This window comes from Pistacia vera, unplaced genomic scaffold (assembly GCF_008641045.1).
Source record: "Pistacia vera cultivar Batoury unplaced genomic scaffold, PisVer_v2 Contig200, whole genome shotgun sequence".
In the NCBI taxonomy this organism is placed as follows: Eukaryota; Viridiplantae; Streptophyta; class Magnoliopsida; order Sapindales; family Anacardiaceae; genus Pistacia; species Pistacia vera.
Genome location: NW_022196003.1, coordinates 1,462,700 through 1,920,000, shown reverse-complemented (window position 1 = coordinate 1,920,000; position 457,301 = coordinate 1,462,700). Strand labels below are relative to the sequence as shown.

Below are 457,301 nucleotides of genomic sequence, written 5' to 3'. Positions count from 1 at the left end.
AAAAATAAGGTTTTGGAAAAACTTATATTGCTCTTCTCAACGTTGGCATAAATAGCCACTATACATGGTAAGATCCTAAAGTTAAGGATCGTAATAGAATAATCTAGGAAAGAATAAACTACCTAAATAATTACGAAGATTTTAGTCTATTATGTACAAGTAGAAGGAAGTAATCTTGGAGCATTAATAGATCGTACACCAGCTTGGAAAGAATCAATCAAGAAATGTCAACATGAATAGCTATTGAAGAATTTCTTTAAGTTATGAATTCTTTATTGGGTTTGGACTTAGGAAAAAGAATCTTTGTAATACTAGGTTTTAATCTTTTAAACCTAGTATATAAACATATTTTTCTCTTGTAATGAGTAATAGCAAACAATAAGACAAATTAATTTTATTGTAAATGAGAGAAGTGAGACAGTATTTTAATAATATTGAGTCATCAGCTAGAAGTATACCTGTTAGTTGGGTGAACCAGAATAAAATTGTAGGCATTGTTCTTTGTCTTTACTATTTGTTATTTGTGTGTTTACTGTTATTTTGGTTTTGTATATCTCTATTCGCTCAATACGCATGCTTGTAGACATTACCTTAACAAAAATGCTAAACCATAATGAAACTAAACATGGAGAGAATCAGGTTGACAAAAAATGACTATCTGAAGCATTTCTCACCATCTACAATATAATTAAAATTTATGTTCTTATATATATTCTTCAATTTTGCAATCTAATCTTTCAATAGAACAATCCATCGCTTTTATAATCCTAAACCCAAAATTAAGCTGTAAAGAGAGAAATTATGGTAGAGGGATCAATTAAAGAAGTATCCATAAACGATCGAATTATAAATTAAGAGATAAAAGAGAGAGAAATTAGGCTTAACAAACTTACTTTCGGTCTCTTCTGGTTCATGTTCATATACGTTTCTTTCTACAATAAAATTGTCATGGAGAGGCATCTCTTTCCCAGAAACTTTCCTTTATAATATTTCGATCAACTCTTCATCGGTGGGATTGAACCTGAACCTAGTTGGAATATTGATCATCAACGATATTAAAATCTACTAATTGAAACAAAATGACAGAACTTTTAATTTAAATAAGCATTCACATTAATTGAACACAAAGATATTTAAGATCTTTTTAGATTTAAATAATAATAGTAAAATAAAAGGATAAAGGAAAGAAAAATGGCCATCTTAAATGATCTTTGAAAAAGATTAGTTCAATAATTAATTACAATTAAATTATAGATAATGATTTTTTTTTTTTTTTTTTGATGAAAAGGAAAAGATGATGGGACCGGACTGTAGGAGCTGTCAATGCAATTTGAAGTTAATTATATAATTAAGAGAATTGGATTTGAATGGGGTTAAATTGAGAAAGAAAACGAATAAAGGAGAGTCAAAGTGTACTAAATGAATTGTCAATGGCTCAAAAACAATATAATATAAATACATATCCACGACATAAGAGAATATAGTGTATTTGAGATGCAAATGGTAGTTAAATGAAAACTTTAATCATGATGGTGTTCATGTCAAGATGGAGCCACCAAAAAAATAAAAAGATAACCAATAAGAAAATTAATTAATAAATTATAGTATAATAAGATATTATTGCCATAATCAGGGATGTAACCAAGATTTTTATTGAGTAGGTTCAAAACATTTAAATTGATAAATTTACAATAAAATTTTATTGGGTTAATATGAATTTAAGTAAGGTTAAAATTGTAAATNAAAAAAAAAAAAAAGATAACAAATAAGAAAATTAATTAATAAATTATAGTATAATAAGATATTGTTGCCATACTCAGGGATGTAGCTAAGATTTTTAGTGAGTAGGTTCAAAACATTTAAGTTAATAAATTTACAATAAAATTTTGTTGGGTTAATATGAATTTAGTAAGGTTAAAATTGTAAATATTATAAAATAGAAATTTTTTTTTTTAAAGTTTGAGTGGGTTTGTTAGGATTTAGTTGTTGACTGAGTTGACTTAATAAGCTAAGCTCACTCAGCTCACTAATACAGTAGAATTTGTTTACTCTGTCCACTGTTCACTTTATATAAATGCTTCCTTGTAATATTTTTTAATTGAATGAAAAAGTTCTTAAGTTAAACTCTCAAAGACTCTCTTTAGACCTCTTCTCTTTTTCTTTCTTTTGAATACTCTTCTTCCTTAACTTGGTATCAGAGCCACTGACCAACGTCGAAAATTGCTGATTCTTCTTCAAATCCCTCATCTCTTGATAAATCAAACAAGAATTCAAGCTTTAAAGAGGTCTTTGACTCAATCAATTTTGCCAATCATCCGTCAGTAGCTTCACCCACACTCCCTGTTATTTCACCAAAACTGACATGGGATAACCACCGCTTCTGGAAGTCACAAATTCTCTTTTCCGTTGGAGCTCATGACCTCGAAGAACACCTAACGAGATTAATATCGTGTCCTGCTCCATTCATTAGAGTTCAATTGGACAGCTCGAATTCAGAGGTAACAACAAAACCTAATTCAAAATTTACTCTTTGGAAGAGAACTGATAAACTGTTAATGAGTTGGCTCTTGTCTTCAATTTTGAAGGCAATGTTCTCTGTAATCTCTAAATGTCAAACTACTAACGATATATGGCTTACTCAAGAAAAGGAATTTCTGACTGAGTCTAGAGCTAAAACACTCCATGTTAAAAGTCTTTTACAAAACACAAAGAAAGAAAGTATGAGTATGCATGACTACTTTCTAAAAATGAAAGGATATGCTAAAATTTTGTCTGCAAGTGGTGTTGTTATTACAGATGATGAACTGATAAACTACAATTAGATGGACTTGATTCCAAATATGATGCAGTAGTAATAAATGTTACCACTAGATCAAATCAAGAATTGATCCTATAACAGTTCAAGAAGCACAAATTGTCTTGCAAAAGTTTGAACTTCGGTTGGAAAAGGCGAATAGTGCAATAAATTCTATGGTACATGTGAATTTCATAGTAGCTCAGCAAATATTGCTAATCTTTCTACTGAAAGTGATACAAAGAAGTTACAGCCTGGACAAACTTCCTCTCAATTTCCTAGTAGTGTTACTCAATACAACAACCATTCCTCTCCTACATCATAGTCCCCAAGCTTTAATTCATCCTATTTTCCAATTAATCAGAGCTCACCTATATACACACCCCGTCAAACTTGGTTTTTCTCACCACAATTTTCTGGAAATTATATTGGTGGTAGAGGCAAAGGTCGTGCAGGAAATAGAAACAGACTCATATGCCAAGTTTATGGAAAGACGGGACACTTGGCCTTAAACTGTTACCATCGTTTTGATGTGACTTTTATTGGGAGTAATTCCTTGATCAAGAGAAATTTCAATTCTGGTGGACTTTCAAGACCACCTGAACCTGTTTATGGAGGACCTATTCTTCATTTTCTCTTCCACACTACTCACAAAGTGTTAATATTGGCCCTTCAATGCAGCTCCAAAATAATTTTCAGTCTCAATCTCCCTCAGCTGTTGGTCCTTCTTCAGGCAATCTAGAAGCTAATTTTGGTATTTCACAGATGCACAATCAAGCCTTCATGGCCCAATCACATAATCACAACCAACCTCCTATAGCAATTAATTACATTGCCACTCCATCCACAGTCTAAGACACTGCTTGGCATGATAAGTTGCATAAATTTAGTGTTTTTAGGTTTGTTTTTATAGCCTTCTAGTTAATTTCTCATTTGTTTTCTATGTTTTGATGTTAGTTTTTGTTAAGTTTGAAATATGAATGGTTAGCTATTGATTTGGAGAGTTTTTGTAATTTTCAGGAGTTAATTGAGTAGATTGGAGCATTGGAATGAAATTGGAATTCAAAGCTTGAAGAAATTGAGATTAGCTAATAAGTTTGAAGGCCATGGCCTTGCCTTGGTGGTTCACCACGGCCGTGGTAGTGGAATGAAGATAAAATAACAAGGACAGGAAACACCATGGCCTAGGCTGTGGTGACGTACATTCGGAGACGGCCAGGGCCGTGTCGGACACTTTTAGGGTTTTTATTATTTTTTCTTTCCTTTTTCACTTAGGACTCTTTTGGGTATTTAAGGGTGATTAAGATTACTCCTTAGGGAGGCTGAATTTTACCCATTCTTGGAGAGAGATTATTGGTTAACAAAAGAGAAAGGAGAATCAATAACAAAATTCATCACAGAGTTTGTTTTTACTTTTTCAATATGATTTATTTCCTGGATTCTACTCTTGTTTCTTTTATTATGAACTAATTTTCTCAGGCTAAGACTAGGGTTAGTCTATTTATGGATCTGTGATCAATCTTTTACTCTTTGATTAGTGAATTATTTTTCTAATGATGAGTCTATATTATGTGTTTAATGCTATTAGGAACTTGATCAATTTTTGATAGAATTATTTTGTGTGATTGAGATCGAGAGGAGATATCACATGAGTGCTCTAGTAATATAGGCCATGGATTAATTGGATATAGAGATATATGAATTGATACATGCAATAGTCATAGGCAGGATTAACTTGTGCTGAAAACTAGAGGATTTCATAAAGCTTAATGCTCGTCTATTTCATTAAATCTATATAGAGATATCTAGGTTATGAAATAGAAGTAGAATTAATATTGCTTGAGAAAGAATATTGGTTAACATAGGAAATCCCGTTGTCACATTAATTAAATAAATTCATTGACTATTGTAAATTGAGGGGTGCAGAGAAGTTATAGATGAGCCTGAAGTCTTAGCCGTTTTCTCTCATTGAATTCTTAATTTTAGTTTTACTGTAATTCATTTCTAATATTCCAGATTTTAATATTTTCAGTTTTAAAGATCACCATTCTAAGTTTTGATTATTTAGATAAAGTTAAGACTAATTAATATTTCAGTACTTGTTTACGCAATCCCTTGGGTACGATAACCTGTATTTTGTTATACTATATTACTTGAGACTAGTACACTTGCTAGTAGTTGTTGTAAACGACACAACATGGTACATGGATTTTGGTGCAACAAATCATGTTACCTCTAATTTTTCCCAACTGACTACAAGTTCCAACTACATGGGCAGTGAGCAGCTTCAGGTGGGCAATGGTGAGTTGCTTTTAATTACACATACTGGTTCTGCAATTTTATCTTGTCTCAATAGAGTTTTGCATCTTAAGAATGTTTTATTTGTTCCTCATATCACCAAAAATTTACTTAGGGTTGCCAAATTAACTAGAGATAATGATGTCTTTATTGAGTTTATCACTGATCATTGTCTGGTAAAGGACAAGTCTTCCCAAGCCATTCTTTTCAAGGAGTACTTAAGTCTAGCCTGTATCAGCTTCAAGGTTCAGCCTACTTCACGTCTAATCCTACTACAATCTTGGTTCCCTCCTTCAATTCCATGCCAAGTCACTGCCCTGCTTCATTTTCTTGTTCCTCTAATAAAGATCCTAGTAATTCTATGAATAAACAACTTGAGTTTCCTCCAGCTCTCAATAAATGTACTTCAACTTGTACTCCGACTAAGAGTCAGTCTTACAATGAGTGTAATGATCCTGTTGTACCTAGCAATGTAACCTCTACTGGTGCTACTTCTATTATCAATAAAACTGATACTTCTTTTCAAACTTTTCCTGTGCAAAAGACTGATCCTATGATTTGGCACAAGCGGCTAGGTCATCCTAATAAATCTGTACTCTCACAAATACTTAAACACTTACACATACCATCTAATGCAAAAACTGATATTACCTTTTGTCAAGCATGTCAATTTGGCAAAATGCACAGTCCATCTATCCTAAATCCACATTTCAAGCCACCAAACCACTTGAGCTAGTATATTCAGACCTTTGGGGACCCTCTCCTATCCCCTTTCCTGAGGGCTTCAAATATTGCATTCAATTTTTAGATGATCACAACAGGTTTACCTGACTTTTTCTATTGAAAACCAAATCTGAAACATATTCTATTTTTATACAGTTTCACAAGTTAGTTGAAAAACAGTTTGCTGCCTCCTTAAAATATGTCCAAACTGATTCGGAGAGGTGAGTATAGGAGTTTATTTCCATACCTAAAAGCTCATGGCATTCTCTTTAGACATCCATGCCCTCATACTCATCAACAAAATAGGAGAGTAGAGAGAAAACATAGGCAAATTGTGGAGCAAGGGTTAACTCTTCTTGCTCAAGCATATATGCCTCTTAAATATTGGTGGTATGCCTTCTAAACAGCTACCTATCCTACAAATAGACTTCCTGCACCTGTGCTTGACAATATTTCCCCATTTCAGAAGTTATTCAAAGTTCTCCCCGACTATTATGTTATAAGGATCTTTGGTTGTGTTGTCTACCCCTTTCTTAGACTCTATAGCCAACACAAATTCAATTTTCATACTTCTAAGTGTACTTTTGTGGGTTACAGCCTTAATCATAAAGGATATTAGTGTTTAGCCCCTTCTGGCAGAATACACATTTGTCAAAGTGTTACTTTTGATGAATTAGAATTTCCATTTCATTTACTCAATCATTTAACACCAAATACATCATACACTACAAAGAGTTCAAAGTCTTTTCCCTCCTCTTCTGGTCATCCAAGTTGGTCCATTCCTTTCTCTATTCTACATGCTCCATATCAACCCTCATCAACTACTTCAGATTCCAAATGTCCTACTGCATATGATTAGTCAAAAACATCAATTCAGGCATCCAATAGATCACAACCAATGGATTCAGTTCTTTCAGCAGTCTTTCCTTTATCTTCAAAATCTGATCAGTACACCTCTAAACCAGTCTTCAATCCTAGAGTCTCTACTGAACCCTTGCCTACACCATTAGCACCTAATACAACTACTCAACCTGATCAATATTCTATTGATCAATCCTCTAATACTAGAGCCTCTACTAACCATTTAGCCCTAAAACCCTCCAATCCAGAACTCTTCAATTCTTGGATGTCACCTGTCATAATTTCCTCTCAAACCTCCTATGATATTATCCCCTTTATAGTCCAGTTGCCTTTGTCTGCACCTTCTTTCCCTCCTACCAGAGATACTCACCCCATGCTTACTAGAGCCAAAGCCAAGGCCCACAACACTGCTCTTATTTTTTCATCCTCTCTTGATACTAAAGAACCAGTGATTGTAATTGAAGCACTTACACACCCTGCCTAGAAGGTCGTTATGCAGTCAGAAATATGATGCTTTGATGTCTAATAAAACCTGGGAACTTGTTCATGCTTCATCCGAGATACATCTAGTTGGGTGCAAATGGGTTTTTAAAATCAAAACCAATCTTGATGGCTCTATTCAGAGGTTTAAGGCCAAGTTAATGGCCAAAGGATTTCATCAGACCCTTGGCATTGATTATCTTGAAGCTTTCAGTCCTGTGGTGAAGTCTCCCACTGTTAGAGTAATATTGAGCTTGACTGTGAGTTATGGCTGGGATGTACAACAAGTTAACATCAATAATGCCTTCCTGAATGGTGATCTTACAGAAACAGTTTATATGGTTCAGCCTGAAGGCTTTGTGAGTCCTCATCATCCTCATCATGTTTGTCGGCTGACCAAGGCTCTTTATGGTCTCAAACAGGCACCAAAAGCCTGGTTTGATAAATTAAAGAAAGCCTTTCTTGGTTGGGGTTTTAGTCACTCCTTGGCAGATCCTAGTTTGTTTATCTATCAAAAGGATGAGAATGAGATGTACGTATTGGTGTATGTTGATGATATATTACTCATAGGCAATGATTCCAGCTTAGTTCAGCAAACTGTCACTGATTTAAACACTCAATTTGCTTTAAAAGCATTAGGATCCCTCAAATACTTCCTGGGTTTTGAAGTGACAAGAAGTGAGTCAGGCCTTCATATGACACAGGAAAAATATGTCAAAGACTTGTTGGTCAAAACTATGATTGACAGCAAGTCTTGCCCCACTCCAATGGTAGTTGGGACCAAACTCACCCTTGAATATGGTGAATCATTTGAAAATTCAGCTCTCTACAGGAGTACAGTTGGTGCATTACAGTATTTGACACTGTTTAGACCAGATATCTCTTATGCTGTGAATAAGCTGAGTCAATTTTTGAAAGTTCCCACTCAGTTACATTGGCAAGCCTATAAAAGGTTGCTTAGATATCTTAAGGGTACTTCCAATTATAGTCTTTAGTTTTGCCCCAGTCAGAGACTTAATTTGGCATGTTATACGGATGCTGATTGGGCCAACAGTGTCCAAGACAAGAGATCCACCAGTGGTTGCTGTGTTTTTTTGGGAAACAATCTGATTCAGTGGTATTCTAGGAAGTAGAAGGTTGTGGCTTTATCATCCACAAAAGCAGAATATAGGGCTCTTGCAGAAGGCTCAATTGAACTTGCTTGGTTTAGCAGCTTATTTTCTGAAATTGGTCTCATTCTCCTTGAAGTTCCTATCATCTGGTGTGATAACCAAAGTGTAGGTTATCTTGCTTATAATCCAGTTTTTCATGGTAGGACCAAGCACATTGAATTGGATGCTCATTATGTGCGTGAACAAGTCACAAACAATAGACTTAAAGTGCAATATGTTCCTACTAAGTATCAAAAGGCTGACATCTTCACCAAAGCACTTTCATTGTCCAGATTTGTAGTTCTTTGAGAGAAATTGACTATCACACCATCTGCTGAAGTTTGTATAGATACATGATTGATTCTGATGTTTCTACATATTCTTGCAAGTTTCTTTGATGATTGTTTTGGCTGAAAATGTGATTGATTCTGATGGTTTCTTTGATGATTGTTTTGGTTGGAATGGTGATTAATTCTGATGGTTTCCTTGATGATTGTTTTGGCTGGAATGGTGATTGATTCTGATGGTTTCCTTGGTGATTGCTTTGGCTGGAATGGTGATTGATTCTAATGGTTTCCTTGATGATTGTTTTGGTTGGAATTGGTTCAGTTTTTCAGAAGTTGATTGATGATTGTTTTGTCTAGAATTGGTTCAGTTTTTTAGTTTGACTGGAATTGGTTCAGTTTCTTAGTTTGGCTGGAATTTATTTAGTTTTTCAGAATTTGTGACTCTGTTTCAGATTTCAATTTCTCAGTTTGGCTGGAATTGGTTCAGTTTTTTAGAATTTGTGACTCTGTTTCAGATTTCAAATTTTGAGACTTTGGCTAAAATTGCTTCACTTTCAGAATTCAGATTTTCTCTGCTGATATGATTACAGTTCAGAATTTTAGATTCTTTGCTGATATGGGTACAAGAAGACTTAGCTCACTAATACAGCATAATCTATTTACTCTGCTTGTTTACTATGTCCACTGTTCACTTTATATAAATGCTTCCTTGTAATATTTTTTAATTGAATAAAAAGTTCTCAAGTTAAACTCTCGAAGACTCTCTTTAGACCTCTTTTATTTTTCTTTCTTTTGAATACTCTTCTTCCCTAACTGGGTTCAATATGAATTTAAACAGAGTCAAAATTGTAAATACTATAAAATATAAAGCCTTTTTTTTTTTTTTTTTTCAAAATTTGAGCGGTTTGAATCAAGCTCATATGTTATAGTGTGGCTATAAGACCTGGCAAAACGGGTTGGGACCCGCGGGTCGACCCCATACCTGGGTAAATTATATAGGGTACGAGTCTGTATTATTAAACCCGTTTTTTAAGACCCGTACCCGACCCTACCCATTTTGTAAACAGGTAGACCGGGTACACCTGCGGGTGCCCGCGGGTACCCATTTTCAATTTAAAGAAAAAAGCCCTGACATTCTTTGACTTTCCCTTTCATAGCATGTGATGTGAGCAGACGCCTAAAAACTAAAACACCTTTTGTTTGCCTTCTCTTTCTCTCTCCAAACTTAACTTCTCTTCTCTTTTTTCATTTCGCAGTCCGCGCCTTTCCTATCAAAATCATTCACAATCTCCATTCATTCCCCTTCCCTAACCCACTAATTTTTCTTCCCAAAGAGTTTTTGAACAACCCACTCTTCTTCTTTGCGACTAAGGGGCTACTGCCTACTGGTATAATAGATCCAATTGATGGCGTAAAAAAAACTTGAATTCACCCAGCCCTTCTCACTTCTGGTTGATCAAGATAGGTTGTAGAGCAGCACATTTCCATTTCTTCAAATTGTTTTCTCTTCGTGTTTCTCAAGATTTCGGAGCTTTTAAGAATTTTTCTTTTTTGGGTTTGTTTTGTGTGGTTGACTTATAGGAAGAATGAAAAACATTGTGTACTTTTGGAAACAAGTTTTCTTGTCTTTTTGTTTTTCTAAGGATTTGAAGATTTTGAGGTTATTCTTTTTTGGGTATTTGCTTTTGGGTTTGGGTTTGGTTTGAAGAATGGTGATAAAGATGATGAGGTGGCAGCCATGGCCGCCTCGTGTGAGTTGTGACGAAGAAGTACGAGGTGAAATTGGTGGTACAGAGGATGGAGGGGTGGGATCTGGCGCATCAGATTGCAGAGAAGAAGGAAGAAGAAAGAACAAAGATTAACAGTTGAGATTCGTTGGAAGGGTTCTAAAGTCACCTTGAGTACTTCAAGAAGAAGGGCTAAGAGGAACTTCACCAGAAAAGCGGGCACCCACGGGTCCACCCGTACCCGTATAGGGTAGGGTACGGGCCTAAAGTATTGGACTCGTTTAAGACCCATACTTTAGGCCCGTACCCGTAAGACTCGTACCTGTTTAGACTCGGACTATACCTAGCCCACCCGCCCATTTTGCCAGGTCTAGTGGCTATGTGATACTATATTATAGAATATAATATTTTTCTGATCTTGTTCTTTATATTTAGATGAGACGTTATGACAAGAGTAACTATAATAAAATAAAATAAAAAACTAGAAATGACTCTAACAAGAACTCAACAAACAGGTAACATGAAAAGTCCCAATTAAAATTATTTTGTTTTAAGCATATATTCACATATCTTATATGATACATAACTAAGAAGTTAACTAAAGACTTTTTTTCTTTTCTTTTCTTTTCTTTTCTTTATTAGTTTTTCCATAACATGGATCATGTATACTGTTGGAATTGGGAGTGATTAATCTTAATTCACACAGCCCAAAATGTGACAAACACTTTGAAAGAAAATTGAATTTTCTTTATTATCAATATGAATGACTCAAAATACAAAGAAAACATTCCATCTCTTTTATAGTAAGAGACTATGATAATAATCCTAATTAAAAGCTACTTCTTAATTCAATTTAAGCTAAGGAAAGGAAAATACATATTTTCGAACTCACATTCCTACTTACATTCAAAGTAAAAAGGAAAACAAATAATCTTAATCTTAACTTCCTAAAACTGGAAACCAACTAAAACTAAAACTTCTTGAATTGCAAGTCACGTTCCATTTGTGCGGCGGCATAACTTAACTATGCCGCTGCAGACGTTAAGCCTTCCCACGTTCCTCCATCGTGCTGCGGCAAACATGGTTTTGGAATTTTTCCAGAACTCACCACTTTCCCGTGCCACGGCAAGCTCTCCTTGTGCCGCGGCAAGTTCTCCTCTGGCCATGAACTTGATTTCTTTCATCCCAACGCTGCAACTCCTTGTTTCTTCTTTCTTCTTAACCATGACTATCATTGCATTCACCAAAAAAAGGTTCAATTTTCAACATATACAATCATTTCCAAATGTAGATTTTAATTTTTCAATCCAGGCAAATAATGTTACAATGATCAGTTTGCTTTATTACTTGTTACTTTCATCGTTTCTCTCTTCACAGAAAAGTATCATTAATTGGTTCATGTGGACCAAAATTATATAATAAGCATAACATATGATAGGAGGAAGGTGCCTAGCATTGGTTCATAAATGTATGACCTAAGCAGTTTATGAAGCATAAAATATTTTTGGTTTCCATTTTTTCAAAATGCAATATTGTGACTTTATTTGAAAGAAATAATTAAATTAAATTGATAATTCATTAAATATCAATTCATTGTAATACAAAAAAATTCAGTTAACTATTGACTATATGTATGTATTACCCATTAATTAATTAAAATTGTTTTTCGCTTCCACTGGAGCCTATCATTGACGGTCATGTTCTGTAACAGCTATATCAAAAATAAAAATAAAAAGTGGAGATTAATGCATGCATGTTGTGCATGTTGCATGAAAATCTTACGCAAACCCAAAGATCGATGTAAACTTATCAAATTTTCTACTTTTACTACTTTTATAACTCTTATCTCTTTGGTAATTCAACCAGTAACATCTAATTAACCATCACTTTTTTACTTATCAATGTTGAGTTTTTATTTAATACCTTGAAGTTTTAGGTCAAATATAATTTTAATATGGTCTAAGAGTTGAAGATCTTAAATTTGAATTCTAAGATTTCAAATAAATAAAAAATAAATCTATGTTTCATGTAAAAGACATAAAGCGCCCTACCAGTTACTTAATACAACATTCACATTAATAATTAATTCAATCCAAAAACACTAAATTATCATTACACATGGAGATTAATTCTAATTAATTAACAAGACCAAAAGCTAGGAAGTAATACATCTGCTGAAAACGGATGCTCTAGTTGATCACAATAGTAATAATCATTTGTAATGTGGGTTAAAATTGGATCATAAGAACAAGAAGCATATAGAAAAAGTTGCTGCTCATCCATCACATCTGTGTTCATATTCTGACCGAAACCAGGCTCATAAATCTTCTCCGTTTGATCGATAGACTGCGGTGGCTGCAGTTCTTCATCGACAAATGCCGATTGCATCTCCATTATGGAACAGCTTCCCCCGGATTCATTACTCAAACTGTAATACTTTTTAACATTCTCCACCTCTTCTTGCACTTGCACAGTTTGGTTTCCCTTATATTTAATCTTACAAATTCTCCATTCCTGAACAATATCAAAACCCAAATTATGTTAAAAAAATAATTAATCCAACTGAAAGTTCAGCAAATTATACAAGAATTAATGAAAAGGTGATAAGTATACAAACCGTTGTGTAGGATTCGAGACTGTATTCATACATAATCCAATTAGTTTTGACGGCTTTGTTTCGCTTTCTTTTATCGTCCTTAAACTTGTGAAATGTGAGAGGTCTTTTGTAACCAACCACACATTCTTTATTAGCGTTAATTTTTTTAACATGGCTTGTAGCTTTCCACCATCCTCGACCTGAAACTTCTCGAGAATCATTCTCTCTTATACAGTAGAAATATCTCTCGTTCTTATGTACGGCCATGGTTTGATCCCCTATCAACAAAATGATCCATCAAATAAATAATTAACTTAGCACAAAAATGGCATTCAAATATTACAAATAATCATGTTGAAACAAATCTATTAACCAAAAAAAAAAAGATGAACTGTAAAAACCATTAAAGAACTGCGATGCCTCCTCGCATCGGTCCAACCATACTGCGAGCCTGGTCAGTACAGAACAGTTTTCTTGTGGTGAGTAAGAAGATTTAGATGCTAGTAATTTAAAGTCTCGTAGGTTCATAACAGCTTGGTGTGTAAGAAGATAAGCTTTGTGGGTACATATAAGTTTTTATGTGGTGAGTAAGAAGATTTATATGCCGCTAACTATCTTAAAAGAAACAAAGTTCAAAGAAGGAAGGCCCGAAATGTGAAGATAGAAGATGAAAGTTTAAACTGAAATAATCCTAAACCCTGAATGAAGCTGAACACATAAGAAGACGGATGAATAACATGAAGAAATTTCAAAAAAAGGAAAAAAAAAAAAAAATTGAGAGAGAGAGAGAGAGGCTGAAAATTAAAACTTACATTCAAGGTCTTCTGGTTCATGTTCATATAAGTTTCGTTCAACAATGAAACAGTCATGGAGAGGCATTGCTTTTCCAGAAACTTTTCTTTCCAAAATTTCGATGAGCTCCTCATCGGTGGGATTGAATCTGAACCCAGTTGGCACAATCATCTGTTTTGGTTTCTGTTTAATTAATTTCTGATAGATCAACTGTTTGTATAATAGTGGCCCTGGCCTTCACTGTACAGTAGTTTTTATAGGGAAATTTACTGGCAACACAAAGATAATTAGAATCCTTTAGATCCAAATAATAGTAAAGTACTAAAGTAAGAATATAAAGAAGAAGAGAGAAAGGAACACATTATAAATGATGTTTGAAAAAGATTATAATGAATTTATATTTTTTTATTAAAAAGGAAAAGTTAGTCGGACTGGACTGCAGGAGCTGTAAATGTATGTTGAAGTCAGAGCCTCAAACTTATAGTCAAGTCACAAGTCAGAGCCCCGCCCCTGCTCAAACCAAATTTTTCTTTTTAATTTTATTAGATAGATAAGTACAGTACAACAAATAAATTTTAAAAAAAATATTCATAATTAGAAAGTTAAATTTAAAATTGATTGTAACCATAAACATGGTAGTGAGATTAGGGTTTTTTTTTCCTAGTTCATTCTTTAATTCTTTGAACTTGAAAAAAGGAAATTAATATCAGCAAAAAACTTAATGGTAATTAAGAATGAAGATAATATCTTGGAATTACCAAAGAGCTCCAACAGTGATACATATAATGGATGAGCTTGATTGAAAGAGGAAAGAATATAGAAGGACTAATCTGTGAGGATTTTGTGCTGAGTTAAAGACGTTAGTTAAAAGCTCTGATATCAAGCTGAATAATAAAAACTGGTTTTCAATAAACAAACATTAGAGTAACCTAGTTGCTTATACATGCATCTATTTGGCAATTCATGTAACAATCCATGCGAACACTTCAATAAGGAGACCCCTGCAAAGGATGGGGTGGTCATTATTCACAATTTTAATTTATTTTCTTTGCTCTTTTTTTTTTTTTTAAATTTTTATGACGAATGTATTCGGACTAGTTTGTGCGTACATCAATTAATCTCCAAAGCTTATTGAACACTCTACAAACTCAATGTTCCAAGGTAAGTCATAAATGTGATAGGTAATCCCAAGGTAGTTCGAACCCAAGAAGTTCTTTGCTACTTTTCGATCTCTCAATTTTTGTATTTTATTGCATGGTATTAAAACCTATTACTTTCTCCCTTGCTTTCTTTGATATTTAAAATTTATACCTTAAATTCGGTTTATTTTAAAGAAAATGATAGTGTATTATATTTGTTATCCAACTTTTATATATTAAAAAGATCAAATTTTGTATCTTCTTAACTTTTTTAAAAATGAATGTTACTATAGGTTGAATTTTAAATAAGCAAAGCATTCTCCTTTGACAAAAAAATAAATAAATAAATAAATTTATGTTCATTGAACTAAAAGTAAAAATCCTGAGTCCATCCCTGCAAAGAGTGTCACATTAGTACGCATTACATACACGCACCGTATGGTTGCTAATTGTCCATACCACGGAGGCATTTATAGTGAATGAAAGATAACAATTAAGAAGAAATCAAACAAATTAAAATAAATGGCAAGACATGACAATTACAAAGCCGTTTTCACATTAATTTGTACATATATATTCGTTAAAATAGTTATTGATAATATTATACATAGAATGAGGATAATTCTTTTTGCACTGTTTTTGGGAAGGTAATATGGACTGGCTTAAAATCTTAGTGAACCTTTTTTTTCCTTCCAGTTTTTTAGTCATTTTTAAATGTCGGTATAAACCTCCTCTACGAATCAAATCTTTACTTGCCTTTATAAAACATTAGATTTGTTTTTATTTTATCCAGTTGAATGTGTGAATGAGAGAGACATTTGGCTCTGAATTCTGATACTATATTAAATTATTGCCCTTTAGTTTATTTCTTGCCATAAAAACATACAACAACGGACACACATTGTCCAGTTCAATTCATGTTATATATCTCTATATGATTATGTAGAAGATGATATTAATCATATAAAACTCTTATTATATATTGATAATAATTTTCCAAAAACCAATTCCAGTGGTTCCCAAAAATCAATGGCGCCACGCCATCAGTCATTCGATATTAACAAAATTCACAAACGTCTCTTTGTACAACGATGTATTAAATGTGGTATTTCAACTTTAAAAATGGTGATAACGAGGCAAAAATCTGTCACTTTGCTTAATTAATTAATTAAATTGATTGTAATATTTCTAGCAAGCCCCAACACTCTCGTACATCTCTATCTATCTCGATCTATATAAAAATTGATTCGAGTAATGATGGGCATCACAACAAGATCTCATTTTACAGCATCCAAAGTTTGCTAAATGAATCTTCATCTCTATCTTAAATTAAACAATAAGAAGAATGATGGGACCGAGATTAATGAACACAAATCATATTTATACTTTGATAATTTTATTAAGAGTTTGGAGAAGACACAAACTTTTGCTTTTGGAAATGATCGAAATCCTATAAGTATTCCTTAAAAGTACTGAGATTATGCACTTTAATTAATAGCACAACCAACATCATTTGGTTTCAAACTTTTATTAATATTATTTAATTAAGATTTCACATGCATTTATGTCGTAAATCTACTATTTGGAGACCATGTATATTTTATTTTATTTTATATGTTGATTTTGGAGAAGGGTTTTTGGTTCTTAGAATTCTAAAAATATCATAAACGTGTAAATCGAAGCCATGGGTTTGCTTCCTCTTTAAAGCTTTTGTGAGCACGTGCATGGAAGAACTTCAACGTCCATCCTTCTTTAATTGTCTCGAGATTGAAGTAAATAAGATTTAAGAGATTAGAGAAGCTCCTCTTCTCGATATGTGAAGCTAGGGTTTTCTTTTTTTTATATAATTAATGACATGTGATCTAATTCATCTTCAGATAGATATTACATTTAGTAATATATGAAATTATATTTTAAGAAAAATCAAAGTCAAAGGAGGAAATCGAAAGCTCCAATTATGTTATATTCTTCTCTTATCCATAAATGAATTAACACAATTATTTCTTTTTCTTTAAAATAAAACAATATATATATTACTTAAATATTTTGAAAATATATAAATGGATTTAGACAACTTTTTTTTTTGTTTGAAAAAGAAAAAGAAAATACATGTATTTTAATATATGAAACATTTCTTCTATTTCTCCCAATTAATTATTAAATACGTATTCTCATTGTTATTCTTCTCATAAAGTAATATTTATTCACTCCATGGCAACCTAAGAAAGATCATAGCATTTTTCTTATAAAAGTTTACTTTATTTATGGGACAAAAAAAACTTTTTCAAGAAGTAGACAGCATAAAATTGTCAATATTATTTGTGCTATAATACATGAATATTATTACTATTATTTCTGTTGTGATTTATGTGACGGTAAAAGGATAAAATATATATTAATTTATATTACTAATTGATATTATATAGATTAGAATTCCTAAAGAGAGATGAGTAAAAGTATTTAAGAGAAACCTGATAATTTACAAATACATAAAGGCCAAATTGTATGAAAGAAATTAATAGAGAGGGTATCTTGTATTAAATTAATTTAAGTTAGGTCAATGAAAGGGTAAAAAGATGGAGCTTACACTTAGAGAATCAGAAAAAGTATTTGATATCAACATAGAAAGAACCCAATAAACAGAATATTCTTTATGACTTTCAGGTTCTGTCTTGGATTAACGCAAACATTAATTCTTACAAACCACCATCTTACTCTTACCTTCAACCTTCTCTTTGCCAAAATTCTTAACTTAATTAATTCACTCTTCCACGTGAGAAAGGTGACTTCACTTTACATTTAATTAATTACTTAATAGCTAGCTGGCCAGCAGCTTAATTTCTTAAAAAAAAAAAAATTATTTATATTACCATTATTTCGTGGAATTTATTGTATTATCTTCTGTAAACTTCGATAAGTAAAACTTTGAAGAATATTGGTAAGAAAAGAGATCAATTAAAATTTGCTGCTTTTATTTTTAAAAGTTTTTTCATGTATTATTTAAAAGAAAAACAATCATGCATATAATCAATTTATTTTTTTTATTTTTTTGGTAAATAAATAGTATTATTAAAAGAGATAAAGAATGTACAGAGAGACCACAAAAAAACTAACTTCTACCTTAAGATATGCCTTGAGATAAAAACAAAAATACAAACCTAATAGATTAATAACATAATCTATTTTTTTAATCATCAATTCTTCCATGAAAATATTAATAATCTTTCAATGATGGAAAATAATTTTACAATCAATTAGGATTGATTACTAAATATTTCCTCGTTTCTCTCTTTGACTCGATGCATGTGTGAAATAATAAACCCATAATGGAAGATGGAGGTTTAATTATGAAGTTTAATTAATCAACAATTATTGGTTTTAGATTTTTGCCATGCAATAATTTGAAAGAAACAGGTCAATAATTAAGTAATATATTAATTAATGAGATTTACATCGATAATTTCTCCACCTCACTCGAGCTTATCGTTTGGTTCACGTGGTGACAGATCTTTTAATGGGTAAATAAAATGATAATTAAATTATTAAAGTGAAGAATGCATGCATGTTATTACATGTTGCATGAATCCAAGAGAGAAATAAAGCAAATATTAATTAAATTTAGGTATATAAATGTCAGATATAGAACACTACTTTTGAAGCAAGATCATATAGAAATCCTCAACAGGAGTCATGATTGATGTTAGTATTTTTAGAATTAGGTAAAACAGGTAAACAAGGAGGGGGCAGGAGAAGCAGATGACCCAGTCCAAATAATTTTTTCAATTAATTTAATTTGTCTGTCAATTAATTTATAAAAAGGGCTAATTTCTTGACCAAACCCTAACTTTTCAGTAAGTTTCAAATTACCCTTTTTGCGTGGGAAATTATTTCCTTTGTAGGTATATACTTATGGTATTTTCATTTAAGCATATAGCTATTTAGATTCTCTCTTAACAAACGGATGTCTGGTACTTGCGAAAGAGATTATCAAACAGCTATATGTTGTAGAGTTAGAAAAAACCTTAAGGAAGGCATTTTTGTTCAGTTCTCTTTATACATTCTCTTTTTACTATGCATGCTTACTTCAAACGACGGAAAAAAAAAAAAAAAAAAACTCAAGGAAATCAACAAAATTCTCCCAAGGTTATTTTATTGTACTTTATTGAAAAAAAAAAATATGAGTAGATAACATGAGACGGGGGACCTATGAACCATACCCCTTAAAAGAAACACATATACATGAAGCTAAGTAATAAGGAGCAAAAAGAGGGCATGATACAAAAGAATCCGCCATAAAAAAAAAAAAAAAAAAAAAAAAACTTCATCAGACTTAGTATCAATTGTTCAAGATCACCCCATTAGTAAAAATAATTCCTAGCCACCCTCTAATGGAGCTGAAAACTTTGGCTAAAATGGGAGGTGAGTGATAGTTTTCAAATTACAATGTGTTTGTAAAGTTAGAGCAAACCTCAAGGAAGTTAAGCAAAATCAGCAGCAACAAAACCAGTTCGTTTAAATTAATTAACTCCAACGCAACACTTTAAAAATTAATTAATTGATGATTACATACATGAAGAAAATTAAAAGATAGAAACATGATCATTAATTAATCCTAAGACCAAAAGCTAGGAAATAGTTCATCTACAGAATATGGTAATTGTTCAAGTTGATAATTATAATTATAATCACCAAAATAATCATAATTTGAACTACTGGTAATGTGTGTTAAGATTGGATCATAATTATATGAAGCATATAGCATCAGTTGTTGTTCCTCTTCATTATTCATCTCTTGATCTTCTCTTTGGATCTTCTCACTAATAAAATCATCACTTGTTATTTTATTCTCCACTTCTTCAAGAGACTTCATTATTGGTTGCCGCTCTTCTTCTTCATCAACAAAAACTACCGATGAAGATGAGGATGATTTCATCTCCATTACTGAACATCTTTCTCCAGAAATAATATCACTGCTTAATCCGTAACCTTTTCGAATATTCTCCAGCTCTTCTTGCACACTTTGTTTTCCCTTATACTTGATCTTGCACAGTCTCCATTCCTGACCAAATTTATATCAAATATCAAAATCTGAACAAAAAGTAGAACAAATTAATTGAATAAGAATGAAATTAAAGGGGTACCGTTGTGTAGGATTCTAGGCCATATTCATACATAATCCAGTTAGTCTTGATGGCTTTGTTGCGCTTTCTTTTATTGCCTGTAAACCTGTGAAATGTGAGAGGTCTTTTGTAACCAACCACGCATTTGTTATTAGCATAAATTTTCTTCACATGGCTTGTTGCTTTCCACCATCCTCGACCTGAAACTTCTCGTGAATCATTCTCTCTTATGCAGTAATAATATCTCTCATTTTTGTGTACCGCCATGGTGCGATCCCCTATCAACATCAAGTTTTATCCAATAAATTAACTTGTGTATATAAAACTTGCATAAGGTAAACGGCAGAAAAAAAGATTGAAGATAATCATGTTGCAACAAATCATTTAGACAAAATGATGGAAGAAAGTAGGCATATTAAAAGAGGTAGAAGATGAAAGATTTTTGTGGTTTTAATGAAATCCCATGTGTGAAACTAAAAGTTACAAAATCTGAAACCCTAAAACTAAAAGTAGTTGTGTACAGAAACAGTACTGTTGAAGAAGTTTCACGTAAGATATATATATATATATATATATAAGAAGAGATAAAAGAGAGAAGAAAATCAAGCATAACACATAACAAAAAGAAATTTAATTAGACAAAATGATCATTATCTCATTTCTTATTAAAAATGTTCTAGTAATTAATGTGAGGACTTATGATACAGTTTGAAGAAAGAAGGCATAATATTGAAAGAAGTTAAAAGATGAAATTTCTTTTGTGGATTACAAAATCTGAAACCCTAAAAGTAGCTGTTTTTGCACAGAAAGAGTACTTCTGAAGAAGGATCAAGTAAAGAAATATCACATAAAGGGATTTATAAAAAGAGATTAAAGAGAGAATAAAGGATTTCCTGAAAAGCTTAACAAACTTACACTCAAGTTTTTCAGGTTCATGATCATAAACATTTTTTTCAATAATGAAAGTGTCATGGAGAGGCATTTGTTTCCCACAAACTTTCCTTTCCAAAATTTCGATGAGCTCTTCATCGGTGGGATTAAACCTGAACCCAGTTGGCACAATCATCGGCTCTACTGAATATTGAAACAGAAGATAGTAAAACTCAACTAAGTTTAAGCCCTAGACTTGACACAACTTTTATATATATTGAGAATCTTTTAGATCCAAATAATAGAAAAATAATAAAGAAAAGATAAAGACAAGAGGAATGACCTCGTAAATGGTCTTGCATTTTAAACGATGTTTGAGAAGGATAATTAATTCAATTATGTGTAAGTAAGATTTATGATGAAAATTATTTGATGTTTTTTTATTGAAAAGGGAAAGGTGGTCGGCTAATTTGGGAGCTGTAAATGTAGATTGAAGCTGAAAATAAATAAATAAAATAAAATAAGATAACTAGAAAAATAGCAAGTATAATGATGGGGGTAGTCACGTCAGGGTGGAACCAGGGACATGTAGGTCAAAGTGAGAAAGACGACAAATAATAATAAGGGAGACTCAAAGCATGATAAATGAAGTTTGAAGGGTTTAAATTATATTTATTTTCAAAAGATTTGTGTTGATTAGGGTTATCTCTGGATCCCATATTCAACGGAGTAGATATTATTCATTTTGAAGTCAAGTTTGCACATATTTATTTTTACTCAAAATGTGTTTATTTANGAGTAGGTCAAAGTGAGAAAGACGACAAATAATAATAAGGGAGACTCAAAGCATGATACATGAAGTATGAAGTGTTTAAATTATATTTATTTTCAAAAGATTTGTGTTGATTAGGGTTATCTCTGGATCCCATATTCAACGGAGTAGATATTATTCATTTTGAAGTCAAGTTTGCACATATTTATTTTTACTCAAAATGTGTTTATTTATTTAAAGTAAATTAATTCCTATAAACTGAATGCAAGACTCGTTTCGCTAATAGTGTAAGATGTGATAGCATGATTGTAACGTCCACATTGAGGTACATAACTTATGTATATTTTTATGCCCTTAGTTTTGCTTATTTCAAGGAGAAAGATGGAAAAATCGACATTTGAAAACTTTGCCGTAGCAAAGGAATTTTGTCGTCACAGTAATGAACTTTTTGCCCAAATTTGTGTCAGAAATTTCAGACTTCGCTGAGGCGAAGAACTCTCTGAAAAGAAAGAATAAGAATAAGAATAAGAAATAATAAGAATAAGAATAAGAAAGCATAAGAGAAGAAAAGAAAGAAGAGAAAGAAGAGAAATAAAGAAAAGAAAGAAATACATAATAAGAATAGAAAACAGAAAAATGTGCACTTCTTGCATTTGTGCATGTGCATCACACTTATGCATAGCATTATGCCTACCACCATGAGTAGTGAGAAATTAGAAAGAAAGAAAGAGAGAAGAGATATTGAGAAATTAGAAAGAAAGAACAGAGAGATAAGAATAGAGTAATGTAAGGAAAGAAATTAAAATGTGAGCAACGGAGAGAAAAACCTAGTTTAGCGGATTTACTTACTGAGCAATTAGCACTCATTCCATTGTTTCTTTGTTTTTGCAAGAAATAGGTGAGAAGCAGTCGGATGGACGTCGAGAGGCGGAGGAAAATGGCACCACTATCTACTATTTTTGAGCTTATGTACATGAGACTTTTATTAATGTAAAGAATTTTATATATGAAGTTAAGAAATTTTCGGGCCCATTATCTTTTACTAATATGTTTATGTGTTTTTAATGTATTATATTTTCCAAGTATACTAGCTAGAAAGAGTCATTACATTTTTGGTATCAAAGCCAAGATTTTCGGATTTGATAGTATGCCTCTCCCGCCGCATTGACGTTCTGTAGCCGACCATTGTAAGATTATTTCTTTCCTTACTTATACTAGTAGATAACTTATTTGAGTTGATTCAAGTGTTGGTGTTTGTAGATGAGACGTAGAACTCGAGCAGGTAGCAACAAGGGGATGAGTGCAGGAGAAACTTCTAACCCGCCAGAACCTACTTCCCCTACTCTTGATGAAGCAAGAATCTGTAGTATTGTATAGAAAGTGCTAGTGGAAAGTCAGGGGAGAGTTATATCAGAAAGAGTTGAAACCCCCGTCCAAGTACCGACCATTAGGGAAGGAAGAGAAAGGCTGGTACCTCCAACAGTACAGAATCATATCGAGCCTATTTATGGGCTCCCAACCAACACCAACCGTCAGAGTTCAGGGGTACCACAGACCCGTTAAAGGCTGAGGAATGGTTTAGGTCCGTGGAACAGACAACAACACTTTTTCCCATGACGAACAAAGTTTAGATACGGTATGCAAGCTTTCTTTGTCCGTGATGTGATGGCAGGAGCCGAGCCCCCTCATACTTATAGTAAGGCTTTGGAGCGAGCCTTACGGGCTAAGATCTTTGTGAACAAGCTCACCCCAGCCGGTCCATCAATAACAAGATCAAGTGACCCATCCCCCGTTCCACAGAGAGAGAAAGTTGATGTTACAAGAAATAGGGAAGTGAGGAACAAGAAAAGATTCCAACATAAGAAGAACAAGAGAGACTGGCAGAGTAAACGGCCAAGAATTGCTGATTTTCCCCTATGTCCAAAGTGTGGGAGGAACCACATAGGGGAGTATTTAAGAGAGCTAGGCCGAAATGTATGCTATAGGTGCCGATAGCCAGGGCACTTGATGAAAGATTGTAAAGCTCCTTTTCCACCCGCAGCACAGACTTCCAAAGGTACCAATGTCAGGGTGTTTACAGTGGCACAGGGTGAAGCAGAGGCCAGCCCATTCGTAGTTACTGGTCATATATTATTTCATGTAGTTCTTCTTTATACTTTGATTGATTCTGGAGCCACTTATTCTTTTATTACTCATGGAATGATAGAAAGATTAGGCTTGAAACCTATTGTAGTAAGTCATACTATTAAGATAGAATTACCTGATGGGGTTAGTGTGGTAACCCATGAGTTGCTTCCAGGGGAGTTTGTAGTAATCCATGGAAGAGAATTATCAGTTGATTTGATAGTATTTGATATGCCCGACTTCAATGTTATTTTGGGCATGGATTTCCTAGGGAGACATGGAGTAGAAATTGATTGTTGAAAGAAGAAAGCAAGATTTAATCTCGATAACAGAGATGAGTTTAGTTTTGGATAGGGCCATCAGTTGAGTATGTTAATCAGTAGTGTAAATGCTAGAAAGATGTTAAGAAAAGGGTGTTCTAGGTACATTGCCCATGTGGTGCAAAGTAATGACGTCCCACAACCAGAGATTTAGAATGTGCCAATAGTTCGAGAGTTTTTAGATGTATTTTCGGAAGATTTGCCGGGTTTACCTCCAGAAAGAGAAGTAGATTTTAGTATTGAACTGGTATCAGGGACAACACCAATTTCTAAAGCACCTTATCGAATGGCCCCAGCCGAACTTTAGGAATTGAAGAAGCAACTCCAAGAACTCCTAGATAAAGGCTTTATCCGACCCAGTCATTCTCCTTGGGGAGCTCCAATTCTGTTTGTGAAAAAGAAAGATGGATCGCTATAGATGTGTATAGATTATAGAGAGTTGAATAAAGTGACAGTAAAGAATAAGTACCCGTTGCCTCGAATAGATGATTTATTTGATTAGCTGAAAGGTGCAGTAGTGTTTTCCAAGATTGATTTGAGGTCAGGTCATCATCAAGTAAGAGTGGCGGAACACGATATTACCAAGACTGCTTTTCGGACTAAATATGGGCATTATGAGTTTGTGGTGATGTCTTTTGGGTTAACCAATGCCCCAGCAGTCTTTATGGATTTAATGAACCAAGTGTTTCATGATTGTCTCGATCAATTTATAGTGGTATTTATTGATGACATCCTGGTTTATTCCAAGTCAAGAAAGGAGCATGAGGAACACTTAAGATTAGTGTTACAGCAATTGAGAGAAAAGAAGTTGTTTGCCAAGTTTTCTAAGTGTGAGTTTTGGCTAGATCAGGTGATATTTCTAGGCCATATTGCCTCTAAGGAAGGTATATCAGTGGATCCTAGCAAAGTGAAGGCAATTCTTGAGTGGCAAAAGTCGAAGACAGTAAAAGAAGTTAGAAGTTTCTTGGGACTAGCAAGCTATTATCGGCGGTTTGTAGCAGGATTTGCTCAGTTGGCTAAGCCGCTTACAGCTCTTACCAAATAAAGAATTCCTTTTATATGGTCAGATGCTTGTGAAGAGAGTTTCCAAGAGTTGAAGAAAAGATTAACCACTGCTCCCATTTTTGTGTTACCTCAAAAGGGTGTAGATTACGACATTTATATGGATGTCTTACTACAGGGACTTGGTGTTATGTTGATGCAGTTGGGTAAGGTGATAGCTTATGCTTCTCGACAGTTGAAAGAGTATGAGACAAGATACCCTACACATGATTTAGAGTTGGCAGCTGTAGTCTTTGCATTAAAGATATAGAGGCATTACCTATATGGTGCTAAGAGTAATATCTACACCGACCACAAAAGTTTGAAGTATTTCTTTACTTAGGGGGAGCTGAATATGAGACAGAGAATATGGTTAGAGTTGGTTAAGGATTATGATTGTGAGATTAAGTATCAGCTTGGAAAAGCTAATGTAGTAGTTGATGCCTTGAGTAGAAAAGTCTATTTGTCCCGACTCACAAAGCAGAAAGAGTTATTGAAAGAATTGAGCAGAGAACAGATTGAGGTGATACCAAGAAGGATTACCAGGTTAGAAATTCAGTCCACCTTACTAGAAGAGATTAAAGAAAAGCAAGTTGTCGATGAGTAGTGTTAGAAAATGAGTCAGCAAGTGCCTGAGGGCAAGATACCAGAGTTTCACTTGTTAGATGGTGTCCTCCGTTTCAGGAACCGCTTATGCATTCCCCAAGATGCTGAGTTGAAGAAGAGAATTCTTACGGAGGCTCATGACACACCATACACTGCTCATCCTAGAGCAACCAAGATGTATCAAGACTTAAAGAAAGGCTATTGGTGGCCAGGTATGAAGAGAGATATTAGAGATTTTGTGGCTAAGTGTTTGGTTTATCAACAAGTGAAAGCAGAACACCAAAGGCCATCAAGATTGCTTCAGCCACTTAACATTCCTGAATGGAAATGGGAGAGTATATCCATGGATTTCATAACAGGCCTTTCCAGAGTCCAAAAAGGGTTTAATGCCATATGGGTGATAGTAGACATATTAACCAAGTCAGCCCATTTTCTTCCAGTAAAGGAAAGCACTACCTCGGATCAACTGGCCCAAATTTACATTAAAGAGATAGTCAGATTACATGGAGTACCCAAGACAATAGTGTCAGATAGAGATTCCAGATTTGTTTCAATTTTCTAGACTACTTTACAGAGGAACTTGGGTACCAGGTTGGCATTTAGTACGGCCTATCATCCTCAAAAAGATGGTCAAACTAAGAGAACGAATCAAGTACTTGAGGATATGCTGAGGGCTTATTGCATGGATTATAGAATGTCCTGGCATGAGATGTTACCCTTGGTGGAGTTTGCCTATAATAATAGCTATTAGTCTACAATTAAGATGGCTCCTTACGAGGCCTTGTATGGTAGAGGATGTAGATCTCCACTACATTAGGATGAGATAGGAGAGAAAGATGTTTTGCGTATAGCTCTTGGGCCGGAAATAATGCAGAAAATGATAGAAGATGTCAAGTTGATCAGAAGTAGAATGAAGCAAGCCCAAGATAGACAGAAAAGTTATGCAGATTTGAAAAGAAAAGATGTTGAGTTCGAGGTGGATGATAAAGTGTTTCTAAGAGTATCCCCCTATAAGCGGGTAATGCGTTTTGGTGGCAAGGGAAAATTAGCACTGAGATACATTGGTCCATTTGAAGTTTTACAACGAGTGGGAAAGGTACCCTATAAGTTGGCACTACCACCCAGCATGAACAGGGTGCATAATTTTTTTCATGTCTCGATAGTACGAAAGTATGTCAACGATCCCTCCCATATATTGAAAATAGAAGAAGTGGACTTAGAGAAGAATCTCGTTTATGAGGAACGTCCAATACAGATATTGGACAAAAAAGTGAAAGAGCTCTGAAATAAGAGTATCCCTTTAGTGAAAGTCCTATGGAGGAATCATAAAGTCGAAGAAGCTACATGGGAGGTAAAACAAGATATGCAAAACCGTTACCCGGAGTTGTTCGATTGAATTTTGGGGACGAAATTCTTATAAGGGGGGAGAATTGCAACGTCCACATTGAGGTACGTAACTTATGTATGTTTTTATGCCCTTAGTTTTGCTTATTTCAAGAAGAAAGATGGAAAAATCGACATTTGAAAACTTCTTCGCGGCAAAGGAATTTTATTGCCGCAGTAATGAACTTTTTGCCCAAATTTGTGTCAGAAATTTCAGACTTCACCGAGGCAAAGAACTCTCTGGATCTTTTCGCCGAGGCGAAAAGCCGATTGGAATTTTTGAAAATTCTAGAGAAATCTTCCTTAGGGGTAAAATGACCATTCTACCCTTAATTAGTTGAAAATGTGGGGAGTGAAAAATAAGGAAATTTGATGGAGAATGTAATATAGTAAGGGCGTTAGTGTAAATGACTAAGGGACAAAGATGGAATTTTCTATAAAGTGTGAGGGCAAAATTGGAAGTATGCCTATTAATATGAGATATTAAGGGTTCAAGCACAAAGACCCTATCATTCTTTGCTCCCTCTCATGCCATCTTCACTCTCAATTTCTCTCATCTCTTCATCAAATTTCCAATGGATTTTAGAAGGCTTTTGTTTGGATTTTGGTAGAGATTTGATCCTAAGAACCAAAGGTAAGAATTCTTGCAATAGAGGTGAGATTAATTTTTAAAAGTGTTGAATTCTTATAGTGTTTATGCTTAGGTTTTAGAGAAAGAACAAGTCTACCAAAGAAAGAGAGATTCTAGTGGAATTACTCAAGCACAAGGTAAGTAAATCCAACCCAAGTTATGATTTGAGAAATTTAGTGTGTAGAGATTTTACATATATGTATATGCTTATGATTTTGAGAATTGTTGATGAAATTGATGAATTATTGATGAGTTTGATGATTATTGATGAGTGGAATTTAGCCATGAGAAGTGGTATTGGTTGTATGATGATTCATTGAAGTTTGGTTGAAGTTAGAAAGAGTTGAGTAGAATTTTTGGGAGTGTATGTTTTAGACAGGTTTAGTAGTTGTTTGATGGAGTTTTACTCCAAATATTGGTGACTTGAGAAAGAGATAGAATTGTAGCCAAATTAGAATTTGATTATGCAGTGTATGCATGAGTTTTATTCATTTATGAATTGACATGAGTTTGTAGATGGTAGAGAGAAACTTATTTTTATGCTACATGGCATCCTTGCATTTAAACATTTGCATTTAGAAAGAATAATGAGCATGAGCCATCTACATATATGCATATACATATGCACTAGAACTTAAAGAATAAAGAGAAAGAAAGAAAAGTTATTAAAGAATGCTCTAAAAGAAGAAAAGAATAGGTTGTTGCGATGGGGAACCCGTGAGTGACAAGAAGAATTTCCTCGCATGCACGCTGCCTTCAGTGAGCGGCCTAAGAATAAGAAGAAGAATTTGTATAGCCCGTAAGAGTGCATGTGGATGAAGGTTGTACCCAAGAAAGAAGAATACACTCACACGGCTAGGGTTCCGAATCCATGCCTCAATCGAGTCCTATCGGCAAAGAATAAGAAAGAATAAGAATAAGAAAGCATAAGAGAAGAAAAGAAAGAAGAGAAATAGAGAAAAGAAAGAAATACAGAATAAGAATAGAAAACAAAAAAATGTACACTTCTTGCATTTGTGCATGTGCATCACACTTATGCATGGCATTATGCCTACCACCATGAGTAGTGAGAAATTAGAAAGAAAGAAAGAACAGAGAGATAAGAATAGAGTAATGTAAGGAAAGAAATTAAAATGTGAGCAACGGAGAGAAAAGGCTAGTTTATCGGATTTACTTGCTGAGCAATTAGCGCTCATTCCGTTGTTTCTTTGCTTTTGCAGGAAATAGGTGAGAAGCGGTCAGATGGACGTCGAGAGGCGGAGGGAAATGGCACCACTGTCTACTATTTTTGAGCTTATGTAAATGAGACTTTTATTAATGTAAAGAATTTTATATATAAAGTTAAGAAATTTTCGGGCCCATTATCTTTTACTAATATGTTTATGTGTTTTTAATGTATTATATTTTCCAAGTATACTAGTTAGAAAGAGTCATTACAATGATTCCGAAGATTATAATGTAACTTCTTTTTTGTTTGTATGATTGCCATGGTGATAATGATAGTGGTTAATTAAAAGATAGGAAAAATTTTCAGTTAATGGTTGTAACTTTCTAATTTCTTTTCTAGTTGATTCATGAATGAGAGACGGGGGTAAGGATGTCAATTGGGCAAGTTGGGTTGGATACTAAGGCTGCGTTTGACTAAGTATTTTTATTCATATTCTGGACCGAATTCTACAGATAGTGTTTGTTTTATTATTTACACAATATTGTCCTGATAATTCAATCCTAACAACTATCCTGACAAATGTTTTTTTTTTACCGTTAAAATTTGCTTTTTCACTTTTACATCTTCACTGCTTCACCATTTCACTTTCTCAGTATCCATTACGCCCATTACCAACTTCGTGCTTCACTTCTCAGTTTGCATTACCATTTTCAGTGCTTCACTTTCTCAATATCCATCACCACCATTTCAGTTTTTGATAATCCATTACCAGGTTCAGTGCTTCACTTCCTAGTTTGCATTACCACCATTTCACTTTCTAGTATCCAGTACCAGCTTCAATGCTTCCTTCTCACCGTGAACCTGCAAATCCCTCTGTCACAAACCCACATCCTAACCCAATGTGAACCCATCGTCAACCCACCATCGTGAACCTGCAAATCCCTCTGTCATAAACCCATCGCGAACCTACCTCAGATCCCCAACCGTAAACCCGGAAATAGATCTATCACAAAAAAACCCACCGTGACCCTATCTATCACACACAAACCCACCGTGACTTGATCTATCACACACAAACCCACCGTGACCCAATCTGTAGCAAACCAACCCACCGTGACCCGATCTATCACAAACCCACACCCCGATGACACACAAACCCACTATCATCGTGACCCGATATGTCGCAAACCCACACCTCGATCATACACAAACCCACCGTGACCGTGACCCGATCTGTCACAAACCTACACCCCATCTGGATCAAACCCACCTCAGATCTATGTACAAGGAGATGTTGTTTTGTGTTTTTTATTTGTTTGGCACGAATGGATTGTGAATGGGTTTTTGTTTGATCTGTGTAGAAAGGGATGCTGTTTTGCGTTAATGGATTGTGAATAGGTTTTTGTTTGATCTGTGTTGAAAGGGATGTTGTTTTGCGTTAATGGATTGTGAATGGGTTTTTGTTTTATTTGGCATTTGGCACATGCATGATCGTGAATGGGTTTTTGTTTTATTTGGCATTTGGCACACACATGATTGTAAATGCGTTTTTGTTTTGTTTGGCATAGGAATGATTTTCTTTTTTTTTTTATTCGTTATTGTTTTATTTGGCACAGGCATGAATCATTTTCAAGGCGTTTTTGTTTTATTTGGCACACGAATGAATTGTTTTAATAAGTTTTTTGTTTTGTTTGACAGGTTTTTAATCTCCTGTACACACATGGATCCCTTTAATTGTATTTGATGTTTATCTGTCTCAGAGAAGGGAAAGAGACCCGCGAAGTATCCAAATCCAATTTGTAAGTTTCCGTTACCTATTTTTTTTTATTGGAAATAATTTGTGTTAGTACTGTTTTTTTCTTTTCATTAATCCTTTTAATTTGGACTTTAATAATGTGTTTTGTAATTGGTTGACTCAAATATTTTATTCAGGTTTCACTAATTGATATATTTGTTGTGTAGATTCGACATCGTTCTTTAATCGTAATCAGAAATTACGCTCATATGCACAGATGTCAACATAATTTGTCTCGACGTCGTAGGATTGATTATTACTTGCAACAGAGGCGAAAGTTTCGACATTTTTCCAGACTTGGAGTTTGTCATACACCCTGTTGGTCGACATTGTCTATATCTTCCCCTGGATTGACGTCTTCAAGCAATGTCGGATCGAACGAGGTATAATTTTATATGTATTTAGTTGATTACGTTAACATGTGAGTATCATATTTTGTAATGTGATTAGTGAGTCGTATGGCCCTCCAATGTTGGTTGTCCCTCACTGTACTATCCATAGATGAGTGATTCTGTGGCCTGGTCCGCTGAGATGACCCACAAATTTCTGGTCCTGTTATCTGAGCAGGCCAAAACTTCGCACGGTACTGCAATAAAAACAGCTAATTACTAGGAAATGTTGGACGACATATCATCACTGGCTGGCAAGAGACTCAACGTGACATAATTAACCTCCAAGTTCTTTCGCCTGTGAAAAGTGTATCAAGCATGGCGGAAATTGCTGCAACACACAGGGTTCGGGTGGGATCATGAGTCACAAAGTCCAACGTGTCCCGTTAAGGTTTGGCAAGAATATGTCAAGGTAAATTTTCATATTTTTTAACTATTATTATTCAACGACACCATAAATGTACGCATTTTTTTTAGACTGCTAAATATTAATATATTATTCTTTTAACTTACCAGCAAAACCCACTGGTGCAACAATTTTACCACAAGGGACTTCCTCACAAGGAGCTTTATGAAATAATATTTGAGAAGCAAAGTGCCACTGGAAGATATGCGTACACATCTACATCCCAACCAGTAGAGACCTCCAGCTATTTCAATCCCGGCGCAGTTCCCATGGATGATAGCGACTTTAAACCTGATCCTGATAGGACGACAGGGGAAAAACAGCCAAACACATCTGGCCATGGAAGAGCGAGAAATAGGAGGCACAGAAGGGGGCCGAGACATTCAATTACGAATGCCATTTTTAGCTTGACGGACGAGCTTGCGAAGAAGCAGACAATGAGATCGAGGGCTACCAATCGCAGTGCAGATGAGAGGGAAGAAAAGAACACCAGTCTCCATCTGATCTTTTTTCTATGAGCAATTGTATTGACATCATGACGGCCATGCAAGTACCGACACAGTTTTATCTGTCGGCTGTCACGTACTTATATGAAAATCCAGGGTGGCGAGAGATATTCGTGAAACTCCCATTGGAGGAAAAAGCTAATTGGATTTATAACAACTTTCCCAATAATAAGTAGATGACACTATATTTCATAATTGTTTGGCAACAATTTTGTATGCGTCAGTGGGCAGTTGTCATTACAATTACAATTTATAACGCTACTGTATGAACTTATTTATGTGATATTACATGTGTAAACACTGTTTTCGATTGTCATTACAATTAAATATTGACTGTTATATTTTGCTAAGTAGTACAACAACTGTTAATTGTTGATAAATGTTTTGCAAATGTGTAGGTTTAAATGGCATCGTCTAGCCGTATAGGAAGAAGATGACATGCTACATATGAGAGGGACGAAGAAGAAATACTGACAGATATAGCCTTTGCACTCTGCGGTGTTGCCGCGTTAGAAGCAATTTGGCGTTAACCACGATATACATCCTTATTAACTTGTCATCAGTACATGTTTTAAGTACTCAACGGTCATCCTGACAGGATCTATGACAAGTGTCGCATGGACAAAGACTGTTTTACATTGTTATATGAATTTTTGTCCGATCAAGGCAAATTGCAACCAACCAGGAGGACGAGTTTGGAAGAACAAGTTATGATATTTCTAACAATCGTTGGAAAAAATGAGACAATCATAATTATGATGGAGGATTTCCAACATTCGGGTGAGACGATCTCTAGACATGTTACCACAGTTTGCGACGCTATATGTGAGTTGAAGATAGAGTTTATCAGACCACCTGACTTCAATGATGTTCTATGGGAAATATCAGCCAACAGAAAATATTACCCTTTCTTTAAGGCACTGGTTCATTATGTTTGCTATTAGTAGATAGTTAAGTTCATCGTGTTATTAATTTTTTTAGTAGGTTAATATTAGAAAAATTCAATTTTCATGATAGGACTGTATTGGAGCCATGGATGGCACACATGTATACGCTTCGGTTCCACGTGAATTTGCCAATAGGTACCGGAATCGCAAATGATCGATGTCACAAAATTTAATGGCTGTATGCGACTTTAACATGATGTTCACTTATGTCGTTACTGGAAGGGAAGGATTTGCGCATGATTCAAGGGTTTTAAATTCAATTATTGATGATCATAATTCTGGATTCCCACATCCTCCACCAGGTATAGGTATTTTCTTGACATATTATAGCGTATTAGTTGAGGCCATGTAATTCAAATAAAATGTCTGATATTATTACAGGAAAATACTATTTGGTTACTGTAGGTTATCCAAATAGAGATGGGTTCCTCGCCCCTCATAGGCGAGTGGCTTACCATATTTCTGATCACCGCCGTAACCGAAGAGGGCCACAAGAGTTGTTTAACTACATGCATGCTTCACTCCATAATGTTATCGAGAGAGCCTTTGGTGTTTTGAAAAGACGGTTCCGTATTCTAAATGGAATGAACAATTACATGTTGGACAAACAAGGGAAAATTGTCATGGCATGTTGTGTACTTCATAATTTTATCAGAATGTACAATATAGACGATCGTATCTTCGAACAAACCAATAATAGTACGGGTAATGAGCAAGTATATTGTGATCGTCAAAATGGAGTAGAATATGGCCGAAATGGAGAAGGACCGAGTCAATCGTAATAAGGTATTATAGACAACATGACGACTGTACGAGATAACATAACGAATGCACTGTGGGCGACACAATGGACCATGTCGTAGTTGTTAATAGAGTATACGTGTAATAATGATTGTAAGGGTTGATAATTAGTACTTTTGTCATATATGTATTAATATGATGTTTTTAAACACTTGGATTAGTACTTGAAATTAATATGGGTTTTTGTTTTTTAATATCTACGGTTGACAAAATTACCAATAAAATATTTAGTATTATTAAAATGTAATTTGATAAGTTATATATATATAATAATACATTATTTTAACAAATGCAACAAAATATTATATTAATAAATCATTTATAAAAAAATATATTAATAAAATATTCAACACAAATATCAAGGTCAAAATGTAACGTCCACATTAGGTACATAACTTATATATTTTATGCCCTAGTTTTTGCTTATTTCAAGGAGAAAGATGGAAAAATCGACATTTGAAAACTTTGCCGTAGCAAAGAATTTGTCGTCACAGTATAACTTTTTGCCCAAATTTGTGTCAGAATTTCAGACTTCACTGCTGAGGCGAAGAACTCTCTGAGAAAGAATAAGAATAATAATAAAAAGAATAAATAAGAATAGAAAGCATAAGAGAAAAAGAGAAGAGAAAGAAAGAAATAAGAAAAAGAAAGAAATACATAATAAGAATAGAAACAGAAAAATGTGCACTTCTTGCATTTGCTGTGCATGTGCCACACTTATGCATAGCATTATGCCTACCACCATGAGTAGTGAAATTAGAAAGAAAGAAAAGAGAAAGATATTGAGAAATTAGAAAGAAAGAACAGAGAGAATAGATGTAATGTAAGGAAAGAAATTAAAATGTGAGCAACGGAGAGAAAAACCTAGTTTAGCGGATTTACTTACTGAGCAATTACACTCATTCCATTGTTCTTTGTTTTTGCAAGAAATAGGTGAGAAGCAGTCGATGGACGTCGAGAGGCGGAGGAAAATGGCACTATCTACTATTTTTGAGCTTATGTACATGGACTTTTATTAATGTAAGAATTTTTATATGAAGTTAAGAAATTTTCGGGCCCATTTTTTACTAATATGTTATGTGTTTTTAATGTATTATATTTTCCAGATAACTAGCTAGAAAGAGTCATTACATTTTTGGTATCAAAGCCAAGATTTCGGATTTGATAGTATGCCTCTCCCGCCGCATTGACGTTCTGTAGCCGACCATTGTAAGATTATTTCTTCCTTACTTATACTAGTAATACTTATTTGAGTTGATTCAAGTGTTGGTGTTTGTAGATAGACGTAGAACTCGAGCAGGTAGCACAAGGGATGAGTGCAGAGAAACTTCTAACCCGCCAGAACCTACTTCCCCTACTCTTGATGAAGCAAGAATCTGTAGTTATTGTTAGAAAGTGCTAGTGGAAAGTCAGGGAGAGTTATATCAGAAGAGTTGAAACCCCCGTCCAAGTACCGACCATTAGGGAAGGAAGAGAAAGGCTGTACCTCCAACAGTACAGAACATATCGAGCCTATTTATGGGCTCCCACCAACACCAACCGTCAGAGTTCAGGGGTACCACAGACCCGTTAAAGGCTGAGGAATGGTTTAGGTCCGTGGAACAGACAACACACTTTTTCCCATGACGAACAAAGTTTAGATACGGTATGCAACTTTCTTTGTCCGTGATGTGATGGCAGGAGCCGAGCCCCCTCATACTTATAGTAAGGCTTTGGAGCGAGCCTTACGGGCTAAGATCTTTGTGAACAAGCTCACCCCAGCCGGTCCATCAATAACAAGATCAAGTGCCCCATCCCCGTTCCACAGAGAAGAAAGTTGATGTCAAAAGAATGGGAAGTGAGGAACAAGAAAAATTCCAACATAAGAGAACAAAGAGACGGCTGCAGAGTAAACGGCCAAGAATTGCTGATTTTCCCCTATGTCCAAGTGTGGGAGGAACCACAGGGGAGTATTTAAAGCTAGGCCGAAATGTATGCTATAGGTGCCGATAGCCAGGGCACTTGATGAAAGATGTAAAGCTCCTTTTCCACCACCGCAGCACAGACTCCCAAAGGTACCAATGTCAGGGTGTTTACAGTGGCACAGGGTGAACAGAGGCCAGCCCATTCGTAGTTACTGGTATATATTATTTCATGTAGTTCTTCTTTATACTTTGATGATTCTGGACCACTTATTCTTTTATTACTCATGGAATGATAAAAGATTAGGCTTGAAACCTATTGTAGTAGTCATACTATTAGATAGAATTACCTGATGGGTTAGTGTGGTAACCCATGAGTTGCTTCCAGGGGAGTTTGTAGTAATCCATGGAAGAAATTATCAGTTGATTTGATAGTATTTGATATGCCCGACTTCAATGTTATTTTGGGCATGGATTTCCTAGGGAACATGGAGTAGAAATTGATTGTTGAAAGAAAAAGCAAGATTTAATCTCGATAACAGAGATGGTTTAGTTTTGGATAGGGCCATCAGTTGAGTATGTTAATCAGTTAGTGTAAATGCTAGAAAGATGTTAAAAAGGGTGTTCTAGGTACATTGCCCATGTGTGCAAAGTAATGACGTCCCACAACCAGAGATTTAGAATGTGCCAATAGTTCGAGAGTTTTTAGATGTATTTTCGAAGATTTGCCGGTTTACCTCCAGAAAGAGAAGTAGATTTTAGTATTAACTGGTATCAGGGACAACACCAATTTCTAAAGCCCCTTATCGAATGGCCCCAGCCGAACTTTAGAATTGAAGAAGCAACTCCAAGAACTCCTAGATAAAGGCTTTATCCGACCCAGTCATTCTCCTTGGGGAGCTCCAATTCTGTTTGTGAAAAAGAAAGAGGATCGCTATAGATGTGTATAGATTAGGAGTTGAATAAAGTGACAGTAAAGAATAAGTACCCGTTGCTCGATATATGATTTATTTGATTAGCTGAAAGGTGCAGTAGTGTTTTCCAAGATTGATTTGAGGTCAGGTCATCATCAAGTAAAGTGGCGGAACACGTATTACCAAGACTGCTTTTCGGACTAAATATGGGCATTATGAGTTTGTGGTGAGTCTTGGGGTCACCAATGCCCCGCAGTCTTTATGGATTTAATGAACCAAGTGTTTCATGATTGTCTCGATCAATTTATAGTGGTATTTATTGATGACATCCTGGTTTATTCCAAGTCAAGAAAGGCATGAGGAACACTTAAGATTAGTGTTACAGCAATTGAGAGAAAAGAAGTTGTTTGCCAAGTTTTCTAAGTGTGAGTTTTGGCTAGATCAGGTGATATTTCTAGGCCATATTGCCTCTAAGAAGGTATATCAGTGGATCCTAGCAAAGTGAAGGCATTCTTGAGTGGCAAAAGTCGAAGACAGTAAAAGAAGTTAGAATTTTCTTGGGACTAGCAGCTATTATCGGCGGTTTGTAGCAGGATTTGCTCAGTTGGCTAAGCCGCTTACAGCTCTTACCAAATAAAGATTCCTTTTATATGGTCAGATGCTTGTGAAGAGAGTTTCCAAGAGTTGAAGAAGATTACACACGCTCCCATTTTTGTGTTACCTCAAAAGGGTTAGATAACGACATTTATTGGATGTCTTACTACAGGGTTGGTGTTATGTTGATGCATTTGGTAAGGTGATAGCTTATGCTTCTCGACAGTTGAAAGAGTATGAGACAAGATACCCTACACATATTTAGAGTTGCAGCTGTAGTCTTTGCATTAAAGATATAGAGGCATTACCTATATGGTGCTAAGAGTAATATCTCACCGACCACACAGTTTGAAGTATTTCTTTACTTAGGGGGAGCTGAATATGAGACAGAGAATATGGTTGAGGTTGGTTAAGGATATGATTGTGAGATTAAGTATCAGCTTGGAAAAGCTAATGTAGTAGTTGTGCCTTGAGTAGAAAAGTCTTTTGTCCCGACTCACAGCAGAAGAGTTTTGAAAGAATTGAGAGAGACAGATTGAGGTGATACCAAGAAGGTTACCAGGTTAGAAATTCAGTCCACCTTACTAGAAGAGATTAAAGAAAGCAAGTTGTCGATGAGTAGTTGTTAGAAAATGAGTCAGCAAGTGCCTGAGCAAGATACCAGAGTTTCACTTGTTAGATGGTGTCCTCCGTTTCAGGAACCGCTTATGCATTCCCAATGCTGAGTTAGAAGAGAATTCTTACGGAGCTCATGACACACCATACACTGCATCCTAGAGCAACCAAGATGTATCAAGACTTAAAGAAAGCTATTGTGGCCAGGTATGAAGGAGATATTAGAGATTTGTGGCTAAGTGTTTGGTTTATCAACAAGTGAAAGCAGAACACCAAGGCCATCAAGATTGCTTCCCCACTTACAATTCCTGAATGGAAATGAGAGTATATCCATGGATTTCATAACAGGCCTTTCCAAGTCCAAAAAGGGTTTAATCCATATGGTGATAGTAACATATTACCAAGTCCCCATTTTCTTCCAGTAAAGGAAGCACTACCTCGATCAACTGGCCCAAATTTACATAAAGAGATAGTCAGATTACAGGGAGTACCCAGACAATATTGTCAGATATGAGATCCAGATTTGTTTCAATTTTCTAGACTACTTTACAGAGGAACTTGGGTCCCAGGTTGGCATTTAGTACGCCTATCATCCTCAAAAAGATGGTCAACTAAGGAACGAATCAGTACTTGAGATATGCTGAGGGCTTATTGCATGGATTAGAATGTCCTGGCATGAGATGTTACCCTTGGTGGAGTTTGCCTAAATAATAGCTATTAGTCTACAATTAAGATGCTCCTTACAGGCCTTGTATGGTAGAGAGAGATCTCCACTACATTAGGATGAGATAGAGAGAAAGATGTTTGGCGTATAGCTCTTGGGCCGGAAATAATGCAATGATAAAGATGTCAAGTTGATGCAGAAGTAGAATGAAGCAGCCCAAGATAGACAGAAAAGTTATGCAATTTGAAAAGAAAAGATGTTGAGTTCGAGTGATGATAAAGTGTTTCTAAGAGTATCCCCCTATAAGCGGTATTCGTTTGGTGCAAGGGAAAATTAGCACTGAGATACATTGGTCCATTTAAGTTTTACAACGAGTGGGAAAGGTACCCTATAGTTGGCACACCACCCAGCATAACAGGGTGCATAATTTTTTTCATGTCTCGTAGTACGAAAGTATGTCAACGATCCCTCCCATATATTGAAAATAGAAGAAGTGGACTTAGAGAAGATCTCGTTTATGAGGAACGTCCATACAATATTGGACAAAAAAGTGAAAGAGCTCTGAAATAAGAGATCCCTTTAGTGAAAGTCCTATGGAGAATCATAAAGTCGAAGAAGCTACATGGGAGGTAAAACAAGATTGCAAAACCGTTACCCGAGTTGTTCGATTGAATTTTGGGGACGAAATTCTATAAGGGGGAGATTGCAACGTCCACATTGGGTACGTAACTTAGTATGTTTTTTATGCCCTTAGTTTTGCTTATTTCAAGAAGAAAGATGGAAAAATCGACATTTGAAACTTCTTGCGGCAAAGGAATTTTATTGCCGCAGTAATGACTTTTTGCCCAAATTTGTGTCAGAATTTCAGACTTCACCGAGGCAAAGAACTCTCTGATCTTTTCGCCGAGGCGAAAAGCCGATTGGAATTTTTGAAAATTCTAGAGAATCTTCCTTAGGGGTAAAATGACCATTCTACCCTTATTATTGTGAAAATGTGGGGAGTGAAAAAAGGAATTTGATGGAGAATGTAATATAGTAAGGCGTTATTGTAAATGACTAAGGGACAAGATGGAATTTTCTATAGTGTGAGGGCAAAATTGGAAGTATGCCTATTATATGAGATATTAAGGTTCAAGCACAAAGACCCTATCATTCTTTGCTCCCTCTCATGCCATCTTCACTCTCAATTTCTCTCATCTCTTCACAAATTTCCAATGGATTTTAGAAGGCTTTTGTTTGGATTTTGGTAGAGATTTGATCCTAAGAACCAAGGTAAGAATTCTTGCAATAGAGGTGATTAATTTTTAAAAGTGTTGATTCTTATAGTGTTTATGCTTAGGTTTTAGAGAAAAACAAGTCTACCAAAGAAGAGAGATTCTAGTGGAATTACTCAAGCACAAGGTAAGTAAATCCAACCCAATTTATGATTTGAGAAATTTAGTGTGTAGAGATTTTACATATATGTATATGCTTTATGTGAGAATTGTTGATGAATTGATGAATTATTGATGAGTTTGATGATTATTGATGGTGGAATTTAGCCATGAGAAGTGGTATTGGTTTTATGATGACATTGAGTTTGGTTGAAGTTAGAAAAGGTTGAGTAGAATTTTTTGGGAGTGTATGTTTTAGACAGGTTTAGTAGTTGTTTGATGGAGTTTTACTCCAAATTTGTGACTTGAGAAAGAGATAAATTGTAGCCAAATTAGAATTTGATTATGCTTGTATGCATGAGTTTTATTCATTTATGAATTGCATGAGTTTGTAGATGGTAGAGAGAAACTTATTTTTGCTACATGGCATCCTTGCATTTAAACATTTGCATTTAGAAAGAATAATGAGCATGAGCCATCTACATATATGCTATACATATCACTAGAACTAAACTTAAAGAATAAAGAGAAAGAAGAAAAGTTATTAAAAGATGCTCTAAAAGAAGAAAAGAATAGGTTGTTGCGATGGAACCCGTGAGTGACAAGAAGAATTTCCTCGCATGCACGCTGCCTTCAGTGAGCGGCCTAAGATAAGAAGAAGAATTTGTATAGCCCGTAAGAGTGCATTGGATGAAGGTTGTACCCAGAAAGAAAATACACTCACACGGCTAGGGTTCCGAATCCATGCCTCAACATCGTCCTATCGGCAAAGAATAAGAAAGAATAAGAATAAGAAAGCATAAGAGAGAAAGAAAGAAGAGAAATAGAGAAAAGAAAAATACAGAATAAGAATAAAACAAAAATGTACACTTCTTGCATTTGTGCATGTGCATCACACTATCATGGCATTTAGCCTACCACCATGATTAGTGAGAAATTGAAGAAAGAAAGAACAGAGGATAAGAATAGAGTAATGTAAGGAAAAATTAAAATGTGAGCACGGGAGAAAAGGCTAGTTTATCGGATTTACTTGCTGGCAATTGCGCTCATTCCGTTGTTTCTTTCTTTTTGCAGGAAATAGGTGAGAAGCGGTCAGATGGACGTCGAGAGCGGGGGAAATGGCACCACTGTCTACTATTTTGAGCTTATGTAAATGAACTTTTATATGTAAAAATTTTAATTATAAAGTTAAGAAATTTTCGGGCCCATTTTCTTTACTAATATGTTTATGTGTTTTTAATGTATATATTTCCAAGTATACTAGTTAGAAAGAGTCATTACAATGATTCCGAAGATTATAATGACTTCATTTTTTTTGTATGATTGCCATGGTGATAATGATAGTGGTTAATTAAAGATAGGAAAAATTTTCAGTTATGGTTGTAACTTTCTAATTTCTTTTCTATTTGATTCATGAATGAGAGACGGGGGTAAGGATGTCAATTGCAAGTTGGGTTGGATACTAAGCTGCGTTTGACTAAGTTTTTTTTTTCATATTCTGGACCGAATTCTACAATAGTGTTTGTTTTATTATTTACACAATATTGTCCTGATAATTCAATCCTAACACTATCCTGACAAATGTTTTTTTTTTACCGTTAAATTTGCTTTTTCACTTTTACATCTTCACTGCTTCACCATTTCACTTCTCAGTATCCATTACGCCCATTACCAACTTCGTGCCCACTTCTCAGTTTGCATTACATTTTCAGTGCTTCACTTTCTCAATATCCATCACCACCATTTCAGTTTTTGATAATCCATTACCAGGTTCAGTGCTTCACTTCCTAGTTTGCATTACCACCATTTCACTTTCTAGTATCCAGTACCAGCTTCAATGCTTCCTTCTCACCGTGAACCTGCAAATCCCTCTGTCACAAACCACATCCTAACCCATGTGAACCCATCGTCAACCCACCATCGTGAACCTGCAAATCCCTCTGCATAAACCCATCGCGAACCTACCTCAATCCCCAACCGTAAACCCGGAAATAGATCTATCCACAAAAAACCAACCGTGACCCTATCTATCACACACAAACCCACCGTGACTTGATCTATCACACACACCCCCGTGACCCAATCTGTACAAACCAACCCACCGTGACCCGATCTATCACAAACCACACCCCGATGACACACAACCCCATATCATCGTGACCCGATATGTCGCAAACCCACACCTCGATCATACACAACCCACCGTGACCGTGACCCATCTGTCCAAACCTACACCCCATCTGGATCAAACCCACCTCAGATCTATGTACAAGATTTTTTGTTGTTTTTTTTTTATTTTTTTTTCACAATGATTGTAATGGGTTTTTGTTTGATCTGTGTAAAGGATGCTGTTTTGCGTTAATGGATTGTGAATAGTTTTTTGTTTGATCTGTGTTGAAAGGGATGTTGTTTTGCGTTAATGGATTGTGATGGGTTTTTGTTTTATTTGGCATTTGGCACATGTGATCGTGAATGGGTTTTTGTTTTATTTGGCATTGGCACACACATGATTGTAAATGCGTTTTTGTTTTGTTTGGCATAGGAATGATTTTCTTTTTTTTTTATTCGTTATTTTTTTATTGGCACAGGCATGAATCATTTCAAGGCGTTTTTGTTTTATTTGGCACACGATGAATTGTTTTAATAAGTTTTTTGTTTTGTTTGACAGGTTTTTAATCTCCTGTACACACATGATCCCTTTAATTGTATTTGATGTTATTCTGTCTCAGAGAAGAAAGGACCCGCGAAGTATCCAAATCCAATTTGTAAGTTTCCGTTACCTATTTTTTTTTTATTGGAAATAATTTGTGTTAGTACTGTTTTTTCTTTATTATTTTGTAATTGTGACTTAATGATTATGTGTTTTGTAATTGGTTGACCAAATATTTTATTCAGGTTCACTAATTGATATTGTTGTGTAGATTCGACATCGTTCTTTAATCGTAATCAGAAATTACGCTCATATGCACGATCAACATAATTTGTCTCGACGTCGTAGGATTGATTATTACTTGCAACAAGGCGAAAGTTTCGACATTTTTCCAGACTTGGAGTTTGTCATACACCCGTTGGTCGACATTGTCTATATCTTCCCCTGGATGACGTCTTCAAGCAATGTCGGATCGAACGAGGTATAATTTTATATGTATTATTGATTACGTTAACATGTGAGTATCATATTTTGTATGTGATTAGTGAGTCTTATGGCCCTCCATGTTGGTTGTCCCACTGTACTATCCATAGATGAGTGATTCTGTGGCCTGGTCCGCTGAGATGACCCACAAATTTCTGGTCCTGTTATCTGAGCAGGCCAAAACTTCGCACGGTACTGCAATAAAAACAGCTAATTACTAGGAAATGTTGGACGCATATCATCACTGGCTGGCAAGAGACTCACGTGACATAATTAACCTCCAAGTTCTTTCGCCTGGAAGTGTATCAAGCATGCGGAAATTGCTGCAGCACACACAGGTTCGGGTGGGATCATGAGTCACAAAGTCCAACGTGTCCCGTTAAGGTTTGGCAGAATATGTCAGGTAATTTTCAATTTTTTAACTATTATTATTCACGACACCTAAATGTACCATTTTTTTTAACTGCTAAATATTAATATATTATTCTTTTAACTTACCAGCAAAACCCACTGGTGCAACAAATTTTCCACCCCACAGAGTAAGATTTATGATGAAAATTATTTGATGTTTTTTTATTGAAAAGGGAAAGGTGGTCGGCTAATTTGGGAGCTGTAAATGTAGATTGAAGCTGAAAATAAATAAATAAAATAAAATAAGATAACTAGAAAAATAGCAAGTATAATGATGGGGGTAGTCACGTCAGGGTGGAACCAGGGACATGTAGGTCAAAGTGAGAAAGACGACAAATAATAATAAGGGAGACTCAAAGCATGATAAATGAAGTTTGAAGGGTTTAAATTATATTTATTTTCAAAAGATTTGTGTTGATTAGGGTTATCTTTGCATCTCATATTCAACGGAGTAGATATTATTTATTTTGAAGTCAAGTCCGCACAAATTTATTTTTACTCAAAATGTGTTTATTTAATTAGAGTAAATGAATTCCTATAAATTGAATGCGAGACTCCGTTTCACTAATAGTGTGAGATGTGATACCATGATTCCGAAGATTATAATATAGCTTCATTTTTGTTTGTATGATTTTCATGGTGATAGCGATAGGAAAAAAATTTAGTTAATGGTTTCAACTTTCTAATTTCTTTTTCTAGTTGATTCATGAACAAGAGAGACGGGCCGTCGGGATGTCAATGGGGCAAGTTGGGTTGGGCCAAATCTGCCCATTATCTTTTCTGAAAAATGGGACGGTTTGGATTATATATATATAATCTAACACAAATATACAAACTATTTCACAGAATTAATTAATCAAAATGATAAATAATCACTTTCATTTTCTAATATAAAATTTATATTCAAAGTTTAATAATTCAATCACAATAATTATCCAAATAAATCATAAACAAAAGAAATAAAATAATATTGAATTTAACTACAATTTTATAATAAATCTAATTCCAAATAACGTAAAATCATACTTCACAAAATAATTCATAACCTAAACAACTTAATTTGACATTACATATAAAGTAAAAAATAACATAAAGTTAATGTTCTTACATTTATAAAGTTGATAAAATATATAATGTTAGTAATTATAGATTAAACAATTTAATTACATACCTTATTTTCATATTCACTAGTGAAGAACATGGCAAGATATCATGTTGATAAAATATATAATGTTATATTATTTTGTTTGGAAAAAAAAAAAGAAGTAAATAATATAACATTTTTTTTTCTAAATAAACTTATAATCCTAATGTTACATATTATATATAATTATTTATTCATAGTTATATATTTCTATGGCAAATGGGACAAGTCAAGGTCAAAGTTAATATTCTCATGCCTGTCCCAAAATAATTTGAATCAAGATATTCAAACTCAAATCCGACCTACCCTAAAAAAATTTCTTTCCAAATTCAACCCATTAGGGTAGGACTCCTTGGAACCTCAAACCAATGGATCATCTTGACATCCCTAGACGAGGGATAAACTAATCTCTAATTTTGTTAAGAGAAAATCTTGTTGATTATTATTTCATTTACAAAATTATTTCACAATCTTTGAATTGTTAGATGATATAATAATATGACGTATTATTTAATTTACAAAATTATATATCGTTGATTTTTATTTGGTATATCCTAATTTTGAAAATGATTAATTGTACGATTCGGTGAGATTTTTACTTGTGAACTCAAGAACTCAAAGCAAGATTGAAGAATTTCTAAATTATAAAAAATAAAAGAATAAAAAAGCTTAATATAATCTAAATTCTGTAATTATATTTATTAGCTAAGGGATACATAATTGTGGCCTACACTTAATATTTATTATTGGGAATAATAAAGACAAGAAGACAAATCAATCTCCTTAAAGTCATAGAAGTTGGCCCCAAGGAACATCTTTATTACTTGTAAAATAAATAAATAAACCCAAAGCAAAATATTGATTTTCATGCATTCACTTTAACATGCCGAAATTTTTTTTTCTTTTTTTATTTCAATGCATATTTTTTTTTTAAGGCAAAACGATAATAAGGGATTTTAAAATTTCAGACGTGTTAAGTATATTAGAGATATTTGCGCAACAAGAAAGGATTGATCCGCATCATCTTGACTTGGTTTTGATTTCTCTATTTTTTTTAAGAATACTACTTCTCCTACCAGTATGCAATAGAACTTCTTCATGTAAGATTTGTATGATTTAGATCGGGAGAATGGTACGGTTTACAAGAATATGTGTTAATTTCGGTTTTTATTTAGAATATTAATTCTACTTGAAATTAATATATGTGTTTGTGTTGTAGAATAGCACGTGAATCCTTCCATGCAAAAATCATATAAAATTTTATTAATCTTTTCCATTCTAACTATTGTAAATAATAGGCAAAAAGGCCCATAGAAATAAATAATTATATTCTTACAAAAGCTCTTTAATTAAATTAAAAATAATAATAATAAACACCTTCCCTCATAATTTATTTAACTTTCCTTTTGATCCATCAATTCAAAGAAGAAATTTTTGTTTTCTGGGAAAGCAATAATCATTGTTTTATTTTTGATATTCAATCAAACAAATAAAAGCAATTTAAAAAGCATTTAAAATTTAAAACCATATCTTATAATAAAGCAGTAGGAAATAATAATTGTTTATATATATACTTCCATTTTCTTGTTGGTGCCACTACAATCAATGAACAACATTATGAAGGGAATGCTTTATTGTCTTCAATCACTTTTCTTTTCTTGTTTTTGTTTTTCTTTTGTCCTTCCACTAAAATTGACTTTTCTTTATCACTATTCACATTGAACAATTATCTTTGGCATCTAATGATTTAATTTAATAATTAAATTATAATATTCTATATAATACCCAATGCCTTAATATACGAGGAAAGTTGCTGCGCAGAGCGTCAGAGCCGATTAACTAAGTTTATTACCAAGTTAAAGAACTCGTTCCAGCCCCATCAGTTGAAACTCTTAATCCAGTCGATGACGATCTCGAAGCGGGGTCCCTAGTTTTGGTCCATCTTTATTCCATTTCATATATGTCTAGATATTCTATAATTTAATTATCCAAGTATGGGACTGATTTTTAGCCCCATTATTTTCCTCTGTAGCCCCATCTTCAATTTTAAATGAAAATATAATTGTAATAAATAAAAATTATTCTTCTTCATCCATACTTTTTCTTTAAATGTCCGTTGTGTCCTTCTTCTGATAAGAAAAATTAATCTTTTGTTGAATTTCTATATTTAGTCTCCATGGAATGATAGTAACCCTTGATTTAATTTACTTTTAATTTTTGAGAACTGTAAATATAAAACTTTGAAGGAAAAAGATTAAAATCTTTTATTACAATTATAAACTCGCCTTAAAATTTAAGATGAAGGTAAAAAGGAAAACAATGGAGGCTAAAAGTCGCTTCTCACGTAAGTATTTTAATGAAGGGCACCCATTTAATGTAGGGTTGTAAAGAAACCTTGCACGGGCGTAATTTATGCCTGGCCTTTTGATAGGCCCAGTCCAAACTTAGGTATTTTATATCAGATTTTAAAAATTTCCAGGTAACCCCTTAAAAACTACAGAGGACCCCTTTAATTAAAGACATATTACCCCGAACCCCATGTATCAGGTAAATTTACCAAACAGACCCTTATTTGTTCAACTTATCTTCTCCCTTGAGTAACCATTAATGGAGTTTTATGTATTACCACCAGTGGTTTATTCTCTTTTTAGTTTTTATTGCCTTCTAATTTGTAAATAATGTACTATTAGTGATGCCACATAACCCCACCACTATTATCTAAGTATAATTCCATTGAATATTTAACTATAAAGCGGCAACAACTTGAAAAGAGACCCATTTGGACATAATTGTCTAGCATCCATTATATTATTAATTGGATCCTTAAGAACATGAAAACTCTACACTATTTACTATCTCTTAATCTCCGAGAATGTACAGGAGAGGGGAAAAAAAATACCAAAAAGAAATTTTTAGGTAAAGGAAAAAGTGCAAGTTAATCAATCGACGGGGTCGAATAGCATCACTTTTTTTTTTTTTTCCTTCTATGCTCTCATGGACGCTAGACGACGAAGGCTGAGAATGACATCTCAGCTCTCCCCCGTAAGTCGAGTTTCATACTGACTCGGTCTCAATCTGATTTAATCTTCTAACTTCGCAAGATCGACTCAACCTAATTTAGAACCCTACCATTTATACAAGACACGAGTGAAACCATAGATAAAAAGAAGAAAGAGAATTTGCTTTCACTCACTAATTTGCATTGGAAAGAAAATTCCGACTTTACATCAACTAACTAGAAGATTTCTTTTTTTTCTTTTTTCTTTTTTTTTTGGAGTAAAAAGGCATGGATTCAGAAATTTGCCTTATCCTCAGCAAATTTTGTTAAATACCTCAAAATTGAAGGCTTCGGATCGTCTTCGACTCCTTTTTCCTTTGTTTCAAAAATACCTTTCACTATACGTGTGTAAAGCCTTTCAAGCTGTGGAATGCCGAAATTTTCAGTACGCTCCACAAGAAGCCGCTTGACAGAATCTACTTGGGATATGATCTCACTATCCGACATCACAACGTCTTGGGATCCACTCACATCTGTAATACCAGAGACTTCTGCAGAAGTATCATTTCGATTGCAATCAGCAGATAAGATTTCTGGCCTTTCAGGATCTGCATCATTTGCCTCAACTTCCTGAGGTGACTTTGTTTGTAATGAATCTTGCTGCCTTGATCTGTCTTCTGCCATTGGAGCTGGTTTTCAACAGAATACAAAGACGAGAGACATCAAGAATTCATTCTACATATATCAGTGTGCACAGAAGTGTCATGCGCGGACATTTATCAAAGCATACATATATTTACAAGAGTCGCAATACCTGCATGGGCAGCATCAGCATTCTTTTTTGGCCTTTTAAGAGCCTCATAGCTTTGATCCAAATTAACCTCAGGCTGGACATTACGAAGCCGTGCACTTGCTCTAGTAACAGTTCCCAGCTGCACAACAGGAGTAGTCGGAAAAATAGATCCTCCCAAATCATCTGGCAGATTTGTTGGACCTCCTTGAGCAGCAATCTTGTCACAGTAGGTGACTAGTGCAGGATCCATCTGTGATAGCATTCCATGTACCTGAGCGAGAAAATGAAAAATACGGGAAATTTATTGAAGCACCCAAAACCAAGAGAGAACTTTCAAAACCAAAGGACTAAGGAACATACTGCATCGCGTAGCTCATAAGCTCTACTAACAATCCGAGCACCATTGTAATCATTTCCATTATAAACCTGGATTAAAGACAGAAATTATATTAGTTTTGCATGAAGCTGATTAAAACGAAAAAATACAAGCATAATGCAACTATTTCTCAGTTAAAGTTTTCAATCAAATCCTGAAGCAACTTCCAAAAGCCTTCTAATCATGCACAGATAAACCTTTGACACTTTTCCTCTTAACTTTTACAAAAAGTTTGATCATTTCTTTGAATTTTACTTGTCTACAAAACTTTCCTGTAAGCCATTGAAGATAACAACCTTACTAACTATGATTAAAAAAATTAATTTAGAAACAGAATATTTTTAACAAAGTGGTCATCCTCTGATATTAAAAATCATATGCACTGCTCTATTGAGCTACAACATTTATGCTCACATTTTTCCTGGTCAGTAATAACCCAAAGTTTGATTGAAAAAAGCTGGCTCAATGAAAAAAAAAATCTAATTAGTTGCATGATGGTCACAAACACACCTTTGCATTAGACACAATAAGATCCACATCTTGCAGGAATAATGAACAAGTAATATACTGCCCAGTATCAACATGCTGAAGCAGAGTGGCCATATCCATAGGGTTTTGGATTATTGAACGATAGTTTGGAGCATCCTCGTCTGTGACCGGATAATGGAAGGCACTAAATCGTTTATCATATAAAATCCTGCAAGATGATTGCAAGCCATAAATATAGAGGATACAAGACGTCTAATAAATTATGAAATTACCAAGGCAAATGTCCTTTGTGTAAACAATCTAAGAAGTCATCTATAGCCTTCATTAAACTTGTTCTGAGTTCACATCATCTTAAAGCAAAACTTAACCTCAATTCAAATTAACTTGATAAGAACATGAGGAAAGGATTGTTAGCCACCCAAACAAATAAATATCAACCTTAAAACTTCTACAAGTTCTCATAACATGTCGTGTGCATCCATCTAACCTAGCCTGAGCTAAGACCATCAACTCAATACATAACCTGCTGAAACATAACCACTTTGCTAGATTATGCCTGTCAATAAAAATTATATTACGATTTGCAGAAAGAGTTGTCCAATCCATCCATCCACTATGTAAAGACTCAATCAAAGTGCAGTTCCCCCCATTTCGAGGAGAGGGCCAGCCAGTACACTGAAAGACAGACTGGAGTAACAACCGCAAGCCAGAGAGTGGAGGAGAGCTAACAAACTAGAATGAATGCACAGATGCAATGCAGGGCCCAACAAGTTAAACAAGTTCCTTTTTTTTTCCCTTTAAGGCAGAAGGGAAGGCAAGAGTAATCAAAGGAAAATAGTACTGCCCATTACGCATGTGTCCAAATTTTCCACCCATGTAAGTTGTCTTGACATGTCAACGCATTGACGTAAGACCAAGAAACACAAGCACACAAGTATATGCATAAGTTTCCTTGCATTTATGATAGCCGACTAAGGGCTTAGCAAGCTTTAGCTCTGGGCTGAATTAAGATTGCTTGGCAAACCAAGCATCAGCACTACAGAGCTTGAATTCTTAGAAAGACTTGACAAGCTGATGCAAGCATTAAGATAACTATATTGGAAGTTCAAACACATAAAAAATAGAAAATAATAATAATAATGAAGTAAAAACAAAGGGCTAAGGCTAAGGATCAATTTACCGGTTACAAATATCTCTAAGGCACATCCTTAATCGGCGAAGGGCATGCTGCTCAGCCTCTACTTTAGCTTTTAACTCCGATGCCTTTGGACCACTTTCTACTTTTGGTACCTTGGGAAGTTCAGGAGGGGACACTGATTCCCGAGGCTTTTTGGTCTTGCCCTCCAACAAGACTGATAAAGCAGCTTCAATTAAATGGTCAAAGAACAAAGATCGGTCTTCAGTTGATGGCTTTTCAACTTGATAGCTGAAAATGGTAAAAAATTATATGATTATAGCAATAAGCTTAGGTAGTCATCTAAGTAAAACCAAAGTGATCAAAGCAAAATGAATTGTTAAACAAAAGTGACCAAACAAAGCATAAAGATTAATATTAAGAGTTTATAGACTCTTCTTTTCATGACCATCAATTTCTATTCCTGGGAATTAAGAGCTTTTCCACTGATAAAGTGGTCAAAACCATACAAAAAGATTGGTTTGAGATATTGCGTATGTAACATTCACCCAGTATTTTATCCAGAGGTGGAATGACAAAAAATTAACCATGAAGTTATTAAGTGGTCAAACAATTATAAAGATGTACTATTTTTTTATTGGAAACAGAAAATATTATATTAAGAGATAAAAAAAAATTACAAACACACATATAAATATATAGACAAAAAGTGTTCTTTTTACCCAAGATGAAAGGCTTAAGTTTTCTACAACAGAGCCAACTGACCGAGACTTTAGAACTAATGCCAGCATTTAAAATAAATACTATAAACTGCATAGTGCTAGATTTGCAATAAATGGAAGCTTTTAGAGTAAGACATACACAGAGCGGTTAGGAAAGACTGAAGAAGGATCGTCTTCAATTTCAGAAAGTGGGACTGAGGATGTTCCAATTAATAATATAGGCAAATCTGATGGCAGTTCTTCTAAGAGTGTCAACAGAACAGCCCTGAGCTGTTCATGTGCCTGCAAATACCAAATGATGGTACTCAGATAATACAAACATAAGAGAAGAGACTATTAACTCTAGGAAAATATAATGTTAGAACAAAATTATAAACTTTAAGTATGCAGAATCACCTAATTAGGATCAGATATGATAATATAAAAAATAATAATTCTCACTCACATTCTCCCACCAAAGGTGGAACTGTGGGATGTAAAGTATTGATGGTGTATTTCTTCTTGCTTCACCAAATATATGTACCAATGCCTCCTCAGATGTCTTGGCACTAGGATCTGAAAGAAGTGCATGAAGACCAAGAGAATGAACAGGAAATTTCTCTAGCTCATGTAAAATTGCAGGCCCAAGATGATCCTGTTAAACTAAATCAGTAAGTATATTTAGTTTGAGAGTCCAAAACTGACTTATTAGTCAAAATAAAAGTTCAAAGATGATTACCACGCCAGCACCTTCACTACCACACAATAAAAGCCGAGGTCTATATACAAGAGGAATCGCTGACCCATGGGAAAGCATACAAAGTTTGGTCAGCTCTGATGACCCAGCAAGGGGAGGAAATATATCAGATATATAATTCATGGCTTTCTGGAGATGTCTTTGCATACATGGTGCAACAACTAGAGACAACGGCCTAGAGTGCACAATGGAGCCTCTGTGAGCAGCAGGAGTTATTGTCGACATGGCATCCATAAAGTGATACTTCTCAACCTTGACTGCATCAACATCAATCAAGAACTTATCATCACTAGTGTAAACTTGAGGGTATTTTTCACGAAAAGCACGAATGGCAGCTTCAGTGCACAGTGCTTTTAAATCAGCACCACAATATCCTACACAACTGGCTGCAAGTTCCAATTTTAGTTCCCTTGTAGGAGGTTGTTTCCATTTTCGAGTGTGAATGTCTAATATCTCAGCACGTGCTTCACAACCAGGCAAAGGAAAGTTGAATTCACGATCAAATCTACCAGGGCGGCGCAAAGCTCCATCAATGGCATCAACCCTGTTGGTTGCTCCAATCAAAACTACTTGTCCACGAGAATCAAGACCATCCATCAAGGCAAGTAATGTGGACACAATAGAATTGTGAATCTGCTCTTGTTTGCTAGACCTTACAGGAGCTAGTCCATCTATTTCATCAAAGAATATGATGGAAGGCTGGTTCCTTTGCGCCTCCTCAAAAAGTAATTTCAGTTGTCTTTCAGCCTCACCAACCCATTTGCTAAGCACATCAGCACCCTTACGCATGTAAAAGCTGACCTTCTGACCAGCCTTTGAAGCAGCACAAGCTAAAGCTCTGGCAATCAATGTTTTCCCGGTGCCAGGAGGACCACATAACAAGACACCCCTTGGTGGAGTGATGTGATAACTTGCAAAGAAATCTGGATACAGTAAGGGAAAAAAGACCATTTCTTTCAAAGCATCAATATATTCTGACAGTCCTCCAATGTCGTCAAAACTTACACTTTCATCAACCTGTAAAGGTTGAATATCTGCCCCACCCTTAGAGCTTGGCCCAGCAGTTTGAATCCCCGAAGTCAAGGTAGTTAAAGCATCACCCTGATGTCCCCAACCAGATGCTGCGATGTTTAATCCCCATGCCGTTGTCCCATGCATCTCTAGCCCTCCAAAGAGCCAAGGTGGTCCAGATCTGCTCCCACCTCGCCCCCAGGGAATAGCAGGACCTTGGTCGAGCTCATCAACTAGAAGAGAATCATCAGAATCTTCAGCTCTTGCTAGACGGTGACGCTTATGAACTCGTGATCCCCCTTTCCTTACATCTCTACCAACCTTGGTCCCTATTCCCTGATGCAATACTCTTCGAGGAGATCTTGGTCTTTGCTTGCCTTCTTCCATTGAGAGCCTACGGACTTCTGCACGGTTCCTGAGATCATATCGCCTCCTTCCTTCTTGTTCTTCTTCACCTTCTTCATCATCACCATCTTCTTCTTCCTCATCTTCCCCCTCCCCCTCTCCATCCCCCTCATCCTCACCATCTGCCTCACCCTCATTCTGACCATGATCTGGATCATTGTCATCAGATTCATTCCCATTCTCAGTTTCATCTTGGCCAACCTTCTCTTCCGAAGTATCTTGCTCATCCCCAGATTCTAAATTCAATTGTCTAGTGACTATTCTGGAACGACGAGGCCTCAATCCCTCACGCCGGGGAGTTGGTTTAGCCTCCACAATTTTCTTATGCTTGGGAGACGATAACTCATCTTGACTCACATTATTGGCTATCCGAATCCGATTTCTTAAAGGTCGATATTGGGTCCTCTGAAACAAAACCACTCAAAGCTTTCAATCCTAGATAAAAGTTTTAGAAAGAACCAAATCATTTTAATTGTACCAAAAAATATCTTTCTTATTTCAAACCATCAAAAGGAAGCTAACAACAGACCCAAAAAAATGAATCCTTATGAAGTATAAAGCCTACCATTAGGTCTTCATCTTCTGATCCAGAACTGTCAGTGTAATCTTCCAGATTCACAGAAATCCTCCTCTTTCTAGTAGAACGGCGGACATTGGGTGGGACTGGCTGCAAATAGAAGAGTGATTAAATCATACAAGAACTAAACTGCAGGCCATTCATCACAGAGAAAATGGCAAAACAATAATAATAATAATAACTATAACTATAACTATTAAGCTTCAATAGAAATGGAATGTATTCGAGAAGTTTGCAAAGATGCAAAATAGTTGATCCATACCACATTATGCACATAAAGAAATAGATGAAGAATGACAAGAAACAAAAATGTAGATGATATCAACAATCAGCAATAGAAAACACAGAGCACTGAAAGATAAAACCTATAAGAAAATAAAAGAAGAAAAAGAGAAAAACACCTTCACTTAGTAAGGGGAGCTATTGTCAAAAAGTGTAGACATAAGAGTGGAAGAACATTGAGAAAACAGAATTTTGATTCATGCAGGACTCTGTTTTGCCACAAATAACCGTTGGCTAAACACACATTATCATAAGCATGAATAATCCGACACATTATCATAAGCATCAATAATCCGACACATTATCATAAGCATCCAAAATAATTGATCCCCACCGCATTAAGAACATAAAGAAATAAATGAAGAATGACAGGAAACAAAATGTAAATGATAATTCTAGATGATATCAACAAACAGCAACGGTAAACAAAGAGCACTGAAAAATAAAACCTAAAAGAAAAAAAAGAAAAACACCTTCTAAAGGATGATATTGTCACGAGGTGTAGACAAAAGAGAATGTTCTTCCCATTAGGAAAACAGAAATTTGTTTCATGCAGCAGTCTTCTTTGCCATAAATAATCGTTTGACAAAACACTTAGGTATCGGAAGCATGCATAATCCCAGTCAATCATACTCATACTAGCCAACAAATCAAAAAAATCCCCAAAAGCAAAAATGTCTAACCGCAACCCACTTAAGAGAAGAGTGAAAGGTAACATCCATTTATTGCAGTCAAATACAGAGGTACTAGCTACCATGCAGAGTAGGGAATGTCAAAGGTTTTCGAGGTAACTTAAAATAAATAACGAATAGCCGTAAATCAATCTTTTACTCCATTAAAAATCAATTCATCTAGTTTTAGTTTTACACAGAACACAATCATACGTAATACATAAACCCGCAGCTGTGTCATAAAGGGAAGATTAACAGTCTCCTAGTTATCATAAATGTTGTCAATCAAATCATTGCCTCAAATTCTCCAAATCTCAGACACATTATATAAAGCAATCAATCTCGTTTTACTCAACATTTTGAACTACACCAATCACAAAGTACTTCGACACGAAACCTCAAACATTACTCAAAAATCCAAACTCAAAACTCTCAATCAACTCACCTTCGCATTCGAGCTTCGCACGGGGCGCTTCCCAGTGCCGAACATTCTCGCAATCTGAGACGCCGCCGTTCTGGCCTTAGTCTTGCTTTTCCGGCCGCGAAAGTTCTTTGGATTATAATACAGGTAAGTCCGCCCCAAAATCTTCGGCCTCCTTCTAAGTCTATCACTGGTGCGTAACGGTCCGGAAACAGACCCATCGCCTTGGCCAGATCGTTTTGGATACATAGGCAAACCTTAGATTCAATCATAAACCTCAAAACCTTCCATAAAAAAACTCAAAAAATAAGCTTTAAAAGTCGAATAAAATCAAATTTTCTGCTCAAAATCGATTGATAGAAGCAATGAAGAGAAGTTTCCGTTAAATGTAGAGGTCTCGGATCAGTCACGGAGGTTTAGTTAAGGTTAACTGCGTTGCGTGTTGTGAGTTTAGGGTTTGGGAACCGAGAGGAGAAGAAGAGAGAAGAAGACGATTTGTAATAGAATAGGTTTAGACTGAGTTGAGGGAAAATATTAATTAGCTCCCTTGTTTTTTGTTTTAATTACAATCAGGGGCGTGTGATTTGAAAGAATTAACTATACCCACACTTTGTCCGTTCGTTCGTTGAGGGAGGTGTAATTTCAAAGTACCCCTTATAGTTATAAATTTATCAAGATATCCCCTATAAGAATCGCTGACCAAGACTTTGCTTAATTATGATGACTTCTAATTGTTGGGGCAGATGGGTGATTGGATAAATTTGAGGTAGTTTGAGAAATTTCAGGGAAGGCGATTAATAAACCATTATATTATTTACACTTTCATCTTCAAGGTTGAAGTATATTGCACTTACCTCTCTGGTACTATGAAATATAAATAGTTTAATCGATTAAAAAGATTATAATATAATACTCATATTGTCTTATTCACGTGTTATTAAAAATATCACAATTGTAAATACAAAAGTTTATCAAAGCAAAAACCAAAATGAACAACATAAAAAATATAAAATATCTTACTTTTTAAACATATATATTTTACAATTTCTAATAATATGTAAATAAGATAACAAATGTATTATAGTCTTTTATTTAAAAGTTTTACTTTACTGGATTAAATTTTTATATCTCATAATATTGAAGGTAAATAAAATATACTTTATAACCACCGTTAGGTGACTTGATGGTAACAGTGTAAAGAATGACCTAACATGGTTTCTCAAGTTCGAGTCCTCACGATTGCTAATTAAAGGAGAATCTAACACGGTCTCCCTAGTTTAAATCCCCACGATTGCTAATTTGAGTGGCCAATAGTGTTCTTACTCGACCAATAATTTTAGGGTTATAAGGGATTAGTTGACTTGAGGTGCACACAAGCTACCTCGGACACCCTCAATCATATTAAAAAAAAAAAAAAAAAAAAAAGCTTAAGGATGAAAGTACAAATAACCAATGAAGTTCTTTCCCTACCAATAATTCTATACTCTCGAAAGATTAGTTGAAATTTGGGTGTATATATTACAAACAACTGATTATTAGGGTACGGTAGTTGTGTCGGTAAAATATTAGAATTTAGTAACTGATTAATTAATTAATTTAGCTTTGACTGTTCTTTAACGGGGAAATTTTATACCACCCTTCAGTTTTGAAACACTATAGTAGATGTTAAGTTTGAATATATAAATAAAAAACAACCCTATAGGATTTTAAATTGGTCAAAAAAACACATTTTAAGATTGATGTTATCAGAATTTTATGGAAAGAAATTGTATAAAAAGACTTTGTTGTCTCCAATTTCATACAAGTATGAATTGTACTTGATAACGAAGATGTTTAGAGACTAAAGTTACCAAAATACCCTTCACTATTGGTTTATGTATGTTGCTAGAACATAGAGAATCTTCCAAGTCTATCAATTTCAATTTCTAAAGATCCTCATGTTAAGTCTAATTCATCATAAGAATAAAAGAGTGGTTTCATCATATAATCTTACTAGGAAAATTAAGACGATGTCAACCAGAATACACATTGCTACAACACAAAGGGTCTTACAAGTTAAATTAATTTCAATCTCTAAACATACAAAAAAAGCAACAATAACAAAGTCACATTCATACAATTCTGTTAGCGAAGATAAAATGACATGAATGTTTTAAAACCCACCCTAGAGTGAAACCCGACAAAGTGGCTAAGGCCCGAGTTCACCGGTTTAACTGTTTGATTGGCAGGTCAAGCTAGTGTCCAAATATTTGAAACCTAACAAAAATACATCTAAAAATTCTGTAAGTCCCTATAGATTTGAAATTTTGCAAAAATACCCCAAACACCACTGTCAGCGTCAGCAAATAAGGTTTGTTTCCGGTGACAACAACACTCCCTATCACCATGAAAACACTCCCCTTCAACCTTCTGACCAAAACCCATCTTACCCCTCTCTCGTTTGCCTTCCCAATCGCTGACGATAGTGGGAGTTTTTTGACAACATTGTTTTGCGATATCCGATCAATTTACTCATTGAAAATCGACTTCATTGTCGCCATTGCACTCACTGGTAGTTTCTCTTAAAAAACCCTAACATTTCGTCTTTAATTGTTCACATAAATAATCCTAATTTCTAGGGTTTAAATGAATAGGAAAATTTGCAACCCGACCCGATGAAGGCTAAGAGTTCTGATTGAACAGGTTCAAACAACCGGGTCGGGTTTTAAAACAATGATTATCATCTCCAACCTGAAGGGTGGTGCTCTTTGACTAAGGGTGACTTTTTTTTAACACCCAGAACATAACATCCACCTGTAATTATTTAAAACTCGAGAGTTCTTTTTGTAATAAGCCCATTCTTTAACATTCTTCACGGGAAGTAAGCCGCTCTTCTCGGAAGGCTTAGGTGTCATTAATACTTTGCACTCAACCTCCTTTAGAACTTACCCTCAAATTCAATGAGTGGAGTGACTGAAGAACGTTGCAGAAATCTGAAATCTGGTGACATTTTAAGCACAAGATTACTAACTCTTTAAATTCAATTACTAACCATAATGTATTTCCGTTGGTATAATTTTATGTAGAATATCAAGACCTCATAAATTGACTTTATACATGTATATATGTAACTAATGTGACCAAAGGAGGGAGGGGGGTTTCCCTTCTCGGCAAGTCAAGGCATGATCGAGAACAATATCTTGCAGCTCTTTCTCGACATCCTCTATGGCTTGACAGGCGTTTATTATCTGCAATAACAAAATGCAGTTCACCGGTTTGAGCAATGTCCATGGTGTCTCTGCAGGATATACACAAAATAGAAACATACTCTGATTCTGAGGAAGATGAATCACAGAGGATCTGATAGCATTGGGCTACTTTCTTTTGAAACTCGAGGTGATCATATCTCTCACCTCCATAGCCTCCTCTTTCAGCAGCTTTCTGACAATTCTATAGCGATGTTCAGTTCTAGGGATTCTCAGGAAGAATTAAATACAAAAAAAAAAATAAAAGTCACCAACAGTGAAGCACTGAAATATTGTTGGGAAACCTGGGTATCACACAGAAAATTTTACTGCCTCATAACAATTCCAGAAAGAGAAAAAGAGCTTTGGCCAAAAATATGAGAAATGTATAAATCAGAGCAAGGAGCCTAGCCAAATGTAGATGGGATGTAAAATACAGGGCAAAAGTCTTGATATTGCCTCTGATAATCCTAAAAATAGAACAGTTGATATAAACAACTAACCTCTGGTGGTATGTCAAGGTAGAGTACCAAATCTGGAGCTAGCAACCCAAATTCTGGGGCCTTCAAAAGAAGATCCCATTAAATAACAAAAACTTGATTTGTAAAAGCATGTCATCACCTTACACCATTCGACATCAACTCTTTTGGCAGATGAGAAAGCCACCCCAGAATAAGAACAACGGTCAAGAATTAGAGTAGTGCCAACTTTCAGTTTACTTTCCACCATTGCCCTGAAAAAGTAATGTTCATAACTTTTAGTTAGTTATGTTTAGGATTTCACAGACCTAAGAGAGCCAAATTTATTTTCACACCTAAGGAGGAGCTACTATAAATATAAAGTGTTTGCCACATAAGAACAACAGTATGAAGTAAATGTAACAGTAGGTGTAGAAACAAATGAAAAAATAGCGGAAGAATAAATAAATAATAAATTGTTCACTATAATAATAAGATAACAACCAAAAGTGTGGAGGTTGGAGGCTCTGGTTGAAATGAAATCACTGATTGGATTATCTACTGGAGCATCTCTTATTCGGGAAAAAGAATGATTAAGATTGCATTAGACTTTTACTAAAATGAGCAACTGGATATAGATGCCTTTTGAAAATCCTACATGGATCAATATTCTAATTTTTAAAAGAACTTTGTTACGCCCAAAAAAGCCAGGGCTGGTGTAAGCTTAAATCAGCAGAAACCAATCATAATTCAAGAAGGTTTTCTACCATCTGGATGCAGCCACGTCCCGCAAGGAGGAGAGAGGTAAGGCCATCATTAGTAAAGCAAGTGAACGCCAGGTTTATGAGTGGTTAGAAATTGTCCACCTGTTGAAGCCCTATGCGATTTAAGAATATCTCTCGTGCAAACAACCAATGGGAAGAGGGTTAGGAATTGTACCACACCTGCCGGCACACAAAATCATGATTACTAGCTTGAATCCTCCAACTATAAATAGAGGACTCTCCTATATTTTACAGGATGGGCTCATCTACCGCTCAAAGCATATACTCTCTCTGTCTCCCTACATTAATTTTCTCTATTGTAATCTAGCTAGCTGAGTGCGACCCGATTGTAATCACCCATCAATATAATCACAGTGGAAGTAGGACTCGCCTTAGAGCATCCAAACCACTTTAAAAAGTGTTACTTGTTCAGTATCTCTTTTTATACTTCCCTATCACGTGTGACTTCTAAATCCGCTTAACACTTCACACACGTGAATAGTTGGTGTTAAAATCAAGCATCAACAAACTTCAATAGAAAGTTACACAACTATCTTATTAAACCGGTACCAGGGGCCTACATAACATACGATCACATGTGCAGCGAGCAGAGCCATGTTGCTATTAAACAAGTGGACATAGTGAGAACCAACAAAATTCAAATCTCTTGCTAGTGATTTCTATCTAGCCAAGATAGTGAAATAGATAAAAAGGAGCGAAATCATTCCATTCAGGAAAGTGGCTTCTCAAATAAATTCAGCAAGGGTGCTCCCAACTCCAAGCCACCCTCAGCAAGACACAATTCTGTTTCTGCATTTGAACTATGAAATTAAGTATCGCAACAGAAATGAGAAACAATGAAGTTAGTAAAAGGAAAAAGGAAAACATACTTACAAAGTCTTAAGAGAGTGTAAAAGAGAACACATATATTCATGTGATTTTCCAATCCAGAAACTACAGTCAATCAATAAAACAGAAGTTTCAGAAACAAACGAATAAGCAACAAATCTAGTTTGTCCACAGTATTTATGAATAATAAAATAACTTTAAGCCATGAAAATTAATAGATAATAATCTTTGATGCAACTGCAAGAGAAAAATAATACCCAGAATACAATTATAAATACAAAGTTCCAACAAAAATGCCAATGACAAATGATAATAAAAATACAATACCGAGCGCTTGAATTTTTCTACATTAGAAAAATAAATCAGTAGAGCTTATGTTTTAGACCACTAAGCATGGTAGAATTATATTAAATAACAATGAAGAATTGGTGAAAAATCATCTATAAACAAAGCGTGTCCAGCAAAAGCTCAAAATTACAAACTTTATGAACAATCTCTAAAGGGTTGACTTTACTTGTGCCAGGCACACGTCAAGCACTCTACAAGACCAAAATTTTAGCATAGTAATGCATCGAGAAGTGTTATGGCTTCGTTTGGTTCAAAATTTGGGGGTTTTGGGAAAAGTTTTTTGGAAAAAGTTAAAAAAAAAAGTTGAATTGGGCGGGTATTACGAGGTAGGATTTATAAATTAATAAAATGCCCCCTATGTTTGTTTTTTTACAAAATACTCCCTATAATAAAACATTAAAAGTTAACAAAAATACCCCTAACCTACCCTCAAATACCCCCAGCCGGCCACCACCATCGGAGGTGGCCGGAGTCGTCTTATCGGCGCATGACCGGCTGGATCTTGCCGGTCATGCGTCACTATGGCCTTTTCCGGCTAGATCTACCGCCAGATCTGGCCGTATTTGCTCTCAACGGCGCACTACCGGCCAGATTCAGCTGATAGTGTGCCATCCTACCAGATTCTGGCCATTTTCCGGCGGTGGTGGCCGGAATCTGGTAAATGTGGATTGTTGGGGTGTTTTTGTAATTTTAAAAAAATATTTAGGGGTATTTAATTAAATTAACAAATTTAGAGGGTTTAAAAAAAATTGAATAATATTGAAAGTAGTATTCCCAAAAATGAGAGTTTTTGGGTATTTTACTGTTTAACTTTTTAGGGAATACTAAGAGTAGTATTCCCAATTTTGAACCAAACGAAGCCTATGTTTTTTGTTTTTTTTTTTGTCTTTCTGTATATTATATCTTTCAAACTAGGTAAATCCATTATTTATAGCGTACTTAACGTGTCCCTAACCCATCGCTAGATTATAAAAAAAAAAAAAATACAAAACAAAAGCTTTCCAGCAAAAGTTCTGGCCAAGGTTTTAAAAGAAAGGGGGGGGGGGGGGGGGGGGGGGGGGGGGGGGGAAGGGGAGGATAGGGGTTTGACCCGGCCAAGCCATCGGGTCACGGGTTGGACCATGACGTCAGCAAAAAACAAAAAAAATTTAAACAAAATGCAGATTTTAATTTTAATAGTGATAATAAAAAATTCTCTGTAACAAATATATCCAAATCTGAAATTAAATTAAAACTACAATATACCAACTTGGATAGAGAAGAGAGTAACTAGAGAGGAAAGCTTAAGACGGAGAATTTGAATCATCCATAAACTCTCTCCTCACAAAGCACAGTGAAAATTCATCCCTCTTTGAGAATATTATAAAACAAACAAGGTATGTTTTTGCCAAGCATCTTTTCAATTTAACTTACAATTTCTGCAAGGACCGAAACTCCAACGACCCAAATTTGGCACACAAAAATAAACTAGAAAAAACTGGAGAAAAGAGAACTACCACTCCAAGTTTGGAATCACGGCCAAATGAAACTAGTCAGAGCAGCCAGATTAAAAAGGCAACAACACTACGACCAAAGTAAAACCAGAAAGAGTAAACCAGTATCACCATCAGAGAGAGAGTGCAAGCTAAAGCTGATTTCGTTGTTTGGTAATGAGTTTTTTTTATTTTTCTTCTCTATCGGTGCTAGGTATTGTCGAATAAAATTAGGGAAGGGAGAAAACTCAGAAAAGGGTTTTAAGTTTTTAACTTTTAATTTTATTATTTTTATATTTTACTGTAGTAGACCTAGTTTATACCGGATAGACTGGTGGGTCATCGCCAAAAAAACCGGTCGAATCGCTGGTGGAAGCAGGTCAATTGCTGATTTCGGTTTTTTATATGAACTAACCCTGTCTAGCCACTGATTCCCGGTCGAACAGGTTCAACCGGTCGAGCTGGCCAAGTTTTAAAACCATGGTTCTCGCAATAGTCAATCTACAAACGAAAAATTCGACACAAATTTTACAATAACACAAGGCAACATCAAATTTTCCATCAATTAAAACATTTGGCAATGAATTTACCTTATACTGATGCGAGAAAGGGATTGATGGATTGAAAAAGTGAGAGGTCAAGGTACAGTTGGCTTCAGAAAAATGAGCGAATTTTAGGGATTTGGGTTTTAGCCTTTTACGGTTTGATTGGGAGTTTCATGGTAGCAGTTACGAGGGTAAACCACCTAGCAGTTTTGAGGGTAAACCACCATAGTGGTTTTGAGGGATTTTTAGTAGTGGTTTTCAAAACACCCAACCTGTGTTTGAGAGTTTATTTTTCAGCGGTTCTGACAGTTTTTTAAAATCACAAATTTACATATATGCCTATAAAAATACCCCAATTTCAACCAGTACTTGGAAATTTTGTTTTTTCAATTACAAGGTAAGAGTTCTTTATTTATTTTCTACTTATTTGTATTTGATAACTTCAAATGTGATAAAGTTTCCTTATCATTCTTCGCCATTCTTTGCAACATCTAGAATGATTGAAAAATTCTAGCTTCACTTTTCCAAGAAAGCATGTAGAAATGAGATTTTAATATTTTTTTTTTTTATGATTGCTTCAAATTATTTTATATTTAATATGGTTGGAGACGCGCATAATATGTAAAAATTTTTTTTGGATATAATTTGAATAGTTTTATAGTGGACAAGGTATTTGTGGAATAAAATTTTAAAACCAACTAAAACACTCCGATTTGAGGTATTTTATAAACCCTCAAAAAATATACTACATTGGTTCTGAGGGTTTTTTACCCAGTCAAAACCAGTGCATAAAAAATCAGACAAGTAATGGTTTTAGAACACCTTAAAATCAGTCTAATTAAAAACCCCTCAAAACTAACAAAAAAAACACTCTCAAGCATACCCTTAGGGATTTTAAGATGAAGAAAAAGAAGGATTTTGATTTTGAATATTTGCAAATAAATTCAACTTCTTGAGGGTTAACCGTATGTTACTGTGTACCGGAGGCCACAAAATCATGAGCCGCAAAGCTGCCGACATGTCTTAGGTTTTCTCTAGTGGCTTCTTGAGGTAAGTTAACCTACATGCGTGTTCACAATAAGCAGCAATTTCAGTCAATCAGATCACACATTTCTGCATGCTCATTAATTTATTGATTTTCTTTTTAACTTAGTAATAGTTTCATGAAATTAAATAAAATCCTCCTAAAATTATGATAATAACAAAAATATTTGTATTAAGGTAAGGGCAGTCCTGCATTTTAACGGCACATTAATAATAAGGGAATTTCTTTCATTTCTAAACTCTCAAGAAAAATTTTGTTATTTAATTATACCTCAAGCAATTCAGGATCAAAATCGAGATAATAATTTGATAAATAATTAAAAAAGTGAAAAATAATTTAATTGACTCCACCACCTATATGGAAATAATAATTCACTAAATAATTTAAAATTAGGTGACTATTGTTGTGTGGATCAATTATTGACATTCTTTGTCAAATAATTTTTTTTATTTATTTTTTTTTTAGATATTTTAAAATAAGTTGCATTTAAGAGTCTCTTATTTTTTTTTTAAATATAAAATCTTCATATTGCATTGTGGGTACAGTATAATACAATCTTTTATTTTAAAATAAAAGAGATTTTGTGTGTAAAATATATGCAAAATTGTATATATCTTAATTACAAAATTTAATGCATGAATAAAATTTAATACATAAATCGCCATATAATTATTATATTATAATTAACATTTTAATATATATATAGCTAAAAGTTCCATTTGTTCTGTTCACACGATTCCGTGTATGAAGATCAGTGAATAATAAAACCTTGGTCCCTGCATTTTCGCAAACCAGTCAAATCTGAAAGTGACAACTAAGCCCTTATCGGTTAATAGCGATTAACATATTTTTTTAATCTAAAATACCGTTAATATTTACCTATATAAATTATATTAAAAAAAAAAAAAAAAAGGCCCAGCTGGTAAGTGAGCTCGAAGTGGGGCAAATTTTACATGTAATATCATGGGTTTGATCCGTATTGAAAGCATCTAATGATAAAGGATATTTATTTAAGCTCCGATCATGGTTAGTCTCATACCTTCAGGTATGGCGAGACCCGAGATTTTCATAAAAAAAAATGATAAAAAGAAATCAACTACTAAACCAAAATTCTGCTAAAATTTAGAATAATATAATTGATTAAAAGAAATTGGAAATAAACAAAATTGTTCTAAATATTTAACAATGGTTTATTTTCTTATAATTCTATTAATTTTTATTGTAATTCACATAAGATAAAAATAGGAAGACTTTTAAAAACTCTAAAAAATTTTAAACCATCGTTTAATTGACAAGGATCTAAATCCTAATTTCAGATTATATTAGATCTAAATGTTATTAGGCCAAATATAAGGACCCAAATGTATTTTACTTTCAATAATAAAATAATAATAATAAAGTAATTTTGATTTATTATGATTAGGCACGGTGCTCTCAATCTCAAACCCTCTTCGTATAGTTTTATTTTATTTTTCTTTTTTCGTGAAATCTCTATTCTCTCAGCCCCTCTTTTATTTTCTTTGTCTCTAAAATCCCTAAAATTCAACTCAAAATCTCTCCTTTTTCCTGAATCCCTAAATCTCAAAACCCTAAAATACTTTCAACTCCATCTCGAACCCTAAAATATTTTTCAACCTCACTCTCTCTCGTTCTGTACCTCACTCATCACTTCAAATCTTGTTGGTTCCGTGAAGTCGATAAATCGTGAAATCAAAATCAAGTCGCTGCTGTGTAGTTAGTAAATCGTATTTTCTCGTGGTCATGGCCAGTTGAAGTTGGTGTCAGTGAGGGATTTTGTTGCTTTGGAGGGTTTATTACTGGTAATTGATTCGGGGTTCCGGGTTATCTTTGAATTTGAATTTTATGTTGTATTTTCTGATTTAATATATTTTTTTTACAGTTTAGGGTGTTTTGAAGTTTAAATTTGTACTGGGTTTTCTGTTATTTGGTTTGTTAGCAGACAAGTTGAAGTTTTGGATCTTGAAATTCTATGTACTTGAATCACAATAAGTGTTCATGTATTGAATAATTTTTTTGGTGTACGTGAGTTTTGAGTTTTAAGTTATTTAAGAAATAGATATTTAGGGTTTAATGTTATTGAAGAATTAGAGATTTAAATGCTCCGTAGAATTTACTCGACCCTAGTTTTGGACTTTTGGTTGCTAATTTAATGAATAAAAAGAATCAAAGAAAGGTTGTATCTTTTGTTTCCACTGTTTTCTCATTATTGGAACAATGAATGTGTGAACTCATTGAAACAAAATGGTTAAATGATGTTTTGTTAACTGAAGTCTTTTTTTAGTTTAGTTTAATCTAGTACGAGCCATGTAGTTAGTTTGATTATGGCTCCAATAATAATTCCTTTGGTAAATATTATTATTTTAAGGTTACAGAGAAAATTTTCAGGGGATAAATGTACTCCATGGTTGATGTGCGTGCAGAATTTGGTGAGAGCTACATTTCCTGTGCATTGGTTGTAAGGGCCATAAAATAAAGTTATGGCTAAGATGATGGGGAAGCGTGATAGGTTCTCAGGAGGGTATTACAGGAATAATGCATTTCAGACGGCTGGTGAATCTGAAGGGTCTGGTAGCTCAGGAAGGATTGACACTGAGATTACTGCTTCAGAGGATTCGAGTGCTCCGACTAGGAAATGCATTAATTTAAATTCTGATAAACAAGATGCTTTTGGTGTTCCCATGCAAATCCTTTCTCTGTCAAACATTTCACCACCTGAAAGGAAGGATCTACTAAAAAGGTTGAGAATTGAACTTGAACAGATACGGATTGTCCTAAAGAAAGTAGAGTTTCAAAGAACAAATGGGATGACTGTATCTTCTTCTAGTGATATTCTTAGTTGTAGTAATGGTCAAAATGGGCCTCAAGTTGAGAAGTTCAGAAAATCCTCGGGGATGAACAGCGGGCCAGGTAAGAAACTGAATCCTGTCAGTAATAAAGGACATGGAGGGAACCGGGGTGCTACAGGAAAGACTGATTCTGCAAAAATACAGCCTCCAATAGCGAGCACTGCAAATATACTTTTGATGAAACAGTGTGAAACTCTGTTGAAACGGCTAATGTCTCATCAGTATGGTTGGGTCTTCAACAAACCTGTTGATGTGGTGAAGTTGAACATTCCAGATTATTTTACTGTTATTAAGCATCCAATGGATTTGGGAACAATAAAAGGAAAGATAGCTTCGGGTGCATACTCAAATCCATTGGAATTTCTTGCTGATGTAAGGCTTACATTTAGCAATGCAATGATCTATAATCCACCTGGGAATGATGTCTATGTTATGGCGGATACACTGCGTAAATTTTTTGAAGCGAGGTGGAAAGCTATTGAGAAAAAATTACCAGTATCTGAGCCCCAATTATTACCTGGAAAGAAAGCCCCCCATGTCAATGTAGGGACTGTTAAGGCAACGCCTACGGCTAAAAAGAGAAAAATAGAAACATTGCACCATGAAATTGTGCTGGAGCCTGTTAAGCCGGTAATGACTGCTGTGGAGAGGCAGAATCTAGGCAAAGAACTAGAGTCTTTGCTGGGAGAAATGCCTATGCATATCATTGATTTCTTGAGGGAACATAGTTCCAATGGAAGAGAAACTGGAGAGGATGAAATTGAGATTGATATAGATGATCTCAGTGATGATACATTGTTCACATTAAGGAAGCTTTTAGATGATTTTTTGAGAGAGAAACAAAAGAACCAGGCAAGAGCTGAACCTTGTGAAATAGAGGTGCACTATTCTGCTCCTGCTAAGTTGATGTACATTTTGAAATCTTCTTCTGCTATATTTTGGGTTTATGAGTGACAAAATCTGGGTTTTTATTCATTGTAACAGCTGTTGAATGAATCAGGACTAAGCAATTCATCCATGCAACAATGCAAAGGTTTTTTTCTGATTGATTCAAAAGTCTGAATGTTTTTTGCTAAATACTATTACTACTTTATGACTTATTTTTTCCCTGCATTTTGCATTTGTAGAGGATGATCCGGCTGATGAGGATATTGATATTGGTGGAAATGAGCCTCCTGTCTCAAGTTATCCTCCTGTGGAGATTGAAAAGGATACGGGGATTAAAAGCAGTAAATGTGTCAGTTCGGACAGCTCCAGTGGTAATAATGTTTTCCCTGTCTTGTCTAATACTTGGTTGGGTAAATTTTTTTGTTATTTTCTTTCATAAATTTCCTATTTGTTTGATCATTAATATTTTTCTTCCTGATTGTGGCATTTAAGGGCTAGATTTGAAAGTTCTTTGTTTTGAGTTAGAATTGGAATGGGAATAAGTGCATTTTGAGTATAGAAGAGCCCAAAATAATGTAATTAGGTGATATGTTGTGCCAATGGTCTTGCGCTTAAATTCTATGTTGATTTTCTATTTCTCTTATTTAAGCCATTGTAATTTGATTTTTTGTGGTATTTTATTTGTATGTAGTTCCATTATGTGTTGTTATTTTTGGTTCTTTTTTTTCTCTTGACAATTCTTTGTGATTATGGTTTTGATTGTGGCTGAATTAATTTATTCCATTCTGTTTCTTAACTCTTTTTTCCCTCCTTCACAGATTCCGACTCTAGCTGTTCTTCTGACAGTGAATCTAGTGGTGTTAAAGCGTCAAGTCCTATCAATGTTTCAAAGGTACACACTTATTCAATTTGGTGGTGACTAATTGAAACTTTTAGTTAAGTCCCTCTTGATTTGATGTTTGATTGACTACTATGCTTTCTTGGCTGTTCATGTGAATTACCATGATGCTATTCAACCTACTTTCTACTTAATCAAGCATTTCCTTCAGGTACCTGAAACCTTGAGTTCTGGAGCCCAATTAGATGAGAAGACAAGTACTGGCAACCCCTTTGATGGAAATCGTAAGTATTTGGTTGTCTGACTTGCCTTTTTTGGTTAAAAGTTGTGAAAATCTTTGAATTTAGTGTCAGTTGGTCTTTTTTGGCTTAAGTCATGAAATTGAATCGAAATACAAACTGGTATAAGTTCTTAAACCTCTCTGTTTTTTTCCTGTAAATAACTATTTTCTATATTCATATCTCATTATCTCATATTGTCCTCGGGGATCTTAGCTTGTTTGCTAGATTTGGATTTGCGGATGATCTTTGATAAAGAAGTTTTGGTCAAAATCTAGATGGGCATGGACCTATATTGAATGTTGGAAAGAAATTATTTTTCCTGATATTGCTTCCAATGTTTGAGTTTTGAAACTATTATGTATGTGTTCAACCCAACATAGTCTGATATGAGATGCTTTTATTACTTTTGTGTTTCTTTTAGCATCCTTATCCGAAAGTTTGTCTGTGCCTTCTTTTTTTTCATTACAATTTGGAGGGGATGATTTTATAGAGAGAGAATTTACAGTTTTCTGTCCAACTTCAGGAATCTTTTAGAATGTCTTGGTCGCTTGAACATGAGTGTTTCTTTTTTCTTTTTTTTTTCTTTTCTCTTATTGTTCTTTTAAGCTGTCTTGACCAGTATTTGTACGGCTCCATAGGGGACAACATATTTACCCTTCTGTAATTTTTTTTTTCAGTTAATATTGGTTTTTCTTTTTTACTGATTTTTAATCGTAAAGAAAGATAACATTTATATTTCTGCTTTATTTATAAATTTTTCATTTATGGTCTCTTTCAGAATCTGTGAGTGAGTTGGATCAGGTTGAACATACTTCCCAGCAAAAACCGAGCTCTATTGAGTCAGATTGTTGTCAAGATGGTAAGATCAAGAGTCTGGAAAACTTTACCAGCCTGGTAGTTTTCAAACAATGTCTCATTATTCATACCTGAAAAATTTAGGTGACAGTGCTCCCAGTGAGAGGCAGGTCTCTCCTGAAAAGCTTTATCGGGCCGCTTTATTGAAGAATCGATTTGCTGATACCATTTTAAAAGCTCGTGAAAAAACTCTTTCACAGGTTGGTTATATACTTGGGGGTTATTGTTTGACTTACCCATTGTCAATGTGTCTGTTCTGTGAGCATTTTCAACTCTATATTTGATCTAATGCAAATTTCATCTGGGTGACAAGGGGGACCCTGAGAAATTGCGTAAGGAGAAGGAGGAACTTGAACTACAACGACGAAAAGGTTCTCATCTTTACTATTGTACTATTACATTATAATGCTTTTTGAATATTTGTATTTGTTATGCATGGATGAATTGGGATCTATGAGAAATCATAGATGATAACATTTTCTGCCTTTCTTCTATTCAGAAAAGGCTCGTCTGCAGGCAGAAGCAAAGGCTGCTGAAGAGGCTAGAAGGCAAGCTGAAGAAGAAGCTGCAGCTGAGGCTAGACGAAAGAGAGAGGTTGAGAGAGAAGCTGCACGACAGGCATTGCTGAAGGTAAATGGGAAACAGACAATATCTACGGATTTGCATAACTATGTACTCCTTATCCTTGTTCTAGATTTTACCAGAACAATTTCTGGCGTTTTTGCAGATGGAGAAGACTGTTGAAATTAATGAGAATTCTCGTTTCCTTGAAGACTTAGAAATGCTTAGGACTGCCCCTGCCGAGCATTTACCAAGCTCTGTTGATGAGACAAGCCCAGATCACTCTCAGGATGGCTTGGGTAGTTTCAAGTTTTGCGGCAGTAACCCCTTGGAACAACTTGGTTTATACATGAAAGAGGACGAGGACGAGGAAGACGCCGAACCACCAACCATTCCAAACCCTCTAAACGACGTAGAGGAAGGCGAGATTGACTAAGTGAGCTATCACTGCTTTATTTAGATACATGAACAAGTCAATGAAGCAAGAAATATGATATACATTGCATCAAATCAAAAAGAAAAGAAAAGAAATCAATCTTTTGCCAAAGGATCACAAGATCAAAAGAAAGTTTTGCCAACAATTGGAGTTGAAAAAGGGTGAAGAGAAGAAGCGTCAATTATCAATTTTGGCTTGTTTTTGTTTTGCTTTGGAATTGAGATGTGGCAAATATTGTGAGATGGGGATTTGATTGATTGTGGGAGAAGGCTGAAAAAGAAGCCAAAAGTGGGCAGATAGGTAGGCAGCAGAAAAGGAAACCCTGTAAAAATGTTGATTTTGGGATTAAAAAAAAAAAAAAAAAAATGGGGGCCTTAAGCTGTATTACAAACAACTTTAATGAATACATTTAGAGTTCATAGCAAGTTTATCTAGTGAAATGAGAATTATTAGTGGTAGTTAGAGCTTAATTTTATCATTTTCTTTTATATCAGTTAATCTTTATACCATATAATAACCCAAATAATTATAAATTTGTCAATAATGGACTATTATTATGGATTACTGGCTTTTGACATAGAGTGTAATTTGTAAAAACCTGTTGAATTTAGTTGTGTTTGAAACATTGTTTTAATAACCAACCCCCAAATAATTATATAATGAGGCTTGTTATTGCCATGGATTTAGTTTTGTGGTTTTCGATTGATTCATTCATTGAAAATAATCTTTACTGCTATTATTGCATTCACTAACTATTTTCTCTTCAAAAACCCTAACATCCTGATCTTTAATTGTTTATCGATGATTATTTCAATTTTTAAGGTTTTTGGTGAATTAGAAAATTGCTAACCTGACTTGATGAAGGTCTCGAGTCCTAGTTTAACCAGCTGGGTCGGGTTTTAAAAGTTAAAACATTGGTTTGAAATTGAACATGTATGGAGTATTGATCAATGCTTTCAAAGAAAAACGCTTTAAAAAAAGTATTACACATTTTCTTTTTCCAAAAATATAAGGCCATACCCCATTACTCCATTCATGATTTAAATTTTAAAAGTCTTAAAAAATTTCAGCGTAATTGTGCCGAGGATAAAAAGACAATATAACCCCTGAGAGATGGTACGTTTGGCAATCGTTTCTTGTAACAATTAACAAACCAAAAGGCCAAAGCCAGAGCTAGAGTAAACCAAATTTCACAAAACTTTCATTTTCGTCCCATTTTTTTTCTTCGTCCCTCAACGGACAAAAATGGCGATGGCGGTTGAAGGAGGAGGGACGTTATCAGAGATACACCAGAGCGCGAAGAAGCTGCTGATGAAAGCGAGAGACGGAGTGGAGAAACTGGATCGACTCGAGAGCTCCACATCCACCGGCGGTTACGATTCGCCGGAGCTCTCTTTCGCCGTCAAGAAAGACATCTCTCAGATCCAGTCTCTCTGCGTCGAGATGGATCGTCTCTGGCGCTCCATCTCCTTTAAGTCACAGCGAGATCTTTGGAGAAGGTAAAATCCCTCTCAAGTATTAAATTATCAGAAGGTCGTCATCACGGTGACCGGTAATGTTACCGGTTCTCTAATACGATTTGGATTGGAATCTTGAATTACTGTGTAGTATTAGTATTTTATTTTCACTGTAATTACCAGGTTGTTTAAGTTAGAATTCTAAAATCCTGTAACGTTACTGGTACTGTAGTTGCAATTGGATCGGAATCTTGAATTACTGTGTGCTATCAAATTTGTATTTCAACTGTAATGACCAGGTTCTTGAATTAGAACTTTAAAATCCGGTAACGTTAACGGTACTTTAATCACGTTTGGATTTGAATCTTGGTTTCCTGTGTAGTTTTATAACTTCTATTCCAACTGTAGTTACAGGATGTTAGGTTACAATTCTAAAATCTGGCAACATTCCTGTTACTGTAATCATGATTGGATTGGAATATTGAATTACGGTGTGGTATTGAATTTCCTGTGTAGTATTATAACTTCTATTCTAATTGTAATTACAGGTTGTTAAGTTAGAATTCTGAAATCTGGTAACTTTGCCGGTACTGTAGTTACATTGGATCGGAATCTTGAACTTGTTTAGTAGTAAACTTCTATTTCTACTGAAATTACTGGCTTGTTAAGAGTTCTGAAATCTGTAATGTTACTGGTACTTTTGTTACAATCAAATTGGAATCTTGAATTACTGTTAGTATTAAATTTCTATTTCAACTGTACTTATCAGGTTGGTAACTTACATCTAAAATCCAGCAAGTTACTGGTACTGTAGTTAGAATCTGATTGGAATCTTGAATCTTGAGAGTGTGGATTCTTAATCTTAGTTTGGGTTATCGGTTATTTTCTTTTCCTGTGTTTGATCATGAAATGAGTTATTTTTGGTGGTAGTGACAGTGCCTTTTTTGTGTTTTTTCATGCAGAAAAGTGGAACAAATAGCAGAAGAGGCTGAACAATTGAAAGAAAGTCTGGACAAGTATTTGTTAAGAAATCAGAGACGGATGAACGAAGCTAGAGAGAGGGCAGACTTGCTTGGGAGAGCTGTATGTAATCCATTTTTTGTTAGGAGTGGTGAAAATAATGTAGTGCGCTGTCTTGTTATTGATGGAGAATTTTTTTTCCAGTCTAATGAATTTATTTTTTGTTCTAGAATGGAGAATCTTCTCATGTTTTGAGAATTTTTGATGAGGAAGCACAAGCGATGCAGTCAGTTCGAAATTCATCAAGAATGCTACAAGAATCTTTTGCTACGGGAACTGCCATCCTTGCTAAATATGCAGAGCAAAGGGAGCGCCTGAAGGTATTCGCATTTAAAGAAATGCTTATTAACATACACTCACATATGTATGCACAAAATAAAGTTAACCCTATGGAAAATGTCAAATGTAAAATTTACGCTCTGGTTTCAGTTATATTCTTCTAACTCTAATAAGTGAGGATCATTGGTCTTCCTAGCTGTCATCATTAGCATTAGTTTATACCAAGTACATGGAGCTTATAAGTGTCTGTGGTGGTTTCTCTGTGGTAGCTGTGGAGAAATTAGGTGGTTTCTTTTTATTGTTATGTATGCTGATAGTGTGTAGAATAAGTTTATGACAGGTTTTTAAATAACTAAAAATAAGACCGGCATCAGAACCTGCCATAATGGTGTTGCTGTATTTTGTTATTGTTAGTATCAGCATGTATACCTACATGAGAGCTTTGCTTAAAGACAGCCCACCTCAGGATGAATTTCAGATAGTTGTTGAAAATTGTTTGGATTCTGATTTTCTTTTGAGTTGGAGTATAGTTGTGAGCTTCCAATTAGTGAAAAATGGGAGAAAGTGTGTTCTTTCAAGTGTCATGTAGAGTTTGCTTGTTTGGTATTATACTGTATTTCTGGGTTTGAGTTGAACTATTAAAATAGAGACCGCTCAAACTATTTTACTTAAAACATTGACATTTTAGTTAATGCCTTAACATTACTTTTGCTATTGGTGTTGACAAAGAGCTGAATATGTATATATATTTTTCCAGAAAGCACAACGGAAAGCTCTTGATGTTCTTAACACAGTGGGGCTCTCCAACTCTGTACTGAGGCTGATCGAGAGGAGGAATCGTGTCGATAGGTGGATTAAGTATGTTGGGATGATATCAACGGTGGTAATCATATTTTTGTTTTGGAGGTGGACTAGGTAGTTGATCTGCCCTTCATAATTTGCACATAGAACATTACTTGCCATCTTTGTTGAGGATGATCTGTTTCCGTGCTAGAGGGCTAACTAATGAGATTGTAAACGCCATTGTTTGTGAGCACAACCGGGTATAGAATTTGATTTACCAAAAAAAAAAAAAAAACATTGGCAATATTTGAAAGAAGACTTGAAATACTATAATAATAGGATGTAAAATTTTGATACTATTTATGGAAAGTGTATGTTAGTGGCTAAAGAGTAAAGGGACAGAAAGAATGTGGCCTAATTAGCAGGGATGATATCAATGGTTGGATACTTCGATGGAATTTCGTTATATCAATTTGTTCTTCTGCTCGGTTTACATTTCCACCCACAAGGAGTGTAGGTACGATGATGTTCTTATGGTTTTAGGCTATCATTTATGCATTGGACAAGCGAATAAAATTATGTCAAAAATATATTTTCACACACTTATTATTTTATCTTTTTACGTACAAGGGAACGAGAGAATAGAAAAGCCAACGTAGGGTTTATTTCATACACCTGTTACAGGATCGTTCACTCTTAGACAGTGAGATTTTTAATAATTTAAAGAGGTATTTAATAAATCATAAGGTTTTTTTTTTTTTTCGTAAAACTCAAATATGTTTTGTCTCATAAATCATAATCAATGTTCTAAAACCAAACCGGTTCGACTGGTGACCGACATCCTCTCCTGTCTGAATTTTCAATTTTATTATTCATCTAAATCCTTAATTTTACCTTTGGCGAATGAGGAACTACTAAGTGCCAAGATTAGATGGGTTTTGTAGAGTGGAGGCCATTGGTTGAAGGGATGGGGTTGGATTAAATTTTGGTTATCGGAATCAACTAGAATTTGGGCGGAAAAGTAAAAACCCAAACAGATTATAGGGTTGTATTTGCTAGATTTCAAACTAGTAGAGACTGAAAGTTTAGGGGTGTTTTGTAGGATTTCAAACTTTTTAGACCACCAGAAACCACCAATTTAATTGGTCAGACCGGTCAAATCGTGAATCGGGCCTAGGCATGGCAATGTTCCTGGGATTTCGGGGACTCGTCCCGACCCACCCCATATGGGGCGGGGAAGCCCCGGTTTTTTTGGGGATAGGGGTGAGGGTGGGGTTTGTTTTAATCCCCGTCCTCGGGGATGGAGTGGGGGTGGGTGATGCCTTTCCCCCGACCCGCCCCGTATATAATATATAATATATATTTACTTTTCACTAATACCCTTATATTTCACCTAATTACATAATTATCCTATCTATATAAACCCATATTTTCCTAATTTATAATTGAACAAGAACAAACCCTGACCCATATTTATGTATAATTAATTATGTTTAAACGATTAATTTAAGTGTTTGTCATGTGGACGAGAATTAACTATTGTTTTTGGTAATGCTCAAATTAATTTATGTTTATATAAAATTAACGGGGTAGGGACGGGGCTCTAATATTTCCCTTTGGAGCGGGGAAGGGGAATTCCTGTCATCCCTGTAACGGGGATGGGCGGGGGTGGGGAATGATTTTGAGGGTGAGGATGGATACGTTGAATGAGATCCCCGCCCTGCCTCACCCCATTGCCATGCCTAATCAGGCCCTTGACCGGGTCAAGATCTAGTTCGGTTTTCAAAACATTGTTTATAAGGGTGTATGAAATAAACCCACGAAACAAATTGTGAGCTCATACTAGGAAAATATTAAATTATTTTGGTTTTATATCCCAAAAACCTTAAAAAATTCTCATCCTAAATGATCACTGAGCCAAGTCTCAGAACCCATTTCACAGAATCAAATGATAATTGTGGTGATATGTATGATGATGCAGAATTTATTTGCACAAAAAAGGAAACAAAAGTTATACAAGCAATTTTGAGATACAACAATTTCTAGTTTTACAAACAAATTTGAGGTGGGTAAACATCTGTATCAAGTCTAATATTAACAAAATCTTACCAGAACGATCGAAACAATCACACATTACTTTACAAACGAAAACTCAGATTTCCCTCTCACTCCTAGTTCCTGATTCAGGGGATGGATAATAGATGCACATAATCATACCGAATTTTCGATTACTATATATGACGACACCATGTATGAACCAATGCTAAATTATATAATATTTTCACTATAAAGAATAAAAAAACTAGCACAGCCAAGTGCGTGGCTAAGAAAAACAAGCAGATGAGATTACATATGCGTATACAAGTCTTTAGCATCCAGCTGCCTTCAAGAATTTGTCATAGGGGCTTGAGGGAGGTAACCGAAAAGAATACTGTCCAAAATCGCGCGAGCAGAGGGCAAGCTGATCCCGTGCTCGGACTTGATCCTTATTGAATAACTTGAGATTTCCTTCTGGAAAACCCACATCCTGAAACAAGAACAGACAATTTCGCATATGTGAAACTTCTCCAATCTGCCTGTCCATGCAATAAAAGTTTTAATCCTAAACATGATTTTTGTGTACAAATGTATCCGACACAATGGAATTCATGTTTCTAAACAATGAGTGGCCTCGCTTTATCGGCTACTTTTTCAACCAACGATGTTCTACGACTAAACCATTCTCACCCAAAAAAGAGAACACCTTAGTCACTACGTTTAATTGAGCTTCTTTGCAGCGGTTGATAGGCATTAAGGGCTATATATAAAATTGTGTAAAATATATCAATCCATTCATGAAGATAATTACTGCTTATATCAATAATGAATCAACTTACCGTGTTCGGTAAAGCGGGGTGGTTGTGCCCCCCATTTTCACTAGAAACAACTATTGCCTTGGTTTCCTGTTGATGCTTGAAACTTTGAAGCACTGACATCTTCTGCTGTTTGCCTGTTACAAGGGCCTCACACTGGCTCTTCATTTGGTCATAAGGTATGGGAGTAGAGGAAACTGGCAAGCTTGCAACTTGTCGAGCAGTTTCCAAAACCTATGATCAAACAGAAACATTTTTAATTAGAGAGCATAAGCAATTAAATTTTTTAACCCACAAAAAAGTATGAATTATACAATAAACCAAGGGCGTTTCAACGAAGGCCGCTCTCAACAGTCAACAGCTATAAACTACTTCCTTTTAGCTTGGGCACCAATATTCACATATAATCAACAATCAGATATATATGCTGTTACATCATGGAAAAACAAAATGATTCTAAATGAACAACGGAATGTTGGAGAAGTTTTGCCGACAAAGAATATCCTAGTTTAGTCGCTAATCTGATTGGTTATAATTCCTTCAACAAAACATTTAAAGTCAGTAACTCCTTCCAATGACCATTAAAATCAGAACGAGGGTGAAAACACGAGTATTTTCTGAGTTTGATCCAATGCATATATAGGAAGTTTGGAACTGAATTTCCAAATACGGAAATTTCATTCTAACCAAAATTTATATTTCAGACTAAACTCCAATGGTTTTTCAGGTTTGATATACATGTTGAACATCGATAATTGTAGTAGTAATGCAATTACACAATAACAAAACCATCCATGATGCAGTTAAGACTTATCTTCAAAATAATTTTGAAATTAACTATAGAAAATATTAATTTAAAAAGATGAAGAATGAAAATGACCATCTTACCGATTCCAAAAGCTCATTAACACTTAGAACATCAAGTGTATTAATTGATAGTGATGTTTTTCTATCCGACTGACTTCCAATTGCTTCAGGAAAGGCCTCTTCATCGGTCAAGGCTGCTAAAGGCATGACCTGAAAGAAAACCATTGTTGAACCAATCTCAGAAATAATATTCTCTACGTTCATAACAGAGATTTTCTAGGTTCAATTTACCTCGTCAAAGGCCTGTAACTCCATTCGAGCAAGAGGAGAACATGGTCGTGGAGTCTCCATAAACAATGGAGCTCCTAATGGATATGCATCATCAGGGGAAAATCCTTCCAAAAGTTGTTCCTTTATGCCTGATAACTCATCCTGGAGGAGAAAATCCACCAGTCAATATAAATCTAGCAAAATGATATAAAAATCCTCTTCAAAGAGGTCAGAACTTTTCACTTGGAGAATATCAACCAAAAATTAATGACCTAGACAAAGCCTCGTCCAAAACATTCAACACCTATAAAACATATAGTCAGGAATCAGGCACTTTCATCTTCTACCTGCATTTGTTAATCACCATGGCAGAGGCCAAAGATGGTTGTAGTAACTCACCTTTCTCTTGTTTCACTGGTTTAGTGTTTGATGACAAATGGTATACGGATGATTTTTTATTTTCCTAAAGTCCTGACATGATTTCTTAAATTTGTCTCACTAACATTTCCAGCATATAAAGGATACACCACTTTTTCTCTTGAAAGGATTCAAAATGTGATCCATGATTAATACATGCTGATGTCAACATACAATCAAGAATGCCATTGACACAGGCTATTCTGTCATTAATAATCATCACTTCGATGAATGTATGCTCTATTATTTTAATCATTAGTCCAAACAAGGCCATAATTGCGGATAATGGCCACCATTTAGGTGCTGATCACCATGACCCTGTCTGCAAAATGCAGATTTGATCCTTAACTACTTCCCAAGCTTATTACCAGAGAGAAAACCATGCACCATAAACCTTATGAATAACGGAGTGCACAAATATAAATTGGTAAATCACCTCTGACAATTTCGCAAATTTAGTCATGAAGTGAGATATCACAGTTTCCTTCAACTGATGATCATTTAATTCTATTGCAGATAGAGATTTCAGTGCGCAAACTTCATCTTCCTCTGAACCATATGCTATCTTCATCTTACCAGATTCTGAATATACAGCCTGCAATCTGATATCTTCGACTAACTCAAGATAAGGATCAACCTGTTGAAAGGATGATAAAGTGATGCATATATATTAAAGGAAGTCTGAAAAGGAACTTTAATTGGTCAAAGAGAGATTAAGAAGAGGAATGGCCTTATTCTGAAGGGTAAGGATAGAGACTAACTGTTTGTTCAGTCAGAGATGCTTTAACAATAGGAATTAGCTCCGGGAGATTGCCTGCCCTTGCTGAAAAAATAAGCATGTATGAAGCCAAAGTGAAAAGTGATCTTCTGCGAGATGGTTGGAGGCCTCCTTCAATATACATAAAAGAGAAAAAGAAAAATAATATCAGTAATGAGTCTCAACAGTTCCATGCATATGTCTCACTTGCGCACAGCAAATCATATCATGAAAAATGTTTTAAATGGACATTTGCGTTGGTGTTAAATAGCATAAACTGATTCAGATTATTCGATGAAACAAAAGGGGCAGACTCAAATAAGGAAAAACCCGGTTTTCATATGAATGATCCGGCCCATTGTTGTGGTATGGATATTTTTGAGAGAAGGATATTGTGGTAACGTTATCTATATTTATTATTCATGTCGGCAGAGGAAATAGTATACCATCGGAGTTATAATAAAAAACACATTGTCACAACTTACTCTTTCGACGTAGTAGTTCGTAATTGTTAATTCATATTTAATCAGATAGGACCTATTATTAGATAGATGAGACCTATTATAGACTGACACGTTATATTTGTGAGAAAAAAAGAAGTTATGGGTGTAGTATTATTGATAAGTAAATGATATGTTCCCACCCAAGGTTTTGCGAAATGGTAGTTCCTACCCCTGGTTTCATAAATTCCAAATTCATACATTTAAATTAATAGAAAATCGTATAATGTAATGATCAAATGGTAAATTAGTCATTTAAACTACATTAACTCTTAAATGAAAATAAAAATTCCAAAAAACCCTCTACATCTCAAATTTTTCTCACAAATACCCTTAGGCCCGACTTTTTCTCGGTTGTGCGACTCTCGTCTCAGGCCCGATCTGGCCTGATTTTGGAGTCGTTGCCTCCCTTGACACCACCACTTGCATCTTTGTCCTCCCTACACCAAAACCTCCATGATTCCACCGGATTGTTACCACTAATTGTTAGGCACTACTAAGTTTAGGGTGCTACCTTTTCAAGCCAGATTTTAACCAAATTCGACGATCAAAATCCCACCCGTCACCACCCCTAGCATCACCGACCCCTTTATCAAAATCCCTATCACCCTAACGTTTGGTAGCTCATCCATCTGCCATGCGCGATTCCAACGTGCGACATTGCAGCTTGCGCTCTCAGGGTGCGATGAACATGCTTCCATCTTTCAGGGAGGTTTCTAATATTCAGTCACCACAATCAAAAGTAAAAGGTTTAAGGGTAATTTGGTAATAAATCTGAAATTTATAAAACCAGGGTGAAAACTTGCCATTTTGTGAAACTTGAGTGGGTACACCTCGTTTACTCTTTAGGAATAAATCATAATCAACATCTTTCCAAAGTCTAAACATAATACATATAATAATAATAATAATAATAATAATAAAAATGATATTTTATTAAAGAACAAGACTATATAATATACACCTATTATTTCATCAAACCTTCAGGGGGCGTTTGGTTCAGAAATGTTAGATTACTAGGAATATTAGATTACTGGGAAGATAGATTACTTTAGAAGATTACTGGGAATCTTTAAAAAAATGTGTTTGGTTAGTTGGTGGGTATGTTATATGAATATGTTTGGTTATGGGGAATAAATTGGTGGGTATGTTATTTAAATTACTAAATTGTCCCCCTTTTAAATATTAATATAAGATTATTTTTATTATTAATTTTTGAATAATTTTTTTAACCCCCAATATTTAAGATTTAACTAAAACACCCCCGCTTATATAAAACTTTCATTTATGACGAAATCACCCCCACCTCCTGCCGCCGCCTGCCGCCACCGCAAACCACAACCGGAAATCTCCGAAAGCACCCGTGAGTACCTCACCGTGACGAAGAGGCTTCGATATGGCCATTAATGGCCAGATCCTTGGCCATTAGCGGCCAGATCTGGGTGGCTGTTAACGGCCAGATCTCGCCCAAATCTGGCTGCTAATGGCCAGAATAGATCTGGCCATTTTCGGCCAGATCTGGCCTGATATGGCCGTTTTCGGCCATCAATATGGCCGAAAACGGCCATATCGATGCCTCCCGGAGCCTCCCATCGAAAGTCGTTCTTTTTTAGGGACTCCGGCGAGTTTTCGGTGGCGGTCCGTGGTGGTTGGCCACTGTCGGCGGTGGTGGTAGTGGTGGCGGTGGCTGAGTGGCAGTAGTCTATAAATTGTTTTAAGTACAAGGACATTATTGTCCAAAATTTTAGTTAAATAAGAGTAAAATTGAAATAGGATATTAATGTAAATTTATTTTAAAATGAGGGCATTATTGTCCAAAATTTTCATTAATAAGGGATAAAATTGTAACAAAAAATGATAACCCTGGTAATCTCAGAATACCTAAGAAAATGGAGGTAATTAGATTACTTCCAATATTACCAATAGTAACTACTATTAATAGTAACTACTATTGGTATTTGAAGATTACCGGAATCTTATATTACTTGACAACCAAACGTGGTAATCAAGTAATATAAGATAACATTACCCCAATAATCTGAGATTACCGCCAACCAAACGTTCCTTAATGCTTTATTATTTCCCCAGATACTGCCTGGGACTATTTCTTTGGTAGTTTTCTTTACCCTTCAAAATATCTTGCTGATGCGCACACTTGGAAATACAAGAGAAGCTGCGATGTTCACACTTCACATTGTTCAGCTTTTATGGTGAAAATTAAGTGGTCCATCCCAATCCTCTAATTAATTAATCTCTATGGGTACACGCATTATTGGAATAAATATAATTAGTCAAATTAATTATAACTTTATGATATTTATATACTAAACTAGCTCAAATGGTTAGAACGAAAAAAAAAAAGCCGAAAAAATTCATAAGTTTGACTTTTAGAAATATGGGATTTTGGACCGTTGTGTTATTTGATTAAGATGGATCTCAAATTATTGTAGAATAAATGTCTTTGTTTCTTGCATGAAGGTAGCGTGGAGAAACCTGGCAAAAATCTAAAAAAAAAGAATAAAAAAAAAAGTTGGGCTTTATATGGATCGGATAAAGCCCATTAAAGGGACGGGTAATGGGCTTGGGTTGACCGTATTTCCAACCCAACGCATCTAAAGCAATGCAGTAATGACATAAGAAGCACAATCTCACAGAGAGAAAAGAAGCACAAAGAAAACACAAAGGGGAGATCAACGCTTAAGCTTAAGACTTACGCACCCAATGATAAAATATCACACGGATTGATGACATGGCAATAAAATTTCGAAATCCCGCCTAAACCCCTAAAATCCCAATTTCATTTCGTGCGCAATTGAATTTCAATTTCCACTCCCCACTTAATATCTCCGCCCTTCGGCCTCTCAGCTCACAACGCACAACACATAATACACCCTCTCTCTCTTTCTCTCTCTCCTGGTCGTCTCTCTTTTCCTCTCATTTCAAACCCTAATCTAACCCCATTTAACCGGTAAGTTTGGTCGAATCTCGTCCATTTTCGACGATTTTTCCCGTAATTTTGACTGATCTGTTGTTGATTTTGTAGGATTCGCCATGAAAGGAGGTAAATCCAAGTCAGAAGCCAAGAGCTCAAGGTAAACTGTGTGCACATCTTTTTCCTTATTTTAGCCTCGTTTTTCTTCAGAAATAGCCTTCGGACTATGGCCGTGTAGATCTCAGATCTACATCGGAAATTTTGTTTTTCGATTTTTTTCTTTATTGTTAATATTATGTGTATTTGTGTTTTTTCTGATTTGTTTTTGTTTGTGGTGATAGGCTTGCTGTGAGCAAGAAGCCTACAAAAGCAGCTGGAAAGAAAGCGGGAAAGGCAGCTAAAGATCCAAACAAGCCCAAGAGGCCGGCCAGTGCCTTCTTCGTTTTCATGTGAGCTTACGTCATGTTTTTATTTTTTTTTTTCCTCCGTTATTTTTTTTTTTACTTGAAAATATTTCGATATTCCTTTTAAATTTTAGGTGAAATTGGCATCAAGAAGCATGATATTTGATTAATTATTATGTGTAAAAAATCTGATTTGTATATGTTGATCCTTTGGATAAAGGGAGGAATTCCGTGAGTCGTACAAGAAGGAGCACCCTAAAAACAAATCAGTAGCTGCTGTAAGTATAATTAATTGATTACTTTTCGTGTTTCTTTAAGCTTATTTGTAGATGCTTCGTTTATTTTGATTTTTTTCTTCTGTATTAGGTTGGTAAAGCTGGTGGCGAGAAATGGAAGTCCATGTCTGAGGCTGTAAGTTTTTTACAGTTGAAGATGTTTTGCTCTGCGCTTAATTATTTTAGTTATTAAATTGAACTGGGCAACTGTAGGACAAAGCACCATACGTTGCTAAGGCTGAGAAACGCAAGGCTGATTATGAGAAAGAATTGAAAAGCTATAACAAGAGACAGGTCAGTGTATTTATCATTTATTTGTTCATTTCATTCTTTTATGCTCTGAATCTGTTGACTAATCTTAATTATTGATGAAATTAGGCTGAAGGCCCAAAGGCGGATGATGAAGAGGAGTCTGAGAAGTCAATGTCAGAGGTGAACGATGAGGATGATGATGAGGAGGGCAGTGGTGATGTATAATTTATTCCTTTTGCAATTAATTTTGTTGTTAATCTTCAAAGTTGTTTATTGAAATGGTTTATTTGTTTTGTTTTGTACAGGAGGATGATGACGAGTAGGAATTGGCTAGGAAGATAGCATAGTCATTTAGGCTGTGACAGTGTTTGGACAACATATGTTAATGTTTTGTGCTTCATGTTAATTTTTTTAGATACTTTTATCATGTAAGGATGAAGATAGCATAGTCATTTAGGCTATGACAGTGTTTGGACAACATATGTTAAATGTTTTGTGCTTCATGTTAATTTTTTTAGATACTTTTATCATGTAAGGGAATTATGTTTCTCCTTCTGTCATTTTCTCCTGCTCCTTTTCAGAATTAATAGTTGTAGATGGGAGATTCACTACTATATGTACTTTGCTTCGAAAGCTTAATGATTTAGTTAAGGTGTTTTCATCTTCTGTAGAAATGTAGTCCTGTTCTTTGGTTTTTCTGTTGACATGTCTCTTATGATATCTATATGTGCTTATTCGGTTGGCAAGCTGTTTGTTTCCCGTCTTTGGGGTTGGATGTTTGATTGTGTTTTTACTTGGCATATAGGTCAAAATCTTTGAATGGGAATGAATTGTAAAAATTGTTTATCGGGGATGATCAACTGTTCAGAGTTTTGTCAAAACTAGTTAGTCTTCCCATGCATTATTGAACTTGTTGCTCTAGCTTTAACGAGCGTGGCTTGCACATGCAAATGTGGTACCTTTTCCTCGTTTCTGTTTGACTTTTAGCATTTTTCTTTCTTTGGTTAGGTTTGTTCTACAATGAAGAATTATTATTCAGTGAATGAATTTAGTTGATTTTAGTTTTGCGGGACTTTGGATTTAGATGGTGGATGGATCTGAATGTCTTATTAGCCAAACAAGGATAACGCTTACTAGACCGTCATTGAAGTACAAAATGCAACGGTCTAGTAAGTTTGAGCTACACAGAATTTGCACCACATTATGAATGCATGACTTATCCGGGCAGTACTGGATATTTTATTGTATAATTTTTATGCTACGGTTAACGTAGAAGAGAACTGGGCAATTTTTAGACTCAACTCAAGGCAGAGATTATTTTTGGCATGGAATTGTTTCCAACTTTGTTTGGTGCTGTTGCTGTTTGGGTGGAAGTGATGTATGGAAAGTATATATTACAATCTTATTACTTTCAGATTACCTTTTCTGAATAATTGTGGATTGATTGTGAAATTTGGTAACAGTTTGCCATATGGATTCCATCATTTGGAGGTGTCACTTTGGATGTCCTTCAAGCTCTGTAATTGGCCTGATAAATGCACTCCCAAAGAAAACGGTGATTGAACATGGTAATGTTCTAAGTGTTTCACCATTAATTTTGCAATAATAGATTGGTGGATGATCAGCAAAGCAAAATGCAAGAAAACCTTTTAGAATGTTTCAACAAGCCAGTTGTAATGGTTGCGAGACCAGCTTTTAATTACTCAACTTACTGGAATAGGAATTCGAAATGTTAGGTTAGGTTAGCATATAACAGTATAATCTCTTTCTAGTGTTAGCTTTTTAGAAATGGTTAGGCTATGTATACCCACTACCCAATAATTGAGGTGGGTAATGTTGTTAAGTACAGCCAATGGGCATATGGCACCATCCGAAATGGTGTTTTTTCTTCAAGTACAGCAAGGTGTTTAATTCAACACATAATCATCACCATGGCACCATTCTACATGTCCCCTAGAAGCTTTTCTCACATGGGTATTTGTTCTCTTTCATGTGTCCCTCAGGGCCGATCTCCCCATGGGTGCGAACTTCCAAACGCCCAAAGGATCTATAAATATAGTTCATGTTCAAGCAACAGAGACGAACCTCTTCCTCTAATAGTATCTCTAAAATGTTAACCAATTTAGAACCGTTGGCGTGTGTGGCAAAGAAAATGGTCTGGTTAGGTACACCAAACTTCCCTATTCACAGCAATGATCTAGTGGCTTTATGTGCCTCATATCTCCACTTTGTTCTGCTTGATATTTTTGTTTGCTTTCTCTCAAATACCCCTTTTCAATCTTTTCCTCCATCATCCTTTCTGCGACTAGAAAATAAAAAAGTATCTGCAGGTGCTGTACTGTGCTTATGCTCCAGCAACGTATTTGATAAGATTGCCAATATTAATTAATTAGGATTAAAGTATGTATGATGGGAGCGGGAGAGCCCCACCATATAATTTTGTTTATCTCTTCGACGCTGTCTGTTACCGTTGGATACATCTCTTTTAGTTCCACATGATATGCTGGATTCCTGGCATCTGCAATGAAACCATAGAACATCAAAATGCCCCATCTTGCCGGCTTATGCATGCTCTCAAAATTTTCCATTAAAATTATATATATTATAAACCAAACTATAATGAACCCCATGTTCAATTATATATTCCTTTCCCACCAAAGCTTATGGGATGAGTTTTGTAGTAATAATATTATGGTTGAATAATTTTGAATGCGTTAGAATGCTTCTACTTTGACCCAGTATACGAGGTTGTCAGGTACGGTTAGTCCAGTACACGAATGGCATGGAATAGATTATTTTATCTTATGTTGAGTTTAACATGGCAGACACAACCAGTCCCATCTCTCGGACTTCACAGCAAGAAAGCAACAACTTTATTTGCATATCTTATAACTTACTGTTTATTTTTCTATTCTCCGGTTACAGATTATCCAGTTCCATCAGTTTATAATTAGAAAACTGTAGTTACCCTTTAGCGATAGCTATTTCTTGATTTGATTGGTCAACTAAAGAAGCACAACTTAAAATTGGTTCTGTCCGTGAGACCCGCTTAACTCTAGTGTTGAACAGCGCAATTAGCTTCCGAATTTTACTAAAATGAGGAGTTAACTACGCCTTTAATTAGACTTTTTGTTTCCAAAACCAATAATCATTCTAGTTTTTGCTTCTTGCTTTAAGTTTACTTAAGACTCTTCTTTATCTCTGACTTATTTCTTCTATAAATTGACGAAATTCAGAGACATGGTTGTGTTGAGAAGTGGGTAGGTCATAGGTGGAGAAAAGATTTTTCCGAGGAAGATGGAGTGGCAGAATTTTCAAGAAAAGCAACTGGAAGAAGAAGAGATGAGAGTGGATATGGAGTTGGGGCAGTTTCAAAATGGTGGGTTGTTTGTAAAAGTTATGACTGATGAGCAAATGGAGCTTCTGAGGAAACAAATTGCTGTTTACACCATGCTTTGTGAACAGCTTGCTCAGATGCACAAGGCCTTCTCTGTTCAACATGATATTACTGGTAGATGGGTTTTGTTTTCATTGCTTGAATGACTCCATGGATGTGCCTTTACTTTTGTTTATTGTTTACTTTACTTTTTTGCTCATTATTTTGACTGCCTGAGTTGCTTATTTTATTTTATTTCTTATGCATAAATCATGCACTGATTGAAGCCCAAATTAGTGGTTCAATTTCCGCCATAACATATGGATAGAATCTTTAATTGATACCAGACATGAAATAGTTGTCCTAATGTGTATTTAGAAAGGAAAGTAGATACTTACCATATCGTAGCCCAATGTTCTGACAGTTGAACAAAAGGTTGCTGTGTTGTTAGAGAACTTGGAAATTATTATCATTACTTAAAACCATTTATATAACCTTTCAAACAGATCACCTGTGATTACCTCGGATATTTGATTGCTTTGGCTCGAAGACGCTAATTTTCAGCCTTGTTATTGGTTATTGTTGAGTGACCTCTTGTATTGCCATGCTCTGTTGAGGCATTAATGTGGACTGACCAGAAAATCTTTAGCACTCAAGTTGTGAAATCTTGGTTCATCGGTTATGGTTGATTTCTTATGCTTTGCCAAATCTTCTTATTGATTTCTTAAATCAAAAGTCTAGTGGATGTTTACATGGAGATCTCTTGTGTGTTTGCTACTTTGATTAGGAATGAGATTCGGCAATCCATACTTTGATCCATTGTTGACATCTGGTGGCCAGAAGATCACTGCCAGGCAACGTTGGACGCCGACACCCGTGCAACTTCAAATCCTTGAGCGTGTATATGATGAATGCACTGGTACTCCTAACAAGCAGAAGATCCAAGAAATAACCAGTGAACTGGCACAACATGGACAAATTTCTGAAACAAATGTGTATAACTGGTTCCAAAATAGAAGAGCTCGTATCAAGAGAAAGCAGTCAGGTGCTGGTTCGAACATGGAGGAGTCAGAAGCAGACACCCATGTTGAGTCAAAGAACAAAAACCCAGAAAGCATCCAGTTGTTTGAGAATTCAGCAGCAAGGGCTGAACACATTTTTTCTCAAAGTCCGGATATAGGTGCTTAATCTACTTCCATGATCAACCTACTGAATGCCTCAAAATAATTTTTTTTTTTTTTCATCATCTCCTAGTAGTTTAGTAACTATTGGCAATGCTATTTAAAAGAAGTTCATGCCATATTTTCTTTATAAAAAAATCTGAACACATGTTAAGGAAGATTTGTGTCATCAAGACAATAAAAACAATCATCGATTTCTAACCAACGACATGTTATGTGATCCTTTAAAACAAAAGCATTGGCGCAAATTAACAATTAGATTTCTACATGTTTCTGCAGGATTTGAGCAACTAGTGGGCAAAATGGAAGGTCCGGGTAGCTATAGTCCTGAGTGGGAGGTGGAAGGATACAGCATGCTCTGATGATAAAAGCATTTTAGTGAGTTGATGGCGGTTTGCAAAACAAACTTGGAGGATATCAGAATAGTCAATGCATTTAATTAAATATTAGGGATGAGGAAGTGCATGACCTGGTCAATGGTCATAACTCTCACCAGCTATGTACAAAGTAAATTGATTTTTATTTGGTAAAGACTTGTTAGAGTTTTAAACTGTATTGTTCATAGCATCTAAATTCTCTAATGTTATAATTTGGTTGTGCTCGGTTGATTGCAATTACTTACTATTAGATATTAATTTGAAAATTGGGACAAATTGTAAGGATCTTATATTGGGATTTCATGCTCACCAAGTTTGTATTTAAGTCTTGGAACTCTCTTACCTATCAAGCTGATCTTTTGGGTTGGACTTTTTCTTTGAGCTTGAGTTCTAATATTGGTGTTTTTGTTGAGAATTGAACTACAAAAAGGGTTATCATCAAGTCAATATCGATAGAGTGATAACTATCGTGGATGTCGACTTGTGAGATCTCACACTCACTAGATGTGATACTTAAGCTTAAGGACTCTCCTTGGGCTCGAGTTCTAAGTTCTAACCAATGTTTTAAAACCCAATTCGGGGTGAAACCCGGTAAAGTTGCTGGGTCCCGGGTTGACCGGTGGTCTTCAGCAAATACACCCTTAAAAATTATGTTAAGTCTCTATATGTTTGAAATTTAGCAAACACACCCCAAATACAAATCGACCGTTGACACCTCAAATGCAATCCCAATTGTCCCTTGAGCCCATTTCCCTTAAAATATACCCAAGATTTGGCTGAAATAGGTTTGATTTCGGTTTCGGCCAGATCTCACCGCGTCGGCGTCGACATTCCAAGCTAGATCTCATTGACGCTGGCATCAACAACCCTCCCCATCACTCAGAAATTACTCCCCTCTTCCTCCCAACCAAAACCCACCTCACCCCACCCCCATTAGCCTCACCAATCGTCAGCAAAAGCTGATTGTTGCCGTTGCCAGTTTTGTTCGATTTACTCACCGAAAATTAACTCCGTCACCACCATTGCATTCACCGACACTTTCTCTTCAAAAACCCCAACATCTCAGCCGTCAATTGTTCGCCAATCATCCTCCCAAATCCTAAGATTTTGGGTTAATAGGAAAAATATAAACCCAACTCATTGAAGCTTCTGGGTCCTGGTTAAACCGGCCGAGCCGGACCGGGTTTTAAAACATTGGTTCTAAACTTCTAATATAATTTCATTTTATCCTTTATGTTGAAAACTTGAAATTGTTAGACTATTAGCCCAAAAGGAAAGTAGGAAACCCCTTTGGCTTCATAAAGCTGACTTGGATAAGACTCTTTGCCTTTGCCTTTATCTTTTTATGAGAGAAATAAAACATTTAGAAGTGGGATGCCTTCAAAATATTAAATATCTAAGCAAGTAAATAGAAAAATAAAAATGAGAGATACTATTATGTATTATGATGGCAAAAAGATATCGTTTCAAAAAGTACTGTCAAACTTGTACTGTAAATTTCTTATTTTCGTTTTATGAAAACAGTTCTGAAACCATATTTTAAGGTTTTGAATGATTGAAGTGTTTGTAGCTATAAGCCTATAACCAAAACCACCCTTACAAACTGATAAACTAATTGCTAGAAATAATAAGAATCATCAGAAGACCAAAATAAGTTAAACTCTATTATATTTACAAAGAAGCCCATTTTACACCTTATAAACCGATACACCAAAGTTATCTCATCAAAAATCTAACTGCTTAACATGTTCTGTGAACTTCAAGGTTAACTTCAGTGGACTCAGGCAGTCAGGCATATTGCAACAGTTGGTGCAGTTTTGAACCATCAGAGCTTTTCACTTGCTAAGGCAAATGATGCGGCCATTGCCTTTAAATATTTGCATTCCAACATAAGCAATCTCAACTTCAACTCGTATCATGTGGGCAGTAAAGAACTAAAAAGCACGACATATATATCCAATTTGATAAGTTGTACAAAAGAGAAGGTCTTGTTTGGCATGGCCATCAGCCCTCTACATTAGAAAGCAGGGCTTTCTTTGGTAGTCTCAGCTGAAGAATAGGGAAACTGAATGTGAGATTTACGAGAGCAGACAGCACAAAGCCTTACGATCAAAAGCTCAAAGCATTTCTAAGCTCACCTTTGTTTTTGTGGTCCTCCAGCCTCCCGAGTTCTGTGATGGGGAATATGAAAATTTTTCAATGCAATTTGAAGCAGCAACTTTATCTACACCCATACCCTTAACTGGCATTGAATCCTACAAGCATACTAGATTTGTTACAAGGAGTACAGCGACGACAATTAATCCAAAATAATAATCTTTTTGAATCGTATGGAGTAGTTTATGCATATCATCATTCACTAGTCAGTATTCAAAGACGTTACAATTGTATAAGATAGCAATACAAAAAACTTTCAAAATTGAAAGTCATAAGTAACTTCATTTCCTCTTCTTTTGCCATGATATCCTGTTTTCCATTATTCCTCGGTCAATAAATATTGCTTTTCTTGGCATTTTTATCAAAATTCAAAAGCCACTTCGCATTAGAGAATTGAAAGATTTAAGAATAATGGGGAAAAAAAATTAAAAGACACATAACAGACTTGCCTTGGCTTCTGACGGATTGTATTTTTCTGCTTCAGGATTCCTAATTTCCAAACGTTCCAAGTAAAGCAATATCTGCAAATCAAACAAAGATTAGAAAAAGAAGCCACAAGATGAAAATTTCCAGAGGTGCACCTTTTCTAGGAGACGCATATGTTACAAATAGTTTGAAGCACAATAGCAGGAGACTTTGCAGAATAATAAGACTTGAAATAAACCTACCTTGTTAAGTAACTGAATATTTGAGGCATCACATGCTACAATCTGTACACCAAGACAGTTGTTGGGGATACTGCAGAAGGGACAAAAGATGTTATTGTATACACACCCATCTTCTTCACACCATATACCCTTTCCAGAAGCACCTTCAAGAGTTCTCTTGCAGAGCTGCTGATGAACTGATGAAATGTCAGTAATGATAACAGGTACACTTGGAACATTTGCATCACCAGGTTCCAGTTGTTCTTTCAGAAGAGATACTAAGTGAACTTTAGTAGATGCAGTTAATGAGCACCAAACATACTGATGATTCTCATGAAGCCCTAAAGGGCTTCTGCAAAGTGAACAAGAAATTTGTAATCTCTTGTTCATAATAGGACTAGATGACACGTGTGAAGCAGCACCATTATTTATTGTAACTGGTGCACTAATATTTGACTTCTTGGATTTATGTTCTGCATGAGTGGTCTCAAAGCTAAATTCAATTCTGCGATTTGCAATTAAGTTCAGGTCAACTGATGGAGAACCCAAGAACTTCCTCCTCTTTTGGGTATGTGAGTTAACACTCAAAGAAGAATCTCTTTCCGGCAGGATATTGCTGGTGTTTCCACTAAAATCTTTTTCTGGAGTAACTACCATCTCGGACTGGGTTTTGGAAGGAACTGTGCCAAGATTTGTTAAAGTCCTTGAATGGAATGATAACTGATCTGGAGACTGGGTAGAGGCTTGAAATATGGTTGAACTAGAGTTTCCATCCTTAGAGAAGGATCCAGGACTAGCCACAGTAATATTGTCACCCATACCAGGGGTTTCCTTGACAAGGGATAATCCTGGATCTTCATTGGAGAATGGCATAGTTGAAGCCTCGTAGCACCTGCAAAAGGATGCTTTCTATCTCAAACAAAAGACTTGTAGCAGGTTGAACTGGCAGTAAGATATTTCAAAGAAATTTAAATGCTAGTCAAACATAAAAAGAGCATGAATATTAAAAAAAAAAAAAAAAAAAAAAGAAGAAGTTATAAACCAATACTTGACAGCACAATTGCTAAATTTAATGACCTAGAAATGCATTTTAGGAAACATTCAACAACGGTTCCCATTCTTAGTTCTTACCTTGAATCTTTCTGCAAACTGCATCCTAGATCAATATAATCTCTGCAGTCGTTGATGTCCTTATCTACCTGCAAAGATGCCTGAACTACAATATCGCCTTCAGATTTCAACCCGGGAGAAGGGTCATCATGCTTCATCAGAAAGTATTTTTCCAGTCCATTGTTCAGTTTTTCATTTTTTTTACTCATGAACCCTTTGCTGAATTTAATAGAGTGGTCATTTTTATCATGAATACATTCTTCAGTTTCCAGGTCAGTATGTTGTATGCAGCTACTAGTGTCTTGATTAAGTTTCACTGATGTCTGAACTTCAAAACAGCCTTGAGAATTACACTGGGAAAAGGTGGAATCGCACTTTGTCACTGAATGGACTTTCTGTCCTGAATGATCAGACTCATTAAATTTCTGAGTTGTCTTTCTTGTCAACTCTTTACTTGCAACCAAAGAGGGGACATTGTTCTTGTTATTATCAATATTCTGTGACAAATTTAACATATTCTTGCCAACCCGATCCTGAAAGCATTTTTGGGCAGGGAAACCAATTAAGAATTATCGTTCCTCCACTGAATTAACTAACCATGTAAAGGAAAATAAGCGCAATAAAAGATACATGGTAAAAGAGGGGACCTTGACATCTCTGAAGAAAGATTTTAATCCCTCTAGTGGTTTTTCAAAGTTGTCATACTGTCTAATGGATTTCCTTAGCCACTTTGAAATATATGCTCGTTTCCTTTCCTCCCGAAAACGCTCATCTGCTTGCAAAAAGTTATAAATTGATAAACACTAACTTATGGTTGAAAACTGCAGGAACATACTATTAAAATTAAAAAAATTCAATATTAGTAATAATAATGCTAGAGCCATTCCAGTAAACAGAATTAAATGGATTTTAAAAATTGGAAACAGTTACCTAACAAGATGATGGCTCCATAATCAAACCTATGTCGTATACAGCGTCCTAGAAACAGTAGAAGGCAGTTAAAATTTTTCTTTGCTACAATCATATTATAAAAGTCATCAAATAATGCCAGAACAGAATTAAACATTTGAGTCTGATACAGTTAACATCATGCAAGGAATGGTCACGCTATAGTTGCAAATCACCTCATGAACATACCCCAGAAAATATTAACAAAATGGAAAGTTTGATACATTGTAAAGCATACCTATAGCTTGATTTAGAGCTCGAAAGGCCTGGTAGCAGTACCAGTCATTACCACTTAGAAGGTTTTTTGCTGATTTATATGTATCATTATATTTCTTCTTCAAATCAACTAGAATATCAGTTCTGATAAGAAGTTAACATGAATCAGCCATTATAACGAACATAGATAATTCATATTTGAAAGAATGTCTGAGTTACAGGTAAGTCTCACATGTTTGGAAATGGAATGCCAACAACTATCTGAGACAGTTAAGGAATTACAAATCATGGTCAATGACCATCAAGGGGATGTTGACAAGCAAGTATCCAACTGAATTCATGGTTTTTGAGACTCAAACTGGTAGCAGTTATTTACAAAAAAATGAAAGAAAAAATCATTTAGCACTAGAAGTAAATCCTATAACTAGTCATATTAGCTAAGTTAACCTATGTCCTAGATATTTGAGATGTACAATCTTTTGACTTTTCCAAAGTAGAAAATTCCGTGTGCTGAAGTGGCAAAAACATGTCAACCAAAAATGTGGAATACTTGGCACCTAACATTTGAAGAGTGAAAAAGGATACAACCACACGGGCATTATCATCACTAAAGTCAATTCCTTCTGAAACCTGCAAGCAAATATAACAATTAAGTAGAAGCAAATCCCTCCAAAAAAAAAAAAAAGGAAAAGAAAAGAAAACACAAATACACACATATACATCTGTCTAAACCTGCGACCATATCATAATACAATTTTTAAAATGAAGAGGTCTCCTTGAAACAGATTAAGAAGTAGAAGATAGATGCCTTATGATAATAAACAAAATACTCCCTACCTTTCCTCGGCAAACTGCAAGAAAACCAGCTCCATCCTTTTTAGTGTCTTTAAGGGGCTCGGTTGCATTTAAATGATTGATGCCTACTTTCTTAACCCTTCTCTTTCTCACAACAGCAGGTTTCTTGCCTTGAGAAATTGAGTGATAATAATCCTTCAAAATGAGATCAAAATCTTCCTGGCTTCCTCCTTTTGGCTCTGCACTAACCACCACAAAAATAAGTATTATCAATCCTTCATAAACCAGGTAAGCTCCAACACTTATAAAAAGGCTATAAATTGCAAACCACAACTGAAAAAAATATATATATATTTAATTATTTTGCAAATGAAGAATGACAACTATGAAAGAATTTAAACATTATAAACGAGTTCATACCCGTAAGAAGCGGTTTCTTTGCATTAAGTTGAGACCATTGGCCTGTTTCACGCCAACGTTTACACAGTTTCTCCATCAGCTTATAACTTGGGAAGAACACAAGACAGCCACCAGGAACAACGTTGCAAATTTCCTCTAAAGTTTTGCCAAGGGCATCCTTCATAATAATATACAACTGATAACTTATACAAGTATAGAAAGAAAATCCATTCTCAGTCAATCAAATATCAATGCAATAAAAGGCACAAGCTACCTGGAAGGCATATCCATCAGCTGTTTTATAGCTTGCATTCAAAGGATAATTACCTGGACCGGTGGAGATTACACCAGCCCACACCTGTATTACAAAGGTAGCTGACTCATAACTGCAGCAGCAGCAGACGGAACCAAAACCAATAAGCACTTGAAGTGCAAGAAAAAGTCATTTATACCTGTGATTCAACATCAATTACATGTGGAGCCTCCAGACAAGTTCCAAACTGAACTCCAAGCTCAGATGAGAAGGAATTCATCGGTGATAAAGTCCTAAATAAATATTAAAAAATAATAATAATAATAATAAATTAAGGTTGTACACTAATTTTATCACCGTATGTTGCATATATTATTAACTTTTCCCTACATAGTATTTGGTATGATTCGGCAGATATGAAAATTTTGTGAAAGGGAACATATTTTGTGGTGCCAAAACTCAGGGTCTATAGTCCAATGTTCAATAGTAAGCAAGCAGATCATAACTACAGAGGCATGTGCCATTTTGGGAAGAATATGTATAGCCCAGATATTGTTTGAGCCAACTGATACACATGCATGGAAGAAAGCAGAAAAAATTTAAGATGTTTCAAAAATCTGTATATACAGACTTGTGGTATAGTAATCAAGTATCTTAAATACCAGCTTAGGAATCCACTTGTGACAACCCTATACACTTACCCAGATGTTAAAATGACAGACAAAGAAAGTTCAGCAACATCTCTGAACACAACAGCCGGATTCAAGCACCATAAACTAAAAGTACATGTCCAGTCACCAGCAGAATTTTCTGCACACAAAATAATATCACTAACAATTAATAAAAGACAGTAATAACACACTCTGCAGTAAAAATTTGAGCTCTTGATGGCAATGAGAACAGAATAATGAAAAGGAACAAAAAAACACTTCACAGAATTGCCTTTTCAGATCATTTTTTAAAGGAGTTCCACATGGGTAATGCTGGATTGGGCTTGGGATTGTTTGTGGCCATATATAAATGTAAGGCTCTTCACCTAAGAATAATTTAGTTTTTTTTTTTTTCTATCACATCATCAAAATTAGGCTCATTACACCTGGTTCTTTTTCTCTTCAACTTCACGTGACAGACCAATTGGTTCATTGAAACTACACATAAAGCGGGTGTCAATGAGTACCACATTTATAGGATTTGGGATCAAGTTAGGATTACTGCATGGCAAATTGATAAAATAGAGCCGTACTTATGAAAGACGATGTAATTTGGTTTAATCTTCTTTAAAAAATTCTGCAAAATTGAAAAGAACTTTTCAGATGAGCTAAACTAAAGCCCATAAATGCACCTAATTTATAACCCTTAATTTACTTACACTATGATGACAAAGGCGGGTGAAAGGATAAAGGAGGGTTCTTATTCTGAGAGCTGCAGCAGTGGGTCTTTTCCAACCCATATCAAGGTTGATGAACGAGGCCTTAAGTTTTCGAATAGTTTCACTAATTTGAAATTAAGTTCTATAACATTAAGTTTGATACTACCTATCTTCCAAATCCTCTCAAATAATAATCTGAGTTCAAAATCAATTTATGTTCATAACAAATTCATTAACATGACTTCTAAAAGAATTAAGCAAATCATCAATTCTTAACTACTTACTTGCATCTTTTTTGACATATCGTCGTAACGCAAGCTGATAATCAAATACATGACAACCATTTCTTGAGAAGAAATATGTAAGCGAGGAGAATAATCCTGTGGCGTGTTAAAGGGTAAGGAATTACAGCATTAAATGTTCAATGGATCTACATAATTCTAGAGAATGAATACATAAGAATCAAAAGCCTGTACCTTCCAATGTTATCACTGACATGCCACTTAAATGCGGCACCTCTGATTCTGTATCTGTGGCTGCTTTGATTGCCTTTGAGCAGAAAGGTAAGTCCATAATGCGAAAAATGGTCAAAAGCAAACCTAAAAATCCTAAAAAATACAGTACCTTTGTGGCACAGTCTAGTAATATCGGGAAGCATTGCTGTGAGATGTTAGCTTCTTGCAGTTCTCTTAAAGCTTTATCACCAGTCCAGCTTAACATGGTAACAACAACAATAAAATTATATGAGACAAAAACAATTCCTGTATATATAAAATTGAACCTTTTAACACAAATTTCTTGAAGGGCATAGTTCTATTTATAATTCAATTAGACAAAATGGAAATGGGGGAGGAGGAACGAGCTCTTGTAATATTCTCCTAATTCAGTATGCTGCTTAAAAATATGATGTGTATATTCCATAAAAGGAATAATGCCAGTATTTAAATGTTAACAGAAAATAAAATTTTAAAAAGATTTTGCATACAATGGTTTTCTTAAGTTGCCATTATGCTGAATTGAATATGTTCAAGACAAACAAAAAATAATATAGTGAAGCATAGACATAACAATGAAGAGCAGAACAGGCAAACTAACTCACATAGAGCAGTAATGCTGAAATTCCCGCTTTGCTAATGTTGTTTTCCTCCGCTCAATCCAACTTATGAGGTCCTATACAGTTATCACATCATTGTTCAAAACCCAGTTATAAAGATTTTTAAAGCCAGAAATGTGAAATAGAATGAACTAAAATTACCTGTGTCATTTCACTTAAAGGTTGGTAAATCATGGCATTAACGGAGCATAGTTGTCCTAATTCCATCTGCAATTCTTTCATAAGGTATAACCAGCATAAGTCACAACAAAATGAAATTGAGATATTCAAAAAGAATATGTATTCAACTTACTAAGTAAAATATCTTCTTCAATATCAATGCTACCAGCATCACGAGAAATGTCTTCTATATTGCTGAAAAGCCACAGAAAAAATATCAATATACATGAGTTTTCAAGAGCATAAATAAGAAAAAGCAACACCACATATGTATGTACAATAAATGCAAATCTTTTCTCTACCATTTATTTGTTTGCTGAGAAATAGTGGAAGATGAAAGAGAATATAACTTGAATGTATGTCACATTTTGGTAACTAGGAAATAACAATTAATCACGTTAACATGTAGAGTGCCATAGTTGTATTGAGCTTAAGTAAACCAAATTGTTTATTTTCACTAACCACAAATTATAAGAATCAATGACTAAAATGTTAAATTAATTACTTCCCAACATGCTCTAAAGCACATAACAGAACTTTATAGGAAAAAAACTAAAAAGGAAGTTTTGAAATATACTGGGCTTCATCAAGAATGACAATGGCTCCTTTAATATCAACTTCCATTGCTCCGCGAATAACAGGATTAATGATGTAGCTGTACGGGCAAAACACCAACTGTGCATCATCAGCCATGGAACGTGCTGCATAATATGAGCACCCTGGAAAAGGCAGATCATCAATCAGATGTTTGTGGCAAAACATAGCGAGTATTGTACATATTATAAGGTCCATAATTGACCTCTAACAATTTGTCCAACTTTCACAAGATCTTCAATATCATGAACTTCATGGCAACCTCCTTTCTGTAATGATGGATGAGCTTTGACTTTATGCATATTTCTGTTTTGGAATAAAATTGGTTATGGCTACACTTTCACTTAAGAGATTGACCGTTAAATTAAAGATCACTGAGATTTTGTAAGCATATAAAGATAGAGCAATAACATACTTGAATTCAGGGCATCCTACATCTCGATTTCCCAAAAGCAGCTTGCTGGAAATTTGCAGTAGCATAGTTAGGAGGACAAGTTAAATGAAAATCTTGTTGAGAAGGAAAAAAAAAACGATAAAGGGAAGTTGCTCAGATTGAAAGTGCACCATTCTTCATCAACATTCTCTTTGCCACGCACATGTTTGTTTGTGCAGTAATGTTTCCGTGAAGCCTGATAGGACATGAAATAAAGTTATCAACAACTTGCCCAGTGTAAAAAAAATTTCCAGATTCTGAAGAGAGAAAGGGGGAGAGAAGGAGAAATATTACCACTGAAACCATAGCGTGATTCTCATCAATTAATGATTGATTCATATACAAGAGAATTAGATTAAACCAAACAATTAATTTTAAAAAGATGGATTCAACCTACCAACACTGCCATTGGCACCCGATAAGCAGTTTTCCGGTATTCACCAATTACTTGAGAAATTTGTGAATGCGTCCTCCTTGTGTAAACAGAAAATAACAAGAAATTATTCAACTAGCAAATCCACATCTAATTATTCTAATATCCATTGTTTCTACAATATCCAACAAGCAGAATATCTTGGTTAGCATTCACAAAAAACTCAACGCCCAGTTCATTTATATCCATGTGTACAACGTACAGCACAACATATATAGATGCAAGATGGGCCCCACTATATAATTTACTTGACCTTAACTTTTTCTGATTATAAAATCTTCACCCACTTAATTTCCAGCTAGTAACAAGGATTGATCAGTACACTTAAAAAGTATCAAAACAGCACAAATTTAGCATGGGTAAAAGTAAAAAGGGTAGTTATATCAACATTTTGACTTGATATAAGAGTGTCATACCATAAAACTTAACAAATTACTTCATAGACAAAGAAAGTTTAAACTAACACCTTATAAAACTTGCGCAGAGAACTCAAAATTGCTACAACTTCAGACATGTAAATAACTTTATAGTATTTCATGTCTTATACCAATCAAAAGAGAAGAAAATAATAATTTTTAGCATAATAAAACCTACGAGGCATAAAATATGGTAGGTGCGTTCTTTTTCTTTTGATTCTTGTTATTTGTTGCAGATTTAGCCGTCTCTGCATTTGTTGACGGTGGAACACCTAACATAAAAGAAGGCCATATCAAAGCAATCAAAATCTAAACATTCAGCAGGAATGATAATCACTTCAATAATAATAAACCACATACTATCTTATAATATCTTCTCATATTTAAGAATTAAACAGCATCTTAAGCTAGTAAACTGGGGTTTAACAAAATGGTGAAATCGAAATATTACCAGAAGGCTGCGACTCGGGGATGAATCCTCCACCACAGGCTAGAGGATCCGTCATGGCCTCTGGATTGGGCTTCGAATGAGAGAGATTCGCATATTGATTCTTTAACTTATAATTCTGCTGCCATGCAATAGCCGAGCAAAGAAGCGAGAGCGATTTTCCGGTACCGGTCGGTGACTCTAGCAATGCGTGACAGTGACCGTCTCTTTGCGCTCGATCCAGGGTCGATATCACTCTGCACATGAATGCCAACTGGCTCCCGTACGGTTGATACGGAAACTCCACTTGAATACCTCCGATTGGATAGCCATTTTTAGGTTTTTCATAATTAGGGTTAGGGTACGGGATTGTTGTAGAATCCATTTTTGGGTTTTCTGGAAGAAGAATCACAGTGAGTGATATTTGAAAGCGGGATATTAAAATGAAATTGAGAGTCGGGGGACTTTTGGCGGGAAAATTGGGTTTCTTATTTTAGATTAAGGCGGTAGCTTCATTTTTACGGCGTAATTGAACTAATGTTTTTGAAGTACATTTCTTGTGACGTTCGTGCCCTCCTATTTTCTAATTGGAAAATGATAGTTACTGATAAATCGAATCTATGAATCGAATAACGTATTAAAATCTTGATCGTTGATTAATATTAACTTATAATGAATTAATAGTCAGGATTGAGTCACCTAATTCGGTGTACATCATTTGGTAACTATAGCATTACTCTTTCTAATTTTTATTTTTTTTAATCAAAGTGTTCGAGTCAGCTAACACAACACGTAACTTGATTAATCCAATGAGAAAATTAGCATAATAACCTACTAATATAGTCTCCATTTAAATCATAGATGCTTAGACGAGAAATCAATCATAAGATCTTATTTTCAATTTATTTATTACGTTTTTATATATTAATAAATAAGTGGTCTCAACCTGACGAGATCAGACCTTATTTTCGTAATTGTATATTTTTTACATCTACAATTATTAGATCGATTTTTTGACTTTAAGTCAAGAATTTGAAATTGGCCAAAACTTTGCAATTCAAATTATAAGAGAAATTTAAAGAAAGAGAGAAAGTTGAAGATCAATTTTACATCATATTTAAGGGATTCCTCAATTAAGGGCGAAGAAACAATATCATTCGATCATTATCAAATCGATTGCAATCTTTTTTTGTCCATGAGGATCTCACCAGAACGTCTTCTACTTCTAATCGACCATGAACTAGATCATAATCATTCTCAACTAGTCTAAAAGAAATGATCTCGTTTTTTTGATTGGGTCTAGTAGATGCCAAAGGTCTTGTGTGAATCAGCAAGGACCACCTTGCAAGGCTAAATACTCCTGAGTGACCGATAACGAAGTAGTACCGTGAGGGAAGGGTGAAAAGAACCCCCATCAGGGAGTGAAATAGAACATGAAACTGTGAGCTCCCAAGCAGTGTGAGGAGACCAGGGCTCTTGAGTGGACTGCTTCAGTAGAACAACTCAGAAGATAGAAAAGTATCTTCATGCTAGTTGCTAGGGTGATTTTGAAATCTTCATTATTGTTAGCTAATACAGATTAAGGTTTATAAACGTGGTTAATTCTTTTTTGTCCTCCCATTTTTTTTTAATTTAATTGCGAATTTAATCCCGTTATCTCTATGGTAAAGAAAAAATGACTACAAAGCCCTTACACCGGTTAATTATTCACAGCGGATTATAAGCGCAGGGAGGTTTTTGTTATATTTTGAAATCCTTGGATACTCATTAGTTCCCCCAAAATTTAACAGTCCCTTACTCCCTTTTGGTTTCATGGCGTCTCATTCCCGGCAAATCGTAAGCTTTGTATCGCGCTTTAACCGAAGCAGGTACCATCCATCCTCCATTAGCTCATCTTTTTCACAGTTTTCATTTTCAACCCTGGATTTTCAGTCAAACTCTTTAAAAGATGAACCAGCAGTAAATCAAATCAAGAACCAATCGGGTGTCGATGAACGTTATGTTCTGAACGAACTTTCTGAACTGTTACAAATATCTCGGAACAATTCAGTTTCGAATTTGTATAAAGAGAGTGATTCAGTGAAACAAATCGACAGGAGGGTCGTTGATGGGTTTTTATTGCCTGATGAGATGTTACGAGGGGTTTTTCTTCAAAAACTGAGGGGCAAAACTGCAATTGAAGATGCTTTAACGAATGTTAATGTAGATTTAAGTCTCGATGTTGTTGCTAAAGTAGTGAATAGGGGTAATTTAGGCGGTGAAGCTATGGTTACGTTCTTTAATTGGGCAATTAAGCAGCCAAATATTCCTAAAGATGTTCAGAGTTACAACATTATTGTTAAAGCACTCGGCAGAAGAAAATTTTTTAATTTTATGATGGATATTTTGCGTGACATGGTAAAAGAAGGAGTAAAACCTGATCTAGAGACGGTATCGATAGTTTTGGATAGCTTTATTAGAGCTCGTCAAGTATATAAAGCTATAAAAACGTTTGGAAATTTGGAAGAGTTTGGGTTGAAATGTGATACGGAGTCTTTGAATGTAATGTTAAGGTGTTTATGTCAACGGTTACATGTAGGAGCTGCAAATTCATTTTTCAATTCAATGAGAGGGAAGGTGTTGTTTAATGGAAAGACATACGATATTATAATTGGTGGGTGGTCAAAGCTTGGTGAAGTTAGTGAGATTGAGAGGGTTTTGAAGGAAATGGTGGTTGAAGGTTTTAGTCCTGATACTTCAACTTTCTGTTATCTTATTGAGGGCTTAGGAAGAGCTGGTAGAATTGATGATGCCATTGCGGTTTTTCATGCCATGAAGGAGAAAGGCTGTGGACCAGATACGAATGCTTACAATGCATTGATTTCTAATTACATTTCAATTGGAGATTTTGATGAATGTATGAAGTACTATAAGGGTATGTTGAGCAATAAGTGTGACCCAAATTTGGATACTTACACAAAATTGATTCATGGGTTGCTCAAAGCCCGAAAAGTTGCTGATGCACTTGAGGTGTTTGAAGAGATGTTAGATAGAGGGCTTGTTCCATCTATGGGGACTATAACCTCTTTCATTGAACCTCTGTGTAGCTTTGGTCCACCCCATGCTGCTATGATGATCTATAAGAAAGCAAGTAATGCTGGTTGTAAACTATCACTCAGTGCTTATAAGTTATTGCTCATGCGGCTTTCTAGGTTTGGGAAATGTGGAATGCTACTAGATTTATGGTATGAGATGCAAGAATGTGGTTATTCTTCTGACTTGGAAGTCTATGAATATGTCATTACTGGCCTTTGCAATGTAGGTCAGCTTGAAAATGCTGTACTTGTCATGGAGGAGTCTTTGCGCAAGGGTTTTTGCCCAAGCAGGCTTGTTTACAGCAAACTTAGTAACAAACTACTTGCTTCAAATAAATTAGACAGAGCTTATAAGCTATTTTTGAAGATTAAAGCTGCTCGTCGTAATGAAAATGTTCGAAGGTTGTGGCGTGCTAAAGGCTGGCATTTTTGAGCTGATATGAGTTTCACTTGCAAGTGAAGCATTGCACATTTTTTTTTTAATTTTTTCAGCAGGTAGTTATCTTGCCTGTGAATAAGGTAATTGCTCATTAATTGCTTTTTTTTTGGTGCTGTTTTTCTTACTTTCCTACAAGAGGGATCTTTATGCCTTTGTCATACATGTAATGTATATGCATCTTATAATCACTCAACAGCATCCACTTTGCACTTTATAAAAATGAAGAACATATTCTTATAAATAGTTATTGTTCAGTGATATGAGAAGTTGTGTACTGGAAGTGCACCGTTTCTCTGTTTTTGTGTTCTTTCATAATTTTTTTTAATTTCTATGAAAGCTATTCTTGTGTAATCCTTGTGGTCTACTTTCAGATTTCCTTGTTTTGTTTTCCTTACGGTCTCCTTTCATATTTCTTCATTTTGCTTCATTTGCAGGTGCACACTTTGATACATATGCAGCTGAATTAAACAAGTCGTAGCTTTGATATGTGGCGTAAGATACACCTATAATCATTGTGACTGTGGAGGTCAGAAACTTGACTCTCACTATATTGTCATTCAAAGGAAAGGAGTGATCCTTGGATTTTGGTTGGCACATTCTATTATTCCATTGTTGATGAAAGCCTGCGGGTAGTTCATTTTTCTCTCTTTGCCGCATCTGACTTCTTACACTTCCGCTTGGTTTGAAGTGTTACTGGATTTGATGTCAAACTTGTTATGCAGGAAAAAGAGTAAACTGCAAATATCGTTGTTTCTATCTTGAATGGCCTTCAGTTTGCCGCCGGTAGAGGAGAAACCGAACACAGCTGATGCACAATTCCATGTTGGCATTGGTTGAATTCGATTCTTAAAGATTCCCACGCTGTCTTGTTAATAGATCATGTACTTCAGTTCATCTTTCATCTCACTGGGAATCTGTGGTGTGGCCGTGCAACTTTTAAGAGAATTGTTTCCCCTGTAATCTGTAATTTATTATAACACTGGCAAATGTTAGTTTGATTACATAGATTTTATCTTGATAACACACTTCATAGACTAAACTCCATTGGACTGATGGAAAAACATTTCAAAGCCACTGATGTTTAGGTGAATAGCAAAACAGAAACAAAAATTCTCCTTTGTGACCAATTGGCAATGGGAAATGGGTCATCAATATCTTTTGTTGGAGTAATATTTAACGAGTAATGCTACAGTCAGTGAAGGTTGCACACCGAATGACGTGATAAAATCTTGACTGTTGATTCATTATCAGCTAATATTAATCAACGGTCAAGAATTTGTCATGTCATTTGGTGCGTAACCTTCGATGGTTTTATCATTTTCCATATTTAACATACGATTTATGCTTTGAGTATTGTGTGAAACCTATACTAAATTGCTAAGGATAATTCGGTAAATTTTTAATAGTTTATCAAAGGACTTATTTTAGCTTGCCGGATCGATCCACCTGACCCAGGTGCGGCCCGAGTCCATGTCCACACATAAATGAAGCGTGGTAAAATTAAAAATATAATCAAAGAAGGGGTTAAAAAAATATTTTCTGAAACCCAAAGAGTTAATTCCTTTTAGGTTCCTGTGGTTTCAGTTTAGGTTTCCAATGCTACAGTTATAGTCCTTTGACTAAATAAAATGTTAATTGACTATTAAAATTATATGGAAAGGACAAAAATACCTCTTTAAGAAAATGAAAAATTACTTACACAATCAACCCTAAATTAAATAAACATATTACACACTACAAATTCAAATTAAATAAAACACATTATACGCTACAAATTCATCATATTTAAATAGTTTTGATTTTCTAATGTGTAATATGTTTATTTATTTCAATTTGTAATGTATAATGTATTTTCGTTTTTAGTATATATATATATATATAATTTTATTACACATTTTTAAAAATAAATTCTTATAACAATGTTCAATAAAATTTTAATAACTTTAAAAGTGGGATATTTTTGTCCTTTCGATATAAATTTAATAGTCAACAGACATTTTATTAGTCAAAGGACTAAAACAGTAGTATTTGAAACCTACTGTCCTGAAAGTAGTTAACTGAAACCATTGGGACTAAAAAGATTAACTCCAAATCCAAAGCGAAGAAAAGAAAAGGGATAGATCCTGTTACAGTTTCTGTTTCTGTCGATCGAGAGAGACACTACAGCCCATTTGCGAGGAACTCTCTCTCTCTTTCTTTATTATTAATTTCTAAATCCCCAAATTCGTTTAAATTTCCGAACCCCTTTCAATATATTCTGTTTCCTCTCCTCGATCTAACCACCAGTTTAAATTCCACCATTCCACGACGTGCTATTCCTTTATGTCTTACTTCTAATACTAAGATTATTTTTATTGTGTTTTGCATTCGTTTAATTATATTTTATGTGTGATCTGAGTTTGGATTAATTTGATCTGAGGAGATAGTTGGTTAGTCGTAAAATCGTAAATGGCGGGGGCCAATAGTGCGGATCAATTCGAAGCGTATTTTAGGAGAGCTGATTTAGATGGTGATGGTAGAATTAGTGGAGCGGAAGCTGTCGGTTTCTTCCAAGGATCTAATTTGCCCAAACAAGTCCTTGCTCAGGTTCTATTTCTTTCTTTTTGAACACTGATTAAGTGCAATTGTTACTCTTTTTTGTTCGTTGAAAAGTCTATTCAGAAGTTTTTATATTTCTGAAATCGAATCTGGCTGTAATTTCGTTAAATTAATGGTTGACTACATTTATGATTTAAGGAGAGAAAAAGAATGTATGTCTCTTTCACTTAATTTTATGTGAAAGTCTTTTTTCCTAACATTATACAGAGCCTTCTTCTGGTCGGATAGTATTTGGCAATTGTAGCTGTGCTTAGTTAGAATTACAGTTTAGTTGCAAATCTGGGTAGCTAGTGTTTCTAACTTTCTATAAACTTTATGTGGATCCAATTGAGCTTTGTACTTCATGATAAGGCTGCACGGTTATGAAATTTTGTTGTGAGTGCAGATATGGATGCATGCTGATCAAAGCCGCACTGGTTTCCTTGGCCGGCAAGAATTTTATAATGCTCTCAAACTTGTTACTGTGGCACAGAGTAAACGTGATTTAACACCAGATATTGTCAAGGCAGCATTATACGGTCCTGCTGCTGCCAAAATTCCGCCCCCACAGATTAATCTTGCAGCTGTACCTGCGCAGCAAATACCTTCTATGGCTGCTGCATCTGCCCCACAGATAAGTGCACCTACTCCAACACCAATACCATCTCCATCTCCATCTCCAACGCCAACAACAACACCAACACCAACACTAATGGGTTCTCAGAGTTTTGGTTTTAGGGGACCGGGGGTTCCAAATGTGAGTACAATGCAGCAGTCTCCTAGACCGTTTCAAGCTGCTCCTTGTCCTCCTCAGGTTACTGGTGGTCCAGATTTGTTTAGGGGAGGTAGTGTGGTGGGTCAAACTCAAACCATGTCTGCAGGTATTGCTCCCCGTCCCTCTCAACCCATGTCTGGTGGTACTGCTGCTCCTAATGTTCCAAACCCAAACATTTCAAATGATTGGCTTAGTAGTGGGAGGACTGCTGGACTTCCAACTGGGCCTAGAGCTGTTAGTCCATCAACGTCCTCATCTGCGCTGAACACACTAAGTCTAGTTTCACCATCTTCTCAGCCTTTGACTAATGATTCTAAAGCACTAGCTTTTTCAGGAAATGGGAGCTCTTCTGCTTCAAGTTTTGGAGGGGACATTTTTGCTGCGATCTCGCCTACCATGAAACAAGAGCCTGCTGTGTCTACCTATTCAGCTAGCAGTTTACCTGCCTCATCAGCCTCTATTCCAGTTTCCAGGGCAACCCAACCTTCAGCTAAGCTCAATTCACTTGACTCATTGCAGGGTGCTTTCTCTATGCAACCTACAGGCAGCCAGTTTCAGCGAACCCAGTCATTGAACCCGCCACAGCAAGTTTCATTGCAAAGTTCTTCATCATTTACTTCCTCTGGAATTTCAGTTGGGGTTGGAAATTCAACTCCTGATAATTCCCAACTTACATGGCCAAAGATGAAACCTACAGATGTTCAGAAATATACAAAAGTTTTTATGGAAGTAGATACTGACAGAGATGGTAGAATCACTGGAGAGCAGGCAAGGAATTTATTTATAAGTTGGAGGCTACCAAGAGGTAATTCTTTTTATTTCATTTTATTTTCTTATTTTGGTAGATAGCTATGGATTTAAAAATATACTTGTTGGTAAGTTGCTTTAATTATCATTAGATTAACATATTTTCTGATAAAGACAAAAACCAAACTTTATGAGGATACGCGTAGATTAAACAAAATAAAATCATTTGTTAGAGTATTCGGTATTGACCTTGACTACCATGCCCACATATGAAATATTGAGCTTGGGAGGTATAAAACTTTAAATTAGGCTTTTAGGCTGATGTTATCTCAACACTGTATTTTACTCATGATCTTTTCAGATAAGGTCTTCTTGTGATTGGTGCAATGCTGTTAAAGCTTTGTCAATTCTTTTCTTTTTTGTAATTTTTTCATTGATGTTCCAGGGACCTTGTTCTTTATCTGATTAAACATGCTTGATTTTTTTCTGTTGGTCTTTGTTAGAGGTGCTAAAGCAAGTTTGGGACTTATCCGATCAGGATAGTGATAGCATGCTTTCTTTGAGGGAGTTCTGCTTTGCTCTCTATTTGATGGAGCGATACAGGGAAGGCCATCCTCTTCCAGCAGTGCTTCCAAGGAATGTTATGTTTGATGAGACGCTGTTGTCCATGACAGGTCAACCAAATCCTGCTTTTGGAAATGCTGCTTGGGGTGCCAGTCCTGGTATAAGTTAGGAGTGCTTGTAACATCTTTATATCTCTCCTGTTCCCTCTTTGAATGTGTGATTTTCTTGATGACTTCGTTGTTCTTTCTATATTACACTAGGTTTTGGTCAGCAGCCTGTGATGGGTCCTCGACCAATGACTCCGACTGCTGGTTTGAGGCCACCAGTTCCGGTACCAGCCCCCAATGTTGACAGTGCAATGATGTTCAATCAACCAAAGTCGAGAGCACGTAAGTCAGATGATCCTTTTGCAAACCAACTTGATAACGGGGAGCAGAATTCAAAGCTCCAAGAGGCAACAGCTGCCGAAAAAAAGGTAATCTCTTTCTTTCTGTCTTCTTACCACACAGTTCATGCTGGGCTTTCTGTCCTTCACTTGATATGCTTCTCTTTGGTGGATTAGTCTTTATGATGTTGTCCTAAATTTTTCTCAAGAGTACATGCATCGTTTGTAAATTAAAATCCATTTTGTGAGGAGAATTTATATTCCAAGTCCATAGACCTAAACACGTCATTTTGGACATGTTGCGTGCAAGTATTATCAGAACCACGCTGTGTGTAGAATAAACAAATGTTCTGAGCTGTGGTTGGTTAATTGATTTTGAAATTTTGACTCCTCTGTTCTTCAAGTGGGTAGAGTTTTTAAAGATAAGGGCAGAAAAATGTCAGCAAATAAATAATACCAGTCTTAAACTTTTTTACTAATAGGGTTTCATTGCTGAGACCATTGTATCTAATTCAAGAGTAATATTCCTTTGACTGGAAGAGATCATAAGGTATTCTCATCAGGTTTTATTCATCATTGTGTGCTTATTTGGAACAATCTCCCAAAGACTCTTACCATTTAGTTGAGAACCTGGTCTGAAGATTAGTGTCTGATATTGAGAGTGCTGAGAATTAAAATGTCAAATTTTCTTATTCCGTTATTCTCTTTTAGTTCAGTGAGAGTTTGAGGTTCAACACATTATTACCTCTTTGAAGTTATGGGTTATATCTTTGTACCTTTTGATTATCAAAATATGTTTCTACGGAATATAAAGAATAATTTGTCTTTTCCATTCTGGCAGGTTGATGAACCAGAGAGGGTGATTTTAGATTCTAGAGAAAAGATTGAGTTTTACCGCACAAAAATGCAGGAGCTTGTGAGTACATCCATCTTTGGTTTTTTTGCTTTTTGCTTTTTGATTAATTTACTGTCCTCAACTTCCCCGCCCCCCCCCCCCCCCCCCCCCCCCCCCCCCCCCCCCTTTCAAAAACATGTTTGATCTTTTGACACTCTGGTAGTCAAATCTGATTTAATGACATTTGCATGAGTTGGTGTGGGATGCTAGAATTCAGGGGATAAGAAAGAAGTTTATTCAGATCTCTCAACCTATTGTAATGGGATGCTAGAATTGTTATGATTGGATTGAATTCAATGGCATTATCATTTCTTATTGAATATGTGGATCACAAAAGGTAGTATAAGTCAATACTTAACTAGATTTTGCTTCAGTGTTAGTTTATTAGAATGGGGATCTTTCCAAATGAGTTATTTTTGGGGCAATGAAATTTCTATTCCTTGGGGATTTAAGTTTTTTTGAATCCAGTGCCTGGAACCTGAAAATGCGATCTGAAAAATTTGTTGTAGATTTACGTAGGTGTTGCTTCTATCTACTTTGCCTATGAAGCTGCTGTTCAATGTCCAAGAGTAACAGTAACAGAATGACTTGTGTAAAATGCTTTTTAGGTTGCTTTGCCACCGTGATATGGTTTCATAACTGAACACTGTATAAGTATTGTGCAGCTTTATTTGTTTTTTTTTTTACAGAAATTGTACATGCAACTAATGTCTATTATATCTGAATCATTGAAAGAGTACTAAGATATGGTAATGGGTTTGACCATGTTAATGATTTATATATAGTTAAGTGTCAGTGTTTTCTGGTGTCTCTGGTTCTGGCAATTTGTTTGCTGAACAGAATTAGGATTTAACCATGAAATACGACTGCTTTATGAAAGTAAAATTGTTAAGTGTTTTGAGAAATTAATAAATGTTTCTGACTTGTCTTTTTTTGCTCTTATAATATTTATTACTTGGTAATCTGGAAAATTGATTAGTTTGTTTGAGTTGATATTTAGTAGTTTATCTATGTTAATTTTGTCTTGAGCTGTGGACTTGAAGGTGATAAGCCAGCGATTTCGTTTTACTATTCTTCCTTGTTCATTTTTGGTTCTTTGTTTTTAGGTGCTTTATAAAAGCAGGTGTGACAATAGACTAAATGAAATCACAGAGAGGGCACTTGCAGATAAGCGTGAGGTACTTATTAGAATAAAGTTGTGCTTCTGTTATTCATCATCCTGAATGGCATTTGCTTTATGTTAACAAATTTGTATTGCAGGCGGAATCACTGGGTAAGAAATATGAAGAGAAGTATAAACAAGTTGCAGATATAGCTTCTAAATTAACTATTGAAGATGCCAAATTTCGTGAACTTCAGGTAATGGCTTTTTATTCTTTTATGCAAACCTGCCTTGGAGTTTTCCAACTGCATGAGCTTTTTGAAATGTTTAATCTTTTTACATGATTTTGATCAAGTTTAATTCATTTTCAGGAGAGGAAGATGGAGTTGCATCAAGCTATTGTCAATATGGAACGAGGTGGCAGTGCAGATGGTATTCTGCAGGTAAATTTCAGCCAATTACCTACAGTATTCATTGAAGAGTTTATGTTAACTTGTCTAATACTGATGCTTTGAGGGTTTGTATAGGTCCGTGCTGATCGTACACAATCAGATCTTGAGGAGCTGTTGAAGGCTTTAACTGAACGTTGCAAGAAACATGGAGTAGATGTTAAGTCAAGTGCACTAATTGAGCTTCCATTTGGTACTTACATTTCATTCCTTCATGTTTTATATAAAATTTACATCAATGCTTCCTCTCCAAGGTCACCTCAATTAATGGCTTTCAAGTTTATATAATATTTATTAGTAATTTTACTTGATAGACCTTGTGAAGAAGCTACTTTTGTGATTAACCTCCTTAAATCATGATGTGGTCATTGGTCACTTTTATCTGTTTTCTGGAGCAATTTTTTATGGTAGCTTGATATTGTAGCTGTATGCATATGTATGCATTTGTCATATATTGAAATAGATTTGTATGTTTGCTTTGTGGGAATCTCTTAAATTCTCGATTAAAATGTATATTGCTTTCTATCAGCTGTTGAAATTTTGAGTTAAAAGTGCCACAGATGAATGGTCAACTCAAACTACTCCCATCCCTCCCAAAATAAAAATAAAACTAAATAGAAGGAAATAATTGCTAAGAACTCTGTAAACCTGAGTAATGGATGTGCTAGTTTCAGTTGTCCTACTGTTGTTTATCACTTGAACTTGTGTAGGTTCTTGAGCACTAAAGAAAGACAAGCTTGATTAACCTCTTAGGGTTATGGAGTACCTTATTATTAGTATGCTATTTGTGAATAAGTTTTTCTTCTACTTATTGTTTGTTACTTTGATGAAGTTTGGGGCTGTTTGATTAACCTCTTAGGGTTATGTTCATTTTTGTTGCCCATGCATTGTATCAAGGCTGGCAACCTGGAATTCAAGAGGGAGCATCTGTTTGGGATGAAGAGTGGGACAAATTTGAAGATGAAGGTATGCTGTCTGGTTGCTAAACGGGCCTGTTTACTTCCTTACTAACTTCATAAAATTCTTTCCATTCTGCATATAGGTATAATTTCTCTTTTAAGTGTTCACTTATGTCATTTCACTTTTGCTTTCAGGATTTGGCAATGAGCTCAAATTTGATGCAAAAAATGCTTCTGCCTCTCCAAATGAAAAGGCTTCACCAAATGGTAGTTTAACTCCTGATTCCTTATCCAATGTGGATGAAAAACCCAAGAACTTGATGAATACTGGTGAACATGTACTTGAGAGTGAATCTGCATACACTCACAGTGAAGATGAATTGGCAAGAAGCCCTGCTGGAAGGTCTACTATAGAAAGTCCATCTAAAGATTTTTCTGATGGCCCATTTGCAAGGAGTACTGAAGCAGATGCAGAAACACATAGGTTTGTGGTTTGATTTTTGTGTTCTAAAATATTGAGTTTTGTGTCTCTTTTAGCTGAATACGAACAGAATTTTCTGAGATGGTGGTGCTGAGTTTATTTATTTCTCATTGACAGAAGTTTTGATGACTCGACCTGGGGTGCATTTGACAATAATGATGATGTGGACTCAGTATGGGGGTTTAATCCCAAGGTGAGCTTGGACTTCTTGATTCCTATTTCCCTTCATACTGAAATCTATCTTGCATGGCTATCAGAGGATACCTATGAAACTGATGGGCCTAATAAATTTAAACAGTAATCAATATTTCATTTTTGGAATCTAGCATTCCCAAGTTTTAGAATGCCTTGATGAGCCTCTTGCGATCCCATGGCATTTTTCCTTGGTGGTCTGCTTATTGATATGCTAGAGTAGTATGCTCTGTTACATACGGTGTCTGGTTATTGAATAACTTTCATGTAAGTTTAATTTTCTGCATATTTTATGTTAATTTGCAGGGCTCAGATTCTGACAGTCACAGAGATTTCTTTGTATCTAGTGATTTTGGTGTAAACCCAATTAGAACTGGATCCCCGAGTGCTGAGAGCACCTTTCAGAAAAAGAGTCCATTTACATTTGATGATTCTGTTCCTGCCACTCCACTCTCAAGATTTGGAAACTCTCCACCTAGATACAGTGATGCATCAGGATTTGACAGTTTCTCGAGGTTTGATTCCTTCAGCATGCATGATGGTGGATTTTCTTCACAACCAGAGAGACTCACAAGGTTTGATTCCATAAATAGTTCCAGGGACTTTGGCAATGACAGTTTTACAAGGTTTGATTCCATAAATAGTTCCAGGGACTTTGGCAATGACAAGTTCTCAAGGTTTGATTCTATAAACAGTACCAAAGACTTCGGCCATGAGAAACTGGCAAGGTTTGATTCTATTAACAGTACCAAAGACTTTGGCGACAGTCAGGGATTCTATTCTTTTGATGACACAGATCCTTTCGGCTCCAGTGGCCCGTTTAAGGTCTCATTTGACTCAAACTCCAAAGATAATTTCTCATTGGACTCAAGCTCCAAAGAGAAATTCTGATACAACTTTCTGTTCTGGCAATGTCAAGAAAAGAGAAAAAGTTATCTTCCCTGTTCTGTTTTGTTACCACCCGCCCCTTTTCCTGCAATCATTTAGCTTGTTTTGTCCAATTTGTTTAGGGCTTGTTATGTGGTCATTACCTCATTATTTTTGTGTGTTGTATAGTTTGGGACAAAAGCTGGACTATTGTAAATTCGTTTGGTGTACTGCATTACTGTATTTATGCGATGTCAATTTTTCAAAAACAATTTTTGTGTTATGCAGGAATGAGGAAAATAGAATCTGTTTGTTTTCTGAGTAATGAATTCTGGACAAGAGTGGGTAGCTACGAATATAAAAATATATTATTCATTTTTGTTTTTCCGATTAAACATGTATCTCCAATCTTCATCTTTTATCACTTTTTGATCCTGGTACTTCATATTACGCTTGTTTTTTTTTCGTTCGTATGGAGCTATGAAAGTTACCATCGGTATTTCAATTGCTATGAAAATTCATATCAACATCATTGAAAAGGCGATAATTGCATTACATGGAGGCTACATATCTGTAATTTGGTGCTTTTCGGTCTCTGATAAAGAGATAATGAAATCATCCCAGGATGACAGTGAACAAACCCACCAAAATAATTTCACGAAGAAACGATGACAATTGCTCAACGTTTATTATTTTCAAACATATCCAACTAGAGAACTGAACAACACAGGAATGATTTTGCCTCTGGGATGAGGTGAAAAGAAACAATTTTCACACAAAATTGCACTACGAAAGTCCCAATCAAGAATTCTTCGCAGCTATTAATCACAAAATGATTTAATGAGCTCCTTAATTCCCATGGATGTAATACAAAAGTCCCTTAGTTGCAAACCTTTTCGGCAACACCATGCATTTTTTGAAACAAAAATATTTGATAAGCTGTGAGTGATATATATCAAAACCTCAACCAGCTAAGGATGACAACCTTCACCCACTTCCCTCTCTCCTTTATATGTTTGAGCTTTAAAGTTTTGATTACTACAAGGATGTTAATTTTTTTTTAATTTTAAACATCTTCAGGGCTCAACCAGCTGATAATACTGCCTTAAGTAGTTAACTGTCATCAGAATATAAAATTTGACAAACTATTAGGTGATGTATACAGGAAAACTGACTAAAGATTTTAGAAATCAAAGTAATATAGACCTAAAGGAACCAACTCTTTATCACCTCTGAGTGCCTTCCAATTCTTCGTGGACTTGATCAAATGTGGCAAGCATTGTCGAACGCATATTTGCTATTTCTACCAGTATCTCCAATGCTGCAGAGAAACAGATTACCTAAAAGCTGATCAGTCTATTCAGCAGATTTTCATTAGTACTTCTGCTAAGTTATTTACCTGTTTCAAATGATATTTGTGCGGCTCGAAGCCTAGGGGAAACCAGTACTCCAAACACTGACAATGATTTGGATCGCTGCTTTTGAACCTACAATAGAACAGACAAGATTTATGGATTGACTCCAGTACAGATTACCTGATGAGTAGTTCACAAGAAAGCCTTCCACTTTTAGTGATATATTCATTCCATCAACATTCATGTCATTACTTCTCGATATAATTTGCTTATGCAACGAAAAACAGGGACAATGAGGCAGAAACTAGCTTTTGGCATGGATATACAGTATCGGACTTGGCACACTAAAATGAAATCTAATACAACTAAACATAAGAATCCTTTTCACAAAAGTTCAAAAGTCATAACGTGTTAAATTGAAAGGTACCTGGTCATCAAGAGTAAGAGGACTTCCATTCCTTTCTGAGGTTTTCTCTTCACATAAACAAAAATATAATGTGACGAAAGGTTCATGAAGGGGATGTCACAGTAGATAAGAGTAAAACTCCTAAACATAACAAAAGTGATATCATTCAAGAACTTTGTCTGCAGATATTTTCAAATATATAGATTTAAGAATTATACATGGTTAAATCTTAAAACTTTCAACAGCAATGTCCTGCTTTAGCAGAACCAGCAAAAGATAAGGATATTTTTTTATTCAGTTATCTTTCAGATCCTACTACCAAAACTAAAAATTAAAAGATAAGGATACATCATCTCAAATTATTGGGAGAATGTCAATATACCAGAATAATGGGAACTGTTTCGATGTCGGAGCTGACTATCAGATTCTGTCGGCAATTTGTTCTCTCTAGATTTTTCTTCTCCAGAAAAAGATTCTCCATCATCGAAGGATGCCCATTTGCGTAAAAGAAATCGATGTTGTGCAAACATGGAGTGAGCTACACCAGATTATACATAAGTTTAATAATTTCTCATAAGAGTGAAAATGATAAAATTGGCTATGCAGTAAACCATAGACAGAGAGTGAAAATTACCATCTTGTTGTGATACTTGCACTGATGTAGAAGCAGAGTGAACTTTAAGGTCTAACAAAGCAGTATTAACTCGTGAAGCTCCCATATCATGCCTAGCACTTGCCAGTTCCAACCATCCCTAGAATGAAAACAGTTTTAACAGATTCATAAATCAGGAGTTCATTGCTGAATAACAAATAAAAGCAGACAAAAACAAAAACACTAAATTCAAAGATTAGCATTAATGGCACTGTACACAGATTCTCACAAACTTTTAACAGATTTCCATGAATCAAAGTATGATGCAATGGAACCCATAAGTAAAACTAAGCCAGAAAGAGACTGGATCTATTTCGAAATAGCAATTCCGTGAAAAAAGGAGTTTTTTTATTCTTATTATTATTGTTATTACCTGGCGAAGTGTGGAAGATAAATAATCTATCAGCGTCAGATAGCTATCCGTAGAATCCAGAAAGTGCAACAGAGTTTCTTCTTTTACTTGTTTTTCTTCTTCTTGTTTTTCACTTCCATTTTCAACTGTGCTTGGTTCGGGATCTTCTTGTTTCTCCATCAGAGAGAACTTGGTACAGTACACAGAATTTTGGGAAGAAATAGGCATAAAACAAATGTCAAATAGCATGTTGGATGGGGTAACTTGAAAAATATAAAAGTTGGAATGTAAAGACGAAAATGTCCTTATTGAACATTTATCACTCCTGAGCGATTCCTGAGTCGGATGTTAGGGTTCTTAGAATCTGATGGAGGGGATAGTTAAGAAGTATCAGCAGAAATTCAAAAGGCTTAAAGAAGAAATGAATCGATGGGACGACCTTCAATCTCGCTTAATTGTTCAGTTTAGAAATGCTTCTTCAATCATTGAGAGGTTACAGGTCAATATAGACCCTAATTTGTTAATTTCACTTTATTTACTTACCAATTCATCTTCTGAACTCTTACTGGAATTGTGATTGTTAGGTTGTTCAAGATTGTAAAAACTACTCAAGTTTGAATTCTGTTGCTGGTGTTCAAGCTGCTGTATTGCGGAAACAAATGGAGTCCTTGCAGACTATTTTGCTTTCTATGAAAAAAACTGTGTAATTCTCTTTCTTTTCTTGTACATTTGATCAGTTTGCTTAAAATTAGGGCTCTATTGTGATATTGTGTTTGTAGACATATTATTAGGTTCATTTGATCAACTGTTTGGTTCCAGTGAAACTCTGGAGGAGAAAGTAAATTGAAGTTTGAGTTCAATTGTTTTAATTGTTTCTATAAGAAATATTTGTTTTGACATGTTAAGTTTGGAAACATATGTTCAGGGAGGAGTTTCGAGGAGTTGTTTTTTCTTTTGAGAAGTTATATCGTGATGGTAGACAGCTAGTTAAAGGGGGTTCTAATCAGCTAACAGTGAAACAACTGCAGCAAAGAGTTGGTGTAAAGCCGTGTCTTGCAGATTGTTTAGATGGGCTTATGATTCTTCATGACATGCATTACTCAGAGTATGCGATTCTTCTATTTGTATATTCATCCTAGCAGTTGCAATTGGTACTTTCTCTTTTAGTTATCTCATGGGAGATAAAGTTTGATTTTTCCAATTCCCCGTTATTAAACTTTAAGGAAGTAATCTCTGCTAGATTAAATTTTGACAGTGTCAAAATCAGTTTTAGATTCTGAAGGATGTTCGCTGTCTGTGTTTGTAGGTACCTTCTGAAATCATCATTGGTTTCAGCGCTTTCAGAATTGGCCCTGAAACCCAGGTACCTGTTCCATATGTTTATAAAAATACTTTATCTCTTTCTTGATAAGGATTTCAATTGTGTGAAGTGCTATCTTTGAGCGGTTGATCTGGATGATGTGTCTTTATTAAGTCAGTTCCTATGTTTTGTGCTAACTCCAGGCTCTACTTCTCTACCTTGCAGTACAAGTGATCTAGGTGCACTCCAGCAACTCTTAGTTGATCAGCCAAACATCCCCAAAGAGGAAGGTAGGCTTTAGGTGTTGAAGTATTAGAGTGAGAGTAAGAGCAAAAAATTTCAGGTTTAGCATGTATGCATGTAGAATGTAATATTATGATCTGATAATAATGATTAATTAAATTGATTAAGTAAACTACTTGGAAATAGAATAAGACTGTGGAGCTCTATGTGCAACATAAATGGAAGAATTTTAGATTCTGATAGGAAGCAAATTATGGCTGCTGCTAAATGGCATATCCTGGGTTATAGTGTGAGTTCATAATAACAGTTTACAGTATCCAGTTATTAAGTCTCTAACCGACTCTTTTACTTTTTTTTTTTTAATTTTTTTTTATGTATTTTAGCTAGTTTTTTTGTTTATTTTGAAAATGCCAGCAAAATTTGATTAACATGTTAGGGAGATTTTGGGTTGTAATTTTTGCTCATCATAAGGTATAACCCTTCTGATTGCTACTTTTTTTTTTTTCTTTTTTTTGGGTGCAGTGCAATCTATCTTTGAAATTGTATTTGCAGAAGAGATTAATTGATATTTGTAAGGCGGCTGTTGAAGTCAACCTTCCATACACTGAATACCTGGATGTGGAATGGAATTGCAGAGCATGCTTATTTCTTGCTGATGTGAGTACAGAAGAATGCCTTTGAAGGATCTGAGTAAATTATGCTTGGCATTCATGAAGACCTACAGAATTCTTCCACTTGGATTAGCTTAATTTTTGCTCTTCCAAAAAGAAAGTAAAATCATGGTGTTGAATGACTAGATTCATTGTGCCATGGTCTTGTTGCCAGTGTCTTCATTGGAGACCTGAGATAGTGCAGAAGGGCCCCCTTGAAACTTTCTTCTTCTTCATCACGGTGATAGAAATGATGCCTTGTTCAAGTTCAATTATCATCTACTGATTGAAACTTTTCATTTACTAAAAGACTTGTAAGAAAAGTTTATATTGCTTCAATTCGAGCACAAATCCTCGTACACATGATGTTGCCGACCTCGTACAACCTGGTTCAGACTTTTCCAAAAAGAAAGTAACAAGCTCTGAAACATCAATGTCTTCAACTAACACGAGACCATAATTGTCCCTTTTAAGTTTTGGTAATAAATTGTGAAACCACTTGCACTGAGTTTGACTTTAATATGAGCTTTTAGTATTTAGTAATGCCTCTGGCTCTGGGTTCTGACTTCTGACCAGAAAGTACAACGGTATAAACGTGAATTTCAAGTGGTTCTGAGGATTCAAAATTTTCAAGTCACCATCGTTGAAGACGATGAATTCATTCAACTCCATCCTAAACCATACGTAAAAACGTGTTTTTTTACCGGCAAATTTTCTTCTACACAATTACAAGCAAGCAAGTTGGGCAAGTCGTGAGCCTCAGTCCACCAGCACGCAATTAAATAGCCAAACGCGGCGTTTTACTATTATGCTGTGGTGTTGTGTTGTGTTCTTGTATCTCAAACTCAGAGCAAATGGTGTGGTATGTCCTGTCCTGGCTTCTATAATTAAAATATTTAATTTATTAATAATTAATAAATTAAGATACTTGGTTGAACCAGCTGTTTGTTGAAGCATGGTGGGGTCTCTAAAGACTATTCTGTTGGTGGAGTCAACTTTTGGTATGCAATGGCTTTGTTCACTCTTTTGTCATACCAATTTTTGTTCGTATGCTGCTGTTCTTTTTCGTCAACTTCAAAAGTCTTTTTTTTCCTTCTCTTCCCGTTTTCACATTAGCCACCCCTAAAAAAGAAACCCTAATTCAAGTTTCGCTCTTCCGTTAATTTAATCGGATATCAAATGGTGGAGCAACATCTTCTCATCAAAACCCACTTGTCTGTAGGAGCTCACCAATACTCTTAGCTTCTAGGCTTTTGCACAGCCATCATTTAACCAAAGTATGTCTTTCGTTTTTTTGGGTTCAATCGTGTTGCTTAATTTAATCAATTCAGAATTTCTTTTGCTTTTCTCTTTTTGTAACTTGATTTTTGGTGATTGGTTGGTTTAGTTGTTATTGGAATTAAGGACTGGTTAACTGATATTACAAATTCATGTGGATATACTTTCTTGACTTCATTTTTGCTTTATTTCCGTAAGGTTTAGCTTAGAATTTGATATGGGGCTGTCCAAAAGTTAAATTCTCTTCTTATGTTTCAAAGATCTGCCGGGTGGTTGGCTCGCCCTACTTACATCTTGGTGTTTTTCAGTTCAAATTAGTATTTTCGATAAAGTTTGATGGATTGTGTTATAGTTTAAAAAGGCTTAGAGAATGAACATAAATGAGTTCTGAATAGGAAAACCTTTGGTCGCTGTTAAAATCTGTTAAAAAACGGAGCATAATTTTTTTTTTTTTTTTGTTTTTTTTGTTTTTAATCTTGTTGCCCATCAAATAGATTGTGTCATGCAGCACTTTCTTTTTGATGTCATTCAACATTTCAATTTTACATATTTTAGGCATGCTGCTGTATCTTCTTCTCTTTTTTCTTTCTGAATTCTTACTCAACTGAACTATCCCATTAGGTGTCATTATCCTTTACAAATGATAGAGGTAGATTCATGATACAGTGGTGTATTATATGTATTTTTGTTTTGCTGCAGAGTAGCAGTGAGGAATAATTTTGATCAAATGGCTGAAAGCTGGGATGGAAGTTTCGACTCTGGTAGCCAGTCAGATGAGAGTTACAATTTTGGGAGGATGCACATAGAGCCTATTTATGATGCATTTGTTTGCCCTTTAACAAAGCAAGTTATGTGTGATCCTGTTACCATAGAAAATGGGCAAACTTTTGACCGTGAAGCAATTGAAAAGTGGTTTAAGGAATGCAGGGATAGTGGAAGGAAGCTTGTCTGCCCTTTGACCCTAAGAGAATTAAGAAGCACCGAACTTAATCCCAGTATAGCTTTAAGAAACACAATTGAAGAATGGAGTGCTAGGAATGATGCTGCTCAACTTGACATGGCCCGAAGATCATTAACTCTTGGCAGCTCAGAGAGTGATATTATGCGGGCTCTGAAATATGTGCAGTACTTCTGTCAAAGTAGCCGATCAAATAAGAATGTTGTGCACAATTCTGAGCTAATACCTATGATAATTGACATGTTGAAGAGCAGCAGCCGTAAAGTTCGGTGTAAAGCTCTAGAAACACTTCGAATTGTAGTTGAAGAAGATTCTGATAATAAGGTTGTCATAGATTTGCTGGATTGTTTTAGTTTAAATGACATATCACTTATGGAAGCATTAGTGACTCTTGTTGATGCCTTTTTAATGTCTTTCAGGAAATATTTGCCCAGGGGGATACTGTGCGAACAATAGTTAAGTTCTTGTCTCATGAGCTTTCCAAGGAGAGGGAAGAAGCTGTCTCTTTACTATATGAGCTTTCCAAATCTGAAGTGTTGTGTGAGAAAATCGGTTCTGTCAATGGAGCAATTCTTATATTGGTTGGAATGACATCCAGTAAATCAGAAAATATCTTGACTGTGGAGAAGGCTGATAAAACACTGGAAAATCTGGAGAGGTATGAAAACAATGTGCGACAGATGGCTGAAAATGGGAGACTGCAGCCTCTTCTAACGCAAATCCTGGAAGGTGCTTTTCTTCTCCTCAACATGTCTAAGCTTTGCTTAAATATCTCTGAAACAGAGTGAGATAAGAACAAGGAGTTTTTATTGTTGTTTTAAGACTTCATATATGTTTGTATGGTTCGGATCACTAAGATTAGTATTTTTACATCAATAATACTACTCATCTCAAAACTTATCTCGAATTTGATATCTCAAGTGATGTGTTATCATATGTACCATTGGCATGTAAATGAGGTGACGATGCATTCAATATTATGGCAATGCCCATATGGTGACGCATCATTCAGAATGTGAGATTCAGGATAAGTGTTTGGGATGAGTAGTATTACTCTTTTTATACATCATTTGTTTAAAATCAAGTTCTTTTGGAAATAAGAAAACTTTTGAGAAGCATATGTTTATTTGATCACTCAAAATGGTTTTTCAGAACACAAAACAACATATAATAATTCTTCAAAGCAGCAGTGATCTGGAAATAGTTTTCTTGATATTTTTTTACAGAAACAGTGAGCCAAACAAGTTTTCTATTTGAAAGACAACTAAAGTTTGTGAATGGAAAACTGGTCTGAAAGAATTGAATCAAATACACTGTTTCTTTTTTGTCCTTGCTAAATGATATTCTGCGGTTGTTGTTATTAACTTGTTCATAGTAGCATTTTACTCTTGGGGTATCTTGTCCTATATATCTAAGATCTGCATGGTTGATGGACCTTCAGCTTGTGACAGCTGTAGTTCAGGAAGTTTTTTATTTGTTTCTTCAAGTTATCCTCAATGCATTGGTGGTAGAAGTATGTGCTGAATTTCTGTTAATCTGGTTGTAAATTTAAATGCTCATTTATTTTAATCGTGTGACATATTTTCCTCTTTTTAATGTTGCTACAATGGATGTCTGCAGGCCCACCAGAAACGAAACTGTCCTTGGCTGCATTTTTAGGCGAGCTGGCTTTAAATAATGATGTTAAAGTCCTAGTGGCAAGAACTGTGGGTTCATCTCTGATCAGTATCATGAAAAGTGGTAATATGCAGGCAAGAGAAGCTGCTTTGAAAGCTCTCAATCAAATTTCATCTTATGAGGCAAGTGCCGAGGTGTTGATACAGGATGGTATCCTTCCCCCTCTTGTTAAGGATCTCTTCACAGTTGGGTCCAATCAGCTCCCAATGCGACTGAAAGAAGTCTCTGCAACAATTCTTGCCAGTGTTGTTAGCTCAGGCTGTGACTTTGACTCCATCATAGTTGGACCTGACCACCAGACTCTAGTTTCAGAAGACATAGTCCATAAGCTACTTCATCTAATTAGCAACACAGGTCCAGCAATTGAGTGCAAACTTCTGCAGGTCCTTGTTGGACTCACTAATTGTCCCACAACTGTCGTGAATGTGGTTTCTGCCATCAAAAGTTCTGGTGCTATTATCAGTTTGGTTCAGTTTGTTGAGGCTTCTCAGAAGGATTTGCGTCTGGCTTCCATTAAACTTCTCCAGAACCTCTCCCCACATATGGGTCAGGAATTAGCTGATGCATTACGTGGCACAGTTGGCCAGCTTGGCAGCCTAATAAAAATCATATCAGAAAATATAGGAATTACTGAGGAGCAGGCAGTAGCCGTTGGCCTTCTAGCTGAACTTCCAGAGAGAGATGTGGGCTTGACACGGCAAATGCTAGATGAAGGTGCCTTTCAGTTAATTATCTCTAGAGTGTCTAGGATCCAAAGGGGAGAGACTAGTGGAGCCCGTTTTGTGACACCATTCCTGGAAGGGCTTGTATCAGTTCTTGTGAGGGTAACATTTATCTTGGCCGATGAACCTGATGCCATTGCTTTATGCCGTGAGCATGATCTTGCAGCACTGTTCATTGAACTACTTCAGCGCAATGGACTTGATAAAGTACAGATGGTTTCTGCTACAGCATTGGAAAACTTATCTCTAGAATCCAAAAATTTGACGAAACTGCCTGAGTTGCCACCACCTGGCTTTTGTGCCTCAATCTTCACATGTTTCAGTAAGCAGCCTGTCATAACTGGATTGTGTCAGGTCCACAGGGGAACATGTTCACTAAAAGACACCTTTTGTCTTTTGCAAGGACAGGCTGTGGAGAAATTGGTAGCACTTCTAGATCACACAAATGAGAAGGTGGTTGAGGCAGCACTGGCGGCATTATCTACTTTGTTGGAGGATGGTGTTGATATTGAACAAGGGGTGATGGTTTTGTGTGACGCACAGGGTATCAAGCCTATTCTTGACGTGTTACTCGAAAAAAGAACTGAGATCCTGAGGAGGAGGGGGGTTTGGGTAGTTGAGAGAATCTTGCGGACTGATGAAATTGCGTATGAAGTTTCTGGAGACCCAAATGTGAGCACTGCACTTGTTGATGCCTTCCAGCATGCTGACTATAGAACACGGCAGATTGCTGAACGTGCCCTAAAGCATATTGATAAAATACCAAACTTCTCAGGAATCTTCCCAAATATGGGTTGAGCCTCTTCCAGATGCTTTATTCAAAATTTTACAAAATGCAGGCGCCTGTATCTAATACTTGCTTTGACCAAGCAGTTTTGACGTGGATGGATATTGTCTGCAAATTGTCAAACTGCAGGTAGATATTATTGTATAAAGACACGTTCCATTTGTAGAGAATTTTAAATGCCATTCATTTGTTCTCAGTAAATTCCACATCTTCGCATAAAACTGTCGGTTTTTGTTTTTTTTTTTTTTTTAGAGTGAGAATGTGTTATTGATTTCGATGAATTCTTTTTCCCCTTTTCTTCAAGTTCCTTTGTATGATGTACATTTATCAGGGAATCCTAAGCTTTGAAAACAATGAAAAATTGTTTCTGACTGTCCTTGATTCTGGGGTAGTACCAAGTTATCAGATGATCCAGCTCTTCACGCATTTTACAGAAGTCACATTTCAGGCCCAATAACTTCTGTTCTTACCGTCCTAATTGGCGGCCCAACAACAAAACTTCATCATAATCGGCCATTGCTCCACGTAACGACGTGAAATCATTGAACTGTACTGCGGCTGTTTATGGGTAAATTTTCTTTTTCTACAATTTTATACTTGGTTTTTAGTTTTAATTTATGATTCTTGTCCATTTCCACTTGTTTCCAAAAATACCGCTATTTAAACTAGTGTGATAGAACAAGCCTCTTGCGTGCTGTTTGATCCAACTCTAGCTTCCATCTTTTAAGATGCCGCTCTGAAAAGCTATCAGAATACATCATAAAGAAACACATTTCTTGCTTCCATAGTTCCGTTTAAGATAAAGAGATAAGCAATTTAAGAATCTTTTCTTGACGTTGAAGATCAGAAATATGTCTTATGAACTGCATTAACAGAACTCTAAATTTAAATGGAAATATATAGAAAATGCTGCCATTCTTTTCTTTAACTTTCTATCAATATTCTTCTACCATGCATTTCATAACCCCACATTTGTGGATGCCAAATGCGATTCTTTTACCCGCATTTGTGGCTGTAGATTGCTTGTAGTATAAGTGATCCATCTTTTTGCACATCAATTCCAATAGCTTAATTGGCAATTCCATCATAGCACTGCTCATCGTCTCAAAGTAATTCTTACTGCCACCAAGTTTAACTATAGAAAATAATACAGTTACCAAAAAGAGCGCACCAAATGACGTGACACAATCATGACCATTAATTAATATTAACTAATAATTAATCGACGGTCAGAATTATGTTATATCATCCTTTCAATAGCTGTAGTATTACTCTTTAACTATTGTATATTTGTCTTTCAATGTCACAAATCAGCATCTTTATTTAATATCTATCACTAGAAAAATGGTTTTTTTTTTTTTTTTTGAAAACCCAGGTCCCCAAATCAACTTTTGTGACAACCACAAGCATTCGAGTGTGAGATGTTTTCTGCCGTTACCTATTTGTAAAAAGGTTATTAAGATTATAGGAGCCACAAAAGTTGACTGAGCAGATCACATATTTATTATCCATGCAACATAAAAATAAATATTTTTTCAATCAGGTGAATACAAAATAACAAGTTTGAAATACAGGATCAATTTATAAACAGTGGCAACCGAATTAAAATGAATGACCACATTTGCGAACATACCTACCTCTTCTGTGAAGCCAGAATATGGCACAGAAACCATGGGTAGTTGCTGTGGTACACATTAATCTACGACTCATACCCAAAGAATTCAATATGAAATTTGTAGGTTCCACTTTAAGACTGGAAGCTCCTCATGGGTGTAGAATATTTAGAATTTTCAGCATGAATCAGGGTGTAGGCTACCAACTTTACAGATGCAACACCGCCAATGATTTAGTCATGCATGAAGAAGCATCCAGTTCATGAGCCATGTGATTCCTTGATACATGACGCCACTTCATCCCTTTGTCAGATGCATTACATACAGTTAAGAAGTTGAGCACCTGACCAAATATTTTGAACATTTCAACTCCAAATATCAGGTTTCTGTCGGCAACAAATGCAGCATTCCAGTCCATAGGGGCATCAGGATGTACAGAGGCCTCAGTCCAGGTAAGATACATGAGATCTAGCTCCCATAATTTTCTCACTGCCTTGTTTCTCCGGCCTATTTGACCATCTCCTTCACACCAGGAGACAGAAAGCATGAACAGCCGGCCACCACAAGATACAAGTTTTGGGTAGTACTCATGAACACGGGGAGGGAATGGAGAGGTTTGGATTCCAATCCAGAAGCCTCTTTCTATGTCATACCCGGCGAGCTTGTCAGTCTCAGAATAAACATAAAGTATACCATTACAAACAACACCAGAACACACTACCCCAAAATCTATAGGCAATCTCTGGATTTCTGTCCATTTATTAGTTGCAGAATCATAAATTTCTCCTGAATCTAAGGGTTCATCCCAAGATCCAAGACCTCCCACAGCAATCAACACAAACCTTTTGCCACTTTTAGTGAGCGACTGATCACTTTTTTGTCTACTAAACCTGTATGACTTCCTATTGGACAACAACAGCAAACCCTCATTTTCATCAAAAGCATTTCTGCATTGACGCCTCAGTGAAAGCCTGTGAGGATCCTCATAAACATCAGACACCCCACCAATTCGTGTCCTGGGGAAACGCCTATCTTGCCGATTGTGATGACTTTGAATAATCGAGAACTCCAAACTCACCTCAGATATTCCTAAAACAGGCATTGATCTTGCGTACTTCATGGACGCAATTTTGCGCCAAGATTTAGTTACAGGATTAAATACCAACACACCTTTGTGTGTCTTGACTGTACTCCTATCCACCCTCCCAAAGTTGGTCAAGCTTGAACAACCTCCAACAACATAAATATCTTCCAGGATACTGGCAACAGAGAACATAAACCTTCCTTTAAGAACACCAGCATCAATCCTATGCCATTGGTCTTGAGACACATCCAGCGCATGTATCTCCCCAGAGCAATAGCCATCTTTAACAGCACCAAACAGAAACAACCATGGATTTTGATATGAGCCTTCCCTTCTCATCTGCAGGAAGCGAGAAGTAGTGGTCAAGTATCTCCATTTCTTGCACACAAGGCGGGCATTCATGAGACTGGTCAATGGGAGCCTCACCAAGCACATCTCCAGAATATCATCTGGTAGAAAGATGTGCATCCTGCTGTTCCGTACAGATTCTTCAAGTTCCAGATCTTTTTTGCTACTTTTCTTCCAAAACTTCTCCTTCATCCCATATGAGAAGCAATCCACTCCAGTTTCCTCTGTACCGCAAAAAGGTTTATATCCCTTTCCTTCTTCACTAGCACTTGACCTCCTTCTACTACTTGGGTCGCCATATTCCTCCCCAGTGTCGGCACCTACTTTGCAACCCCCAACTCTACCATATAAAGTAAGACATTTCAAGGAAACCCCCTTCACACTATGCTCATCGTCCCCTTCACTTCTGATATTCTTCTTTCTCAGCTTTTGACTAACACTTCTAACAAGCCGTTTCGACACACTTAAACCTTCAAGATCCCGAGGAAGAGAATCCTCCCCTGTCAGTCTCTCGGAAAACATTATTCCATCCACCTTATTTGCAAATTAAACCATATTTCAATTGCTCCCTTGAAAACCATTATCCCAGAAAGCTTGCCCTCTATAATTCATCTACATCAAAGCAACACTTAAAAAAATTAATCCCAAAACGTGAAGCCATTCATAGTAAAATTTCATGCACAACACGCCCTAAACATTTCAAAACTAAATAAAAGCAGAGATCAAACCAAAACATACTAACAGAAATAACAAACGAGATAAACATTTACTTTCCAAACACCAAGAATCCCGTCAAATAACCAACTAACAAATGTACAATCACAATAAAATAACCTAATTCATCAGATCCGCAACATTAAAAATGTGATTTTTAACAACAAAAAGAAAAAAGCAAGCACAAACTACACAATTCATATCACTCATTACCAGTAATGGATCAAATAAACCCACAAATCTACCATAAAAACAACAAAAAATTGACATAGAAGTTCCAATTCATGCATGAAACGAAATAAAAAACTTACGCAAATGGGAAAAGGAAATGGGTTTCTGAGAGAAAAGTTGGAGGTGAGAAACATATAATCTAAGATGAGATTCGAGATGTTGAGAGTAAGGGAATAGGTTTTGATTACATTGGATTATTATAATCGAAAGAAATCGACCATTGCAATAATTAAATAAATAAAATTAACTAAAAATTCAACAAACAGTATTCTGTGTTTGGTTGGAATTAAGTAAAGCGACTCAACACTGATTAAAAAGCGACTCATCAGCTCTTCGCTTTCCCATTTGGCATTCCCTCTACCTCAGCTCCTTTTCCTTTTATCTTTTGTTTTCATACGAGCGTCACTCTCAACTGTTATCCTGCTACTTGAATCACAGCCGTTGATCTGATCATCCAAGTCGCATCTCAAGGAAGCATCATTTTGAAAAAATTATAGGCTCGCTTCTCGATGGCATGATATGCCGTGGGCCCCTGGCTATGACTGTCAGATTTGATAGGTAACACTAGTGTTTTATTTAATTTTTTGTTGTTGTCGTTTCAATTCTCACACGGTGGGTGCACGTGTCGGTTAGGTTTTTGTTTTGGTGAGTGACAAAGCGGAATGCACGGCACAGAGAGTGGCAGTGAATTTCATGGGGTGGTTAGATGGTGGGGAGCCATCAATTTTGTGTAGTATTAATTTCAATTAAGCGTCCGATTTAGGTATTAAATTGATTTTGATGATTTTCCTATGTGCAATGATGTTGTTTGGGTGGCGCTAATAAAGGGAAAAAAAAGAAAGTTTATTATTAATTATGATTAAGGATTGGTAATGGTTTGATTAATACATGTGGGTTTTATTGCAGTAGGTAACGAGATGAATGGGGCTCGGCTCACATCATGAATTTTCACAATTTTGGCATAAGAAAAGGGTAGCATATTGGCTTCATTATGACTTCTATACTTGGAATATTTGATGGTTTGGGCCACGTCACTTATGTTTATGGACACAAACAAAATTAAAAAAATATATATATATTTGTGGTCCACGTATATTATATATTATTACGTCATTTTTAAATTAACAAAAATAAAAGAGATTTTTTTTTTTTGTTGGTGAATTCTACATCGATTAATTTAAGAATGTGTACATATAAGAATAACTTATATTCGTAATGTTTATAGAATAAAAATTTGTTAGAGTATGCCTTATGACAATATAGATTTTATACCTATTCGTTGGAAGTTTGAATGGTTTAAACGAATTTGAGATAGTGTGAATCGATACAGTAGCAAATCCAGAAATTTTTGTTAGGTGGATAAAAATAAAAACTAATTATATATTAATATTTTTGTTAGGATGGACCAAAATTCAAAAACTATATATGTTAGTGTTTTTTTTTTTAAAATTGAGGGTGGGCCATGGCTGGATCTGCCCCTGGGTAAACAGTTTAGACTAACTGGAGTTTGTGTTCGAAATCTTTTGCTCTCTTGGTCTTTTAAAATAAGAAGATAAGCACACCTCAAAGAAGTAGTTGGCCTCTTCTCTGATTTCTTTTGGCACCCCCGACTCAAAACATTCCATGTATTCTTTCGTCCTTGTCCAGCTTTCTTGAAATTCTTCCCCGTCTGAACATCTGTATTTAAGTGAGGGGTCGTGACAATAGGTTGTTGCACTAGTCTCTCCCAAAAGTTGAGATATGCGTAAGCTAGTTGGACACTTTATTTGAAAAAAAAAAATATAAAAGTATTTCTTAGTATTAATCTAACAAAGGCTGAATATGGATGGGCCAGTCGATCCGAATGAGCCCAATTAGATGGGCCAGGTCGGTGTTTAATGTGAAGATTTGGGTTTGACTTGAGGCATCCATTTTCCAAACAGAGGTCTTTAATGTCAACTCCAAAAAAAATAAATAAAAAAGAAACAGGTGTAACAATGGAAACGATTCAAACGGAGAAGAAGATGGCGAAGTCAGTGGTGTGTTTGATTTTGATGTTTTCTATTTTCTCTATCACCGCGTCAATCGAAGACAAATGTGGAGCTTGCAACGCCGTCGCGGTAAATCTCTATTCATCTCCACGTAGAAACTACGACGTGTAGTGTAATTTACGTCTAGATCTGATTTTAATTGTGTGAAATGCTTTGCAGGAGGAGCTAGAGCTTGGTCTTTCGAAGGTGAGAACTTCATCATTTTCATTTCAAGTGTTAAGTTTCATTTGATTCTTGTTTTAAGTGTTTGATCTTAATTTAGGAAAAACCGAGGAATCATTTGGATATGAGACATCGTTTGGACTCAAAAGGTCAGCGTGTAGGAAAGGTAATTGATTACAGGTAAAGTAAAATCAATGTTTCAGCTTTTGATTGAATTTTGTGTCACTGTTTCATTTAAATATTGGATGTGACTGATTACCATTTAAATTTTCAATTATTTTTTCAGAGTCAGTGAGCTTAGAGTTGTTGAACTCTTGGAGGGGCTTTGTGATAAGATGCTAGATTACACTCTCGAGAAGGTAGTTTGTTTTTGCATTGCATAATTTTCCTTGCTTTTTATGTTGGAGTCTTGGAAGAGAAACGTGTTTACGGATTTCAAAAGAATGAATGCCGGTGGAAATTAATTAAGCAATGGTTAAAATAACCCCTTAAAACTGTAGTCAACCGCTTAGCAGCTTGGAGGATAGGATAAAAAAAAAAAAAAAATTTGTTGAACCCTCAAAAAGGTTTGGTTAAAATGCAATAAGAATCCACTTTCTTTTGTGTAACCTTCCGTTTAGAGGAGGTTTCTGACGATTTTTTGAATTTGAGTGTAGATTTATGACAGATTTGAAAACCCTGGCTGCATGTATTTTTGTTAAATATCAAGGGAGCTTAGTTTACAGCCCCCTCTCTTGTTCCTTTACAGTGCTAGCACAATACCTGCATTTGCAATTTTAATCTCTCTGGCAGTTATCTCTTGGCCTATTGAGATCTTGCAACATGACTAAATATGTTGGTGCCAGTAAATCCATAAGCGTGTTTTCATCTTGCAGGTAGATTCAACCAGACGAGAGTGGGTCAGATTGGATCACTGGGACAACATTACAATTAGTATGCATTCTTTTTTTTTTTTTTTTTTTATCATAGCTATGATGTGATGATTTCATTATTTTTTCCGGTTAACATGCTAGGAAAGAATGTTCACTAGGCGTTTATGACGTTTGTCTTTCATTGAGTTTGATGTTTGCATTGAATAAGTTATTTTAGATGATTCATAATGATTACTTCTCTAATTTTTTAAATCTGAGTTATATACCTTCTTTATTTGATCAAAGTAATTATAACCGAATGTATGATTACTTTCAAGCGAAAAGGGTAAAAACGAACATGTATTTGTTCGATTCAGGCTTCTCTAGACGACTAGACCTCTAGTCATCTGTGATGACTAGTAGCATGATTACTATTTGAAGTTGCTACTAAAAGATCTAGTTTTACCTTAATGATTAGAATTAGTTCAAGGCTTTTATGGTGTGGAAAGAATTTGTCCTGCAGACAGAACAAATACTTGATTGTAGAATTTACATCTAGTCGAATGTTATCATATATTCTTTTCCTATAAAAATAATCCAAATGTTATATCTGGTTAGAACTTAATAATCTTGAGAACAAGCTTGTTCATTGGGCTAGGACTGCAGTTAATTTTTTCATGTGCCTTTTGCTAAAGGATAAGTTATTGATATTTCTGAAATACTATCAGCTTTTCTGAGTTAAGTGAATGTCATGCACTTGACAGAAGTGGAACCACTGTCTTATTATAGAATGCTATTTATCCATTGTCAGATTTGGGACAATAGTACAAATACTTGAACTGGGATTGCTCAGTATTTCCATATAATGTAATTGGTTCTATGGATTGGGAATTAAATCCTTAATAAGTTCTTGATTTTCTATACTTTATCTTGATGACTGGCTCTACATCCAGCAGATTTTTATAAAATTACTTATATCTGATGTTTTGGTGAACTTCTACAATATATGAATACTTCTTTGTTTTAACTTGTTATTAGGTAAACAAGAAGCTAAAGCATATGCAAAAGATATCTCCACTTATTGTGGAAGGTAAGATGACCAAAACTTTCTACCATTCCATCTTTTTATGCTATTTGTAAATAGGTATACTTTTGACCTTAATATATGGTAATACTGGATTTCGTATGCATATATAATTTACCAAGTTTAATCCATGTTTTTTTTTATCAAAACAGGTTACTTGAGGAAACTGAAGATGAGGTGAATTCTATTATCCTGCTTATCCACTTCTACCATTACTGATTATCATGTGTTTTACAAATCAAACATTTGCAACATCATTTTGATAATATTGATTATTCTTGCAGCTGGCAGAATTGATAAAGAAAGGGTCTATTCAAGCAGGAGATGTAAGCAAGGTTCTCTGCCAAGATTTAAGCAAGCACTGTGACGTATCAAGGTATGTTGAATATAGAATTTGTAATTTCCTTGCATTAACAAATAGTAGCTGGAAGCATGCAACTTCCAGTGCAGAAGGGCCCTTTTGTCAACCGTAATTTCGCATGCTGCTTATCGTTTGTCATGCATTTCGTGGTACTTTAAACAGTACTAAAATTACCTACAATGCCAAGTAATTAAATTAGCTTTAGCAGGATTTGAAAAGTTAAGAAAGTTGTATTCTAATTTGGAATTTAATTTTCATCGACTGATTTGAGATGTATCTTGAGCTACATCACTCATGGGACCATCCGCTGCTTTAAGCTTTTAAGATAATGTTATCAATTGACTTTTGTGGTACATGTTTTGATTCCATCCTTGACTTTGGTTTGGGTTCATTATTGAGGTTGTATTAAATAGCTAGATTAGTTGGTTGGCAACATCTGAAATAGAGGTTATGACATACTCATTTTACTAAATATCTTTTGTTTCAATTTGTGTACAGTGGCACGCAGTTGGTGGATGACAATAACGATGGATCTGATGGCGAACTCTGAGTCACTCAAACTTATTTGTGGATCGGTATAAAATGAGACTAAGCAAACCAATTATCTTGGGAAAATATCTAAGTTGGGCATCCTTCCAAAAGTGGTTAGGTTATCCTATAATGAATTGCTTGTTCTATAAGACTGATCAAATTTTGCTTCTAATTGTCATACGGGAGTCACGGGACCATGCTTAATTTACTTTAAACTTCAATCACCAGCCATATTAAGTGTAGTCTTATAATGCATACCAACAATGTTTTCATCATTGCTCTAAATCTTTTTTCTTTTTCTCTTTTTGGTAATCGAGGGTGTCTGGTCAGTTTGTACGTACTTCGACTTATCTCCTAGAGTCTTGAAGTTAACGATCGAATAAATCCTCTAATGATCACTTCTATTAGCAACCGAGGGGAATCACCCCACCCGGCCACCTGGGGGTGGTTATTTCTCTAAATCTTTCCCTTTTTCTTTTTTCTTTTTTCCTTTTTAATTTCTAATTGTTTTAAATTAAGCCTTTGGTTAGGGCATGGGTGACTAGCAATTAACGCTTAGCTAAGTAACTTGAATTTTCTTTTTCCCCGTTTTCAACGAGACATATTTTGCCAAAGCTTCGCTCCATCTCAAAGTCTAAGCCTCCAGCTGCCCCCATATTGCGGCAAAGATATCTTCTAGGAGCTTGTCATAGCATGATTTCATTCAATGTTTGAAAATAAGGTTAACAAAACATTTGATGGACAGGAGCCCTCAGCTTTCTCCTTAAACCAATAATTGAGACCAATTAATATAAATATTTCATTATAAGCATAGTAATAAACTTAAACAGTGAACAGATAATAAATTCAATAATTATTTGAATCAATTGATAGTAGCAGAGTATAACCTGATTATCCTATTATTTACAATGGAGAAAATGAGAACAAGAAGTATTAGTACAAACAAGAAGATAGTTGAAAAGTGGATTAGTACAACATAATTTATCTCAGATGTACAGGATTTGGAACACAAAGAATTAACATTCTACAGACTACACGACATTTATTTCCTTGAACGAGGCTGAATGTCAGCCATGGCAAAGGGGACGGTTGCAGCAACAACAGCAACTCTGACTTGATGGGAAAACAAAAGACCCCCTACCACAGGAAACTCCAATGGGAAACACAACCCTCGGAACCATCCAAATCTGATCAGTTGTTGTCCAACACTCCCTTGAGTAAATTCAGCCCTTCTGCTGATATGCTCCTTCGAACTCGGAATGACGGTATTTCTATCCGCGGAGGAGGGTCAGGGGAGAAACAAACCACGATCACTGTTAAATTATCACAAGTGTTGCGCTTAAGTGCCTCCCTGACGAGCTCCCTTGAACATCTTTCAGGATCATTATGTAGCATCAATTCTTTCCTTGCAACTGTCACTGCACACTGGCTACTCATAACATCCCACAAGCCATCACAACCCATTATCAAAAACTCATCCTCCTCCGTCAAAAGTGTCTCATGCAATTCTGGCTCAGCACTTAGAGGGCAGGCAGAACCTTTAGGATTCTTCATGTGCCAATCTCCAATGGCACGTGCAACTGATAATTGTCCATTGAGGTAGCCATCATAAACGACTCCACCAAGTTCCTCAATTCTCAGTCTTTCTGATGTGCAATTGGGTTTGTGGTCTTTTGACATCTCAATTGCTCTACCTCGCCTCCCCAGAACAGCTCGGCAGTCCCCAGCATTTGCAATAATCAAGTTCCTGTGAAACGAATAATATTATGTCAAAGGTAGTCCAAAGTATTAATAAGGATAGTAACCGCAGATTTACCATATTTCAGTTAAGTTATAATCCAGTCTCTTAAATGACTTGAGGAGTTCAATAATACAATATTTTGTCTATTGGCTTCCACCAGCAAGAACCTTGGCACAACTATAAATTTGCTTAAGTAACAAAGTTATATGACAAAACATGTTAGCACTAGGGGTTCCTAAAACGAGAAAGCACATTTAAGCCAAAACCTCTGTGTAAAATTCATATCAATATGCATTCTCAATTTGCCTTGCATTTTATCTTAGTTAGCAAAAGATAAATCTTGGTGGACCTAATGTAACACTTCAGCAATCTTGCTTAATCCATATCACCTTCTGCTGCCATCTCCTATTCTTCCTTAACCTACGTAAAATTTACTCTAGCGACCATAAGTGAATCTAATCTAAGCCCACAAAATTGTGCATAATATCAACAAAGAGAATTGATTCTGGTTCTCAGCCTTTTGTTTCTTTCTTCTCTCATCATATTATTTCCTAACACTCAGTATTACAAGTATAACTATCAATATCATTTTTTACTGTGCCATATTCAGAAACACACAATTTCCAGAGAAATGAATAACAAAGTCCGCTTCTCAAGAGCAAATACATTGATAAAACAGTTCTGGATCTCACTTACCTCCCAAAAACAAGAGCAGTCAGAGCAGTGGTGCCAGATGAAATATCAAGAGAACTGGAATCTGCAAATGCATAATCTGCCTGCACAAAAGCATTCTTAAGTGCCTTCTCCACACAAATTGGGAAATGGGAGTCCTCAATAATGAATTTAAGGATGTTTTTTCTAACAAAGGATGCTGCATCAGTACCTCCATGGCCATCAAACACCTGTTCACATGTCAACGAATATCAGTTCCTGAAACTGGCCAAAGGTAGCAATACTTTCTGAGAAACCAACAGAAGTCAACATATGGGTTGCATAATTTCGAAGGGTTACCACATGAATTACACAATTCAGAACGAGAACTTGACTTACCCCATAGAAAGCTCCCGGTGAAGGGAAGTCTGTGGTTGCACCTAGATGCTCAATTAGATTATCCATACATACATGCTCATCCTCCATATACTGTTTAGGTCCTCTCTCAGCACAGCTTCCTGATCGGAACACAGGTAAAAAATCCGATTTTTCATCAGAAGATGGTTTATTGACAACAATTCCAACATCCATTGCCTGAAGGGTAAGAGAAAGCATTAGTTACAGAGTATTTCACATATGCTGTGCATCAAAGAAACAAATCTATTATACTAACTCCAAAAATTGAAAAGGGCAGACCGTTACATTGACTTTTAGTCTCTGAAATGACAAGGGGAAAGAAAAGGAAAAAAAAAAATCTCATAATTTGCCACAGTTTGAAATCAAAATATTCATATAAAAGTTCCAAATTCTTCATTCTTCATTAAATCAAGAAAACGAACATAAAGAATAACCATGGCTATGCAAGCTTTTAAGTTTTAAGATTTTACTTGTGTTGCTTCTGATTATATTGATTTCTAAAATTAAACCATCTAGAGACACATCCACTTAATTCAATAATATAAAAAGTATCAGATTCAATTCAGCAACTCCATAAGACTAAAATCAGATGATAGAGGACGAACTTACCAAATCAGTGGCAGCAAGCAGCCTTGTGGTGCTCACACAATGCCGCAAAACTGAAGCATGCCGAGGAGGTTTCCCATTTGTAATTTGTTTGATATTGTCCAAATTATCCGAATTCTCACTATCCATGCCTGATACATTGTCGTTAGAATAACCACCTTCTATTACAGTAAATGGAGAAGAAAAATCCATACCCCCTGCCATATTCACTCTTCCGAATCATAAATTAACTTCACTAACACAGACGCTTCTCTCAAAGATCAAAACCCTATCTTTATCACTCCTGCTAAAATTATTTCAAACTAGGATATTTTCAGATGGTCCAAATTGATCAACTTCACTGGAACTTTAGGATCAAACAAACAAACAACAGAGCTTGAAGAACAGCCAAATCAACAAATCTTAAATTCTATAAGCAACTGTCAATTGCTCCTTAATCATCAATCTCAACTTACTTAGACGTCAAAAAAATGAAATCTTTTGGCAGTAAATATAACCGAATTCTCCAAAACTACAGATCAAACTTTGGTGAATTCAACTCGAACAATTAAAAAAATAAGCAAATATCTTGAAGAAATGACTACAAATGTGAACAGAAATGAACTTCAATAATCACAGTAGACGTAAGTAGAAGAATTTCTCACAGAGGCATGAAATTTCTATGCTTTTCTCTTAATCATCAAATTAAGAAACCCTTAGAAGAAAGTTACCTTAGAAACAGAGAGAGAATCAAAAGCTGCTCTAAAGAGAAAGAAAATGATCGAGGAGAGAGAGAAACCATTAAACTAAATTATACTTGTTGGAGTTTGGTTGGCTACCGGCGATTCCAGGTAACCCTTCGGATCTTCTAGCTGTCCGGACAAACCCCGGTACCGACACGTGGATAGTAGTTGTTGGTTGGTGCTTTTTTCTACTGGATGAGGTTTTATTATGGTTTCGTAGTTTGGGGCCGGCACTGAGTCTCAGCCGTTGGATCTTACCTTTTGGTCAATTTTTTCGGTTCGTAGAGGTTAGGTACGGTGACTGCCGTTATAAATATAAATCCGAAGATTCCTGGCGTAAACGTGGAGAGTATTGATTGGATTAGAAGTTTGTTATTATCGGCTAAGACTAAGATAGAGTAACAGTGGTGAGTTGCCTCCAGTTTCACCCCCTTGGGACTTGATAGTAAATGCTCATTCCCACCCTAGGATTTCTGAAACAACTTATCTACCGTTGGATATAGAGAGGAAATCAATCCTATGGTCAGCTTAGTGCGCGCGCAAAATCGTTATAGTATCTGTAGTTTGGTTGTATAGGCTTCCTCTTTGTTTGTGGTTGCGGGGAAAAATGTATATTGGGCCTAAGATAAGAGCAACCCAATGATTTGGGCCTGAGATGGGCCTAAATATCAGAAGCTGTGATGACTAGACGCAGAAAAGTGGGGGTGCATTCTGAGACTCAGACGACGTCGTGTTAAGAAGCTACCTGCATGTGATATGTTTGAAATCATATTCCTTCTGTCTCCACGTTTTATTATCAAAGCATACAAAAATTTCATATTATAATGTGCATGAATGAATCTCTACCAGTGTATACATATATTAAAGGTTTTTTTTTTTTTCTTTTTGTGACCGGGTCAGCTTGCACGTACCTCAACTAATCTTTCGAGATCCTGAAGTGAACAACCAGATAAATCTGTTTGGGGGGAAGACTCGAACTTAAGAATCTATGAGTGAACGATAAGATAAATCTGATCAGTGGCCCCTATTAGTGCTTGGGAAAACTTGAACTTAGTAACCCATATTAGACATTTAATACGGGTCGGGCTGGGTACGAGTTTAAAAAATGAGTCCAATACATTAGACTTGTACCCTATATTTTTTATCCGGATAATGGTTAACCCGCGAGTCTGGACCTGTTTTGTCAGGTCTACCTGCATGTGATATGTTTGTAATCATATTCCTTCTGTCTCCACGTTTTATTATCAAAGCATACAAAAATTTCATATTATAATGTGCATGAATGAATATCTACCAGTGTATACATATATTAAAGATTTTATTTTATTTTATTTTTTTTCTTTTTGTGACCAGTCAGTTTGTATATATCTCAACTAATCTTTTAAGACCCTGAAGTGAACGATCGGATAAATCTAATTGGAGAGAGTCTCGAACTTAAGATTTCATGAGTAGACGATCGGATAAATTCGATAAATATTTAATCCTATTAGTATTTAGAAAGATTCAAACTCAGAAACTCGTATTAAACCATTTGAGAGGAGACCATGTGTAAAAGGAGTGATTGAGAGTTTGAAATGGCGTCTCAAAAAGGAAATTGCCATTACCACAGAGGAGGAATTGGGTATCTGTGAAAAAGTATGAATAGTGCTTGCGTGACCCAGCAGCACTCAACATTATTCCGTTTACTTTATTCCTTCCTTCATCCTATCAAATCAATCAACATCCCGGCCAACCCTTTGAACCCAAAAAAAAAATATCTCAATTCCTATGCTGTTGTGTTCATCTTCATTTACACATCATCTTCATGAGAGTGATGGATGGATGGATGGATGGATGGATGTCACTGCCTCCTCACCATCTTTTTCTTCTCTCTTTCTTCACATTTGGTTTTCCTTTTCCCCAAACCTTTCTTTCATTTCCNTATCTGTGAAAAAGTATGAATAGTGCTTGCGTGACCCAGCAGCACTCAACATTATTCCGTTTACTTTATTCCTTCCTTCATCCTATCAAATCAATCAACATCCCGGCCAACCCTTTGAACCCAAAAAAAAAATATCTCAATTCCTATGCTGTTGTGTTCATCTTCATTTACACATCATCTTCATGAGAGTGATGGATGGATGGATGGATGGATGGATGTCACTGCCTCCTCACCATCTTTTTCTTCTCTCTTTCTTCACATTTGGTTTTCCTTTTCCCCAAACCTTTCTTTCATTTCCCAGTCTGTTTTAACTTTTAACCATCGCGGACATCTACAATGACTCCATATATTTCATTTTTGATTCTGTAAATTAATATTCTAAATGGGTATTGATTAGTTCTGAAGAATAATCTCTGCCTGCCTGCTTATTAAACTATTCTAGCAACTTGCAATGTCAACCACTCCCTATTACCTTACAAAAAATCAATCCAGTTATATTCTTCCAACACAAACACATGATGCACAAGGCTTATATTTTAGAGGAAAACGATAGATTGGTACTCAAAAGATTTCAAAAAGACAAACAGGTATCTTTCATTAGTGAAAAGACTAGAATGTCCTTTGAGAAATATTAGTCTATTTTTTTAATTACTTTTAGACCCCTTAAGTTTATTAATTCCACAAATACCCTAAAAAAGTTTAAAAATTAACAAAAACACCCCCACCCACCTATACTTGTCAGATTCCGGCGGCCACCGCCGGTGGAAGCCGGAATCTGTCACAACGGTCTACGCCACCATTGAAAATGGCCGGTAATTCACCGATTTGGTCTTTTCCAGCCAGATCCACCACAGATATGGTCGGAAAAGGCCAGATCTGGCCGTCGACTACCGCAACACTGACGATCATTTCTTTAGCCGTCACTTTCCGGCCAGATCTGGCATTTTCACGTTAGATCTGGCCTTTTCCGACCATATCTGTGGTGGATCTGGCGAGAAAATGCCAGATCGGTGAATTACCAGACATTTACGGTGGTGGCGTAGACCGTTGTGACAGATTCCTGCTACTACCGGCGGTGGCGGCCGGAATCTGGCAAGTATGGGTGGGTGGGGATATTTTTGTTAATTTTTAAACTTTTTTTCTGGGGGTATTTGATAGAATTAATAAACTTAAGGAGTTTAAAAGTAATTAAAAAAATAGACTAATATTTCTTAAAGGGCATTCTAGTTTTTCACTAACAGAAGATACCTGTTTGTATTTTTAAAACTTTTGGGTACCAATCATCGTTTTGCCAAACCTTGGGTAGGTATAATTCGTCTGGCCTATATTTTAACCCTATCAACAAAATTCCATTTTGAGTGGAAGTCCATTATAGGTTATCAAAGAATAATTAATTCACTATTCAATTGACCATGATTAGGATCACTTAAGCCGAATTAGTGGACTGTTAATGTAAATCCAACAAAGAATCCCAAAATGTGTCGCAACAAACAAAAGTGCCACTGCCACCAATTGTTGAAGCATATCTAGTTGTAGTTTATGAGATCTTAGTCAAGCAAACAAACAGTATTACACAAACAAAACCCAGTTAGTTTATGGCATGTGAAACATATTCTTCTGTTTTGTGATGGGCACCTGGGCTGTTGTGGCTGCCATTATCTTTATAGAAAATTTTTCTTTTCTAGATTTGTCAACTGGTCAATAAGTTTATCTCCCTTTTTGTGAAGCAAGGGTTGGCCATTGGCGCATAATACTTGGCTGGGTTCTCATGTAAGATTTCGCTTTTCAAGTAGGTGAGTTTTTTCCAACTGTGTCTGTAAAGCTCCTCTTGTAAAATAAGTTCACTTAATTTTTGAAAAAATGAAATCTTTATTGTACTAGAAAGTGGCTGAATTTAATTGAGATTATTCTTTATGTGTGAACTGCTGCCATGGTTCTAGTTCTGTATACTAAATTTGATTATTCTTTTAACAAAAATAAAATAAAAAAATCGTGCTGTACAGAGAATCTGATTCTTGTTTGCAGTACTTGTCATTCTGATGCTATCAAGTTACATTTGTTTATATTCTTCCACCTTTGTTTGGTTGCTGAGAAAATTTATAAAACAGAGACAACTCTAAAGCTTTGCAAATTCGTTTTCTGGCTTCTGAGAAAAAAAATGAAAAAAACTATTATTATCTGTGAGTTTGTGTTACTAATGGTGTTTCTGACTGCCGAATGGCATAATTAGTGATGGATAACTCTCAATTTTATGTTTTCGTTTCGAATTTATTATATTGTGTTCTTTCAGATTTGATGTATTTGGCTCTCGTATTTATTATTGAATCTTCTTATAATTTGTTTGTTTTATCCAATCTTTACAGCCCATGAGTCGACGGTGTACTAATTCTCTACTGGAGGTGGTGAGTGGATTCGTTCTGGGCACTCTAAGATCTGTACCTTTGATTTGAAATGAGTACTCTGGGGTTTCTTCTGTGTTTCTTTATCTTTTTGGGCCTGAATTCAAGTGGGTACAGTCAGAACGTTACCTCAAGACCATCTGTTGTTAGTATTGGTGCAATTTTTACATTCAACTCTACCATTGGTAGAGTTGCCAAGATTGCCATTGAAGAAGCTGTGAAAGATGTCAACTCTAATTCTAGCATTCTTCCTGGCACGAAACTTAATATAACAATGCAAGATTCCAATTGCAGCGGGTTTCTTGGCATGGCAGAAGGTACTCAACTGTCAATTTCCTTCATTTAGTTTGAAGTTGGTTGCTCATTTGTTTGGTCATTTGTTGTGTGCAAGAAATCTGTTTTTAAAATAGTAATAATATTGTAATTAATTGTGTAACCTGCTTGAATATACTGATTATTGTGTTGATACAGCTTTGCAATTCATGGAGACTGATATTGTTGCCATCATAGGCCCGCAATGTTCTACAGTTGCCCATATTATATGTCATGTTGCAAATGAGCTTCAAACTCCTTTACTGTCATTTGGGGCTACTGACCCCACTCTCTCTTCGATTCAGTTCCCCTACTTTGTTAGGACAACACAGAGTGATTCTTACCAGATGGCTGCAGTAGCTGAGATTGTTGATCATTATGGCTGGACTGCTGTGATTGCCATCTTTGTTGATGATGATTATGGACGGAATGGAATAGCTGCATTGAGTGATAAGCTTGCAGAGAGACGCTGTAAAATCTCATATAAGGCAGCAATCCCCCCAGGATCTGGAGTGAACCAAAATGTCATCATGGATCTACTTGTTAAGGTTGCATTGATGGAATCCCGTATTATTGTTCTGCATGCAAGTGGAGATATCGGTTTCAGGGTTTTCTCTGCTGCAAACTATCTTCAGATGATGGATAATGGTTATGTATGGATAGCTACAGATTGGCTGGCTTATATTTTAGATTCTAATTCTCCTCTCCCGTCTGACACCATGGATAAAATGCAAGGAGTTCTTGTTTTGCGTCAGCACATCCCAGATTCAGAGAGAAAGAGAGCTTTTCTTTCTAGGTGGAGGAATTTGGCTGGTGGTCATTTGGGGATGAATTCTTATGGTCTTTATGCTTATGACTCTGTTTGGCTGTTAGCTCATGCTCTTGATGCCTTTTTTAATCAGGGTGGGATTATCTCATTCTCTAATGATTCTAGATTTCTTTCTTCAGAAGCCAGCAATCTCCACCTCGATGCAATGAGCGTTTTCGATGATGGACCGCAATTGCTGAATTACATATTGCAGAGTAATACTGTTGGGTTAACAGGTCCTCTAAAGTTTAGTCCAGACAAGTCTCTTATTAATCCTGCATATGATATTATTAATGTGATTGGATCTGGGATTCGACAGGTTGGTTACTGGTCCAACTATACTGGTTTATCGACTGTGCTTCCTGAGACACTCTATACAAAGCCACCCAATCGCTCAAGTGCAAGCCAGCAACTATACAGTGTCATCTGGCCTGGAGACACCTTGACAAAGCCCCGGGGATGGGTTTTCCCAAACAATGGGCAACGATTGAAAATTGGTGTACCTAATCGGGCCAGTTACCGGGAATTTGTATCAAGAGTGAAAGGAACTGATATGTTTCAGGGTTTTTGCATAGATGTGTTTACAGCTGCTGTAAACTTGTTGCCATACGCTGTCCCGTACCAATTTATCCCCTTTGGAGATGGTACTAAAAATCCAAGCTACACAGAACTGGTGAATTCGATCACCACTGGTGTGAGTATTATATCATTGGTTCAAATCATTTAAAGTTTGTTAACTTCTGCTTGCTGATTGTCTTATTTTCTTGACGTAGGTTTTGGATGCTGCTGTTGGTGACATAGCTATTGTCACAAATCGAACAAAGATAGTGGATTTCACGCAACCGTATGCTGCATCAGGACTCGTTGTTGTGGCCCCATTTAAGAAATCGAACACTGGAGCTTGGGCTTTTTTGCGGCCATTCACTCGATCAATGTGGACTGTCACCGCTTTTTCTTTCATTGTTATTGGAATTGTCGTATGGATTTTAGAGCATAGGATAAATGACGAATTCAGAGGACCTCCCAATAGACAAATTATAACCGTTCTCTCGTGAGTTCTTGAATTGATTATCTTGTTATGATACTTCCTGAACTGTCTTTCTCTGTGCTTGTGTGTGTGTAATATGTTTTAGACTGAACTATAAAGAGGATTATTCATCTCTTGGTCAAGACTAGTGGAACCATGGCTATCTGAGGTGTGAGATTGTGGTCTTACAGTTTAAGGTTGAGATCATCATGATATGTTTCCGCTAGATAAGATGCAGAGAGATTTGTTCAGTAGATGACTCTTGACTGCACTTCTGCCAGAGACACCTATAGAGCATGCCCCTTGGTTTGATGATTTATAGACAATTTAAAAGGAGAACTCCCAAAATGTTTTCAAAAGTTTGATCTGAAATCTTAGTCAAGGTTGTTGGCACATTTTTTAGGAAAAAAATGACCAAAATGCAAGAAGCCGAACAATTTGTATTGATTGATTTAAATGCTTCAAATGAAGGGTGTTTCTGTACCTGATGTGTTTGTACAGTTTACAAACAAATCTATTTCTGTACCTGATGTGTTTGTACAGTTTACAAACAAATCTATCATGAGGCATTGTTTCTATAACATTTCTGAGAGCAGTGATGTCTTCGAATATCCTTGAGTAATTGTTCCTACATTTTTTAATTTTAGTTTTATAGCTGATGCTGGTAAAACTTAAGTATTATCTGATCTTAATGTTTGCCTTTGTTTTCTGTCAAGAACTGGACATATTAACCATCTTGTTTGTTAATCCTGCAGGTTTAGCTTATCAACCATGTTTTTTGCCCATAGTAAGTGAAAGATTCTTGCTAAAAATTTTACTATTATGTCAGGCCATGAAGGAGCAGCATTAACTCGATTGACATTTTATTTTGTGGGTTCTTGTTGCAGGAGAGAACACTGTGAGCACCCTTGGCCGTCTGGTGCTAATCATATGGCTCTTTGTAGTTTTGATAATCAACTCAAGCTACACTGCCAGTCTGACTTCAATCCTCACAGTGCAGCAGCTCTCTTCTCCTATTAAAGGAATTGACAGCCTGAGAACTGGTAATGACCCTATTGGATACCAGGAGGGTTCATTTGCTGAACGTTATTTAACTGAGGAACTCAACATATCCAAGTCTAGGCTTGTCTCCCTCGGTACACCTGAAGAATATGCTTTAGCACTCAAAAATGGTCCCGGTAAGGGAGGTGTTGCTGCTGTGGTAGATGAACGTCCATATATAGAACTTTTCCTCTCAACCCAGTGCACATTCAAGATTGTAGGTCAAGAGTTCACCAAAAGCGGTTGGGGCTTTGTGAGTATCTTTTTTCTGGATTTCACATAGTTTATCTTTCTAAAATGTGAGCTTTAGAAGTATGTTAGAAGGCATATTTTCCATTCTTTAACAACCCATACATCTTCCATTCCATGTCATAAGATGGCAAATATATATCATCATTTTGTTGTTAGTTGTCACTGAAGATGATAGTGCCTGTCTCATAATATCTATGAAATTTTAAACAAATGATGAGTCTACATGTATAAAGGAATTTGTTGCATGTTTGAAACATGTTTCATTTCTTTCTCTTTCTAGGCATTTCCACGGGACTCTCCCTTGGCTATTGATTTGTCAACTGCAATTCTACAACTAGCTGAGAATGGTGATCTCCAGCGGATCCATGACAAGTGGCTGGTGAAAAGCAGTTGCAGTTTAGACAATGCTGAGATTGAATCAGACCGGCTTCAACTGAAAAGCTTCTGGGGTCTTTTCCTTATCTGCGGAATAGCTTGCTTCATTGCCCTATTAATATACTTTTTGCAAATTATGAACCTGGTACGCAGTGCTCCTACCGAGTCTATTGCAACTGAGCCTGGTGGCGTACGATCTAGAACACTTCAGAGATTTCTATCAATAATGGATGAGAAGGAAGATTTATCGAAGAGCAAGAATAAGAGACTAAATTCGGAAAGAACATTTGAAAATGATAGGGATGAGGAGTTAGGAAGTAAGAAGAGGAGACATACAGATTTGGCCACAGGGAGCAACAGCAGCTAATGAGCAATTAACTTGGTTTTCTAGTACTTGTACTTCCTTAATTGTATCACTCATTATTGCATATTCAGCACCATTTAGAACCTTATTTCAAGCACTGCAAACCGTTCATATGCATTTGCAAAATTGCTGCCCACGGGAATGGCTTACAGCATTTGCCATTGCTAGATTTTGTCTTATATACATGTCAACTTATTAAGATCACATACATTGTCAAGTAATATTAAATTAAAGTATATATCCCTATTTAGTTATGTTTCTTTTAGGAATTCGATCTTCGTTTTCTGGTTCTGATATTATACTTTAGTTATTTCAATCTGAAGCCTGGAAGTCCTTCAAAGGGTTCCACCACAGGCCTAGCAAAGATTCCATCTTCAAGAAAGAGTATGAACTTTTCCAAACATAAAAAGCCTTTAATTGTGGAGACATTATACTTTGACACTTTACCATGTGCTTATCTTTATCTTCTTCCCATAAAAAGGTTGAAAAAAGAATCTTTAAGCTCCCTTTCTCAGGCAAAACCAACCAAATTTCAAAAGCTTCATACAGCTAATCTGATCTTTTATAAAGCTTTTCGGTGCTCAACCCATTTTGTCACACATACAAACAATTAACACCAAAGCAACTGTTGAAAGTATCAAATACAGAGAAACGGTACAAAGGAGCTGTCAACCACATCCCTGCTTTCTGAATCACTGCTGAGGATACCGGCACGTGCCATAACCTGATTAGTGATAAAAAGAAACAAAGAAAAAGTTACAGTAAGAGAGATTAACAAATAACAAATTAATTATTAACTAATTAATTAATAGAGTGTAGTACGAAATCAATGAACTTACTTGGATCACTGAAGGTAACAAGGCCAGTGCCCTTGAAATCACAGTTCCAGTAGTTCCTTCCATGCATCTGATAGTAAGCATTCATGGCGTATGATGCATGTGCATGAAGCTTTTCAGGCTCAAAACAATCACCACTCTTATAAGTTTCTCTGCAATCAACACCACCAGCTCCACAGCAAAAATCCAAAACAGTTTGAAGAACTTTTTCATCTGCATGTGGTTTAGCCACGCACCAAACAGACGGTCCTCTCGCAGCTCCACTTGACATTTTCTCGAATGACCCTCCATTACTGCAAAACTGACAACTCAAATCCACCTCATAAACCTTAGATCCATCCCCATTAAAAATCCCAAAATTCCTCTCGGTAACATCCCCTTCTTTCTTGTTCTCATTAAACAATGCAAACACAAATATATCTATCTTGTCCTTTGGCCTCATGGGTGTCCCTTTACTTGACTGTGCACGTTGTATCAACCTAGTATTATAAGTCTTTGCATTTGCTGGAGTGGCCGCCATGTCGCCAGGCTCACCCTTGGATGGCCACCCAGATTCAGAGACAGTAATCTCTATTGACCCATTACCAAACCCTAGGGCATTAATGGCAGATCTAACAGAGTCAATTTGTGCATCCAACATGTTGGTGTACACGAACCCTTTAGGGTCATTTACCCCAGAGGCATTTCCTAGTAAAGCATACTCCATATCAACCGTACTAGGGTTTCCCCTGTAAGCAAAATATGGATACGCATTGATCATGAACGGCGTTCCAGTGTCAGCTAAAAACCCTAATATAGAGCTCATCGTTGGGGCAAGATCAGTGGCAAAAGTGGAAGCTGAGGGAGGAAATGAAGCAGCAAGAACAGCCATACTATGCGGTGTTGAGACCTTGATTTTACGTTCAAGACCACGTTTCAACAATGCTGCATGCAGGTTTTGCATGGCTTGGACTAAAGCTTTTGGGTCTAGTTTTTCAGTTGTTAAATACTCGTTACCTACGGCAATGGCGACAATGGAAGTGGCAGGAATGAAGGGTAAGACACGCGTGGAGAGCCACTCATCGGCTGACGAGGTGTCGGTGCTGATGTTTGCCACGTTGTAGTTTTCGACGGCCACAATTAGGTCTATGCCGGTGTTGGCAAAGGCCTGGAGGATTTCAGGGTCGGTATCATAGATTTTGACCTTATCAATGAGTGTGGATTGAAGGAGTTGAGCTACTTTCTTTGGTGATGGAAGGTTGTTGCCTAGAGTACCATAGTTTATGCCCACTCCGACAACGTTTCGGAACGGGCTGAGAAGAAGAAGAAGAAGAAGGAGTAGAGGAAGAGCCATGGTGGTTGAAGTGAGAGTGAGGGATTGAGATTTTGTTGGAAAAAGTGGAGATATAAGTATAATTTTCTTTGAATATTTCTTCATTGATTGATGGTACAAAAGTGATAGGAGACAAAGGCAACTGTGGCCTTTGTCCTTTTTGAGAAATCCCGAAAGGTAACTGCGATTTTGATCTCCTCTGATCAAAAAATTCAAACCATACAGATCAAAAAATTCAAACCATACAGATCAAAAGGTAAGAGAGGTGGGCCAATATGCCATGTGAGTTGATGATGGGTGAAGAAGGGCTTAATTGTTGGGGGATAATTTCAACTTGGAAACGCGTTTCCCTTCAAATTTCAAGATTGGACCAGTGCCAGCGTTTAGTTCTCCGAAGTAAAATTATCAGATAAATATAGGGTTCTTATTATTAATAATCAAATCCCTCTAATACCCACCTGAAATACAGAGAAAAAACAACTTACTTCATCATGCAAGCGACAACAATAAGACATATCCGAATTTTAACCACTTCATCTCGTGCTTTGAACCCTGTTTAAGAATCTTTGCAACTTGTTCCGAATTCGAAAATTGAATAATGTGGTTGGTTAATTGTACAGTCGTACCATGTCCCAATAAATTGAAGTTAAAGCTGGTTAAAATGAAACCATGAACACAGAAAAGTGTGGGCCAGTTGGATAATGGAAACAGAAAGAAGTGCAAGAGTGGATATCTGATATCTCTGATCACTGGACACAGGCCATTCAAGAGAGTGAACCCATTTCGTAACTGAAATCAGATTCTTAGCTCACACCAACCACGAAAACCAAATCCATTTTCAGCTTATTTATGAACTTTTCAAAGGGTAAATGGAAACAGTCTTTCAAGGGAAAAAGGAAAATTGAAACAAACTTTTGGGTCCTACCCACCCAAACACATCTGAAAATTCAAACATATAGTAAACAATGGTTACATCTTCAGCTTCATAAACATCAGTTCCTGGATCAGTACATTCAAATTAAATGTAATTGAATACACATTTCTATACATTGATGTGTATAACTATTTTATGGCGAAATAGTTTTACTATTTGTATTTACAAAGTTTTGATGGTTTGGGTCAGACTAGATCGGATTTTACATACTTTTGAAAAAATACTTCCTCTTTGCAGTATCTGTAAATCACATTATAAACCTCAATCAAAAGTTTCGGAAACCTGCTAGAAAAATAGTTGTAAAATCCTTCAGGAAGTGGTCCTAACAAGTCTTGGATGTCTTGAGGAAGTTCCCTGTAGTGATTTGATTTGTTTCTTATTACCCTCAGTAAGTCTCGTACAGAGTCATACTTGTAACGCCTATAGCGCCCAATGTTATCAAGGAATGCAGCTTCCATCTTTTCATCCCATTTCCCATTCAAAGCCACTGTTGCAATACCTTCTAATGCTGTCAAGAGTTCTGATTCTTTCTCCCTATCTTCAAGTTCAACACGATCACTCACATCTCGAAGAAATGAAAGTCTGGTCTCAGAAGTCCAAAAAAATGGATGATGCAAAGCATCTTGGGCCTTTGGCCTACAAAATATGTAGTTAAGTCATTACAGAAGGAATAAAGTTCCTAAGTCTTTTGACTCCTAAAACACCAATGAAAACTGTTTCACTATATGGTGTCCTGAAAAGCCCATATTCATACAGTGAGAATACACCTTGGGGGATCCAGTCATGCAAATATTTGACAGACAACTACCGAAATCTTGGCAACAAAATTTCGTGGGCATTTAAGTGCAGGAACTGAAGTTTCATAACCTTAAAAGGTATGCAAAATAACAGAATGATAATAACTCTTGCTGAACTGGAAGTTTTATAATAACAGCTTACCTCATATCTGGACTGGGATGCAAGAGCTGTAAGAAGAGATCCACAGCTTCTGGTACATTCTCCACCAAGAATAGGTCTTTTTGATCATTTACAATATTAACATCACGTTCAAAACTATCACCATAAGGATGTTTACCACCAGTCATACAGAAAAAGAGAACACAGCCTAAACTAAATAAATCTACTGCACGTGTTTGGCGACCGTGACGAAGTTGTTCAGGTGCTTGCCAACCTGAACTTCCATAACCTACAATAAGAATTAAACCACCACTAGATAAGGCAACACACAGAGGAAGCAGGTCAGAGGCTAAGAAAGGTCTTACTCCACAAATCATAACTTGGATGAGGGAAGCCAGGTAAACATTTGGACCATAACTCAGATCATTCTGCACAATCAATATGCCCGCTGACCTAAAGATAGACCCAATACCACATGCCATGTACCTCTCATGTGTAGAAAATGTAATCAGATAAACCAATTAGATAAGCTTACCAGTAGCATTCTGGGTTAAGGAAGACATATCGCCATGCAGGCGTTTGCTAATACCCATATCTGAAAGTTTTGCACATAAAGATCTCTCCTTGTTTATCAAAACATTTTGAGGCTTAAGGTCCCGATGTATAATTCCAAGATCATGTAAATGGGAAAGCCCAGAGACCATATCCCTGAATCGATTAGAACCATGTCATGAAACAAGTTAGTTTCTTGATTACAAATCCAAATATTCATCTGAATCAAAGGAAATGTTGAGATACACAAAATCATATAGATATAGCTTTATTTACATAAGAGCAAAATGGCCCAGTAGTTAAAACCTGAGATTGTGGATTATAGATTGCTTAAAGTTGAAATTCATGCAGAGAATTCATCACAGAAAACCCTAAATTTATTCACCCAATAGCTCAAGATCTCATCATAAGCTTCAAAATGTTATTAATCCCAAAATATCTTACCAACAACAGCAGAAAATGAGCAAAGCTTAAATTGGTATACACAGTATAAATTTGTTGACACAATAAAGGTATTCAAATCTTTAATGACAAGCACTAAAGTGGTACTTGTCAACGAAGTATAAAAATAATGATAAAAACAAAAAAAGAAAAGAATAGATGTAGCATAAACTTACCTCATCAACTTTAACAACTGGGCTGTAGGATACCCATTTGCCTTCCAAAGTTCAATATCTTTGTTGTTTTCCATCACTGTACATAATTGAATAGTGAACTCATCCAACGAGTTGGAATCTTGGTCATTTGCAATTTTTTGACTATGGAGAGTTCCAGAGCATACATAAATTAAGTCATTTAAGCTACAAGTACAGCGCTCCAGAGAGAGATAAACAAAATCTTGATCAAACTCCACCCCATACCATCGGACAATATTTGGATGTTGATCAGAAGCAATAAGATTCTGGATCTCTTTCAAGGCCACATCATGATGAGTCTGCACAAGGCGTTTAACAGCTACTGGACGACCATCATAAATGCCCTCCAGTACAATGGTACCATTGCTCCCTTTAGCAATTTCTTTGCTAGAAACAAGTAGCCTACCAATCCTACGCCCAACAACACGACCATCAACAAGACCTGTAAATGTTAGCAATGATTTCCTTTCACTTCCTTCAATGTGTGGAAACCCACTGGCATCACCAACCTTAGTCTCATGTGCAATGAGTTTCTGATTTTTCTCACTATTGGCATTGTTCTTATTGTTCCCTGATCTCCGGGATTTCTTCTTCTTGGTTATCCCAGCTTGCACTTTAAGTTCCTCAGCCTGCTTATTCAACTTGCCCTGTTTCGACCAGTAAAAGAGGAAGCCAATAATGCAAAAGATGGTAGTAATGAAAAGAGCTACAATAGAGGATATATGGGATCCTTTAATTTTTTCATCAAATGTGCTCCTGTTATTCAATTCACTATTACTTCCACCAAGCATTCCCAAGGAAAAAGGGTTTTCAATCTCAGGTAGGGGCAAAGCAAGCATATTTCTATCTTCATTGTCAGGATGACTGGATACAAGGCTTAGAGGATGGTTGTGACCAGCAGCAGGCAGAGAAGGCAATCCACCAACTCTACCACCTAAAGAGAGAAATTCTTCCAGCAAGTTATTATCTCGAATCCGGCTTACCAAAACCCTTGTCTGACATGGAAAAGGCAACTCACTATCACCCAAGTACTCTACACTCAGCTCATTCTCTGAATCAGAAGGATACCCGTCAAAAGGATTTTCAATCCCTTGACATCGAAATTCAGCTTCGATCTCTGCAAATGCCACATTCCATACTTCTCTAGGTTCAGTATTAGGAGAAAAATACCGCAGCACATAATCTTTCCTCAATATGTAAACCAGCTGTCGGACCATCTTCAAGTTTCCAGAACCAGATTCCATTAGTCCTTCGGAACCATTCACTCGCAAAACAGGGTTATCTTCACCACCCTGAAACCCTAACGTAGACGCAGAATCACCTGAGTCATAGCTGTAAACTACTCTTCCAGATTCAGCATCAACAAGGAAAACAGTGGTGTTTTTTTGACCTACTGTCACTCCTCCATTCTCAGATACGTATGGCGTCATTCTAATGTACTCATCAGCACTCGAAGAGACTTTCGTCTACAATAGAAAAACATATATTTCATAAATTTCCAAATAAATAAATTTTCATATAGCCAAGAATATAACTTGACTTACCGTTTTACCCAACCGCGTGTTATGAACATAAAGATTCCAATCTTCACCAACATCTATATAAAACCCATATGCATTATGGTTAAGAGAATCCTGATACGACGAATAAATAGGCCGACCAGACGAAAACGACCACAGCCTTTTCCCTAATTTGGTGTCTATAAAATGAATGGTTCCGTCTAAAGAAGCTACGAGTGCTACATCAGCTTTACTGAATCCAAATGCCAAAAAAATAATAATAATAATAATAATAATTAATTAAACAAACAATTAATTAATGCATTTATCAGAAAAATAATAAAAATATTTATAAATTTAGACATTTACGGTGGCGGCCTCCGCGGCAAAAGAGGGTGCAAGGTTTCGGAAACGCCGCGATTTGGATTTGGATTTGAAAGCGAGGTTTTTGCAAGCTCTGAAGACGATAAGCCGCGTAATATAACTGTTGATAACAGAAGATATATAATAGAGCGTCTCAAGACTCTCATTTTGCAGATCCGAACCTCAAATTCCTGAGATTTGCGATTCTCTTCGTATTTGGGAAATTATCAGTTGTGTTCAAATAGTTGGTTAGGCTGTGTTTGAGTCTTTGACTGTCTTCCTTTCCCGTGCAAAAATATTACACGTTTTTAGGAGGTCAAATCTGTCAATACGGCGACATCAAAGGGACTTACTAAAACTTAACCATAGTATTCCCTTGCATTTCATTTTGACCCTCCTCTTTATATGTCTTCTTCAATTTCTTCCAGCAAATCGACATCACAAAAATATCCTTTCAATCTTATATCATCATCTGGCAACATTTTAAGAGAATTCGAATTTACAACACTTACAAGGTTTGGTCTGGCGGTCAAGAAGATTTGCTCCCTTTATTGACTTTTTGGTTGGAACTTTGAGGTCATCTATCACATTTGTGACTTACTTTGGAACATTAAGTTTGTAGAGTATTCAATGGGTCATTTGTGACTTACCTTGGAACATTGAGTTTGAAGAGTATTCAATGAGCCTTGAGGATTAGTTGAGGTGCGCGTAAGCTAACTCGAACACCCTGGTCATATTTGTAGGGTATTCAATAGGTCCCCGGGATTAGTTGATGGACCCTAGGGATTAGTCGTTTGTGACTTACCTTAGAACATTGGGTTTACAAAGTATTCAATGAGTATTAGGGATTAGTCGAGGTGTGTGCAAACTTACCCGAACACCGCCGTCATTAATCCCTGGGGCCTATTGAATACCCTACAAATATGACCCAGGTGAAAGTTCTAAATCTAAGAATACAGTCTTTATTGCAACTGCAATGATTGCCTTGACATATTATTTGATAAAAATTCTGGTTCATCTCACTCAGTTGTCTTTACAAAGTAAGCATTTGGTGATAATTGACAATGAAAAACCTTAGGCCCTGTATCATTCGCCAACCAAACAAAAATTAGAATGCAAATCAGCTTAAGCTTCATAAACTTTGCATTCCTCTTCCGCAGGGTTTTTCAGGCAGAAATCCTCCAATGGGTCTCCACTTCCAGCTGCAGGACTACCTGGCCATTTGCTTGCTACCAGATGTGTCAAATCAACAACCCTTTGGCTGCAAAACCACATAATAATCGTTAACACACAATCGCATTAATTTCATGTTTAAGTAGTTTATCATACTCAATGAACAGACAATTACAATTCATTTTTTGTTCTTTTGATTTGTCTAGAATAGTCAATGAATTAGAAAATCCTCACCTGTAACCCCATTCGTTGTCGTACCATGCAACCACCTTGACCATATCATCTCCCATGACCATGGTCAATGAAGAGTCAATGGTGGAAGAAACATCAGAGCATCGGAAGTCCACTGACACAAGAGGAACATCACACACATCCAATATGCCCTTTAATGGACCATCAGCAGCCTTTCTGAAGGCCGCATTGACATCTTCAGCTGTTATACCCTTCTTCTCAACATTCACAACAAGGTCAACAACTGACACATTTGGTGTTGGCACACGGAGGGCAATGCCATTGAGCTTGCCCTTGAGTTGAGGAAGCACAAGAGACACGGCCTTGGCTGCACCAGTGCTTGTTGGGACAATGTTCAATGCTGCAGCCCTAGCTCTCCTCAAGTCCCTGTGTGAAGCATCCAAGAGCCTCTGGAAAAACACAAGTTTTTTTCAGTTTTGCACTTGTTAACTTACTCATATTTCCATTTTACGATTCATTACTATATTATTGGCATCCTATAATTTAATAGATTGAAAATTTTGCTGTGGTAGATTACCTGGTCTCCGGTGTAGGAGTGAGTAGTTGTCATTGTTCCTTTAACAATGCCTGCAAAGAAATTACATTAAGATCATTAAGATCTCATTCAATTTTACTCAAGAAGAAGTCCTTCACATCTTTCCCATCTATTGTCTTTAATCGAGTGAAGGCTAATGAGTGCTTACCAAATTCTTCATCGATGACCTTAACAAAAGGGGCCAGACAGTTTGTGGTGCAAGAAGCATTGCTGCGTATGGCAATATGTGGATCAACAAAACAACATGGAATCAATGGTCATCATTGCTTTTCTACTGAGCAGATTTCTTGGTAAAACACTGACCTGACAATGTTTGAAACATCGTGATTGTAATCCTTTTCATTGACACCAACGACATAGGTTGGAATGTCAGCACCTTTTGCTGGAGCAGTGATAACTACTTTCTTAGCACCAGCTTGGATGTGTTTCCCAGCACCAGGGCCATCCACAAAAACTCCTGTTCCCTGTAGAATTTACAGTAATAGATCAATACCTCAACCAGAAAATTAACAATTTGTTAATCCAGCTCAGATATTTTCCCTGCGTCTTGGGAATCAGATAGAATAGATTCTAGTCATGTTCTCTCTGCTTAAAATTAACTTAAATGATGAGTCACAAAATATAAATATGTCTGCTGTGATAGATGTCATATTCATCAAAGACTGGAACATATCAAAATAAGTATAAGAACCTACCTCAATAACAATGTCGATGCCAAGCTCAGCCCATGGGAGCTTGAGAGGGTCCCTGTTAGAGACAACCTTGATGGGCTTACCATCAACAGAAATGGTCTCATTGTCCACTATTTTCACATCTGCTTTGAAAGTTCCCAGCATTGAGTCATATTTTAGAAGGTGTGAAGCCTGTAATTATATTTCATATTGTTGGTCCATTAATGAGAAACTGATATTTCCTGGAAAGTTAATTATTAGAAAACATAGCAATTCTGAAACTTTTGAGTTCACTTACGTTCTTGACACCACCACTGTCGTTGACAACAATAACATCAAGTGGTGAGTCCTTCCTGCCATGCCAGCATCGGAGGAAGTTCCTGCCAATACGTCCAAATCCATTGATTGCCACCTTCAATTTGGCCACTGTTTCTCCCCTTACAGGATTTGATCCTGCAGTCTACATTTAAACACAAAATTCCAACTTCTCAGTACCATTTTATCTAACAAAGTAGCACTATGAACAAATTTGATCATATATTTCTTATATCAAATTAAAATTACTCTATTAAAAGGTAGCCTTTGAAAGAATTTTTTGTGACTAATAATTGACAGTTATTTTAAAAAAAATAAGCTGTAGTCATCAGTTCATTTTCATATAATTGAACCATTCATGAGTCATGACCCAGCAAAAAATTGTAGAAAGCAATAACCATAAGTTTCCCATATAATTCTCAAATTTGAAACATCATAGAAGTTCAAATAATGGTTGATATTATTTAATTATGGCAATTTTTGGAGATTTTACAATCTTTTGCAAGTAGTATTCTACTAAACTTGTGTCCTGGGCTGCTTAGAACTGACAAAAAGTGATGATAATAAGACAAGTAATTTAATGTTATAGTCATTTGGTTAAAAAGGCATATGCATAAACAATCAGAAGATAGTTGAACCTGGTGATGGTTGATATTAAAGAATTATCCAATAATAAAACTGATTACTAATACCCATAAATATAAACTCCCGATGAAAAAGAGATTGAGAAAGTAAGGGTGAATAACCTTAGGAGTAAGTTGGGCAGCCACAACATCAAAGAATGATCCTTCTCTGGCATTACTGGCATATGTCACACTTGCTTTTGATCGAAGGCCAGAGAATTCAGCCACTTCCAGCCTCTGCAAAACCAAAAAAAAACAAACAATCAATATCCAACAATCTAGCTAAAAAGAAAAAACCACACTTTGCACGGAGAGATCAGACAGAGAGACCTTGGTGGAGCATTGAGTGGGGAAAGAGTGAGTGGTCTTGGAAGGAAGCCTGGTGCTGGCTGGGATTCTTGAGGAAGCAAGAGCTGCGTGAGTGGCCATGGCTGCAACTAAAGCTGAGAGACTAAGTTCCACCCAGTATTTATACAGTCGAGTTCGGTTATTTCGTTAGTGTACAATAATCATTTCCATCTTTGGGATATAAATTATGGTTGAAAGTGAATTAAAGAAATGTGTGGTGAGTGGAGATATATGGGTCTGTGCATGGAGATGGGATAAGATTATGTTTTGAAGCATGCAACTTTGTGATCTGAACCACAGATTGTTCATCCATTCGTCCTTGCCTAAAATGTCCTTCCATGTTTTTTATAATGACAAGAGTTTGATTGCCACAACTAGAACATGGAGATTGCAGAACAAGCCAAATGTTATGTACACGTCGGTATATTCAATTGTTTTTTTTATCCTAAATGGATATTTACTTCATGCTTCTCTGGCTGAAAGGTGTGATCATTTTGGACGGTGGAGAACATCCAAGGATACATCTATTGGGTGATTATGATTTATTTCTATCAGATGATTATTTGCTTATCTGAAGGCTTAAATATTTTGGACTTTCTCATACCAGCTTCATGAGACAAATAATCTTTTGGTTGTAAAATTTGTCTAGTAGACAAACTGAAAATTAGAATAAATTTAAGCCCAATCCAGAGGCCATGACGGATCCTCTAGCCTGTGGTGGCAGATTCATCCCCGAATCGCAGGCTCGCAGCCTTCAAGTAATGTTTCGTTTAATCTGTCCGCTAGCTATGGAATTGCAAATTTCCAGTAAGTTGCATATGGGGAATCAAGATGTAAGATGCCCTGAATTCAAGTATGCTATAGCTCTATCTTTATATGTGCTTATCAGTCTTATTCAACCGTCAATCTCTTAAGTGAAAGCATTGCCCTAACCAATTTTACTCCAAACAGATATATGCGTAAAGTCAGAGGTCATCCATCATTTCAGACAGTGTCCATTTGAATGTGATTATTACTTCACCACATTAAAAGGGTTTTTTAAAGCAAATTTCTCTATTTTCTAAACACTAATATGTTAACTCAGAACCCAAAACTGAGCAAAAGCAAGTCTTGTCATTGATTTTATTTAGGTAACAGTATATATACCCATGCAAGAACACAATTTAAGAACCAAAGTTTCTCAAGAAGAAAAGAAAAACATTACAACAAATTCAGTGTTATTTCTTATGATTGAAGTTGCTGATGATTGAAGGCTGATAAGAGATATCTCATACATTAGCTTCAATTTCATCAGAGTTCACAGCCACTCCATTTGGGCCCTCATCTTCTGCATGGAGCTGAGTAGAAACATCATCTATAGCAGAGTTTAGCTGGGCAATCTTTTCAGTTAGTATTTTTCGTGTTTTCTGCAGATCAAATAAGCCAAATATGTCATTGTCAGTCTATTATCAAAGAAGAGGTTATAGATAAATAATGAAATGGACAATTCAGCACACAGATGCTAGTGTCGGCTATACTGGATCTGGAGATTAATTTATCTATTAGAGCTAGACGATAGAAGAAGGCATCTAAGATTGGGGAATTTTAAGAAACTAAATGAAATACTCTAGAAGTCCATCCATTTCAGGAATTTAAACAACATAAATTTGGCACGGAAGTCAGGGCTTGAATTATAGGAAGATGACAACTCACAATTCATCAAGATTTCGAATAAAGTTTAGAAGTATCCTAGAAAAAAAAAAGGAAAAGAGCCAGAAAATCTACAAAATCAGTTAAACCTTTATCCTGTCAAGATGCATGAACAAGCAGTCAAAAGTAATGTCTCACCTCTAAAGCTTTTTCTTCATCATATATGAACTTGGGCAATTTTCTCATCAGATCCTTTCTGTCAGCCGCAGCACCAGCTAGTGCCTTGCTGATCTGTCAATGAACATTAGATGAAGGATTTCACTGGCTTGATTTAAGTGACTATCATATAAAAAACAAAAGCCTAACAACAAGAATAGAGTTAGACTGCCAACACTAGATGCTTTTTTGACTGTTGACAGTAGTTCTATGATCATTAATCTACGATCTGATGGTAGAGGATAATCTTAGCAAGAGAGCATTCATAACCCATCTCTTATTCCATTCAACCCTTTCAATTAATGAAGATATGGTTGATGGACACTATGCACAATCTTTTCAATGATCATTTGCACAGATAACTACCTGAGGTGCATATACACATCCAAGTGTGCCAACTATAATTCCTCCCAAAACAAAACCACCAACAAAGATGCCTGCGCTATTTGAGCTTCCTTCATCACTGTGAGAACAGAAGCAGGTGAATGGCATTAGGAACTTTGGCTGCATGTGTGAATGCATAATGCATGCAAGAGAAAGAGTGTAGAAAGTGAGGAGGAACATGTAATCAATTCAGAAAACACATGATTCTTATATATATATCAGATCTATATATTGTGCACTACCACGTAAAATACCACAGTGTGACACCAAGGTAAAAGAAAATAAAATCATAGAATTCAATTGTTTGCTTAACAAAAACAGCCGTACAAGGCTTGGCATTTTCAGCATGAGACTGAAGAGTCCATAAAATCTTCACTCACCAAGAAAGCTTAAATAACAGAAACAAATGTGGTGTGGGTTGCTCACATTCGAATGCAAATAACAAGTGTATGTGATTCCACCTTCAATAGGAAACTATGCTCAAAAATAAGACTTCAAAGCACTAATAGCAATGGGAAAGATGATACCTATACGCAGCTTGAACTGTGAGAGACCTTTTGGAGGTAGAAAGTTGCACTTTGCACAGACGATTTGAACTGAATGGCAAATTGGCAGGGCCAATACTCCCAAGACACTGGTCTGACGGCTTCAAATAAGAGCCTACAAACAAACATTTGGAATAATTAACAAAAACTTAACACTCTTCTAAAACAAACATCAAACCTAACAGGCGCTAAAAATATCCAAAGCAGCTCTCGGCACAGACACATCTCACATTCTTAATCAAAAATATGAATTTCAAAATACAGAAACAAAATCAATCAGTCATATAACATATTTGGTCCTCCACAAAAATTAACCCGAAATTCAAACGCAAGTAAACATTCTTTTCCCCTGCTTTCCTTCAACACCTATATTAATCGGTTTGTTGATTGAAATAGTAATTAGTTAACCAGATCAAATACACAGATAAAGAAATTTAAAAATAAATATATAAAAGTTCCTAAACTTGAGAAAACTATAGATTATAACACTTATTCAATATCTAAACAACTGAAGCAAGAAGAGATATCAAGATTTACTAGTAATCAAATGTTTATCAACAACATAACCAAAAAACCAAATGACAAATAAACTGCCAGCTTAGTTAGCACTGAGATTGAAGAGAATAATCAGAACAAAAGCGAAATGTGAGAGCAATGTTTACCAAAAGACAGATGGAGCCGAGGGTTTTTCGACAAAACCAAAGAATTGGAAATAGCAGTCATTCTTTTTGTACCGTAGATGAGAAATGAGCTCTGAATGGTTTAGTCTAGAAGATAAATCAAGCACTACACAGTACACACTACACTACCGGTTTCTATGTTCGATAATATCTAGGCCAGTTTTCTTAAAGCATGATCAATGATACACCGCCACATCACCTAATTAATTCACCAAGGACTGCCCCTTTGATGCCGTACTCGATAGACTTAAGCGCACCGTTTAGGTGAATTGGGCCGGGCTCCGGCCCAAGTCTAAAAGCTCTGATGACTGATCTGTATTTTATTTGGACGGTTAAGCTTAAGCGTTTCCAACCAAATTACAATAAACAACACGTCATCAAATTAGAAAGATGAAAACGATATATCGTCCAAACACAGAAGACGACGACGACATTGTCAACTTTTCAGCAGTGACTAAGAAATGGCCAAATGGGATCTGTGAATTTAAATTCGAACAAATAACAATGTTGCTATCAAGAGAGATTAATACCTAAGACAATGTTAATTGCCAAGAAACATTCTCTGGTTTGGCTGGCTCCAATATCCGCCGGCTTGAATTTTTATGAGGAGGGTTGAGACCGCACTGCAGAGAAGATGGCCAACCTAACGTCACAAAGAACAAGCAGCAGAGACAAATTCAAACCGTGTTTAAACGCGCTAATATCATAAGCTTAATTGCATAGCTCATATCGTCTCTTATTAATTTGATGAGAAATGCAAGTTTCGTTTGATTGCTTCGGTATCATCATCTTCACCAATAAATTAGAACCACGAACTGTGAGATATCAGGCAAATTATTATGGCGGGTGCTACTGGAGATAGGTCGCTAGAGGAGACACCAACATGGGCTGTTGCGGTCGTTTGTGCGGTATTTGTGATCATATCCATTCTAATAGAACATGGGATTCATTCTCTTGCCAAGGTATGTATTTAATTCAATTCTTTAGTTGAATTCAACTGTATATTCAACGACACAGTTGGTTCAAAATTTTGCTTCCGTTTTCCTGAACAGTGGTTCCAGAAACGCCATAACAAAGCCATGAGTGAAGCCCTGGAGAAAATTAAAGCTGGTTAGTATTAATTGGTCTTTATACTATATTTTAGATTTGGGATACTTGAGTTATGTTTACTAAGTACATATTGTTTGATATTTACAGAGCTGATGCTTTTGGGTTTCATATCTCTGCTTCTAACTGTGGGCACAAGATTTATAGCAAAGATATGCATTCCTACTGATATTGGGGAAACCATGCTTCCATGCAAGGGTACTTATACAAAGGAGGATGATGGTGATGCTGAGGGAGATGAACATAGGAGAAAGTTATTTTGGTTTGCTGGAGATATGACAATGAGACGAGTTTTGGCGGCCCCAGCTGGCGGAGAAGATTATTGCTCTAAAAAGGTAAACTTTGCTTTGTTCAGATAATGATATGTTATGTGTGTGTGCGTGTCTTTTTTTGTTTTTTTTTTTTTTTTTGAATTTGGGGCTATTTGGTGGGAGTCTGACTGGGTTTTAATTGTTTCCAGGGTAAAGTATCATTGATTTCGCAGAGTGGAGTGCACCAGTTGCATATATTTATATTCGTCCTTGCCGTCTTTCATGTTTTATACAGTGTCATCACCATTGTACTGGCTAGGGCTAAGGTAATGATTAAGTTTTCACCATTCAAGTCAGAGCCTCAACCCATTTAACCCTCTAAAGTCTAAGGTCTATCTGATGGGTGAAATTGTTTCTGGATCAGGTGAAGAAATGGAAATCCTGGGAATCAGAGACATCATCCTTGGAATATCAATTCACAAATGGTGATTTTTTTAGTGTTCTGGAGTTTCTCTTTTGAGACATATTCAAATGGCTTGAGTTTGGACCTTTAGCCTGTCGATCTAATTGGGCCTTGATATTGTTGTTTCTAGATCCAGAAAGATTCAGGTTCACTCACCAAACTTCCTTTGTGAGGCGTCACTCTGGTTTATCCAGAACGCCCGGAATTAGATGGATTGTAAGCGCTTATATACATATATAATGCTATTGCAAATGAAGATCTTGACCTCAATTACTGTTTGATCAACGAATCAACTTGTTTATACAGATAGCATTCTTCAGGCAATTCTTTGGTTCAGTATCAAAGGTGGACTATTTGACAATGCGCAATGGCTTTATCAATGTAAGAACTAGATTTTACTTGATAATCAAATTTTTGGGTTAAAGTGATAACTTGACATTGTATCAAAGTTTAAACGTGCTTATATTTTACAACTGTAACAACTGCTGCAGGCACATTTTGCTCCAAATAGTTCATTTGACTTCCATAAATACATCAAAAGATCCATGGAAGACGATTTTAAGGTGGTCGTGGGTATTAGGTCTCTATCTATTATCTCAATATACTGTTCTTTTCTTTCTTTTTAAATAAGTACAGCGGGCGGCAGGAATGCTAATTTCTTTATTCTGATTTTGCAGTATCCCTCTATGGATTTTCGCTGTAATCTTTTTGCTTATAAACGTGTACAGTTAATCTCTCTATCCCTTCCCTTCGTCTTCAAGCGCACTCATATTTTACACGCTCACAATTTTTAATGTCTCATGTTGAAATATTTAATTTATTTATGCAGAATGGTACACGCTTGACTGGCTGACATTAGTTCCATTCGCGGTCAGAAATTACAGCTTTTGAATCTCTACTAATTCTTAAATGCTAATTAATTAATAATTTTAAAAGTAATGTTGGATCTTGTATATGCAGATACTTCTCCTAGTGGGTACAAAGCTTGAACTTGTAATCATGGAAATGGCTCAAGAAATCCAGGATCGATCTACTGTTGTAAGAGGAGTTCCAGTCGTTGAACCAAACAATAAATATTTCTGGTTTAATCGACCCGAATGGATTCTCCTATTAATACACTACACTTTGTTCCAGGTGAACATTTACTTCAGTTGAAATTTTACCAAAATGTATTCTATTTTAACTGTACTAATCGATTTAATCCCTGTTCAGAATGCGTTTCAAATGGCATTTTTCTTGTGGACATGGGTAAGTAACTGTTTAAATTTCCTGTAATGAATGATTCTGCTAAGAAATGATCAGTTAATGTAAGGAAATTAATGTTATGCAGTACGAATTCGGACTGAATTCATGCTTTCACGAGAATTTGCGAGCCATTGTGGCAAGGGTCATTCTGGGCGTGGCCCTTCAGTTCTTATGCAGCTACATCACCTTCCCTCTCTATGCCTTGGTAACACACGTAAGTAGTTCTTCCAAAATTCAAAATAACCATTAATAAAGCACAGTAATAATCGTGTACGTGTGCATGCAGATGGGTTCTCACATGAAGAAAGCAATCTTCGAGGAGCAAACAGCCAAGGCAATTAAAAAATGGCATCAGGTTGCAAAGGAGAGAAACAAGATAAGGAAAGCAGGAAGAAATAATAATGGTGGTTCTGATCCAGGATTCTTGAGCGGTGAAAACACACCAAGCATTGGCTCATCACCGATACATTTGCTTCACAACTATAAGAACCGATCTAGTCAACCGCATGTCGACATTGAAAGTGTTGTAACTTCTCCCATGTCTTACCCTTCCGATAATGAGCTCTCAGAAATTGAAGGCTCCTCTCATAACAACAGGCATGTTGTTGAAGAAGAAGAACAACAAGAAGAAGATCATCGTCTAAAAAGAAACGAGGGAGAACTTCATAACAGAGATTTCTCTTTCGTTAGACTTTAAACGAGGAATTAGAGTGTCGTTTTTGTATAGTAAAAAACATGTGTACTTCAGCTTTGGGCAGGCATGACATTAATCCAATTTTAATTATTGATTGTTGTATGAAAAGTGACACATCAGCTTAATATAGGATATAAATTGATAAATTGATAATAAAATATATATTGAAATAGTAAGTATAAAAAAAAATATATAATTTTAAAAATTATATATATCAAATTATCGATTCCATAATTATTTTTGATGATTTTTTATATTTCAAAAATTGATACATAATTACTTTATTTACAATGTAATTTCAGTGGGATGAATATAAATTTTAGTGCTCAAAATTGTTAAATATTGTAGGGTGCGTTTGACTCCCTATTTTTATCCATATTCTCAATCCTATTCTCCAAATAATGTTTGGCACACTATTCCAGAAATATTACCCTATTTTTTAATTACTTTTAGACCCCATAAGGTTATTAATTTCACTAAATGCCCCCTGAATTTTTTTTTTTAAAAATGAACAAAAACCCCCCCATCAACCCAACTTGTCAGATTCCGGCAACCACCGCCGGTGATAGCCGGAATCTATACAACGGCCTAAATTCCGACCATAAATGGCCGGAATTACACCGATCTGGCCTTTTCCGGCTAGATCCACCACGGATCTGGCCAGAAAATGCTAGATCTGGCCGTCAGCGACGGCCAAAGATGGCCATCGTTTTGGCCTTTCCGGCCGTCGACGGCCATAACAGGCCATAGATCTGGCCTTTTTCGGCCAGATCCGTGGTGGATCTGGCTGGAAAAGGTCATAATAATGCGTTACGGCACAGATCCGATCGGTCTGTGCCGTAACAAAATTTTCCATCCAGATTCCGGCGGTGGCGGCCGGAATCTGACACTGCAGGTGGTGGAGGTATTTTTGTCATTTTATATAGTACGGTCTTTAATTAAATTAGTAAACCTAAGGGCTTTTTCATAAATTTTTCAAATTTACCTCGTAATACTCCCCTATCCAACAATCCAATACTATCCTCAAAATCCTATCCAAAATACTACACCAAACGCACCCGTAACTATCTATCTTCAATGATTTCAGAATTTCAGTGGGGTCAAGTGGCCCCACTGAGTATACTTTTGCTAGGGCCCCCCAATATAACTATCTAATAAAGTAATAATTCTATAATTCAGATGTTCCCTATCATTTTCCTTTCCCTTCCATGATTGAATCAAAATTAAGGTGACAGATTAACTATTAATCTCAATAAGGGGGTGTTTGTTTGAGCTTATAAAAATTAATTTATAAGTAATAAGTGTTTATAAGCTAATTTTAGGTTATAAACATTTGAAATTTTAAGCAATTACCTGTTTGGTTAAAGTACTTATAAGTGACTGATAAGTAGTTGACGTGTTTAGTAAAATGTGATTTATAAGTATATTTTTTTTATAAAATGACTAAAAAATGTACTACATTAAATAAGGGTATATTATAGAATTTTAAAATTAAATAAGGATAATGTGGTAATATACTTAGTCAAACTAGCTTATAAACAGAGTGCTTATAAGCAAAAAAAAAAAAAAAAAAAAAGGCTTAAAAAAGTTATAAACAAACATATCAGTTTAATTTTAGAGCTTATAAACTAGTTGACCAGCTTATAAGCTTAGACAAACACTCTCTAAATTAAGAGGGCGTTTGTCTGAGCTTATAAGCTCTAAAATTAAGCTGATATATTTGTTTATAATTTTTTTGTACTTATAAATCACATTTTACCAAATTTGTCAATTACTTATCAGTCACTTATAAGTATTTTAATCAAATACATAACTACTTAAAATTTCAAATACTTATAAGCTCAAATTAGCTTATAAACACTAACTACTTATAAGCTAATCTTTTGTAAACTAATTTACATAAGCTTAGTGAAATAGGCTCAAAGTAATATAACGCGGCTTATCAGATTGAATTTCAACCTTATTGTTTGTTAAAGTATTATTTCAAACAAACTCAATTAATATAGGCATAACTCATATTGCTATTAAAATAAATATATGCGTTAAATACAATTGATGACTTTTGACTGTATTTAATTTACTTAATGATAATTAATTATTACATTAATTAATATAATAATATCATATGCTAATTATTTGCGAATGTCAAATCTTTATGAATCATATGCTCATTGTTAAATAGTATCAAAAATCAATTTTATTTTATATTGTTTTCTTTTTTATAACATATAGTGGAGAGAAATGTCATTCTGACGTCTTGGGCAAGTTGATGAAAGTTTCAATAGTTTTAAGTGGGTTTGTATATTTTAATTAAAGATTCTCCATCATACCAAGAATAGTATTATTTTACACAATAAAAAATAAAATCAAAAGGTTGATGTTTCCATAAGATTTAAAAAAGGTCACACATGGCTTATAATGAAAGCATTAGTAAACTATTTTTAGGTAATGGGGTGAGATGATAGGAACTCTTCGATGTATTATTCAAAAGATTTTAAATTGGATTCTCTTTGATTATTGATAGGTTATCGAAGGGTTTATCTGATCGTTAATTTAAGATTTTACTCGAACACTCCCGATCAATCTTTGGGACACAAATCTGACTCCATCTTTGAACAATATAGCTTGTATCGGTAATTTAATCAATCAAAGCTTCAAGGCAGCTCAATTAAGCAAACCGTTCAGCAAAGTCAACACGTATAATTTCTTTCTTCCAAAATATTTTATAGAGTTAACGACATTTTCCCACCCAAGGTTTGCCGAATCTTCAAGTTCCCACCCATGGTTTCATAAATTACAGATTTCCATCCTTAAATTAACGTTATTATTTTTTTCTCAAAATAACCCCTACATCTCAAATTTCTCTTAAATAACCGCCAGAGGATCCCGACCAAGCCAAGAATCCAACACCATTGGACCTCCCCGACATCACCATCAACATCCCCTTATCCTTCTCACCAAAACCCTAATTTTTCCACCCGATTGTACCTCGACGAGGTGTCGAAATTTGGCTGGAAAGGGGCAAAAAAAATGCAAAAACCTAAGGGAGAGGCCATAGCGATCGGTGGGCAATTGCAGTTGAAAATGTTGGGGGGTTTTGATGGGGGGAAGCCGACAATGCTATTGGTGGTCTAGGGGGTGGTTTTCGATGTAGGGACTTGTCGGAATTTGGATGACATGTCGATTGACACTAAAAGTAACGGTCGGTGATTGGAGGGTTTCAATCAGGCGGGGAGGTTAGGGGTTTTAATGTGGGGATTGAGATGATTGTAATAGTGGTGTCAAGAAGGGTCAATTGTGTCGAAAACAGGTCGGAATGACCTGAAATCGCCGGTGAGGTGAATTAGAGAAGTGAATGATTATTTTAAAATTTTTCGGTGGGGTGAATTTGAGAAGTGAATGGTTGTTTTGAAATTTTCATCTTTAAAATGACCAATTTACCTTTTTAACTGTTAGATTAAATAATTATCTGTTAATTGAAGGATAAAAATCTATAATTTATGAAACTAGGGGTGAGACCTTGTAGATTCGCGAGTGGGAAAATTTAGTTTACTCTACTTTATATTATACAAATAATGTCTTTGGTATAAGCGTAAGATTTTAATTTTAAATCTCGACTAATACGATTGTTTGTGTGTTAATATTTTATTATTAATATTAATTAAAAATATTTACCTGGTCTGTGACAAAGAGTTGAGATTGACGTTTGCCGTTACTTTGAAAATGATATGCATAATCGTTTGACTAACAAATCAAGCTGATTTTATCTTGATTTGACTGATTATACGAATTAAATATTAATTTAATTACCTTAAAAGGAGCAAATTATTAAATTTTTTTATTTTTTTATTTTAAAAAAAGGAAGCTTCGCAGTCGAAATCGGCGATTTTTCAGTAACAAAATAGGTCTGTTTTGTAAATTAGGTATTATTAGAGGGATAAATTGATAATAAATATATATTGAAATAGTAAGTATAAAAAAAATATATAATTTTAAAAATTAATATATCAAATTATCGATCCATAATTATTTTTGATGATTTTTTATATTTCAAAAATTGATACATAATTACTTATTTACAATGTAATTTCAGTGGGATGAATATAAATTTTAGTGCTCAAAATTGTTAAATATTGTAGGGTGCGTTTGACTCCCTATTTTTATCCATATTCTCAATCCTATTCTCCAAATATGTTTGGCACACTATTCCAGAAATATTACCTATTTTTTAATTACTTTTAGACCCCATAAGGTTATTATTTCACTAAATGCCCCCTGAATTTTTTTTTTTAAAAATGAACAAAAACCCCCCATCAACCAAACTTGTCAGATTCGGCAACCACCGCCGGTGATAGCCGGAATCTATAAAACGGCCTAAATTCCGACCATAAATGGCCGGAATTACACCGATCTGGCCTTTTCCGGCTAGATCCACCACGGATCTGGCCAGAAAATGCTAGATTGCGTCAGCGACGGCCAAAGATGGCCATCGTTTTGGCCTTTCCGGCCGTCGACGGCCATAACAGCCATAGATCTGGCCTTTTTCGGCCAGATCGTGGTGGATGCTGGAAAAGGTCATAATAATGCGTTACGCAGATCCGATCGGTCTGTGCCGTAACAAAATTTTCCATCCGATTCCGGCGTGGCGGCCGGAATCTGACACTGCAGGTGGTGGAGGTATTTTGTCATTTTATATAGTACGGTCTTTAATTAAATTAGTAAACCTAAGGGCTTTTTCATAAATTTTTCAAATTTATCGTAATACTCCCCTACCAAAAATCCAATACTATCCTCAAACCTATCCAAAATACTACACCAAACGCACCCGTAAACTATCTATCTTCATGATTTCAGAATTTCAGTGGGGTCAGTGGCCCCACTGAGTATATTTTGCTAGGGCCCCCAATATAAATATCTAATAAGTAAATTCTATAATTCAGATGTTCCCTATCATTTTCCTTTCCTTCCATGATTGAACAAAATTAAGGTGACAGATTAACTATTAATCTCATAAGGGGTGTTTGTTTGAGCTTATAAAAATAATTTATAAGTAATAAGTGTTTATAAGCTATTTAGGTTTAAACATTTGAAATTTTAAGCAATTACCTGTTTGGTTAAAGTACTTATAAGTGACTGATAAGTAGTTGACGTGTTAGTAAATGTGATTATAAGTATATTTTTTTTATAAAATGACTTTTTTTTTTTTTTTTTTTTGAATTTGGGGCTATTTGGTGGGAGTCTGACTGGGTTTTAATTGTTTCCAGGGTAAAGTATCATTGATTTCGCAGAGTGGAGTGCACCAGTTGCATATATTTATATTCGTCCTTGCCGTCTTTCATGTTTTATACAGTGTCATCACCATTGTACTGGCTAGGGCTAAGGTAATGATTAAGTTTTCACCATTCAAGTCAGAGCCTCAACCCATTTAACCCTCTAAAGTCTAAGGTCTATCTGATGGGTGAAATTGTTTCTGGATCAGGTGAAGAAATGGAAATCCTGGGAATCAGAGACATCATCCTTGGAATATCAATTCACAAATGGTGATTTTTTTAGTGTTCTGGAGTTTCTCTTTTGAGACATATTCAAATGGCTTGAGTTTGGACCTTTAGCCTGTCGATCTAATTGGGCCTTGATATTGTTGTTTCTAGATCCAGAAAGATTCAGGTTCACTCACCAAACTTCCTTTGTGAGGCGTCACTCTGGTTTATCCAGAACGCCCGGAATTAGATGGATTGTAAGCGCTTATATACATATATAATGCTATTGCAAATGAAGATCTTGACCTCAATTACTGTTTGATCAACGAATCAACTTGTTTATACAGATAGCATTCTTCAGGCAATTCTTTGGTTCAGTATCAAAGGTGGACTATTTGACAATGCGCAATGGCTTTATCAATGTAAGAACTAGATTTTACTTGATAATCAAATTTTTGGGTTAAAGTGATAACTTGACATTGTATCAAAGTTTAAACGTGCTTATATTTTACAACTGTAACAACTGCTGCAGGCACATTTTGCTCCAAATAGTTCATTTGACTTCCATAAATACATCAAAAGATCCATGGAAGACGATTTTAAGGTGGTCGTGGGTATTAGGTCTCTATCTATTATCTCAATATACTGTTCTTTTCTTTCTTTTTAAATAAGTACAGCGGGCGGCAGGAATGCTAATTTCTTTATTCTGATTTTGCAGTATCCCTCTATGGATTTTCGCTGTAATCTTTTTGCTTATAAACGTGTACAGTTAATCTCTCTATCCCTTCCCTTCGTCTTCAAGCGCACTCATATTTTACACGCTCACAATTTTTAATGTCTCATGTTGAAATATTTAATTTATTTATGCAGAATGGTACACGCTTGACTGGCTGACATTAGTTCCATTCGCGGTCAGAAATTACAGCTTTTGAATCTCTACTAATTCTTAAATGCTAATTAATTAATAATTTTAAAAGTAATGTTGGATCTTGTATATGCAGATACTTCTCCTAGTGGGTACAAAGCTTGAACTTGTAATCATGGAAATGGCTCAAGAAATCCAGGATCGATCTACTGTTGTAAGAGGAGTTCCAGTCGTTGAACCAAACAATAAATATTTCTGGTTTAATCGACCCGAATGGATTCTCCTATTAATACACTACACTTTGTTCCAGGTGAACATTTACTTCAGTTGAAATTTTACCAAAATGTATTCTATTTTAACTGTACTAATCGATTTAATCCCTGTTCAGAATGCGTTTCAAATGGCATTTTTCTTGTGGACATGGGTAAGTAACTGTTTAAATTTCCTGTAATGAATGATTCTGCTAAGAAATGATCAGTTAATGTAAGGAAATTAATGTTATGCAGTACGAATTCGGACTGAATTCATGCTTTCACGAGAATTTGCGAGCCATTGTGGCAAGGGTCATTCTGGGCGTGGCCCTTCAGTTCTTATGCAGCTACATCACCTTCCCTCTCTATGCCTTGGTAACACACGTAAGTAGTTCTTCCAAAATTCAAAATAACCATTAATAAAGCACAGTAATAATCGTGTACGTGTGCATGCAGATGGGTTCTCACATGAAGAAAGCAATCTTCGAGGAGCAAACAGCCAAGGCAATTAAAAAATGGCATCAGGTTGCAAAGGAGAGAAACAAGATAAGGAAAGCAGGAAGAAATAATAATGGTGGTTCTGATCCAGGATTCTTGAGCGGTGAAAACACACCAAGCATTGGCTCATCACCGATACATTTGCTTCACAACTATAAGAACCGATCTAGTCAACCGGATGTCGACATTGAAAGTGTTGTAACTACACCCATGTCTTACCCTTCCGATACTGAGCTCTCAGAAATTGAAGGCTCCTCTCATAACAACAGGCATATTGTTGAAGAAGAAGAACAACAACAAGAAGATCATCGTCTAAAAAGAAACGATGGAGAACTTCATAACAGAGATTTCTCATTCGTTAGACTTTAAACGAGGAATAAGAGTGTCGTTTTTGTATAGGAAAAAAAAATGTGTACTTCAACTTTGGGCAGGCATGAAATTAATCCAATTTAATTATTGATTGTTGTATGAAAAGTGACACATCAGCTTAATATAGGATATAAATTAATTAATTTACGAACAACTGACAAATGTTCACATAAACGGGGACGTAGTCAGGTTGCTAAACAGTAAAGTCAAAAGATTTAAATTGATAAATTTATAATAAAATATATACTAAAATAAGTATAAAAAAATATAATTTTAAAAATTATATATATCAAATTATCGATTCCATAATTATTTTTGATGATTTTTTATAATTCAAAAATTGATTCATAAGTACTTTATTTACAATGTAATTTCAGTGGGATGAATATAAATTTTAGTGCTCAAAATTGTTAAATATTGTAACTATCTATCTTCAATGATTTAGAATTTCAGTGGGGTCACTTGACCCCACTGAGTATACTTTTGCTAACGCTCTCCAAACAGTGAAGTTAAAAGATTTAAATTGATAAATTTATAATAAAATATATACTGAAATAGTAAGCATAAAAAAAATATAATTTTAAAAATTATATATATCAAATTATTGATTCCATAATTATTTTTGATGATTTTTTATATTTAAAAAATTGATACATGATTACTTTATTTACAATGTAATTTCAGTGGGATGAATATAAATTTTGGTGCTCAAAATTGTTAAATATTGTAACTATCTATCTTCAATGATTTCAGAATTTCAGTGGGGCCACTTGACCCCACTGAGTATACTTTTGCTAGCGCTCCCCCACGCCCCCTCCCCCTCTAACCATCTAATAAAGTAATAATACTATCATTGATGATGTTCCCTATCATTTTCCTTTCCCTTCCATGATTGAATCAAAATTAAGGTGACAGATTAACTATTAATCTCGATAAGGGGTGTTTGTCTGAGCTCATGAAAATTAATTTATAAATAATAAGTGTTTATAAGCTAATTTTTAGCTTATAAGCATTTAAAATTTTAAGCAATTATGTATTTTATTAAAGTACTTATAAGTGACTGATCAGTAGTTGACATGTTTGGTAAAATGTGATTTATAAGTACATTTTTTTATAAAATAATAAAAAATATACTACATTAAACAAAGGTATACTATAGAATTTTAAAATTAAACAAGGATAATGTGGTAATATACTTGATCAAACTAGCCTATAAATAGAGTGCTTATATATTTTTTTTGCTTATAAACTTAATTTATAAGCTCAAAAAAACTATAAACAAACATGTCAGTTTAATTTTAGAGCTTATAAGCTAGTTTGACCAGCTTATAAGCTAGTTTGACCAGCTTATAAGCTTAGACAAACACCCCCTAAATTAAGAGGGCATTTGTCTGAGCCTATAAATTGGTTAAACTCTAAAATTAAGCTAATATATTTGTTTATAATTTTTGTATACTTATAAACCATATTTTACCAAATGTGTCAACTATTTATCAGTCACTTATAAGTATTTTAATCAAACACATAACTACTTAAAATTTTAAATGTTTATAAGCTCAAATTAGCTTATAAACACTAACTACTTATAAGCTAATCTTTTATAAACTAATTTTCATAAGCTCAGTAAAACAGGCTCAAAGTAAAAAGACACGGCTTATCAGTTTGAATTTCAACTTTATTGTTTGTTAAAGTATTATTTCAAACAAACTCAATTAATATAGGCATAACTCATATTGCTATTAAAATAATTATATGCGTTAAATAGAATTGATGACTTTTAACTGTATTTAATTTACTTAATGATAATTAATTATTACATTAATTAATATAATAATATCATATGCTAATTATTTGTGAAGGTCAAACTTTATGAATCATATGTTCAATGTTAAATAGTATCAAAAATCAATTTTATTTTATATTGTTTTCTTTTTTATAACATATAGTGGAGAGAAATGTCATTCTGACGTCTTGGGCAAGTTGATGAAAGTTTCAATAGTTTTAAGTGGGTTTGTACTTTGTGTATATTTTAATTAAAGATTCTCCATCATTGATAGCAAGACAGACCAAGAATAATATTATTTTACACAATAAAAAAATAAAAATAAAAGGTTGATGTTTCCATAAGATTTTAAAAAGGTCACACATGGCTTATAACGAAAGCATTAGTAAATTATTTTTGAGTAATGGGTTGGGATGATAGTAACTCTTAAATGTATTATTCAAAAGGTTTTAAATTGGATTCTCTTTTATTATTGATAGGTTATCGAAGGGTTTATTTGATTGTTAATTTAAGGTTTTACCCGAACACTCCCGATCAATCTTTGGGACGCAAATCTGACTCCATCTTTGAACAATATAGTTTGTATCGGTAATTTAATCAATCAAAGCTTCAAGGCAGCTCAATTAAGCAAACCGTTCAGCAAAGTCAACACGTATAATTTCTTTCTTCCCAAATATTTTATAGAGTTAACGACTTTTTCCCACCCAAGGTTTGGCGAATCTTTAAGTTCCCACCCATGATTTCATAAATTACAAATTCTCACCCTTAAATTAACTTTTGTTACTTTTTTCTCAAAATAACCTTTATATCTCAAATTTCTCTCAAATAACCGTCAGAGGATCCCGGCCAAGCCAAGAATCCTTGATTATGATACCATTGGACCTCTTCGACATCACCATCAACATCCCCTTATCCTTCTCACCGAAACCCTAATTTTTCCACCCGATTGTACCTCGGCGAGGTGTCGAAATTTGGCTGGAAAGGGGCAAAAAAATGCAAAAATTTAAGGGAGAGGCGACGGCGATCGGTGGGCAATTGCAGTAGAAAATGTTGGGGGGTTTTGGTGCGGGGAAGCTTACGATGCTATTGGTGGTCTTGGGGGTGGTTTTCGGTGTAGGGACTTGTCAGAATTTGGATGACATGCCGACTGACACTAAAAGTAATGGTCGACGATTGGGGGGTTTTAATCAGGCGGGGAGGTTAGGGGTTTTGATGTGGGGATTGAGATGATTGTAATAGTGGTGTCAGGAAGAGTCGATTGTGCCGGAAACAAATTGGAATGGCCTGAAATCGCCGACGGGGTGAATTAGAGAAGCGAATGATTATTTTAAAATTTTTTGGTGGGGTGAATTTGAAAAGTGAATGATCCTTTTGAAATTTTCATCTTTAAAATGACTAATTTACCTTTTTAACTGTTAGATTAAATAATTATCTATTAATTTAAGGATGAAAACCTATAATTTATGAAACTATGGGTGAGATCTTGTAGATTCGCCGGGAAAATTTAGGCTCCGTTTGGTTCACAATTTTGCGTTTTTGGGAAAAGTTTTTTGAAAAAAATTAAAAAAAAAGTTGAATTGGACGGGTATTACGATGTAGGATTTACAAATTCATAAAATACCCCCTATATTTGTTTTTTTACAAAACACCCCTTATAATAAAACATTAAAAGTTAACAACAACACCCCCAATCCACCCTCAAATACGGACAGCCGGCCACCACCGCCGGAGGATGGCCGGAGTCGCCGTAACAAAAACATTAAAAATATTTAGGGGTATTTAATTAAATTAACAAATTTAGGGAGTTTAAAAAATATTGAATAAAGTTAAATAATATTGTGAGTTTTTAGGTATTTTACTGTTTAACTTTTTTGGGAATACTAAAAGTAGTATTCCCAAAATCCAACCAAACGAAGCCTTAGTTTTCTCTACTTTATATTATACAAATAATGTCTTTGGTATAAGCGTTAGATTTTAATTTTAAATCTCGACTAATACGATTGTTTGTGTGTTAATATTTTATTATTAATATTAATTAAAAATATTTACCTGGTCTGTGACAAAGAGTTGAGATTGACGTTTGCCGTTACTTTGAAAATGATATGCATAATCGTTTGACTAACAAATCAAGCTGATTTTATCTTGATTTGACTGATTATACGAATTAAATATTAATTTAATTACCTTAAAAGGAGCAAATTATTAAATTTTTTTATTTTTTATTTTAAAAAAAGGAAGCTTCACAGTCGAAATCGGCGATTTTTCAGTAACAAAATAGGTCTGTTTTGTAAATTAGGTATTATTAGAGGACCACATCGGAAATAAAAATGGAATGGGTTAGCTGTTGGCATGCCGGCACAAAAAATGTGAAAATAATACCGAAACGTGAGATGAAAAGACCAAAAAAACGCTGCAGTGAAGAAACTCGTTTTTATGAAATAAAAAATGGTCCAACACATTACACAGTCATTTTGTATTCTTCTTATGCTTCTTCTTCTTCTACTTGTTCAAGGCTCGTTGATCCATGAATCGAGCTCCACAATCGCTACAACTTTAAAAATCAACTTCATGGCTTTGTCTTAAACCAAGCTTTTAACATCTGGGTCGAGATTGTTTTGTACTCGGCTTTTATTGTGACCCGTTCCTTTTCATAACAAAAAGGCTCTGATAAGAGACTATAGATTTGCATTATGGTTTTAGTAAAAGCTGGTTGGTTTTGTGAGGCGTTGTTTAAGTTTTAATGGTGTTGATTTAACGGCTGTGGACTTACTAATCTAACAACTATGGCTAGGCGTCATGGATGGCAACTACCTGCTCACACATTTCAGGTATACATTCTTTGTTTTAATGTACTTTTCTCAGCCGGTTCTGTTCTCATTATTCTTCAAAATGCGAGGTTTTGAGTTATAATTATTGTTCGTTTATGTGTACAGTAATATGTTAAACCAGGGAGATTTTTTTTGCCTTTTTTAGTAATTTTTTTCTTTGCATTTTGGAATCTAATCTGCGTAAATTTCTCGATTATTGGTTTTTTTCCTCTGTATTTTTATTTTTTGGGGAGATTTTGTGCTAGTTTTGTTTATTTTTTCTTATTTTGTAGGAAACTAGAATAAACATTTCATTTTACTTTGGAGTAGGCAAAATCTGTATTAGGGAAGCTCACTCGGTTTGTAAACAAAGTACCTTAATTTACTTGTTTGTTTCTTTTCTGTCTGGTGCTGATTTTGGTTGAAGTGTCGTTAGTTTCCTTTACTGAAATCTTAAGTATAAATTGATAGTCTGCATATAACTCTGATTACTCAACGTGAATTCGTCAATCTGCATTAAGAGAAGCTTGACTTAAGTTGTTGTAAAGAGCCTGTAGAATATCGAAGTGCGTTCAAATTAGAGGTCCATACTCTCAGATAGATATTAATCAATGTTCTAGAAAGGTGTGGATGGTAAGATAGATGTGGAATCAGCGACTTTATTTGTCCCGGTCAAGCTTTAGATAATTCATTCTGCATTTTGGCAGGCTTTGAAGAATTAATGGGGGTGCATTTCAGGTTTTTTATTAGTTTGTGATTTATACTAATGGCTAATTGCCAATTTTTTGTGGTGGACAGGTTGTGGCTATAACAGTATTTTTCTTGCTATCTGTTGCATATTATGCCTTTTTTGCTCCTTTTCTTGGCACAGAAGACATCTATGAATTTGTGGCAATTGGAGTTTATTCTGTCTTGGTAAGGACAATTAAAACCCATCTTTGCATATCCCTAAAAAATGTGTTATTTACTTCAATTCTCATTAGCTTAATGTTTGAATTCGATTTGTAGGCATTCTCTGTATTCATTCTTTATGTTCGGTGCACTGCTATTGATCCAGCAGATCCTGGAATTCTGCTTGAAGTTGACAAGACCTCGATGTATAAATCACAAAATGGCACCGAGCTGCCTGGTAAGTGTTCTGATGGTACTTTTACTAGAGTGAAGAAATTCTATTTGGTTAATTTTTAAATATGACAATAATACCCTTTCACTAGTCTATCAGACCATCAGAAAAACAGAAGTTGGTATAGAGAACATTTTGAGGAATTAATGTCTAAAATCACTGCATAGTTTTATTAAGTTGAAACCTGGGGGTTTTGCTAATGCGTCCAGCCTTACTATTTTTCTCTTGACTTGCTGAGCTGGTGATCATCCTCTTTACTAAGTGAGAATGAAACTGTATGTTCATTTCTGAAGACACTTTCTGCTTTGTTTTTGATCAGGCATTGCATCTCCCATTGAAGAGCCTAGCAAGGTAGGTTTCAAGTATGGAGAAAGATCAACTAGGCATGGTTCAAGTTGGTGCTCAATACTCGGAGGTATCTTTTGTGGTTTTATTGTAAGAGCAGATTGCCGCAAAGATGAAGATCTTATACAACAGCAATCTGGAGAGGAGGATGCTTTGTTCTGCACATTATGCAATGCTGAGGTACTGGATTCTTGCTAGCAAGGTTGTTTCATTACACTTAATAATTTGCTTATACATGACAACCCCATCATCGCCCCTAAAATGCTACAAAAACACAAGGAAACAAAAAAATTGGTAACTACAATGTCTAAAATACTACAAAAACACAAATTAACAATTCAAAGTTGGTAAACTCCAATGTCTGGTTCTTCTAACTGTCCATGCTTGAAGCTTGACAAGGATGAGCTACCCAGCTATGAATACAACCGAAAGCAAAACTAGAAAATGACAGGACAAAGAATATCATTGACTCAGTTTTTGTTTGCAGGTGCGGAAGTTCAGCAAACATTGCAGGAGCTGTGACAAATGTGTTGATGGTTTTGATCATCATTGTAGGGTAAGTTGGTAAGATTTAAACATTTATTCTTGTTAATCACCATCTTGGTTGGCGAAGTTTCAGATCCCCTGGGTATTGGGAACTATCTGAGGAGGAAATAATGTACAACAAATAGCCATCATATGCCACAAATGAATATTACCTTGCATCACCTTGGTTCATTAAGATTAGATCCTGATATATTCTTTTCTGTATGTCCAGTTATAAAGTCTCAAATACTTTAGTTATTTATTGCTGCAACTTTTTGGAACATTCTTTTTAAGAATATAATTCTTTGTTTTTATGTATTAATGAGCATGACTAAAACTATCTGCATATACGTTGCAGTGGTTGAATAATTGTGTGGGAAGAAAAAATTATGTCACCTTTGTGTGCCTAATGGCATCAAGCCTTTTGTGGGTAAGTTTTTATGTTTGTCTGACTTTCTTGTTCTTTTTTTATTATGCAATATTTCACTCATGTATAATCATTCAATCAGTTTAAGTATCATGGTTTTATCGGCCTGTACATGTGTATCAGCTTATTGTTGAATTTGGAGTTGGAGTTGCTGTCCTTGTTCGATGCTTTGTTGATAAAAAGGGTACAGAAGATCATATAACTGAAAGGCTTGGAGTTGGATTCTCTCTTCCCCCTTTTGCTACAGTGGTGGTATGTTTCTGTGTTCTTTGCCTTCAATTCATATTGCTACTATATATATGTTAATAATTTTTCCTTTTTTTCTTCACTTAATAGAAATTATGAGATATGGAGAAATAAAATTTAGCCATTCTGATTGAAATACTGAACTTGTTATGAATTATCCTTCATCTTCCCTATTTTTCTTTTGGATATCCATAAAAATCATTTTTGTGCCCTCTTTTTTAGGGGTTTACAAACTATAACTTCTGTTGAGCTGGTTCTAAACCAATGTTTTGCACAATTTGATTACAGGCCACATGCACTGCTGTTTCTTTTCTTGCCACTGTGCCTCTGGGAGAACTATTCTTCTTCCACATGATTCTGATGCGAAAGGTGTGTTCCTCAAAAACTTACTCTCCCCCTCTTCCCATCTTCATTATATGTATGCAAATTCTGAATCATTGTTGTTTCTTGCTGCAGGGTATCACAACATATGAGTATGTTGTTGCCATGAGAACACAAAGTGAACCACCTGGACCATCTGTTGATGGAGGAGACCAGCAAAGTCTGCAAACTTCACCAACCAGTTCAGCTGTGACTGCAGTAAGTGGAAGAAGTTCTCTTGGTATGAGCTTGCAGTACAAAGGTGCTTGGTGTACCCCTCCAAGAGTCTTCATGGACCACCAGGTACCACTACCATTATTTATCTTGTCAGCTTGTCTAGAAGTGTTGTTTATGTTGGGAGCATGGACAGAAGGGAAGTTAATGATTTAAATTGTCATAAACTATCATCTGTACTGATTAAGGCTATAAAGACTAATAGTAACTGTGGGCTTGAGTCTAATTATTGTTAGAGAAATATTTTGGTATGCTTATGTTTTTCTGTCTGTTCAGAAAATTGTTGCATTTATGCATCAAATTTCTCTAGAAATTATATCTGTCTATTCATTTATTGTGTTAACCTTTAAAGAACAATGAAAGGAAATAGGCCCTTGTAATGAGTTAGATCATTGTTTAAGTGCCCTGGTTTTTGTGCTTTCATATCCTTTCTTGGCCAAGTGTTTCACATTCCATCTTTTTGTACCATTGAAATTTTGCTTATTATTCCGATCTAGAAAGGTTGGGTTTGATCATTTTTGTTTGACTTGTAAGCAGGATGAAATTATCCCGCATCTGGAGCCGGGACGCTTACCATCCACAGTAGATCCAGATGCAATAGGAACTGTTGACAAAGAGAAAAAGCTTCCTCAGCGTCCAGTGCGAATCAGTGCATGGAAACTCGCAAAATTGGATTCCACTGAGGCAATGAAAGCAGCTGCAAAAGCTAGAGCATCATCATCTATACTTCGTCCTGTTAATTCTCGACATCATCCATACGATACTGATCATTTATCCAGTAGCAATGTGAGCATGCGAAGCAGCCCAATGAGTAGTCATCAAGGGTTTCAGTCAAGAAATACTAGAGCAGGGAAATCAAAGAGCTCATATCCGCCCAGTCGGGCTAGCAGAGAAGATAGTGAGACATGTGGTCACAACCTTAGTAACTTTAGTAGTCCCCAAGTCTCCCATCTCGCCCATTCTCCATTGGAGCAGCAGATTTCAAATGTAGATCACTTCAACCCCATATATCAATCATCAGCAGATCAATCTCCTTGGTCAACAAGGCAGAGTCAAGGCAATGAAAGTGCTTTCCGTGAGAATGTCGCACAAGCACCTAATAGAAATAATGCAAGTGCTGCAGAAAATACAAGAAGTTCAGTGTTTTGGGATCCAGAAGCTGGGCGCTTCGTCTCTGCTACTTCAAGAGGTGGTGGTTCTTCTCAGGTTCCCGGGGCAGAGCTTTTGTACACAGGACAGTCCATATTTTTTGGGGGACCTCTTATGAATGAACAACCGACTAGAGGGACAAGAAGCAGTTTAATGGGTAGTAGCCTGGATAGAGGTTTGACATCAAGTATTTATCAGGGTAGATCACAGAGGGGTGGGCAGCTACCTGTGTTTGTTCCAAGTGAATCTCATCAAAAGCAATTTTCTTCTAGGTTGCCTTGAAAACTAAAATTAGGACAAAAAGTTGTTATTTTATCCCAGATTAATAGTCAGGATTTTCTCCTCCTTTTGCTCAATTTGTGCAGCTTTGCATATGTTTATGCTTTGCTTTATTTGTTGTTACTAACCCATACACTGATGCATTTACCAATTAACAGTTGCAAAGCAGAACTGTCATTTTAGCATGATATTTTGATTCTCATTTGGCTAGTTAGAAATCTTATGGCTATAAGAGAAATTTCAAATTGTGTACTCGATTACTCATTGTGGAACGCAAAGCAAATCCTTATAAGATATTTAATAAAAAAAATTTGAATCGTCCTTCACCAGCAGGTCGTTGTAGTATAGTGGTGAGTATTCCCGCCTGTCACGCGGGTGACCCGGGTTCGATCCCCGGCAACGGCGGCTCATTAATTTTTTTTTTTTTTTTTTAAAATCCTATAATTAAGCACAAACATTTTAATACGATCTTTAATGTCTGTACGTCCCCATATATGCATTAAGCCACCATGGATTCTAGATTCTTATCACAAGATAACTTACTAAAAATAATAATATATGAAGCCAAAATTATTCTTTATTTAGCTTGCCTTTTAAATGGACGTATAATTCTGACCTCATATACGTTGAAGTGTTAGAACCGCTTGATCTTTCTCTCTGCACATTTTCGGTTAATGCTGTTACGATTTAATAAACAAAGAACCCAAAAAATTTAAAAAAAAAAAAAAAAAAATCAACCCGCTTTCTCACAGTGATTCTGGATCCATGTCATTAGTTGTGCCATTAACTTGATGAAAATTTTCAGATGACATGGTGATATGAATGCAAAATAATTTTCTTTTTTATTTATAAGCAAACCTGGAGGATTGTTTGTTTATCTGACTTTCTATTCAGAAAATAACAAAGAAAATGGGGGAAGGCGGAGGGCCAGGTGCTTCAAGGGAGCTTGATCAGACACCGACATGGGCCGTCGCCCTTGTTTGTTCTGTCATTGTTTTGATTTCTATCATACTGGAACAACTTATTCACTTGCTTGGAAAGGTATTATTTGAATTTTAATTCTATTATGATTTATTAATGTAGGATGAAAATGATTATAGAAAATTAATTTAATATTTCAAAAAAGAAAATCTTTATCTGAAGCACATTTGATTTTATGCTATTTTCATTTGTGTGTTGTTGTTACCTTGAGGATTTTGTTGCAGGTTTTTCAAAAGAGACGCAAGGTTGCTCTATTTGAAGCTCTAGAGAAAATTAAAGATGGTATAGTGATTTTGTCTATTTTTGAATAGCTGTTAAATCAAGGATTTGCGGTAACCAATTTGGGTCATTCTTGTTATTTTTTCCAGAGCTTATGCTTTTAGGTTTCATCTCATTACTCCTGTCATTCGGGCAAAATTACATTGCCAAAATCTGCATTCCCACAGCAGTTGCAGATACAATGTTACCATGTCCTAAAGGAGGTGAAGACCGCTTGAAAAAAGTAATCCATGAATATGATCAGAATCGTCGCAGGCTCTTATGGAATGAGCGTAGATCCTTAGGTGGTGCTGAATCCGGCGAATTAGGCTGCACACCAGTAAGTACATGGCAATTTTGCTTATGAATTTGATCAATTATAGGGTTTTTTCTTCCTTGGAGATAACTAACAGTCTAACGCACACAATTGTTGAAATTTCTTATTAACAGGGGCTCGTGCCGCTTATATCTATCAATGGACTACATCAATTGCACATTTTCATCTTCTTCTTGGCAGCGTTTCATGTGATGTACAGTGCAATAACAATGATGCTTGGAAGAGCGAAGGTGCATATGCTTTTGAGGTTGTTAATGATGGTTTTGTTGTAATTCTTAAGGCCACTTAAGTGAACTGTGGCTTGCATTTAGTCATAGCTATTCCAGGCCATTCTGGAAATTGCCTTGGCAATTTGAGATGTTGGCTTTTCCAAATATGATATAATTCGATTTATGTAAGGTATCCATCTATACTAAATCCCTCAATACAATCTCTTGCAAGCAGATTCGAAAATGGAAGCAATGGGAACAAGAAACTCACACTGAATATGATCATTTGAATGGTATATATTAGAAAATTTCAACAATAACTTGTTATTCTCTGGCCATCTAATGTAAACTGCTGCATTTACCATTTCCTTTTTCCTTTTTTTTTTTATTTTTTTTTTATCAAAATGCTGACTTTGAGTGTGTGCTAATTTTTCAGATCCTACAAGATTTAGGCTCACTCACGAGACATCATTTGTGAGAAGCCACACCAATTACTGGATGCAAACAGCAGTTTCTTTTTATGTGGTAAAGATTATACTGAACTCCCTAGTCTTCGTTTTTCGTAGCCTGATACAGTTATGTGACATTGATGGCAATTCTTGTATATTCATTCTTTGCAGGTATGCTTCTTTCGACAATTCTTCATGTCTGTTCGCAGATTCGACTACTTGACTATGAGACATGGATTTATCACTGTGAGATTTTTAACCAATAAAAAATTTCAAACATCACCTTGGTACTGTTATGATTGGTGATTTATTTATTTTATTCTTTTGTAGGTTCATTTAGCGCCTGGAAGTAAATTTGACTTCCAAAAATATATTAAAAGATCATTAGAAGATGACTTCAAGGTAGTCGTAGGAATCAGGTAAATCTATGGTGTTTACAAAATCTCATTTAGCAGCATTTCCACCTTAAACTAAAATCATGGAATGTTAAATTTGTATTTCTATGTTCGTCTAACTTAATCTTGTCATGTTGGTGACAGTCCAGTATTATGGGCTTCTACATTTATCTTTCTGCTTCTTAACGTTCATGGTTTGTGTTTCTTCACACTCTTTATTCTATTATCCTTTTGAGTCAGTAATTGGCTTTTGTGTTTGAATCAAACTGATACATGCTGTTTTCCAATTATCGATTTTATTAATTTCAGGGTGGACCATAGTTATGCAACTTTTCTCTGTAATTCCTCTCATTGTAAGAGATTTGTCATTAGAAACTTATTCTTTACTGTGCTTTATAGTATAAGGTAAAGAACTATCCATATAATTTTTTGAAGGTAATCTTATCTATTGGAGCAAAGCTTCAAGGAATTATATCGCAGATGGCATTTGAGATCAAAGAAAGACATGCTGTTATTCAAGGGATACCTTTGGTGCAAGTCTCTGACAGCTATTTTTGGTTTCATCGACCTCAGTTAATCCTTGATCTCATCCATTTTGTCCTGTTTATGGTACTAAATGACTCTAAAACTCCGATAAATTGTATTCAACAATGCAAAAGAAATTGTCTCTGCAAGATTTTCTGACTAGCTCTGCGTGTGTGTGATGTGCAGAATGCATTCGAAATAACATATTTCTTATGGATATGGGTAATAAAGTGCTCTCCTCTCACTTCATGGTTATTTTATTTATTTTGTATCAACTTTTCCTAATTTGATGCTTCTTCATGCTGCAGTATGAGTTCGGATTAAAATCTTGTTTTCATGACGATTTTTTGCTTGCAATCATAAGAGTTGTTCTCGGGTAAGTCATCCTTCAGGCAGAAATAGAGATGCCCTGTAATCATATATAGTTTTTGTATTGCTCTGAAACTTTATCTATCTTTGATGAAAATGATCTCAATTTCTTTGATGCACAAGTGAAAAGGTTGAGTCTACATTGCTTATATAGAAGACAGAACCCACCCTCTGATTTATTCAACTGAAATTCTGCAGGGTAGCAATACAATTTTTGTGCAGTTACAGCACCCTTCCTCTTTATGCTCTTGTTACTCAGGTACCTTTACAGCTCTCACAGTATTTGCCTGCAAATGCTTTTCTTTCTTAAGTACAACTTAATTCTTCTAATGCCTTGAACATTTTGTTATCGTTTAAATGTGAAATTTTCAGATGGGATCAAACATGAAGAGATCAATATTTGATGACCAAACTTCCAAGGCTCTAAAGCAGTGGCACAAAAAGGCCTTGAAGAAAAATGAGGCCAAATCCCCAGTTAAGAAAAAATTGTTTGGACATGGAAACTCCAGTCCAATTGCTATGCAACCCTTACCTTCACATGCCAATCACAGGACGGGAGTAAACCCTGATCAGAATCCAAACATTGGCATGGATAATAATGGAGATCAACATCAACATCAACATCAACACCACCACCACCACCATGACACATGGCCTCCATCCCAGCAGCCTCCTGATCTTTTAAGTTGACCATTGTCGTAGTTAGTCATCAACATGTTAAAATATTCATGCAAAAATTTCAGAATCCCAAGCACTCTTGCAGTGTCACAGTATCTCTAGACCATTCTGGCCAACAATTCAGCACAATCAACTTCATGGAGGTTAAAAGATCCACAGTTTATGTAATATAATTTGGACAGTTTTTTTTTTTTTTTTCTTTTTTACAGAATTACATGTGCTAGCTATGTATTTTAACCTTTGTTATATATGTAATTCTCAAAAAAAAGGAGTTGGGTGATATAATAGAAATATCGATTTTCAAGTACGCTGTTCAACTTGCATGGCAAAAGGTTAAAAACGTATTTTCACACAAGTGAGAGTGGATAGAGAGATATGGGGTTTTGCGGGTTTCCTGTAATCTGAACCTTTTGTTTGTGTTATTTTAGCATTCCAACGGCCATGGCTTCAATTAGGAGCTTAAACAGTTGGACCGTTGAGAATCATCTTCAAATCTGTTCAAAACATCGCACAATACAAACCCAGAATGCAAACCAAGTAGTTGTTTCAATACCCATTTCAAGAAGATCAGCAATTCTGATATCTTCATTGCCATTTACCCTCATTTCACTTCCCCAACACTCAGAAGCAAGAGAGAGACGCAACAGGAAGGCCGTTCCTCTTGAAGACTATCTTACTACCCGTAGTGACTTCGTCCCTTTGCTTTTTTTTTTTTTTTTAATACCCATTTCATATTTGCTTATTATTTTCTGAAGGGAAATTGAATTTTGTATGAGGTAAATTTTATAGATAAATGTCTTCCCATAATCTTTCTTTTGGTTTTAATTTCCAATGATATGAAGCATGCAACAGAACTTTGGTAAAATTCACATCCTGATTTATCATAAAAGAATTCTATCATTTTCATTAATTCAAGCAAATTCTTCAATTATGTAATTTTAATAAACGCGTAATTTCGCTTTACTGTAATTGAATTTGCAGCTGATGGATTGAAATACTATGATATTGTTGAAGGAAAGGGTCCAGTTGCCGAAAAGGGATCCACAGTTCAGGTTGGTTCATACTGGAAACAGAAGATGAAATTGTTTTTAATGTTTTTGGGATCTGATCATTTTTCCTAGCTTTTTTTTTTTCACCCAGGTGCACTTTGACTGCATGTATCGGGGTATAACCGCTATTTCAAGTCGAGAATCTAAACTTTTAGCTGGAAATCGTAGCATTGCTCAGGTTATGATCTTTTTCAGCTGAACTTTTGGTGTGTCTGGTTTTGTTTGGATGATCAAAATGCTGCTGTTAATTGTAGCAATACAAAATTAAGTTTTTCATCAATCGGATCAAATTGCTTTCGCTTCTCAATATGACCTCGATCTTGGCATTACCAAATGTTTGCTCAGACTGGTTTTCTCATGCTTTGTTCAGCCATATGAGTTCAAGGTTGGAGCTCCTCCAGGTAAAGAACGGAAGCGTGAATTTGTGGACAACCCAAATGGTCTTTTCTCTGCTCAAGCTGCACCAAAACCCCCGCCAGCTATGTACTCAGTAACAGAAGGGATGAAAGTTGGGGGGAAGGTGATATATCATCATCCTTTTTCTTGATTGTCTTCATATTCACCATTAATGCTGAAACTTTCTTCTAATTTGTCAGTTCCATTAAAATTACTAGCTCTATTGTCATCATTTTTCATATTTTTGCAGAGGACTGTGATTGTTCCTCCAGAGTTTGGCTATGGCAAGAAAGGAATGAATGAGATTCCGGTACAAATTTAGTCCTCAATTCTTTTGTTGCACTGATTAAAGATTTGTGAAAGAAATTGCGCAGGTTTTGGTGATAATAATGTGCTAATATTGCAGCCAGGAAGCACATTTGACCTGAATATTGAGCTTTTAGAAGTAATTCCTCCAGAAGGAAAGTAAAAAGCTTAATCTGGGTGATGAGAAAATCAAGATCTCAGTGGTGGTCTGCTTTTTTCACTGGGAAAAGGATGTAGTATCACGGCAGGACTGTTTCTAATTGAAGAGCATGGTTTTGTCCAATGGTTTTTTTTAATTGAAATACCATTTGTAACTTGTACCGATATAGATATATTGATGAAACAAAATTAAGCATATATAAGCATATATCCATTGAATACTTTACAAACCCAATGAACCGAATAAGTCACAAATGTGATAAATGATCACTCCGTTGATAAATCGAACACAAGATCTCTAAGTCCACAGACAAGCCGAACCCAATGGTCTACCATCTGACCATAAGGAAGTTGGTTCATAATATAAGCATATTGGCCCCTATATTTCACAAATCTCCTGGGATGCTTTCAGTTTACACTATTATCACTTTATCAGGATAAATAATAAATGATTTATGATGTTTACTTGCCGATTTAAATTCCTTTAACAAAAATTCATTTTGCCTTTGTAAGTTACATTGCAAAAATACTTGGCCTTAAATAACAAAATCCTGATTTGAAGTATTACTTCATCAACCTCAGTGATTTGAACTCAAATAAAAAAACCTAAACCTAAACTCAGTTATAAATAAATAAACCTGTTGTTTCATATCTCATCAATCAGCTCCAGCAGATTGTCAACCTCCTGCCTCAAAGTTGTAATTTTCTGCTGCTGTGCAGCAACCCGGTTTTCAATATCTCGTACCCCAGATTTCTTCTCATAGCCGTCCACCACAGTCGAGTGTTTTGCCATTACCTTCTCTTGCAATTCTTTCTCCTTGGCAACCAGCTCCTCCACCTACATAAATTTTTGGCGTTTATCACAACAATTCCAAGACAAGTCTAATGCAGTGTGCAAGATAATAAAACCACTATATTTCAAGTCAAAAATATAGTTCAAACCTGTATCAATTATTTCTTTTTCTTTTTTTCCTTAAAAAAAAAAAAAAAAAAAAAGTTTTAACAAAAACAAATGAACAGACAGCAGACCTTGAGGTATATTTGGGAGGCGGCTGATGAAGATTGCAAGAATGCCAACAGGGGCTTCAACTCCTTTGAAAGCTCTTTCAACTGAACATCGGCTGATTTGCGAGCTGCTTTGCAAGCCTGAACATCCCCAGTCCTAGAAAGCTCACGTAGTGATGCTTCCAGTTTATCATGTGTAGTTAGGCAACGATTGATAATATTTTGGAGCTGCTGAATTGTTGATTGGACCTGAAATTACAGAAAACAAAGCTTGTAATAGGCGTAAAATAACTAAATTGTACATGGAATGCTAGATTCAACACAAGCACATTACTGGACAACATCCTACTTACTTCATCCCACTGCAGTTTTGCTAGATAAGAAGGAGAAGACTTGGAGATTGACATGTCAACATGCATATACACAATGCCAGCAACAAAGAGAAAGAAAAAGCCAGAAATCAACATCAATGGCTCCCTAAGCATCGAAAAGCTGCTGAACTTGTAATAGACCTGCAAAATAAACAATGATTGTACAACATCAATATTCATGACGATTTGAGAGAAGGTGACAATGTGATTTGGGCAATGAGAACATGCAATATATATGAATCAAATTTTTTTGTTTTTAATCAGTAATAAAATGGAATTATTTATGTGAGCTGCATATAAAAAGAATAAATACTTGCCATGTAAACAATTAGGCCTTTATAGTTGTAGGAGACATATGGCTACAAACAACAAAGAATTTCATTTGATTCTCTATATTTTTCCTTCCCAATACACTACATAGCACACAAGAACAGCTATCCGACATAATAACTGTTCATGCCACCAGGTCATCAAAGGATGGCATAGTACTCCAAAAAGAATGGGATTCACCACAATGTATTCTACACACTTTGATCAAAGGAAACTAACCCTCACCACTTTAAGGAAACTTTAAACATTGATTTTTGAACTCTAGTCAATAATAGAAACTTAAAGCTAATGAAATGTGTAGACTTGAATTATATATAAGAATTATAACACTTTGATAATGATGTCAGTCTATACTAATATCAAACATTTTGTCTCAGTGATAAGGTAATGCAGGCTTCACTAAAAAAATACCACTTATTCCCAAGGAAACTGGAGTAATAAATACCTGGAAAAATTGATTAAGCTCTGGCACAACGTTGGTCTTTTGCAGCACAATCACTGGCCGACCAGAAATGTCCAAGTGTGATAATTTGGTCTGCATTGAATCATAATGCACAGTAAGTGAAAAGCAAAAGCTGCATTTCAAGTGGTAGAAGAAAACAAATACAAGACTAAATACAAACTTGTAAAAATAAACTTGAAAATGATGAATGAAAATAAACAAAGAATGGATGACATAAAAATCACTGTTTCATATTACCTCTTGCCACTGTGTTACAGGAAATGGTGCAGACACAGACATATCACTGGACCCCTCAGGCAAAACAACCTGTAAAGCAAAAGTACTCAATCAGAAGAGCACAGACGACACTTTTGAACCACCTGGCCACAATTCATGCTTCCAATAATTCTATGAGTTCTGGGTGCGAAAATATGAAATATGAATTACAAGGAACACACTATCTAGTAACTTATGAAGACCATTTGCAAATTGGTTGGCTAGACATTTTTTTAACAAAGCCCATCCGATCTGAAATTCATTAATTTTATAAGCAGCACGGAGAAGGCTAGTCCCACTCAATATCCAACCCAGTGCCAATACCAAAACCGTGAAAATTAAGGACAAAAAAGATTTGTATCAACAGTCATCATATTACCAACCTTAACAATGAGATCATCAATGACCAATTCATTCATTGGGCTTCCAAAAGTTATATTAAGGAAACGTTTCCCATCTGACTGGAACAAAAAGTCTTGGAGAGGTAGACCATATCCGATGGTAAATTTAGTTCTCCAACCACCCATCATTGGATACCTTGGTTCAATCAATAGTTCTGTCTGCAAATAAAGACAACACTCGTGTTAAAGTCAGCTATTCAAACATCTTATTTGACATAACCTCAAATACCCACCTTCTTGGAATCACTCCATAGATGAGACGTTGATATATTTCCAATCTCATCTCTGTAATAAATCGAATGGGCTCTTGGAGGCAATTTCGCAACAAGATGTCTAAACGCTGATGCTCCTCTGAGGTGGGGTCTAGCTTGGTAATCAAGCCTGTGACACATTTGAGGCAACAACAAAAAGTCAAACCTCCATCCAACTTACATATTTATTCTAAACCCTTGTTTGTTTCAAAATAAAAGATAAATAAATAAAATTCAGGAAAACATGAGCAAACCTAGAAAATTCACCCTTGCTTTCAGCACCTCCATGGATAAGGTTGTAATGCTCTGTAACCTGCACATTACCCCAATGGGAAATTTCTATCTCCCTCACCAACTCCTTAGCAACTGCAAAAGGTTGATTACTTTCAAAATGAACAAATATGGGCGAGAATGAGAAAGAGGGGAGGTTCTCAAAAGGGCCATATTTGATCTCTGAACCATGAAGCTTTGTGTTCTCCAATTTTGTGTAAGATTCAATTCTGGAATCAGGTAATTTAATACTGAGTGACTGGAACTTAACAACATAAGGGGTGAGGAAGTGAGCACTGTCCTGGAAAATAACAAGCTGAATATCAGCCTGAGTAATTTTCTCAGGAAACGGCCGCAGGGAGTGGGTAAATACAGACAAAACATCGAAAGTAAAACTATCCCCCTTGCCCAGTCCCTTAGGCAATGTTACTGAATAAAAGGTTAAAGCTGGAGGCATTCCTTTTGGCTTAACTTCTTTAACAGAGAGACTAACACCAGAACTTTTAGCTTTTCCTTTCCCTTCACTATATGTTGCCATTAAATAGGCCAAGTTTTTCGCCTGGTGCTCGGGAAATGACAACAAAACTTCTGAAACCAACTCAGAACCAGCATTCTCCACCTACAAATCACATTACAACAACAACAAAGTTTAATGATTTCGAAATTAAATCAAGACACTTTGCTATTAGATTCAAAATTTTACCAAAAAACCGTCTTTAAGAGAAAACAAAAGAGAGAATTAGAGTAGCACCTTAAGTGTTGAAACGCTGCGAACAATTTGTGAAGTCAAATCAATCTGCAAAAGAAGATCGACAAAAATCTCCATTATTTTTTTTCATTTCTAGCCTATAAAATCAAATTATATTCTTTCTGCAATAAATTTACACATAATGAACCAAAAATTAGAGCTAATTAACAATTACGAATCAAAATCAGATCAACAAACATAAAACGAAACGAAAAACTTACGCGTCGATCGACTTTGGAGAGGATCAGATCGGAGAGTACAGGTGCAGCGAGTACAGTAAGTGCAAAGAGAAGTAAATCAAATCTGAACCCCATTTTGTTATCTCCTCTCATTACAGAAAACCCCCGGCCAAGACTTTGTGTTCAAGATCCTGACTTTGCTTTCTTACTCCCTCACTTCTTCTTCAAACACTATAAATATTTCGTACTAAAAAATTTGGGCCTCGGCTGTATTTATGACTTTAATTGGGCCTAGGCAGGCCCATTTAAGTCATGACGTGGTGAAATGCTGTGATTGGTTGAAAGGAGGCACGAGATTTAAACTTGGTTGATAACAGTGTGCACAAGCAGTCAGTGTGAGAGAAACTAGAGAGCTCCCATTTATCTCTTTGTTAAGTTGTGCTAGGGTTTTGATTGGAGTGATTTGTATTCGAATTCGATAGACACAGAACAAGAAATGGAGACGTCTTTAAGATACGGAAAAGACTCAAAAGCTTTAAGAATCCATGCCAAGGAGAAGTTTCTCATTGATTCCAATACTCGCTTGCAGGTGCAGAACTTGTTTACTGTCTTATCGAATCTTGGTTTTTTGTGTTTCTATAATATTTCTGATGAAGTAAATTTGGAATTACTGGGTGGCTTAAATGCTAGAATTAATAGAAATCGTTGCACATATTGGGCAGCTCATAGTTGAGTTTGATTGGTCGCAGTAAAAGCTTTACTGTTGAATCTCATGTAGAATGCTTTATTTAACTTTTAGGACTTGGGAGACAGCAACTGTTATTTGGTGATGCTATAAGGGGCTGAGCTTTGTGTTCATTTGTAGTTCTAATAGTTACTTTTGGAGTTTGAATTGATGTTTCTGGTATGAATTTTAGACGATGGGTTGTATATGTTAATATACGGAACTATTAGTCTACATTCCCACTAGTTTTGTTTAATGTAAGACCTATCTTTTGAATGCATCATTGGCCAGTGTTTCAATTAAGCAATGGGCTACATTTTGTTATTGGAGAGCTATACATGTGTGATTGAATATCTGAACAATCTCAGTATATAGTCTCCTTAAATGATTTTTCAAGTCTTCTCGTGTCTCTGTTTGTTTAGGTCCATGGAGAGCTAGATACAAGAGTGGGAAATCCAAGTTATTGTAGTGCAATGATCAGACACTTCTACCCAGATGTATGTTGTTGCTTGCTTATTTTTTATAGCATCTCATTTGCAAATTTGACTTCTCTTTACATTTTTCTGCATGTAATAATTGTCTACAGTTATCAGCAAGCCTTGGAGTAGGTTTGCAGTATACTAAACATGAGAAGCTTAGGTATTTTGTACGTGCCAAGAAAGGATTTCCTGTGACCAGTAATGGTTTGCTAAGCTTTAATATCAAGGGAAGATGTGATGTTGACAAAGAATTTAAACAGGTCGGTGTTTACATTAAGCTGGAGATATACCATATTAAACATAATTGGTGTAAGATGATCCATGCTCATGCTATTTTGTGTACCCTATACAATAACTTTAATGGCTATACATTTTTGTTACTACTACTTCTTCTTTTCTTTTAGTTGCAGTTTTAATATATTTTAGAATGTCTTTTTAAATGGAAAGATGCCAAAGAGTGTTCATGCAGATTGCAATTTGTTTTAATTGTATCTTATGCTATCATGTACTGCTACTCTGACAGAAAAATTCAAAAGGAGCTGCTGAATTTTCTTGGAGCATATTCAATTTTCAGAGAGAGCAAGATATTCGATTCAAACTTGGCTATGAAGTGATTGACAAGGTATATTGTGGAATTATGTATGTATGTATTTTCATTTATAGCATTTCTCATCTATTTCTCTTCAATTAACTTTAGGCTGAGGAAGAATTTTCTCCTTGCAGTCTATCACCCTTGATGATTTCTAATGTGGTTCTTCTTAATTCTATCTTTCAATACATTGACATTGTCAGAGTTTGTCATCTTATCTCTTCTATTCATTTCCTTCATTATATTTTCCCTCAAAGTTGAAATGTAATTTTCAGATTTATAGTAACACCCCAAGGCAGCTGAAAGCTGTAACTAACAGCATAGAGATCTGCTTAGTTTATTCGTAACTGCTATAGTAGAACTTAAACTTTTCCTGGCTGCATTTTATAAAGTTATGATCTGTAACTTATGTTGATGATTGGATTGGATTTCCAACAACTATGTGATCAAATTCAATTATAATTGGGTTCCACTCTCACAGAATTACACCATTATCTTGTCTTTTATAGTATATTAACATTCAGTTTACTTGGCTCTGTTGGTACTTTTCTAAATTATTTTTCTTTCAGGTTCCGTACTTTCAGATCAGAGAAAATAATTGGACACTCAATGCTGACATGAATGGTCGGTGGAATGTGAGATATGACTTGTGAAGAAGGAAGACACACTTTGCCGGAGGTGGTATTTGTATTAGGAAACTAAACATGTTTATTATAATTCTGCTAGACAGTCCTTAGCTGGAACTGCAATGGTGTGATTTTGGAATCCTTAATTGATTCTTACATATCTCTTTTCTTATCCGAAATGTCTCTGTCACCCATGATGAAGGGTCTACTTATCTGCCAAATTTTTATGCTGGATGCCTTTTAGGTTGGGTTGTACATTGGAAATTTTCCATCATTCCATGCGTGAGGTAATAATGAAAAATATCCAATTCTGATTAGTGAGGTTTGTTGGAGTTGCTCATCTATTTAGGGTGGTAGTGAATTTGTGGCTTCTGAAAGGAGTTCTTGGTTAAACCTTGCAAATCTTGCCAACTAAGAGAAAGATTAGGATGAGTACTGGGGGCAGGGGAAATATTAGTTCATTTATAGATATGTGCATATGTTCCTTAATATCCTTAAAGAGTTAGAAAGAATTTGCATCTACCATTTCCAATCATTTCACTTTTGGCTTCTTTGGTATTAGGTCTCCCTTATCTTCTCTTTTTGGTACTTTTCTTTGTAAGCAATGAAGTATTCCCACTATGTAGACGTGCCTTTTGATGTGCTGAGTGCGCCATGATAGCAAAATTGGTTAAAATTGCGTTGAACCTAATTGTTTTGTGACACAGAACCGTTCAGAGAAGGGCATCACAGTTTTCTAATGGACAAATTGTATGTTTATAAACTAGAGGATTAACTGACACTATTAACTCCCTGGAAGTGCAGGGCATGTAGAGGGCAGTAGCTGCGATTGTCCAACTGGAAAAAGAGTATGCCTATAAGGCGAATGTCTACTTTTGGATGCGTGATGCTAATTTTAGAATTTATCACTAGAGTTCCCTGAACTTAAAACAACGAGAAATGCTTGATCCATTGATGGTTCTTGTGTTGAATAGACGGTGTAAAGGGGTGGGAATGGCACCGTTTGGCGCCGAAAATTCGTTGAAAGAAAGATAAAAGCTAAAAAGATAAAGAGACGTGTTTAGAGGGGATTTGTTTGTTGAGAGAATTAAGAAGAAGAAGAAGAAGAAGAAAGCATTAAAATTCGTCTTTGGAGTGATTCATTTACGTGTCCAGATTATCAATTCACATGGCCCATGCCACGTGGCAACTACCATCCAAAGGACTGTCGAAGCGCAAGCACAAGAAGCATGTATGAGTATGAGTATGACCCTAAAGTCTTATCTTCTTAAGTTCTTATCCGACAAATTTCACAATTTCCATGCCTCGTTTTGCCATTTGTACCTGTAGGCTGTCACATTATCAACCCAAATTTGTTAGTTTTCCGACAATTCCCAATGTTGTTGCTCAATCTTCCCATTTTGGTCGCCATGGTTTCCGGGAATCTGGCCAAATGTATAACAAATATTGGTCTCCGCCTGATACATGCCCATTATAGTAATGATAAGAAAAATAAATCATTAATATCTTAAATGTTTAGATTTTAGATATTTTCGGCTGTTTTGCCATTGGCCTGTGGTGGGTGCGTGTATCCTTTTCGGTCGTAATTGGCAGCCTAAAGGTTTAATTATATTATCGAATCGGTGGTCGCGATAGCTATGATTACGGTATTAGAAATGGACCTAAAGTGTGAGCTGCTATACACTAAGAGGACCCATTTTGGATTGGGTTCATAGATCTGCAGGACAGCCCGTGTTTATCTTAGAATCTTGGAGTTTCGCATTTGGGTTCCCTTTTTCTAGATATATATATTTTTTAATGTTGTCTTTTTATTTTAAAAAAAGAGAAAAAAAAAAAAAAAATCTAAATGTATATCCATAATACCACTCAGAAACATGGAAAAGATGAATCTTCACACCTTTTCTTGACAACTAAATCAATTTCAATGGGATTTACTAGCTTTTTCCAACATCTTTTCTCACTTTGATTTTTATGTAATCTCAAAGCTAGATAAATTATTGAATAAATGGATTGCATGTGTTCATTATGCTTTATTATGTGCAATTGTGACTAAGGAAAACAGTAATAAATGAATAAATAATCCTTCGACTTATAGACTTAAAAAGAAGGGGGTGTCAATGTAATAATGAGAAAGTATAAGGACATTTATGAATGAGAGTAAAATAAAGAGAGTAATAAGTAATTTGCAAAATTAGCTCCAGCAGATTCCTTATTATAAAGTTATCCACATCATTCATTACACAACAAAAACCTTAAAACACTCTCGCACAGTCAACACAGTTCAATAAACATAACAAAGGACTCTCTCTCGCTCTCTCTCTCTCTCTGTCTCTCTTTCTGTGTCCTTTCACATGACTCGTCCTTTCTTCAGGTTCTTAGGCGGCGAGAACTCAACTAACCCCGGGTCAGCGGAACCCGCAAACGTCGACTCTGACTATGTTGTAATTCTTGCCGCGCTCCTCTGCGCCTTAATATGCGTTCTCGGTCTCATAGCCGTCGCTCGCTGCGCCTGGCTCCGCAGACTCTCTAGCGGAGCCAACAACTCCGCTGGCACCACCTCCGCAACGGCGCGACGTTCTCCCGCCAACAAAGGCCTTAAAAAGAAGATCCTCCGCTCGCTTCCGAAGCTCGCCTTCAACACAGAAACTGCCGCGAAGTTCTCCGATTGCGCGATTTGCTTAACGGAGTTCGCAATCGGAGACGAAATCAGGATTTTACCGCAGTGCGGTCACGGTTTCCATGTGGCGTGTATAGATACGTGGCTTGGGTCCCACTCATCATGTCCGTCGTGCCGGCAGATATTAGTGGTGGCCAGATGTCAGAAGTGTGGTGGCGTGCCGCCGGCGAGTTCTTCTAGCTCCGATGCAGCACCCGAAACCAGTGAAGCGAGATTGAAGGAAAGAGAAGACGATGCAAATAGGTTCTTGCCCTAGCTTGTAAGCTTGTTTTCTTTAGTTCATAATTTCATATCACTATTCATTTAGGTTTATGAAATTATGACTTGCTTAATTACTAGCATTTAGATTTAAACAGGGTGTATTTAATATATAATTAAAATCAATATGTAATTTCCGTTGGTTTTATGTAACATTAATATAAAATGTATTTACTCTTAAGATCTCTCGAAGAAACTTGTGATTTAAATCACGGCGAATTAAGCGAATTGAGAATAGTGTAGATAAGTGCACAGTCTATCTAAGTGAAGGGCCGTGGCGGCGGGTTGTCGCATCATTCTCGCTACAGCTATTATTAGGCTTAGAAGAAGAAATCAGTTGTTAATTTAGTAATTAAGAGATTAATTTAAAGTGTTGGGATGAAAATGAATAGTGGGACATGGAATCAAGAAAAAGAAAAAGGGAACCCAATAAAAACGCTTAGCTAGTCGATAGTCCATAGAATGTGAAGGAAGGAATCCATTAGTGAGGGCTTGTCTGTCGTTATCTTTTTTAAACTTTGGGTACTAATAATTTTCGTGTCAAGTATATGAACCTTGTTGGAAATTTTTAAGTATTCTGGATTAGGTGGAGGAAGAACAATCGGGTTTAGGTAAAGGTAAAAAATTGTCTGAACTTGTGCTATAAATGGAAATGGGTTGGTTGAAAGGAGGAATGGTTTAGCTTAAGAGTAGGTAACCCACTAACATTAATAAAGAAAATTTGTTCACACTAAATTTTAAGATATCATTAAATATAATAAAACTTAATCATCTCCATTTATTCGACAAACAACAATCACTCTCTTTTTTCTTGTCTTGACCTAACAAAGATAATATTTGTCCACCTTATAGTGATTTATTGGTACCCATTTATTCCCTTTTCTTTGGAGCCTTTCAATACAATAAGCTGCCATGGTCCACCTAAACTAAATATATACCAGAATAAACCAGTAAATTGGCCGTCATTCCCTCAGATTTTGTCTCTTCTAAGCAACATTCGTGTATTAAATATTACACCTGGTGTGTGTTTAGCTTATTATATGAATTCAAAAGTTAAAACACACAATGTATATATATTTGAATATTGAAGGTATAATGTGGAATACACACTCCTTATCACGTACAGGTAAGATGGAGACAAGCCTGAATCCAGCTTCGGAAATGGGGCTGGTTTCTTCGTTTGATTATGAATATCGTGGCTGAAAAGCTTTCATTATCTTGAAAATTAAGCTGTTACAGAAAGGTCTCGGTCTATGCAGTGCTGGTTTTGGCCTTATTAATTTAATTATTGGGTTGTAAGTTGACATCAAGGGGTCACTTCTTTATTTCTTCTCCCATGTGCGTTGCGTGAGAAGTTAGGCCACTTCAACTTTATGTTTAAGCCGCCATGTGTATTATTCATTCCTTTCACCAACTTGTGTTTATTATTGCCATTGGAAATGGAGTGAATGAGTGAGTGCATGAAATGGCGTGGAATTGCACCTAATTTTGTTACTATTTAGGTTAACGTTGTTGCTAACAGAATATAAACCCGGAATTGAATGGGTACGTTTTGTTTCAATATTTTGGATAAAATTTTTGAAAAAGTAAAGAGTTTGGTAGTTATTACGAGATAAGATTTAAAAATTAATAAAAATACCTTTTAGGTTTGTTAATTTATTAAATACTCTTGTAATAAAACATTAAAAATTAATAAAAATATCCATACTCATCCATTAAATACTGGCAGTCGACCACCACCACTAGAGGGTGGTTAAAGCTGTCGTATTGGCCCACGATTGACTAGATCTAGCCGGTCGTGCATCCATATAACCTTTTCCAATCAAATCTACCGTGGATTTGGTTGGAAAATGTTAGATCTACCAGCGTTTGGTCGTTAATGATGGTTAAAGATTTGGCCGTTAACGGCTAGATTTTTAGTTGTAGATTTAGTTGAAAAAAGCTAGATCGATGCACTATCGGTCATATCTAGTCGGTAGTATACCATTATATTAGATTTCAACCACCTGTCGATGGTGGTGACTAAAATCTGATAAATATGGGTGGATGAGGGGTGTTTTTATTAATTTTTAAACTTTTTTTTAGAGGTGTTTAGTTAAATTAATAAACCTATGAGGATTAAAAATAATTAAATAAAATAAAATAAAATAGGAAAATAAATATGTATTTTAGATAGAATAGAAATAAGATAGTAAAAAATAATGAAACAAACTTGTATTCTATCAAATATTCTGTCTTCATCCAGTCGCTTCATCTTGATCTCTCACATGTATTGAATTGAATTCCAGTCAAATCCAACACTACTTTATTCTCCAGCCGCTAACCTATATATTTATTTATTCATTAATTAAATAATATATAAAATTAAATAATTGGAACCTAAAGGCTAAAGCACCATATATATATATATATATAATCTACGAAATTGAAAGGATTGATGGAATAGGTAGTGAGGTAGGGGATCATTAGCATTTGACCAAAAAATCGTATTAAGTATAATTATTTGGTTAAAGTGATAAGACTAATTAACCCACTAACACATGATCATGGAACAAAAGTTGCAGTCATAGTGCTTTCTTGCATCTCTGACCCGGGATAAATTCTTCACCTTATTTATTTAATCCCTTTTTTCTTTTTAAATGATACTCTTCGTCGACGTGTTATCTTTGTATAAACGACATATCGTCCTGTTGTTTAAAAACATTCCGACGATATGTAAACTAAAATTATGAATAAAAAAAAATTAATAATCCGGGGATTGAACCCGACGTGAATCGAACACGCAACCTTCTGATCTGGAGTCAGACGCGCTACCATTGCGCCACGGATCCGAATATGTTTATACGAGCCCTTTATTTTCTTATAAACGTGTTCAATATTCGACTTAAGCGGTTCCCCTAGATATTTTTCACCGTCACGACCAGAGCAACAAATGGTGAGATGTGAGGAGTGACGAGAGTTTCTTCTATCGTCAAAAAAATGGCATCAATTTACACTCTTCAATTCAATTCCCTTTCTTTTTCTGTAAGTATTGCAAGCTTTATCTCTTCTTTTATTTTATATTGCAAAAGTTTAAGCCTCAACTATTTTACTAATGAATTCTTTATTTGGGTTTCAAAGCATCGATTATCTTCGAATTTGGTGAAACTTAGAACTGAATTTGATTTATGTGATGGGCAACTGAGCTTCAACCGATTATCCATTGCTCGAAACTTTGAATTGAGAGCTGTGAGTTCCGATGGCGACCACCCTGTCAAGACTGAAAGCGTTGCTGTTGCTGGGCATTCGAAACGCCCAGTTGCCAAGTTTCATGAAATCGTTAGCTCTTTGCCTCATGTAGCTTTCGTGGTAATACTTTTAATTGAGTTTTGTTTTCTGTTGTTCTTATAATTTATTTTACAATGTTGAACATTTTTAATGGAACTGATAATAATTATCGTGCAATAAATGAAAAAGGAATAAATGAAGTTATTTGGTTGTTTGTTTTCAGATGAAAAAAAATGCTGGAAGTAGTTTTGCAATTGGGTTGTTCTTTGCAACTGCATTTTTGGTTATTGTGGTGAGAGTATACATGTCAAGGAAGTCGAGGCACAGCCCTCCTGGCTCTGTAGCTGATCTTGTTAGACGCGGCCAGTTGAGATCTGATAGAAGAGGCATGTATGATTCCCTTCCCTGAATCCTTCCTTTTCCATGTATATAGAGTACACTTTTTTCTTTTTTTGCTGGATGTGGTGTTTTAATTATTAAATCTATGCTGCGTGAGGACATTTCTCAATTGTAATTTCTACGTCAGTATGCAGATGTTGGAATCAAATTTGCTGTTTTTAAAATGCGTAGCTTTTGGTTACAACGTGTTCATATAAGTGATGTGGTTTGCTCGTGAAATTGCGTTTGTACAGCTCACGGCCTCTTAAATATGAGGACCCTTTCAATAATCCAATGGTGAAGGTGGGTAAGGGAAATTCAACCGTAGAGATGTGTGGAAAGGTTTATCGATTGGCTCCAGTTACTCTTACAGAACAGGAACAAGCTATCCATCAGATGAGGAGGTCCCGAGCATACCAGTGGAAGAGGCCTACAATGTTCCTGAAAGAAGGTGACTCTATACCTCCTGATGTTGACCCTGATACAATCAGGTGGATTCCCTCAAATCATCCTTTTGCAACAATTGCCAGTGACATTGATGAAGACTTGGCACAGGACAATATGTATCAAAAGCATGGCGTTCCCTTTCGTATTCAGGCTGAGCATGAGGCACTGCAGAGAAAGCTCGAAATGCTTCAAAGTGTAAGTTGCTTTAAATCCTTGAAATCCTACGCTTTAATTTTTAGGACTAGAAGGAAAAAGTAACCCCATTTAATATAGAAGAGTTGCATATCAAATTACATGTGTGAAGCATTGAGGTAGTTTAAACTGATGATAATTCAAATTTGGGTACTGCTTTACACATACTCTCAAACATTTCTTGAGGCTTCTCCTTGACAGTTTCTGTTTGTTTGTCTGCAGGAACAAAAGCTTAATAAAGTAGTGATTGACTCTAGCAATGCTAAAGATTTTGAGAGACCATTCAAGTTCAATCAGAAGTCTCATGAGCCTGCTGAACAGAATCCCTTCAATATTCAATCCGGTAATTCAAGACCTCCTAAATCAGATCAAGCCCCAAATACAGTTGGTAGTAAGTCATCCTCAGAGGAAATGCCGAAACCCTAAGCAACATTGGGCTTCTGACAGTAATGTCATCCTTTTGAAATGTAATTGCTTTTCAGTGAACTTTGGTTTTTTTCAATATTACCAAAGAGTGTCTGGATTACCATTTAAAATTGCATCTCAGGTGTTAAATTTGAGTTTAGCCTGCTCTAGAATTCAGTTGTAAATCAGAGGCAAGACTGTAAATAGAACTGCAGTGTTTTACGTATCCAGTTTGCTTATGTAACCAAAATATTTTTTCACAGCAGTATGGTTTAAGAATTTCCGTTGCTAATTTATGACTGATTGCTGATTGTTGCATTTTAGCCTTTTTATGGGTTGTCTTCATGGTTATTCTGCATGTGGTTGAGGTCTGAAGCCTGCAATTGATAACCCATCGTGCTTGAAAGATTTTTTTTTTTTAATTTTTTTTAATAGATTTTCTCTCAAGGAAAGCCTACAATTTTTCCTGGCATGGTTCAGAGACCTTGGTATGTGAATTGGTTTTCCATCTCCAAATATATAATTGATAATTCTTTAAATACAAGGAACTAATTAAGTATATAATTCTTTTAACAAAATTAACTATATCATACTAAAACAAATTTAGATGGAAAAAAAGAAAAAAATCATTGGACCTCTTATAATCAGAAGATGCTAATTCACATTGCAATGAGAACGCTCAAAATCTCTCATAAGAGAGTTGGATGTAACTGTAGCAGCTAAACTGCAGAAGGGACAAGAAGCTTTGAATCATTCATTCTTGGCTGCGTCAGCTTGTCTCGCCCCAACGGCAAAGAATTCAGTAATGACTTCAAGTGGCATGCCTTTGGTTTCTGGTACTTTCAAGAAGATGAAAACAAAGGAGATGACACACACAGTGGCATAAATCCCAAATATGCCGGCCAGGCCTATTGAACTAAGCAGCACAGGGAGTGTGTACGTGACAATGATGTCGGAAATCCAGTAAACCAGTGCACAGATGGCAATGCAGAGGCCACGGACCCTTGTTGGGAAGATTTCCGAGCAGAGAATATTCGGAATTGGTCCATAGGCCGAGACAAAGACGCAGAAATAGATTATAACACATGCAGTTGAGACTCCTGCTTTGACAACCGAGCTAAAGCCCACAGTTTCACTAATAACCAGAATGATGAGTGACACTATCAGCACTGGAATGGTGGTGAGCAGCAGCTGCCTGCATTCAGTGATGAATTGGATTGAAAAGGTAAGCACAAAAGTTAATTTCTCTTTGAAAAAGAAGAGAACTGTATTACTAGATTAAGTAAAGAAGATATTCCATCTCCAATTCATATCCATAATTTTTTCCACATGAGAGAGCATTATGAAAACACTTTCAGCATTTTGATAATTAGAATCCAATTATTAAAAATTGTATATAATGTTATACTCTTATCTATCAACTTCTGAAAAACCATGCAAAATGAACAGATCTAAGAGACAGACAAAGGAAATCACCTTCTGCCTGATATATCCATGAGTTTCATTGCTATACCAATACAGGGAAGCATCAGCAAGGTTGTGAATGCACTGATAAGGAATGATGCAGAGTTTGTACTAAGGCCCAAGTTTGCAAGAAGAACCTCAACACCTGCTTCTTCAAGGATTTGAGGAGTGTAGTAAAGGACTCCATTAATGCCAGAAAACTGCACATAAATTTGAAGAACACTTGAATAATCAACTTTACCACCTAGATCAGCATTTAATCAATGTGCGATGCCCAAATTAAAGAGTACTCTTTCAGATTAAATATTGGAATATGAATTCACATAATTGTAGATCTGAAGTAAAATTCGCAAGCAGAATAAGGCTAACATGAGAGAAAAAGTTAGGGACTCTTGTGTAGGCATTACCTCCTATTAGATAGGACTGGCCTTGTAATGGCTTTGCAAGGTAGAAAGTCTAGCTACCTGCTGAAGTATTTAAAGTTGAGTAATGAAGAGATAGGCCTCTAGTTTCATTTTTGATTTATTGGAAACAAGCCAGTCTCAAAGAGAGGATGAAAGGGGAGAGCACTAAAATCACATGCATGTATTAAAAGTTGAGGTAAGAGGGTCACTGCAGTTATTTTATTTTGTAAGGAGCATACGTAGTGCAATTAATGCATAAAACAATAGACTACCTGCTGAAGCAGCTGTATTCCCATCCCAACAACCAGAGCACGCTTAACTCCAGGGTCAGAAAGAGCGGACCAAATTGGAGCTTTTGTAGCAGTTTCAGAAGGGTGAACCATTGCAGGTCCAACTGGATGCTGATCTATAAGCTCCTTCGAATACAGAGCAGGCTGGCTTACCAGAGCTGCAGCCTGGATAAACTCACCTTCTGAAGGCACATCATTACCAGGAAGTGAAACAAGAGATCCACGGCGGGATCCAGGGACTCCCTCCTGGTGCAAGTAAATCCTTTTAAATCCTCCTTCCTTCTTTCCATCCTCACCTTCTCTCTCAGACCATTTCCATGCCAACTGCCAACCACCACCTATCCCAGTACTACCAACTGCCTCCCCACCTCCTTGCGTTAGACTACTATGGCGCCCCATGCTCAATATACTGCCATGGGAATGAGGGGGAATGTCCTTTTCCAAGCTAGTTGTTTGGCGAGAGATTAATGGACTATGCAAATTATCATCAGAGTCCGCCCCACCACCATCAGATGGGTAGTCCTCTCCTTCCCTCTGCAGACTCTCTTCATCCCACTGCTCATTTTTAACACGAGGCTCTGCTGTACTGAACATGCTTCCAAAGGTTGGAAAAAGCATACTTCGCGTACTTCCTGTATCTGGTAGCTTTTCATGAACACTACCAAATAGAGTCACGAGTGGGTCCATAAGTGGGACACTTTGGTTTGCTAGACTTCCCTGGCGAGAGACAAGTGCCAGAGAACTCTGTCCAGTCACAGGCTTGGCAATCCATGAAAGGCCCTCTTCAGGTCCATATAATCTGATTTTGTCTTTCTCCATAGCAGGTTCCTCCCCATCAGCAATTTCATCACCTGGACCAATTATGTATTCTTCTATAGATGTTTCACCACCAATTCCAAGACCTTCAACCAACAAAGCCATCTCACCTGTGGATTGAAGAAACTTCAGTAAGATTAAAATGACAAATTAGACAGAAAAAACAAATAAAATGGAGAAAATATGACAGGTATAGATATTTCCAACATCTGTGCATTACTAGACTACAGTAACATAGACAATCTCAATGGACTTTTTCTCATCCTCAATTTAATATCTTGCCATTTCATGTGTATATGACCATCAATTTAGAATCTGCATAAGGAGCATTTGGTTGTTTTGTTCAATATAAACAACAAACAGATATGTAAATATGGAATGACCATCAACAGTGGATTCAATCAATGGATTGAAGGAAACTATTTATACACAGACACAGAATTGGGAAAAGAAAGCAAAAAGCATTACCTCCTATAAACCTAAGATCATCATCATTTCAATAATGATATCAAATAAAAACAAAAACTAAATAGAAGCCCAAATAAGAAATACAACTGAGTGTCAAACAAGATCAGAGTAACAATGTGCAATCAATAATTACACCAAAAGATTAAATAAAATATTTTAACTCACTGTTACTTAGTAACTTGACTCAAAAGGAGCAAGAATAGAGGAAAGTGAAAGAAACTGGAAGGGACGCAGAATGTTCTCACCAACTCTGGATAAAATCTAAGGTCAAACCATAAATTTGATTCTAACAGACCGGAAAAATTAAACAAATTGCTAAAGTTGAGATGAACATTGGCTTTTGGAAGCACAATAATAATTTATAACCTAGTTAGGTGTTCCTAGTCACTCTCACAGGTATTTATATAAACATATACACGTGCACCAAATGTGTTTCAGCAACTGCTATCTAGGACTGAAAAAGGACAAATATATACATTATGTAATTTAGGGAGATTTTGAAAGACGACTACAAGCTCAACAAACTTTATGATCTTTTCTTGAGAGCTTTCAGATTACTAACTGTGTTCTTTTATTTATTTATTTTTCAAATATTCATTACGTATTCTGGATCACACACAGTATTTTCATGAAACTGTTCAGGGCCAAGATACAACACAGAGGCCATAACATAGCAGCAGATATACACAATTTTAATAGGTACCGACATGAATGTAACTTTTCATCCTCCTAAATTGTGAATGCTTGAAAGTGAAACTAAGTAAACTACAGTATCCCACACACCTGTGCCTCAGGACAGAAACATATTTTGTTTTGTCTTCTAGAAGATATGGGATCCTACTAGAAAATAATCAATTGTGCACGAAAGTCATGTCTGAAGTTTGATTAAGAATATTACACACACTACCAACAATGGAATCAAGACTCCGCTGGATCCATTAAAATAAGCACAGAGAACATTCTCCAGGCTCAAGAAAAGTATGTATTCATAAGCGGAAAATTAAAGAAAAGAAAAAAAAAAAACTGCAGTTTGAAGTGAACCTGAAACGTCTTCCCTGCCACGTAATCTCTGCAGAACCTGTTTTGCCTCAACCATCCTTCCTTTACTCACAAGCCACCGAGGAGATTCGGGCAAGAAAAATACTGCTAATGCAAAATACAGAAGGGAAGGAATAGAAAGAACCCCAAGCATTAACCTCCAACTAGGTGAGGTCGTCAATGACATCCCAAAAACCATACAGTATGACAAAAACATGCCACCAGAACCGGTAAACTGAGGAAGGGTATTTAACAATCCCCTAATTTCTGATGGGGCAGTCTCAGATATATAGACTGGAACAAGAGTAACTGCCAGACCGATTCCAAATCCATCTAACAGTCTTGCTAAGCATAGGACATAAACGTTGGGTGACCACGACATTATCAAACCACTAACAAAATAGAGCACTGATGACACTATTAGCATTGGACGACGACCAAGCCAATCTGATATGGGTCCAGAGCATGTTGTAATAGCCGTGGCTCCAATGAGTGAAATGGCCACAACAAGACCTTCTGCAGTAGTACTCAAACTCAAATCCTCCTTGATGTAAACAACAGCCCCTGAAATCATAGAAAATATTAAAAACTGACATTTAGCACCAACTGATTTAATCAGTTTGAATCCCAATGGACCCAAAACCTCAGAGGCATGAAAGTGGAGAAATGAAAATATGAAATTTCTGAAACAAAGCTTTCAATCAACCTTTACTAAACTTGATTTTGATAAAATTGAAGAACAACTAAATACTATAAAAAATTCAAACTATAAAGACGAAGAGTACCAGCAATTGTAGCATTATCCCATCCTTGCAAGAAGTTACCAATAGCAGCAGCAATAGCTACAAGTGCAGCTCCGTTCATCTTGTCACCAATGAATTAAACTCCAAATACTCTTAACTAATCTGCAAGAAACCGAGATCCCAGATCACAAATCAAACAATCAATCATTTCCACCATCGACACAGATCCAATTCAGTACAATAACATAACTAATTTCTCTTTATGAACCCATCATAACAGGTAAAGACTAATGACAACAGTATAAAATCCTTTAGATTCAGTATATTATTAACAACAATAGAATATCCAAACCACATATCAACAGTGCCAATCAACAGCAAATAAATAATAATAATAATAATAACAACAGTCCATTTAGTAAGAATAAACTAGAAAAGGCATCAACATCAACAGAAAAGAAACTAGATCTCTTAGATGGCTCACAATCTTGATTACCCCAACAGGGTGAAAGTGAAGTGAGCGTTCTTGAGACAAAGATAGCGAATTTGATGTACATAAATCTAACCGTTAAGAATACAGCTTCATGCCAGGATGATGATGATGCCTTGCCTTGTATAAAACACAATTAAAAAAAAAAAAAAAAAATCTGCAAGTAGTGAACTGGTTTCTGGGATGGATGGAATCTTTATGTAATACAAGGAAACTTAGGAAAGTGAGACAGCTATATATAATTTTGCCGAAGAAGCAGTTAAAAAAACTGAAAGAAACAGCTCCTTATTTCTCCAACAACCCTTCAAACACTCGCCAGTCTCCAAATAGTGACTCAGTTCAGTTCACCGAGTTGTATGTATGGATGACTCAGAAGAAGTACAGTATTGTCTCTTGGAAAAACTCGGTAGGCATTTGATTATAAAAAACAGTATAAAAGGGTATCTAATATCCACTACTAATCTATGGCTACTAAACAAACCAACCAAGCAACAGAGAAAAAGATGGTATTGGTAGAAAGATATTGTTTTAATTTTCCCCATTTTTTTTGTATTTGTTTTCCTAATAATGGAAGCTTCTCAGCTCTACTGTACTGGCTTTGTTGTCTTTTGACTTCTACCGCTGCCTACGCAATCCACGATATGTCTTTTTTTACCCCGATTTCTCCTGTCTTTCTTTTTCTTCGTATATAAGATAAGTATTTATATACGTATATAAATGGTAGAAAGAAAGAGAGGGGCCAAAAAAAAAAAAAAAAATCTACCTGTCAATGTACAGAGAGAATGAAAGACGAAGACCAGTAGCTGTGGAGGTGCCACATGGGGTCTATTAAGAAATCGACAATCTGTGTAGTGTACGTATTTTTTTTGTCAAACTGCATGTTCTTTAGATCCCAAAACTCTCTCCCTCTACGTCCAGCCAAGATCTTTCCTCCATTNCGTTACCGACCCAATCCACGATATGTCTTTTTTTACCCCGATTTCTCCTCTATTTCTTTTTCTTCGTATATAAGATAAGTATTTATATACGTATATAAATGGTAGAAAGAAAGAGAGCGGCCAAAAAAAAAATCTACCTGTCAATGTACAGAGAGAATGAAAGACGAAGACCATTAGCTGTGGAGGTGCCACATGGGGTCTATTAAGAAATCGACAATCTGTGTAGTGTACGTTTTTTTTTTCTGTCAAACTGCATGTTCTTTAGATCCCAAAACTCTCTCCCTCTACGTCCAGCCAAGATCTTTCCTCCATTTTCTACTCTATCTCCATGTGCCTACACATTTTCTCTTTTCTCTGACAACTCCCCCCTTCTTTAATCTCTCCACCTTTCTGTACTTTAATTTCAACTGTTAAGCTATATTTCTAAGTGGACTCACCTGTATTATTTAATTTAGACAACTTCTCTTTTGTGTAGCTCATTCAGGAAACAGACACTTTACACTTTCTTCCATTAATATGGGCTTAAAAGGTTTAGGAAACTTCCTTAAACCTGGGAGTAAAGTTACATTAAACTTCCTTAAATTTCCTTAAACCGGAAATTTAAGCGACGCCGTTTTGTCTATTTAAAAACAAACACAAACAGAAGTCGGAAACGCGCTGGAAAAAAAACAAATAAAACTTCGCAGCACCTGCTACAATCTCCAAGCTTCGAATGATTATCGACTGCTCATGGCTTCCGTTAAAATCCCGACCGTTTATTTATTCTCTCTGGCTCTATCGTTCAATTCATCTCCAGCCAGTTACTGCAAAATTCAATCTCTTCCACGATCCTTCAATTCAACAATCTTACATTCAACTGTCCCAAAAATTCCACGAGGCCATGAAAGCTTGCGCATCTCTCAAATCAGTTCATGTGGCTCGGAAAATCCATGCTCAGCTCATCTCAACAGGATTAGTCTCTTCTATTTTCCTCCAAAACAATCTTTTGAACATGTACTCCAGTTGTGGCTTGATAGACGATGCTAAACGTGTCTTTTTTAGTTCTAGGTATCGTAATGTTTTTAGTTATAATATTATTATCGGCGGGTTGGCGAATTCGGGTCTGGTCGTAGACGCTGAAAAGTTGTTTGATGAAATGCCTGAAAGAGACTCAGTTTCTTGGAACTCGATGATGTCGGGTTACTTTTGGAATGGAAAGTATGAGGAAGTTGTAAAGATTTTTGTTTCGATGGTTCGAGAGTGTAGTTGTGTTCCTAATTTGTACTCGTTCTCTTGTGTGATGAAGGCTTGTGGTTGTCTAGGATATGTCAAATTGGCTATACAATTGCACGCATTTGCCAAGAAATTTAGCTTTGTCAGTGACTCGTCTATTGAGAAATCGAGTTTGGATATGTATGTTAAGTGTGGTGGTATTGATTACGCTGAGAGATTTTTTTCGAGGATGAAAAATCCAAGTTTGTTTTGTTGGAATAGTATGATTTATGGTTATTCAATAGTATATGGGGTTGAGAAGGCTCTTGATATATTCAAGAGAATGGCTGAACGTGATTCCGTGTCGTGGAACATAATCATTTCGTTCTTGTCCAAGCATGGCTTCGGGGTTGAGAGTCTTTGTATGTTTGTTGAGATGTGCAGGCAAGGTTTTGGATTGAATTCCTTGACATATGCAAGCGTTCTTAGAGCATGTACCAGCCTTTATGATCTGGAATGGGGAGCCCATTTGCATGCTCGGTTTATCCGTTTGGAATCTTTTCTTGATATTATTGTGGGCAATGGTTTGATTAATATGTATGCAAAGTGTGGACACTTAGTATTTGCAAGGCGGGTTTTCAACAGCTTAACAGAACGTGATTCAGTTTCATGGACTTCTTTAATTTATGGGGCTGCACATTTTGGGCTTGGAGAAGAAGCTTTGCTATTATTTAGCCAAATGAGAGATGCTCATGTTGACTTAGATGAGTTTATCCTTGCCACTGTTCTTGGGGTTTGTTCCAGGCAAAATCATCTTTCTGTTGGAGAACAACTTCATGCCCATACAATCAAGACTGGAATGGAGTCCTTTGTTCCTGTTGGAAATGCTCTAGTTACAATGTATGCCAAGTGTGGTGGTAATATTCAGAAAGCGTATTATGAATTTGAATTGATGCCAAGAAGAAATATAATATCTTGGACAGCAATGATCACCGCATTCTCTCAAAATGGTGATGTTGAAAAAGCCTGGGATTGTTTTAATAAAATGCCAGAGAGAAATCTTATAACTTGGAATTCAATGATAAGTACATATAATCAACATGGGTTTTGGGAAGATGGTTTAAATCTGTATATTTTAATGCTAAGGGAAGGAGTTAAGCCGGATTGGGTCACTTTTGCTACTTCAATTGTTGCCTGTGCTAATTTAACAATATTAAAGCTAGGTACTCAAATCGTGGCTCAAGCTGAAAAATTAGGCTTTGGCTCTAATGTTTCAGTTGCAAACAGTGTTCTTACTATGTATTCAAGATGTGGACAAATTGAAGAAGCTCAGAAAATTTTTGATTCAATAGGTAAGAAAAATCTGATTTCTTGGAATGCAATGATGGCAGTATATGCTCAGAATGGTAAAGGGAATAAAGTTATTGAGATTTTTGAGGATATGTTAACAATGAAATGCAAACCTGATCATATAAGTTTTGTAGCTCTTCTTTCGGGCTGTAGCCATTCAGGGCTTGTGACTGAAGGTAAACATTATTTTAGTTCCATGACTAAAGATTATTGCATCTCTCCCCGCCATGAGCATTTTGCATGCATGGTTGATCTACTTGGGCGCTCTGGGTTGCTGGAGGAGGCTAAGAGTTTGATTGATGGAATGCCTTTTAAACCAACTGTTGATATATGGGGAGCTCTGCTTGGTGCTTGTCAGATCCATCGTAATACAAACTTAGCAGAACTTATCTTGAGGAATTTGCTTGAGCTGGATTTCGAAGTCTCTGGAAGTTATATTCTACTTGCAAACACATACTCAGATTCAGGAAAATTAGAAGGTGTTGCATGTGTAAGGAAACTGATGAGAGAAAAAGGAATGAGAAAGAATCCTGGTTGTAGCTGGATAGAGGTTGATAACAGAATACATGTGTTTACTGCAGATGACATAAATCATCCTCAAATCAAGGACATCTACAGCATGTTAGAGGAGATTACAGAAAACTAGTAAATTTTTTAAGCTGTGGCAAATGTAGTTGGTTGCATTATCTCAGAGCTGTCAAGATAGAAACTTGCTGTGGCTTTTGGATTTATTAGTTTTCCTGGTTGGATGCTCATTTGAAGAATCTTCGTGTTTTTCCAGAATTGCCCCTTGGTTATGTTACCTTGGGGGAACTTATAGTAAGGGATGGATGGTGGTTTCATCATTTCAAGGAAAGATCCTTATCCCGCAGAGATTTCTGGTATCTTATGGTATGGGATTAAGATTAATAATCATTCTACTTATTCTTTGCACTGTTTGGGTTTGGGTTATATCTATTATATTGGGAATCAAGATTGTGTTCCATTCATTTTTCATGCTCATACAATAATGTAACAGTGCATTGGATAAAAAGAAGTAATCATTTAAAGTATGATAAGAGAGAAATTGGACTTTTATTACATATACATTGAAACAATACTCTTTACAAGTACAACATTATCATATATGTCTTTATTAAATTTAAAACTGAGGCATAATCCTTACACTTTCTAATAACACTCTTTTATGTTTATGGCCAGGAAGGAGATTCTAAAGTCGATTTAGATTTTTGGAATGAACTACAAAAGTACTCTTTTACTTTGAAAGCTTTACATCTGGATTTCTCATTGGTTTAAGCCACATATCAGCCATTACCCGCGAGGAAATGCACCACAGCAAATCTTGTCCCTTTATGAGGACATGTTTTCCCTTTTTCCTTGCCTTTCCTAGACCATAAGCTAACAGCCATTGCATAGCAGTTAGCCTCTGTTTTTCACCATCCCACACATTCCTCTTTCCTTCAGTTCGTACCTTCAAACCTCCAACATGCAAACTGGCTACTTTGAATCTCTTTTCCTCATCATACTTGACCACATTTGTGTTGGCACATTCAGCATGAATAAGAGCTACTACTGGACCTCCAACTGCCTCATATCTCCTAACTGGATCACGCAGCTGGATGACCACTACTACTTTAATTGCCTCTTGGTCCCCTAGCTGACCATCAGAAGCAGTTGAGCTGTAATTTTTTATCCAATCTTCAAGTGGAACAGCCGAAGTGAGAGGGTGACTCTGATCTTTGCCACTACTTGTAATTGTCTTATGAGTTAGTGGAGAAACATCAAAGGGAGCATCTTCCTCGGCCATTTCTGCCTGAATTTTTAAGGCTTCAACTGCCATTGCCTCAATCTTCTGCAAGGAGAACGCCAAAATCTCCTCTGCCGTCAACGGATTTTCATTGACATTCCAAAGTCCTGTTGAAATCCTTTCTTTCCTGCCTGTACTCATGGCAGTGACCATGGTTTTTACTGCAGCAATGGTGCGTGCAGCACTTGAGCTAGCACCTTCTTTTTTCCTTCCTTGGATGACTGCAGAAGCAATGCCTTCAAAGGCTATCTGTTCAGCAGTTTTACCAATCAGTTCATCCATAGGCATCAAAGACAAGATTTCTGAACTGAGTTCCTCAAATCCAACGCCTGCCATTCTCTGAAATAATTCAAACCCACTCATGGATTTATTTGACGGAAGAACAAAAGGTTTTGATATCTGCATAGCTAGTTTTGGAGTGTCCTTCCTTCCAACTATAGTGTCCAGAGGATTCATGGCAGCTAAGTAGCCTCCGTCCCTTGTTTGAACAACGGAACCTAAACCCTTTCCAAGATCCGGAAGGTATACTTTGGTTTCAGCATCTGTTGAATCTTCATTTTCATCTAGCTGCAGAGGAGAAATTTCTGGTTGATAAAATTTAAATTTCTTACTCTCTTCATCCTCGAGCAATTGAAGAAATTCCCTCGTTACAGTTTCTTCGTCTGCATCTAGTCTCTGTGATTCTGTTTCTTCTTCTGTTTTGATGATTTTTTCTTCTCCCATCATAGATTCAAGAGCTTTTATTTGCTGAGCAATTGAATCAAGCTCTGATAGTCTTGTAAGATGTAGCTGATCATGCACTATCTCCTTGACAACCTCATTTGATGCTGACTTTTCTTCATTGGTTTCCTCGGATTCACCTTCCCTAACCTCTTCTTTGTCTTGAATCTCAACTCCTTTATCCACAACTTCAAAGTCTGGGAGGTCAAGATCTTCTATTTTTGATTCTGGTTCTTTGGACTTCTGAACAGAGGGAGCCGTTGAAGGAACTGGTGCAGGCTCATCCAGATTCAAGTCATCAATTCCTTGAAGATCTGCTGATGCTCCTCTCTCTGAAGGTGTCCATGCTTCACCTCTGCTTGACATCCTCGGACTAGGGACACTAAATGAAGTTTTTGATTGCTTACGGCCAAAAGATGGAGAGTATTTTCTAGATTTGCTTGACGCCTGACTATAAATATCAAGTCCTCCATCTTTTTCCATAATTTGGAACCCCAATTTCAGAACAAGTTCTCCGCCTTTTGCCTTTCCTGACAGATTGAAACTCATGTCCCACTGCCGAACACGAGAACCTTCAAAACTCTTCACCATGGATTCCTGAATAAGCTGGCTCAAATCCACGGAACTCCTTCCAAAATCAAGCTCTCCAGCATCAATTGCAAACACATAAATCCAAAACGGACGAGGCTCAAATTTCAGCTGCTTCCCATTGCTGGGAGTGCAATAAACATGACACTTAACAAACAGGGTTTCTTCAAAATCAGCAGCTCCCTGTGAAACCCTCGAGGGCATTGTATGAACTGCTCCTTCCTTCGTTTCTTTTTTTCTTATACAAACAGAAAGCCGAAGCCCATTCATGGAAGCTGGAAGGCCCTGGACTGTAACAACTTCAACAGAGAACAAACAACTCAATTTCTGCATTCCAATATGGGAAAGAGCTCGAATAGGCTTCCAATTCCAAATTCCTTTCTTTTCTGCTGAGGTTCCTTTTTCATCTGATATGTTGATGTCTGGTTGGTTTAACACCTTGCCTCTATCTCTCTGCTGCTGATTTTCATCATCAAGCTTTGGCCTTGAACGCCATGGTGACAAGGACATGCGCCTGGACCTGGGTCTATTGGTGGTTTTGTCTTCAAGTTTAGCAGTGGTTTTCTCATCAGTAGATGTGATTGGGGGAACTGAAGTTCGAGGAAGAGCAAGAGAGGCAGTTCTTCTAGTGGTTGCAGGGTGAGTTTGGTAGAGGGATTGGCTAAGTGCTTCAAGCTCTTCCAATAGGTGAGTATTGGAATTCCTACTGTTTGAGTCAGCTGCCATTAGAAATGCAATTGTAAGACGAAAATGGTGATAATAATATGATATCGGGATTATTTGTAGCAGGAAGATGGAATAAAGATAAGGAGTTGTGGATAGTTGAAATGTTTTTGAGGTGGAAAAAGAGCCAAAAATTATTTTTGTTGGTGCTTCCACAACCAACAAGGATACTTTGTTGAAAAAAAAAAAAAAAAAAAATTTGTGTGAAGGATAATTCAAGAACGTTAGTGAGTGCCCTCTCTCCTCTTTCTGGAAAAAAACAGACAGGATTGAAAACGAGAGCAATCTGGTCCCAGAGGATTTATTGTTTGTTTTCTGGAAGGTGATCTTGTTAAAAACTTATTTCCCGCGAAGCTGCCATGAGTTTTCACTCACTTGCACGCACTCCCCGTGCTCTTTTAGCTGTTTACTCTGATGTGATGTGTTGGGCCGGACTGGAAGCCCAACTTAACAGCAGTCCAATTCATAAGGTGACCTTGGAAGATCAAACTCAAGCATCTCCGTTGGAGTAATGCTACATTTACACCACTCTTTTACATCATATTCATTATATCATGATGTGACATATGTCACAACCATATAAATTTTTAATTATTTTGAATTTTTAATATTATAATAGAATTTGTGTAGTTGTGACATATGCTACATCATAATGTAATGAAAATGGTGTAAAAGAGTGGTGTAAATGTAATATTATTCATCTCCGTTGACAACGTGGTGTATCTGGTGTCTCCGGATATGTGGGAGAAAAAAGCTGAAAAAGTCAAGTGGGTTGGGCCGGTTAACACGGGGCTTCTGACTGAAATTCTGCTTGTACGCATTTCGATTCCTGCATAAGTAGTGGTAATGTTCAATCAAACTTGAAGGAAGGAGAAATTAATTTAAGGTCGAACAAACATGAATGCTCAGATGACACGAAAAGCTGAAGGCGAAAACCAAGAGAAGAAAGCAACCGTAGAAGGGCTGCCATTAGAGAGCAGCCCATACGTCAAGTATACTAATTTGGAGGATTACAAACGTAATGCATATGGCAGTGAAGGACACCTTCCAGTTAAACTTAACCAAAGTGGAGGTGGAACTGATGCTCCCACCATTTCTGGAACTCATAATCAAATCAAACGCCTCTCAGAAAAATCCCGAACTCACAGCTGTTGATGCTGCCGTTGCCGTTGCCATTGCCATTTACCTGCCTCCCCAAGGCATCCCTTAAATTTTTATTAATTGATGTCGATCTATCCTGAGTTCCGTCTGTTTTGGTGTATACCAAACATAAAGACAGCATTAATAAACAGTTTGTAATTATATATATACGTATATTAAGCCTTCACATGGGAGCTTTTATAAAAGTAAAGCTCAGTTCTTTGGTAATTGTTACATATTTTATATCATCTAATTCCATTTCTAATTTATGTTAAGAATTGCAGGCTTGTAATAATGGGCCGAAGCGAATAGGCCCAAAAGTTTTTAAAATTGTGGGCTTGAAATGGTGGGCCAATGCGAAAAAGGCCCAGAAGTGTGGTCGGGTGCATGCACTGGGTAAAGGGTAAAGATAGATAGGTCTGAATCTGAAAGGGACCGGGAGAGTTAGAAGAAGTCAAATCGAAAGAATGGCGATAATGAGAGGGAAGCCGTTGGTGGCGAAGCTGGCAGCGGTGGCTATGTACGTGGTTCTTCCAGGAGCCATGCTTGCTGCCGTCGTCTATTCACCTCCTCCTTATGAATCTTCTTCCAAGTCCGATAAACCTCGCCATTTACATCGTCTTCTTTAACTGCGATCAGGTAAAGTATCTTGCTTCGTCATCTCGAACTTATTACTGGCTGATTTTATACTCCTCCAAGATTTTGTTTATCGTTATTAAACGAAATTGAATTAGCTAACGGAATTGAAAATACTTCAAGATCTCTATCTCTTTTAAGAACTAGGTTGTTGGTGCTGTGAAAACTTGTGGTTGCTTATTACTCGAATTCCCTGCTTGCTTATGGTGATGTACTGTTTGGTCTTACATATTTACTTCCTATTTTACTTGCTGAAATGCTCATGCTTAAGAATTAAATCTTCAAGCCTTGAATTTGGTTTTATTTAATTCCTTTTATCTGGCACCTGCTGTAGTTTACCAGTTCGCGTAGGTCACCTCTTTCACAGTGAACTTGTACACGAGTAAGGGTATGCAATGTAGATATAGCCAACTTGCTTTTCATGTATAGGATTCAATTTATAAGTGCTTTTCATATATAGGATTCCATTTATTACTCCTCTAGGGCTGTTTCAATTCTTATGTCTCTATCTATATCTTGGAGTAAATAAAACTCAAGGCCATCAACTGTGGCCATACAAACACAATTTCTAATAAGTTCTAGGCATTTTTTATAAGGCTGATAACCGCTGTTATTTCCTATACTGTTTATTGGAAAATCTGTCATTTGGTTTCTGGTCCACCCCTTTTTTCCCCTGTTGCTGTATATTTGCAAGAATTACAAATTGCAATTAAATTTATGACTAACTATTAATTGTTTGCATGTTGCAGGAACATTTTCGAGGAATGCTTAGGAATCCATTGTTAAATGGTTCTGCTCTTTTTGATATAATGGGGTATGTGATGATCACCATATAAGAATTAACGGCTATGCTATGTAGGTATGTAGAGTTGATGTTTGTTTTCTTCCGTCAAGAAACTCGAGTCCTGAGTCTTTATTTTTTCCTTTTTGTGTAGCAAACTTTGTTGAAAATAAAATGCTATCCTGCAATTTAATGGTTGCCCCCTTTATTGCATTGTGAATTGTATAAAATTTGATCGCCTTTGAATTACTTGTGTAATTGTGTTGTTGAATTGATCAGTGCTGATTTTATTTTTTTATTTTTTTATTTTTTTGATTGGAGAAGCAGGCTCAAATTTTGGAAATATTTTTCATTTAGAAACTTGCAACTAGAATTTGTGCATTCTGTTACTTGGCTGTTAACTGTTTATTGCTTATAGCCAGCAAAACAAGGCAAATTTCGGCACTCAATTACTTGGCTGTGCCAAATAAATTTTTATAGCCTGAGAGCAAGAAGACTTCTGGAGACACAAAACATAAAAGCAAGTCCTAATTGATTATGTTGGTTGGGCTTGGCTATTTCTTTGATCTGAGAAACAGTTTGCGCCCATGGCCTAGCAGCTTTGAGGCAAGTATTTGACGCTGTTGCCAGGGATTGAATATGGGTTGCCTGGCATGACTGGCTCGAATATTCAACACTATCCTTGATGGATCTGTACACTGCAGGCTTGGAAAGAATAGGAGCATAATTTTCTTTTTTGGTTATGCTGCTTGGCAATGTTCATATCAGTCTCAATACCAAAACCACACTGATACATGAAATTATCCATTCACTTGATAATTAAGCATTCTGGCTAGTGTCTCGAAGAGTTAATAAAATAGTTTTTTTTCCGGAATTGAACCCTAAGCTTCTAATAACCAATTGATTAACCCTGCACGTAACTAAGAACAATTACGCATTCCTCCCATAATCCTACATTATCTCACAATCGAAGTCCCACCCCACTTAACATATTCCTAGCCTCGCTGATCATTTTTTTAAAAAAGAAAAAAAAAAATAGACAACATTCGTTGTGGTTGTGCAAAAAAAGGGTTTTAGAGAAGATAGGATGAGAAGGGATAGTTTTATTGGGCCTGCGTACACAGAATGTATGGACAGAGAATGCATCGATGATATGCAAATCCATGTCTCCCCCTGGAGACAGAAGCTATTAAACACAGGGCCTAGGGGTGGTCAGGCCCCTACCATTACAATTACAAACCTAGAGCCTCTCCTCTCTGCGCATGCATGCAAAAGGGCCCCAATCCCATCGTCAATGATAAATGCAGGTGACGTCAAAAAACCTCCATTTCTTATCATTCCTGTCACATCATTTATAACCTTTTTCTTGCCAACTTTCTTTTTCCCTTTGTCCTCCTCTCTCTTCCTCTCCCTCTCCCAAGATTTCCGAATATCCAATTCATAAAAGCACACAAATATATATCGGAATAACATAAAACAAGCAATCTTTGTACAATAATAACTCAAACTCACTCCTACTACGAATATTTTAAAAAGATACAGAAAGAAGTTGTCCAATACTGGTACATGGATACTTGCATTTGCATGGATAAATCTATATAGATGATGGGTATATACGCAAACTATTTATAGATATATGAGATCTCATTAAAAGAAAGTTGTTTAGGCATCCAATGTCCAAGATTCTCCAGGGATTCTGATGGGAGTATCTAACATCACTTGAAAGCTAGTCCTGTTGAAAGCAACTGAAGTAGACATTTCATTGGCACTGCTCCCCGCAATAGCTGCAGATTGTGTTGGGAGACCCGAAAGATTGCAATCCATCTCAAAAAACAAGGGATTATGATATGGGTTTGGGTGAATTTTTTCCATCCAGCTAAAGTTGTTGTTATTGGCCTCAGGTAGTTGGAAATGGGAAAAGTTGGCCTCTGTCTTGCACTGTCTAGGAATAGTAGTTTGTTCCTTCAATGTGAAATCTTGATGTGAGAGAAGGGACTTGAAGAGCATGGATTGTGATGGGCTGTTGTCAGTGTTCATCATCATGTGTTTATTTGTCGTGTTAGATGTGTTTGTAGAGATGATTGTGGTAGGGTTGTGTGAAAAAGAGGATTGGAATCCGTTCATTGGGAAGAGATCATGTGAATGTGAATGTGACTGAGACATGACTGGGTTTATTAAGCTTTTCAGGTCACTTTCTTGCTGGTGATACAGAAAAGAATTTTGGAGAGCCTCTATTGAACTTGGGTTTTGAGATTGACATTCCAGTAATGTTGTTTGAGTTTCAAGCAATGGAGGCAAGGAACCTGAGGGAGATGAACAACCTTCGAAGAGATAGCTTTGTCCTTGGAGAATGCCATTCTTCTTCTCCCCAGATTTGTGAAACATTCTGCAGATCACCCATTCCTCCTGCCAAAAAATTGTATTTTTTTTAGTCATTTTCAAAAGTAACGCTGTATTTTTAAAGATTAAAAGCAGTATAAATGTACAGTAACAGTAATGTAAATAATAAAATAACAAAACTGTCAATCAATCGATCAATCAATCAAATCAAAATCTACCCCAAAGGTTAATAATGAAAAAGGTGAAAAAATGGTGTAGTCGACATCCATGCCATTATCAATATAATAAGTCAACCCAGAAGGGGACAAAAGATTAAAAAGAAGGGTAAGGAGGGCGCAGTAGCTTGATTCCCGCGGTGCACGTGTGGAGATAATTATGGGGTCCATTACCTTACACGTGTGGCGATAGGAAAAGTCACCATCTAAGCGGTACTCATGCATGACCCACTTAGTTTTCTCACCACGGGGGGCTCTGCCTTTGTAGAAAACAAGGGTTTTTTTCATGCCAATTAGACCTCCATTTGAGGCACTGCAAACTTCCCTGTCTTTCCCTGTGGCTTTCCAGTATCCAGCTCCCGTTGCTCTGTTTGTTCTTAACCCAGTTGGGTACTTCCTGTCCCTTAAGCTGAAGAAGTACCACTCTTTCTCCCCCATCTTTGCTACATCTATATATAAAAATAAAAACAACCACCAATAATACCCTATGTTATAAATTCATATTCCATGCATATACCAAGATCAGACCATTTAAGTCTCTCTCTTTTATGTCCATTATTCTACATTTATTATACATCTACGAGGTTTGTCTGGAGTTGGCTTATTTAAAGATTAATCAGTTTCTACCTGAAAACATGTATGGTGAGGGATGGTTAAAAAAAAGAATGTGTGTTGTACTCAACTGCTTGACATTAACAAGGCTCATGCAATATATATACATATCTGCGATTTACAGAAGAATGCTGTAACTAAAGTGAGATATACACATTTGTAAATTATAGTTACACTTAGAATCTTAAAGCGATCATAAATCGTTCTTCAACTATAAGATATATGTACAAATCTACTTATATATATGAAGTTTTGTTGTTCAGATTTGATTATTAAGTTGTCACTAGCCAGAATAATGTAAGATCATTAGGGCATGAAACGTCACTGTCATTTTTAGATCACGACTTAGCTTCATCTTGTTTATCTTAACTGAACTCGACTAAGAAAAATAAACAGTATTTTATTTCTAAACAAAGGAATTGAAGGGCATCTAGAGAAGAGGGAAACGTGGAGAATCTTTAGATATAATAATATGCTAAAGAAAATACCCTTCCGGTATCATCACGGCCTACCTAGCTAAGTGAAACAGATAACATTCTCACATTTTGACATAATTTTTTTTTTTTTTTCCCTAAAAAATTCATGAAGAAAACATACCTGGTAGCTCCCAAGGTTCACATCGGTTAAGGTCAACCTCAGCAATTTCTATACCACGGTAGGTCCAGCTAAACACCTTTGAAGCAAGATAAAAGGTTATGAGCTCTTCATCAGTAGGGTGGAATCTAAACCCTGGAGGCAAACCCTGCTCGTTAACTTCTTCACCATTCAGTTCACTCAAAACTTCTTCCACAGCCAACATGATCTTACTATTCTAGAGAAAGAGAAAGAGAGTAAGAGATTTAGAGTAGTGTAGAGTAGAGTAAGAAGATGGTTTGATTGATAATAGTATTGCATGTGAGAAGGAAAGGGGTTGTAGAAACATGTAAATATATAGAGAGAAGCACTGAAACTAAAGGAGAAGGGGGCTAGTATTGGAGGTTAGGAGGGATAGATTTGGGTTCATAAATGCAAAAGAGTTAAGGGCCCTACCAAAGCTAGCACACCTGTAAGGCTTCCCTCAACTGGCAAACGAACAAACAAACAAATAAATAATAAACTGATTTTATTTCATAAAAACAAGAGATTGTGGTGTATTATTGTTATGAGAGAAGCAGTAAATGCAAAGATGGTTTTAGAGATTTATGCGTGCGTGTGTGAGCATGTTTTGAGAGAGAGAGAGAGAGAGAGAGAGATGAGTCAGGATTTTTCAGATGGATAACACGAGGGTAGCCCCTCTGATTCCTGAACAGTGAGATCATCATCCACCAAATTCTTTTTCTGTGCAAATATTTTTATTGTACAGCAAGATTTCCATATCCACGATTCCAATTTGTTTTTGTTTTTCTGTCTTTCTCAATGAACGGTACTTGAATGATCAATCAATTGTAGCTCCCTTTTCTTTTGCACATCTTGTTTTCTATATATTGTAATCTTTAGATTCACTTTCCAGACCCTTTTTTACCTGGTCCTTCATATCTTTGGCAATGGTATATGTTGTCCAAGATCATTAACTTTTTGCTTTTACCATTAATTTCTTTATCAGAAGTAAACTGTGGAAAAAAGGATTATCCAGATTTTGATTTGGACCTTTCCTCTTTCAAATTATCACCATCATCAGTACCCAGCTTTTTGTCACTGTAACAGTACATTATTAGTATTATTTTGTCTCTGTAGCTCTATATCATTATCACTCTAGATTCTTTAGATGATTGCCATTTATTTTCCATTATGGAAACTCTCTCCAGTGCTGCTGCTTTAAAAGATCAACATTGTAAAGACCTTGAAGAGAGTGTCCTTCACTTCTGCAAAATCTGCCCAACACTTAATATAAATTAAGTGATTACATGTAAACAACATTAACATAATGATTCTTAATACAAATGTTAATTGATGAAAGACAAATTATAGTAATTTGTTGCGAGAAAAAAACAATGAATTCACTGTCAAAAACTTGGTCTAAGATGTAAAGAAGATAGAGATGGTGGCATGGAGGGAATTGTGATGGAAGAGTCAAAATTTTTAATGGAAATAAATGAGAACACAGAGAATTATTGAAACATATAATTGTGTAAATTGAAAGGGATGATAATATATCGAGAGAATTGATGGGTGGCGCAGCTACAAATGTCGGCGTTGCACGTGTATTATGATCAGGTAATGAAAAGGCAGGCGTCCTAGGCTTCTGCTTCTGCTTCTGATTCAGCCTTCTGCATCTACTGCTGTGTATCTAACTAAGCGTCTCTCTAGATCTTATCTTAGAGACTCTTTCAAGTAAAAGATAACATCCTGGATCTCTTCTCTTATCTTTTTCCATTTCTTTTATTTTTTTTATTTCTTTTATTATAGCTTTACATAAGCCTACTCTCATGGTAACTAGCCCTGCACCTGCAACTTTTCTAATAAAATAATTCATTTTGCATTTATATTTTACCTCCCAGGATTCTATATCTCATTCTGATCAGCCTGCACCCCTGCTTTCCCCACACATGTGACTCTATATCTCAATCTCATACTTACCAAAATCTCTAGATTAAAGAGTAATTATCTCTAATTTTTCAGTGTCATGATCCGCAATATTACCTATTTATGCATAAAATAGGAACAGGATACGCGTTTTGGTAATTGAGATACGCGTAAAGAATAGTGAGATGATAGAGAAATATGAGAGGACGGAAAAAGAGAAGGGTAATAATAAATAGGAAGGTGAGGCGGATGGTGTTGAAGGTTAAGACTTAAGAGTCAGAAGAGGGACCTGGTACCACCGACCTGCAGCTGCCTATGCCTTGTGCCTACGATGATTCAGATCAGACTAAGAAAGAAATAGCGACATCTCCAAACAAGCAAAGTCAGTGATTCTTTTATTACAACAACTTTATATACATATACCTATTATATTATGCTGTGGACCTATCTATCTAACACTCCACACCCACTTGCTTTTCTTCGTACATTCTCTCATTTATTATCTGGAATTTCTCTTATCACCTGTTGTGACCTTGGTAAATCCTTACCTTACATCGTTAAACTAGAATTTTCGCATTAACCCATGTTTAAGGACAAATAGAAGAAGAATTTCATATTATAATTTTCGATAAAAGAAACAGTATAGTAGGAGATAGTGTGTGGGTGAAGGCTCCGTTTGGGCCGAGGCTGTGGCTGAGCAAGGCAGAGAGAGAGAGAGAGAGAGAGAGAGCAGTCGTGGGGCCTTGAAGGGGTTTTGACAGGTAAGAACCAGGCTATATCTATTTGTCGTTTTCAAAACAAATGATAGGTCCATCTTCTAGCTAATATTATTGAGGTATAGAGTATAGACTCAGAAATCTGGAGAAATTTAGAGGGGACCAATCGCCAATCATCAATGATATTATTTTTACATCTCCCAATATACTTTTTTCTCTTCGCCATTTATTCTTTAAACGGCCAATCAGTTAACTGTTTTCCCTTTTCTCAGTAATCAAAATCACGTTGGCCTTTCTTCTTAGTTCTTCCTGTCATTATTGCAGGGTTTAGTCAGTTTAGGCCTCTTTCTTTGCTTTTTACAGCTTAGGCCAGGGATCAACCATACCTATAACTTATGTTTTAATTAATCTACGTATGATGCACGTATGTTTAGTTCTTTTCTCGTATTAGAATTTAAAAAAATATATATATACATATGTATATTTTGCTCATTTATTTGGACCATGTTACAATGGGCTTCCTTTAGGCCTTCATTGTAAAAACGAAGCTCAATCGTCCTTTATGGTATAATAATATAATATGTAATATATTACAAGGGGCATACGGCATATGCTTAGAGTGAAAGCTAGAATGCTACAAGAACCAAACTTTAAGTCTCAGGATTCAGGGCACAATCCATTGTTCACCAACTTTACTTGAAAGCAACGAATGAAACATAATCGAGCTATATAAATCACTGCTTCATCTTCATCCTCTCCATCATTCTATATACTTATTCAAACATGGCTCTCTTCTCATATTCTAAGATATTTTTTATTGCATTTTCCATGTCTTTATTTGCTTATTCTTCTTTTGCTCGAGATTTCTCTATAGTGGGCTATTCCCCAGATGACTTGACTTCCAATGATAGACTCATTGATCTCTTCGAGTCTTGGATGTCAAAATTCGAAAAGGTTTACGAGAGTCTTGAGGAAAAACTAAAGAGATTTGATATTTTTAAGGATAATTTGAAGCACATAGACGAGACAAACAAGAAGGTTAAAAACTACTGGCTTGGGTTGAATGAATTTGCAGATTTGAGCCATGAAGAATTCAAGAAGATGTATTTGGGCTTGAAGAAGACTGACTTGCCTAGAAGAAGAGAGTCGTCACTTGAAGAATTTAGTTATAAAGATGTTATGGATTTGCCCAAGTCAGTCGACTGGAGAAAGAAAGGAGCTGTTACTAACGTCAAAAACCAAGGCTCATGCGGTACGTATAGCACGATATAATTGATTTTAGGCCATAATTAATGACAAGGGATGGACCAATATGAATTTATATATTACTTTGATTTTTGTACTTACAGGTAGCTGTTGGGCATTTTCAACGGTTGCTGCAGTAGAGGGTATAAACCAAATTGTTACAGGGAATTTGACTTCATTGTCTGAGCAAGAGCTGATCGATTGTGACAATAACTTCAACAATGGTTGCAATGGAGGACTGATGGATTACGCATTTGCCTACATTGTTTCAAGTAGGGGACTCCACAAGGAAGCAGACTATCCATACATAATGGAGGAAGGCACTTGCAAAATGAATAGGGTAGGTAGTCAAACCATTGGTTAAATAACTTTTAATAACTCTCCTTCTTTAGGTGAGAAAAATTCATATTGGAACAACACTTTTTAATGGCAGTAAATTAAGGGTCCCAAATCCTATAAATACTTGAGGCAAAACACTGTTCTGCTTAATTAAAATGACCATATGTATTAAAACCATGGAACGGCACTTGTCAGTGGCAGTAAATTCATTTTTGTTTACAGGGAGAATCGAAGTTGGTAACCATAAGTGGCTACCATGACGTGCCACAGAACAATGAAATGAGCCTATTGAAGGCACTTGCAAACCAGCCTATCAGCGTTGCTATTGAGGCTTCTGGAAAAGACTTTCAATTTTACAAAGGGGTAAGTAGTCACTGGACCGGCATTGAATAATACAAATCTACGCAATTTATGTATTTATGTGGTTCACTAATTTATTATCTATGAAAAAAAATGGTTATAGGGTGTTTTCGATGGGCATTGTGGAACCGATCTAGACCACGGAGTAGCAGCCGTTGGTTATGGATCAACCACAGGCTTGGACTATATCATTGTGAAGAATTCATGGGGAGCAAAATGGGGTGAAAAAGGCTATATAAGGATGAAAAGGAACAGTGGAAAGGCAGAAGGGCTGTGTGGAATCAACAAAATGGCTTCCTATCCAACTAAAAACAAGTGAAAACAAGGCACAGGCTGTGTCTAATAATTCCTTCTGGTGTTTTTATTAATACATAAATGGTCATGTGATTTAAATATAATTTCATGAAGGTTTCTAATTGAATTGTCAGGCAAAGTTTCTTTCTTTCGAGCTCGTGTCGTGATCCATTTGCGAAGAATATTATATAATATACTTTGGATCATTATATAAGACATTTAATTGGCCATATAAAGGGAATTTATAATGAATAATTCTATGGCTCTAGATGCTGGAAGGGCACCGTTCCTTATTGAAACTTTTAGCTTCTGCCATGCCTCAATCACAAAATTCTTTTTTGCCTAGCTACCAAGAACGCGTGTAAAAGAGATAGAAATCTAAGAGTGGCACTGACCACTGAGAGTTTGATTTTATTAAAAAAAAAAAAAAAACACATTGAGAATGGAAGCTTAATTATAGTTGCTCAATAGCTAATGGAGCTTCATCACCTTCATTGGTAGATGAATTTGTCCGCAAACAAGAATCATTAAAGCATCTGAAAAAACACAATTCACTGGAATCGTCTTCATTCTCGTTCTCCTCAAGTGATCTCCCCATAGTTTCGCGTGTGAAGAAATAGGTTACAGCCATTCCCATAAAACAAACCCCACCCAAAAGAATCAATGCTATTGTCATTCCAGTGGCTTTTGGATCACCAGTTTTCTTATCTTCTTCCAAAACCCACAACAATCCAACAGACCCAATTATGGCACCCACCTTTCCAATGGCCCCTGAAATTCCATGACATGTTGATCTAAATCTAGCAGGAAAAAGCTCAGCCGGCACAATAAAAGTTGTAGTGTTGGGTCCAAAATTTGCAAAGAAAAAAGTAAGGCCGTACAAGAACATGAAACCAAAATTTGTGTGTGTGTCCCAGTAATGAATATAAGGAATTCCAATAGCCAAATAAACAATTGCCATGCAGAAGAAACCGAGTAGTTGGATTCTGACTCTTCCAATGCGATCAATGAAATAGACAGTCACATAGTAACCTGGAACAGTAGAGCAGATAGCAACAATAGCTTGGAGTCTGGCAACTCTGAAAGCTTCTTCAAAGGCATTCATGGAGGAGCCGCTATCATCATCAACGTAGTTGTGGTAAATTTTGGATTGGAAGAGGTTACTGCTGTAAAACACAATATCAACAAGGAACCATGAAGTGGAACAAGCGAAGAGATCACGACCATGTTGACGAATGAATTTTCTGGATAGTAAATTATATGATGGTGGCTTTGGTGACAATGGAAACTCTTCTGCAATCTGACTCATTGAAACGTCTAACACTTTCTCCATATCTTTAGCAGCTTGCAACACATTTTGTTCCACCAGAGCCGTATATCTGAATTTCAGAAGAAATGTACCATTTCATGTATTAATTTCTAGTAAAAGAGTAAAATATACATGCCACTATTATTCCATGAGTACCGCTCTAAATTATTCTTAATTACCTAATCTATATATTTATGCTTTCCACCGACCGAAGATGATGACCGTTTCACCTGCTCTTTCAAATCATTTGACTTTTCATTTACTTCTCCAAATGAATGACGCAAGACGGTGACTTGTATAGAGTATGGATCTGCTCTTTCAAATAATTATTCGTCAACTTTTTTTTTTTTTTTTTTAACCGAAGTATTTGGGTCCGATTATACTATATCTTAACTAATCTCTAACGTCCATTAAATACCTTATAATATTATTATAACTATAATATTATTGTGATAAATAACTCTAAGGTTTGAACTTAAAAACTTAAAAAAGGAAATAAACCTTTTTGACTGTCCATCGAATCTTAGGGTTTATTCATCCTTAACTTCTCGGTCCACATTCGCAGTTAAATTAATTACATTAGAGATGAAGAATATTCTACCTACCGTTAGAATAAATAAATACATACCTTGCAGTTTCAGGCATCATCATACGCCAGTAATAAGTCAAAGCAGCCGGAATTGAACCCAGCATCAGTATCAATCTCCATGCAATATCGGTCCCATCCGGCGTTTGATCACTTGACGCATTTGATGCTCTCTCAAATATCTTACAAACCACCATCGTGACCATTGAACTAGCCAAAATCCCAAACCCCTGCATGGAAAAAACAGCGGCTATGAACGTGCCACGTGTCCTCTTGTTTGCAAACTCCGACATGATTGTAGCGGACAGCGGATAGTCCCCACCGATTCCAACACCCAACAAAAACCTGAAAAACCCAAGACTTCCAAGTACACACTTCTTGGTTGTACAGATAGAGAAACCACATCCAATGGAGCTCACCACCATCAGCCACAATGCAAACCCATACACGCGTCGTCTCCCGATTCGATCACCCAACCTTCCGAAGATCAGCTGACCAATCACAGTCCCCAAAAGAGCTATACCCACCATGGTAGACACAACAGTTCTCGGGATTTTGGGCTTTTTGTTATCAACATCAGAATCATAGTATATCCGCTGGATCAGAATCATGATGGGAGGGATACAGAAGAGATCGTAAGCGTCGGTGAAGAGTCCCATGCCGGCTATGATGATGGCTTTGAAGTGGTAGTATTGTGTTTTTGCAGTGTCAAGAGCAGAAAGAACTTTTAACGCCATTGATGAACAAATTTGCTGATGCTTTTGATGGGAGTGAAAATTATATAGAAAGAGAGAGTTTTCAGTTCTGTATAATTAAAAGCAAGAAAATTTATAATTACCTTGAAGGTTCGTTGATGATGAAATGGATGTAGAAGGGTTGACTAGAATTGAGATTTTAAGTCTATGATTCCATAGAGATGCGGATCATCAATTAAATTTCATATTTATTTTTTCTTCTTCACTTTAGCATTATTCTATATATTGACTGGTTTTTCCAGCCACAAAAGTCTTTCTCTGTCTCCATTTGCTACTGGGATCTTTGTCGCTATTTCTAAGTTTCTTCGTTATTATGTAATGATAGAAATTAAGAACATGTTGTTTATTGTAATTGGTGGATCGTTTTCATCGTCTAACGTATGTCTCTTCAGAGACTCTAGAATCACTGTTACATCATAGCTAGGAACATGGCATATTAATTACATTATATTATATTAATAGAAATGATTGTATCCAGAAGGCCACCCTGGTTCTTGATCATTTAATTTTTTTTATTTTTTTTTAATTGCCCATGCCAATTTTGTATAATTCAACTAATCTTTTGAAATTATGAAGTGAAGTTGACCTTCTTATTAATCATCCTATTAATAATTGAATTAAACTAATAACTTCTTAAATAATACACTCAAATAATCCTAATTGACTATTGGTTATCAGTTGCGATAATCATTTAATTTGTTAATGGCTAGATTCAGTTAGATTATGGAAAAGTCTATTTAGACCCGTTTGCTTGGTTGCCTAATTTGAGTGGACCATTTACAGTGACCCTTCTTTGGACTCGTGTTTAGTTTAATCACAAACATTGGCAAAACGACTTGTGCATACCCAAGGTTTACCGTAACGATAAAGTGATACCTAAAAAGTTTGGAAATGACAAACATGTACCTTCCATCATGTGCTGTTAGTAATTTCTGTTTGTTAATAGTGAAAATACTAAAATGCTCTTGAAAGTTTGATATTTTAGTTTTTTATAAATTTAAAAATTTCTAAAAAATCCTTTAGGTTTGCTAATTTAACTAAACACCCCTATATATAAAAAGTTTGTTAAATGACAAAAACACACCACTTGTAGTGCCAGAATCTGGCCGAAAATTGCATTACGACATAAACTCATCGGATCTGTGTCGTAACGTGTCGATCTGGCCTTTTCCAGCCAGATTCGTGGCTGATCTGGTCGAAAAAGGCCAGATTTGGCCTTCGACGCCGTAGATAGAGTTTTACAGCATCGAAGGCCAGATTTGGCCGTAGATCTGGCCTTTTCCGGTCAGATCAACCATGGATTTGGTCGAAAAAGGCCAGATCGACACGTTACGACACATATCCGATGGGTCTGTGTCGTAACGCAATTTTCCAACTAGATTCCAGCGGTGGTAGCCGGAATCTGGCATTGCAGGTGGTAGGAGTGTTTTTGTCATTTAACAAACTTTTTATATATGGGGGTAGTTTAGTTAAATTAGCAAACTTAGAGGTTTTTTTATAAATTTTTAAATTTATAAAAAACTAAACATCAAACTTTCAAGGGCATTTTAGTCTTTTCACTATTAACAAATAGAAATCACTAACAACACATAACGGAAGGTACCTGTTTATCATTTCCAAACCTTTTAGGTACCAACTATTGTTACGGCAAATCTTGGGTGTGCGCAAGTCGTTCGGCCAAAAACATTCCTTGATCCAAGGACAGCAACCTTGGACAAATTCCACACACAGCCTAAGAAAATTTCTATTATTGTTACGACAATTTATGATTGTTTATTGGAAATGTGAAACTTGCGTCTGCAGTCACCACAGTTTATTGATTTTAAGTACTAAGATAAGTGGTTGACTTGGAAGCTAATGAGTTCCTGAAAAACGAGTCAATTTTTAATATCAACCACAAATTTTCTCCTTACCAGAAAAACAAATATCAGCCATCTAATTTCTAATCAGATTACCGTGGTTGGTTGCATAAAACCCACTTATATGTTTGGGAGGCATGAAAATATAGTTTTGATCCATGAGATTTGAAAAGCCCAACAAAAGCCCAAAAATTATATGAACGTAACACAAAGGACAAGAGCTTCAAGGAAAAAAAAAATATATTGAAGTTCTCCTAATTGAACATCCAACATTACAGAGTTTATAATCACCTTATACCAACCATTGATTTAATATCCAATATTAATTGTACAGAGACTCATATTTTCTCAGATTTCCTAACAAAAGTATGCATCTAGGAACCTTGACATGCATTCTGCTCCCTAAGACATGCCTCNATTTCAACCACAAATTTTCTCCTTACCAGAAAAAAAACAAATATCAGCCATCTAATTTCTAATCAGATTACCGTGGTTGCATAAAACCCACTTATATGTTTGGGAGGCATGAGAATGTGGTTTTGATCCATGAGATTTGAAAAACCCAACAAAAGCCCACAAATTATATGAACGTAACACAAAGGACAAGACCTTCAAGGAAAAAAAAAATATATTGAAGTTCTCCTAATTGAATATCCAACATTACAGAGTTTATAATCACCTTATACCAACCATTGATTTAATATCCAATATTAATTGTACAGAGACTCATATTTTCTCAGATTTCCTAACAAAAGTATGCATCTAGGAACCTTGACATGCATTCTGCTCCCTAAGACATGCCTCGCGATATTTGGTATTGGACAACTCCTTAGAATTCCTTAGGTATGAGGAGGAGTAGTATGCATTTTGTATTTCATAACCACCACCTCCAGGATACCATCAGGACGAAAACTGGGAGAAAACAATCGGGGGTCGACAGGTCCTGGCAGATTAAAGGAAATAGTGAAAGGTCCAGGTGGGCACAGTTGCTGGACTTTCATCTGGTATGCACTTGAATCTTTCAGCGTAGTTCCATCCGTTATAACTCCTTGGATATGAACCTTCCCATCACGGTGCATCTCACATTTCACCTTACCTGTTAGGACAAGCATGATCTACTTGGTCATCTCTGACACTTTTTACTATTCAAAAAGGAAAGGAGTTGCATGCCAATCCTAGTAGCATTTCAATAGCAATTACACCACATTCAGGTTTCACATGCTTTGCAGGAACCTTAACCAAAAAACAAATATTATGCTTGTGATGCACCAGTTTCACATACCTCATGAATCTCATGCATTAATGAAATATATAAATAAAGATTTGACCCTTACTTTGATCCCTTCGGATACCAGGAAGTGCAATGCGGAAAAGGTAGGCACCTTCACTCACACCGATGTCTACAAGACCAACAGGTGGCCCAACACTACCTTCTTTCGCAGTTCCAGTTAAAACAACTGATGGCTTCAGTTGTTGATGGTCAACATTATTTCCCCTCTCCATGCTTATAAATGTTGCTTCCCAGCCTGCTAAATCAAAAAAGTAGATGTTAAACCTTAATGGAGCATAAAAATCTTACGTTTGCTGCTATTCTAACAACCACAATTTGTCACATTCTTAAAACATTATGTGCTTTATAAGGAAGAAACTCTTGTGCAATGGATGTATGTACATCATGCCAACTAGGACACGCTCAGTCAGAGCGTGACAAACACGCACCCCATAATTGGCTGCATGCATATACATCCATTGCACAAAAGGTTCTCTTGCATTGTAAAGGAGGATATTCCAAACTTAAATTGCCAACTAGAGGCATTTAGGGATAAGGAAAAAGAAGCATAGAGGTAAGGCAAACAAGATTTCGCTTTTCCGTCACCCGGTCACTCTTAAAGCTAGTTAATCCACATACCATTTATGCGCAGAGATGCTCATACAAGAAAAAAAGAATTCACTTATGAAAGGATTTAAATCGATGTGCACAAACTTTACTTTTGCAAATGGAGACAAGCAGATAGGAAAAACAGATGCAATCACAACAAATTCCATCTTAATACCTGAGTAACAACTCAATTCAAGGGAATAGAAGTGGCCGTTTCCAAATCACCAAATTACAGCCAACATATTCCTTTTGAAAGTCCCTATATTCATTTCTAAAGTTTAATAAATCTTCATCAAAGTCTGATCTAAAACATGCAGGAAAGGATTCAACTTCAAGTTGACCAGGTTAACAAACTCAGAAAATAAGGGAACATATGACCTCCATAATTGACCCAATCTACATATATCAAGTGGTCAAGTCTCAACAGATAGCATCTGAAAAGAAAGGAGATCAACACAAATCACAAAAGAAGCAAAAAATAGTTGACGTTACGGATGTTATTCCAGATATACTTTTACTTGCCAAATTCCTACAGAAAAGGGCATTAAAAATCTACTAATAACATAAGAATTCTCCGGAAAACTGTTGGAAAACCATAAACCTAAAATCTCTGGCTCCTCTCCATACTACTCTTCTGCCGCACCCTACCATATAGTTTCATGATTTTCCCTACTTTATGAGGTCAAAAAAAAAAAAAAACTGTTGATTTTTAGGCCAAGTCATCACAATTTGAATTTGAACAGTTCCATATAGATAAAACAGAAAGGTAACTATATCAGCATATTAGAAGAAACATGAGAACAAGGAGGACAATTAGCATGAAATGAGCACCTAGTGGCACTTAATTTGTTCATTAATAAATCTCAATCAACTCTTAAACCTATTCTTTTCAAATAAATGCATTGATAAAATCTAATAAAAAGATCATAAGAAAGGTTATTCATTTCGAAATGTGGGAAAAAAAAAAAAAAAAAAAACACATAAACTTGAATTCATCTATGAAACCAGAAATATTATCACTTAATGAACTAAAACAATACTCAGATCGTAAAAAGGCCACCGCGCTGACAGCTAAAAGGATTAGATAAGCACTCATGAAGGTTTGAAATGAGAAAGACATGCAACTAAACTAAGATCGAGAAGCGGAAAATTATGCGAATCGTAACTTTGGAAGAATTATTACCAGCAGGGTTCCGGTCAATAGTGGACGGCCGTTAATTTAGAGCTACTCCGCCGTCTATGGCGGCAGCGTTTTCTCAGACTCTGCCACTCTGGTCTACTTCGAAGTTAAAGTACGGACTAAATGAACTAAACATAAGCGAACTGCCCACTGTTTCATTCATATTAGAGCTCCAACGAGAACGCGCCACGTATTTTAACTTAAATGACAAACCCACCCCTTATATTTAAGGAATAATTTTAAAAATTGGGAACCGGGCACTGGTTCAAGATCTGTTCGTTTGATTCAACTGGGGCGGGCTGTACTGATTTGGGCAAATCTTATTATTGGGCCTCAATTGGGAATACTTAATATTATATAATTATTTGACTTCTGACAATTTGGAACCACACAAAGTAATTAAAATTAAACAAAATTATATTAATTTCCTTATACTGTATTTAATTAAATTTGCTGCCTATATGGTATAATCTTTGAGAAGGGGAAAGCGCCAGATATCATCTGGGTATGCTGCAATATACAGATATATGACTGACCAAATTCTATTTCTCTTCCTGTTCTCAAAATTATGCATAGCACGTGAATTTTAAGGAGCCAAGCCAAATCCTATATGGAAAATGCTAGATACAAGTATGAACTGCTCATGCAGTCAAGGATTACTACTTCAAAAGTGCTATCAGATCATGCACTCTACAGATTACTGGATTCTTGAGCTGCGCCGATGTAGCAAGACGCCATGTTTTAACTGTGTTTGATGATAACTCCTTCAAAAATGCCATCAGGTCTAAAGTTAGGTTTGAACAGCCGCGGATCGACCGGTCCAGGAAGACTGAAGGAAAGTGTGAACTGTCCGGATGGGCATAGCTGCTGGAGTTTGATATGGAAAACACGAGAACGTTTCTTAATAGCTTTTCCACCTGATGTTGATCCTTGAATGTGAACCCTTCCGTTGGATTCAATCTCACAACTGAACTCACCTGCTACAGTGAAGAAACTTGTCATTTTGATAAAGTAACGAGTAAACAATGTTGTGTTGTGAATAAAGAATGCAAATAAAAGGAGGAATCCCTCCACCAAATAATCCTGATTACGCCTTCAACAAGCATTTGGAAGACTTGTATGCCCAAAGGCCAAGGCCTTCCATGACTAAGGGCAATGCCACTATGTAATGTACTAAAAGTGGAGGTATGGATCAATTAATAAGACGATTTTGATTCTGAAACTCTTGATTCATGTATTTCATATACGAATTATGGTGCACAAAGCAAAAAATAGTTTGCTTCTCATGGTCTGAACAAATAAGGCAACCTTGGCCTTCCAATCTCATTAAACATTTAGGACGTGCCTTAATGGTTTGTCTGTAATATAGGGAAACCCCATATGATCTCCAGACCAATATCATCAATTAACAAGATAAATCAAAGAGAATTGAGGAAAGATGAAAGACATACAATAATCCCTCTGGACTCCAGGTAGAGCAACTTGGAAAAAATAAGCCCTTTGACTAACGCCTATGTCCACAACACCAACTGGTGGTCCAGCTATCCCCATTGTTGCAGTCCCGGTCAGTGTAATAGATGCATCTGATGTACATTCTTCCACATCTGGCACACTTAATAGTGGCATCATGACAGGTCCATCACCTTTGCAAGTTCTGTGGTTGGCTCCTTCTCTAAGTTGTTTTGATGCAGAAACAACATGGGGGAATGCCGGAATATGAAGAGTATTACAACGGTGCCTCCCCTTACATGTTTCTTGAAACTTTTCTGCTGAATTATTGTTTCCATTGGAAATACTACCAGCAGCCATCTTCCCACTATCTTTCACACAGTTTGCCCCTCCCTTTTCTTGGCTCTTTTGGTATCCATGCTCATAAGATAAGGATTTGATTTTATCAATTTTCAAGTCATTCATGCTAGATAAGTGTTTGAACCTCTCCAGGTTCTCCTTTTTCATGTAGGACGTAACAGGATGATCAATGAGAGCAATCCCCTTAACAATCTCATAGTTCTCAGAGTACCTTTTGTGTGCATGAATATTTGTGGGAAATAAACTAGTGAACTGCCAACAGTCCTCTGGAAGCTCAGAGCTTGGCAAAGGCATGTTGCCTTTTAGATACATATGCAACACATCAGGTTTCAAGACCAGACTACGATGAGCATTCCTAAGAACATAGTAATACAAGCTTTCCAACTGAGAAATGCTGACAAATGAGACGCCCAAATTCTTTGAAGTGTATGGTGGCAAACCTTCAGCTAATCTTTGAAATGCCGAACGTCTTGGGTTATCAGAGTAGACATCTGGACCCAAATAAGAGCCCATTATGAAGTTAAGCAAGAAATATTGATCACTAAATGATTCTTTGACAGATAACATATGAGGACGATTATTCCCTTGGAAGGCCATGCTTCCAACTTAACTTCCTTCACAATGGCACAACTCTCTGAAAGTTACCTACATAAGCGGATTAGACTTGCATCAGAAGCTCATTTCTTTTGTTCTTTCTTGGAAAATAACAAATTGAAAAACATAATCTCTAGCAAATAGAACACCAGTAAATCATAACACAGCTCATAAACTATATTTATTTCTGTCACATACATTATTCCTCTTGTCCTCAAATGCCCATCTAGCAGCAAGTTAAGAAATGAAATCATAAATCACCTACATCTCTATCCTATTGTTTTCACAAAAGATTGCGGTAAACGCTGCCCTTCTCCCTAAACTACTCATACAACAATCAAATTAAACTTCTAAAGCTTCAATTTCAAACCATCATTTCAAAATTCACTAATTCCTTGTTTATTTCATTCAAACTTTACATGCTATTCATGAAAAAAATGGCCCCATGCATGTAATGTAATACTCTTTAACACTTCACTCAAACGGAAGCCATTATCATGAATTTGATTACCTTTATCATATTCATTCAAGAACAGAACATATTACGATAACTATCCAACGTTGGATAAGGTTTACAAGATGTACAACTTCATTCCAATTTAAGTTTATTTCAATATTTAGCAAGAAAACCCGAGTGTAACAAAAACATAACATTCACCTTTAACTCTAAGGACTTGCATGAAATATAAAAAGAAACAGAGAGGAATAGACCTGCATAAAATTATCGTTAACTGTCTGATCAGAACGAAAAGCTTGCACTTCTCCTGGCCCCCATCCTAGATAAGGAAATCGGAAACCGGGACCGTCAACCGTGTCGAAATATATTTCTCAATGTTTTGTTCTGTAAAGTAAACAGTAGTCAGGTCTGGCACATTCTAGGTCCATAGGAACATTTCGGGCCCAATTTCTGGCTGTCTTGGGCCTGCGTAGGCCCAGAAACAACTTAGAGCTAGCACCATTCAACTTGTGCCTTAAGGACGTGGCTTTTGTGTTTTCGACAAAACCTGATCGAGAACCCCAAAAAAGAGAGGATGGGATCAAACCGGTAAAACAATTCAAAAAGTACAAGGTCTGACCAAAATCAGAAAATGTAATGTGATTATCGAGAAATGTGGTGTGAAAATTCGAGAGAGATCCATATTCCAATGCAGTTTCTTCATTATTCTTCTTCACGTTGATCCCAAGCATCCTGGGATAGAATCTTCCTGGGCTCCATGAATCATTCTGTTTTCTAGCTTTTGTCACTGTACCTTGCAGAGTTGATTAATTTATGTAGCTTTAGGGCCTATAAGATTCATAATTTCCCACTTGAAAAATGACTGCACTGCTACAAATCACTGAATATCGATCAAAACTTTAATGGGTTCTTGTCAAAATTCTACTGTCAATATATGCAAAAACATTTCCATGCTGTAGGTATCTTGTGCTAAAGAACAAAATATATGCTGCCCAAAATGCTAAACTTGCAGAGTAGTTTATTTATTTTTGAGTCTGTACAAGTTTTATTCTTCTTTTTCTTTTTTCGATCTTTTGCTCCTTTCTACTCAGCAATACAATAAATGATGGGCGTAAGAGACTAACAGATAAATGGAGGGTTAAGATGAAGAGATGAGAGATGCAAATCTTGAGCTTTACACATGGAAGCTATAGTATGCTTTTGTCTAAATACCTCAAAAGACAATACAATCCTAACTGTGAAGAACTGGATCCAAAGATCCCAAAAAGAAAAGCTAAGTTGGACCCGTCAAACCCAATCATTTCAAAATGCTTGAGACTCACATTGCTTTCAGCAGACGGGATCACTTGCTTGACTCTTGAAGCTTGAGCTGAAAATCAAAATCAAAATCAAAATCAAAATCACAAAGTTATATATAATATAAGAAGATCCCCGCCCCTTCTATTCTATCGATGCAAGCCGTTTTCTTGTTATTTGGTTTTGTCATGTTTATGTTCTTGTCTGTCTTTGGAAAAAGCAAAGCTGATAATTTCACCTGGCTACCAGACCACTGACCCAAGACCCACTTTAGTTTATTCCATCTTTTTTCATGTCCCCTTCTGTATTATCATATATATATAAAGCCCGACATTCCCCATCTCTTATATTCATCATTCCATTTGTTTCTTCTTCCTTGTCATTGTCCTTTGTTTAACTTTATAGCTCAGATCATCATCAACTCATCATTTGCAATTCAGACTACTTCAAATGGAGGTACATTGTTTTCTTTTCTTTTTTATTTACTTCATTCCCAAGTCTAAGTTGATTCTTAATCGTTAACCTGAGTTTGATTTTGCAGACAGTTGAATTGAAGGTGGAGATGGTTGGCATACATGAGAAGAGGCTTAGAAAATGCCTATCAAAACTGAAAGGTAATTAATTCATTAATTAAGTTAATTGTGTGATTCCTTTACCTTACTGTGTTTGTTTTGGGGGGACTTTAACTGATTTTGATTTCATTGTTTTACAGGAATAGAGAAAGTGGAAGTGGATGGTAATAGCCAGAAGGTTGTGGTTACAGGATATGCACATAGAAACAAAATATTAAAAGCCATTAGAAGAGGAGGTCTCAAAGCTGATTTCTGGTCTGCACAAAATGAGCTTCTCAATGCTTATGCAAGTGCAAGTGCAAGTGCAAGCTATGGAAACTTCAGATTCAATAACTTCAATTTCTTCTAGCTCAAGCGTTAGCTCTAGTTCTAGGATTAGGACTTTCTTTCTTCATATAATTTTTTCTTTTTTTTATATATTAATCTTAATTTCCCTCTTTTTGATCCCTTAATTATGTGGGGTTTTGATTTATATACCAAAGTTTGTGGTTTGTGTTTTCATATTCTCAGCTTTTACCTTTTTCTTTTTCAAAGGAACTATCATATGTAATGTTCAATTCATCAGATACATAGAGTGAAATTCAAGATTACCAAATTTTGCTGTTTTCCCAAGTTCTCTGCTCAAATTAGTATTAATTTCACAGAGCATCAATTTATGCTCCCAATCAAATTTTCAACTCCTAAATTAATGGGCCAAAATATGGGCTTTATGATTACTAAGCCCAGCCCATTTCTGCTCTCTTAATCTTAACGAATGGGCCATATTTTTTTTTTAAAATAAAAATCATATTTATGAATTATTTAAAAAATAGTTGGAAATAACTAAATGAAATTATTAATTTAAAAAAAAAAAAAAAAAAAAAAAAAGAGGAGAAGTATGTTAAGAGGAGTGAGGTGGCGGCATCTCGAGCATGCACCGCCAGAACAGAACGGTGGATCAAGACGCAGAGTGTTGAGTTGAGTTGGGAGTTCTGAGAAAATGCACTTCAGCGAAAATGAAGGGATAGAAGGAAAGACATTCTTGGTGACAGGTGGGCTGGGCCACGTGGGCTCTGCTATCTGTTTAGACCTTCTACGACGCGGTGCTTACGAGGTTCGAGCCTTTGACTTGCGAACCACCTCTCCTTGGTCTCATCTTCTCCACCACAAAGGCGTCGTTTTCATTCAAGGTTTTTTTTTTTTTTTTTTTTTTAATTAAATTTAAATCCGATCTAATTCGTATTTTCAGAAATGGGTTTGCTTTTAAATTGAATCTGCACAAATTCTGTGATGTGGGACTTTGAGATTTATGTAACTGAATGAAGTTTTGATGGGTTTGGTTGATTGTTTAATATGGCACAGGGGATATTACGAAGAAAAAAGATGTTGAAAGAGCTGTGCGTGGAGCGGATTGTGTGTTTCATATTGCTTCGTATGGCATGTCAGGGAAAGAAATGTTACAGCTTTCTCGAGTGGATGAGGTGAATATAAATGGAACCTGCCATGTCATTGAAGCTTGTGTTGAGTTTGGGATCAAAAGGCTTGTCTATGTCAGCACTTACAATGTTGTGTTTGGGGGTAAAGAGATTGTAAACGGAAATGAATCCTTACCTTATTTCCCAATCGATGATCATGTTGATTCATATGGCCGTAGTAAGTCAATTGCTGAGCAATTGGTTCTAAAGAGCAATGGTCGTCCCTTTAAGTGAGTACTTGTTCTTAATTGCAAAAATGCTTTTGTTATAGGTGCTCTTTCTCTGCTTTAGATCTTTGCTATCTGTTATGAATGCTTTTTTTTCTGATTGTCGTGATATGTATTATCTAATAATTTAGCTGTTGAAAGAAAATTTGTGTAAAAGGTATCTTTACTCAGATAATTTAGTTTTTGCATTGAAAGTTTAAAATGAAAGAGTTTGTCAGTGAATTGGGCATCTATTTTTGTTCTAAACTGAGATTTTGTGGTGTACAGGAAAAATAATGGGCAATGTCTATATACATGTGCGGTTCGTCCTGCTGCTATCTATGGTCCTGGCGAAGAGAGGCACTTTCCAAGGATAGTGTCCCTAGCGAAGTTAGGTTTGGTGCCATTTAGAATTGGTGAAGCGAATGTGAAACAAGACTGGATTTATGTGGATAACCTTGTACTTGCACTGGTATTGGTGAGCATGGCACTTTTGGATGACATTCCTGGTAAAAAGGGGCGCCCGATAGCTGCTGGCCAGGCGTACTTTGTGTCTGATGGTAATGATCCTTGCATTGGTGAAAAATATCTTATCTAATTCCGGTTTCTTTGCTAGAACTATTGGTGATGAAGTGATCTTTTATTGAGAATCCTTGTGATGATAAATTAAAATGAAAATGGATTGAAATACTGCAAGAATTTCATAGAATATAACTAATTCCCTTCTTTCATAGGGTATCCAGTCAACACCTTTGAATTCATTGAACCTTTACTCAAAAGTCTGGATTATGACTTGCCAAAGTCTCGTTTAGCTGTTACTCGTGCTCTCTTTCTGGGGAAAATTTTCTCAGTTTTCTATTCCATTTTGTATCCATGGTTGAATAGATGGTGGCTTCCTCAACCACTGATCCTTCCAGCTGAAGTGTACAAGGTTTGTTTTAATATCCTTCTCTTTGCTGAATATAGTTGCAGATTATTAGTTTTTTTGTTACATCCCGACAAATCAAGTAGAAGGTACTTTAAAATGTGGTAAAGTATGCATAAATATCCGGCTTTTTGTTTTTTTTTTTTTTTTTTTATCTCAATCCATCCCTTTAGTTGCTCTGAGAAGAAAATATGAATGTGTGCGCATCTGTACGTATTCATTTACTCTTTATAGATTCACAGTGTATTCTGTGTCTGTAACATGTGTTAAATTTGTGTAATACGCCCATTTGCTTATTTCCTAACTTGTATTTATTGAATCCAATGTTTGCAGGTGGGTGTTACCCATTACTTCTCTTTCCTTAAAGCTAAAGAGGAGCTTGGGTATGTTCCAATGGTGAGTCCAAGAGAGGGCATGGCTGCGACCATCTCATACTGGCAAGAAAGGAAAAGCAAAAGTTTAGATGGACCTACAATATACGCATGGTTATTTTGTGCGATTGGAATGTCTACACTGTTTTGTGCTGCGTTCTTACCGGACATTGGACCAGTGCCACTCTTTAGAGCTATCAGTCTTTTCTTCATGCGGTCGATTCAGACAATAAGAATGGTATTCATTCTTGCTGTAGCAGTACACATCGTTGAGGCTATATATGCTTGGTTCTTGGCAAAAAGAGTGGATCCTGCTAATGCAAGAGGATGGTTTTGGCAGACTTTTGCTCTTGGGATCTTTTCATTGCGGTTTCTGTTGAAGAGAGCCAAGAAGTAAAGTCCAGAACTTATATATGTGCTATTGTAGTCTTATGTATTGTTGTAAAAAAAATCTTGATTTTGTGGTGAAAAGCAAAAATGGACCAAATTTGAGAAGTGAAACTTGCGTTTTTTACCGTTGAAAGAACCATAAATCTCATGCTTTATGGGTCTGCAGTAAACGGTTTAAACTAGCCTCATCATGTTTCACTGAACGAGGAACCAATTTGTTTTAAACAAATAGTCAGATTTAGTACTGTGGAAAAGCTTGATAATAATGAAGGACAGAACAGCAACCAAGCAATTGGATGGAGATAGTACACGAAATGAACCACAAACAACTACAATGAGCCAATACAATGGCAAACTGTTCTAAAACCTTCTAAAAAAACCTCTCTATCTTCTAAACAACAGCCACCTCAAAAGCCAAAGCCCACCTCTAAAAGCTACCTAACTCCCACTTTCCAGCCAGCATCAAAGTCAAATACAGAAAGCATGTGATAGTCTTATTCTACAGAACTTACACATTGCTTAGATTACTAATGGGTCTCTTTAATGCCTACAGTAAATAGTACACAACACCAGAGCCCATGCCTACTACACAAATTAGCTTTTCAGTTACAGAGCATTTACTTCCATGGCATGCTTGTGGCCATGCCTTGTGGGTGATTGTTATTGCAGGCCCCTGTACTCTGATTAAGTGGGCTCCCAGGTCCACCGGACGACTCGCTCAGAGTCCCGCGTGAGGGTGGGCTGCTAGCTCCTGCAGACCCACCACCTGCAATATTCTTTGAAGGGGCAGATAAAGGTTCCATATGGTTAGATGATTTTGATTCCTTCCGACCTTCAGCAATGAAACTCCCCACAACCACCTGCCGTGGATAAAAGCTTAAATATCATTTGGAAACATTTATGGCTACACTTCACTACTAGGGGTAAGAACTGCTAACATGTATTCACTTCAGTAAAACTGTTCTTTGTTAATGGAACATAATACATGGCTGTATTGTGAGATCAACAACCTCAAAGATGAGAGGGAGAGATGGTAAAGAGAAAATAGCTATAATATGCAGTAATATCATTATTTATTATCATAAAGTGAGATTGAAGAAACTTAATTTTGGTCAAATCTCTTAATTTTCTTTCCTAATAAATATTCAGGCACTTTGTATCCTTTGTTATTCTTGTTATCAATTTTTCTTCCAACGTAATCTAAAATTTGCAAGATGCTGTAAAAAATGGGGGAAACTATTAACAGCGGAGTTTCTTGGAAACTGAAAACAAAATCGATGAAGATAACAGTAAAAAGCAAAGAGACCTGAACAGGGGATGCAGCAGTTAGCAGACCAGCCACTCCACCACCTAAAACACGACCATCTGGGCCAGATAATGACACGCTAAGTCCTCCAGTTCTACTCCGCTGACCACCATTTTCAGATAGCAAAAATGAACCAGAAAGTGAAAGAATCTCAAATCGCCCCTGAATTAACAAAATTAACAAATAAGAAAACAGGAGAAAGAGAAAAATAAAAGTTGATTGGTTAAATTAAACTATATATCTCGAATGACCACATGCACAGAATGAGGCAACCCAACTCATGAAAGTCATTTGGTATACAGTCAGTCACATGTCCGGTCGGGAGTGCTTATTCCAATGATTCTGTCTCTGATGGGCGATTTCAGCAGGTATAACAAGTTGCTTCTGAAACCTAAACTTAAGACAGATGTACAAGAATGCTTTTCAATTTTTAACCAGTTTTTGGCACCGTAAATAATAATACAACAAATTGGTTGAAAAGTAATACTTTTCTTTAAAAAGGTTTTTACAACTATACTTAAACAGGTAGTTAATAAAGTTTAATTTCAACACTGATTCACAATCGACATCCCAAAAATAAATAAATTAAGTTCCTATCACTGTTAATATATAACTTTACTGGGAATTTTTGTATAAAGCGACACCAAGAATTTAATCCACATACCATATCTGTCCCAGACACGATCACCCTTCCCAACCAAAATAAAGAAATAACTACTAAATCAAATTTAAAAACGAAATTCCAGCTAATTATGGAGCTAAAGAAGGCATTGTGCCGTCATCAGCATTGCACAGGTCTAATTGTTTACAATAAATGCATTTAAAATTGCTGCAATTTTCTAAGGTCCAAATGCCGTGACCTCGAGTTACAGCTATAAGTCATAAATAAGGCAACACCCACCTCATAGGTTACAGTTCCACCAGATGTTGCTGGTTGACGGAGAGTCACATTAGATATGGCTCCATTTGCTGAGAGGATACAGACAGCTCTGGGACCATGCTGAGAAAATGACATTATTTTCGATGATACATCCTGAAAATCCGGATATATAAGGCATTAGTTTTTGTTTCCTTAAATTAACTAAAATGTAGTTAATATACTTGCACATGCATGTCTCCTTCTAACTCTGAACACGTTACAAGTGTAAAAATTCAAAAAAAAAAAAAAAAAAAAAAAAAGGGTTAGAATTAAAAAGCAACATTCAACCATAATCAAGAATCATAATATGATGTCATTGATATTAGAAATAAAATGCACAGAACTGCAAAAATTAGGACTCAAGTAGAATCTGCCAAGTAATCAATTGCATCTACAAATGTCAACAAACCGCAAAACCACGGATCATTCATTCCCATTTGCACCAATCTATAAACGAAGGACACTCGTCAACGGTCCTGATTATCACATTGAAAAAATTTTAAACCTGATGAGCTCAAACTACTGTAATCATATGGGAAATGGTCTGCACTCAAATACTACATGGTGGCATCTGTAGTTTCAAACCACAAATGTCTCCCTCTAAAGGAATTAAATTAGTAGCACCAGGGTTCAGCTGTTTTAACAGTGATAAACAAATAAAATGAAAACTAAGTTCTTCCACAAAAGACGTTTGGGTGAACCTATTATAGGATGTTCATTTTCAATCAAGTTGAGCTAAAATAATTGAAAAATTACTAGAATTTTGCGCTTTGCTTCACCAGCAACCGAGACTTTAGTCACCAAGGGCATGTTCCACAACATGCCAAGGTAAAATACAATATGCTGCAAGCACGCAAATCAGGTTCAAACACAAAAGATATGGGGCTCACACCTAGAAGTCGGATTCGTTCAAAGCAATAATAAGATGCAACCAAAAAAATGAGATAAATTCATGCTTAAACTATTTTTGTAAACTGTTTTCACTGAATACACAATTCTTTTCAAAGAAGCACTAATTTGGAAAAGACAGACAGGTTACATACAATAATATAAAGGAATAACTTCCTCGGAACTTCGCCATAAGATATAGTACTTTAAGAGCCGTAAATACAGCTTTTTTTTTTTCCTTGCCAGCCAGTTTAAGATTCTTTTTTTAATTTGATCACCAAACAATATACAACTTTCTGCAAATGAAAAATTGAAGAACATCCCCTTGCCAAGATGACAATTCAAAAGAAAAAAAAAAATCGCCACTTGGATCGGGGCTAGCAAAGCCCTTCCTTCTCTTTTCCCCCTCCAATATTGAAGTATAAAGGAGAAATAAATTTAAAAATTCATCAAACACTTCCACATTATTAAATGATTTTTAAACCATATCACTAGTTTGAACAAATGAAATGTATTTAATCACTCAACTAAGGAAATAATTAATTTTTTACCTATGAAATTGACTGAGCAGCACCACATACTTATGACTTTGTAAACCATATCACAGAAGCGGGATAAAAAAATAAATCGAAGTTCCAACTTGGAACTGCATAGTGAAAACTACAATCAAATTTTGTAAAATTTCCAGTTTCTTTCTTGTTGTGTTCGGCATATTGGTATGGAAAAAAACGAATGAACTGGCTGAAAATTCCTGACACTGCCATAATAACACTAGGTTCACAACTTGACAATCTTGACAACATTTATACAACACCACAATCAACAGAACGAGGAATTAATCACATTTAACTTGTTTGTATACATTTACGATTAGTCAAGAAACTTAAGATAAAATGACACCCACAGTTAGAAAATGTAAGGGAAACTTTAATAGATCAACCTGAAGAATACATAATACTCTGTAGTTACAACACGTGAGTCAAAATTAAACGGCAGAACTTGAAAAAAGCATATCAACATTAATGTCAGCACTATATATATATAAACATCTGCAAACTAAGTGCATAGTATTTTAATCCAAAGAACAATCCTTTGGAGCATAGACTATATTGGTGTTAGATGCTACAAGGAAAATTTTCTACAAGATTCAGAAAATGCATAAATGAGAAAGAAAACAAATGTAAATGGCAAACAGAAACCTCTCCAGCTTTCACAGTGATAACATGTGGTGTAAATCCAACCCCGGCTGATCCTGAAAAAGAAAACTTTGTGAGAAAATCATAGTTAACTAAATCAAATGCATAAGTATCAAGGAAATTGAAAACCTTAAAATAGAAAAATAGTAAAATAAAATTGAAATCATATTGAGAGTTAAACCCAGAACGAAAATCCCCCATTATATTTACTAATTTTTCTTAATAAATTTTCTTAATTGATGTTGCAGCAAAGGAAATTCTTTTTCCATCAAACAAAAATTCCTGAGAAATTTTTCTTCTCATTAGTTAAGAATTCAGAGAATTAGAAGGAACCCATTGAGACTCAAATATTAAAATACTTTTGTTTTCTTATTAAAACGTTTAAGAAAAAAATAATGTAAAAGTTTTAGGTGAACATAAAATTCAAAAGCATTAGCTTTCATCAAATCAATGTGAAAAGCATGCATGAAAACAATAGGGGATGTGAAGACTGAGGAGAACTCTACAAAGGTCAACAGTAGTCAAGGGCATAATTGTACTTTCGTCAAACAGAAGAATCTGAGGTCAGATCGAACAGATCCCTATTTCCAGCAAAACATCAGCTTTCCTTTTCTATTCCACATAATACTCTTTTAAACATAACAACACTTTATTATATCAGCAATTACCATTTCATTTCATTCCCTGCCAGAATACCAAACTAATAACCCTCAACACCATCACAAGATTAAAAATAAAAATAGAAAACTATACAATATAACACGATAGACAATCAAGACCAGAAAAACTAGTCAAACCCAACAAAGCAAACAAACATCATCTAAAACATTCCAATCCCATCACGTGACATAAACACACAAATAATGATTAATCCAAACAACACTCAACTTCTTTAATTTAAAAAAAAAAAAAAAAAAGAAATACCAAGAGCTTCAAGCTGATGTTTCTTGCTAGAACCAGGCGGTCTTCCTCTAACTTTCTTCAAAGAATTTGGCGAAGCCGATCCTCCTTGAGGAGAGAAGCCTCCGCCACCCGATTGATTAGCGGAGGCAGATGTAGGTGAAGGCACGAGAGCCAGTGCCATTGTGCCGTCTGGCCCATACTTTCTCGGCCTACCTCTCTTCCGCTTCATGGACTCACTCCCTCCCATGTTCATATTCGCTCCTTGTGGAGATGTCACCCCTGTGGGCCCACCATCCGCCGGGTTGGGCTGGTAGGTAGGTGACGGTGGAGTCACTGGTTTGTACACAGCTGTCCCGTCAGAACTAAACGCTAAACGCATGTTCTGTACTACCGGCTGTGGCTGTACCACACTCTTCTGAATACCCGTGTTGAACGGTTCTCTACTCGTCATCACATTCACTCCTGTCTCAGATCCTGACATTTTCTTTTCTCTTCCCTGTACAACACAAAATTAAATAAAAAGCATTAAAAAGAAATCTAATATACATAATTAAGTAAAGAGACTCCATTTTAAACTAGAGTGAGTGGACCAGTGTGATGATTTGTTTAAAATTCAGAGATCTTTGAAATTCAGAGCAGAATTTGAACTAGAGTGAGGTTATACTAAACCCTAAGCAAGAAAACCTCCCTTGACCTGAAATATCGGAGTGAAATCTAGAGAGAATCTAGTAAACTGCACAGATAAAAACCCTAATTACTGCAAATCCACCATAATTTTTCACAAGTTACAAAATTTGAAAAAAAAATTCCTACAAACATCAAACTAAAAAAGAAAATTTAATTACACCAAACAACCAAAAGAAAGAAACAAATTTTACAAAGAATTTTGAATTCTACTGTTTAAAAAAATGTGAAAAATACATGAAAAATTAAAAAAAAAGAAAAAAAAATAACAATAAACTCACCAATAAATATGAAAAAAAAATATGAGAGGTAAAGGAGAGTTGAGTGAAGAAATTTCAGGGATTGGGAAATGAATAAAAATAAAAAATAAAAATAAAAAGGCAGAGAAGCTGCATAAAGAAATGGTGAATATTTAAGTATATATTTTACTTCAGGTATTTTAATTTAATTTTTAATTTAAAATATTAAAAGATTTCTCTTTTTCATGACTTCTCTCTTACGGGGCTTTAATTTATTAAAAAAAGCAGGTAAAAGCAGGCCATTATTTATTTGCATTTACTTCAACGCCTTCCCTCACTCTCTTTCTCGACTACAAATAGTCTCTTACTCGCTTTAACAACACATAAAATATCCTCATTATTTCCCAAATACCCCTACGTGTTAAGTAAACATTAGCGGGTGTTTTCCTTTTAGCAGTTTCTGCGAGTATGGAGAACAATCATGTAAATTTTTGTATTTGGCGCTTGTTGTTTTCTCTTTTTGCCCTTTTAAGTTATCTTAATCAATAATTAATTAATTAATAATAATTACATTGGCAATTTGTATTACAGTTGGACTGGATACTTGGTCTTGAATGGGTGGTCCAAAAATTATAGTTCAGGGTTGGTAGAGACTGTATTCGGTCCATAATAACATGGAACATAATAATTGAGACCTTGAATTTAATTTAATTAATGCTGGTGCCATTATATTTCAGTGAGGGGTGTTCGAAATTTAATTTAATTAAAATTTATTATCATTAATTTACCCGCCAAGGTTAGACGAATCTACCAATTTCCACCATGGTTTGATTCTTAAATTAATGTTTAATGTAACAATTAAAAGGTAAAATGATTATCTATATTATATTAAATAAAAAATGAAATTTTTATTTTTATTTGTGAATTTTTTAGTACCAGAAATATTATTTATTATAGCGGAAAAGAAAAAAAAAACTAACGGCTAGTAACAGCCAACTGAAGTGAACTGAAAAAGCGAATATATGTCCAAACCCAATACAGAGGCCAATCTAAAAACCATGGCGTCTATTTCTTCACTGTACTCGTTGTCTCTGCGTCCTCGTGATGGTTCTTTCTCACCTTTCAAAGGTCTGCAATCTCTCAACTCTTGATTTCTTAGCCAACTTCGTTGTATTGATTGTTTTGTTGTTCATACAATTTCTTTCAGGAATCAGTCAATTTAGAAAGCAACAGGCGTTTTGCAAACAAGAACAGCAAGAAGAAGAAGAAACACCAGTGTAATTTAAAATTGAGTTCTGCGATTGATTTTTGGTTTTTTTTTTCCTTTTTTTATGTTGAATTAGTGTTGTTAACCTCAGTGTGTTGGCTATGTATGCTGGTTTCTATTAGTAACAGATTTTGCGCGCTGGAGCTAGATCAAACTCAAGCTAAAAGAAGGCAAGTTGTGTTGCAGTTGGCCTTCACTGCATTTTCTTTTCCAGCCATTGTTTCAAAGGCGTTGGCAGAGAATGGTAACTTGGTTGTTTCGGTAGTTGATAATTACGGGGTGGATTGAGTTTTGAGGTTTTGATTGTTTGTTCTATATATTTTCTTTATGTTTTAGATGTCCCAGGAGATTTCCGTAGTTATACTGATGATGCCAACAAATTCAAGATATTGATTCCTCAAGGTAATTCCTTATGCAGATTTAGAGTTGTGGTTGTAATTATATATGAAGTGATAATACAACTAGAGCTGAAATTTTACATTGATCGAGTAATAAGGAGTATTCATTGCTTGTTGATGCAGATTGGCAAGTGGGGGCTGGTGATAATGGATTCAAATCAATAACAGCTTTCTACCCGGCAGAAGATACTAATTCAAACGGTATTCATAGAGTTATGTGGTGGATCCATCATTTTTGGTAATTATTCAAAGCTTTTTATGAATCTAAACCTGGTTGTATTAGTCAGCGTTGTAATCACGGGACTTGGTCCGGATTTTACAAGAATGGAATCTTTTGGCAAGGTTGAAGAGTTCGCCGAAACTCTGGTGGGTTTTTCATCATTTATCTACTGCAATTTCTTGAAAGGAAACTCGTTCAGCTTACATGTTACATTCTGCATATCAACTTGTCTTCAACAAACAGGTCAGTGGACTGGACAGAAGCTGGCAAAGGCCTCCAGGTGTGAAAGCAAAACTCATAGATTGTAAAGCATCTAAAGGTGATTCAACTTCTTTTCTATGCAATCACTCAATCTGAGTGCAACATTGCATATTATCTCTCAATCTACCATTTGTGGTAACAAGTGCCAATGAATTTTTGCTACTTTTTTTATGTACATGAACTTATATTAAATGATATGTGATGGTTCCAATGCAGGGTTCTATTACATAGAGTATACACTGCAGAACCCTGGTGAAAGTCGCAAACATTTGTATTCAGCCATTGGGATGGCAACAAATGGTTGGTATAACAGACTATATACTGTCACGGGACAGGTGGGTTTTGCATCAAAATTGAAAGTCATCTTCATTGTCTTCTGTTATTTAGCTATTGCAGCTCCTCAATGAATGCATGGCCTATAATTGACTCTTAAGATTTCGTGTTTTTGCTGCAGTTTGTCGAAGAAGAATCAGAGAAATACAGTTCCAGAATTGAGAAGGTCAGCTAATTTGTAGAATTGTTATTCAGTTTACAGTGTCAAAGAGAAATTTTATTGAACACAGTTAAGAGTAGCCCGTCTTTATCATTCCCCGTCAAATCCAATATGAGTACGGAGACAGAAACTGTCTTAAATTAGTTCCTGGAAATCAATTGGCATTCAAGTAATATTGCAGCATGATTGAAGAAAACTGTGCTTTGAATTCGTTTTCTGAAACAGAAATAATATTTTGTTTTGCAGACTGTTGCTTCGTTCAGGTTCATTTAAAACAAAGGGAACAACTACTGAACTGCGGCAGCAAAAGTTCTGGTTTTCCAGCTTTATGTTAAGATGCTGCTACGTGATACCTTCTTCCTGTTAACATTTTTGTATTGACAATGAAAATTCTTGAGTGATCATATATGATCTATTCATTCTAGCAGGACTACCTTGATATTTCCTTGGGCGTAGTAAAGCGACTCCCAACTGGGTATGGTAGCTGTATAAATTGTATCTCTTGTATCATTAGTAACTTCACCTTATTCTCCAATTTGAATCAAGTTTAATGCTTTTTGGTATGTGTAAGGTGGATAACAAAGCTCATATCATGCCACATCAAGTTTGTGAAAATGGGGGTGTTCCCAACGCCAACCCAAAATTCCAATTTCTTTTTATGTCTCGTTTTGAGCAGGAACCCTAAGTGGAAACCACTGGATCAATTAGATGTGAGCATGTGCAAATCATTCAAAGAAATCCAACAAATAGGCGAAAAGATATAAATTTAGTATTTAATAAATATAGTACATGCAAACAACTATTGAATATGAATTTTGACATTCTCCTCAATGTGATCTCCCGATTTTGGAGCAGAAGTTTTATGAAACAGAAGAGAAAGTTGATCAACAAAAAGCATATTCTTCATTTCCTCCAACTGTTGCCATTCTTTCTCCATCTGCAGATCCAACTTTTCAAAACGAACAATCTTCTCTTGGATTTCTTTCATCTGCAAAATTCATTAAGTTTTAGCTAATAATTTATATGTTGACCAACAAACACTAAATGATCAAAAAAATGCTAAACACCTGTGTTTCCATGATATCAGTAACAGCTTTCTCGAGATCCAGCTGCTCCTTCTCTATCAAGGAATTTGCATCAAAAGAAGACCTTTCCAGTACATTTTCAGTGGTATCACCATTAGCTGCAACTTCAGCTTCTGCATAATGCAAGTAAGTCATTATTATACTCAGTAGGATATCTCAACAACAGAAAGTTCTCGATTTTACAAACAGTTTGATGGCAGCTCTCACCAAAGGACTACAGCAGAAACTATTTCTACACTGACAAAGAACTTGGCTCAAATTCATCATGGAAGAATATAATTGGTTCCAGAAAGTGAACACACATGGCTTGAGAGGAGTGCTTAATCATACCTTGATGTTTCATGTTTCTGACAAGAGAGCCAAGACTCGGTTTACTTGTTCTGTTATCAACCTCTGACTGAGTTGTCACAGCTGCTCGAGCAGCTGCTTCAGCAACCTCAACACCAGCCAAAGCCGATAGAAAAGCAGCCTGATAAAAATTGCACATAAAATCATCTGATATAACTTTGGACAAACAGCAATGAATAAAAAGGAATTCAGATGTTAAAAAAAAATTAAAAGAAAAAAAAAAAACTCTTGACACTAAGTCAAAGAGAAATAATTTTGGTCCATTATTGTCAATTAGTCAAATATGAGTTGATTCAAAAAAGTCTTACCTACCCTAAAATTTATCTTATAGGATTATAAAATAGTGCCACCCTGCAACAAGTAATCTTATAACGGTTTCTGGCATTCAACACACTGCTTTCCGTGCCTTAATAGTATCGACCCGATTCCTAATATTGTTTCCTAAATACATCAATATGGAAAGCATCCATCCCTTTTTCTTCAGTTTTCAACTAAATATAACCTGAAAGCATACCTGAGCCATGATTGGGTTGCTTGCATCTGCAAGAGGAGTGAGGCGCATTTTTTTACTAGGGGATGTTGTGCCATCACTTAACAATTCACTTTCGGCATCGCCAGAATTATTCATATGATTAATTTTGCTATCATCCTCCCCTGAGTCCGGCTGACCAATAAATTCCTCCCCGAAAGGAAGCTTGATAAAATGAGCAATGCAATCTCTCTCACATCTACCCGGAACATGTTGTGCAACTTTCTTCCAGTCATCACCATACTGCATAACAGCCTCCAGAAGCAGCAAAGTCTCTTTCTCTGTCCATTCTGTTCTTGTCTCCTCACTGATCTCAACCCGCCTAAAGTCTGAAGAACTAACACCCACCCGATAGTTCCCACGAACATAGCATCTAGCACAAAGCGTCAACTCGTACTGAAATTCATAAAACAATATAAATATTGTAAAAGTCAGCTGTCACCACCATTCTATGAGAAAATCTAATTTCACACAACATTCTACATTAAAAGGTGAAGTTCTTTCAATTATTCTATTATGCAATAAATTGTATGCAAGACACAGACCTTTTCACAAGCAAAACAAGCAATGGTACAAAGAGACTTGCAACCATTGCAAACCCTCTTAGAAGTCTCCTTACGTAAAGCAGCAAATTCAACGGAAGGAGCAGCAGACTTAGTTTCTTTATCTTCCCACTTGAGGGGCTTGACAGAAGCCAAGAAATTGATAAGTCCCCAAGTCTCAAGAAAATCAAATACTCTTCGAATGGAGCCCACGTCACCCACAAGAGTCCTCCTGACGTCTGTGAAAGTGATCTTCCTCGAAGGGTTTTCTCGAAATTTCATGATTATAGAATTCCTATAGTATTTGTAAACTCTAGGGTTTTTGGAAGGGGAACGTGAATCAAAGAATTCAGGAAGAAATTTCACCTCGCATTCATTGACAGAGTCCCATGAAAACCATCCTAACAAATAGAATTAACTTTTAATCAAGAAAATGTTTTAAAAGAAAACAAATAGATAATTGTAGGGGTTTTTTTATATATATATTAGACTTACTGGAGTAGCTGGGGACGTGTACGACGTCGGCGTCAGGGTCGGAAGCGGGAGGAATCTCGGACTTGACGACTGGAGGAGTGACAGGGATGGAGGGTCCGGGAGATTCTTTAGCAGCCATGATTGAACTCAACTCAGAGAGGGAAAATCACAAAACAAAAAATAAAAGCCAGAGAGGCCTTTCGGGTTTATTTGATATTTGACCCACCCGCTGTTGGAATTTGGGTTACATAATACTCAATAAATCAACCTTTCCTAAATCATAATTAAAATAGAGTAAACGACTTTTTCCCACCCAAATAACATTTCCTACCTACGAACTTTTAAAATATCACTTTATTACCTAAATTTATATTCTCTTTTTTATATTGACATCGTTGTAACCCCCGTCCCCACACCACCATCATTCTATTTCCCGATCATCACTCACCAAAACCCCTCAAACCTTATTTTTGCCGATCTCGTCAATCGCCAACAATCAAGCTATTAAAGTTTAAGCAATCATCCCTCTTAAGTTAAATTCCAATCAATCATAACCATCAAAATTCAACATTTCACTACCAAAAGACTCATTGGTCTTCCCTCTTCAAAAGCCCTAACAACTTGGACCAAGTTTGATTTATGTTTACTGTCATAATATAAATTTGGATAGTAAAATGGTATTTTAAAATTCTGTAGACAAGAAAGGTCATTAAGTCATTATTTGGGTGGGAAAAAGTTGCTTACTCTTAGGTAGCGTTTGGTTCAGGGTGATATAAGATTAATCCTGTAATCTTTGTTTAATTTTCAAGATTCCCTCATTTGGTAATAAAATATCACGTAATCTTTTATTGTAAATAGTGTTTACTGTTGATAATATTGGGGGTAATCAGATTACCTTCCCAAGGGGTGTTATTATAAGATTACCGAGGTAATATTAATTTTAACCCTATTTTGTCCTTAATAATTTATCATTTCGGACATATTTGCCCTCATATGTCTACCAAATAAAAATTCCTAGACCCCCTATATTTGAGAATTTAGCTAAAACACCCCTGCCACAAAAAAAGTTTAAAAGTTAACAAAATACCCCCAACCATCAAAGACCACCGCCGACTGCTAGCCACAACCGCTAGCCGCTAGCGAAATTCGTCATATCGGCACAAGACCAGCAGGATCTTGCCGGTCATGTGCTGATAAGGACGTTTCCGACCATGGATTTGCGATCCATGGCCGGAAACGACTATATCTGGCCTTGAAAAGGCCAGATCTTTGGCCGTGAAATGGTCGCCGTTTCACAGCCAAAGATCTGGTCTTTTCACTGCCAGATCTGTGGCCGTTTCACGACCACATCTTTGGCCGTGAAATGGCCATATTGACGGCCAGATCTAGCGATGAAATGACCATATTCACGGCCAAATTTGGCAGGATTAGGCCTTATCGGCGTACGACCAGCCAGATTCTACTGGTCGTGCGCCATTACGGCAGCTTTCTGTGGTGGTGGCGGCTGCCAACGGTGGCTTGGGGTGAGCGGGGTGATTTTGTTATAAATTAAAGTTGTATATGGTTGGGGTGATTTAGTAAAATTTCAAATATAGGGGGGTTAAAAGAAATAATTTAAAAAATAATAGAATAAAATAATATTATATTATTATTTTAAAATGAAGGCAATTTAGTAATCTACATACTATATCCACTCATTTATCCTCTCAACCAAACATATTATTATAACATATCTATCAATTTATTCTAACCCACCAAACACATTTCTCTAAAGATTTCCTAGTAATCTATCTTTCCAATAATACAACATTTCTCAATAATATAACATTCCTTGAACTAAACACACCCTTAATAAAATAACCTAACTAACTAAGCTGGTATTTACTTTACTTCTTAGACGGTGGAATGGATGGGGGTTTTCCCATTCCACCGATCACTTAAACCAAATTTTGAGGGAATGGGCATTCTCATGGAATGTTCACTCCCCAAAATGGGGGAATCCTATTCCTCCCAAATTTGGGAGGGTTATTCCAAGGTAGGGAAAGGGTTGAAATTCTCTCCGCACCCCTATTTTAATTATTTTTTCCTATTTTCCTTTAAATAATATATTTAAATTTTAATAATTAAATAATATAAAAAATTTAAAATTATTTTTTGTTCCCTTCCCCACTTTCACTATCGCCGACCGTGAACCATCATCTTCAACATCCATTGTTATCGTCATTGTCGATAGTGACTTTTCGACGGATCACACATCAATCATCACCATCTACACATGAAGAATCACCGTCCAACGATCTATGGATCTAGGCGGGTGTTGGTAGTCAACATAGCCAAAGAGGCCTCACGCGCGATGGCCAAATCTATAGACCAACACACGTGAACCATCTCCGATAATCTTCGATTGCTGGAACTTGCCTAGATCCACAAATCATCAAATGGCGGTTGCTCATGTGCTAGCAGCAACAATTGATGTGGCCGAAAAATCGTTGATTTGCATCATTAATTGCTTTGTAATTTTTTTAAGTAAAAAAAATATTTTGATATTCATATTATTTTAGTTATATTTATAATATTTTATAAAATATTTAAAATTATTAGGATATTTTTCCTAATATATGTTTAAGGAATTTTATTGTTTAACAAAATATACAAATATAATAATCTAGTATTAAGGGTGCGTTTGGTTCAAGGAATGTTGGATTACTAGAACCTTATATTACCTTGAAGATTATTGGAAATTTTTATGAAAATGTGTTTAGTTAGTTGGTGGGTATGTTATATTAATATATTTGGTTAAAGAGAATAAATTGGTAGGTATGTTATTTAAATTACTAAATTGCTCTTTTTTTAAATATTAATATAATATTATTTTTATTAACCCCCAATATTTCAAATTTAGCTAAAACACCCTTACTTATATAAAACTTTAATTTATGATAAAATGACCCCCACCCCTTGCCACCACTGCAAACCACAGTCGGAAGTCTCCGAAAGTCGTCGTGAGTAGCTCACCGTGACCACGAGGCTCTGATATGGCCGTTTTTAGCCATATTGATGGCCGAAAATGACCATATGTCTAGCCATTTTCAGCTAGATCTTTGGCCATTATTGGCTAGACCTAGGCAAGATCTGGCCGTTTTTGGGCCATCGATATGGCCGTTTTATATGGCCGAAAACGGCCATATCGAAGCCTCCCGGAGCCTTCCAACGAATCTCGGTCATTTTTAGGGACTCCGATGACTTTCCGACGGTGCTTGGCCCGTTATTGGCGGTGGTAGCTGGGTGGCGGTGGTGGTCATTTATTTTAAATATAAGGGCATTATTGTCTAAAAACTTAATTAAACAAGGGTAAAATTGAAATAATATATTAATATAAATTTATTTTTAAACAGAGACATTATTGTTCAAATTTTTTATTAATAAGGGATAAAGTTATAACAAAAAAAAATTATCAAGGTAATCTTACAATACCTAAGAAAATGGAGGTAATCAGATTACCTCCAATATTACCAACAATAATAACTATTGGTAATGCAAGATTACCGGAATCTTATATTACTTGACAACCAAACATGGTAATCAAGTATGTAAGATGACATAACCCAATAATCTTCCAGTAGCTCCAACCAGACGCCCCCTAATGGTAATTTCGTCTAAAAATCACAAACTTTATTCCATTCCACCACTCTTCATCGTTAAAAGTAAACAACGTAATATATTTTACACCTTCACATATTCCCATTCTCATCCCGATTCCTATTCTCATACATTCCACGAAGTAAACGCCACTCTATATTAGTAATAGTTTATACAGTTGGACTATAGTGTTAGTTTATGAAAGATTAGGACTATAATGTTAGTTGATTTTTAATAATTCAGAATGAAAGTCACGGCAAGGATTAGTTGAGGGATAAGAGAGAAAGCTCTTCAACTCGGCAGAAAAAAGATGCCCGCCTGAATCCTCTGTATTCAGGTCTTTATGAATACACTCACCAATTCAACTTCATTTTTTTCTTGTTCCAGTTTCTACTTAGTGGGATGACCCAAGGGATCCCATCACTGACCTCCACAACCACAGCTACTACAACCGCAACTAACAGGAAAAGGTTAACCATGAATTTACCTTGGAATGCGACGAGGAGGTGGGACGGTTTGCTACTGAGATACGTGATCCTGAGTAAAAGGAGAGGCATCGGGTGGGCAGTTTTCAAACGGCTGACATTATCAGTCCTGTTTAATGTGCTGCGGCTACCTAGGATTTCCTTTCTTAATATGCTACTTTCACCAGACTTTTCCACACGCCCACTCAACCTTTACATAATCAGCTCATCTTCTTCAGATCCTTTCGATTCGTCACTGGAGGTGAATCCCTCTGGCAATACCACACAAATGTGTGCTGCCAATACCTGTGATGACTTTTCCTCTCAACGATAATCACCTTTTACCAGGATTGCTGTTCATGGTGATGATTCTAGGTCGCTACAAGTCATCATTCACGAGTTTTTCCCGAAACTTCTATCAAAGAAAATCCCAAATTACGGTAAAGGTAAAATGTTTCACGTTACACCGGAGGGTCAATTCAATTGTTTCACGGTTAATCTGATTTGTCCGTTAATCAGCCACAGAATGAGTTTCAAAAGGAAACTAAAACTGATAACTCCAGTTGTTTTGTAGTCCATAATAGTTCGAGAATTTCAATCATTCAGGAAGAAATTTCACCTCGCATTCATTGATAGAGTCCCATGAAAACCATCCTAACAAATAGAATTAACTTTTAATCAAGAAAATGTTTTAAAAAAAAACAAATAGATAATTTTACGGGTTTTTTTTATATATATTAGACTTACTGGAGTAGCTGGGGACGTGTACGACGTCGGCGTCGGGGTCGGAAGTGGGAGGAATCTCGGACTTGACGACTGGAGGAGTGACAGGGGCGGAGGGTCCGGGAGATTCTTTAGCAGCCATGATTGAACTCCACTCAGAGAGGGAAAATCACAAAACAAAAAATAAAAGCCGGAGAGGCCTTTCGGGTTTTTTTGATATTTGACCCACCCGCTGTTGGAATTTGGGTTACATAATAGGGGAAACGACTTACACCTACCCAAGGTTTGGCAAAAGAACGATTGGTACCCAAAAGGTTTCAAAATGACAAACAGGTACCTTCTGTTAGTGAAAAGACTAGAATGTCTTTTGAGAAATATTAGTCTATTTTCTTAATTACTTTTAGACCTTTTAAGTTTATTAATTTCACAAGTACCCCCTAAAAAAGTTTAAAACTTAATAAAAATACCTCCACCCACCCATACTTATCAGATTCCGATGGCCACCACCGGTGGTAGTCGGAATCTGTCACAACGGTCTTCGCCACCACCGTAAATGGTTGATAATTCACAGATTTGCCCTTTTCCGGCCAGATCCACCAGATCTAACATGAAAATGCCAGATCTTGTCGTCGCTGACGGCCAAAGATGGGGTGTTGTAGCCGTCGACAACCAGATCTGGCCTTTTCGCGTTAGATCTGGCAGAAAAAGGTCAGATCTATGAATTATCAGCCATTTACGGTGGTGGCGGAGACCGTTGTGACAAATTCCGGCTACCACTGGCGGTGGCCGCCGGAATCTAGCAAGTATGGGTGGGTGGGGGTGTTTTTGTTAAGTTTTAAACTTTTTTTTGGGGGGTATTTCATGAAATTAATAAACTTAAGGGGTCTAAAGTAATTAAGAAAATAGACTAATATTTCTCAAAGGGCATTCTAGTCTTTTCACTAATAAAATGTACTTGTTTTTCATTTTGAAACATTTTGGGTATCAATCTGTGTTTCACCAAACCTTGGGTAGGTATAATTCATTCGGCCTTATATAATACTCAATAAATCAACCTTTCCTAAATCATAATTAAAATAGAGTAAACGACTTTTTTGTTATTCCTCCCCCCCCCCAAACTTTTAAAATACCACTTTATTATCCAAATTTATATTCCGTTTCTGATTTCGGCATCATTACAACCTCACACCACCACTATTATCTTTTCTAATCATAACTCACCAAAACCCCTCAAACCTTATTTATGTCAATCTCGTCAATTGTCAACAATCGAGCAATTAGAGTTTGTGTAGCCGTCTTTCTTAAGTCAAATTTTGATTAATCCTAACCATAAAAATCCAACCTTCTACCACTAAAAGACTTATCGATCTCCTCTCTTCAAAAGCTCTAACAACTTGGATTAAATTTGTTCTCTGTTCACTGCCGAATATAAATTTAGATAGTAAAGTGGTATTTTAAAAGTCTGTAGTCAAGAAAGGTCATTAAGCTATTAGTTGGATGGGAAAAAGTCATTTATTCTTAGTAAAATAGCCTAACTAAGGGGGTGTTTACTTTACTTCTTAGACATGGAATGGATGGGGGTTTTTCCCATTCCACCGTTTACTTGGACCAAATTTTGAGGGAATGGGCATTCTAATTGAATGTTCACTCCCCAAAATGGGGGAATCCCATTCCTCCCAAATTTAGAAGGGTTACTCCAAGGTAGGGAAAGGGTTGAAATTCTCTCCCTACCCCTATTTTAATTTAATAATATAAAAAAGTTAAAATTATTTTTTGCCCCCTTCCTCACTTTCACTATCACCAACCGTCAACCATCGTTGCCATGGTCTTCGACGTCCATCGTTATCATCACTGTTGGTAGCGGACTTCTCGACGGATCACACATCAATCGTCACCATCGACACATGAAGAATCACCGTCCACCGATCTATGGATCTAGGAGGGTGTTAGTAGTCAATATAGCCAAAGAGGCATCACGCACGATGGCCAAATCTATAGACCACCACGCGTGAACCATCTCCGATAATCTTTGATTGCTGGAACCTACTAGATCCACAGATCATTGAATGGCGGTTGCTCATGTGCCAGCGGTGACAATTGATGTGGCCGAAAATTCGTTGATTGGCGTCATTAATTGCTTTGTAATTTTATTGAATAAAAAAAATATTTTGATATACGTATTATTTTAGTTGTATTTATAATATTTTATAAAATATTTTAAATATTAGGATATTTTTCCTAATATATGTTTAAGGAATTTTATTGTTTAACAAAATTTACAAATATAATAATCTAGTATTAAGGGCGCATTTGGTTCAAGGAATGTTGAATTACTAGAATCTTATATTACCTTGAAGATTATTAGGAATCTTTAGGAAAATGTGTTTGGTTAATTAGTGGGTATGTTATATTAATATGTTTGGTTAGAGGGAATAAATTGGTGGGTATGTTATTTAAATTACTAAATTGCTCTCTTTTTAAATATTAATATAATATTATTTTTATTATTAATTTTTGAATAATTTTTAATCCCAATATTTCAAATTTAGCTAAAACACCGCGCTTATATAAAACTTTAATTTATGATAAAATGACCCCCACCTCCTGTCGCCACTACAAACCACAGCCGAAAGTCGCTGTGACTAGCTCACCGTGACCACCAGGCTTCGATATGGCCATTTCTAGCCATATTGATGGCCGAAAACGACCATATGTCTAGCCATTTTTAGCTAGATCCTTGACCATTATCGGCCAGACTTGGGCAAGATCTGGCCTGATATGATCGTTTTCGGTCATCAATATGGCTGGAAATGGCCATATTGAAGCCTCCAGGAGCTTCCCAACGAATCTCGGTCATTTTTAGGGACTCCAACGACTTTTCGGCGGTGATCCGTGGTGGTTGGCTTGCTGTTGACGGTGGTGGCTAGGTGGCGGTGGTCTGTAATTTGTTTTAAATATAAAGACATTATTTTCAAAAAACTTAATAAAACAAAGATAAAATTAAAATAGTATATTAATGTAAATTTATTTTAAAACAGGGGTATTATTGTCCAAATTTTTTTATTAATAAGGGATAAAATTATAACAAAAATAAGATTACCAAGGTAATCTTATAATATCTAAGAAAATAGAGGTAATCAGATTACCTCAAGATTACCAACAAGAACAACTATTGGTAAATGGTAATGCAAGATTACTGGAATCTTATATTACTTGACAACCAAACATAGTAATCAAGTAATATAAGATGACATAACTCCAGTAATATTTTATTAGCTCCAACCAAACGCCCCCTAAGGATAATTTTGTCTTAAAATCACAAACTTTATTCCATTCCACCACTCTTCATCGTTAAAAGTAAACAACATAATATATTTTACACCTTCACATATTCCCATTCTCATCCCTATTCCTATTCTCATACATTCCACGAAGTAAACGCCACTTTATATTAGTAATAGTTTATATAGTTGGACTATAGTGTTAGTTTATGAAAGATTAGGACTATAGTGTTAGTTGATTTTTAATAATTCAGAATGAAAGTCACGGCAGGATTAGTTGAGAGATAAGCGAGAAAAGCTCTTCAACTCGGCAGAAAAAAGATGCCCGCCTGAATCCTCTGTATTCAGGTCTTTATGAATACACTCAACAATTCAACTTCATTTTTTTCTTGTTCCAGTTTCTACTCAGTGGGATGACCCAAGGGATCCCATCACTGACCTCCACAACCACAGCTACTACAACCGCAACTAACAGGTAAAGGTTAACCATGAATTTACCTTGGAATGCGACGAGGAGGTGGGGCGGTTTGCTACTGAGATACGTGATCCTGAGTAAAAGGAGAGGCATCGGCTGGGCAATTTTCAAACGGCTGACATTATCAGTCCTGTTTAATGTGCTGCGGCTACCTAGGATTTCCTTTCTTAATATGCTACTTTCACCAGACTTTTCCACACGCCCACTCAACCTTTACATAATCAGCTCATCTTCTTCAGATCCTTTCGATTCGTCCCTGGAGTTGAATCCCTCCGGCAATACCACACAAATGTGTGCTGCCAATACCTGTGATGACTTTTCCTCTTAATGATAATCACCTTTTACCAGGACTACTGTTCATGGTGATGATTCTAGGTCGCTACAAGTCATCATTCACGAGTTTTTCCCAGAACTTCTATCAAAGAAAATCCCAAATTACGGTAAAGGTAAAATGTTTCACGTTACACCGGAGGGTCAATTCAATTGTTTCACGGTTAATCTGATTTGTCCGTTAATCAGCCACAGAATGAGTTTCAAAAGGAAACTAAAACTGATAACTCCAGTTGTTTTGTAGTCCATAATAGTTCGAGAATTTCAATAAAGTCACTGAATCTAAGGTAGTGTCATAAGTAAAGAGCTGCCGATTTAATAATGAAAAATTTCAGTACTCTGATACGGGAGTTAATTCTGTCATCCCAATAAAGTCACTGAATCTAAGGTAGTGTCATAAGTAAAGAGCTGCCGATTTAATAATGAAAAATTCTAAGGTAGTGTCATAAGTAAAGAGCTGCCGATTTAATAATGAAAAATTTCAGTACTCAGATACGGGAGTTAATTCTGTCATAGTTCCCAGCCAACCCTTTTTTTTTTTTTTTTAAATCAGAGTATTTAGGCCAGTTCCGATACACTTCATATAATCTTAAAATTCATTAAACACTATACAAACCTAAAAGATTAAGTAAACCACAATATTATTACGATAGATAGTCTTAAAATTTAAACCCAAATATTCAAGAAATAAAACAAATCTCTTTGACCGTTAGGTCAACCTCTTGATTTCTCCCAAACCAACCAACCTCCACTAATTCTCAGGGAAAATTATAGTAAAAACAACCCCCTCGAGGCAAAGGTAGCTATCGGACCTCCACTAATTCCTAAGGAAAAACATCCTATAACAATCTATTAGCCCACTAATCTTCAGAGAAAATTATCCCAAAACAACCCGTTGTTGAAACAAAGATACTACCTTTGCACCCAATTGGATGCCCAACCGAAGGTGTTTTGGAACTTTAGTTTTAGTTTTTAGTCCATGTATACTATAATGAAGATTTCCTTCTTCAAATTACGAATTAAGCAGTTTGATTTATATAATCATTATATATTAAACTATCAATCATCTATAAAAATTGCTTTCATAGGTTTTGGGGATTTGGTGGGTTTGTAAACGGTGAGGCCAGGCCTTAAAAGGAGTGTAAACAAGCAAAAATTTCATGACAGACACTGCTAGAAGAGCCAATACACACAGAATTTTTTTTTTTTTAAATTAAATATGACTGAAGCTTTCCCCATGCTTTGAGGTCGGGCTGTCAGATCAAGAATATTACAGAAGATGGTGTAAAATAAAACCCCTAGAACTAATATGCACAAAAGTTGAAATGACATTTTAATTTAAATACAATGCAGGGGGCAACAGTAGTCACCACTACCAGTACCATAGACCATCTATATACCCAAATGCTGGGACTTAGACTAGACTATAAAAGAATCATATCTTGATTCTATGCATGTTGACTGTCTTTTTTTTCCTTTTTTGAAATTTAAAAAAAAAAAAAAAAAAAAAAAACATTGTTTTATTCCTTCCTACATGGTTGCCAAAATCCCAATTCCAGCATCCATCAATCTATGACTGCTCGCGGCTCTCCCTGAGCACCAGCAGGCATATGAAGGTTTTAGATACAATAGGGTAAAGGAAGTGCAGCCCGCATCTTCCATTATCCTTCTCAACCATACGGAGCGACTCAGACAACAGACTTCTCTGGTGAGCATGAACTATGTATGACCTGCAAAACAGAAAATCAGTCAAGATTTAATTAAGTGTTGCATAAATACTTCAAATCACAAGAGGAAATATAAATACACAGATGTTCAAGAAACAAATAAACAATTATACCGCCAAAATCCTATAATTTCACTCCATAACCAGCCAAAGGATCACTATAGAGCCACAAGAGCTACTAGCCAGAGAACGGAAGTCATAAAAAAAAAAAAAAAAAAAAAATCAACCCGAAAGTTCCTGATTCAAAATTTAAAGTTGAGCATCTTTTTCTTTAATTAATTGTTTTGACTTGACTCTTTAATTTTCTTTTTTATTTTTTCCCCTTCCCAATTCAAAAGGTCTCATTAATAAGAATATAACCATCACAATGACAACATAAAAAAGATTATCCAATAAAGTCAATTTTGGTGGTCAATGCTAAAATCATTGAAACAAAGGCGCAATCTTAGTATCCTGGAAAAATGGGCATCCTTGTTTTTCCTTTTTATCACCTTTCTTGATGTCAAGGAACATTAAGATATTGATAAATCGTACCTCTAGAATGCAAGAAAATTAATTTGCAAGGCTAGATCCGAAGCCCGCCACTCAAGTAGCAGTTCCGCTGCTCTTAGTCCTGCTGCAATCTAAGGATACCTGCAAATTAACAACAGTCTCCAATAAAATATAGTACTGGCAGCAAGAAGGAAAAGATGGCATGCACTATTGTACCCCAAATTAGAAAATGCCACTCACCTTGATCCACCCCTCACCCAGTAGTTTGGTCAGAACCGCTACCTTGCATGAACTGAGAAGGAGCAGGAACTAAAAATTGAGGTTGTGCTGGAACAGGGGCAGCAATACCTGAAAAAGCCAATGGACTTCGTTGATCAGACCTATCTACTTAATAATATCTTGGTTAAACACCCATCAAGAGACATTTCAAGTTCAATCTCCCCAATCCCCAATAATCATGCAAGTCTTCATTGACTATAATTTCTCCCTTTCACACCGAGAACCTAAAGAGACTGCTCTGTTTCACTCCTTCGTAAATATCTTTCTTTCACATTCCTTTGATGTCATCCCCATAGTATTTGTAGATTCTAAAGGCTGAAACTTCATTTTGTTTATGAGAAACTCTTTTTGATGCACCATTCACATAGGAATTTTTAGTATACTGAGGTGTATTCTTTTTAACTTTTTATTTAAAATTAAACCCTGCTAAATCACAATAAATGGTAGATTTTCAAGTTGAAAGGTTTCCAAACAAACTTAATGATTTCACATAAACTACATGGGAATGAACCAACTGAATTTTTGATATTCATGCTGTTGCCACCCACTTGGCAAGAGCAAGTTCTAGAGGAATCAATCCTTCACTCAATGAAATTTCACAAAAATATCAAAACCATAAAGCTTGGGAAACTGTAACATCAGACATCAAATGTTACATCTTTAATCACATGAAATATGCAATTATGTGGTAAGCATAGACAGGCCAGATATCACGAGATCACACAAGTGTTTGGCAAACAACTTTAAGAAAAAAATATTGACATATCTAACGAACAGCTCTAAGACAGAAAAATTTACCGGCAGGATATGGTGCCTGAACTGTGGGCATAGGTGAAGTTGTTATTGCATTTACACTTGGTCCACTGAACTGCACAATCTGATGACCAGGCACTCCATATCCCTGCAACGAGGTATAACCATGACCTCCAGGAACATTTTGACCCATTTGTCCATAAGGATAGATAGCTGTGTTGACCGTCCCAGGTACTCCATATATCTGAAGGTACTGCTGACCCATGTATGGGTTGTAAACACCCTACCAGTACAATGAGAAGATGCAAAAGGTGGGAGTGGTGAGTATCATAAAATCAGTAAACCCTCGAAAGATGTAAATTTAATTGCTGCTACTGAGCCTATTTACCTGTGGGTAGACGTATTCAGGACCATATGTTGAATACCTGCATGTTTAGACAACCATTGAGGACACCCAAGATCAACATCAGAACAAACTTTTGGGTGTAAATTGAGAATGGAACCTTGAAACATGATACTGCATGGAGAAAAATGATGAATGACACAGACACTACTTTCTATTCTAAGGAATCTAAGTTTCCCAAGTAGTTTACAGGCTAACATAATGCTATTCCATCAGTAAGCCACCTGTAGTATGCCCAAGGTAAACCAATAAAAGATGATCCTAACAACTCAAACCAAGATTTTCATGTTTTTTTGTGGTCCTTATCAAACCAAGAACATGATTCTTGCCTGTATTATATACATTGAACTTGGGCACATATGATCTTCAATTCTCATTCCTGCAATTACCAATCACACCATGTCACATCACTGTACTATGTAACTATCAACCTTGAAATCTAGGGAAAAAAAACTAATTATTCCTAGAGCAACTAAAAGTTCCTAAGCACATGTTCAATATCGGTGATTGGTAAATGCACCAACTACAACTCTAGGCAACAGAGGAATGAAGAAAAAGAAAAACTAGTAGTAAAGGAGATGTACCCAATTCAACGAAGCAATAACCAAGCTTTCCATGGTCAGTTCAAAATAGAACAAGAGCATAAGTGGAGCTCAGAGAGCTAGTAGTTTAAATTTACCCTAGGACTATAACTTATCTTAAAATGACAGAACAGGGCAGACTAAACTATGTATTTGCTTATCTACATACAGCATATGGCCAATGATCCAGTCAACTGAAGAGTCACCAAATCAGCAACATGCAATGCAAGACGCTTCGATTTTATATCTGTCAGTCGATTACCCTTCAGAAACAAATATACAAAAGAGAGGGAAAGTGAAGGAGGAGAGAGAGAACAACATTTTCCTCATAAACAATATCATTTAACTTTAATTTCTAGAACCCGCTAAACTGATTTAAATCATGTTTTTCCGAATGCAGAACTCACCCATAAGGAGGATAAACCAATCCTTGTTGGTAGTTGTATGAAAGTGGTTGCTGGTAGCCAAAACTTCCAATATAAGGGCCCCGGGAGGCTTGCAAGCTCCCACTGTATAGGGCTGTTGGCCTTGGACGCCCTGAGTATCAGAAACAGTGAGCATATAGAATAGAGAAAATCTGAATGATTAAGAAGATTTAAAAGTTAAACTGATGGGACCAGTGATAGAGATAGTTTAGTTTTCTTCAAAACTCTAAGCATGATAGCATTAGCTTGAAACTAAAATTCAAAATGAAACAAAACAAAGCAAGAGCCAAATATATGAGCCAACAAACTGCTAATTGAAGCACAAATAAGAACCTTTCAAAATGCAAGAAGGGGGCATACCATAAAGAAAGCAAAAGTGTGCATGTAAAAAATGATTTTTTTTAACCTTCTTACCAAGCCTAGTAACAAAAAGAATAATGAATTTGAAAAGGTGTAATATATACTTAAAAGCACAACAAACATGCTTTAGAAAAAATACAAACCGTTCAGACCATCAAATCTTTTATTGGGCAGAAGGGAAGAAAGATGAAGATGAACTTTGACACGATAAAAGAACAGATGGCAAAATGTTGGGTGCATACCAGATAAATTGCTCAATAATGATTATCCTAGAAAACAACGTTGTAAATAGATTTAAAGGTCCTATATCAATATCTATGTTCAAGCTTTAAAGAAATCACCACACAAGCATGGTATAGATGATCGAACTGCAAAGTGATACATCCGCTCTACATCTAGACCAACCAGACACATTAGATAAGATACCATAGAATATTGGAGGTCGCGGTCGCCCAAGTGAAGCCAAATTACAATTTGCTCGCCTACCATCAATTATTGGAGTTGGATCAGCACAGGCTCTCTTAGCAGCCTCCGGTTCCCGAAAAGTCACCTACACCCTCCATACAAATACAAACAGAAAACAAAGTCATTTAACAACCACACTAATCACCCCAATAATTGGCAAGTATATCCATGACAGTAGCAATGAATTTGCACTAATCCTAACCAACCCCATTTCACAACCAACGAGCGCAAATAAACAATCAAATTATTTAAAAAAAAAAAAAAAAATTATTTAACAAACCAAGCAAAGCACAGATATAACACATTATGCAACGGATCGACGGTGTTTTGAAATGAAAGCGAACAGTGAAAAACAATTAATACTCACAAAACCATAGCCTTTGGATCGCCCAGTATTCTTATCAGTGATAACGACAGCTTCAAGAATCTCACCGAATTGCTCAAAATAGCGACGCATGGTCTCACTTTGAGTTTCCCAAGCAAGTCCCCCGACAAAGACCTTTGTGTATGTGGTATCTCCAAAAGGAGAATTCATGTATTGAAACCCAGAACTGGAACTCGATCCCGAGCTAGGACCCGGAATCGGCTGATAAGCCATCAAGAATAGAAGAATAAAATTATATACTAATTCTAACTAAGACTCAGATTAAAAGAGAGGATCCAAGAATCTTCTAGAAAAAAAGGAAAAGAAAAAAGGGATGATCAATGAAATCGGAGATAATAATTAAGTGATACTAAAGTAGAGCCAATTAAAAAGAAACCACATCTTAAAAGAAAAACCCTAGATAAACCCTAGAAATGGAAGAAGAAATATACTGCGAATCCATAGAATTGAAAGGGAATCAAAGCAGACAAAGTCAGCTAATATTTGATGGAAAGATAAAAGATGAGAAAAGAAATAAACCTAAGAATCATAATAAAAAGAAGAAAAAAAAAAGATAAAAAAATTTGTAAAAAAACCCTAGATGGGCCAGTAAGAGTTGGTGGTGGGCTTCGTTTGTATGGGAAAAGTTGGTCACAGAGAAGTTGTAAAAAGAATCTTAGAAAAACCAGAATTGAGTTTGATACTAACAGTGCCCTATAATTACTTTTATACAGCAGTAACTAAACTATTTAACAAGGGGAAAATAGATTTCCTTTTAATCTTTTTCATTGATGTTGTGGATGTTCATGATGATAATTATGAGTGAAAGAAGATACGAAAAAGAAGAAGAAGAAGAAGAAGGAGAGAGTCATAATTTGCACTGAAGAGAAAGAGAAGAAATGAGCAGTCTTTTGTCTTCCAGAGTTCTCAACAAAGCAAAGACAGCTTGGTATGGTGTGGACGTGGGACCTCTTCTCTTTTATCTACTGTACTCTTTCAACACTTATCTAAACCCTAATTTGTTCTTCTTAATTTTTCTTTTTCTTTTTTTCCAACTTCACACGTAACACAACAAAACTTCCCAAGACAAAGTCTCTGTCTTTAGATTCCAGTTGGTAATAATTTCTTCCTTCTGTCTTCATTGTCATTTATTTTTGTACAGCCAAAACCAGTTTTATTTATCTTCCTATTTATGGTAACTTGACAAAATTTAAATACCCATATGAATTCCAGCCTATTATTTGATTCAATCTTGATGATTGCATTACAATTAATGACTTCTTGATTGGAAATGATCTGGGTTAAGGAGCAGTAAAGATTTGCCTTTGGCTTTCTGCTTTACAAATTTGATTATGCTGTGGAAGTTTTAAGCAGTTGACAGTAACCAGTTAGTATTTTTTTTTTTTTTTTTTTTGACAGATGAGAAGAGAGATTAAGTAATTGGATGATAAAGGTGATGGAGGTCTCCACGTATCTAAAGTCAAGAAAGGGACCCTCATAATGGATGATGCTATTGCTGGCTGTGACAATGCATCATTATTTTCTTTCATTAAAATGGTAGGTATGCTCGTAACCTATTTCCAGAGAATTTATCCCAAAAGCGCTCCCTCATTGTAAGCTTCAGAATACCAAAAATCATGTTGGCCCAGAATACGCAAGAGTCAAAGGCATATCAGAAGTAGTGTGAAACACCATTCTAATTTTGACAAGTTTCATCTTTACTTTCTCTTATTTTATCTGGAAAAACCTTTCAGGATATTTAACCAGTGGCTAGGGGTTTGGGTCTGATGGGTCCAAGACACCAGTTTTGGGCTACTGTTGCATCGTAAACTTAATTCTTAAGGGACCACTTCACCAGTGGTTTCTAGTAGAGAATTGAATTGAAAAACACAAGTAATTCTGAGCCTTCTTCGAACAAAACAAAGCATGTTTCTGTCTCTTTCGTACTACTATTTTCTTTGTAACACTCGAAAACAAAGATTTGTTGTCGGAAAACAGTTTTTTAATCCCTTAAAACTGTTTCATAAAACCTCAACCTCTAATTACAGTGCTTCGACGAAACTACAATTTCTTACAGGCTAAGTTTGGTTGTTTCTTGGGAGATATCTTTCTGATCAAGTAAACTTATTAGATTGAATCCGGGGTGAAGGACAAAATTACAAATTTAGTTTATTCATCAATTCTCTGTAAGGGAATATTACCGTACAAGATGCTTAACAAGGCGAAAAAGAACACTGTAAATAGGTACTTTGATTTTAGAACTTCACTGCCCAACTGAACCTGGAAGCTACAGATTATCTTACCAAGCCACCACTTTCTTCATTGTTCTTCACAGCATCAACCCACTGTCTCCTCCAGTAGCCTATACTTCCATCCTAAATTCTACAATTTATCTGAATTTACTATCTTCCTCCAGTTCATTAAAACTGTCAAGAAAAAGAACATACCAGAAATGACAAAAAACAAAAAAAAAAAAAAAGATTCTGGTGGGAAACAGAGCAAACATGTAAAATCCAGCTAGGAGAATTTAATAATTGACCTAAAACTCCTACTCTACTGATACTGTAAAATGCAACTTATTTTACCTTCTGGGGTAATTGTAATTAGGATAAAAGCTTTTCAACTTTTCGACCAAATCTTTGATTCTAAAGTCATATGATGAACATAGATATCTACCCTCTGCCTCTGTCTTCTTATATACCAGCAAGATTGCATCGGCCACATGACGAACCGACCTATACTATCTGCTGATTCGAATCCATCTGCTTTCCATAATAGTAGTTTTCAAAAGTAAAATCAATGAGCAAAGATCAATTTTTTAATTTAATGCCAATTTTACAACATTTTTTTACAATATTAACGTGATAACAGATTAACACTATCATGTCAGCTCTTACCACACCTAAAGCACTATTAGAAACAAACGGTCATTCTTACATAAGAAATAATTGTTTCTTATTATGAACGGTTATTCTTTTTGTGAGAAACAATCATTTCTTTGGTCTAATCAAAATCATTTTGTATCTTTTATGTGGTGGAGTTGACGTGACAACGCTTACTCACTTGTCACATTGGAGCTGCTTATGAAAAAAAGATTACGAGGGTAACGTTACTCATAATTAGTGACATTGAAGTCTTGTTCTTAGCTTGAATATTTCTTCGTAAAATTATGACATCCACCAGTCATAACCTGGCTCACATCCCAGTAACAATCATACATTTTTGTTTTATTTCCATTAAGGTTCAGCTTATGCCCAAAACTTAGTCCTAATTCGTGCACCCCAACAGGATATGATTGTTGATCGCAGCGTTATTAATTATTGAAAATTTGTATGGTCTAATACGGTAAAACTGAATGAAAAGAAATAGAGAAACCTCTCTAAAACTTCAGGAGGTATAAGCTGCTGTTGTTCATGGTGGATTGCAGCAATGGCCCAATAACTATGGATGGACAAACTGTCACTATGTTGAGTTGAGTTCACCTCTCTTGGCATAATTCAAAGCTTCACTTTCTGCCATTGTTTTGCCAAAGCAATACCATTGCTGATGTTCATATTGACAGGTTAGCTAACAGTGAAACAATAAAGAAAGAAACAACTTTTAGTAATATAATTAAATAGCGGTTCTAAATTAATTTCGTTAGTCAGACACCTACGTTGCCTTGCAAAATTCTAAGTCAGTGCCGCATTCCTCGTCCATGGGCTTATCCCTGGGCCAATTTGGGTTTAGCCCAACAGCCCCAACAGATGACACAACCACAACCTTCTTCCCTTCGGCTTTCACACATGCGTTTAGAACATTCTTGGTGCCATTAACAGATGGTTGGATGAGTTGTACCTGCACTGTATAACGAATCCCACATCGGAAGCGCATTGGGAAGGTCCTGGGCTTATAAATGGGAGGAGTCCCTCCACCTAATAGGTTAGCCTTTTGGGTGTGAAACTCCCAGTCTGCCCGATCCATCTTTCGATGTCCCGTCAAGTGCCTACGTAGGAGCGTTCACGTGTGATTATGGGTCCACACTAGAGTGAGGTGGACGGATAGGCAGGGAGTCCCACCTGTGACAAGGGCATCACAGGATTGGGTGGGAGAAAATGTAACGAATCCCACATCGGAAGCGTATTGGGGAGGTCTTGGGCGTATAAATGGAAAGAGTCTCTCATCTAATAGGTTATCCTTTTGGGTGTGAAACTCCCCGCCGGTGACAACTGGTAGCATGAGACTTTCATATATTTCTGTCGTCCACTCTATTACCAAAGACTTAATTATAAGGTTTATAATATAGGATCCTATGTCATTTATGCTTGGATTTATAATGGAAAATTATATTCTTCCAGATGTTTACAAACTTGAAAAGGTTGTAACGAAAACCTTATGCTAGCTGACACAGAGACATAGGGGTTACAGACATTGTCATTAATTATCTCAAACAACCAAGATGAAGATGATTCCCACAAGGAGTAACATGTCTTGTCTCTTCTAAAATACCATCTTTGGATCAATTTCTTCTTAGAAGCATACATATTTAAGGTTCCAAGCTATCAGGCCTCGGTCTATAAGTAAATGGAAGCCACGGAGTTGCCATTGAAAGTATCCTAAATGTTGTTGTGAAAAATGATATTGATTCATTTAAATTGAACGTAGACCTTATGAGTATGTAATATTTATATAATATATACCTATAAAAAATTTATGTTTCTATTATGTGCATGATTCTCTGTTTATAGACTTAAAAATACAAATAAATGAATTATTTGACTTCAGTATAGCATATTGAAATCAACTGTTACTTCAATTATGATCATACCAGTAGTTAGTTGTTAGTATATCTGAAAAAATGATGGTGTAAGTCGAAATTTATTTCAAACTGCATTTAAAGAGAACAGAAGATAGCAACATTGATTTCTCAACCATGAAATGACATGAATATGGTTTATCAGTAAAACCAGCTGTTCTAAGCTTTATGGAGGATGCCCTTCTCTTCATAATTCATGACAGCGTCTCTAAGGATTTCTTCTAGTGGCCGGTACTTCCATCCCAGCTTCTGCAATCTCTCTGAACTCAGATTTGCTTCATAGTCATCCTCAGTGAAACTGTAATGACGTTCATTGAATCAATAACAAAATAAGTGAAAGTGCCTCATTTTTTGAATTTAAATCATGTGTGACATTCAGGAATTACCTTTTAGAGTAACTATAGTTTGGAAAAATGCTCTTCAACTTGTGCACCAGTGCCTGCATTTTGATTTGATACGAAGTACATATATATCTTCCTTTTGCTTCAGGCTTCTCATAAACCAGCAAAAGCGCCTCCGCCACATCGCGTACATCTACGAGGGGTCGATCTGTGTCTTCCACCGTTTTATGTCCATCTGATTTTCATGTCATTTATGGCGATTAGTATTGAAGTATACAAGATAAGCTGTGACAGTATAAATAAATAAATAACCAGTTAACAATATGTATTGAAGTAATGAGAGGAAGAAGAAACCTGTCAAAAGCGCTAGGAGCAGTAAGCTACTGGCATTGATTGTGGGTTGCAGCATTGGCCCAATCACAATTGATGGACAAACTGTCACAATGTCAAGTCCACCCTTCTCTGCATACTCCAAAGCTTCTGTCTCTGCCATTGTTTTGGCAAGGCTATAAAAGTTCTGGCATTCATTAGAGCAAGGAGTTTAATTCTTATCTAAACCCTTAAAAAAAGGAACTGAGAACTCTAGTATGATGATCTGTTGGAGTCGTGAAATATGAAACACTTGAACCTCTGTAATCCTTGCTATTGAAGCCTATTAAGCAGAAAAGCCATAGCATCTAAAGTATCGTGGAACCATTGGTGATAGTATCGTGATGTTTCTCCTAGTCTACTTATAAAAGATGTGTAAAATTTGATTATTAGTTCGATACCTTATTTGCCTTGCAAGCTTCCTTGTCAGACCAGCAATTCTCATCCATGACCTGATTCTTTGGCCAATTTGGGTTCAGTCCAACAGCAGCTATAGATGAAACAACCACAACCTTTTTGGCTTTTGCCTTCAAACAAGCATCAAGTACATTCCGTGTACCAACCACAGCTGGTTCAATAAAATCTACCTGCAAAACCTTTTCTTAATGGAAAACCACAGATGATATCATAAAAAGCAAGCTGCTCATAGTACACGTAGAAACAAACTGGAAAGTAACTTGAAATCTTGCCTCAGGATTTGGAACACTTCCTACAGGAACAGGGCAAGCAACATGGAAAACCCCAGTGCAGCCCGCAATGGCAGCACAAAGACCTTCATAGTCCAATAAATTTGCCTTGAAGAGTTGCAAATTCTCTGAAGCGTTTTCCAATTTCTTCAGATGAGCGTTCTTCTCGTCACCTGTATATATAATTATCAACTTTCATCATGATCCATATGAGTACATAAAGGCCTCAGTAGTTTAATATATAATATAGCTGACACAAATCTTCAGTGCTTTTAGTATTAAGATGATATTATAAAGAAAGAAGAAGATTACTTGGTTCTCTAACTGTTCCATGGACCATGTATCCCTTCAAAAGGAGAAATTTGACCAGCCATGAAGCTACATAACCTCCTGCTCCAGTCACACACACTCTCTCTTTCTCTTCAACTGCTCTCGTCGTCATCTCACTCACCCTCTCCGACTTCAGTTTTACTTAATATTTTTCTCTTCTCTCAATCCAGTTTTGTTAAAACGGCAGAATACTCCAGATGAATAACAATATTAAAATGCCGACCCAGCATCAACCGCTTTATTTGTCAAGACAAAACACACCTGACAAGTCAATATCTGCGTTTTGGTTCTCGTCCTTGGCTGTATCCCAATTTCGAATTTTGATATACACCCATTTCTACTCGACCCGTTTAGACTTTAAAGAATTATTATTCGCTTAAAAGAAATTTAAACCATATTAGAGCAAGGACATGGACAATATTCTCAATATTGAAAGGCCTTCTGTGATCTGGTTTTATTGGCTGCTTTTAGATAAGAATGCAATTTTCACCTTAACTGAAGCATAGACATGATTCTTGATTTTTTAACCACTTCGATTATCACAAAGGATGCTGAAAGTGAGTCCATTAACCAGTAGGTATTAATGGATTAAACAATAGGGATTGCCTGTAATACTTATCATTAAGCCAAGTATCTTTTGACAAATATGCAGTTGAAAAATCTATCTTTATCCAACAAGAAAAAAGCTGTAAGATGAAGGCATAGTTGGCAGTTTATGTTTGCTAAGTTAGGTGAATGTCAATCATTGAGTGATCAAAGTCTAGCAGGAAATAAGAAAGAAGATATTATTTTGACTTATATCAATATATTCAAATGATGCACAAGTGGGTTCGATTATTAAGCATTCCTAAGCAATAACATTTTTTTTTTTTTTATATGACTTAGGGTGTTTGGATCAGCTTACACATACCTAAACTAATCCTTCGAGATCCTAGAATTATCGGTCAGGTACGACCTCCAGTGTCATCCCTATTAGAAACCGTGGAGACTCAAACTCGAGAGATTATATTAGATTCTCCTCTTACTCTTTTACCTTAAAACGAACTCGAACTTAAGAGATCATGTTAAATCTATCTCCGTTAGCAATAACATACTCAAGAATATGCTTATATAGTAATATTTTTTGACATTTGATTAATGGTTACAAAGTCGAGAAGATAAACCCAAATGTCTATTCCTGTTTTTTTTTTTTTTAATTTAAGATTCCAGCCTTGCTTTTGCAACTTTTCTGAATGATGAGTAAAAAAACCACTAATTCTCGCTCTTTATGTGAATCTATTAGAAAACAACTGAATAAAGCATAATATATAATGCAAAGTTAAACTCGCTATATACAATTTCAATTACACAAATCAACAAGCTTATACAAATGTTCTTTCCTAACTAATTTCAATTTAAAAAAGGCACAGAATCAGGGGGGGAACTTCAAAATGAGTGCAAAAGGTAGAGGTAGAGCTCTAACAGCCGGTATATATGGTGTCTCTTCATCATTCATCAACATGAAAAGGCCAATCAAGAACCATTGGCCGGAGTCCAAAAATAAAAACAAGAGGGATTGTTTCACTTTCTAGTTCCTTCTGTTATCTTCAAAATTGTAATCTTCCATTGACTATTTCGATGTTTAAAAGTTGAATCTGGTTAACTTTTTAGGTAAATGATCATTTCATTTGTGTAAGATTTTTTTCTATATCCTGTCTTACCTTACAGATTCTGAAATCATAGCTTTGTTGTTTCTATGCACTATTATTGTGGTTGTTGGCATAAAAAACCCCTGGATGTCATCTAGATTCTTCAAGTGTACTTAATTTATCAATTGACTCTGAGACACAAAAGAACACAGAAAAGATGGGTCCAAAATGAGTGCAAGAGGCATAATTATGGTATATCTTCGTCGATATGCCGAGGCTCCAATCCAAACGCAAAAACAATTGTGGGATTGTTTTACTTTCTTGTGCTCATCTTCAAAATTTTGTTGTCCACTGACTATTTTGATCTTTACACCTTGAAACTGGTTAATGGAGGTTTACAATAATTTCTGTAAGATTTTTTATTTTTCCAGTACTGAAAAAAATCCATTCTCAGATATTTATTAACCTTGAAAACATTATTATTACACCAAACATATCCTCCTTCTACGCAGATAGAAGTGGACGCATATATTAAAATGACAACTTTCTTAATTTAAGATCCCAGCTTTCTTGTAGCTCTCAACGGAATCAACGAAAGTCTCCTCCAATGGCCGGTAACTCCAACCCAGCTTCTGCAACTTTTCTGAAGTTAGCACTCTTTCCTCCACTGGCTCGGTGAAGCTGCCAACGCAAAAGTGATGTTGTGAACAAATCATATACAAGTAATTATAAGTCAAGCTTGTTGAGTATATATTCATCAAAATGACACTCACTTTTTAGGATATTTGTAGTTAGGATATATGCTCTTCACTTTATCAACAAATTCCTGAGCTCTGATAATGTATGCTGTGCATATATATCTCCCTTCTGCCTCAGGCTTTTCATATGCCAAAAGTAAGGCTTCAGCAACATCCCGCACATCAACTATCATCCGCAGCTTGTTTTCCACTGTCTCGTAACCTTCTGTACAGCCAGATCGCGAGAATACCAATCGAATGAGAAGACTAAACCTCAAATGAAACATGCAAGGAATCATGTTTCAGAGGAAAAATCAGTAACCACACAGACACAAAGAACTCATTTATGATCACAAACATGCAAATAAAACAACCTTGTTACTGATGGGAGCGTGACCTAAATCATACATTTATAACAAATAATCCAAGGTAGGCATAGTACAATTAGGTACCTTTCAAAAGTTTAACAAGTACTAGGCTACTCGAGTTCAATGTGGATTGCAAAAGTGGCCCGAGAATAAGGGTGGGACAAACGCTCACAACATCAAGCCCAGTTCTTTTTCCAAACTCCAGAGCCTCACTTTCAGCTTCCGTTTTGGAAAGACAATACCAGTTCTGGTAAGAACATAAAAAACTCAACATTCACTGTATACTACTAAACAAAACATTTTCTGCTCTAATTACATCTCAAAATTGTCAGCAATAGAAAAATAAAGAATAGCGAGAGCAATTCATCTGAATTTGATGTACTGGTAAATTCAACAGGTGTTACCTTAGTTGTTCTGCAATATTCCTTATCAGACCAACAAGTCTCATCCATCACTCGATCCTTGGGCCAACTGGGGTTCAAGCCAACAGCAGCTCCAGAAGACACAAAAACAAATCTCTTAATTTTTGCCTCAACAGATGCTTTCAGCACATTGAGTGTACCCTTTACAGCAGGTTCAATTACCTCTACCTGCAGCATAGTATTTGAAATGGGAAAGAGAATAAAACACCACTTTTAAGAAAAATATTTAATACATAAAATCAATCGAAAGTGAATGATAATACACATCCATTTGACACTTCAACTGCCTTGGTCTTCTTTTTCCTTTTTTGTGAGACCATTAAATAATGTGATCAGCTCTATTACAAGCGTTGAGGTATTGTTGCTCGCTTTCTTATTTATTTCTATGTAAAACTGTATGTCTTTAGAAAAACTATTTAATAAAGAATACAATTGTAAATAAGAATATAATTTAAGAGTTCTATTAAAAATTGAAATATGAATCCTATTGGAATTAGAATATCTCGTATCCTCTCTATAAATATAAGGGTGAGAACCAATTCAAAGTTACGAGAAAATGAGCAAATGTGATTATGTGAGAACACAAGATATTCGATGTAAGGGTTATTAAACACCATGGAGAGAGTGTCTTAAAACCTGGGATCGTTTCCACTCTAGGTATTAGATTGAGCATGCTTAGAAACTATGATTGTTTCTGCTTTGTTTTATGTACCAGGTTTATGGTATTATGTACTTTTGTATATTGGGCTCATGAAACTATAGTCGATTTCTCTCATTCGTGAATGTAGGCGGGTCATGCTGAACCACGTAAATATCATGTCTCTTTATATGGTGTGATTGTATACCTACGTTATTAATCTCGAATGTATTTTTTCAGTTGTGCGATCTCCTAACAAGTGGCATCAGAGCTCCAAGTTGCGACCTGGGAGATGAGTTCTTTCAAGATGGTGAATGCACATAAGAGACAAACTACAACAGGTTTGAAGTTGTAGGTGGATTGGTTCTCAAATCTTGGCGACAAAATTTGGCATGGCTACTGTGCCATTGTATGCTAGCAAAATTAGACATGGTTACTCTTTGTAAATAGGAATAAAATTTATGAGTCTTATTAGGAATTGAAATATGAATCATATTAGAATTAGAATATCTACGTATCCTACCTACAAATATAGAGGTAAGAACCAATTCAAGGTTATGAGAGAATGTGAGAACACAAGGTATTTAATGTAAGGGTTATTAAACACCATGGGGAGAATGTCTTAGAAATTGGGATCGTTTCCACTCTAGGTACTGGGTTGAGTGTGCTTAGAAACTATGATTGTTTCTGCTCTGTTTTATGTACCGGGTTTATGGTGTTGTATACTCTTGTATATTGTGTTCATAAAACTATAGTGAATTTCTTTCATTCGTAGATATAAGCGGGTCATGCTGAACCACGTAAATATCATGTCTCTTTATGTGGTGTGATTGTATTCCTACGTTATTAATCTCAAATATATTTTTTCAGTTGTGCAATCTCCTAACAAGTGGTATCAAAGCTCCAAGTTGCGGCCTGGGAGATGAGTTCTTTCAAGATGGTGAATGCACATAAGAGACAGACTACAACAAGTTTTAGGTTATAGGTCGATTGGTTCTCAAATCTTGTCGACAAAATTTGGCATGGTTATTGTGCAATTGTATGCTAGCAAAATTAGACATAGTTACTCTTTGTAAATAGGTATAGAATTTAGGAGTTCTATTATGAATTGAAATATGAATTCTATTGGAATTGGAATATCATGTATCCTAATTACAAATATAGGGGTGCGAACCAATTCAAGGTTATGAGAGAATATGAGAACATAGGATATTTGATGTAAGTGTTATTAAACACCATGGGAGATGAGTTCTTTCAAGATGGTGAATGCATATAACAGACAGAGTACAACAGGTTTTAGGTTGTAGGTGGATTGGTTCTCAAATCTTGGTGACAAAATTTGGCATGGTTACTGTGCAATTGTATGCTAGCAAAATTGGACATGGTTACTCTTTGTAAATAGGAAAAGAATTTAGGAGTCCTATTAGGAATTGAAATATGAATCCTATTGGAATTAGAATATCCCGTATCCTACTTACAAATAGAAGAGTGAAAACCAATTCAAGGTTATGAAAGAATGTGAGAACATACGATATTTGATGTAAGTGTTGTTAAACACCATGGAGAGAGTGTCTTAGAAACTGGGATCGTTTCCACTCTAGATATAGGTTGAGTGTGGTTAGAAACTATAATTGTTTCTGCTCTGTTTTATGTACCAGGTTTATGGTATTGTGTACTCTTGTATATTGTATTTATAAAACTATGGTAGATTTCTCTCATCCATGGATGTAAACGGATCATGTCAAACCACGTAAATATCATGTCTCTTTATGTGATTGTATTCCTACATTATTAATCTCGAATGTATTTTTTCCGCTGTGCGATCTCCTAACAACAAGGGTATGATGAATGCAAGCAATAATATTATTAAAAAGATGACGATACTTAGGCCTTCTTGCCTCAGGATTCGGTACAGTGGTTGATGGAACAGGACTGGCTACATGGAAGACTCCAGTGCATCCAACAATGGCGGAATAAACAGAATTGTAATCCAGTACATCAGCCTTGAAGAGTTTCAGATTCTCAGATGCTTTCTCAAGTTTATATAAATGAGCATTCTTCTCATCACCTGCACCAATTTTGAGAAATTCACCATAAAACACCCTTCAATTTATCGAGATACCGAAATATGATTCATACTGAACTGATTCCATAATAGACAACAAAAGCTGCACATGTATACATGAGCAACAATAAAGTCTTCTCTACAATACAAAACCATCAGAATCAATCAAGAAAGGATTGTTTAATACATAACTAAAATCACAAGTATACAAGCAAAAACACGATTAGAAGCCCTATTTCGGACATTAAAAGTAAAAAGAGAAAGATAATTACTGGGTTCTCTAACAGTTCCATGAACAATATAATCTCTGGAGAGTAGAAGCTTAACGATCCACGAGCCAACGAAGCCTCCAGCTCCCGTTACGCACACTCTTACTTTCTCTAATGCCATCTCCAAACCCTAACCAGTTCTCCCTGCCTCTATGAATATTGTTCCCTTCTGGGTCAATCTTAGACGTACCTTTTATATAAGCTTCTAGTTTATTCATTTCTTTCAAGTTTTTAATTCATTATTTAATCTTCTAGACCATTGTTAGGTTTAGAATAAAAAATATATATTCTGTCCATTGGGATGATGAAGATACAATCTCGATCATTTGATAAATACAAAATGAGAGCCACGGTATCTCTCTCTAATCTTTATATAATATTCTTTATCCTTCTAGACTTTTTCTTACGGTTCTTACCCCAGCAGGAATTTCAGAAATCTCTTCAAAGGCGCCAAAATCATCCTCACTGCCAAATTATAAGACCAAATGAACTCTAAGATATTATCTGAAAGACCCTGTAAGGAATTTGTGTGAGTCCATGGTTTTCTGAGGGTGTGCACTGCAGACATTTCTTCACTTTCATCAAAACCATCACCAGGCGGACATATTCTTCTTATTTCCTTTCTGTTTTATGTCATTTATAATATTTGTTCATACATATTTCTATTTATGTTGTCTGTGAAATTATTGACATTGTTGATGCTGGGAAGGTGTTGCCAAAAAAATATCATCTTGAAATTTAGCTCATTTTATTAAGAGAAAAAGCAATCGTGAGTGCTGTGTAAACACAGACGTCTCACATAATTATTAACAGATTGCAATTTACATCAGACAGAACTGGATAATGACATGAAAATGTCTACTTTCTTAATCTAAGATTCCAGCTTTCTTGTAGCTCTCTATTGAGTCAAAAAGAGTCTCCTCCAAAGGCCGGTAACTCCAACCCAGTTTCTGCAACTTTGCTGAAGTTAGCACTATTTCCTCCCCTCCCTCAGTAAAGCTGCCAACTCAAAAACAACTGTTGTGAACATATGATATCACTAGAAACAGCTATAAGTCATACTTGAGATAAATTTCAAATATGTTTTGCCTGATTTAAAAAGAATATCAATAGTATAACCATAAAAATACAGTTAGTTGATTTGAAATTCATCAAAACGAGACTTACTTTGTAGGATAAATGTAGTTAGGATATATACTCTTCAGTTTATCAACAAGTTCTTGTCCTCTGCAACTGTATGCTGTGCATATATATCTCCCTTCTACTTCAGGCTTCTCATATAATAAAACTGAGGCTTCAGCTACATCACGCACATCCACTATCATCCGCAGCCTGTTGTCCACTGACTCACAACCTTCTTCTGTACACACATATATTACAGAGAATACCGATTGGATGAGAATATTACAGACTCAAATGGAACTTAACAAGCAGTCGGCATGGACAGTTAGGTACCTTTCAATAGCTTAACAAGAATCATGCTACTTGCGTTCAATGTGGACTGCAGAATTGGCCCAAAAATAAAGGTAGGACAAATGCTCACAACATTTAGCCCAGGTCTTTTTCCATACTCCAGAGCTTCACTTTCCGCTTCCGTTTTGGCAAAAGAATACCAGTTCTGGTAAGAAAATAAAAAGCTCTGGATTCATTGTATACTAAGCAAAACACTTTCTGCTCTATAGTTACATTTCAAAATTGATGAACGTTTCATCTGAATTTTATATAAAGATAAATTCTACAGCTGCTACCTTAGTTGTTCTGCAATATTCCTTATCAGACCAACAAGTCTCATCCATCACTTGATCCTTGGGCCAACTGGGGTTGAAGGCAACAGCAGCTCCAGAAGACACAAAAACAACTCTCTTAACTTTCGCCTCAACAGATGCTTTCAGCACATTGAGTGTACCCTTTACAGCTGGTTCGATTACCTCCACCTGCATCATAGTATTTGCAATGGGAAAGAGAATAAAACACCACTTCTAAGAAGAATATTTAATACACAAAATAAATGGAAAGTGAACGATGATACACCCATTTGACACTTCAATTGCCTTGGTCTTATTTTTCTCTTTTTGTGAGACCATCAGATAACGTGATCAGCTCTATTACAAGGGTATGATGAATGCAAGCAATATTATTATTAAAAGATAACGATATTTAGGCCTTCTTGCCTCAGGATTCGATACAATGGTGGATGGAACAGGACTGGCTACATGGAAAACTCCACTGCATCCAACAATGGCAGAATAAACAGAGTTGTAATCCAGTAAATCAGCCTTGAAGAGTTTCAGATTCTCAGATGCTTTCTCAAGTTTATACAAATGAGCATTCTTCTCATCCCCTGCACCAATTTCAAGAAATTCCATTAATATAGTTCCTCTTCAAAACAAAATTGTTTAGACTAAGGTCCATGTCATAGATCTCAAAAACAGAGAGAAGAATATAATCTAGAGTAAGAATAAATAGAATAATTTTAGCACAAATACTATTAGAACAAAGCCCTATTTTGGCTATTTCAGATATTGAAAGTAAAACATAGAGAAGATAATAACTGGGTTCTCTGACAGTTCCATGAACAAAGTAGTCTTTGGAGAGAAGAAGCTTGACCACCCATGAGCCAACGAACCCACCAGCTCCTGTTACACACACTCTTTCTTTCTCTAAGGCCATCTAACCTCCACCAGTTATTACTACCTCTATGAAGATTATTTTTTCTGTCTGGATCTGTGTAGGAGTAATGTAGGAGTAATCTCGAGTTATATAAATAAGCCTCTGGTTGACTGGTTCATGCATTTCCTCTCAATTTGTACACGTCCCTTTCAATTAACAATTTATTTTTTTATAATTAATGATAAGTCATCAGTGACATCATTCTTTTTTGTAAAAGTCTGGTCAATGTTAGGTTTAATTTAAAAAACATTCTTTTGTTTGTTGGTTTGTTGGGATGATCATGTCATACATAAGAAAGAGTGCCAACATATCTCTAGTCTTCATAAGTCTCTGTATCCTTTTAGACTTTTTCTAATTTTCTTACTCTCCACAGCAATGCCAGAAATCTGTTAAAAGGCGCCAAAATCAATTTCAAAGCCAATTATAAAACCAAAACCAACCCGTGGGCTGTAAATTATAAGACACCTTGAGAATTCTTGACTTGTTTCAGGGAGCGCTGTGGCAACCATCATCTTGCTTTTAAGACTTCAGAGAGCAACTTCGCGTCTGATGTTTGTTCAAGTGATTTTATTACACTNGGGCAATGTTAGGTTTAATTTAAAAAACATACTTTTGTTTGTTGGGATGATCATATCATGTCAGACATAAGAAAGAGTGCCAACATATCTCTAGTCTTCATAAGTCTCTGTATCCTTTTAGACTTTTTCTAATTTTCTTACTCTCCACAGCAATGCCAGAAATCTGTTAAAAGGCGCCAAAATCAATTTCAAAGCCAATTATAAAACCAAAACCAACCCGTGGGCTGTAAATTATAAGACACCTTGAGAATTCTTGACTTGTTTCAGGGAGTGCTGTGGCAACCATCATCTTGCTTTTAAGACTTCAGAGAGCAACTTCGCGTCTGATGTTTGTTCAAGTGATTTTATTACACTTTCATCTGGCCAAATATCTTTTGGTAAATTGGAAAAGATGTTGAAACTTTCTGTTAGATTTTAATCAAACAAGAACTGAGTTGTGGGGGAAGGATTTAGTTGAAAGTCTCTTGAGGATTTGTGAAAGCAAGCCTCTGATTTTAAACGAGGCATCAGATATTTATTAGCAAATTGCAATTACATGCTGGTACAGAATTAGAAAAACGTTGATACAATTGTTATTATAGATGAATCGAAATGTCTAGTTTCTTAATTTAAGATTCCAGCTTTCTTATAGCTCTCAACGGAATCAATGAGAGTTTCCTCCAAGGGCCGGAAAGTCCAACCCAACCTCTGCAGTTTCTCTGAACTTAGTCTTTCTCCTTCACCTCCCTCAGTAAAGCTGCCAATATATGAGCATTTTTATGAATACTAACAAAAGCATGATACTGATGCTGTAGCCATAAACATTTCTTGGTTTGACTAGATATGCAGTAAAGCAAGGATTACCTTTTAGGATAGTTATAGTTAGGATATATACTCTTCAGGTGATCAACCAGGTTCCTTCTTGTGATCATGTGTGCCATGCATATATATCTACCTTCTGCCTCGGGCTTCTCATATGCCAGAACCAATGCTTCAGCTACATCACGCACATCAACTATCCTCCGAAGTTTGTTTTCCAATGACTCATAACCTTCTGTTTATAGACAGATGACAGAAAACTCCTGTCAGAATGAGATTATAGCCTGGATTAATGCAAGTATGCTACTTGTCAAGAAATCATGTTTTAGAGAAAATTCCTTTTCTTTACAATAAATCATCCAATACAGGCAGGCTACAATTTGGTACCTTTGAGAAGGTTAACGAGAATTAAGCTACTTGCATTCACTGTGGACTGCAGAAGTGGCCCCAATGTAAGGGGAGGACAAATGCTTACAACATCAAGCCCAGTTCTTTTTCCATACTCAAAAGCCTTACTTTCCGCTTCCGTTTTTGAAAGAGAATACCAGTTCTGGTAAGAACATAANTTGTCTGTTAGATTTTAATCAAACAAGATCCGAGTTGTGGGGGAAGGATTTAGTTGAAAGTCTCTTGAGGATTTGTGAAAGCAAGCCTCTGATTTTAAACGAGGCATCAGATATTTATTAGCAAATTGCAATTACATGCTGGTACAGAATTAGAAAAACGTTGATACAATTGTTATTATAGATGAATCGAAATGTCTAGTTTCTTAATTTAAGATTCCAGCTTTCTTATAGCTCTCAACGGAATCAATGAGAGTTTCCTCCAAGGGCCGGAAAGTCCAACCCAACCTCTGCAGTTTCTCTGAACTTAGTCTTTCTCCTTCACCTCCCTCAGTAAAGCTGCCAATATATGAGCATTTTTATGAATACTAACAAAAGCATGATACTGATGCTGTAGCCATAAACATTTCTTGGTTTGACTAGATATGCAGTAAAGCAAGGATTACCTTTTAGGATAGTTATAGTTAGGATATATACTCTTCAGGTGATCAACCAGGTTCCTTCTTGTGATCATGTGTGCCATGCATATATATCTACCTTCTGCCTCGGGCTTCTCATATGCCAGAACCAATGCTTCAGCTACATCACGCACATCAACTATCCTCCGAAGTTTGTTTTCCAATGACTCATAACCTTCTGTTTATAGACAGATGACAGAAAACTCCTGTCAGAATGAGATTATAGCCTGGATTAATGCAAGTATGCTACTTGTCAAGAAATCATGTTTTAGAGAAAATTCCTTTTCTTTACAATAAATCATCCAATACAGGCAGGCTACAATTTGGTACCTTTGAGAAGGTTAACGAGAATTAAGCTACTTGCATTCACTGTGGACTGCAGAAGTGGCCCCAATGTAAGGGGAGGACAAATGCTTACAACATCAAGCCCAGTTCTTTTTCCATACTCAAGAGCCTTACTTTCCGCTTCCGTTTTTGAAAGAGAATACCAGTTCTGGTAAGAACATAAGAAATTCTGCATCAGTGTATACTAAGCCAAACATATTCTGCAATACTTAAACACATTTTCAAAACTGTTTGCACTAACATACACAAAGATAAAGCAACTCGTCTGATATTTGAGACAAAGATGAATTCTCAAGTTACTACCTCAGTTGCTCTGCAGTGTTCCTTATCAGACCAACAAGTCTCATCCATCACCCGGTCCTTGGGCCAGGTGGGGTTGCCGACAGCAGCTGCAGAAGATGTGAGAACAAGTCGCTTAACTTTTGTCTCAAGACATGCTCTCAGCACGTTGAGTGTACCCTTTACAGCCAAATCAACCACTTCCACCTGCACCATTGTATTCTGAATATGTAAGAGAAAACAAACCACACCAGTTTTAAGCAAAATATGTAAATAAATAATATAGATGGAAAGGCAAATTCAAAATGATAGTACACCACTTTGCACACTTCAATTCCCTTGGTTCTGTTTTTTCTCTTTGGAGATAATAGAATAACGTGATCAACACTTTATGATGCATGCAAAGAATATTATTAAGAAGATAACAATATTTAGGCCTTCTTGCCTCAGGATTTGGTACGGTGCGGGATGCAACGGGGCTTGCAACATGGAAGACTACACTGCATCCAACAATCGCAGAATAGAGAGAGTCGTAATCCTGTAAGTCTGCCTTTAAGAGTTTCAGATTCTTAGATGCTTTCTCAAGTTTATGCAGATGCGCATTTTTCTCATCCTCTGCACCATATTTGCGGGATATTCACTATTAAAACACCCTCTAAATGTTTAAGGTACAAAAAATATAATTCGTTTTAAAATTACTGGATAATAACTGAATATCCAATCAAAAATGTCCTACTTGATAATTAGTGGCCATAAATCAAATGCGTCATTCATTCAATATATAAGCGATGCCAAAGATCTCAACGTACAATAGCAGCTCAATTGGAGGAGGGAGCAAGAAAGAGATTATAAACAAAATTAAGCAGAAACATGGTTGGAACAAAAGCATGAATTCAGAGAAAGGGAAAAGAAAATCACTGGGTTCTCTAACTGTTCCATGGACGAAGTAGCCTTTGGAGAGAAGAAGCTTGACGACCCACGATGCAATGAAGCCTCCAGCTCCTGTTACACACACTCTTCCTTTCTCTGAAGCCATTCCAAACCTAAACCTGTTACTACACCCTCTTCGTATTTATGAAGATTGATCTGTCAGAGGATTACTCAGCATCTTAAATAAACTTCAGTTAACTCATTTATTCTCAATTTAGAAACCCTTCTTTCAATTAATTATGTAATAGTCGACGACTAGAGTCAAATTCAACACTCTTTTTCAATCTCATGATCACCGTTTTTGGTCAAATGTTAGGTTTAATTAAGATAAATAGAGTGAATGACAATTTCTCACCCAAGGTTCGCCGTAATTACATTCTCCCACCCATAAACTTTGAAAAAAATAATTAAGATGAACATGATATTACTAAAAACTTAATAAGTCGTACTAGTATTTGTATCAAATCAAAAGAGTCCAGCTGTTCTGTAGTGTTCATTTGAATAAGTGAGATTCTCCACTCTTCACTCTTCACTCTTCACCAATGATCTGTGACTTCAACCAAGCTTTTGCGGATTTCTGAACTCATCTTTGTTTCTTCCTCTCCATTTGTGAAGCTGCCAATGTGCAAGCATGTGTATAGCGGCCTGAAATGCTACTTCTGAAGAGACCATGCTCTAAAGGAACTACCTACTTGAATCTGCCCCAGTACAAGTGTAGGACAAACTGTTACAGCATCAGCTCCTGTTCTTTTTGCAAACTCTATAGCCTGAATTCCTTTAGGTTTGTATGGAATATCTATACTGACCATAAACTGTTAAGTGATTTTAGCCCCGAGTAATCCTCCCCAATTCAAGAATTTTGTACTTGAATATCTTGTATCATAAAATAATCAAGAGTAAATGACATTTTCCCACCCAAGGTTTGGTGAATCTGCAAGTTCCCACCCCTAATTTCATAAATTACAGATTCCTACCCTTAAATTAACAGATAACTGTTTAATCTAACAGTTAAAAAGGTAAGATGGTTATTTCAAAGATGAAAATTTCAAAATAATCATTCACTTCTCAAATTCACCCCACCAGAAAAATTTAAAATAACCCTTCATTTCTCAAATTCACGCCACGACGATTTTAGGCCATTCTGGTCAGTTTCTAGCACAATCGACCCCTCCTGATACCACCATTACAATCCCCTCAACCCCCACATCAAAACCTCTAACCTCCCCGCCTGATTTAACCCCCCAATCGTCAGCCATCACTTTTAGTGTTAATCAGCATTTCATCAAAATTCTGGCAAGTCCCGACATCGAAAACCACCCTCAAGACCACCAATAGCATCGTCGGCTTCCCCACACCAAAACCCCCAACATTTTCAACTGTAATTGCCCACTGATCGCCGTCACCTCTCCCTTAGGCTTTTGCTTTTTTTTCGCCCCTTTCTAGCCAAATTCCGGCACCTTGCCGAGGTGCAATCGGGTGGAAAAATTAGGGGTCTTGGTAAGAAGGATAAGGGGATGTTGATGGTGATGTCGGACAGATCCAATAGTGCCAGATTCTTGGCTTGGCCGGGATCCTCTGGGGGTTATTTGAGAGAAATTTGAGATGTGAGAGTTAATTTGAGAAAAAAGTAACGGCGTTAATTTAAGGGTGAGAATCTATAATTTATGGAACCAGGGGTGGGAACTGAAGATTCGCCAAACCTTGGGTGGGAAAATGTCGTTTACTCAATAATCAATAATGCAAACTATTTCTTACTAATTGATACAGCAGTCCGCAATGCATGTTTGACAGTTGGTTTGAACCATGGGCTGGGCCACAGAACCCATGTACCAAAAGCTTTCTAATACAAGGTGCGAATAAACGGACGGGCTTGTAGATAACTAAGCCCACGGATCAAACCTCCGGTTTAGTCATCCCCCACGTGTAGGCACTTCAATAAAAATCGTGGCCTGCCACTTCTGTCGGTGAGATTGTTTGTGGCTCACAACATCCACTGACCAACTGTATTTTTGAATAATGCGACTTCATTTATATAGCGTAACCCATCCTGGTCCAAACCTGACCCCAAAGTCAATGAAATATAAGGTTGAAGTAACCAACCAAAGCACCCAACCATCGGCATCAAAGAAAGCCAAATCAGGTTTGTATTCAGAAGTAGATGAAACACGTTGCAAGTGTCGTTAAGTCCAAAGATTCGAAAAGAAAGAGGAGTTACAGAATTCAGATAGTAACCGGTCTAAAAGATAAACTATGTATCACGTTTTTGTTGTATTTAGTACAGTGTTTATTTGCAGTAACTTCAATACGACGCCGTTTTCTGGAGATCTAGACTTCTAGCCGCCACCACTCCACTGAGGACCGCGTATTAAATCAGCACGATTATTCAATAAAAACTATAATGGATGGGGCTGGCTGGACTCTAACTTCAAATCGTCTAAGTCATCCTCTTATATATGCTTCATTTTCTTCTCAATGCCTGTTAGTTGTAAGAGTGATGGTATGGGTACTAACGGATGGGTACTAATCTGTGTACTAACTAAAGCATAATACCCATACTATGCGTATAGTATCCGTACTATGCTTTAGTAAGTACACAGATTAGTACCCATTCATTAGTACCCAAAGTATTATTCTAGTTGTAAATATCACATTGGGTTACGTGAAACTCGTTGTCCTGAGGATTATGGCCTTGGAAAATTTTAATATAGGCAATTTTCTAAGATGTTCTCAAGTGTTCGGTGGTGGGAGACTGTCCAAAGTCTCTTAAAAGAATTATTAAGAGTGACTTCTGGTCGTTCCCTTGCCATATTTTCCATGCTATTTAATTAAATTGTTTACTACTTGACTTACTTTAAAGATACACTTCAAATTCCGTGTTACATGTTGGATTTAATTAGTATTTTAATCGATATTTATTCAGGTTATTATTTATTATTAATGTTCAAAATCAATGTTTTTAATATGTCAACGTCTGATTGAATGAACTAATATAAAAATCATTTGATTAATTGATGAGGGAGGATGTTTAGATTAGTTTACACACATCTTGATTAACCTTCTGTTAGCAATTAAAGGTGTCACCCGATCAAAGAGTCGAGTCTCAAGTTGACCGGTCCAACTGGTCAAAATGATGGTTAGGTTAGGGATTTTCGGGAATAGTTGAATTTTGTAACTTGGCTCGAAGAAGATCTTGAGTCCTAGTCTAGCAGGTTAAACTAGTCAGATTGGGTTGGATTTGAAAACCTTGATCGAGATGACTCGAATAAGACATTTTTAAGTAATACATCCAAGAGTCATTATCCAATCACTCAACCACCCAGAGATGATTATTATGGATCCTTAATATTGTCGAACAACCTGTAAATTAAACACTTGATGATAATCAATAATTTCAATCCATCCATATTTGCATAGTAGAAAAATCCTTACCTGTTTATACGTGAATTTCATCCATTTGTCACAAAATCACCTAGATATGTTACTCTTTTATTATTATTACCATTAATTATGAGTCTCTTTTTTTTAGATCCTCCTGATAATTATTAGTTTTATTCCTTTTTAGGTTGCATTATTCTTTTCACATACATGATAAGATCACATGACATATCTATTTTTTTAGTAAAAAAAAAAATAATTATTGTAAAATAACATTANTTGAACCGCGACCCGGACAGCAAAACGGTTTGCCCTCCGGTCCGGGTTTTAAAACAATGATTGTCTAACAATCCGTAAATTAAACACTTGATGATAATCAATAATTTCAATCCATCCATATTTGCATAGTAGAAAAATCCTTACCTGTTCTACCTGAATTTCATCCATTTGTCACAAAATCACCTAGATATGTTACTCTTTTATTATTATTACCATTAATTATGAGTCTGTTTTCTTAAGATCCTCCTGATAATTATTAGTTTTATTCCTTTTTAGGTTGCATTATTCTTTTCACATACATGATAAGATCACACGACATATCTATTTTTTCAGGTAAAAAAATAATTATTGTAAAATAACATTAACATATTTCCTTCGTTTAATTAAATTTTATGTCACAGGATATGGGAACTTCGAGTAATATCCCCGTTAGTACTTTCTTATTTATTCCTTGTTACGTTTGCTTACCCCCCGGTCTGTAGGAGAAATATTAAAAGCAGAAAAATTGAGTTTGGTTGAATGACCAATAATTAAAGCCAAGGTGTAGCCAAAGCGAGTGGTGCTTAACCGTCCCCTCACGAGACAAAAAGGGGGCCTACCAGCTACGTGTAAATGACAAATTCCAGAAGCCACTTGCCCACCCTCCGCCTTCAAGGAAAAACATCTTTGAATTATTTATTACATTGGCATATAATTCACAGAAAAATTTGGAAATTAATCATTTATTGGATGCCCAATTGCCCGTTAAGGTAAATTAAGGAAACAAAAGAAAAAAAAATGAACATTACAAGGGAGATGCATTAGACCCAACCAAACACGGTCTTAACAAAACCGTGAGGGTATCACACGTGTGGTAAAAGTGCCAGCGCGGCCACCTATAAAAAGGCTCACTGTCCTTCAGTTTTGGTTCATCCCTCCTAACAAACACTATAATAATTTTTCTACTCCGTGAATTTCAGATACTCTGTTTCCGTTTCAATATCGGGAATGGACGTACGCCGGCGGCCAGCTAAACCGGCACGTGTTCTCGGAGGGAGCAATCATCATGATAACCAACCTGAGAAACGGTCGCCGTCGCCTTCTCCTCAAGCATCAGACGCGTTGCCGCTTCCTCTCTACCTAACAAACGCCATTTTCTTCACGCTCTTCTTCTCCGTTGCGTACTACCTGTTGCACCGATGGCGTGACAAGATCCGAAACTCAACTCCACTTCATGTGGTCACGCTTTCCGAAATCGCCGCCATTGTGTCGCTCATCGCTTCGTTCATATACTTACTCGGATTTTTCGGCATTGACTTCGTCCAGTCTTTCATCTCACGCGCTTCTAACGACGCGTGGGATCTGGACGAAGAAACGGAAGCAATAATTAGTTGCCCTCCGGCCCCTTCCCCGACCACGATTGCCAAATTAGTCAAACCCGAGCCCATAATTACAACTTTGTCGTCCTTGGAAGAGGAGGAAATTGTTAAGGCTGTTGTGGACGGTACCATTCCGTCATACTCGCTTGAATCAAAGATTGGGGACTGTAAACGAGCAGCTGAGATTCGACGCGAGGCGCTACAGAGAACGACTGGTAGATCATTACAAGGATTACCGTTGGATGGATTTGATTACGAATCCATTTTTGGTCAATGTTGTGAAATGCCAGTGGGATATGTGCAGATTCCTGTGGGAATCGCTGGACCCTTATTGCTTGATGGATTTGAACACTCCGTACCGATGGCGACGACTGAAGGGTGTTTGGTTGCGAGTACTAATAGAGGGTGTAAGGCAATCTATGCGTCTGGTGGGGCCACCAGTGTGCTGTTGAGAGATGGGATGACGAGGGCGCCTGTTGTGAGATTTGGAAGTGCTAAGAGAGCTGCCGAATTGAAGTTCTTCTTAGAGGATCCTAACAATTTCGAAACTTTGGCCATCGTTTTTAACAGGTCAGCCTTTGGTTACTTTTTTTTTTTTTTGGATAAATCTGCCTTTGGTTACTTTTGTTTTGGTTGATTTGATTCGCGTTGTTCTTGATTTGGAAATTCCTGACGTTGATTGTAATTTACAGATCAACACTTAAATGATCTAGTTTTAGGTGGTGCAGGCTTCTTTTTGTAACCATATGAAAAAAATAGAAAAATAATCATTTAATAAAAAATAGGAAAGAGGACTATTGATGCTTTGACAGCAAAATTATAATTATGGTTACTATGAGTTGTAAGTTTAAAAAGGTTAAAGAAAAAGGTAGATCGATATTTTTTTTTATGTACTGATGTGCCTTTGGTTCAGTAGATCCGGAATAAGAATCATTTTTTGGGTCAAGGAAATGAATATTGGTTTAAAGTGTTTTCACTTGGCTGCAGGTCGAGTAGATTTGCAAGGCTCCAACATATTCAATGCTCTATTGCTGGGAAGAATCTATATGTTAGATTTAGTTGTAGCACAGGTGACGCAATGGGAATGAACATGGTTTCTAAAGGAGTTCAGAATGTCCTCGAATTTCTTCACAATGATTTTCCTGATATGGAGGTTATTGGATTATCTGGTAAGTCTTTTGTCATCTACTTTTTAAGCTGAACTTTATTTTCACTTTAGTAGTTACCGAAATGTGGTTGTCTTTTAGTCTCCTCTTGTATGTTTCAGCAGTTTTGAATTTGGTCTTGCAGTTTTGGATTATTGTTTGTGCCTATTCTCTAAATATCTGTAAAAATAATTTATTTCCGAATATGTGGTTATTTGTGTACGTTAATTTCACTTTATTATGAACTTGGTTTCTATCTTCATGACATCTTGATATGATTTTATCTCCTGCTTACAGTAATATCTTTGAAATTTTATATTAGGTTGTTACTTGAATTTAAGTTAGCTACCACTACTATCCATTTTTACTGTCATCTTTTACTTCATTGTCTTTATTTTATCATAAATGAGTGGTTTTCTGATAGTAGTTTAAACTATTTTTAATTTGAAAATATCATTAATATAGTGTACATGTCATTCTATTGCCATTGTTTCAGAGAGGTCATTCTTATTAATGCTTATATATTGTGCTGTAGGTGTTGATGTGTTCTCATTTTTTATATTTAAACATAAATATCACTCTCATTGTCCAATAATACTACGATTGCCAATGGAATTAAATTTTTATTGGGCTACATTTCTATTTTTTTGGGTTTATGATATTGACATAGCTCACCATTTCTGATTTTTCCCTTCCCTCTCTTCATTACATTAGTTGCTAGTCATTTTCCATCTTTTGGGACCATTTTTATTATTTTTTATTTTTTTTGGGCTTACGTGTTATTCGCTATCAATATGATGGCAATATTTGTTTGATTTCATGGTGCTTACATATCATTTCAACTTTCCAGGAAACTTTTGTTCGGATAAGAAGCCTGCTGCTGTAAATTGGATTGAAGGACGTGGCAAATCTGTTGTGTGTGAGGCAACGATCAGGGAAGAGGTGGTGAAGAAGGTTTTGAAAACTAACGTGGCTACGCTGGTAGAGCTCAACATGCTAAAGAACCTTGCTGGCTCTGCTGTTGCTGGTGCTCTTGGTGGATTTAATGCCCATGCTGCCAACATTGTCTCTGCAGTCTTTATAGCAACTGGCCAGGATCCAGCACAAAATGTTGAGAGTTCTCATTGTATTACCATGATGGAAGCTGTCAATGACGGGAAGGATCTCCACATCTCTGTAACTATGCCATCCATCGAGGTAACTGAACTTATGTTTAATATCTATGCTGGTATTGTTTTTTTACTTGCTTTGTAGCTAATATGATATCTGTGTATATCAGGTGGGTACAGTTGGAGGTGGAACTCAACTTGCATCTCAGTCTGCTTGCCTTAATTTGCTCGGTGTGAAGGGTGCGAGCAAAGAGTCTGCTGGATCAAACTCAAGGCTCTTGGCCACTATTGTAGCCGGTGCAGTTCTTGCCGGGGAGCTCTCCCTGATGTCTGCCATTGCAGCTGGTCAACTTGTCCAGAGTCACATGAAATACAACCGATCGAGCAAAGATGTATGTAAAGCTGCATCATAAATGATGTTGATGTGGAGCCATCAGTTAAAACATGCAGGAGAAATAAAATGAATAGGAAGATAAAGAAAAGGGGTAGGGAAGGAAGAAAGCAAAACCATGAAGGTGTTTGGTGCCAATATTAAAGTGTTCTTAGCTTCTGTAGCTGTAAAGTTGGGCTATTTTATGAAGTGAGGAAAGAGTAACATAACGTGGCCAGCTATGCTGCGTGTTTCTTCCTCGTCACCATTAGTGTGGCTGTGGGTCTGACTGATGGCATGTTCTCATGAGCTTAGAATAGAAAGGGCCACCACTAAAATATTTGGTCTGTTGTGTCCTAATAGTGAAATTTTTATGTGTCTTTTTTCCTGGTAGTATGTGTTACATGCTTTTAGCTTGGGACCATGTCCTTTTCTTTTTGTCTTTTTGTAGCATACAAGATTGTGACATCTCCCAGACGCTGGTTTGGTTTGAGTAAAGCAGTTTAAATCCTGTGGCATGTAATTATTCTTCAATTGCGTTGTGTGATTTTGCTCTAATTTCTGTATTTCTTCTTGATGATTAATTTTTGTTTTTTTATTAAGTTATTCATATTTTACTGTTTTCATTCTATTCCCAGATTCTTATGTCTACAGAAAGGTGTGGTTTATGGAAACACCCTTGAAACTTGCCAATGAGCTGCAAATGGCATTGAAATTGCAATCAGAATTATTTAATTGTTACTGTTTTGTTTCGTTGCCCATGAACTGCAGGCTTATTATTAGAAAAGTATAACGTTTTTTGGTATGTAAAAGACTGAAGATACTGGGGTTGGCGATGGAATGCAGCATTTGTATGACGACTAGTAAGTTGAATTCCACGGTGGAAACGATGAAGCAGAAGTGGTAGCCTTACCATTCAAGTTGTGAATGAGAACCAGGGTTGGAGTGGGAGAAGTGCGGAATTATTAAGAGGAGTAAACGACTTTTTCCCAATTCCCACCCGAGGTTTACCTTAATTTTTCCCTCCAAAGTTTATATTTTGTTAATATTCAAAATACACTTAAATTTTTCAGTCGGTGTTTGGCAAGTTACTAGAAGCCAAGATAAAATGGTTTTGTAGAATAGAGGTATTTAGATCGAAGAGTGGTGACTAATTGAATATTTGTTGTCGGAATCAATTGAAAATCAACTAAGAACAGAAAACTCTAACTTTGCGATGACTGGTATCGACGAGAAATCATATGCTTAAGTAAGAGAGGTTTGTAGAGAGGAGACCGAAGACTCAAATGGTAGTGATGAAGAGAATTTTTGTCATCATAATTGATCAGAATTGGTTTTAGGTTGTAATGGAATATTAGCTTTTGTTAGAAAGTGGTATTTTGAAACTTTTTAGCTGGAAAAGTGTCATTAAGGCAAACCTTGGATGGGAAAAAGTTGTTTACTCTTGCTAAGACTTAAGAGCGTCAATTAACCTGTTCCTTGAACTCCATATACACCTAAGATAGATTTTAAAAAGTAATATTACGCCAATAACACATTCTCACAAACCTCTCTTACAACCCTAACGTGTCAACATATTAGCGTTGTCACGTCATATCACCTCCCACACACCCCATCATGGACCCCACCACTACCCAAGGCATCAAGTACTACGAGAAACAGACGGTCGTTCCTTGAACGACCGTCCCCTATGAAGGAATGGTTGTTCCTTTATAAGGAGCGGTTGTACCTTATGAAGTGACAGTGTTGTTCCTTCTTCTTCTTCTCTCTTCTCTCTTCTCCTCTTCTTCTTCTACTTCTTTGTATCTTCTTCTTCTTCTTTTCTCTTTCTCCTTCTCTGAATGAGAAACGATCATTCCTTCCGCAAGAAACAACTATACCTTTATAAGGAACGATCATTTCCTATGAAAGGAACAGCCGTTTCTTTGGTCTATTCAAAATCAGAGCTATCGTGATAATGGCACATGGTCTATTCAAAATCAGAGCTATCGTGATAATGGCACATCAGTGTTATGAGAGGGAGTTGTTGGCGTAGAATTATTCGATTTTAAATTGAGAATAGGGTTTAAAGATAAAAAAAAGGTGGAGGGCCCATTAACTAGTCCATTGTATACCCAACAAGGGCCCATTACCTTTATTTTAGTCCATTGTATACCCAACAAGGGTCCACTAACTAGGCTCAATGGGCCGGGCTATGTTATTGTTCGGTGCTTCCATCACTTTCCCCAGGCCGGGGTGCACATGAGGATTATACTAACTACGTGTAGCGCAAAAATAAACCGGATTTCTTTTCACCAAGACACCAACCTCTTCGCTACTGATAATAATTTCCCCACCAAAATAACAGAACCCTACTTGGAAGTTGGATAAAACCCTTATACTTGCAGAACAAAAAAGTTGGGAATAAACAAAAATTGAGCGCTATGATGGGTAGTTGGAGAAGAACCGTGGGAAATGTCAGATCATTCATAGGGAATTCGATGGGAGGTCTAAGAGGTCCATCTAATTTAGCTTCGTGGGTGGTTGCCGGAACGCTAGCTTATTTCCTCTGGGTTAAGCCCTCTCAAGACCTCAAGCGAGAACAAGAGGTTTAATTTTTCTCTATTTAAAATTCATAATCCATCGGTACTGCCTTAACTTTTATTTATTCGATGTTATCGAAAATTTCAATTCTACAGGAGAGGGCAGCACTTGCGGCTCTTGATCCTAATCGGTACGTGGAGAAAAGAAAACCCATTCCCGATCCACAGGTACTGTTTTAATTTCTGTAATTTATTCTTTCTATTCACTCTTAGTAGGGAATTTGTATTAAAATTTGGCTCAATTTGTTTGCAGACAACTGGTTTGATATACGGCAACAAGAATAAAGCTAATCAATCAGACGAATAGTTTTGTTACACATCTCAAATTTCTAAGTTAGATTTGTTGGGTTTAGGTGAATTCACCTTAAAGTGACGGTGTTTTCTTGTATGCTGGGTACAATGCTAGTGACTTTATCAATATAAAATAGAAAATCCAAAATATTGTTTAATAATAGTTTTTTTTTTTTAATTTTTATTTGTTTTTGGAGAGTCAAATAAGAAATAAGAGCTTACTTCTGAGTGGATGTACAATCTGTATGGTTTGTTTTCTTTTGTTGAGGTTATTGTAGAATGTTATATAATGAAAAATAAAAGTTCTGTACTGATCGGCATTACCATGTTATCGTTTTGTGTACTTGTGTGATGGGGTACTTCGAGGGCTTATAAGAGTTTAATCTACTTTTACTTGTGTTTGATCTCGAGGGGGAAGTATGCATAAGATTTTTGATAAATTTAGTTTCAAAATCACATTTGATAAGCTATTGCACTAGGGAAAATGATGATAGAGGAGATCCATGTTTGTTGATTGCATCAACACCACCACATTTTGAACCTTTGGTCTACTGTTTTTGGTTGTAGGACACCGTTCCAAAAGCATTATCTTAGCCAATTGATGGGGGTTGGGTAGTTTGAATCTGAAGAGTCTATAGAAGATTGTTTTGATGATTTTAGAGAACTATTGATTGGGGTCTGGGAAAGTGTCTTAAAATTCAATTCTGTAACTTCTGTTGCAGACTTTTGGAAGCTTCTTTTGGCTTTTGAACTGAACTGTTGAGTGGTGAGTGAAAACTTGGGGACAAACAAGCTTGGCAAGACATAGGGCTTTTACTACACGTTTTCATATTTTTCTCTTGTTCAATGGAGGCATAGTTGACAAGGGAATTAGCGTTCTCTAGTAGGGAATTTTCGCATATACTTGCATTTCAGTTGGAAGCTGGTAGCAAATAGTGCATATCATTCCTTGTAAGCTTAGACTTGTATCCCTTAAATTGTGTAATATGTGGAACATGTTTATGACTTTGGGGGCATCATAATGCCACCATAGGACATGTGTTGCCTGAGGGAGCATTTTTCCCAGAACATGACTAAGTGGGCTCGCATATTCGCCCTGCCCATAGCTCCAAATTCCGCTGGGATGCTCACATTTTGAGGTTCTAAATAAGGCATGTCATGGAGGCAATAGGAGGATTTCTTTCTTTTTCTTTTTTCAAATATTTGCCATTAGTTTCTGTGGAAGAGAAGCATTTGTTGCCTCCATAGAGCAGCGTATGAGGGTAAAGAAAATAAACTGCTGCATATTCATCTCAAGCGATGGCAATTTAGTAGAATAATGTTATCCAGGTCTCTTATTGAAAACTGGTTCTGCTTTCTCATCATACTTTCTCTATTTATACCTTCGAATTCTGTTTAAGCAATGGAATGGCATATGGCTTTAAGCTGTGTGACCCAGGCCAGCCTAGGCCCTAGGATGCTCTCGGGACTGGATCCAGGTCCATTACTGACAGATGAAATCCGGCCCGGGAATTTGCCATAGCATTTAGCAATTGTAAACTGGCCCATATTTATGAATTCCCATCAGGGTACACGCATCATTATCACGTGAAATTTGAGAAACATATGGGCTCCGTTTGGTTCAAAATTTTGAGTTTTTGAGAAAAGTTTTTTGAAAAAAGTTAAAAAAAAAGTTGAATTGGGCGGGTATTACGATATAAGAATTATAAATTAATAAAATATCCTCTATGTTTATTTATTTATAAAAATACCCCTATAATAAAACATTAAAAGTTAACAAAAACACCCCTAACCAACCCTCAAATACGGATAGCCGGCCACCACCGTCGGAGGGTGGCCGGAGTCACCATATCGACGCATGATCGGCTAGATCTTGCCGGTCGTGCGCCGATATGGCCTTTCCGGCCAGATCTATAGCCAGATCTGGCCGTCAACGGTCAGATCTGGCCGTTTTTGCTCGTTAACGATGGCCAACAAACGGTCGTCGTTGATGGTCAACGACGATCGTTTGTTGGTCGTCGTTGATGGTCAACGACGACCGTTTGTTGGTCGTCGTTACCGACTTTTACGACCAAAGATCTGGCCTTTTCCTGCCAGATCCACCGTGGATCTGGCCGAAAAAGGCTAGATCGGCTTACTACCGGCTAGATTCAGCCGGTAGTGTGCTATCCTAACAGATTCCGATCATTTTCCGGTAGTGATGGCCGGAATCTGGTAAACATGGATTACTGGGGTATATTTGTAATTTAAAAAAAAATATTTAGGGGTATTTAATTAAATTATCAAATTTAAGGGGTTTAAAAAAAATTGAATAATATTGGGAGTAGTATTCTCAAAAATCTGAATTTTTAGGTATTTTTCTGTTTAACTTTTTTGAAAATACTAAAAATAATATTCCCAAAACTGAAACAAACGAAGCGATGATTAATGGAAGCAGTGAAAGTAAGATGACAAATGAAAATGAAAGCCGTTGAGTTACTGCAATTGGATTAGGATCCCGTGTTTGGAAAGAAAGAATATTTTATTGTTTTGTAGTTGAAAAAGGAAGAAAGTAAGATTGATGCACAAAATCAAAATCCAAATCCTAAAAACAAAACATGATATACTTTGGATTCTATAGAACTGCTCCGATTGCTACCCTGAAAACATTTTCACGTGTCACCAGGCCCCATGCTGATTGGATTTGCTGGCACAATTATTGGTTTACCGTCTCCCAACCAATTACTTGTCCAAACTGGACCTCCATCACGTGAACAAATCCATCTCAGCTTCTCCATGTGTCAAATTCTTTACATTATCAATGCCCACCTTGTTTGACCAGCCTCTTCTTTACCTCCGCCATCCATAACCTTTTGGCTTTCGTACTGTGACTGCCTTTATATTTCAAATCTAAGGACTAAAGTTAATGCTCATAAAACAACCAATATTTTGTTCAGGATTAACCCACAGCTTCCTTAAGACCATATCCAGCTGCACAATCGATTGTGACTTGAAGAAATTTACAAGAGTAGGACAGATGGAAATGGGACCATCGTCAACAATTTGGCTCGAGTAATATCGCAGTGCGCCTGCGTGTTCTAGTATTACTATATATTTTAATGCAATTTGCAAACTTCTTTATGCTTTAATTAATGAACCCATTTAGTAGTGGAACTTGAAAGTGGTAATTGATTAAAGTCTTCAATGTTTTCATCCCTTCATTGTAACTGTACTGTCAGTCTCCGTCCCCCTACAGAATTTTCAACAAATTTGCAGTCAATTTAGCCGACACTCACCAAACACCTTGACCCATATTTAGTTTTTACATAATTTTAAACGCTCTGAATTTTGTAATTTGCTTATTATATATTACCATCATCATCATCGTCATACAATAAGATAATATTAAAAAGGATGGACTCAACGATGATCAGGATCAAATTAGTTAATATGGTACAGGAGCGTGAAAGCTGCATCATTTGTTATAGTTTTGATCATTATAAAATATATTGTATCCTGGATTATCAAATTATTATAAATAAAGAAGAAAGAATAATAATACAGGTGGTGCCGTGGTGAGGTGTTGGGATTGAATAAAGATTAGTATAAAATACTTTTAACTGGCTTTCTTTTCAATACGTTGAGGCCCCACAAAGTGGTGGTTGTTTGAAACTTTGGAAAGCTTTAAAATTTCCATGGTATGGTCATGGTTGGCCAACAGGTATGCGTCATTACAGACAGTTTTACAAGCTAACTACTCTTGGATTCGTTCAACATAAACAACCCAGAACAATTGTTTTTACTTAGTGGCTCAAAACAAGGCATGCAATTTGCAAAGTATTATTATCTTATTCTAAATCAGATGCTTATCTTCAATATCAGGTGATTCCCACGTCGGCTGATTGATTCTTACTTTGCTTTACTTATATATACATAAATATATTTTTACAAAAGTAGTTCTAAGATTTTATAATTAGTTTTTTTAATCAATGAAACGGCGATCAGCTGACAGTTTATTTGATATGATTGGCCACAAACTACATATAAAAATCAGTTCTGTGACTATCCTAATTGAATTAATATAATTAGTTTCTGATAAATGGATAAACTATATGATTGTCAACTTCACTGAACTGATCGTGAAAGCAAATTTAATGTTTAAATTTCTCAAAGTCTTAACGACGTAGAAATTGGTAACCTATAGGATACGCTGTTCTCTTATTCTTCTGATTAACATATACCTTATCTCTTGTTGTTTGTATCATCATCAAAGTAATAGCCAGATTTATGGATGTTGGTGGCGCATCTAAAAGACAAGCAGACAAAATGAAAGCAAGTGGTGAAGACTTTGGTTGATGATGACGATCAAGATTATCTGAAATTATGTGATGACATGGCATAAGCGAACATGTAATTGATTGGATTCCACTAATCCCTCCAAGCTTTTTAGATATTTACTTATTGTTTTATTAGACGTTCTTGTTACATCCGTAAATTATTATGTCACGCAGAAGATATTGTAATCGAGGTCCCATAAGGTGATGGAACTGGAATTGGAATTGGTCTGTAATGTTAAAAGACTGAGGACAGAGAGTTGCCGCCGTTTGTTTAATGGAAGGCTACGATATGTACAGCACTGGTAGATTAGATAAGGTTGACCAAGTCCCGATGTCCCGACAGCTTCCACGTGGTCTGACACCTCAACTTCAGCTTAGCTCTGACTTGTTGACCGCACGTGACCACTGTTCTGCCAACTTATATGCACGTGTGAGAGAATGGTCTGGAAGTTGTAAGTGGGTTCATTCCGTATGTCATCAACCTTACCTACATACGTGATCAATCATCTGATGAACTCTACTCTAGGGTTTCATTTCACACGTGTCTCATCAACCTTTGCTCACATGCAAAGCACATTCACACGTGTCTCATCAACCTTTGCTTACATTCACAGCAGATTCCCGATACTGGCTGACACACAATAATGTTGAGTAATTTGATCAACATAAACTAATATTTCTTTCGATAATCCTGCAGTAGTTTTAGCCCTACTTTGCAGCCTTTTTTTTGTTTGTCAATATTGTTCCCATAAGCATTCAAATAACTAATATAATGAAAATTGTTTTTAAGTGTTTTCTCCACAGAAACCTCTCCTCCCTACATATTTTAATATTACATCTGTCCATCACATTCTAATGGTAATCTGATTACACTAATTCCTTAGGCTAAACCTTATTGATCAAGTTTTTTTCAAGATGCAGCCTTCTTCACCAAAGATGTTAGTCATTTCATCTTTATGCTTTCTTTAATGCATGTCTGTGTTTTGAAAAACACATAAAAAGCAAAACGTCTTGTCTGTCTCTTTTCTACTCTCTGTAAAATTTAAAAGAAATATCATCCAACGGATATAATTAAGCACTCCTATGTCAAAGTTGAATATATTTAACTCTATATTATCGACCATCTGTTTAAACTACCATTTATGCTAGGTAAGAGTAAACGCAAATGGTAAATTGATGAAAGAAGAATAATATCCTCGGTTTAGAGTCATCTAGAGCCTGCTTGATTAATTGGTTTTGTTTGTTTAGAACGTAAACGTTCTAATTGGATGCCTATGCTCATTTCTCTTTTCTATTTGATTTGAGCCTACGAGTTTCGTTAGGACGTTTGAGCTCATATTCCTCTATTTGAAGCCAGCGTGCTCTCTTTTGTTAAAAAAGATGAATATATATGTTCTGATCTTCTTTTAATCTCTCCTAAGATATGCTCTTAGTTTTCTATATAGTTTTTTTATTTTTATTTTATGAAATTTACCTTATATATATATATATATATATATATATTTGTTTTGAATTGCGGAGAGGAAATGGAGAATCAAACATTACTGTATTCTATGTGACAACTGATAACTGTATGTATTATATAAATGTCGATATATGTTAGGAGTCACTTAAATTACCATTAATTTAGAGAAGATACCAATACTTTTGAAGTAGTAGTCCTATTCACCATACATTTCTGTTGCATCTAACCAATATTTTCTTTAAATAATAAAAAATAACTATGATTAGACATAAACCTATCAATCAATAAACAAGAGTTTTGGTGAAGCACCAAACTCATTAATTAAGTCATTTACACCAAACTCGTTCTTTATCTTTATCAACCCAACCATGGGCCTTTCCTTGAATGACATCTAACTTCCCAACACCCCTATCCACATATTTACACACAAAATTGACTCAACTCAAAGGCCAAAGCTAACTTAATAAATAATAATCCAAAAGGAAAATATGCCTCAGCTTCTACTTCTTGCCCTAACTCATTATTCCAACTCCTTATCAGTTTTACTATTTGTTTGAATCTAGAAGATTCTCAAGACTCCAAATTTTCTTCGACGTATTGAACAATTAATGGTGGACACTGAGTGTGACAAGATGGAAAAAAAAATGCACGCGCCACCGGTGAGAGTGTGGGTTGATTAGGTCATTAATTGGTTTACATCATGTATATACATAATTTTCCAAGGGAAGATTTTGTCTTGGTAATGCTTGGATTCTGCTTTTTCCGCACGCTTTTCCACCAAGTATCTGTTTAATATCCTAATTTCAAAGATCTAAATAATTCAAGTGGGTGGATTTGTTCAGAGAGGTGAATTCAATTCAATTTCATTTCATGTGTATCATTTTCTTCTCCTTGTTTTTTCCTTTTACCCTTCATACAGTACTACAGCTCAACTGTGGCAACTACTTAAAATTATCTGGAAAAATTTCAGTGATAAGTATCTCTTCTTCCTTGTTTTTCAAGTGAGCATATTTTAGCTACTTCTTCATATCTATCTGTTCTCTGTTTCCTCGTTTCTGATTCCGAATAATTTAGGGCAAATATTATCTGTTCATCAACTCTCTTAAGACATGAAACTTGCTTTAGACAGTGACTGTTCGTTTTTGGTCTGAAATTTGACAGTATAAAGTACAAAACTCTTTAAAATAAACAGTTGTTGAATTATGACTTTTCAGTCTTGATTTAAATGCTGGTTGTGAAGTTATATGTAACTGTAGTTTTTTTAGTTACCATTCAGATTTCTTACAGAAAGCTCAGCACAAAAACCAATTTGGGTTCATCAGTTCAGTTTGTAACTGCTCACCTACCATATTAGCTTAAAATTTCCATACATAGTTTTGAATTTTCAATCAAAGTTCTTGAAACAGATTATATATTAGTGGGTGTGGGGGTTAAATATTCTGCTTAATTGTTTTCTGTAGATATAGTCTTTGATTCGAATTTAGAGAGTACAGCGTCAGATCCAGAGAGAGATCAGAAGAAAAAGCTGGCTGCAAATAAGTGGTGGGACAAATTAGATGTGGCGATGGCGGGATATGAGCAGCCGGCTCAAGGTTCTCGCTACGTCCATCAACTCCTCAGACCTGAACTGCACCTTCAGCGACCTTCATCAATTCCACAACAACATCAATCAGCTCAACTTTCCCCAGATTCTAAAGACTCCAAAGAAGAAGAAGAAGACGAACACAAAACTGACTTAGACGGTGCTGCTACTGCTTCCTCCAATCGTCGCCCTCGTGGTCGCCCTGCTGGTTCCAAGAACAAACCAAAACCACCAATTATAGTCACCCGAGACAGTCCCAATGCTCTCCGATCACATGTCCTTGAAGTCTCTGCGGGTGCTGACATCATGGAGAGCATGTCAAATTATGCGAGAAGAAGAGGAAGAGGCGTTTGTGTTCTCAGTGGTAGTGGTACCGTTTCAAATGTTACCCTAAGGCAACCAGCTGCTCCTACTGGAAGTGTAGTCACTTTACACGGAAGGTTTGAGATTCTTTCGCTTTCTGGGACAGTGCTTCCGCCACCGGCACCACCCAGTGCCGGTGGATTATCGATATTTCTGTCTGGAGGACAAGGACAGGTGGTGGGAGGGAGTGTGGTGGGGCCTTTGTTAGCATCTGGTCCTGTGATTTTGATGGCTGCATCGTTTGCAAATGCAGTGTTTGAAAGGTTGCCCTTGGATGAAGAAGATGGGGGTGTTCAAGTTCAGCCGACGGCATCTCAGTCTTCAGGCGTGACAGGTGGCGGACAGCTGGGTGAAGGTGGAGGGAACGGTGGTGGCGGTGGAGGTAGCGGCGGTTCTTTCTATAATATGGGAGGAAATGTGGGGAATTATCCCTTTTCAAGTGATTTGTTTGGATGGGGTGGAGGAAGTGCTTCCAGGCCTCCCTTCTAGAGACAGCTGCATGGAAATTTGAGATTTTTAGTAGTGATTCTAGGTTTCGATCTCATGGGAGTCTCTATGCTTTTGATCTTTGAATAATCGGTGATTGCCGGGATGAGATAATTAAAGCTGTACATTTAGCCTTTTGAATGATAAATTGGCCCCCGTTATGATCGATAAACTCAAGATGTAAATTCATGGAGAATCGGATGGAAAAGGATGAAAAGCTTTGAAGCAAGGGATTTACAGGCTCAAGTCAGTAAGTTTAACTTCATGTATAAATATTTTGCTTCTTCACTTTATATTTTCATTTCGATCGACTCTCTTTTTCTTCCCTTATATTACCTAGTTCAATAATGATCCTAGTTTTATTATGAAAATGGAAAAAACCAAAAATAAAAAAGTATGGAAGACCTGTAGTTTGGATCTACCCTTTGATCATATGTTTCATTCAGATTTAATTATATTACTACCTTGTGTTGTGTGAGATTCTAACATGAAATATACATCAATTAATTAGTTAATGCTATGATTTTAATGACATCTTTATTTATTTCTAAAGTTAAATATATGTATATTTTTATATTATGAAAGAACCTAGTACCCATTTCATGCTTTGAATATTATAAAAACCTTTGTCTCTAGGCTATATCAATAATAAATAATAGTCCTGAAATGCAAACAGCTGATATATATACAAATTTTACTTGCAAGTGGCCAGTGTCATCTCCAGCATTGTTTTTGGTCTCTTTTGTCTCATTTGCTGCTGCCTCAACATATAAAATTTAAGCCTAAAAATCCTTTCCTTTCGTCTTTATAGTGCCATACAAAAACCCTAGCTAGCTAGTTCTCAAATTCGAGAAGGCCAGATGACCAAGGATCCCCCAACTTGTCCGTTGTTTGATTCAAGTGTTAGATAATATAATCTTTAAGAATAGCATTTTCAGTTTAGATTTAACTATAGAGAAAAATCAATGAATAAAATAGTGCATTTAATTACTATATATATATATATTACATTCTATCATGCCCGCAATGCAAGATATGGACATTTGTCTGTAACTCTTGCTAGAATTTGAACAAGGGAACTAATTAAGTTCCAATTCATCTAGGAGAAAGATGAAACTCAGTTTCCAAAGAAATTAAACATATGGTAAACTATAGGACTGTTGGAACTTTAATTGTCGTCTCGAAACTAGAGAAATTTAATGACAGAATTGCAGTTTTTAATCTTGGAATATGGGAAAATGTTTCTCCTCTTTTCAGAATTGTTTCGGAATTAGTCAATTTGATGTCCTGAATCCATTTGAATTGCAAAACACGATGTAGTATCATGTATATCCCACAGCCCAAAACACCTTTCTTGCTTGTCACTTGATAATTAATTGCATAATCAGCTTTAATTCTTGTTGATGAGTGGTTCCACAAGTCTTTCCCTATGGTCTAACTCCACCTCATGCTCATGCACAAAGAGAGAGGAAAGACACAGAAGCTACTTCCATTTTTTTATACAAACCAAATCCTCTCAAACAGGTTTCCATATATATAGAAGACTGTTTAACAATTAAGGAAAATTTATAACTATGACAGCACAGCTAAAAGTATATTATTTTTCAACTTACCTGATGAGTTAATGGAAATTAGAGCAAGATGGGGAGTCATGCATGCATGAAGACGGTATATATTGTCATTTAATTTGTGTAACATGTTACCATGCATGTCAATGTCGCTCATTAATTAGCAGAAACGTTGAAAGCATTTCACCATGAAATTAAGTTTGATAAGTAGATTGACATATGTAATTACATCTCTCAATGAAGAATATCTGTCATCATGCAACAAAGTAGATTGTATACTTTATAAATTATGCAGTAAGTATTTAGCCTGCATATAGGTGTTTAAAGTCAACATGCACTTTGCTGATGAACACATTTATCAGTTATCACCTTCACCTTCTGAAATGTATACTTTCTCGTTCTAACTTTGTGTTTTCACTTCGGTTTATAGATATTAATTGGATGTATATATGATTCATCATGCCCCAATTTTTGAGTATTATATAGAATGCATGTGGGGAATCATAAATAACACCTTCCTTATCCAACAGTAAATCAATGTCTGAATGTAATACTATTGATTTGTATTCAAGTAATAGTGGAGCCTTTCTTCAGAATCAGCTGTTTGCAATCCCATTAATATTCTCTATATTCTGATACTGTGACTCCTTCATCAGTTCTTTTCTTTTTCCTAGCAGTAAGAGATGTTGTTTTGTGCTACTTTAAATTATTTTATATAGACATCTAGTTTAGAACTTCTGTTATAATTATAATTATAATTTTTCAGTTATATATGATATGAATTTATTGAGCATAATATATATAAGAATATAAGTTGTATATATTTTATATAAAGTGTAGATGATTTAGTGCTTGTCCTGTGCTTCTATCAAGAGATTAATTACTAGTTTTAATTTCCTTGATCTTATTTAGAATTGGTTTCTCCCATTGTACGCTTCAAGTTCTTGCATAATGTAATGGAGGGGAAGATATCAGTAAGCAAGAATACGTAATACGGCCCTAGTCTCTTTGATCTGGCATTTCTCAAAATGCAGTGATGAGATTGGAGATGATGACTGCAGAATTATATTTCTGCAGTTATCGATTTTATATATATGCTTGGTTGTATGTTTCAGTCCTGAGCTTGGAAAGAGCAATTTTCTGGACTTCTTCAGCCCCAAAACTAAACTAAGAATTGAATGAAACACTAGCCCAATGAATTTGTACTTGTATTCTTGCGTACAAATGCATTCATGCACTCTCTCTGATGTTGATTCATCCTAATAGAGCTATAAGGATATGCCAATATATATAAGAAAAAGTTTGCTGTTGGAATGGAAGACCCTGTCAAAATAAGACGGTTTTGTCGTTCATTTCTACGGATAGTATTTAAATACAAGTAGTTGTCATTTTCTTATCAGAATTTTAATATTATTATATGGAAGATGACCACGATCTGGGAAATCCCTGTTCTGACTTAGGGATCAGAAGCGAGTCGAACAGTTTTTGAGCTATTCGAGCTCAGATCGAGAAAAGCTCGAACTCGACTTGAAGTCAATCGAGTCGAGTTTGAGCTCGAGTGGCTTGTTTAAGTGGTCAAGCCGAGTTCTATCAAGGCGAAGCTCGGTTCGATAGGCTCGTGAGCCTCATCACGCACGAAGGGCCAAATTGCAAATTTTGTAACCTTTTTTTATTTTCAAGTTTTTAAAATGACAAACAACCCCCTTCTCACAATAAACATGAAGCTCAAGCTCGAATATCCACCCATACTCGCAAGCTCGAGCTCGAGCCCAAGTATTCAAGCTCAAACGAGCTCCGCTTGAACTCGAACTCGAATTCGACACTGTTCATCACGAACCGAGCTCAAGTGTCTAGATACTCGGCTCTGCTCGGCTCGTATACGCACCCCTAGTCTGACTTTGACAATTTAGACTCCTCTTTTATTCACTCTGAAAGAAAATCAAAACTCACGACAGCTAGCTAGCTTCTCCTACACGGTTGCCAATCTTGATATTCAGAAAACTGAAACAGACATTTACTCTTCAAAAATTTGACCATTAGAATTAGAGAGACTCAGTCCAGTCAATAAGTTGAAGCCAGCTGGATTGGACATCAGCCCATTTGTTTTCTAGTTTTTAATTGGTCAATGTTTAACCATCCAACTATGCCCCAAACTAAACATATCTTCAATAGAAGAGAAATAAAATCAAATAAGATTTTCTGTTTCTCTGAAGATTCGTATTATTTATTAAGGATGCACAGCAGGTAGAAAAACCTCTAAAGAATTCACGTATTCAACGCATGGATCATCTGGGTAAATATTAATATGCCAAAAACAAAATCACACCAGAGACTGCTTCTTTATTCTTTGTATTTTGAGTTCACCAAAAAGAACCAGCTGGAGATTAACGTGAAAGCACATACCTTCGATTCTCAACTTCAATTGAGCAAAATGACGTCTACATGGGAATTCCATGACTGCAACAAAATGATATTACAAATTAAGAACAGCAAAAATGAATACAATACCCAGATTCTATTATCATCACAAACACAAAATTTAATCAACATCAAGTGTTGTCTTGCTTTATTTTCGCGGCCAACGGAGTGTTGTCATCTGTTGAATTAACGGCGGACATTTTGATATATTCCAAACAATCAGAAATGGCATCTGAACTCGCATAGTAATATGATCTTGAGCTGCACCCGCCTCTTGTTGACACCATTCTTCTTTTAAGATTATCTTCATCGCCATCTTTAAATTTGCTGCTACTAATAATACCAGTGGTTCTAAGAATGCCTCTCTTTACCAATTTCAAAGCTTGGCTGTGTGAAAACTTCCACTTGCATTTAAATAAAGAACTGAAAAAATAAAAGAACCTGACACGCAGACGAGGAATGATCAAGAACCGCCTTGTTTTTAACCAGAAACCTGATCTTCTTCTGGGGTTGGTCACCGTGTGGTATCTGGTGTGACTCATTTGCTTTTTAGAGTACTGAAATCACTCAAAAATTCATACTTTGATTATCAATAAATATGAGATGAGGGTGATGAATTGTTGGCTGTGGGAAGAAGATGATAAACGTGAGAATTGACTTTGAAGGGTGTAAAGTTCAAACTGAAGCGTTCTGTCTGAGGAAAGAAGTTTCCCTAAACGCAACATAGCAATAAAGAGTTAAAGACTAAACACGTTTTAAGTTTCCATGGAGAATGTTTTAAGTCTGCAACACGCACTTAAACTTATAAAAGAAAACCATTTTTTTTGTTTTTCAATCTTTCTTAACTCTTATATTATATGGTGGGTGATTGGATTAGTTATTTATAACCCATTAAATAAAGTTAAGAGAGGTATGTTCTTCGATAATGGAGTTTATTATAAAATATAGGTTAGCTTGAAGATGAACTTGAAGACTTGATGTCCCAGATGGATATTTTGGGTCCCATTGTGATGCCATTTGTACTAAGAGCCTCTAAATTAAACTTGGAATGTGTCAAAGTTTCTACTTTTACGGTGAAACTTGTAGCCTTTGGTCGTATCCTCAACACCAAAGCACCTTCGTCTGATGAATGATGATGCCAGACAAGAGGGCCAAGAAATGGATTTCATGGTGTCCTTGGGAATTCACAAAGATCCAATCCCTTCTCAAGTCTCAACCAGCAACACTGACATTAACTGACAAAAAAATATACCTTAAGATACATTGAAACAAGTAAAATGTTGACATTTTTCAAAGAGAAATGGTGAGGATAATGATATATCTTTGACATATTATAGCCCTTCTCATTCAGCACTAATAAAGCAATAATTCAGTGAGAAATAATTGGCGGTGTGGTATTAGAATTCATTGTGGACAACAGTTGCATGAACTGAATAATCGAATCCAAGTGGGGTGTCCGCCAAACCCTCTCCTCTATATAAGTTATTTAATTTAGATTCGAATTAAAGAAGTAATTGAATATGGGATTACTAAGGAAAGTGGGGAAACGAATGTTGGATAGTGGAACACTTGTGAGTGCTTAATTCTAATGCCCATCACATGCAGGGCACCTCCCGATTTGTGCTCATAATAAAGAAATACTCCACAGGCCACAACTTTCAACTTGGTATTGTATTGCCCTAATTCAGCTTTCACAAATCCTTAACAACAATATAATGCCTCTCCATCAGGAAGCTATGCAACACATTACACCACAGCCAACAAATGAGACCTTCAGAAGTTAAATAAATTATTAAATTTTATCAGAACAAAAGATGTATTCAGCTAACCGTAACTTACAGCGATGACTGCATATAAAATTCTTCCGGCCAATCATTATTCACCGGTCCTCCAAAACTAATCAGTATGATACACATGAAAAAGACTGCCTTGATAACAATTTAATAATTTCAATTGATTTCAACAAGGCAAAGGAAGGAGAAAAAGAAAAATAAATAAATAAGGGAATTCAGTCAACCAGTTCACATAGTTCCAATCCTGGCCTTTTAGCAATGGTTTCTCCCTAAACTTAATAGTTTCCTACAAGAAAGAATGATAGCATGGCTCAAGAAAGTGTGAAAATAAGTTCATGCCGATCCTTGCTCAAAAGGGACACGTATGAGAAGTCGGCCATGCAGACTAACAACAGCAGATGTATGTAGAGGATCGATTCTTCCGGGTAAGCTCACGACCTGGAAGCCAAACCTAAAGTTAGTTTTTTCCAGCCTTGATAATTGCTTGATGAAAATGAAAGGTCTTCTGTAGTCCACATTAATTATTACATTCGGCAAGGAGCAGAATCCTTGGAGGTAAAGGTGGCTCTTTCTTTCATGTGGTCATTCTATGTCCTTAAGCATACAGCTTGGCCATGTGCAATCTTATTTGATACATAGTGCTTTTCATTTTGTCGGTCAATGCTTACAAAGTCAAAGAAGTACCTTTCTAAATGGTGTGATACCCCAAGGATTGTCCACTTGTTCTGGTTGACCAGTTATAACCAGACGTCCAGCGGGATCTGATTGAACTCGCACCTGAATCCAATGAAAGTCAAGGTCAGTTAAACAAAAAGGCTAAGCAATACATTATACATTTATCAGTAGCTTCTGAATTCAAATGAGTTACGATGATAATCATTTACTGCTTTCACAGATTGAAGGAAAATGCGGGTAGCATGTTTTCATGCATACATAAAAGCACGTGTANTTCTTCGATAATGGAGGTTATTATAAAATATAGGTTAGCTTGAAGATGAACTTGAAGACTTGATGTCCCAGATGGATATTTTGGGTCCCATTGTGATGGCATTTGTACTAAGAGCCTCTAAATTAAACTTGGAATGTGTCAAAAGTTTCTACTTTTATGGTGAATGAAACTTGTAGCCTTTGGTCGTATCCTCAACACCAAAGCACCTTCGTCTGATGAATGATGATGCCAGACAAGAGGGCCAAGAAATGGATTTCATGGTGTCCTTCAGAATTCACAAAGATCCAATCCCTTCTCAAGTCTCAACCAGCAACACTGACATTAACTGACAAAAAAATATACCTTAAGATACATTGAAACAAGTAAAATGTTGACATTTTTCAAAGAGAAATGGTGAGGATAATGATATATCTTTGACATATTATAGCCCTTCTCATTCAGCACTAATAAAGCAATAATTCAGTGAGAAATAATTGGCGGTGTGGTATTAGAATTCATTGTGGACAACAGTTGCATGAACTGAATAATCGAATCCAAGTGGGGTGTCCGCCAAACCCTCTCCTCTATATAAGTTATTTAATTTAGATTCGAATTAAAGAAGTAATTGAATATGGGATTACTAAGGAAAGTGGGGAAACGAATGTTGGATAGTGGAACACTTGTGAGTGCTTAATTCTAATGCCCATCACATGCAGGGCACCTCCCGATTTGTGCTCATAATAAAGAAATACTCCACAGGCCACAACTTTCAACTTGGTATTGTATTGCCCTAATTCAGCTTTCACAAATCCTTAACAACAATATAATGCCTCTCCATCAGGAAGCTATGCAACACATTACACCACAGCCAACAAATGAGACCTTCAGAAGTTAAATAAATTATTAAATTTTATCAGAACAAAAGATGTATTCAGCTAACCGTAACTTACAGCGATGACTGCATATAAAATTCTTCCGGCCAATCATTATTCACCGGTCCTCCAAAACTAATCAGTATGATACACATGAAAAAGACTGCCTTGATAACAATTTAATAATTTCAATTGATTTCAACAAGGCAAAGGAAGGAGAAAAAGAAAAATAAATAAATAAGGGAATTCAGTCAACCAGTTCACATAGTTCCAATCCTGGCCTTTTAGCAATGGTTTCTCCCTAAACTTAATAGTTTCCTACAAGAAAGAATGATAGCATGGCTCAAGAAAGTGTGAAAATAAGTTCATGCCGATCCTTGCTCAAAAGGGACACGTATGAGAAGTCGGCCATGCAGACTAACAACAGCAGATGTACGTAGAGGATCGATTCTTCCGGGTAAGCTCACGACCTGGAAGCCAAACCTAAAGTTAGTTTTTTCCAGCCTTGATAATTGCTTGATGAAAATGAAAGGTCTTCTGTAGTCCACATCAATTATTACATTCGGCAAGGAGCAGAATCCTTGGAGGTAAAGGTGGCTCTTTCTTTCATGTGGTCATTCTATGTCCTTAAGCATACAGCTTGGCCATGTGCAATCTTATTTGATACATAGTGCTTTTCATTTTGTGGGTCAGTGCTTACAAAGTCAAAGAAAGTACCTTTCTAAATGGTGTGATACCCCAAGGATTGTCCACTTGTTCTGGTTGTCCAGTTATAACCAGACGTCCAGCAGGATCTGATTGAACTCGCACCTGAATCCAATGAAAGTCAAGGTCAGTTAAACAAAAAGGCTAAGCAATACATTATACATTTATCAGTAGCTTCTGAATTCAAAAGAGTTACGATGACAATCATTTACTGCTTTCACAGATTGAAGGAAAATGCGGGTAGCATGTTTTCATGCATACATAAAAGCACGTGTACACTTGTATACATGTAAACTTATAGAGAGAGAAACAAAAAGGGTATACAAATTCCTCTTTATGCAGAATTGGTGATTCCTCTTTATGCAGAATTGGTGATCATATTCATCGCCAATTATATCATATAACTCAATCAAGTGTTAAATGGTATCCAGCTGTTTAACTAAATAAAACACTTTAAAAACAATCTGAAAAGCTGTATCATGTCAGTCAATCAATGTGTCCTCAGATAATAAAAAGAGGAGCACTGAAACTTTCTTTTGCAAAGTTTCATAAATATTGGCATCCACATATCATAATAAAAGAAATAGAAATATCTCAGCACACTCCTCTTTGAACAACTAGATGCTTAGAATGAGAAGAGCTGCTATAATCCCTTTAATAATGATACTATGGAAACATTAATGCATATGCAGTCCAGACAACGATATCTTATAACTGAATGTTTGATAGATATCCCAGTTAAGAAACTCTCTGATCAGATGCCACAACTACGCATCCATATTTATTTCTTTCTGGATTATCATCTGATACTGACAAGATAGATGACCAATTTTCCACAATCTATGTCAATTTTGATCTAAGGTAACAAGGTAACTACATACTTGGTTAATTAAATCAGACCCAGCAGATAAACTGAGCAACAGAAATAAATGTTAACTAGATGATTGAGAAAAAGAGAGTTTCTATTTCCAAGGGAAGTGCTTACCTCCTCCCGCAGAAGCCCAGGAACCAGAACATATATCTCATAGCAATCCCTCTGTGCATCCACACCAAAGCAACTACTCAGGATCCCAACACAAAACAACTGGGAACTGCATAATTTCTAGCAGTTTCTTGAGGAGGGAAAATAATGAGAAATAAGACAAACAAACACTCACTGTCTCCCGCACACTGATCTTCACCCAATCAGCCGGAGGTCCAATATCAACAATATCCGTGACCAGTCTACAAGATAAAAACCTCTTAGCTTGCTCTGGCAAAAAAATATGACAAAAATAAAAATAAAAATAAAAATACAGCATAGTTATCATAGGTCTAATTTGTCCATCGCATTTTCATTTACACTTTCTTCCTTTTGCAAGGAAGTGGGCTGTTGCCAAATTGTGTGTATTGCAGCAGATGTTGAACCCTAGTATTACAAGGACAACACCCAAAATATGCAGCTGGTTAAGACCTTTCTCAAGAGGAAAAAGGACTCTGAAAGGAGAGCATCCAATGTATGAGAGTTCTTTTTCACCTCACCCTGTGGGAGGAATATTGTTATAGCCTTACACTAAGAAAGAAAAAATTTCTGAGGTAGGCTCTGAGTTGACATCTACATCCTACACAAGTTATTTCTCTTCTATCAAGTCTTTTCATGAGTGAAGAGTTACATCCGATGACAATATACAATAATAGTAAATTGTTCTTTGTAGGAAAGATACATAGTGGTTCAATAGTCACTCCATTGAAGCTGATTTAATATGTGCTATGGAATAATTTACAGAATGATCTGATAAAAACTAATCAACACCTCAAAAGACTTGTATCCAATGTTGACATAGGTGAAGCAACCAACAATAAGCAAAAATAAAAAAATCTAAATTAAAATTTTAAGGGGAAAAAACAAATAAATTTACAGAGAAATGATCACTAATCGTAACTGCTTATCTGCTTCTGCATGTGCATGTTTCTCAGCATGATCTAAGTTTGTTGGTATCCTGTTTTTAGGGAAACCTGACTCGCCAAAACAAATGCAAGGTAAAGTGTGTGTTAGTATAAATAAATGTTAGCAAGAAAGATCTCAAATCATAAGGCAGCACACCAATATTCTTGAGATGTTTTTCACGCCTTGCTGTAGAATTTAAACTTTTCTCCTGTTCAAGGAAAAAATATTGTATACATTGTTGTGAGGCATTAATTGTTACACAAATTTGTTATATGAAAGAAAATATGACAAGACTATGATAACAAAGACTACTAGGTTAAGACTTTCAACACACCTTAATGATTGGCTCAGCAACTTCACCATATCCAAGAAGACGCTGAGCATGCCAACCCTGCATAGCACGAGCCGCAGCATCCCTACGTGCTCTACCTGATCCTGGAGTCTGGTAGCCACTTACCTGCACAGAAATTTAGAATGTCTATATGAGGAAACAAGCAGCAACACAGAGATGCCTAAAAACAATGTATAAGAAAAATGGTTAAGACTACACTAAGGCTGTTTTCCAACTATTTCAGTAAGAAAGTATCAGCATACAAAATCTCAAAGCTTATTCCGCATGTTACCCTTGAATAGAAGGCATAAAAGCCATTGGCATCTTCCTTCGTTAAGCTAGAGCCAGGGAGAGGAAATTAAAACGCATACCTTAAGTAATAGTTCCAAAATCAAGGCATATCAGAGAAAAAAAGTACACACAAATTTACACAACTGAGAAGCAGATTAACAAATTTTACACAAGGGCTTATGCTCCAGTAAAACTGTATCAAAGCCAAAAATAAAAAGAAAGAGGCCATTAAAAAAAAAAAAAAAAAAAAATCAAAGAAATGAGAAGTCAGTGATCTTACTACAACAGAAAACTTTTTATCAAGAGTGGGGAAAGAGGGTTTGATCTAGGTCACCAAACTTACTAAAAACAAAAAAATCTAAAAATTCACTTTTCGGTCCATTCTCCTCTTTCTTTTTTCAAATACAAAAGCCAGCATACGTTATAGTTTATCTAACCAGAAACTTAATCCCTAGTTAAAACCCATTTGCATCTGCCCAGAAACTAAGCCCAAGATACAATAACTAATGCCCAGAGATATTACTTCACCAACTCCGCTCTGTTTCCCTTCTACCTACTCTTGTTCAGCATATACTTTTTCATCATGAAAACAAAAAGAAACCTTCAACATGTTGAGTCATTGAACTTTGTAAATGCCCCAAAATAGCACTCAAGCAAATGCAATAGGGATGAAATTTACCTCCTTTTCAGCACTTGCAGGTTGAGAGAAAGATGAAGTGGGGAGTTGAAGCTCACCGATTAACCTCTTATGCTTCTCATATTCTAATAGTGCCTGTGCAAACTTAAGAATATCATGGAGAAGCAGAAACGACAGTAATTATGGAGGCTAGTGATAGGAAGCAGCAATTGAAATTATGAAACCGATGACTGAAGGACACAGGGCAGGCAAAAAGCTTTATTTTCATTTTTATTAAACAACAGCAGACAAAGACAGTTTATCCAGCTTCCGGTTCCGGAAATATGAGCACAGACTGTTATGAGCTTTATTCTAAAATCTGGCATCTCAATTGTAAGCAAAGGAGAAAAAAAAGAAGAAGATTAAACTAACTAAATAAAGGTAAATGAGGCCAACATCATGGGTTCCCAATGAACATCTCTGGTTGCCCGAAGAAAATGGAAATACAACACTTTTGTAATCATCAAACATGGCGCAGTGGCTATCAACGAAGACAAGATGCGTGATTACAAACACTTATGTGAGCATAAAAGATTAAGTGATGTGTCGAAATATGAAGCATTACCTTCTCATAGAAAATGCGGAATGTCCAAGACACAGTCGTGCAAGTCCTGAGAGAGTAAGAAAGCAATACAATAAATTTAATAATGACTTCTACTGAATAGCATATTAAATTCAACTGTGCATTTTAAAGCAAATTTTAGTAGATATGAAGTATTTGCAACCTCTAGATAAAAATTAAAAGACAAAATCTAGAGTAAAGTATCAATTAAACGCAGCTTGCAGACTAGGAAAAATGCACACAAAAAATGGATAACTGCATGTTCCAAAGCTGTTACAGACATGATTGGTTAAACAACCATCTATTATTTTCTTACTTTGGGGGGTGAAAAGATTCTCCTACTTGCCGCCACAACTTGGATGCTGTCACCTACAGATGATCATAGAGTAAAAGTGACTCTGTCATATCTCGATATTGACAAACACCTCAAGGATCCATCAGGTTACAACAATGATCAAATACTCTATGCATTAATTAACTGAATTCAACCACAAGTTTCAACTCAAAATAGTAATAAGATGTAAAAAAAAGCAAATCCAATCATCTACCCACCTTTAGTACACATGGTTTAAGTCTTGTAGCTCAGATTGGGAAACAGTATTGATCATTACACAATAAAATAGTATCCACTTAACTTTTTAGTTCCAATATATTGTCAATTTCATCTAGGACTAAAACTTTTGTACGCAAAATAACCCTAGCCATGCAAATTTATTGAAATAGACCAACTCACAGACAAATATTGTAGATGTATATAGAGTCCCCCACTACCGCTACAAGTACCCTTCTGGAGTAAAAAGAACACAAATCTGGGGATAATTCAGATTTACTCCCAGTGAAAGGAAAAATTGTTGAAGTTCAAAACTTTCCCCAATGAAAATACAAGAAGCATAAAGCAGGTAGAAGAATTTTATGGAATTCCACAACTGATAAATTATAAGCATACGAAATGTATATGTCCTGTAAGCGGTTAAAATTATGGCCATATAGGGTCACAAACTATGTATACATCTTAGACAAAAGCAGTTCTTTAAATAAGATGCATGTGCACCACATCAAACTTTGAGGTTGGACCAAAAGAAAGGAAGTGCATTGGTATGAGCGTAAAAGAAAACAGGGAGACTTCAGGTTAGGGTTGGCCCAGGAAGTTGTTTGAGCTTGAGCCAGGATTCATCTCCATCCAACCTCAAACAGTCCCATTTAGGCTAAGTTCAGTGACTTTAAACAATTGAGTTCATTCCATGTAAATGGTACATCTGCAACTTTGAACATACTACATGTTTCATGCTTAACCAACACCGATTTGAAGATCATACAGAATGCGTAAACAAATTACTGTCATACAAATGTACATGCATACCACTTCATAGCCACCCAATCTAACAACTGCCCTCCATAACCTACATCCCATAAAACAACATGCATAAATCAGCCCAGAAGAAATAAAAAGAAAGTGTATTTTTCAATTTTAAAATAATTATCAAAAACTTACTTGAGGCAGTTTAGTAGTTCTCCATAAAACTTTGGGGCTTTGAATTCCAGGGCATTCTCCCTATAGAAACTTTCCACCTCCTTCATGAATTCTGCTTGCTCCTCTGGCGAACCATCAGCCCCTCCCATCTGCAAATCAAACAAGAAACAAATTTGTCTAAAGAAAAAAAAAAGCCTGTATATGCATAACTTGTAAGATTCAATTCACGCAAGATTTTCTTCTGTACAAACAAGAGTTGACTAGAAGTACCTCAGTTTCATTCAACCAATTCTTGGATTTCCTCACATTTCCATCTTGAGCTTCAGAAGTTGAATATTCTCCTTGCGGAAGAGGAGTAAGAGAAGTCTCAGTTTTTAGATCATTTTCTACATGGGTATCATCACCTTCGCTTTTACTCTCAGGCAGCTCATTAGTAGCATTATCTGCATTTGCATTTGAATCAGCAGTAATTGCAACTTTACCATCAGGCTCATCAGTCAACATTTGTTGATCAGAAGGCAAAGTCACAGTCTTATCCTCAGTAGTCTCTGGAGATGGCGCATGACCATTTTCAAGAGAGTCCCGCTGTTGAACACTAGCATCAACAAGGTTGGCATCTGAACTATTCGCCAAATCTTGCTCCCGCATTTCAGTGTCTTCCATCTACCTTATATTGATTCTACCGTCTAAATGCGGCATAATAAAATATACAACTTTATATTAATGATTTTTATACGCTTATAGCGATAACAAATAAAATAAACACTTAATTCAGATTAAAAAAACATATCAAATGCCTATACATGAACCTTTTAGCTGCTCTTAATTTATAAAATTGACCGCTCCAATTGCCCATTTTGTTTAAAAATTCGAAAACAAAACCCTAATCTCTGCCTCGTTCCTAAGAAATAATGAAAAAAACCAACTAAATTTTCTTTTTCTTTTAAAAAAATTTAACAATTTCCTGCTTTTTCCCTCCTTTTTTAAAAGAACCAAACATGCATTTTTCTTTTTCTTTTTTCATTTTCCACACACAGGCACAGCATTTTTTTATACGATACGACAAAAACAATTAATATGAGAAAATTTCCTTTCGTTTTAGAGAGCGTACAAAAAAGAAAAAAAAAAAAGATATTAAGAGAAGGAAAAAACAAAAAAAAAATGTTATCACAGAAACTTGCTTGCCTGCGTCTGTGCGGGAGTGATTGAAGAGGCGAAAGAAGCAATGAAAGGAGATAAAGTCCACCGGAACGACGTCGTCGTAGTAGGGATTATTTTAAGGCTTAAATTGACAATGCTGGTTCTGGAGAGTGAGAGATGAATAAATAAAGAGCTAAGAGATCTTATCCAGCAAACATAGAAAGTAACGTTCGTTCATGGCAAGTACAGATGTGAAGAATCGGGCCTTTGCCGGTGGAATTTTCAAAACAACTTGTTACTGTTATTTTATTAGTAGAAAGAATCAAGTAAAAACAACACAAATTTAATAACCAAAGGGCAAATTATCCAACCCAAAAGCTAAAAACCCACGGCGGGCGGTCTCTCCTCTCCTCTCGCTCTCTGCTTTCAGAGTTCAAGTACAACTTTGACTGGACACAACGCCAACACACAGCTCAACACCTGGCCAATTCGTTCCACCTAAAACTACTTTTTCTAACTATTGTTGAAACATATTGGATTAGAAGTATCTTTATCCCATTTGTTTTGCTGGGCCTTGAACTTCAACTACAGGCCCACGAGTCCAGTATTGTTCATTAAAGGTGTAGAACCGGTTTAGAGATTGGGCCAGGTGGATCCTATTGTAACTGATTAGAAAGCGTCTGGCCTCTCTCCATCTTCACCGTCATGTGGAATGCTCTTCCTTCGTGCTAACGGAAACCCTCTTTGAAGTAGGTTAAGTAAACTCACAGGGGGTTGTTAGGGTTTTTTTCGAACACTCATAGCCCTTGATTTGGATTCGATTTGTCTCCGGTGATTCTCTCCTCGTACTCTGGTAAGGTTTCATATATTTCCTCACACTGAATCCTGTATTTTGTTTGCTGTTTTTGTTCAGTATTGTTAATGCAATTTTGATTTATTCTTAATCAGGTCATCTTCTAATTGCGTGGTGTTAATTAGTTGAATTGAAGTGGGTTGTTGGCGATTTTGGTTGAAAACATAGTGTAGCGCTAGGGTTTCTAAGTATTGTATAGATTGATATAGCAGTAATAGTTGATTTGTGAGGGATGGAAGAAACGAAACATGAATTAAAGAGGAGTCACCGGGAACGTGACAGGGACAAAGAAAAGGAGAGAAATGGAGAGAGACATAGGGATAAGAGAGACAGGGAAAGTAGGCGTTCTGAGAGAGAGAAAAGCACTGATTCTGATGACAAGTATGATAAAGAGAAAGAGAGAGATAAGCATAGAGACAGGGATAAAGACAGAAGGAACAGGGATGAGGGAAAAGATAGAAGCAGTGATAGGAAGAGAGATAGAGACAGGGATAGAGAGAAGGAGAGGGAGAAAGAGAAAGAGAAAGAGAAAGAGAAAGAAAAAGAAAGAGAGGAGAAGAGGGAGAAGGCAAGGGAGAAAGAACGAGAGAGGGAAAGAGAAAGAGAGAAGAGGGAGCGTGACCGTGAAGAGAGAGAGAGAGAAAGGGATAGAGAAAGGGAGAGGAGGGAACGAGACAGGGAAGAACGAGATAGGGAGAGAGATAGAGAGAGGGAGAAGAGAGAGCGTGAGAGAGATAGAGAGAGGGAAAAAGAGAGGGAGAGGAGATTGAGGGACCGGGAGAAGCGTCGAAAAGTTGATAGTGATGATAGTGATGAAGACAAGGAACGTGATAGAAAGCGGCGTAGGAGAGATGATGATGATTACAAGGAGAGAGTGCGTGAACAGAGCATTAGATCAAACAGGCATCGGGATGACAGTGAAGATAGCCCAAGAAAAAGAGTTGTTGAGGATGATTTTGACAAGAAAGAGAAGAAAACCCGAGAAGAAGAGCTAGAAGATGAACAGCGGAAATTGGATGAGGAAATGGAAAAGCGGAGGAGGAGAGTTCAGGAGTGGCAAGAGTTGAAGAGGAAGAAGGAAGAATCTGAGAGAGAAAAGCGTGGGGAAGAGAACGTTGGTGAACCCAAGGCTGGCAGGAACTGGACCCTTGACGGAGAAGATTCTGATGATGAAGAAGTACCCCAAACTGGGAAATTTGAGACAGACACGGATGCAGACGAAGATGCTAATCCTTCTGATAAACAGGTTGGAGATGCAATGGTGGTAGAGTCTGAGAGTGGGAATGCTTCACCTGTTTTACAAAATGGGGATGCTGGTGAGGAAGAAATCGATCCACTTGACGCTTTTATGAACTCTATGGTTTTACCTGAAGTTGAGAAGCTAAACACTGCTGTGGAATTGTCAATGGTGGATGCTAATGGGGTGGACCCAAAGAAGAAGGATCGAAAGGGTGATAGGATTAATGGTGAGCGGCCAAAGAAAGGTTCAAATAAGTCTCTTGGGAGAATAATTCCTGGTGAAGATTCTGATTCAGATTATGAGGACCTTGAGAATGATGAGGAAACAGTTGAAGATGAAGACGATGATGAATTTATTAAGAGAGTAAAAAAGACAAAAGCTGAGAAATTGTCTATTGTTGATCACTCAAAGATTGATTACAAACCTTTCAGGAAAAATTTCTATATTGAAGTGAAGGAAATTTCAAGAATGACTCCTGAAGAGGTTGTTGCACTCAGGAAACAACTGGAACTGAAAGTACATGGAAAGGATGTCCCAAAACCAATCAAAACCTGGCACCAAACTGGACTTACAAGCAAAATTATGGAGACGATAAAGAAGCTTAACTTTGAAAAGCCTATGCCAATCCAAGCTCAGGCATTACCAGTAATTATGAGTGGGCGAGATTGCATAGGCGTTGCAAAAACAGGGTCTGGAAAGACCCTTGCCTTTGTGCTGCCGATGTTGAGGCATATCAAGGACCAGCCACCTGTGATAGCTGGCGATGGGCCAATTGGACTTATAATGGCTCCTACAAGGGAGCTTGTCCAGCAGATCCACAGTGATATCAAGAAGTTTTCCAAGGTAATGGGAATCAGATGTGTGCCTGTCTATGGTGGTTCTGGTGTTGCTCAACAAATTAGTGAATTAAAACGAGGGACTGAGATTGTTGTCTGTACTCCAGGTCGAATGATTGATATACTTTGCACAAGCGGAGGGAAAATTACCAATTTGAGAAGAGTCACCTATTTGGTCATGGATGAAGCTGATAGAATGTTTGACATGGGTTTTGAGCCTCAGATCACTCGAATTGTTCAAAATATTAGGCCAGATCGTCAAACTGTACTATTTTCTGCTACCTTCCCTCGTCAGGTTGAAATTTTGGCTCGCAAAGTTTTGGGCAAACCTGTGGAGATACAAGTTGGCGGGAGAAGTGTTGTAAACAAAGATATAGCACAGTTGGTTGAAGTGAGGCCAGAAAGTGAGAGATTTTTAAGACTGTTAGAACTACTAGGTGAATGGTATGAGAAGGGAAAAATTTTGATATTTGTCCACTCACAGGAAAAATGTGATGTTTTGTTTAAGGATATGCTTAGACATGGTTATCCATGTCTTTCACTTCACGGGGCCAAGGATCAGACAGACCGTGAATCCACCATTTCTGATTTCAAGAGCAATGTCTGCAATTTGTTGATTGCAACTAGTGTTGCAGCTAGAGGTTTAGATGTGAAGGAGCTTGAATTAGTGATCAACTTTGATGCTCCAAACCACTATGAGGATTATGTACACCGTGTTGGTAGGACAGGCCGAGCTGGTCGAAAAGGCTGTGCCATTACATTTATCTCCGAGGAGGATGCAAGATATGCACCAGATCTTGTAAAGGCATTGGAACTCTCCGAGCAAGTTGTTCCTGATGACCTGAAAGCTCTTGCTGATAGTTTCATGGCAAAAGTGAATCAGGGACTTGAGCAAGCTCATGGAACGGGTTACGGTGGAAGTGGTTTTAAATTTAATGAAGAGGAGGATGAGAAGAGGAAAGCTGCAAAGAAAGCACAGGCAAAAGAATATGGATTTGAGGAAGACAAGTCAGATTCAGAAGATGAAGATGAAGGGGTGCGGAAGGCAGGTGGTGACATCTCGCAACAAGATGCGCTGGCTAAGATTGCTGCTATTGCTGCTGCCTCCAAAGCCTCGGCTTCAATGCCAACTCCTATCTCGTCTGTGCAAATGCTTCCCAGTGCTGGACTACCCATTGCTCTGCCGGGTGTTCTTGGCCTACCGATACCTGGAGCAGCGCCAGTTGTTCCTGCTACTGGGATGTCTGGGGTGCCCAATGATGGGGCAGCTCGGGCAGCGGCATTGGCAGCTGCCATCAACCTGCAGCATAATTTGGCGAAGATTCAAGCTGATGCAATGCCTGAACACTATGAAGCAGAACTGGAGATCAATGATTTTCCCCAGAATGCTCGATGGAAAGTTACTCACAAGGAAACGTTGGGTCCGATTTCGGAATGGACCGGAGCTGCCATTACCACCAGGGGTCAATATTTTCCACCAAGCCGGGCCACAGGACCAGGGGAACGCAAACTCTACTTGTTTATTGAGGGCCCTACTGAACAGTCTGTCAAGAGAGCTAAAGCAGAATTAAAACGTGTTTTGGAAGACTTCACAAATCAGGCATTATCACTTCCAGGTGGAGCTCAACCAGGCAGATACTCAGTTGTATAAGTGTAAGGACCAAATTTTGACTCAGACTATAGGCTTGTCTTTGTTTGTCTATGTTGTACTTGAGTTGATTATCCAGCTGGTTTATGATTCTTGCTCAAATTAAATTTTTTAGTTTCTACATTGGATGGTCATTTGGTTGTCAATGTCTTTCATATTTTCTGGCGGGCTTTTACCTGTGGCTTGTGGAATATGCTTGTATTATTGTTAAATTCCTGTCAATTTCCACAACTCAATGCCGGCTTTAATTTTTTTTTTTTTTTTTCTTTTCCCTCTTTTGTTTATCCTTCACCCACGGCTGGAGGGGATTTAAACCTATGCTGGCATGTTCAATGTACTCTGCCCATTACCTTAGCTATCATGGCTGTCAAAGAGATGGCGATCATCTGGTGCGATGCTTACGGTTTATGTTCCTTTTGATCACTAAATGGATGGCTACAGAACCCTTTTTTTTTTTTTTTTCTGTCCAATTCTTCATTCCATTTACTCACTGTATCAAATACGGTATCTGACAATTGTTTTCTTCTGTCTTTTTGTAGGTCTGGTGGGAAGATATCTGAACTCTGAAGCCAACTTTTGCTTTTGGTTAGAGCTTGTTATGGCTTATGTTGATCAGGCATCTTAAAGAGCTGCTTTATTCTTTCTTGTGATAGATTTCCCTCTTATAATCCAATGAAAAAGTTCCATTTACATAATGATGCAGGCATGCAGGAATTGCCATGATTTTCCTTTTTCGTTTTTCCTCCGTCGACAAGGATAGCTGTGCCAATGTAATGTCTGCGAGCTGAAATGAACAATCTCCTTTATGTTAAAAGTACAGCAGATAATTGCCAAATTGTCCTATTGTTTTACTTGTTTTTCATCTAAATCATTTTTTATTCCGCGACGAGATTCTGGTACATGAACCTTGAAGGCTTGAACGCTGCCATTTGCAAGACGACAAAGTTGTTTGGCCTGAGAACTTGTTAGAGTAGGGTGCATTCACTATAAAGGTAAAATTGGATGATTTTCATAAGTTTGTTTATTTATTAAACATTCTTGTAATAAAATATTAAAAATTAACAAAATCACTCTCATTCACCTATTAAATTTTGATAGTTAGCCACTATTGATAGAACGGTGGTTGGAGTCATTGTATTGATACACGATCGATTGGATTTGATCGGTCGTGTATTGATATAACCTTTTTTGACCAGATCTAAGGTGGATCTGATCGAAAAATGTCAGATCTAAGGTGGATCTGATCGAAAAACTAGATTTAGTCATTGACGGTTAGATTTGACCGTATTTAGTAGTCAATGACGACAAAAGTTATGGTTATCGTTGATGACTAGTTACGACCAAAACTCTGGCCGTCAATTGTGGATTTGATTAGAAAAAGCTAGATCAGTGCATTACCAGTCAGGTCCAGTTAATAGTGGGTCATTATATCAGATTGTGGTTAGCTTTCAACAGTAGTAGTCAGAATCTGACAAATGTGGGTTGTTGAAGTATTTTTATCAATTTCTAAAAAAAAAAATTAGGTATTTAGTAAAATTAATAAATTAAAGGGTTTAAAAAGAATTAAATAATATAGAATAATAGTTTAAATGGTTTGAATTGATAATATTATTTTACTGAAAAACAGAGTACTATTTTAAAGTGTGAATAACCTTGAGCTAGATCCGTCTCAAAATTTGCTTGCAAGCCAATACCAAGTCAAAATGAACTAAACAATCAAAATGGGAAGACCAGTTGGTTGTTGTACCTGTCATCTCAAGTTAAGGACACTATCAGTTTCATGGCTAGTTGGTATAGAAATTACGAATTATGATTAAAAAGAATTGCTGTTAGCCCCACCATGACGTGGAATCGTCAGCCGCCGGTGGCAGCAACTAGACGCGGCACAATCAGCGATGACGCGCATCTATCCTCGTATTTTCTGTATTGCCAAAAATATAGATATAACACGGAACAATTTCTCCACTATCAGTGACTGACTTTTCATGTGGTTTTAATTAAGTGGTCGTAATTCACTTACACCGCATATATAAGAATTAAATTACAGCTATTTTTACGTAAGCATGAACTGAGTTGGCACGTTAAACCAATCCAGCGAGCCGGCAAGAGCCTTCAAAGGAAAAGCCTCCGTTCCTCTTCAGTACTCGGTGTGTGTTTTATAACTGAGTTTTGTATCGTTTTATATGCGTTGTTCTGTTTTCGGGTGAATTAATCTCGCGGTTCACCAGTATTTTGAAAATGAAGCTATCTTGTTTCTGATAAAGCCTGTCAATAAATGCACACGTGGCGTAAAAACATGTCATTAGGATATCAAGAATATGTCGTTCTGAGATTGGTTTGAAAGTTAGGTTGGTTAAGTAATTAATTCAAAGGGGAGATCGATATTGTTGCAGTTTCTTGTATATATATATAAGAAATATTTGTTTTCACTTTTCGTAGGAGATTCGTGAAGATAGAGAAGATGGGACTTTTGGATCTCTTCATTGCTGCGTCAATTCCAGTGTTGAAAGTGTTACTAATAACTGCACTTGGTTCCTATCTTGCTCTGGATCATGTCAATATTTTGAGTGAAGATGCCAGGAAGCATATAAATAATGTGAGTTCTTCTTTTCATATTTTGGATGTGTTACTCGTTTTCATAAATGGTCAGATTTTGATCACCTTATCGGGGTATTATTTGAATGTGAACAGGTGGTATTTTATGTCTTCAACCCAGCGCTTGTGTCCTCCAGCCTTGCTGGAACAATTACATATGAAAGCATGGTCAAGTTGTGAGTAAAACGCTTATGTGCTCAGTCTAACATAAAGCTTGTTCCGAGGTTCAGTAAAATTATTATTTTAGCATTCTTAAGTAATTACTTTTGAATGCTAGGTGGTTCATGCCGATCAATGTTCTCATTACATTTCTAGTTGGCTCGATCCTTGGATGGATAGTCATCAAATTGACGAGGCCTCCCTCACATCTGCGGGGGCTTATTGTGGGTTGTTGTGCTGCAGGTAACCATACAATGATAATTTTTGCACATGGAAATTCATGTTTTTACCATAAGAAAGTGTTAGTAACTGCATAGTTTTAGTTTAGTTGGTTCTAATCTCACTGAAAAGGAAACTTTGACTTGAGTTTGAGTTTGAGTTTGAGGAAGGGTGTAAGTTCGGTTATGGCGATGATTACTTGATATGTTAGATGTCATTTGAAGATGCTCCGTTGCCATTAAAACTGATGTATGTGGACAAACATAGTGTGCTGGGCACAATTCCTGTCTGTGAGGCTTGCTAGATTATCTTTGCTATTAAAAGTTGAGCTATCATTGGTGCAATTTGAGCTATAGAGGATTGTGAATTCCACTCTCTGTGAAGTCACTTCTTCAAAGACTTCTGTGGGAATAATATAGAAAGTGAGAGTAATTTTAAACACAGTATGTTTTCAGTAAACTTTTTCTAGATTGAAATAAGCAGAAACCAGAAACTTTTTCTGTTTACCATATTTTCATACTCATTTGGAGGCTGAAAAGGCCCAAAGCCTTCCCCTTTTGATTCTGAGATCTCTATACTCTATTGTTTAGGGTTTTCTCAAACTTTCTTCATTACTGTACAGCATTGTCATATCATTGACATCCTGAATCATCCTCTATAACTTTTTATTACATGGTATTTTTTTCAATAAGATGGTTTCAGTTTTTCTTTTTTAACTATGTTCATATCACCTCGTGAATAACAATACCTTCTTGTTTGGTTTTGATTCATGTGAGCAGGAAATTTGGGGAACTTGCCTCTTATTATACTCCCAGCAGTTTGTAAAGAAAAAGGAAGTCCATTCGGATCTCCCGATGTCTGTCGCTCCTATGGATTGGCTTATGCTTCTCTGTCAATGGCGGTAAGGGGTTACATCACTAAAATACTTTGTATGTGCAAAAGAGAATAATTCATGCTACTCTGGTTACCACAATAGTAAAATCTGTTCGCATGATCTATGAAAACTAAAAACTTGTTTAGCGGGTTATATGTATATCTTTATTAACTTTTTTTTTTTTTTTTTTTAACACTTTAGCTTGGAGCCATTTTTTTGTGGTCAATTGTGTACAATATTGTCCGGGTAGCTTCAACTAGGAGCACAACAGAATCTGAAATTGGTGGTAACTCTTTCAAAGGAGAATCCAATTCAGGCATGGGAGACTGCAGGGAGCCGCTACTTTCTTCCAACGATAAACTTGCATTGCCCCAAACTACATCTGAGGTGAGACCATAGATTGATTCCTTTGTCATCTATTCTGGTGTAGAACTTGTATATTAAATTAACAAGTTTCAGTAGTATTACCAATATTCGCTTATTACTTCATTCCATTTGTCCCAATGAATATGACTTCTTCTAGCGCAAAACAGACAGACCAGGATATCCACAATCTATGTTCATATTGTCACCATCGGTAGCCTGTAGCAGATAGTTCATTACTCTCTGAAATGTAAATTTGTGTTTGCAAGTAGAAAGAAAAAGGATTTACTCTTTGGAACTCTTATCACAGGTGGAGGTTTCATGTACAATGAAGGAAAGAGTGAAGTCGGTGTTCAAGAAGATTAACCTGAAGGCTTTGTTCGCACCTTCTACTACTGGAGCGGTATGGTCCCACTACTTTTCATCTTCTTCATAAACTTCTTTCGTATAGAAAATTAAAGAGTATTTACCCTGGCCCAATAGGGACAAAGAAAACTGTTGGTTTGGGTGGAGAATACAAAGTAAAAAACTGATGAAAGAGAGACAACGTTGGCTGGAAAACATGCTCTGTTTTGCATTCAGAAAACAGGGGCTTTTTTATACAAAGCCTGTCCACTGTTTCTCCTAAAGCAGTGGATATTTTACAAGTTTAAATTTTAACCATATACACATAACTAACACAAGTACAAGCCTTTTAATACATTCCTTAATGAAGGCTGAATTCACCTAAAAACATCACTAATAACATCACAAGAAACACATCAGAACAGCAGCTCTACCAACTGCTTTCAGCACAGCAAACTTTGAACCTTTGGCGCCAGAATGAGTTTTCAAAAAACCAACTGAATTTTCTTCATTTCCAGCAAAATATCAACCAACTTCAACAAAAACTATGAAAAAGAATCAGACTGCGAGGTTTTCACCCTTAAAACACTTCTAAAGATGAGGTCAACTTCATCGACAGATCTTAACCATCCATGTCAGAAATAATTTGAAGTAATCCAAAAAGGATACAGCCTTGATGGTTTTGTCGAGTTGGAAATTTTGATTTTTATCTTGCTGATTCTTGCAGATTGCTCAAGCACTAGGCATACAGCTTTATATAGAAACAATATTATGTTCTTTTACATCTTCAAATGGAGTTTACCTGGAAATTTATGGGAGAATAACATATAATAGGAACATTTACATTCTTGCAGGGATTATTAAGTATGTGTATATATTTGCCACATATTTGATTTCTCCCTCATGTTCCTGATTATGCATTTCACACATTGACCGAACATTTTAATCTTGTTCTGTGCAGCTTGCTGGATTTGTAATCGGCCTTGTTCCTCTGATCCGAAAATCATTGATCGGTGAAACTGCTCCTCTTCGTGTTATTCAAGACTCTGCTTCTTTACTGGGGTAAGAAACCCGGCCATGAATGCCAAATGACTATCTAAGGGACATTTACGGTAAACATAATGTTCTCTTTTTTACTACAGAGATGGAGCCATCCCCACCGTCACACTGATTGTTGGAGCAAACCTTCTCAGAGGTAATGGAGAAAGGTTAACAACTCACTTAAAGGATTCTTTAGTGAGAGAAGTAGTCACTGATAAGTGTGTTTTGTTTCAGGTCTCAAAGGGTCTGGAATTCGTAAAACTATTGTTGTGGCCATCGTAGTCGCACGTTATGTTGCCCTGCCTCTGATTGGCATTCTCATTGTGAAAGGGGCACGCCAGTTTGGTTTAGTGCACTCTGATGATCCTTTGTATGAATTTATTCTTCTGCTTCAATTTGCATTGCCGCCTGCCATGAACATAGGTACAAGTATTTCCAATTTCTACTTATGATCGCATTCTGCATGGCAAAAATATTCATGTTCATGTTTAAATTTAAATTTATGTGCAGGTACCATCACTCAATTGTTTGGAGCAGGTGAAAGTGAATGTTCTGTTATAATGCTATGGACTTATGGCTTGGCTTCAATCTCGCTAACTTTTTGGTCGACATTATTTATGTGGCTTGTGTCTTAATTTATACTACGAAGAATGGCACAATATATAGCATCTCATTGTTGTTAGCCAAAAAATGTACGATTATTCCAAATTGTAATTTCAAAATTTTATATTCAATGGAATATAAAACTAGGTAGTAGAGCGATTTGCGATTTGTGGAATAAGCAAATCCATAGTCAATCAATATTAAGGCGCAAGGCGATCCATCCCTAAAACAAATTTAACATGACTTAAAAATATTCTTGGGGGAAGAAGCAAATAGACTTTGCTATATAGGAATCCCTTTACTGTTCCTGAGATATCAAAGTAAGAACCCTAATCTCTAATACTAGTGCACACACTTTTCTTTAGAGGCGGTTCTTGTCCACATCGTCGAAGTAAGGATGTTCCATAGCCTTCTTTCCTGAGATCCGCTTTGAGGGTTCATACTGCAACATTTGCTGCACAGATAATTTTTAAAAGTCAGTTGGAAAAAGGGAAAAAAAGAAAAAAGGTGCAAACACAAAGTCATCGCTGATCGGATCAACTTACTGAAAGCAGATCAAGCCCATTCTCATCCAAGTTAGGGACAGCTGATGACAGACTTTGAGGGTTCCATTGCGGGTACTCATGCCAGTTCACCAGGGCACTCACTCCTGGCCATATTTCTTCGTTCGGAGTACCTAATAACCTGCATAGAAGTATGAAATATAGGAGCATTAGAGAACATCCTTAATCATTGTAAGAGTTAAAAAATCAACTTAGAAATGAGGATCTTATTTGAACCTGAAAATATGCAGCAGCTGCTGTAGTTCAGAATCTCCTGGGAAAAGTGCTTGTTTTGTAACAAGTTCGGCTACAAGGATAGAAAGACTAAACTCATCAGGCAAATCTACAATAACTGAACAGTTTGGTTAACAGATTAAACAAATTTTAGGAAGCAAGGTTTCTGTACCAAATATACAGCCAACAGACCACATATCCACTGCAGTAGAATAGTGGGTAGAGCCCAAAAGGACTTCTGGAGCTCTGTACCAAAGGGTCAATATCTGTAACAAAATGGGACTTTCGTCAACAAACTGATTATGCAAGCCGAATATTAAGCATAAATAATGAATACTTAAGATCATAGAAGCGGTACCTCATGAGTATACTTCTTAATTGGAAGAGTAAATGCTCGAGCTAGTCCAAGATCTGCTATTTTAAGCATTGAAGTCTTTCGATCCATCAAGAGATTGTGAGGCTTAAGATCCCTGGGTTGAAACAGTCAAGCTAAAAGATTAATTGAAAGAAAACTTCTACTTTAGTTTCTGGATGAAATGGGAAAGAGAAGTACCTATGTAGGATTCCATGCCCATGGCAGAAAGCAACACCTTTGCAAAGTTGGTACATCAAGCTCTGTATATACAGATTAAGTAAATTAATCAAGAATAAAGATATGTCTAGAAATTAGATGAATGGACAAATAAATAATCCATACCTTCACAGTTTTAGCAGGAATAATCTCTCCAGTTTGGCGGAAGCTCCGGATGAATTTCTTAAGATCGGTGTCCATGTACTCAAAAACCAGGTAGAGCACTGTCTTGCCCTCTTTGTTCTGGCCTTGTTTGACATCCAGCAATCTAATAATTGGAAAAGAAAAAAAAATCAATCTCTCAAACAGACATATAAAAAGTTATGAGTTCAAAATAAATTCTGTCCAATGGAAGTATAATTAAGAAGATTAATTCAACGCAAAGGATAATATTCTATCTTATTTAGCATAATAATGATATTATAAAATAAATAAATAAAACAGAGTGTTTTACAGGACATCTGAGAAAAAGTCCAAAAAAGGGCAAATTAAATTCTGATTTAGCGCCAAAACGAAATAGAGATTGGACCGCCACGGGAAGGAAATTAAAGACCCTAGAAGAGAGTAACACAAAAAATGTATATGTGCACTTTGAAAACTCTAAATTAACAAATTTCCCAATATTCAAGCCATAGATCATCCAAGAGCGTAAGAAAAATTGTGAAGAATCACCCAAGATTTGAAGAATAAGGCAATTAAAGACGCTAGATCTACAACTTGATATAATAATTATTGAAACGGGCGTAATGAAACCGAAACTAAAAATACAAATCGCACCAGTAACATTGTTCATAACCACCCTTGATGCAAAAAAGAAGACAAGATTCAAGAGAAATGTAACAACTATCGAATAAAACCCTAAGAAGAGAAAGAAAAAAAAAAAAGAAATACCTAACAACATGGGGATCACGAGAGAGCATGCGCAAAATGGAGACTTCACGCAGAGTTGTTGGGGGCACGCCTTCATCGTCCTCGTGAAGACGAGTCTTCTTAAGGGCTACGATCTTGCCTGTCGCCTTCTCCCTTGCTCTGTACACTTTCCCGTACGTTCCTTCTCCTACTTTCTCTAGCTTCTCGAACGCGTCCATCTCTTCTTCTTCCCTTTTTAACTTCCTCAAACAAAAATAGTCACTCTCAAGATTCAAGAAGACTTCTTTGCTTGCTTATAAAGGGGTTCAGTATGTAACCGTTAAGAGAGGAGGGGCGTTGCTCTGCCTAACGGCAACAAATTTTGAATTTCAAATATGCAGATTTCCATAAATACCCCTATTTCTTTGCTTGAATTGCCCACTAACCATGTGGTCCGTTGTCATACAGCTTTTGGTTATTCCGCTCCAATCATATCATATAAAAAATTCAAAACCTCTTTTTGGTTCCTTTATTTCCGTACATTCATGACAATTTGATACATTCATGATATAATTTCATTGTAAGACTTTGTAGCTTAACCTTTTTTTTTTTTTTTTTTTTTTTTTTTTTTTTTTTTTTTACTAGAGTTGTCTAGAATAGTTTGCACGTACATTAATGAATCCTCTAAAACCCGAAATTAACGATCAAATAAAACCTCCAGTGATCACCCCTATTAGCAAATAAAAGAAATCGAACTCAAAATTTTTGAATAATACACTCAAGAGTTATATCACCCCACCCGACCACCCAATGTGGTTAGAAGCAAATAACAATCCCACACAGGCAAATCCAGAGTTACTGTATACTTTCCCCAGATGAGTATAATCAAGCTATAAATCACCAAATACTTGAGATATGGAATTGAAGAAATAGACATTCTTTTTTTAATATTCAAGCATAGATGTATGGTTGGGTCAATTCCAATATAAAATTTCTTATTTGGGATTAATTAAATTCAATAAACCCCAAAAGTTGCTAAATTCTATCACTCACTTGAGACAACTACTCTATATAGTTACATTCAACTACAACTAACCATGGTTTACATCAAACCGTCCTACAAGAAATACACAATATATCTTCTCTCTCAGAAGCTCAACAAATATATTAATGCTGGAGTTTGAAGTTTAGTGTTCAACCCAGCGGCCTCTTACTTTGTGTCTGCTATCTGTAGTTTACATGATATGGTGGAAACGGTGCCACCATCACCTTTCCAATTCAAACTTTTAGATTCAACCTCACATTCTGAACCTTCACCAACATCTTTAACTTCTGTTCTTCCGTATCTTTCAAAACTGCCATTAGTTTTGTCCTATATGCTTCACATTGCTGACTTGCATTCTCTAATTCAACAGTCAGTTCTTGAATTCTCTTGTCTTGATCCTAAAAAAAGACACAATAATAGAATATTTATTAGACAAAATAGAGATGAAAGTTAATGAACACGAGACAGTCACACAGTCAAGTGCCTAAAAGAACTAGACAATGAAGCAAAGGAAATGGTTACAATTTTTATCAGACCAATGGACCAATGTAAACCCTTACCAAATTTAACTCCAGAACAACATAATCTGCTCCCAAATGTTTTCAGAAAAAACTTCAAAATATTATGGATTCCTTCATGGTGTACAGTATTGATTTCTCCTCTCACCTTATACATTTAAAAGTTACACTTTCATAACTGTCATCATGTATCTCATCATGCATCTGCTTCATGATGTAGTAAGGATTCGTGTGCTTTTGTTAAATATCCACAAGAAAAAGAAAATGTCTCATATCAGCACAAAGCACAGCCAAGAGAAAATGATCTTGCTATGCACATTCTCCCCTGAACATTAAGTTTCAAAGTGAACTTATAATGATTCTTTTATCAAACCAAACCAAAGATAGGTCCTATGGATGACGCCTTATGCTACAAAGAATTTTCACACTCTAGTTTAGATTGGCAGAAAGTGTTTTAGTCATAACTTGTCACTTTGATCTTTGACACAACTTAATTAAGTTCCCATTTGGGGTCTAGGGTGATTCTACATGCAAATTGTATTGCCACGTCAAATATTTAAGATTGGATCCATCAATATGATAGCAGTCAAAGAAAAACCTTTTATATACGATGGTTGCAAGTCCGTAGAATGCTATTTATTTAGCACCACCAGTGATTTCATCAACATACAAAAACATCTGCATTCATTGATAATTAATAGACACAAATGTTTCAGTGTCAAGAAAACATTAAATTGACAAGGCAAATAACAATGCACCTATTATTGATTTACAACCTCATATTGCAGCATCTAGCTCCCTAACAAACAAATTGTCTTATTTTAGGAATGGAAGGCTAATTAGGGAACAGAAAAAATAGAAAACTTAGAACTTCTAGTGCAACATATTTTAGGAAACTAAAAGACTCACCACAGAGCAAGACTGAAGCTGTTGGCTCCCATCAAACAGAGTGTTTTGTTGGACCCCAGGACCATGCTTCTTTGCAGCGGCAACTTTTTTTGTGGCCTCCCGAAGTGCATCCATTGCTACGTTATAACTGTGTGTCGATTGTGCCCCTTGTTCTACATATTTGATGACTTCCAGACGTAGATTATCGTGGCGGGCAGCAGATGACTCTTGAGCATTACCTGGCATTCCAAGAATGTGATCGTTTAATAGAACCCCACTTTTGGCATTTCTTGTCCACCGTTTCAAGATATAGTGAGATGGAAGTGTAAGAACATTTGTAACTCTAAAAACCGCCAATATGTGCCTACAAATAATGCCTGAAAACTCAAACATTTGACAGCTACAACTAGCTTTCTTTTCAAAAACATTGAACCTAACAAAGTGTGTTTTGTGGTCCTCCCCAAATTTTGCCACCCGATATATAATTTCTGTTCCTGTATCATCAATTATGGTTGCAGGATAGGCAAGAGTTTCAACTAATTCCTCCTGAAATTTCATAAATATCTTCCTTGTATAAAGATTTGCTACTTGTTTTTCCATAGGAGACGGAGTTTTTAAAACCGGTTCGGTGTTCACCGTATCATAATCAGCCTTGACTTCCCTTTCGTATCTTGTGGCAACTGCTTTTTCATACTGCTTAATCAGGACCTGAATATGTGTTGATGCATTTATATACCCATCAAAGTATGAGTTTATATTATCACTTCCTTGACTTATAGACATCTCCCCGAAGAAAGTATCCCGGAGATAAACTGGTACCCACTGTTGGCGAACATTGTACATTGATTGGAGCCATTCATTATCCCCAAGATTATATCTTTGAAGAAGAGACTCCCAGCATGACTCAAATTCATCAACTGTTTCTACCAAATTGATGCACCTCTGGAACTCCACTTCAAAATTAGGTTGTGAGTGATAGACATCAGATAATTTCTCCTGGGCTTCCCTGAACACGTTCCATTTACAAAACCGGTGACGAGCTCCTGGAAAAACATGTGCAACAGCAGACCTTATAATTCTATCCTGATCGGTTGTGATTGAAACAGGATGGCGTCCAGACATTGCAGCAAGCCAAGCCTCAAATAGCCAAATAAACGAGGCCTCTGACTCATTAAGGAGCAAGGCACATCCAATCAATACAGGCTGTCCATGATGGTTCCACCCAGTAAATGGAGCAAAGGGTACTCGGTATCGATTCGTTCTATATGTGGTATCAAATGTGACAGTGTCTCCAAAGTAATTATAATTCATTCTTGAATTTGCATCAGCCCAGAAAATATTACCTGAAGAGTTCTCAAAATTACCTTGGAAGGAACAAAAGAAACCGGGATCCTCAGCCTGCATTTGCTTCAAATAGTCAATAACAACTTGACCCCCACTTCCTAATGTTCTCTGCCTACTACTGCTCATATAATTCTGACAATCAACTTTAGTAAAACCAACATTATTCACTCCACCAGATTCCTTAATCAACACAGACATAACACCACTTGGTCCCATCCCAGCTGCTTGCAGTGTATCAATCAGACTTCGAGCAGGACCTGACACGTGTCTATGTGATCTAAGACAATGCACTTTATCTGGAGGCACAAGCTCATGATTGTGTTCTTTCACAAGTTTTGACACTGTCCATTTCCCTGAACTCTGTTTCTTCACTGTCATTTGCGCCTTACACCCAACTCTAGTAACTGTACGCTGTCTCTTGGACCTATTTTCACTGCCTTCACGACGAAAACCCTCACGGGAACACACAATTTGACGACATATAATGGACCCATCACGCCTTGATCGCTGGTAAACACTAACACGTGTACTAAAACCAACACGGCGAGCATATGAATTATAGAAAATACGGGCAGCCTGTTCAGAATCAAACTCCATACCCTCGTAGGGTTCAAGATTAAGGTCCCCATCAGAAGTTGCAAAACTATTGTCTGGCGTGGAATTATCATTATTCTGTAGGAAATGATCATAGTATTGAGGTTGCTCTAAATCATCTTCGCCATCAGAATTACCCATTTGGTCAAATTCAATAGTTTCATTTCCAATATCAAGCGGTTCAAATTCCATGACTGGTTGTAAAGAAAACTGATTAATAATATCACATAATTAGTAATAAAACGACAGTGAAAGGGGGAACTGACCGTAGATTAGAAGCGTTGAGCAAGAAGAAAAAGGAGTGACCTTTAAGTAGAGGAGCTCCACAAGATCAAAACTTTGACAGCAGTCTCTTTTGAGTAGAGAAGTATCGTTAATGTTTAGAAAGAGGAGGGAACTTTGGAGGGTTTATGAGGGTTTGAGAAGATTTTAGGGTGTGAATGAGGGACTCCAACTGAGTTGATGTTTTTTATCTGTTATGCTATTAGCCTTTTGATTGCTCAACTTTTTCATCTTATTGGTCTAGGTGCCCATTCTACCCAATATTTTTATGACAAGTGGCTGCGATTTTGCTCTTATTTTATGAGTAATTCACCGGCTGAGTTGTTTTTTTCTTTTTTTTTTTTTTTTTTTTTTTTTTTGGGTTTATGAATACAATGTTTTAGATTTGCAAATTCGGTTGATAATGTCTGTTAGTTGCCTTGCACACTAGTGTGTGAACCATAAATGGTCCAATGATGGTAAAAGAAGTTTTTTTAAGTTTATAGTTTGAATCTTTCATACATTATAAAGACGTTATTGAGACTCTTACATGATCGATACTCCAGCACTCTGAAAGATTAATTGAATTGCACGTAAATTGAACCAAACACCTTAATGGTAAAAAAAAAATAAAAATGGGTTTAGTGAATATTCATTTTCATTTGAGCCTCCTTTAAATGTTTTGTGCAGCTTTTGCTATCCATACAATATTACAGGGAATGTTGGTCACTCAAAAGTCTTTAAGTCATTGCACTGCAAGAATGTTTCAAGCAGTACAATTAATGCATTCATAAACTGGGGAATCATCAAACAGATCATGATCAGTTGACCACAATTTAAAAGGGAACCTCGAAACCCCGTGTTGAGGTTCCAGTACAAGCAAAAAACAAAGCTCAAAATTCAGTTTCCGTTGTAGATGAAACTTTCACGACGAAGGTAACTTGACGGATGAAAATACTGATGACTGAAAAGATTTCGTAAATTCACTGCCGCCTTTACAAGCTCCTTCCACTGCTGACTGGGCATTCTTGGTGTTTGTCTAAGCTTATAAGCTGGTCAAACTAGCTTATAAGCTTCAATTAAGCTGCCCTGTTTGTTTATAACATTTTTTAGCTTATAAGTTGAGCTTATAAGCCAAAAAAAATAAGACATCCGGACAAAGGCCCACTCGAGCACGTTAGAAGCAGCTTATTATTGGCCACAAATGCGGGATGATGTGGAGCAGTTTGTACGAACTTGTCTTGTGCCAACAAGACAAGTGGAACACCAAAGCCCCGCAGGATTACTGGAACTGTTGCCCACACCGAATAGACCATGGAGAGCATCTCAATGGATTTCATAGTGTGCTTGCCGAAATCCAGGGGTTTACCATCATTATTGTTGTGGTGGACAGGTTGTCGAAGTATGCTACCTTCATCCCCGCACCGAAGGAATGTACAGCGGAAGACACGGCCAAGCTCTTTTTCAAGCATGTTGTGAATTATTGGTCTTCCGAAGTCTATAATATTGATCGGAACGTCGATTCACAGTTAGGGGGAGGTACTTTTTTTTTTTTTTTTTTTTCTTATAAGCACTCTGCTTATAAGCTAGTTTGACCAGTATATTACCACATTATCCTTGTTTAATTTTAAAATTCCTTAGTATACCCTTATTTAATGTAGTACTTTTTTTAGTCATTTTATAATAAAATATACTTACAAGCCTAAAGCCACGTTTTACCAAACCGTCAACTACTTATCATTTCCTTATAAGGGGGTGTTTGTCTGAGCTTATGAAAATTAGCTTATAAGCAACAATTGCTTATAAGCTAAAATTAACTTATAAGCATTTGAAATTTTAAGCAATTACGTGTTTGGTTAAAGTACTTATAAGTGACTGATAAGTAATTGACGTGTTTGGTAAAATGTGGCTTATAAGTACATTTTATTATAAAATTACTAAAAAATGTACTACATTAAACAATGTCATACTATGAAATTTTAAAATTAAATAAGGATAATATGGTAATATACTTGGTCAAACTAGCTTATAAGCAAAGTGCTTATAAGCTAAAAAAAAATTATAAACAAACACGTCAGCTTAATTTTACAGCTTATAAGCAAGTTTGACCAGCTTATAAGCTTAGACAAACACCGTCTAAGTATTTTAATCAAACACGTAATTGCTTAAAATTTCAAATGCTTATAAGGACTAATTTTTATAAGCTCAGACAAACACCCCCTTAATCTAATGCAATAACTTCCCTGATGATTGAGTGAAAAATCCAGTTGCAGCTGCACTGAAATGTAAGCTTTATATCCTCCAGTTCCTCCGATTCCTCCTTCATTGCAGTAAGAAAGATGGATGGACTCTATTGACATTGAGTAAGTTCGCACGACTGCGATTTTGAGCCTTTTGGAAGCTAAACGTTTGGAAAATTGAAACATAGGATATATATGGAATTGCCCATGAATCGGAACAACCAGAACATGGATTTTAGAAGCTCTTTGTCACATTATTATAGCACAACTTTACCTTACCCAGAAATATTTAAATAAAGAGTAATACTACACTCATAAACACTTCCCATTAACTCTTTTTTACAAGTGTCACGTATTAACTCACAATTGATTAGTTTGTATGGGTCTCATCTATCCAACAATGGGTCTCGTCTAACCAAACTAATTGCAAACTGTCACATAAGGTTAGTGAGAGATGTTTGTGAGGCTAGTATTATTGATAAATAAATCACTGATATGGTTTTTTTTTTCCTTTTTTAATGATTGAAGGTATTCGGACCAGCTTACATGCACTTTAACTAATCCTTCGAAACCTTGAAACTATTGATCAAGTAAGAGTTCGAGTGACTAGCCCTATTAATAATAAAAAAAAGATTCAAGTCAAAACCTCTTGAGTAATATCAAAAAGCTTGTTTGGTTTATCTCAATGGATATTATTTACTTTACATGTAGCTGAGCCATCAATGTACTCGGTGAACCGTCAAAGGGCTTATTCTTGTTTTATTTTCATGGGATTTGTGACATTTGTCTAGTTATATAATAGATCCTACAAAATTAATTTTTAATGGATGGAACCCGCAAAGGCACGATTTCTATGATCTCTCTTTATTCTAGTTTAATTTTCATAGGATTTGCCTTTTAATGGATTAGAGCCCAACACTAAAATAAGTTTTAGCTCCGGAATATTGTTACGGAATGCATTATTCTTAGAAGAAAAATTCTGATGACACCCCACTTAAAAATTGAAATTTGGAATGGTTGTAATATCAATTATCTTCAGCTTTTACAAAGTCATCACAAACATCAATAAGTTAAAAAGAATCTGAAAATGAATCATTTCTCTTCCATTAGTACCCATGAATTATTTTCCCCATAGTTATCACACACGGTCGTATTAAGTTCTATGCTAGTATACATAAAAGACCATGTCTTATTTCCTCGACCACTATAACATTTCTTGATATCAAAATACGAAAAATGCTTGATGCTACTCAACGTGTTGCTTTTGCATATGCACTCAAGTTCAAAGCCAAATTGATTAGATGAACCAAATTTCACCTTACCAAAACTCGCAAGACATGCCTCTTGTTATTATCTCACACAAAAACGTTGGTACAAAAAGAAAAGAACTCAGTTCGTTACTAAAAGTTCTACACCTGCAATTCATGATGTAAATTAAGAAAGATGACGACCCGGTGCCGAAGAATTCTGGACAACCAATACCATTGACAGCAGCAAGAGATGATTAAGATGTGTGGCCTCCAGATGGAGATGACATTACAGAGAGAACTTCTGTCACCGAAGCCATTACACTCAAGGCTGCTTTCAGTACATCTTGTGAACAACCTGGTTTCACAATCGTTCGAACCTGGGCAAGAAAAGAGAAAAAAAGGTATCAAACGAGAGAGAAATCTTGCACACATACCAAGAGATCATTGACATTCACCCCAAATAACAACCCACTAAATGGTAACTGTGCAAAACAAGAAAAGTGGTCATGATGCAAAAAATAAGTATTCACAGTCCTGTCCTAGATGCTACTGTAACAAATTCTTGGAGTTTTCCACCCCTCATGTTCTGCCAATACTTGTTGGTTTATATGCCAAGATTAGTTTGTCAAAAAGTGAGATTAATCAGTTTGTGTCTCCAAAGATCTGTAAAATAAATATATTATTTTAAAAGAACATAAAGATTTTACAAACAATGTAATATTAAGCACCTTGTCAAGATATACTTGCAATTTCTTTATACGGCCCATGTAATCCTGGTCTTCAACACAGAGAGTTACAGCTTTGGCATCGGCACCAGGACCTTCAAACTGTACAGGTCCAGGATTTCTGTAGAGATCATCCAGCAAGAATTTTGTTGCATTTTGTCTCAGCAGCCTGCAAGTAAAACATCATACAGCAGATAAGAATCACAGTGACAATCAACTAGTACACTACAGCAAAGATGCGAGCAACCATCAGAAGTAGTGAGAAAGAGAAATATTTTGAGATCAATGTCACATTGTGAAGAAAGAACTTACTCATATGCTTTGCCTTTCAGATCCACTGTTGCTGGATGAATAGCAGGTCTTCCTAGAGAAGTGGCACCCGGATGTTGAGACCAACGTTTGACGGTCATCATGGACTAAGGTTTATCAAACATAGTACAAAGAAAATCAACACTCTAGTTAAAGGTAGAGAGCCAAAACAGTAAGAAAGAACAAAATTAATATTTTTCAGTCCATCCTGGGGAGACTACAAAAGGAAAGAGAAAGAAACCCAACTGTAATTGGGGCAGCACCACAACGCCACTTGTTCAGAGGATTCTTCAGATTCGTCACAGTTGCCATGTAACCATTCAAACCAGCCGCAAGAATATGGTAGGCAATGTGTCCAAGAACCTGAATTCATGTTGTATCAGAATTTATTAACAAATGATTCTAGACAGCCATAGCTCCAAGAGAGAGAGAGAGAGAGAAAGAGAGATTTTAATGAGAAGCCACAGCAACATATAATGATAACCTACATAAGCATAGTCACAGTCAAACTTTGATGGCAAGGATCCCCGAGCCTGATAACCAAAGAAGTGGCAAATAGCATTGAATTTTTTACCCTTGTACGTTCCCTCTTTCTGCTCAAAACGGCAACGACATAAGTGACTAGAAATTTCATCATAATAAATGTTATGAAAGAAAAACTGTAGGAAATTGCACCAGTCGCTTGTTCATTTCAGTTTCCACAAGATGTGCCAGAAGTTTTTCTGTCTCAATCTGGAAAATAGCAAGAAAGTGAGATATCTGGAATCCAAAGTTCAATATTTTCTTCACAAGTATCTCAAGCTTGTTACCTGGGATAACTGTGCAGAATCATCCGATTCAGGATGAAGGAGAAGCTGAGACATTTAACATAGCACTATTAGATAGACATCATCACACGTTAATGTCTTTTACGTGAGAAATTTGAAGGGAATAGAACCTGTTTCTTAATAAAAATTGGCAAAAATTCAAATAAGGCAGATGCCCAGGGCGAAAGTTGGGAAGAAATGTTATCAGCAGAGAAACCTTGTCTGAGAAGACTATGAATTTCCTGAGGTACAAAAAATAATGTCAAAACCATGGAATCAAATTTATAACTCATGTAAGAAGAAGCGTTGCTGTTAGGATGAAAGGAAACGAAAATCCATAAACCTATTCTCTCCAGTGAGGGGAAGAGAGAGAACAAGAGCAGAGGCACCACAAAAAGGTGTCACTTCTTTGATGCATGAGTTACCTTCAACAGAGCATACACTTCAGGAATGTTTTCTATAAGCCCTTCTGGCAGCAGGATGACCCCATGATTCTTGTCTGCACCATATATATCAGATAACTATAATTATAATCACCCACAACACGGGAAACAAAAAAAAGAAGAGGCAAAGCTGATATTTAAAACCTTGCTCAGCTCTGGCTTGAACAGCATCACAAATTTGTGTTGTCAGGTCAAAAAGTGTAAGCTTTGAAGCTGCTACCTCTTCACCTAGAATTACCTGCAAAAATGATATATAAAATGATATTAAAAGAGGTTAAAAAAGGAGGGAAAAAAAAAAGGTATACAATAGCTACATTGGACATAAATATTATAACAAGCAAAGAATACAAACCATATTTGGATGAGACTGGAGGGTGCATTCCAAAGCAACATGCGATGCCTTTCGACCCATGAGACGGATAAAATAATAATACTGGAAAGAGAAAAACGTTAGAAGCTTTTGGAAGATGAGTATCAAAGTCCAGTGCAACTAGTAAAACAAATATCAGAGTAAAACAAAGAAGTATTAGTTCATCTATAATGTAAAGTTTCTACCTTACAAAAGGAAAAAAGTTTAAGCTGAAAAAGTTCAATAATGATACATAATGCTCCTGCCTCTCTTAGAAGAGCCCTTCCACAAACCTAAGAGATGCCAAATCATGATAATTGCAATTACCTTCTCAGCAGAGAGAGCATCAGTGCACACATTGCTTATTAGCTGTGAATTGACCTGTGTGTAAAGAAAAACCATCAGTTTTCATACAATCTCCAAGCAATAGTGATTGCTTCTATAACTTTCATAATATTAAAAAATCAGTGAAGAGTATATATGTCATTGCAACACTCCAAATTTCATGTATGTATTAAAATATCAACAGACAACATCAATACCAATATTTAGTTAAGAGTATTCATGCCCAAGTTGCCTTTTCCCAAAATATCTTAGATCAGTTACTTCTAACCATTTTAAGAAGGAAAAAATCAAGACCATTTTACTTTCATAACTAAAACATTTTATAATTTCCAACTAATACCTTGCAGATTGTATCAAAACCAACATTGGTTTCCACAAATTGGTTCCTGAGATCTCCATTCAAAGTAACAGGAACACCAACCACCTGCAAAATTCCAATTGTACACGTTCAGTAAATAGAGGTGACTCTGAAATCACACCTAAAGAAAGTTACATACATTTCCAGGTCTATAATCAAAATGAGAGCATTAAAACAGACCACTAGTTCTGATATAGCGAAACCTATTTATATTTTTCTGGATTTATTCTTTAAAGATGAAAACAAAGACCATGAGAAATACCTTTGTTGGGCAATTTGCTTCGGCAAACGTTTCAGCAAGATAAGCAGCATCTGTGTTTGATGTTACCCCTTCAAAAGTACCAAATTTCCACGATTAAAAATATAAAAATATATTTTTTTTTGGCAACCAAATGCATTAATCCTGAAGCATCAGATTTACCTCCAATAATGACAAGGCCATCCAATTCTAGATCTTTGCATGCATTTAGTGCAGCCTTAACTTGCTCTGTTGTCCTGATTTGATCTTTTGTTCTTCCAAGCAAATCATAACCACCTAGTCAAGCAAAGTCATATTTCGAAGCTTGTTAGACTTCACATCAGATAAAAATAAAATATCTCAACAACACATTGCCCCATGCAACTACCTACCTTGATTTTTGTAGGTTGAAAGGATGTCATCTGTGATCTCAAGAGTCTTCTTTGCAAACAAACCTTCAGAACCACCTGTTGACAGAAGTAAAAAAAATCATCTTAAGAAAGTGACTATACTTAAAAAACAGTAGGTATGAATAAATCCAAATCAGATGCCAATATATAAGATTATTGAATAATGATTACATGTACATACCAAGTGTGATGTTGTAAATATAACATAGGGCATAGAACAAAATATTCAAACCAAAAAAACTATTAAACTATAGGGGGAAAAAATTATATATATCTATTAAAACGTTTTGGTCCTTGGACACAAATAAAGGACCTCAATTCTAGGTTTTATGCAAGTAAAAATCCTCAAAAAGAAAAATATTTCGCTATTCCACACAAGGTGCACAGCATGTTAGGAGTTCACGCAGATTTATTCCACATTCTAAAGGGTAAATCACGATACTGAGCAATTACATAAACACGTTACCATTAGAACACTTTAGCTTAAAAGAACTTAAATGCATAACTTAATGAAGAGCATTATCCAGTGTAACAATAATTACAACAAATAAGATAGGTCATGTGGTCAATGTGTAATAATGGTGAATAATGATAGAGGCACCCGGACCTCAGATCAAATAAATGTAGAAGTTTTATGATACTAAATAGGGATACACTTGCACTAGGGTTTAAAACAACTGTATGCTTGCTCATGCAAAAAAAAAGAAAAAGAAAAATGAAACTTACCCAAAAACCCCAGCAAAGTACTTTTAGGGTTGTGTAGTTTAATTGCATCGTAAAGGCCCCAAATGACATTGTGTCCACCAGGAGACTGTCTTCCACAGAAGACAATGCCCACCCTATTAAAGGAAAATTTATCCATCAGTCAAAGCAAATAAGATCACTTTTTTCCTTTCAACAGAAAAAATCACCAAATTCCACGTTAACTGCTTCAAATCATGGTATGCGCTATTTAAAGTAATTTAAGAGTGTTAGGTTAAGAAGTACAAATCACAGAAAAATTATTTATCATTATCAAAACAATCCCCAATGCTTTCTGGGGAGATCAAGATTTCAATAACAACTTATTGAAAGGTATGTATAAGTAATAATCAAATGCACACAGCACACCTAATAGCTGGATGCTCGGTTATGATTTGAGCATCAGGTACTTTTGCAGTTGCCCGAAGAAAGTGAGCCAAAGGCTGACCAAAAGTATGTGGAAAGGTTCGGCTTATGGTGTGGGTATCAGCTGGGTCAGCAGTTGTTGTTGAATCACCAAATTCCACCCTGACAGTAGTTCCCTGCAGAATTGAAATTTCAAAAAATAAGAACAATAAAATCAGCATATTTTCTAACAAATAGTCATAAATGCAACAGATAAAAATATCTTTTCTTCTAAAAAGAGATCTTCAAAAATGAAACAAATGCACCAAAGCATCAAATAGAGTATCTGCTGTGTTGAAAAGATGACAAGATGAGTAAGCACATAATAAAAGCCAATAGATGAAAGGTTAGTAAAAGAAAAACAGAAGTTATAAGTTTGTCAATTTACATCTTTTCGTGTCCATATACATGACAAAATTGACTATAGTATTTGATGCTTGATTGCACTAAAACTAAATGTAACTGGAAAGCAATGCATTAAAGAGTGCAACACTGAAACCGAAATATTGATATTTATTTATAATTTACAATAGCAACAAGATGCATGCGATCTCCTTATTTATTTATTTTTTTTTTTTTTTTTTTTTTTTTTTGCCAATAAAGACAAGATCTAACGGTATAAATCAGCCAAAACAATCGCCATCTCAGTAGATCTACTCTACAACCAAACCACAACAACCGAAACGACGAATAGAAAAACATTAACCCATCAAAATTCACCCAAAATAAAAATAAAATAAAAAGCCAAAACTTAGATTCAAAAAGAAAAAAGAAAGAAACAAAAACCAGAAATGAACGCTACAACATAAAATCATCGATATAACATACACCTCAAAAACAGAGTAAAACATATTAAACAGTTCAATAGCGATATGAATTAACCTGGAGGCATGGAGGAAGCTCCGGCTGGTGGTGAGATCGGAGTTTTTGAAGGTCAGAGAGTTCTCTGGGAATGCCGAAATCTGAGTCCATTGTTTTCTTCTTCTTGTTGTGTGCTCGTTAGCAGTGTTGTAGTTGGGGGTTTTGATTTATTTTTGTCTTTGTTTCACTATAGAGTATAAACCTTTAAAAGACCGTTTTTATAGGGGGGAAAGGACCCGGCGATACAACCAACCAAGCCCACCTGTTTTATTTTTGTGTGAACCCCTTGCCATTTAACCCTTTCTTTTATATATTATTTCTGATAAACCCACTGATTTTACATCACTGCCCCCAGTTTCATGAATTGGTTGAGATGTTTTGCTTTCCCTCGTTGGGGGCAAATTATTAACCCCCATGTTAACATGAATATAACTCTAATGCCATTTGCTAAGGATGAATTGCAATCTATAATACTGTAAAAAGTTGAAAAAACTTTCTATTACTAAAAAATAAAAAGTCAAGTTTAAGAAAAGAGTTAGGTCAAAATAAAAAATTAATTAAGGACAAATCAGTAATGACGCATCGTTGGTGAGACAGGAAAGCTGACTGGAAGATGTAAGGATAAGAAGTATCTTGTCATGCACATTCGGTGAATATGCTGAGAAGGGTAATAATGTAACTTAGGAGAAGCCCACTGACTTACCAGTACCAAACAAAACAAAACCTAACTAAAACGAACACTGGTTGTATCATGTATGAAGTCTGGGGGCATCCCTTTACCTAACCCTCTCCACATGGGCATGTTTATCGGATTTAATTTGATTTTGTCCTCTATTCGGTTGGCTAATTCCCATCCGTCAACATCAGCTTTAATTCCCTAAAACAGATGCTTGAAAATGACGAAAGTTTTCTAGATAGATAAAGAATCTGAGGATAAAAAAGTAAAAGCAACCACCAACTGGCACTGCAAAAGATGGCATCATGAGGCCGAGCGCACGACCCAGCAATCATAAAACTGAAAATATATAGCAATTACACCTGAATTTCAAATCAGAATCATCATCACCAATTCTAACATTTTTCATCTTTATATGATCAAATTTTCTTACGAACGACTCGAGTCTAGAGAATGTATTCCTTGCGCCAAAATTCTTGGGGATTTCAACTGCCATTCATTAGGTTTAGAGTTGGCCTCAAATTTCAATACGCTCGCTGGATTGTTGCTCAAGTCAGCTCAACTACCAACCAGCCCAAGGATTTGTGGATCAGATTCTGGTCAAGTGAATTATTCAAGGTGATGTATTGTATCTTAATTTTTTCATATTGTCAGAAATCTCCAACAGGAACAAAATTATAAAATATTACCTCATGAACCCAAATAAGAAACTATCAATACTATCATACAAAAATAACTTAAAACGAAAGCACAGAGAACAGAGTTCTATAACACATCATGGTTCTTATTGACAGCACCGGTTACTACTACTGTAGCATTAAAACTGCTCCCTAATATTTTAACCTTCACCATCCCCTCATAATAAAAGATTCGATAGGGGCACTAGTAAAGTAACTCTCATGCCAAAACTCTAGGAATATCATCTCTCATTTTCATCTTTGTCCTTGAAGCTTTGCATCTCCGAGATTTTAACACTGAGAATATCAAAACCTTAGTTCCTGCTCCTCTTGGAGCTAGATTTCCTGGAGCTTTCTCTTCCACGTTTTCTAGTGGAACCAACTCCAGATTTGTCTGGATTAGTGTGGGCAGGGTAAACAGGCACATGGTGCCCAGGAACCAAAGCAGGGAACCCAACAGCAGGGATTCTGCAAATCAACAAAGACCAACAATAATCAGAATACCTAAAAGATCACTGAATTAAAAGAAACACGTCAAATGAAAGCCACGAACAGTGAACTTGGTAACTAAATGAAACATAACTGGAATCATAATTTGGCAAAAAGCTGTACAAACTCAGTACTCATTATTGAATGACAATGGTATCGGCTGTCAATAAAACATATTTAAAACCATGAACATGCAAATACTTTCTAATTTATTTATTCTTTATTATTATTAATTTTACATTTGGAAGAAAATGTGCTTAAACAGAACAATGTTATGTGTAATAATGCCATATAATTAAGTTATATTGTATTGCAGAATTACACAAGCCTGAGAAGAATCAGAATCAACCCTAAATTAATGCAATCAGCAGCAAAAGAGAACCGTGTATATATTTATCTGATACTCCAATGAGCAAATAATCCAATAAAGATACTAATGACACAATAAGTATCAGAAATGAGCAAAAAGAAAAGGGAGATAATTCATGATTCATACCCAACAAGAGCACGGCAGACTCCTGCTTGGCCGAGGATGCACCAAATGCATTGCCCTTTTGTAAACTAAGACGAAGAGCTTGATTCTCTGCAACAACACACTGAAGCAACCGCCCCAGTTTCCTGCATTCACCTTCTAAGTACCTACTCTTCATCTCAAGATCCTTCACAAACATCTTCTTTCTCTCCCTCGATCTAACTGCTGCATCCCTATTTCTCAACTGCCTGGAAAATCATATCAATTACCAAGCACCCCTTTTAATTCTCATTCCCATACAAATCAGATAGCATTTAATTTTCCAAATTTATACATTATTAAATAAATATAATTGTCCCTATACATGATAAAAGCACCAGAGCTGGAACAAAGACATAAATACTGGACTTCAAACTTACAAAAAAAAAATCCTCCACACAGTTCAATCATATTCACAAATTTAAAATAAATGCACACATAAAATTAGCCAGCCATGTCCTGTAACAAAGACATAAATAATGGACTTCAAACTTACAAAAAAAAATATCCTCCACACAGTTCAATCATATTCACAAATTTAAAATAAATGCACACATAAAATTAGCCAGCCATGTCCGATAATTACTAATTACATATGAAAAATTGCCTATTATTAATCTCCAGGATCCTAATTAAACCTAAAAAAACAGTATTCGGTTTTAAAATGATATTTCTCAAGGAACTAGAGATACCTTCTCCGTTTCTTGGAGATGGGATCGTCAGCGCCAGCGTCATCATCATTATCATTGTTACTGGTGTTATTTTCGCTGTTATTGTTGTTGTCGTTGGCTTCTAATTCGTGAACCAGCTTCTCTTCCTCCTCCGGGGTAACAGGAACAGATTCATCGGAAACATTAGAATCTTTATCAGTTGCCACGTCAACGACCTCCGCACAAGGAGCAGGAGAATCAACAAGTATATCTGAAAAGAAATCGTCGAGCGATTGCTGATTCAGCGGCTCTAAATCGTCATCATTATCCTTCATTAACAAACTCTCGACCTCCGCCGCCCATGAAGATACCGAAACATCAGATGAGGGATTCGAGAAAGTCTCCACCGGTGATGGATCCGACAACTCCGAGAAAAGATCGTTCCAATCGATGTCACATTCGATAAAGACGTTATCTTCCATATCCATTTACTATCAAAAATAAAAACAAAAATTGAAAGAAAAATGAACAAATATAAGAAGAAGAAAGAAGACTATGGTTAAACCTACAGAGAATTATTTCGTTTCATAAATGCTCAAAGGCTGCCTAATATATCGGCAGTCTTTGACGCGTATTTAGTTCCTTTGTGAGCAAGCAAAAGACTACTTTACGGTAATTACCTCAATCGTTCCTGGTGCAGGTCCCACAGGCAACACATTAACACTTGATTACGTGGACCAATTAAAAACATTTCTTCACAGAATTAAGTTATTCCGCGTAACATGTGATCTATTAGACTGCGTTGCCGTCATTCGACCAATGAAAACACATTTAGTGGAGGATGAGAAGCGATCTGGGCTTTACACGTGCAACAATCCGGTCCCCTTTGAAAACTAAAATTAATTTCGAAGGTCGATTTTTTTTTTTTAATTTTAATTTTATTATTTTAACAAGCAGGTCGATTAATCTCTATAAGTGACCAACGGTCTTAGAAGGCAAAGAAGTTCAAACATGAGATTTTATGCCTTAATCACATATTCCAACACTCATCCTACCATTTGACATATCCGAGTTTGGATTTTGTTTGAATTTACATCAAATTAAAATCTAAATTTCTTTTTTCTTTTTTATTAAATAATTACAAAACAACAACGTTAAATTAGTGAAATCAAATGCCTTGAAGGGGATGATCGTACTTTGTTGTCGATAGAGAACTTCTTCATCCAAAAACATTCTTTTTATTCAATAACAAGACCCTTATAGAGTAGTATACTACTTTAGTCCCAGAGATTTGTCAAGTGTTGTGTTGTTGTATCACTTTTGCCTAAAATGCTCAATGTCGAATAGTACTTGCAACCAATTTCAAATACAATATAAGGTGCAGTCTTCACCTAGCATCCCATTAATTTCTGACAAATAAAATCAATTAAGCAATTAGGAATCAGGTTAAAATGTTGTCCAGCAATAAAATCTAGTGAAAAGATTATAGCTTAGGAGTTCAAATTTCATGCCCCAGGAGTAAGGCTATGAGCACTGACATTAATCATCAAACAGAATTTTCAAATATAACCAATTTGTAGGCAATGTAAATATACTTCCCAATTAATTACCAATACCCATAAACCATTTCTTAAACATTATCATTAGACAAAAGCCTGTCATTCACCCTAACTGAAAACTGGGTATCCAATAAATTTCCAGCATTATACTAGTGCATAGTGTGCTCAGAAGCTTGAATGATCCGGCTTACTGATCAGTAATGAATATGAAACAACACTTCCAGGACATAAAGATTGTCAAGAAAACAGAAAAGCTTTTCAATCATATTGAAAACTTTGAACTTTGAACAACCTGCCGCAAGGACTAATGGCTGGAGTCAATAACCATGAGGTGCCTACATTTGTCTACAGGGAAAATGATACAGTCACCAAAAAAGGGATACTGAATTCATGCACCGATAGACGTGACACCATCATGACCGTTGATTAATTATGAATTTTGTTTTTAAAAAAAAAAACAGATGGTGCCACGTCTTGTTCGGTGCGTGAATTCGGTATATTTTTCGGTAATTGTAGCATTGCTCTTGTCGACAGAAATTCACATAGTTCTTACCGAGGACAGAGTAAAAAACACAAGTACACATCACCGATGGCTAGTTCGACCAATTTAATGATGCGACATATTCTTGCTCTACCCACGATGATAACAAGAAAATTGAACTTGAACTTACTTCAGCAATTCACGTTAAAATAATCTTTCGCATCTATATAATGAAACAAAATCAGTTTACTTTCCCAGCCAAATTACACTTTCCTCTTAAATCATGAAAGAATCGAAGTACATGATTGAGACACTAAGTGATCAACTTCTTGTGTATTCTGACAAATTCTGTATTCAGCTTGTGCAACTCAGGAACAGATTTGACCCTAAAAGCTTTGCTTGAAAGAAAGAAAGAAAGAAAGAAACATTAGGGAAAAAAAAAGTATAAGATCATGAGGCCGAGCGCACGACCCAGCAATCATAAAACTGAAAATATATAGCAATTACACCGAATTCAAATCAGAATCATCATCACCAATTCTAACATTTTCATCTTTATATGATCAAATTTTCTTACGAACGACTCGAGTCTAGAGAATGTATTCCTTGCGCCAAAATTCTTGGGGATTTCAACTGCCATTCATTAGGTTTAGGTTGGCCTCAAATTTCAATACGCTCGCTGGATGTGCTCAAGTCAGCTCAACTAAACCAGCCACAGGATTTGTGGATCAGATTCTGGTCAAGTGAATTATTCAAGGTGATGTATTGTATCTTAATTTTTTCATATTGTCAGAAATCTCCAACAGGAACAAAATTATAAAATATTACCTCATGAACCCAAATAAGAAACTATCAATTTATCATACAAAAATAACTTAAAACGAAAGCCAGAGAACAGAGTTCTAAACACATCATGGTTCTTATTGACAGCACGGTTACTATACTGTAGCATTAAAACTGCTCCCTAATATTTTAACCTTCACATCCCTATAATAAAAGATTCGATAGGGGCACTAGTAAAGTACTCTCATGCCAAAACTCTAGGAATATCATCTCTCATTTTCATCTTTGTCCTTGAAGCTTGCATCTCCGAGATTTTAACACTGAGAATATCAAACCTTACTTCCTGCTCCTCTTGGAGGTAGATTTCCTGAGCTTTTCTTCCACGTTTTCTAGTGGAACCAACTCCAGATTTGTCTGGATTAGTGTGGGCAGGGTAAACAGGCACATGGTGCCCAGGAACCAAAGCGGGAACCCAACAGCAGGGATTCTGCAAATCAACAAAGAACAACAATAATCAGAATACCAAAAGATCACTGAATTAAAAGAAACACCTCAACGAAAGCCACGAACAGTGAACTGGTAACTAAATGAAACATAACTGGAATCATAATTTGGCAAAAGCTGTACAAACTCAGTACTCATTATTGAATAACAATGGTATCGGCTGTCAATAAAACATATTTAAAACCATGAACATGCAAATACTTTCCAATTTATTTATTCTTTATTATTATAATTTTGCATTTGGAAGAAAATGTGCTAAACAGAACATGTATGTGTAATAATGCCATATAATAAAGTTATATGTATTGCAGAATTACACAAGCCTGAGAAGAATCAGAATCAACCCTAAATTAATGCAATCAGCAGCAAAAGAGAACCGTGTATATATTTATCTGATAATCCATGAGCAAATAATCCAATAAAGATACTAATGACACAATAAGTATCAGAAATGAGCAAAAAGAAAAGGGAGATAATTCATGATTCATACCCAACAAGAGCCGGCAGACTCCTGCTTGGCCGAGGATGCACCAAATGCATTGCCTTTTGTAAAATAAGACGAAGAGCTTGATTCTCTGCAACAACACACTGAAGCAACCGCCCCAGTTCCTGCATTCACCTTCTAAGTACCTACTCTTATCTCAAGATCTTACAAACATCTTCTTCTCTCCCTGATTAACTGCTGCATCCCTATTTCCAACTGCCTGGAAAATCATATCAATTACCAAGCACCCTTTTAATCTCATTCCCATACAAATCAAAAGCATTTAATTTATCAAATTATACATATTGAATAAAATAATTGTCCATAAACATGATAAAAGCACCAAAGCTGGAAAAAAGACATAAATACTGGACTTCAAACTTACAAAAATCTCCTCCACACAGTTCAATCATATTCACAAATTTAAAATAAATGCACAGATAAAATTAGCCAGCCATGTCCGATAATATAATTACATATGGTGTCTATTATAATCTCCAGGATCTAATTAAACTAAAAAAGAGATATCTGTTTTTAAAATAGGCATCCCTTTACCTAACCCTCTCCACATGGGCATTTTTATCCTCTATTCGGTTGGCTAATTCCCATCCATCAACTTCAGCTTTAATTCCCTAAAACAGATGCTTGAAAATGACGAAAGTTTACTAGATAGATAGAGAATCAAAGGATAAAAAAAAAAATATTACACCAACCAGCAATTGGCACTGCAAAAGATGGCATTATGTGCAGCAATCATAAAACTTAAAAGGCAGAACGACTTACACCTACCTAAGGTTTGGAGAGCTAACAGATTAATATCTAATAGGTTTCAAAAAGATAAACAGGTATCTTCCGTTAGGGAAAAGACTATAATACCCTTTGAGAAATATTAGTCTATTTTTTTAATTACTTTTAGACCCCTTAAGTTTATTAATTCCATCAAATACCCCCAAAAAAAAGTTTAAAAATTAACAAAAACACCCTCATCTACTCATACGTGCCAGATTCTGGCGACCACCGCTGGTGGTAACCGGAATCTATCACAACGGTCTACACCACCACCGAAAATGGCAAGTAGTTCACCGATCTGGCCTTTTTCGGCCAGATCCACCACGGATATGGCCAAAAAAGACCAGATCTGGCCGTCGACGGCCGCAACACTCCTTCTTTGGCCGTCACTTTTCGGCCAGATCTGGCATTCTCACGTCAGATCTGGCCTTTTCCAGCCAGATCCACTGTAGATCTATCCGAAAAAAGCCAGATCGATAAATTACTGGCCATTTACGGTGGTAGCCGCCAGAATCTGGCAAGTATGGGTGAGTGAGGGTGTTTTTGTTAATTTTTAAACTTTTTCTGAGGGTATTTGATGGAATTAATAAAATTAAGGGGACTTAAAGTAATTAAAAAAATAGACTAATATTTCTCAAAGGACATTCTAGTCTTTTCCCTAATGAAAAGTACCTGTTTATCTTTTTAAAACCTTTTAGATGTCAATCTGTCGTTCCTCCAAACCTTGGATAGGTGTAAATCGTCTCCCCAAACTTAAAATATAATAGCAATTACACCTGAATTTCAAATCAGAATCATCATCACCAATTCTAACATTTTTCATCTTTATATGATCAAATTTTCTTACGAACGACTGCGAGGCTAGAGAATGTATTCCTTGCGCCAAAATTCTTGGGGATTTCAACTGCCATTCATTAGGTTTAGAGTTGGCCTCAAATTTCATACGCTCGCTGGATTGTTGCTCAACTACCAACCAGCCCAAGGATTTGTGGATCAATTTGGTCAAGTGAATTATTCAAGGTGATGATTGTATCTAATTTTTTTCATATGTAGAAATCTCCAACAGGAACAAAATTATAAAAATTACCTCATGAACCCAAATAAGAAACTATCAATACTATCATACAAAAATAACTTAAAACGAAGCACAGAGAACAGAGTTCTATAACACATCATGTTCTATATGACAGCACCGGTTACTATACTGTAGCATTAAAACTGTTCCCTATATTTTAACCTTACCATCCCCTCATATAAAAGTTGATAGGGCACTAGTAAGTAACTCTCATGCCAAAACTCTAGGAATATCTCTTCATTTCATCTTTGTCCTTGAAGCTTTGCATCTCCGAGATTTTAACACTGAGAATATCAAAACCTTATTCCTGCTCTCTTGGAGTAGATTTCCTGGAGCTTTCTCTTCCACGTTTTCTCTGTGGCCACTCCAGATTTGTCTGGATAGTGTGGGCAGGGTAAACAGGCACATGGTGCCCAGGAACCAAAGCAGGGAACCCAACAGCAGGGATTCTGCAAATCAACAAAGACCAACAATAATCAGAATACCTAAAAGATCACTGAATTAAAAGAAACACTCAAAGAAAGCCACGAACAGTGAACTTGGTAACTAAATGAAACATAACTGGAATCATAATTTGGCAAAAAGCTGTACAAACTCAGTACTCATTATTGAATACAATGGTATCGGCTGTCAATAAAAAATATTTAAAACATGAACATGCAAATACTTTCAATTTATTATTCTTTATTATTATTAATTTCATTTGAAGAAAATGGCTTAAACAGAACAATGTTATGTGTAATAATGCCATATAATTAAGTTATATTGTATTGCAGATTACACAAGCCTGAGAAGATAATCACCCTAAATTAATGCAATCAGCAGCAAAAGAAACCTGTATATATTTATCTGATACTCCAATGAGCAAATACAATAAAGATACTAATGACACCAAGTATTAGAAATGAGCAAAAAGAAAAGGGAGATAATTCATGATTCATACCCAACAAGAGCACGGCAGACTCCTGCTTGGCCGAGGATGCACCAAAGCATTGCCCTTTTGTAAACTAAGACGAGAAGCTTGATTCTCTGCAACAACACACTGAAGCAACCGCCCCGTTTCCTGCATTCACCTTCTAAGTACCTACTCTTCATCTCAAGATCCTTCACAAATCTTCTTCTCTCCCTCGATCTAACTGCTGCATCCCTATTTCTCAACTGCCTGGAAAATCATATCAATTACCAAGCACCCCTTTTAATTCTCATTCCCATACAAATCAATAGCATTTAATTTTCAAATTTTACATTATTAATAAAATAATTGTCCATACATGTAAAAGCACCAAGCTGGAAAAAGACATAAATACTGGACTTCAAACTTACAAAAAAAATCCTCCACACAGTTCATCATATTCACAAATTAAATAAATGCACATAAAATTAGCCAGCCATGTCCTGTAACAAAGACATAAATAATGGACTTCAAACTTACAAAAAAAAAATTCCACACAGTTCAATCATATTCACAAATTTAAAATAATGCAAAAAAGCCAGCCATGTCCGATAATTATATTACATATGAAAATTGCCTATTATTAATCTCCAGGATCCTAATTAAACCTAAAAAAACAGTATTCGGTTTTAAAATGATATTCTCAAGGAACTAGAGATACCTTCTCCGTTTCTTGGAATGGGATCGTCCGCGCACGTCATCATCATTATCATTGTTACGGTGTTATTTTCGCTGATTGTTGTTGTCGTTGGCTTCTAATTCGTGAACCAGCTTTCTTCCTCCTCCGGGGTAACAGGAAAGATTATCGGAAACATTAGAATCTTTATCAGTTGCCACGTCAACGACCCCGCACAAGGAGCAGGAGAATCAACAAGTATATCTGAAAAGAATCGTCGAGCGATTGCTGATTCAGCGGCTCTAAATCGTCATCATTATCCTTCATTAACAAACTCTCGACCTCCGCCGCCCATGAAGATACCGAAACATCAGAGAGGGATTTCGAGAAAGTCTCCACCGGTGATGGTCGACAACTCCGAGAAAAGATCGTTCCAATCGATGTCACATTCGATAAAGACGTTATCTTCCATTCTATTTACGATCAAAAATAAAAACAAAATTGAAAGAAAATGAACAAATAAAAGAAGAAGAAAGAAGACTATGGTTAAACCTACAGAGAATTATTTCGTTTCATAAATGCAAAGGCTGCCATATATCGGCAGTCTTTGACGCGTATTTAGTTCCTTTGTGAGCAAGCAAAAGACTACTTTACGAGTATTACCTCAATCGTTCCTGTGTGCGGTCCCACACGCAACACGTTAACAACTGATTACGTGGACCAATTAAAAACATTTCTTCACAGATTAAGTTATTCCGCGTAACATGTGATCTATTAGACTGCGTTGCCGTCATTCGACCAATGAAAACACATTTAGTGGAGGATGAGAACGATCTAGGCTTTACACGTGGAACATGGTCTCTTGAAAACTAAAATTAATTTCGAAGGGTTCGGTAGTTTTAAAACAAGTTGCTGTGAACGTAATATAAAAGGAATATAATTCCTCCTCCTGTTCCCCCCTCTTTTTTTTTTTTTTTTTTTTTTTTTTTTTAATTTATTATTTTAAAACTAAGTAGATTAATCTATAAGCGATCAACAGTTTTGAGAGATAAAGAAATTCAACTAAGACCATGTCTTAACCACATATTCCAACACTCATTTTATTATTTAACGTATTCCTATAGTAGATCCCTCTCTTCCAATGTTATGTAATTTAAATTTTGTTGAAACATCAAATTAGAATAATACTCTAAATTTTTGTCATTAAATAATACAAAATACTATGTTAAATCAGTGAAATCAAGCCTGAAGGCGTGATTGTACTTGTTGTCGTTACTTTGCTTAAAATGCTCAATATCGATATTACTTGCAAACCATTCAAATACAATATAAGGTAGGCATGACAATGTTCCCAAGGATTTTAGGAGTGTTTCGCCCGTCCCATATGGGCAGGGAAGCTCAATTTTTTGGTAGGGACGAGGGTGGAGGTTATTTAATCCATGTCTTCAGGGATGGGGCGAGGGGGGTGATGCCTTTCCTCGGTCCGTCGAATAATAATAAAATTAAAAAAAAAAAATATATATATATATATTTACTTTTCATTAATATCCCTATATTTCATCTAATTACACAATATCCTACCTATATAAACCCATATCTTCCTAATTTCCCTCGCCCTAAACAATTGAACAAGAACAAATCTTACCCATTTTTAGTATAATTAATTATGTTTAAACGATTAAATTTAAGTGTTATCATATGGACGAGAATTAACTATTGTGTTTAGTAAACTCAAATTTATTTATGCTTATATAAATTAACGGAACAGGGACAGGCCTCCAACATTCCCTTTGGGACAGGGAAGGGAATTCCTGTCATCCCCGTAACAGGATGAGACAAGGTGGGAAATGATTTTGAGGGTGGGAATGGGTACGGTGAATAAGATCCCCGCCCCGCCCCGCCCCATTGCCATGCCTAATATAAGGTACAGTCTACCTAGCATCCCATTAATTTCTGACAAATAAAATCAATTAAGCAATTAGGAATCAGGTTAAAATGTTGTCGAGCAGTAAAATCTAGTGAAAAGATTATAGTTAGGAGTTCAAATTTCATGCCCCGAAGTAAGGCTATGAGCACTGACATTCATCATCAAACAGAATTTTCAATATAACCAATTTGTAGGCAATGCAATTATACTTCCAATTAATTACCAATACCCATAAACCATTTCTAAACATTTTCATTAGACAAAAACCTGTCATTCATCTAAATGAAAACTGGGTATCACTTATCAAATAATTTCCAGCATTTAATAGTGTTCTCAGAAGCTGAATGATCACAGTAATGAATATGAAACAACACTTCAGGACATAAAGATTGTCAAGGAAAACAGAAAGCTTTTCAATCATATTGAAAAACTTTGAACTTTGACAACCTGCCGCAAGGACTATTGGCTGGAGTTAATAACATGAGGTGCTACATTGTCGACCGAAATTAACGTAGTTCTTACCGAGGACAGAGTAAAAAACACAAGTACACATCACCGATGGCTAGTTCGACCAATTTAATGATGCGACATATTCTTGCTCTACCCACGATGAAACAAGAAAATTGAAATTGAACTTAGCAGCAATTCATGTTAAATAATCTTTCGATCTATATAATGAAACAAAATCAGTTTACTTTCCCAGCCAAATTACACTTCCTCTTAAATCATGAAAGAATCGAAGTACATGATTGAGACACTAAGTGATCAACTTCTTGTGTATTCTGACAAATTCTGTATTCAGCTTGTGCAATCAGAACAGATTTGACCCTAAAAGCTTTGCTAGAAAGAAACAAAGAAAGAAACATTAGGGAAAAAAAAAGATAAGATTCTGAATAAAAGAAGAAATAAGACCCATATATGACCATACTTATTGGTCTCAGTTGGGTCTGTATTTTCAAGTTGCAAGAGCAACCAACCAGCTACCTACATGCTGCTTTGGAACTTAAAATTGCGGTTCAATTAAAACACGATATCAACTCTATCCACTACTGAGAATACTGCATTGAGGTTTCACAACTACAGCATGGGAGATCGCAACGACAACAAGGAATATCAAGATACTACATAACCTAAGTATCTGAATGTCACGTATAAGCATTGATACTGTGACTAATTCCCAGTAATAGTAAAAAGAAAAAAAAGACAGCAGAGAAATTAGCAGGAAAATACTTCATGTATCATTTTCTAAGCCACCTATATAAATGACATGGCAGAAAACACAAAACTAAAGGAGGCTTCTTAAATTAGTTTGACTCATGAGACAAGTTTTTAAAACTATAATTATATAATCTTACGACCCAAACCAAAACAATGGTAGCATACAAAATATCCAATTTATTCCTTACATGCAGCTGACCTAAGCCATCTCACATATTTATGCATTACAAACCTATTCTAAGAGACAATTGTTGGGGAACTATTGCACATTAAAGGTTAAATCCAGTGCTATGTTCTACAACATTAAATAACAAAAAGAGAGACAATTCAAGGTTACAACAAAACAAGTATGGTCCTTACTGAACTTGGCTCAGGATTGCTGAGACATGCTAATTTGCTATAGACTCAAGGTTATCTAAAAACCATAATAAATATGGTCCTATATCACCTTGCATATATCAGGTCAGAAAATTTAATGCGCTCCAAACACGATTATGAAACAACTATAGTCTGATAACATGGACAATGCCCAACCAAACTATTGAAACCCCCAGGATTACTAGTTATACACAATAACTCTTGAAGTTGAAGCCAAAACCTCGAGGCATTTATCATGAACGTAGAAAACATTCGATGAAATTAGAGAAGCTAAGTTAATTTAAATGCTGGCTGTAGTGAATTTGACTAGTATCCTCAGAAAATTTCTGTCAGCAACACCAGCACCAAGTTCAGACTTAGTCTATGAAAAGTAATTAATTCTAACAGTCTTCTGTAACTAACCTCACTATATAATATATAGCCTGAAAACAAAACACCTATATTAATAAATACCCCCAGCTTGTATATTGAGAAAAAAAAAAAAAAAAATCAAAATAAGATTAAAGAATCCTAAACTCAAGCCAACTATTAACCTCAAATTAATCGAGACTGCAGTAAAAAAGAAAATTGATGAAGATTTGTAAGGTGTGAACAATAAATGTGTTCTCCAGAGAGCACTTAAAAAGAAGAAGAAAAAAAAGGTCTGCCTAAAATAGGAGTTACGAGATTTTGCATACAACAGGGAGGCAAACAATGAAAATAAAACATAAGCTCAATAACCCAGTTGATGAGAGTAGCACTAATGAAGCAACTCGAAACTACTGGAGTCAAATTACCACCACAGACCAGCAACAAGACCATGACACTTTAAATCCGAGATTAAAAAATAATAATAAGTTATTCTTATTTCGTTCATAGGCTCGGTTGATTTTACTAAATGGTGATCGATCCAGTGTCTAAGGGGAGGGAAAGGGCCAAGGTAACAAGTTAAGAACGAGATGCGAGAAGTGAAGGGGGAGATTATCCTGAGGACGAGGAAGATCCGCATCTCACGGAAGAGAAAGATAGTAGACTGTCTCTGCTGTCTCTATCATATTTGTGTCTTCCACGGTCACGGTCACGGTCACGGACCGGGTCCCTATAATCTCTATCTCTATCACGCCTATCATAATAATCCTTATCTCTTCTGTGTCGCGGACTCAAACTCCTGCTCCTGCTTCTACTTATACGATATCCACGGTACCTCCCAAAGAGCTTCCTCCTTAATTCCCGCCCAATCAGTTTCACGTGCATAAAATTACAATAACCGCCTCGGTTACAGTTATTCTCCTCGAATTGCCGACACGTGGCTTCACGAAAATCTGTCACGGGAGAGAAATCCGCTATAATTGGACGACCCGAATAAAATCTTCCTTGTAGAGCGTGTAAAGCGGCCGCAGCTTGGTCTTCCTCTTTAAACTGGACATAAACATTTCCGATCATGTGGTCGGCGAGATTATCACAGACATTAAGACTCTCGATCTCACCGAACTTGCTGAGTTCTTCAAAGATGTCTTCATAGAAGTCCTCAAAGTGTTCTTGAATTTTGCGAGGGTCAATGGGCTGGCCCTCGACGTCGACGCCTGGAGTGATCATGTCAGGGCGCTGGTACATGTTAGATAGTAAGAGAGTTGGGGAGATGGTGGGGCGATTATGAAGGCGAGAGCAACGGTCACCGTGACGACAGGCGCCGATCTTGAAATAGAAGGGACAGTTGACGCGGTCCTTCTCTGTGCCGAATATCGAAGCCAAATGCTCCGCCATGTCTAGGGTTTGGTTTGAGTTTTGGTAGGAGGAGGAGACGAGAGATGGGGAAATGGATTTTGGAAGCTTCTAGTTTCCCCTAATCATCTGCTTTTTCTTCATTCAAGTTAATGAATTAATGGACGCATAGTATATGTGTGTGTATATATATATAGATGACTGTAGCATCTTAATCTTTGCGGATCAATTACGTAAACGTGCAGATTTTTTTTTCGGGGTTTTGTCGGATGATTCAGAAGCAATTGGGATGAGATGTAAACCCAGGCCCATATCTACACACACAAGGCCCAGCCATCCATCTCTGTTAACCATTTGATTGTTATAAAGATCAAGGAGAATGTGCATTAGATGTTGATAGACTTTTGCGATCCATTAATTCAATATGTATGCATAATTGCAGACCAACCAGGTACTGAATCGAGAAGTTAACTCCAACAAAAACTATTCAGCTTGTGGCAAACAAAATGCATAAGATTCAAAATCAAGAAGAAAAAGAAACAAATTTCATTACTACATAGGCAACAAAGCAACAAACTCCGACATATTGCACAAGCATGCAGTTGTGCATTACATCTTTTATTGTTTCTGAAAATTTTGAAACATAACAAATAAACATGGATCAGGCTTTGGAGAGAAAAGCTGACCCCATGTATTATATTGTTCAGCATAGTGTTAGCCTTCATGAATATAATCATCTAGGAAGGCTGTTAGGAGGAAAATTGCGTAATGGGTTCTTCCTCAATAGCTCTGTTTCCCTGCACAAGTTGAGCTGGACAAAGTTAGTCTTGATTTTTCACCCTATAGGCTTATAGCAGAGGACACTTGAAATACTCTTTTGTTTTACCTTTTAATATCTTGGCCATCTCCCTGCTTGTCCTGCAAAGTTGAAGACTTGCCATGCTCACCCTCGTCTTGATGTGTTTTATGCGTTCTGGTAGAATTTCGATAACAAGTTAGCAACAGGTTGAAGACAAAATATCAACAAGAGATCCAAACCCTTCATGAGCATCAAGTGATTGTTCATCTATATGCAAATGCATGTTCCCATGTGGTATTTAAGCATACTGTAATGTATTTACTTACTCCACATTTTCCTCATCAATGAACACTTCAATGTGGGTACTTGCAGTTGCCCCTCCAACTCTAGGCACAGGCCTTTGCGGAATCTGAAAGAAATGCGAACTTCAAGGGTTAGATGTGATTTTCAGAATTTGTGGGAAATCATAGTCTAAGGTGATCAGTAGACAGAAAAATTGTGAAAGTTGTTGATATGGAGAACCTTGTACGAAGTCCACTTGGTAGGTACTGCATTATTTTCTTTGTTTCTCTCAGCTTTAACTCCAAGACTGTGCCAGGCACAATGATCTATCTTTGACTTATCCGGTTGATGACTTGACATGGCATCAACATTTGTATCTTTGAAAATATGCAGGGAACCTTTTTGATTCCTACAGAAGCAAAATGTACACTAATTAGACAAAAATACATACATTAAACATATAATACTAAACTAGGTAATGTAGCCATCATTCGTTGAATTGTTTACACAGGAAACTACTAGCACAGAACATGTAACGACAATGAAGAAATCAGGGAACAGATTCTAGAATATAGTTGGCAAAGTTAATACATAATGGAAACCACAAAAAAAGCACATCTATGATAAATAAATAAAAAAAATGGGACAATTGCTTGCTCAGACTCACTTAACTGTTCAACAAGAAACAGCAAAAAGTTAATTCGTTTCGGAAACACCAATAACAATTTGGGCATTATCGAAAAAACGTGTCCCCTGAATTGGAAAATGGAAAAATATTTTCCCACAAAATTTGCAATAGACAAAATATGATGAAAGGAAAACGAGCAATAATCTTACCCATCTAGCTTCAACTTTTTCCTCTGCTGATCAGTACTCTGCATAGTCTGCCTTCCTGCAGAAACAGGAAGACAAAGGAGATGAGCAATAATTCATGCAAAACTTCTAAAGACATAGAAAGCACTACCACTTACGATTATCTTCCCTAGCCAGGACAGTTCCAAAGCTTCTGGCTGGCAAGTGATTTTCCTCCAAGTCCTCCTGTAGTTTGTAGATAAAAAGTGATAAATAGTCTGCTGAAAACTTGAATTAAATCAACTCATTTAATAGAAGTTGCATACATCGGCAGCTTTTGGTCTTCTCATTGAGCGTACAAGAAACTTTTTGTAGGCATCCTTCAATTTTTCCGTTGGTTGAGCATTCCTGTTTAGACGAAAAGATAATAAATACAATAATTTATGCAAATTTGTCAAATGATGAACAGAAGAATTCAAATACTGAATTTCTTAAGGGACTTGATGCTGCTGTAACATAATTAATCCTATTCATGATCCAAATTGGGCATTGTCATCTCATTTCAATAACACCGTGGCATTGATTTCTATTTTAATTTTGTACTCCAACCCTCCACCAAAGCCGGCCCCTACTTGTACTCCGCAATGTATGTGGCAGAGCGCACCTTCCTTTGGCTATTAAACATTACAGGCTAATTATAAATTTGAGAATATGGTCCTAATTTGGCTAATTCAAGCATTTTGTATGTTGCATTGAAACGGTAATATCCAGCCGCATACAGATAATATCCGATGCGGTAAACCACTCTTCTGAAAACATGGAAAACTAATAGTGCACTAAACAAGCACGGATTTCAATTTACTATTCACTGCATGCGAAATCAGACAGAAGTTTACCTAGATATTCCAAGGCTGAATAGATCATTTGCTGCTTTCATCTTAGACTTGGATTCCATATGCAAAGCATAGGCTATGTAGTATGCAGAATGCGTCTTCCCAATGTCATTTGCGTCTAGGAAACTGAAAATTACTTCAGCATCAACACAGTTTTCAGCCTGCAAAAGAAATTGTTCATAGTAAGATGGACTACCCATTAAGGAAGAAGATATTTGGGGAATGCATGCTCAGAAACACTTCAAAAAATTACAGCAGGGAAATGTTGTGAGAGAAAACAGAAACCCACATATTCCAGCCACACTTTGAGGTAGCGGAGATCATCCTTGTAACGTTCTGAATGCCAAAACGTGCGAACACACTGTTCGTATATCACAAGCAATCCTGAACTGTCTCCACCAGCTGGAAAAGCCTCTTGGACCCATTTTATACACCTTAAATGTACAAGATAAAAAAAAAAATTATTTCTTCTTTTTTTTTTTTTCATGTATTTTGGGGAAAATCAAGTTGAATCTCTGACAAACCGGATTAAATTAACTTAAAACACTCACTGGAGCCATGGGTGGAGAGGATCATCTCCTTGGTACTCATCGATAGCTTCAATCAATCTCCTAAAAGATTAAGAAAAGACGGTTTAATGAAGCGTTTAAAAACAAACAACAAGAAGATATAGAAAGAAATAAAAACCTTCGATTGTCAAGCAGAGACTTCTTGAGTTGAATGTCGTTGTGTGAGGCAAGGGAGTTGTTCAGTAGACTAATGTTGCGGCCTCTCTTCAAAGGCCTAATGTTTTCCTTGAAGAGTTCCCACTCATTCCCAGTTTCTTGTTTGGACGCAAGAAACTCTGTCTCTGGATCTATACTCTGAATCTGGATATCCTCCATTATCGCTAATCCTCTTCTTGGCCGGTGGCTGGGGAGATTGGAGACGAAAAGAAAGAAACAAGATTCAAATTTTGAAATGATACAACGGTCGGTTAAAGAACCGCTGATTATATCAACATATATATTAGTTATTTAACTGGGCTGGGCCATGAATATTTTAATATTTTGGAGCGCCTCATTTTTTCCATGGCCCCAGATACCTTTCTTCTTTATTTTACTATTTTAGAATTTATATTTTCTATTAAATGTAAATCTTGAAATTATTAATTGTAATTAATGTTTAATTAGTATAATTATTCTAAAAATAAATTAATTCAATACTTAATCTAAAATATACTATTTAAATTAAAAATTTTATTGAAAAAAAATTCAAATTTACCCTAAAGTATAGATATGAAATTACTGTAAACATATGAAATCTTCCCCTATGTAGAGGTCATTTCCAAAAATAAGTTAGGAGCACGAGAATAAAGTGATTGGTGGAAAAAGGGACCGAAATTACATGTAGCCACCCAAAGTTTGGCCTATGTAAAAGCTAGTACTCCCAATTTGAAAATCAATCAACATTCTATCCGATTTTCAATTTCAAACATCAAAATTAATGGTCAAAGGGCTTTATTGTCATTTTTTCTATAAAATATAACACAAGAAAAAAAAAAATCATACAATCATTGATTGGCTATCGATTGTGACTTTGGCCAAGTTGCACGACTTACCCCCACAACAAGGTCTATCTCAATCAAATCTTCGCTTTATCGACGATTTTAGTTTCCCCTAATTTGGGCCTTAGCCATCGATGAAAGGCTAGGCCATATCTAGCCTGAATCATGCGCGAGAGACCAAATCATGTCTGGCCTTAATCGCCAATGAAAGACCACGTTAGATTTGGTCTCAAACGCTAGTGAATACCATTGGTTTTTAATCATCAACAAAGCCACGCCACTTCTCTAACTCTCACCATGTCGTCATTCATCACTGATACTTTGCAATCTGATTTTACTCAACGTTGATTTGATTTGGGTTAAATAGGGTTGATTTTTATAATTTTTTATTTTATTTTATCATCTACTAGAAATGAGATGTGTTTTTGTATTAGTTGCTTGATGGGTTTTGTTTTGTTGTAACAGATGTTTTGTTAATGTAAAATGAAAAGGATCAATGAATTATGTGAATGAAACAGTGATGAATTTTGCTCGTTTTGTTGTAATGGAATCAATGAAGATTAAACTCTAAAATGATCTAGTATTTAAAGATTTTGGTTAAGTTTTTATTAGTTGTTAATTTAGTATTGAAGATTTGGGTTAATTTTTTCTTATTAATTTGTTGTTAATTATTGTCTCTTAATTTGAAGATGTATTATCAATTTTGTGAAATTGATTAAATATTTTGGAGATTGATTAAAGATAAATGAGATATTAAAGATGAAAATTCAGGTTAATTTTGCCATATTGATTAATTAAAAATAAAGGAAATTAAAGATGAAAATCTGGGTTAATTTCTGATAGGGGGGCAAAATGGTCTTTGCGTCTTCTGCAGCTATGTCATATGCCAAAATAACGGAGGGTGGAAAGTTGATGGTTTTTCAAACTGTGGGTACTAGCATATATAGGCGAAACTTTGGGCGGGTACATGTATTTCGGCTAAATATGTATATATATAGTAATAAGTGAGGTGTTGTACCAATAGAAAAGCAGTGTTTGGAGCTTATCCTAATTCCCTACTTTCCAAAGGAGGTGGTTGATATGGATAACACTTATAAACGCTGCCATTGAAAATCAACATCCCTGTCAAATCAAACAACCAACACCGTTTCCCCACTAGGTCACAGCATGTACCAGAAAGAGGAAGTCCATTAAATAATTATCATTGACGTTAAAATTACCACAAAGGACACACCTTATTCATAAGTTTAGTATTTGAGTAAAGGGTATTTATGTAATTGAGTAATCTACAGTAAACTCCTTTCAATGATTAGAATCAGAATCAGTGGTCTTTACAAAGAAGTAAAGGAACAAGAAAGAAAGGATCGAGCGAGGATATTGAAGAAAGCAAATTGAGTTAATGGCATCTTTGGCTGCGACAGTAAGCGTTCCTTCAACAGGAACAGGAACAAGAACATCGTTCTTGGCTTCGAGATCTTGTTTTTGTTCAAAGAAAATAATAATAGTATCGGGTCAACAGAAGAAGGCGGAGAGAAGGAATGTGAGTGTGAAAGCGACGGGAATGCCAAAGTTTAAGGGGACGCATATGAGAGAGAAGAAACTGGCAGAAATGATCGAACAGAAAGTGGTTGAAGCTAAGCAAGTATGTGAGGGAGATCTAACCTCTGACGAATGTAAGGTAGCGTGGGATGAAGTGGAAGAAGTGAGCCAAGCCAAGGCGGACCTCAGACGCAAACTTGAGAAGCAAGATCCTCTTGAATTCTTTTGCCAAGACAATCCTGAGACTGACGAGTGTCGTATCTATGACGATTAGATTGAAGCATCGTATCAACGTACCCCTGTTATTTACTTGTTCTTTCTGCAAGTGTTTTATGTTGTACCGTGTTTGTAATCTTTGTAATTGTTGTCATATAATGTTATAAGATAATTCTCGTTAGTAAAATGCACATTTAACAGCAGCTTTGATTTGCTAGTATTCATAACTATAGTTTCCTTCATTCAAACCAGATTACAAGAACTTATCTGTAGTGACGAAAGCATATTCATCAAAGAAGAGAACCACAAAACAGACGTATAGACATTCAAACGCAGATTTAACTAGTTTCAACAAAATGTTTATATAAATCTGAATAATAAGAATACAGTCTAGATGCAATAGATTTTGAATTTGGTCCTGCACCCAACAAATATGGAACAATCAAAAAGCACCAACTGCAAAAAGAGAAGATCCAGTTGAGTAAAGCACGGCACAGTTCTAGCTTCTGTGAAACATGCAGGGCATTCCAATTTTTCGATGATATTTAAAAAAAATGTAATACACTGATTTGTAGATACGTTCATGTTAATAGTGCAAGCCTCATAGCAAAAGCAATAAAGAGTTAATAAGAGACATAAGCAAATAACACTGTTAGCCTCTGTACCAAAAGCAGAGAGTCCGAATAGAGTCACACAACTTTTTGTTCATTCTCGTCCACTGTCTTATCCGGGCCACCAACTTCTTTGACATCAACGGTGTGAAATTGTATTCTTGGTCACAGCCCATATATGAATCACACAAAATACAGAGTATATGATTTCTCCCAGCATCTGCAGGAGCATCAAAATAAGCTGGCCTTGACTTCCTTTGGAGTGACACCCTCTTATTGGCAAGCAACTGGTTAGTCTTGGTGTCACCAACAACAAGCACCAGCCTTCCTCTTGGCTTTAGGATATCTGGGGAATCAACAGGTCCCACCTCTGTCCTCCCCTCCACATCCCGCTCAAGGGTGACTTGCAATGTAATTTCTCCCCAGCCTTATATTATCACCATCCTGCACCTCGTAAGACATGTCTATGTTGGGGAAGCGATTGCAAAATCTTGCAATATCAGTTAACTGTGAATCAGACACTGCAGGAGCTCACGCCTCTCATCATCCTCCATCTCCACCAAATCAAACACTGTCTCTTGTCTTTCAGGATTCTCTTGGCATTTCTTCGCCAAATCTTTTGTGAAATGTGGGAGCTGAGAAGCATGGAATCGCGTTCCCACATGCCCTGAGTCAACATTTGACACGCTTCCATCGCAAGGAGTGCAAGGCTCAACCAACCATTACTTGAAATAACATCAACCATAGCTGGAGCAATCTACTAGCAGAAAGGAGAACCTCCCGCTGGGTCCAATGCAAGGTTCCCACCCACTGATTGCCTCGAGAAGTGTGTGAAGAAAAGCATTGCCTTAACATGTGGATCAGTGCATCTTGGATTCTCAAATGAAAATCTTGGTGATTAATTAACCTGCGAACCACCTCTTCCTCCCCAGGTCGTATAGGTAGTTGCGCATACTCTGAAGCTGAAGCAAGAATCTCCAGAAGACCCTTCATCTTGTCTTTGGAGTAAAGAAGAACTGAACCGTTCAATAGTAGTATAACTGAGTAATAGTAAGAAGCAATCAGACCATGATTTGAGGGAGAAAGGTCCATGTTTCGTCTATCCTGATGCACTTGCTTGCTTCCAGATCACTTAATGTGTTTTCAACCAGCTCCGAGAGGTGATCAGAGAGATGCCTGTGACTTAACCCTGGAGATGTAGTAGTTTGGATTTTGAGTGAGCCTCCTGTACATGAACGTCCAAGTGATGAAATCCACGCATCTTGCTTGTTCTCAATAACTTTTGCACAAATTCTGCATTGAAATTATCGTGTAGGAAATGATGCAAATGACTTTCGACAGGAAAAGCTTCATACAAGAAACTTCTTAGTATTCTTTGCGAGGGGCATGACAGAGGATGACACATTCCCAGAATTATCAGCAAAGGTCGACTGGCATGGCCCATCATCTGCAATAGATCTGTAACAGGATAGTCCGTATGAGCATTTTCTTGCCCATCATAATACTGTGTTCCCATCACAAACACCAAATGTGCTGTCAATGGCACCCCAACAGAGCGAACTGTTATAACACAAACCTGATGAATCCACCTTTGAATAGCTCTGAAACAACTTCTTGATCATAACTGCTTAAACCCTCAGCAAGTACCCCCATCCATGATGTAAAGTGGCTCTCAACGTCTCTTCACTGATACCACTAAGATATTCCTCAAAGTTTTCATGGGACGCCAACAGAAAAGCTGAATTCTGATCACATCCATACTTGATTGTCATCAGATTCACAGCAGTGAGTCGCACATATTTCTTGAAGGGACAAATACAAGTGCAGGCTTTCCTTCTTGGCATGTTGGACAATTGCAGTGTATGTGGGTTTCGTCATGGCTTGCACCTTGCATCAAATTGGCTATATCCACTCCTGAATATGATTTCCAGAGGTACAGGACGAACCCCAGGAGGAAAATTGAAAAGGCCATGAGAGGAAGCCCCTATCCATTCGCCAAGATCCTTGGCATTTGCAAGAGAAGTAGATAGAGCCACAAGCAGGATTGTTTTCAACCTGGTGGCAATATATCTCATCCGAGAAACAATCACCCCAAGACAGGACCACCTTGACCCCCAATCAGGTGGAGTTCATCAACGATGAAAAGACTAACCTGCTGCACATACTTCCTCTGTTTCCACGCGGGGATAGCATCCCATTTCTCTGGAGTACTGATAATTATTTGACCTTTCTCAAGCAGTTTCAGATCCGGGCGTTTCCCCAGTTAATTCAACCACCCGCATCCAAGACGACGGCCAAACTTCTCCTCCCAATCACGGAAACGTTCTTTGGCCAGAGCGCAATGGGTGCTATATATACAGCACGCATGACACTTTCAGATGCTTTTTGATGATCCTCAAAATGGCAAACTTGCACATATGGTCTTCCCGCTCCCTGTTGGCGCAGCAACCAAGACATTATCATCTGTATTATACAACACAGTAAGACCTGAGTCTGGACAGGGTTAAAATGCTTAAAATCCTTATAAAGGTTTTCATATGCTGGATTGCGCAATGCTGTCACTGGGAGAGGTTGCAAGTCCAAGAGCTCCGTAGGTGGAGGATACTTTTCTGGCAAAATAAGGTGCCTGAAAGAGACAGGTAAAACAGTTTGTGAACCCAGCCACTTATCTGACACAACACGTATAAAATACTGTGGTGGCAATGGTTCATAGATTGGCACAGTGAAATTCAGTGTGTGGTTCTACGTACTGCTTTTTCAGCATAAAATATTCATGATGAAGAATGTATTCACCATCATTATCCTCCACAATTACCCAAAATGGCTCCACATATCCATGGACCCTGTCATCCCACTGGAAGTCTGGTGTTATTGTAAGTTCAACCCTTAAAACAGTCCGAGTATTGGGTGAACATGCGCGCAAGGTTTAGTTTTGGGATGTGTGAACAAATCTGTGAAGTGTTGCCCATCTTTGAGTAACGAATGAGCTCCCCAAGCTCCGCAGCTGAGAGATCATAAACCTTTCCCATGCAAAATCTTTCTTCTCCAACTTCATTAAATTTCATTTGGATCATTGAACTGGCGGAGAGGTGTTTGGACATTCCACATCCGTTTGGTAACCATTTTGCTCAATTTAAGCTTTCTCTGCTAATTGTGCCCAACCCCGTTTCAATACAATCTCGAAAAGAGCTCTCATAGACGTCCCGCACTTCTATTGAATAAAATAACATAAAATGAGAAAAAAACATATATGAAATCTTGTGTTCATCAGGAATGATAAAGGAATGACAGAAGAACATGGCAACAAGAAGAAAACTAACCTGAGTGATGACACCATGTCAGAAACCAATGAAGCCCTTCAAGCTTTAGCTGAGAAATGTATGCCTGAGCAAAACATTAATCTTGGCTAGGTTCTTCCAGGCTTTCTTTATGGGAATGGGAACCCGGTCCAACACTTAGCCAGCTCCATCTTCTCATCTTGCTAACTGTTACATATTTGAATTCTTCACTAAGAGAAATAGCCGGCAAAGCTCAATATCACCCATTGTTGGCTTCAAATGCTCATTATAGGTGGCTATTGTCCCATGAGTTATATAGTAATAGCTCGCAATGCGACCCAAGTCTGTAACCTGGAAATATCCGCTTTTCCTATCATACTTGATCAAGTTATTTCTGTCCAAGATGATGCAGCAGAATGAATCTACAAAAAGAAATCAAACAACAGTCAAATATAAGTTCAGCAAATGGGAATTACTAGGATGATTTAAATAAACTAACAGTAAAATGGTCCAATCAGATGTGCAATGGACAAATCAACTTGGTGAGCCGCAAGGTGTACAAGACCGCCATAATATTAGAAAAAATAGACAAATACAAGAGGAGACTGAAAAAACTATTATTTTTTCTTATTGTTTCCCTAAAGACAAGTTCCATGTTGATAAGCAATCCGCAAGTAGATGAATAGTTGTATGAAATTACTATAAGAGACAAAAATATAACCTAAGGAAGTTGAAACAAAAAATAGCAACCACACACACAGAGACTCTCAAATCAATAGAAACTTTAAATCAATTTTAAAAAGTAAAAATTAAAGAGCTAGTGCAGTGATAGAAACAATCATGGGCAGAAATAAGTTTACATAAATATCTTCAAATGCCTAGTCAAATGCTCATGCAGAGGACCAAAAATTGATTCATTTTGGTGAACGAAAATTCCCCCCATACTGAGCAACACCATCAGGAGAAAAAAGAACAGATTAAAAATTCATCTAGAACTAACATGCATCCAAAAGATCAAACAAATAAATGAGAATGATAACAAAAAAGATCCTGCAATCGATGAAAAAAAAAAGAGAAGAAGAAGAAGAAGAGCTACACTACAATTCTTACCAAATCAGCTCTCCTCTCCCCCAATGGTATATCCTTCTTTCAGAACCTCAGGCGACAAACCATAAAGCAAAGGATTTCGTAACATTCGAATATACAGGTAAGTGTATCCAATCCAATTGCAGGCTTCTTTAGCATTTTGGACAGTCCCAAGGACAATTTCAGCATTTAGCTGATCAGCTAGTTTGGACACAAACTGACTTTCGATAGGGAGCTGCTGATTCATTAAAGAAAGATAGTATTGAAGTTCACTATGACCAGTAATGATAATCCCTTCCCCATATGAATCATACTGAGGCCTTCCAGCACGACCAAGCATCTGCATAATATCCAGAGGACTAAGCTCAGTCCATGCCCCTTTCTCTGGATTGTAAATCTGGGTTCCCTTAATGATAACTGTATGAGCAGGCAAATTCACTCCCCAAGCAAGAGTTGCAGTGGAAACCAACACCTGCACATGTCCATCACCAAAAAGATCCTCAACGAGTTGACGGTCACCCCTTGTCATCCCAGCATGATGAATTGCAAAACCATAAGGCAAAAGGTCTTTAAGATCATTGCTCTTGACCATATCTGTGTGACTTTGGAGAATCTCACGGCTGACACTGTCCTCCTTCAAGAATCTACCAAGGGTATCATTCTCAAGTGCGGCATCTCGTATTGCACGAGCTGTTTTGGCTGTTTCCTTCCTGGAGTGGACGAAAATAAGAACTTGATGCTTTCCAGCAACTGCCATAACCTTTTCATAACACAAATCATTCATCAACTGGAACCTTTGCAGTGGCTTCTTGACCGTGATCCCAATATACTGTTGAGAAAGAGGGACAGGTCTATAACTATTGTCAAAGTGGAACAACCCTTTTTCCAAATCCACTCGTAAAAATAAAGCCACGTCTTCATAATTGGGGAGTGTAGCTGACAACCCAACCAAACGAATATGCTCTTTTGTAGTTTCAATTTGTCTCACAGTTCTCGCAACAATACTTTCAAGCACAGGCCCTCTATTATCATGAAGCAAATGAATTTCATCAATAATAAGCAGTTTCACAAGCTGTGTGTAGGTTCGATCCCCTGATTTTCTGGTAACGATATCCCATTTCTCAGGAGTGGTCACAATTATTTGTGTTTCTTCAATTTGTTGGCGCGTGAGTGTCTGGTCTCCACTTAGCTCCCTCACTTTGACATCATATACCTGCAAACGATTAGAAAGATTACCGACGACTTCAGCAACAAGAGCTTTCATCGGTGCCACATAGACAATCTTATAGTTGCTATGGTTGAATGAACCATCTGGGTTCTGATTCAATGCTAACTGCTGAAGTATGGTAAGCACAGCAACATTAGTTTTCCCAGCCCCAGTAGGGGCACACAACAGTATATTATCTGCTGAAAAAAGGGCAGTCTCATACACTCTACTCTGCACCCTGTTCAACTGTGTCATTCCTTTGAAGGCTGGATGTGCCCAATCTGGCATTTCAGTTATCTTTATCAACTTCTCATTGGGATCCAGCGGTTTTGGTTTCAATGCTGGCACATGAACTTCTTCATAACCCTTGCTAAGATGTCTATATGACCCCGTAGGAAGATCACACTTTCTATTTGCCATCAAAAGACCACCCTGTTCAAAAGCAAGGCTGTCTAGATCAAGTAACTGGCGCTGACCCTGCAACCAGCCACCATCTGCATCTCTATCAACAAGACCCCTCCTATCCCTGTTACCATCTCCACCACTCTCATCTTTCAGCCTGCGAGCCTCTTCTCTAATACTCTTCTCCAGATTCTTCTGCCTTTCCTTGGCAGTTGCCCTCGTTGCATGCAACTGCTCCAAAATTGCAACCAAATCAGGACCCAAACCCATCATTTCCTCCTCAATCTTCTTCCTCTCTTCTTGGTCTTCGGACCTTGCCAAACGAGTACACCACACAATCTTCAGACGGTTACGCAATAAAAACTTAATGAGGCTGAATTTCTCAAACTGAAGATGCACCAGCAGTTTATTCTCAACTTCCCGGTCATCTCCCTCAGCAAGTATCTTTAGAACCTCTTCAGCAAGCTTCTGACACTGCTGTGGGTCAATTTGTTGCTCATAAGCTTGAGAGATTTTCCTTTGAAGCCAATAAGCATCTATATCCTGGACATTAAGACTCATACCCTCATTCGCATCCTGTGAATCATCATCGTCAATCCCACCACCCATTTGCATAGCCGCAGAACCATTGTGCTCAGCCACATCATCATCATCATCCTCTTCATCCTCCTGAACCATATCCAGATCACTCTCTTCCTCTTCATCATCATTCTCTTCAAATTCAACAGCCACACCCATATCGTCATCAAGTGCCTCATCGCCATTAGCAGTGGAAGCCGCAGCATCACCCCCATCTTGATAATCAGTAATAAGCCTTCCAATGGAAACAAGCTGATCAAAGACAGGATTTGGTATAGGATTCAACAACTTCTCAATATCCTTCTTCTTATCAGGGTTTTTAACAGCGTCATTCTTAAGAACAGCCAAAATCTCATCAGCAGCAGCACTAACAATATTAAGAGGCTGACCACCCAACTGTTGTTGAATGACACTGAGCATAGCCTCATAGGCAGCTCTGGTTTCCTTGGTCTTGGGCTGGTAAAGTCCTTCCTCAGTGGAAGTAAGAACACTCTCTTGACGAAGACGACGTCTCTTGCTCGGTCGAGGAACAGGTTCAGAAAGTGAATCACGCTCCGCCTTCTTCTTCTTAGCTTTCTTTAATTTCTCATCTAACTCGGGGGGTCTGCCCCTGTAAGCACGGTCACCAAAGCTTCTGGGATCAATCTTACCCCAGAGAGACTCAGGCTCGCCGGTGGGCTCGTGCGTATCGCGTGGGCGAGAATCCGTGGTTAGAACAAGACTCGAGTTTGCTCTATACTCATATTGTTTGAATCGGGCGTGTGCTTCCGCACCACCACCGAGATGTGCCATATTGGAAGTAGATTCCAAATCAACTCAAACCCTAATTGAAAAGAAAGAACAGGTTATACCCTAACTAAACCCTAATGAGCAGGCAACTGAATAAGGAGAAAAAAAAATATAATAGCGACAGTAAACTGGAAACAAAGAGTGTACTTACGGTTATATAAAGACTAACAAACCGCCTTTTATTAGAAGCCCAATACGTAGTAGCTTCTTCACATTCAGTCTCCGGGTCCGGAGATTTCTGATTTGAATCTAATAACTACAACACCGCCTTAAACTACAAAGGGAGGGTAAGATGATAAAGCTGAAACGACTTCGTTTCATGGTGGCTTTTATTTCACCCAAAACATTGCCGTTTTATTTGTCCCTGTGAAAATAAAATAATAACAATTTGACTTTACAAAATTTCATGTAACAAATCAACAGTTATATATGTCATTAATTTTAATTTTGCCAAAAGGACACAAAAATCCTTTTTATCTTTATCTTAATATTAAAAAATATGCAAAACAATAAGATGTAACAGTACATACAAAATATTTCTTATTAATAGTATTACACTCACAAACTCTTCTCACTAATTTTCTCTAAAAAATACGACGTTTCAACTTGTAATTGGTCAATTCATAATAGATCTCATCTATCCAACAATAGATCTCTTTTGACCAAATGTTAATTGCCACGTTAATGTTTGTGAGAGAAAGTTGTGAGAAGTATTTGTCAATCTATATCAATTCATTTTCAGTTTATTGAAGTAAAAATATAATTTTTATCTAATAAAATTAAAAACAATAAATATTTAGGAAGAAATAGATTTTTATTATACAATAGTTGATTAATTTAATAATTTCAATGACATGATGTTTAAAGAGTAATAATATGAAAAGAGACAAATTGAAAATCAAGGAAATACTAACAAAATTAACCTAAATAAAAATGAAAAACCCTCCATGGTCATTGAAAATTTTGGGTGCGTTTGGCTTATCATTTATTCTCATATTCTCAAACCGATTATTTGAATAGTGTTTGGCTTATTATTCACATAATTCAACCCTGAAAATACAATCCTGACAGGATTTTGACCGTTAGACAGTTTGCAGCTTTTTTTTCTCTTTCTCATTTTTATTTCATTTTCTCAGTCTTCTTTACTACATCAGTGCTTCACCACGTTTACAAACTTGTTCTTCTTCCATCCAACTTCTTCTCCACCTGCAAATACCAAACATAACGCATCCAACATCTTCTCCGCCTGCAAATACCAAACATAACGCATCCAACTTCTTCTCCACCTGCACCACCCAAACAATATTTCACCGTGAACCACCCACCACCAGATCTGTCCCACACTAATATCCATCGTGAACCACCAACAGTACCAGATCTGTCCCACACTAATATCCACTGTGAACCACCCATAGCAGCAGATCTGTCCCACACTAATATTCACCGTGAACCACCCACCACCAGATCTATCCCACACTAATATCCACCGTGAACCACCCACCACCAGATCTATCCCACACTAATATCCACCGTGAACCACCCACCACCAAATTTGTTCCACACTAATATCCACCGTGAATCACCAACAGCACCACATCTGTCCCACGTCGCAGATTTTGCGTGAACCATCCCACAGCAACAGATCTGTCCCACGTCGCAGATTTTGCGTGAACCACCCACGGCACCAGATCCGTCCCACGTCGTAGATTCACCGTGAACCACCCACGTCGCAGATCTGTCCAGAGGGAAAGGTGATTGTGTTTGTCGCATATCTGTCCAAAATATTTAGGGAAGGCAAAGGTGATTGTGTTTGACTCTTTTTTTTTTTTTTTTTTTTTTTTTTTTTTGGCAGGTTATATTGTGTACAAACTTTAGGGAAGGGAAAGGTGTTTGATTTTTTATTTTTTATTTTTGTATTTATATCGTGTACAAAAGTTTAGGGAAGGGAAGGTGTTTGATTTTTTTTTTTTTTTTTTTTTGGCAGGGTATATCGTGCATAAAATATTTGTGATTTTATTGCATATCTGTTGAAAATATTCAGGAAGGGAAAGAGATCCGCGAAGTACCCAAATCCAGTTTCTGAGCTACCTATTTGTTTTCAAGACACCAGAGACGCAATTTCCTCATTTTTTTTTTATTGGAAATAATTTGTGTTAGTACTGTTTTTTCTTTTCATTAATCATTTTAATTTCGATTGTAATTATGCGTTTTATATTTTGTTGACTCAAACTGATATCTGCACATGCGTCAAAATATTGTGCAATTTCATATGTTATTTATGTAGCATGCTGTATGTAATGGATAAATTTTGGGAGTAAAAAATTATTGGATTATTGGAAATAATTTGTTGGGATTTCACTAACTAATATATTTGTTTTGCAGATTACGATCATATGCACAAATGTCAGTATAATTTGTCCCGACGCTGCAGGATTGATTACTACTTGCAGTAGAGGCGTAAGTTTTGACGTTTTGCAAGACTTGGAGTTCGTCATACACCCTGTTGGTCGACATTGTCTGTATCATCTTCCCCTGCATTGACATATTCAAGCAGTGTCGGATCGAACGAGGTATAAGTTTATCTGTGTTTACTTGATTACGTTTACATGTGCGTATGTCTATTTGTAATGTGATTGGTGATTCGTATGGTGTCCCAATGTTGGTTTTCGTTCTCACTATACTGTTCTTAGATGGGTGATAACATGAATTGGTCTGCTGAGATGACCCACAAATTTCTAGTCCTGTTGTCTGAGGGGGCAAAAATTGCGGATAGTACTTTAATTAAAACAGCAGATTAGCAGGAAACGTTGGACGACATATCATCGGTGGCTAGGAGGAGACTCAACGTCACACAACTAACCTCTAAGTACTTTCGCCTGCGAAGACTATATCACGCATGGCGGAAATTGCTGCAACACACGGGGTTCGAGTGGGATCATGAGTCGCAAAGTCCAACATATCCCTTAGAGGTTTGGCAAGAATATGTGAAGGTAAATTTTCAACTTTTTTAACTAATATTAATCAACAACACCGTAATTATACGCATATTTTTTTTTCAGACTGCCAAATATTAATATATTATTCTTTTACATTACCAGCAAAACCCACTGGCACAACAATTCTACCACAAGGGCCTTCCTCACAATGACCTTTATGAAATCATATTTGAGAAGCAAACTGCCACTAGGAGATATGTGTACAACTCTACATCTCAACTGGTGGAGACCTCCAGTTATTCCAATCAGGGCGCGATTCCCATGGACGATAGCGACTTTGAACCTGATCCAAATCGGACGAGAGGGGAAAAACACCCAAACACATCTGGCCATGGAAGAGCAAGAAATAGGAGCAGGCGAAGCCACCCGGGACACTCACTTGCAAATGTCATTGATAGATTGACGGACGAGCTTGTGGAGAAGTAGACTATGGGATCGAGGGCTAGTAATCGCAGTGCAGATGAGAGGGACGAAGAGAACACCAGTGGTCCATCTGATCCATTTACCATACAGCTATGCAAGTACCCACACAATTTTACCTGCCAGTTGTCAAGTACTTGTATCAAAATCCAGGGTGGCGGGAGATATTTGTTAAACTCTCGTCCGAGGAAAAGGCAAACTGGATTTATAACGACTTTCCGAATTTGTAGATGACACTATATTTCCTATGTATTTGCTAGCCCTTTTGTATGTGTCAATGGACACTTGTCATTACAATTAGAATTTATAACACTACTGTATGAACTTATTAATTGTGCTACTGTTTTATGTGATATTACATGTTTCAACCCCGTTTTGGATTGTCATTAGAATTAAATATTGACTGTTATATTTTGTTAATTGTGGATAAATGTCTTTTCAAATGTGCAGGTTTAAATAGCATCGTCTAGCCGTACAGGAAGAAGACGACGTTCTACAGATGACGAAGAAGAAATACTGACAGATATAGCCATTGCACTCTGTGGTGTTGCCGCATTAGAAACAATTGGGCGTGAATCACGACATACATCCATATTAACTGGTCATGAGTACATGTTGGAAGTACTCAATGGTCATGCTGACAGGATCTTTGACAAGTGTCGCATGGACAAAGATTGTTTTACATGCTTATGTGAAATTTTGTTAGAGCAAGGCAAATTGCAACCATCCAGGAGGACGAGTGTGGAAGAACAAGTTATGATATTTCTAACAATCGTTGGTAAAAACGAGACAATCAGAAAGATGATGGAGGATTTCCAGCATTCGGGTGAGACAATCTCTAGATATGTTGGCACAATTTGCGAGGCAATATGTGAGTTGAAGACATAGTTTATTAGACCAACTGATTTCAGTGAGGTTCCATGGGAAATATCAGCCAACCGAAAATATTACCCTTTCTTTAAGGTACTAGTTCATTATGTTTTCAATTAGTAGATAGTTAAGTTCATTGTGTTATTCATGTTCATAGTTCGTTAATATCAGTAGAATTCAATTTTGATGATAGGACTGTATTGGAGCCATTGATGGCACACATGTATACTCTTCGGTTCCACATGTATTTGCTGATAGGTACCAAAATTGCAAAGGAACATTGTCACAGAATGTAATGGCTACATGCGACTTTAGGATGTCGTTCACTTATGTCGTCACTGGATGGGAACGATCTGCGCATGATTCAAGAGTTTTAAATTCAATTATTGATGATCCTAATTCTGGATTCCCACATCCTCCACCAGGTATAAGTATTTTCTTGATGTATTATAGCGTATGTGCTCCACTATTGAGGCCCTGTAATTCAAATAACATGTATGATTTTATTACAGGGAAATACTATTTGATTGATGCGGGTTATCCAAATAGAGAGGGGTTCCTCGCCCCTCATAGGCGAGTGGCTTACCATATTTCTGATCACCGCCGTAACCGAAGGGGCCCACAAGAGTTGTTTAACTACAGACATGCTTCATTGCGCAATATTGTCGAGAGAACCTTTGGTGTTTTGAAAAGACGATTCCGTATTCTGCATGGAATGAACAATTACCCATTAGACAAACAAGGAAAAATTGTTATGGCATGTTGTGTACTTCATAATTATATCAGAATGTACAATATGGAGGACCCTATCTTCGAACAGTATACTGGAAATACGGGTAATGAGCAAGTATATTGTGATCGCCAAAATGGGGCAGAAGATGGCCGAAATGGAGAAGGACCGAGTCAATCGCAGCAAGGAATTATAGACAATATGACGACTGTACGGGATAACATAACGAATACACTGTGGGCAGCACAGTGGACCATGTCATAGTTGTTAATAGAGTATACGTGTAAGAACGATTGTAAGGGTTGATAATTAGTACTTTTGTCATATACGTATTAATGTGATGTTTTTAAACAGTTGGATTAGTACTTGAAATTAATATGGGTTTTTGTTTTTTAATATTTACTGGTGACAAAATTATCAATAAAATGTTTAATATTATTAAAATGTAAATTGATAAGTTATATATATAATAATACATTATTTTAACAAAATCCACCAAAATATTATATTAATAAATCATTTATAAAAAAATATATCAATCAAATATTCAACACAAATATCAAAGTCAAAATACTCTACTAATAATATATTATTTTAATAAAATGCAACAAAATATTATATTAATAAATCATTTATAAAAAAATATATCAATCAAATATTCAACACAAATATCAAGATAAAAATACTCTACCAAACACATATTTTTCAAATCTTATTCTCGTAATCATAACCCTACTCAACTATCCAATATTATTCCAAAAATCCTATCCAAAATAATAAGCCAAACGCACCATTTATTTTCAATTTTTCCCTACCAACTGGTCCCACCCCTCCCTGGCGAGCTGCCGCAGTGTCTACAGCACTCCTCCCAATCTGAACCAACAAAGCTGCCCCACCCCCCCCCCCCCCCCCACCCACCCACCCCATCCAGCCTCCCATAACAGAACAAAAAATGCTCTCTGCTGCCCTAATGTCAGTCAATTTGGGATGGTTTTTTTTTTTTTTTTGGGTAATGGAGCTTATTTTGTGAGTTTTGTTTTGTTATTTGGTCATTCATTATTATGAAGATAGAAGATTGCCGATGGAAATGGAAGTTAGTTGCGGATGAATTTGTGATTGTATTGTAACGTTTGGGTTAGTATTGTTACTTCTAAATATAAATCCCAAACAGAGTGTTGAGGAAATATAAATATAAATATTAAAAGAGAATAGAAAGTAAAACCTTATCATAAAATAAAATTGTAAAAAATTAAGAAGAATACAAAATAATGTAAAGTATTATTGTTGGGATGATGGTTTGAAACACTGTCGTATTACTTAAATGAAGCGACGTCATTTTGAGCTGAACCGAAGAAACAATCTTGAGCGTTGATGAAGAGAAGATCCAACGGCTGGAATTAACCCTTCAGTCAACCATATAAAAGCAGATCTGCTTTTTGGCATTTAGTACACAGTATTATTTGTGCAAAACTCTTTCCTCTTTGCTAAACACCATTTTGAGTCTGTTAAGGTTTCAATTTGGGTTGTGTGAATCTTGTAACTTGTTGATTGAGTGACTGTGTCAAGTCATTCTAGGTGTATTTGTATACGCTGTTAGTAGGGATTGAAAGAGTATAATCTATCGGGTGAGTTACGAGTTGAAGAAGGGATATTGAGGGTTTTGTGTTGCTGTGTGTAATCGTATTCTTGACAGTGATTTAGTGTAGCGAGCCTGTATGTTTCCCGAGCTCAACGTGGACGTAGCTTGCTCGAAATAGAGCAAGTGAACCACGGTAAAATTCTGGTTGTTCTTGTGCGTGTGAGTTGTGATTCTTCATTGTGATCTTTGTTTGGTTGATTCTTGTGTGTGTGTAGCCATTTCTTGGAAATTAGGGTTTCAGGAAATTGGGGCTTTTCGAATCAGTGATTCCTTTGAGTCTCTAATAGGATCTAGGGAGTCAAATCTTGGTCAAGTTTAAGGGTATCTAGGCTGGAAACCAGTAATCGCCTTAAAAACTGCCTGGCAGTACTTAGCAACCTTTGGTGTGATAACGCCACTTACACCTTAGACTATTTTTTCCTTGCCGTTATAGTAAAATGAGCATTACCCGTATAGAGATCTCCCAATACGATGGGAAGATCGATTTCGGGAGCTGAAAGAAAAAGATGAAAGCATTGCTTTCTCACAACAAGGTTGCCATCGCACTGGAAGAGGACTCCGAAAAGCGGCCAAAGAAGAAGCTGAAAAAGAAAGAGGAGATCAATGAGGAGGCGTAAAATCTGATAATCATGAATCTGTCTGACAGCGTTCTCTGGAAGGTAGACGGAATTGAATCACCGATTGAACTCTGGGGTAAACTCAATACCTTGTATGCTTTACAATCTGCCCCCAACCTAGCTTTTTTAAAGGGGGCTTTATTCTCTTATAAAATGGATAGTGCTAAGAGTATAGATGAAAACCTAGACAAGTTTCTGAAAATGACCTTGATCCTAAAAGGGACAGACCAAGCATTAGGAGAAACTAGTCTAGCCATGATTCTATTGAATTCCCTGACTGATGACTACTAGGTAGTCAAGAATGCCTTACAGTACTCGGGTACTGTACCAAATCTTGACCTAATAACAGCAGGACTTAGGGCCAGAGAATTAGAATTAAAAACCCAGAAACGAAATGGCACAAATCTATTTGTTAAGAGTAGACCAGAACCTAGTCAAACTGGTAAAGGAAATCAGAATAATCAGGGGGCTAGAAATAAGAAAAAATGGAAGGGCAACAACAAGCATAGAGGAGAGTCTAGAAAATGCTTCTTTTGTAATAAAACTGGGCACATTAAAAAGAATTGCTTCGAGTGGATTAAAAAACAAAAACAAGGGAAAATAGAGAATAACCTAGCCACCACCAATAACCTGGTAGAGGAACCTGAAGTCCTCACTGTGTCAATGAGTGACACTAGTGAAGAGTGGGTACTAGACTCAGGCTGTTCGTTTCACATGAGTCCTAGGAGAGACTGGTTCCACGAATTTGAAAATGTTGACAATGAAACTGTTTACATGGGAAACAATAATGCCTGTAGGGTAAGAGGGATAGGCACAGTGACTGTAAGGGTTAACACTGGAAAAATGGTGAAACTGACTAGGGTGAGGTACATACCTGAGCTTAAAAGAAATTTAATATCCCTTGGCACCTTAGATGAATCAGGATGTTGTTATAGAGCAGAAAATGGGTGTTTGAACATATATAGGGATAACAACCTGATACTGAAAGGAGAGCAAAGAAATGGTCTTTACATACTCTGTAGGAACCATTCCCAAAACTGTTTTAATTCTGTGATTATTTCTACTAACTTGTCCAATATAGAAAAGTGACACCTTAGAGTAGGTCACATGAGTCAAAGAGGCATGGACATTCTGAAGCATAAAGGGCAGTTTGGTAAGGACAAGACTACATCCCTTAAATTCTGTGAGAATTGTGTTTTAGGGAAACAGCATAGAAATAGTTTCACTAAGGGGACACACCTAGCCACTAGTCCACTAGAATACATACACTCTGACCTTTGGGGACCTGGAAAAGTAAAATCTTATGGAGGGAATAATTACTTTATGCCTCTGGTGGATGACTACAGCCGCAAGATGTGGGTGTACCTACTAATCCAAAGATCAGGCTCTAGCTAGGTTTAGGGACTGGAAAACTCTAGTAGAGAACCAAATGGGCAAAAAGGTGAAGGTTCTTAGAACAGACAATGGGCTAGAATTCTGTAACCAAGAATTTGACAAGTTTTTTTGTGATCAAGGGTTTTAAGACATAGGACAGTAACCTACACCCCACAGCAGAATGAAGTGGCAGAACGAATGAATAAAACCCTCCTTGATAAAGTTAGGTGCTTATTAGTAACCTCCAAATTCCTCACCTCTTTTTAGGGAGAAGCCCTTACCATAGTAGCATACCTGGTAAATAGGAGCCCATCTACTACAATAAACCTAAAGAGCCCTAAGGAAATGTGGACTGGTAGAATCCCAGCTCTAAGCCACCTAAGAGTCTTTGGGTGTGCAGCTTATGCACACACCATAGGAGGAAAATTGGAACCAAGGTCAACTAAGTACATATTTTACGGTATCAAGAAGGCACCAAGGGTTATAGACTTTGGGATAGAGAATCTTCAGGGGTTAGAATCATTGTGAGCAAAGATGTGATATTCAATGAGGGAGTCTTTCCTTGTAAGGAAAATAGAACTAGATTTGATCCCAATTCAAGTTCAGAGGATTCCTTCACCCATCCTGAAGTTACACCAATTGAGGTGGAGCTTCCTGCTCAAACTCAAACCAGTCAAGAAACTGAAGCTATTACTGAACCTGGAGGAGAAACTTGACAAACTCATCCAGAACATGAGGATGAGACAGAAACATTAGATGACACTGAGATTCAGCCTGAAAACTTGCAAGACTACCAGCTTGCAAGAGACAGAACCAGAAGACAGGTAAGGGCACCCACAAGATATTCATATGTTGATCTAATATATACTGCCCTCCTTGCAGGTACTGAAGTACAAAGAATAGAACTTGAAACCTATGAGGAAGCCATGCAGTCAAAGGAAATAGATAAATGGAAGGCTGCTATGGAATCTGAAATGAAGTCCTTGGAGGTGAACAGAACTTGGAAGCTTGTACCAAAGCCTAAGGATCAGAAACTTGTACAATGCAAGTGGTTGTTCAAATTAAAGGAAGGTATCACTGAAAATGATCCCTCAAGTATAAGGCTAGATTAGTAGCCAAGGGTTTCAGCCAAAGAGAGGGAATAAACTTCAATGAAGTCTTTTCCCCGGTTGTTAAGTACAAAACCATAAGGCTCATGTTGTCCATAGTAGCCCACCAAGATTTAGAGCTTGAACAATTAGATGTTACAACTGCATTTCTACATGGAGATCTCGAGGAAGAGATCTACATGAGCCAACGACTAGGTTTCATAGATAAAAAGGCCCCCAACCATGTCTACTTACTGCTGAAATCTTTATATGGTCTAAAGCAATCCCCTAGGCAATGGTACAAGAGATTTGACACCTTTATAGTAAGTATAGGATTCACTAGGAGTAAGTATGACAGTTGTTTCTACTTTGCTGTTGTGGATGAGATACCCATTTACTTACTGATGTATGTTGATGACATGTTATTGATAAGCAAATCAAAGCCTTTAATCTGTGTGTTAAAGAATAAACTGAATGCTGAATTTGAAATGAAAGACCTAAGGGATGCTAGGAAGATCTTAGGCATGCAAATTGATAGGACTATGAGCAAATGCAAACTGAAAATTCACCAGTGTTCATACCTGCATAAGTTAGTAGCTAACCACTTGAACTGGCTGGTTTTGTACACTCTGATTTTGCAGGTGATAGGGACACTCAGAAGTCAACTACAGCATACTACTTTACCTTGGGGGGTAATTGCATCAGCTGGAAGTCACAATTACAGCCTATAGTTTCACTGTCATCAACTGAAGCTGAATACGTGGCTGTAGCTAATGTATTTAAGGAAACAGTTTGGCTCAAAGGAATCCTGAGTTAAGCAAACCTATCTGAACAGAAGCAAACCATCTTTTCAGACAGTCAAAGTGCAATACACCTGAGTAAAAATCCGGTCTACCATGAACAAACCAAACACATAGATGTTCGCTACCACTTTGTGAGAGATCTGATCACCAGGGAGGAGATAGCTCTCAATAAGGTTCCTACTGAGCACAATCCAGCAGACATGGGAACGAAGATTGTTACACTTGCTAAGTTCAAGCATTGCTTGAACTTACTGTCCATTAAGTGAGCAAGGGTAACAAGAGAGCCATGAAGGATTCACTGAAGGCTAGCTGCGCTGGTAAAGGGGGTTGTTTCAACCCATCAAGGTGGAGATTGTTGGGATGATGGCTTGAAACACTGTCGTATTACTTAAATGAAGCAACATCGTTTTGAGCTGAACTGAAGAAACAATCCTGAGCATTGATGAAGAGAAGATCCAAAGGCTGGAATTAACCCTTCAGTCAACCATATGAAAGCATATCTGTTTTTTGGCATTTAGTGCGCAGTATTATTTGTGCAAAACTCTCTCTTCTTCGTTAAACACCATTTTGAGTCTGTTAGGGTTTCAATTTGGGTTGTGTGAATCTTGTAACTTGTTGATTGAGTGACTGGGTCAGGTCATTCTGGGTGTATTTGTATACACTGTTAGTAGGGATTGAAAGGGTATAATCTCTCGGGTGAGTTACGGGTTGAAGAAGGGATATTGAGGGTTTTGTGTTACTGTGTGTAATATGTAATCTTGACAGTGATTTAGTGCAACCCGAGCTCAACGTGGACGTAGCTTGCTCGAAATAGAGCAAGTGAACCACGGTAAAATTCTGGTTGTTCTTGTGCGTGTGAGTTGTGATTCTTGATTGTGATCTTTGTTTGGTTGATTCTTGTGTGTGTGGTTATAACAATTATGTAACAATTTAAAGAGAATATACATAGATTTAAGAGTTTTGGATAAATAATAAGGGAGAAGGACATGTTCGCACCCAAGGTTTAGCCAAATGACACTTTCTCACCCGTCAAGTTTAAAAATGACACTTTTCCACCCTTTGTCAAGTTTTATCAGTGTTTTCTGTTAATATTTAACTGAAAAGACGATAATACCCTTAAATAGTTTATTATAAATTAAAATTTAATTAAGTCAAAGTCTTTACTCAATTATTTATCAATTCAAATGTAAAGATACTTTTTTTCTTTTATTTATTTAGTTAATTAAGAATATTGATTTTCTATGTTAGTTAGTAAAAATGAAAAACATTATAAATTTAGTAGATTATTGGATAATATTGATGGGATATTGATGACATTATAAATAAATAAATAAATAAATATTAAGGTCCAACTTTAAGCAATTTCATAGAATTACTCCTAATTTTTTAGGTGGAGTTGACTATTATTATTATTATTTTTTAATATTTGACTTTTTGGCAAATTAAAAGATTTAAGGATATTTTCGTCTTTTCAATAAAATATTAACGGAAAACATAACCGAACCTAATAAAGGGTGAGAAAGTGTCATTTTAAAACTTGAAGAATGGGAAGTGTCATTTCGCCAAACCTTGGGTGGAAAAATATCACTCTCCCTAAATAATAATTATTATTATTATTCGTCAATGGAGTCACAAAACTTGAACGCAGACTAAAAGAAAATTTATATTATGTTTAATGTAACGGCTTAACAGTCACTAAAACAGGTTTGGGTGTTTTTAATATTCATCGAACCCTCGGGAGTCTTTTGAAATTAAATCGTTAAAGAAAGAAAAAAATTCAGGGAGGTGTGGGATAATTAGCCTTAACAACTCAAATCTTCTGACAGAACAGAGCGGAGGACATGGCTTCGCTTTCTTGGATGAGCTCATCTTTGCACGGAGGAGGACTAGTTTTTCAAAAATCTAATGAGAGCATCATTAAGCTTAAACCCAAGTCTTGTTTAGTCTGCAAAGCTTCATGGCAAGAGGTTACTTTCTTTATTAAACACAAAATTTTCACTTTACTGCTTTTATTTATACATATGTATAATTATTTGGTTTTCATCAGCTAGCGGGTGTGTTAGTTTTTTCTGCAATTCCATTCACGGCGGTGAAAGCCATTGCAAATAGCCCGTTAGGAGAGTGGCTTCAGAACCGCATGTTGGAGACCAAGAAAGCTGCTCTTCAAGATTCTTCTAAGTTCAAGGCCTTAGCCCAAAAGGCTCGAAATGAGAGGTAATAAATTTTAACCCATTTCAGTATCCTTTCTAGCGCAGTAGCACTAATCAATTATATTTGGTATGCATTCTTATTTATCCCTAAGTAGTCTTTCTGTGGCAAATTCTCTGACTTAACAGCTTGTGGTACGGAGAAGAGCGTCCTCGGTGGCTTGGTCCCATTCCATATGATTATCCCTCACATCTTACTGGAGAATTACCTGGGGATTATGGCTTTGATGTTGCAGGTCTGAGCAAGGATCCTGTGGCTTTCCAGAAATACTTCAAGTATGTCAAGTCTTCTTTTATTCCAGTCATTTATGTTTAGTGCACTCTACCCATGTGGCTAGGAAGTTGATGTTGCAATAGACATTTGATTTGTCCCTCTAGAATATGAAAAATAGGAATGCCGATCAAATATTTGAACTTTGCCTAAAACAATTGGTTTTTGAATTCATCTAACTACAAATGGTCACTGCCAACAGCATTAATTTAAAAACATAGCTATTTGATGTACTTTTTATAAAATGAGGATACCGTTATCTGCAACTCTTTGATATGTATCTGAAGGGTTTGCTCTTTTTCCAAAGTCTTTTACAGCATTTATTATGACTTTAGTTGGTATAGGCTTTAGCTGAATTGAGAATGTTTATTTTAACTTTAGAAAGGAAGGGTTTCAATTTTGGTCAAGTTGAAACAGTGGAACAAACAGTATGATTTCTATTGTTTTGCAGCTTTGAAATATTGCATGCTCGTTGGGCTATGCTTGCAGCCCTTGGTGCTCTGATACCGGAACTTTTAGATATGTTTGGAGCCTTTCACTTTGTTGAGCCGGTCTGGTGGAAAGTTGGCTATTCGAAGCTTAAGGTATGTATCTAATCTCTCAGTATATAAAGTATTCTCCATAGATACTCAACTTCTTTGAAATCCTCTTAATTTATTTTATCTTTCTAGATTTTGATGCTCTAATCTATATTGTTCACCATCTTTATCATGTGGTGATTTACCTTCAACTGTTGCCTTGGGTCTTTGTCCTAAGGTAGGTTGGGAGAAGGATCTTCATTTTTCTTCTCTCAGATTTCTTATCTCTTCTTTGATGAGACAAATAGGTCCCGTCAGACATATAATATATAAGTATCAGCTGGCAAGATTTATTCCTTCCCTAATTGTTAAGATAATTTTTGAGCCATAGTTAATTCATACATGTTAGTTGTCCTTTCACACTGTCACAATGCCTCAAACCCTAACCTTTTTAAGATCTGTGAATGAAATGTTAATACCTCAGTTTTTATTTAATTTACCCTATCACATGGCCTGTTCTGTAAGCTGTTTTTAAGTTTATTAAAAAGTTCAGATATACAAGGGACAGCCAGGATACAAATAGTACTGTTTGATGTTATATGGAGGTGAGGCTGTTCTTATTTGGTTGGTGCTTCTCATACTGGTAATTGATGAAGTAGAAACGATGGGATATATACTTATTGTTAGAAATACTTTTACTTAATTTAGTTACGAAATTCAGGAAATTAATCATTCGCAACATGAGTAAAGTAATCACAAGATTGTAATAACTCCATGACAAGTCCAAGTTTTTTTATTACTTACTCATATAACTAAGCTGACATGACCTCTCAAGTACTAGCTAAAAATACTACCAAATTGACACGATTGAAGTAATCTCATGAATCATAATGAATTTACCCATATGAAAAACCTGGCAGATCTTACTTGTGTTAGCTAAAATATAACCACCAAATTAAATATGATCTCCAAAATGTACTCCAAATGATGAATGCAACATCTTCAACTTTCTCTACTTTGCTTATTGATTCTGTGGAAGTGTAGGTATGCAAATCCTGAGCCTTAATACTGTACTGGAAGAAATACACATGTATTACTAAAAACTAATCAGCAAGTCAAAAGTTGTTCTCCAAAATGAACTCGAGATGATGAATTCAACTTCTTTCTCTTGGTACATTTGATTGAGGTTTGGTTTATTTTGCAACACTTAAGTATGCCTCCTCGTTAGATGATTATTTGCCATTCTGTGGACAAAAATCTGCTGGAGATAAGAAATGTAAAACTAATAGAGAGGGCAGAGAAGGATTCTTTTTAGTTGTACTGTGAATCTCAAATTTCTAAACCCTGTATTTAGTTGCACAAACCAACTTCTCGAAGCAGATCTTTTTGTCAATTTGATTTTGCTTATCTTTCAGTATAAAACTTTTGAATTACGATTTTGTTGCTGACTGACTTCTTTTTCCTATCTCTTTCTTCAATTTTTTACACAGGGAGAGACATTGGACTACCTTGGCATCCCAGGTCTCCACTTAGCTGGAAGCCAAGGAGTAATTGTGATTGCTATTTGCCAAGCCCTCCTGATGGTAACTACTCACTCTAAATCAAGCTCAGAATGGCCCTCCTATTCTTTTCATTAAGAGTTGCTTTCTTAGAACTAGGTTCATTTTACACTCCTACCTTCTACCTCTGGGTCTGGTTCTGGTAAAGAGTATTGTATGCTTTAGAACTTAATGAGAGGGTCCATGCTTAATAATATTTATCCATTTAGACATTTATTATTTGCATGATTAGTGTTGGTGGTTTCTGAAACCTCTTGTTGCATATATAGGTTGGACCAGAATATGCTAGATATTGCGGGATCGAGGCTTTGGAGCCTCTGGGGATTTATTTGCCGGGCGATATTAACTATCCAGGGGGAGCAATATTTGATCCCTTGAATCTCTCCAAGGACCCAGTTGCCTTCGAGGAGCTAAAAGTGAAAGAAATTAAAAATGGGCGATTAGCAATGGTTGCCTGGTTAGGTTTTTATACTCAAGCCGCATTGACAGGCAAAGGTCCCGTACAAAACCTCTTCGATCACATTTCAGATCCATTTCACAACAATCTACTTTCCATTATCAAATCCTTGTAACATATTTTACTGTATATTGCATATACAAATACTTTGTAAAGGTCTCTAGTTGTCTTGTATAATGTTTTTTATTGCCCATACACATTTGTTGTGAAGCTCTCCCGTCTGTCAATCGGCCCATTGCCATTGGACCTTTGCTGGCTCTAGGCACGACACCGACAGAAGAAATTTAAAAAAAAAAAAATTATTTTATTCAGTTTTAAATTATTAAGTTGAATCAGGCTTAAAGCAAAATCCAAGTTTAAGCAATGGTTTGGCTAAACTACACGTGTTACAGATTTTAAAGATCCAATCGCTGTCTAATCAGAGGGCAGGCCAGGCAAGGCATGCCCCATTGCCTTTGGAGAAGAATGGCATATTCGATTGGAATAATTTAAGGAAGTTCATAGCAGATAATACAAAAAAATGCTTCAAATTTTAACGAAAAGACAGATCTAATTGTGATTCCATTGAGTGCAAGACATGTAGTAGTATTTGTAAATTGTAATTTCATGTGGGAAGCAAAAGCTTGTTGGCTTTCCTTGCTTCTACTCTATTCTAATGCAGAGTCACTTAGTCCTATTTTCTTCTTAATATCAAAGCCAAACCAGTTGCGTAACCAAATATTTTTTTTTTTTTCCCATTTTGACTATCTTTCCATGTGCTCACATGAAGACAAAATTCTTATGGGTATTTTTTTTTTTAGCCACATATTTACTCAAATTAGGTATCCTCTTTTGAAAAATTGTAGGTCATTGTTATAAAATTGAGATTTTTCTACCACCGACAACAATAATTATCCTTGAAAGATGAAAATATCTTCTTTTTTTTTTTTTTTTTGGTGGTGGGCGGGGGTGTCTAGGTCAGTTTGTGCATATCTCGGCTCCCGAACACTCCTAAGGTCCTAACGTTAACAGACTGAATAAATCCTCCAGGAGTGTTTAAGCCAGTTCACGTGTAGCTTGATTAATCTCTTGAGACCCTAAAGTTAATAAACCAGGTGGTGGCTATTCTTATTAACAATCAAAGAGAATTGAACGTAAGAATTCTTGAATTATACACCTAAGAATCTCTATCGTCCCATCCGACCACCCAAAGGTGGTTTGAAAATATCTCTTTCCGTGTAAAAGAAGAAATATATTTTTAAATCACTATGATTGATGATAATAGATTTAATTAATTAAATCAGCCCATAATGTGATGTTGATATATGATAATAAATTTATTACGGGCTTTCTTTAAATATGTAAAATATAATTTGCTAATCTTAAATCATATCCTTTAATATCTTTTCTGTTTTGAATTTATAATAGTAAAAGTCATGTGCATCTTAATTGTTTGTTTCACAAACAATGTTAAACGGAGTAACAGTATAAGATTACGAGTTTAATTGGCATGATCTAATACAGAAACAAGAACGGCCCACCAAAGATTAAAAGATTGATGGGTTAGTTGGGGAAATTTGATCTGGATAATTGATATTTTAATGTGGTCAAAATCATGATATGTGGCAGCATGTGAATAATGTAAATATAAACAAGCAATCCCTCCCTTCACAAATGGGGATTGTGAATGTGAACACACAAAGTAAAAAATAAAAAAATGGTAGGTAAATGAATGATATTATTATATGGTCCCAATGGGAAATCATAGTGCTTGTCTTCATCAAACTTTTAAAAGTTTAGGACCAAAGCGAGGCATCCCATCCCGTGTGCTCTTTCATCCCTCACGCGTATCAACCATGGCGCCATCAATTGAAACTAGCTAAATTTTATCAAAATATCAACTAGGGCAGAATAGTGGGGGTTATACTAATGTGGGTCAATTTTAGGGATGGCAGAAAAAAATCAGTCTCTTTCAACAAGGAATCTCCAAAAAAAAAGTTTCGATATCGTTGTTTTTTTTCTAGCAATTGGAGTGTCTGAGATAGCTTTCACATACCTTAATTATTATTCAGGGTAGGGACGTAGCTAGGAAATTTGGTGTGTGGGTTCAAAACATTTAAGTAGGAATTTAACTAGGGTCAAAAATGTAAATATTATAAAATATAAAGCTTTTTATGATTTTTTTCAAAACTCGAGTGAATTCAATATTAATTTAAGTGGGGTTAAAATTATAAATTTTTTAAGTTGAGTGGGTTCAATTGAACCCACACCTTTGTATATGGCTACGTGCTTGCTTCAAGGTCCATTGAACACTCGAACTTAATAAAATGAGCAAAATTTTTTGATCATCAAACTAATCTTTTGGAGTTATCCGAGACTCTTTATTAATAGAAGGAGCATATCAAGGATACTTGCCCTTGGCTCTGCTTACTAAAGTCAAGGGGGATGGCATCTTGATGGAATAGGGTCGGCGATGAAGGTCTGTGGCGTGGTCCTCGAAAATTGCCAATCCTGGTCAATTTGTCTTATTTTACTAATAAAGGGACCAAAGTGAAAAAAAATCAACGAATCAGAAGCCAACAATGAATTTAAAAGGATGAAATTAATAGTATTTACATATTTATTTTACTTTGAGCTTTTATGGACCTATTTACTATTAAGGAAGTACATATGTAGGGCATAGTTATAACCTTAGAAATTTCCTCTAATTGCAATAAAAAAAATTTTAATTTTGCATCATATCATAGTCGTACTCATATGTAGCTGGCAGAAAATGATATATTTAACCTTTGAAGTCAATATCATTTAAACTAATCATGGTTTTACTTCATTTTCATTGTCAGATTTAATATTATTAATGATCTGTCATAGCTTAATTATATTACAAATTAAATTAAAAATATCCATTTTGGAGAAATAATAATAATAATGTGAGCTGGATTTAAGGAGCAACAAATGGAAGGGCGCAGTCAGAAGAGACTTTGAGTTATGCTTACATATAAATACAGGAACAGCTGTAAGACTAGTCTTCGTATTGATATTTATAGGAGAAGAAGAAGAAAAAGATATTGTTTGTTTTGTGCTTGTGGCTTTGTGCATAGAGACACAACTTACTTAGACATACTTTTAGGTTTAAATTACGAATTAAAAGATAAGGTTAGGTACTTAGGTTGGTCACATGGAATTATCAAAGTGAATATGGGATTTTATAAAGAGAATGGGTCTCTTCTCTCTAGAAGAAGCCTCGTTCAACGAAGTAAAAACAAATTACAGTACTTTACTCACAACAGGAAGTGAGGAAACGGAAGCAGAATTGGGACCCACTCACGAGATTTTTCCTGCACTCAATTAAATAACAAAAACGTCCTTGTCTTAAATTCCCAAGATTTTTTGTTTCTTTTTTAATATAAAAATATGTTAAATACAATTCAAAATTTTAAATTTAAATCATCAAACAACGGCCTGTAATTATTATATTATAATACAAAATTATGATATACAATAAAAACCTTTCACAGTTATAATTGAACTTAATTATTCTTAGTTTATATGATATAGAGGTAAAATATATTTATGATATTAATAATTAATTAGCAAAACATATAAATTCAAAATATAGATATAAATGAAAAAGATAAACATAACTTTGTATTTTATTTCATTTCAATAATTGTTATTATATAAAGATAAGCTTCTTAATATAAGACCTAAAAAATTATAATAATAAATTTATTTTTATTTATAACTAATTTAAATCATAATTTTTTATGAATGTATAGTAATTATTTTTATAAAATATTACTATAAAAAGGATTTTATGTATAATACTCATTCACAATCACTCTCAGGCGGTTGCGGTTGTGCATTCTCGTTTCACATTACATCTAGCTAGCTCAGGTTGAGGTGGCCCCACATTGATTCAGAAAAAGGTCTCTACACTGCTCTGATATTTTTCTGAAAGAAACTTTTTAACTCTTGTTTCTATCTATTTACACTGTAAAATCTTCATTATTAAGAAATAAAAATAAAAATAAAACAAAAACAGTTGGATATACTTCAGCGATATTTAATCTATTCTATTATCTCTTAATCTCATTCAAATTATATTATCATAATCATTGAGATTATAGTGACATAAGATATTTATCTACATTTATTAATTAATTAAAAAAAAAGGTTAAAGCTAACACAGGGATGACGTAATAGTAATGGTAAAATTATAGAATTAGTGAAAACGAAAGTAAATAGGCTAGTTAATATTTAGTTTTAACTTTAAGAGCTCAAATCTAACAGAGGAGCCATTGCTGTAACCGGAGAAAGAGGAGAGTTTCACTTGCTTTAAATTTCTAACGACTCTTTCTCTCTGTCTCTCCTCCTATAGAGATCTACTCTCTACTTCCACCTCACATTCACATTTTGATCTACAGTGTGCGGCCGTCGGATCGGGAAACAAAGGTACGTTTATCTGATCAGCTGGATCTAGATTAATGTGACTGTTTATGTTTTGATTGTTTTTTGAATTCAATTGGCTAGAAAGTGAATCTGCTGTGTTTTGTGTGTTGTTTCTAGTTATTATTTAAATTATAGTTATCGTTATATTTGTGGCAATGGCGCCGGAGTTGGATGTGAATGGCGGTGAGGTGTCATCACCGAAGAATCTGTTGAACGGTCATGCCAATGCCGACGGCTCTTACGTTTTCGTTAATGGAAACGATGCCGTTTCTGATGATCATGTTCAAACGGATCTCAATTCTGATTCAAATTCAACTGTTGAGCTCACTGATAAACAATCAAAGACAAATAATGCTAACGATGAAGGGGAGAAGGTTGAGGCGTCGGAAGTCCAAGATTCTCTAATTAGAGTTACTGAGGGTGATGTGGATCAGGAGAATGAACAGTTGGAAAGTCGGTTGGGGGATCATGGTGTCAATGTGGAGTGCAATTTGAAGGCTGGTGCAGAAATGCCGTCTGTTAATGATATTGTTGTTGTGAATGACTTGGTTGATAGCAACGACTGCGCGCCCCAGCCAAATGAATCTTCCGAAAAGATAGAAATCTCTGCAGATGCAGCCGGTGAGATTCCTGTGACTGATCCCCCAGGGGAACTTGGCCCAGAAGCAGCTTCAGGTCCTGTGGCTGATGCTAACTTGGAAACTCTTGTTGTTAGTGATCCTGCCCCAGATGAAACTGAACATGCTCAGGAGACTGTTGTTGTTAATGACTTGGTTTGTGACAGTCAGGAAACAACAACAGTCCAACTAAATACTACTTCTGAGATTGCTAACGGAACCCTTCCTGATGTTCCTGTCAGCATCAATGAGACAACAACAGAACCTGACGCCCCTGCCACCATCAGTGAGACAACAACAGAACCTGATGCCCCTGCCACCTTCAGTGAGACAACAACAGAACCTCCGGCTTCTACCATTGATGGAAATCTTGCATCCACAGAAACAGAAGCCCCAAAATTGGATATGGGAAATATGGTAGACAATGAAGTTGAGAATGGTTCTGTTAGAACTGATGAATCGAGACCAGAAACTGAAACTGGAATTCCTTCTATGGTGTCAGAAGAGAAAGCATCAATTTTGACAAGTGATGACTCCAACCTAAAATCCAAAGTCTTGGAAGGAGTTACTCAATGTGTTGACAGCCAGATCATCCCTATTGACAATGCAGCCGTAGAATCCAGTATAAGTGGCTCCGAAGAAAAAGAAAGCAGCTTGCCTACATGTCCAGGTGCTGATGTGACAGCAGGGTCTGAAATTGAAAACATATCTGCTGTGAGTTGCACAGAAATGCCTGTTGCAGATGTTTCTGAATCTGAGGTTCATAGTGGATCTGTAGAAACTACCTGTCCAGGTGCTGATGTGGAAGCAGGGTCTGAAATCAAAAATAGATCCGTTGTGAGTTGCACAGACATGCCTGTTGACAATGTTGTTGTTTCTGAATCCGAGGTTCTGGACCCAGAAGTTGTACATGTTGAAAATGGGGGAATTCAGTCCACTGGTGAAGAAGTACAGGACAATCAGGAAATGCAGTTCCCTCGTGGACTAAGTGAAGAGATTGGTGATAGAACATGTCCAGAAGTCGAAGAAAAGGGGACTGGTGAAGAAGAAGCCGAGGAAAAGGGGAGTGAAGATATTGATGTTAAAATATTTCAAAAAGTAGAGGAAAAGGGGAATGAAGAGTTTGATGATAAAACATGTCAAGAAGCAGAGGAAAATGGGAGTGAAGAGGTTGATAATAAAACATGTCAAGAAGCAGAGGAAAATCGGAGTGAAGAGATTGATGAAAAAACATGTCAAGTAGAGGAAAAGGGGACATGTCAGGTAGAGGAGAAGGGGACTGAAGAGATTGATGTAAAAACATGTCAAGAAGAAGAGGGAAGGGGTAGTGAAAAGATTGATGATAAAACGGGAGAAATTCAGTTCGACAATGAAGGGAGTGATGATAAAACATGTCAAGAAAAGGTAAAAATTCAAGAAGCGGAGGAGTTAACTGGTAAAGAAAAGGTGGAAGAAGTGGAGGGGTTAACTGGTGAAGACAGGGATGATAAAATTTGTCAAGTAGGGGAGGAAAACGAAAATGTAGAAATTTGCTTTGGAGACCATGGAGCTTCTCAAGAAGTGGAGAGCATTGATGGGACCCATAGGGATGAGACACTAACATCTACCCCAGAAGGTTCAACTGCTGATGCTTCTGAAATGCAGTATGCCGGTGTTGAGGTGGTGAAAAGACCATTTTACTTCTTGGTGAAGGTTCCAAGATATGATGATGAAAATTTAAGGGAACAAATCAAATCTGCTCAGTTAAAAGTTGATGAGAAAACTCAAAGTCGGGATGTTATTCGTGCTGAAATCCAAAGGATAAGGGTATATAATCTTTCTGCACTTTTGTTTTTCTGAAAATAATAAATTTTTCATTTTTTGGGTCCCGTGGTTGTTGAAGCTTTTCTATGATCAGGATACTTACAAGAAATATGGTGATAACATAGAAGCTGCTGTTCTAGAAGAGAAAGCTGCACGAGAATTGCTCAAATCCAAACGCCAGGAAATAGATTCTCTTCAAGCCATCATTAACAAGGTGAAGAATGCAATTTCTGTAGAGGATATTGATGGCAGGGTACGCACTCTTTTCGTTCTTTCTCTTTTTGCTTGTTTTCATTCTCTGACTTCTTTTTGTAAGATTACTTTGCTAGGGCTGGTTTGGTTAATCTGAATGTATCCTTTCTGATTGTTGAGTATCTGTTTTACCATGTGGCACGTAAGCAGATACGTAATATGGAGCACAAGATTGCACATGAAACTCTTCCACTGAAGGAAGAAAAGCAGTTTATTCGTGATATTAAGCAATTGAAGCAACTTCGTGAACAGTTTTCTTCTAGTATGGGTAAGCAGGATGATGTTCAGCAGGCTTTTGACCAGAAAGACCAAATCGAAGAACGCTTGAAGGTTTGTTTTTATGTTTAAAATGTGTTCTCATTGTTTATACATGTTTTCCTAACACTAATGCATGTCAAGCACATGTTTTTATTATGGTTTGCTATTTTGGCAATATAAAGCTTAGACTGGAAACATGAGATATCCAGCATATCTTTAGGAACTTTAGCTCATATATATCTATAACCAAGGGTATAGTGTTCGGATAGGTAGAAATAATAACCAAGGAGAGAGTGTTGAGAGTGAGAATTGCAATAACAGAGGATAGAGCATTTGGTAACTATAGTAGGAACCACTTTTTCTCTTTTCATAGGACTATAGATGAGTTGCTTGATTGTGTGTTCTGATTCTCAAGCATCAACAGTTGTTGAGGAAGGAGGCGGATTCACTCAGAGAGAATGTTCTCAAAGCTGAAGCTGCCACTCAAGCTGCCAAAAAGAAACAGAAAAATGAAAGTGAAAGGCTGAAGAAATTTTATGCTGAATTTAATGTTGCAGACGAAATTCGCCAAGAAGCATATAAGCATTTTCAGAGTTTGAGGAAACAAGCATATGATAAGGTACATTTTCCATTTTTTTCTGGGTTACTGTTTTTGATGATTAATTGTTGCAGCATCCAAATTGGTTTTCCATTTGGCTTTGTATGGCCTCTTGGTCTAACCTAAGAGGGAGCTTTAGCTGTAGGCATTGCAATCTGCCGTGTTGGAACATTGTTATAGTTTCTGTAGTAAATATCATATTGATGTGATTGTGATCTCTGGAAAAGACTGGATGCATTTTTACAAAAACGATCTTTCTTAAACTCAACAAAAAGCTCATGCTTACGTGCAAACAGTTACTATGGAAAAACCTTACTTATAATTTGAACAAGGCTATAAATACATTTTTAGGTGTGCAGATTGGTGAAAATTTATTGCTTTTACTGAATCCCACATATAACGACTATGTTGAGCATAAAAAAAGAAGTTATAAGTCTTCTAAGATGCAAAGCATTCTATGCACATTAGATAATTTTGTTGCTTTATGACTTTGCTACTGTGTTAAATTTATTTCTATTTACTTATGGCTTTTTATATTTCTATATGTTTGAGGATACTGACCTTGAGGCACATTCTTATGCTTGTTGCATTTGATATATTTCTGCAAAAAGTCAAACTGAATTTAGCACCAGAAAGGCATGAGTCTAAGGTTAATAACAAGTGCTGATTTGTGGTTTAAGTTTCTTCTTTAGTTCAAGAAGTTCCTTTTATTTTGAGTTATTAATTAGTTCTAGGCTCTTGCTTTTGTCTTGAAAAAGAAAGCAAAAAATGTATCAAATTAGTTTTATTTCTTGTTTATGAGTTGGATCCTTCAACCATGTTTTACGGTTATGTTTCTAAGCTTGTTGCTTGTAGAAATTATAAAATTCATTGCTGAATGAAACAAATAAAACCATATTAAACAATGAGATGGAGTTGATTGACTTTACTCTTTTTGTTTTTATTTTTTTTATATAAATTTGCAGAACAAATACTTCTGGAAGTACAAGGATGATATAAAGCAAGTTAATGATTTACTTTCAAAAGGAGATAAAGAGGGACTCCAACATCTGTGTGTTAACCAGGTGAGCTTTTGCAGTCCTTTGCTTTGATCTGGTTAATCAGCCCCAACTCTGTGACTTACAGAGCATTTTTTTCCTTAGGTGGAGAGAGTGTTGGAACTGTGGAACAGCAACAGCGAGTTCCGTAAAGAATATGTGAATAGCAACATTAGAAGCACACTTAGAAGACTGAAGACATTGGATGGTCGTTCACTCGGTCCTGATGAGGAGCCACCTGTAGTTCGCTCCTTCGTAAATAACAGAGTGACCAAGGATAATTCTGTGTCCCAGATTTCAACTCCTCAAGAAGTAAAGACAGAACAAATTGTGCCAGTGAAATCTGAAAATAAGGATGACAAGCCTATTCCTATAGTTGGGGAACAAAAGAGTCAGACGGCTAAATCTAAAAGGCCTGCAAAACCAACTCATTCAGCTAATGGCCTGGCAACTGTTTCTGGTAGGGATGAGATTGAAGAGGAAAGAGATGAAGAGCCTAAGCGCACAAAGGAGGAAGAGGAATTGGCCAGGAAGGCAGAGGAATTGAGAAAGGAAGAGGAAGGAGCCAGGTTGAAAGAGCAACGTCGGTTAGAGGAGAAGGTAAAGGCGAAGGAGGCTTTGGAGAGGAAGAAACGAATTGCTGAGAAGGCCCAAGCCAGGGCTGTGCTTCGAGCTCAAAAGGAAGCTGAACAGAAAGAGAAGGTAAACATTTCACTGAGGTTCCCACAACCATGCACTTCTATCTTGCATTAAAATGTACCATAAATTTCTAGTCTGTACTTATCTGTATTGGTTAATCATTATCATATTCCTTGCAGGAAAAAGAAAAGAGAGCAAGGAAGAAGGGAAAAAGAAAAACGGCTGCAACAGACGATTCTGATCTAATGAACGAAGGAGAATCTGCTGCAAACGCGGAAACTCTCGTGGAAACTCCACAATCTTTTGAAATTAAAGAGAAGTCACTGACAGTGACAAAGAGGCCCCAAAAAGCATCACAATTCACAAAACAGAGCAAGGCAAAATCTGTCCCGCTGCCTCTTCGAAACAGGGGTAAGAGAAGGATGCAGACATGGATGTGGGTAGTGATTTCAGCTCTTCTTGTTGTTGCCTTGTTTTTGTTGGGGAACAGCAGCTTCCCATCTAAATTTGGGGTGAAAGGGTTTGGTTTCTAAATTAATATGCATATTAACTAGGCAAATGGTGTGATGTTTACATAGATATGTAGGCAAGCAATTCTTTTGTGCTCTTCTCAGGTTTGCTTTCTCTTAGTCCCCATTCCATTATTATAAGTGCCATTTTCTTTAACACAAGCACATAGATTGGGTTTCTGTGCTACCATTATATGAACAAAATTTCTTGGGTATTGCTTCCATTTAGTATTACATTTATATTTATTATTAAATATAATAATCATGATGATTTATTTTTCTCTCCTCTCGCTCGATTCATTAGTCTTTATCAAAGAGCCTGTCTCCCTAATTTTTTTCTATTTATGTGCTTGAATACCCTATATTAAGAAAGAGACGTTTGAGACAAGTAAATGCTCTTCTTCTTATTCTTCCTTTATAATTCAATTCATGCACATGAAAAATACAAAAAGATGAAAGCATTACATAAATGTTTAATTATTTAATAGGGTGATCTTGAGCAAGAAATGGATTTCATCCACGTGTCGTTGCCCGTACATAGTGTTTGTAGGCCCACATTTCTGACAGGTGTGGTTCACGAATGAGAGCATCTTGTGTAAATGTGGCAGGACAATCATTAAAGTTAAAGAGATTATATATTATTATATATGGTCAGGTCAACCCTCCTGGATGCCCAGGCCTCATTTTACCTTACTCTCTAGGGCCAGGTAGCACCAGCCATGGTCCTCTTCGTCGTCTATATGGGCCACAATACAAGTAATTAATTACTTAGACATTTAAGAGCTTTAGTTATTCAAGTCTATTTATTAACACTTCTATGATGTTTATTTCTTGTTTTCAAAAGATGGTGGCTGCAGTTGAAATTTTGAACTTAAGCTTGCAAATCAAATTTCAGGATACATGGATTACAGAAAGTTGAAAAAAAAAAAAAAAAAAAAAGTAACAAACTCCAACCCAATTTATTTGATGGATTGTACTCTATAAAAACCAACCCATTAACATCACATATTTACATACTGCTTCAACTGAGGTAGTTAACAACAAAACCCGCCACTGATACAGCTATTGATACAGCCGCGGGTAAGTTTGACCAGATGGAAGCACGAGCGGGAGCCAGAGGCGGAGCCGGATCAGGTGTGGGTGCGGGCCAGTTGGGAACCCGCTTGTAAGCCTCCTGTGGTAAACAAACAGGTCATATGTGAGAGTCTAAGAGATGCTAAAGAGATTGTTTTGATGAGTGACTTTCAAAGATATTAACGTGTATTTTGTTTGTTATAAGAATACTATTTAAATCCAAAATTTAAATAATAATATAACAAAAATAAAATAAATAAGAAATCCAAATCTAAAGATGAAATGATAAATAAATAAATCTAAAATCTAAATCCAAAAGTTTACAATTCGGTACTGTTTTGCAAGTTCGGTCAATCTTATCTTACTGTTATAATCAAGTTTAGGATATATCCGGATGGGATAAGGGTCTTGCTTCCGGTCGGTCCGGTCTGGTCCTGGTTGGATGAGATTGGGGTGGAGATATTTTGTTAAAAAAATGCTTTTGAGCATTGGGAAAGGGAAAAAGAGAAGAAAAGGAAGGAGACGATACTGAAGATAAAATTGGATGGGCGAGGCGTACGGGTTGAAATGCGATGATGGGACTTGTCATTTCATTGGAGTACGTGGAGCTTCGTACGGTATAAAAATTTACAAGGTGTTCGAATTTTAATGCACTCATTGTTCACTCAGCCACACTTACGCATACAGCTGTTGCCCTTCTGTCAATCAAACCCCTTTCCCCTTTCCCACCCACCCCAAGTCTCCTTTTCTCCTGACACCATTTCACTCCAAACTGTTCAGCCACCCAATCCAAACCCCATTTCTACGTTTTACGGTTAGTGGACTTTGCACATTAACAAGACAAAACANTATCAACCCATATTTACCAGATTTCGGCAACCACCATCGGTGGTAGCAGGAATATGTACAACGGCCTACACCACGACCAAAACTGGCCGGTAGTTCACCGATCTGGTCTTTTCCGGCCAGATCTGGTCGTTAGCGACGGCCAAAGAAATGGTCGTTGTTGACCGAAAACGACGGCCATATCTTTGGCCGTCGCTGACGGCCAAAAATGGACTTCTCTAACCTTTTTCGACCGTCGACAATCACATCTGGCCATAGATCTGGCCTTTTCTGGCCCGATCCGTGGTGGATCTGGCTGGAAAAGGCCATAGCGACACGTTACGACAGAAATCCGACCGGTTTGTGTCGTAACGTAATTTTTTGGCCAGATTTCGATGGTGATGGTCGGAATATAGCACTGCGGGTGGTGGGGGTGTTTTGGTCATTTTATATATTTAGGTGTTTAATTAAATTAGCAAACCTAGGGGTTTTTTTTATAAATTTTTAAATTTTACCTCGTAATACTCCCCTATTTAATTATCCAATATTATTCTTAAAATCCTATCCAAAATAATAAAGCAAACACACCCTAAATCTAAAATCTAAATCCAAAAGTTTAGGCTCCGTTTGGTTCATTATTCTGATAGTTTTTAGAATAATATTTTGAAAAAAGTTAAATTGGGCAGGTATTACGATGTAGGATTTAGAAATTAACAAAAATACCTCTTATGTTTGTTTATTTACTAAACACCCCTATAATAAAATATTAAAGGTTAACAAAAACACCCCCAACCCATCCATTAAATACGGAAAGCTGGCCACCACCGCCGGAGGGTGGTCGCGGTGTTTTTGCAATTTTTAAAAAAAATATTTGAGGGTGTTTAGTTAAATTAATAAATTTAAAGGGTTTAAAAGAAATTAAAAAATACAGAATAACATTTTAAGAATAATGACATTTTACTGTTTAACTTTATTGGAACCCAATAACGTAACAATCGAAGCCTTACAATTCGATATTGTTTTGCAAGTCCGATCAATCTTATCTTAGTGTTATAATCAAGTTTATGATATATCCGAATGGGATAAAAGTTTTAATTATTCGAGTCTATTTATAAACATTTACATCGATGTTTATTTCTTGTTTTCTAAAGATGTTGGCTGCAGTTGAAATTTTGAACTTAAGCTTGCAAATCAAGTTTCAGGATACATGGATTACAGAAAGTAAAAAAAAAAAAAAAAAAAGTAACAAACTCCAACCCAATTTATTCGATCGATTGTATCGCAAATCAATACAAATCATTAAATGTGTTCAAAACTCGGTCAATGTAAACAAAAAAATCGCCATTGTTACAACCTTTATTCATTAATAAAGAGATTGTTTTGATAAGTGATTTTCAAAGATATTAACGTGTATTTTGTTTGTTATAAGAATACCATTTAAATCCAAAATTCAAATAACAATATAACAAAAATAAAATAAATGGGAAATCCAAACCTGAAGTTGAAATGATAAATAAATAAATCTAAAATCTAAATCCAAAAGTTTACAATTCCGTACTGTTTTGCAAGTCCGGTCAATCTTATCTTACTGTTATAACCGAGTTTATGATATATCCGGATGGGATAAGGGTCTCTTTCGGTCGGTCCGGTCGGGTCCGGGTTGGATGAGATTGGGGTGGAGATATTTTATTAAAAAAATGCTTTTGAGCATTGGGAAAGGGAAAAAGAGAAGAAAAGGAAGGAGACGATACTGTAGATAAAATTGGATGGGCGAGGCGTACGGGTTGAAATGCGATGATGGGACTTGTCATTTCATTGGAGTACGTGGAGCTTTGTACGGTATAAAAATTTACAAGGTGTTCGAATTTTAATGCACTCATTGTTCACTCAACCACACTTACACTTACAGCTGTTGCCCTTCTGTCAATCAAATCCCTTTCTCCTTTTTCACCCACCCCAAAGTCTCCTTTTCTCCTAACACCATTTCGTTCCAAACTATTCAGCCACCCAATCCAAACCCCATTTCTACGTATTACGGTTAGTGGACTTTGCACATTAACAAGACAAAACAGGCATCCGACCAAATGCATCGTACTATTTTAACTCAGACACCACAGCTGGTTCCCACATCCGCACTCATTCGCATCCGGACGATAATACCCATCACCAGTCAGTCAGTCAGTCAGTCAGTCAGTCACTACCACACATAATTTTTTTTTTTTACTTAATATATTTACCCCGATGCCCTATGGAAATTGAGACACTCTTATTCCTTCACATTGATTGTACTCCTAAATGGGACATACAAGGGCATGCATGATGCATCACTCATTTCAAACATCTAATCTTTACCATTTCTGCAATTTCATCTAACACACAAGGCTAATTTCGTCCTTTTAAGTAGCCCCGTGTGAAACCATGAATTGAGCGGCGTTTGGACCTTTGCCATTTACGTGACGCCGACGAAATCTTTTCCACTGCATACGCGCTTTCCAGTCGGAAAATATGACATTCTTAACCTCCTCTCCCCTCCTTTTAATTTTTCATTTTATCAACGAAACATGAGTTTTTTTTTTTTTTTGGGGTGGGGAAGCATTGGTTCTGGTCCAGCTCCGGTTCAGGTAGCTAGCCTAATTTTTTACCTAAAACTATGTACTTTGGGTACAAACCACATGCAAATTGGCATATTGCAAATGCCTTATTCTATGTTCTTTCACATGGCTGTCTCTAATTATCTGTACATGTTGAACCAGTTAAATTTGTTAGCTGTATTTTTAATCTAATACCAAACCATGTGATTCAGATTTCTCTTTTGTTCGAAGTGTACTATCATGTGATTGAGATTTCTCTTTTGTTTGGAAGTGTACTATTTCTAACTACTTTCGGATCAATTTATATGTAATTTGACTAATTCAATTAAGTAAACATTTCAATGATTATCCTTATTAGTAAATAAGGTAATTTCAACTTATCAATTAATACACTAAAGACCCTTTGTCCAATCGCTCTACTTTGCTCACAAAAGCAAGACTTTTGGTATAATTAAATTTTATTGACTATTAACCCAACAATAATAAATATAATTGCAAATAGTTAAGACTATTGACAAGGTCAATACATCCTGAAAGTCCATGAAGCATAAATGTGAAGTCACATATGCTGCTTTGATAATTTAATACAAGAGAAGAAATAAATAAAGGATCAATGTGATGTAGCTTTGAGTGGATATGTTTGATAAAGAAAGAGAAATAAAAATGGTATCGAATTGAGGTAATATTGGAGGAGTGAATTTATCCCAAGTAAGAAGTGAGGATGAATGCAAGTAGAAAGTCAAAGTCACTTGTCCTTTGCTTTAAACGATTTTGATTTCTCTTTTACTTAACACAGAAATTTTTATTTTTATTTTTATATATTTTTTTAATAAAGTTTTTTAGTAAAGTAAAATGGAAGAGTCCTGGATTCTTCGTAGGTCATTGGGCGGCCAGAAGTAAAACCTCAAGGTTGGTTGAATTTACAGTTTATACCAACACCGAAAGAAATGTTTGTTAGAAGACAAAGTACAAGAAAGAAAATAAATTGAAAAATTAAAAAAAATAATATGAAAAAGAAAGTGTAGTAGATGAGAGAGAAAAGTAAAAACTAAAAACCAGACCAAAGTTTAGCGAGCCAAGGGGAATACACTTTTCTTAGTTTCTTGTTCTGGATCGGTGGTTGACTCTAGTTTTAACGGTTTCAGATTTTCAGATTTCTGNTCATGGATTCTTCGTAGGTCATTGGGCGGCCAGAAGTAAAACCTCAAGGTTGGTTGAATTTACAGTTTATACCAAACACCGAAAGAAATGTTTGTTAGAAGACAAAGTATAAGAAAGAAAATAAATTGAAAAATTAAAAAAAATAATATGAAAAAGAAAGTGTAGTAGATGAGAGAGAAAAGTAAAAACTAAAAACCAGACCAAAGTTTAGCGAGCCAAGGGGAATACACTTTTCTTAGTTTCTTGTTCTGGATCGGTGGTTGACTCTAGTTTTAACGGTTTCAGATTTTCAGATTTCTGTTTTTCCAGATTAATTGTATGGGGTTCAAGTTAGATCTGAGCTACAAGTAGACGACGTTTTCTTTGAGCTAATCATGAAGAAATAGACTTGTAGTTTTCATTTTGATTTGATTTGTTATCTGTTTCAAAGGAGATGTGGCTGCCGTGATCAATTCTGTAAAGGTACGTAATCTTTCTAAATCTGCAACTATTTTTATTTTTTTAATTTTTGGTGCTTAATCCTTGCGTGATCTCATCCGAATACCTGAGGCTTTATCTTTGCAATAATTAGAAATATAAATTGGATTTTTTTGTTTGTTTTGGTTATTTAAGGACATAGGTAAGTAGTTGGGATTGAAGATTTTAAAAAGAAATGGAAGAAGTAGGTGCTCAAATGGCTCCTTCTATATTTATGCATCATCAAGCACTTTCCAGTAGATTCTGTGAGGCGACTTCTATGGCGAAAAAGCGCCATCTTCCGTATCCAGCTCCTAATTTTCATCACCAATACCAATCACAGCAACAGAGAATAGATAACTGGAACCCTAAGCTATGGGATTGGGATAGCGTCAGATTTGTTGCCAACCCACTAGACGACTCTGAGGCTCTTCGTTTGGGAGCTTCAGTTGCTTCAGCGTCAGCATCAGAGGTGAACAAGGTGACGACGGAGAAGAAGACTAGTGTTAGTGTTGTGAACGAAGACGATGGACGGCTTGATTTGAACCTTGCTGGGTGTTTGAATAGTGTGGAGGAGCATGTTTCCAGACCCAACAAAAGGGTCCGGTCTAGATCTCCGGGAAGCGCCTCTTACCCTATGTGTCAGGTAGATAACTGTAAAGAAGATCTCTCAAATGCAAAAGACTATCACCGCCGACATAAAGTTTGTGAGCTTCATAGTAAATCTACTAAAGCTCTTGTTGGGAAGCAGATGCAGAGGTTCTGCCAGCAGTGCAGCAGGTTTCAAACTTTTCTCTCTTTCTTTAGGTTTTGTTTTCTCTAAATTCAATTATTTCATTGTCACCAGTTTAGATTTATGGAATTCATGTGTTATTCTTGGTAAAATACGAGGGCTTTTGGTATCAGCTGCTCTGTTTGAAGTTCAACTTTCAATTCACATCAACAACCTTTGCAGGTTTCACCCTCTTTCAGAGTTTGATGAGGGAAAGAGAAGTTGTAGGCGCAGACTTGCTGGGCATAACAGGCGAAGAAGAAAAACCCAGCCAGATGATGTTACCTCCCGACTGTTAATCCCTCCCAACCAGTGTAATGTTAACACCACCGGTGGGAATTTGGATATAGTCAACCTGCTGGCCACGATAGCTCGTGCACAAGGTAAGAGCACTGGCCTAGTAAATGTTTGTTCATCCTACAGATGATATGCTGAAATTTTTGTATTTAAAATTATAGGAAAAACTGAAGACAAAAGCATCAACTGCTCATCAGTACCAGATAGAGACCAACTAATTATGATTCTTAGTAAAATAAATTCGCTACCTTTGCCACCAGACCTAGCTGCAAAGTTGCCAAGTATTGGAAATTTGAATAGGAAAAATCCGGAGCAACCTTCTTCAGACTTCCAGAACAGATTGAACGGGAACTCTTCTTCTCCATCAACCATGGACTTGCTAGCTGTCCTGTCAGCCACCCTAGCTACTTCTGCTCCAGATGCTCTCACAATTCTCTCCCAAAGACGTAGCCATGGCAGTGATAGTGAGAAAACAAAGTCGACCTGTCTTGACCAAGCAACTCCCAACTTTCATAAGAGAACTACCTTAGAATTTCCATCTGTTCGAGGAGAAAGAAGTAGCACTAGTTACCAGTCCCCTATCGAAGATTTAGATTGCCAAATTCAAGAAACTCATGCTAATTTACCGTTGCAACTGTTTAGTTCTTCGCCTGAGGATGACAGCCCACCGAAACTGTCATCTTCAATGAAGTATTTCTCTTCTGACAGCAGTAACCCCACCGAGGAGAGATCTCTGTCTTCATCTCCTGTTGTGCAAAAGTTGTTCCCCTTGCAGAGCACAACAGAAACTGTGAAGTCTGAGAAGAAATCTGTTAGCAGGGAGGCCAATGCAAATGTTGAAGTTAGCCGGACTTGTGGTTCTGTTATGCCTCTCGAGCTCTTTAGAGGTTCAAATAGAGGAACTGATCATAGTTCGTTTCAAAGTTTCCCATACCAAACTGGGTATACTTCTTCTTCTGGGTCTGATCATTCACCTTCTAGCTTGAATTCTGATGCCCAGGTAGTTTGTCCTTCAACCAGATTGTTTGGGATTTAAAATTCTCCATTTTTGTTTATCTATTTAAGGTAAGATTTATAGCATTCTAAAGCTTGTATAATTCCTGTACAGGATCGCACTGGCCGAATAATTTTTAAATTATTTGACAAGGATCCTAGTCATTTTCCTGGGGCGTTGCGGACACAGGTAAGGAGTTCGTGGTTTGCTCATTATTTCTGATTGGCTCTACCACTTAATACTTTTTGCATCTTGGTTAGCCAAATGATGATTTACTCCACATTTCTCAGATCTACAGTTGGCTTTCTAATAGTCCATCAGAAATGGAAAGCTACATACGACCTGGTTGCGTGGTATTATCAATTTATGTGTCAATGTCATCAGCTGCTTGGGAGCAAGTGAGTATAGTGCTTTATGCACATCGGCTGTCTGAGATTAAAACATTTTGCTGACAAATTGCATGGTGTGTATGGTTTTTACAGTTCGAAGGAAACCTGCTTCAGCATGTCAATGCTTTGGTACAAGATTCAGATTTTTGGAGAAATTCAAGGTTTTTGGTTCATACAGGCAGGCAATTAGCGTCACATAAGGAGGGTAAGTACTACTGTAAATGTTGCTTTTTTATTGCTCTAATTTTTTGGATTGCTAGCATTTTCTACTTTGGGTATGGTCATAATTGAATGAAGCAATGTCTATTATAAATGTTGATTATTGCATTATTATTGTAACTGTTTCATATTTGTTTGCATTTAATTCATCTTCAGGGAAGATCCGTTTATGCAAGTCCTGGAAAACATGGAGTTCTCCTGAGTTGATCTCAGTGTCTCCTTTGGCAGTTGTGGGTGGGCAAGAAAACTCTCTTATTTTGAGGGGCAGAAATCTGACTAGCCCTGGAACCAAGTAAGCAGAATGTACATTTTGTGTGAGGAATTCATCTCTTTTTTGGTCTCCATCTTCAGAAATGTATCTTATTCTTGACAGGATCCATTGCACGTATATGGGTGGATACACATCACAGGAAGTAACAGGGTCAACATATCAGGGAATCATGTATGATGAGATAAACTTGGGTGGCCTTAAATTTCAGGATGCATCTCCTAGTGTTATTGGACGATTTTTTGTTGAGGTAAGACTTTTAGATGCGATGGTCTGTTTGCAGGTGTGAAGCTTTTGAAATTCTATAATAGGGTACTTGAGAAAAGGTGTGCTCTACTTGATTCCTGCTTGTTTTGAACAGGTGGAAAATGGTTTCAAGGGCAATAGTTTTCCTGTTATAATAGCAGATGCTACAATTTGTAAAGAATTGAGACTTCTTGAATCCGAATTTGAGACAGAGGCTAAAGTATGTGATATCATTTCTGAAGATCAAGCTCATGATTATGGCAGGCCCAGATCAAGGGAAGAAACTTTGCACTTCTTGAATGAACTTGGATGGCTGTTCCAAAGGAAAAGGACTTCTGTGCATGAGGGCCCTGATTATTCCTTCTCTCGCTTTAAATTTTTACTCATATTCTCGGTCGAACGTGACTGCTGTGCTTTAGTAAAAGCAGTCCTGGACATGATGGAGAGAAACTTGGATATGGATGATCTATCTAAGGAATCTTTGGATATGCTAACTGAGATTCAGCTCTTGAACCGGGCAGTGAAAAGGAGGTGCAGACGCATGGCTGACTTACTGATTCGTTACTCTATAAATGGCAATAACGATACCAGGAAGTATATTTTCCCACCAAACCTTGCAGGACCAGGTGCTATTACACCTCTGCATTTGGCTGCATGTACATCGGATTCAGATGATACGATAGATGCTTTGACAAATGATCCACAGGAGGTATTTGTACACTACTTTCTTGCTCCGACTATTGAGTTCTTTTGAGTCTTGCTTTGCACCTTAGTAAGCCTCAGCTCCTGAAAATCTTATTTTTCTTCCATACAATTATTCACGTTAGATCATACAGAGTAGTTGTCTTAGTTCATGATGATGGATGTTTGGCAAATGTAGAGTAGAGAGTGCTTGCTTTACTTTATATATGCTACTGAGATTTATTCATTTTCTCTTGGGGATTGGGTTATGTGGATGGGTTACTAGTGTAACTTTGTGTCTTTGGACCATTTTAGTTTTTGTAGTCATATCTTGTTTGTGATTAATCTTTTTCCTTAATACTGTTTTGTTTTTATGTAGATTGGGTTGTCCTGCTGGAATACTCTTCTTGATGCGAATGGGCAGTCTCCATATTCTTATGCCATTATGAGGAATAACCACTCTTACAACAAGCTTGTGGAGCGTAAACTTTCCGACAGAAGAAATGGCCAGGTTTCTGTGTCGATTGGTATGGAGATAGAGCAATCTGGTTTGACAGTGGACCAGGTGCATAGGATAAGTTCCCAATTAAGAAAAGGGCAAAAATCTTGTGCCAAGTGTGCAATTGTTGCAACAAAAGTCAACAGAAGGGTTCCAGGTAGACAGGGCTTGCTTCACGGTCCTTACATTCATTCAATGCTTGCCATTGCTGCTGTCTGTGTTTGTGTCTGCCTTTTCTTGCGAGGCTCTCCAGACATTGGTCTAGTTGCTCCATTTAAGTGGGAGAACTTGGATTTTGGTCCACAGTAGTGATAAATGGGAGACACATGGAAAAATAAGAGGAAAGAAAGTAGGGGCATGCAGGCACCATGAGCCAGATATTACTTGCGTCTTATGGTGCAGTTAGGCGAGGGGAGATATACCCAGTAAAAGTAATGTAGGGCTTGTTTGGAGAAGACGTTGAATGGCAGAAAACTGCATATTACTTAACAAACCTGAGATTTGGAATGTTTTAGTTTTCGCCCTTTTTTTTTTTTCTGGCTCATTTGTGTTTTTGGATATGAAGAAGTTTTCTCAGATTGCAGAAAGCTACAGCTCCTTAGACCTACAGAAATACATAACTTGGAGGGTGGAATTTTTGCAATGAAAACAAAGCAAAGATTTGAGGGAAAGGATGATTGAGTGATGAGGCGAAGAAGAAGCGCAAGCAAGCAAAGCGAAATTATACTGGTCTGAGAACTTCATTTAAGTTAAATTAATTTATATAGTTGTACTTCCACTTTGATTTCTTTTTCTAATTCTTGAAAAGCTACCGACTTGCAAGTATAACTGACTTATGTATTGGTTTTGTCACTGTTGTAAAGTTGATTGGTAGGATGGATCACTCACCGGACAAACTATACCTGTATGATTTAATAGTGAAATATTTGTTGACATATATATTTCAAATAAGAGGCACTCCATCTTTTGTGTAAACTTATTATCGAAGTTTCAATAAGGAACTAGGCATTGAATTTGAGTGAGAGTGAGTGGTGCATAGGATAGCCAATGGATTAGCTCAACCATGTTTTTTACACTAAAAAATTTGACAACTCAACCGCCGATTGTTTTGTGTGTTGGATCAAATGTATTGCTGTGCTGGTCACCCACTTGTGTTGCTGAACAAATGGCGCCTCCACTGTATCTTGTATTGTATTCTAGTGTTGTGATAAGTACTAACGAATAAAGCTGTTTATGTCGTTTTGCTTATTTGCATAAATAAAATAAATCGGCATCAAATTCAAAGCTCTAAATTGTCATCGACGTTATACCGTACACATCACTTGTCAATTTCGCTTTCACATGCTATGAACAACAAGGGCATTCATTAATTTTTACATGGATTTATGAAAAGACAAGGCTTCGGTTGTATCTTTGGTCGTTGACAACCAAATGCGGCTAGAAAATGTCAGATCTATGAAGATCTGGCCGTCAATGACTAGATCTAGCCGTAGATCTGGCATTTTCTAGCCAAATCTACGGTGGATCTGGTCAGAAAATGTCATATCGGCGCACGATTGGTAAGATCCAACTAGTCATATGCCAATACGGCGACTCCGGCCAACCTCCGACGGTGGTGGTCGGCTGTCTGTATTTAATGGGTAGGTTAGGGTGTTTTTATTAACTTTTAATATTTTATTATACGAGTGTTTAGTAAATAAACAAACATAGAGGGTATTTTTGTTAATTTCCAAATCCTATATCATAATACCCACCAAATTTAACTTTTTTCAAAATATTATTCTAAAAAGTATCAAATAATAAACCAAATGGAAGTTTTCCCGACGAAGAGCTTGTCTTCTCTTCACATTATGTAAAATTTCTTTCAAATTAAAGCTTTCATGGCAGTATATATATATATATATATATATATATAATTGGAGTGTTTTGTGCCGCACCTCAATTTTAATTTTCGAGATTCATTAAACACCTTACAACCTTATAAGTCTAATAGATTAACCAAGTTATAAATATGATAAGTATCTACTTTACAAGAATCAATACAAAACCTCTAAATAATCTATCCAAATAATTAAGGTTTTGCCCACTCTCGCCCTGGGTGCTAGCGCTTTCGCGCTAGGCGCATGCCAAACCCTTCCTGTGGTATATTTGCCGCTCCTAAGTGCGCTTTTCCCTGTAGTAGTTAACGGTTTTGGTAATTTTGGTATTTGCAGGGAAAAGAGAGAGAAAACAAAAATGCAGAGAAACAATTGATTGTTAAAATATTGCTTGCACTATTCGATTACTATCTTTACAACAGTTAAGTTATCTGTTACAGTAATTACAAGAATCAATAAAGAATCAGAATTCAACTAGTTTGTACAGACTGTATGAAACAGAATTACAACTCATGTATTTTAGAATCATTCTTATTGTGCTAAGATATTATAGCTGAGCTGGAGCATTCGTCTGGGATGGCTTGCTGTGATGTCATTGGCTGTGATAAATCTAACAGTAGTCTCCCAACTCTGGACAAACAGTATCCTGTAGTTCCCCCATTAACTTCACTCTCTTTGTGACTCCTCGATCAACCAACCTGTCTATATATATATATATATATCTATTTTCCACCTATCGTCAAGAAAAATTGAATGAGATGACAGCTGGCAGCTTTAATTACAATGACTAGTATGATGGTTATTATTTATTTTTGTAAAAGCGTGTCTGTTGGGTCTTTTAGTATTTAGAACCTGGCCTAATTAGTTGGACTCGGCAATCGGCAATATGATATTGGATTGGGCAATGGGCACAATATCATCTGCCACTGTCGGTAGCATACGAATTACATTAAGTATACGAGTAAACAATGCCTTAATGACACTTTCCCACCCAAGTTTTAAAATATCACTTTCCTATCTAACGTTTATATTTTGTTAATATCTAAAATATACTTTACTTTCTCAATCGATGTTTGATGAGCTGCCAAGAGTCAAGATAAGAGAGTTTTTATAGAATGGAGATCGGTGGATTGAATGGTGGTGACCAATTGAATATTCACAGCTAGAATTAGCTAAAAATCAATTAAGAACAAAAAACCTTAACTTTACGATGGTCGACAATCGATAAGAAATCAGGTACGAGAGTGAGAGAGACTTTGTAGAGAGAAGATCGGAGGTTCAAATGCTCGTGACAGAGAGATTTTTTTGCTGTTAGAATCGGTTTTGGATAGTAAAGGAATATTAAATTTGGGTGAAAAAGTGGTATTTTAAAACTTTTTGGGTGAAAAATGTTATTAAGGCAAACCTTCGGTGGAAAAAAGTCGTAGACTCTTCGTATACAAGATAAATATAGATGACAGTAAGCAACGCACCGAAGTTTGAAGAAGTGAAACCTTCATAAAATTAAAGTTATACGAGGTTTGCTTTGTAGTTAAAAAAAAAAAAAAAAAACTGAAAAATAAAGCCAAAACTCGAGGAGGGCTTTTGAAATTCTCCCTCGAATTAGGAACAAATAGTTGTTGTTAAAAGCTAATGAAAAATAGAATTTTATTTAAGAAAGGGGTATGCAGATTATTTCTTATGGATCCCAATTCCCAGGCAATAAAAAAATCTGGCATGATAAGAAAAGAAAATATTAATAAACATGGGTATATATATATATATATATATATATATAATGAGCTAGATATACTCCTCCACTTTTTCTCATATGGGTTATATATAATGAGCTAGACAGATCGCGGCTCACTGGTTTCCAGCTAGTAACAACTGACAAGGATTCGTAAGTATAAATTCTCAGCCATTTACATACAAAATTTTCAAGTATATCGCATTCATATATGTATAACNTACTGTGCGGTTCCGGTTCTTATAGTTAGGAACCGGAACCGGAACCAGAAACCGTAGCTAATATAAAATAAAATTAAAGATTAGGGGGTTAATAAAAACTTTTATAAAAAAAAGTAATGTAAATACATTTATATTTATATTTCATAACATTTAAAGTAAGTTGGTTTGACTTTTGAGAATCTATCTTTATAAAGTAATGGAGTTTATAATTTTGAATTTATAATTTGTAATTTTATTTTTGTTAACAAGTGCCAGGTTGGGGGGTATTTGTAAGTTTTTAAGGGTTTTTTGCCATTTTTAAAACTTTTGGGTGGTCATATAATTTTACAGGGTATCCAGAATCTGAACCAGAACCATTGTTACAGGTTCTAGTTCTGGGTACTTGGGAACCGGAACCGTCGGTTCCGGTTCTGGTTCCAAATTTCAAGGAACCGTCGGTTTTGGTTCCGGTTCCAGTTCCTTCAAAATATGTAGGGTACCCGGGACCGAACGCCCCTAGTCGGTAGCATACGAATTACCATTAAGTATACGAGTAAATAACTTTTTCCCACCCAAGATTTGCCTTAATGACACTTTCCCACCCAAGTTTCAAAATAACACTTTCCTACCTAACGTTTATTTTTCGTTAATACCCAAAATATACTTCACTTTCTCAGTCGGTGTTTGACGAGTTACTAGGAGCTAAGATAAGAAGGTTTTTATAGAATAAAGATCGAATGGTGGTGACCGATTAAATACTCACCGTCAAAATTAGCTAGAAGTCAGCTAAGAACAAGAAACTTTAACTTTACGATGGTCGACAATCGACAAGAAATCAGGTGCAGGAGTGAGAGAGATGTTTTGTAGAGAGAAAACCGGAGGTTTAAATGCTCGTGACAGAGAGATTTTTTGCTATCGGAATCGGCTTTAGATAGTAACGGAATATTGACTTTGTATGAGAAACTGGTATTTTAAAACTTTTTGGGTAGAAAATGTTATTAAGGCAAACCTTCGGTGGGAAAAAGTAGTTTACTCTTCGTATACAAGATAAATATAGATGACAGTAAGCAACGCGCCGAAGTTTGAAGGAGTGAAACCTTCAGAAAATTAAAGTTATACAAGGTTTGCTTTGTACTTAAAAAAATAAAAAACTGAAAAATTAAGCCAAAACTCGAGCAGGGCTTTTGAAATTCTCCCTCGAGTTAGGAACAAATAGATGTTGTTAAAAGCTAATGATTTAAGAAATGGGGTATGCAGATTATTTCTTATGGATCCTAAGCAATAAAAAAATCTGCCGTGATAAGAGAAGAAAAAATTAATATATATATATATATATATCTATAATGAGATAGATATACTCCTCCATTTTTTCTCATATGGGTTACATATAATGAGCTAGACAGATCGCGGCTCACTGGTTTCCAGCTAGTAACAACCCTGTTCCTAAGCATTCATATTTAAGAGTCGGTAAATGTATGTTTTAAAAGTTCATATAGCGTAAGTATATACATATTGTGTCAATCATTTGGTCTTATATAACTAAAGTAAGTGTAATCTTGTCTAACTAAGTGTCATTAGTTAATTCCGTGTTATCATTCCTAATATAATGTGTATAATTTAAAAGAACAACTTAGATAAATCTATATACATCCCTTGGACTCTTAATCAGAACTTAATTTCATCTGCTATAAACAACATCTGCAGCATATCTATATATATATATGTATGAAATAATAAATAAAAATTAGCACTCCAAACTCCAAACTCAACCATTAATTAATCACATATATGTATCATCTTATTGGCTCGAACCATCAGTCTTGATCAACTCTACTTGACAGCATTATTATTGTTCTTTCCTCTTGTCATATTTGAAACAAGGACTTCACCAACACCTTCTCCAAGTCCTTCCATCAACCCTCCAAGGAAATCTACGAACACTTGAGAGGCAGCCCTTGCTGCAACTCCAAACCTGCTTGGTTTATCTACGTTCTTTATACTATTTGCATGGAGCCCATTCACCATGTTCTTAGAGCAAACTACATGGAGATGGTAATCGCAAGCTGGAACTGAGCAGCGGTAAACTCTTCCTGATCGCTTCTTCCTGCACTCACCGCAAACAAACCCAGGTTGATCACCAGTATTTGTTGAGGGTGTCACTGGTAAAAGTTTTACAGTATGTCGATGGAGCGAATTAAAGTTCATTTCGTTAGACAGCTTAGCACAGCAAGGATGCATTTGGAAGCTACATGCGCTGCACCGAAAATTGTAACCTTTGATGGTTTTGCTACACGCATCACACTTTGATTTTCGCATCCCTCCTTTGTAAACTAAAGGAAAATAAAATATTTCATTAAATCAGACTCTTAATTATACGTTAACTAGATAACATAATTAAAAGATATATTACTGACACTAACCTGGTTTTGTCTGAAAAAGGAGCTGGTGGTGGATGTGGAAGGGATGGCCGACAAGAGATTGAGGAGGTAAGGCACAAAAGTGGTGTAGCTGAAAATCACATTGTTGGCAAGAGTACCTCTTGCCTGAGCCATACTCTTTGCAACCTCCACATGTAAAGAGATCGGGAGAGTCCATTTCTAATAAGGGGTGTTGTGGGTGATTGAAATGAAAGATTTTTTCTCCCATGAAGAATCGTGGAGAGGTTGGGAATTCACTCTGAGGAGTTCTTCTTGGGCCAAATGAAGTTGATCGTGGTGGTGGTCGTGGTGGTGGTGGTTTTGCTGAATTAAGTGTTGGTTGAGGAGGGTTTGTGCTGAGTTCCATTGTGGTGAATTTCTTCATCTGAAATGGTTTAGTATTGTTGTTCAGCATAGTGAACTTCTCTCAATAACTCAATCAATTCTCTTAGTGGTGCATATTGCCAACAAGAGGTCGAATCTATTTATGCAAGAAAAAAGTTGACACTATTTGGAGCCCATGCATAAAGAGTTAGATGCTTGGTTGATCATTCTTAGGTTAATTCAGAGACAGCTTGGACAGTATTGCATGTGCCGTAATCACTGTTCTATTCTATATACAAAGAACAAAACGAGGGCGGAAAATATGTATATTTTAGGTATGCATAATCTATGTTGTATATTCTTGATTGGTTTATTTTATAATCCAACTTTTAAGTTAAAAATACACAATCATTAACCATATTGTAGAAGGATAGTGCTTAAATAGATTATTTATTCGAATTAATTAATATTAACCTATTGTTATATGTTCGCTTGATGGGCTGCACGGGAGAATATATTATATAGACTAGGGGCCAGAAAATGTTTTGATTCCTCACAGTCACAGGTAGAACAATCGAGGAAGAAAGAAACTAATAATATATCCCATATGGCATGAAAGTCAAGGTTGTATACTTTCAGCTTTAATAATGGGCAATTACATGTCGTGTATTCAGTAGCTTTTGGGTTTTTTCCTACGGATTTCTTCACCTTTTTGAAGCCTTCATTGCATCTGCATCTATGAATAATATAATATATATACGACTATACAACAAATATTCGATTTAAAAGTGAAACAAAGGAAAAAACTTTGCTTCTTCTTTTACGTATTGAATTTGCTCCATCAGGTTCATGGAAGATGGATGGAGATGTCCATTCAGAATTTAATTTCTACAAATGATATCTCTCTTTGCTTAGTTTTTCCATTCAACTGATGTGAGTTGTAAGGCATATTACGACATTTATATATCTATTAGGATTCTTTTCTTAATCACTTGACTATGGGTCACCTTTGTCCAATTATCACTTCTTGTTTTACAAGTGATTCCTACCCAACCAAGAAAATACATTTAATTCCCCAAAAATATAAAATTAAAGAGAAGTATTCTCTATTGTCTACTTTAAGACTTTCAAACTACGTGATTAAATTTTCCCAAATGCTATTTGGATTACATGTATCTCTCTCTCTCTCTCTCTCTCTCTCTCTTTCTCTCTTTCTTAATCCTTAATTATCCAGAGCATATTGCGCCACGTCTTTCACTTCCATTTCCAAGTTACCTGGTGGGGTGATACGTGGATAAGTTAGGTTTTTTACAAGTCCTTTCAAATGGATCTAACTTGGCTATTTCCTTCACCCTTCAATTGGGTACTCGAATCTAACTTATCTTTAACATTTCAATTCAACAAAATGCTTTCAATGTGCTAGACGATATGCATCATACTGTTTTTCATAGTGTTTGAAAGAGACATGGAAGATTATCTCCCTAGACCCGTTTCCCAAGTTGTTTGGAGAACTTCATGAATTAGCTATACATTATTTCAAACATTATTATTCAAGAGTTAAAAACCTTTGAATCGTGTTTATTGTTGTCAATAAACAAAGAGGGAAGGGAATGGTATTACTTTTACATAAGACTCTTTTAAACCATAATTGAATGGTTTAGATAGGGTAAAATCACCTTAAAAATATATCATAATTCAAAAAGGTTTGTTCACTCCATCTTTGGGCCAATATTTGAAAGCTCGTTACCATGTTGAGTAGCTGGAAGATATCAAACTTGTGTTGAGTCGTCGTGGAGGGTTGGTGGTCCAAACTCCAAAGCTTGGCTGATTAGAGTCTTCTGATCAGGCGTCTCCATGGCTAGGAAAAGGTCTGTTAACCACCACAGAATCTAAATCACATTGACAAGAAAGTTAAGAGTGGCCCATATCAGATAGCCCATCACTGTCGGTCACAACACAACTCACATTCACAAATTTCTGAAGACCAATTCCCTGTAACTTTCACTTTTATGGGCCAATAGGGGATCCAATGTGTCCCTCGAACACCAACTCCATTTCAACCTGAAATGGAGACGCCTCATCACAAAAACTTGCTCAAGATCTAGTCTACACATACCACCACCATTCGCCACTGTAGCTAACTGCTGCTCCATTTGACGTCATAAATTGTTCTACCGACACCACTTAAGTTAAGCTAAAGTTAGCTTTGCCAATTAACAGGATGGCGCCAAAGCCAAACAGTCCCCACCCCACAGCTAGAGGTAGCTGTTTAGATTCCGTTACCCCTCACACATCACTACCAATTACTCTAATCATATTCAGAATTTGCCTTGGTCCCAGCTTCAATTAACGTTAACACTATGTGAAGAAATTAAGCTGACGAAGAAAGAGTTCTGTATCATACACAGTTTATAACCACCGACACGTCTTGACAGACTGAATCATTGATTTTGTAGCTGTAAATATGCGGTTAACAGAATTAGAGATGGGGTTAAATAGGCTAAATTATAAAGCAACGAAATGGGGCCAGACTAAAAAGGATGGTGGTGACTGGTGACAAAGGTATCTGCTTGCTTCACATTCTAGTTTGGTGCTCTTACGTTCTTACACTTTTCTTTGTGCCACCGTTTTTTTCAGTCATATTACGAGACACCATCACCATCACACTAATATTATGATAACAAAATAGTGTTGTACAGCAGAGATAAGATTGGGTTTGTGCAATAGGGAAGCTTCTTGGAAATAATGTTTAATGCTGTGTGAGGTGCTTTAAATTTGGCATTTAGTTCTTAACAGATCAAGATTACTAGTTTATTAGTTGTTTAGTCTGGTTTCCTCTTCAATTATCAACTAAGGAAGGCAATTTTAGTCTACATATAGTTAGCTTTGGATTTGGATACGGGGTATGGATTAGTATACGTGCAGTTTATTACTCACAAGATTACATAAGACAAAATATGATAGATAACCATTTATAGGTTCGAACATAAAACCTCTGGATAACTTACTTAGATTAGTAAAATCTTGCCATAATTTAATTTCCTTTCTCAAGACGTTAGAAAAATATCACATGCCATACATGATTACCAAGTGTAAATCAAATTCAAGATTCCCTAGTATTAACTATATTTTACACTGTACTGTAGTCTGTAATCTCCATCAATCTCGGACCAAATCCTCATTCTTCTTTAGACTATAATAATTCTTAACCTACTATAACTAGGAAAATTACAATCTTGAATAGTCCAATTTCCTAAATATACCAACAAATAAAAAGGAGCCGTTGGATCGTAGGGAGGTTAGGGTGGGCCATTTTTTATGACTTTTACTTTTACTTTACTAGGGAGTAGGGACTACCCAAATCTATGAAATTATTATGATTACCGAACCAGCACCAGATGAAGTGATAGTGTCAGTTTTGTAATTATGAAGAGACAAAGGTATGTATGTAAGCCATCCAGCTCAACAAGTGTCTAGCTGACCTATTTTGACCCCTCTCTTTATAAAATAGAAGTTTACGAAGTCTCAAAATCATCCCCTCACTCACGCGCAGACCGACAACTGTCGCCGCAGATGAGGAAAGAAAGCCCACCGCCATCCGTCTCCACCACCACCACTTCAAACTCTTCCCGTCTTCGAAACGAAACCGTTAGTTGCTACATTATTAGCCTTGACACTCGTTCTGCTATATGGAATCTTCTCCTTATTATCAAATTCCTCTTCACCACTCGTCCTTGTTCAGCTCCACACCTCAGCTTCTCTTAATACTACTTCTACTACTACTACTAATTCTTCTACTACTACTTTCATTGCTTCCGTTAATTCATCTTCACCGTCACCCGTTTACTCCGCCGCTAAAAAATTCTCAACACAAAAGCCCATCGATCCAACAGAGAGTGTTTCAAGCTTATGGCACGCGTGCAGCTCTTTTTGTTCAGATGGGTGCATACAGAGGCGGTGACGGACCTTCGCTGTGGTGGCCTTGCTTCTAAGCCCATATTTGTGTTTGGTCGGCCTGGTTCAAATGCGAGTGGATCTCTAACAACGGTTCTGTTCGGGCAAAAGCTTATAAAATAATTCCCGACTGGGGCTACGGTCGGTTTATACAGTCGTGTGGTTAATTGTACTTTTTCTGTTACTCTAATTCTGATAACATAGGTGGTAAGCTTATGATAAATGCGTACTACGGTGAATCTCAGAGGAAGTACGAGAAATTTACTGCTTTGGAAGAGGCACCGGGTTCTTACAATAAGTCTAAGTTTCACCCACCTTATCAGTTGAAATTTGTACTGTGGTTCGTCTTTGTATGGGAATCTAAGCGCTTCTAGATGCGGGATGGATGGCTTATATGCCTGGGTCTTTGGACCCAGTTCACATTTGTGTTCCATGATGCTGGTGGGTGAATCCTGCGGTTAGGGCGGTTCTGGAACCGTGGGTGCGAGCTGGGAGAGCCACGGTTCAGGATATAAGGGCGCAGGCTGATTTTGATGGGTATACTAAACCAATTTTTAGTGGTGATGATTGTTTGCATCGGTACAGACACGTGCTAATTGGACATTTTACTGAGTGGATGAATATATATTTGCCTTCGGGGAATACTTTGGAATTGTTCTTAAGGAGTTTTCTGAATATACTCAGTTCACCATTGAGCAGAACCCCATGTCTAGTAAGCTCTGCTTGAATGATTCCACATATTATTCAGGTATCTCAATTCTTCCGTCCCCACAATTGAATCTAGACAATCTGCATTGTAACACATTGAAATTTAATTTATTGATGAAATTCGAAAATAGAAATTAATGTTGATATAAATGAAAGTAGGACCAATTGCACTTCTGTTCTGTAGGGTAGATTAACTTCACAATCACAAAACAGTCACTGGTACTTTTATAAGATCTGCTCTCAATAAAGAGCTTATAAATTTGGTAAGTTAAGGATGTAAATGTAGGTATATCGTACTTCAATTTGTATTATGAGATATACTCAGATGTTTTTGGTTTTACATTTTAGGCAATGGGGATTCGAGAAGCTACTATTCAGGGAAACCCGAATGGAATTCGTGGGATCGGAAGTATGCAATTCAGTAAGAATGCCTTTGCAACGGGAGCACATGTCAGAGAATGTGGTTGGCAAGGCATTGCACAAACAGAAAAAAAGATTCGTTATTATCACTATCACAACACCTAACAGTACATGAGGACTATGAGGGAATTGCTCCCTCAATCGGCCAAGAAGCTTGTGACAAAGTACGAAACCTCCCATATGTTTATGATGACAGTATGAAGAAACTTTCCAACACAATCAGGAATTCGGCGCAAAACCATTGGAAATTTACAGGGTTTTGTATGATTCATTTAGCTTGAGTGGAACAACCCCACCAACATCATTCATCCCCCTGTGCGCATGTGATAATGGATGACACTGTTCAGTATGTAAGCGTGGCATACCTTTCATAATTTCTGATCGGGTTGCTGAAAGTTCACTCCTTTTCTGGATGGCATGAGTGGCCAGAAACTGATGAAAAAAGGGAAAGGAGGTTCCTGGGTCCAGTTTATTGCTTTGATTGTCTATAAAGGTCAGTGTCTTGTACGATTCGTTCATAATTTTTTTTTTCTTTTTCCTTATAATTTCATTTAATTTTATATACAGTGGAAACTTTGTAAAATTGTATGTGGACCTTTTTTTTTAATCTTATGTTAATGGATACAGTAGCTTTTAGAAAGTCCTATTTTGATATCAACCTAAGATGCTTGCGATGGGAAATAGTGATGATAGAATCATAAAGTTAGATGCTGTGTAATGAATGATGGGGCACTTTGTTTCCTAAAATTCATTTCTAAAGAAAAAAAAAAAAAAGTTTAGGAGAGATAAGACATAACAGTATAAAGCAAGGAAAGAGAATTAACAAATGGTAATGGAGAAAGGTGATATGAGGAACATTACATCCTCTTTTCCATCTTTCAGCTCTTATTTTTACCATTAGATGTACAGTTTATGACATTTTTAATGGAAACACTACGGAATTTCAGGTTTCAGTGTAACTGGGTGTATTAATGTTGAGTTTTTTTACATTTTTCCTGACTATATTTGCAGGGTCTAGATTTGCAAGAGTACAAGACCACATGTCACGCTCCATTATATTGTATTAATCATGTTGTGATGATACAGTTTATGTGTCTTGTTAAAGTCCTGCGGTTCTTGCAACTTCAGATAAAGAAAGTGTACAACTGGAGTAGACAGTAGGCATCTTGTGTTGGTACCTGTTATACAAATTAGAGGAACCAACCAATTATTTCTCTTGTCCTGTTGGGTGCTTCTTTAGGTCCCAAGCTGTCTCTGTGTGGTCTTTGATTGATTTGATATATAACATGATTGTTGGTAAGAGAAAGATGCCTGGCTGTAGTGAGTAATAATTTTAAACTTCCTATCTAAACAACGATAATTATTGGTGTGTGGATAGGATAATTATTATTGTATCAAAGGTAAAGCTGGAGGATGCAGCACAATTTTGTATTTACTGATCCCGCAAGTGGCAGGCACACAGAAAGATAATCTTTTGACTGTTAAATATATGATAAATAACTGTACTTGCTAATTGAGATGATCCCTGATTTTGCTAGATTCCTGGCGTCTTATCCTTTGTTTTTTGGGGTGGTTTGTGATGAACAAACAGAACTGCCCTGTTTGGTTTAATAGAAAATCACTCAAGTCAACCACCTCTTGAGTTCGATCTACTCAGCTGTTAATAGGAGTGACACTAGAAACTTACCCGTCCTTAACTTCAAAACCTCGAAGATTAGTTTAGATACGTAAATTGACTTGACACCCTTGTCTATAAATTAAAAAGAAAAAAAAGAACTACCCAGTTGATTAACAAAATGTTTGGTTTGGTAGATATGTAAATATACTGTGATAATGTAGTTGTTGATGATCTTTGTTAAGGTTGTAAACAGTTTAGCAGGTAATTTGGATCAATTTATTATGAGAATAAAAGAGATAATTGACTGGTTGTGTACCAATGCCTTCAGCAAAGTATACGTCGAAGCCTTTGAAATTATAGCGATTGGCATTCTCATTCCAATCAATTCAATATTATGCACAAAACAATGTCAAACTTCGACTCAAGCATACCCACACATCCACCATATGTGGCGGTATTGCGTGCCATATGAGCTCAAATTATCCATGAAAAATCATTAAAAATAATTGTGGCTTTTTCAAGATAAAATGAGTGAAAATCCTTTACCCGTGAGAAACTAGATAAACGGTACTGTACTACTTGATGCGATGGGCTTATGAAACATACTAAGCCCAGACTCCATTGCCGACTCACTTGGTAGCAGCTACTGCACACCCATCTGAACTCCGCTGCAAGGTCTGCCACATGGGAAAATATGGAACTGATTATAAAAAAAAATATATTTTAAAGTTTTTTTTTCTATTTAATTAAACATTATTTATTAACTTGTTTTAAAACTATTAATTTATTTTTAAATATTTATGGTGTTATAAAATCAATAGGCACGCAATAGTCAATAACCCTTTAATAAGAATTATTAGATAAAAAAGAGTAATCGAACGACTTTTTCCCACCCAAGGTTTGCCTTATGACCCTTTCCACTTCAAAATTTTAAAATACAAATTTCCACCCAAGTAAATGTCGTTATATCAAAGAAATTCTAACGGCGAAATTCTTTTTTCACTATCATTTGAACTTTAGTCTTCTCTTTACAAAATCTTCTCACTCTGATACTTATTTCATCTATTGTGTCATCGCAAACCGAGTTTCTTTTTTTAGCTGATTTTTGATATTTAGTGACGAATATTCATCGGTCATCATTATCAATCTATCAATCTCTATTCTATAAAAACCCTCTTACCTGATCCTGGTAACTCGTTAAACACCGACTGAGAAAACGAAATGTATTTTAAATATTAACAGATATAAACATTGGGTGGAAAAGTGGTTTTTGAAATTTTTGGTGGAAAGTCATTCAGGCAAACCTTGGGTGGGAAAAAGTCGTTTACTCGACAAAAAAATATATCTATGGAGATATTATATACTCGGAGAGAATGAGACACGTAGGAGTTTCCTTCAGAAAAATGGACAAATATCTTAGAAGACAAATTTTTAACTGTTCTCTTCTAGAGTTTTTTTCCTTTTTTTGACAACAAAAAGTCTTTACTAATCTATACAAGAGTTAATAGACATTAGTACAATTATAACAAGAACTGGGTATTTAATTATGTTTAAAATGAGGTTAATTAAGATGAGAATAAAGCAGGAAGGCTGTGAGTGGTGCAGACAAAAATTGGCAGTTAGTTAATTCAAGTCACTAGATTGTACTATTTGTCTTGTTTCTAACATGGAGCTTATAACTTTGACTCCAGTTTTCTAACAACTCACAAAACATTACACGTGGACGGTCATTAATTCCACGTGAATCATATCCACTAATTATATGGAATCCTAACCCACCTCTCATCGTACGGCTATCCCTTTGGAAAACACGTAAGATTCAACGAGATTGTCTTCATTCTGATTAAAGCTATACACAAAAAGGAGTTAAATTAATAAATATTAAAAATTAAATAAAAGAATCTGGTCATTGCTGTCTTCATTCAAGTCCGTCGATATATTCGGCTGTTATAATGATGGCAGTTTTTCCTTCTTTTAATTATATACGTAAATATTTTTGTTTGCCGTTGTTTTAGTGACCGCCCTAAAAACATTTCCCTTCTGGTCATTCATCTCCTCTTTCAGTCTTTAGCTTATATAACATATCCACTCGTATCAATCTCTTCTCTTTTTTTTAACCCTACAACAATTTTTCGGTGGCCTTTTCATATCTTCTATTTCACTCTTCTTTCTTCTTCCCACACTCACAAGGTTTTTCTTTTTTTTTTTTTTTTCACTGTTTGTACCATTTTATGTTATTCTTCTTGTAATAGACACACGGTTTCTATTTAATCTCAGTCTGATTTTCGGATTTTGATTGCTTGTTTAGAGCTGGACCAGTTGGCTATTTATAATCAAAACCTGAATTTAGAGTTGGTTAACGCCGTTCACAAGAAAGTCATGGTATTTTCTTTCAATCAATACTACACTATTCATCAGCTTTAATCTACCGACTAAATAGTACGTTTCTCTTTAATTTTCATTCTGGTATGCTAATCTCTAAAGATTTTGTTGAACTTTTGAGTATCAGGTGAGTCCGATAGGGCGAATTGAAGACTATGATATGGGTCCGCCATGGTTGAAGCCAATGATGAGAGCAAACTACTTCATTCCCTGTGCTGTTCATGGAGACTCCAATAAAAGCGAATGTAACATGTTCTGTTTGGATTGTATGGGAAATGCTCTCTGTTCTTACTGTTTGATTAACCACAAAGATCACCGTCTTGTTCAGGTTTCTTTCTTCTTCCTTCTTTAATCTTTATGGCGAATCTTGTTTATTTTTCATATTATTTTAATAATTTATTATGAGAATCATCAATTACTATAAATGGATAGACATTGAAGAACGTGAGTGAAATGTGAGTGGATGCAGATAAGGCGATCCTCCTACCACAACGTGGTGAGGGTTAATGAGATACAGAAGTACATAGACATTTCTTGCGTACAGACTTACATTATTAACAGCGCCAAGATTGTGTTCTTGAATGAGCGCCCTCAACCTAGGCCTGGAAAAGGGGTCACCAATACTTGTGAAATTTGTTGCAGAAGCCTCCTTGATTCCTTTAGATTCTGTTCTCTTGGCTGTAAGGTTAATGTTTTTTCTCTTCCCCTTTTATGTTCTTTCGTTTTTTCAAGTTACACATTCTCTGCATTCAGGCTTGATTCAAATTGTATGAGATTTTCCCTTTGATTAGTTGACTTGGTTAGTATTTTTCTACCATTTTTTATTTTTCTTTCTATGAACTCTAATATTTTATTAGGTTTCTTTTCTTTTATATTAATTTTTCTAAACCGCTAATCCAGGGGACTTTAGTTTTATATGCATTTGTCGATCCGTGGTATTTGGTTTGGTAGTTCATTTCGTGTTTGAATGAAATTGTGTTCATGTATATGCCCTGTACTCACCTACTCTGTTTTTGCTCTGTTCTTTGCTTGCTGAATGTTGTGTTGACTTGAAATGTCCCTTATTATTTTGTCATTCTGTAGCTTGGAGGCATTGAGAGGGGTGATCCGGACCTCACATTTATGCTGAGAGCCAAGCACAATAAGGATGGGTTCCATGGGTCGGAATCAGATGAATCGTCAACTCCAAAGAAGATTCGAAGATCGCCTATGTTCAACCGTTTGATGGAAGGACTAACAATCTATTCAGAGAGTCAGCAAAATGAAGGTGGGGAAAGGTCTTGTAGCTCTGGAGATGAGGCCACCACCAAACTCTCGCCAACTACTCCTCCCATTTACAATCATAGCAATGCCAGGAGAAGAAAGGGTATTCCTCATCGCGCTCCATTCTAAGTTCGCAATATAACCCAAAAAAAAAAAAAAAAANGGATCCAATGTGTCCCTCGAACACCAACTCCATTTCAACCTGAAATGGAGACGCCTCATCACAAAAACTTGCTCAAGATCTAGTCTACACATACCACCACCATTCGCCACTGTAGCTAACTGCTGCTCCATTTGACGTCATAAATTGTTCTACCGACACCACTTAAGTTAAGCTAAACTTAGCTTTGCCAATTAACAGGATGGCGCCAAAGCCAAACAGTCCCCACCCTACAGCTAGAGGTAGCTGTTAGATTCCGTTACCCCTTACACATCACTACCAATTACTCTAATCATATTCAGAATTTGCCTTGGTCCCAGCTTCAATTAACGTTACAAATATGTGAAGAAATTAAGCTGACGAAGAAAGAGTTCTGTATCATACACAGTTTATAACCACCGACACGTCTTGACAGACTGAATCATTAGATTTTGTAGCTGTAAATTATGCGGTTAACAGCCAATTAGAGATGGGGTTAAACTAGGCTAAATTATAAAGCCAACGAAATGGGGCCAGAATAAAAAGGATGGTGGTGACTGGCGACAACGGTATTTGCTTGCTTCAATCATTTTAGTTTGGTGCTCTTACTGTCTTACACTTTTCTTTGTGCCACCGTTTTTTCAGTCATATTACCGAGACACCCATCACCATCACACATAATATTATGATAACATAAATAGTGTTGTACAGCAGAGATAAGATTGGGTTTGTGCAATAGCGGAAGCTTCTTGGAAAATAATGTTTAATGCTGTGTGAGGTGCTTTAAATTTGGCATTTAGTTCTTAACAGATCAATGATTACTAGTTTATTAGTTGTTTAGTCTGGTTTCCTCTTTCATAATTATCAACTAAGGAAGGCAATTTTAGTCTACAATATAGTTAGCTTTGGATTTGGATACGGGGTATTTGGATTAGTATACGTGCAGTTTAATTACTCACAAGATTACATAAGACATAAATATGATAGATAACCATTTTATAGGATTCGAACATAAAACCTCTCTGGATAACTTACTTAGATTAGTAAAATCTTGCCATAATTTAATTTCCTTTCTCAAGACGTTAGAAAAATCATCACATGCCATACATTGATTATCAAGTGTAAATCAAATTCAAGATTCCCTAGTATTAAGTTATAATTTTACACTGTACTGTATATCTCCCTCAATCTCGGACACAATCTTCATTCTTTCTTTAGACCATAATAATTTCGTAACCTACTATAACTAGGAAAATTACAATCTTGAATAGTCCAATTTCCTAAATATACCAACAAATAAAAAGGAGCCGTTGGATCGTAGGGAGGTTAGGGTGGGCTCCATTTTTTATGACTTTTACTTTTACTTTTACTAGGGAGTAGGGACTACCCAAATCTATGAAATTATTATGATTACCGAACCAGCACCAGATGAAGTGATAGTGTCAGTTTTGTAATTATGAAGAGATCAAAGGCTATGTATGTAAGCCATCCAGCTCAACAAGTGTCTTAGCTGACCTTATTTTGACCCCTCTCTTTAATAAAATAGAAGTTTACGAAGTCTCAAAATCATCCCCTCACTCACGCGCAGACCGACAACTGTCGCCGCAGATGAGGAAAGAAAGCCCACCGCCATCCGTCTCCACCACCACCACTTCCAAACTCTTCACCGTCTTCGAAACGAAACCGTTAGTTGCTACATTATTAGCCTTGACACTCGTTCTGCTTATATGGAATCTTCCTCCTTATTATCAAAATCTCCTCTTCACCACTCGTCCTTGTTCAGCTCCATCACCTTCAGCTTCTCTTAATACTACTTCTACTACTACTACTAATTCTTCTACTACTACTTTCATTGCTTCCGTTAATTCATCTTCACCGTCACCCGTTTACTCCGCCGCTAAAAAATTCTCAACACAAAAGCCCATCGATCCCAACAAGAGAGTGTTTCAAGCTTATGGCAACGCTGCAGCTCTTTTTGTTCAGATGGGTGCATACAGAGGCGGTGAACGGACCTTCGCGGTGGTGGGCCTCGCTTCTAAGCCCATTCATGTGTTTGGTCGGCCCTGGTTCAAATGCGAGTGGATCTCTAACAACGGTTCTTCTGTTCGGGCAAAAGCTTATAAAATACTTCCCGACTGGGGCTACGGTCGCGTTTATACAGTCGTTGTGGTTAATTGTACTTTTTCTGTTACTCCTAATTCTGATAACATAGGTGGTAAGCTTATGATAAATGCGTACTACGGTGAATCTCAGAGGAAGTACGAGAAATTTACTGCTTTGGAAGAGGCACCGGGTTCTTACAATAAGTCTAAGTTTCACCCACCTTATCAGTATGAATATTTGTACTGTGGTTCGTCTTTGTATGGGAATCTAAGCGCTTCTAGAATGCGGGAATGGATGGCTTATCATGCCTGGTTCTTTGGACCCAGTTCACATTTTGTGTTCCATGATGCTGGTGGCGTGAATCCTGCGGTTAGGGCGGTTCTGGAACCGTGGGTGCGAGCTGGGAGAGCCACGGTTCAGGATATAAGGGCGCAGGCTGATTTTGATGGGTACTACTATAACCAATTTTTAGTGGTGAATGATTGTTTGCATCGGTACAGACACGCTGCTAATTGGACATTTTACTTTGATGTGGATGAATATATCTATTTGCCTTCGGGGAATACTTTGGAATCTGTTCTTAAGGAGTTTTCTGAATATACTCAGTTCACCATTGAGCAGAACCCAATGTCTAGTAAGCTCTGCTTGAATGATTCCACTCAAGATTATTCCAGGTATCTCAGTTCTTCCGTCCCCACAATTGAATCTAGACATTCTGCATTTGTAACACAATTGAAATTTAATTTATTGATGAAATTCGAAAATAGAAATTAATGTTGATATTAAATGAAAGTAGGACCAATTGCACCTTCTGTTCTGTAGGGTAGATTAACTTCACAATCACAAAACAGTCACTGGTACTTTTATAAGATCTGCTCTCAATAAAGAGCTTATAAATTTGGTAAGTTAAGGATGTAAATGTAGGTATATCCGTACTTCAATTTGTATTATGAGAATTACTCAGATGTTTTTGGTTTTACAATTTTAGGCAATGGGGATTCGAGAAGCTACTATTCAGGGAAACCCGAACTGGAATTCGTAGGGATCGGAAGTATGCAATTCAAGCTAAGAATGCCTTTGCAACGGGAGTGCACATGTCAGAGAATGTGGTTGGCAAGGCATTGCACAAGACAGAAAAAAAGATTCGTTATTATCACTATCACAACACCATAACAGTACATGAGGAACTATGCAGGGAATTGCTCCCTCAATCGGCCAAGAAGCTTGTGACAAAGTACGATAACCTCCCATATGTTTATGATGACAGTATGAAGAAACTTTCCAACACAATCAAGGAATTCGAGCGCAAAACCATTGGAAATTTACAGGGTTTTGTATGATTCATTTAGCTTAGAGTGAGAACAAACCCCACCAACATCATTCATCCCCATGTGCGCCATGTGATAATGGATGACACTGTTCAGTATGTAAGCGTGGCATACATTCTCATAATTTCTGATCTGGGTTGCTGAAAGTTCACTCCTCTTTCCTGGATGGCATGAGTGACCAGAAACTGATGAAAAAAAAGGGAAAGGAGGTTCCTGGGTCCAGTTATATTGCTTTGATTTGTCTATAAAGGTCAGTGTCTTGTACGATTCGTTTCATAATTTTTTTTTTCTTTTTCCTTAATAATTTCATTTAATTTTATATACAGTGGAAACTTTGTAAAATTGTATTGTGACATTTTTTTTTTTAATCTTACTGTTAATGAGATACAGTAGCTTTTAGAAAGTCCTATTTTGATAATCAACCTAAGATGCCTTGACGATGGGAAATAGTGATGATAGAATCATAAAGTTAGATGCTGTGTAATAAATGATGGGGACACTTTGTTTACTAAAATTCATTTCTAAAGAAAAAAAAAGTTTAGGAGAGATAAGACATAACAGTATAAAGCAAAAGGAATAGAGAATTAACAAATGGTAATGGAGAAAGTGATATACTGGAACATTACATCCTCTTTTCCATCTTTCAGCTCTTTATTTTTACCATTTGATGTACAGTTTATGAACATTTTATAATGGAAACACTACGGAATTTCAGGTTTCAGTGTACATCTGTGGTTGTATTAATGTTGAGTTTTTTTACATTTTTCCTTACTATATTTGCATGTGGGTCTAGATTTGCAAGAGTACAAGACCCACATGTCACAGCTCCATTAATATTTGTATAATTCATGTGGTGATAATAGAGTTTATGTGTCTTGTTAAAGTCCTGCGGTGCTTGCAACTTCAGATAAAGAAAGTGTACAACTGGAGTAGACAGTAGGCATCTCTTGTGTTCGGTAGCCTGTTATACAAAGTTAGAGGAACCAACCAATTATTTCTCTTGTCCTGATTCGGGATGCTTCCTTTAGGTCCCAAGCTGTCTCTGTTGTGGTCTTTGATGTGATTTGATATATTACATGATTGTAGGAAAATTTATCTGCCTTGGTAAGAGAAAGATGCCTGCCTGTAGTGTGAGTAATAATGCTTAAAACTTTCCTATCTAAACAACGATAATTATTTGGTTGTGGATAGGATAATTATTATTAGGATAATTATTATTGTAATCAAAGGTAAAGCTGTAGGATGACAGCACTAATTTTGTATTTACTGATCCCGCAAGTGGCAGGCACACAGAAAGATAAATCTTTTGACTGTTAAATATATGATAAATACTGTACTTGCTACTTGAGATGATCCCTGCATTTTGCTAGATTCCTGGCGTCTTATCCTTTGTTTTTTTGGGGATGGTTTTGTGATAACAAACAGAACTGCCCTTGTTTGGTTTAATAGAAACTCACCTCAAGTCAACCACCTCTTGAGTTCGATCTACCTCAGCTGTTAATAGGATGACCACTAGAAACTTACCAGTCTTAACTTCAAACCTCGAAAGATTAGTTAGATACGGTAATTGACTTGAACACCCTTGTCATATAAATTAAAAAAAAAAAGAACTACCCAATTTATTAACAAAATGTTTGGTTTGGTAGATTGTAAATATACTTGTGGAATTGAGTTGTTGATGAATCTTTGTTAAGGTTGTCAAACAGTTTAGCAGGTTTTGGATCAATTTTATATGAGAATTAAAAGAGAGTAATTGACTGGTTGTGTACCATGCCTTCAGCAAAGTAACGTCGAGCCTTTGAAATTATAGCGATTGGCATTCTCTCATTCCAATCAATTCAATATTATGCAAACAAACAATGTCAAACTTCGACTCAAGCTACCCCACACATCCACCAATGTGTGCGTGTATTGCGTGCTATTGAGCTCAATTATCCATGAAAAATCATTAAAAAATTGTGCTTTTTCAAGATAAAATGAGTGAAAATCCTTTACCCGTAGAAACTAGATAACACGGTACTGTACTACTTTGCTGCGATGGGCTTATGAAACATACTAAGCCCAGACTCACATTGGCCGCCTCCTAGCGTAGCAGCTACCGCACACCCATCGAACTCCGCTGCAAGAGTTCTGCCACATGGGAAAATATGGAACTGATTATAAAAAAAAATATATATTTTAAAGTTTTTTTTTTCTATTTAATAAACATTATTTTATTACTTTGTTTTAAACTATTATTATTTTTAAATATTTATGGTGTTATAAAATCAATATGGCACGCAAGTCAATACACCCTTTTAATAAGAATTATTAATAAAAAAAGAGTAACGACTCGTTTTTCCCACCCAAGGTTTCCTTCATGACCCTTTCCCACTTCAAAAATTTTAAAATACAATTTTTCCACCCAAAGTTAATGTCGTTATTACCAAAGCAAATTCTAACGCGCGAAAATCTTTTTCATTTCTATCATTTGAACTTTCATCTTCTCTTTACAAAACTCTCACTCTGATACTTGATTTCTCATCTTTGTCGATCATCGCAAACCGAGTTTCTTTTTTACTGATTTTTGACTAATTTAGTGACGAATATTCAATCGGTCATCATTATCCTCTCTCAATCTCTATTCTATAAAAACCCTCTTACATGACTCCTGGTAACTCGTTAACACCGACTGAGAAAACGAAATGTATTTAAATATTAACAGAATATAAACATTGGTGGAAGTGGTGTTTTGAAATTTTTGGTGGAAAGTTTCATTAGGCAAACCTTGGGGGGAAAAAGTCGTTTACTCGACAAAAAAATATCATCTATGGAGATATTATCATACTGGAAGAATGAGACACGTAGGAGTTTCCATTCAGAAAATTGGACAATATCTTAGAAGACAAATTTTTAACTGTTCTCTTCTAGAGTTTTTTTCCTTTTTTTGACCAACAAAACGTTTATCTAATCTATACAAGAGTTAAATAGACATTAGTACAATTATTAACAAGAACTGGGTATTTATTATGTTTAAAATGAGGTTAATTAATGAGAATAAAGCAGGAAGGCTGTGAGTGGTGCAGACAAAACATTGGCAGTTAGTTAATTCAGTCACTAGATTGTACTATTTGTCTTGTTTCTAACATGGAGCTTATAACTTTGACTCCACGTTTCTAACCAACTCACAAAACATTACACGTGGACGGTCATTAATTCCACGTGAATCATAATCCACTAATTATATGGAATCCATAACCTACCTCTCATCGTACGGCATCCCTTTGGGAAACCACGTAAGATTCAACGAGATTGTCTTCATTCTGATTAAAGCTATAACACAAAAGGAGTTAAATTAATAAAATTATTAAAAAATTAATAAAGAATCTGGTCATTGCTGTCTTCATTCAAGTCCGTCGATATATTCGCTGTTATAATAGATGGGCACGTTTCCTCCTCTTTTAATTATATACGTAAATATTTTTGTTTGCCGTTGTTTTAGTGACCGCCCTAAAAACTTTCCCTTCCTGGTATCATTCATCTCCTCTTTCAGTCTTTAGCTTATATAACATATCCACTCGTATCAATCTCTTCTCTTATTTTTTTAACCCTACACAATTTTTCGGTGGCCTTTTCAATTCCTATTTCATCTTCTTCTTCTTCACCACACTCACAAGGTTTCTTCTTTTTTTTTTTTTTCACTTTTTGTACCATTTTATTGATTCTTCTTCTGCTGATAGAACACTTGTTTCTGATTTAATCTCATTCTGATTTTCGGATTTTGATTGCTTGTTTAGAGCTGGACCAGTTGGCTATTTATAATCAAACCTGAATTTAGAGTTGGTTAACGCCGTCACAAGAAAGTCATGGATTTTCTTTCAATCAATACTACACTATTCATCAGCTTTAATCTACCGACTAAATAGTACGTTTCTCTTTAATTTTCATTCTGGTATGCTAATCTCTAAAGATTTTGTTGAACTTTTGGTATCAGGTGAGTCCGATAGGGCGAATTGAAGACTATGATATGGGTCCGCCATGGTTGAGCCAATGATGAGAGCCAACTACTTCATTCCCTGTGCTGTTCATGGAGACTCCAATAAAAGCGAATGTACTGTCTGTTGGATTGTATGGGAAATGCTCTCTGTTCTTTGTTTGATTAACCACAAAGATCACCGTGTTGTTCAGGTTTCTTTCTTCTTCTTCTTTAATCTTTATGGCGTCTTGTTTATTTTTCATATTATTTTAATAATTTATTATGAGAATCATCAATTACTATAAATGGATGACATTGAAGAACGTGAGTGAAATGTGAGTGGATCAGCATAGGCGATCCTCCTACCACAACGTGTGAGGGTAATGAGATACAGAAGTACATAGACATTTCTTGCGTACAGACTTACATTATTAACAGCGCCAAGATTGTGTTCTTGAATGAGCGCCCTCAACCTAGGCCTGGAAAAGGGGTCACCAATACTTGTGAAATTTGTTGCAGAAGCCTCCTTGATTCCTTAGATTCTGTTCTCTTGGCTGTAAGGTTAATTTTTTCTCTTGCCCTTTATGTTCTTTCGTTTTTTCAAGTTACACATTCTCTGCATTCAGGCTTGATCAATTGTATGAGATTTTCCCTTGTTAGTTGACTTGGTTAGTATTTTTCTACCATTTTTTTTTTTCTTTCTATGACTCTAATTTTTATTAGTTTCTTTCTTTTATATTAATTTTTCTAACGCTATCAGGGACTTTAGTTTTGATGCATTTGTCGATCCGTGTATTTGGTTTGGTAGTTCATTTCGTGTTTGAATGAAATTGTGTTCATGTATATGCCCTGTACTCACCTACTCTGTTTTTGCTCTGTTCTTTGCTTGCTGAATGTTGTGTTGACTTGAAATGTCCCTTTTATTTTGTCATTCTGTAGCTTGGAGGCATTGAGAGGGTGACCGACCTCACATTTATGCTGAAGCCAAGCACAATAAGGAGGGTTCCATGGGTCGGAATCAGATGAATCGTCAACTCCAAAGAAGATTCGAAGATCGCCTATGTTCAACCGTTTGAAGGACTAACAATCTATTCAGAGTCACAAAATGAAGGTGGGGAAAGGTCTTGTAGCTCTGGAGATGAGGCCACCACCAAACTCTCGCCAACACTCCTCCATTTACATCATACAATGCCAGGAAGAAAATTCCTCACGCGCTCCATTCTAGTTCGCAATATAACCCAAAAAAAAAAAAAAAAAAAAGCTTGAAATACTTGAAAATCTGTAGTGTATAGTGAAGTAAAATGTGAAAATGATCAAAGTAGCACAGAAAAGAGCCAGTAGTTTTATGTGTATATCTAGAGAAAAAAAAAAAAAAAAAAGATAGTGTGTCTTTATTGGTTTTGGCTAGGGACGTGGTCCCTTCATATCTAGTTTATTATTATTAGAAGATATATTTTCTAGTTAGAACACTAGGATATTAACTAATACAATTTCCATGTAAATATCCTGCAATATATAGGGGTTTGAAAGACTGAAATAATGGATTACGATGGCAGCATATGGCATATATATCTATGTAAGAAGAAGATTATATAGTTTTTGTGCTATAGATAGTGATTAATATAAGCTTATTATTGTCTTGTGCGTGTGTGATTCTTTTACCTATCATTTTTGTTCATCCTCATCATGTTTATCTCATGCAATTGCGGAAAGGTGGAAGAGTGAGTTGGCGAACTTTCACCTGATTTTTAAAAGGAATGGAGTCTAGTGTTTCCGTTTTTACTTGAATATGAAGTGATCTAATCCTGAGCTGACCCCATTTTCCCATTTCTTGGAAGTGAGAGCGAACCACATCATTATTTGAGTGACAGGGAACTGATATATCTCTCTTTCATTCTTTCTTTGATTTTAATACCGAAACTCTTCTTTGGCCTCACTCATTATTGTTTCTAAACTTGATATAAAACAATATTTAACATATTGGAGGTGGCCTAATCATATTTTTTGTTTTAATGTCCTTTCTATACAAAGAAAGTCCGAAAATTCTGAGAGGCGCATGATGTGCAGGACCAAACTGTTTTAACAATCAATGGCGTTTTGATTGGTTTTGCTTACGTACCTTTAGCGTTCACTACAGAGTTGGGTTGATGTGAGATGAGGCATTTGTTGACAATTACAATTACCTAACTTTTACAACACATTTTCATGGCAATATTATAGAGTTACTGTTAGGGTTTCAGATTGCAGAATAATGAAGATGAAACAGAAGGAAACAAGTGTTAAAACTGTTGTATATGCAAATGGAAGAAGTAAGTATATAATTTGTTTTAATGGAGTTTGGATTAGAGGTCAAATCAAGAAGAAGAAAAAGCTTGGGAACACGTAACCCTACTGAGGACAGGGACGTCCTCATCCTCTCTCTCTCTCTCTCTCTCCTCTTTCACACTCAGTCTGAGACAGATGTTCAAAAATCTCTTTCTTATCTCTTCTCTAGTGTTTGTATGCTTATAAATAAATAAAATAATAATAAAATAAAACAATGGATGGATTATGACTTCTGAGAGCCGTGAAGATTCTGAAAGGCTGCGTGACTCTACTCCACTCCCTCCTCTCTTTCCTTCTCTCAATTTGACCGTTTCCCCATTATTTGTGCCTTTCCTTTTTTTTTTTTTTTAATTTGATTATCAAAAAAAAAAAAAAGGATATAATTCAATTATTGTTGAGGGTTGCTGTTTCTCTTTAAAACATCAAACCATATGAGTCTGTGGTGACGTTTCCAACGTCTAAAACCCACACTTGCTGCTGATTTGTCCTTTTATCAAGTGCTTACCATGAAACTCATCGCCTCATAACTTGCCACGTACCCTCTGTTCACTATTCTAAACTTGACACGTTTCACTGTGATGTGATGGTATTTATCTATCGGCTGTGTGTCGATTTCAAGAAAAATAACGTGACACCAATTAATATCAATATTAATCTCAAGAAAAATGTAGTGGGATATGCCGAAATGGTGGTACAGGTAACTGGTGGGTGCGTGCGACTATATACTAAATAATGGACACCCCTTTATTCTTTCTTTTTATAATAATAATAATTTAATAAATATACATAAAGAAAAAGTAAATGACTCGATTCGGCATCTAAGATATTACATAAATACCATTAAATTAATATCATGCTTCGGATGAGTAGATAAGGTTTAGGTTTGGTATCATTGATGTCGTCATTCTTCATTAATTAATTAATTTACTTAATTATTTTTAAAGACTAATATTAAGACCGTTGAATTTATTAATTCGCTTTCCTGTACGGTGATAGAAGTGCACACGTGTAAGTAGCAGGATTCCACGCATAAATTGATAAATACAAGTGCATGTGAGACTTAGAATAAAGCAAAACCACACAACTGACACCGTTTGTCCTAGGAGACTGTAACAAGTGCAAATCGGCAAATCCCATTCATTTAATTAGATTATACCAGATAATTAAAAGAGTTAACGACTTTTCCGAATAGTGGTTTAACAATAATTTTTAATCTAGCTAATTTTTAAAATATTATTTTATTATTTAAATTTATATACAATTAGTAAACAGAAAGCAAATTTGATTTAGACTATTAGGGTTTATTAAGAGGAGAGGTTGGTAAGTTTTTTGTTGATAAAATATTGGATTTTGATGGTTGGGATTGATCGAAATTTGACTTGAGAGAGTTGTGAGATATGGTTCATAGTTTGCATAGTCTTAACCCTTACGCAGACGCATTCGGGGGTCTCACTCCCTAGTGAATGAGCAGAAGAGAGGGGGCAACACCCCCTTTACGATAAGTCCAATTAGTAATTGAATTTGTTATTGTTTTACTAATATTTGGGCCTGAGTCGGGTTAGATTCAGATAGGTCCAAATAAGGTAGGGTTTTTCTATTATATAATATAGTAGTGAGAAACTTAAGATTACAAAAAAAATATAAAGAGTGAGCTGTTGTCATTAGATTGTAATTGCTACAGTGTTCTAAAACTTAATTAAAAAAAATCCATTTGAATGTTGGACTTAGTTCTTTAATCGGAACGAACTAGGGTAAACCAAGTATCATTTATTTACTTTTCTGTTTATTTGATTGCGCGTGTTTGGCTGGTGTTTCAACAAGGGGTGGTTGCAAAAACCCTACTTACTCAATTGTCGGCGATTGATGGGGTCGGCAGGAATAGAGTTTGAGAGATTTTGGTGAGTGATAATCGAGGAAGAGAATGGTGGTGGTGTGAGGTCACAATAATGCCGGAATAAGAAACGAAATATAAATTTGGATAGTAAAATGATATTTTAAAAGTCTGTAGGTGGGAAAGTGTCATTAAGCCATTATTTGAGTGGAAAAAAGTTGTTTACTCTAATTAAAAACATCAAATTTGTTAATTAATTATCAAAATGCACGTATGAATCCTATATAACAAGTTCCTCATTAATCACCATCACAAATGAATACAGATGGATTACTGAGATTCATTAATTAATTACGTTCATACTATATATGGTTTAATTATAGTTGATTACTGATTAGTTGTAATTATCATAACCCCAATTTATATACAGGGAATCGTATCAAATCAAGGGACAATCAACAACCGAAATGTAAATTAATTTGTGTTGGTGACACAGCAGCAGGCAGCTATATATTGAATGAATTTTGACCGACCTATTTATCAAACTACACCTAACTACATCTTTCAAAGCTTCAATGACGCAACCAACTGCACCTAAAGATCCTAATTTTAAAAAGATGAAGTTGCATATCTCTGTCAGTGTTATTAATTAGACGGCCTTTGAAACTAATATGAAATTGGTAAAATCATATTCCAAAGGGGTTTCTTGCTGTTGCTGGCGTCGTTGTTTACGTTACTGGTTGTGGTTGGGTCCTAATCCTATTTCCAGATTCTGACTGATACCAGTTTAACGATTCAAGTTTTACGAAAAGAAAATGTCAGAGGTTGAACCGATTACCCTACTAAAAAGTGATGGCGTACGTATACCTGACCCATTTTGAATTCAAAGCCTGACTTTTTTTTCTTTTGTCAATATTTAATATTAATATTTGTATAAAGTTTTTCAGTTTCTGGTTTTAAATTGACTGCGTTTCATCAATGTCATGGTATTTGTGGATTAGCTGAATTGGGTCCTTAATTATAATGCAATTATGTGTGATGGTGGCCAAACAAAACCATTTTCTCATTCCATTATTGCATTGATTCAACTTTATAATGTATCAAAACTGCAAGGAATATTATGTGTCGGGATAGGAAGAACAAGATTGAAGCAAATCTTGTAATTGATTTGGTTGATATTATTATAAAGCATGTCAGTCATTAAAGAGGGAAGGAGAGGGACTCAGGAGGAAGGAGATATGCAGATGCAGTAGCAACAAATAAACAGAAATCAGAAATAAAATGCATGTTTGACGCCGACAGATCTGACAATTATAAGCTTAATTAGGTGAATTCAAAACAAAAGGCCAATCTTTTAACAGAAACTCACATGCTTCCATTGACTTCATTTTATTTATGTTTTATGTGAATTTCTTTCTCAAACCCGCTGGTTTTGTGCCAACCATTTTGTTTGATTCTGTCTCCTTCATCTGATTATGCATTCCTTTGTTTGTTTGCTAAAAAATAAATATGACCGTGTGGAATCTGGGTATAAATGTATAATTATCATTATATATAATTATTAAAGAAATAGACCTATTTAATATGACCAGAGTAGAACCATGTAATATCTGAAAATTAAAGTGTCAATGTATTGACAAATTAAGTATGCCTATCAAATTGAATTGTTCATTCTATTGTCACTATCCAGGGGTTCGGACCAGCTTGTTTGCACCTCAACTAATCGTCTAAGGCTTTAGAATTGTCGGCAGGGCAAAAGCTCTAGTGATCACCCCTATCAGTGAATTATGTGTATATGTTATTGGGTGCGTTTGGTTTATTATTTCATATCCTATTCCCAATCCTATTATCAAAATAACCGTCTGTTTCATTATTTAGAAAATATTATTATATTATATTTACTTACTTTTAGACCCTTTAAGTTTATTAATTTAATTAAACACCCCTAGAAAAAGTTTAAAAATTAACAAAAACACCCTCACCATTCATAGTTGTCAGATTTCGGAAACCACCATCGGTGGTAGCTAGAATCTGTCACAACAGCGTACAAACAACCAGAACTGGCCGGTAATTTACCGATATAGCATTTTCTGGCTAGATCCACAATGGATCTGGTCGGAAAAGGCTGACGGCTAGATCTGGCATTTTCCAGCCATCGACTGCCAGATCTGGCCGTTTCCAGCCAGATCCGTGTTGGATCTGGTCGAAAAAGGTCGAATCGATGCATGACCAGCCAGATCCGACCGGTTTGCATCATAACGCCAAATTCCGGCAGTGGTAGTCGGAATCTGGCACTGTGGGTGGGTGAGAGTATTTTTGTCATTTTACAAAAATTTTATGTATTAGGGTGTTTAGTAAAATTAGCAAACCTAAGATATTTTTTATTAATTTTTAAATTTTACCTTGTAATAATCACTCTACTCAATTATTCAATACTATTTCTAAAATAACAAACCAAAGGGATCCATTGATTATAATTTATAACAACAAAATAGTAAATATTAAATAATTAAATATAACTTGAAAGAAGTAACTCAAAAATGGGTTACTTAAATTATAAGAAGAAGTCTTAAATTGTGTGACTGTAAGTGAGTCAAGAACAGCCGAAGTTATGGTAAGTTTGTACGGTTAGGAACGGCAGTAAAAGAAGACTACAAAAGTACAAATTGAAAGTTGGAATGGTTTGTACTTGTTCCGCAAGTTCCCTACAAAATCAAACGACTTGTAGTACCACAGTTTTGATGTGCTGCTGTGCCGCGTTCCGCGTCATCGCTGAGCGTTTTTAGATTTGACTTACCACCATTCTGTAAATCTCAATACATTGCCCACCATAAAAGTCAATAGCTGTCAGCCATGTATTTTAAGATTAATTCCTCTAAGGAAACTTCCTATTTCCTATATATATTCGACCCATTTCCCCCCACGTCTCTATATTCTCCATTCTCTCATTCATCAACCGCCATAACATTTCATCGCATTTTCTTCTTCTTAATTTCTCTCTGCTCATTTCGTCTTGTCTGAAACTGGAAGGAATATGGGTGCTTGTTTCTCTTTAGTCAGGAGTGAGTATGAATCCGAATCTGAAAGACCCACAACAGCCAGTGTTGTGTCTTTAAGGGGTGATCTTCTTCAATATAAAGTTCCGATCTCGGTTTCTCAAGTCCTCCAGGCTGACCCCACGGCTTCTAACTGTTTTCTCTGCAATTCTGATAGTTTGTTGTACGATGAACACATTCCGGCTTTAGATTTGGATGAAGAACTTCAGGCTAATCAGATTTACTTTGTTCTTTCTAACTCTAAGCTTCAATACAAGTTGTCTGCATCAGATATGGCTGCTTTGGCTGTGAAAGCTAGCGTTGCTCTTCAAAGTGGGTCTAAAAAGAAACGCCATCGTCGTAAAAAGTCTCAAATTTCTCCTGTTTTACCCGCCAATCAAGCCACTAGTGTTTACAAATTAGATGGTACAGTAACTAAAATAATGAGCTTTGATAATAAGCCAGCTGCTGTACCTGATAGTATTCGTATGTCAAGATCTGGTTCTGTTAGAAAATTACAAAGATACACTTCTAGACGAGCTAAATGGGCTGTTCGTTCTTTTAGGCTGAGGCTAGCCACCATTTATGAAGGGAGCGTTGCCTAGAAATTTTTTGTTTTCTCTTCTTCATGTTAAATTTATTCCTTTTTTTTTTTTCAACCTTTTGTAACTTCATATTATCCCTGTATAAAAGAAAACAGAGATCGGATTTAGTTGTAAGCTTCAACTTTAATTCAATCGTCCATACAAATATATATGGATTCCCTAGTTAATTCTTTACCCTTGTTTTAATGCTTTATATTTTTCATGTGCATGCATATGGAGAAGTAATTCATATATGCTGTTTCCTTTTTTATTCTTAAGCAATTCATAAGAGAAGGTTCAAATCATAAAAACCAGGGCGCACTTAGTTTTGGGAGAACAAATACAAATGGTTTATATACAAACCTGTATGAAAAGAGAACACCACTGTGTGAAAACCAGAGATATGACATTAATGGCAGACAAACCACGGCGTGTATATTTTTTTCATAAAATTCTACGCGATTAAGTTCAACTGTTCTAGTTCACATACGAATACAATTCTATTCTCACGTACTTTGTCTTTGTCTTGCTATACTATCTTCAAACTTAGTTTGGTCGGCTTTTGTCTTTATCTAAAACTGTATTTTTCAAAGTATCGAGTTGCAGACTTTCCTTCATTGATCCAGCATCTAATTAATCTTGACAGCTAGCTATATTCTGTGAAACTTAAAAATTAATCCTGTGTGCGGAAGAAATACTCTATTTGTTTTGTTCCCCACTACAAAAGAAGAAGCTACTTTAGTACATAGACTTGCATTTTCTATTCTCTTGTTGAATTAATAAGTACCGAACTTGATTAATTATAAAGCCACTAATGTCAAATTGCTTACACCTAATTATTACTCTAATCACTAAACGATAAGCCTACGAAGCAATAGTACATAATGTCAAAGCTCCGTACCCATTTGATGAGCATAAAGATATGCAAGTAGACGGCCATTGTGAACCCAATGACTCAAAAGTCAAGCCCGTTTTGATTCCGATACTCTTGGTCTAAAACAATATTGGTTTTGATAATCAAAGTCAATCCCTGCATTAATAAGAGAGAGATATTACTTGCTTTATCTCGTTTATTGTTATCCACAATGACACCAATTGGGTTACGTTGCAATCTCTGATTGGACCTCTTAATTTTTTTTGTTACTTGTTAGTTGTAAATTTACGTATTCCGGATAATAAAGGGTTGTTCATTATCCTGATATTTGTAGAATAATATTTTTTTTAAAGTTAAATTGGATGACTATTATAAGATGGGATTTGGAAATTAAAAAAATATCTTCTATATTTATTTATTAAATATTCTTATAATAAAACATTAAAAATTAATAAAAGTATCTACAATCTATCCATTAAATACGAACAGTCGGCTACAACCATCGGAGGGTGGTCAAAGTCACTGTATTGACGTATGATTAGTTGGATCTAGCCAGTTGTATACCGATATGACCCTTTTCAGCTAGATCCATCGTGGATTTGACCAGAAAATAGATCTGACCATTGATGGCCAGATCTGGCGACATTTGGTTTGTTGATGGTCAACGACGACCATATCTTGGTCGTCGTTGACGATTAGCTACAGCTAAAGATCTAGCCTTTTTCGGTTAAATCTACCTTGGATCTCGTCGAAAAATACTAGATCAGTGCACCAACGACCAGATTCAGTCGGTAGTGAGTCATTGTACCAGATTCAGGCCAGCTTCCCGCAGTGGTGGTTGGAATCTGGTAAATGTGGGTTGTTGAGGTGTTTTTATCAATTTCTAAAATTTTTTTTGAGGGTGTTTAGTTAAATTAACAAATTTAGGGGGATTTAAAAGAAATTGAATAATATGGAATAATATTTTGAGAGTAAACCAATTTTACCTCTTTAAATTTTTTGGGAAAACTAGAATAGTATTTGAAATTGTTGTACCAAACAGCAAAGACTTTGTTTTTATACCTTGATTGATTCTTCGATAGTGATTTTGATATTAATAAAATTTATCATATTGTATAAGTGACTACGGAAGGCCTTAATATAATTAATTTCTCTCTGTGAGATGCATGAAACATGGGATTAGAGTTATCAATATTTCAATAGAGTGATGATAATGATATGTTTGACAATAAAAAAAAAAAACCCACAAAAGAATAAGATCACTTGGTTGTTATACAACAAAATCCCATATAATTGGACAGTTTTCTCGTGAATTTCTCAACAACAACGTGAAACTAAAGTTATTTGGGTCAAACTTTGGACATATTCTCCAACTGATGTCATGTTGTAAAGTTGTAAACAAGTCCAACACACGTGTTATGTGTTTGACAAGTTTCCCCTGAGACGAGAGTCCCAAACCGGCCTAGTTTGCTAGTGGCCCAACTGAAGCTAACCGGATTTGTTAGCCTCTTCAATTGGACCTTACTAGAATAGTATGGAAATTCTAGAAGGGCCCATATTTCTTAAGAAATTTGTGGTATTAATTAAAGATAATATTACGCTGACAAATCATTTTCACTAACTTTTTCTTATAAACGTAACGTGGTAACTAGTACTTGATCAGCTCGTAATAGGTTTCGTCAACCCAATAATGGATCTTCCCTAACTAATTACGAACTGACTAATTACTCATTATATACCATGTTGCGTTTGTGAGAGAAAGTTAATGGGAAAAGTTTTTTTATTAGTGAGAAGTATTTATCATACTATTTTTATTAATTAATTAAAAGTATTGATGTGTGATTAGGGTACATAAGTGATTGGGGTTAGTATTAAAAGTCAAAAAGCTAATTAGTTTGTTACAATTGAATGAAGCCAAGTAGCTTAAAGCTGAAATGAAAGGGGTGAATGCCCCCACAGGTTTGCCACTAATTGATAGTTAATACGTGATATGTTGTGAAACCTCAAACTTTAACAGCAGAAACTGTGCTTGTCTCCCCCAAATTGTTGTGTGAAAATAACACACGTCCTTTTTCATTACCAGTAATATCTACTTGTGTTTTTCTGTCATTTTAATGGTATCTTGTCATAAATTTATAGCCTGGCAATTGCCATTAGCTTTACCTATCGAAAAACAAAAAGATCGTAAGCTTACGTGCTATCTCAACTGTCATCCATTTGCATTCACAGACAAACCAAACTTATCTTCATCCTTCAAATTATTGATCATCACTGCAACAACATGAACGTAGAAAGAGATAATTAAGAATTAGTTAACCAATAACTTAAATGTCCACTAATCATGAGACACATGCACAAAGATCAATCAGATAGCTTAACTTGATTGGGTCCTAATTATAATGCAATTATGTGTGATGGTGGCCAAACAAAACCATTTTCTCATTCCATTATTGCATTGATTCAACTTTATAAAGTATCAAAACTGCAAGGAATATTATGTGTGGGATAGGAAGAACAAGATTGAAGCAAACTTGTAATTGATTTGGTTGATATTATTATAAGCATGTCAGTCATTAAAGGGGAGGAGAGGGACTCAGGAGGAAGGAGATATGCAGATGCAGTAGCAACAAATAAACAGAATCAGAAAAAAATGCATTTTGACGCCGACAGATCTGACAATTATAAGCTTAATTAGGTGAATTCAAAACAAAAGGCCAATCTTTTAACAGAAACTCACATGCTTCCATTGACTTCATTTATTTATGTTTTTATTGAATTTCTTTCTCAAACCGTGGTTTTGTGCCAACCATTTGTTTGATTCTGTCTCCTTCATCGATTATGCATTCCTTGTTTTGCCTAAAAAAAAAATGACCGTGTGGAATCTGGGTATAAATGTATAATTATCATTATATTAATTATTAAAGAATAGACCTATTAATATGACGATAGAATTAATATCTGAAAATTAAGTCAATGTATGACAAATTAAGTATGCCTATCAAATTGAATTGTTCATTCTATTGTCCTATCCAGGGTTCGGACCACTTGTATGCACCTCAACTAACGTCTCTAGGCTTAAATGTGGAGGGAAAACTCTAGTGATCACCCTATCAGTGAATTATGTGTATATGTTTTGGGGTGTTGGTTTATTATTTTATATCATATTCCCAATCCTATTCAAAAAACGTGTTTCATATTTGAAAATAATTATATTATATTATACTTTTAGACCCTTTAAGTTATTAATTTAATTAAACCACCCAGAAAAAAGTTTAAAAATAACAAAAACACCCTACCTTCATGTTGCAGATTCGGAAACCACATCGGTGGTAGCTGAATCTGTCACAAACAGCGTACAAACAACCAGAACTGGCCGGTAATTTACCGATTGCATTTTCTGGAGATCCACAATGGACTTGGCCGGAAAAGGCTGACGGCTAGATATGGCATTTACAGCCATCGACGCCAGATTGGCCGTTCCAGCCAGATCCGTGTGGATTGGTGGAAAAGGTCGAATTCAATCAGCAGACCAGCCAGATCGACGGTTTGCTATAACGCCAAATTCCGCAGTGGTGTCGGAATCTGGCACTGTGGGTGGGTGGGTTTTTTGTATTTTCAAAAAATTTTATGTATAGTAGGGTGTTTAGTTAAAATTAGCAAACCTAAGTTTTTTATTAATTTTTAAATTTTCTGTAATAATCACTCTATTCAATATCAATATATTATCTAAAATAACAAACCAAAAGGACCATTGATTATTATAAACAAAAAAAGTAAATATAATAATATAATGAAAGAAGTAACTCAAAAATGGGTTACTTAAATTATAGAAGAAGTTTAATTGTGTGACTGTAAGTGAGTCAAGAACAGCCGAAGTTATGGTAAGTTTGTACGGTTAGGAACGGCAGTAAAAGAAGACTACAAAAGTACAATTGAAAGTTGGAAGGTTTGTACTTGTTCCGCAAGTTCCCTACAAAATCAAACGACTTGTAGTACCACAGTTTTGATGTGCTGCTGGCCGCGTTTCGCGTCATCGCTGAGCGTTTTTAGATTTGACTTACCACCTTCTGTAAATCTCAATCATTGCCCACCAATAAAAGTCAATAGCTGTCAGCCATGTATTTTAAGATTAATTCCTCTCGAAAATTCCTATTTCCTATATATATTGACCATTTCCCCCACGTCTCTATATTCTCCATTCTCTCTTCATCAACCGCCATAACATTTATCATTTTCTTCTTCTTAATTCTCTGCTCATTTGTCTTGTCTGAAACGGAAGGAATATGGTGCTTGTTTCTCTTTAGTCAGAGAGGAGTAGAATCCGAATCTGAAAGACCCACACAGACAGTGTGTCTTAAGGGGTGATCTTCTTCAATATAAAGTTCGATCTCGGTTTCTCAGTCCCAGGCTGACCCCACGGCTTCTAACTGTTTTCTCTGCAATTCTGATAGTTTGTGTACGATGAACACATTCCGGCTTTAGATTTGGATGAAGAACTTCGGCTAATCAGATTTACTTTGTTCTTTCCAACTCTAAGCTCAATTAAGGTCTGCATCAGATAGGCTGCTTGGCTGTGGAAGTAGCGTTGCTCTTCAAAGTGGGGTCTAAAAAGACGCCCTCGTCGTAAAAAGTCTCAAATTTCTGTTTTACCCGCCAATCAAGCCACTAGTGTTACAAATTAGATGGTACAGAACTAAATAAAGAGCTTTGATAATAAGCCAGCTGGTACCTGATGTATTCGTTTGTCAAGATCTGGTTCTGTTAGAAATTACAAAGATACACTTCTAGACGAGCTAAATGGGCTGTTCGTTTTTTAGGCTGAGGCTAGCCACCATTTATGAAGGGAGCGTTTCCTAGAATTTTTTTTTCTCTTCTTCATGTTAAATTTATTCCTTTTTTTTCAACCTTTTGTAAATCATATATCCCTGTTATAAAGAAAAACAGAGATCGGATTAGTTGTAAGCTTCACTTTAATTCAATCGTCCATAAAATATATATGGATTCCCTGTTAATTTCTACCCTTGTTTTAATGCTTTTATTTTTCATGTGCATGCATATGGAGAGTAATTCATATATGCTGTTTCCTTTTTATCTTAAGCAATTCATAAGAGAAGGTTCAAATCATAAAAACCAGGGCGCACTTAGTTTGGGAGAACAAATACAAATGGTTATATACAAACCTGTGTGAAAACCAGAGATATGACATTAATGGCAGAAAAACCACGGCGTGTAATTTTTTTTAAAATTCTACGCGATTAAGTTCAACTGTTCAGTTACATACGAATACAATCTATTTCACGTATTGTCTGTCTTGATCACATTGTCCTTGTGTTTACTGTATTTTCAAAGTATCGAGTTGCAGACTTCCTTCATGATCCAGCAACTAATTAATCTTGACAGCTAGTATATTCTGTGAAACCTAAAAATAATCCTGTGTGCGAGGAAATACTATTTGTTTTGTTCCCCACTACAAAGAAGAAGTACTTTAGTACTAGACTTGCACTTGTAAAAAAAAAAAAAAGGAATATAAATTCAATTATTGTTGATGTTCTGTTTCTCTTTAAAACATCAAACCATATGAGTCTGTGGTGACGTTTCCAACGTCTAAAACCCACACTTGCTGCTGATTTGTCCTTTTATCAAGTGCTTACCATGAAACTCATCGCCTCATAACTTGCCACGTACCCTCTGTTAACTATTCTAAACTTGACACGTTTCACTGTGATGTGATGGTATTTATCTATCGGCTGTGTGTCGATTTCAAGAAAAATAACGTGACACCAATTAATATCAATATTAATCTCAAGAAAAATGTAGTGGGATATGCCGAAATGGTGGTACAGGTAACTGGTGGGTGCGTGCGACTATATACTAAATAATGGACACCCCTTTATTCTTTCTTTTTATAATAATAATAATTTAATAAATATACATAAAGAAAAAGTAAATGACTCGATTCGGCATCTAAGATATTACATAAATACCATTAAATTAATATCATGCTTCGGATGAGTAGATAAGGTTTAGGTTTGGTATCATGGATGTCGTCATTCTTCATTAATTAATTAATTTACTTAATTATTTTTAAAGACTAATATTAAGACCGTTGAATTTACTAATTCGCTTTCCTGTACGGTGATAAAAGTGCACACGTGTAAGTGGTAGGATTCCACACATAAATTGATAAATACAAGTGCATGTGAGACTTAGAATAAAGCAAAACCATCCAGACTGACACCGTTTGTCCTAGGAGAGTGTAACAAGTGCAAATCGGCAAATCCCATTCATTTAATTAGATTATACCCTATTTAAGATAATTAAAAGAGTTAACGACTTTTCCCACCCGAATAATGGTTTAACAATAATTTTTTATCTACGTATTTTTAAAATACTATATTATTATTTAAATTTATATACAATTAATAAACAGAAAACAAATTTGATTTAGGCTATTAGGGTTTATTAAAAGGAAAGGTTGATGAGTTTTTTATTGGTAGAATATTGGATTTTGATGGTTGAGATTGATCGAAATTTGACTTGAAAGGGTTGTGAGATATGGTTCATAGTTTGCATAGTCTTAACCCTTACGCAGACACATTCAGGGGTCTCACTCCCCAGTGAATGAGCAGGAGAGAGAGAGCAGCGCCCCCTTTACGGTAAGTCCAATTAATAATTGAACTTGTTATTGTTTTACTAATATTTAGGTCTGAGTCGGGTTAGATTCGGATAGGCCCAAATGAGGTAGGGTTTTTCTATTATATAATGTAATAGTGAGAAACTTAAGATTACAAAAAAAAATATATATATAGAGAGTGAGTTGTTGTCATTAGATTGTAATTGCTACAGTGTTCTAAAACTTAATAAAAAAAAAATACATTTGAATGTTGGACGTAGTTCCTTAATCGGAACGAACCAGGGTAAACCAAGTATCATTTATTTACTTTTCTGTTTATTTTATTGCGCGTGTTTCGCTGGTGTTTCAACAAGGGGCGGTTGCAAAAACCCCAATTGCTCAATTGTCGACGATTGATGGGGTCGACAAGAATAGAGTTTGAGATGTTTTGGTGAGTGATAATCGAGGAAGAGAATAGTGGTGGTGTGGGGTCACAACAATGCCGGAATAGAAAATAAAATATAAATTTAGATAGTAAAATGATATTTTAAAAGCTCGTGGGTGAAAAAGTGCCATTAAGCCATTATTTGAGTGGAAAAAAGTTGTTTACTCTGATTAAAATCATCAAATTTGTTAATTAATTATCAAAATGTATGTATGAATCCCATATAACAAGTTCCTCATTAATCACCATCACAAATGAATACAGATGGATTACTGAGATTCATTAATTAGTTACGTTCATACTATATATGGTTTAATTATAGTTGATTACTGATTAGTTGTAATTATCATAACCCCAATTAATATACAGGGAATCGTATCAAATCAAGGGACAATCAACAACCGAAATGTAAATTAATTTGTGTTGGTGACACAGCAGCAGGCAGCTATATATTGAATGAATTTTGACCAACCTATTTATCTAACTACACCTAACTACATCTTTCAAAGCTTCAATGACGCAACCAACTGCACCTAAAGATCATAATTTTAAGAAGATGAAGTTGCATATCTCTATCAGTGTTATTAATTAGACGGCCTTTGAAATTAATATGAAATTGGTAAAATCATATTCCAAAGGGGTTTCTTGCTGTTGCTGGCGTCGTTGTTTACGTTACTGGTTGTGGTTGGGTCCTAATCCTATTTCCAGATTCTGACTGATACCAGTTTAACGATTCAAGTTTTACGAAAAGAAAATGTCAGAGGTTGAACCGATTACCCTACTAAAAAGTGATGGCGTACGTATACCTGACCCATTTTGAATTCAAAGCCTGACTTTTTTTTCTTTTGTCAATATTTAATATTAATATTTGTATAAAGTTTTTCAGTTTCTGGTTTTAAATTGACTGCGTTTCATCAATGTCATGGTATTTGTGGATTAGCTGAATTGGGTCCTTAATTATAATGCAATTATGTGTGATGGTGGCCAAACAAAACCATTTTCTCATTCCATTATTGCATTGATTCAACTTTATAATGTATCAAAACTGCAAGGAATATTATGTGTCGGGATAGGAAGAACAAGATTGAAGCAAATCTTGTAATTGATTTGGTTGATATTATTATAAAGCATGTCAGTCATTAAAGAGGGAAGGAGAGGGACTCAGGAGGAAGGAGATATGCAGATGCAGTAGCAACAAATAAACAGAAATCAGAAATAAAATGCATGTTTGACGCCGACAGATCTGACAATTATAAGCTTAATTAGGTGAATTCAAAACAAAAGGCCAATCTTTTAACAGAAACTCACATGCTTCCATTGACTTCATTTTATTTATGTTTTATATGAATTTCTTTCTCAAAACCGTTGGTTTTGTGCCAACCATTTTGTTTGATTCTGTCTCCTTCATCAGATTATGCATTCCTTTGTTTGCCCTAAAAAATAAACATGACCGTGTGGAATCTGGGTATAAATGTATAATTATCATTATATATAGTTATTAAAGAAATAGACCTATTTAATATGATCAGAATAATTTAATATCTGAAAATTAAAGTCAGTGTATGACATATTAAGTATGCCTATCAAATTGAATTGTTCATTCTATTGTCGCTATCCATGTGTTCGGATCAACTTGTATGCACCTCAACTAACCGTCTAAGACCTTAAAACTATTGGTAGGGTAAAAACTCTAGTGATCATCTCTATCAGTGAATTATGTATATATGTTTTTGGATATGTTTGGTTTATTATTTCATACTATATTCCCAATCATATTCTCAAAATAACTGTTTGTTTCATTATTTGGAAAATACTATTATATTATATTTAATTACTTTTAGACCCTTTAAGTTTATTAATTTAATTAAACACCCCCAGAAAAAAAGTTTAAAATTAACAAAAACACCCTACCATTCATAGTTGCCAGATTCCGGAAACCATCATCGATGGTAGCTGGAATCTGTCACAACAGCGTACAAACAACCGAAACTGGCCGGTAATTTACCGATCTGGCATTTTCTGGCCAGATCCACAATGGATCTGGCCGGAAAAGGCTGACGGCCAAAGAAATGGTTGTCATTAAGTGACAACAACGACCATATTTTTTGCCATCGTTGACGGTTATATCTGGCATTTTCCAGTCGTCGACGGTCAGATTTGGCCGTTTCCAGCCAGGTCCGTAGTGGATTTGGTTGGAAAAGGTCAGATCAATGCACGACCAGCTAGATCCGATCGGTTTGCGTTATAACGCCAAATTCCAGCAGTGGTGGTCGGAATCTGGCACTGTGGGTGGGTGGGGGTGTTTTTGTTATTTCATAAAATTTTATATATTGGGGTGTTTAGTTAGTTTAGTTAAATTAGCAAACCTTAGGAGTTTTTTTTAATTAATTTTTAAATTTTTCTTGTAATAATCACTCTATTCAATTATCCAATACTATCTCTAAAATCCTATCCAAAATAACAAACCAAAGAGACCCATTGATTATAACAACAAAACAGTAAATACTAAATATAACTTGAAAGAAGTAACTCAAAAATGGGTTACTTAAATTATATGAAGAAGTGTTAAATTGTGTGACTGTAAGTGAGTCAAGAACAGCCGAAGTTATGGTAAGTTTGTACGGTTAGGAACGGCAGTAAAAGAAGACTACAAAAGTACCAATTGAAAGTTGGAAAGGTTTGTACTTGTTCCGCAAGTTCCCTACAAAATCAAACGACTTGTAGTACCACAGTTTTGATGTGCTGCTGCGCCGCGTTCCGCGTCATCGCTGAGCGTTTTTAGATTTGACTTACTACCGTTCTGTAAATCTCAATGCATTGCCCACCATAAAAGTCAATAGCTGTCAGCCATGTATTTTAAGATTAATTCCTCTAAGGAAACTTCCTATTTCCTATATATATTCGACCCATTTCTCCCCACGTCTGTATATTCTCCATTCTCTCATTCATCAACCGCCATAACATTTCATCGCATTTTCTTCTTCTTAATTTCTCTCTGCTCATTTCGTCTTGTCTGAAACTGGAAGGAATATGGGTGCTTGTTTCTCTTTAGTCAGGAGTGAGTATGAATCCGAATCTGAAAGACCCACAACAGCCAGTGTTGTGTCTTTAAGGGGTGATCTTCTTCAATATAAAGTTCCGATCTCGGTTTCTCAAGTCCTCCAGGCTGACCCCACGGCTTCTAACTGTTTTCTCTGCAATTCTGATAGTTTGTTGTACGATGAACACATTCCGGCTTTAGATTTGGATGAAGAACTTCAGGCTAATCAGATTTACTTTGTTCTTTCTAACTCTAAGCTTCAATACAAGTTGTCTGCATCAGATATGGCTGCTTTGGCTGTGAAAGCTAGCGTTGCTCTTCAAAGTGGGTCTAAAAAGAAACGCCATCGTCGTAAAAAGTCTCAAATTTCTCCTGTTTTACCCGCCAATCAAGCCACTAGTGTTTACAAATTAGATGGTACAGTAACTAAAATAATGAGCTTTGATAATAAGCCAGCTGCTGTACCTGATAGTATTCGTATGTCAAGATCTGGTTCTGTTAGAAAATTACAAAGATACACTTCTAGACGAGCTAAATGGGCTGTTCGTTCTTTTAGGCTGAGGCTAGCCACCATTTATGAAGGGAGCGTTGCCTAGAAATTTTTTGTTTTCTCTTCTTCATGTTAAATTTATTCCTTTTTTTTTTTTCAACCTTTTGTAACTTCATATTATCCCTGTATAAAAGAAAACAGAGATCGGATTTAGTTGTAAGCTTCAACTTTAATTCAATCGTCCATACAAATATATATGGATTCCCTAGTTAATTCTTTACCCTTGTTTTAATGCTTTATATTTTTCATGTGCATGCATATGGAGAAGTAATTCATATATGCTGTTTCCTTTTTTATTCTTAAGCAATTCATAAGAGAAGGTTCAAATCATAAAAACCAGGGCGCACTTAGTTTTGGGAGAACAAATACAAATGGTTTATATACAAACCTGTATGAAAAGAGAACACCACTGTGTGAAAACCAGAGATATGACATTAATGGCAGACAAACCACGGCGTGTATATTTTTTTCATAAAATTCTACGCGATTAAGTTCAACTGTTCTAGTTCACATACGAATACAATTCTATTCTCACGTACTTTGTCTTTGTCTTGCTATACTATCTTCAAACTTAGTTTGGTCGGCTTTTGTCTTTATCTAAAACTGTATTTTTCAAAGTATCGAGTTGCAGACTTTCCTTCATTGATCCAGCATCTAATTAATCTTGACAGCTAGCTATATTCTGTGAAACTTAAAAATTAATCCTGTGTGCGGAAGAAATACTCTATTTGTTTTGTTCCCCACTACAAAAGAAGAAGTTACTTTAGTACATAGACTTGCATTTTCTATTCTCTTGTTGAATTAATAAGTACCAAACTTGATTAATTATAAAGCCACTAATGTCAAATTGCTTACACCAAATTATTACTCTAATCACTAAACGATAAGCCTACGAAGCAATAGTACATAATGTCAAAGCTCCGTACCCATTTGATGATCATAAATATATGCAAGTAGACGGCCATTGTGAACCCAATGACTCAAAAGTCAAGCCCCTTTTGATTCCGATACCCTTGGTGTAAAACAATATTGGTTTTGACTTTTGATAATCAAAGTCAATCCCTGCATTA

The 457,301-nt window shown here is 36.2% G+C and overlaps 71 protein-coding genes, 2 long non-coding RNA genes, 2 other non-coding genes and 4 pseudogenes across 101 annotated transcripts; 41 read left to right on the top strand and 38 right to left on the bottom strand.

The window, feature by feature from the left end:
- Nucleotides 1-12,460: 12,460 nt before the first annotated feature.
- Nucleotides 12,461-13,880, bottom strand: LOC116128513 (NAC domain-containing protein 41-like). Its single transcript, XM_031414222.1, has 3 exons — nt 13,730-13,880; nt 12,939-13,195; nt 12,461-12,835 (listed from the first exon to the last, which is right to left on the bottom strand). Exons 1-3 carry the CDS (start codon nt 13,878-13,880, stop codon nt 12,461-12,463), a joined length of 783 nt encoding a protein of 260 aa, XP_031270082.1.
- A 5,580-nt stretch (nt 13,881-19,460) lies between these two features.
- Nucleotides 19,461-21,034, bottom strand: LOC116128512 (NAC domain-containing protein 41-like). The gene is made up of 3 exons (XM_031414221.1): nt 20,884-21,034; nt 19,990-20,246; nt 19,461-19,907 (listed from the first exon to the last, which is right to left on the bottom strand). Exons 1-3 carry the CDS (start codon nt 21,032-21,034, stop codon nt 19,461-19,463), a joined length of 855 nt encoding a protein of 284 aa, XP_031270081.1.
- A 26,685-nt stretch (nt 21,035-47,719) lies between these two features.
- LOC116128551 (ATPase family AAA domain-containing protein At1g05910) lies at nt 47,720-55,575 on the bottom strand. The gene is made up of 10 exons (XM_031414275.1): nt 55,117-55,575; nt 53,707-53,808; nt 51,708-53,546; nt 51,435-51,623; nt 51,129-51,271; nt 50,313-50,558; nt 49,154-49,340; nt 48,628-48,693; nt 48,289-48,538; nt 47,720-48,151 (listed from the first exon to the last, which is right to left on the bottom strand). The coding sequence occupies exons 1-10, from the start codon at nt 55,339-55,341 to the stop codon at nt 47,769-47,771; spliced, it is 3,630 nt and encodes a 1,209-aa protein (XP_031270135.1). The 5' UTR covers nt 55,342-55,575; the 3' UTR covers nt 47,720-47,768.
- Nucleotides 55,576-58,202: 2,627 nt separating this feature from the next.
- LOC116128511 (thymidylate kinase-like) lies at nt 58,203-59,588 on the bottom strand. The gene is made up of 5 exons (XM_031414219.1): nt 59,542-59,588; nt 58,938-59,049; nt 58,820-58,879; nt 58,396-58,512; nt 58,203-58,319 (listed from the first exon to the last, which is right to left on the bottom strand). The coding sequence occupies exons 1-5, from the start codon at nt 59,586-59,588 to the stop codon at nt 58,203-58,205; spliced, it is 453 nt and encodes a 150-aa protein (XP_031270079.1).
- A 5,619-nt stretch (nt 59,589-65,207) lies between these two features.
- On the top strand, nt 65,208-70,944 carry LOC116128552 (transcription factor GTE8). 2 transcript variants are annotated; one of them, XM_031414277.1, is made up of 11 exons: nt 65,208-65,617; nt 66,239-67,543; nt 67,649-67,697; nt 67,792-67,923; nt 68,371-68,444; nt 68,602-68,674; nt 69,450-69,530; nt 69,611-69,726; nt 69,840-69,897; nt 70,026-70,156; nt 70,254-70,944. In XM_031414277.1, the coding sequence occupies exons 2-11, from the start codon at nt 66,296-66,298 to the stop codon at nt 70,521-70,523; spliced, it is 2,232 nt and encodes a 743-aa protein (XP_031270137.1). In that variant the 5' UTR covers nt 65,208-65,617; nt 66,239-66,295; the 3' UTR covers nt 70,524-70,944. The 2 variants fall into 2 exon arrangements, with proteins under 2 accessions (XP_031270137.1, XP_031270136.1); XM_031414276.1 differs by having other exon boundaries at nt 66,204-67,543.
- Nucleotides 70,945-71,678: 734 nt separating this feature from the next.
- On the top strand, nt 71,679-74,564 carry LOC116128619 (membrin-11-like). The gene is made up of 4 exons (XM_031414370.1): nt 71,679-72,022; nt 72,943-73,063; nt 73,171-73,320; nt 74,037-74,564. Exons 1-4 carry the CDS (start codon nt 71,769-71,771, stop codon nt 74,196-74,198), a joined length of 687 nt encoding a protein of 228 aa, XP_031270230.1. The 5' UTR covers nt 71,679-71,768; the 3' UTR covers nt 74,199-74,564.
- Nucleotides 74,565-76,330: 1,766 nt separating this feature from the next.
- LOC116128510 lies at nt 76,331-79,310 on the bottom strand. Its single transcript, XM_031414218.1, has 6 exons — nt 79,170-79,310; nt 78,845-79,045; nt 78,013-78,153; nt 77,803-77,931; nt 76,939-77,148; nt 76,331-76,589 (listed from the first exon to the last, which is right to left on the bottom strand). The coding sequence occupies exons 1-6, from the start codon at nt 79,308-79,310 to the stop codon at nt 76,431-76,433; spliced, it is 981 nt and encodes a 326-aa protein (XP_031270078.1). The 3' UTR covers nt 76,331-76,430.
- Nucleotides 79,311-82,537: 3,227 nt separating this feature from the next.
- On the top strand, nt 82,538-83,057 carry LOC116128613. The gene is made up of 3 exons (XR_004127789.1): nt 82,538-82,633; nt 82,709-82,757; nt 82,939-83,057. It is a non-coding gene; the product is annotated as an uncharacterized LOC116128613 (long non-coding RNA).
- Nucleotides 83,058-83,219: 162 nt separating this feature from the next.
- On the top strand, nt 83,220-83,978 carry LOC116128509 (HMG1/2-like protein; the record flags this gene model as incomplete). Its single annotated transcript, XM_031414217.1, has 5 exons — nt 83,220-83,279; nt 83,368-83,412; nt 83,490-83,570; nt 83,655-83,747; nt 83,834-83,978. Coding segments are annotated over 5 exons (297 nt in total), but the record flags the coding sequence as incomplete, so codon positions are not given.
- Nucleotides 83,979-86,336: 2,358 nt separating this feature from the next.
- On the top strand, nt 86,337-88,447 carry LOC116128507 (WUSCHEL-related homeobox 13-like). The gene is made up of 3 exons (XM_031414216.1): nt 86,337-87,039; nt 87,692-88,084; nt 88,365-88,447. The coding sequence occupies exons 1-3, from the start codon at nt 86,826-86,828 to the stop codon at nt 88,445-88,447; spliced, it is 690 nt and encodes a 229-aa protein (XP_031270076.1). The 5' UTR covers nt 86,337-86,825.
- A 1,563-nt stretch (nt 88,448-90,010) lies between these two features.
- On the bottom strand, nt 90,011-100,317 carry LOC116128506 (Fanconi anemia group J protein homolog). Its single transcript, XM_031414215.1, has 28 exons — nt 99,957-100,317; nt 99,684-99,777; nt 99,054-99,129; nt 98,788-98,852; nt 98,639-98,683; nt 98,429-98,529; nt 98,207-98,348; nt 97,763-97,824; nt 97,612-97,685; nt 97,456-97,526; nt 96,981-97,068; nt 96,833-96,905; nt 96,641-96,736; nt 95,689-95,797; nt 95,187-95,280; nt 95,009-95,092; nt 94,756-94,912; nt 94,378-94,574; nt 94,126-94,170; nt 93,773-93,801; nt 93,563-93,684; nt 93,307-93,354; nt 93,024-93,148; nt 92,398-92,909; nt 91,288-92,158; nt 91,069-91,140; nt 90,601-90,717; nt 90,011-90,511 (listed from the first exon to the last, which is right to left on the bottom strand). Exons 1-28 carry the CDS (start codon nt 100,315-100,317, stop codon nt 90,467-90,469), a joined length of 3,975 nt encoding a protein of 1,324 aa, XP_031270075.1. The 3' UTR covers nt 90,011-90,466.
- Nucleotides 100,318-101,744: 1,427 nt separating this feature from the next.
- Nucleotides 101,745-104,538, top strand: LOC116128505 (putative pentatricopeptide repeat-containing protein At5g43820). Its single transcript, XM_031414214.1, has 2 exons — nt 101,745-103,525; nt 103,880-104,538. Exon 1 carries the CDS (start codon nt 101,745-101,747, stop codon nt 103,437-103,439), a length of 1,695 nt encoding a protein of 564 aa, XP_031270074.1. The 3' UTR covers nt 103,440-103,525; nt 103,880-104,538.
- A 1,246-nt stretch (nt 104,539-105,784) lies between these two features.
- LOC116128444 (epidermal growth factor receptor substrate 15-like 1) lies at nt 105,785-113,475 on the top strand. 2 transcript variants are annotated; one of them, XM_031414168.1, is made up of 14 exons: nt 105,785-106,031; nt 106,429-106,903; nt 107,132-107,602; nt 108,048-108,266; nt 108,369-108,583; nt 109,335-109,409; nt 110,495-110,566; nt 110,649-110,747; nt 110,862-110,933; nt 111,018-111,132; nt 111,837-111,905; nt 112,034-112,322; nt 112,437-112,512; nt 112,818-113,475. In XM_031414168.1, the coding sequence occupies exons 1-14, from the start codon at nt 105,894-105,896 to the stop codon at nt 113,400-113,402; spliced, it is 2,970 nt and encodes a 989-aa protein (XP_031270028.1). In that variant the 5' UTR covers nt 105,785-105,893; the 3' UTR covers nt 113,403-113,475. The 2 variants fall into 2 exon arrangements, with proteins under 2 accessions (XP_031270028.1, XP_031270026.1); XM_031414166.1 differs by having other exon boundaries at nt 106,429-107,602.
- Nucleotides 113,476-114,251: 776 nt separating this feature from the next.
- On the bottom strand, nt 114,252-116,390 carry LOC116128445. The gene is made up of 7 exons (XM_031414169.1): nt 116,165-116,390; nt 115,774-115,891; nt 115,522-115,677; nt 115,161-115,207; nt 114,778-114,865; nt 114,609-114,699; nt 114,252-114,495 (listed from the first exon to the last, which is right to left on the bottom strand). Exons 1-7 carry the CDS (start codon nt 116,369-116,371, stop codon nt 114,492-114,494), a joined length of 711 nt encoding a protein of 236 aa, XP_031270029.1. The 5' UTR covers nt 116,372-116,390; the 3' UTR covers nt 114,252-114,491.
- A 5-nt stretch (nt 116,391-116,395) lies between these two features.
- Nucleotides 116,396-118,675, top strand: LOC116128446 (uncharacterized protein At5g43822). The gene is made up of 6 exons (XM_031414170.1): nt 116,396-116,642; nt 116,728-116,846; nt 117,069-117,248; nt 117,450-117,506; nt 117,669-117,733; nt 118,209-118,675. The coding sequence occupies exons 1-6, from the start codon at nt 116,511-116,513 to the stop codon at nt 118,250-118,252; spliced, it is 597 nt and encodes a 198-aa protein (XP_031270030.1). The 5' UTR covers nt 116,396-116,510; the 3' UTR covers nt 118,253-118,675.
- A 737-nt stretch (nt 118,676-119,412) lies between these two features.
- On the top strand, nt 119,413-123,959 carry LOC116128546 (U-box domain-containing protein 44). 2 transcript variants are annotated; one of them, XM_031414271.1, is made up of 4 exons: nt 119,413-119,613; nt 120,319-120,896; nt 120,992-121,301; nt 122,193-123,959. In XM_031414271.1, exons 2-4 carry the CDS (start codon nt 120,342-120,344, stop codon nt 123,767-123,769), a joined length of 2,442 nt encoding a protein of 813 aa, XP_031270131.1. In that variant the 5' UTR covers nt 119,413-119,613; nt 120,319-120,341; the 3' UTR covers nt 123,770-123,959. The 2 variants fall into 2 exon arrangements, with proteins under 2 accessions (XP_031270131.1, XP_031270130.1); XM_031414270.1 differs by having other exon boundaries at nt 120,314-120,896.
- Nucleotides 123,960-125,262: 1,303 nt separating this feature from the next.
- On the bottom strand, nt 125,263-127,962 carry LOC116128585 (F-box/kelch-repeat protein At5g42350-like). Its single transcript, XM_031414330.1, has 2 exons — nt 127,829-127,962; nt 125,263-127,415 (listed from the first exon to the last, which is right to left on the bottom strand). The coding sequence occupies exon 2, from the start codon at nt 127,323-127,325 to the stop codon at nt 125,580-125,582; it is 1,746 nt and encodes a 581-aa protein (XP_031270190.1). The 5' UTR covers nt 127,326-127,415; nt 127,829-127,962; the 3' UTR covers nt 125,263-125,579.
- A 1,691-nt stretch (nt 127,963-129,653) lies between these two features.
- Nucleotides 129,654-133,117, top strand: LOC116128611 (protein canopy-1). The gene is made up of 9 exons (XM_031414361.1): nt 129,654-129,847; nt 129,938-129,964; nt 130,041-130,120; nt 130,227-130,299; nt 130,816-130,873; nt 131,830-131,881; nt 132,028-132,052; nt 132,160-132,251; nt 132,735-133,117. Exons 1-9 carry the CDS (start codon nt 129,680-129,682, stop codon nt 132,784-132,786), a joined length of 627 nt encoding a protein of 208 aa, XP_031270221.1. The 5' UTR covers nt 129,654-129,679; the 3' UTR covers nt 132,787-133,117.
- A 603-nt stretch (nt 133,118-133,720) lies between these two features.
- On the bottom strand, nt 133,721-137,194 carry LOC116128545 (probable protein phosphatase 2C 27). Of its 4 annotated transcripts, none has more exons than XM_031414267.1 (5): nt 136,893-137,194; nt 136,186-136,313; nt 135,559-135,753; nt 135,205-135,410; nt 133,721-134,514 (listed from the first exon to the last, which is right to left on the bottom strand). In XM_031414267.1, exons 2-5 carry the CDS (start codon nt 136,309-136,311, stop codon nt 133,959-133,961), a joined length of 1,083 nt encoding a protein of 360 aa, XP_031270127.1. In that variant the 5' UTR covers nt 136,312-136,313; nt 136,893-137,194; the 3' UTR covers nt 133,721-133,958. The 4 variants fall into 4 exon arrangements, with proteins under 4 accessions (XP_031270127.1, XP_031270128.1, XP_031270126.1 ...); XM_031414268.1 differs by having other exon boundaries at nt 136,979-137,194; XM_031414266.1 differs by having other exon boundaries at nt 136,186-137,194.
- Nucleotides 137,195-140,343: 3,149 nt separating this feature from the next.
- On the top strand, nt 140,344-145,667 carry LOC116128522 (glutamate receptor 3.3). 3 transcript variants are annotated; one of them, XM_031414233.1, is made up of 7 exons: nt 140,344-140,595; nt 141,189-141,541; nt 141,696-143,038; nt 143,118-143,395; nt 144,127-144,158; nt 144,259-144,665; nt 144,945-145,667. In XM_031414233.1, the coding sequence occupies exons 2-7, from the start codon at nt 141,277-141,279 to the stop codon at nt 145,404-145,406; spliced, it is 2,787 nt and encodes a 928-aa protein (XP_031270093.1). In that variant the 5' UTR covers nt 140,344-140,595; nt 141,189-141,276; the 3' UTR covers nt 145,407-145,667. The 3 variants fall into 3 exon arrangements, with proteins under 3 accessions (XP_031270093.1, XP_031270091.1, XP_031270092.1); XM_031414231.1 differs by having other exon boundaries at nt 140,344-140,618; XM_031414232.1 differs by lacking the exon at nt 140,344-140,595 and adding an exon at nt 140,718-141,005.
- Nucleotides 145,668-145,933: 266 nt separating this feature from the next.
- Nucleotides 145,934-147,664, bottom strand: LOC116128618 (glucan endo-1,3-beta-glucosidase 12-like). The gene is made up of 2 exons (XM_031414369.1): nt 146,243-147,664; nt 145,934-146,127 (listed from the first exon to the last, which is right to left on the bottom strand). The coding sequence occupies exons 1-2, from the start codon at nt 147,654-147,656 to the stop codon at nt 146,096-146,098; spliced, it is 1,446 nt and encodes a 481-aa protein (XP_031270229.1). The 5' UTR covers nt 147,657-147,664; the 3' UTR covers nt 145,934-146,095.
- An 869-nt stretch (nt 147,665-148,533) lies between these two features.
- LOC116128534 (serine/threonine-protein kinase/endoribonuclease IRE1b-like) lies at nt 148,534-152,713 on the bottom strand. Of its 2 annotated transcripts, none has more exons than XM_031414247.1 (6): nt 152,438-152,713; nt 152,114-152,321; nt 150,552-152,035; nt 149,918-150,090; nt 149,425-149,671; nt 148,534-149,121 (listed from the first exon to the last, which is right to left on the bottom strand). In XM_031414247.1, the coding sequence occupies exons 1-6, from the start codon at nt 152,596-152,598 to the stop codon at nt 148,671-148,673; spliced, it is 2,724 nt and encodes a 907-aa protein (XP_031270107.1). In that variant the 5' UTR covers nt 152,599-152,713; the 3' UTR covers nt 148,534-148,670. The 2 variants fall into 2 exon arrangements, with proteins under 2 accessions (XP_031270107.1, XP_031270108.1); XM_031414248.1 differs by having other exon boundaries at nt 152,432-152,528.
- A 711-nt stretch (nt 152,714-153,424) lies between these two features.
- Nucleotides 153,425-156,585, bottom strand: LOC116128630 (glyceraldehyde-3-phosphate dehydrogenase B, chloroplastic). Of its 2 annotated transcripts, XM_031414385.1 has the most exons (10): nt 156,493-156,585; nt 156,331-156,445; nt 156,124-156,237; nt 155,361-155,522; nt 155,087-155,254; nt 154,695-154,855; nt 154,540-154,601; nt 154,374-154,423; nt 153,839-154,245; nt 153,425-153,692 (listed from the first exon to the last, which is right to left on the bottom strand). In XM_031414385.1, the coding sequence occupies exons 2-10, from the start codon at nt 156,427-156,429 to the stop codon at nt 153,557-153,559; spliced, it is 1,359 nt and encodes a 452-aa protein (XP_031270245.1). In that variant the 5' UTR covers nt 156,430-156,445; nt 156,493-156,585; the 3' UTR covers nt 153,425-153,556. The 2 variants fall into 2 exon arrangements, with proteins under 2 accessions (XP_031270245.1, XP_031270244.1); XM_031414384.1 differs by having other exon boundaries at nt 156,331-156,576.
- Nucleotides 156,586-157,442: 857 nt separating this feature from the next.
- LOC116128645 lies at nt 157,443-159,976 on the bottom strand. Its single transcript, XM_031414404.1, has 5 exons — nt 159,785-159,976; nt 159,105-159,237; nt 158,560-158,656; nt 158,176-158,268; nt 157,443-157,754 (listed from the first exon to the last, which is right to left on the bottom strand). The coding sequence occupies exons 1-5, from the start codon at nt 159,843-159,845 to the stop codon at nt 157,617-157,619; spliced, it is 522 nt and encodes a 173-aa protein (XP_031270264.1). The 5' UTR covers nt 159,846-159,976; the 3' UTR covers nt 157,443-157,616.
- A 359-nt stretch (nt 159,977-160,335) lies between these two features.
- Nucleotides 160,336-163,565, top strand: LOC116128504 (MLO protein homolog 1-like). The gene is made up of 14 exons (XM_031414213.1): nt 160,336-160,764; nt 160,855-160,912; nt 161,000-161,244; nt 161,370-161,486; nt 161,585-161,645; nt 161,754-161,839; nt 161,930-162,004; nt 162,115-162,203; nt 162,301-162,350; nt 162,453-162,493; nt 162,584-162,757; nt 162,836-162,871; nt 162,954-163,082; nt 163,155-163,565. The coding sequence occupies exons 1-14, from the start codon at nt 160,642-160,644 to the stop codon at nt 163,563-163,565; spliced, it is 1,695 nt and encodes a 564-aa protein (XP_031270073.1). The 5' UTR covers nt 160,336-160,641.
- Nucleotides 163,566-165,970: 2,405 nt separating this feature from the next.
- On the top strand, nt 165,971-171,053 carry LOC116128503 (MLO protein homolog 1-like). The gene is made up of 12 exons (XM_031414212.1): nt 165,971-166,015; nt 168,827-168,943; nt 169,042-169,102; nt 169,211-169,296; nt 169,387-169,461; nt 169,572-169,660; nt 169,758-169,807; nt 169,910-169,950; nt 170,041-170,214; nt 170,293-170,328; nt 170,411-170,539; nt 170,612-171,053. The coding sequence occupies exons 1-12, from the start codon at nt 165,971-165,973 to the stop codon at nt 171,020-171,022; spliced, it is 1,314 nt and encodes a 437-aa protein (XP_031270072.1). The 3' UTR covers nt 171,023-171,053.
- A 4,216-nt stretch (nt 171,054-175,269) lies between these two features.
- LOC116128578 (protein S-acyltransferase 21) lies at nt 175,270-180,377 on the top strand. Its single transcript, XM_031414322.1, has 10 exons — nt 175,270-175,633; nt 176,411-176,527; nt 176,621-176,741; nt 177,055-177,260; nt 177,568-177,636; nt 177,964-178,035; nt 178,156-178,284; nt 178,567-178,647; nt 178,735-178,941; nt 179,410-180,377. Exons 1-10 carry the CDS (start codon nt 175,589-175,591, stop codon nt 180,301-180,303), a joined length of 1,941 nt encoding a protein of 646 aa, XP_031270182.1. The 5' UTR covers nt 175,270-175,588; the 3' UTR covers nt 180,304-180,377.
- A 256-nt stretch (nt 180,378-180,633) lies between these two features.
- Nucleotides 180,634-180,705, top strand: TRNAD-GUC. The gene has a single exon. It is a non-coding gene; the product is annotated as a tRNA-Asp (tRNA).
- A 332-nt stretch (nt 180,706-181,037) lies between these two features.
- Nucleotides 181,038-184,720, top strand: LOC116128655 (MLO-like protein 9). Its single transcript, XM_031414416.1, has 15 exons — nt 181,038-181,341; nt 181,506-181,563; nt 181,650-181,879; nt 181,990-182,106; nt 182,321-182,378; nt 182,522-182,610; nt 182,706-182,780; nt 182,865-182,953; nt 183,074-183,123; nt 183,239-183,282; nt 183,365-183,538; nt 183,641-183,676; nt 183,763-183,830; nt 184,022-184,082; nt 184,196-184,720. The coding sequence occupies exons 1-15, from the start codon at nt 181,210-181,212 to the stop codon at nt 184,511-184,513; spliced, it is 1,599 nt and encodes a 532-aa protein (XP_031270276.1). The 5' UTR covers nt 181,038-181,209; the 3' UTR covers nt 184,514-184,720.
- A 117-nt stretch (nt 184,721-184,837) lies between these two features.
- LOC116128656 (peptidyl-prolyl cis-trans isomerase FKBP18, chloroplastic) lies at nt 184,838-186,571 on the top strand. Its single transcript, XM_031414417.1, has 6 exons — nt 184,838-185,183; nt 185,483-185,553; nt 185,642-185,728; nt 185,921-186,070; nt 186,197-186,256; nt 186,353-186,571. The coding sequence occupies exons 1-6, from the start codon at nt 184,943-184,945 to the stop codon at nt 186,413-186,415; spliced, it is 672 nt and encodes a 223-aa protein (XP_031270277.1). The 5' UTR covers nt 184,838-184,942; the 3' UTR covers nt 186,416-186,571.
- A 268-nt stretch (nt 186,572-186,839) lies between these two features.
- On the bottom strand, nt 186,840-190,912 carry LOC116128654 (dolichyl-diphosphooligosaccharide--protein glycosyltransferase subunit 1A). The gene is made up of 10 exons (XM_031414415.1): nt 190,727-190,912; nt 190,509-190,553; nt 189,742-190,376; nt 189,470-189,617; nt 189,219-189,395; nt 188,818-188,886; nt 188,563-188,652; nt 187,770-187,928; nt 187,441-187,665; nt 186,840-187,249 (listed from the first exon to the last, which is right to left on the bottom strand). The coding sequence occupies exons 1-10, from the start codon at nt 190,835-190,837 to the stop codon at nt 187,058-187,060; spliced, it is 1,851 nt and encodes a 616-aa protein (XP_031270275.1). The 5' UTR covers nt 190,838-190,912; the 3' UTR covers nt 186,840-187,057.
- A 149-nt stretch (nt 190,913-191,061) lies between these two features.
- On the top strand, nt 191,062-193,274 carry LOC116128657 (outer envelope pore protein 21, chloroplastic). 2 transcript variants are annotated; one of them, XM_031414418.1, is made up of 5 exons: nt 191,062-191,273; nt 191,831-191,905; nt 191,995-192,147; nt 192,411-192,509; nt 193,046-193,274. In XM_031414418.1, exons 1-5 carry the CDS (start codon nt 191,181-191,183, stop codon nt 193,127-193,129), a joined length of 504 nt encoding a protein of 167 aa, XP_031270278.1. In that variant the 5' UTR covers nt 191,062-191,180; the 3' UTR covers nt 193,130-193,274. The 2 variants fall into 2 exon arrangements, with proteins under 2 accessions (XP_031270278.1, XP_031270279.1); XM_031414419.1 differs by lacking the exon at nt 191,831-191,905.
- A 2,084-nt stretch (nt 193,275-195,358) lies between these two features.
- LOC116128565 (RING-H2 finger protein ATL80) lies at nt 195,359-197,445 on the top strand. Its single transcript, XM_031414300.1, has 2 exons — nt 195,359-196,022; nt 197,164-197,445. The coding sequence occupies exons 1-2, from the start codon at nt 195,454-195,456 to the stop codon at nt 197,165-197,167; spliced, it is 573 nt and encodes a 190-aa protein (XP_031270160.1). The 5' UTR covers nt 195,359-195,453; the 3' UTR covers nt 197,168-197,445.
- A 1,351-nt stretch (nt 197,446-198,796) lies between these two features.
- TRNAW-CCA lies at nt 198,797-198,868 on the bottom strand. Its single transcript has one exon. It is a non-coding gene; the product is annotated as a tRNA-Trp (tRNA).
- A 55-nt stretch (nt 198,869-198,923) lies between these two features.
- On the top strand, nt 198,924-201,024 carry LOC116128589 (protein MULTIPLE CHLOROPLAST DIVISION SITE 1). The gene is made up of 5 exons (XM_031414336.1): nt 198,924-199,061; nt 199,158-199,385; nt 199,528-199,694; nt 199,937-200,324; nt 200,544-201,024. The coding sequence occupies exons 1-5, from the start codon at nt 199,017-199,019 to the stop codon at nt 200,745-200,747; spliced, it is 1,032 nt and encodes a 343-aa protein (XP_031270196.1). The 5' UTR covers nt 198,924-199,016; the 3' UTR covers nt 200,748-201,024.
- A 312-nt stretch (nt 201,025-201,336) lies between these two features.
- On the bottom strand, nt 201,337-206,972 carry LOC116128560 (monosaccharide-sensing protein 2). Of its 2 annotated transcripts, none has more exons than XM_031414298.1 (6): nt 206,516-206,972; nt 205,992-206,111; nt 205,210-205,770; nt 202,867-203,810; nt 202,203-202,390; nt 201,337-201,921 (listed from the first exon to the last, which is right to left on the bottom strand). In XM_031414298.1, the coding sequence occupies exons 2-6, from the start codon at nt 206,068-206,070 to the stop codon at nt 201,477-201,479; spliced, it is 2,217 nt and encodes a 738-aa protein (XP_031270158.1). In that variant the 5' UTR covers nt 206,071-206,111; nt 206,516-206,972; the 3' UTR covers nt 201,337-201,476. The 2 variants fall into 2 exon arrangements, with proteins under 2 accessions (XP_031270158.1, XP_031270157.1); XM_031414297.1 differs by having other exon boundaries at nt 206,434-206,971.
- Nucleotides 206,973-208,245: 1,273 nt separating this feature from the next.
- LOC116128548 (pentatricopeptide repeat-containing protein At2g13600-like) lies at nt 208,246-210,982 on the top strand. The gene is made up of 2 exons (XM_031414273.1): nt 208,246-210,062; nt 210,168-210,982. Exons 1-2 carry the CDS (start codon nt 208,258-208,260, stop codon nt 210,562-210,564), a joined length of 2,202 nt encoding a protein of 733 aa, XP_031270133.1. The 5' UTR covers nt 208,246-208,257; the 3' UTR covers nt 210,565-210,982.
- LOC116128547 (protein PLASTID MOVEMENT IMPAIRED 1) lies at nt 210,974-213,877 on the bottom strand. The gene has a single exon (XM_031414272.1). It carries the CDS (start codon nt 213,757-213,759, stop codon nt 211,174-211,176), a length of 2,586 nt encoding a protein of 861 aa, XP_031270132.1. The 5' UTR covers nt 213,760-213,877; the 3' UTR covers nt 210,974-211,173.
- A 451-nt stretch (nt 213,878-214,328) lies between these two features.
- LOC116128550 lies at nt 214,329-215,041 on the top strand. The gene is made up of 2 exons (XM_031414274.1): nt 214,329-214,569; nt 214,666-215,041. Exons 1-2 carry the CDS (start codon nt 214,495-214,497, stop codon nt 214,909-214,911), a joined length of 321 nt encoding a protein of 106 aa, XP_031270134.1. The 5' UTR covers nt 214,329-214,494; the 3' UTR covers nt 214,912-215,041.
- Nucleotides 215,042-215,302: 261 nt separating this feature from the next.
- On the top strand, nt 215,303-216,571 carry LOC116128658. Its single transcript, XR_004127794.1, has 2 exons — nt 215,303-215,535; nt 216,282-216,571. It is a non-coding gene; the product is annotated as an uncharacterized LOC116128658 (long non-coding RNA).
- Nucleotides 216,572-217,912: 1,341 nt separating this feature from the next.
- Nucleotides 217,913-220,279, bottom strand: LOC116128653 (protein CUP-SHAPED COTYLEDON 3). Its single transcript, XM_031414414.1, has 3 exons — nt 220,078-220,279; nt 219,043-219,317; nt 217,913-218,719 (listed from the first exon to the last, which is right to left on the bottom strand). The coding sequence occupies exons 1-3, from the start codon at nt 220,277-220,279 to the stop codon at nt 217,976-217,978; spliced, it is 1,221 nt and encodes a 406-aa protein (XP_031270274.1). The 3' UTR covers nt 217,913-217,975.
- Nucleotides 220,280-223,453: 3,174 nt separating this feature from the next.
- Nucleotides 223,454-225,152, top strand: LOC116128581 (cysteine protease XCP2). Its single transcript, XM_031414327.1, has 4 exons — nt 223,454-223,950; nt 224,048-224,283; nt 224,505-224,645; nt 224,746-225,152. Exons 1-4 carry the CDS (start codon nt 223,482-223,484, stop codon nt 224,959-224,961), a joined length of 1,062 nt encoding a protein of 353 aa, XP_031270187.1. The 5' UTR covers nt 223,454-223,481; the 3' UTR covers nt 224,962-225,152.
- Nucleotides 225,153-225,377: 225 nt separating this feature from the next.
- LOC116128454 (probable inorganic phosphate transporter 1-9) lies at nt 225,378-227,862 on the bottom strand. Its single transcript, XM_031414177.1, has 2 exons — nt 226,874-227,862; nt 225,378-226,315 (listed from the first exon to the last, which is right to left on the bottom strand). The coding sequence occupies exons 1-2, from the start codon at nt 227,566-227,568 to the stop codon at nt 225,391-225,393; spliced, it is 1,620 nt and encodes a 539-aa protein (XP_031270037.1). The 5' UTR covers nt 227,569-227,862; the 3' UTR covers nt 225,378-225,390.
- A 2,203-nt stretch (nt 227,863-230,065) lies between these two features.
- LOC116128664 (increased DNA methylation 3) lies at nt 230,066-230,969 on the bottom strand. The gene is made up of 2 exons (XM_031414430.1): nt 230,780-230,969; nt 230,066-230,541 (listed from the first exon to the last, which is right to left on the bottom strand). Exons 1-2 carry the CDS (start codon nt 230,946-230,948, stop codon nt 230,285-230,287), a joined length of 426 nt encoding a protein of 141 aa, XP_031270290.1. The 5' UTR covers nt 230,949-230,969; the 3' UTR covers nt 230,066-230,284.
- A 1,993-nt stretch (nt 230,970-232,962) lies between these two features.
- LOC116128663 (increased DNA methylation 3) lies at nt 232,963-235,728 on the bottom strand. Of its 2 annotated transcripts, none has more exons than XM_031414428.1 (3): nt 235,619-235,728; nt 233,956-234,958; nt 232,963-233,484 (listed from the first exon to the last, which is right to left on the bottom strand). In XM_031414428.1, exons 2-3 carry the CDS (start codon nt 234,908-234,910, stop codon nt 233,246-233,248), a joined length of 1,194 nt encoding a protein of 397 aa, XP_031270288.1. In that variant the 5' UTR covers nt 234,911-234,958; nt 235,619-235,728; the 3' UTR covers nt 232,963-233,245. The 2 variants fall into 2 exon arrangements, with proteins under 2 accessions (XP_031270288.1, XP_031270289.1); XM_031414429.1 differs by having other exon boundaries at nt 232,963-233,481.
- A 2,381-nt stretch (nt 235,729-238,109) lies between these two features.
- LOC116128583 (short-chain dehydrogenase/reductase family 42E member 1) lies at nt 238,110-240,680 on the top strand. Its single transcript, XM_031414328.1, has 5 exons — nt 238,110-238,401; nt 238,574-238,916; nt 239,181-239,452; nt 239,627-239,823; nt 240,151-240,680. The coding sequence occupies exons 1-5, from the start codon at nt 238,212-238,214 to the stop codon at nt 240,583-240,585; spliced, it is 1,437 nt and encodes a 478-aa protein (XP_031270188.1). The 5' UTR covers nt 238,110-238,211; the 3' UTR covers nt 240,586-240,680.
- A 222-nt stretch (nt 240,681-240,902) lies between these two features.
- On the bottom strand, nt 240,903-246,894 carry LOC116128622 (AT-hook motif nuclear-localized protein 10). Of its 3 annotated transcripts, none has more exons than XM_031414373.1 (6): nt 246,756-246,894; nt 245,812-246,286; nt 244,891-244,943; nt 242,786-242,917; nt 241,885-242,046; nt 240,903-241,438 (listed from the first exon to the last, which is right to left on the bottom strand). In XM_031414373.1, the coding sequence occupies exons 2-6, from the start codon at nt 246,269-246,271 to the stop codon at nt 241,196-241,198; spliced, it is 1,050 nt and encodes a 349-aa protein (XP_031270233.1). In that variant the 5' UTR covers nt 246,272-246,286; nt 246,756-246,894; the 3' UTR covers nt 240,903-241,195. The 3 variants fall into 3 exon arrangements, with proteins under 3 accessions (XP_031270233.1, XP_031270234.1, XP_031270235.1); XM_031414374.1 differs by lacking the exon at nt 246,756-246,894 and adding an exon at nt 246,485-246,623; XM_031414375.1 differs by lacking the exon at nt 246,756-246,894 and adding an exon at nt 246,460-246,611.
- Nucleotides 246,895-247,704: 810 nt separating this feature from the next.
- On the top strand, nt 247,705-249,887 carry LOC116128639 (psbP domain-containing protein 3, chloroplastic). Of its 2 annotated transcripts, none has more exons than XM_031414398.1 (10): nt 247,705-247,841; nt 247,921-247,990; nt 248,109-248,224; nt 248,317-248,382; nt 248,502-248,579; nt 248,662-248,744; nt 248,842-248,917; nt 249,076-249,194; nt 249,314-249,358; nt 249,599-249,887. In XM_031414398.1, the coding sequence occupies exons 1-10, from the start codon at nt 247,736-247,738 to the stop codon at nt 249,623-249,625; spliced, it is 786 nt and encodes a 261-aa protein (XP_031270258.1). In that variant the 5' UTR covers nt 247,705-247,735; the 3' UTR covers nt 249,626-249,887. The 2 variants fall into 2 exon arrangements, with proteins under 2 accessions (XP_031270258.1, XP_031270257.1); XM_031414397.1 differs by having other exon boundaries at nt 248,103-248,224.
- A 191-nt stretch (nt 249,888-250,078) lies between these two features.
- Nucleotides 250,079-252,546, bottom strand: LOC116128592 (SWI/SNF complex subunit SWI3B). Its single transcript, XM_031414340.1, has 6 exons — nt 252,352-252,546; nt 251,860-252,257; nt 251,300-251,710; nt 250,768-250,906; nt 250,420-250,550; nt 250,079-250,340 (listed from the first exon to the last, which is right to left on the bottom strand). Exons 1-6 carry the CDS (start codon nt 252,467-252,469, stop codon nt 250,152-250,154), a joined length of 1,386 nt encoding a protein of 461 aa, XP_031270200.1. The 5' UTR covers nt 252,470-252,546; the 3' UTR covers nt 250,079-250,151.
- A 9,884-nt stretch (nt 252,547-262,430) lies between these two features.
- Nucleotides 262,431-268,016, bottom strand: LOC116128593 (RNA-binding protein 38). Its single transcript, XM_031414341.1, has 8 exons — nt 267,094-268,016; nt 266,688-266,811; nt 265,884-266,013; nt 264,881-264,917; nt 264,538-264,775; nt 263,701-263,808; nt 263,503-263,601; nt 262,431-262,972 (listed from the first exon to the last, which is right to left on the bottom strand). Exons 1-6 carry the CDS (start codon nt 267,322-267,324, stop codon nt 263,714-263,716), a joined length of 855 nt encoding a protein of 284 aa, XP_031270201.1. The 5' UTR covers nt 267,325-268,016; the 3' UTR covers nt 262,431-262,972; nt 263,503-263,601; nt 263,701-263,713.
- A 1,411-nt stretch (nt 268,017-269,427) lies between these two features.
- Nucleotides 269,428-270,963, bottom strand: LOC116128502 (annotated as a pseudogene).
- Nucleotides 270,964-271,926: 963 nt separating this feature from the next.
- On the bottom strand, nt 271,927-273,763 carry LOC116128627 (cinnamoyl-CoA reductase 2-like). The gene is made up of 6 exons (XM_031414381.1): nt 273,594-273,763; nt 273,285-273,454; nt 272,997-273,182; nt 272,581-272,743; nt 272,272-272,461; nt 271,927-272,183 (listed from the first exon to the last, which is right to left on the bottom strand). The coding sequence occupies exons 1-6, from the start codon at nt 273,721-273,723 to the stop codon at nt 272,045-272,047; spliced, it is 978 nt and encodes a 325-aa protein (XP_031270241.1). The 5' UTR covers nt 273,724-273,763; the 3' UTR covers nt 271,927-272,044.
- Nucleotides 273,764-275,607: 1,844 nt separating this feature from the next.
- Nucleotides 275,608-279,915, bottom strand: LOC116128633 (cinnamoyl-CoA reductase 2-like). Its single transcript, XM_031414388.1, has 6 exons — nt 279,741-279,915; nt 279,302-279,471; nt 276,749-276,934; nt 276,429-276,591; nt 276,013-276,202; nt 275,608-275,920 (listed from the first exon to the last, which is right to left on the bottom strand). Exons 1-6 carry the CDS (start codon nt 279,856-279,858, stop codon nt 275,788-275,790), a joined length of 960 nt encoding a protein of 319 aa, XP_031270248.1. The 5' UTR covers nt 279,859-279,915; the 3' UTR covers nt 275,608-275,787.
- A 551-nt stretch (nt 279,916-280,466) lies between these two features.
- On the bottom strand, nt 280,467-282,483 carry LOC116128603 (cinnamoyl-CoA reductase 2-like). Its single transcript, XM_031414351.1, has 6 exons — nt 282,290-282,483; nt 281,909-282,078; nt 281,486-281,671; nt 281,193-281,355; nt 280,905-281,097; nt 280,467-280,736 (listed from the first exon to the last, which is right to left on the bottom strand). The coding sequence occupies exons 1-6, from the start codon at nt 282,405-282,407 to the stop codon at nt 280,604-280,606; spliced, it is 963 nt and encodes a 320-aa protein (XP_031270211.1). The 5' UTR covers nt 282,408-282,483; the 3' UTR covers nt 280,467-280,603.
- Nucleotides 282,484-283,456: 973 nt separating this feature from the next.
- On the bottom strand, nt 283,457-286,573 carry LOC116128606 (cinnamoyl-CoA reductase 1-like). Of its 2 annotated transcripts, none has more exons than XM_031414355.1 (6): nt 286,347-286,573; nt 285,874-286,043; nt 285,453-285,635; nt 284,171-284,333; nt 283,829-284,018; nt 283,457-283,721 (listed from the first exon to the last, which is right to left on the bottom strand). In XM_031414355.1, the coding sequence occupies exons 1-6, from the start codon at nt 286,462-286,464 to the stop codon at nt 283,589-283,591; spliced, it is 957 nt and encodes a 318-aa protein (XP_031270215.1). In that variant the 5' UTR covers nt 286,465-286,573; the 3' UTR covers nt 283,457-283,588. The 2 variants fall into 2 exon arrangements, with proteins under 2 accessions (XP_031270215.1, XP_031270214.1); XM_031414354.1 differs by lacking the exons at nt 283,457-283,721; nt 283,829-284,018; nt 284,171-284,333 and adding exons at nt 284,421-284,685; nt 284,793-284,982; nt 285,135-285,297 and having other exon boundaries at nt 286,347-286,571.
- A 4,426-nt stretch (nt 286,574-290,999) lies between these two features.
- LOC116128530 (3-hydroxy-3-methylglutaryl-coenzyme A reductase 1) lies at nt 291,000-294,578 on the top strand. The gene is made up of 4 exons (XM_031414243.1): nt 291,000-291,940; nt 292,358-292,539; nt 293,366-293,712; nt 293,795-294,578. The coding sequence occupies exons 1-4, from the start codon at nt 291,000-291,002 to the stop codon at nt 294,035-294,037; spliced, it is 1,713 nt and encodes a 570-aa protein (XP_031270103.1). The 3' UTR covers nt 294,038-294,578.
- A 1,688-nt stretch (nt 294,579-296,266) lies between these two features.
- On the top strand, nt 296,267-297,143 carry LOC116128646. The gene is made up of 3 exons (XM_031414405.1): nt 296,267-296,582; nt 296,673-296,744; nt 296,830-297,143. The coding sequence occupies exons 1-3, from the start codon at nt 296,418-296,420 to the stop codon at nt 296,881-296,883; spliced, it is 291 nt and encodes a 96-aa protein (XP_031270265.1). The 5' UTR covers nt 296,267-296,417; the 3' UTR covers nt 296,884-297,143.
- Nucleotides 297,144-303,205: 6,062 nt separating this feature from the next.
- LOC116128567 (AT-hook motif nuclear-localized protein 27-like) lies at nt 303,206-307,933 on the top strand. 3 transcript variants are annotated; one of them, XR_004127785.1, is made up of 2 exons: nt 303,206-305,325; nt 307,560-307,933. XR_004127785.1 is itself a non-coding variant. In XM_031414303.1 (2 exons), exon 2 carries the CDS (start codon nt 304,213-304,215, stop codon nt 305,080-305,082), a length of 870 nt encoding a protein of 289 aa, XP_031270163.1. In that variant the 5' UTR covers nt 303,206-303,494; nt 304,109-304,212; the 3' UTR covers nt 305,083-305,539. The 3 variants fall into 3 exon arrangements, 2 of the variants coding, with proteins under 2 accessions (XP_031270163.1, XP_031270162.1); XM_031414303.1 differs by lacking the exon at nt 307,560-307,933 and having other exon boundaries at nt 303,206-303,494; nt 304,109-305,539; XM_031414302.1 differs by lacking the exon at nt 307,560-307,933 and having other exon boundaries at nt 303,206-303,649; nt 304,109-305,539.
- A 4,755-nt stretch (nt 307,934-312,688) lies between these two features.
- LOC116128576 (AT-rich interactive domain-containing protein 5) lies at nt 312,689-320,287 on the bottom strand. Of its 3 annotated transcripts, XM_031414319.1 has the most exons (15): nt 320,133-320,287; nt 319,807-319,924; nt 318,892-319,307; nt 318,643-318,770; nt 318,511-318,550; nt 317,467-317,519; nt 317,154-317,199; nt 316,592-316,684; nt 315,625-315,747; nt 315,447-315,498; nt 315,262-315,358; nt 314,521-314,587; nt 314,349-314,399; nt 313,376-313,468; nt 312,689-313,128 (listed from the first exon to the last, which is right to left on the bottom strand). In XM_031414319.1, exons 3-15 carry the CDS (start codon nt 319,282-319,284, stop codon nt 313,024-313,026), a joined length of 1,341 nt encoding a protein of 446 aa, XP_031270179.1. In that variant the 5' UTR covers nt 319,285-319,307; nt 319,807-319,924; nt 320,133-320,287; the 3' UTR covers nt 312,689-313,023. The 3 variants fall into 3 exon arrangements, with proteins under 3 accessions (XP_031270179.1, XP_031270178.1, XP_031270180.1); XM_031414318.1 differs by having other exon boundaries at nt 319,807-320,287; XM_031414320.1 differs by having other exon boundaries at nt 312,690-313,128; nt 315,286-315,358; nt 319,807-320,286.
- Nucleotides 320,288-320,405: 118 nt separating this feature from the next.
- Nucleotides 320,406-325,181, top strand: LOC116128575 (DEAD-box ATP-dependent RNA helicase 42). 4 transcript variants are annotated; one of them, XM_031414316.1, is made up of 4 exons: nt 320,406-320,614; nt 320,710-324,343; nt 324,694-324,727; nt 324,878-325,181. In XM_031414316.1, the coding sequence occupies exon 2, from the start codon at nt 320,847-320,849 to the stop codon at nt 324,339-324,341; it is 3,495 nt and encodes a 1,164-aa protein (XP_031270176.1). In that variant the 5' UTR covers nt 320,406-320,614; nt 320,710-320,846; the 3' UTR covers nt 324,342-324,343; nt 324,694-324,727; nt 324,878-325,181. The 4 variants fall into 4 exon arrangements, 3 of the variants coding, with proteins under 3 accessions (XP_031270176.1, XP_031270177.1, XP_031270174.1); XR_004127786.1 differs by having other exon boundaries at nt 320,407-320,614; nt 320,710-324,727; nt 324,878-324,923; nt 325,042-325,181; XM_031414317.1 differs by lacking the exon at nt 324,694-324,727 and having other exon boundaries at nt 320,407-320,614; nt 324,878-324,923; nt 325,042-325,181.
- Nucleotides 325,182-326,335: 1,154 nt separating this feature from the next.
- Nucleotides 326,336-330,569, top strand: LOC116128590 (protein PIN-LIKES 1-like). The gene is made up of 11 exons (XM_031414337.1): nt 326,336-326,485; nt 326,778-326,934; nt 327,030-327,109; nt 327,211-327,335; nt 328,091-328,212; nt 328,387-328,572; nt 328,859-328,951; nt 329,855-329,955; nt 330,036-330,088; nt 330,169-330,357; nt 330,445-330,569. The coding sequence occupies exons 2-11, from the start codon at nt 326,800-326,802 to the stop codon at nt 330,567-330,569; spliced, it is 1,209 nt and encodes a 402-aa protein (XP_031270197.1). The 5' UTR covers nt 326,336-326,485; nt 326,778-326,799.
- Nucleotides 330,570-330,683: 114 nt separating this feature from the next.
- Nucleotides 330,684-333,090, bottom strand: LOC116128610 (cell division control protein 2 homolog D). The gene is made up of 8 exons (XM_031414360.1): nt 332,776-333,090; nt 332,011-332,152; nt 331,867-331,928; nt 331,672-331,783; nt 331,486-331,579; nt 331,317-331,386; nt 331,083-331,221; nt 330,684-330,991 (listed from the first exon to the last, which is right to left on the bottom strand). The coding sequence occupies exons 1-8, from the start codon at nt 332,970-332,972 to the stop codon at nt 330,899-330,901; spliced, it is 909 nt and encodes a 302-aa protein (XP_031270220.1). The 5' UTR covers nt 332,973-333,090; the 3' UTR covers nt 330,684-330,898.
- A 581-nt stretch (nt 333,091-333,671) lies between these two features.
- LOC116128652 (protein FAR1-RELATED SEQUENCE 5-like) lies at nt 333,672-337,590 on the bottom strand. 3 transcript variants are annotated; one of them, XM_031414410.1, is made up of 3 exons: nt 337,389-337,590; nt 335,206-337,316; nt 333,672-334,176 (listed from the first exon to the last, which is right to left on the bottom strand). In XM_031414410.1, the coding sequence occupies exons 2-3, from the start codon at nt 337,312-337,314 to the stop codon at nt 334,012-334,014; spliced, it is 2,274 nt and encodes a 757-aa protein (XP_031270270.1). In that variant the 5' UTR covers nt 337,315-337,316; nt 337,389-337,590; the 3' UTR covers nt 333,672-334,011. The 3 variants fall into 3 exon arrangements, with proteins under 3 accessions (XP_031270270.1, XP_031270271.1, XP_031270272.1); XM_031414411.1 differs by having other exon boundaries at nt 335,206-337,332; nt 337,429-337,590; XM_031414412.1 differs by adding an exon at nt 334,895-334,974 and having other exon boundaries at nt 334,042-334,176; nt 335,206-337,590.
- A 3,153-nt stretch (nt 337,591-340,743) lies between these two features.
- Nucleotides 340,744-347,310, bottom strand: LOC116128649 (pyrophosphate--fructose 6-phosphate 1-phosphotransferase subunit alpha). Its single transcript, XM_031414408.1, has 19 exons — nt 346,885-347,310; nt 345,967-346,139; nt 345,583-345,695; nt 344,839-344,913; nt 344,630-344,743; nt 344,471-344,538; nt 344,191-344,274; nt 343,833-343,886; nt 343,509-343,589; nt 343,301-343,394; nt 343,139-343,212; nt 342,845-342,955; nt 342,717-342,761; nt 342,583-342,639; nt 342,396-342,500; nt 342,154-342,270; nt 341,911-342,014; nt 341,602-341,767; nt 340,744-341,250 (listed from the first exon to the last, which is right to left on the bottom strand). The coding sequence occupies exons 1-19, from the start codon at nt 346,972-346,974 to the stop codon at nt 341,128-341,130; spliced, it is 1,848 nt and encodes a 615-aa protein (XP_031270268.1). The 5' UTR covers nt 346,975-347,310; the 3' UTR covers nt 340,744-341,127.
- Nucleotides 347,311-348,205: 895 nt separating this feature from the next.
- Nucleotides 348,206-350,498, bottom strand: LOC116128651 (bZIP transcription factor 60). Its single transcript, XM_031414409.1, has 3 exons — nt 349,909-350,498; nt 349,202-349,425; nt 348,206-348,684 (listed from the first exon to the last, which is right to left on the bottom strand). The coding sequence occupies exons 1-3, from the start codon at nt 350,352-350,354 to the stop codon at nt 348,437-348,439; spliced, it is 918 nt and encodes a 305-aa protein (XP_031270269.1). The 5' UTR covers nt 350,355-350,498; the 3' UTR covers nt 348,206-348,436.
- Nucleotides 350,499-361,592: 11,094 nt separating this feature from the next.
- On the bottom strand, nt 361,593-362,474 carry LOC116128501 (splicing factor U2af small subunit A-like). Its single transcript, XM_031414211.1, has one exon. It carries the CDS (start codon nt 362,373-362,375, stop codon nt 361,593-361,595), a length of 783 nt encoding a protein of 260 aa, XP_031270071.1. The 5' UTR covers nt 362,376-362,474.
- Nucleotides 362,475-362,856: 382 nt separating this feature from the next.
- LOC116128648 (mitotic spindle checkpoint protein BUBR1) lies at nt 362,857-366,059 on the bottom strand. Its single transcript, XM_031414407.1, has 11 exons — nt 365,787-366,059; nt 365,651-365,710; nt 365,389-365,533; nt 365,103-365,260; nt 364,533-364,614; nt 364,386-364,452; nt 364,252-364,306; nt 363,655-363,823; nt 363,459-363,541; nt 363,220-363,306; nt 362,857-363,130 (listed from the first exon to the last, which is right to left on the bottom strand). Exons 1-11 carry the CDS (start codon nt 365,981-365,983, stop codon nt 363,067-363,069), a joined length of 1,167 nt encoding a protein of 388 aa, XP_031270267.1. The 5' UTR covers nt 365,984-366,059; the 3' UTR covers nt 362,857-363,066.
- Nucleotides 366,060-367,970: 1,911 nt separating this feature from the next.
- Nucleotides 367,971-368,603, top strand: LOC116128477 (calvin cycle protein CP12-3, chloroplastic). Its single transcript, XM_031414196.1, has one exon. The coding sequence runs from the start codon at nt 368,045-368,047 to the stop codon at nt 368,456-368,458; it is 414 nt and encodes a 137-aa protein (XP_031270056.1). The 5' UTR covers nt 367,971-368,044; the 3' UTR covers nt 368,459-368,603.
- A 274-nt stretch (nt 368,604-368,877) lies between these two features.
- LOC116128478 lies at nt 368,878-376,577 on the bottom strand (annotated as a pseudogene).
- A 12,087-nt stretch (nt 376,578-388,664) lies between these two features.
- Nucleotides 388,665-392,096, top strand: LOC116128608 (chlorophyll a-b binding protein 7, chloroplastic). Its single transcript, XM_031414357.1, has 6 exons — nt 388,665-388,856; nt 388,937-389,103; nt 389,226-389,372; nt 389,819-389,951; nt 391,376-391,468; nt 391,714-392,096. Exons 1-6 carry the CDS (start codon nt 388,731-388,733, stop codon nt 392,014-392,016), a joined length of 969 nt encoding a protein of 322 aa, XP_031270217.1. The 5' UTR covers nt 388,665-388,730; the 3' UTR covers nt 392,017-392,096.
- A 4,145-nt stretch (nt 392,097-396,241) lies between these two features.
- Nucleotides 396,242-402,329, top strand: LOC116128531 (axoneme-associated protein mst101(2)). The gene is made up of 8 exons (XM_031414244.1): nt 396,242-396,335; nt 396,450-398,755; nt 398,847-399,005; nt 399,155-399,334; nt 399,687-399,881; nt 400,826-400,924; nt 401,003-401,599; nt 401,716-402,329. Exons 2-8 carry the CDS (start codon nt 396,488-396,490, stop codon nt 402,067-402,069), a joined length of 3,852 nt encoding a protein of 1,283 aa, XP_031270104.1. The 5' UTR covers nt 396,242-396,335; nt 396,450-396,487; the 3' UTR covers nt 402,070-402,329.
- Nucleotides 402,330-407,833: 5,504 nt separating this feature from the next.
- Nucleotides 407,834-413,492, top strand: LOC116128665 (squamosa promoter-binding-like protein 14). Its single transcript, XM_031414431.1, has 11 exons — nt 407,834-408,158; nt 408,309-408,932; nt 409,108-409,307; nt 409,383-410,221; nt 410,330-410,404; nt 410,506-410,613; nt 410,698-410,809; nt 410,980-411,115; nt 411,197-411,341; nt 411,453-412,046; nt 412,398-413,492. Exons 2-11 carry the CDS (start codon nt 408,349-408,351, stop codon nt 412,824-412,826), a joined length of 3,222 nt encoding a protein of 1,073 aa, XP_031270291.1. The 5' UTR covers nt 407,834-408,158; nt 408,309-408,348; the 3' UTR covers nt 412,827-413,492.
- Nucleotides 413,493-417,946: 4,454 nt separating this feature from the next.
- Nucleotides 417,947-419,382, bottom strand: LOC116128637. The gene is made up of 2 exons (XM_031414393.1): nt 418,744-419,382; nt 417,947-418,653 (listed from the first exon to the last, which is right to left on the bottom strand). Exons 1-2 carry the CDS (start codon nt 419,153-419,155, stop codon nt 418,154-418,156), a joined length of 912 nt encoding a protein of 303 aa, XP_031270253.1. The 5' UTR covers nt 419,156-419,382; the 3' UTR covers nt 417,947-418,153.
- Nucleotides 419,383-422,637: 3,255 nt separating this feature from the next.
- Nucleotides 422,638-424,427, top strand: LOC116128500 (annotated as a pseudogene).
- A 3,356-nt stretch (nt 424,428-427,783) lies between these two features.
- Nucleotides 427,784-429,571, top strand: LOC116128542. Its single transcript, XM_031414262.1, has 5 exons — nt 427,784-427,807; nt 428,073-428,146; nt 428,274-428,474; nt 428,616-428,831; nt 429,230-429,571. The coding sequence occupies exons 2-5, from the start codon at nt 428,144-428,146 to the stop codon at nt 429,536-429,538; spliced, it is 729 nt and encodes a 242-aa protein (XP_031270122.1). The 5' UTR covers nt 427,784-427,807; nt 428,073-428,143; the 3' UTR covers nt 429,539-429,571.
- A 1,523-nt stretch (nt 429,572-431,094) lies between these two features.
- On the top strand, nt 431,095-433,386 carry LOC116128541 (galactan beta-1,4-galactosyltransferase GALS1-like). The gene is made up of 2 exons (XM_031414261.1): nt 431,095-432,325; nt 432,640-433,386. Exons 1-2 carry the CDS (start codon nt 431,157-431,159, stop codon nt 432,989-432,991), a joined length of 1,521 nt encoding a protein of 506 aa, XP_031270121.1. The 5' UTR covers nt 431,095-431,156; the 3' UTR covers nt 432,992-433,386.
- Nucleotides 433,387-436,385: 2,999 nt separating this feature from the next.
- Nucleotides 436,386-442,343, top strand: LOC116128499 (annotated as a pseudogene).
- Nucleotides 442,344-443,998: 1,655 nt separating this feature from the next.
- LOC116128607 lies at nt 443,999-444,909 on the top strand. Its single transcript, XM_031414356.1, has one exon. The coding sequence runs from the start codon at nt 444,125-444,127 to the stop codon at nt 444,728-444,730; it is 606 nt and encodes a 201-aa protein (XP_031270216.1). The 5' UTR covers nt 443,999-444,124; the 3' UTR covers nt 444,731-444,909.
- Nucleotides 444,910-455,553: 10,644 nt separating this feature from the next.
- Nucleotides 455,554-456,456, top strand: LOC116128612. The gene has a single exon (XM_031414362.1). It carries the CDS (start codon nt 455,672-455,674, stop codon nt 456,275-456,277), a length of 606 nt encoding a protein of 201 aa, XP_031270222.1. The 5' UTR covers nt 455,554-455,671; the 3' UTR covers nt 456,278-456,456.
- The last annotated feature ends 845 nt before the right edge of the window (nt 456,457-457,301 follow it).

Coding starts and splice junctions, on each gene's coding strand:
- LOC116128622 (XM_031414373.1), bottom strand. CDS start 246,271: ATGTCAGGATCTGAGACAGGAGTGAATGTGATGACGAGTAGAGAACCG. Junction 244,944..245,811: donor ACATCAGCTTGAAGCTCTTG/GTATTTCTTTTT, acceptor TTTCTTTTTCAG/GATCAGCCGGGGTTGGATTT. Junction 242,918..244,890: donor TCACTGTGAAAGCTGGAGAG/GTTTCTGTTTGC, acceptor CCGGATTTTCAG/GATGTATCATCGAAAATAAT.
- LOC116128655 (XM_031414416.1), top strand. CDS start 181,210: ATGGGGGAAGGCGGAGGGCCAGGTGCTTCAAGGGAGCTTGATCAGACA. Junction 182,954..183,073: donor AAGGTAGTCGTAGGAATCAG/GTAAATCTATGG, acceptor TGTTGGTGACAG/TCCAGTATTATGGGCTTCTA. Junction 183,677..183,762: donor CATATTTCTTATGGATATGG/GTAATAAAGTGC, acceptor TTCATGCTGCAG/TATGAGTTCGGATTAAAATC.
- LOC116128648 (XM_031414407.1), bottom strand. CDS start 365,983: ATGGAGGATATCCAGATTCAGAGTATAGATCCAGAGACAGAGTTTCTT. Junction 365,261..365,388: donor TCAAAGTGTGGCTGGAATAT/GTGGGTTTCTGT, acceptor TTTCTTTTGCAG/GCTGAAAACTGTGTTGATGC. Junction 364,453..364,532: donor GAAGACCAAAAGCTGCCGAT/GTATGCAACTTC, acceptor TACAAACTACAG/GAGGACTTGGAGGAAAATCA.
- LOC116128646 (XM_031414405.1), top strand. CDS start 296,418: ATGATGGGTAGTTGGAGAAGAACCGTGGGAAATGTCAGATCATTCATA. Junction 296,583..296,672: donor ACCTCAAGCGAGAACAAGAG/GTTTAATTTTTC, acceptor TCAATTCTACAG/GAGAGGGCAGCACTTGCGGC. Junction 296,745..296,829: donor AACCCATTCCCGATCCACAG/GTACTGTTTTAA, acceptor ATTTGTTTGCAG/ACAACTGGTTTGATATACGG.
- LOC116128513 (XM_031414222.1), bottom strand. CDS start 13,880: ATGATTGTGCCAACTGGGTTCAGATTCAATCCCACCGATGAGGAGCTC. Junction 13,196..13,729: donor TGAACCAGAAGACCTTGAAT/GTAAGTTTTAAT, acceptor TTTTGTTGATAG/GGGATCAAACCATGGCCGTA. Junction 12,836..12,938: donor GTCTCGAATCCTACACAACG/GTTTGTATACTT, acceptor GATATTGTTCAG/GAATGGAGAATTTGTAAGAT.
- LOC116128565 (XM_031414300.1), top strand. CDS start 195,454: ATGACTCGTCCTTTCTTCAGGTTCTTAGGCGGCGAGAACTCAACTAAC.
- LOC116128506 (XM_031414215.1), bottom strand. CDS start 100,317: ATGGATTCTACAACAATCCCGTACCCTAACCCTAATTATGAAAAACCT. Junction 95,093..95,186: donor TAATTGATGTTGAATCACAG/GTATAAATGACT, acceptor TTTGTAATACAG/GTGTGGGCTGGTGTAATCTC. Junction 90,512..90,600: donor GGAGGACCACAAAAACAAAG/GTGAGCTTAGAA, acceptor CCTATTCTTCAG/CTGAGACTACCAAAGAAAGC.
- LOC116128585 (XM_031414330.1), bottom strand. CDS start 127,325: ATGTTTTCCGAGAGACTGACAGGGGAGGATTCTCTTCCTCGGGATCTT.
- LOC116128653 (XM_031414414.1), bottom strand. CDS start 220,279: ATGTTGGCTGTGGAAGAAGTTTTGAGTGAACTGAATGGTGAAGAAGTT. Junction 219,318..220,077: donor TGAACCTTGGGAGCTACCAG/GTATGTTTTCTT, acceptor TTTTATATATAG/ATGTAGCAAAGATGGGGGAG. Junction 218,720..219,042: donor CCTATCGCCACACGTGTAAG/GTAATGGACCCC, acceptor ATTTTTTGGCAG/GAGGAATGGGTGATCTGCAG.
- LOC116128444 (XM_031414166.1), top strand. CDS start 105,894: ATGGCGGGGGCCAATAGTGCGGATCAATTCGAAGCGTATTTTAGGAGA. Junction 111,133..111,836: donor ACTAATTGAGCTTCCATTTG/GTACTTACATTT, acceptor CATTGTATCAAG/GCTGGCAACCTGGAATTCAA. Junction 112,323..112,436: donor GCAGATGCAGAAACACATAG/GTTTGTGGTTTG, acceptor TCTCATTGACAG/AAGTTTTGATGACTCGACCT.
- LOC116128567 (XM_031414303.1), top strand. CDS start 304,213: ATGGCGGGATATGAGCAGCCGGCTCAAGGTTCTCGCTACGTCCATCAA.
- LOC116128589 (XM_031414336.1), top strand. CDS start 199,017: ATGGCATCAATTTACACTCTTCAATTCAATTCCCTTTCTTTTTCT. Junction 199,062..199,157: donor TCAATTCCCTTTCTTTTTCT/GTAAGTATTGCA, acceptor TGGGTTTCAAAG/CATCGATTATCTTCGAATTT. Junction 199,386..199,527: donor TGCCTCATGTAGCTTTCGTG/GTAATACTTTTA, acceptor GTTTGTTTTCAG/ATGAAAAAAAATGCTGGAAG.
- LOC116128593 (XM_031414341.1), bottom strand. CDS start 267,324: ATGGCTTATCAGCCGATTCCGGGTCCTAGCTCGGGATCGAGTTCCAGT. Junction 264,918..265,883: donor TTGGTTTATCCTCCTTATGG/GTGAGTTCTGCA, acceptor CTAAACATGCAG/GTATTCAACATATGGTCCTG. Junction 263,809..264,537: donor TCAGGCACCATATCCTGCCG/GTAAATTTTTCT, acceptor TGGCTTTTTCAG/GTATTGCTGCCCCTGTTCCA.
- LOC116128654 (XM_031414415.1), bottom strand. CDS start 190,837: ATGAGAGGAGATAACAAAATGGGGTTCAGATTTGATTTACTTCTCTTT. Junction 189,618..189,741: donor AGCAAGGGTGAATTTTCTAG/GTTTGCTCATGT, acceptor AATGTGTCACAG/GCTTGATTACCAAGCTAGAC. Junction 188,653..188,817: donor CTGTAACACAGTGGCAAGAG/GTAATATGAAAC, acceptor GATTCAATGCAG/ACCAAATTATCACACTTGGA.
- LOC116128501 (XM_031414211.1), bottom strand. CDS start 362,375: ATGGCGGAGCATTTGGCTTCGATATTCGGCACAGAGAAGGACCGCGTC.
- LOC116128552 (XM_031414277.1), top strand. CDS start 66,296: ATGGCTAAGATGATGGGGAAGCGTGATAGGTTCTCAGGAGGGTATTAC. Junction 67,544..67,648: donor CTGAACCTTGTGAAATAGAG/GTGCACTATTCT, acceptor TCATTGTAACAG/CTGTTGAATGAATCAGGACT. Junction 68,675..69,449: donor CAACCCCTTTGATGGAAATC/GTAAGTATTTGG, acceptor GGTCTCTTTCAG/AATCTGTGAGTGAGTTGGAT.
- LOC116128534 (XM_031414247.1), bottom strand. CDS start 152,598: ATGAGAGTCTTGAGACGCTCTATTATATATCTTCTGTTATCAACAGTT. Junction 152,322..152,437: donor TTGCCGCGGAGGCCGCCACC/GTAAATGTCTAA, acceptor ATTTGGATTCAG/TAAAGCTGATGTAGCACTCG. Junction 150,091..150,551: donor CAGTTGTTAAAGTTGATGAG/GTAAGTTTATGC, acceptor TAATCGATTCAG/GGATATGGTCTCTGGGCTTT.
- LOC116128504 (XM_031414213.1), top strand. CDS start 160,642: ATGGCGGGTGCTACTGGAGATAGGTCGCTAGAGGAGACACCAACATGG. Junction 160,913..160,999: donor CCTGGAGAAAATTAAAGCTG/GTTAGTATTAAT, acceptor TGATATTTACAG/AGCTGATGCTTTTGGGTTTC. Junction 161,487..161,584: donor TTGTACTGGCTAGGGCTAAG/GTAATGATTAAG, acceptor TTTCTGGATCAG/GTGAAGAAATGGAAATCCTG.
- LOC116128546 (XM_031414271.1), top strand. CDS start 120,342: ATGGCTGAAAGCTGGGATGGAAGTTTCGACTCTGGTAGCCAGTCAGAT. Junction 120,897..120,991: donor AAGAAGATTCTGATAATAAG/GTTGTCATAGAT, acceptor AATGTCTTTCAG/GAAATATTTGCCCAGGGGGA. Junction 121,302..122,192: donor TCTAACGCAAATCCTGGAAG/GTGCTTTTCTTC, acceptor GGATGTCTGCAG/GCCCACCAGAAACGAAACTG.
- LOC116128649 (XM_031414408.1), bottom strand. CDS start 346,974: ATGGACTCAGATTTCGGCATTCCCAGAGAACTCTCTGACCTTCAAAAA. Junction 343,887..344,190: donor GTTTTGATACAATCTGCAAG/GTATTAGTTGGA, acceptor CTTTACACACAG/GTCAATTCACAGCTAATAAG. Junction 343,395..343,508: donor TCCAGTCTCATCCAAATATG/GTTTGTATTCTT, acceptor TCATTTTTGCAG/GTAATTCTAGGTGAAGAGGT.
- LOC116128511 (XM_031414219.1), bottom strand. CDS start 59,588: ATGGCCTTACCTCTCTCCTCCTTGCGGGACGTGGCTGCATCCAGATG. Junction 58,880..58,937: donor TTGATGTCGAATGGTGTAAG/GTGATGACATGC, acceptor CTTCTTTTGAAG/GCCCCAGAATTTGGGTTGCT. Junction 58,513..58,819: donor ACCTTGACATACCACCAGAG/GTTAGTTGTTTA, acceptor TAGAATTGTCAG/AAAGCTGCTGAAAGAGGAGG.
- LOC116128505 (XM_031414214.1), top strand. CDS start 101,745: ATGGCGTCTCATTCCCGGCAAATCGTAAGCTTTGTATCGCGCTTTAAC.
- LOC116128651 (XM_031414409.1), bottom strand. CDS start 350,354: ATGGATATGGAAGATAACGTCTTTATCGAATGTGACATCGATTGGAAC. Junction 349,426..349,908: donor ATCTCCAAGAAACGGAGAAG/GTATCTCTAGTT, acceptor ATGATTTTCCAG/GCAGTTGAGAAATAGGGATG. Junction 348,685..349,201: donor GTCTGCCGTGCTCTTGTTGG/GTATGAATCATG, acceptor GTTGATTTGCAG/AATCCCTGCTGTTGGGTTCC.
- LOC116128608 (XM_031414357.1), top strand. CDS start 388,731: ATGGCTTCGCTTTCTTGGATGAGCTCATCTTTGCACGGAGGAGGACTA. Junction 388,857..388,936: donor GCAAAGCTTCATGGCAAGAG/GTTACTTTCTTT, acceptor GGTTTTCATCAG/CTAGCGGGTGTGTTAGTTTT. Junction 391,469..391,713: donor TTTGCCAAGCCCTCCTGATG/GTAACTACTCAC, acceptor TTGCATATATAG/GTTGGACCAGAATATGCTAG.
- LOC116128663 (XM_031414428.1), bottom strand. CDS start 234,910: ATGGCCTTCCAAGGGAATAATCGTCCTCATATGTTATCTGTCAAAGAA. Junction 233,485..233,955: donor TGGAGTCCAGAGGGATTATT/GTATGTCTTTCA, acceptor TCTTCACTGTAG/CAGGTGAGTTCAGTTGTGAG.
- LOC116128656 (XM_031414417.1), top strand. CDS start 184,943: ATGGCTTCAATTAGGAGCTTAAACAGTTGGACCGTTGAGAATCATCTT. Junction 185,184..185,482: donor TGAAGACTATCTTACTACCC/GTAGTGACTTCG, acceptor TTGAATTTGCAG/CTGATGGATTGAAATACTAT. Junction 185,554..185,641: donor AAAAGGGATCCACAGTTCAG/GTTGGTTCATAC, acceptor TTTTTCACCCAG/GTGCACTTTGACTGCATGTA.
- LOC116128542 (XM_031414262.1), top strand. Junction 428,475..428,615: donor AAGATCACCGTCTTGTTCAG/GTTTCTTTCTTC, acceptor GAGTGGATGCAG/ATAAGGCGATCCTCCTACCA. Junction 428,832..429,229: donor TCTGTTCTCTTGGCTGTAAG/GTTAATGTTTTT, acceptor GTCATTCTGTAG/CTTGGAGGCATTGAGAGGGG.
- LOC116128603 (XM_031414351.1), bottom strand. CDS start 282,407: ATGGCCTTAGAGAAAGAAAGAGTGTGTGTAACAGGAGCTGGTGGGTTC. Junction 281,356..281,485: donor AATATTGCAGAACAACTAAG/GTAGCAGCTGTA, acceptor TTTTCTTACCAG/AACTGGTATTCTTTTGCCAA. Junction 281,098..281,192: donor TCTTGTTAAGCTATTGAAAG/GTACCTAACTGT, acceptor ATGTGTGTACAG/AAGAAGGTTGTGAGTCAGTG.
- LOC116128445 (XM_031414169.1), bottom strand. CDS start 116,371: ATGCCTATTTCTTCCCAAAATTCTGTGTACTGTACCAAGTTCTCTCTG. Junction 114,866..115,160: donor CTCTTACTCTTGATGACCAG/GTACCTTTCAAT, acceptor GTTCTATTGTAG/GTTCAAAAGCAGCGATCCAA. Junction 114,700..114,777: donor ACAAATATCATTTGAAACAG/GTAAATAACTTA, acceptor GTTTCTCTGCAG/CATTGGAGATACTGGTAGAA.
- LOC116128550 (XM_031414274.1), top strand. CDS start 214,495: ATGTGGGAGAAAAAAGCTGAAAAAGTCAAGTGGGTTGGGCCGGTTAAC. Junction 214,570..214,665: donor TTCTGACTGAAATTCTGCTT/GTACGCATTTCG, acceptor ATGAATGCTCAG/ATGACACGAAAAGCTGAAGG.
- LOC116128611 (XM_031414361.1), top strand. CDS start 129,680: ATGTCAACTCCAAAAAAAATAAATAAAAAAGAAACAGGTGTAACAATG. Junction 130,121..130,226: donor GGAAAGGTAATTGATTACAG/GTAAAGTAAAAT, acceptor TTATTTTTTCAG/AGTCAGTGAGCTTAGAGTTG. Junction 130,874..131,829: donor CTGGGACAACATTACAATTA/GTATGCATTCTT, acceptor ACTTGTTATTAG/GTAAACAAGAAGCTAAAGCA.
- LOC116128627 (XM_031414381.1), bottom strand. CDS start 273,723: ATGACGACGAGAGCAGTTGAAGAGAAAGAGAGAGTGTGTGTGACTGGA. Junction 273,455..273,593: donor TGGAACAGTTAGAGAACCAA/GTAATCTTCTTC, acceptor TTATATATACAG/GTGACGAGAAGAACGCTCAT. Junction 272,744..272,996: donor AAGCTTGCAAGGCAAATAAG/GTATCGAACTAA, acceptor AATGAATGCCAG/AACTTTTATAGCCTTGCCAA.
- LOC116128619 (XM_031414370.1), top strand. CDS start 71,769: ATGGCGATGGCGGTTGAAGGAGGAGGGACGTTATCAGAGATACACCAG. Junction 72,023..72,942: donor CAGCGAGATCTTTGGAGAAG/GTAAAATCCCTC, acceptor TTTTTCATGCAG/AAAAGTGGAACAAATAGCAG. Junction 73,064..73,170: donor CAGACTTGCTTGGGAGAGCT/GTATGTAATCCA, acceptor TTTTTGTTCTAG/AATGGAGAATCTTCTCATGT.
- LOC116128541 (XM_031414261.1), top strand. CDS start 431,157: ATGAGGAAAGAAAGCCCACCGCCATCCGTCTCCACCACCACCACTTCC. Junction 432,326..432,639: donor TCCACTCAAGATTATTCCAG/GTATCTCAGTTC, acceptor TTACAATTTTAG/GCAATGGGGATTCGAGAAGC.
- LOC116128512 (XM_031414221.1), bottom strand. CDS start 21,034: ATGATTGTGCCAACTGGGTTCAGGTTTAATCCCACCGATGAAGAGCTC. Junction 20,247..20,883: donor TGAACCTGAAAAACTTGAGT/GTAAGTTTGTTA, acceptor TGATGTTGATAG/GGGATCGCACCATGGCGGTA. Junction 19,908..19,989: donor GCCTAGAATCCTACACAACG/GTACCCCTTTAA, acceptor AAATTTGGTCAG/GAATGGAGACTGTGCAAGAT.
- LOC116128446 (XM_031414170.1), top strand. CDS start 116,511: ATGGAGGGGATAGTTAAGAAGTATCAGCAGAAATTCAAAAGGCTTAAA. Junction 116,643..116,727: donor CAATCATTGAGAGGTTACAG/GTCAATATAGAC, acceptor TGTGATTGTTAG/GTTGTTCAAGATTGTAAAAA. Junction 117,734..118,208: donor AAACATCCCCAAAGAGGAAG/GTAGGCTTTAGG, acceptor TTTTGGGTGCAG/TGCAATCTATCTTTGAAATT.
- LOC116128645 (XM_031414404.1), bottom strand. CDS start 159,845: ATGACTGCTATTTCCAATTCTTTGGTTTTGTCGAAAAACCCTCGGCTC. Junction 159,238..159,784: donor TCGGCTCCATCTGTCTTTTG/GTAAACATTGCT, acceptor GTTTGTTTGTAG/GCTCTTATTTGAAGCCGTCA. Junction 158,269..158,559: donor GATGTGTATATGCACCTCAG/GTAGTTATCTGT, acceptor GTTCATTGACAG/ATCAGCAAGGCACTAGCTGG.
- LOC116128547 (XM_031414272.1), bottom strand. CDS start 213,759: ATGGCAGCTGACTCAAACAGTAGGAATTCCAATACTCACCTATTGGAA.
- LOC116128633 (XM_031414388.1), bottom strand. CDS start 279,858: ATGGCATTAGAGAAAGTAAGAGTGTGCGTAACGGGAGCTGGAGGCTTC. Junction 279,472..279,740: donor TGGAACTGTTAGAGAACCCA/GTAATTATCTTT, acceptor AAATTGGTGCAG/GTGATGAGAAGAATGCTCAT. Junction 276,935..279,301: donor CCACTGTACCGAATCCTGAG/GCAAGAAGGCCT, acceptor ACTATGCTGCAG/GTAGAGGTAATTGAACCTGC.
- LOC116128637 (XM_031414393.1), bottom strand. CDS start 419,155: ATGCTGAACAACAATACTAAACCATTTCAGATGAAGAAATTCACCACA. Junction 418,654..418,743: donor CCTTTTTCAGACAAAACCAG/GTTAGTGTCAGT, acceptor ATTTTCCTTTAG/TTTACAAAGGAGGGATGCGA.
- LOC116128639 (XM_031414397.1), top strand. CDS start 247,736: ATGTCCAAACCCAATACAGAGGCCAATCTAAAAACCATGGCGTCTATT. Junction 248,918..249,075: donor AGATTGTAAAGCATCTAAAG/GTGATTCAACTT, acceptor GTTCCAATGCAG/GGTTCTATTACATAGAGTAT. Junction 249,195..249,313: donor TATATACTGTCACGGGACAG/GTGGGTTTTGCA, acceptor TTTTTGCTGCAG/TTTGTCGAAGAAGAATCAGA.
- LOC116128454 (XM_031414177.1), bottom strand. CDS start 227,568: ATGGCGTTAAAAGTTCTTTCTGCTCTTGACACTGCAAAAACACAATAC. Junction 226,316..226,873: donor ATGATGCCTGAAACTGCAAG/GTATGTATTTAT, acceptor TCTGAAATTCAG/ATATACGGCTCTGGTGGAAC.
- LOC116128612 (XM_031414362.1), top strand. CDS start 455,672: ATGGGTGCTTGTTTCTCTTTAGTCAGGAGTGAGTATGAATCCGAATCT.
- LOC116128607 (XM_031414356.1), top strand. CDS start 444,125: ATGGGTGCTTGTTTCTCTTTAGTCAGGAGTGAGTATGAATCCGAATCT.
- LOC116128575 (XM_031414316.1), top strand. CDS start 320,847: ATGGAAGAAACGAAACATGAATTAAAGAGGAGTCACCGGGAACGTGAC.
- LOC116128592 (XM_031414340.1), bottom strand. CDS start 252,469: ATGGCTGCTAAAGAATCTCCCGGACCCTCCATCCCTGTCACTCCTCCA. Junction 250,907..251,299: donor GCAACCCAATCATGGCTCAG/GTATGCTTTCAG, acceptor AATTTTTATCAG/GCTGCTTTTCTATCGGCTTT. Junction 250,341..250,419: donor CTGATATCATGGAAACACAG/GTGTTTAGCATT, acceptor TGAATTTTGCAG/ATGAAAGAAATCCAAGAGAA.
- LOC116128664 (XM_031414430.1), bottom strand. CDS start 230,948: ATGGAGAGGGGAAATAATGTTGACCATCAACAACTGAAGCCATCAGTT. Junction 230,542..230,779: donor TGGTATCCGAAGGGATCAAA/GTAAGGGTCAAA, acceptor TTGTCCTAACAG/GTAAGGTGAAATGTGAGATG.
- LOC116128551 (XM_031414275.1), bottom strand. CDS start 55,341: ATGTATCCAAAACGATCTGGCCAAGGCGATGGGTCTGTTTCCGGACCG. Junction 51,624..51,707: donor GTAGTGAAGGTGCTGGCGTG/GTAATCATCTTT, acceptor TTAGTTTAACAG/GATCATCTTGGGCCTGCAAT. Junction 48,152..48,288: donor TGCTGATGCTGCCCATGCAG/GTATTGCGACTC, acceptor CTCCAATGGCAG/AAGACAGATCAAGGCAGCAA.
- LOC116128477 (XM_031414196.1), top strand. CDS start 368,045: ATGGCATCTTTGGCTGCGACAGTAAGCGTTCCTTCAACAGGAACAGGA.
- LOC116128531 (XM_031414244.1), top strand. CDS start 396,488: ATGGCGCCGGAGTTGGATGTGAATGGCGGTGAGGTGTCATCACCGAAG. Junction 399,006..399,154: donor TAGAGGATATTGATGGCAGG/GTACGCACTCTT, acceptor GCACGTAAGCAG/ATACGTAATATGGAGCACAA. Junction 399,335..399,686: donor AAATCGAAGAACGCTTGAAG/GTTTGTTTTTAT, acceptor AAGCATCAACAG/TTGTTGAGGAAGGAGGCGGA.
- LOC116128578 (XM_031414322.1), top strand. CDS start 175,589: ATGGCTAGGCGTCATGGATGGCAACTACCTGCTCACACATTTCAG. Junction 178,285..178,566: donor CCCCTTTTGCTACAGTGGTG/GTATGTTTCTGT, acceptor ATTTGATTACAG/GCCACATGCACTGCTGTTTC. Junction 178,942..179,409: donor GAGTCTTCATGGACCACCAG/GTACCACTACCA, acceptor ACTTGTAAGCAG/GATGAAATTATCCCGCATCT.
- LOC116128665 (XM_031414431.1), top strand. CDS start 408,349: ATGGAAGAAGTAGGTGCTCAAATGGCTCCTTCTATATTTATGCATCAT. Junction 408,933..409,107: donor TTCTGCCAGCAGTGCAGCAG/GTTTCAAACTTT, acceptor CAACCTTTGCAG/GTTTCACCCTCTTTCAGAGT. Junction 410,614..410,697: donor CATCAGCTGCTTGGGAGCAA/GTGAGTATAGTG, acceptor TGGTTTTTACAG/TTCGAAGGAAACCTGCTTCA.
- LOC116128630 (XM_031414385.1), bottom strand. CDS start 156,429: ATGGCCACTCACGCAGCTCTTGCTTCCTCAAGAATCCCAGCCAGCACC. Junction 155,255..155,360: donor ACAGTGGTGGTGTCAAGAAC/GTAAGTGAACTC, acceptor ATATAATTACAG/GCTTCACACCTTCTAAAATA. Junction 153,693..153,838: donor GACAACGAATGGGGTTACAG/GTGAGGATTTTC, acceptor GTGGTTTTGCAG/CCAAAGGGTTGTTGATTTGA.
- LOC116128590 (XM_031414337.1), top strand. CDS start 326,800: ATGGGACTTTTGGATCTCTTCATTGCTGCGTCAATTCCAGTGTTGAAA. Junction 326,935..327,029: donor CCAGGAAGCATATAAATAAT/GTGAGTTCTTCT, acceptor GAATGTGAACAG/GTGGTATTTTATGTCTTCAA. Junction 330,089..330,168: donor TGGAGCAAACCTTCTCAGAG/GTAATGGAGAAA, acceptor GTTTTGTTTCAG/GTCTCAAAGGGTCTGGAATT.
- LOC116128510 (XM_031414218.1), bottom strand. CDS start 79,310: ATGTATATTGAAGGAGGCCTCCAACCATCTCGCAGAAGATCACTTTTC. Junction 77,149..77,802: donor TTAATGAGCTTTTGGAATCG/GTAAGATGGTCA, acceptor GTTTGATCATAG/GTTTTGGAAACTGCTCGACA. Junction 76,590..76,938: donor ACCCCGCTTTACCGAACACG/GTAAGTTGATTC, acceptor TTCTTGTTTCAG/GATGTGGGTTTTCCAGAAGG.
- LOC116128606 (XM_031414355.1), bottom strand. CDS start 286,464: ATGGCTTCAGAGAAAGGAAGAGTGTGTGTAACAGGAGCTGGAGGCTTC. Junction 286,044..286,346: donor TGGAACAGTTAGAGAACCCA/GTGATTTTCTTT, acceptor AATATGGTGCAG/AGGATGAGAAAAATGCGCAT. Junction 285,636..285,873: donor GCACCGTACCAAATCCTGAG/GCAAGAAGGCCT, acceptor ACAATGGTGCAG/GTGGAAGTGGTTGATTTGGC.
- LOC116128522 (XM_031414233.1), top strand. CDS start 141,277: ATGAGTACTCTGGGGTTTCTTCTGTGTTTCTTTATCTTTTTGGGCCTG. Junction 143,396..144,126: donor CAAATTATAACCGTTCTCTC/GTGAGTTCTTGA, acceptor TTAATCCTGCAG/GTTTAGCTTATCAACCATGT. Junction 144,666..144,944: donor CCAAAAGCGGTTGGGGCTTT/GTGAGTATCTTT, acceptor TTCTCTTTCTAG/GCATTTCCACGGGACTCTCC.
- LOC116128610 (XM_031414360.1), bottom strand. CDS start 332,972: ATGGACGCGTTCGAGAAGCTAGAGAAAGTAGGAGAAGGAACGTACGGG. Junction 331,580..331,671: donor TTAAGAAGTATACTCATGAG/GTACCGCTTCTA, acceptor ATTTTGTTACAG/ATATTGACCCTTTGGTACAG. Junction 331,387..331,485: donor GTCTGTTGGCTGTATATTTG/GTACAGAAACCT, acceptor CTATCCTTGTAG/CCGAACTTGTTACAAAACAA.
- LOC116128507 (XM_031414216.1), top strand. CDS start 86,826: ATGGAGTGGCAGAATTTTCAAGAAAAGCAACTGGAAGAAGAAGAGATG. Junction 87,040..87,691: donor TGTTCAACATGATATTACTG/GTAGATGGGTTT, acceptor TACTTTGATTAG/GAATGAGATTCGGCAATCCA. Junction 88,085..88,364: donor TTCTCAAAGTCCGGATATAG/GTGCTTAATCTA, acceptor ATGTTTCTGCAG/GATTTGAGCAACTAGTGGGC.
- LOC116128548 (XM_031414273.1), top strand. CDS start 208,258: ATGAAAGCTTGCGCATCTCTCAAATCAGTTCATGTGGCTCGGAAAATC. Junction 210,063..210,167: donor AGTTTTGTAGCTCTTCTTTC/GGGCTGTAGCCA, acceptor TGCATGCATGGT/TGATCTACTTGGGCGCTCTG.
- LOC116128652 (XM_031414410.1), bottom strand. CDS start 337,314: ATGGAATTTGAACCGCTTGATATTGGAAATGAAACTATTGAATTTGAC. Junction 334,177..335,205: donor AGCTTCAGTCTTGCTCTGTG/GTGAGTCTTTTA, acceptor GTCTTTTTTTAG/GATCAAGACAAGAGAATTCA.
- LOC116128503 (XM_031414212.1), top strand. CDS start 165,971: ATGGCTTATAATGAAAGCATTAGTAAACTATTTTTAGGTAATGGG. Junction 168,944..169,041: donor TTGTACTGGCTAGGGCTAAG/GTAATGATTAAG, acceptor TTTCTGGATCAG/GTGAAGAAATGGAAATCCTG. Junction 169,808..169,909: donor TTTGCTTATAAACGTGTACA/GTTAATCTCTCT, acceptor TTATTTATGCAG/AATGGTACACGCTTGACTGG.
- LOC116128545 (XM_031414266.1), bottom strand. CDS start 136,386: ATGGCAGGGGGTATGGATTTTTCTTCTCCATTTACTGTAATAGAAGGT. Junction 135,411..135,558: donor CACCGGGAGCTTTCTATGGG/GTAAGTCAAGTT, acceptor ACATGTGAACAG/GTGTTTGATGGCCATGGAGG. Junction 134,515..135,204: donor ACTGCTCTTGTTTTTGGGAG/GTAAGTGAGATC, acceptor TTCGTTTCACAG/GAACTTGATTATTGCAAATG.
- LOC116128618 (XM_031414369.1), bottom strand. CDS start 147,656: ATGAAGAAATATTCAAAGAAAATTATACTTATATCTCCACTTTTTCCA. Junction 146,128..146,242: donor TGTTACCTTCAGTGATCCAA/GTAAGTTCATTG, acceptor ATCACTAATCAG/GTTATGGCACGTGCCGGTAT.
- LOC116128530 (XM_031414243.1), top strand. CDS start 291,000: ATGGACGTACGCCGGCGGCCAGCTAAACCGGCACGTGTTCTCGGAGGG. Junction 291,941..292,357: donor TTGGCCATCGTTTTTAACAG/GTCAGCCTTTGG, acceptor ACTTGGCTGCAG/GTCGAGTAGATTTGCAAGGC. Junction 292,540..293,365: donor GGAGGTTATTGGATTATCTG/GTAAGTCTTTTG, acceptor TCAACTTTCCAG/GAAACTTTTGTTCGGATAAG.
- LOC116128581 (XM_031414327.1), top strand. CDS start 223,482: ATGGCTCTCTTCTCATATTCTAAGATATTTTTTATTGCATTTTCCATG. Junction 223,951..224,047: donor CAAAAACCAAGGCTCATGCG/GTACGTATAGCA, acceptor TTGTACTTACAG/GTAGCTGTTGGGCATTTTCA. Junction 224,646..224,745: donor ACTTTCAATTTTACAAAGGG/GTAAGTAGTCAC, acceptor AAATGGTTATAG/GGTGTTTTCGATGGGCATTG.
- LOC116128576 (XM_031414318.1), bottom strand. CDS start 319,284: ATGGAAGACACTGAAATGCGGGAGCAAGATTTGGCGAATAGTTCAGAT. Junction 316,685..317,153: donor TCCGCATTTTCTATGAGAAG/GTAATGCTTCAT, acceptor AAGTTTGCACAG/GCACTATTAGAATATGAGAA. Junction 313,129..313,375: donor GTATCACACCATTTAGAAAG/GTACTTTCTTTG, acceptor TTTGGCTTCCAG/GTCGTGAGCTTACCCGGAAG.
- LOC116128583 (XM_031414328.1), top strand. CDS start 238,212: ATGCACTTCAGCGAAAATGAAGGGATAGAAGGAAAGACATTCTTGGTG. Junction 238,402..238,573: donor AGGCGTCGTTTTCATTCAAG/GTTTTTTTTTTT, acceptor AATATGGCACAG/GGGATATTACGAAGAAAAAA. Junction 238,917..239,180: donor AGCAATGGTCGTCCCTTTAA/GTGAGTACTTGT, acceptor TGTGGTGTACAG/GAAAAATAATGGGCAATGTC.
- LOC116128560 (XM_031414298.1), bottom strand. CDS start 206,070: ATGAACGGAGCTGCACTTGTAGCTATTGCTGCTGCTATTGGTAACTTC. Junction 203,811..205,209: donor TGGCAGGGAAGACGTTTCAG/GTTCACTTCAAA, acceptor TTCAATCCACAG/GTGAGATGGCTTTGTTGGTT. Junction 201,922..202,202: donor ATGGATATATCAGGCAGAAG/GTGATTTCCTTT, acceptor CACTGAATGCAG/GCAGCTGCTGCTCACCACCA.
- LOC116128657 (XM_031414418.1), top strand. CDS start 191,181: ATGGAGACGTCTTTAAGATACGGAAAAGACTCAAAAGCTTTAAGAATC. Junction 191,274..191,830: donor ATTCCAATACTCGCTTGCAG/GTGCAGAACTTG, acceptor CTGTTTGTTTAG/GTCCATGGAGAGCTAGATAC. Junction 192,148..192,410: donor TTGACAAAGAATTTAAACAG/GTCGGTGTTTAC, acceptor CTACTCTGACAG/AAAAATTCAAAAGGAGCTGC.